Source organism: Tenrec ecaudatus, chromosome 8 (genome assembly GCF_050624435.1).
Source record: "Tenrec ecaudatus isolate mTenEca1 chromosome 8, mTenEca1.hap1, whole genome shotgun sequence".
Classification (NCBI taxonomy): Eukaryota; Metazoa; Chordata; class Mammalia; order Afrosoricida; family Tenrecidae; genus Tenrec; species Tenrec ecaudatus.
The window spans coordinates 52,898,529-53,405,302 of NC_134537.1; the positions used below are offsets into that span (position 1 = coordinate 52,898,529).

General features: G+C 42.3%; 2 protein-coding genes and 1 pseudogene across 5 annotated transcripts; 2 read left to right on the forward strand and 1 right to left on the reverse strand.

Moving 5' to 3' along the window:
• Nucleotides 1-34,316: 34,316 nt before the first annotated feature.
• On the reverse strand, nucleotides 34,317-275,718 carry EIPR1 (EARP complex and GARP complex interacting protein 1). Of its 2 annotated transcripts, XM_075555672.1 has the most exons (9): nucleotides 275,472-275,718; nucleotides 261,709-261,792; nucleotides 222,521-222,653; nucleotides 112,546-112,702; nucleotides 72,223-72,322; nucleotides 49,144-49,280; nucleotides 45,586-45,753; nucleotides 43,193-43,345; nucleotides 34,317-34,905 (listed from the first exon to the last, which is right to left on the reverse strand). In XM_075555672.1, the coding sequence occupies exons 1-9, from the start codon at nucleotides 275,610-275,612 to the stop codon at nucleotides 34,731-34,733; spliced, it is 1,248 nt and encodes a 415-aa protein (XP_075411787.1). In that variant the 5' UTR covers nucleotides 275,613-275,718; the 3' UTR covers nucleotides 34,317-34,730. The 2 variants fall into 2 exon arrangements, with proteins under 2 accessions (XP_075411787.1, XP_075411788.1); XM_075555673.1 differs by lacking the exon at nucleotides 261,709-261,792.
• Nucleotides 115,733-116,034, forward strand: LOC142454311 (DNA-directed RNA polymerase III subunit RPC10 pseudogene; annotated as a pseudogene).
• A 1,947-nt stretch (nucleotides 275,719-277,665) lies between the features above and the next one.
• Nucleotides 277,666-447,620, forward strand: TRAPPC12 (trafficking protein particle complex subunit 12). 3 transcript variants are annotated; one of them, XM_075556376.1, is made up of 12 exons: nucleotides 277,666-277,784; nucleotides 287,469-288,692; nucleotides 300,445-300,561; nucleotides 340,527-340,640; nucleotides 343,197-343,335; nucleotides 372,539-372,651; nucleotides 416,082-416,154; nucleotides 420,248-420,321; nucleotides 427,571-427,669; nucleotides 442,817-442,917; nucleotides 444,100-444,187; nucleotides 444,478-447,619. In XM_075556376.1, exons 2-12 carry the CDS (start codon nucleotides 287,475-287,477, stop codon nucleotides 444,718-444,720), a joined length of 2,379 nt encoding a protein of 792 aa, XP_075412491.1. In that variant the 5' UTR covers nucleotides 277,666-277,784; nucleotides 287,469-287,474; the 3' UTR covers nucleotides 444,721-447,619. The 3 variants fall into 3 exon arrangements, with proteins under 3 accessions (XP_075412491.1, XP_075412492.1, XP_075412494.1); XM_075556377.1 differs by having other exon boundaries at nucleotides 277,690-277,823; nucleotides 444,478-447,620; XM_075556379.1 differs by having other exon boundaries at nucleotides 277,690-277,808; nucleotides 444,478-447,620.
• Nucleotides 447,621-506,774: the final 59,154 nt, after the last annotated feature.

A 506,774-nucleotide genomic window follows, 5' to 3' on the forward strand; every position in this document is an offset into this window, starting at 1 on the left:
AGCACAAAGGGACGTATCCTGTCAGTCATCTCGGCATCCCCAGTGTCCAGAGCAGCTGCTGCTACAGGCTGCGGGGTGAACGAAAGGGCCTGGGAGGAAAGGGAGCCGTGGCAGGGGCTCACTTAGAAAGCTTGCACCACAGAATGAGAATGGGGTGATGGGCCAAATTTAAGAGTTGCTTCAGAACTAAAAATAAGCAAGGCGTGGGTGTAAAACCTGAGCGAGAAAATGAAGCCAGGGCTATCTCTGGGTTTCAAGTGTGGTTTCCAGAATAATTCACTGGATGGTGGCAGCATTCACTCAGAGAGGGAATGGAAAAAAGAGGAAACATTATTTGTTGCCGTTGCTGCCTATGCGTGGTTCTGGCAATTCCACTAATTCACTTTTCACCCCCTAAAAACAAACAAACAACTCACTGCTGTCGAGTGGATTCTGACTCAGAGTCACCTTATAGGACAGGGTAGAACCGACCCTGTGAATTTCTGAGACTGCAGCTTTCTATTTATGGAAATAGAAAGACTCATCTTTCTCCCAAGAAGCTCCTGGTGGTTTTAAACTGCTGACCTTGTGATCAGAAAGGTCTGCAAAACATGCAGGTGAAGATGGTCGGCAAGTAGTGGTAAATAATGAGCCTGGAACTCAGCTTGTGCCAGAGACAGATTCCTTACTCTTGTTACTGTTTACCAGGGAGTTGTGGGAAATTCCTAGCAACGGGGACATTTTCAAAGAGAAGAGAGCGAACAAAGGAGGTTCAAGGACTACTAATGGTAGTTACCCAGTGACCGTGTAACAGAAAACGGGGTGCCTGAACAGCAGACACCTCTTCTCTCACAATTCTGGAGACCAGGAGTTGGGAGTCAGGTGTTGACAGGGGCACTCTCCGGGAGCCTCCAGGGGAGAACCACTCCTTGGCTCCACCAGCTTCTGGAAGCTGGGGGCTTGAGCATTCCTTGTCTTGGGGTGGCCTCGCTCCCATGTCTGTTTTCCTGGGCTTTCCACTCCTGTCTCTGGACTCCGGTGAGTCTGATATGGCCTCCCCTTGGCCCAGCCTTAATTACATTAGCAGGGGTCTTGTTCCAAAAGTAGGCCACATTCTGAGGACACTCTTCCATGATGGCCAGGCAGCCCCTCCTTGGGATGGAGTCAACAGTGGGCTCGAACATACCAAAGGTCCTGAGGCTGTGGCAGGAGAAAGCAGGCAGTGCTCCGTCCAAGGTCAGCGTGAGTTGGTCACAAACAACAATTCCACCGATAACACTGGCTTCTAAAGCATCTTTTTCTTAGAGCGAGATCTTCTGACCAGAATGACACAGAAAGGGCAGATTTCGTTGATTCTTACCCAGCACTTCTTTCATAGAGCCTGGAATATGCATTTTAAAACAAGCCTTGCAGGTATTTCCTTAAGAAATTGAACTGTGAGCTACTGACCAAGTTTCCATATGAACATTGAAATACTTCCCTACTTGGTTAACAGATTAAGCAAGAACTCAGGAGTTACAGTGATGTGGTCTCCCCAAAGGAAGGTGCTGCTGGCACCACCCTGACCAGGACAGTGCGCAGCACACAGCTTTTCAGGAAACTTCTGGAGGTTGCTGTGCAAGTGTGTGAGGAGGAAGTCTGTGCAAGTGTGTGATGAAATGAAATAAAACACACGTGTGCCATCGTAAGCCCCGGGACTTCCTGGGTACAAGGTCATCATCGTTGACCTTCACTTGGGTGAGAGGTCCTTGGGGCAGGCCATATGTACACATCACCCCTGCTCCCATGGCATTGGTTCTGACTCATGGTGCTTCCACGTGTTACACAGTGGGTCTGCTCCACTGGCTGTAATCTTCACGGAAGCAGTTTCACAGGTCTTTCTTCCATGGCGCTACTGGGTGGGTTTGAACTGACAACCTCTAAGTTAACAGTCTCTTAGAAACCACTCGTATGGCCTTCCAGGCTCCTGGGAGAGAAGAGACATGTGATTACCAGCAGAAGAGCAGGGCAGTCTCAGCGTGGCCAGAGGCACTTGTCTGCCGTTTTTACCTAATCAAAAGTCAGGACAGAGAGCACTAGATGGGCAGATCCACGACCCCGGGTCTCCGTGTTGGGGAGAAGAAAGGGAACATGAGGGAAGAGAGGGCAAGAAAAGGCTGGAGCGATCCAAATCCCTTGCTGGCCCTGTGGTTCACACAGTGTTAACAACCAGTCCTGCCAAACTGACCTTAGTGGCCGCTGCTCATGCATCATGTGCAGGAATGCCTGTCACCGCCTTGGTGATTTAAGATCAGGCAAGGCCAATAACTCTTGGTGCTTCCTGCACAAGCCTGGCAGCTCCCTGCAAGTGATGCCGCAGCGAGCTGCGGCGATGGCGGGTGAGGAATGGTAATGGTAAGAGACGTGCCCTTTGCTACAAATCCCAAATTTCAGGCTCTCAGTCAGCAAGGCTTTCTCAAGGTCAAGGAGGCCCATCTATTTCCCTGACTGTTGAAACCTGTTCCCGTCTGTCCCGAATTCTGTTCCTCCGGCTGCACTACAAATGGTTTTGTAAAGGCCAGTGGATCGTGTGTTGTATCGGCTTAGAAATAACATGGAAAGGAGAAACTCATTGTTTGCTGAATCTGGCTTTTGGGGTTGCTTTGATACTTAATTCAGAAAATAATCAAGATAACTTTGAGGTGTGTAGTAATCATCATCATCCCCGCCCCCCCAGCCTCACCCCAGTTTCCTGGACAATAACCTTAAAAAAAAAAAAAAGGAGAAGAAACACTTGCCAGGGAACTTAGGCAAAAGCACCCTCTGTCTTATGTGAATGGAACTGATAGCTGAGTCACTGCAGAACGTTGGGGACTGTACCTGGGAGATGGCCTCTCACTGTCGTTAGGCACAGGCGCGCTGATTCCAGTTTAAATAGAGCAGTATGTGGTCCTGCACAGCATCACGGTCTTTGCCATTTCAGCCCATTGTTGCAGTGACTGGGTCAGTTCAATGGCGGATCTTCCTTTCGTTAACCGTCTGCTGTGTCGAGCATAACATCCTTCTCTGGGAACCGATCGCCTTATACCTGCTCCAAAGGCACATGGAGCGAAATCTCAGTATCCTCACTGCCTAGGAGTGTTATGATTGTGCTTCTTCCCAGATAGATCTGTTGATTCTGCTGACAGCCCACGGTGTATGTCCTTACTTATCAAGATCGGTAGATAGACACTTGCATTTCAGACACAAGAACCGTTTTGAAAATGCTTTCTAACCTGTAAAGTATCGAGTATCGAGTGCTAGGAAAAGAATTGTTACATTTTTAAACCAATTTTTATAAATAGATGACTACTACAAAACACATGAAGGTGACTGCTCAGTGTCAAAGGTTAGTCAGATTTTAATTTTATCCTCCAAAGCTGAGCCTCCCGTGGAGTCCGCACACCCTAGGGTGACTCACGCTGCGCACTGTGGGTGTTGAAATGATGGAGACCAAAGAAAAGTGTTTCCCAGACCCACCTGTCGGGGAAAAGGTATGAGCCCTGCCCACTTTGATTCACGCCTTTATCTACGTCACCTGAATTACGTCATCTGGCCTTTGAGTTCTCTAGCGCCATTTGAAATCTCACTGGCCATGGGATATCCATCTAATTCTTTACACTTAAATTGAGACCATGTGGCAGGCTGCACCTGCATGATCAAAATCTGCCAGAGTGGGTTTCCCCCTCATTCTTGCAGTCTGGGTGAATGGAATAGCAGGCTAAACACCGGGCTGTTAACCAAATGATCGGCGGTTCACCCCCCCACCCCCCCACCACCGCCCCTCTGATGGAGAAAGAAGACACTGCCTGCCTTTGGCAATGCTATGTGGGCAGTTCGTCTACTGTGTCCTTTTGGGTGGCTGCGAGTTGGGACAGTGGGTTATACCGTTGACAGGTGTCCCAGCGGCACCATGTTTAAGTATTCCACCAATATGTCATGAGGTCAGTGGTTCAAACCCAGTAGCAGCTCCAGAGGAGAAAAGAACTGATGTTCTGTTCCTGTAAAGTTTACCATTTACAAAACTCAACAGAGCAGCTCTCTGTCATGTGGGATCCATATGCACCCTCCTCCCCATCCCGAAAAAAAAAAAATCAAGGTGAACGTACCAGAAGCAACGCAGCCACATTTTCTACAGCATTCTCTTGTAGAACATTCAGACCCAAGATGAGTCCAGGCCGGGGGAACATGGTTTTGTGAATATTATCTATCACAGGTTATGCGGGAAATCATTGAGTTTGCTGCCAGGCAGCCCTGGCCACACAGCCCGGGTGTCCTTTGGGTTAAGTGCTCCTGCCAGTGCAGGAGGGCTTGATTGAAGAGAGATCTTCTTCCAAGCTAAGTAAAACCATTGATGAACAGGACGGGCTCATGAAGGGGAAGGGACGTGAAGCTGATGACCAAGAGAAAGAATACACTGAGTGAGCAAGAAACTAGCTGGTGTGCTTTTCCCATGTGGGCTTTGTTGCTTCTCAGCTAGATGGCTGCTTGTTTATCTTCAAGCCTTTAAGACAACAGATGCTATATCTTCTAATAGCCGGGCACCATCAGCTTTGTTACCACATTCGCTTATGTACCCATTTGTCTTCAGGGATCGTAGCAGGAAGCAAATGGAAACTGTCATCAAGGAGAAGCTATGATTTTGCCTTAAATCAGGTCATTTTATCATCCACCTTCTTCACCCACATTATCCCTCTCTTGGACTTCTTCAAAGTCAGAAATTACAGTAGTTCGCATTCTTACAGGAAAAAACAACAACAACCAAACTCACTGCCACCCAGACATGTCGGCTCACTGTGCCCTTACAGGGCAGGATAGGGCTGCCTCTGTGCGTTTCCAATACTGCAACTCCTCATGGAAACAGAAGACCTCATCTTTCTCCCAAGCAGTGGCTGGTGGTCTCAAACTTTGGACCTTGAGGTTAGCAGGCCAATGTGGAATCACTACACCACCAGGGCTCCCATTCTTATGGAAGGCCATCCCTTTCCATACATTTAGAAATCCATGTAAAAATCAAGGGCTTTGGCGTCATCTGAAGTGTGATGGTTGAGACCGCTTGAGTTTGCTCCCGTTAAGAACGAGCCCACTCTGTAACATTGCCCAGCTCTGGCCCTGTGGCTCTACGTGCAGTGAGTAGTATGCGTTTCCTCATTTTTCCATTCTCAAATGACCTTTTCCCCAGTAAGCAGGTGGGGGAAGATACTGATTGGATTCACCTGTGAGTAACTGTAAACAGGATTCCCTGGAGCGCCATCCTGCTGGGGATAAAGAAGCAGGGGATCTCATGACTAGGAAGACACAGGAGTGGAGTGTGGGTTTCCTGGACCCGAGATTCCTGCACATTGCACCTTCTGGATCCAGAAAACAGCTATAATATCAGAGAAGCAGCAGCAGAAACAGGAGGCAGAGCATGGAACAGAGTGATGGATTGCTCGACCCAGGGAGCAAGCAAAGCTGAGTGCTTCTGTGCAGGAGGTTGGCTTGTGAGTCGTGAGCCTCTGGGCACTTAATTGGGGAAGCTGGGCTTGCTGAGTGACGGAAGTGGAGCTGGGTGTCTGTGGGCTGAGGCTTCCTGCAGGGAGGTGCCTCTGGGCACTTGGTTTAGGCAGCTGAGTTTGCTGACCTACAGTGCTTGGACTGAATACCTTCAGGTTGAGGCTTATAGCAGAGTGGTGTGTCCTTTGTACATATGTCAGCAGCTGGAGAGAACTTTATGTGATTTCCTGATCAGCTACTCTACCCTGGGTGTTCCTCATTGGCATGACAACTTGTTAGCATCTTTGATAAACCCTTTAATCATGGGGGGGGGGAATCAAGACTATGTGATGCCCACCCCACAGGGCTGTTTGTGAATACTGCAACTTGGTCCATAATAGTGTTCAACAAACATGGCTTATGTTCTGCACTCACCCAACTGTTTCCTCTGTACTAAGCTCATCCCTAAGGACCAATCTCCACCAACAAGAATGTGAGCTAGTGTCCATTGCTGTCAGATCAATTCCAATGAATGGCAACTCCACGCGTGTCGAAGGGAATGCGTGCTCTCGGGGCTAAGTTTTCTGGGACTAGATCATCACACCTTTCCTCCCAGTTGCTTGTGAGTGGATCTGAATCTCCCCCCTTCCAGACAGCAGTTGCACATTAATTCTTTACAACACCCAGAGACTCTCGGCACCTAATAATTGTGCTGTTATCATATGGGACCCGAATGCCTCAAGTCAATTCACAGTATTATAATTGTAGTCAGGCCGTAATATAATCGTCTCACAAAATCCTCTTTCTATAGCAGAACACTTTAGAGTCAAGCATTATCATGTGAGTAGTGAACTCATATCTTCAATCATCAAATTCCACCAGCACATATTGTTTTCTCTTACCATATCTTTACTCACCTGGTTTTTTGTCCTTCTCTGTCTGCCTTTCCACCTATGAGGATTCCTTCCATTCCTTAAGACCTATGGCAAATCTTTAGACTTCACTCTTAGTCTTTTGGGGTTTTGTGTACTTAGATTTCCTAGAATACGTATCACACAGCTCTATAAATAATTGCTTGCATTCTTGTTTGTGAACTATTTGAAATGCAGGACTGGGTCTTGTTCTTATTTCAGTGTGCCAAAACTGTCATTTGAGTTTATGTGAATAAATGAAAGACCAACTTCATTAAGTCTTCAATCCCCCAACTTCTTTTTTAATCTCCACATGAGTCTGGGCAGTGTTTGAAGCGGCAAATCTCCCAATGAGAGCCAATCTTGCCATCCTCTGAGTCAACAGAACACTTACGAGTACACATTCCTGGAAGCATATATCCCATCTGCCTGGTAACCCAGGCATCCCTGCAACGTGACTTGTTCTCTTACAGCACAGCACTCTGAGAGCGGACACAGATTCTATGCTTTTGTTATTAATTCCTCAGACACTAGTGTCAGTGCTGTGCTCATAGTAAGGGTGTGTTCCTGGTTGAGCAGCTGCTGGAGAAAGCCGGTAACTAGGGGGGATAGGAAGCAATTCTTACATGGGACCCTTCCCTCAAATAAGTTTACTCTGATCAGGAAACATGTCAATAACAAAGAGCAACAAACCCGCAATCCTGATGCAGGGGACCCTGTAGAACAGAGCAGGCCTGCGCCGTGGGGCTTCTAAGCCTGCAAACCGTACAGGAGACTGCTGCTGCTTGTCCTTTTGGAACAGCAGACGGGTTTGGACCACTGACCTTGCAGTCACCATCCCAATACCTAACCCACAGTTCCACCAGCTCACTCAAAAAGACGAGAACAGATACTAGTGTGCTGTGTTTTAAAATGTTCAGTTCATGCTTATATTTGTGATTGAGAAACTGCTCAAATTATTTTAAGAATTCCTATTTTAGAACTCTCAAAGTCAATTTAGACGACATAGAAGAAGGCCAGCCTGTTCACTGTTCATTCGGATCATATCTTTATACACAACAGCCTAATCCTGCTGGATGACCCATCAAGTGTTTGCTTTGCAAACACCCCTCACGTGACGCCTCAGTAAAGTTCCACATGGAAACAGAGGAGCGCTGAGGAGCTGGAGGGAAGGTGAAGGCCCCACACACCCTGCCTCCTGAGTGTCATTCCGTTTTCTCTCTTACCCACATCACCACCAGAGCCTTTGCAGGCTACAGAGCCATTTGAAAACTCCACTGGCCATGGTTTTATGAATCTTCATTTCTTTACATTGAAAATGAAGATGATGTTACCCTCGCCTCCTAGGGCCGTTGCGAGCCTTACAACATGTCCCATTGTAGGGTTCAATGAAAATTACTATTTTTCTCCACCCCCACTGCCTTTTCATCTGTTTCTGGATAGCAAGTTCATCTCCAATGAATGATTGCCAGAAGTATAAATATTAGCACAACTATAAATATTAGCAGCATGTGCCACGGGCTCTGAGGTGAATTCCCAAAGCTGAATCCATAGTATTCTAAAATCACTTCTGACTTTAAAAAGAACTCCACTAGTCAGCAGATTTTGAGTTGGTGGAAGTGGGCTAGAGAGTCGATGCTGTGAATTCTGAGGGAGCAGAGATGTCCACGGGTTCACAGGGAGCAGCCAGCGAGGGAGTGGAAGGGGCGTAACCTGAAGTATTTCCTCAGCGGTGAGGGAGGAAAGACCAGTACAATGCAGGATGCTTGTGCACGCAGGGTGAGTCGGGAGCTCAGCGACGAGCCCTGCTGCAGCATAGGCGTCTTCGCAGGGAGGTGAAGCTGCAATGACAGGGCAAGTTCTGTTGAGAGCCTTGAATTCAAAGTTAAGAGATGTGGCATTTAGTTGGTAAATAGTAGAGAGTCCCCGTGGGTTTATGAGCCAAGGTGAGCAACTGCATGCACATTTGTTCAAGAAAACCATGCTGGCAGCATGCAGGTAGGATGACCAGAGCAATGGACCCGTGACATTCAAGCAACGCACACGGAATGCATGTGGAAGCCCAGCAGAAAGTACTGGAAGACCACCGCTATCATCCCTGTCTGACTCAACTGAATTATCCTCACCCTTGGCGTCCTTTCTTCTATGACAACATAGTTCCGAGGGAGGCTCCACGGAAGGCCAAGAGCTTGGTTCTGCCATGGAGATGTGAAAGGCAGGAAGGAGGTATGGAGATACCCACGTGGTTGTTGTCTGGTGCCATCAAGTCAGTTCTGATGGAGGGGGACCCTAAGCCAACAGAAGGAAACACGGCCCAGTACTGCACCGTCCTCACAATGGTTCCCACACTTGAGCCCACTGTTCACTGCCACAGTGTCAACCCATCTCTTAGAGGGCCTTCCTCTTCTTCATGACTCCTCCACTTTCCCGAGCATGATGTCCTTCTCCAGGGATTGGTTTCTCCTGGCAACATGCCCAAAATATATAAGATGAAATCTCACCAAGCTTGCCTCTAAGGAGCACTCTGACTGTACTTCTCCCAAGATAGATCTGTTTGTCTCTGGGGCAGTCCATGGCGCTTTCCATATTCTTTGCCAGCACCACAATTCAAACGCAATGAGTCTTCTCTGGTTTCCCTTACTCCATGTCCAACTTTCATATCAACGTGAGGCCATTGAATATCCCATGGCTTGGGTCAGGTGCACCTTAAACCTCAAAGTAACCTCCCTGCTTTTCTTGTGTAGCAGATTGATCCAATACAATGTGTGTCCTTTGATTTTCTTTAACTACTGCTGTTTCCATGAACATTGATTGTGAATCCAAGCTTGATGAAATACTTGACAACGTAAGTCTTTTCTCCATTTGCCATGATGTTACCTATTGGTCCAGTTTTGAGGATTTTGGTCTTCTTGACTTTGAGTTGGAATCCACAGTGAAGACTGCAATCCTTGATCTTCATGCTTCAAGTCCTGCTCACTTTCAGCCAGCAAGGCTATGTCATCTGTATATGACAGATTGATAATAAACCTTCCTCCAATCCTGATGATGCATTCTTCTTCATATAATCCAGCTTCTCTGGTCATACTCAAAGCGAAGGTGCATACTCAAGATGCCTTAATCAAAGCATTGGCTACATCAGAGTGATGATGGGAAAGTAGGTTGGGGGCTCAGATGTTGGGATTGGAAAATTAATTGATTGAATGACTGAACGAACATTATGTAAGTCCTGTTGTCTTGTTAGGTGCTGTCTAGTCAGTTCCAACTCCGAGTGACACTACCAATATGTGCAACAACAACAAAAAGGAACAGCACCTGATCCTGTGACACCCTCACAATTGTTTATTTCTTGAGCCCATTGTGGCAGTCACTGTGTCAATCCCTCTTGTTAGAGGTCTTCCTCTTTTTATGATGACCCATGACATTACCAAGCAAGGCGAGCTTCTCCAAGGACTGATCACTCATGAGGACACACCCAGAGTATGTGAGACAGTCTCACCAAGGGGCATTTTAGCTTCTGCCAATATAGACTTCTTCATTCTTCTGGCATATGTACATGCTAGCATAAGAAAGTACACTGGGGGTTCAGATAGTTAGGATTGAATGATTAGTTGATTGATTGATTGAATAAACATTAATTAAGCCTAGTGGCATAGTGAGCTACATACAAGTTGGGCTGCAATCCTCAAAGTCAGCATTTTGAAACCGCCAACTGTTCCATGGGAGACAAATGGGCTTTCCACGGCCAGTTTTGGAAACTCACAGAGGCAGTTCTACCCTGTCCTATGGAGTTGCTATGAGTCAGCATCAATTGATGGCAATGAGGTTTTGTTGAGTGATGGTTAAAGAGCTCAGCTGATAGTTCCAGGTCAGTGATTCAAATGCACCTAGAGGCTCTGTGGCAATGGCCTGGTGATCTGATCCTTTGAAGAGTATACCCTAGAAAACCCATGAGACAGTTCCATTCTGTCACAGGAGGCTGTTTGAGTCATAACTGATGGTACCTAACAACAATATTATCTATAGTAGACAGCACTATTATCTGTATCTTTATATTCTTAGATCTTCAGTGTTTCTTCAATAAACCACACAAATATCAAATTATCAAAGCTCAATGAGTACTAATTGATCATATTCTTTGAAGTTATTTACAGAGTTTTCAAAGTGTATGGTTGCTATGATACCTGTACGAGGTCCTGTCAGTGAAGTGAACTCTGAGCCCCTAAATAGTCTGGCAGATAAGCCAAGACACTGATAGGGTATATGTCTGTAAAGTTCTTTCATATTATAGACGAGAATAACAAAAGAAGTAAAAAAAAAAGACAGAGCATGCCAACTTAGTGATGGAGTGAAAACATAATTGTTCTTTTCTGATTTGGCGGCAAATTCTTATATGAATTGTTTCCTATTTGTAAAAAAGTATTTTTAATTCATTTACAGTGTAAAATATCTTTTAAATCATTCGACATCGCCGATCTTGTTTTTAACTGACCCAACCTATGATTGTCAATGCTTCTAGTAATTCATAGCATTTCATAAAATTTCACACTGCATACAAAATAGTATTTCATTGATCTATTCATGTATCCATTGAGTATTTTACCTTGAGATAGAATATTAGCCTTTGACAGAAAGAACCGTGGGGCTGGCTCCTCCACGAGATGTGACATCCCTCATTGATCCACAGCGCTGGAGGGGACAGCACTGGGGACAGAGTGTAGGAATTGTGCCCGGTCTGGTCCCTGCTCCCCCCCCCGCCCCCGACACACACACCTGGATAAAACATAGAGGCAGCACAACAGAGCAGCAAGGGGAGCAAAGTAATGTCTCAGACAAATCCCCCAAACAGATTTTAGATTCAGAGGGAAGAATTTGGCCTCTTATCAGACACGATCAGAGTGTCAGCAGACACACCTGGAACTGTTTATATCCCCCCCCCTTTTATCTTCTTCTTTTTTCTATGTATATCTATATTAAGATAGGCAAGATAAACAGTCCCAAGGAGAAAACAATGGTACCACTATTTAATGGTTTTTATTTAATTCACTAAGCAATGGGCAGCCCAGGGAGTCCTGGTGCCAAGTGGTGGAATGCTGGGAGCTTAGCTTAGAAATGAGTTCTCTTTGGAGGTTGGATACATGTCTTACCCTTCTGTAACTGAGGCATCTAAAAACCAAACTACTTTCAAGTGAATTCTGATTTACAGCGATCCCAGTGTGCAAACAGAAGAGCTCCATGTGGTTTGGTTTTATGATTTTGACATTTCAAAATCAGACCACCAGATCTTTCTTATGAGCCCCCCACCCCACCCCACCATCAACATTCCTATTAGCAGACCACTGAAACATTCACATTTATTTTAAATTTATTATTAATTGTGAGTTAATACATATATCTTATCATTCCATAATTCAATCACGTCAAGCAATATCTCACAATTGCTTCCACAGTTTCCAGACATTCTTTTTCTTCCTGGACACCTTGACATCATCTCCCTTTTAACCTCCCACCACTATTACCCAACCCCCACCCACAAATTAAGCAAAACAAAAAACCTTATTGAACTTGCTGGGTCAATCCTGGGGTTTTTATACTGAAAAAATAGAAAAACATAATACCATTTCAAGAGATGGTATTATATATTATACTACAATGACATAATGCCCCTGAGATAAGCACTAATATGAACAAACAAAAAGCAATAGATTTATATGCATATATTTATAGGTTCAGTAGTAGGGTAGCAGATGGACATTGGGCCTCCTCATGCATAATCCCCCAATACAATAGCACCTTGCCCTGCTAAGCAGCCATTGCAGGATACCCATCTTCCCGACATGACCACTGAAGACAGCCGTGTGTGTAAGCAAATGTGGTGAAGAAAGCTGATGGTGCCCGGCTATCAAAAAAAGATATAGCGTCTGGGGTCTTAAAGGCTTGAAGGCAAATAAGCGGCCATCTAGCTCAGAAGCAACAAAGCCCACAGAGAAGAAGCACACGGCCTAAGCGAATACAAGGTGTTGAATGGACCATGCAGCAGATACAAAGGAAGAAAAACAATCATTGTGTGATCACCTTCCTCACATAATGGCTGAAGACGAAAGTGTGCATAAGCAAGTGTGGTGAAGAAGGCGGATGGTGCCAGGCTACTGAGAGATATAGCGTCTGGGGACTTAAAGGCTTGAAAGCAAACAAGAGGCCATCTAGCCCAGAAGCAACCAAGCCCACACGGAAGCAGCACACCAACATAGGTGACCATGAAGGACAGAGGAGACCAGGTCTCCAACATCAAAGGTGGGGTGGTGGTGAGAATCACATCACCGTGAAAGAGGGGGAGTGCATGATGGGGACCCAATGCCCACCTGTAGAGAGCTGAACACCCCTTCCAGAAGGGTAGTGAGGAGGAGATGGGCCACTCAGGGTTCAGTGCAACAACAATGAAACTCAAAACCTTCCTCTAGTTCCTGAACGCTTCCTCCCCTCCCAATCATCATGACCCCAATCCTACCTTGCCTTGCGGACCTGGTTGTACTAGAGGATGTACAGAGGTGCAGTGGGGATCTGGAGGCACAGGGAATCTAGGACAGACAAACCCTTCAACACCAGTGGTGGGAGTGGCGACACCAGGAGGGAAGGGCATGTAGAAAGGGAGAACCGATCTCGGAGATCTATGTGTAACCTCCTCTCTGGGAGATTGGCAAGGGGGAGGCGGGTGAGGGGAGACGCCGGGGAGTGTAAGATAAGATATAATAATTATTTATAAACTATCAAGGGACCAGGGGTGGGATCGGGGAGGGAGGGGGATGGGGGGAAAAAAAGGGAAACCGAGCTGATTCCAGGAACCCAAGTGGAAGGTGAATTATGAGAGTGACGAGTGCAACAAATGTATAAGGGTGCTTTGCTCAATTGATGTATGTACAGATTGTGATAAGAGCCTTATGAGCCCCAATAAAAAGATTAAAAAAAAAAAAGAAAATGATTAGGGCAAAGAATGTACGGATGTGCTTTATACAATTGATGTATGTATATGTACATGTATGGATTGTGATAAGAGTTGTATGAGCCCCTAATAAAATGTAAATAAATAAATTAATTTTTTTAAAAAGACCTCAAAAAATACAGAAAATATGTTAAGTATTAAGATAGCAGAAGGACATTAGGCATCTACTCAAGCACTCCCTCAATACAAGAACACTTTATTCTAATAACCTGGCATTCTGTGATGCTCACCTTCCCTACCTGATTGCTGAAGTCAAAATGTATGCGTAAGCAAATGTATGAAGAAAGCTAATGGTGCCCAGCTATTAGAAGATATAGCATCTGGGATCTTAAAGGCTTAACATTAAGCAAACAGCCATCTATCAGGGAAGCAACAAAGCCCACATAGAAGAAGCACCAGCCTGTGTGATCACAAGGTGTCCACGGGATCAGGTATCAGGCATCAGATGACCCCAAACAAACAATCATATCAATGCAAATAAGGGGGGTCTGAGTGAAGGCCCCAAACCCATCTGTAGACAATTGGACATCCACTCACAGAAAGGTCACAAGGAAGGGATGAGACAGCCAGGGTGCAGTTAGCACTGATGAAACACACAACATTCCTCTAGTTCTTTAATGCTTCCTCCCCCTCACTATTATGACCCCAGGTCTACCTCACAAATCTGGCTACACTGGAGCATGTAAAGTGGTACACATAAGAACTCTTGACACACGGAATCCAGAATAGATAAACTCCTCAGGAACAATAATGTGAGTAGCGATACCATGAGGGTAGGGGAAAGGTCAGGGGAGAAGGTGGACGAAAAGGGGAACTGATCACAACGATCAACATATAACCCCTACCCCCAGGGGGATGAACACAGAAACGTTTGTGAAGGGAGACAGGAGATGGTGTAAGATATGAAAATAATAGGGATCCACAAAGGTGGGAGGGTTGGGAGGGAAGAAAAAATGAGGAGCTGATACCAAGGGCTCAAGTAGAAAGAAAATGTTTTGAAAATGATGATGGGAACATATGTACTAATGTTCTTCATACATTTGAGTATGGATTGTTATAAGAGCTGTAAGATCCCTCAATAAAATTATTATTTAACAATAGAATATTAGTCTTTGGGGTATTTACTGATATTTTGCATAGAAGAACTTCAAAAAGGGTCAAGAAAAGTGTAAGCCAAGTTATAGAAATGTCCCGAATTTGGTGGCTCCTAATTCAGCCTTTAGAAAGTAGGATTAAAAGAATCCATGACACATTGGGACACATATCAACACAGCACATCAATAAATAATAAAAAGAATTTACCTTCCATAGTGTGATTCCTTGGGCTCTTGGACACATCAACATAAGTTGGCAGAGTTTACCTAAGGGTTAAACAGAAGACTGGATGTGGGCTGTGGAATTTGCTAACTGATCTGGACCTTGTTTCATCTCCTGTCACCAGATCTTTTTGTTCACCCCGACAAAGGAAAATCTGAAGTTAATTTATCATCTATCCATTCATGCAACACCTATTTCCAGCACTTCTTTACCTGAACTTGAGCTAGGTGTCTAGAATATAGTGGAAAACAGAATAGATTCTCTTGCTTTCATGGCATTTATAGTCTGGTAGAAGGAAGAACCCAAACATTAAAATTTAATTTAAATTTGGGTAGTTGCAATATAGCAGGTATGGATGCTATAGCAAAATGTGAAGAAATTAGATAGTGCCCGGCTATTAGAGAAAATAGTGTCTGGGATCTTAAAGCGTGTCTCCAAACAAACAGCCATCTAAGTGAGATGTCAAGTAAGTCCACATGGAAGAAGCACCCCATCATCAGTCACCGAAAGATTGTAAACCATGTAATCTAAAGTGGAAGGAGGTATTAGTATCGGAGCCTAAACTGTGAGAATCTGGTTTTCAGAAGGCTGTGGATGACAGTGGGATCCCAAGATACATTGGTGAGAACTGCATAGGAAATAAAACTGCAGTGATCTCCCTCTGTCCATAACAAGGAGCGGGGGAAAGTGATTACTGAACAGAGTGCATTGGAGAGATGAGTGTAGAAGCTCAAAGGGATAAACCTGACTTAAACAGTTAGAACTTTGTCAGGTGATCCTCCCTCTGATGTATGCTGGACTCGATTCAATTTTCAACATTTTCTGTATTTTTGTCTGTTCATATTAGGGTTTATCTCAGGGGTGTTGTATCATTGGAGTCACCCTCTTGACATGGTATTATATATTTTTCTTTTATATTCGGTATATGAAACCCAAGATTGATGAACCTGTAGGGACAGCAAGTAGAATAAGGGTGGATTGTGTTTTTTGCGTGTGTGTGTGTGTGTGTGTGTGTCATAGTGGTGGAAGGTTAAAAGGGAGATGATGTTAAGGCGTCCAGGAAGAAAAAGAATGCTTGGAAACTGATTGCGGTAGCAATTGGCAATTGACTACGACTGAGCTATGTGATTGAGCTTACATGTAGAGGCTCCCAATTAGTAATAAATTAAAAATAAATAAATTGGGTAGCCATTATGAAGGAAAAGAACGATACAAGAGGGACTACCAAGAAAGAACCACTTTACCTGAGCAATCATGAAAGCTCCTCGTTACAGCAAAACAGCTGCGGAAGATGAGAATAATTAGCCAGGCAGCAAGCAGAGAGAGCATTCCAGAAGCAATAGCACGGACACAGCCTTGGATGAGAGGAAACTGTAAAAAGATCACAGTAGCTGAAACACCCGCTAGAGGAGCACGTATTTCCGGAGTACCCTCTGTGGGCCTCACACAGCTCTTCAGACGGTGTGAACGTTTCTGTGGTCTGCTAATAGGAATGATGGTGGGTCACCCCCCCTCCCATGGTGGGGGGGGGCTCATAGGAAAGATCTGGTGGTCTGCTTTTGAAAGGTCAAAATTTTAAAATGTTTTTCTAACTTTTTAAATTTAATCATTAAGGTTTACAAAAGAAAAGGTTAAAGATATAAAAGCAATACTACCCCTTATACCATTCAATTATGGATGTGAAATTTCTAGTTATGTTAATAAATACTTTCTTTATATCACTACCCACTGCTGTTGCGTCCATTCTGCCTCACAGTGACCTTTGGCCAAAAGTAGAATTCTTCTATATCTTTTTATTTTTAATTAAATACTTTTATTGGGGAGCTCTTACAGCTCTTATCTCAATCCATACATTCATCCATTGTGTCAAACACATTTGTGCATATGTTGCCATCATCATTTTCAAAGCATTTTCTTTCTACTCAAGGCCTTGATATCAGCTTTTTATTTTTTCCCTCCCTCCCCCACCTTCCCTCCATTATGAACCCTTGATAAATTATAGATTATTATTTTCATATCCTATATCATCCCCTGTCTCTCTTCACCCACCTTTCTGTTGTTTGTCCCTCTCAGAGGGGGTTATATGTCCAACATTGTGATCGATTCCCCCTTTCTCTCCCCATCTTCCCCTTATCCTCTGGTATCTCTGTTCTCATTATTGGTCTTGAGGGGTTTATCTGTGCTGGATTCCCTGTACCGTGAGCTCTTACCAGTGTACATGTTCTGGTCTAGTGAGTTTTATAAAGTAGAATTGAGGTCATGATAGTGGAGGGGAGGAAGCATTAAAGAACTAGAGGAGAGTTGTATATTTCATCAGTGCTATACTGCACCCTGACTGGCTCATCTCTTCCTTGTGACCCTTCTGTGAGGGGATGGCCAATTGTCTACAGATGGGCTTTGGGTCTCCACTCTGTAACCCTACCCCATTCACCTTGGTATGATTTTGTTCTGGGTCTTAGATTCCTGACACCCGATCCCATCGACACCTCATGATCACACAGGTGGGTGTGCTTCTTCCACGTGGGCTTTGTTGCTTCTCAGCTAGATGGCCACCTGTTTATCTTCAAGTCTTTAGGACCCAGGTGCTCTATCTTTTGATAACTTGGCATCATCAGCTTTCTTCACCACATTTGCTTATGCACCCATTTTGTCTTCAGCAATCATGTCAGGAAGGTGAGCATCACAGAATGCCGGATTATTAGAATCAAGTGTTCTTGTGTTGAGGGAGTACTTGAGTTGAGGCCCAATGTCCATCTGCTACCTTAATACTTAACATATAAATATCAGTACATAGATCTATTTCCCTATTGTTATATGTAAATATATTTACATATGTACATACCCGTATCTAGATCTCTATAAATTTCCTTTGCCTCCAAGTTCTTTCCTCTATTTTGAAAGGTCAAAATCTTAAAAACCAAACCACATAGAGCTCTTCTGTTTGCACACTGGGATCGCTGTAAATCAGAATTCACTTGAAAGAAACTAGTTCAGTTTTTAGATGCCTCAGTCACAGAAGGCTAAGACATGTATCCAACCTCCAAAGAGAGCTCATTCCTAAATTAAGCTCCCAGCATTCCACCACCTGGCACCAGGACTCCCTGTGCTGCCCACTGCCTAGTAAATTAATTAAACGCCATTCAATAGTGGTTCTTTCCAGATGTTTCCTCTGCACAGCTCTGTAGTATAAACACTGTCCATTCTGTGTGTTCCCGTGGAATCTCTACCATGTGCTTTTGATATCTGAACTCTGCGACTCACTGCCTGTACAGTGGATTCACTTGGATTCTGTTCTGACTCTTATAAGGCTGAATATTTATTTAGGACAGTTGCCACACCTTGTCTCTCTCTACTCATCTTTTCTTCTTCAGCTCTGGCTGCCAGGAAATCTAAGGGTAAACCAGAAGCTCATCTATATTCCTGGCCTTCCTTAGATTTTCTTCTATTTAGATGATTTCTGATCTCTTTTATTTAACACTACTTTAACAATCAGCATAGCCATGTGTTCTTATGAACTGATCACCAATTTCTAAAATCACTGTCAGTACTGCTCTGTCATATGCATATATTAATTCAGCTCTTAGAATAGTCCTATGAAGTAGGTATTAGAATTGTCCCTGCTTAACAATAAAAGTAACTGAACATTCGTCAGTGAAGTGCAAGCAGCCAAGGTTACACAACAAGGAAGCGGCTGAGTCAGACTTTCGCCCAGAGTCTGACTCTCGTCATCACTTCCTTGAAGTACCATCCACTATTATGAGTACCTTCAACCTTTAATAAGTGAGTACTCATCTTTCTACCCTGGTAGACCCTTAATAAATGTTCAAGATATGTTTGCTGAATTGAACTGCAAATCTGTGGGGCGATAAATTACACAAGAAACATTTGGATATAATTAAGTACTAAAATGTATAAAGCTGACTTTAAGCGTAGCATAAATTCAAGAGAGGGAGAGTTCAATGTGAACTGAGGTAATTGAAGAAAAATGGGTGGTAGAGATGAGCTCTGAGCTCAGCTGTCAAGAATGGATAGGCTTTCAATGAGTGCAAGGAGATGTGAATGACATCTCAAGGCAGGGGCAGCAGGACGAAGGTTAGGAAGGCAGAAAGGAAAAGAAAATACAGAAGGGAGCTCATTTGACTAATTAACTGGATGTTCTTTCCGTAACAACGAAAAACAAGGGTGGAGGAACAACAGATCTAAACTTGTGAGAGCAAAGTATCTTTCCAAAGCAGCATGGCTTGACTATTGGAAAGCCAATATGGCGCGTGTTCTGTGCATTCTGTAACAATCCCAAATAGGACTTAGTCCGTGGGATCCCAGGTGGGCCTCTGTGACCCCCAGATGGCTCTCTGCAATGAGGTGTGTGAGTACTCCTGTGTGGGACCCTGTGGAAGGACACCTGGAGGCCTGTGGGCTACACAGCGAGCTGAGAGCTACAAGGTCAGTAGGTGGAAACCACCAGGTAGACTTCCTTCGGCAGTCTTGGAAACCCACAGGGGCAGCTCCAGCCTGTCCTCTAGGGGTGCTATGAGTCAGAAGGGACTGGATGACGGTGAGTTGACAGGATACCTTTGGTCAGAGAACGTGTTCTATTCTCATAGCTTTCAGCATTTGCAAGTACAAACGCGGGACTATGAATCTATAACCAACATACCAATTTACCTTGAAAGCTCAGGTGCCACCTAATCCACTGGACTCTGGGTGCTAAGCTCTGGAGAAGCTGTCCACGTGGCTTTTTACCTTGGTGCAAAGAAAGGCCTCTTGGTGTTGGCTTCCCAGTGCTAATTCATTCATTTGCTTGATATGCATTGAGCAAGTGCTGGGGCACAGTGGACTGATTACACATTAGGTTTCTAACCATGAGGTCAGCAGCTGAAACTCACCAGCCACTTTGAGGGAGTGAGGTAGTTTATTAAGCCCACCTGGCTCACAAACACATGTAGGGTTAATTGAAGAGCGGAGGGATAAATGGCTCAGTGAGCCTCACCTTTAGAATTCTCGGTTCCCTTGCTTTCTGATGGTTGGACCACAGTGCAGCTGCCTTACCAGTTCCCTGCTTTAGCTGGCAAGGTTCACTACCTGTAAGACATCCGAGGAGAAGCCATATGGACCTGCCCCAATGCAGCCCTGGATGCTGGAACAGCCGTGTGGAGACCCCTGGCAGCGCTGGGATGTTTACACGTTCCCTGACTTGGCTTTCCTCCTGCAGTCAGAATCATAGTGTGTGTTTTGTGAGATGGAGGAGGACTTTGTGGATTGGTGTTGGACATATGGGTTAATGTTGGACTTGTGGGCTTGGGCAGCACTGGGTTGGGATGTTTTCTTGTCATTTAACCTTTATATAAAACTCTCTCTTATACACGAGTTTCTGTGGATTTGTTTCTCTAAAGCACCCAGACTAACACAGGGAGAAAGATGGGGCTTTTTGCTCCTGTAACGATTTACACTCTCAAAAACCCCAAAGGGCAGGTCTGCTCTTACACATTCTCCCAGAGGGAACTGATGCTGTAGTGCTGTTTTTGCTTTGGGTGTTTAGAGGAAAGTATATTCACCAGCCGATTCTCAGGAGAAAGCTGACGTCCAGTCTCACACCCCACGCAGGGTCACTATGCATCAGAACCAACTTGATAGCAGTGGCATGCTTGCCAGAGAAGGACAGATGTTAAACTAGGAAGACAGAATTCCTTCCCTCATTGACCTCTCTCAGTCTACTTCATACATACAGACTGTGCCAGGGCTCTGGAGGAAATGAGCAGGCTGCTGTGACAAGACTCTCAGTCTCCCAGAGGGTGACCTACAAGGACGACAAGGAAAGACAAACGTGAAGGATGGGACAGAAGTCTACTCTGGGAGGAAGGCACACAGTGAGACCTGAGAGGGAAAGAATGGGACACACTTGAATAACTGACAGAGGCCAATTCAGTGAGCCAGGCACCGCTGGAGAAGACAGGGGCGAGCCATGCAGACCCTCATTCCCTCTTGCAAGTGTGTGCTCAGTGAATGTTCTGTCCAAAGAGATTGACAACCCAGAAATAACTGAACAAATTGGTGGTCGTCCCTCAGAACATTAAAGTAGAGCAGTGATAGCAGGGTGAAGTGATCAAAAGATAATATACAGACGCTATTAGCAGAAACTGTGGAGAAGACAACGCAGGGCTAATAAATAGCCAAGGCTTCTAGAAGCAACAACAGGAAGAAGTGATGTCCCCACACATTGATAGGATGCTGGATCAAGAAGCTCGTCACCTAAGGAGGGGGAGGGGGATACAAATAATTCATGGGCATCTGCATCAGCTGATCTACCGTGCCTGAAGGGCGTTCTGGACTCAGGGCTCATGAGGCAGACAATAGAGGGCATCCTCCTCCACTTCCTAGTGCATTCTTGAACTCACCCTGCCACCAACTAAGGGGAATTCCCCTGCAACTTGAAAGAAGCCACTGCCAGTAGCCGAGCAGCATTATGCCACATCGAAAATAGAAGCTTTAAAAAGGCGACGAATATAAAAGCAAGGTACAGAGTCCCGCAGAACAACTAGATGGCGGGTACTGGCCCTGGTTTCAGTGGTGGGTGGAGAGCCAGGACAGTTTGGGGATCAGAGGACAGGTCTCGGTGCTGACCAGCCTTAGGAGAAGGGGAAGCAGGCCACCGGCAACCGCAGTAATATGCTGGAGCATCTCCCAGATGTTGGTTTTCCTCAGCCCAGACTTCCCAAATGGCAAGTGGCAGCACGATGCACATGGCTTCCCCTCACCCTTCTAAAAGCCAGCCAGGCAATTCACGTTCTCCCATCAGATACTCTTCAAAGACACACTGTTGTAACCCTGCCCAGAGCCCCCGTTTGCCTGTACGTGCCTGGCATCCTTGTATCCCCCAGCTCTGTTTCCCTCAGTGCTCTGCCTATGGATTTTTGAGTCCACATTCTTTTGATCTTGTATCTTTTGATCCTCCACCTCCTCTTCTTCCTTCTTCTCCTGTGCTTTCCCTTTCCCCTGCTTTTTGTTTCTTTCCCCTGATCTTGAAATTCTCATGGCTTGTCTTTTCATGCCATGCCTGCCTCTGGGCAGCAGTGAAAGGAGAGACAGGGAGGGGAGAGCCTCGGGCGAGGGCTTTATGATGCACTGAAGGAAGGGCGTACTGGAAGGGTTAATAGGTGACGGTGATGTGTCTAGCCCTGCTGAGCTTACCACTCTCCCCCAAAACTTCATTTTTCAAAATCCTTTTTGCTTGCTTTCTTTTAAATCATTTTATTGGGAGCTCTTCCAGCTTTTATCACAACCCATCCATCCATCCATTGTGTTAAGCACATTTGTACATTTGTTGCCATCATCATTCTCAAAGCATTCTTTGTACTTGAGTCCTTGGTATCAGCTCATGTTCCCCCTCCCTCACCCTCCTGCCCACATCAACCCTTGAAAATTTATATATATTTTTATGTCTTACACCAACCACTGTCCCCCTTCACCCACTTTTCTGTTGTCTGTGCCCCTAGGAGGGGGCTATATGTCCATCATTGTGATCGGTTTCCTTTTTCTCCCCCCACCTTCCCTTTCCCCTCCTGGTATTGCTACTCTCATTATTGGTCTTGAGGGATTTATCTATCCTAGATTCCCTGTGTCGCAGTGAGCTCTTATCTGTACCAATGTACATGATCTGGTCTAGCCGAATTTGTAAGGTAGACTTGGGCTCATGATAGCGGGGGCGGGGGGAGGAAGCATTAAAGAACTAGAGGAGAGTTGTTTCATCAGTGGTATAATGCACCCCGGTTGGCTGGTCTCTTCCTTGTAACCCTTCTGTAAGGAAATGTCCAATTGTCTACAGACGGGCTTTGAGTCTCCACTCTAGACTCCCCATCATTCACATTGATATGATTTTTTTGTTCTGGGTCTTTGATGTCTGGTACCTGATCCCTCATGGTCACACTGGCTGGTGTGCTTCTTCCATGTGGGCTTTGTGGCTTCTCAGCTAGATGGCCACTTGTTTATCTTCAAGCCTTTAGGACCCAAGACGCTATGTCTTTTGATAGCCGGGCACCATCAGCTTTCTTCACATTTGCTTATGCATACATTTGTCTTCAGCAAGCATGTCAGGAAGGTAAGCATCACAGAATGCTGGGTTATTAGAACAAAGTGTTCTTGCATTGAGGGAGTACTTGAGTCGAGGCCCAATGTCCATCTGCCACCTTAATACTTAACATATAAATATATGTACATAGACCTATTTCCCTATTGTTATTTATAAATATATTTACATATGGACATGCCTGTATTTAGGCCTCTATACATGTCCTTTGCCTTCTAGTTCTTTCCTCTATTTCCTTTTACCAAAAGCTGTTTCTCTTATGTTGAACAAAGATCTGACTTGTTGCAATCCCACTCCTTGCTTGTTTCTTTGTTGTTTGGTGACAATTCCACACAGTCATCCCTGAAGTGTTTTAAAGATGAAGACCTTGCTCCAAATCTCAACCACTTTCCAAAGTTTGGTATTATTCTAAAGCAAAGAGTCTTTTCAAATGTGCAGCACAGAATGTCCATATAGACAGTTGCTCCACTTCAGACAGGTTGCAGTTTTCAGTGCTGTCACCAAGTTGGGCACTCATGAAAGTCAGGGGTGGACAGCCTTCCAGACACCTGTAGCCTGGGTTTTAATGAACATTTTGGTGCTGCCAACCAGACTCAACGATTGTTTTAAGTTTTTATTGAGCTCTTGGTGGAAGTTTACACAGCAAGTTAGACGTCCATCTGACAGTTTCTTCAGGAACCGTTCGGGGACATTAGTTACATTTACTACAATGTCTTGATGTTTTAGTTGTGCTGTTTGTTTCGTTCCCAGTATTCGTTTCCCTGATACGTCTTTGCTTTGAGTAATTGCTGACCTTGTGGCCACATCCTGATGGTTTTTAAGAGATTTTCAAGTGTACTGCCACCTCTGCTATTTTACTAAAGGGTGCTCTCGGGGCCGTCTCAGTTTTAAGTTAGAAGAGCATCCCAGGGCAACAGTCCCAGGGAATCCTCTCTTCTCTACTGCCCCACATTTTCTGGCTTTGTTTGTGCAAGTAGATTTTGAATTCTAAACTCAGAAGGGTGAGGAAAGAGGAAGGAAAGGAGGCAGTAAACATGGGGAGGAAGTAAGATACATTGTAACATGGATTATAATGAATGAGATGAAACAAAGTTGTTTATTAATCATTGAGCCCAAACTCGATCATCTCTTCTATAAACCTTCACCCAATTCACAAGAAAACGTATACTTTTAATGAGTTCTGCTCCACGTTTTCTCCCACTCTGTCTGGGATCATCTCTTGTGACCGTGATCAGATGATTGGGCATCGTCTTACTCTCCTGGTCTCTGGGTTGATGAGGTTGTGGCGGGTGAAGACGGGTTCTTTTACGGTTTCTTTTGGCTACCTTCTTACTGTTTGTCCGTGGTGAGTACAGAGTCACAGTTGTGCTTTCCATAGCCACTTGAGCGCTTTGAAGACACTGGATACTACTCACTGCACTAGAATACGGATCATGATTTTTGTGAACTATGTTAGGCTTTGGAATAAGTAGTCAAGAGCTCAAACAAGGCATTGCATCGAGTACAGCTGCTGTGCACAAGACCTCTTCACAGGGTTAAAAAGCAAGGATGGTACTTTGAGGACTAAGGTGCATCTGACCCCACCCAGGGTATTTCCAATGGCTTCATATGTATGTGAAAGTTGGACACTAAGTAAGGAAGACCAAAAAAGAATGTAGGCATTTGAATTGTGGTGCTGGCGAAGAATATTGAACATGCCACAGACAGCTGAAAGAGCAAACAGATCTATCTCGGAAAAAGGACAGCCTGAATATTCCTAGATGCAAGCATGGCAAGACTTCGGCTCATGTACTTTGGACATGTCTCAGGAGAAACTAGTCCATGGAGAAGAACATCATGCTTGGTAAAGCATAGGGAGAGCAAAACAAGAAGAAGACTTGACACAAGATGGATTGACCCCGGGGCTGCAATGATGGGCTCAAATGTGACAGTCGGGAGGTTGGCGAGGGCTGGACATTGTTGTCCTGTTGTAACAGGATCAATCACTATGATTGCAACAGCTTCAGTGACACCTAACAACAATGCTATGCTAATCGATGTCATCACTTTTTATTATGGCTTTGTGTTGAGCAGTTCCTAGCTATTGTAAAGAGAGTTGACTTCTCTTTGAGTTAACATAAAACCACCCCTCCTCAGTCACCTAGCTACCAAAACAGGAAGCAGGGAGGGGAGAGGAAAGCACAGACATGAACAGTTTGGGGTGTATCAATAACTCACAGGACAGTACATGTCAAAAAAGGTTAAGGGAAAGTGTTAAGTCCAGCATGGAACATTGTCCCCAATCTCAATCACAGCCCTTTGCTTCTAAATTTAGCCTCACCGGGTCCTTGCTGCACTAGCCACCCAGGTAGAAAAAGTGGGATTAATAATGATCTTGCCTGCTTCATACAGCCAGATACAAATGATGAGGAGCCAGCCAGGGGGCTCATGCACAACTTCATTAGGGATGATATCAATCTTATTCATCACTGACCTTGAAAACGCTAGCCGGCGCGCAGTGGGGTGAGACGAGTTCCCTGTGCTGCACAGAGAGCAGACACGCGGTGGGCGTAAGCACCCTAAACCTTCTTGTCCTCCGGTCTCCGATCCCCAGTCCTCTTAAAGAGTCCAATATTGTGCTCCTGGTTGGCAGATTACAAAGCTGAAGCATTATAAAGAATAATTTTTTTTAAAAACAGCCTAGGATTCTCCACTCACAGTTCAACCCCATCTACTCACTTCATACAATAACTAGAAAGTTGAAGTTTGGCTTTGCAAAGAACTTGGGCGACACTTGAATGTTGATAATATGAAAAATAGGCTCTGCATAAACTACCATGCCATCTCCATGGTTTGTCATTTAGGTGAAAGCCATTTGGCTGCCGTGGGGAAAGTATTGTAAGGGGAGGAGACACAAGAGGTTTTGCATAAAGAAGAAAAAGGGAAAATAATTACATGAAGAAAGGAAAGAAAAGGGTGGCCGAACAGTGAAAAGGTGGCCAGGCTACAAATCAGAGGAGGGTGTCATCAACTTGCCAATTGCTTATCCTGGTTCTTAATCATCAACAGGGAGGCAGTTGCTCTATTTATCTCACAAAGAAGTTGTGACGATAAGACTATGTCACACATTTAGGAGTGTTCTATAACCTTTACAAATGTAAGCAGTATTACCTGTAACATTTGATGCCTTCGATGATGAAGAGTGGTTCTAAATGTCTGACTGTACCGTTTGGGATCTAGTGATTTCATATAGTTACATCTCTAGGATCCCTGCTTTCTTTGGAAGTGGTCTTGAATTTCATTGCAAGTAGCTCTTCATGGATATCATTTCTCCCCTCAGATGACTTGCAGCTTCAATTTTTGTTTCTTTAGTGGATTCTTCTATCAGCTTTTGTACAGATGTGTCTCATTCATTAAAAATTACCTCTTTGTGACCTCATGAGATAAAGTTTATTGTGCCAACCTAGCCGATAAACACATGGGTTCATTGAAGGGCAGAGAGATAAATGGCTCGGTGAGCCTCGCCTTTCTAGTTCTCTGGTCTCTTGCTTTCTGATGGTCAGACCACAGTGCAGCTGCCTTAGCCAGTTCCCTGCTTCAGCTGGCAAGACTCGTTTCCTGCAAGATATCCCCTGAGGAGAAGCCACATGGACCTACCTGATGCAGCCCTGGGTGCTGGAGCAGCCGTGTGGAGACCCCTGTCAATGCTGAGATGCTTACACTTTCACTGATTCATCTTTCCTTCTGTAGTCAGTGTCATTGCATGTGTTTTGTGAGATTGAGGAGGACTTTATGGATTGGTGTCGGACATATGGGCTAATGTTGGACTTATGGGCTTGGATAGCACTGGATTGGGATGCTTTCTTAATGTACGCTTACCCTTTATAGAAAACTCTCTCTTATACATATGAGTTTCTGTGGATTTGTTTCCCTAGTTTACCCATACTAACACACTCACCTTCCCAAAATGATCATTGAACCAACAAAGGAGACTGAGCAGGAGTCACTGGGGCTGATGCCACCTGTAGGCCGTCAGATGAGAGCTGAGAACTGACCATTGAGTGTGGCTGTGTAGACTTGGCTGACAAGAGGGGTTTGGGTGGGAAGATTGAGGCACAGAGTGGATTCCGCAAAGTAATGGCCAAATACATTTGAGACAGGATATAAGCAAATTTCTCAGGCCCTTGCAAGTAGTAGGGATATGATATGTTAGTCTGGGTTCTTTAGAGAAACAAATCCACAGAAACTCATGTGTAAGAGAGAGTTTTATGTAAAGGTTAAGTGTACATTGAGAAAGTATCCCGACCCAGTGCTGCCCAAACCCACAAGTCCAACATTAAACCATATGTCTGACACGAATCTACAGAGTCCTCCTCCATCTCACAAAACACTGGCAGTGCCGCTGACTGCTTCAGCTGGCAAGGCTCATTTCCTGCAAGACATCCCCGAGGGAGAAGCCTCATGGACCTACCCCGATGCAGCCCTGGGTGCTGGAGCAGCCGTGTGGAGACAAAGAAATCACAATGCTGTAAGGAAATGGAAAGCAGCTTCAGTGGGCAAAGGGCCATGCAAATCGGGTCAGGAGGGTTTTCCTTCTCCACAATGCACCTGCTCATTCTTGGGGGGATGCCTCGGCTCTCCTGTGATCATTTCACTAGGAAGCCTTCTACCATCTACTATCCAGTCCTGGACGTTCCCCCTCAGACTTCCTTTTGCTGCCAAAAGTCAAAGAACATTGAAAAGGAAGCTAATTTGAGTTTTTCGAGAACAGTCAACTGCAGACTTCTCTAAGGCAGGGTCAGAGAGATGAAACAAGACCCTCAGAGCTTAAAGCCATCAATGGCGATATGTCAGGAAATGGCATCAAATTTGGATATTTTCATTTAATAAAGGTTTCTAGGCATTTGCAGTAATATAATTTTTCACTTATCCTCCTTGAAAGATATAAAGACAACGTATATCCAGTGTAATTCTCTCCTGTGAATTCATGTAATATGCCCACATGTCCACCTGGAACCACCTCTGGCAGTCAGTGGCCCCACTTAAATAGCCAATCACTCATTTACTCACTGCCACGGAGTTCAGCCCAACTCACAGCAACCCCACAGCACAGGGTCGAACTGCCCCCACGGGTTTCCGAGACAGGAACTCTCTAGGGAGTAGAAAGCCTTTTCTTTCTCCTGTGGCAGGGCTGGAAATGTCAAACTGCTGACCTTGCCATTAGCAGCCCATTACTTAACCACTCTGCACTCCTCGGCTCCTACTCAGAGACGCTGCCATGCACAGCAGCATGAAGTCCCCCTGCTCCTGCCCCACCCCGACAAATATGTTGGGGCCCATTGTTGCAGCCACTGGTCAATCATCTCACTGAGGGTCTACCGAGCATGATGTTGCAGTGAGGCCAGTCTGGCTATCCTTTCTCCTAAGGAGTACTCTGGCTGTACTTCTTGCTTGGGTGTTCTTTCGGCAGTTTACAGCACTTTCAAGGTTCTTCACCAACATCATAACTCACATGCATCACTTCTCCAGTCTTTCATATGCATATGACATAATTAAAAACACAATAGCTTGGGTCAGCCACAACTTAGTCCTCAAAATGACATCCTTACTTTTCAGCATTGTCAAGGAAGGGGTCTTGTACAGCACTTTTGCCAGTACTGTGTCCTTTGATCTCTTGGGTGCTGCTTCAGTGAACATTGATTTTGGATCCAAGCAAGATGAATTCCTTGAAAACTTCAACCTTTCTCCATTTATCATGATGTTATCTATTGGCCCAGATGTGAGGGTTTTGATTTTCCTAATATTGATTCGCAATCCATACTGAAGCCTGAAATTCTTGATCTTCATCAGCAATTTCTTCAAGTCCTCCTCATTTTTAGCAAGCAAGGTGTACTAGATTTTTAACAAGCCTTTCTCTAACCCTGATGTTGTTCTTCACATCGTGCCAAACACAATAGTTCCCAAACCACATTGCTCATGTCCTTACTCCATGCCCCACTCCAACATGCACTTCTCACATTCTCCTGTTTCAGTCATTGTTTCTTTTGTCTTCGAATCATTTTATTGGGGGCTTGTACAGCTCTTAGAAACAATCCATACATACATCTCAGTAACTGTTCTTGTGGCTCAGTCCAAATCCTTGGGAGTCATCATTGATTCTTCTTCTTGCCTTATATAATCTGTCAGTAAATCTATGCCTCTATCTTTCAGATGCCAACATTTCCTGACCTTGATCCAATTAACGATGATTTCTTCCAGGGATTAACACAACTGCATTTTAACTGGCACCACTGCTTTCGCCCTTGCTGCCCTCCAGTCTGTAGGGAACACGGCATCCAAAATGACTTTAGTTATGGTTCCAGTAGCTACATGATGGAGCAAGCACAGTCTACCTTTCTCTATAAAATATTCAGAATTCACGTTACAGTTCTTTAAGGATGCTGAAAGGTAAACAAACATATTGGAGAAGAAGACAAAAATTCAAAGTCCCAGCAAATCAACTTTCGCCCTTCCTGAAGGATTCTGTGGTCCGAACTCAGAAACAGAATGTATAAGTGGGCACTGTCAAAGACACAGAGACCAAGGGATCTGGGGAACTGGTTTGTTTGAATGAAAACAAAGGCTGTGTTTTCTCACATTCATCTCCCCTAAGCAAAGTTGTGGGGGCAGCGAGGACAGCAGCAGCAGCAGCAGCAGGAGGTACATACAGAGTCTAAAACTGTGAGCAAGTGGACCCTCCTCCTGTCACGGGGGGGGGGGGGGGGCAGGGAAGGGGAAGGGGGGCTGGGGTCCTGAGAAAGCCAGGTGAACATCTGCTGCCTCTTTGCTCTCTGGGCCTTCCTGCTGCTTGGGCCTGCCAAAAGGGGAGGCATGGAAAGGATGCCACACAGCAGGGAAAATAGAGCCTGGGTTTAATGGCCAGACAACTGAAAAGGGTCCCCAGGGAACCAGGAAGTCCTGGGAAGACCACAGGGAGGGAGGAACTCAGGAAAGCAGCCCAGTGAAACAGTCTCTGAACTCCCAGGCGACAGGCACATAGGTCAATGAAACAGAATAGAGTCCAGAAATAGCCCCTCCTCAGTAGGGCCAGCTGATTTTTGACAAAGGTACGAAAGCTATTCACGGCAGAGAGGATAGTATCTTCAATAAATGGTCCTGGAATGCTAGACATCATATGAAGCAAAAATGAATTCCAACAAAAGCCTTGTCCTTTGTTAAATATTAAGTCAAAATGGAACAGAGATCTAAATGCACTGCTATTAAACTTTCAGGCATCGAGGAGAAAATATAACCTAGAATTATACAAAGTTCTTACACGTGACACCAGAAACCTGCATAAATCTAACTTGAAAAGTTAAAACTTTGTCAGTTGATACCCCTTCTGATGCCATGCTGGACCTGATCTGGTTCTTCAACATTTTCTATATTTTTGGTTTTTGTGTGTTCATTCATAGTAGGGTATATTTCAAAGGTCACTGGAGGTCACTCTCTTGAAGTTGTGTCATATGCTTTTCTGTTGTTTGGTATAGGACACCCAGGATTGAGGAACCTATAGAGATAGCAAGTAGAGTAAGGTTTCAGCAGGCAGGGTGATGGTGTGGATAAAAGGGAGATGAAGCCAAGGAGTTCAGGAAGAATAAGAATGTTTGGCAATTGATAGTGGTAGCAACTGTACCGCTCCGCTTGATGTGATTGAATTATGGAATGATATATCTATTAACTCCCAAATAATAATAATTTTTTAAAAAGTAGATAAATTTGACTTCCCAATGCAAAATTTCTGCTCTGTGAAAGGCAGTGTCAAGAGAAATGAGTCACATGCCTCAGGATTTATATAAAAATAATTGAAGAATTCACTAGAATTGTTCAATGCCATTAGCCATGAGAGTAACACACTTTAAAACCACCATAAGATACGACTGCCACGCTGTATAATTGTGACGAAGAGGAGACGATATGTGGCCTCCTTTAGCTCCCCAATTACCATGAGACAGGGCTCAGACACGCTTCCATGCTCCGCTCAGACATGCTTCCATGCTCCATCCTTAGCCATTCTGCCCCTGCCACTCTGTGTCTGCACTAGGTCCCAAAATTTGCTGCAGCGGCCACAAAGAACTCAGATGATACTCACAATGAAGAGGGTTCACTAGGGGGGGTTAACAGGTAGCCACAAGCAGGATCATACTCAGTAAGGATAGAGTCATTGGCCACAACACCTCTCCTCAACCAGCAACCGAGTGTCTCTCTTGTCCTCAAATTACCAGCTATATGGAACGCTGGTCTCTGCTCCTGTGCGTCAGGAAGTCTGTCTGCCACTGTCTTGCAGTCTCACAGCTTGGGCAGTGCTGGCCTTGGTCTGTCCCATTGTCTTTGTGCCACAGCCTCTGGTGCCTCTGGTCTCAGCCTCCACCACCTTAGACAGTAGAATCCAAATGTGCTCTTCCTGTGGTGTGAGTGTCTTTTTTGGTCACAGTTGGCTCCTACACACAGACGACTGGCTTGGGGGTGTAGCTTTTGTTTATTGGCAAATCATGCCCATGGAAACAAATGGTGTTATATGGTTCACACGCTCCTCTTAGAAACTGAATCCCACCTTAATCTTGTCCACTAGCGTAACAGAGAATGCCCTCCACCAACAGAGTCCAGAGTTATAACACATCCCATAAAGAATATAGCTAGAGGGGCTACATTAGTTGACTACATCTTAGACATTTATTAACTCAAACTCACTGCCTTCGAGTCCAATTCGACTCTTATCGACTCTACAGGACAGGGTAGAATTGCCCCCGTGGGTTTCCAAGACTGTAACTTTTTGGGAATAGAAATTTTTATCTTTCTCTTGCTGAGTGGCTGGTGATTTTGAACTGTTAACCTTTTGGCAGCACATGTGACTACTACACCATCAAGGGTCCACAGACCTGCTGGAGCCCAAATCCCACAGGAGCCAGATTCGAATTGGTTCCAACTCAGAGCAACCCGATGTACAACAGAATGAAACAACACCCATCCTCACAATTGTTTTTATGTTTCAGCCAGTTATGCAGCCGCTGTGTCAATCCATCTTGTTCTGGGCCTTCCTCTTTTTTCCTGCCCCTCTATTTTACTAAGCCTGGTGTCCTTCTCCAGCGACTAGCTTCCTCTTACACTAAGTGCAAAGTACATGAGACAAAGTCTCACCATCCTTGCCTCCAAGGCACCTTCTAACTGTACTTCTTTGAAGACAGATTTGTTTGTTCTTTTGGTCGTCCTTGACAGACTTTCAATATTCTTCTCCAACACCATAGTTCACATGCTTGAGTTTTCTGCAGCAGTCTTGTTTACTCTGTGTCTAACTTTCACACACATATGAAGTGACTGAAAATGTGAAGGCTTCGATCAGGTGTACTTTAGTCCTCAAAGTAACACCCTTGCTTTTCAACATTTAAAAAAAATATTGTTTTATACACGTACCTACTAGAGGACTAAAATTTTAAATAATGAAAACATCATGTTTTGGCAATGATGTAGAAAAATGGGATCACTCATATACTGCTGGTGGGAATTCAAAATTGTTCCTCTGCTCTGGAAAACAGCATGCAGTTTGTTATCAAGTTAAAAGTACCCTTAACACAGGGCACATCAATCCTACTTGTAAGTACTTACCTCCGATGTCGGGGGTTGGTAGACTTTTTCTGCAAAGGCCTAGACTCAGCTCTGTCCACAGCTATAAACAGGATGTCAAAGGGCACTCAATTAAAAAGGAGAAAACTGTTGATGCATACCACCACTCAGAATAAGCTGAGTGGCATTACGCTACAAGACCACCCTCAAGAGTTTGTGTACTCTGAGGTTTCATATATGAGACATTTTCAAAAAGACAACTAAGCCCTTTGGGGCCGTACATGAACCGAGCCTCATCTCTGAATGCACTGGTCATCTGGCTCATGCCACTTGTGATAGTTATTGTGCCAATAGGCTTCCGTAGGAACATGTGAGTGCCGTTTAATCTGTGACTGACAGGTGGTTCCTTCAATGAGCGTGTAGACTCCATGCGAACCATGGTTCTGGCCTTATGCACTGCCATATGTGTAGCAACTAGAACAGTCCCTGACACACAGCTGGGCACTCAGTAAAGACTTCAATAAAAGCATACATTTTCTTACAAGTGCCACCGAAGGGTGGACTTTCAGTGAAGCTGATTTGGCCTCCCCATTATGCCAATTGTGAGGAAGTAAAAAATGTTGTAGGGCTTGAGATCTGCTCTCCCTGTCCTGCACCCTTCCCTACTACGTTCCCTTCCTTGCCTCAGTGAGCTCTCATGTCTCATAAGGAGAAACAAAACCCAGGATGTATCATTCTGTTCTTTGAAAATAACATACATACAAACCCTCCTGGGACGATAGAGGGCTTCATGAAAAAGGCTCGATTTTTGAGGTTTCTTTTTCAGTAAAGGTCAGTTCTTCACATGGAGGCAGTGACTGTATATCAATGAGTCCAGAAAGCCACAGGCCTGAGGAGGACTGTCCCAGAGGCTTGCCAAGTCTCTAAATCTGCACAGAACAAGTTTCATCCCTGTCCCTCAGATTGCCTGGAACTACCAACTGGTTAGTAGGCCTATCTCAGAACAATCACATCTTAGTGCTGACTGGTGGCTTAATGCAAGGTCAGCAGTTCAAAACCACCAGCCAGCTCCTTGGAAGAAAGATGGGGCTTTCTACGCCCATGAAGAGTGACAGACTTGGAAACTCTCAGGGCCAGTTCTCCCACCCTACAGGGTCCCTAGGAGCCGGCATGGACTCCATGGCAGCGAGTTGAGTCTGAGTGCTGACTGGGGACTCTGAGGGCTTCCGATCCTTCTCCCACAGCCCAGGTGAGGAAGTCGAGGGCGTTAAGAGAGAACAGGTAGGCTCTGCAAGGTTGCCTATCCAGGCCCAGAATCAGAGCCCTGACCTTGCTGCACTCTGCTGGGCTGCTGCTCTGAGCAGCAGCAGACAAAGCAGACTCTCCACACTCGGCCCCAGAGAAGGGTGCATGATCAGTGCTTTGTGATTATCTAGGAATGATGGGATGATAGCAGATTATGTTGAATTTCAATGAGTTTAGGGGTATGCTGGGTAATACCCAACAGACTGAAAAACCGGGAGCATATCATTACTTCCTGGAATGATAAAGAGCCACATTTACAATGCCATCAGCATAATGCACGAGACACAATACAGAATGATACACAAAGAGATTAGAGCAGGCCCAAAGGCTGAACAGGAAACTTAATAACAAGAGGAAATGCAAAGTTCATCACTAATACATTCCTAGAGTCCCCAGACTCTCCGCCCAGCTGCCGCGCCAGAGAGCATGGACAGTGGGGTGAGCCTGGGGACACAGGGCAGTGCCAGCCCAGCCACAGCCAGCAAAGCTTACTCTGGAAGTTCTGAGCTCGGAGACGAGTGAGGCGGCTCGGAGGGGCACGCGCTTTCAATAACCTTCCATGTTTCTGGCTGGGACAGAAACATGAACAAAGTCCCGGGTAGAACGGCAGGGTGTCCTTACAGAATGAATAATCCAGGACCCTGAGCAGCATGGCCTTAGTCATTTTATTTCCTCTTTACTCTCAAGGCAATGATGAGTTAATGTTACAGAATCAGAAAGTTTTCTTACAGGTGAAACCCTCCCCATGCTCCACCAGGAAGGATAACCCTGAGGTGGCTGGCAGGTCCTGATTTATGCAGGAAAGGGCAGGAGGGGGCAAAGGGATATTCCCAGCACGGTTCGAAAGTTACCATTTTCCATCTTTGATGGAGAAAACGTTGTTTTAAGGTGTCAGTTTATACAATCAGCCGAAGCTTTATTTCTATTCAAAAATGCTTGCATTAAACAAAAAGGTAATATTGGTTCTCCCAGAGAGGGATCTATTTGGGAAACTAATTACCTCCAAATAGCTGCAAAATTTCGAGAAGCTGTCAAGAGGATAAATCAGGAATGCCATCCAAACACATTAGAGCAATATGTGATATTTCAGTGCTCTGGGAACTCTGTTAACGACAAGTCTTCCATCATAACTTAAGGAGGCGAACAGCCACGGGTCCGCAGACGACCAGTCCACGGCGTACACACTGTCTTCGTGCTCTTCATAGGTTGCGATGACGCTGTCCTGGAGCGGCTCCTTATTCCTAGAAGTCAACCGACACACAGACATTAACAGGCAGGCACACACCAACAAGGGCATTGCCACCACAGAGTGCAGCTGCTTGGGGGGAAGGTCGTTACTGTGGCTTCCCACAAAATAGGGCAGGGATAGGTGGCACGAAGGACATGAGATCTCTTGACTGAAGAGCCTCAGCTTTCTCATCTGCACGATGGGACTAATTACAGCAACCTAGACTGAGGTCCAATAAAAGTCATTCAAGTAAAAGCACAGAAACTTTCACTACAGCCATGAAGAAACGGGGCCTTCCTCAGCGGTTTATGAAAATCATGTTACTGTCTAATGGTTCCCAATCTTCCTAATGCTGCGACACTTTAATACAACTCCTCATGGTTTGGTGACCTCCCGACCATAAAATTATTTTTGTTGCTACTTCATAACTGTAATTTTATTACTTTTATGAATTGGATGACCCCTGTGAAAGGGTCTTTGGACCCCCAAAGGGGGCGCGGACCCAGAGGTTGAGAACCGCTGGACCAGTTTCCCAAGGTGGGTGCTAGCGCTCCCTGGGGGTACTGAAATGATCCCGGGGGCTGAAAAAGCATGTACCTATATTTTATCCTGGATAATCAGCTTTTGGACAAGTTTTTAATTGCCAAAAGGGCCCTGACTACTTCCGCCCTCCCCCCTACCCCCACAGAGAAGGGAACAGTAGGTCAATTAAGTTTGGGTCTAAGAACACTTGGCTTGTCTGGTCATAATGATTCAGGGAAAGTGATTGGAGGGGCAATTTCACTGTGCCTGAATTTTCTTTTTTGTTGTTGTTAATTGTTTAATCATTTTATTGGGGGCTCATACAATTCTTATCACAATCCATACATACATCCATTGTGTCAAGAACATATGTATATTTGTTGCCATCCCCATTCTCAAAACATTTGCCTTCTACTTGAGCCCTTAATATCTGCTGCTCATTTCCCCCTCCTTCCCCACTCCCCCCTCCCTCATGAACCCTTCATCATTCATATATTATTATTATTTTGTCATACGTTACACTGTCCGATGTCTCCCCCTGCCTTCTTCTCTGCTGTCCCTCCCTCAGGGAGGAGGCTATACATAGATTCTTGTAGTCAGTTTCCCCTTTCTACCCCACATTCTCTCCACCTTCCAGGCATCGCCACTCTCACCACTGGTCCTGAAGGAGTGGGGGTGGGGGGGGGGAGGAAGCATTTAAGAACTAGAAGAAACTTCTATGTTTCATCGTTGCAACTCTGCACCCTGACTGGCTCATCTCCTCCCCACAACCCTTTAGTAAGGGGTGTCCGGCTGGCTACCAGTGGGCTTTGAGTCTTCACTCTGCACTCACCCACATTTTCAATGATATGATTTTTTGTTCCTTGATGCTTGATACCTGATCCCTTCAACAATTCAAGGTCACACTGGCTGGTGTGCTTCTTCCATGTGGGCTTTGTTGCTTCTGAACTAGATGGCCACTTGTTTATCTTCGAGCCTTTAAGACCCCAGACGCTATATCTTTTGATAGCTGGGCACCATTAGCTTTCTTCACCACATTTGCTTATGCACACGTTTGTCTTCAGTGATCATTTCAGGAAGGTGGGCAACCAATGATATGATTTTTAGTTCTTTGATGTCTGATAACTGGTCCCTTCTACACCTCGTGGTTAGCCAAGCTGGTGTGTTTCTTCCATGTGGGCTTTGATGCTTGAATTTTCAAAAGGATTTCAAAACCTTATGACTTTTGAGCAGAAAGGACCTCAGAGATCCGCTAGCTCACATTCTTTGTGCAAATGAGTCTGAGACCCCAGGAACCTGAAGAGTCTGCTCAGGACTAGAGAAGGGGAAGAGTTGATGCAGAGCTTGGTCTGGTCTTAGAACCAGGAACTCCCACAGCCACAGAGAGGATGTTCTGTGCTTGAGGGTGAGGGTGAGAGGGAGGACACAGCCCGCTTGGGTCCAGCACTGGCCTTTCACAGGTGCTTTTCCACCTTCACCTTCCCTGGGTGACATTTACCTTCTCTAGGAATCCTACCAGTAGAGGCAGCACATATCTCTGTTTTATCTGTAAATCATTTAGGAATCATAGACTGTCTCAGCACATCAGTATTTGAAAGTGAGGCATATAACCCTCTCCTACCTGGCCTAAAGGAGACATGCTCCTGGAGTGGAATGGGCTTTTTGGTTTGCTTGTTTCATCTGCACCTGACTTCCCATTTTACAAAATATTTCTTCTCACGAATTGTAATACATGTGTATTTGAATTTCTTAGCAGAAGAATGTTTTATCTCTCCAACAAGGCAATAAGCTCTTCAAGGCATGTATTAGGATTCAACTTTGTGTTCTGATAAAGGGACCCTCCACCAACTTCTGATCTTCCCAATAAATGGACCTATCATCCAGTCAGCAGATGCATCAATGCATATAAAACTTTGCAAGGTGTTTCCTTTTTTTCTGAACTTCATAAAATATGAGGGAGTACCCCCCTCCCCAAATCAGAATTTTGCTGGGCTGAGCTGAGTTTACGTAGTACGCATTTTGTTCAGTATGCATTTTTCATGCTAAGCAAGCATCGAGCGACTCGCTCTGAATTAGTGCACCCAGTGGCATCATCTGGGAAGGTTCTCTCTGGTTACAATGAATTATTTTGTAAAAGCAGTTTCGATTGAACCTCATTGTTTTTGTGATGGCTGATTTAAGAGAACAGCATTTGGCTGTGAACTCTTGTTTCCTGCTCAGGAAAAATACCGCAGAAACTATTGTAATATTGAACACAGCTTACAAGGACAGCACTATGGGAAAAACTTAAGTGTATGAGTGGTTTTCTCGTTTAAACACAGGTGAAATATTGATCGATAACAAACCTCATTCTGGACATCCATCAACTTTGCGAGAGGATGAAAATGTCAACTTGTTGTTCATTTGGAGTTTGTTCCACCAGGTCAGGCTGTTAATCAAGCTTTCTATTTAGAGTTTACGAAAAGATTGTGTAACAGTGTGGGACAAAAAAGGCCTGATTTGTGGTTTTGCCACTACAATGTGCCTGCTCACACAGCCGTCTCAGTTCACCTGCTTTTGCCCCCCCCTTCCCCCTCAAAAGCATGCCTCTCTTGCCCTACACATCTCACTCACGCAACCTTCCATGCGACATCTTTTTGTTTCTGTGAATGGAAAGGGGCATGAAAGGGCAGCAATTTGATGATGTAGAAGAGGGGAAGAAAAAAAACAAAGGAGGTGCTATCAGCCATCCAAACACATGAGTTCAAAATCTGTTTCCAAGAATGGAATTGCAGATTTGACAAATGTATTAAGTGTAATGGAGAGTACTTTAAAGGTGATAAGGTTGTTTTCCAATAAAATTTTAAATACATACATAGCTTTGGGGGAAAAATTCCTCTTTGGGCGGGAGGGGTACCCTGTGTATGTAGACAAACAATGGAAGCAGGAAACGTGGGTCAAGATGGCTGAGAAACCCTTAGTACAGTCATGCCCAGACATGTCTGACAGCCAGATAGGGCCTCACTCCTCCCTAACACAGCTGCTCCGAAACCCCCTGCATGGAGGACAGTGCACCAGTTAGTCACATAGGTTCCACTTAAGGGAGTGATCGGGTTTCTCATGTAATAGAGACCTGACAGCCAGAGTAACCTAAGAGCACCTGTTTGCACTAGGAGTGGAGATGACTGCAAAGAAGGCACAGAATGGTAGATTGTTAGGCTAAAACCACTGTAATTAAGTTTGAATACTTTTCTTGGATTGACATATGTTTCTATGTATTGGAACAGAAAAACAACTAAGGTCAGGGGCAAACAAATTAGTAAATTACCATTGTAAAGTTCCAAATGGAAAATTCCTTACAAAGCAATTTTACAGTACACTCAGATAGGTAGGGAAAGAATTTTGGAATCTCCAAAGAGAATGATAAAGTCCTATTGTATTTTGAAGGGCTCACACTATTCAGTTAAACCGGATTTCACTCCAGCAAATCCTCCTGGAATCATGAGAGTTTGAATTCTCTGTAATTAGACCTGAAACATACCCACTCACTTGCCACACGTGAGAGCAAATTTACTTAAGAGAAATGTCTCCTTTTAATATGTCCTGCTGTGGGCAGGAGCTCTGGGGGAGCAGTGGCTCAAGTGTCCAGCTGCTAACTGAAGAGCTAGCAGTTCAAACCCACCAGCCACTACATAGGAGGAACGTACAGTGGCTCCTCTTGTAAAGATTACAGCCTGGGACAGTTCTACTATGTCATGTGCCTACTATGGTCACGTGCCTACTATGTTCACATGCCTACTATGTTCATGTGCCTACTATGTTCATGTGCCTATTGGGACAGTTCTACTGAGGAATCACTGTGGGTCAGAATTGACTTGGCAGCACCAAGTTGTGCTGTTGGTTGTGGTTTATTGTTGACAAAGGTGGTGCAAACAGTTAACTTAATCAACTGCCAACGGCAAGGTTGGAGGTTTGAGTCCACCCAGAAATGCCTCCAAAGAAAGACTTGGTAATCCACTTGATAAAAATCAGCTATCAATACCCCTTGGGGCACACGGTTTTATTCTGATTCACATTTGGTTGCCAATGAGTCAAAACAGACACAGTACCAATTTATTTTTAACTAAAGGAAACAGGACTTTCTCTGCATTGTTCCTGCCTGGGTAGAGAAGCAAGTAAAATCGCACAATTACTGGCAATCAGTCCTCTTTCCGGTTACAGCCAGAGCCCTCGACAAGAGCCCAGAGATCAGGGTACACCCCTGCTCTATTAATAACTAGGAGAGTGACTTGCCTAAGTCCTTGAATTCCCATGTGCCTCAGGGAGCCCTGGTTCCCAAGCTTCCGCCCCTTGGTTCCTGAACCCATGAATTCTGGCTATTGGAGACACAGCACTATATACCGGCCACTGGTTAAGAGCGTAGACAGCTTCCTGGAGAACATTGCCCCAAACCCGCATGTTGTCACCTAGTTGGCGCGTAATCTTATCTAATGTGAACGCTCCCCAAAGGGTTACCTCTGAAGAGGAGGACTTTAACAATTAAGTGGATAAGATGATACGTGCTGTGGAGACTGGTCCTCCTCTTTCCTCTGCCACTCCTGTTATCGCCCAATGGGCACATGAACAAAGTGGACATGGCGGCAGGGATGGAGGTTATGCATGGGCACAGCAACATGGACTTCCACTCACCAAGGCTGACTTGGCCACTGCCACTGCTGAGTGTCCCATTTACCAGCAACAGAAACCAACATTAAGTCCAAGATATGGGACCATTCCTCGGGGAGATCAACCAGCAACTTGGTGGCAGGTTGATTACATAGGACCACTTCCATCATGGAGGTGGCAGCGTTTTGTTCTTACTGGAATAGACACCTACTCTGGATATGGATTTGCCTTCCCTGCACGCGATGCTTCTGCCAAAACTACCATTCGTGGACCTACAGAATGCCTCATCCACCAGCATGGCATCCCACATAGCATTGCTTCAGATCAAGGAACTCACTTCACAGCAAATGCTGGCTTGATAGAACGATGGAATGGGCTCCTAAAGACACAATTGCTATGCCAACTAGGTGGCAACAACTTGCGGGGCTGGGGCAATGTTCTCCAGGAAGCTGTATACGCCCTAAACCAGCGGCCAATACATGGTGCTGTGTCTCCAATAGCCAGAATTCATAGATCCAGGAACTGAGGGGTGGAAGCTGGAGTGGCACCACTCACTATTACTCCTAGTGATCCACTCGCAGCATTTTTGCTTCCTGTCCCAGCAACCCCATGTGCTTCAGGTCTGGAGGTCCTGGTCCTGAAGGAAGGAACTCTCCCACCTGGAAACACAGCACGGATTCCACTGAACTGGCAGCTGAGAATGCCCCCTGGTCACTGTGGGCTTCTCATGCCTTTGGATCAACAGGTCAGAAAGGGTGTCACTGTACTGAGTGGTGTGATTGGTCCTGTTCCCAAGGAGAAATTGGACTGCTGCTACATAATGGAGGCAAAGAAGAATATGTCTGGAATCCAGGAGATCCCATAGGCTGACTGTTAGTGCTACCATGTTCTGTGATTAAAGTAAATGGTAAATTACAGCAACCCAATCCTAACAGGACATCTAATGACCCAGATGCCTCAGAATGAAGGTCTGAGTCACCCCGCCAGGTAAAATACTGCAGCCAGCTGAGGTGCTTGCTGAGGGCAAAGGTAATACAGAATGGGAAGTAGAAGAAGATAGTTCTACCTATCAGTTATGACCACGTGATCAATTGCAAAAGTGAGGTTTGTGATTGTTAGTGTATTTTCTTTATATGTGCTTATTGAATATCTTTGTTCATGTATATCAGATAAAATTGGACTCGGTGTGTTTTCAGTTATAGTATAATAGATGTTTGATGTTAAGTCTAAGTGTGACTTCATTAATGTCTGGAAATTACATATGGCTAAAGAATATGCACAGGTGCCAAGTTGCCAAGGGGTGGATTATGATAGGTAGGTTTGTTTGGCCAACACGGCCAATGAACACGTGTGAGATTAGTTGAAGGGCAGAGAGATAAATAGCTCGGCGAGCCTCGCCTTTCTCTCTCTCGCTCTTTGATCATCGGACCAGTGTGAAGCTGCCTCGCTTCTTCTGTGTCTCAATTTGCAAGCTACACTACCTGTGGGACACCTAACCTGTGGACTGTGTCGCTGTAACTTGAGGTTCCTTCAAGACCTGCTTTGCGACACTACTGGAATTTACATCTGTTGAGCTGGGGACAGTCAGATACTGTCATCTGGCTCACTATTGGTGACCTGCTTGCCGCTTGCTGCCTGTGGCCGGATAGCCGGAATTGCTCCACGGAGGACTACCCCGCGGCGCTCAAGACTTGAAGGACTGCCGGTATACTAGCTGGGTCAGTGAGTTACACTGAGCCATTTGTACTGCTTTATAGATTAATCAACTGTTTATTTCTTATGTTATCTATCTATCTACCTATCTATATAAATATAAATATATATATGTATATATATATATATATAATTATTAGTGTCCTGGTTTTGTTTCTCTAGAGAACCCAGTCTAACAGAGTGAAGATGATATTTCCAGAGTTACCTTCTAATCATAGATGCTACTGAGATTGGGCACAGGAGAGTGTTTTTGAACAATATACAGTCATGATGGTGATGCTATTAAAACATGCATGTGGTTTGGTGCTTTTCACAGCCTGTCTGGGGCAGGGATCGGGAGGTCCAGCCTTGGGCCGTCCGAGGCCCTGAAATCATCAGTGTGAAATCATCACGTGAAATCATCACGTGCCCAACCAACGAGCAGCATTTCCAGCCATCACATAAGGGGTTAGTTAATCCAGTGTTTGATCAGTAGGTCCCAAGAATGATGTTATAAATATCCAAATGTCTCTTGAATGCAAAAAGGTTCCCCACCTTGGTCTAGAAACAAAGTAGCACAGGCAAATGGACTCAGATTTGGGAGTGAATTGCCTGGGCTCACATCCCAGCCCTGCCACTTACTAGTCAAGTGTCTCTGAGCAAATTACTCAATAATACTGAGTTTCACATGCTACCCGTACTACAATGAGGACACCAGTGTGGCCACCTCACAGGGATGACTGTGAGAATCAATGGATGTGGGCTCTCACTACGGTTTAAGTTCAGTTTGCGGCCCCAACAGTCTTCACATCTTCCCCATGACTGGAGCCAATGATCAGACCTGGAGAACCGCCAATCATAATTGCAGTGAGGGCGGGAATGTCAACCTTAAGGAACACGTTTTTTGTGGGGTTAATGGCTGTGGAGCTGAAATGCATAAAGGAGGAACGGTGTCGAAAGCGCAGGATGCTGCTCAGCCTTCTGGAGCGGGCCTGAGAAGTGGCACAGCGTCCGTCTCTCTGTACAATGGCTCCGAGAACACGCTCAGTCAGCTCCCGCACTCCTCATTGCGCAAGCCCCCCGCCAACGCCTGCTGCCTCTTCCTCATTAGCGCAATTTCAGAACCTTAGGATATGTTTTAGACCAAGGAAGTAAGCGCGGCAACATTTGATTGGCTGCTGCGCCCTACATAAACTGCGGAAAGACAACAATAAATTCGATCTGCGCCCTCAGAGCCTGCCCTCAGGAGTCTGTGTGCACACGTTGGTCCGTGACTCTGTCTACCTCACTCCCCTGAGGGCCGGACCTGTTCCCACAACTCTTTTTGGATAAATACTTTTCAGATAAATGGCCTGGATAAAGCTATTCTTTGTGAGAAAAGGAAAGTGTATTCTCGGGTCTTTAAGAATCACTCCGACATTGGAAGAGTTGCTTGTTCTTACTTCTCTTCCTGATCACTGAGGTCATCTTCGTCCACCAAATGGCCGAAAGGCTCGGAGGAAATGGACACCATGTTCGAGAGGATGACTCTGCTGTCACTGCTGCCTGTGAGCACCAGCTGGTCATGAGAGTGGTTGTAACGAACGTTCCACACCCTGCGAAGCAAAATCGGAGTTTACGCTGCTGCCGCTTCAGTGACAATCTGATGCCTGTACTTTAATTTATATTGAAAAACTTTATTAACTCAGGCAGTTAATACTTAAATAAGAACAGTAAATGAGGTACACAAACCTAAATTATGTTATAAGAGTTTTAAGTGTCAGTAAAAAATATTAAATTACACCTGACAACACTAAAACTGTGTAAGATAGTTCCATCTCGCTTCTTGATTGGCCTCTCCCTAGCATTATTCTTCGACTTTATCAGAGCATTGTCAGCTACGTGATTTATTCTTTGTACTTTAAAACAAAATAAATCATTTTATTGGGGAAGAGGAGGCAGGGGGGAGGGAGTGGTGAGCACAGAACATCATGGACAGGGGAACAACTAGTAATCTAAAATCCAAGGCAAGGTGGGTACAGAGTTCCCGGTGGTGTTGGAGCACCTATAAACTAGGCGAGAGGAATTACTAAGAGGCAAAGGAGGGTGAGTGTGATAGTGGGGCAAGAGGAAGACAAAAGGAAATAGAGGCAAGAACTAGGAAGGAAAACTATTTTTATAGATACAAACATAGGCATGCACATATGGAAATATATTACTACATAAAAATTGGGGGACTGGCCTATGTACAAATATTTATATGGCAATATATTGAGGTAGTGGACGGACTTAGGCTCTCTACTTAAGTTTTCCCTCAACACAAGAACACTTGGCTCTAATATGTGGCACTGGTGATGCCCACCTTCCCAACAATTGCTGAAGACACACTGGGTACATAAGCCCCCAGTAAAATGATTTATTTAAAAAATGATGTCTGTACTTTTAAAACTGCATTGTCAAGTTCATCTGAGGATCCGTCTTTGATGGGGTACAAGAAAACGCTTGGCTTTGTAGGATCAACCCAAAATTACATAGACTGACTCGAGGTAACTGCCAGTAGAGGGTTAAGTTTAGTGTATATTTTTCTAAAATATTACCTTAAATCTTAACCAACAGAGACAGAAAAGACTAAATGTTAGAATAAGCCCTCAGAGGAAAAAGGAGGCTTATTGCTCAATATTCCAGACAAGCTTTCTCAGATTCTAAAAAACAAAAACTCCCCCCAAAGCAAAATATGGATTAAAGCTAACCTGCTATATTAAACAAAATCTCATGACAACTTCCCAATGAACAGCTGCCATAGGTCCTAAGACAAACGAGCAGAGACAGGTCTTCCTGGGATTATTCCTTCAGCTCTTATCATCACACTCCAGCTTGCTTTCTTACACACACATATGCCCAGGGGGCTGGTCAGCTTCTGCCTCAAAATCGGTGCCAGGGCCACAGAGAGCCAGGGCACAGTGCGTGCAAACGCAGCGCATGGAAGGGCACTCTCCGGAGTAGCTGAGGGGAACAGTTCACCACTTCTATACAGCTCACAGTCAATGACAGCAATTCATTTGCTCGTTGAAACTGGGCACTGATGTATGGGTTTTTCCCAATTAATTACCTTGGGTTGGTTTCTTTTTTCTGATTGCAAAAGCAATATAGATTTTGAAGAAAAATTCAAACACATAGACCAGTAAGGTCTGCTGTAATCTGCCCCTCCTTGCCTCAGGTTGCTGACCCATTTGGCTCTTGCTCTTCCAGATTTCCTATGCATTCTGGGGAGTGGGTGTGGGTCTGTGTGCGCGCGCGTGCACACACACACACATTTTCATTAAAAAATGGATCCCTACTACACACATTGTTCTACAAATGGATTATTCCTTCACTTGCTTTGCAAGAGCCAGCATATGGTAAACATCCCAGTAATATTTAGAAAGAATGAAGATCGTGGGCATCTTTCCATGTCCACGCAGATACAGATCTTCCTCATTCCTTTTGACAGCTGCATAATCTCCACTGAATGGATGTCACTTAATTTATTTAAGCAATCCCCCAGTGATGGGCATTTGGGCCATTTCCAGTTTTCCTGCACCGCACACAATGCTGCTGAGAACATCTGTGCACATTTATTTTGCACACTCAACCAGCACTTTTTCAGTAGAAAACAAAATCTGACGTTTCTCTCCTATTTCTGTTTATAAATCAGACACCGGAATTGGAATTAGTGTTTCTTTAAGAAAAAGAAAACCGGTTGACTGATGGATGCACAGCCAAACAAAGCTAGACTGTGCCTTTCAAAAGGTAATTCGCAAAATGTATCACGCAATCCCCCTTCCCTCTAACCCAGCATGCAAAGGAGTCACTCTACCAGTGGGAATGCTCCTCCAGGGTCTTCACAGGCTCAGTGACATTTCTAGTGTCCCAGAACTTCACCTTGCAGTCATCGCCACAGCTTGCTAAGTAGTACTGTTTATTGGGATTAAAGTCGAGGTCTCGTACCAGCTGTCCGTGGGCATTTTCTATGCAGTATATCTGGCTAAGGGAAGGAAAGAAGAGCGGATGAAAGGGTTAGCCGGAGTAGGGAAGCCCCTGGACTCTGTAGCTAGGCACTGGCTCCCTAGCAACCTCTTTAACCACCAGCTCTGGCAATATCAGTGATTCTCACGCTGACAGCTGAGCTGGGGGAAATCCCAGCTGGGTACTCCCGGCTTCCAGGGAGAGTCTTTGCCCCTCACAGGGAGGCTGGGCACCAGGCACCACGGATGCCAGCTGTGCCTGGCGGCCTTCATGTGAGCGGCTACCGTGACTGGAAGGCATGCTACCTGTTTTTCCAGAAATGTATTTGTGATCCCCTGAGCAAGTTGTGGAACTGATATCAGTTTCCAGCTGTCAAGAATGTGACTGGGCACCCTGAGAATGAGTGTGTGCCAGGGGGAATGTGACGGTCATGGAGAAGCTGAGATAGCTTTTGGGTAGGACACCTGACCAAATTTTGGAAGGCTATGGTAAGAAAAGAGAAGAGTTGTTTTGGTATGGGGAGATTACATATAGAACAGGAAGGGAAAATGATACAGGAACCGTCTGTGTACATAGAACAGGATGAAGTCGGGGAAACAGAGGTGGGTGTGTGTAGGGTGGGGAAAAGTGGTGTTGCTCAGGAGGCACTGAGGTTTTGTCCATGGTGTGGAATAATTTGGAAAAGGCCATCAATAACAGCTGTGTAACATGAAGATGATAATCAACGGCATTGAATTATACAAGTAGAAGTCGCAGAATTGGGCAATGTTTTATTGTGTATAGTTTTGCCACAATTGGAAAAAAATTATATGAATAACAATGAGTACAAAGAAGAAAAATAGTTCTAGAATTGAATATTGTGACAATTATACAACTCTTTCATATGATTGAATTATTGAATTGTATGGCATGTGGATGAAGTGTTAATAAAACTGGTAAAAAAAATTGGTGGTCTTGGTGTTTGTTATGGTGGATGTGTCCTTTATCTCTCTGTGCTGTCTCAGAATGTCAACATTCGAAGACATCATTCTCGAAGACATCATTCTCAAGATGGGGAACCGGGCAGAGGGAGGTGTGAAATTCCTTCCCAGTCATATTCATACAGTGTGTGTGTATGCACATGAATGCATGCAAAAGAGAACTTGGGCGGCTCCTTCTGTGGTTGGAGATCAGACCATTTCGATGATTGCAATGACCTCTGACCTCCTATTTGACAATTTTTCCAGGCTAATTCCTCGAAGTGGTCAGCCGATTCCTTCTTCGTAGCCTGTTCTCCTTCTGGAAGCTCTGCTGGAGTCTGTTCATTGGGGTGGCCCTGCGGGCACTGAAATACCAGTGACATAGCTCCCAGCATCACGGCGACACACAAGCCTCCACAGTGCAGCACGGCACACTGACAGGCATAAGGAGGACTGTGAGGAGGGCGGAGGACCGGCGGTGTTTCCTTCTGTGGTCCACAGGGTTGCTATGAGGCGGAACCCACCCCGGGGCACCTGCCAACTTACCCGGTGAATGCAAAACTCAAGGGCAAGTCACCTGCCAGGGGTTGCAGGTGGTTAGAAAGTAAATAAAAAGGCCTCTGTAACCTCATGGATCAGTCTTGGTCTACTCTTGGCTTGGGTGGGGGTCTAATACCATCTTTCCGGGCTGCCTTATGTGCCTAATGCCACGCTGCCAATGTCTACTTCTCTCCCTTGGGCGAAACTTAAATCTTTCTTCCAAGTAATTCAGTTTCTTCCCTTGTTCCAGTTTCAGTGGTGAAGGTGCACAGCTGGGCATCTTTGTTCCATGTAATTATCTTTCACATATTTGACGACCATTATTAAGTGACCTTACATTTCTCTGTTCTACAAGGTGGATAAACTCAATTCCTTTCCTATATATTTCTACCACTCCCTCTACCCCACATTGGATTTTCTATCTTTAAACTAGTATTTAATCTGGAACCAATGGTTTTTATCTTACACATTTGTAGTACTTGAAAAGTACTAGAAAAAAATCCCACTTTTTAAAAAAGATCCTAAGATTTTTCCAAGTCCAAGAGGCAACTGCGTAAAATTAAAAATTTGGTAAATTCCTAAGAAATTCGCTGTACAGCCAGACATGCACTAAGCATTTATTGAAAGACTTGTGTTTGCTCTAGTGGGGATGAATTTAATAAAAGCATAATAAATTATCACGGAAACAAATGTATCCTGAACAGATAAAGACCAATGCTGTTAGCAAAGGAGAAATCCTCGTAGATGACAAGGAACCAATCAATCATTTCCTGAGTTCCAGCTCCCAGTGGAAGTCAACTTGCCATCACAAACACACAGCACAGGACAAGATGAGTGAATGGAGGCAGGCCTGGCTAAAGCGATCAGTGGCATGGTTTCTTTCTTGCTTCCTTTGGTCTGCGGTGCTAGTCTTAAGACTTTCTTGTCTACTGGATCCTAACATTCTTCCCGTCCCTTTAAAGAACAACGGACACCGTACAGATAACGGTAAGATGAGGAAAGAGAGAGACTTCGGTCAGGATATTCATCATGGTATAAGTCCATGCTCTTGACATCTGCTTATGAAACTGAATAAACCTTTTGTTCAGCTATGCACAAGCTGAGGAAATGGCAATTGATTATTTATTAGTCCCTGAATTTTCAGAGGAGCTATGAAACTAAATTTAAAGTTGTGTCCCCACCCTTAAAGGCAACACAGGTTATTACAAGACATCCGTCTTTTCAGCTTAGTGATAAATTATGGTGTGCTGAGGGGATAAACTGTATCTTAAAAAAGCTTGCGCAGGCTTCTGTTGCCATGACAACAGATATGCACACCATCACTCCTTTGCTTATCAAACTCACAACTGGAACAGAAAAAAATTGCTCTTATTTGTTCCATTAAAACTGTTGGTTGTTGCATATAATTACTTAGATGACAAAATATGCTTACCCAATAGGCATGCATCTTGAGGAGCTGAAATTGTCAACGACAACTACCTACAAAAGATTGAATCAAGGGGACTGTGATTGCCAACTTTTAGTCGTCAGTCATGGAGACTAAGAACATCGTATGGTCATCATCTCGCTCACATAGTATCCCATAAACATTGATCTTCATTTCATTGCAAACTGCTCCCACTTGAAGAATATCAATGGAACATTAAACAATCAACTGAGCTACAGTGATTCCACAGGGATGGACAAGCTAGTTTAATTTGGGGTAAAGAAACAAAATAAGACTTACGGTGCTCTACAAAAGTGACAGAGAAACAAACGAGGTGCCCCTAGTGCATTGGACTTAAAATCACCTCCTCTGTAGTCATGGCTTTGGTTGATGAGAGAGAAAGGAAATGGAAGAGAAAAAGGAGGAAGAATCCAGAACATGGGTTCATGCTCCTCATTCAAAGTGGGGCCCTGGCATCACTGACCTCATGCTCCGAGTATCCCACCCTCGTAGGGTGGTGTCATTTGCTGTGGCAACTTGGGTGCAGTTGTGATGTGGGCTCCACCGTCCTGAAGTGAACTTCAGTTGCCCTTTTCCTTCCAGAGATGCTGAGCTGGCCAGCTTGGAATTTGGTAATTAAAAAAAAAAAAGAAGAAAAGACAAGAAATTTGAACCCTTTTTCAGAAAATACAAGAGATACCCTCTCTTCATAGGATATTAAAGAAAAGAATTACTAAACAGAATTAGTAAGATCTATTTTCATTTTCTCCTTGTAAAAGTCTAGAATATTTTAACCTTATCAGGGGGAGTGAGGGGGGTGCAAAACAACAACCCATAAAATTGATCACATTAAAAAATATCAATATATTCCCTATTTACAGGACTTGTTTGCAAGTACATGATTAGGTATAGTCTGCTCAAACTCGAGAAAACACACACGTACGTGCACACACTAACTCAAACAGCTGGTCTGGGTAAGAAAGGCAAAGGACAAGTAAGTAAAATATACATGACCACATGTAAATATGAAAGAAAAAACATTTTAATTAATCCAAGATTATTTTAAATACACATCCCCTTCCCCCTCTTTATTTTGAAAATCTCGAAATACTTCACAAGGAGGTTAATGAAACCTCGATAGGCCAGTGAGCTAACTAAGGAAGACTTCACCTGGATCCACTGGGAAGTGTCTCTGGGGGACTGAAAGAGAGTGAGGAGCCCCTGGTGGGAGGCGGCAGGAAGGCTGTCTTAGTGCCCCACCTATTCCACCCACCCGCCAGCTGGGGAGTTTATGCCCCAAAGCATATCACATTTGCTCACATTTTGATTGCAATGTTTGGTTTGACTATTATTAACATGGAGACTTGTAAAGGGAACACTGAGGGTGCTCCAGGACTCTCTACCACTCCCATACTCCCCTTCCCAGCCCTGTCTGTCCCAAGTTCCCCATCACATCATGACTCCAATTATCTCTGGAGAGGGTTGTGAAATTCTTCCCAATATACATCACTCTAAAATCAATGAATTAATTTTCACTTAAAATGAATCTGAATCACCTCAATGGCAGGGACTTTTTAGTTAGTTTATATTCTTTGGGCATTTTTTAGAGGAAACTGAAGAGGTCGCATATCTACCCAGCTCCAAAATGTGTTCCAGGTCTGATGAAAGAGTTCCAGAGCCCTGGCTATCAAAAGCTAGAGCATCCGGGGTCTGAAAGGCTTGAAGGTGAACAAGGGGCCATCTAGCAGAGAAGCAACAAGCCCACATGGAAGAAGCACACCCGCCTGTGAGATCATGAGTTGTCGACAGGATCAGGTAATAGACCTCAGAAGACCCAAAACAAACAGAAGAAAACATTGTGGAGAACAAGGAGGGGTTAGAGCAGAGGTCTAAAACCCATCTGTAGACAATAGGACATTCCTTCACAGAAGGGTCACAGGGAAGGGAACCCAGGCACAGTATAGCACTGATGAAACACATAATATTCCTCTGGTTCTTTGAGGCTTCCTTAACCCCCCCTCCACTATCATCACCCTAGTCCTGCCTTTCAGTTTTGGCTAGACCCTAGTATGTACGTACAATGATACAGATAAGAGCTCACGACAAAGGGAATCCAGGTCATAGAAATGCCCCCAGGAACAAAAATGGGAGTAGAGTAGTGATACCTGGAGGGGAGCAGGAAGGTGGGGTGAAGAGGGGAAGAAGGGGGAACCGATTGCAATGATCAAAGCATGACCCTCATCCCCACTGGAGAATGAACAACAGAAACATGGGTGAAAGGAGAGAGCGGTCAGTGTAAGATATAAAAATAGTAATCATTTATAATTTATCAAGGGGTCACAAGGGTGGGAGGGAGGGAGGGAAAAAGAGGAGCTGATACCAAGGGTTCAAATAGAAAGTAAATGTTTAGAAAATGATGATGGCAACATATGTACAAAAATATGCTTGATACAATTGATGTATAGATGTATAAGAGCAATAAGAGACCCAATAAAATAATCTTTTTTTAAAAAGAAAGAAAAAAGAATATAGATCACCAAAAAAGAAAAGAAAAATTCCAGAAGGGGTGATTTTATTGAGTAGTTTAAATTGCAGGTGGTAGCACCTGTGGCCATTTTGGGTTGTACAGACCTGGTGGCTTATTCATTCACTTTATAAGATTCCTCAAGGGTCCACTGAAGAACAGGTACAGTGTCAGGATCCAGAGATTTGAGGATGAAGGAACAAATTGGTAAATGAAAGAGCAACCTGGTAAGTGTTGCTACAGATGCAAGACAGAATACTCCTGGGGGGTTGTGAGAGGACAGAGCAACCAACTAGGAACTCACTCCTGTTGCCCACAGGGAGAAATGTTCCATCTGCCTCAGCGCTGAGCCAGCCTAAGGCCAAGTCCCAGGTCTCTGGGAAGCCAGCGCTCGGAGCATAGTGATTCTGAACCTGGCCTCACTGGCCTATGGCTGCTTCAGGAGGTGACCAAACCCACGGCATTATCCACGTTTTGTTACACATTTGCTCTTAGTATTTCAAAGAAATAAGCCCTGGAACAATAGTTTTGAGTACGGTCCAATAGGGGTGAGTACGATCCAATAGCCTTGGAATAATAGTTTGCGTACGATTCAATAGGCATGATGGGTTACCAGTAAGGGGGGAGGGGTGTGTGTGCAGTGAAAGAATCACTGCAGAGGAGGGGTAAATCAGGATCCCAGGGGGCAATTCTCTCTAAAGATTTTGATACCCAGCTGCCACCCCATACACAGCTGTGAGAATCTGAACACGACTCTAACCCAGATGTTGTAGATACCAGTCCTGACAGCAAGAAGCAACGATGGATTCTACTGTTCCGCAGCAGGAGAGCTATCTAGGCTTAGAGCCCTCAGGGCTGGCTTTCATAGGATGTCTATGAAAGCCTCAGCATCACTCTCAGCATGATGATCTTTCAGACGAACAGCTGCTGCCAAGCTCCTTCCCTTGTTGATGGCTAATCCTCCCAACTCCCCAGTGCCCAGCCCTACTACCCACCCCACCACTCAGCTCCCCACAATCCTATCATGTGGTAGAAAACCAAAACTACTTCTCAGGAGATGGCTGGGAGCGCTAGTTTCATGGTATCCAAATTAAAATATTGGTTTTTCATGCTGAATTGGTAAATGATCTATTATACTTTTTATCACCATAGTAAAAATGAATTTGTCCTACCATTATAAACCATATAACTGGAATATTTTCTCTAAAAAAGGTTAAAAGACTATGTCTATTTCACTCAAAATATATTTATTGCTTTACACTTGTATGATAGACAGCAAAAAACCTTCAAACTTGTTGTTCCGGAGCTGATTCTGACACAAAGTGATCCTGTGGGACAAAGTAGAACTGCCCCATCAGGGTTCCAAAGGTATCATCCTTACAGAAACAGATAGACAGATCTTTCTCCCAGGAGCTGCTGGTGGGTTTGAACCAGCAACCTTTTTGGTGAACAGCCACAAAGGGAAGTAGGTCACTGGAATACAAAGTGGAGAAGGGCCAAATGCTGTGGGGATTCAGAGGCGATCTGTATTCAACTGGAAGAAAAAACAAGAAGGATTCCAGGGAGCAAGCATCCTGGAGACAGGCCTTGGGGAATGTGCAGGCTATTGAGAAGCAAAGAACAGGAGGGAGTGTGGCTGAGGACAGAAGGCAGAAACCAGAAACATGCCAAGATGTATGAAGAATAGCAAACAGCCCTCCTGGTTTAAAAATATTAGTACTCAGATAGACAGTTAGGCTGCGGTCACGGAAATCAGGTTGAAATGCTTGCAGTTAATATTTTGGCAGGAGATGGGGAGCCACTGAAGATTGTTAAGTGGGGCAGGGACACACAGCCAGAGTCCTGCTTTTGGAAGATGGACTTGGCAGCTGCATGTGGAGGCAGTGGAGGGGCAGAGCTCGGAGCCCAGGCAGGCTGCCACGAATTAGAATACGACTGTGGAAACAGACCGGATGCGCAGATTGCCAGTGACGTGCAAAGAGACACCCCTTGACAAGCAGTCCTTCTAGTCTGTGCATCTGCTCAGGCTCTCTTACAGCACATGTGAAGCAGGTCACAGCTGCCCATACGCTTCTCACAGAAACCAAATTGAACTATCCGGAGCTAACAGGGAAATGTTGTGTATAAAAATAATCCCTGGAGCACCTGAGGAAAACTAGGGTCTGAAATGTAAGGGGATTGTAAGAATCATTAGCACCAGAGATTTAAACAACACAAAGACACTCTCTAACGCCTCCTCTCTGCTCACCTCTGAAAGAAGAAAGAAAGAAAGAAAGAACATGCTACCATTGAGTCAATTCCAACTCAACTCATAGCAACCCTATAGAACAGGGTAGAACTGTCCCTGTGGGTTTCTGAGACTGTAACTCTTTATGGGAATAGAGTGCCTCATCTTTCTCCCATGGAGCAGCTGGTGGTTTCAAACTGCTGATCTTGTGATTAGTAGCCCAAGGCATAATGATTATGCAACTCGAGTTTTTTCAAATGTAATACGTCTGTATGTTCAAGACTAGCCCATACACTGAAATGAGAAAGCATTACATATTTTGCGCATCCTTCTAATGAGACAGCCGATGCATGACTGAGCAGATTGATTTTCCAGGAGAAAGACTTCAACTGACTCAGCCTGGGTAGGGGGCCCACCCAGGAACGATCAGCAATGCCAAAGTAGATGAAGTAATTTAAAAAAAAAAAAAAGCCCAGCAGTTTTTTTTGTGGGAATTATGTGTATGGTAGAAGCCCTGGTTGTAATGGGACTGTTAATAAAAAGTTAATAGGTGCCTTCCATACTTTCAATTCCACTGTATATGATTTTACAACTTGCTCTTCTTTTTGTAACATTCGCAGCATAGGAAAATCCCGTTGCAAGGGTGCAATTATTTTCAGTGTAACACGGGAGGGTCAGGTGTCACGAAACACGAAGATGGCATGGATAATCATAAACAATGTGAACACACGCAACTCCACAAGCGGAAGGCTTGATTTTGAAGTACAATTCAAAGAGCTAATCCTGCAGAGCATGCATGTAGGTAACCATGAGACCAATGACATAACTGTGATCACAAAGCCAGACTTGAAAAAGTCAAATGATGGAGGAAAATGAAATGGCTCCCACACTATAAGCCACAGAACATACTTAGCAGAAGCCAATTTGGGGTAAGGGCAAAGTAAATCTTTTCAACGGCAATGTTGCAACAGTCTTACCTTAATAGGAGAATCAGCAAGTTCATTTCACAAACTGAATATGGCTCTAAAACGAGTATTATTAGGATACTACGTGAGCTCATTTGTGTCTTTATATAGTCCTTTGCATGTATGGTTCGGTTCAGTGCTTTAATTTCCACAAAGATGACATGAACCAGGAAATCTTTGTGACAGCCCCTCGGGAAGGAGGGGAGTAGTCGCCAACCACAATTTCTGTAGATGTAATCATTGATTCTACCAAACATGCTAAAACATGCATAGGGCCAGCAAGCAAGAACTTAAAAGGATTCAAATACTTTTTCTAGCTATTAAATATGGTGTTCTAATTAATTTTCTATTAAACCCATTAAGTTGTTCTTCATAACAATAAAAACATATTTTCTGAAGACAAATCATACAAGGTCCAAGTGAGTGAGCTAGACAAACAAACTGGGTGGGAAGAGTAGCATAGAACCATTCCAAAAGAGAAAGATTCACAATCTTGAACAAAATAATTCAACTTGAATCCCAACAGAATTATTTTGCCACTCAAAGCTCTATGTATTTGTGTTATTTTTAACTCCATAAGGACTCTTTGAAAAAAAAATCAGTAAAACTAATCACTATCTGCTTCCAAAATCCACAGTGCATATAAAGTGTTCTAAATGTCAGCAACAGACCATTCTAGATCTTTGATACAATAAGTTAATGAATCACTCAGTGAATCACCAGTCAATGATGCAGCCAATCAACAAGCATTTATTCTCCCATTTGAAGAAAAGCAGGGCAAATCAAGGACACAATTAATCCAAAGAACTCATGGACCATGGGAACTCCAGCCTCCATGACCCTGAGACAAGAAGAACCAGACAGTGCTCACCCTCCACTGTGGACTTCTCTGAAAGGGATTGTAAGAGCGAGTCCACAAAAGAGTGGAAGAGGAAAAGCTAAGCACCTTGGTGGAGCACGTTCAAGATCTTGTCTGCAGTGGTGGATGGAGGTCCACAAGACCAGGTACCTCAGGGATACTAGACACTAGAAGACTCCGAGGAGCAGTGCTGAGGCTATGGCCTATGTCCTCCACTGACTCGAATGTGGCACTGTGGGACAGAATGACAGGGAGGCTAGCTTCCTGGCCCTTGAAGCCAAAAGAACACATGACACAGACTGAGACCAGAGAGAGACTTGGCCGGTGACTGAAGAGACCAATGACTGTCTTGTTGCTGTTTGCTGATCCTGACTGGTGGTAACCTGTTAGCTTTCCTAATACACCCCCTGAACGTGGAGCTCCACAGAGAACCCGGAGGAAGAGTTCGTCACTCGAAGGTTTGAACCGGCATCAGAATCTGCTCATGAACCAGGCACATCACCAACTGTACAAGACAGTGCGCCTCAAGGGACGAAACGACAAAGAACTAACAAAGAAAGAGCTTCCTGCCCAAAAGAGAATTCGCAAAACAAGGACAGCTTGAGGGCTCAGAAGAAGATTCCGATTCCTCCCCTACCATCAAAACTGCTGCCTGTTCCCCGAGACATTCTGAGGCCTGGTGTCATCAATTAAAGCTGAACACCGAAGGCCAGAAATTCGATGCATATAACTGAACGTGCTTACCCACATCAAAATAGTTTTTCTGTCACAGCAAAGGAAGCCAAGATCCAGACACGGCTGAAAAATCTAATGTGGGCAAGGGGAAGGCAGCTCTAGATGGTTCTCAGAAAAAGAATATGTGTTCTGAGGGGTCCGGCCCTCCTGAAGCAGCTCCTTCCCCCAGAAAGGGCCCCTGCATTTGAATGTGTTCTCCAGCAGGAGAGTCACACAGCTGACAATACAGGGCATGCGAGTGACAAGCTGCACTGGCCGCCTGGTCAAAAACTGCAGGCAGAGCTGGGCAGGTGGAGGTGGAAGAATCACCACGAGAGACTTCTGCTGTCAGGTGGTGTGTGGTGTTTCTGCAAACAGAAATGGTTGGGTTCAGTCGCAGTGTCATGCTGGACAAGCCTGGGTCCCTGAAAAACCAGGGACCTTCCTGATACCCGCCTGCAGTTTTCCACCTCCGCAAATGTTGGGCCCCAAATGTGTTCAGAGGAACAAAGTGCTAAAGGAAAGCCTCCAACGTGTGTAGAGTACCCGGGGTAAGGGCACTTCTAAGATTGCAATTAATAATTGATATCATATCCCTCGGGGCTTCGGGCCACGCCCTCCTGCGTTCCTGCTTGCAGAGGGCCCAGGCTGGAGGGTACGGGAGCCGCCCTTTGCAATCCAGGCTGTGAAGTCAAACCTCTAGGCCCCGATTGTGCCTGCTGCTTCCCAAGGTGAGAGACAGAAGACACTGATGTTTACAGTTGGTACAGTGTCACAAATTACCATGCATCCCAGCTAATACGATAACATAAACATTTAAAAGTCCACCAATTCCAACATTTTCTTACTCATCTGAGCTGAGCGCTGTGCCGGAAATGGCTGAACCACTAAAGACAGGCTTGCTTCTGTGCTGAATTTTCCTTGCCTGACACTCACTCAAGCCAAAGGAAAACTATCCTTCTCAAAAATACATAGTATTTTTAATACAGAAAACCTTTTTGCATACTATCTGTAATGTGGCTCAGGTATCAGGATACTCCTCAGTGTTACCACTTGTAGCTGTTTCCTGGCTTTCTGCTCTTGAAAGGGTTTAAAGGTGACTTCTCAACCATAAACACAAGGTGCCGACGTTAAAGTCGCTCTTGTGTACTTCAGTTGTATGTTGGGACCAAATATGTGACTTATTAGCTGATATTCTAACTTGTAAGGATTGAAACCAACAAAAACAAATGTCTCTCTTTCTAAAAAGTAAAAAGAGTGAAAGAAAAGTGTAAAGCAAAACTCGAATTCATTGCATTGAAAAGCAAACAAACAAAGCAAGAAGGGAAAAGAGAAAGGGATGGTCTAGGCCCCATGTCAGCACACCAAGCCTGGAGGACCACGTCCCTGCACAGAGTTGCTACGCCTGGAGGACCACGTCCCTGCACAGAGCTGCTGAGGCACCAAGAGGAATGCTGTCCACGCCCTGGAGCCTACCGCAACAGAGGACAACACTGGGACTCAGGGCCGGGAGTTAGTGCAGTCTGAACACCCCCCACCCCCCGCTCCCCCCAGCAGGGCAAGATAACAAGGGAAAGGAACAGAACAGCACTGCAATAGGAGCAAAGAAAAGACACAGAGTCCCTGAAGAGCAGCTCCCGGAAATTCCCCCAGCACCAGTGGGGAGACAGTCAGAAAGGCCAGTCTGACCTGGAGTTATGTATGTTTAGGATTTTTTTCTTTTTCTTTTTCAATCAAGCTTTTGTTTTCTTTTTATTTGGTCTCTGATATTGTCGGGTTGCCTACTGATGTAAGACAGACATGGGCAGCAAGCTTGAGGAGAAAGTAATGGTCCTGGAGGAAGTAGGGGGAGAAGGAGGTGGGGGAGGGAGCGGTGAGCAAACGATGCCATAGACAGGGGAACAACTATGGAACTAAAATCAACAACAACGAGGACCTAGAGACCGTGGGGGCGTTGGAGCAACAGCAATCTAGCTGAGAGGAAGTACTAAGAGGCAGAAGGCGAGTGTGATGGTGGGGCAGAAGGAAGGTAAAAGAAAACAGAGGAAAAATCGAGGAAACAAAACTATGGTATAAACTTAAGTATGTGCATATGTAAATAATTAATTCATAAAAATAGAAGTATCGGCTTATGCATATATATTTATATGGCAATACACTGAGGTAGTGAGTAGAATTTGGGTCTCTGCCCAAACCCTGCCTCAATGCAAGAACACTTTGTTCTAACAACCTGGCGTTCATGACGCTCACCCTCCCTGCACAATAGCTGAAGACAAAATGGGTGCATAAACAAATGTGATGAAGAAAGCTGATGGTGTCCAGCTATCAAAAGATATAGCATCCGGAGTCTTAAAGGCTTGAACTTAAGCAAGCGGCAATCTAACAGAGAAGCAACAAGCCCACACAGAAAGAAGCACACCAGCCTGTGCAATCATGAGGTATCACCAGAATTGGGTAACAGGCATCAAAAGACCACAAACAAACACACAAACATATTGTTGAAAACAAGGGGTGCTGGAGCAGTGACCCAAAGTCAATCTGTAGACAATAGGACATCCTCTCACAGAGGGGTCACAGGGAAAGGATGAGTCAGCCAGGGTGCAATAAAGCATGGGTGAAACACACAACACTCCTCCAGTTCCTTGAGGCTTCCTCACCCCCCACTCTCATGACCCTAGTCCTGTCTTTCACTGCAGGCTAGACTGAAGCATGTACACAGGTACAGATAAGAGGTCAGGACACATGGAATCCAGGAACAGGAATGGGAGTAGCGATGTCAGGAGGGCAGTGGGAAGGTGGAGAATGGATGGGACGAAGGGGGAACCAATCATGATGATCGACACATAACCACCCCCTGCCCCCACCTCCTAGGGGGACAAACAACAGAAACCATGGGGGAAGGGAGACAGGGGTCACTGTAAAATATGAAAATAATAATTTATAAATTATCAAGGGGCCACGAAGGGGGGATGTTAAGAGGAGCTGACACCAAGGGCTCAACAGAAAGTAAATGTCTAGGAAATAATGATGGCAACCTATGTACAAATGTGCTTGATACAACTGATGTATGGATTGTTACGAGAGCCTTAAATCCATGAAACGGAAGAGTTAAGACCAAAGTATAAACAAAAGCAGAGGCATAAATAAGCCTGATTAAATGGGTCGGGGGTTTGCATGTTGGGAGGACTAGAAAAATTGAATAGGTAGGGTGGTCTAGATTAACTCCAGCAGAGGAAGTGACTGCACGGATCTTCCTGGAGCTGGGGAACAGAAGAACTACACCGGCCCTTCTTGAAGGGAACTTGTTAGCAGCGACGGAGCTAGGTTGTGAAAGAGGTGCAGCTACAACCAGCAGAAACGTGTGGTAGATAGCATCTAACATGGCCCCTAGCAATCCCCACCTCTCAGACTTTATGGCCTGTATAATCAAGTCTCCTGAAATAACTGACTTCTTACTAATATCGAGGGAATATAATAATCTTACTAGACAAGACTCCGAGTCCCACCTTGCTGGTTTTCACGAAGCAAGCTACCAAGCTGCGATGAACTGAAAGCAGTGTCTGGCTAATGGCCGGGTAGCAATTGAGGCTCTAAGAGGACCTGGATTCTGTCCCCAAAAAGCACATAAACATGCTTGCAAGCAGAGCATTCCTAGTTAAAGTTTCCGATGAGACCCGAACCCTGGACAACACCTTGATGACAGGCTCCTGACAGACAGTGACGCAGAGGAACAAGCCAAGCCAGGTCTGGCTTCCTGACTCAAGGACACTGAAAGATCATGTGAATTAGGGGAGGGGCTAGCATTGGGGTGAGTGGCTGTACAGCAATAGATAATGAATGTAAGGCCACTTCTAAGGTAAGGGAAAGATTTCAGCTGGCCCTTACTTCACGGAGGGAAACTGGACCCGAGGGAGGTCACAGGCCCTCCACGGTCAAATCGCTAGCTAGTGGCAGGAGGTGCATGGCCTCTGGATTATAATGCGGGTACTCCCAAGACAGTGAAACTTCATGCCTACAGGTACAAAGAAAAGTCTGGAAGGCAGATTTTCATAAAAGCCTGAAAGAGATTTCACCATCAATTTCTGAGGGTCCGCTCAGGGCAGACAGCCAGGTATAACTTGTAAGGCTAATCAATCACTTTTTTGTTGTTTCCTGGTGACATGGAGACAGAACTCAGCAAGAACTCCACAGGATGCCACACACGTGATAATCTGTTTTTCAGCATTAAAGAGAAATATTCAGTGCTTCTCCGTCCAGAAGGAATGATTAAAGGCATCCCACAAACCTTTTCAGAAGAGAAACTACTAATGCCGGAATATGAACAAAAGACTATGCCTTCTAAAGACACCATGATGCTCCTCGTGTCATCGTTGGCACTTCACATAGGGCAGGTTTAAGAAGAGTCTTAACATTAAATTTCCAAAACCAAACAGTGGTACTTCTTGCACTCAAGAGCCCCAGAGCTGAAAAGGCAAGCAAACTGGGTGAGGAAAACAGCAACTACAAAACACCGCACCTTGCGCACAATAGATTTGTAAACTACTTGCGCTGACTCAGAATGAAGAGAATGGAAAACCAGGCGGGGAAAGGAAGCACCATCTTCTGCGAAGGAAAACCGCAAGGCTAAGCAATAGCAAGGTGTCGTTGTTACAGTGTATAAAACACTCGGTACAGTCAGGCATCCCGCGGAATCCGCAGGCTAGCCGTTCCAGGCTCCCTCACCGATACCAAATTCCACAGATGCTCAAGTCCCTTATATAAAATGGTGCAGTATGTGCATATAACTGACACAAATCCTCCGGTTTACTTTAAATTGCCTCTAGAGTATTTTTAATACGTACATCCATGTGATTTCTATGTGAATGGCAATCTATATTCCCCCTTCCCTTGACCACTGTTCTATCCAGTTCTATCTCTCCCTGAATATTTTCTATCGGGGGTTGGTTTCATCTGCCTGTGGATGCAGAACCCGCAAGTACAGAGGGCCAATTGTTTAGACAAGCTCCAACCTCCATACCCATGACCTTGGGCCACTGTGGCTGAAGGGGCTTGATTACTGCATGACAACTGCCTGCCTAACAGTTGTTGTTGTTAGGTACCACTGAGTCAGTTCCACATCATAGCAACTCCGTGTACAACAGAACAAAACACTGCCAGGTCCTGTTAGGCAGGGACATGTGGTTCTGTCTGGACAACAGGACAAAGAGCCGCTAGAAAAGTCCTTACAAACCAAAAGGGATATACAAAGAAATCGGCCTTCTCCTTTCCTGAATGTTGTGGGGTCTAGATATATTGGCTGCAAACACCTCGCCAGCATGATCACAGGGACAAGTCTCAGAGTGAGGCAGAGCAGAGAGATGTAAAGCACCCAGGTCCCTGAGGATGCACTTACACAGAGAACTAGGGACAAAGAATCACCATTTTGGTCTGAGTCAAAGATGCTGCTGGTAGAAGTGGAATTTGGCAAGACAGTCCCTGAGGTCCACCACTGCCTTCAGCATATTAAAGGGAGAAAGAGAGGAGAGAGTGAGGCCTGTGCAGGTAGGACACTAGCTGCCATCTGAAACACCACCACGCTCAAGTTCTGCTTCCAGACTGTGGCAATCTGAACAAGGGGCAGATGTGCGGTCCTGCCACCACCCGCGAGAACACGGAACACCTTTCTCCCAGAAGCCTAAGTGTGCACACACATGTGGTCACAATGAGCACACAGAGGGGCTGGCCTGCGCTCTGCACCACCCTCGCCAATGCTGTTGCCCTGGAGGCAGGTTCCGAGTTTTAAAGAATGGACTCGCTTGGAGAGCTGCACCCTGGAGAACTTTGACTCCCAGAAAGAAGCCAGCATTTGCTGAGAGAATTTGATGTTGTTTTCAACACACAACTTTATGTCAAAAAGGAAATAGAAACGAGGGGTTTGTATGTTTGTTTCTCCCATTTTTTTTGCTTAATCATAATTCAAGTGCTGTTTCGTGACAAAAAAAAGTGTATTCCTATACCCAGAAATACAGGCTTGACCCAAGATCAAAACAAGAAAAGTCATACTGATTCCAAGATGGCTGTTTAAGTTTTTTATAAAGATGAATTCACACACACACACACACACACACACACACACACACACACCACGAACCTTCAAAATTTTATGAAAAACAGAATGAAAGATAATGTAATTTTTCATCAATGTTTAAGAGCATATATATAAAAATATAAAACAATTAGGCATTAGTGATTTGTTAGGAAGACAGATCTAATTATAGCCAATTCCTTAGAGAAAGAAAAACTTAAAAGAATAATTAGGGTTTAAAAATACTGGGAGAACAGCAAAATTGGAAGTGCATTATATCTTTCATGTTTGAATTGTGATTATCACTTCCGGCCTTTGAAGAAAGTAATTTAATTATGATGTAAACACAAGTTGCATTTTGCTATCTTTTTTTCCCCCCTCTAAAATCTTGCTCTGTACAAGGATCCTACTGGTAGCCTTCCTCTTTTATGACTTTCACACATCCAGTTTTAGAGATCATGTTTTCTAGCCATTCTACTCTATATTAGTTTCCTCGGGCTACTGCAACGAAGTACCACAAACTGGGAAATTTGTAAGAACAGAAATCTATTGTATCAACAGTTCTAGCCTCCAGAAATCAGGGTGTCAGCCATGCCGATTCCTTCTGAGGACTCTGCTCCATGCCTCTCTCTAATTTTCTGCTGATACCAGAGACCCATGTATTTCCGGTGTAAATCACTCCCTTGGTCTTTTATGCTATCTTCCTTTTGTATCTGTTTCTTTGTCTCTTCTCACCTTTTTAAGAAAACCAACCCTAGTCACAAGAGAGTGTTGAGGTTCTCTGCTTCCATAAAGATTCACAGCCTCAGAAACCCACAGCGGCAGCTGTACCCTGTACTTAAAGGTTTATGAGTCAGAATCAACTCAATGGCAGTCAGTGAGTGACCAGTCATATTGGATTTAGATCAATCTTATTCCACTATGACTTCAAGTTAACTGATATTTTCAAGGACCTGATTTTCCAACAAATTCACTGCGTTAGTCTGGGTGGACTAGAAAAACACATTCATAGACACTCATATGTGTATAAGAAAGAGCTTTATATAAAAGAGCAACTGTATATTGAGAAATCATCTCAGCCCAGATCAGATCAAGTCCATAAATCCAATATTAGCCTATATGTCCCATGCCAATCTATAAGTTCCTCTTCAGACTCATGCAATACATACAATGATGCTGAATGCAGGAAGATCAGAGGCCAGTGGGTGGAAAGTCTTGTGGATCCAGTGGCAGTGAAAGCATCTTAGTGCTGGCATGGGTTTCCACATGGCTCCTCCAGCTCCAAGGCTCTGGCTGCATCAGTGTAGCTCCATCTGGCTTGTCAGCAGGAAGGTGAAGCAGAGAGAGTCCATGTGTATCTAGCTTCCTGTGAGCTATTTGTCTCTGTGGTGCCTCCAAATGAAGTCATCTACCCTTTCGCAAGTTCAACCAGATTATGAAACTACCACATTCACATTTACATATTGAGATAGTTAAGGTTTATTGTGCCAGCATGGCCAATAAGCACATGTGGGATTAATTGAAAGGCAGAGAGATAAATGGCTCAGCGAGCCTCACCTTTCTTGTCTCTTGCTCTTTGATGATTGGACCAGTGTGCGGCTTCCTTGCTTGTTCTGTGCCTCAGTTTGCAAGTTGCACTACCTGTGGGACACCTAACCTGTGGACTGTGTCGCTGTAATTTGAGGTTCCTTCAAGATCTGCTTCGCCACACTATTGGAATTTACATCTCTTGAGCTGGGGACTGTCGGACCCTGTCATCTGGCTGACTGTTGGTGTCCTGTTTTGCTGTTTGCGGCCTGTGCCCAGATAGCCTGAATTGCTCTATAGAGGACTACCCGGTGGCCTCAAGACTAGAAGGACTGCCAGTGTCTCACAGCTGTCTCACGGAAGTGAGTTGCACTGAGCCATTTGTACTGCTTTATAGAATAACTCTTTATTTCTTATGTTATCTATCTATCTATCTATTTATTTATCTAAATATACATGTAATTATTAGTGCCCTGGTTTTGTTTCTCTAGGGAACCCTGTCTAACATACATATACTGAGGGGGTTAGGATTTCAAAATAACTTTATTAGGGTAATGACAATTCAATCCGTAACATATTTCATGTAAAACAAAACCAGGATTAGAATCACTTCTAACTAAACAGACTACTTGAAAATTATTGAGAAATGACAATTAGTTGAAAAAAGCAATGTACCTTCTCCAAAGTAAGTTCACTAAATACTTAAATTAATTCGTCAAATTATGACCATGAGAATCCTGGTATGATTGGTGCGTGATTGGCTCCTGATAGATTCAAGTTAAACTTAATTCTCACAATAAATATTTAGTGAATCCTTTATTTATCTGCAGAGAGAACACTTTTGGTAAAGTAGAAGGTCAGCAGAAAAGAGGAAAGCCCTCAGCGCGACAGCTAGATGGACACAGTGGCTGCAACAATAGGCTCAAACATAAGAACCAGTGGGAGGCTGACACCAGGCCAGGCGGTGCTTTGTTTGGCTGTGTGCAGGGTCATGATGAGGGAACAGGCTTGATGGAGCCGAGCGACAGGCCGCATTGCACAGCTGATTAGGAACCACTCCTTCCTCCGACTTCTTTCTTTGTTCTCATTTCTTAACCCACAGGAAAAGTTCTTACACGGGCCATGTATATTTGCTAGGCTTATTTAATAATTATCAGGTATTTGTAATGCTGAGGCTTCTCACTCTAATTATAAAATAGCATTTGTTTTCATCTTATTACTCATGTTCAGGTACCAGTAAGAGGGGGATGGAGAACAATTTTTGTATGAACAAATTACCTTCGAAATCTCTTCATAGGTTTCTGCTTCAGCAAAGATGAGTAGATATGCTTTACTTATTCTGCCTTCTAACTACAGCTAAGATTCCTGGACATTACATTTACACGAAGACTCTAAATAGTCCAGAGAAGAAGGCAGATAAGCCATGGGCCTTGGGAGACAAAGAACAGTGTCCTGGTCAATTCTCTGGTTTGCTTTTTCTACCTTGTACCTGAGACTTGGAGCCACAGTAGCTAGCAACCTACAAACACCTACAAACAAGAAACAAACAAACCAGGGCGCCTATATTTACTAGTCAGAGGAACAGGAAAGGAAAAAAAAATCAAGAAAAATTATTTTTTGAGACCATGATGGCTTTACTTTCAATATATAGCAAAATGTGTGTGTGTGTGTGTGTCCTACTCTTACAATGGAAACAATTAGTCCAATGGAACATGCAAAAAGAATCCTAAAGGGGCAAGATTAGGGATATAGATCCCCCGGTGAAATTCTCATTTAAGTCAGTCCTTGCTACCATCGAAGAATGAGCAGATGCTTCGGTGTGATGGGGAAAAACAATTACTTGATAGAACTTTCCTCATTTTTTTCTCACCATTTCCTTAACACTTTTTCCTAAAAGCCACCCCACTCAACTGTCCAGTGTTCTCTGGGGGTAAAAATCAACCAAGATTACCCTTTCAGAGTCCCCAATAATAATAATCCCTTTCACCTCCTGGGCTGACCTCTCTGCTTTGAACTGAACTGGCCCTGAAGACCCTCTCGGACCTTTTTTATTTTAGAAAGCACTCTCATGAGACTGAAATGAGCACATTCCTGAGGAACTTGTCTGAAGCTATTCACTAACTGAAGAAACATGCTTTAAACATGTTTTGTTTGTCATAAACCCATGAATGTATGAACTACAATTCTAAAAGCAATACGTTAAAAATTACTGTAGTATATACAGAACTCTTAAAATTGAACAATAAATGCAAAATATTCTAATTAGAAGTGAGTCAAGACATGAATAGATATTTCACCAAACAACTAAAGCAGGGCACCAGGGTATACAGCTCAGTGATTGAGCATATGACTGCAAATCAGCATGTAAACAGATTATTTTTCAGCATTGTTAAGTAACTGAATTAGTGTCTGAGAAAAGGGCAGCCTGCACCCTGCATCCTTTATATAATGTCTCACAAGGACCAGTTTAGCCACTAGGCTCCACACATACCTGGACCACCTGAGATCTTAAGGAACCACTGTCTGAATTGGATGAAAATATTACTAGATGCTTTCAATACACCAAAAGAAAACTACAAAATTTATACTGATGAATGTTTATAAAACATGTCTAATACATGATATTATGCCAACTCTGTTAAGCCTCATTTTGAAAAACATTTTCTTAACTATGAAAACAAATTTAAGTTATAATTTCTCTGTTCACAAGAATATGTGAATGTGTCTGATGACTGACAAGGTATCACACCCAGGATTAAGATAAACAAGCTACATACAGCCCAAGAATTTGAAAATAGAACTATTAACATTATGATTGAAAATTCTTTCAAAATTGCGAGGTTTAAGATGGCACACAGTGGGACTTCTCACAGTACCTGTGGAGATCTTACAACCTCAGTAGCACTGGCGCATACATTGGAGCCAGAAGCTACCGTAGAACGCATGCTGAGAGCTGCCGAAGTTCTGCCCTCTTCTCAACCAGCTTCCTGGATTCAGTCTATGGAGTTTTTGATGGGGCCCCACTTGTCACCTGCCACCCATTCGCTATACAATTTTTCAAATTCCACTTGAAACCATCGATTTCTTCGCCTAAAGAGTTCCATTTCTTTAATACAGGACATACTGTTCTCATTATTTTAGGTAATATCGAGTATTCCTGTCTTCCCATCTCACAGTCATACCTCAAGGGCTGTAAGCCCGAGCACCAGCATCTAGAGAAAACGGAGTTCCCGAACCTCATCGTGAACAGAGTTCTGAGCCTCCCTCTTTCTACTACTATTGAAATTAAACTCAGTTCCTATTCACTAATCTGTCCTTGTCTCCAAACAACAAAGCAGGTCATTTTCATTCACAGGCAGAGTGGGCAGTATTTTAGTTGTGCTGAATGACTTTCCAATCACTAGAAGTTCCACTCACCCCCATTTATACTTATTGATCCCCCTGTAATACTTTTAAAGCCTCTGATTGGGAAATTTATAACAAAGGGGTGTGTTCCTGAAGCGAATTCTCTCTATTCAAAGACATGCCCGTACATGTAAATACTTCCCTGGCCGAAAAAGCCAAGCAGACAGCACTCTCTGGCTGTCTTCCTTTAAGAAGCGCCGGCATTAAACCATGAAAAGGCGGGAGAGGAGGCAGCAATCCTGGATGTAACTGTAACCTTTCTTCCTTCAACTCTTCCACTGCCTGCACCTTGATAAAGGCTATTTATTTCCACGGCTAGTGAAAGCTGCTAGACCCAGAGATAAATGAGCACAAATCGAAACAGGGAAATCATCCCCTCTGCCTTCATCATGATCTGTAGACCCCATGGATCCTCCCACAACAGACCTCCCCTGAGTTCTGCTAATGATTATAAATGGCAGAGAATCTCCAATTTAATTGCAAAAGGTAATGATGCAGTGAGCATAAGATTAGATTCACCACAGAGGGTAATATCCTCAAACAATACAAAAAAAAAATTCGAGAAGCTTGGTGTGAAGATGGCTGGAATCGATCGGAAGGTCTCTGTATTAGATACTACGGTGGAGGGTCACAAAATGATATTGACAGAACTGCTGACAGGGGATAAAAAAGGGGGAGAGAAAACTAAATTGGTCTCTGCAGAAAATAAGTTACAGATTAATCACCCTACCATAAAATCATTTTGAGATGACTTAGGGTCTGAAGATGTGCTCGCAGTTTGATTATAAAATGGAGCTGCAAAGTTGAGGCAAATGAGACACTGCTGAATTCAAATGCATGGATTCAGGCCTGTTTGCTTCTTGGTAGCCTCCTCACTACGGGGAGCCACTAAGGACTCAGATGGCGCCACTCAGCATCTTCTCGTGTCCAACCCAAGTGTCTCCCCTAAGCCGGACAGGAGGTTCAGGATTGCAGCAAAGTCCTTTAGGCATTTCCTTTTTATGTTTAAAGCGAATTGTTGCTGTCACTGCTGTGGAGTTGCTGCACTCATGATCTCATGCAAAACAGAACGAAATGCTGCCGCATCCTGAGGTCCCGAGCCGTGCCCATGATCTGCTGCGGAGTGGACAGCTGTGATCGGCAGCATCGCCACTGACTGCTTTTAAGAAACAGACTGCCGACTCTTAGCCTTTGCAGTTACTAAGGAACACCCTATTAAAATGCAAGCAGAAGGAAGGGAGTTGGAAAGGGAATATCTTTGAAAATGACCCAGACTTCTCATCAGGGCCCCCTGATGATGAATATGTATGTATTCACCCTCCGGGGACCTGAAGGTGTAGTCCACAGAGGCCACTCCTGGGCACTAAATTTATTTGAACATTCATGCTTTATCTTAAAAGTTCATGTGAAATTTGCATTCTATTCCATGATATAGAAACACACTCTATTTGAAAAATTGTAATAAAGATTTATTCTCAAATATTACTGATGCGCAAATATGCCAAATCTTAATTTTACGTTGAAATACCCGACACTCCGTTTTGACCAGTCAGAGTTTTAAATTTTTAACAAGGAAACATTACAAAATAAGATAAAATTTGACTTACCTGCCACCTGTTAATAATGATAAATCATCAGTCCTGCCATCTTTACAATTCAGAGGGCTTAAGGAATGGTTTTGCAAGGAAAAAGCATCATACCTTATTTGCTGCCAAGTCAATTACGATTCATGAAGACACCAAGTTATAAGAGGATAGAACTGTGCTCCACCGTGTGTGCGATGGCTGTGACTTGGGGGAAGGATATTACCAGGCCTTTCTTGCAAGGTACCTTTAACCTCCAACCTTTCTGTCAGCAGCATGTTAGCAATTTATACTACCCAGGATTTCATAAGCAGTACATTGGCGTTAGGGGCCGCCACATCAGCTCGGACTCATAGCAACCCCATAAGCATCATAGAAACAAGTAAACGTATAAGATGAGAACCTTCACTTTCTAAGTATGGCCAATAGAAACAGTTCTCCGTGTCCTTTTGACAACATTTATGAAATTTGAGCTCCCTAAGTATAAATGAAAACAACAACAACAAAAATTGATGGCACTGTGTTATAGAAGTTGAGCTGCTAGCCAGGTCAGCAGTTCAAATCCACTCGTGGATCTGTAGGCTCTACTGTCTGCTCCCGAAGATATTGATAGTATCAGAAACCCTATGTAGGGTGTCATGCATCAGATTCAACTTGATGGCCATGAGTTTGGATATAAATAAATTCCAGAAGGCTGTTTACCTGTGCGTTATTGGCTATACAAAGGCATTTGACTATGGATCATAACAAATGGGTAATATTGTGAAAAATGCAAATTCCAGGACAGTTAATAGTGCTTAAATGAAAAGGCAGTGGTTTGAACAGAACAAGAGAATATTCAGTAAATTAAATATGAATGCTCAAAAAATAATTTGAGAAATTATGACTCTATGAAAAAGAGCATGACATCAGGATTGGAAAAGGCTCCCTAACAAGTTGTAGTAAACATAGGACACAATATCACTTGTTAAAAGTGAGGATTTGAAGCCTTTACTGATGAAGATCAAAGAGCACAGCCTTCAGTATGGATTATACTTCAACATAAAAAACCAAAAAAATCCTCACAACTGGAGCAATAAATCACATCATGATAAATGGAGAAAAGATTGAAGTTGTCAAAGATTTCATTTTACTCAGATCCACACTCACCACCCATGGAAGCAGCTGTCAAAAAATAACTGACTTCACCTTGGGAAAATCTGCTGCAGGAGACATCTAACTAAAGTATGTTAAAAAGCAAAGGTTTCACCTTGAAGACTAAGGTGATAGAAGCCATAGTATTTTCAATTGCCTCATATATATATATATATATATATATATATATATATATATATATATATATATATATATGTGTGAAACCTGGACAATGAATAAGGAACATTAAATGAGAATTGCTGGGTTGAATTATGATGTTGGTGCAGAATACTGAATATACCAAGGACTGCCAGAAAATGAAAAGTTATGTCTTGACAGAAGTAGAGCTAGACGGCTCCATCATAATGAAGATGGCGAAACTGCCCATGTGCTTTGAACACGCCATCAGAAAGGACCAGTCCCAGCAGAAGATCTTCCCTGAGAAAGCAGAGGATCAGCAAGAAGGAAGACTGCTGATCAGATGGATAGACATAGTAGCTATAACGAGGGGCTCAAACAATGGCTGTGACTTGGCAGTGTTTTGTTCTCTTACAGTAGGCTCATTTTAAGATGGAATCAACTTGATGGCACCTAATAACAATAGGTACAAATGATACTGCTAGGTACGCAGACCCAGGGCCAGGAGGAAGGAGAAAACATGGAAGGAAGCCCATCACAGAGGGAGATGATTGGCAGAGAAGACACACTCCTTTATCAATAAGTTTTAAAAGGGAAGGGATTCCCAACACAGAAGGGGACAGCCGTAAAAGAGCATGCACTGAAAAGAGGCACAGCCCTGAAAATAATGGAACTGACCCTCGGGTTCTGTCTTTTGGGGTGCATGCAACGTTTGTGAAGGGGAAGGACACTAAGAAAAGCTGGTCAATAGAAGAAGGACACCATCGGCAGCGTGACACAACTTGTGTTTCCGTCCAGGGGCATATCCTCCGAGTAGGTACGGTGCCCTCAGCACAAGCCATACTGGACATCTCGCTCAAATAAACTCACTTACTCTGTCATATGTTTTTCCTGACTCTCATCTGCATTCTTTCTTACAAGCGTGACATGAACTGAGAGAGGCGTGGCCTGAGGCTGCCAGTGCGTTTAGCAACACCATTATTGTTGGTTGCCATCGATTCTCAGAGTAGAACAGGGTTTTCAAGACCGTGTGTGATCTTTTAGATTACACACCATCAGGCCTTTCTTTCAAGGTGCTTCTGGGTGCGTGCAAACAGCCCACCTTTCAACTCGCAGTTGAGCACTTAACCAAGTGCACCACCCAGCTGCCCAGATGACACTAAAGGCTCTCATTACAAAATATTTATGGTTGGTTTTGTTCTCTAAAGTCATTTTGATAAAAAAAAAACCCTGTAAAACTGTTATAGACGCATGAAAAGCTGTATTTTAAAAGATAAACTTTAACCAAGTATAAAAAGTACATCGTACCCATTAGAATTATTTGCTCTTTGAAGGACAAAACATCCAGAAGGAAGAACATTTGAAAACAAAGTGGTTCTAAAGAAAATAAAGGGTAAATGTCCAACAAGATCTGAAAACGTGCAGGTTCTGTTGGGTTTTTAGAGGGGAATTGTGAAGACTAGAGCTATTTTTGGTCCTGGGAAAAATACGTTTTACATTATGAAATGAGCTGTAAACTGCCACGCAGAACAGGAAGAGGGGCCTTTTGTGTAGGTTCTAGTAGCCACAGGACCACATAAATAGGTGATGTAATTTGAAAAATACACATATATATATGAAAATAATAGCTACAGTAAAACCCATGAGAGCCGGAACGCTACAGGGCTGCCTTGGTTTCCTGGGCCTCACAAGGTTTCGCCCAATAGGGTGCAGTTCTGCCATTTTCCTCTTACTCCCTATTGTTAGAAATATGAGTTCTCTTCTCTGACAAGTTTTTACCTTGCACAGGCTCTCATTTAGAAAGGTTTCACGGCATATCGATATGTGTGTAGATTACACGTACATAAATGTAAGTGAAAGGGAGACAAGCTAAGCTTAGGTTGCACAGTGTATATCTGCATTCACGTGAGATTTCAGGTTTGTGTACAGAAATGCAAGTAAAAGGAAGACCTGGTCCTCGTCATTATTCCTCACAGACTTAGAGGAAACCAGGTCACAGTCGTTACTGTACACATTCATGCAGTTACAATAGAAGAGCTAGGTAGGCAGGACTAAATGAATATTCTGTAACTGCCTTTACTTCTTGGAAGTCATATTTTAATCAACTCTGTTTTTAAAACCCATTCATTAAAATCATAACATACTTTAAACAGACGATCTGCTCTTAGACATTCTTCTTTTTCTTAAAGAGTTAAAGCAACTATCAGAGGTCCTAATGTTTGTGCAGAGCCCTGAGTCCCAAATCTGACATTGATTTCCCTCCATTCCTTGATTGATGACTCTGTTTACACATTTATTATTTCATACTTAATGTCAAAATTAAGAATGAAGAGGTATATTCTGAATTCAGCCTGAAGGTTTAATTTACACACACACATGCACATGCAGGTGTATACATGCAACTTATAATGCTTAGTACTTACCACAGCTTGGCTTGAGCTTTCTTGTAAATCCCACAGCAAGATATGGTTATCCGCCAAAGAAATGATTTTTTTCCCATCTCCCATTGGCTCCCATGCAACGCTGAGAAAGAGATAGATCAGATATTAATAAAAGAGCGCCCCCCACCCAAAAAAAAGAACAACAAAAAACAACTCTGGAATTGTGCTGGGCAGAGCGAGGCTTTCATTGTACACATTTTACTTGCTACACAGGCAACTCACTCTGAGTTAGTACTCAGTGGCGCCCCCTGAGAAGGTTCTATCGGGTCACAGTGAATTTTTTTGTAAAAGCAGTTTGGCTTAAACCTCGTTTTTTCAATGGTCGATTTAAGAGAACAGCGTATGGCTGTGAAACCTTGGTTCCTGTTTGGGGAAAAATGTGCAGAAACTGTTGAGATGTGGAACAGAGCTCATGAAGACAGTGCTATGGGAAAATGTCAAGTGTAAGAGTAGTTTTCTTGTTTCCAAAATGATGAAATGTTGAATGGTAACAAACCTCTCTCTGGACGTCCATCAACTTCCCCAGCAGATGAAAATGTCGACTTGTAGTGCATTTGGAGTTCGTTCCACCAGGTCAGATTGTTAGTCAAGCTTTCTATTTAAAGGTTCTGAAAAGATTGCCTAACAATATGTGACAAAAAAGATCTGATTTTTGGCAGATGGGGGCTTGGTTTTGCTACCACAATAATGTACCGGTTCACGAAGCCCTATCAGTGTGCCAGTTTTTTGGGGAAAAACAATCCCAAAAAACCGCTCTGTGCAACTTCTTCTTCTTTTCACAAATGAAGAGGGACATGAAAGGACAGCGATTTGATGACACAGAAGAGGAGAAGAAAAAAATCGAGGGAGGTGCTCTCAGTCATCCAAACAGATGAGCTTGAAAATTGTTTCCAAGAATGGAATCACAGATTTGACAAATACATTAAGTTTAATGGAAAGTACTTTGAAAGTGATAGGTTGTTTTGGGGAAAAAAATTGAAACACATAGCTTTGGGGAAAAATCTGTTTGGGGGAGAGCAGTCCCGTGTAAAAGATACCTAAACGTTTACCTAAGAGCTTATATACACAGTCTTCCTAATTAATCAAAATCTTTTCATGACCAATAGACATTAGAAATAATTATTAAAATTAGAATTGGACAATGTAAACAATGAACATTACAATGGTTTCACCTACATCAGTCTTCGTCATAATTAATTATTCTAAGCTGAAAGTCCCAAAGTCATTCATTCACCTTTCCAACAGCTGATTTAAGAATGGACACGCGAACCAATGCTCACCAATAAGGCATCAAGAGGCGCTTGCTGGAAGGGTATAGGGGGCAGGGAGATTGTTAAGGAATTAGAGGAAAACATCTTCTCTTTGCTCCTTTAGAGACTGTGATTTTGGGTAGGATGCTATAGTGGATTGAATGGTGGTTCCCAAAAGGTAAGTCCCCATCAAGCTCCTGGAAACTGTGAGGGTTAACTTATTCAAGAAAGGGTGTGCAGACATTAAGATGAGTTCATCCTGGATTAATGAGGCGGAATCTAAGTACAATGACAGGTTCCCACTTATGAGAAAGAAAGGTGGTGAGAGATTTGAGTCAAACATGTCCAGAAGAAGAAACAAGGGAAGGCCACATAAAACTGGAGGCTGAGGTCAGAACAACACAGTCATAAAAAGAGGAACACCTGGATCTACTAGAAATTGTAAAGGTAAAGTATTATTCCTCTAGAAATTTCAGATTTCTAACAACTTTCAGAACAGTGAGAAAATAAATTTGTTATTTGCCGCTACTAAGTTTGTGGTAACTTGTTATGGTAGCCCTGGGTGGCTAGTGCAGATATTAACTGATTATGCCCAATACTGAAGAAGAAAGGAGGATGGAACTATTAGAATGGGGGGCGGGGACTGAAGAACCACACTCACTGTCACCAAGCCAATTTTGACTCATCGCCACACTGCAGGCCAGAGCAGCACTGGCCTGGGGTTTCCGGGGGCCCTAAATCTTTATGGGGCAGAAAGCCTCACCTTTCTCCCTGATAATTGTGAACTGTTGACTTTGTGGGGGCTGAGACTGACATAGCAGGATCTGCCTCTGAATTCCTTGCTTAGTAAGACAATAAACTTCCTTGTGTTCCAGCCAATGGGGGTTAAAGATTCTCCATACCGCCCCCCCCAGTCAGAATATCCTGATACAATGCATATTTACACAATTACAGAAAGAAAGAAAAAAAAATCACATTTTTGTGGTGAAACCATAAACAGATCAAATAGTTTATCCACTAATAACAGATTTTGTCTTCCCTGAAGAAAATGTTCAAATGCGTATTACGAGGAGCATTTAATTTTGTACTCTAACATTGAGTAACTGAGCACTATGGTTTACAATTACTGATGACATCAACAAAGGGCTGTAATATGTTTTTTTCAAGATGAACACAATACAATTGATTAGGGCATCCTTAGGTGAATGTCCCTCACACTGTCATTTCAAGACTTTCAGCGAGGCTAATATTACCTTTAGTCATAGCACTAAAAAAATTCAAAACCATCTATTTTTTTTTGCATTTAAAGTTTAAAAAATACGCAAAAAACTCTGATGAGCAGTATTTAGCACAATGATCACAGGGATGCTGATCTTAATTAGACAGAGTTCACTGAATGAGAGGACTTCAAAAAGGTTTTGGAAAATTAAATTAAAACATAAAATAATAAACATACATTTTATTACTCCACATAAGCTCCATCAGGTTCTAGACATTTTTGTAAGCAGTGATAGCTGTCATTTAGTCCGTCCCTAAAGAACTGGGAATTTAATGTCAATGCAATGTTTTTGACGTTCTTCAAAGAACAATGGGTTTGATATATTTTTTAAGATGAGGACGCAAACAGAAACCGGAAGAAAGCACCTCAGAATGATACGGTGGACGCCAAGTGCTTCCCTGCTGAAGCGCTAACAAAATTGCTTTACTTGATGAGAGGAATGAGCAGGAGCATTGTCAGGATGAGCACCTGCGGGTGAAGCTGTCCAGCACATGTTTTCTGCTAGAGCCTTGGTTAGCTTTCTCAGAACACTCTCATAAAAGGCAGGTGTCATGGTTCTTTGGCCCTCCAGAAAGTGAACAAGCACAATGCCTTGAGCATCCTAAATAATTGTTGCCATGACATTTACTCTTGACTGGTCAACTTTTGGCTTTGTCAGGTCAGTGTCCACCTCTTGGCAGCCACTGCTTTGATGGTACTTTCTCTCCAATATTGTATTGGTAAAGCCATGTTTCATCTCCTATTACAATTCTCCCAAGACATTAATGCTTCAAGATATTGATACCACATGATTTTAACTCTCCCTTTAAAGCCCTTCTCTTTTCTACAGCTGACTGACGCATATGATTTTGGCACATATTTAGCAAAAAGTTTGCTCAGCTTTAATTTTTCAGTCAGAATTGTGGAAGCTGAGCCATTTGAAATCCTATGGTGTCAGCTATTGTTTCTGCTGTTAATAGTACCATATATACTCATGTATAAGCCAAGTTTTTCAGCACATTTTTATGCAGTTTTGTGGTAAAATTAGGTACCTCGGCTGACATTCAGGTCAGCTTATACTCGAGTATATACAGTAGGTCCTCTTTAATTAGGGTATGAAGAATATTTTTCTTTCTCAAATTGTCAGTGATCTGCTCTTGTGAATGTCATTTTCAACATCATCCTATCTCACTGTCTTTGTGGAACTAGATGGCCTTGAAAAGGACTTTTAATGATTCATCTATCATGACTGCCTTCCATAACACTAGATTCACTAAGGTTTTCTAGGGAAACTAAAGGCTTCTAAAGAATAGTCTCAACTTATTAGATCAGTTTTGTGCTCCCTAAAATAACCATATAAAGATTTGGAGGTACTCGCTACTTAATAAATACTTGCCAATAAATTCCAAGAAAGAAGGGAGATTTCCAGGTAAGAGTGGAGATTCCTCTTAAGAAGTGGGACTATCTCAAAGTCAATTTAGTTAAGTACTTGGCTACTAACCATTTGGCACTTCAACCCCACCCAAGGAATTCACCAAGAGAGAAAGATGTAGATGCCTGCTCTCATAAAGGCGATAGCCAAGAGACCTCAGTGGTGCAGCTCTTGCTCTCACATGGGATAACTAGGAGTCAGAACTGACTCAACAGGACAGAGCAACAACATAGTCCTATATGAGGAATGGAAAATTAAAACCCTACTAAAACAAGAATGCGATAGTTAAAGTTGATTGTGCCACCCTGACCGATACACACATGTGGAGTTAATTGAAGGGTGGAGAGATAAATGGCTTAGGAGCCTCACCTTTCAAGTTCTTTGGTCTCTTGCTTTCTGATGGTCGGACCAGGGTGCAGCTGCCTTAGCCAGTTCCCTGCTTCAGCTGGCAAGGCTCACTTCCTGCAAGACATCCCTGAGGAGAAGCCACATGGACCTACCCCGATGCAGCTCTGGGTGCTGGAGCACCCATGTGGAGACCCCTGCCAGCACTGAGATGCTTAAACATTCACTGATTCGACTTTCCTTCTGCAGTCGGTGTCATAGTGTGTGCTTTGTGAGATGGAGGAGGACTTTGTGGATTGGTGTTGGACATATGGGCCAATGTTGGACTTGTGGGCTTGGACAGCACTGGGTTGGGATGTTTTCTTGATGCGCACTTACCCTTTATATAACTCTCTCTCTTATACATATGAGTTTCTGTGAATTTGTTTCTCTAATGTACCCAGACTAATACAGAGATGTTATAAAGAACTTTAACAAGCAAAGTTCATGCATTAAATCTCATACTCATTATGTATATATATATATATGAATCGATCTTAGGTCCTCATTTACCCAGTAAATGACTGGTGATCTCCTTTTTATGCTGACAAGAGAACAAAATCCGTGGGTTCTAAAAGGAGAGGGTGTTTTGAGTGGGAATGGTACTAGAGTAAGCTGTATAAACGGAATACTTGAGGAAGAAGCAAGCACAATTATAGGAAGCAAAAGAATAATATGGGAACATTTCACGCTGAATTGTATTGGAAACAAGAGTGTATATTCTGTAAAGCCCTAAGGGCAACACAGTATTACTGCTTGGGTGAGTAATTGGTCTTAATCATGACTAAATAAATTTTAGAAAAATTTCCATCTAAAGTTACTAATTTAGTTTTAAATTTTTGATGTTTTACCTCAGTGATCAAGAGTTCTCAAGTTATTGAGAATAATCTAGGCTTTAGGATTTCAGATGGCTAAATTTTAAACACACTTAAAGATCAACAAAAGAGAAATGCATGAACGCTGTAAAAATAAATCTACATTACATACTACTACAGATAAAGTGAATCTTAAGCTGTACTATGGGAAGTATCATATATAGATACTGAAGGACAGATACTAGAACAAATCATTAAAGATGTTCTATTTTATTATTATTTCGCTTGTGGAGATTTTATTTTCTAAATTTAAAAATATCAATAATTTTATTGGCATTTAATCCACTTATTACACAATTCAATAGTTCAAACGTATCAAGAAAAATTGTACAATCATCACCACAATCCACTTCAGAACACTTCTCCCGGCCCTATGACTGAATCGCCTTTACAATGAGTTGTATTCGTGTCCACTCCCCGCCCCTCCCCACTGTTTACTTCAGAACCCCTCACCCTCCCCGTCTTCCCATCTCCCTACCTCCTCTACAAATGTTCACATCAGTTACGATCTCAATGCCTCCAAACTAGCAAACCCAAAAGAGACAACAAAGAACGAAAATGAAACGACGTGGCCAGGATTAAACAACAGTAATATAAAGATAACAATACCAACAATGAGTAAGAAGAAAAGGTCCACCCTCAATACTGAAAAAGCCAGGGAAGAAGATTTTGTCATGGAACAATCAAGAACTCTAGAACAAATTTCAAGAGACATTTTACGATATTTAGATCATTGGATCACAGAAAGGGCCACAACTAGAAAGAGCAGCATGGCACAAGCAGGATAAACGGTTCCCAAGCCTTTCCACTCCCCTCCACTCCCCAGTCTTCCTAGGCTCTTACTGCCTGGATACACCTCCAGAGTGAGGATTCCACCACAACCGGGAAACCCTCTGTCACTCTCAGGCACTGGGTAATATATTATAGTCATATTAGCCTAGTTTCCCATATAACCCACTAGCTAAGTGCTGGAGGCTCTACCTGCTGGTCAGTATCAATATACATCAACTCCACTACTTCTGACACTTATTACAAAGTCTTGAAACTTATTAGGTACCCCTGAAAACATGCTCCCCAATCTCCCTCGTTTCTTTTCACTTAGCAAGATATATGCATACACATTTGATTAAGTGTCAATTCTAAACTTACAGAACTCAAAGGTGAGTCACATGCGCACCTATGAAAACTAAACAGAAAAGCCACAGGGTATGTGAAGAAGTAGCAGCCTTTGGAGAATATTCTTGCTTCAGAAGGTGACCACTAGCAATTAAGACTCTCCTTGGTTATAGAAAGTGGGTCCCCTTGGTCTAGTTTTGCTTCTGCGGTGGCAGAAAAGAAGGGAAGAAGAGGTAAAAGGATTTCCTTCTGGAACCTGTGCAGAACTTTTCCTTTTATTTTCCCCTCTTCATCCAACAGATTCCTTCTCTACTTTTGTGTGGGCCAAGGGATATATTTCTCTAAGAGAAAGCTTATGTTTCCCAGTAATATTATCAGAGGATGCAAGAAAATCAATCTAAATGGGTTATAGAAGTAACTTTTCATATCTAAAAAGGAAAATATGTATAAATTAAAAAAAGCAAAGCACATCTTAAAGAGTACAGGAGATATTGTAGATTTACTTAAGAAAACAACCTGGTCTTGAGTTCTTACAGGTGAACATTCTATGAAATGCGGACCTCTCGAGAACCAAATTCTGCTACCTTTATTCTAAAGGTCAGCCTGAGTATCCGGAGGTGATACGGACAACCGTCGAGAACACTAGAAAGCAGAAGCAAAGTTGGTTTTGAGAAGAAGCGCTACCGAAGACTTTCTAATTGAGTTCATGGAAGGATGGCCCAGCTCCATCCAAGAGGCCTGGTGGAGTTCTCCACACCGCAATGAAAAGTTGTCACCTGGACTGGTTGGGTGCATGGAGCTATCAGTCTTGGCCTTTGAGAGACCACATAAAACTTGTTCCTGCTATTATTGGTATAAGGAACCAGCTATACATATACAAAAATGTACAGTATTTTTGTGCAAATAATATGCATGTTAAACTTTTTTCCCCCAATCCATGCAACCCGTCATGTGCTAGCTTCCTATATGCCCTATGCACTTGCATGTTATCTATGTGGGCCCAGTTCAAGAACATGGTTCTTAGTGTCTGGAAAAACAGTTGTGTGTGGCTATACATTTTCAAAGTAACAACAGGTGATTCTCTACACAAGATCTGAGGTTCTATGGTTCTTGTTGGAATAAATGTAAAGCAAAAGAGTTGGAGGACCAAGAAAGACCATTAAGATTCTGAACAAGAGGACATCAGGACCCTGTAAATTCCAAAGATCTGAAATTGCATGACTTGAGTCATTATTTTTTTTCATCGCCACAACTGAAAGCTGGAAAGAACAATCACTTAGAATACAATGCCTACTTTGCAGATTAGGATTGAACGTCACTTCCTCCAGGAAGCTGTCCCAGTCCTTGGCAGAACCTTAGGACTAGCTCTCACGGCCACGGGCACCCTTCATATGTTCAGCACAGTGGTACTAGCCCCTGACTGGATTCCTTGCTAGACTGCTATAAGTAGTTTGGAGTCTAAATTGTGTGTTTTATGTATTGGTATATTCCAAACACCAACTGCAGAAGCAAAAAGAGACAAACAGTTAGGAAGGAGCACAGGCATAACTGTGAGGTCGGTGCAGGACCAGGTAGTGTTTCATTGCGCTGAGCGTAGGGTCGCGATGGGCCATAACCAATGTGGCGGCGCCTAACAACAAGGTTAGGAAAGTGCGCATAAAAGGCTGGCTTATTTAACAAGCCACTCAAGAGGGTTTGTATATAAAAAAACACCACAGTATTTATTTGGAATTCTTGGAAGATGGGAGCATAAACATCACGTTTCCAACCCTCCCCCACAAACAAACACAAGAAAAACAACAAAGAAATGGCACTAAAATTTAAGAGACTAACTTTGGGGGGCAGAGGGAAGCAGAGGGGCCTACAGACAGGTAAGACTCAACAAGTCAGCATGTGGCATGTAGTAAGCAGACTGCTTCTCTCAAAGTCCTTGACCCTCTCCCTAGCCATGTGGCTAGGGATGCTGGGAACTGGGAAAAGGACCCCAGAAAAAAGAACTTCCTCCCTACTATCTATCATACCGCCTGCCTGGACAAACAGACAGGACTCCAATTTTCTGCCCTAAAATCAACAAGGGGTCTGTTTGGAGTGTACCAGCATGAGTGGCTGGAAGCCCACTGGGAATTGGTACAGACGCCCCCAGTGCAGTCTGTCCTCTTAGTCAACACTCTACCTGTCTTCCTGAGTACACCACAGCTCAGACCTTTGAAATTACCAGGACAGGTCTCTGGGGAGTCAGTTTAGGTTTGCCTGCTCCCCCTCCCCATTGGTGCTATGGACCGATGTCTGCAGCTGCTCTCAACTATGAAGCATGCATCTTGATTCAAGGTTCCATCCGCAGCCCCAGGTAATGATGGGGATGAGCTGTGCTAGCAATAAGACTCTGGGAGTACATTCAAAATTACAAACCCATCCCTAGACCACCCTAGCACCCACAGTATCACCTGCAAGTTTATAGTGAGTTGCTACAAAGAGTCCCTGGAGTTAAGTCGGTCTCTCCAGTCAGCATTTTACCTGCCTCCTCGGGCATCCTACAGATTTGGTTTCTGAAACCACCCAGAGCTCTCGGAGAATCACCTTGGGTCTACTCCCCCTTTCAGTCAGTGCTAAAGAGTGCTAAGACTAATCTAAGCAGGCAGATTTAGTGGAGACTACACCCATAGCTAAACATACTATGGGGCAGGTTCTGATAGCGATAAGGTAGACTGTCAGGAGGGTCCCAGAGAGCACCCAGTAACTGCTGGCTCCTGGACAGATATGAACTCCTACAGAAGGCCCCCTACACTAGGACCGACGGGGAGGAGAGTTACATAAGATTGCCCCACAACCACGGTTCTCTGAAACCCCCAAGACCGAACGCTTGGACCTTCTTCTGCAGAGTACCACTCCTTCCTCCTCCCCAAACCAGAAAGTCTGCTTACGCTTCCCCTAAAAGCCAACTCAGAAAGAAGCAGATCCCCACAAAGCAGAGAAGGGTGCCTCAGGAGAAACTAAGGGGCAACACCCAGCATAAAGGGGACTCGGTGGGGGCTCTCGAACTGAAAATGCAGTCACAGAAACAGAAAGAGAGCTTAGGAACAGAGAGAGGACTGAGCCCACCTGGTGGACAGCGTGATTAGGACACGATATGAGTGTCAGTGCGGGCTAGTCATAGACTGATCACTGTATGATATGTTTGGGAGAGACTGAGAGTTTAACCAAGATCTAAAACTTTCACACCGTAATTAAACCAAGGAGAGAAAGGGGGCTATCACACAAAGAGAAAGGAAATAATAATAAAAGGCTGAAAGCTCAACACGATGAGGAATTTTTAGCAGAATATTAAGGAGAAGTGAGAAAGTTAACACCTTTAAAAATTCCAGTCCCTCAATAAAAAGTAAGAAGTTACACGAAGGATAGAGAAACAGCGTCCATCTAAATGAACATGACAAAAGAAACGAAAGTGCATCTACAGGTGATCAAAAAACGGGAGGAAAAGGACAATACGACAACATTAAACATAATTAAAGACCTAATGGAAAACAAAAAGAGGTTAAAAAAAGAAAAACAATGAAAAAACACAATGAGGTTCTGAAAAATAAAAGACCTCATAACTAAAAGTAGCAAAATGTAATGAGAAGACTTGTCGCCAGATTTAACCACACAGAGGGATCAGCAAATTAGAGGACATGGTAGTTAAAGTGACATACATGGAAGAGTAACAAGAACAGAGGCTCAAGAAGGCTGAGCACAGCTGTACAAAATTATGCAACAATGACTAAATAATAAAATATATGCCACGGGAATGCCAGGAAACGCAAGAGAGACATGCACAGAAAAATTATTCAAAGACATAAAATTTCCCTAATCTAATGAAGGATATGAATCTTCAAATCCAAGTTCAAATAATCCAAAGTAAGATAAAATCAGAGTCCTACACCAAGACATATCATACTTAGACTGTCACACCTTAGGAGAGAATCCTGAAAGTATTAAGAGAAAGCAGTCTTTAGTAAGTTAGTTTCTTCTCAGAATTACTGGAGGCCAGGAGGCACCGGAATGACATATTTAAAAGGCTAAAGCAGAACAAAACCATCAGTGAATATTATACCCAGAGAATATCTTTCAAGAATGAGGGGGAAATGAAATATTTTCAGATAAACCTCACGGTAGTGATGGCGTCATAAAGGAGTTCTACCAACATTCCTAAGACTGACACTAAAACCTAAGAGGATCCATGAAAAAGAAGACTCCACAAGATGGGCTGACACACCAGCTGCAACAAGGGCCTCAAACTCAGTAAAGACTTGGTCTTTGTGTGGACTTGACCTTGCCCACATGCAATAATGGAGATCTACAAGCAGATGTGCACAAACGGTGTGGGGGCCACCTCTGAACTTGTCTGGATGCCGAGGCTGATTGCCGCAGGTAGAGAAAGAAGAATGAGAATGATGAGAAGCAAAAGATATGGAGCCATTTATTCCAATAGACTAATGACCATGAAAGCATCAGCCCTCACAGCTGTTGAGGCCAGAAGAACTAGAGAATGCCAGACGACGACTACTACCAACCGCTTTGAAAAGGATCGCTTTAGACGATGCTAGATAGAATGAAGAGGAAATGTGCTATAAAATCCAAATTCTTAAAAGTGGCCAAGATTACTTGTTGATGGTGACGGGTGGAACACCCAAGACTACAGCCTTCAGTCATCCTTTGGGGCTGGGATGGGATTAGCCCTGTGTTAGAATCATCTACTTAAGATGAAAAAGGCAGGCATACTCAAGGACAAAGTACAGTAAAGAAGGAGGGGTAACGGTAAGAAACACAGGGAAGAAGTAGGGTAACTGAAAGTACATTGGGAGGACCATGATAAAGGAGTTCAAACAAGATGTGTATGAACTGCTGAATGCAAAACTGATTATCTGCTCTATAAAACATCACCTCATTTATAATTTAAAAATTAAAAGAAAAAAAACCACGTCTCTTTGATTGGTGAATGACTTAGAAAAGTTTTTCCAGTAATAAAGTTATCTTAGCAATGACAGCTGCCTTTAAAATCATAGGATACGTTTTATGTTTGGAAAAAATAATTTTGAGTAAAGGGCTAATACCCAATTTTTAACAAAACTCAAGTGGACATCTTCCTAAGCCATTAAAACTTTACAGCAAGTTAATAAGAATGCTGCTTCACAGGAAAATAACAACAGCGTTTTTATGGATCTAGTGTTTTGAAAAAAGATCAGTAAGACCTAAAAGATGAGCCAAGCAAGGGGAAAAGATGCCTGAAGTCTAGAAACAGGAGGGAAAAACTGTAGAATTGATATTGATGCATTAGGTACTGAAATTGAGATATCAAATGGGTCAGCATTTTCCATTTTAAGTTACCATCTTCCTCTCAGCAAATTTTCAGCTCAGTGATGTATGATGAAGATCAGCTAGTTCAAAGAGCTGATCTTTCCATGAGTCTTTTAAGCAAGATCATGACGAATGAAGACAATTTAATTGGACGGACCAAAGTGTTACCAGGGACAAGTCTTGGTTTTACCACTATGACCCAGAAAGCAAGGTCTAATCCAAACAGTGGCTTCCGAGCAGATGTGCTGGGCCAGTTAAATTAAAGACAGACAGAGGTCAGCTCAGAAGGTGACCCCCACCCCAATCATCACAGCTGCTCATTCTTCAGGAGTAACAAAGGTTGTCCTCTAAGAATGTCAGCGGGAGACCTTCCCGTCCACTTGATAGCACGGATCTTATTCCGTCACACTCCTTTTTGTTTTCCAAACTCAAAGAACAGTGAAAAGAAACATGATTGGTGTTCCTTGAAGTGCCCAAACTGCCATACTGATGTGGTGAAACCAGAGAGAATTCCTTGAGAAAGGCTGGAGAAACGGAGGCACTGCCTTCAGAAGTGTGTCGACCTAGGTAAAGGATAAATTGAGAGAAAAAATAGCTGTATGTTTTGAAACTTTAATAAATGTCTCTAGGAGTCTGAAGCAATACTTTTTGACCTCTCCTACTTCACAGTTTTAAAAGCACTTTTTCTATCTAGAGTTTAGAGTCCTTGGTGGTGTTTTGTTTTTAATTCCCCCCCCCCCCCCCCCCGTTAGAGTCCTTGGTTTTGTGAATCTGTCTTTTAATTGGATAGCATAATACTATTATTTCCCTAAATCACAAAGGAAACAATTGAAGCTTATGAAGACTGACTTGCTCAAGGGCACACAGTTATAGTGAGGCTGACTTTCGCTCACACTGACGCTTGGTTCATTTATCTCTAATGGACTACAAACCTGTGACATTTCCTTCAGGAACTGAAAGGTGACTTTCCTGCATATGGTCCTTGGGTGTGCGGCATCTTTAATCAACACATGTGTAAGAACCACAGTGGACCTCACTGGGTTCATAATTACTTTGGGCACTGTCCAGCTGTAGAGCTGGTTTGATAGCTTACAACACATTGGCATTCAAAAAGACACATCAGGTTATTTAGATACCGGCAACAATTGTACTGTAAGGAGGACCAGACAAATTAATTGACTTGCATGGAGTGGAAATGACCTTAGGATAATAAGACTTTAACAAAGCTACTCTGTATGTCTGTCCACTATTGCTATAGATACCACACATGGAGAGAGCGTGCAAAATCTACAAGGCAAGCAGGAAAATAATGATTAAAGATAAAGAAACTAGTCTCAGAGATATCTGTTAAGGCTACATAAGTCAGGACAAAATGAGGTCTTTTGATTCCTACCCTAATGCTCATTCTCTTATAACCTAGGGATGTGGATAAGAATGGGGAGCCCCCCAAGAGCTTAGCTCAAACCAAAATATCCACACCCATTACCACTGTCTTAATTCTGACTCGTAGCGAATCTAGAGAGGGATCCTGAGACTAAATCTTCACAGGAGTAGACAGCCTCATCTTTCTCCAATGGAGCAGCGAGTGTATTTGAACTGCCAAGCTATGATCAGTAGTCTACTGCCAAGCGCCACTAGATTTCATGAAATCTTAGGCGTAACTATTAAAGAGGAAGTACATCTCTTGGTAGTTGCTAATAGACCGAAAGTAGCATTTGAGAAGGATACTCAGAGTAACTATGTAGGACATGTGAAACCAGAAGGAAAAAAGGAGAGAAGTTAATCAATACCAGATGAGATGTCCGGGTGGGATCCTGGAGAGGGCAGGTATATATATACATATTTTTTAACATTTTATTAGGGGCTCATACAACTCTTATCACAATCCATACATATACATACATCTATTGTATAAAGCACATCGTACATTCTTTGCCCTAATCACTCTCAAAGCATTTGCTCTCCACTTAAGCCCTCTGCATCAGGTCCTCTTCCCCCACCTTTCCGCTCCCCCCTCCCTCATGAGCCCTTGATAATTTATAGATTGTTATTTTGTCATATCTTGCCCTATCCGGAGTCTCCCTTGCCCCCCTTCTCTGCCATCCATCTCCCAGGGAGGAGGTCACATGTGGATCCCTGTAATCAGTTCCCCCTTTCCAACCCACCCACCCTCCACTCTGGCAGGTATATTTTTACATAACATTTACTGCTTACTAAGTGCTAGACACTGTGCTAAGCCCTGGGCATATGTTTTATGTTTCACTGAACTATAAACCTATCAGGTGAATCCTATTCCTTCCTTCCTTTACAGATGAGGAAGCAAATCCACATCTGAGAGGCCAAATGAAAGAGTTCACATGGCAGAGCTGACGGTAGAACTGCAACTCTTACTCAACCTTACAGTTTCACAGTTATGAAGAACACTGTTAGCTTCATTATCACTGTAAAACATGACTATTGTCTGATATTTTAAGGTTTAACTTCAACTAAATATAATTTTACTGTTTAACTACCCTTCAGAACAGCATACTCAAATAGCTAGTATTTTCCTAGAACCTTTGGCAAGATTAACTTACGGTTTCAGTGGCATCTGTGATTTTTCCTTTATAAGAATTTTCACAAAAATAACTGATAAGTGATTTCACTAAGAGATTCCTAAGAATGTCCATGGCATTTTTAATCACCTTATATGCATGCAAAGGTTAGACAAAGAATAAAGAAAGACCATAGAAGAAATTGATACCTTTGAATTATGGTCTTGGCCAAGAACACTGAATATACTAGGGACAAAAGAACAAACAAATTTGTCTTGGTAAAAGTACAGCCACGATGCTCCTTAGAAATCCTGATGACACTTAATTTCACATACTTTGGACACGTAGTGGGAAAGACCAGTCCCTGGAGAAAGACATCATTCTTGGCTAAGTAGAGGGTCAGAGGAAAAGAGGAAGAGTCAAGAAGGAGTGACAGACACAGTGACTGCAACAATAGACTCAAACATGATGGCAGTTGTGGGGATGGTGCAGGTCTGGCCAATGTTTCACTGTGTTGTACACGGGTCATTATAACTCATAACTGAGCCAGTGATACCTAATGGCAATTGTTATCTGAGGTAATAGATCTGCAGTTCTGCAGTGCTGCCCTTTGGAATGCTCATTAGTGGCTCAAGACGTTCATAATCAACTAGAGGGATGCACTGCTTAATGTCCACCAAACAGTCAGCGAAGCAGTACTAAAGGAACGCATGTTTGTTCATCGTCAGTCCACTGGCATATCCAAAGAATCCTGTGAAAGCTGTCCTGGATCTCCACTAGGGTCAGGAGCTTGAGAATTTGTAAACTGGCACCTGCAGTTGGCCACCTCCTTGGCGGCATTGTTGAGTCAGCATTGGGTTAGCAGTAAGGTCGGTAATTCAAACCCACCGATGGTTTCCAAAGAGAAGGATGAAACTAACTGTGACTATGAATGGACTATCGAACAATTCATGGATATGTTTGAATATCCGGCACTTATGTTTGAGAATATTCATATTTGAAATCCCTGAATTATATAAATTTAAAGAGAAAGAGAACTAATTTGCCTTTTACATGCTGTCAGAACTAATCTTGCCAAACTGATTTGGGTGATCCCGAGCTGGAAGAAAAGATTGACCGCTTCCAATAAATTATGTCACTGACAGCTTGGGAACTTGCCTTTTAAAAGACTAGATTAAGGGACAAACAAGTAAGCAAGTAGCCGACCAGTCCTAGGATAAATGAGAAAGCTCGTGGCTTTGCCCTTCTGGGATGAGTCTACAATAGATTGGAAGATTCTGCTAGTTTATTAAAGGAAAGAGTCTGTAGCATTGCAAATAGAAATATTAGTTCACTTACTTTTAGAAAACAATTTCTACGTCTACATAAACAAAGGGCCTATAGGCAAAGGGCAATAATAACGCGCCTCAATAGGTCAGACTTCAAGTACTTTTTTTGTTTTAAAGTTTAGAATAAAACAGAGCTTCTGTAAGTGTGTACCCCAGGTTTAAGAATCAGCTAGTTGTGTGCGGACAAGAGGAAAAATTATGTGACACAGAATATGGAGTTCTGGATGTCCCCGGGTTCCAGTCCTAGCTCCATTACTAGCTACCTATGTAAGTTTTATTTATTTTGACAAAACTCGTTTTTTCTTAAATCTCCTAGGTTTGTTGCAAGCATCAAAGGAGCAAAGCAAAGGAACGTTCTGATGATGTTTTCAATTACAATAAGCAGGAGAGATGAGAATTATAAAACTATAGAAAAATGACCCAGAAAATGCGACATCTTAGGTCTTCCCAACAACTTCCAAATATGAAATGCAAATGCCATATTCACATACCAATTTAGAATGCTTCAGCAATGATTGTACCGAACGAGAGCCAGAGCTTTTCTTAAAGGAGAACTGTACACAGATGCTGCTGTAGGGGAGAAAATTATTACCAGAGTACTTTCTTTCTGTGCATTATCATTTGATAAAGAGCATAATAGGATTCAGTATAAACCAACCAAAGAGGGTCTCTTAAACCTAAGAACACTAAATTCAATTAAATTGATTTAGGCCCAGGCTGTAGATAAGCAACAGAATCATTAATGATTCAAGAAAATAAAACATTCTATCTGACTATGGACTACCCATCCCACAGTTGTTGAGCATATATATATGCCTTGGCATATATATATACCTATGCCAAGGAGGGCAAGTTAATTGTGCTGTTCAAATCTTCTACTTTTTCACTACTATTATTATCTATAAACAACATATTAAAATTCTTCATTAAGTCTCTAGATTTGGCTGTTCTTCCTCACAGCGCTGTCAACTCTTGTTTTACGTACTTCTGAAATGAATACAAATTTAAGATTGTTCTATTTTCTGGGGAATTGAATGTTCTATCGTTCTGAAATGGCCCTCTATTGCTAAGGATGATTTTTTTTGCATTAGTCATTTCATCTTATGTTTATAGAACTCCATCAGCTTTCTTCTGAGTACGGCAGACCTTGAAGAATCGGTGCGTAACGGGCTGGAGAGCACGATGGAGAGTACCACGGCTGCTACGAGGGCAAACTCATGTATTCGTCTCGGAGGAAGTGTGGCAGAGTGCTCCTTAGAGGCAGAGTGTGCCAGAGTGCTCCTTACATACTTTGGACAGATCAGCAGGAGAAACGAGTCCCTGGAAAGGGACATCACGGTACAATGAAGGGGAACCGAAAAAGAGGAAGGCCTTCAGGGCGATGGATGGACACAGGGTTGAGCAAAGGGCGCAGGCATGGAACAGGTGAGGAACTGCAGGGCCAGGAAGTGTTGTGTTCTGTTGAGTGCAGGGTCGCCATGGGCTGGACTGACTTGACGGCACCGTAACAACAATGACAATGTCCTGTTCCCATCACTGTATTTTGCTTTTCTGTACCTATGTTTCAGTCATGACACTTCTAATTAGTATGTAGCAACACTTTGGTTTTACATCTGGTAATTTTCACTTTTTAATCCATTTACATGAGTCCTAGTGGTTACTCATTGGGCTGCTGACTACAAAGTTAGCAGTTCAAAACCACCAACCTCTCTGTGGGAGAAAGATGCGGCTTTCTACTCCCAAGATGAGTAACAGTCTGAAACTCTCAGAGGCAGTTCTACCCTCTCCTGTTAGGTTGCTATGAGTTGGCACTGACTCAACGGCAGCGAGTTTGGTTTGTGTTTGGCATTTAATCCACTTATAGGTAATGCAATTGTAGATTTATGTGTTTTAGGGTTTGGTGACTCCTTTCCCGGGCAGATACAGCACCACCGGCTTTTCAAAAGGAGCCGTGACGTGCTAACAGCACAAGATTGAACCAACGGGTCAGGGAGGCAGTTTATTGAGCAGCAACGTCAGGATACACGGGGGACAGAGCCCCAAGGGGTCTCCACTACTGGAAGGGAGAGCAGGGCGATGTCCCCCAGAGCTGACATACCTTTTTATATGTCTGCCAGGGCCCTTAAGACCAGGGCTGGGTTTCCTTCTTGTTTTCTTAAAATAAGGCGGTGGCTCCGTGTTGGCTGGGATTCAGCCAGGTTCTCTGGCAGTGCCCTGGTGGTCAGGCTCCCACAGCTGGATTCTGGTATGTGGTTGGTCATTAGTTACACCTGCTAGGAAGCTTTACTTGTCCCTGTCATCTGAGTTTATGTTGGCCATCTTATCTGAACTTCACTATTCTGACTTTTTTTTTCTTACTTGCCTGCCTTCTTTTATGTTAAGTGTTTCTTAACAGCCCATTTTCTTCACCTGCAGTAGTTTGGAAGTTACACATGCCAATTCTCTCTTTGTAGTGGTTATACTAGAAATTAAAATACAAAGCACTAACCTCACCAAAATTTAAAGCTCTCCTGCACAAGTCAAGGAACTTACTTGTATTCCATGTAGTTCGTGTCTACCCTGAGATGTTTCAGAAGAAAGACCTGGCGACGCAAAAGTCAAGCCCTTGACAAGCCTATGGAGCACAGGTCTGCTCTGACCTGACACAACATTACATTGAGGGCAACTAGCTTGGGTTGGCTTAACATTTGAGGAGGTACTGAAAGGGGGAAAAATGGACTTTCTTTTCTCAAAGTGATGTATTTAAATTTTGTTTTACAAAACAACCTTATCACCTTCAAAGTACTCTCCATTACACTTAAGGCATTTGTCAAATCTGCAATTCCATTCTTGGAAACATTTTTCAAACTCGTCTGCTGGATGGCTGACAGAACCTCCCTCATTGTTTTCTTCCCCTCTTCTGTGGCATCAAATCACTGTGCTTTCATGTCCTTCTGCATTCTCGAAACAAAAAGAAGTTGCAGGGAGCGAGGTCCGGTGAGTAAGGTGCACGGGGCAAGAGAGGCATGCTCTTTTTTGCCAAAACTGTTGCACCGAGATGGCTGCATGAGTTGGTGCATTGTCATGGTGGCAAAGCCTGTCCCCTGGCTGCCACAAATCAGGACTTTTTTGTGACACACTGATATGCCATCTTTGCAGAACCTCTAAATAGAAAGACTGATTAACAGTCTGACCTGGTGGAACGAACTCCAAATGCACGTTCCCCCTCACATCAAAAAAAACAAATAAGCATCCTATTGATCTTTGATTTCACTTTGAGGAGCTTTTGTTAAGCAAGGTGACAATGGCGCCTTCCACTGGCTTGACTGATGTTTGCTTTGGGGTCCTAAGAACAGCACCATGTCTTGTCATCAGTAATGACCTTGGGGAAAGTCTGGGCTGCTTCAGAGCTGTTCCTTCAAAGCACGGCATGTTTCCACTCGGTTCTCTTTTTCAGGGCAGCCAGAACCTGAGGCACAAATTGTGAAGCAACCCTTCTGATTCCCCAATCCTCTGTTAAAATCCACTGACCCACGCTCTACGATAGTCCACACAGCTTCCCCACCTCTTCAATGCTCTGTCTTCACCATTGGTCTTCAAGCACAAATGCACGGATTTTGTCAACGTTTTCACCCATTCCAGAAGCTGACAGGCTTCCAGAATAAAGTTTGTCATCAATCAACATTTCACCTTTTTTGAAATAAGAAAACCACTCCTACACTTGACTTCTTCCCAGAGCAATGTCCTTGTACGCTGTGTTCAACAGCACAACAGCTTCTGTGACATTTTTCCCAAGAAGGAATCAAAATTTCATAGCCACGTGCTGTTCTCTTAAATCAGCCATCACAAAAAACAAGGTCGAGTGAAACTGCTTTTACCAAAAAATTCGTGGTGATCTGAGGAAACCTTCCCAGGCAACAAGCCACTGGGTGTACGAACACAGTGATCGTTGCTCAATGCCCACCTATGGGGGAAGGTGTCTACTGCAAAAGCTCTGCCCAGTGGAGCTTTTTGGGGGAGCGGGGTACCCGACATATAATCAAAGGCTACTTGTCACCTGTAGTTATCCTTCTTGGAACTTATTTCTCCTGCTGTCTCAGCTCCCAAACAACTTTCTTAGCAAAGCAGGGTTAGAATAGAGTACATTTACTCCTTCTCTGGGATCCTCGGCAAGACCAAATCCCACTGTTACGTCAATTAGCAAATGCCCTGAAGGTAAAATAAATGTGGCTCCATGTTTCAATCACTTCTCTGGGTTCCCATTTTCCCTGAGACTTTGCCATATGATTGTTTCAATTTTTCACAGCTATTCAAGAATATGCGTTTCCTTTGGCGAGTTTAGTTCAGGATTTCTGTTGTTCCAAACAAGAAGTGAATAACATCTTAACATGCCACCTAAAACAGATGTCTCCCAAACAATCTTGTGTTTTTAATCATGACATTAAACACATTTAGCTAATCAAATTTTTCTATCTGATTTGGCCATTAAATTAATCAATGTACTTCCTGATTTAAACGAAAACCAAAGCAAACCCACTGTCATTAAGTCAACTAACTCACAGTGACCTGTGGAGGGTTTCCAAGGCTGTAATTATTTGGGGGAACAGAGATTTGAGCTGCCTCTCTGAGGCAGGCCAGGGCTGCTTTGTTTAAGACAGTCCTGGCATAATTATTAGTAGTACTCCCTTTTACTTGCAATTTGCCATAAAAGCCTCATCTCTGTGTAGAAATTTTTGGTATTAATTAACCACCATATCTGAAGCCCTGCCAGCTAACCACAAGGTGGGCAGCCGACGGAGAAAGATGAGGTTATCTGTTCCTGGAAACATTTCCAGCTTCAAAGAGGGTCACTATGAGACAAAACTGTCTTGGTGGTAGTGGGGTTGTTTAGAGTTTGGGGTTATCATCTATTAACATGGCTTATTCCTATGGTACCTAATTTCTTTTACATATTTGTTTCTGATCCTATAACATATATTCAAGTAGGGTACTTCAATTTCACTACCACACTCTCCCACGGCCTTTGAGTTCATTCTAACACATAGTTGCCCTAGAAAGGGTTTTTAAGACAATATTTTTAAAAGTTTTTCTGGCAGTTAATCCACACATCACACAATTCAACACTGCAAGCATATCAAGAAGAGACTCTAAATCTTAATTGGAGAAGATAGCCTCATCTGTCTCTCACAGAGAAATGGAAGGGTTTGAATCTGACAGCTAACAGTTCAACATCTAACCCACAGCACTACCAAGACTCCTTATGAAACCAACAAAATATCTTCTTTTCCAAAGCACCGCAAAATGGCACACTTTAAAGATGCCATAAGAATCTTCCTAAAAGAAAGCAATCTTTAAGGTGCATATACAAAGTTATAAAGTAGGTGAGATATTAGATATTACACGGGTGCCTAATCCATGAGTAAAGTTACTGTGGGACAGTGGCTTCATTTTATACCTCATTATTTATCTGTGGGTGATACATTTGAAAAAATACTGTTATTTTATGGGTAGCTATCCTTATAATCATTGCTGTTTGTAACATACTTGAAATAAGTGGAGTATGCAAAGTACAATAAAAAGATGAATTCTATTTTATCATGGATCATCACCATGAAACTAGTGCTATAAACAAGAAAATAACCCAGAATTTCTGCCATACTTGCTACTCCAAACTAAGTTTATTCCCTTTTTCATAAAACCACCCACTTTTCTGCTTTATCACACTCTAACAGTGAATGTGAGAGGACATAAAATTATATTAACAAGTCAAGAACAAAGTGGCATGTACCTAATATACATGTGCGACATCCCCTCAAAGTCACTGAGAAGAAAACACAAGAAAACGGAAGTTTCTGTACATAAACCCAAAGAAAATAAAACAAGCAAATTGAAAAATCAAAACCAAAGCCCTGAACTCTGAGGTAGGTAACAAGGACCGAAACAGCAGAGATGACAGAACTAGTGTGGCATATGTCATGCTGGTCAAACAAAAGTAAACTTTTCTACTCCAAAGAGCCAATTCCAAAGTGAATCACTCAGCACTCTGGGATTCTAGCATTTGGGTGCAAGAGAGACTAGGAAATTCTAGGAACAATCTTAAAACATAATAAATTTACATTTACATCATTTACATATGTTTACATAGTCACCACAGCCATTTAGGATGGTAAATGAAGAGGCCACACAATCAAACAGTGTGGAAGTCCCACACGGTTGGAAATGACTACTACACATTATACATGAGGCTGTAACCAGAAACTACTGGAATACAGGATGTACATGACATAAACATAACTTATTTCCATCATATTCTAAAACTTTTTATCTGCATTTTATTTTGGCACTGAAAAAGGGGGAAAAAAACTTAAGAAATACCTACACACATACATTCCCGAATAACAGTTGTTAAACCATACTTATATGTTATACTTTAGATATTTTTATTTTTAAAAGGCTGTACTAAGTCACTTCAGCACAATATAAATCATTTTCTTAAAACATAAAGATTTGGCAATCTTATTAATCTCTCTTCTTGAAAACTCACAATAGAAAACATAATATATTTTCGTAAGTGGTGTTAAAAAAAAAACAACCCTTACCATAGTGAATGAAGGGGGAAGTGCAGAGTGGAGACCCAAAGCCCATTTGTCGGCCACTGGAGATCCCCTCACAGAGGGGTCTAGGGGAGGAGATGAGTCAGTCAGGGTGCAACATAGCTCCCCTGAAGAATACAGCTTTCCTCCAGTTCCTAAGTGCTTCCTCCCCCCCCCCCCCCAACTACCATGATCCGAATTCTACCCTGTAAGTCTGGATAGAGCAGAGGTTGTACACTGGTGCAGATAGGAGCTGGAGGCACAGGGAATCCAGGGCGGATGATACCTTCAGGACCAGAGGTGTGAGGGGCGATGCTGGGAGAGTGGAGGGTGAGTGGGTTGAAAGGGGGAACCGATTACAAGGATCTACATGTGACCTCCTCCCTGGGGGACGGACAACAGAAAAGGGGGTGAAGGTAGACACCGGATAGGGCAAGATATGACAAAATAATAATTTATAAATTATCAAGGGCTTAGGAGGGAGGGGGAGCGGGGAGGGAGGAGAAAAAAGAGGACCCGATGTAAAGGGCTTAAGTGGAGAGCAAATGCTTCGAAAATGATTAGGGCCAAGAATGTACAGATGTGCTTTATACAATTGATGTACGTACATGTATGGATTGTGATAAGAGTTGTATGAGCCCCTAATTAAAAAAATTTAAAGAAACTTTAAATGTTTACGGCATTTAAATCCTTATTCTAGCAGTTTCTGGTTACAGTCTCACACATAATGTGTAGCAGTAGTCTCCATCAGCTTAGGAGTTCTACTGCACTGTTTGATTTTGTGACATTTTTCCTTCCCATCCTAAATGGCTACGATAAATACATAAACATATGTAAATGATGTAAACTTTAGAGTTAGTAGGTACATTATGATCAAACTTGTAAATGGAAAGTTTTCTTTATGGTGACACGCAGAATACGCCAAGTGACAAATTCATGTTTAAGTACTGCTTAGTAGGCCATTCGGATGGCTGAGTATGTAACTTTTGGCACTGGGTGGTTTAGTTACTAGAAAGTCTATATTTCTTTTGATACAGATGAACTGCACAATATATAACTCTATCAACTAACAATCTCCATTTTCAGTCAAAGAAAAGCAACTGGAAAATACAAGTTTTACATGTGGGGGAACAGCTCTTGCTTTTGTTTTCAGATTTGTATATGTGAATGCATGTGTGTACACACATCAATAATTACATTTAATGTATGCCAATATTCCATAGGATAAGTTGCAGTTAAACAGACACAAGTGTTCTCATACTAAGATTTCCCAAAAAGGGGGAAAAAAAGAAAAATAGGTCTATTGAATATGAAAACAGAAAAATAAAATGGTACTAATTGCCTAACCCTTATTTCTCAACACCCTACCCATTTATTTGCCTTAGAGATGCTGTGATATACTCATTTAATTCATAATAGGATTGACCAAAATTAATAAGCTGTATTATTTAATAGACCCCTGAAATCAATGTTTTCAAACAAACCAAATTCACTGCCACTAAGTTGATTCTGATGGAATACATAACCCACTACACCCCCAAAGCTGCAGTGAAGTAAATGTCAGGTAGGATACATTTTCTCTAGTCTTATAGGTAATTATCCATATTGCTACCTGTATGTCCAGTCTTTTAGGGCCTGAATCTTTCCAGAAGGTTATACCAGGGCAAGTATAAATGTGCTGCTACAGAGGTAAATACCCAGACACGAATCTCCTTTGCCTGACCAATATGTGTCTATGAGAATGCTCCTCGCCCCAAGGAGCCTGCACACCCATCCACGCATCTCCTGATGGACTACCCTGGACAACTGCGGAAATTACCCCTTCTTTGCCTGTAAAACATTCTCAGCAAAGCCAGGAATACTTGTACCCACAATTAAGGAGACTGTATCAAATGCACATGCTGCTACGGTGTTTATTGTCTGGAACAGCACCAAAGGCCTGGTGAGTTCACATGACATACCGAGTGTTCCCAAGAAGCACCCCCCTATCATTAATAGCCCTAAATCGATAACTAGACTTAAGTCCCAGCAGGCCCTCAAAAGAATACAAATAATGACCCAGGAAAAAGAGTATTACCCTAAAAAAGAACGTTTTTTTTTTCTAATACGTACAGACAGGAATATGGAGACAACGTGTGGGAATGGCTGTTGAGAAGGTGGATGAGGGTGCAGGGAACATAAAGTAGTAACAGTTGGAGTTTATTGACAGGGGCCTGCCCACTAAGCAGATTCTGTCCCAGGGGTTCAGTAAAGGATTGGAAAATGTGTTTGGTTGGCTTACAGAAGCACGGACTATAAGGTGGCCTACCATAAATCAGGTTTAACTACCAGACCTGCTTTGGTATTCTGCAGAAGAATTGGCAAATTAGAGCTGATTTATCAGGAAAGATTGACAGACCCACACCCAAAGAGTGAGAAGAACAGATTTGTGAATTGGAGTCCCAGCATCTCTAAAGACTGCTGTGATAGCTACTTTATGTATGTCAGATTGGATCATGGAAACTGCTGAGATTGAATTAAGACACCAATCCACCTGGGAGTTAACCTTGCCCTGTAGTGGGAGAGGCCCAGGAGCAGTGATGGAGACAAGGTGGCTATGGCTATGGTAATGAGAAGCAGAGTTAAAGTAGAAAGAAGAGTAAGTTAACTTGTACAGATTAACTGGCATCGGCGATTGAGTCAGGGTGTGCCTAGGAGTGAAATAATTAGGAAATCAACTAAATACTTACTTCATCTGTACAAGGGAAGAATTCTAGGTCAAATGAATGACAGTCTAACTCAAATCACTAAAATAGAGAGCCATAATCCCTCAATCATTCCCTGTATTTGGGGCACTTTATAGACCCACAACCACTTGAATAAAAGGGAGGCTAAGTCCCTTTCAGGAAGAAAGAAACTATACTGTCAAAAATTGATATTGTTAGTCTTGCTCCTAGCCATCTCCAAAGGGATCAACATCTTGTGTTGAGAGTGACTATTCATTGGGGAAAATGAAATAATCAGACTTTGGGGGATTACTGAGCGCTGTATGTAAACTGACACTAATTCTAGGAGACCCAAAATGTCACTATGGCCCACCAATCACAATGGAGAGGTATGTTTGCCATGTTATTAATGTAATTTTAACGCGAATGTAAATACACATTAACAGACGGACATTCGGCCTCCATTCAAGTACTCCCTCAATGCAAGAATACTTTCTTCTATTAAATTGGCATTCTATGATGCTCACCTTCTCAACACAACCGCTGAAGACAAAGCAGGTGAATAAGCAAATGTGGCGAAGAAAGCTGATGGTGCCCGGCTATCAAAAGATATTACGTCTGGGGTCTTAAAAACCTGAAGGTAAATAAGTGGCCATCTAGCTTAGAAGCAACAAAGCCCACATGGAAGAAGCACACCAGCCGGTGCGATAATGAGGTGTCGAAGGGATCGAGTATCAGGCATCATCAGAATAAAATATCCTATCGTAGTGAATGAGGTGGTGGGGAGTACAGAGTGGAGACCCAAAGCCCATTTGTAGGCCACTGGACAGTCCCTTACAGAAGGGTCTTGGGAGGAGATGAGCCAGTCAGGGTTTGATGTAGCAATGATGAAACATACAATTTTTGTCTAGTTCCTAAATGCTTCCTGCTCCCCCACGATTCCAATCCTACCTTACAAATCTGGCTAGACCAGAGGATGTACACTGGTACAGATAGAAACTGGAAACACAGGAAATCCAGGGCAGATGATCCCTTCAGGACCAGTGGTGTTAGTGGAGATACTGGGAGGGTAAAGGGAGGGTGTGCTGGAAAGGAAAACCGATTACAAGGATCTACATGTTACCTTCTCCCTGGAGGACAGATAACAGAAAAGTGGGTGAAAGGAGACACTGGACAGAGCAAGAGATGACAAAATAATAATTTATAAATTATCAAAAGTTCATGAGGGAAGGGGGAGTGCAGAGGGAGGGGAATAAATGAGGAACTGATGCCAGGGGCTTAGGTGGAGAGCAAATGTTTTGAGAATGATGACAGTAATGAATGTACAAATGTGCTTTACACAATTGATGTATGTATGGATTGTGATAAAGAGTTGTATGATCCCTAATAAAATGAATGAAAAAAATGTGTATTTCACATCCTATGGCGATTTTCCTAGTTCTAGAACAAGTAAACTGAAACTGAAATAACGGGGAAAAAAATTCAAACCTTGAATTTCAATTTTGCAAGATTCTATAGGCAAAAATGTTGAATGATGCAGCAAGCATCAAGAGAAGATGAAAAGTACATAGACTCACTGTAACAAAAGAATTAGTTGACAGTCCCCAATGTTAGGACGACAGAGCATATGAGCAAGAGCCAATGGTCCTGAAGGAAGAAGTTCAAATGGCACTGAATGCACTAGCCAAAAACAAGGCTCCAGGAATTCACGGACTATCGATTGGAATGTTTCAACAAGCTGATGAAGCACTGGAAACACTCATTTGTCTTTGCCTGGAAAGTTGGAAGGCAGACACTTGGCCAACTGACTGGAAGAGATTCATATCTGTACTCATTCCAAAGAAAGGAGACCCAATAGAATGCTGAAATTGTAGAACGATATTGACATCACAGCAAAATGTTCGCACAAGTAAAATTTTGCTTAAGATCATCCAACAACGGCTACAGGAACACATTAATAGAGAATGGCTAGAAGTTCAGAATGGATTCAAAAGGGGAACAAGGAATACCATTAATGAGGTCAGATGGATCTTGGCTCAAAGTAGAGAATAACCAGAAAGATGTTGACTTGTGTTTCATTGACTATGAAACAGCATTTGACTATGTGAACTATAATAAATTGTGGACAATCTTGAGAAGAATGGGAATTCCAGAAGTCTTTATTGTGCGCATTAGGAACTTATACATGGGTCAAGAGGCAGCTGTGCAAACAGAACCATGGGACTGCACGGTTTAACATCAGGAAAGGTGTGTCAGGGTTGTATCCTCTTACCATCCTTATTCAATCGGACTCCTGAGTAAATCATCAGAGAAGCTAAATTATGTGAAAAGGAGTGAGGCATCAGGATTGGAGGAAGGCTTATTAACATCCTGCAGTGTGCAGATGACACACCTTACATGCTGAAAGTGAGGAGGAATTGAAGCACTTACTGATGAAAATCAAGGACTGTAGCCTTCAGAATGGATTAAAACTCAATGTAAGGAAGACCAACATTTTCACAGCTGGACCAATATAGGTAACATCATGATAAATGGAGAAAAAGTTGAGATTGTCAATGATTTTGTCTTATTTGGATCCACAATCTATGCTATGGAAGCAGCAGTTAAGAGAACAAAAGATGTATTGTACTAGGGAAATCTGCTGCATAAGACCCTTTTATAGTACTGAAGAGCAAGGACGTTATGTTGAGGACTGAGTGCACCTGACCCAAGCCGGGGTACTCTCCATTGCATCACATGCATGTGGAAGTTGGACACCGAATAAGGAAGACCATAGAAGCAATGCATGTGAGTTGTGGTGCTGGAGAATACTGAAACTGCCACGGACCGCTGAAGGCAAATTGATGTGTATTGGAAGAAGTCAGGTCAGAGTGAAAGAGGGAGGGTAAGAAGAAAGGCTCCTTAGAGGCAAGGATGGACACTTTGTCTTACAGACTTTGGACGTACTGTCAGGAGAAATCAGTCCCTGGAGAAGGACATCATGTTAGGTAAAGTGGAGGGATGGTGAAAAAGAGGAAGGCCCTTGATGGGACTCAATGACAGGGGCTGCATCAGGCACAGGAACAACGGTGAGGATGGCGCAGGTCCATGCAGTGTTTCATTCTATTGTACATAGGGTTGCTATGGGATAGAGGCAACTTGATGGCCCCAATAACAACAACAATATAAAGTGTAATTTGAATAGACATACTCAGCAACTGGCAGTCCTCATATTGGATCCCGAGCATGTGGAGTAAGGGCTATAATGGCAGGAAAGTCCATTGCCTTGATATGGGAAAATATGAAACCAACAGCAATACTGCATTCCCGGAGGGAATGTAGAAATGAGAATCACCATCAAGGGCTTAATGTATGCCGGGGTAGTGATTCCAACTACTTTCTCATTTAAGTGGCCTGAAAGAACAGATGAATCTTGGAGAATAACAGAAGATTATCATAAACTAAACCAAATGGTGAGTCCAATTGCAGCTGCTTTTCCAGATGTCAATTGCTTTAGTAAAGTAATACTTCTCTTGGTATTTGACGATAGAGCTATTATTGAACTGGCCAAAGCCCTTTTTCTCAATTACACTTTCAAAGACTCATGGGAAAACCATTTGATTTCAGATGGCAAGGACCACAAGGCACCTCAATTGCCCAAACTCAACTTCAACTCTCCTACTTCACCTTTGCAGGACTTGTTAGCAGGTACCATCGAGTTGGGTCCGAGTCACAGTGACCGTATGCACAACAGAGCAAAACACAGCAGTCCTGAGCCATTCCCACAATTGTTCCCAAGCCTGAGTCCAGTGTTGTAGTCACAGCATCAATCTGTCTGAGGGCCTTCCTCTTGGGGGCTGCTCCTCTACTTTGCCAAACATGATGTCCTTCTCCAGGGACTGGTCTCTCTTGACAACACGGCCAAAGAATGTATGACAAAATCTTACCATCCTTGTCTCTGGAGTACCCTGGTCATATTTCTTCCCAGACAGACAGATTTGTTTGTCCTTTTAGCAGTCCGTGGTACTTTGAATATTCTTTTCCAGCACCACAATTCAAATGCATTGATTCCTCTTCAGTTTTCCTTATTCAATGCCCAGTTTTCACCTGCACGAGACAACTGAAAAGACTACGGTGTGGTCAGGCACACCTTAGTCCTCAAAATAACCTCCATCCTTCTCAATACTCTAAAAAAGGCTGGTGCAGCTCTTGACTGCTGCATCCATGAGCCTTGATTGTGGAGCCACGCAAGATGAAATCCTTGACAACTTCAACCTGTTATTCATTTATCATGATGCTCCTACCTATTGGTCCAGTTGTGGTGTTGCAGTCCTTGATCTTCATCAGCAATTGCTTCAACTCCTTCTTACTTTCAACAAGCAAAGTTGTGCCATCTGCATACCCCAGGTCATTAATAACTCTTCCTCTAATTCTGATGCCACACTCTTCTTCATATAAGCCAATGTTTTCGATGATGTGCTCAGCATACAGATTGAATAAGTATGATGAGAAGATGCAGCCCTGACACACTGTTCCAGATGTTAGAACATGCAGTATTCCCTTGTCTTGCTTGTACAACTGCCTCTTGATTCGTGTACAAATTCAGTGTGAGCACAATCAAGGGTTCTGGAGTTCTCATCCTTCTCCAGGTCAACCATAACAACAATGCTCCATGAAGAAGTTTCCGTCAGCATGTGGCCTGCTCCCTATAGAAATGCTGTGGAAAGTTTGCTTGTTTTTGACACAGCTGGACCCCATGTCTGGTTTGTTGACCGCCTACAGTTTGCACTCCAGGCAACAGCCTATCGAATTGCCCGATCCTGGGAGTCATCAACAGTCTACTCATGATCAGCAGGTAAACCTCCTTAGTAGTATAATTGTACCTTCAATTAGGGCCCTTAGGTTTGTCCCTACTTTTCATTGATGACCCATATGGTTCCAGGGTTATTTAGGTCTTTAATCAATCTTTAGTTTATTTTACATATAATATCAGGTATGAATCCTGTTTCATTATTTTGCAGGTGTAAATACCAATGTTCCAGCATCATTTCTTGAAAAGGCTATCTTTTCCCCACTTCAAAGACCAGGTATCTACGGGTGACAGATTATATTGCTGGGTTCTCTGTTCTAATCCATTGGTCTATATATCTATCATTGTATCAATACCAAGCTGTTTTGATTAACATAGCTATACAGATTTTTAAATATGGGATTGGAAGGTTAATATGTTGTGTTTTTTTGAATAGTGTTTTGTTTTTCCTAGGTTTCTTTTATTTCCATATAAATTTGGTGATGTTTTTTACATTTCTTTGAAGTTTTTTGCTGGGATTTGGATCAGAACTGCATTGAACTTACAGAGTGCTTTCAGTAATATTGACATTTCCATATTGTCTTCTTATCTGTGGTGGTATCTGTAATGGCCAGGGATTATCTGAACTAGACACTCCTGGGCAAGGGTATGGGCAGAGCTCACCCTACCGGTTATGTCAAAGCTTGATGGCACCTCCTTGGTGTCCTATGACTTTTTGTATGAGAAAGAGAACCCAAACAGAGTTCATTCTCTTTGACCCTTTGTCTACTTCCAGAGCTGGATCTTGTGTCGGTTTCCTCCATCTTCCTTTTGCATCCCTGCTGATCCCAGGAGTCATCAGCAGACAATGGATTCATTCAGCTGACCTCAGCCTTCTACATCCACCAGCTTGTGGCTCCCCATCATTCTGCTTCATCATCTTGCCTCTTGATCATCAGTGACCACAGATCAGAAGCCTGACTTGAACCAGACTGGACATACCTATTTCTACACCTGTGTAAGCCATTTCCTGATATAAATCTCTTTATATAACCACATACAAGTATCACTGGTTTTGCTTCTCTGAAGAACCTAACCTAATACATTATCCATGAGTACGGGAAATTCTTCTATTTGTATGTCTCTTGGTTTCTTGTAGAAAAGAAAGTCTTTTGTTTCTCTGGTAAGAGTCATTCCTAAGTATCTTATCTTTTGAGTAGTTATTGTAAATGGTATTGTTCTTTTAATTTCCTTTTTTAGTCTTCCTTAAAAGAATCCAAATCATTTTTTATATGTTGATTTTGTACCCTGTTAAGTTGCCACATTTTCCAGTTAGTTCTAACAATTTTTAGATTTAATTTTGTGGTTTTCTACATATAAAATTATATCATCTGAAAATAAAAAGAATTTTGTTTCCTCAGAACCAAAGTGGATGCCTTTAATATCTCTTCATGTATAAAGGCTCTTGTCAAAACTTCTAGGCCCTCTTATGAAATAAGAGCTGTGGTAATGGGCAACCCTATCTGGTTCCCATTCAAAAGGAATTTTCCATTTCTCTCCATTAAGTGAGATGCAAGCTGCTGGTTTTGCATATATGGCCTTTATTATGTTGAAGAATTTACCTTATATTCTTATTTTATTAGGTTTTTTTAAATCAAGAATGGATGTTGAATTTTATAAAATGCCTTTTCTGCAGCAATTGACATAATCATGGTTCTTCCCTCCCTGCTCCACCTTTTTTTAAAATGTGATAGATTATATATATCGCTTGTTTTTCTAATACTGAGCCACCCTTGCATGCCTGGTATGAATCCTTCTTGATCATGATGTGTTTGTTATTTTTTAATCCTTTGTTGAATTCTGTTGGCTAGATTTTAGTTGAAAATTTTGGCATCTGGATTCATAAAGGATATGGGTTTATAATTTTCAATCCTGGTGATATCTTAAGGACTGCTACCTTAGTAGCAGTACTTTCTGACCCACCCTTGACTCTGTACATTGTATATTACATCCGGCTTTCCTAAACACTCTCAGCTTGTCTGGCATTTCAGAATGATATTTACCTCCACCTTTATTAAGAGGATAGATTTCCCCAAAAGCTGGCTAAGGAAGCAGAGCGTCACTGAGTCACGGAGCAGGAGTGCCACAGGCATTTGCACGGCCAGTGCTGCATGCAGTAATGCCTAACTCCACTGCAACGTGGACTCCTCCGGATTATGGATCAGGGCAATGCAAGTTGGAAGGAAGATGCAGCTGAGTCTCATTAATTATACTTCCATTCCGAGAAAAGCATCTGATTACTAATTTTAGCAACTTCTCCTTTAAAGGAGATTTTTATCATCCAGGAAATAAGGCAATTTGTATGACTACTCTTGAGACACCCTTGGGAAACAGAACACAACAAGAATACAGTGGCGTTCCCATCGCTTTGGCTTACTTCCACTAGCCAGCAGGGAAGCATTAATCTATAGCTAAGGTACGTAACTTTTTAACAGCTGGAGAGACTCTTTATCGTGAAAAAGAGATGGAGAACCATGTAGCTCATCAGACTTCGAACTAACAGTTATGATGACGCATTGTAGAGACTCAACACACCTTTGTGGTAAGCTGACATTAGAGAATGATATTCTCACAAAATAATTACCTCCTCTTGGTCTTACCTGTAAAGTTCCAGGAAGAACCTCACCCTTATCAGGGCCCCCAAAGAAGCTGGTATAAGCATTAAAAGGTAGATGTGAAGTGCAGGAAAATATTAGAAACTGTGGTCAGTCATCAATCAATTGATCAGCACTCATTATAAATACAGACAATGCAATATAGATAAAATGTATTTGGCTATCAGCATAATATAGTCAAAGAGAAACCTAATTCTTTGAAGAAGAAAAATCACATAAGAATATAAAGAGTTTCAAAGAGATCTGCTTTACCTGGTCCTGAAAAGTAAAAAGGTATTACCAATTACATGTGTGACACAGGGCTTAACTTCTTTCTAGCTTTCATTTCTTTAAAAGTAGAAGCAGCTTATACACATGACCTAAAACATGATAGGATAAGCTACACTAAAAATTGCTGAAGATCAAACCATTTATACACAATTTGGTAAGAGTATTTGTCAAGATACATTCTACTCAGTCAGCTAGCTGTCTCTTGAGCTGACTAAATCCAATGAGGAAATTAATCTAAATGATATCAAAAGCCCTTTGTGGCCAGAACACTCTATGCCAAGTCCTACTGTCCAAGATAGATTGTCTTTACCAGAGTAACTAGTTGGTCATCCACTTCACCACTACTAGTTGGTCATCCATTTCACCACTACAGGCAGTGTGGAGAGTTACTTGTTATTTGATTCATTTTAAAAAGTTGTGTACACTAAATAAACGTGAGAAGCCACTGAATTTAACAAACTTAGAGCTGAAAAGAATTCCAGAGATCACCTGCAATAAGCCCTGTTTTTTATACATGAGGAAAACCAGTCTCCAACACAAAGAATTTGCCCCAAATTATGTCACTAATTATTAATCGAGAGAGAGCTGTTTCAGGGTTTCTGAGGCTGTCAATCATTACCAGAGTGACTGGTTTGCACTGCAGAACTTGCAGTCAGTCTATGACTTACTAGGGTGTCACAGGCCTCCTGAAGAAAACTTACTGCCGCAGAGTCCACTCCAATGCACAACAATTATAATAGTACCTGCTTTCTAGCATCGTTGTGAGTAATAAAAGAGTGAGTGCATGTGGTCCTCTTAGAGTCAGGCCCAGTTCCTAGCAATGGCTCGTTATGGTTATTGTCTTCATCAATTCACTTTTTATTCTAATATATGGAGTACCTACTTTGTGCCGGGCCACTTTTGGTGCTAAGCATACAGGACTGGACTTGACAACTCCCCTCTCCTTAAGAAACTTACTAAGGATAAAATAACCACATAAGCATAAAGATCAATAATGTTATGTCAAGCAGTGAGAACTCCTATTACCAAAGATAAAATTGGGTCAAATGGCAATTGCGGGTGGTGAGTGAAGTACTGGTTACTTAAGACAGAATAATTAGCAGTAACCCCTCTGAAGAAATGACATCTGAGAAAAGGACTGGATCCCCGTTGGTCCCACTCAAGGAGGTAAGTGCTAATATTTATATGCTGGTCCCTGTAAGCTCAGCTCACTTCACGGCGTACAGAACCTCCTACCCCACAGGACGGAACTGTGGGAAATCCGGGTTAGAATGATCTGTAGGAACTTTATACCAAACCATTCATCTTCCTTATTTCCATTATTTCTCTTAGTAAGCACAGTTTGTATATCATTCCCATACATATCACTTCATGTAGTAATCATCATAATAATTAGGAAAGCTTGTGCCCATTTTTGACAGGACAAAGTGGACCTACAGAAATGAAGTGACTTTCCTGATATTGGATTGCTACCTAAGATCAGGGCAAGACAACGAAACCAGGTTTTGTGTTCTCCAGTCCAGAGCTCATTTGGTTTCCTATGCACCTGAGCTTGAAACATAGCCAATTAGTATTCAAACAGAACATATTTTATCACAAAGCCTTCAATAATCTCATCATTAGCCTTTGCTCATTTCATTAACAGGAGTTAAAGCCAATAGAAAGGTTTGCCCAACTGTGTATTTCTACTAAATTTCTATTCATCGAAAGGATCAACTAGCTCTTGCTCAAGAAATCAATGAAAGTGTGAGTGGTGATATAAACTGGCACTTCAGACTGCTCTAGAACAGGGAGAAGGTGAACACAAGTCCATTGACACCGTGCACCTCCAAGCTGCGGGACACTGAGACATTGACACGAGCGGAAAAGACGACAACTCTGGGTATGGGGAAACGGGTGCAGCATTCTGCGATGCTGCCATCACATAGAATATATAAGTGGAGGCTCCGTTCTGGTAGAGCGCCTGGGGCCAAAAAAGAAAGGCACACACATCCAAAACATCCTTTAAAACCTAAGTTTTGATATGAAATAACACTCTTCACTACCACTGTATTCACCCAACTCAAATTCTTTCTTTTAAAATCATTTTATTGAGGGGGGGGGGTCATATAGCTCTTATCACAATCCACATATACATCCATTGTGTGAAGCACATTTGTACATATGTTACCATCATCATTTTCATAACATTTTCTTTGTACTTGAGCCCTTGGTATCAGCTCATTTTTCCCCTCCCACCTCCTCCCTCATGAATCCTTGACAACATATAAATTATTATTATTCCATGTCTATGCTGACCCATGTCTCCCTTCACACACTTTTCTGTTGTCCATCCGCCTGGGTGAGGTTTGTACTAGATGATTGTGATTGATTCCCCCTTCTTTCCCTCCCCTCCCCTTACCCTCCTGGTATCGCTACTCTCATTCTTGGTCCCAAGGGTTTCTCTGTCCTGGACTCCCTGTGTTTCCAGCTCTAACCTGTAGCCCTGTACATGCTCTGGTCTAGCCAGATTTATAAGGCAGAATTAGGGTCATGATAGTGGGGGTGGGGGGGAAGCATTAAAGAACTAAAAGAAAGTTGTACGTTTCATCGGTGCTATACTGCACCCTGACTTGTTTGTCTCTTCCTTGTGACCCTTCTGTAAGGGGATGTTCAATTGTCTACAGATGGGCTTTGGGTCTCCCCTCCGTACTCCCCCTCATTCACATTGATAGAATTTTTTGTTCTGGGACTTAGATGACTGATACCTGATCCCATCGACACCTCATGATCACACAGGTTGGTGTGCTTCTTCCATGTGAACTTCTTTGCTTCTCAGCTAGATAGCCACTTGTTTATCTTCAAGTCTTTAAGGCCCCAGCTGCTTTATTTTTTGATAACCAGTCACCATAAGCTTTCTTCACCACATTTACTTATGCACCCATTTTGTTGTCAGTGATTGTGTCAGGAAGGTGAGCATCATGGAATGCCAGGTTAGAATAAAGTGTTCTTGTGCTGAGGGAATACTTGAGTAGATGCCCAATGTCCGTTGCTACCTTAATATTTAACATTTAAATATATGCACATAGATCTACTTCCCTGTTATTATATAAAAAATATATTTACATATGTACATGTCTGAATTTAGACCTCTATAAATGTGCTATGCCTCCTAGTTCTTTCCCCTATTTCCTCTTGCTTTCCTCGGTGTTAGTTTTGTTTTCTTGTTTTGTTTTGCTCTGTCTTGTTTTTGTTTTGTTCTGTCTTGCTTATCATTGCCGCTGCATGTCTATCTAGATAAGATAGGTGGGATAAACAATCTGGAAGAGAAAACAACTGGACCAATGGTTCCAGGGGAATTCAGGAGATCGGGAGGCAGGGGAATGGAAGTGGGTGTTAACAGACCCAGAGGCAAGGGAAAAACAAATCTAAAATTGATAGCAAGGAGGGTGTAGGATACCTGGTAGGGCTTAATCAATGGCAATGTAACTGAGAGGAATTACTGAAACCCAAATGAAGGCCGAACATGATAGTGGCTCCTGACTCGATTCTACCACTTGTGCATTATTGATGGGAATGTAAAATGGTGAAGTCACTCTACAAATAATTTGCCAGTTTCTTACAAAACTAAGCAGCATGTGCTTACCAAACAACTTCGAACTTGTAGTCTTTTGGGTGTTTATCCAATGGAAATGAAAACCTATGTCATGCCAAAATCGACATATTAATAGGTTCATGTTAATTGTAGCTTTGTTCTTATTCACCAAAAATTAAGAAAAACAAACTAGAGTTAAACGATTGAAGTGCATTCAAATCATGGAATATTACTCAGCAATTAATAAAACATATTATTAATAGAGGCAACACCTTGGATTCCCAGGAAGTTAATATGCCAAGTGAAAAAGAGTCAATATCAAAGGTTACACAGAGATCTACAAGTTTGTTTATATGAATTCTCAAAATGAGAACAGGGAATTAGCTGTGGCTATAAAAGGGTTGTTTGAGAAAGCTTTGTGGTGAGACCTTATCCTGACTACAGTGGGGGTTATGAAAATCTACACATGTAGCAAAAATGGCACAGGAATAAATGCACACTCAGGAATAAATGCACACTCAGGAGTGCATGTAAAACCTCAACAAAGCAGGGATCCTTGGGTGTCACAAATATCTACATGTAAGACTACTAACTTAAAGATTGGCAGGACAATCTTCTCACAGATGCCTCAGAAGTAAGGCCAGCAGCATGCTTCTGAGAGGTTAGCCACGGATTTGAAAATGCTATGGCCTGGTTCCTACTCTGCACACCCGGGATCCATCCTATGAAGGGAATTACCTAAACTGAAATCAACAACAGGAAGACTGTATATGCGTCCATTCCCTGCTGTACTATGGTTACAAGAGATATTACCACTGGGAGAAACTGACGGATCTCTCTGTACTTATTGCAATTGCATGTGTGTGAACTTACAGTTATTTCAAGGTGAAGGTTTTTGTTTTTTAAACATTTTATTAGGGACTCATACAACTCTTATCATAATCCATACATACATCAATTGTGTAAAGCACATCTGTACATTCTTTGCCCTAATCATTTTCAAAGCATTTGCTCTCCACTTAAGCCCTTTGCATCAGGTCCTCTTTTTTCCCCCTCCCTCCCCGCTAGCCCCTTCCTCATGAGCCCCTGATAATTTATAAATTATTATTTTGTCATATCTTACCCTGTCCGATGACTCCCTTCACCCCCTTTTCTGTTGTCCAACCCCCCCAGGGAGGAGGTCACATGTAGCTCCTTGTAATTGGTTACCTCTCTCCAACCCACTCACCCTCTACCCTCCCAGTATCGCCCCTCACACCCCTGGTCCTGAAGGCATCATCCGCCCTGGATTCCCTGTGCCTCCAGCTCCTATCTGCGCCAGTGTACATCCTCTGCTCTATCCAGACTTGCAAGGTAGAATTCGGATCATGTTAGTGTGGTGGAACGAAGCATTTAGAAACTGGAGGATAGCTGTATTCTTCATCGGTGCTACATCGCACCCTGACTGACTCATCTCCTCCCCTAGACCCTTCTGTGAGGGGATCTCCAGTGGCCAACAAATGGGCTTTGGGTCTCCACTCTGCACTTCCCCCTTCATTCACTATGGTAAGATTTTTTTTTTCTGATGATGCCTTATCCCTGGTCCCTTGGGCACCTCGTGATCTCACTGGCTGGTGTGCTTCTTCCATGTGGGCTTTGTTGCTTCTGAGCTAGATGGTCGCTTGTTTACCTTCAAGCCTTTAAGACTCCAGACACTATCTCTTTTGATAGCTGGGTACCATCAGCTTTCTTCGCCACATTTGCTTATGCACCCGTTTGTCCTCAGCGATCATATCATGGAGGTGTGCACCCAATGATATGATTTTTTTGTTCTTTGATGCCTGATAACTGATGCCTTTGGAACCACGTGATCACACAGGCTAATGTGTTCTTCCATGTGGGCTTTGTTGCTTCTGAGCTAGATGGCCACTTGTTTATCTTCAAGCATTCAAGAACCCAGATACCATATCTTTTGATAGCCGGGCACCATCAGCTTCCTTCATCACATTTGCCTGTTCTCTCGCTTTGGCTTCAGCGGTGTGTCAGGAGGGTGAGCATCATACAATGCCAATTTAATAGAAGAAAGTATTCATGCATTGAGGGAGTGCTTGAGTAGAGGCCCAAGGTCCTTCCGCCTCAAGGTGAAGGTTTTAAAAAGAAAAAAGGATATGTAATAATTGATTGGGTAACAAAAACAAGTTTGATGAATAATGAATACTGTCAGCAAAATAAAAATATTGGGAATTCCAGGATGAAATTATGGAGTTTAGTTAATTTGGATATATTAAAATATCAAAAATGGCTTCATCACAAGTTTTTCTTTCAGATAATGTGTATATGTATGATCCAACTTTAACATATGAGCCTAGTATTCATTTCCCTAAAGGACACACAGAGATGGCTAGGTGTCCTGCTCTTCTGGATGATATCGTTTCTAGAACACTTTAAGCAAGGTGGAGAGTTGGAGGGTGTAGTATGACAGTCCCTCCCATAGCTCTAATCCCCAGATGGGTCCAAACTCTGCTCTCTGAGCTCACCTTGAGTTCTGCACTTACCACGGGATACTACCGTGCTCTGTTTAGGTCAATCTCCTCAAGCTGCCTGCTGACCTGGACTATGTCTTAGTTATCTCTGCTCCCACTGAGACTGGTATTCCTACTGGAAAACATACATGCACACACACATGCCTATTTACTTCCTAGGAAAACATGGTTATGGTTTGAAATGCGGAACTCTTAACCCATTCACTGTAATTCAGCCGATTCTGACTGATAGTGACTCTTCATATGGTTTCTGAAGACTATAAATCTTTACGGGAGTAGACAACCACAGTGCCTGGTAAGCTTGAACTACCAACTAACTATGCGGTACACAGCCCAATGCCTAGTGCACAGTACCATCAGGATGCTTAATGTGTACAAAGATGGTGACTTCAAGAGTTGAGAATCATTCTGAACTAGGCAGTCAGCTGACATGTGAAGGACTTCGAAAAGCTAATGGAGAAATTCCATTATCTTTCCATCCCCTGTTCCCACAAACTTTTTGACGCCCCCTCACAGTCTAGGCAAGCTCTCCCATGAGTTTAACATTCCTTAGGTGCCTCCCAACCTGACTCATCAATACCAGGTACTGATTTAATATCACATACCTTTGTAAGAAGAAATGATTCCCAAGCGAGTGGTAGTGTAATCGTTATAAAGGGAACTCTGTCACAACAACACACTGTGCTTTATCTGAAGCACTGTTCTCCTTTCTTACTGCTATATCCAAATCCTGACCATAGAAACCCGAATCACTCTAAAGGCTACCTCCAAATTTAATCCCTCTAGCCAGAGTTACTCCTTTTACTGGGAGCGCATAGCAGTCACAATGGTTTCACTGTATACAGATGTTGACATTGTCAGGCATCCATCCAGGATGGCATGGCGCAGCAGGTGCATAATGAACAGCTACTGAATTAAATCAAGCAGGTAGAGGCAACTATGACAGAATCGACCAGAGAGGAGGATATGGAATGAACACACCCTCTCTCTTTCACGGTAGAAACCATGGCTCCCTAAATTGACCTAGTCTGCAATTACGTCAATGCTCAGGTCGTACGGTATTCTGAGGAGGGTCAAGACTCACTTTGTGCTCAGCAGGAGCTGCAGTAACTATCTCCCATGAGAGCATTTATACAGCCACTGGCCAGGGAACACCAACGAAAGATTTTCACATCCTAGTCCCTTGATCGTCAATATGACAGATGGGGAAAGCAAACATGAGAATGAAGACATGGAGCACGTGGGGATATGCCATGAGCAGACACAATATGTGGTCACATTTAGTTCATAGAAAAAAGACATCACAAGCCTTCAACCTAAAGTCATGAATTTAAAAAGAGTATGTGTAAGATTTCTGAACGAAAGCTTGCTTTCGAATTTACTAAGTAATAGAAGCACCATGTGCGGTGCGGTGGCTGACTTTTGTCATTATGTCAGGAGCCAAGTGCAAAGCTGACTTCAGATGACGAGGGAAAAGCACAGGAGCAGGATTGTGGGATGTATATGAGGTAGGATTTCCATAAATGTTTCTCATCTAGAAAACACTGGGACTAGGTAGGGGTGGGGTATCAATTTGTACCATTTTATAAAAAGAAAGTTGTTTTTTTAAGAGTATAATGTAGCTTCTGCAATATAAATTTTGTACCAACTTGAGCACCCGTCTAACCTTCCGGCTGACTCTGGGCGTATAAAATATGCAGGATCCTACCAGGCCATGTTGCCACGGGCTGTGTTGTCAAGGTGACAGAGTAGCTCCAGGGTCTGCGTGGTGCTTGAGGACTCATCAGGGGATTCATGACTGCCTGATTCCAATTCCTTCGGCATCCTCCACACAGCGGCACATGTCAGGACTTTACTGTCTGCAGCTAAGCAACAGAGGGTAATGTCAACAGAGCATGGGACGCAGCCACATTCTCTATACAGCGCATCAACATTTACACAAAATCCACAAGCAGGGCACATCTGCTCTTTAAAATATTTCAAATTGCAGGCAGCAGAGAGAGAACAGAGAGAAAGGCACAGAGCCGGAGTCAGCAAGCAGAACCAGGCACCTCTCGTAATTAGCATACATTTAACCCACTTTTCCCTTGTTTTAAAAACCATCATTCTGTTTCATAAGAAAATTTAATTTCCTCAAAATCGATTTTCTTCCGTTCTTCTTCAACAGTTCGTCAAAAAAGGAAGCAAAATGAAGGGTTGGAGATAGAATCGCCAGGACGCAGCTCCTTTCTTTCCATCTAAGATTGGCATTAAGTGGATTTTTTTTCCTCGTTGCTTTATTGGATCATTTTAAAAAGACATTAAGCACACTAAGAAATACTCCATGTGGAAACACTCATCGGTATGAGGCTACCTCAGTTTACCGACTGTGGTAACTGTTTGAGAACCATCGGGGAACAAGCTGACACCATGGGTCATACTGGCCCCTCTCCCCAGCACACCAGGCAGTGGTGATCCCAGGGCCTGCTGTGATCACCTCCCTCCCTTACAAGTCAAGTCAACAAGCTTACACTTCCCTGGCTACTCATGTGCCACCTCTCTTTTGAGTGCGGATTTTCTTTATTTTTAAGATGTACCAAGAGTCTGCTACACATAGAATATTAAAAATAAACAGAAAAAAACTGTCCTCAAGTTGATTCTCATAGTGACCCCGACAGGACGAAAGAGAATTGTCCACACAATTTCCTAGGCAGCAAACTTTAGGGACTGCCATAGCTTTCTCAAACAGAGCTGCTGGTGGATTTGAACTCCCAAATTTGTGGTTAGCAGTCAACTGTGTGAAAACTACACTACCAGCGCTCCTTACTATATGAAGGAGCACCAATAAGTTCATAGGAAATCAAACAAAAAAAATGAAATGGAATTTCCCATGGATGTTTTTGAAGCAAAATTCTATCATAGTCACTAATGCCATCTCTATCACCAACGCCATGTTTCAGCTACTAATCCATCTTCTTTGTTTCCAACTTCTGCATTCCATTCGCTAATGATTATTACTGTATCTTGGTTGCATGTTGGATCAATTGTAGACTGAAGAAATTGGTAGAAATTTCATTTCTTCGCCATTGTCTTTAGTGGTTGGTGCAGAAAGTTGACTAATACTTGTGTTAACTAATCCTCCTTGCAAGTGTTTAAATATTACCATCACCAAAGCCATGTATTTCCAGATAGGTCATGAAATAATCTTTTTAACAATAAATGTGATGACATTCCTCTTCACTTATCAATCCTAATATGGTAAACCATATGAAAGCCCGATTCAAAATGACCCAAACCAATACTTTTCAGTTCCTCATTGCCAAGAATATCAATCTTTATGAGTTTCATCTCATTTCTGTCAACTCCCAACTTTTATGTTGGTAGCCAGTGCTGTAATAACCAATCATTATTCATGTATCTTGAATGCAATTTCAGACTGAAGAAATCTGTAGACTTCTTCCATTTCATCATTACTGTGGTCAGAACACCTATCAAAGATCAAGGAATTTTATTTTTTAAAACAGCAATCAACGAGCTGCATCCAAAGTCCTAAATGTTATATAGAAATAAAGGGCAGCAGCATGGATAGCTAAGAGTCCTAAAGAAGAAAACAAGTGGATGACCATTCTAATTTGGATACAAAGATAGGTAAGTAGCCCATAGAGAGAATAGAGCCCCAGATGCTCAGCTTCTTTGCACAAAAATGCCACTGTCGTATAGTGGACAAACAGGCTACTGGATCAATTAAATAGTCATGTTTTGAAAATCTTGAATCTAAGACGTGCCAGCGATTTAAGTAAGAAGATACAATTGTTTCCTAAAATATATAGTAGGATGTCCTTCCTCTTGGCTGTCAAATGGCAAAATAAGTCTTAAGGGGGCAGAAAAAAACCACAAGTCTTAAAAGATGGATAAAGTAGATTACTTAAAAAATAAGCATGTTTGTTAATAAATGATATTACTGGGGCTCTTACATATATTATAACAATCCACACACCTGCTATATCAAGCAGATATGTTCAAATGTTGCACCAAAACATTATATTTCTTGAGTCTTTTAATATTAGCAAGCACCTCTTTATTCGCTCCCTTCCCCACCCTGTCACCCTCACGAACCCTTAATATATTATGTATTGTTATTATTATTTACACATATCTTACACCACCCATTCTATCCCTTCACCTACAATCCTGGTATTTATCCCCCTTGTGGGGGGTTATTCCACCATCATTGCTTTCCATCCCCCCACCCCCAACCCCTTGCCTTTGCCCTAACCCCCTGGAATTGTTTACTCCTATTACTGTTTCTGAGGGGTTTGCCGGACCTGAATTCCATATATTGAAGGCTCTCATCTGTGCCATATAAGTACAGCAGTTGAGCAGGATGTGTGAGGTAGCACTGAGATCATAATACCTGGGGAAGGAAGGATTCAAGAACCAGAGAAGTGTTATGTGTTTCATGGGTAATAAACTGCCCTCTAAAATTAAGCATTTTTATCCACCAAAATATGCAATTATTTGGACTTTATCAAAATTTTAAAATTCTGTTCTTGGAAAGATACTGTCTAAAAATGAAGTAAAACTTGGAGAAAATATTTATAAAAGATATTTCTGACAATGGGTTTGTACCTATAAGCCATTCTACTTAATAAAACAAAACAGGTAAGTTTAAAAAATAGAAGGAGATTGAATTAAATACTTCACAAAAGAAAATATATGAGAGTGATTCAATAAATTTGTGGAAATATTGAATTATAAGATCATGAAAATTCTCCATGAACCTTTTAAAGCAATCTCATATAAATGGTAATCAATTGCATAAAAAGATGCTACACATCATTACTAACAGAAAATAAAATGCAAAATAAAACCACAATAAGATACACTACACCTGGAAGCATGAGCAATTGGCTACCATGCTGCCCTTCTGCCCGAGTTGCAGCAACATACTGATCATCAAGGAGGGCCAGCACTGCCACCACTTTGCCTGCAACACCTGGCCCTAAATGAACGTCACCTGAGAGGTGACAACCGGAAGTATCCCAAGCTTGGAAGAGTAGCTGCCTGGGAGAAAGTAAACTCCACGGCAGAGCCATGCCCTAAATGTGAGCAGCCCTGGGCCCAAATCATATGGCTGAAGACCCACCCTTCTGACAAGCCAATGACCACCTTCTACAAGTGCTGCAATGCCCAGTGTGGGCGCTGCTGGAGGGACTAGGGTCAGGCTGACCTGGCAGCAGGCCCATCTGGTCCTGTGCAGCCCTGTGGACCTGTGATGGTGAGCCCGAAGGCACACAATCCTCTTGGGGCAAAGAGACTTGCAGCAGGACACAGAGCCCATGTGCACTAGGCTTGGGTTACTTTGTTTCTGTCCATGGGGTTTTTGTGCATGAGAAAAGGATGCCCACAACTATGTCTGCCATGTTTAAGGTCCAGGCAACTGACTCTCCTGTGCTGCAGTCTGGGGTCTTCAGTAGCCACCCTGTTCATGCAAATAGTGAAGCAGAACCTCTCAGCTTAGTGCATGACATCTGCCTCAATCTTTAAGTGTTCACTGTAAACTTAATAAAAATGTAGTCTGAATATTTTTTTTTAAAGATGGACTTTGGGTCTGTGCTCAAGCTGTCCCTCAATGGAAGAACACGTTGTTCTAACAATCTGGCATTCTGTTATACACACCCTCTCTGCACAATCAATGAAGACAGAATTGGTACATAAGCAAATGTGGTGAAGAAAGCAGATGGTAATCGGCTATCAAAAGATATAGCATCTGGGGTCTTAAAGGCTTGAAGTTAAACAAGTGGACATCTAACAGAGAAGCAACAAGCCCACACGGAAGACGCACACCAGCCTGTGGGATCATGAGGTGTTATTGGAATCAAGTAATGGGCACCAGAAGATCCAAAACAAACAAACAAACAAAAAACATATTGTGAGAACAAGGGGTGTCAAAGCAGAGATCCCAAACCTATCTGTCGATAATAGGTCATCCCCTCACAGAAGGGTCACAAGGAAGGGATGAGTCAACCAGGGTGAAGTATAGCAAACAAACAGACAAACAAACAAAAATATATCACTGAGAATGAGAGGGGTTGGAGCAGAGACCCATCTGTCGACAATGGAACATCACCTCACAGAGGGGTCACACACAGGGAAGGGATGAGTCAACCAGGGTGCAGTATAGCACCAATGAAACACACAATATTCCTCTGGTTCCTCAGCCCCCACTATGATGACCCCCGTCCTGCCTTTCACTACGGACTACGCTGAAGCAGGTACACAAGTAGAGATAAGAGCTCATGACACACGGAATCCAGATAGATCAACCTCTCAGGAACAAAAATTGGAGTAGTAATATCAGGAGGGGAAGGGGAAGGTAGGGAGAGGAAGAAACCATAGGGGAAGACAGTAGTTAGCGTAAGATATGAAAATAACAATTATTGATAATTTATCAAGGGGTCCTGAGGGAGGGTAAAAAGAAGAACTGATACCAAGGACTCAAATACAAAGCAAATGTTTAGAAAATAATGATATCAACATATGTACAAATATGTTTTATACACTTGTGGATGAATTGTTATAACAGCTGTAAGAGCCCCCAATAAAATGACCTTAAAAACAAAACAAACAACAGATACACTATACAATAACCAAAGTGGCTAAAAAAATTAAAGATTAACAATACCAAGGGTTGGCACAGATTTAAAGCAAATGCAACTTTCACATATTGTTGGAAAGACTTCAAAATAGCCCAGGTGCGTCAGAGACGCTCTAGTAGTGGTGTAGTCACCTGCCGTATGTTCACCTTCAACTCTTAGAAGTGGCTGTTACATAGGTTGGCCTGTTTACATAGGTTGGCAAGTTTTGTGGCAGGGCCCTACTTCTACCAGTTAAATCTGGCATTAAACCAAACTCTAAACCTGTGGTCCCTAGTTTGATTCTGAATCAGCCACAATGAAGCTCAACTGGTAAAGAAGTATAAAGATGCTTAATAGAAGATAGCAATCCTTGAGCCCATAAAGTCACCTTAGAAAGCAAGAAATTAAAAACAATAACAACAATATGGAAACTACGGAGTAGGATCTATCCAGTCGTGCTACATGCTCTACAGATGTTGTTGTTGTTCGACTCCTAGTCACCATATAGGACAGACTATAACTCACCACTCCACGGGGTTTTTCCAGGCTCGGCTCTTTAGTAGAATAGGTCTACAGATATGTTCCCCCTCAGAATCACTGATAGATTTGAACTACTGATATTTTTTGTTAGAAGACAAGTGTTTTAACAATTGTGCCTCCAGAGTTCCTGTCATATAGATCTTGATCAGAAATTTAAATGTTTGTTGTTGTCAGGTGCCATCCAGTCAGTTCTGGCCCACAGCAACCCAATGTAAACCAAAACAAAATGCTGCCAGGTCTTGGGCCATCCTCATAATTGTTTGTATATTTAAATAAATAAACATAACATACACATTTCATATTCAAAATTACCCTGGTGACACAATGGCTGCTGCTGAGAGGTTGTCAATTCAAACCCACCAGCTGCTCCATTGGAGAAAAATGAGACCGTCTGCTTCTGAAGATGTACAGCATTGGAGACCTTAGGAAGCAATTCTATTCTCCTCTATCGATTCCTTATGAGTCAAAGCTGACATGACAGCAGTGGTTTGGTTTATATCCTGTAACCAAGACATTATATATAACCAAACCCACTGCTATCAAGGTGATTCTGATTTACAGGAAGCCTGAAGGACAGAGTAGAACTGCTCCTGCAGGTTTCTGAGAGCTCAAATATTTACAGGAGAAAAAAAGCTCATCCATTTCCCTTGGAGAACTAAGTGGGTTCAAACTGCTGTCCATGCCATCGGCAGCCCAATGCATAATCCCCCAAGCCAGGGCTCAACTCCCTCTGTATATACCAAAATAGTACATATGTAAAAACATATTACAGCAGGGAGCTCAGGGAAGTAACCTCAAAAAAAAACAATGAGCCTTTATTCATTTCTGGACCTGAGCTAACTTCAGACATGGAGCCCATTGAAAAATGACCTAGATCCCCAAAAGTTTAGAACTACAGCACCAGGGTGAGTATACACTGTTAGGAATCTCCCATCCCCACGAAGAAACCTACTGCCATTTACTTGGGCAAGGGTAAGACCCGGGTATTTAAAATTCTTCTGAACACAAGGTACTTACTCACTGATACCCAGAAACACAACATGCTATTCTATCCCCATCGCAGCGGGGTCCAAAGGGCCCAGGCACTAAAGGAAGCCCTGGCGCATGTCTGTCTTCCAGTGGGTCCACTGGACGCACAGGTCCGTTCAGTGGCGATTCTGTTTGTGAACATACACTGAGAGTGGCACTCTGGAAGGCTGCCGGAGCTTCCATATTAGGTCTGTGGCCTCTGGAATTAGAAGAAAGGCCTCACTAACCCTATCCTGTTGGACGGATGGTGGACATGTGTGTCTCACTTAAGGATCAACGACATCAAGAATACGTTGAATTCACCAACTGACCTCTGCAAATTCATCCCATTATGGAGAATAACTACACAACCAACTGATCAGTGGGAGAAAGATGAGGTTTTCTACTCCTGTAAACCCACAGGGGCAGTTTTCCCTGTCCTATAGCGTCACCATGAGTCACACTGGCTCAATGGCAGTGAGTGAGTCAGACCATTAACCCAACAAAGCTGTGATCCTGACAGCAGGTGCAGCGCCGCATGTGGGATCTCAGTCCCAGAGATGCAAACTTTGACCTAATGCACTCTTTCTCGCCTCATTAAAAAGGGAATCAGAAACACACAACATTCCTCTAGTTCTTTAATGTTTCCCCCCACCACCACAATCATGGCCCCAGTTCTACCTTACAAACCTGGCTAGACTGGAGCATGTACACTGGTGCAGATAAGAGCTCTCGACACATGAAATCCAGGACAGATAAACCCCTAAGGAACAGTAATGGAAGCAGTGATAACATGAGGGAGAAAGTGGGGGACAAGAGGAAGAAATGGAGAACCAACTATAATGATTGACGTATAATGGCCCCCACCCCAACCCTACCCCCAGGGATGAACAACAGAAACATGAGCGAAGGGAGACAGCAGACAGTGTAAGAAAACAAAAATAATTTATCAGGGGTCCATGAGGGTGAGAGGGTGGGGGAGGTAGGGAAAAAAGAGGAGCTGATTCCAAGGGTTCAAGCAGAAAGAAAATGTTTTGAAAACGATGATGGCAACATATGTACAAATGTGTCTGATACAACTGATGTATGGATTGTTATAATGGCTGTTAAGAGCCCCCCATAAAATGATTTTTAAAAGGGTGGGAAGCCAGAAACCATATGCAGAGGAAAACAATGTGTATTTACAATTTTGCAAAAAAGGTATGGTAATTCTCTTACCCGTTATCATATATCAGATCAGGACACCCTGCTAAACAATGCACTGATTCACTCCATTGATGGTATCATCAATCAAGATGAGCATACGGAAAACCTCAGTAAGGCACACGCTTGTCAGAGAAGAAACACTACAAAGATTCAGAAGTCCACCTTTGAGCGGAGTTTTCAGAGATCCAGTGACTGTGAGAATGCTGACATTCCCTCCAAAATAAAAGAAAAAATTCGTGTACCTTGAATCCACAAGGAAGAAAGTACAATGTCTAATCAAAAACAAAAACTCACAGCCACAGAGGTAAGGCCGATTCATACAGACCCTCTAGGACAGGGTAAAGTGCCCTTGTGAGTTTCTGAGACTGCCACTCTTCCCTGTGGGAGCACAGAGCCCCATTTCTCTCCCTCCCCTGGAGCAGCTGCCGACCTTCAGATTGCAGCCCGATGTGCAATCACGGTGCCAACAGGGCTCCTACATGATGCCTACCAGGTCTCTTAACAGGGGAGGCATGAACTCCCGGCACAGGACTACTCTCCCAGGCCACACGCTGGGGGCATGAAATCCGACAGCAGGGTCAACAGTAGAAAAGGACTGCAGGAGGCTCAGCAGAGAAGGTCCTGCCACCTGAAACACAGGGTCTTAGGGGCTCTACTGGGGTTGAAGAGCCAGTGGAAAAAAGGGCCTCAGTGTGGAAATGGCAAGTACAGGGAGAGAACAAGCCTGCAAACCCCTATGGTTCTGGATCATGGTCAGCCATGCACAGCCTGGTACATGACACACTGAACCATGTGGCACCAAGAGATCATGTGTCCCTCATGAGATGAATTTCGTTTGGATCAACCAAGTGACACAATGAAGTGGGCCGAGCAGTAGCCTCCGTAGAATAGAAACAGTGTAGCCAGGATCAAGATCCGATCGGACCCAAGGACATGTGTAAACTGCATAAGCAGGTGCCTAGATCACTCCTGCGAAGGCCACTTGGGGATCCTAGACAATTAGTCCCAGTGGCGCAAGGGTTAAATACTTGTCTGCAGACAGATCGGCAGTGTGAGCCCACCAGGTGCTCTGTAGGGGAACAATGTAGCGGTCTGCTCCCTTGAAGACCCTGTGGAACAGTTATCCTCAGTGGCTAAAAGTCGGCATCAGCTCAGTGCTAATAGCTAGATAATTAGCTGGAGGAAGAGAAAAGCCTGAGCTTGGTTTAGAGAGAAGTGATCTATGTATGTGGATGCAAGTCACAAAATGGTCACCAACTGTAAAACAGTGCAACACATGAAAGGAAAATGTGAAAGAGCTCGGAGTATTGCATGTGGTCATGCTCCATGCAGCACAGACTTAGGACAGTGGCAAATGGCCTCGCCACCTGGCCAGTAGCCCGCAAGGAAAAAGACTGAAAATGAGAGTGCAGAATGGCTAAGATAGAGAGATATGGATGGACATATGGCAGTGGGTACAGAATATAAAAATCTTTTTACTGCATATTACCTACCAGATAGCTACTACAATGGAAGAGACATTGAATAACCACCAAGTAGACAAAAATGACTTGGCCAGCTGATGTTAACCAGTTTTCTCTAGAGGCTACACTGGCAAAAAGAGAAGGCAGACACCACCAGCACTCCTGCCCCAAAGCATCAGTTCCAGCTTCTCAAGTTTGATCTCCCTCTGAGTGACCTATATTGCCAGCCTTGAGTGATCAACCTGTTGGCACGAGAGACCAGCAGTGCCACAAAGTGACTGCATTGGGTCTCTTCCATCTTAGAAGGATCAGTGTTTTATTCCAACAGGAATAGATAACTCTTCAAGACGGGAATTTGCCTTTCCTATTTGCAAAGCCTGAGCCAGCACACAATCTGGGAATTAATAAAGCACCTGAGTCGAGCCAGAAAATCTCACAATATATGGCAACTGATCAAGAAGTCCACCTCACTATAAAGCAGGGCTAAGGAGCCCTGGTGGTGTAGTGGGTTACATGTTGTGTAATCACAAGGCCAGCAATTCCAACCTACTAGCCACTCTTCAGGAGAAAGATGGTTTCTGCTCCATAAAGATGTACAGCCTGGGAAACCCACAGGGCAGTGCTGCTCTGGCCTATAAGGCTGTTACAAGTCAGAATTGACTCCATAATATTGACTTGTTTGGTTTACAAAACAAGAGTAAACCCATGACTGGTGGATCTACTGTTTGTATCATACATCATACAATCCAGAAACCATGGTCTCACAGAGAGTCTGAATGTGCAGGAAACGGTGTAGCTGGTTCCCATGATGCCGTATGCAGTACATGCATTGAACTGGATATCTGTTGCCACGCAAAGAATATATGGGTCTGGGAAGCAAGAGCTGAAAGCAAGTGTATTAGTTTCCCCAGGCTGCCATAAAGCTGGTGGCTTACAACAACAGAATGGGATCTGCTCATGGTTCTGGTGGCTAGAGGTCTCAGTTCAGCTAGTCAGCAATATCATGCTCCCAGAAGGCTAAAAGGGAGATCCTTCCTGGTTTCTTCAGCCTCTTGTAGTTCTGCTAGGTAGAAACAAGGACCGGGGATGTCCCTCTTCATGCCTGGAGGCCCCCACTACAGTAGGTTGGAAGAGAACCAGGCCAGGGTCAGCAGCCATAGGGCATGCACCAATTCAAGCCAGAACCTGGTGGGCGCTACACCTGGGTGGGCCCAAAATAGGCCAGATGGGGTTAATTCAGCCAATGGGGTCAACTAATACCTTCAACCACACCTCCCAGGCAAAGGTCCCAAACACCAGGACCCGAGCTTGCCCTCCCCCCTTTTTTCCATCTTCCTCTCGGCTGTGGCGCAGTCTCTCTGGCCTCAGGCCACCACATGTGGGTTTGCAGTCTCATGAGGCTGCCCTTGTTCAGTGACTGTACAATCTGAAACTTCTTCCGTCCTTTATAAAAACTCCCTTGGATCACAAACCAGGCTTTGGCGTGAACTCTTTCTCCTGCGATTTCCCGCCCGAGAAACCTACTCGTTCCAGGAGTTCCTTGATTTATGGCAGCATGCGGCCAACCTCTGCCTCTGTCCTCACCTGGCATCCTATGTCTCTTCCCTTCCTATAAGGGGCCAGTCATATTGGATTAGGAACGCACTATAATTTCATGCTAACTAGTTACCTCTGCTAAGACCCTATTTCTAAATAAAGTTATGTAGGTAAGAACTATAACTATATCTTTCTGAAGAACACAATTCAACTTCAATAGCTGCAATGACCAACTAGAGGTTCTGTGTTGTTCAAGTCTGCAATTTTGGGGTCCATTGTGTTGGGGTCAAGGTTCTGATTTCCAAAGGGGCTCACTTTTACTAGGGCATGTAGCAAAGATCCATAGAACAATAAACCACAAGTGCCACCTTTGGGCTCCATTTGTGCAGGGACCTCGGGAGTGAGGAGCCAGGGGAGTGACCTGATCAGAAGGGAATGGCAGGCTATATTGTGATAGGCAAGGAACGTGCATAGAACTCTATTGTACTTAAGCACCTCTCTGCATTCCTTTGCCCAGTTAAGACTGGACAAGGGTTGTGGCCTGGGTCTCAAAAGGACATGGTTAGCAGCAGCTCAGCTCCTTCCTAAATAGAGTTTCAGGAGGCCCAACAGGAAACCACAGTGAGCAACAGAGATGATCAGGTGAGGGAGGCAGAATTTAGAATGAGCAGTGAAGAAGACAATGTGCACCAACGGTGTTCCTCTGACATTGGAGGCTATAGTTTGCCCTACTTATCTCCTTGTTCTGACTCTCTGCCCAAGAAGAGAGGCCCACTCCAGCCTTGGTAGAGCCGCTCTCTCAATATGCATGAAGAGTTATACCTGTGTGGGCTGAAGGATCTACTAGGCCATCTTCTTACTAGGACTTCTCCGACTAGTAAGAGAATCCAGCGGTGATATTAAGGCCTGACCGCCTCTGTCTCCCCCAGGACTCCACTAGTGATTAGTGCTCCCTCCAGCGCTCCTCCTGAGGTGGGCTAAGACTCCAGGCCTTCATGGCAGCCTGAGCTCTTGCTGATCTTTCCTGCCTCTTCCCCACCTTTCTCCCTGAGCTCTGCATCACAGTCTACATGCTTTTCCCGCCCAATCCTGCTTCCTCCCTGTCTGGCTTTCATAAGCAATTCTGGCCAATAATCCTGTTGGACACCCAGCTCACGGTGTCTGGCTTCCACTGACTGACTGGAACACCAACTAAGTAGAAATGAGCTACAGCCCCAAAGAAGTATGGGGAGAGAAAGCAACACTTAGTCACCCCTACAATGTGCCAGGCATGGTGATGAGTAATTTAGTTATATCTTCTCATTTACTTAAAACAAAAATCTTTTCATTTTTGATAGATAACTTCAACCTTAAAGTAAGGGCACTGTGGAAAAGTACATCCTTGAACTCTATGATCTGTTCCTCCCTTATCTGCCCATTTGCCAGTGACTGTTTCCTATCCCACGAAAGAGGGTGTTTCCCTGCCCTGGCTCCTGGCTCAGCCACGATGCACTGCACGTGTAGCCAACACCTACTGGCCGGTGGAGGCTTGTGTGCTGTGATGCTGCGCAGGTTCTACTGGTGATTCCAGACTCACACAGGCTATGAAGAAGGGCCAGCAATGATGATCTCCGTGTGAAAAGGCAGCCACAGTCTCAACAGTCTGACCTGTGGTGTGGGACCACTCGGGTCAAGGGATGATGCAACTGCAGCCGAGACGATTTTAGTAGGTAGGAAACAAGTGGAGGCTTGAACCTGCACTCTGGGCTTGATGTTTTATTCTTCTGCTACTGCTGACAGAAGAATTGACCCAAATAGCCATTGTTCCAAGAGGTTGAAAGACGGGGAGAAAACCTGGGCCCAACTTGCAGTTTGGAAACAAAACCAGGTGAATCCCGGAGAGACCTCCAATCTCCAGATAGAAAGAGAACTAAATGCTTCTGACACACCACTGAGTTTTGTGCGCCTGCTTGTTATACAGGCATAAACTGGGTTATAAAACCATTTAACCTAACCCCAACCCCCCCCGGAGGGGAGGGTTGAACAACAGAAACGTGGGTGAAGGGAAATGGCAGTCTGAGTGAAATATAAAAACAATAATTTATAATTTATCAAGGGGTCACAAGGCAGGGGGTGGGGTGAGGTGGAGAGGAGCTGATACCAAGGGCTCAAATAGAAAGCAAATGTTTAGAAAGTGATGATGGCAACATATGTACAAATGTACTTGATACAATTCATGTATGGAGCCATTCCATGATGTTCACCTTCTCGACAGGATCGCTGAAGACAAAGTGAGTGCAAAAGCAAATATGGTAGAAAAAGCTGATGGTGCCTGGCTATCAAAAGATAGCATCTGGGGGTCTTAAAGGTTTGAAGATAAATAAGCGGCCATCTAGCTGAGAAGCAACCAAGCCCACATGGAAGAAGCACACCATCCTGTGTGATCATGAGGTGTCAATACGATCAGGCATCACAGACCCAGAAGAAAAAAAAATCTTATTATTGTGAATGAGAAGGAGTGTGGAGTGGAAACTCAATGCCCATCTGTAGACAAATGGACATCCCCTTACAGAATGGTTGTGTGGAGGAGATGAGCCAGTCAGGGTGCAGTACAGCACTGATAAAATGTACAACTTTGCTCTAATTCTTTCATGTTTCCTCTCCCCCACTACCATGATTCCAATTCTACCTGACAAATCTGGCTAAGATGTACACTGGTACAGATCAGAGTTGGAAACACAAGGTATCCAGGACAGATAAACCCCTTGGGTAGCGATACCAGGCGGGGAAGGAAAGGTGGGGGGTGCCATCACAATGATCTATATATAAACCCCTCCCAAGGGGACGGAGAGGGGGAAAGTGGGGTGACGGGAGACCGGTCAGTGTAAGACATGAAAAAATAGTAATAATTTATAAATAACTAAGGGTTCATGAAGGAGGGCAGGTGGGGAGGGGAAAAAATGAGAAGCTGATACCAAGGGCTCAAGTAGAAAGAAAATGTTTTGAAAATGAGGATGGCAACAAATGTACAAAAGTGCTGGACACAATGGATGAATGGATGGCTTGTGATAAGAGTTGTATGAGCTCCCAATAAAATGATTTTAAAAGACAACAACAAATAATCGATATATTGAATGTTATAAGAGTTGTAAGAGTCTCCAACAAAATGATTTTTTAAAATAAATAAATAAATAAAATAAAGACATTGGACAAAAAAATTGAACCACTAACATAATCATCTGTGTGGGGTATTGCTTCCATTTGATTATGAAAACAAAAAGTTGAGTCAAGTGGAGGCCACTGGGCTGTAAAAGACAATCAGATGATTAAATAGTACTAGATAAAGATTGCTAAGGCTGTAAGACAGATCCAGGGTAAAGTTCTAAGAGATATTTTGCACAGGGAAAGCATCATCAGGAAAGGATTTCTGGAAGCATGCTATTTAACTCTCAAAGAAGATTTGAACACATGGGAATGGATGCAAGGGCATTCTGAAAGTGAAATTAGTGGCCTGGAGACAAAAGATGACAGAGAGTGGCAAAACATCCCACTTAGATGTGCATAAGTTAAATGAAGCTCTAAGAAATGGACCAGATCAGGAAGGGTGTTAAATACTAGCCTCAAACTCACTGCCATCCAGTCCGTTAGATCCATGGCAAGCCTATGTGACAGGCTGGAAAGAACTACCTCTGTGGGTTTCTGAGTCTATAAATCTTCATGGGAGTACAGAGCCTCATCTTTCTACCTTGAATAAGCAGGTGGTTTAAAAATTCCGACTTTGCAGTAAGCAGCCCAGTGCGTAACCCACTACAGCACCCCAAACCAAAACACCCAAACTTGCTTCCATCCATGCTGACTCATAGCGACCTCCCGGGGTTTCTGAGACTGAAATGGTTTATGTGAGTAGAAAGCACATTCTTTCTCCCACGGAGCTACTGGTGGTTTCTAACTGCCAATCATGGCGATCACTGCTCAACATACACCTTCTATGCAATCAGGGATCCTTAATGTGGGGACCCAAAGCCCACCTGTAGGTAAGTGGACATCCCCTTACAGAAGGGTCACAGGGAAGAGACGAGTCAGTCAGGGTGCAGTGCAGCAATGATGAAACATACAACTTTCCTCTAGTTCTTTAATGCTTCCTCCCCCCACTATCATGATCCTAATTCTCCCTTACAAATCCAGCTAGACCAGAGCATGTATACTGATACAGATAGGAACTGGAAACACAGGACAGATGATCCCCTCAGGACCAGTGGTGAGAGTGGCGATACCAGGATTGTGGATGGAAGGGGGGGGCGGGTAGAAAGGGAGAACTGACTAAAAGGATCTACATATAAACCCATCCCTAGGGGATGAACAACAGAAAAGTGGGTGAAGGGAGATGTCAGACAATGTATGACAAAACAATAATAATTTATAAATTATCAAGGGTTTGTTAGGGAGGAGCAGATACCAAGGCTCAAGTAGAAAGAAAATATTTTGAGAATGATGATGGCAACAAATGTACAAGTGTGCTCGACACAATGGATGTATATATGGATTGTGCTAAGAGTTGTATGAGCCCCCAATAAAATGATTTTTTAAAAAATATATTAAACTAGGAAACATAAACTATGTGCTATAGATAATGGGGAAAGGGGTGGGTACCGCCAATTCTGAATGAAGAAAAAAGTGCCTAGCCAAGCATAGAGTGAGAATGCAATAAGTCAGTGTTGGGGGTGGGTTTTGGGGGGTGGGGTGTTCCAGAGAAGACAATTTACAAAGTTATCAACATAGTACTTTCAACATAGGCAAGAATAAATGGTATGAAGTTGGGGGGAGAGGGGAGTGACCCAGAAAGCTGGTCAGTGGGAAAAAACAAAATGACCCTTATTTTTCACGTTCTAGGATTTGTGAAGGCACATTCCCTGTTGTCTGGTCTCCGTGACACCATAACCAACTCCCAACATTTGCCCACAATTCATCCATCCCATGCTGTCTGCTGGCTTCCATGGCTCACAGTCAGAAGAACACAGGGTTGTAATTCTGGAGGTGTAATGAGTTTTCTAATCTTCAGTGTGCCATATGTCAGATGAACTGAGTACGTAACTGAGGAATTTCCAGTTTTCAAAAGACAAGGACGTTTATCAAACATGATTGAGGATACGTCAAAAGGGCCGAGGAGCCAAAAGGAGGCTTCCATTGCCAACAAAGTTGCAGCAAATAATCACTGTAGTGTGCGGAGAAGCAAAATAGGGTAACGATGTATGTTAGGCTTTCACTGTAATACAAAGGGAAAACCTCACCGGGCACTTTTGCTAAGTCCTACTGAATAAATATGCTTTTCCTGGAAGTTGGTAAGAGGCAACATTTTAAACGAATTTCTAGTAGAAGAAATTTTATTTTGATTTTCAGAAAGAACATAAAACTTTCTCTCTTGAACTTAATCTGAAATTTTGATCTGTACAATGTGAGTCTAAAGTTCCTTACTGAGAAATGTAAGTCATTCAGAAGAAAACCAGAACGTCAAAGACAACTACCTGCATGCAGTAGGCAGAAATACACACAATTTCAAATTTTGCTGATTAAAGAATGCACATTAGATTCAAGGAATACGGTAGGCACTACAGAAATTCTCCAAATCCTTAGAAGCAGATAAAAGTGACGGTAAACAGCACTAAACAAGAAACACTAGAAGAAGTATGCCCACAGAGACATACAAATTGGTTCTGAAACTCATTGGATTCCCGTATCTGTGTGAATCTCAACAGACCATTCAACTAACATATACGTAGAAGCCATCAAAGAAACTGAAGTACTTTTCAGAAGGAAAAGCCTATCTTTAGAAGGAAAACTGCTGTAATAACCAGCAAAGCATTCATCTTTTATCTCCGTTTTTAAGAATATTCTGAAGTTAGGTCTTGAAATGCAATGGCCTGTGCTGAATACATACAATGAATGGGACCATGGCTTCTGCAGAAGGCAAGATCTATGGCATTGAACACAGTGCCACTTCACATCGTAACCCCACTCCTACTGACATCACAGTCCCACAAATAAAGGAAATCTAAGCTGAATGGGAACTGAGAACTCACACTGCATGAACCCAGCCCCTTCGTTTTAACAAATGAGGAAACTGAGGCCCAGTGAGGCTGACTGACTTTTCCAAGGCCGCACAAAATCAGGGTAGGAATGAAGTCTCTTGACTCATATACAATACTCTATTGCTTTTAAATCCTTTTTAAAAAAAATCAAGTTGTGTCTTTAAGGCCCATTTGACACCACTATCTATTTTTCACATGTAACATAGGAGCCAACAGGCACTTAACGAGATAAAAAGACAATCAAGGCAAAACGAATGAAGAGGCATCCTTCAGACTGCCAACACCACCCATGGAGTGCACTGCTGTAAGGGATTACTGAGTCCAAGGCTTAGAGGAATTCAAAGGAGATTAGAACCTTTTCTAAACCTGAGTAGCGTCCACAGTTAGCTTCCACTGCGGGACTAACAATGCTGGACTCTGGGACTTCATCTGAGCCCCGGCTGTAGGAGGAGAGCTTCTGCATGGCACGGCAACGTCATGAGCACATGAAGAGTCCTAGGGGAACGTTCCGCGATTTCAGCCATCTCCGCCCTAGCATGAGCAGGACAAATGAAGCAGAATGCAGCTCCACTAAAGCAATGAACTGATACAGGGGAAGAGTTGTGCCTCATAATATTTTTTCAACACTGGACTTTTAAGCATGGAGCCCGGGAAGCTCCTGGGTGCTCAGCTGCTCTTCGAAAGACTGCCAGTTCAAACGGCCCGGCGGTCGCGGCGAAACGTGCACTAGCAGTGTTGGGGCTACCACAGCCACTACAGTCTGGGGCCTTATAGTCGTCGAGGGGCGAATCTACTCCAGCCGGTCGGGTTACTCTAAGTCAAAATGGATTTGACAGCATGGGGTTTGGCTTGGGGGTAACTTTTAAAGTCTTTATGGATAGTAGTCATGTATAAATTATACATGGAGACGGAGATCAAGTGCCATAACTGGACAAAGACAAGACAGGGTTTCATGAAGAAGGAGTGAGATGAGGACATCAGGTTTTTCAGTCTGCCGACTTTTATTGCCGTCTGGTACTTCTCAAGCATTACTGAGGGGAGCGGTCTAAAAGGTTCTGTGGTGCGTGGCTCTGAAAGGTGACAATGGCGTCAGCCTCCTCAGGAAGGATGGGACTAGAGAACAGGAGAGGCTGCTGTTCCCACTGCCAGAAACAAGGTGAGCACAGAAATGAAGTTCCAGTCAGAACAGTCTGACCCACCGGAATCTTAGCAGGGACTAAAAAGAGGAGGGAAGATATGAACAAGCTACCCAAATGCTGTTTGATTGATAGGATCAGGAAAATTCAGATTGGGGGAGTACACAGAAATCTGACTTAACTCAAGACAACAGCCTCTCACTCAGCTCTTACAACTCAAAAATACTTCAGAGTCCTGTTGAGGAAGAACTCTGCAATGCTGCTCTAGAAGATATTGCGAGTTTTCCTCAAAGTCTTCTCTATAAGCAACTGGAATTATTTTTTAGGATGACTAGGCCATGGGGAGAGGAAAACAGCCAGACCACTACATAGCCTCTGAATACATGCTAACCACAGGAGATTTGATGCATTGCTATGGGCTACTAGTCACAGTGGGAACTTGGAGAGTTGTGGCCCAAGTCCATTTCACAGTGGGATCGGTGGGTCATATCTAGAATTGCTTCCCCAATTCCTCAATGTATAGTGGGAAGAAAATTACTCACTACTAGCCCAATCCCCACATAGCTCAATACACAGATTACACAGCCAATAATGATGGGAAAGACAAGATGGAAGCCCTGGAAGTTCCCTTCCCTGTTGAACTAACACACCAAAAGCAATATTGAGACACTGGTGGGTTGGGGAGATTAGGATTACCACCAGTTTTAGAAGGTGCAAGAATGCTGAATCTTCTCATAAACACACTTAGATGGACTGTTTAGCAAGCAGAAGGTTCCTGAAAAATGACAGTGGAGTCACAGAAATGTAGTTAAGTGACTCCAAATAAATTTGTTATTTCAAATATGCTACTTTTGCAGTGGTGAACAACACAGCCCCGCCTCTGCTATATAACAACCGGCCTAACGTCCCCCACAGTGTCCATGTAAGAGGACCACCAGAGAGCAGTACCACTCACCTGGCAGGAGCAATACAGGTACATGGCCTCTCCTGAACCACCACTTAACTACCCCCAGTTGTCACCTACTTGATTTCAATGCATGGTGCAGAACTGTGCGCCAAAGGGGTTTCAATGATTGATTTTTTTAGAAGTAGGTAGTCAGGCCTTTCTTCCCAGGTGTCTCTTAGTGGATTTACACTACCAGCATTTTAGTTAGCAGCCAAGTGTGTAAATAATTGTAAGTACCCAAGAACTCCAATTCTCCTCAAGCCTACATCACCACTGGTCCTTAAGGGATCATCTGTCCTGGATTCCCTGTGTTTCCAGTTCCTATATGTACCAGTGTACACCCTCTGATCTAGCTGAATTTGTGAGGTAGAATTGGGATCATGATAGTGTGGGTGGGTGGGAGGGGGGTGAATTGTATGTTTCATCGTTGCTAGACTGCACCCTGAATGATTCGTCTCTTCCCTGTGACCCTTCTGTAAGGGAATGTCCAATTGCCCACAGGAGGGCTTTGGGTCTCCATTCTGCACTTCCCCTCATTCACAATGATAAGATTTTTTGTTCTTTGATACCTGATACCTGATCCCTTCGACACCTCGTGATCACACAGGCTGATGTGCTTCTTCCATGTGGGCTCTGTTGCTTCTAAGCTACATGGCCGCTTGTTTACCTTCAAGTCTTTAAGATCCCAGACACTATTATCTTTTGATAGCCGGGCACCATCAGCTTTCTTCACCATATTTGCTTATGCACACATTTGTCTTCAGCAATCATACCGGGAAGGTGAGCATACAGTGATATGACTTTTTGTTCATTGATGCCTGATACCTGATCACTTTGACACCTCATGGGTCATCTCTCTTTTAAAGCGGGTAGAATGTTTGGCTTTCTCAATGTAGCAAACTAGAAGGCAATGCAGAAGGCTTGGTACTCAGTGACTGGAACGACTGACAGAGCTCTGCCACAACAGGGTGCCCAGCATGTATAGTTCCTTAGCAATCGAGTGGGTCCACTCCACAGAAACTGGTGCCCTCAAAGCTCCCCGGCCCAACAGGCCTCTGACCTGTGCCTGTGTCCAAAGGCCTATCCATGTTGATGTTCTGATCCTCTCTCAGCAGATTTTATCCTCAGAGGATTCACAGTGAGTTGGTGCCTCCTCTGCAAGCTCCTGACATGGTCTTGGCATGGCTGACTTTGGCCGGCAGGCCAGAGAGTTCTTCCCTCTTAAGTCCCACACACCCATGCTGACTGCTTGCTCTGGTGTGTCCACCACGCACATCTGCTTCAGCCCAGCTACACAAGAGAAATACTCCACTATCCAGTGCAATGAGATTCTTCCTTCATCGAGTACCCTCTTCCATGTAACTTTCTCATCTCTTACAGTTATTTTTCCACCATAATTAACCATTCTTAATACAAAGGGGGTTCAAAAAGTTTGTGCATAAATGGAATCAAAACATAATGGTATTTTCTCATTGGCTCTTAGATGTCCCTGTATTGTCTTAATTAATATTCTATAATTTATCTCTAAATTCTAATGTGCATTGTAATGGCCCACAGAACTCACAATGTTCATGATTCAAGGGTCTATTAAGGGAGTTAACAAGTTGTAATATCAATGAGAAATGTTCAGGGTTGTTTATCAAGACATGTAACAAAGTTCTGTCAAGTCTGCTAATAAATGCCCCAAAGGCATAGCACTCTGTTATAAGCCTCAACCTGAAGGCAGCTACCTTAAGATAAATGGGTCAACAAAATCCAGCTCCCGGAACTAAGTGTCCAGAGGTACCTTACTCCAGCAAATCTCAGCACAAAGGCACTCAGCTCCATTTTCGTGGGATATCAAGTCCAACTTCCCCAATTAAGTGCCCAGAAGCACCCTACTCCACAAACTAGCCTCCTGCACAAAAGCACTCAGCTTTTCTTGCTCCTGGGATTGGGAAATCCATCACTTGGTTCCATGCTCTGGATCCTGCTTCTGAATCCAGGAGGTTCACTGGGCAGGGATCTTGGGTCCACCACTGGGACGAACTCCACTTCTAGTTTTTGCTGGTCATAAGATCCCTCCTCCTACTTCTCATATAGTACACTTGATACATAGCAGGACGGCTCTCTAGGGAGTCCTGTTGAAAATTACTCACAGGTAAATCCTATCCATATCTTCCCCCAACTGGGTTGACTAGAGAAACAAATTCATAGACACTCATATGTCTATGAGAAAGAACTTTATATCAAAGAGCAAATGTACATTAAGGAAACAGCTCAGTCCAGTCCAGATCAAGTCCATAAGTCCAATATAACCCCATATGTTGATACTAGCCCATAAATTCCTCTGTAGACTCATGTATTCATGCAGTGATGCTGCATGCAGGAAAATCACAGGTCAGTGGGTGGAAAGTCTTGTGGATCCAGTGGTGGTAGAAGCATCTCAGCGCTAGCATGGGTCTTCACGTGGCTCCTCCAGTTCCAAGGCTCTGGCTGCAATCTGTGTACATCCATGTGGTTTAACAACAGGATTATCTTGCAGGGATAATTTGTCATCTGCCTCCAGTGAGCTATTTATCTCCGTAGTACCTCCAAATGAGGTCATCAAGCTGCAACCTGATTGACAGGCTTAATTCCACCCCTTCACTCTTAAGAGTCTCAAGTTATATAACTACCATACAGACCCATGCAGGAAGGCCATTTGGTAGGAGTTAGCGATTTTGGCTAGAAGAGCTATATTAAATAACTCATTGTCCCTGCAGGACATATGAAGAAAACTTGATGTTCTCAGCCATGACTCAGGTACGGTGTCCCTGGGTAGAACAAACAGTTAATGTATCCAACTGCTAACATAGGATTGAAAGTACAAGTCTACCTAGAAGTACTGTGAAAAAGAAGTTTGGTATCTGGTTCTGAAAAACCATCCAATGAAACCCCCATGGAGCACAATTCTACTCTGACACACATGGGCGCTCCACAAGTCAAATGAACTCAGCAGCAACTGGTACTGGTACGCGCCCTCCAGCGAGGACATGTATCTGCTCTTGGCAGACGCTCAGAGTCAGGAAGAACACATGACTTCTGAGGTGACGTTTTGGCCTAGGGTTGCCTGGACCACACAAGGAGTGTAAATTCACACTCTGATTTTTACAGTCTAAGGTAGCTTACAAATTCCTAGGGCGGCTCTTGTTTTTCTACTTTGGGTCATACCGGTACCAGTTGCCACTATTTCAAGAATCACTTGCAGAATTGCTGCCCCTGCGTGTTTTCCATTTCTTGGCTTACTTCTGGTTTCTTGGTCTTCTGTCACCTCTCCTGCTGAAGCATGCTGTGCGCAGGTGTGAGGACTGTTTCTTGTGTAAGAAAACACAAACAAGGGAACAGGTGGGGGAGGGCGTTCTCACCTGTACTCAGATGGGACTGCATTTACCCCTGGGCATCCTCTCCAAACCACACATTGGTGCCTTCTACTTAGCAAACCCTACGTGTGTGGAGATGATCTATTTGTAATAGTGGCTTCTCCCTCTCACTGCAATAGAGTCAATTCCAACTCATAGCAACCCTACAGAACTACCTCTGTGGACTTCTACTCTTTATAGGATCACAAGCCTCATCTTTCTCTCGCAGAGCTGGCTGTTTAGAACTGCTGACCTTGTGGTAAGCAGCCCAATGTTTAACCCCTACACATGAGAGCTCCTTTAATAGTGCCTTAGAATCCTCTAATTAATACAGAAAACTACTCAACAACTTGAAGACAAAGTGCCCCTGCTTCTGAGCATTCCCGCAGAAGACTGCTGATTTGTTTTTATAGACATCATCCTCTCCTAGAAGAGATGGGAGAGCGAAAGAAATTCCAAAACAAAACAAACAAAGTCATCTTCATTACAAAAGAAAAACAGATCCAGATAATAGTCACCTGGGAATACTTATATGTCCATTATGACAAAGAAAAGAAAAGAAAATAAGGAGAAAAGGCAAGCAGAAGGGAGCAATTCAAGTGACAAGATGAAAAACACAAAGTCAAGTTCAGCAATGTAGGCAGCTAAATTTAGACAGCTAAGAGATTATCAACAAATAATGTTCAGGATCACCTAGGGGGTGCAAATGATTTGTTTTTGGCTAGCAGTCTAAATCCATTTAACAGTACCACAAAAGAAAGACTGGGCGATCTACTTTCATAAGATTACACCTAGAGGACAGCTCTGTCTTTAGCACACGGGTGCTATGAGTCAGAGTAGACTTAGGTTTGGGGGGGTGGTGGTGTTTAGTAACATCAGTATTTTTTTTAAAAACACTCACTGTCATTGAATCAATTCTGACTCATACACAGTCCTATAGGACAGGGTAAAACATCCCCTGTGTGTTTCTGAAACAGAACTCTTTACAGGAATATCAAGCCTCATCTTTTGCCAGTAAAACTGCTGGTGGTTTTGAACTACTGACCTTGTAGTTAGCAGCCCAATGGATAAAGACTACACTACCCAGACTCATAATGTTTTCTGTTTTCTATAAAAGTCCTGTTAATGGTCAATTCTTAAAAAAAAAAACCCAAAAAAACCCTTTTCATTTACTTACAATATTTATGTTCAACAATTACTGTTTATCTTTCCAATCACCTCAAATTAAAATTCTGTTGATTCCAGACAAATGGTACTAATTTTCCACATTTTAAAAACTATAATATACCCATCTCCTCATTTATTGGCATGGTTAGATTTGAAAAACCTGGTCATTATATGGAAAATTGTTGACTGGTATCATGTGACTTCGCCCTATCATCAGAACTGTGCTCATCCCACTGTATCCCTGCTGAAGTCACGTGCTGATGCCTCCCCACACCCATGCTTAACTTCGGGAGATTTTGACCCCTTCCACTACTTACAAGGAAAGTTGCCCAGTTGTCCAGAGCCAGAGTGGCCTAAGAGCCATCCCTCTACTACCTTCAGGATGGATGGCATAACTCATTCTCTCAATGAAGCCTATACACCCTTAGTGGCTTTGTTAGAAGAGGGGTTCCTTGTCCTGTGGGAGTGTCTGAGTGCCACAGACAGGGGTACATGCTGCCCACTAGGCACATCTCCTTGTTCCTTGCTTGGGTATCCTCTGGCTTTCATTGTATGGTCCTGCCTTCCCCAATGAGAATTGACAATCCAGAACTTCTTCAAGGCCTTAATGGCCAGGCCTTACTTCTTCCCCCTTGACCTTAAACAACAGCTGCCACATGTCACTCGTCCATAGATCCCCATCTAGGTTGCCTGTACTATTCTTACTGATTCCTTGCCAGGAAGAGGCATCAAGGGGCTGCTCAGCTGACATGGAGTCCCATGAGTTCTAGGCACTTGAGTGCCCCATCTCAGGGCTTCTTCTGACTGTAGCCTGGTCTATCCCTGGACCCTATTGTGGCTGGAAGCTAGGACCAGACTCTGGGGCCCTGCAGCCTCCCTAGTTCTGGGATGGCTCACCTTCAGGACATCATTTGTAGCTCAGGACCCTGTGGGCACCAACAACCTGCCAGGCAGCATCCCATCTTCACCAGCCTACCCTCCTTTCTGCCAGCACCACAGCGGCTAGAGACACCAAATCCTGCTTCCCTTCCAGGAGATAAAATATCATGCCATACAAGGTTCCTTTCTGCATGTACATGGGGTCCATTGGTCAGGGACTCCATCAAGGGCCTTGGCATCATTACTAGCAGATGTGTATTTTTCATGCACATAATAGTTGAAACAGTCGGACACATTTTTTCTATTGTCACAAAGGTAAAAACATCACATAGTAGTACAGTCAATAAGTGAGTAGTAAGTATAACGTTCACTTTAAGTGCTGTAAATGGATCAGAAAGAGAAAAATAGAAACCATAAACACTACTAACAGACATGAAATACAAAATTGAAAGTTACTATGGAATTACCATTTTTCCCACATATAACGTGTCAATGTCAATAGCATGCACACAGATACAATGCACAAGTCAATAATTTGATGAAAAACATATTACATGTTTTGTTCATTAAAAATACAATGTACAGAGATCATTTATTAAATTCCAAGGGATCTTCTGCTAATTAAATTAATGTTACATGTGAAGGCCATGTGAATATACCAGAAAGCTTAAAAAATAAATTGTTGAGAAATGGGAATTTTATAATAAACAATGCTTTAAAAAATCAGGTTAAAAACACTGAAAGTCAATAGATACAAGCCATCTCTCAGCAGATTAAAAGAATAATTAAAATTCTAGGGCAGGATCTAGCAAACATTAGATTTGATTCACATTGTGCTGGCAAGTTTCAGTCCTGCGTCCACCTTTCTTTCTTGTGGGATGTCACTAGTTAAACTGATTCCTGGAGTGGGGCATCTCCTTCTCCTGGAGGGGGGCATCTCTCTCACATGGTGGCAGTGCCATGCATTTTCGACAGCCACCCTGCCATTTCACACATAACAGACTTTAAGACGGACGCCTGTAGTCGGCAAATGGCTTGCTCTAGACTAAATATGCTTTTACCCTTGGGCAAAATTATAACATCTCCCTTTTTTCCCCCTAGCCTCTTCACTGGAGGAAGCACAACACATCACCAAGCTTCGACTAGGCAAGAATATCTTTTTTCACCCCCTCTCTCTTCTTTACTCCCTCCCACCTTGTGTATATCTAAACATGCCCATAATTGTGGTCCCTATCTATTTAGTCATTTCATTTCATTGTCTTGTGTTTAACCTTGAAACCCAATGAAACTGCTCTCGGCACCAGTGTCTACAGACAGTCACACGGGGCTGCAGCACTGGCTGCCTGACTGGGTGTGTGTGCTTTGATCAGCTTAGCTGGTGCAAAGCCAGCTGGCTGCAGCGCTGGCGTTGCCCAGGGAACAACAACTGAAGTGTGTACTTCCTGAGTCTGCACAGGAGGCACTTCTGCACCATTGCCACTGCGTCTCTTGCTGTGCAGAGCTGAAGTGCTGGAGCAGCCAGAGCTACAGCGCAGCTGGTGCCCATTAATGCTCTCTCTATGGCAGGAACAAGAAGCTGGTTTTAGAAGCTTATTCTTTCCATTGACAAATAGGCTTATCTTGCAGCCTTGTTAATGAATCCCTCACCTACCTACCCAAATAAAATGGAGGAATTATTATTTTTTAATCATCTTAAGGATGTACCCGTATTATTTTCTTTAAAAATAATCCCTGCTGACTAGAAATAAAAGCAGCTGTCCTGCATCCCTACAAAACAATGTGATCTTTTACTCGTTGTGTCTACCTCTCCTCCAGGTTGTGACTTTGTTGGATGTGGTTCCAAAGGTAGGGAGGGCAATGGGGTGGGTTCTGAGTGTAACAAAATAAAAGACAAGCTTTCAACACACCTCATTGATCAGCAATTTCATTTTAAGATGCACAGGACAATTGTTTTGTTATGTTGGATCTCTCCATGAAGTACCCCCCCCACCCTCAAAAAAAGAACAACAAGAAAGCAAGGGGTGGAGATGGGTGGATTGCTCATGAGGCTTAGCAAGTTTTATGAACTTATATTACTTTTTATTTAAGATTCTCCAAGTGCTTAGCTCATTTCAAACATCGAAGACAGCTGAAGTTGGTCGAACTGCAATTTTAATTTGATAGTTTGGGCTGAAGCTCATGAAACAGAAGAGAAGTACATTCTGTGGGTAAAATATCACAAAACCTTTCTTTTCAGATATATGGATACCAACAAGCTCAGTGAAGCATAGTCGTGCTAATGATTTTCAAACACAATTGAAATAAAAACAAACAAAACTTAAGCCACTTGTCAGCCCAATTAATTTAATATGAATTCTCTAAAATTCCTTATTTCTATGTTACTCATATTAAAATATACAAATATAAGATTATACTTTATAATAAGGTCTATGAAGATGACATACGCACATGCCAAACATCTCTTAGACAAAAATCTGAGAGCTGGTTTAGTACCGTAAAGATAATTAAGTCTAAATAACCATGTCCTACCTTCTTTCCTAATTTAAATCCCTGCCCCATTTTTATGGTCCTCACTTAAGAGAAATATAGAAAATATATATACAAATCTCTTTCACACAAAAAACAAGTCTGCAGGGAGTCCAACGGTCCCTAATCTGTGGTCCCCACTTTTGTCTAATAGATGAAGGTTTCATGTGGATTTGAAACACAACTGTCAAAGCTAGTTACTAGCACTTAAGGGCTCATACAAGGAGTCCATTGATCCTGGGTCCTACACCCTCAAGTCACTTACTTCCCACCACAGCACATATTGTATATAACCAAATAATCTTGGAAAGGAGTTACTGGGATTCACTTAGGACTAGAGTCCCGAGAACTCAAAGATCATCTGACACAAATGTCTGCAAAGGCAATGTTCTACATCCTGCTGTGGTAACTGGTGACTGGAGCCTGAATGCTCATGAACAGCTACCCATGGCACTACTATTGGTTTCGTCCTGTCTGGAAGAAAAAAGGGTGATGAAAATAGAAGATTTATGAAACAATGGGTTAATGGACTATGTGAACATCAGTCTCCATGACCCCTAGACCAGAACTACATGATGGCCAACTACCACTACCAACTGCTCTGAAAGGGAACCCTTTAGAACAGTGGGTCTCAACCTATGGGTGACAGCCCCTGTGGGGGTCAAACGACCCTTTCTCATGGGGTTGTCTGATTCATAACAGTAGCAAAGTTACAGTTATGAAGTAGCAATAAAAATAATTTTATGGTTGGAGGGGTCACCACAACATGAGCAACTGTATTAAAGGGTCGTGGCATTAGGAAGGTTGAGAACCACTGCATTAGAAGGTCCTGGGTTGTCTTGGAGAAAAACGTGGAACAAAACTTAAAATTCCTTTTCAGAAAGAAGGCCAAGCTCATGGTAGGATAGAGACTGATGGAACCATGAGAATAAGGCTCTACCTCAATCTTTGGATCTGGAATTGAACTCAAGGCAAGGCTCAATTTTCAGTCAAATATTTTAGCAGGTCTGTAAGGAAAACAAAACTAAAGAGGTACACACCCCTCAGAATAATCAGCCATTTGCGCTCCATAGGGCAGAATTTACATTCAGAAGGGTTAGGAATGAAAGAGTAGTGGAAACAGAAAGCACAAGAAGAAAGTGAGACAAGTGATGTTGCCTTATGAGGATTCCAATCAATGAAATGGAAAACACACACACACACAAATGTACGGATTGTTGTCTAGAAAACTGATCTGCTCTGTAAACCTTCATCCAATCTACAATGAAATTTAAAAACAAATGAACATATATCAAAAAATCCGAGCTTATGCTGAAGTAACAAACAAGCTGAACAACTTAAAAAGAGTTTCATAAAATAAAGGATTATTTAGTGCACTGCAGATTGGCTGGGACTTTATTCTAAGGCTCCTCATTCAGAAACTATCTCAAATTTCACCTTGTTGTCGAAAGGGGAAAGGCCTCTGAAAGAAACCTCACCTGAAATTGATGCTTCAATCCAGTAGTAAACTATGCCACTCTGACTCAAACCACATCATTTGGTTCCCCCAGCCATAAAGGTATAGCTTTTTGTCAAGGATTTTATCTTGCTTACACCCATAATCAATGTTGATGGAAACAGCAGCTAAGAGCTCAAACGATGCATCGCTTTGGTAGATCTGCTGAACAAGCCCTGATAAGAGTTCTTAAAATGCGAGGATGTCATTTTGAAGACAAAGGTGCCTGACTGAAGGCATGGGATTTTCAATGGCCTCAAATGTATGTGAAAGTTGGACACTGAATAAGGAAGACCAAAGAAGAATTGATGCATTTAAATTATGGTGCTGGCAAAAAAATATCGAAAGTACCATGAGTGCCAAAGAAATCTGTCTTGGAAGTACAGCAGGACACTCCTTAGAATCAAAGATTCAAGACTTCATCTCATGTACGTTGGACATGTTATCTGGGAAAGGCCATTTTATTTGGTAAAGTAGAGGGTCAGTGAAAAAGAGGAAGATCTTTGTGGTAGTTGCATAATCAGGTGTCAACTTGAGACTATTAAGAGTGAAGGGGTGTAGTTTAGCCTGTCAATCAGGTTTCGGCTTGATGACCTCATTTGGAGGCACTAAGGAAATAAATAGCTCACTGGAGGCCAAACATATTCTCTCTGCTTTGTCTTCCAGGTAAAAAACCACATGGAGCTACACTGATGGAGTCAGAGCCCTGGAGTTGGAGGAGCCACGTGGAGAACCACACCAGCATTGAGATGTTTCCAACACCACTGGATCCACAAGACTTTCCTTCCACTGACCTGTGATCTTCCTGTACTCCGTGTCATTACATATGTCCTATGAGTCTGAAGAAGAATTTATAGACTGGTATCAGACATATGGGCTACTATCAGACTTATGGACTTGATCTGGACTGGGCTGGGATGTTTTCTCAATATTTAATTGCTCTTGTATATAAAGCTCTTTCTTATACACATATTTGAATGCCTATGAATTTGTTTCTCTAGTCTACCCAGACTAACACATTACCATAATTAATTTTAGAACATTTTCTTCTTCCTTGTACTCATTGTTATTCATGTAATTATTTTTTAAACTGTGGCAAAAATATACACAACAAAACATTCTCCAATTCAACTACTTCCACATGTATAAGTCAGTGATTATACTCTTCATGTTGTACAACCATCATTGATATCCTTTTCCAAATTCTTTCATGACCATTAACATAAACTCAATGCCCCTAAGCAGAAATTCTTCCTCCTTCACACATTGTAACCATTGGTTAAAGTTGGTTTCTTTCTTTTTCTTTTTTTTTCCTCAAAACTTCTTTAGAATGTTGAAAAGCAGAGAGGTTACTCTGAGGAGCCAGAGCCAAGTCAAGATATTTTCAATTCCTTCATATGCCTGTGAAAACTGGACACTGAATAAAGAAGACCAAAGAAAAATTGGTGTGCTTGAGTTGTGGTGCTGGTGAAGAATACTGAAAGCACCATGGACTGCCTAAAGAACAAAAATCTGTTTTGGGAAAAAGAAAGCCAGAATGATACTGAGAGGCAAGTATTATGAGACTTCATCACATGTACCTTGGACACGTAGTTGGGAGAGATCAGGCCCTGGAGAAGGACACAGTGCTTGGTCAAGCAGAGGAGCAGTGAAGATCAGGAAAGCCCTCAAAAAGCTAGACTGACACCGTGGCTGCAAAACAACAATGAACTCAAGCACAGACACTATCGTGAGGCTGGCACAGCACGGAGCAGTGTTTCCTTCTGCTGTGTCGAGGGGCTCGGTGGGTTGGATCACTTGATGGCACCTCAGCACAACCACCAAGCAGGAGTTGCAATCCACTCTATGCAATGGGCTTGGGGGTTAATGTAGTCCCAAGATTCTGATATCTCACAAAAGCTGCAACCTATAAGCATTACAAGTCAACCTTATCTACCACTTTTTAAAGTCCATGAATCATTTTATAATTTCTATCATTATATAGGTTAGATTTGATATACTATTTCAAAAGCTTTTACTGCTAAATAGTTTCTAAGTATTTCTAGTTGTCAGACACTAACTTGCACAATGCCCCAAAAGAAGACCACGCACAAACATGACAGAAGAACACCCAAGAGGCAGTGTTCCAGGGTACATCTGTAAAAGGGAACATGAAGAATATTCTGGAATTCATGATATAGAATCCTGAAGGGTGTGAGACTTTCAGCTTGTGTCATCTTGGATGTTTTCTAGGCTCTATTCAATAACCTTGAACTCATTTTTTATAAGTAGATGTAATGGGGTACCTTTTATTTCATTGTGTCCCACAGAGCACCCAAGATAGTGATTTGCAGATCGCAAGCACTGAGATACCACTGGTGAGCGCACCAGACACCGTGCTCCCCTGCATCATTCTGTTGATCCTCACAGCCAGCTGACAAGATTGGGGCATTGGTCCCACAGCATTACACTCATTTGGAAATGTAAGACGAGGAGAGACAGCTCAGAGCAACTAAGCACCCAGTCCAAGGGCACTCAGGGCCCCAATCCAAATGTTACTCCAACGCCAAGTTCTTACCTTTACATGCAGTTGCGTATTGCCTGGGTACAGTGTGTGCCTGAAGCTGAGCAAGAGTCTACAGGTAAAGTGGCTGCTTGAAAAAAAATGAGTGCTTAACTATCACCAAGAGGAAAGGGAGGTCTTGTTAGCTCCGATCTGCCAAGCACCAAGAAACTTGCCCAGCAAATAATAAGCACTTAATGATTCCTGAATGTTTGAATGTTATCCGTTCAGTTCATTCGCACACTCATTCACTACCCGACAGAAATCAGATTCTACGTTTCTATAAAAGCAAAAAAAAACAATGATGTTCCTTCCCTCAATTCTATTTCTTCCTTAACATATTTAAAACTAACTTCCTTTATGTTCAACATTGTCTACATCTTCTTGACCATTACTTTGTCTTTTACTTTCCTTTTCACTGAGTTATTTCTGTGGCAGTACTTTGTCGTGTTATATGTGTGCGTGGATTATGAATATGTCTTTGTGCGGGAATTTCTAACAGATTACTTACATAAACCTAATGAGTTGAAGAAGACATTGCTAATTCAGGTTTGCTAATGTGTATATATTCCGTTTCTCCCATCCCCAACTTGGCACGTTTGATATGGATTAGAAAATTACATATGATGAATTTTGACAATAAGGAATCACTGTCTAAAGGTTAAAGCAACAGACAGGAGAAGCAGGGCTAGAGTTTCATTTCCAGTCACTTGTGACCTTGAAATGCTTTTATTCTATCTTTCAGTTTATTCACTGGAAAACAAAGGATATTATATTTCATTGTTCTTCTACTTCTACTAACTAGGTACAGACATCTAAAATAAAGATCCCTATCTGATCTCAAATTTAAAAAAACGAATAGTCCATATATTAAAACTGAGCTATACTTTAAGATCCCTTAGAAGTTTAAAAATGGCATTAAAATTATTTAACTCTTTCCAAAGTTATCATGGGATAAATAGATGACTATGAAATGCCAGATGTTACCACGGAAAGAAGTCATCCATCCTTCGGTTAGCTGTGGTATTTGGGAAGTTCTTCTGCTACTCTGCCTGGCAATATCAAGTAAATAACCGTTATTAATGGCTGTAGGAATACTACTAATAATTTTTTTAAGTATTTCCAATTACAAAGCTAGACCATTATTCCGGTCCTTGAAAGAACAGATGCTAACTAGAATTCTGTTGCTAAGCAACAGGACTAACTCGCCTCTTCAGTAGGCTTTTCAGGTGTCAGCTTTTTGACCTGTCAGCCAGTGTTAGAGGTGTCAACCACTTGACTTGAGTCCAAATGTGCAGATCCCAGTAGACAAGACCGACCTTTTCCTCTCTCAGAGAAGGGCTTCCTCCTGGATGGCAGACCCGTAAAGGCATATATTAACTTGGGTGTGCCTGACCTCCTCCAAATATAGATGCATCTTATTCAAAACATCTTATTCAAAAGACATAATGTGTGGATGTTCACTTACTTAAAGCTAGGGCAGGGGTAGAGGAAGGTGTAAGGCTTTTTAAGCAAGATTCTAATTTCAACATTAATTCTATAAAGCAAGTTCACAGAAGCATCCGTCAATATTCACACAGTGCAGTGTAGATGTAGGCTACCCACCTCACAGGTAGCCTACACATACTCTACCTAGTACATTTGTTTTCTTTTAAACTACATAGCTGTGTGTGTGCACACAGGAACACTAATACCATCTTACTTTAATAGCACCGAATGCTTTTTCAGACGCTTTCCCACCCATTATCTCATTTGATTAAGATGCAGTCTTTCAAAACCATGATTTTCACGTACTACTCAGCTTTTTGGAGTTTTAATTGCCCATTTTGCTTTCTTCCTAGGCAACAGAACTGCTCTATTAATATCTCCCTGCTGGTTTCAGGGGAGAGGGGAGACCAGGGAAATTTCATTTTGATATTAATTGGCAAATTTCTCCGCTGCTTTCTTTCTTGACCTCTCACGGTGCTCATTTCTTTTTCCCCTCTTCTTTCTCAATCACTCCCTGTCATTCCCTTCTATCTAGGTTATCTCTCAAATTACATTTGTAAAATTTCAACCTCATAATGTCCTTTGTCTCTATCCAGACAGTGGGTGCACAACGATGTGACCTAGAGACAGAGTGATGCTCTTGTGTCTCCAGTTAATCTTGAACCAATGGGAGGAATACTTTCTTCTGAGAGAAAAGGAATTTTGAACCTAATAGTCATTAAAATGCTGCCAGATCCAGACATGTGTTCTCAGTCCTCATCTCACTTACCATCGTGGCACATCTGTCCTCGTTACTCATCCTTCCTGCTCAATCTGCGGCACCGGGCTTCAAGGCGCCCCGCTCCTCTGGCCTCCCAGCTGCATTTACTGCATCTCCTCCCTCTTTCCAACTTCTACATGTCAAGTGCACACGGTCCCTTCCTCAAGCCTCTCTTTTTTCCCATATAAGTTTAAATCGCCTATATTTTGTGTTGTTGTTAGATGCCGTCAAGGTCCAGCCAGTAGCGACCTTATGCATAACAGAATGACGCTCTACTTGGTCCCGTGCCATCCTCACACTTACTCCTATGCCTGAGCCCCTGATGCAGCCTCTGCATCGCTCTCTCTCATTAAGGGCCTTCCTCTTTGTCACTGCCCTGCCACTTTACCAAGCGTGATGTCCTTCTCCACGGACTGGTCCTCCAGACAGGTGCAAACTACGTAAGATGAAGCCTTGACATCTTTGTCTTGAAGGAGCACTCTGGCCTTACTTCTTCCAAGACAGATCCGTTTGTCTTTTTAGTAGTCTATGGTACTTTGAATATTCTTCGCCAGCACCAAAATTCAAAGGCATAGATTCCATGCCACATCAGGGGGTTTAAGTAAGCTCATGGATGAATGGAATTAAAAGATACTGGACTTTTTTTTCACAAACTTTTTGAGGTCCACTTGTATATGGTGATAACTCACCATTTATAGTTCCTAAATTCATTCCCCTAAAATACTAGAGTCACTATTCCCAACTGCCTACCCAGAGTATAATGTGATTTCAAACTGCACCCATCGTCCCAATCTTTCCTCCTTCTCAGGGCTTCCTATCTCATTAACCTGCATCCACCACTACTGACCCGATTGCTCCAGAATAAACGACATTGTCATCATCCCTGATAGTCTATTTCCCTCACAACATGTATTCAAGATAACATAGCCAGGATTTTGCCATGTCTCACTGTCCCCATTGGGACCACCCAAGATCTAGCTACCATAATTTCTCACTAAGTCTACTATGAAAATGTTCTAAGTAGGTCAGACCACTGCTCTGCTCCATACCTTCCAAGAACGTCCTGTCTCCTTTAGATTAAAACCAAGAGGCCCCTCTCTCGTCTTCACCTCCTCCAACTAATTGCTCCCCACCCCATCGACATAATTTCCCAGAGCACTTTTTACCAATCTTAGTCTGTCCCCTTCTCCTCCACAATATTGTAAGGAAGGCAAACAATTTGTTTTGTATACACTATCTGATACCCAGAATAGAGAACAGGGTGTAGCATTAAAAAAGCTCAGTAAATATTTGCTAAATGAATGAATGATCAGCACTTTGTCTCAGCTGAGTTTCTCATCATATTTGGAATTACGGCCTCAAAGGCCCTCTATCATACAGTCCTATCAATTCACTGGCCCTACTTCCTACCCTTGTTCCTCCTGGCTGACCAAACTCCTTCTCAACGAGCTTCCTATTGTCTGACAGCTTACACATGTCTGTGCCCTAGTTTCTTAGTGCTGCGATAACAGAAATACCACGCGTGGTGGCTTTAATGAAAAAAAGTGGATTTTTTTCTCAGTTAGTCCTGTGGCAGAGGAAGTTTCTTTTCTCTTTTCAGCATCTGTTCCTTGGAGATTCCAATGTGATGTGACGTCTGTCTTCCCCCACCTGTGCATCCCTCTCTGTGCTTAATCTGCCCTTTCATGTCTCTAGTGATTGTGTTAGGACACACTTTACATTGATAGGGACTTCTTACCATAACTAAGAAACCACTTTCCAAATGACATGATGTCCACAGGACGGGGGCTTAGATGTACAGCATATATTTAAGGTGGACACAGTTAGATCTATTACTCTGTCTTACGTACTCAATGCTGCTGTAGCAGAGACACCACGTGTGGATAGATTTAAAGAACAGGGATGTTCTGTCTTTGCTTTAGAGGCTACGAGTCCAAATTTGGAGTGTCGTGGCTAGGACCTCGATCTCTGTGGGCTCTACAGAAAGATCCTTGTCTCTGGTTTCTGAAATCCCAGGCATTCTGGGCATTCCCTGGCTTGTACAAGACCCTCACATGCTATATTCCACCTCCTGTTTCTCCCCACCCCCCGTGTGCCCACTCTGCTCTTTTTATAAAGTGCCACTCTAAGTTAGGCCCCACACTATTCCCATAGGGCCATAAAAGAAGAAAAACCCGGTTTCCAAATAGGGTCATATTCACAGGCAGATATTAGGACTTCTACCTATCCTTTGGGGGACTCAATTCAATCCAAAGCAGTATGAACATACGCCCATTTCAGGGCCTTGACATGAGTTACTTTACTTCCTGGAATACTGGTTTCCCAGACCTTTACGCCGCAGGCACACATTAGCACCCTCTTTCCTCTACTCTTCTTCAGGTGCTCCAAATGTTGCTTACACAGAGGGCTAACTCTATACAAAGTAGCAAGCTGTTCTCTTTTGTCCTTGTAGCTTTCTTGGCACATAATTTACATATCACAGAATTAAATAGTTAAATCATTCAAACATATCAAGGGGGAATTGTACAATCATCACCACATCCATCCTAGAACATCCCTCCCCTCATGGCAGATTCGTCCCCAAATGAGCTGCAATCACCATCAGTTCCAGTGCTCCTGCCCCTCCCTCCTCCATTACTTACTCCCAAACTCCCCTTCCCCTCCCTATTGCCCACCCCTTTCCCTGGCATTCCCTGTAACACCTTGTATCAGCTAGCAGTGCACATCCACGCCTCCTGCACTTCACAGCTGAGAAACCCCACAGAAAATAAAGCATTGAAAAACAAATCACAATAAGGTGGTAAGGATGAGATCACATTATTACAAAGACAAAAATATAAATAACCTGTGAGAGGGAGAAGACCCCCACCCCACCCCCCATCAACATTTAAGAAGCCATAAGTTTGTTGGGTTTTTAAAAATCATTTTAATTGGGGTTCATACAACTCATCACAATCCATACATAAATCCATTGTTTCAAGCAAATTTGTACATATGTTGTCATCATTTTCAAAGCATTTTCTTTCTGCTTGAGCCCTTGTATCAGCGTCTCATTTTTCCCCTCACTCCCTCATGAACCTTTGATAATTTATAAATTATTATATTTTCATGTCTTGCACTGTCCAATGTCTCCCTCAACCCCCTTGTCTGTTGTCCATCACCCTGGAAGGGCGTTATAGGTAGATCATTGTGATCAGTTGCCCCGTTCTCCCCTACCTTCCCCTTCCCCTCCTGGTATGGCTGTTCTCAATATTGGCCGAGGAGTTTATCTGTCCTATATTCCCGGTGTTTCCCGCTCTTATCTGTACCCATGTATATTTTCTGGTCTAGCCAGATTTGTAAGGTAGAATTAGGGTCAAGATAGTGGGGGCGGGGGATGAGCATTAAAGAACCAGAGGAAAGCTGCCTGTTTCATTGGTGCTATACTGCACCCTGACTGGCCTGTCTTCTCCCCACAACCCTTTAGTAAGGACTTTGGGCCTCCATTCTGCACTCCTCCCCTCATTCACATTATTTTTTGCTCTGGGTCTTTGAACCCTGATACCTGATCCCATCAACACCTCATGATCACACAGGCTGGTGTGGTTCTTCCATGTGGGCTTTGTTATTTCTCAGCTAGATGGCCGCTTGTTTCTCTTCAAGCCTTTAAGACAGCAGATGCTATATATTTTGACAGCCAGGCACCATCAGCTGTCTTTACCACATTTGCTCATACACCCACTTTGTCTTGAGCAATTGTGTCAGGAAGGTGAGCATCACAGAATGTCAGGTTATTAGAACAAAGTGTTTTTGTGTTGAGGGAATACTTGAGTAGAGGCCCAATGTCCATCTGCTTCCTTAATACTAAAACTATAAATATATGTACATTCCATATATACTCCTGTTAAGGTGAGTTTTCAGCACAAAAATGTGCTGAAAAACTGGGGTTCGGCTTATAAATGTGTCAGTGGTACCCCCCACATACAGGTAACGGACAAGTGGCCGTTATCTCACAGTTGATTGCCATTTCTCCACTGTTTATTCAAAGCCCCGCTGACACTGCAGGGCTTTGAATGTTTGTTTACTCACATCTAACCAATCAGAGCCATCCTATGACATGTATTTTTGAATAAGCCTTTTAAAGACCCTGTGTGAAGGATGTGGCATGAATGGATGTCATCTGGTCAAGCCCAATTAACAAAAGGAGGAAATCTCATGAAGCCTGACATAGAGTTAATAGCAAAGTGGGTTCGAGACGCATGGAAGACATTCCAGAAGACATGGTGCGATGTGCCTTCCAGAAATGTAGTATTAGTAATGCTATGGATGGCAGTGAAGACGCGCTTTGTATGAAAATGACAGCAATGATGGTGATGACGGCGATCTCAGTGAGGACAGCATCTATGATGACCTCCCACCAGCTGAAGCTCTGCATTGGGATACGGATGATGATGAGGAATCCAGTTTTGAAGGATTTTAACTCTTTACATTTTAGCTTGTTTGCTGATTGAGCTCAGGGAATAGTACTCTCAAGGCATCATTGTTGATACCTTATTGTTTTGGTTGAACCTATTTTCCACTTACTATATTGGTTTACTAATGTTAAATGACTTGTAGTCCTTTTATTTAGGTTTTTTATTGAAAATAAATATTTAAATACATTACCCCACTGATGTCTCAATTTTAGTAATTTTATTTTCATTTGTTTTGATTATTGAAACTCACCAATAGCTTCTGCTTTTTCCATCCTAGGTTTATACTCGAGTCAATCAGCTTTTCTGATTTCCCAGGTAATAATTAGGTACCTTGGTTTATATGTGGGTCGGTTATACTCGAGTATATATGGTAGATCTATTTCCCTATCATCATATATAAATAAATTTACATATGTACATGCCTGTATTTAGGTTGTCAGTGAAGTTTTTGTCATGGAACATCTAAGAGATACTTGCCCCAGAACAAATTCAGGATATGTCTTTGGGGAGGCCAACTGGTCAAGTATCAAGTTCTACCCAGTATAATCAAGTTTATGATGGTCTCTGCCTGCAAGCAGAGCTGTTCCGGATTCTTGCCTTACCTAGGCAGCTCTGCCAGCAGCTCAGTCTGACTGTATACTTAGCAGATGCGTTTTGGGCCCCCACTGCCTTCCCTAGTCTTCTACACATTAGGTGTTCAGAATTTTAGCTCTGATACTTTTCTCTTCACCGTATTTGAATTTTGTATTTGTCATCTTTGGATCATAGTAGCTGGTGTGTTTCTTCTGTGTGGACCTTGCTTAGATGTCTACATGTTTGAGTACAAGACCCCAGCCGCTACTCAGATTGACAGTCGGATACCATCTATGTTCTTCACCACATTTTTCTGCAGTGCCCTGAGTGAATAAAGAGCAGGATCGTGATATAACTATCTGGAGGAAAAACAACGGGACCGACAGTTCCGGGGGGGCTTGGGGTGTGGGGTAGGGGGGGGTAAGGAAGTGGTGTTAACAAACCCAGGGACAAGTGAAAAACATGGGACCCCAAAGGGTAGAGAAGGGGGAGTGGCAGGCCTGGTGGGAAATGATCAAGGGTAAGGTTGCTTAGAGAAGAGGTATACTCTAGCCCAGGTGGCAATGAAGCATGGTAGTAGGGCAGGAGGAAGGTCAAGGGAGATGGAGGAAAGAGCTAGGAGTCAAAGGGCATTCATGGAGGTCTAGACAAAGACATGTACATGCAAATATATATAGGAGGTTGGGGAAATAGATCTTTGTGTCTATATTTATAGATCAAGTATTAAGGTGGCGGAAGGACCTTGGGCCTCTACTCAAACACTCCCTCTATGCATGAATACCTTCTTTTATTAAATTGGAACTCTATGATGCTCACTCTCCCGACACAACAGCTGGAGCCTACATGGGTGAACAAGTAAATGTGGTGAAGAAAGCTGATGGTGCCCGGCTATCAAAAGAGATAGTGACTGGGGTCTTAAAGGCTTGAAGATAAACAAGCGGCCATCTAGCTCAGAAGCAACAAAGTCCACATGGAAGAACACACCAGCCTGTGTGATCGAGTGGTCCCAAAGGGATCAGTTACCAGGCATCAAAGAACAAAAAATCATATCATTGACTGCACACCTCCATGATAGGATCGCTGAAGACAAATGGGTGCATAAGCAAATGTGGTGAAGAAAGCTGATGGTGCCCGGCTATCAAAAGAGATAGTGTCTGGGGTCTTAAAGGCTTGAAGGTGAACAAGCGGCCATCTCGCTCAGAAACAAATAAGCCCACATGGAAGAAGCACACCGGCCAGTGCGATCACGAGGTGCCCAAGGGACCAGATATAAGGCATCATGCAAAAAAAAATATATAAGTGTGTGTATGTATGTGTATTTATGTGTATATGTATATATGTATGTGTATATATATATTATATTAAATGAAGGGGGAAGTGCAGAGTGGAGACCCAAGGCCCAAGTGTCAGCCAATGGAGATCCCCTCATAGAGGGGCTTAGGAGAGGAGATGGGTTAATTAGGGTGTGAGGTAGTATCGATGAAGAACACAGCTTTCCCCCAGATCCTGGATGCTTCCTCCCCCCAACTACCATGATCCGAATTCTACCTTGCAGGGCTGGATAGGACAGAGGCTGTACACTGGTACATAGGAGGGTTGGAGATACAGGGAATCCAGGGTGGATGATACCTCCAGGACCAAGGGAGTGAGGGACGATGCTGGGAGAGTGGAGGGTGAGTGGGTTGGAAAGGGGAAACTGATTACAAGGAGCCACATGTGACCTCTTCCCTGGGAGAGGGACAGCAGAGAAGGGGGGAAGGGAGACCCCGAATAGGGCAAGATATGACAAAATAACGAGGTATAAATTACCAAGGGCATATGTGGGAGGGGGGAAAAGGGAGGGAGGGGGGGAAAAAAAGGAGGACCTGATGCAAGGGGCTTAGGTGAAGAGCAAATGCCTTGAGAGTGATTGGGACAGGGAGTGTATGGGTGTGCTTTGTACAATTGATGTATGTATATGTATGGATTGTGGTAAGAGTTGTTGGAGTCCCTAATAAAATGTAAAAGAAAAAAAAAAAAGAAAATGATTAGGGCAAAATATGTACAGATGTGCTTTATACAATTGATGTATGTCTATGTATGGATTGTGATAAGTGTTGTATGGGCCCCTAATAAAATGTTTAAAAAAAAAAAAAAAAAAAGAACTAATTGTTCTTAAGTTAGAGCTAGGATTTAGTGTGAGTCCAGAACTCCATCATGAATTTATGCATTTATTTTATTAAGTAGCTTGGGCCTTAATATATGTCATATCATTTCATAAATCAATCATATCAAACCCACTCTCTTTTAGTATGTATTCCTTTAACTCTGTTTAATTTTTCTTTAGTAGATGTCTCTCCTCTTGAAACTGTATTTAAAACAGGTGTAGGAAGGCATCTTTCCTGTTCAATGCCCCATCCCTAAGATTTAGAATGGAGTTGGCAAATACTAAATACTCAGTAATAAATGCTGAATAATCATGATATGTTTTACAAATTAGACAAGAGACAATTTGTAGGAGATATAATTTCTCTTTTTATATGTAAAAGGATACACACTTTTAAAAGATACTATTTCACTTCTTGTTAAAAGTACAGCCAAAAATGCTCTTTAGAAATGAGAGTGGCAAGATATGTTATCAGGAGAGACCAGTCCCTGGAAAAGGACATCATGCTTGATAAAGTAGGTCAGTGAAAAAATAAGAAGATCCTCAATAAAATGGATTGACAGAGTGGCTACAACAATGGATTAAAACATAATGATTACAAGGATGGTGCCGGACTAGGCAGTGTTTTGTTCTCTGAGTCAGAACTGACTCAATGGCACCTAAAAACAATTTCACCACCAAATTTTAGTAGAGGGCTGGGTCAGAGGTTGGAATCTGGGGTTGTATGTTCCCAGCAACCCAGACCACAGTCAAGAGGAAAAATCTCCCCTAAAACTTGACTACAGTAATTGACTACTATACCTCTCTAAGAGTTTTCTGGAAGGTTCTTAGTTTTAACTCAGCCTTCATAACAGACTTTGTCATGCATGTCATTTAAAACAAAGGGCGGTACATGACTTTCCAAGAAGGAAAATTATAGAGAAAGGGAAGCAGGGGGGAATAATGAAAGGAAATGGAAAACAGAGGAACAAACAATTCCTCCTCAAAACAAGAAGGCAGATCGTTTTGGAGCACATCAGCAGAAGTCCATGTCCAAGGGAATGAGACGATTGGCTTTGACATGCAGCAAATAAGGCGAAGCATGGCAAACATTTAAGGCCCTTCTCTAATCCACCAGGACTAATTGCCATACAGATTACAAGTGTCAGCAGACAGTACTTCTGTTTCTGCCTGAACAAAGCAATAGGGACACGGGGAAAATATATTGTTATCTCCTATTGCTACCAGTCAGGGCAGGGGGCGCAGAGAGGGGAGACAGATACAGAATTCTTGATATGCCAAGAACCAACTCTCAGTTTTCTGTTCCAAAAATGAAATCACAGCATATGTTTGAGTAAAATGGTGGTTCCTGCCAGAGTTCCTGAGTGTTTCCATCATTTCTGGCATTTATAAGGCACACCTGAATTGGTGGATCTGAAAGCTAGAGTCCACACGTAGGAATATGCAACAACTCAGAAGGCCATTTCAGTACCGCCCAGCATTAAGACACATACATGTGGAGGTCAAGAATTCAATATTTTTAGAATTAGGATTCACATCAATGCAAACTGGGATGCCATCTTGTGTGAATAGTACATAGTTCATTACATACCTGAATGCCTTCTATGTCTCAGACTGTGTTAGTTGTTGAATATTTATCATTTATAACCTATCTCCTTTCAAAAAGGAGCCACACAAGATACCTAGTTGCTAAATGTATTATAGTATAGATAAAACCTATATATAAAACAAAAGATTTTTTTAAAAAAGTAGTTCTATCCCACACAAATGCATAAATCCTGAAAAGAATGCTTACCAAAAATATAACCAGAATTAAATTTTGCACCTATCACATTTAGCGTGTACCATTGGGAGCCTGGGCATAGTGGTTATGTGTTGGGCTGTGATCTGTATGACTAGAAGTTCAAAGCCAGCAGCAGCTCCAAGGAAAAAAGACTAGGCTTTCTAGTCCCATAAACAATTACAAGCTTGGAAACCCACAGAGGGGTCACTATGAGTCAACATTGACTGGACGACACTGAGTTTGGTTAGGGGGTGTATTGGGAATCCTGGTGGCAGAGTGGGTTATGTGCTAGGTGGCTAACTGAAGCATTCGCAGTTCAAAACCACTAACCACTCCATGGGAGAAAGATGAGACTATGGGCTTCCATAAAGATTCACAAACTCAAATGCACAGGGGCAATTCTGCTCTGTCATGCAGACTTGCTTTGAGTTAGAATCGCCTTGATGGCAGAGAGAGATATAGAAAATGTATATGGGGTGACACAGTAAGGAAATGAGGATATGAACTTCACCAAGTACTCTTCCAATGTTGTCATTTAATCAATATAAATATAACAGATCTGAAAATTATATAGCATTGTTATGGATTTATAAGTAGCAACACCAAAAACTTTACTCAAAAATAACTCTCAAACCCACTGCCATTGAGTAGTATAGTACTTATACTAACTTATAATATACAACTTATAGTGCCCTATATTTACAGTACTGTCATTTTCCTGACTTTCTTGGGAGAGTCTATAATTTAATGTTACACAAGGATTGGTTTAACACAATCATATTTCCATGGCTAATAACTAGTAAGTGGCAGAGTCAGAATGCAAATGAAGATCCATCCAGCTCCACTACCTGATGGCACTCTGTGTCATGAGGCCATGAAGACAGCAGACTGCACAATCCAGCACGATTCACATCTTACTCACAGCGCTGGGTCAGGACGCCACCACAGCACCCACTATGTCCTCCTGCCCCGCTTTCTCGGTTCTCTGCAGGAAGTCTTCAGGAGATAATTTCATTTCTGTCACTCATTAAATCACTTAAGAAATGCTCTACCACCACTAAGGCCTGGAGCCTGATTGGTATCCTGATTCAATGGTCTGGCGGAAGCCCAAGCATCAGTGCTTTCCATGGTTGCCAGGTGATTCTCATTTGCAACCAGGTTGGACATTATTACACTAAGTGGTTGACCAGTTGTTTATTTTCTGCTAATGTTTGTCATTTATAAAGTATAAATTATTCATCCAATAAATACTTTGTACCTAATATGTTCTAGATACTCTTCAAGTTGGTTATGTTGATAACCACATCTTTTATTTACAGCTAGCCTACTATGCACCTTACAAACATATCTTTTAATCTTCAAAGCAATCTTTCAAAATAGATATTATAAATCTTTCTTTCTTTCCTTTCGTTTTTATTATTTTTTTATACAAATAATAGTTGTTAGTTATAAGAACAGAAGAAACTCAACCCCAAATCACGTAGCTTCAATGGCAGAGCTGGGATTCAATCCCAGCTGGTGCTTCCTCTGAAACTGGGAAGCCTTCCTGTGATTAATAATCACCAAAAGCACTCTACTACATAAAAGCAAGTTTTGATAAGAATGACAATAGTATGGAAATCAAAATAACCCCTATTGCCTTATAGCTTTTAACAGCTAGTGGAAATGAGACGGGAGGTAGAAGAGAGCAATATTTTGCAACAAACCAGCGAGCAACTAAAAGCAATGGAAACCTTAGAGTCATGGTCTAGAGAAAAGTGCCATGAGCAGAAAAAAGGCAGGTGTTGTGTGCCATGTGGACTAAGAAGAGCCATTTTAAATAATCAGTGCAAAATCTTTCTGTTCAATTGTAGATTTCCCAACTAATCAAAGTTGTCATTTTCTTCAACCACGTGAATCTCCTAAATGCTCTTCCATTTTTTTCCAGTGCTTCTTTTTGTTGTCTTTCATTCCATAGTGGAAACAATCTTTAAGAAATTATTAAATCACAAATCTACTGTCTGGTGACATGATTAACAGAATGATTTTCGTTTAAATCAGTAACACTCTGGCATCTATCTAAGGCCCATCACTCAACTTCCATGGCCACGTTATAACACATTCACTCATTCTAAGAAGGTCTGCAAGGTTCACCAGACACTCAGTCTGGTGAAAGGACATTATAAATAGGTAAATGACATTTTCTACCTTGAGATTACCATGAAGGCCTTTCCAAGGTGTTGATGATGAACAGAGAGCTTCAAATTGTCCTGTCAGCCTATGAAGTACTTGATGGAGAGTGTCCTAGGAAGATTAGCAATGTTAGCTTAGCTTTTTTACCCCAAGGTGAAGGGTATGATTCCAAATAAATCGGTGCTGCAGGCCATCAGTGATCAGTGCTGCCTTGGGGTCCTACATCCTGGGACCTGCTTTAGTTAGGAGGAGAATCAGCAGCATGCTAGGAGGAGAATCAGCAGCATGCCTGCTTCACAGCCCAGTAAACCAGTGAAGATTAGACCGGTTACTATAGCCAACCCAGCTCTAATCTCTCTTCCTTCCCACACCCAAGACAATCCTCGTGACTCTTCTAACAGGTATTGGCAGCAAGCGACAATTTGCATAGAGGTCACCAGGCAAGTGAGTGAACCATATTTTTATTAATAAGTTCTAGTTAAGACATACCCAAATAAACCAAGAATTAATTGGTATTATTTTAAGGTGGTGATAAAAGTCATCTTCAACTTAATGAAAGACTGCTTTGACTGAAGTTTCTCTTTAATGTGTGCACAGTTAACTGACTATTCAGTAAGAAAGTTGTTTTCTCTTTAATTAGATAAAATAGTGACTATTGGAACACCACAAGCTCTAAAAATTTTACAGCTAGCAATAACTGATACCTTAATAACCTTTTAATGATGCCCAAAGTATAAATTTTAAATCATGAATGTAAAACTAGCTGCAGTAAATATTTTAAAAGTATTATTAGAGGCATAAATGATGAAGAATTGGCAAAGAATGTACAGATGTGCTTTATACAATTGATGTATGTATGGATTGTGATAAGAGTTGTATGAGTCTCTAATAAAATGTTTAAAAAATGATGAAGAATTTTATTAAATTAGGGCCATTTTTTTCATCAAGAGCATTGTACAGTGCTAACTACAGGAGGGGCCGCCATAACTATGGCGCTGCTCTCAGCCAGCTCGGCTGCGCCTGGTTGCTAACCTGGCTGGAATAGTAAGTCCGAGCTCCAGAATTGGTGTGCAACACTAAGTTCCTTAGCTTACTTTGCACATCTATCAAATGAAGATGCTATTATCCACATAGGAGGAGACCCGTTAAAAGATAGCACAGAGCTCAGTTATGGATGGAACTGTGTCGCCTAAGATATGTGTAAAAATCTTAACACCTAGACTTAGGAATATAATTCCATTTGGGAATTGGTTTTATTTTAATTTTATTGGCATATACTTCATATCATACAATTTAATCATTCATTCAAATTAAGAAGAGTTGCACAATCATAACCATAATTTCAGAACATTTTCTTCTCATGCTCCTTTTTTTTCAGTAGTTGTGCCTGAAAAGTGAAGTTTTATTTTATTTCAAAACAGAAAATATTTAACCCTTCCTCATTCATGGAATAAATCTGAGATGTGAAAATAATCTAAATTTTCTTCTTTCAATGCTAATCTTAACTTGCTTATTTGTAAAGCATCTCTTTTACTAAAGACATTTTCTTAACACACACACCCGCAACAGATCATTCACATCAAGCAGTAAGACATGCTGCCTAAACCTAATAAAAAAGAGCAGATTAGGCACAGGGACCAGGGAGCACAGCTGGGGAAGGAGATGATGCCTGAGAATCTCTTTGAGGAACTGAGGGATGCTAGGAGCAAAAAAGAGAGGGCATCTTTCTCCTGAGCGTATACAGCTTTCCTGCACAGCTAGTGCCCGGCATTTGCACATTTAGCTTCCTAAACTGTGGGAAAATAATTTCTGTTCTTTTAAGCAAGTAATTTGTACAACTTGTGTTATAGTAGCTCGAGAAAAGTAAGATAAATAAACTGGTTTTTAAAGAAGAAAAAAATGCCTATTCTCCCAATAAAGGTTCTAGATTTATTAATTCTTGAAATCCTTCCCATATCTGAAGTTTTATTAGGCATATTTTGGGATGGGTTGAATTTGGGGCTTTCTGAATCTGAAAGACTAGTACGACCTCCCAGTACAGTTGAGGCACTCAATAACACTATAATCAGATTCTCGTTTACATGCTAGTCCAAGGCCAGTAAATCTTCCCAGTAAAGAGTCAACCATTATTTTTGACTTTGTGGGTCATAGCCTCTGTTACCAATAAGTATCTGTCATTGCAGCACAAAGGCAGCCATAGATGATATATAAATGAGAATAACTGTGGTTCCAATAAAACTTTATTTATAAAACCAGGGGGTAAGACAGGTTTAGCCTTCTGATCATAGTCCTGACTCCAGTCCACGACTATGAATGGGTGTTGTTGTGTTAAGTGAGCCCAAGCAAATCCTTCCCTCGTGTTTCACTCATTATACTCATCAAATATTTTTTCACTCTCTCTATGTCCAGGCATGTTTCAATGTGTGGAAAATATATAGTAATGAGCAGCTTTGAATCATTTCAATTGACAGTGATTGACATAGCTTTTTTGGTTTCATTTTTTTAAAAAAATCATTTTATTGGGAGCCCTTACAGCTCTTAGAACAAGCCATATATCAACTCTATCAAGCACATTTGTACATATGTTACCATCATCATTTCCAAAACATTTTCTTTCTACTTGAGCCTGTGTATCAGCTCCTTCCCCCTCCCGCCATTTCCCACTTTCCAGACCTTGTGAACCCTTGATAATGTATAAATTATTTTTATTTTCATATTTTACACCATCCACTGTCTCCTTTCACCCACGTTTCTATTTTTCATCCCGCTAGGGAATGGGGGTTTGTGTGTTAATCACTGCAATCAGTTCGCACTTTCCCCCTTCTTCCCCTACCTTCCCTCTACCCTCATGGTATTGCTACTCCCATTATTATTCCTAAGGGGTTTATCTGTCCTGGAGTCTGTGTGTCAAGAACTCTTATCTGTAACAGGGTACATGCTCCAGTCTAGCCAAATTTGTAAGATAGAACTGGGGTCATGATAGTAGGGGGAGGAAGCATTAAAGAACTAGAGGAATGTTATGTGTTTCCTATACTGCACCCTGGGTGGCTTGTCCCCTCCCTTGTGACCCTTCTGTTAGGTGATGTCCAATTGTCTACAGAGGGTCTCCATTGGGACACTCCTCATTTGCATCAAAAAGGCTGTTTGTTTTGGGTCTTCTGATGCTGACACCTGAACCCATGGACAACTTGTGATGACATGGGTTGGTGTGCTTCTTCTATGTGGGCTTTGCTGCTTCCCTGCTAGATGACCACTTTTTTAACTTCAAGCCCTTAAGACTCCAGATGCTGTATCTTGTATTAGCTAGGAAGGGCAGCATCAGCTTTCTTCACCACATTAGCTAATGCACCCATTTGTCTTCAGCAATCTTGTCAGAAAGGTGAGCAACACAGAATGACAAGTTATTAGAACAAAGTGTTCTTGCATTGAGGGAGTACTTGAGTAGAGGCCCAATGTTCGCTACCTTAATACATAATCTGTAAATACATGTACATAGACCTATACCCCTATCATTATATAGTAACATATTTACACATGTACATGCCTATGTTTATACTTCTTTGCATGTCATTTGCCTCCCAATTCTTTCCTCTATTTCCTTTTACTTTCCGCCTGCCCCATCATCATGTTCGGTCTTCATTCGACTCTCTCTACTTCCTCTTGGCTACATTGCACTTGATCAAACCCCACCAGGCATTCTATTTGGGTTTCTTGCTGCACTGCTGCTGTAGTTACCTTACTTGCCCTATCAGATGCTTGGTGTGGGTTTTCCGCTGGGTTTAAAGGACTTCTTTAAGCTACTTGGATAGGATTTCACATATCCCACCTGTCCAACCAGATCTGCGTCTCTGCTCTTCGCCATTTTGCAATTAGGGTTCCCTGTAACATTTTTAAAAATGGGTTCTGAACCTTTACTAACACCAAAAATTCACTTTAAAAAACTGGGTTCTGTGGCTTTAAGAATGAAGTTGGAAAATAAACAAATAAATAAAATAGATAAATAGATAAAAGAATGAAGTTGGAATGGTCTGGACAAAATAATACCACTTTATGGACAGCTGGGTGGTGTGGATGGAATCTAAAGTTTTGCTAAAGTCAGATTACATCTATTGCTTCCTCTGGATCAATCAGACCTATCACTGACACTGAACGAGATAATATTAATCTGAAGGGATTCCTAGCTTCCAAAGTCATTGGATATTACCTGAGATCTTACTATCTTGATGGTGTTTATATATTGGCTCTGTAATAACGATTCTTTCATTTCCTTAGGACCCCAGGGAGGCTATACATACCCATGACTCAAACTAAGACCAGGGCTACAAAAAGCCAACTCTGGTGTTTCCCCAAAGGTAGCACCAAACTGCTGGATCTTCCTAGGGAAGATCTGTTAGTGCTTATATTGATAGTACCCCAAGTTTTGTGAGGCTCTCGGATCAGCTATTACGTGACGCACACTATAGGCATTCAAGCATGCTGAGGCATGTTTAACCAATGGTCAGATAGCAGCTGTATTCGCCAGCATGTCTGACTCTCTTCTACAAGTTCTACCACAGTCTAACCTCAAGACACTTGATCCAACCATTTCTAGATTAATCACTCCCATGTAAAAGCGTGAGTGCTTCAGGTGAAAAGAAACCTGATGCTCTCAGGGACAGTGTCATGAACCAAGCTCACCTTTCAACTGGGATAGAATCAGACGCAGTTAATCCCTCCCGCCCTCTGCTGGACCCCAGCTCTTCTCTTTTCTTGGGAGGTGGGAAGGGGACCCCAAATCCTTCTTTGCAGGAAAGCTTCACCACACTGCTATGAATGAAGTCCAATGAATCCTAATGTTTGAAAGGTAGATTCTCCTATTTTGCAGATGGATGAAATAGCGGGGTGAGCTTGTACAGCTCTCTGCTTGAGAGTTCTAGGTATCTAAGAGCTAAGACTAACCACAGTACATGCTACTTTCCATTATTGAAAGGTACTGAATCGTGGACTTCTATTTTCTTTTCTTTAATGGCCACCTCTCACTGAATTGTCGCTTAGGTAAACCCCCATGACCTTCAGCCCTTCTTATAGCACTTGGTCTCAAGTCCACTCACTGTCCTGATTGCTATTCTCTAAAGGGGCTTTGGTTAGACCATTGCTTCTCCCGAAAGGATTCCTAGAACTAAATGCCACATTTCCAAAGGAATACCAAAACGTTTGTATAAAGAAAATGGCATTAAAGGATAATGGAGGAATTTTAACACAAATGTTTTGAAGCTCCCTCGTATATGTAATCTGACCAAATATTTCCCATCTTTTGAGGGCTTTCTTTTCTTCGAATGGATCCCTAGTATCAGCTTTTTTTTTTAAATAAGCAAAACATACTAACTTTACTCCATCTAAAATCCCCAATTGTGGGTATGTTTTAACACTTCAAAAAATGAAAATATTCTCTCTCTCTCTCTCTCTCTCTCTCTCTACACATACACACACACGTACAGAAATAGGTACGGTGTTATAGCCATCTGTAGCACAGTTCTTTTTTGGTCATGCAAATCATGAAAGTCAGACATGCTGATGGTCCGTATGAAATTGTATATGTCCCTACAATATCATTAACCAAGCAGTGTTTCCTATTTTGGCAATCTGTACACCGTGGTGTTCAGAAATGGCCTCTGGAGTGGGGAAGACATACCTTTTGGATAAAAAACAATCTACCATTAGTCTCAAGCTCAGCTCCATCACTTGTTATTTTTGTTTTTCTGTCCTTTTCAATGCAAAGCAATTTTATACGACAAAGAAGACTTGCCTCCTGGGGTTCCGCAGGTTATAATATTTACAGAAGCGGATTGCCACATCTTTTCCTCCTGGAATGGAAGGTCTGAACTACTGATCTTCACAGACCTGACCATTGTTGTTAGGTTCCATGAAGTTGGTGTTCACTCATACCCGCCTGATATACAACACTGCCCGATGCTGGGCTAGATGGGTGATATTGTTGGCATCTTGTAAATGCTCAGTCCTCTAGGTTTTGAACTTATACAGTGAAACCTGTAAAAATCAGGACTCCCAAGTTTTCCATCTGAGACAGTGTGCAGTCTTACTATTCTCCCCCCCCCCCCGCCTTCTCTTTTAGTAGAAAATATTTGAGTTTTCTTTCTCTGACAGTATTGGCCTGACATAAGTTACAGCTTTTGTAGATTTTACTGTACAATAAAAAGGTCAGACTACATGAGCTTCAAGATGTCTTCCCACTAAAATTAGATCTACCGATACTACAATGGAGAGATGCAGCATGGTAAAATTCACTACACTGAAATCAGTACATGAATAGTTTTAAGCCATCTGAAATCGCCATTTTAATAGATGTTTAAAATTCAACTTTTAGCAATTTCATATAGTTAGCCTTATACCAGTGGAATGTCAAACAAGACTCTTAACTTCTCACTTTCATAGGGGCAAAATAAATATTTGTCTTAGATTTTAAAAGTATGTTTGTGCTGTTAAAATATATATATATATATATATATATATATATATATATATATATAGAGAGAGAGAGAGAGAGAGAGAGAGAGAGAGAGAGAATTTTCTCTACAATATATCCATGATCTATTTGTATCTACCCAGTGCCTAGTTAATGACTAACGCAGGGATGGAAACACCAGATTTTTTTCCTACCTCCCAATTCCGCCATTTCTCCTTTACTTTAAACATTTTCAGGCATCAGAGCATATACATGTGCTTACCTGGCCAATAGGAACATGTGGAATTAATCGGGTCACAGTTTGGTTGGAGGGAGGGCAAAGAGAGAAATGGATCTGCAAGACCTGTCCCTCTTTCTCTTGCTCTCTGATGATCTGATGATGGACCAGTGCACTGCTGCTTTAGCGAGTTCTCTGCCTCAACCTGTGAGCTATACTACCTGTGGGCCAAACCAACTGAGGATTGTGTTACAAGACCTGCTTTGCCATGTTGCTGGTGGCTCCTGACGCCTTGCATTGCTTGAGTTCGATATATCCCATCCAGGCCTGCTTCACTAAGCTCCTGAGCTACTGATTGTTGCTGACCCACCCTGCTGTTTGCTACCTGGCTTGCTTGAGGGAGGACTCCACTGTCTGCTTCTTTGACCTTGGACCTGGAAGCCCTCGTGAGTTGAAGGACTTCCGGTACATTAACTGTGCCACGGAACTGTAGTTGATCTGGGCCTTCTGCACTGTTGTGTGGACTAATTAGCTATTTTATTCCTTCTGGCTGTATAAACCACCTACACACACACACGCACACACATACACACAATCCTAAGTGTCCTGGTTCCATTTCTCTAAAGAACCCTACCTAACACAATGCCCTATCATAGACCGTTCTTGCCACTCCAAATTTCCTTGAAGGGAAAAAATAATGAACAAAATTTGGAAGCTGCACATCACTCATGTTTTATAGGACTGTGGTAAAAAGTCCCTATCCTATAGCCATTGGATGATCCAGAAGTGTTTATTATGGCTTCCCAGTGGCTCATTCTGGCTCAATCCCCTCCTAAGAATTTTCATTGCCAATTCAGATACACTAAATCAAAACCCACATTTTAGCAGGATATACGGATTGCCGGGGGAGCTATAAGAACCAGCTGGGAATTTCATCCAAATGTAAACTCAGATCCAGTGTATCTGGGGTGGAAAAGCAATTCCTCAGCAGGAGGCAGAACTGGAATAAACAAGTTCAAAGCCCTGATTTATACATCACTGGCATTCCTATATACTAATGATTAGGTCAGAAACAAATGAAGGGACCAATAAAACCTGTAAGCTCAGCTGCTCAGTGGGAGCAAGACAACGTTTTCTACTCCCATAAAGACATACAGTCTCAGAAACCCACATGGGCAGCTCCACCCTGGCCTGCAGGGTGATATGAGTCAGAATCTGCTCTATGGCAGTGAGTCTATTTTTTTTTTTTTTGATAAGCCTGTAATTAGCTTATCCAAAAAAATTAATTTTTGTAAACTCACTCCAGCACATTCTTTTGCATATCCTTCACTGTGAAATGTCTTCTTCTCTGAGGTATCTTTGATCAAGACCCTGGTAGAAAGGAAGTAAACTTCAAAGTTTCCAAATATCAGGATGTACTGTACCCCACATTGTGACTGAGGGAGTTCCGGAGATTAGTGCCCTGACATGCTTTTTAAACCTGGAGCCAAAACTAGCGGCTAGAGTCACCTTTTAATTAACTAGCAGGTCAGTTCCTAAAATAAAGAACCCTTGGTTCTGTGTTCTTTTTAAAAAACTCATATATTTGAGAAAAAAGGGTCAACAATTACTCTATAAACATACATAAGGTTTCAGGGCTACCAGGTTAGGTTATGCAAATGGCAATAATCAAAAAGTTTTGTTTGTTTGAAATAATGAAAATGTTGACAGAAGGTGAAGGATATAACCAATGTCGCTGAATAATATGTGTAGACATCTGTTGAATGAAACCTGTTTTGCTGTGTCCACTTTTCACAAAAATACAATAAAATATTATTTTTCAAAGAAGATACAAATCATATTTAAAACAAACCAAACTGGACCACTCTGACGCATGACATGACTCATCAGAAACTTTTTAACTTACAATTGTCAATGTCATTACTGGGTAAATAATCTTGAATTGGATGATCCTAAAAACAAGACAATTTGGGGGAAATATTTCTGATTTTATAATACTGATTTGAAAACTCAAGACTCTTACTTTTCACTTAAAGACTGACCACATACAAATTCAGAAGGGTCAGCTGGTAAGATAAAACAGTTACAAGCAACACAGACTGTTTAATCATTTTTGTCTACCGAAACCCACCATTTACAATATCTTGAGTGTCAGATGTGACAGGTGTTCCTATTAGGAATCAAAACAAATTTAGATATACACCTTTGAACTTACTTCTGAAACAGGGGTCAAGAGGCCAGGGGGTGGAGCAGCACACCAATTAGGATTTAACGGAACCACCATAAATGCTCAAGAGGGAGGAGAAACCAGCAGGTGGGGGAAAAAAAGTGGAACCTGATAAGACTTTTTAATAGGGCTCCTGAGTCTACCCAGGCTTTGGTAAAATCTCCAGAGTGGAAATGAACTGAAGGAAATCCTTGCAAAGAATAAGAATACTCCCTCGGTGTCCTGGGGTGGTTTCTAGAGCCAGTCATCTGAAAACTGCTTGGAAAAGAAACCGATCCCCTAAACTCAATCAGCGTCCCCAGTGCCAAAGGTGCCACTGGGCCTCCACCTGGTGAAAGCAGCACCGATCCTGACAGAGCACATGACCCAGCAGTCTAAGACTCACGGAACACTACAACTGTACAGCCGTCTTGAATTTCAAATAGAATGCTGATGTTTAAAAGTACACAAAAAGAGGAAAATTAAAACCTGGAAATCTTTTCCTTGGTTATTTCTACAAGGATCTCTTTTCATGCCATTGAACAAAAATGAGTTATTAAAAGAGGTACAGTACATGGGAAAGTTTTAAAGACATTAAAGGCACTATCTCTTCTAAATGACAAGTCCTCAGATTTGTCATGTTAACTCATGCCCCTTTCAGCATCACTTTTTCTTTCAGGGGGCCATCTTTTTTTCTTTTTCCTATGTTGACTTCTCATTCCACTTATTAACCATAGGAAGCTTCTCTTAAATGAAGACTGTGAAATTACTGAACTAAATGAGTGTTGACAATAATTAAGATAACTGCAATAAACTCAAAGGCCTGTACCCCGTATAAGTGGCCATCCAGAAATTCCTTCGTTCGCTTTGGTTCCTCTCAGTCTTTCTTCACCACCCTCCATGCCACTGCTGCATCCTGCCAATGAGTCAAATTCCCCATAACCCCCTCTGCAATAGGACCATGGAGCTGTGTAGTACAAGAAATGGCTAAGTCACTGGGATCCTCATAGGAAAGTTGAAGGTTCATGTCCACACAGAGGTACTTAAGAGGAACGGCGAGGCAGTTTTGCAAAATCCGCCATTGAAAACCCAGTGGAACACAGTTGTAGCTGACACACACAGGGTCACCACGCATTGGACTGGACTTGATGACGATTGGTACTGGTCAGAACATTTGCCACACTTGAAGTCATTTTTATTTGGGTGACTTTTTCATGAATACATTTCTGCACAGTTATAAACTTCTTAAAGGTCAGCAACTACATGGTATCCTGAGTACCTCTGATCATTTTAGCGCAGTAGCTGGGACCTAGCAGACAGGCCGTGTTGTGAAAGCAAGCAAGAGAGAAACAGAGCATAAGAGCCACGTCTTACAGTAGAAGGAGGAGAACCTTGGTGACCATGCACAAAGCACCCAAGCTCTCAGCTTCTTCGGCTGTAAAATTCAAATTTTAATTGTAGTGCTATGGAGATTAAATGATATGATTCATGGAAAGTGATTAGAATAGTAGAAGGCACTTAGTAAATGCCGACTGCTATCATCTTCATTGTCGGCATCACTATTCTTATTGCTACTCATACGAAGATCCAGTTTAGGGTCTTACATAGCCCCGTGTGCTATGTATCAGCTACACTGGTAACCCACCAAATCTGACTGGCTTATTGACAGGAAAAGATATTATATCAAGGATATTGAGAGCAGGAGAGGGGTTACTAAGTGGTTTACAGTACTGTCAGCAGTGGAACTAGCAAGCTACACTTGTAAATGCTCAGCATCTCAGCAGTGCGTCGGCTCAGTGAGAAACAATGGATGAAGTCCTTCTGAATTTAGACAAAGCCAGCACTACAGTTGCTACTGATGCTTTTAAGGCCACTTCCGTAGCAGAAATGTCTTGCAACGCCTTGAAAATTATACCATTATCATGACTGCAACAGACTCCACTGAGAGTTAGCCGACTCTACCACCAACCACACCAATGAGAGCTAGCTGCCAGTCCCTCTTTTTGCCCACTTCTGAATCAAAGTCTCATAGTACTGCCCCTGACTGGCAGAACCTGGGGCATATGCGTGGCCAGGAAAACTGGACATGAACACACTGGTACAGAACCCCTGAGCAGCTTTGCCCTCTGGTGGCTCTGACCACCATTGCACTCTCTCACTCACTACATTCTATCACTCACTGTACAAAAACTTCAAGCTCACAGTCACTGCGTCCACTCCAACTCCCAGTGGCCCCACAGGACAGGGGAGTGGCCCTGAGGGTTTCAGAGACTGTAACTCGGTGAGAGTAGAATGGCTCATATTTTTTCCCACAGAGCGACTGCTGGTTTTGAACTGCTGGCTTTGTGGTTAACAACCCCTTGAATAGCCACTGCGCCACCAGGGCTCCTGTAACTATCCAAGCGTTTCAAAAAATTCGTGGAATTTGAATATGGAAATTTTCCCAAAAACTTTTTGATGCCTCCTCCACATATAGTTTTTATTCCCCTTTGAGAACAGTCTGACGTGAGTCGAAAGGGAAAAGAAAAACAGCAGCTCTAACAAAATATAAGACCCAAATAAGTAATCATTGCCTTTTCATGGGAGATTTGGGTTAGGCAGGAGCTCCCACGCACATTGAGAGTTTCGGAACCTACTCGATGGCAGTGGGTTTGTCTTTTTTTTTTTTTTTTGTAGAAGTGCAAAATTTGGATTAAATAATGAAGATTATCACAAAACCGTATTGCTTCAAAACCATGACTCATCCTAAGCATTTCATCTTTTAAAACGAAGACTTCTTGGATTATAATTCTCCACGTCTGAAGTAAAGCAATGCACACTGTCCCTAAGTATACAAAGGGCAACACTGGGGACAGCTGAAGAAGCCCCAGGGCATAAGAACAGATGGCCCTGACCGTGCAATAAAGGGTCATTCCAATCCTCCACGCAGCTTCCACGAGTGGCTAGAGAAGGCTTGGGAAAGAACCGGCTGTGCAGTCAGATGTGGGCATCAGGAATCACATGAGGGACTGTCTTCTAATAATAATGAGTATAACCACTCCCATTCTGTTTTCCCTTACTCCGTCACCCGATTACCAGCTGGGCTCTAGTCATAGGTCGAACAGCTCTGAGGTTGGTGGGAAGGGTTGAGGCACTAGCCTGGCTGCTAACTGATGAACCTTCTCCCAGGCCATCTGAAATCCTCACCACTGATAATGCAATGTTCCACATGCTCTCAGTCAACCAATTGGAAGGGACCCAATAGTTTGGATGTCTCCATATTCTTTATTTGTGTACCCAGATAGTCTTTGCACCCACATAGGCTTCTAAATGTCATATTCTTTTCTTCTCATAAGCTCCAATTCCCCCTGGGCTGATTCATGCTCTGATCTCTTCCCTCTGTGTTCTACATTTTGCTACAAGATGATGCTTTCTTAAATATTACTACTATAATGCCAATTCTATGATCAAGAAACATCTCATTGTTTATACCAGTTTTTATGCTGAGTCCTCATGCAGCCATTTTGGGACGCACCTACTATGTGGCCAAACTACAGCTTTCAAAAATGGTTTTACAGTGAGCTCCTTGAGGGCCACAAACACAAAACTGGATGAGCACTCAGCTCAGGAATAGGTGGTTTAAGAGATCTAAATCCATGATCAAGAGAAAATTTAAACCAGCTTTGGCGTGAGTCTTGGCCTGAATGTCTCTTCTCCCTCTGGTTCCTCTGAAAGATCCCCTGTAGAACATCTAGGATATTCAATATATCTTGATCAATGACTATTCAGTTTGAATGCTTTCCTTTCCCCTTTCTTGCTCCCGCACTAGTGTATATTATAAAGGTCACACTGTCAAACACTTTCATTTGTTCCGTAGTTAATAATTTCTGTGAAATTGAACATTGCTTTTTGTTATTTAGTTTTCCTTCTGTAATTATGTTGTATGTAGAATCTCAGAACTAAGAACACTTACTTTCCCCACTTTGCTAGGCAGAAGTAAAGAATAAATACATATTTTTAAATTTTAACCTCCTATTTCTTGATACTACATGTTAAAACCCTGGACAAAACAGCTAGTATTGAAAATGCTAGACGGAAAGAACTAGAAAGAGATATTCAAACCTTGTCTAAAGTTACCAGAAGGAAGAAAATAATAAATATCAGAGCAAAGATAATAAATTAGGGGATTGACAAATAACAAGAAGAGAGATTGGTAGAATCTCCAAGACCAGTGCTTCTCAACCCTCCTAATGCCATGACCCTTTCATACAGTTCCTCATGTTGTGGTGACCAACCCCCCCCCACCACCATAAAACTACTTTTGTTGCTACTTCATAACTGTATTTTGCTACTGTTATGAATCGGGTGACCCCTGTGAATGGGTCAGTCGACCCGCAATGGGGTCGTGACCCACAGGTTGAGAACCGCTGTCCAAGACTGTCTCTTATGTGACCTTGAAGTCTGGAGATGAACGTATCCCCATGGCTCCATTTTCAGCTCAACAAGAAGCAGGCTGCGTGGACAGCAAAGGACTTTTTACAGGGTGAACACAAACACCAATCATGGAAGAAGCACTCCTGACAACGCTCAGAAAGGCAAGCTGTGTGCGGGAGAAAGGCCGGGTGCAGGACGGGACAGGGAGGAGGACTGGGAAGAAGGACACTGGTAAGCAGTGAAGTACTGTTGTTACGCCGCAGGGCTGCAATCGGTGTGACAGAACAGTGTGCAAAGCTGCTGCAGTGGGACAATGGACAACCAGCTTGTTCTGTATGCTGTCACCCAGATCACAATTGAAAGTAAAAAAAAAAAAAAAAGTTGGGGTGGAGGCAGTATGTAAGCTTTCCAATTTTAGCCATAATAGAAATTGTTTTAAAGTCACTGCCACCAAGTCAATTTTGACTCATAGCAACCCTGCAGGACAGGGCAGAACTGTATTTGTGGGTTTCGGCGGCCATAACTATAACAGCAGTAGACAGCTCCTTCTTCTGCATAGCAGTGGGTGGTTTCAAACTACTGACTTTGTGGACAGCAGCCTAACATGGACCTCCAGGGCTCCTCTACTGTAGAACAGTAGCTCGTTGTTGTGTGTGTGAGTGTGTGTGTGTGTGTGTGTTTTCTAAAGAAAATGTAACAATAATTCAATAGAGAAAAAGAAAAATAATAAATCAACAAAACTAGAAGTTGGACTTGGATCAATAAAGTCATTAACTGGCTTTAAAAGCATTAGAAAGCTTCAAATGTCTAAAATCCCAAATGAAAGTGTGAGCATTACAATCAATGCTACAGAAAATAAAAAGAATAAGAGAGTGCTAGGAACAGCTGTAATGCTTACAAATTAGAAAACTTACATGAAATGAACAAATACTTAGATACACAAACATTTCCTACACACCTAACAAGTAAAACAAAGGAATCAATAATCAAGAACCCCTCAATAAAGAACTATTTGGAACAGATGGCTTCACTGGGGAATTCTATCAAATACATATATGTCTTACAAATATATATATATACACATTTTTTCAAATATTTTCCCCCAAAAAGACAGGAGGAAAGATTTCTAAAACCATATACAGTGACAGCACAAGACATCTGCAGATCAGTGTTCCTTACAACATATAGATACAAGACTCTTCAACAAAATACTAGCAAACAAAATCAAAAGCAGAAAATGCCAAGATCAAGTGGGATGTATCCTAAGAATACAAGGATGATTCAACATTAGACAAATCAATATATGTAACTAATTGCCTCAGATCAACAAAGAAAAAATCACATCATCTTAACCAATACAGTAAAGGTATTGACAAAATAAAACAACCTATCCTATGGTTAATACACTCAATAAGCTAGACAAAGAAGGGAAATTTCTCAATATAAGAAAACTTTCATCATTGTGAATGAAGGGGATTGCAGATTGAAGACCCAAAGTCCATCTGTAGGCACCTGGACATCCCCTTACAGAACGGTCCCGGGAGGAGACAAACCAATCAGGATTCAGTGTAGCAACTATGAAACATACAACTTTCCTCTAGTTCTCAAATGCTTCCTGCCCCCGCCCCCACCCCTACTATCATGATCCCAATTCTAATTTCAAATATAGCTAGACCAGAGGATGTACACTGGTACAAATAGGAATTGGAAACACAGAGAATCAAGAACAAATGACCCCTTCAAGACCTGTGGTGAGAAGGGCAATAACTGGAGGGTGGAGGGAAGATGGGGTAGAGAGGGGCAGCCAATTATAAGGATATATAAATAACCTCCTCCCTGGGGAAGGAAAACAGAAAAGTGGGTGCAGGGAGATGTCGGACAGTGTGAGATATGACAAAATAATAATAATTTATATATTATCAAGAGTTCATGAGGGAGGAAGGGGGGAAAATGGGGAGCTGTATTAAAGGCTCAAGTAGAAAGCGAATGTTTTGAGAATGATGATGGCAACAAAGGTACAAATGTGCTTGACACAATGGTTGGATGGATGGATGGATGGATGGATGGATGGATGGATGGATGGATGGATTGTGATAAGAATTGTATGAGCCCCCCAAAAATGGATTTTTAAAAAGATGTGCCTGGCCCAAGTCATGGTATTTTCCATTGCCTCATGCACATAAATGTTGAGCATTAAATAAAGAAGACAGAAAAAAAAACGTGATGCATGAATTTTGGTGCTACAGAGAAATACTGAAAGTACCATGGACTGCTAGAAGGGCAAACTGATCAGGACTGGAAGAAGTAAGGCAGAGTGCTCCATAAAGACAAAGATGGCAACTTCCTATTACATACTTTGTACACTCGAATATAAGCCAATGCGAGTATCAGCTGAGGCACCAATTTTACCACAAAAACTGCATCAAAAATGTGCCAACAATCTGGCCCCATCATGCTGGGGTGAGGAACTGGGGGCACGCAGCTGAGCAGCAGGGGGAGCAGACTGATGGAACCCCCAGGGAATACCAAAAATAGACTTGGAGACAGAGTGTGGCACCCCATCAGAGTCGACTGGAAAACACTCTTAAAGGCCACCAAACAGACCTTAAACTATTTATAGGCTTTTCCATTTTTGTTACTGGCTTTCTTCCTGTTACTGTTACTGTTCCTGTTACTGTTTTGTTCTTGCTTTCTGCTGTTGTTGCTATTGTTTTGTTGGTTTTGACTTCCTTTGTTGTTTTATTTGGCTTTGCCTGGATTTTGCACTTATTAATGTATCTGCATGTCTATCTAGATAAGATAGGTGGGATAAATAATTTGGAGATTAAAAGAACAAAACCAATGGTTCTGGGGGAATATGGGAGAAGGGAGGCGGGAGAAAGGAAGTGGAGGGGGTAACTAACCCAGGGACAAGGGAACAAGTGAACTAAAATCAATGGAAGGAAGGTCATAGGATACCTATTGGAGTTCTATGAAGGGCAAAGTAGCAGCAAGGAATTACTAAACCCGATGAAGCCCACAAATGATGATGGGACAAGAGGGAAGTAAAAAGGAAATGGAGGAAGAACCAGGAGGCAAAGGACATTTATAGAGGCCTAAATATATAGGCATATACATATGTTTATATGTGTAGTATATATATAATGACAGGGGACTAGAACTATGTATTCATATCTATATCTTAAGAATTAGGGTTGGGCCTCAACTCAAGTGTTCCCTTAATAAAAGAACGCTTTGTTCTAACAATCCAGCATTCTGTGATGCTCACCTTCCTGACACAATCACTGAAGACAAAATGGGTGCATAAGCAAATGTGATGAAGGAAGCTGATGGTGCCTGGCTATCAAAAGACATAGGGTCTAGAGTCTTAAAGGCTTGAAGATAAACAAGCAGCCATCTAGCTCAGAAACAACAAAGTCCACATGGAAGAAGCACACCAGCCTGTGTCATCATGAGGTGTTGATGGGATAAGGTATCAGGCATCTAAGACCCAGAATAAAACCATATCCAAGGTAAATGGGGGGTATGGGAGTAGGCATGGAGTGGAGACCCAAAGCCCATCTGTAGACAACTGGACATTCCCTCACAACAGGGTCACAGGAAAGAGATGAGCCAGTTAGGGTGCAGTATAGCACTGATGAAACACACACCCTTCCTCTAGTTCTTGGGTGCTTCCTTCATTCCACTATCATGATGTCAATCCTACCTTACAAATCGGATTAGACCAGAGCATGCACACTGCTACAAATAAGAGCCCACAACCCAAGGAATCCAGGATATATAAACCCTTCAGGGCCAACAAGGAGAGTAGAGATAGCAGGAGGATTAGGGGATGGTGGGGTGAGAGGGGGAACTGACCTGATCACAAGGATAAACCTAGAACCCCCTTTCAGGGGGACAAATAATGGAAGAGTGGGTGAGGGGCGACAGAGGATGATATGGAAATAATAATCTCTAACTTATTAAGCATTTGTGAGGGAGAGTGGGAAGGTAGGGAAGAGGGAAGAAATCGGGAGTAGATATCAGGGGTTCAAGTGGGAAGAGAAGGCTTTGAAAATGATGATGGTGGCATATGTGCAATGTATAAGCACTGGAGGAATGTATATAGATTGTGATAAGACTTGGATGAGCCCCCAATAAAATGATTTTAAATAAATAAATAAAATAAGATTAAATATTTTTTAAATGTGCTGAAAAACTTGGCTTATACACAAGAATATATGGCAATTTGGGCATTTTGCCAGGAGAGGCCAGTCCCTGGAGAAGGACATCATGCTTGGTAAAGTGAAGGAGGAGCCAAAAAGAGGAAGGCCCTCAATGAGCTATATTGACACCGTGGCTGCAAAGACAGGAACCATGGTGAGGATGGTGCAGGAACATGTAGTATTTCATTCTTTGTGCACAGAGCACTATGTGTCCGAGCCAATCTGATGGCACCAAACAACAGCAAACTCACCGCACGTACTTATTCATTTTCACTTCATGTTGTGCTCACTATGTGCACATTTGGTGCCCCTTTGCCTCTGATCCAACATAATAAGTCTTTATGATCTAAAGCTTACGTTCTCCTCTTCTCCCATGTAACCACCAATGAACACTGGTCTCCTGTTAAGTGTCTATTCAATTTTTCTAATAAAAGAATCATGATATATGGCCTCAATAGAAAATGGTGTGTTAAAGTCCCCTACAATTATTGTGGAGTTCTCTATTCCTTCTTTCATATTAATTGGTATTTATTTTACATATATTTAATGCATTGATGTTATAAATTCTTATAATGTTTAAGTCTTCTTGCTGGGCTGACTATTATGCCTTGTTCTTCTTTATCGCTTGAAATAGATTTTTATTTAAAGTCCATGTGATCTGAATTATATGGTCAATTTATCATTTACATGAAATATTTGTCTCCCCCTTTTCAGCTTGATTATGTCTGTATGTCTCAGGTGCATTTCTTGTATACAGCAAAAGGATACCTGTTTTTTAAAATTTAATCCATTTACACTTATGTACTGCAAATGAAATATCCACCTTATTTATTTTCCTATTTGTTTATTGGGTATTTCATATGACCCTTTCCCTGAAATTTCCGTTTTTGTTTATATTGGCTGCTTCCTTGTGATAAACCTTTGCTATCGTCCTTCTTTTCTTTTGGATGTGTTTTCTTGGTGATTTCTGAGTGGTTATCACCCATGTTGGAGATCTAGTGGCACTGTGGTTAAAGCACAGAGCTGGTAACTAGAAGGTGAGCAGTTCAAATCTGGTACCTGGTCCATGTAAGAAAGAGGTGGCATTCTGCTTTGGTAAAGATCTCCATCCTTGGAACCCTGCAGCCTTGAGGCAGTGCTACTCTGTCCTATAGTATTCCTAGGAGCTGGAATCACTTCAACAGCAGCAGGTTTATTTGGTGTTGGTTATATGTCAACTGTGGCATTGGTGGTTCAGTGGCAGAATCCTCACCTTCTGTGCAAAGATTTGGGTTACACCAGAGGGACGTAGAGTGCCTGAGGGTGTTGGAGAAACAACAATCTATCTGAGAGGAATCACTAAGCTGTAGAAGAGGGGTGAGTGTGGGGGTGGGGCAGGAGGAAGGTAAAAGAAAACAGAGGAAAGATATAGGAAACAAAGCTATGGATAGAGGTATAAGCATAGGTGTGTACATATGTAAATACATTAATTCATAAAAATAGAGGTATTGGCCTATGTACATATATTTATATGGCAAAAGAACAGACTTTGGGCCTCTATTCAAGCCTTACCTTAATGCAAGAACACTTTGTTCTAACAACCTGGCATTCTGTGATGCTCACCCTCCCAGCACAATGGCAGAAGACAAAATGCGTACATAAGCAAATGTGGTGAAGAAAGTTGATGGTGCCCAGCTATCAAAAGATATAGCATCTGGGGTCTTAGAGGCTTAAAGATAAACAAGCAGCCATCCAGCAGAGAACCAACAAGCCCACATGGAAGAAGCACACACCACCATGTGTAATCATGAGGTGTTGATGGGACCAGGGAACAGGCATCAGATGACCCAAAACAACAAACCAAAAAAAAAAAAAAAAACAGATTGTTGAGAATGAGGGAGGTCAGAGCAGAAACCCCAAACCCATCTTTAGACAATGAGACATTCCCTCACAGAAGGGTCATAAGGAAGGGATGAGTCAAACAGTAAAACACTGATGTAACACATAATATACCTCTGGTTCCTTCAGGCTTCCTCACCCTGCACTATCATTACCCCAGTCCTGCTTTTTACTGCGGGATAGACCAGACCATGTACGCAGGTACAGATAAGACCAAAGAGCCCACGACACACAGAATCCACGATACCAGGATTGTAGAGGGAAGGTGAGAAGAGGAGGAGAGGAACGGGGGGGGGGGGTCCGATCTCAATGAATGACACTTAATCACCACCACCACCCCCCAGGGGGATGAACAGAAACCATGGAGGAAGGGAGACAGCAGTCAGTGTAAGATATGAAAATAATAATAATTTATAATTATCAAGGGGTCTTGAGTGTGGTGGGGGTGGAGAGGGAGGGAAAAAAGAGGAACTGATATCAAGGGCTCAAATAGAAAGTAAATGTTTAGAAAATAATGATGGCAACATATGTACAAATATGCCTGATAAAATCAGCAAATGTGAGATGGAGGAGGACTTTAATGGATTGGTCTTGGACATATGGGTTAATGTTGGACTTGTGGGCTTGGCAGCACTGGGTTGTAACGTTTTCTTGATGTGCACTTACCCTTTAAACTCTCCTATACATGAGTTTCTCTGGATTTGTTTCTCCACAGTACCCAGACTAAAACAGGTTTAGTCGGAACGCTTGTGAGGATGGTGCGGGACTGAGTGACACTTCATTCTGGTGTACAAGAAGTCACTTGTTGATTCAATGGTAACTAAAACAGTAATATTCCCGAATGGTCTGATCCAAATCTAGTTCACCTTCACAGTCCTTAATACTCACATCAGTGCCTGAAATAGGAGGTTCTAAATAATTCCTTGTTGAAGACGGAGAAGAATGAGAAGGGCTGTGGGCAGGATGAGAGTCTGCGAAAGACCCTGCAGAACTAAAAAGTGACAAGGATCGTTTGGATGGTTCCAAACTCTGTTAGCAATATACATTATCCTGACACCCCCATCTCTTGCCTCTTTTTTCCTTTCTCCCACCCAAAGGGGCTCTCCTCCAGCTAGGGATGAACTGTCAGCGTGAGAACTAAGAAGAGCATGAGACAGGTTAGCCAAGGGCACAGAGGTCATCTTTGTTTTGAGTTTTCCAGGAGAGTTCCTTTCAAGGATCTTTGCCTAATGAGGCAACACAAGACACTGATGGTGACATTTCAGACGTCTATAAGCAGACAATGGCCACGCACTGAGGGAAAGTAGAATCTTCCCTTTCATCTTGATTCTTACCACACAGTTCTGCCTGCCCCAGCTATTTGTCTTGCTAGCACTATGGAGTCATCAGAAAAGTACTACATTTTTAATATTACCGACATACTCAAACCCATACAACATGCAGCCTATTTAATTGGGATGAGTTAAGATACCATTCTGCAACCAAAAATGATGTATATACTCACTTTACATACACATTTTCTGATACAATATAACATGTTCATGTATAAAATAATATACATTCTTATGTCCTTTCCAAAAATACTTAAACATAAATCTGATGTTGATACATTTCAGACTGGCTCTAAAACATAACTTTAATTTAGTAAAGTGTCTGTGGGGTACAAAAACTGATTTGGTGTTTGGGGTGCAGGGGAGATTTAGTTTGTAGATCCTTCTTGAAGTTTAAATTTTTAACATGATCTCTTTTAGAAAACATGTTTATGTAAAACAAAAATAAACTAAAGAAGTAAACCCAAACCAAATCTACTGCCATCAAGCTGATTTTGACTCATCATGACCTTAAATATAATTTCTAAGGCTGTACAGTCTCATGGGATCAGAGAGCTTCAACTTTTTCCCCGAGGCATGCCTGATGGGTGTGCAGTTTAGCGTCCCAACCCTTACTGGACTGTGCCACTGGGGCTCCTAACAGGTAGACGTTTCCCATGAAGTTGAAGGTTGGGCCAAAACAACAACTCTTGAATAAATGACATTACTTTGTACTACATATTTAATTATAATATACTCATTCATTAAACAAATCTGTAAAGAACTGGAAATAAAGCCATATATTAGATAGATTACCCCTCTTCAAGAGTATCAGAGTAGAGGGAGGGGAAATAGACAAGCCAACAGTCAACTGGAGTTCAGAGTGTAAAGCTAGAACGGGGGAAAATTAAATGGGGCACCTGAGAGGAGTGCCCATTCATGCCCTAGATGAGGTTTCCCAAAAGAGGTGACATCTAGGCTCAGGCAAGAAGAGAGAACATGCACAGCAGCTAACCAGTTACTGTCCTCTGGAGATAAAGATTGCGATGGGAAGCAACTTCACTGGCTACTTTAGCTGGCTATTTTACCACGACCTGTACAGAGTTCTTGATGGTTTAAGTTGCTTTGCCTATCTTTATTAAAACTCTAGGATAGAAGACATCTAAAACTGACATTTGAAACATTTCTACTGATTAGAGTTGCCAGACTTAGAAATAAACATATTTAGCATTGAACATTTTTGCTGTTTATCTGAAATTCAAATTTATTGGGGTGTTCATCATATTTGGCCATCCTACTTCTGATAAACACATCCTAACTCAGGTGCACAACAAACCTGTATGGAAGGTACAGCGAGCATATCATGCCATTATTCAACAAAGACTCAAAGACCCAGTAAAACAGGGTGATGGGCTCTAGATTCTGAGGTACAGCTTTAATGAGGGCTACACCTGCTGGATGTCAGTGAGTAGTTCTTTCCCAACCTATACTGGAGCCTAATGGAGGAAGCAGGGAGAAAGAAGAAGATTGGGGGAGTTATTGACCAGATTAGACTTGATCCCTGAAAGATGACATAGATTTTGATAGACAGCAATTAGGATAAAGAACATGTAATGGGAAGAGAAAAGAAGGAAAAATAACCTGAGAGTTATCAAAGTGTTATCAGAGTTATCAAAGGAACTTAGGAAATTCACAACCAGACGGATGGTGAGCCTGAAGCTCTAGGGCAGGCGTCCACAAGCCATGGCCTGCGAGCCACATGCGGCCCGCAAAGGACATTTATCCGGCCCACCGGGAGTTTATGCCCCATTTGTTTTTTCACTTCAAAATAAGATATGTGCATTGTGCATAGGAATTTGTTCATGGTTTTTTTAAAACTATAGTCCGGCCCTCCAAAGGGTCTGAGGGACAGTGAACTGGCCCCTGTTTAAAAAGTGTGAGGACCCCTGCTGAGGGTGGTAAGTAGTTTGAGCAAGCTCATGGAAGAAAGGGAGCAACATGGTGTCGGTACTTTACATGCCGTGGCATTTTCTATTCAATGCAATCCTACCAGTGTACACTATTCCCTTTCTTACAGATACGAACTGAGATTTAGAAAGGCCAAAATGTTATTAATAAGGGTCAAGGCTATAGTGAAAATTCTCATTTTGCTTAAACTTAACCTCAGTGCCCCTTTCAGTATACCACCTGTTTGTGAAGAAATCCAGGCTTTATCATGCAGGGAATACAAAACAATGGCATCCTGGTGGCACCTTGAGCAAGCAATCTGGTGAGAGGCTGTCCACTCACTGCTCCACAGGAAGATGCAGCAGTCTGCTTCTGCAGAGATCACAGCCTTGGAACCCCTGTAGAGCCGTTTTACTCAGTCCTATAGGTTCCCGCTGAGTCTGAATGTGCTCAGCTGCACTGTTTGGGTTCTGGAATAAGGAACTCCTGGTAGCTTTCTCAGAGTTGAGTGTTTGAGGGTGTGTTTTAGGAGAGCTGGTTGCAGGAGTCTAATTGTAAGAGTTTAGGTCAGAAACTGCAGGACAATGCTAAGGCAAGACCACAGGAGAAAAAGAGAATGGGCTCCTAATGGGAGGGAGAAGAGGAAAAGTCTCCAAGGACTCATTATATGCATCCAACCTGGTCCTAATTAGCAGCGAGCCACACGTGACCCTCCAGGCTGCCTCCTGCCTGCTTGCCCTTGCACAGCAGGGGAGCTAAAGCTCTGGAGGAGCCCAAAACTGCTAGGGCACAGTGACCTCTCGGAAGAGCTCCATGGGCCGTTCAGTTCTTCCTCTCCAGGGACTGCACAGCCTGCGGAGGGGCTGGCACCCTGGAAACACAAAGGGCCTGCAAGCGGCTTGGGGGTGCTGCGTCCTACCAGGAGAATGAGGTAACGCAGAGCGCGCGCAAGCGGTATTTCATCTGGACTCGGTGCTGTGTCAGCTTTTCATTGTTCTAATTTCCCGAGTCCTCTGCTCTGGCATAATCTACAGTCTTCCCGACAGTTCACCTTCTTCTGCTGAAAAATGTAGCCCAGTCCTAATGTGGGATGCTCGCCCACAAATACAGAGGCCAGAGATCGATTCAAGCCTCTGGTAATATCACCTGCCACTCATTCAGCCTTCCATAGGTTCACGGAATGTGTTAAGCAAGCAGCCAATTAAATGGTAGAAGACTTTACAAAAACATCCTAATTAATCAACTCTTTTGCTACATCTTTTTAACCTTTATCCTACATCACGGGTTTGTACTTTCTGTTTTTAAAGCTACAATCCAACATATGTTCTCTGTTTATGCATGGTTTTATGTCTGGTGAATCATAGGCCCACAAAGTGACACTGAATCACATTGACAAGCAGAAGAGAAGCAAGAACACGATCACCTTAGTCACGGAACTCAGCAGTCATTCTTGGTCAAGAAAGCTCCTCAGTCAGTGACCAAAATAAACTCGGGAGGAGTGGGCATTTACTATTCTGTAGTGAACACTTTCGAATGGGTTTCACTACATGCTGTGGTAAAACCTATATGAGAAACAGTTCACTACACATTCATAAGTAAACACAAGTAAGTCAGAGTTTACCTTGCTACTAGGTACATAACCTCTGTGCTTGGGATCTTGTTGACCCCGTCTCCCTGCATTGTCTGTCCTCCTCCCTGGTGCCTCAGTAGTCTTTCCAAATTACATTAGATTCTGGAACCCCCGTGGTTCTGTGGCTCATATATTAGTCTGATGGCCTTCCAAAGCCACTCCAAGCTGCCATGTTGATCACCACCACTCTCAGTCTTACACCTAGACTAATCACCAGACCTTCACACCATTTCTAAGCAAAGTACTTGGACAAGGACACATGCTCCAAACTCTGTGTGAAATGTGTCTGTCTTTCTCTGCCTGATGAATACTCATTCTTAATGCCATACCTCCTCCCTACCTCCTACTGCACTTTCATAGCATTTTCAACTTGTTTGTTTACTGATATGTATTAGCTTGTACTGCTTTTCAGAGTAGTCCAAGTGCAAGAACTGTGGCCTTTTTATTTTTGAATTCTTGACACCTCCTATAGCATCTTGCACCAAGGAGGCACAGGGTAGATAGAGAGTACCTAATAACCCAATGAGAATAGATGAAACTCTCCCTCCTTCTCTTTACCATGGTTTTTGAAGAGCCACAGTGGCATAACAACGTAGCATAAGTAAATAAGTTTGTTGTTGTTAGATGCTGTCATAGACTCCCAATCAATAGATGAGAACTCAATACTACCCGGTCCTGTGCCATCATCACAATTGTTACGTTTGAGCCCATTGTTGCAGCCACTGTATCAATCCATCTTCTTGAAGGCCTTACTCTTTTATATCAAGCATGATGTCCTTTTCCAGGAATTAGTCTTTCCTAATAACACGTCCCAAGTATGTGAGACAAAGTCTCATCATCCTTGCTTCTAAGGAGCATTCTACTTACAGTTCTTTTGGCAGTCTTTCAATATACTTTGTATGTAAGTTACACACTTAAAACCCATATGAAGCAATCCAAAAAACAGTATTATCTTAGATTCTGAAATTTAATAAATATTTGGGCAGAATCCTGCTTTTCTTCCCATTCACATGCCAGAGTCACGTGTGTTATGATTACAACATCATCCCATTACCTAATTTTCAACTTATTCTAAGTTGTTCTGAATTACTCTACAGCCACACCACCCTACACACAACGATCTCGTCTGAATTAGTGTTCAGTTTCTTTTCTTTTTTCTTAATACTTTTATTGGGGGCTCTTACATATCTTATCACAATCCATACATTCCTACAATGTGTCAAGCACATGTCTATAATGTTGCAATCATCATTTTCAAAGCATTCTCTTCTCACTTGAGCCCCTGATAGCAGCTCCCCATTTCTTTCCCTTCCTTTCACTGCCCACCCTTCCTCACAAACGCTTGATAAGTTATAGATTATTTTTTCCATATCCTGCATCATCCTCCATCACCCTCACCCACTTTTCATTATTCATTTCCCTGTGAGGGGGTTCTAGTTTGATCCTTGTGATCAATTCCCCGTTTCTTCCCCCACCTTCCCCTAATCCACCTGGTATCTCTACTGCCCTTATTGGCCCTGAGGAGTTTATCTGTCCTAGATTCCCTGTGTTGAGGGCTTTTATCTGTAGCAGTGTGTATGTTCTGGTCTAATCCGATTTGTAAGGTAAGATTGATGTCATGATAGTGGGATGAAGGAAACACCAAAGAACTAGAGGAAAGTTGTGTGTTTCATCAGTGCTATACTGCACCCTGACTGGCTCATCTCTTCCCTGTGACCTCTCTGTGAGGGGATGTCCAATTGTCTACAGATGGGCATTGGGTCGCCACTTCATGCCTACCACCCCACCATTCACCTTGGCTGATACCTTGCCTGATATCTAACCCCATCAACACCTCATGAATACACAAGCTGGTGTGCTTCTTCCATGTGGGCTTTGTTGTTTCTAAGCTAGATGGCTGCTTGTTTATCTTCAAGCCTTTAAGACCCCAGATGCTCTATCTTTTGATAGCCGGGCACCATTAGCTTTCTTCACCATGTTGACTTATGCACCCATTTTGCCTTCAGCGATTATGTTGGAAAGATGAACATAACAGAATGCCAGAATGTTAGAAAAAAGTGTTCTTGTGTTCAGGGAGTACTTGAATTGAGGCCCAATGTATCTGCAACCTTAATTCTTAATACAGAGATATGAATACATAGTTCTATTCCCCTCTCGTTTTATATATACATTTACATATGTACATGCCTGTATTTAGGCTTCTATAAATATCCTTTGCCTCCTGGTTCTTCCTCTATTTCCTTTTTACTTCCCTCTTGTCCCACCATCATGTTTGGGCTTCATTCAGGTTTAGTAATTCCTTGCTACTACATTGCCATTCATTGAGCCCCACTAGGTATCCTATGATCGTCCTTCCATTGATTTTAGTTGACTTGTCCCCTTGTCCCTGTGTTGGCCCCCCCTCCCCTCCTCCCATAATCCCCCAGGAACCATTGGTTCCATTCTTTTCATCTCCAAATTAGTTATCCCACCTATCTTATCTAGATAGTCATGCTGATACATTAATCAATGCAAAAACCAGGCAAAGCCAAATAAAACAACAAAGTCAAAACCAACAAAACAACAACAGCAGAAAGCAAGAACAAAATAACAGTAACAGAATGAAAGCCACTGACATAAATGGAAAAGCCTATAAATAGTTCAAGTTTGTTGGCCTTTAAGAGTGTTTTCCAGTCGACTCTGATGGGGTGCCACACTCTGTCTCCCAAGTCTATTTTTGGAATTCCCCTGGGGTTACATAGGTCTGCTCCCCCTGCTGCTCTGCTACGTGCCCTCAGTGCCTCACCCCAGAGTGATGGGGCCAGACCGTGCACTGTTCCCGTACTGTGTCTCCACTGCAGGCCCGTGGTCTAGTGAGAAACCCTGTGTACCGTGGTGGGGCCAGCCCTATGGTCCACCTGTGTGTTGCCTGCTCTGAGCAGGAACATTATCCTCGGGGCTTGGTGGGCCAGGATGTCCTCTCCTTCCTCTCCATCCCTTTGCGTTTCTCCATGTGCTCTAATCTGATGCTCCCCTCTCCCCAAGCTGTAGCCGCAGTGCTGTCCTCTGAAATGCATTCTTCTGAGGGGAGAGAGGGTGTAGAAAAGGAGACTTTTCTAACCCCCCCCCCCCCGCCCTCTAGAAGAGGTACTTACTATAGGAATAACAGTAAGTAAAAGACCTGCTAACTGGCTGCAAAAGAGATCCTGAGCAGTCAACAGGCTGCCTCTTTAGCTGGTTAGCTTGGCCCACATTCCTCCTGGCCACAAGAAGCTTGTTGTCATGTCCAAACACAGCCGCACAGTGAGCAGTTCCAAACACCCCAGGAAAGCACAGTCTGCTCCAGGAGGTCTCACAGTTAAAGACACAGGCACTAAAAATGTACGAGACGAGGGCCAACTGTGCTGACTGACAAATAGACTGAATCAGGAAACAATGGGGCTGTACTAAATGCTGACCGGGAGCTTATCTAACATTGGTGTGAGAATGTAATGGAGATAAAACATGCTCCCCAAATTCTCAGATAAATACATTGATCAGCGTATGTATGAAAGTCTCTGTATAGAAGAATGCACAGAATTTTAACTGTGTAAAGCAGCGGTTCTCAACCTGTGTGTCACGACCCCTTTGGGGATCGAAAGACCCTTTCACAGGGGTCGCCCTATTCATAACAGTAGCAAAATTACAATTATGAAGTAGCAATGAAAATAATTTTATGGCTGGGGTCACCACAACATGAGGAACTGTATGAAAGGGTTGCGGCATGAGGAAGGTTGAGCACCACTGGTCTGAAGGAATCATCTGCGACCACATTATCTTCACGCTAGCTCTCGGGTTGCAAAGGTTAACGCACTGGACTGGTAACTAAAAGGTGAGAGGTTTGAGTGTAGAAAGTTGCCTCAAAAGAAAGGCCTGGTTGATATCAAGGGCTCAAGTAGGAAGAAAAGGTTTTAAAAATGATGACAACATATAAAGAAGTGTACTTGATACAATTGAACTGTGGCTTATTAAAAGATTTGTAAGAGTTCCCAATAAAATGATTAATAATATTAAAAAATCCATAAAGTCCTAGTGATCTGCTTACAAAAAACCAGCCCTTCGAAACTATATGGACACATATGGGGATTCCATAAGCCAGAATCAACCCCAGGGCATGTCTGTTTGATTTTTAATCCTCATAAAGCTATTTTTTATCCTCATTTCTCCCATTCCAAATCTCCCAAGAAGACATGCTGGTGTATTGAGAGAGGGTCCAGACAAGGCTGGGCGCAAACCACCAGGCTATAGTGAAACATAGCAAACAGCACATCAGCAATGGAACAAGGATTCTGAGACAATGTTTCCTACAGTCTAACCAGAAAAATTCACTCCAAGTGGGATATGTCAAGCACTCCCACATGGATTGATACCATAAAGAGAAGGGATCATAAACAAAGTGCACTGACAAGTGACAGAATATTAAGTTGTGAGGAGGTGCCCATTGGGTGCTCTGGGAATCAAGTCTTATTTAACATCTTCTTTAGTGATCTGGAAGGAGCAGTAAACAGCACATTAGTTAAATTTCCAGATGATACTAAATTTAAAGTGTTACAGAAAGTCAGTGAGGACGGAGAAATCATACAAATGGGATCCAGAGAGGCTAGTTAGGATTGTAAGATGTAATACAGGATACAATCTCAAAAAAGAAGAGCTAATTAAAATTTTCCTTATATTCTAGAACTACATTGAATTTCTACAAAACTACCATAGAAGACAAATGTGGACACTCCTTGTCTGAACCTTTGCTTGTGAAGCACTTATTAACCAAAATCAGGAATCTAATTCAGTTGGAAATGTTCCGATAAATCCCAGACAATCAGGATTCTCATTAGTTCTTATTCACAACTCAGAAACCAAAATAGATTATGGTAAGGGGATCCCCAAATTTACAATCCAAACTCAGGAGGGATGCTTGTATATATTAATGCCTTTGAATTCATTGAGGATCAACCTAGTCCAATTTGGAAATATAACATATCCTGGTATAATATGTTTACATAAACAATCATGGAATGATGTGCCAAGGCATAATGCCAAAGGATTCTATTATGCTAAAAAAAGGAAATAAGTAAATAATATTATAGAATGATATACTGGTATCTAGAATACTTAAGATTTACCTTAGCAAAAATATTTGGTTATATACAGTTTAATTATATTTATAAATAGATAAAAAACATGTTAAAGACCTATGATCTCCCTAGCCCAGATTCTATTATTTGGATAAAAACTCACAGCCAGCAAGTCAATTTCAACTCATGGCAACACTACCGGGACAGCAAAGAACTGCTCCTGTGGGTTTCTGAGACTGTTAATTCCTAACAAGAGTAGAAAGCCCCATCTCCCTCCTGCAGAGTGCTGGTGGTTCCGAACTGCTGACCTTGCAGTTAGCAGCTCAAAGCATAACGACTACCACCTTTGTAAATATCATTGTACAGTGGTGACAATTATCTCTATTGTAAATGACAAAAAGACAATTAGAAGAAAATAAATTCATATTAAAAAAATCTTGTCTTATAAGCATCATCAGTAAAACCGTACAACCTGCACAGGTTGGGTGCTCTGGAATCAAGCAGCACAGATTTGAGTCCTGACTCCACTATTAACTAGTGCCATTGCTTAGGCAAATTAACAATGTTCTCATGGGTAAAATGCAAATTACAATCAAGGCTGCAATGAGATAATTTGCATAAGATATTGAGTCCTGTGCCTGGTACAAAAGCATTCAATGATAGCTGTTATTGTCATCACCATATTTCCTAATGTATAAAATAATGAGGAAGGATGAGAGCCATAAACACTAAGTAACTTGACCAAGCACCCACCACTACCGAGGGAACTGGGGCTGAATTCAAGTCCTCTGACTCCATAGCTAAGGTAATGTTGTCATTTTGCTTCACCTCAAGTCCTAGTTTTCATCCAGGCAACAATCTCCTGTCATCACTGGGTGGTGGTGAGTCAGTCCTATCCTCATTTTATAGGAAATGAGGCAGATTCTCTGAGTTCCAAACCACAAACCCCATGGGCAGGTCTTCTAGTCCCTCTGTGCCATCTCTCAGCACTCATGTCAGTGAACAAGAAAGCTACAAGTGGTACAGAATTTTATTTCTCTTTAGACGACCTTATAACTAACACATTACTAAATGAAAAGGCAGAAATGAAACTTGTAGAAGCACACCAGTCTGTGTGATCACGAGGTGTCGAAGGGATCCGGTATAAGGCATCATCAGAACAAAAAATCTTACCATGTTAAATGAGGAGAGGAGTGCAGAGTGGAGACCCAAAGTCCATTTGTAGGCCACTGGACATCCCCTTACAGAAGGGTCTCGGGAGACGAGCCACTCATGGGGCGACGTAGCAACAATGAAACATACAACTTTCCTCTAGTTCCTATATGCTTCCTCCACCCCCACTATCATGATGCCAATTCTGCCCTGCAAGTCTGGCTAGACCAGAGGATGTACACTGGTACAGATAGGAACTGGAAACACAGGAAATCCAGAACGGATGATCCCTTCAGGACTAGTTGTGTGAGTGGTGACACTGGGAGGGTAGAGGGAAGGTGAGGTAGAAAGGGGGAACCGACTACAAGAATCTACATGTGACTTCCTCCCTGGGGGACAGACAACAGAAAAGTGGGTGAAGGGAGATGTTGGAAAGGTCAAGATATAACAAAATAATAATTTATAAATTATCAAGGGTTCATGAGGCAGGGGCAATGGGGAAGGAGGGGGGAAAATGAGAACCTGATGCAAGGGACTTAAGTGGATAGCAAATGTTTTGAGAATAATGAGGACAATGAATGTACAAATGTGCATTACACAATAGATATATGTATGGATTGCTATAAGAGTTGTATGAGCCCCTAATAAAATGATTGAAAACAAGACTTTTTAATATCTAGTAGATTTTATTTATTCTTATTTTATTATTAATTGGGAGTTAATACATATCATTCCATAGTTCAATCACGTCAAAAAAAACCACGTCAAGCAGTATTGTACAATTTTTACCACTATCAGTTTCCAAATATTCTTTTACTTCATGGCCTCCTCCTTAACATTGTCTTCCTTTTACCACACCCCCACTACTGTACCACACCCCCACCCCACCGCCTCCGAAACCCTGATTCTGCTTGCTGTCCCTATAAGTTCATCAATCCTGGGTTTCATACACTGAAACACATAACAATATATAACACAACTTCAAGAGGGTGACTGACCTCCAATGACATAGCACCTCTGAGATACACCGTAATATGAACAAATAGAACAAAATACAAAAAATGTTGACAATCACACCAGGTCCAGCACATGTCGGAGGTGGGGTCAACTGATAAGGTTTTAACTGTTCAATTCAGCTTTATGCCTTTGATCTTCTATACTAATCTCTCCAATACACTCTGTTTAGGAACTGCTTTCCTCTCAATTCCTCACTAATGGGTAGAGAGATGAGGCTTGCCACTCTGGTAAACAGATGAAGTCTCAGAAACTCAAGGACAATTCTACCCTATCCTACCCAGGCACTATGTATGAGTAGGCATCAACTCAATGGCAGCAAGTTTTGTTCTGTGTTTTTATACTCTGAAGGAAATAAATCCCACAAAACCAAACCCACTGCCACGGAGTCGATTCTGACTCTGAGGCTTTGTAAATCTTATGGGAGTAGTCTCTTTTTAAAAATCATTTTATTTGGGGCTCATACAGCTCTTATCACAATCCATACATACTCCATTGTGTCAAGCACATATGTTGCCATCATTTTCAAAATATTTTCTTTCTGCTTGGTATCAGTTCCTCATTTTTCCCTCTTTCCCTTACCCTCCCTCCCTCATGAGCCCTTGATAATTTATAAATTATTATTTATTCATGCTTTACACTGATCAATGTCTCCCTTCACCCACTTTTCTGCTGGCCATCCCCCTGGGAGGGGATTATATATAGATCATTGTGATAGTCTCAGCTTTTGCACTCTAAGCAGCCAGTGGATTTGAACCACTGAATTTAAAGTTAGCAGTCCCACAGTTATCCAACAGCGCCACCAAAGGAAATTACGTGATCAGGATATTGTTTGATACCAAAAAATCACAAACAGAACTCTTATGGATAATTTCCCTAGGAACACAACCAAAAAGGAACCAATAGGAATACTCATTCCTGTGTTCACATAACAGACCTGGTCAATGACTCACTCATCTGGGTTTCCACCTCCAAAGCAGAAATAATCGTTAGCTGACAGTTTGATTAGGGCCCAGCGATTCCAGAAAAGACAAGTCAATCTATTCTTTTTTGTGTTAATGGTAGAAAAATCAGAAAGCACAAACCATGTACATGTTGAAATTAAATACAAAGCATTTTCATGTCAAAGCACATTTTAGTTAGTATCATGTGAAAAGTAACAATAGGGGCTGGCATTGTCAAGATGCTTTTACATAAAATAATTGAATGAGGGGAGAAAAGAGCTTCTGACCAAAGCATAGAGTCCAATAAAATTACAACCCAAGGCCAGGGAAATCCCTGACCTACTGAAGAGCTCTTTTGGAGGCTCTCCAAAGTCATGGTTCCCTTATGATATTTTCTTGATTTCTTTCTCTTTTCAAGGTGCTATTACATGGCATGAGGAACATGAGAATAATTAACTCTTACCTTCCTTAACCCAACCTGAATATATTTCTTTTAATATCTGCATACACACACACACACAAAAAAGCAAAGTACATTTTATCCAGAGATTTAAAGCTAGTCTGCTTTAGAAATAACAGGCTTTTGTAAGTAGTAAGACACTTTCCTGGTTTCCTTTTTCTTCTTTAATTAATCAGGCCACTTGACAATAATCTTGATGGATTCTAATTTTACCCGTGCCTCTCATACTGATTTCTTTCAAATAAATCTCACTCATTATATTTCGGAGCCCTGGTTTCATAAAAAGGGGCTTCAAATAATTCTTTTCCAAAGGAATTCCACTTTTTCCCTACCCTTACTATATTTTCACACAACAAAGTTATTTGTGAAACTCACAAATGCAGATTTTGTTTGTTATCAATAGAATTTATGGCTCTAAAGAAAAACAATTCTATTCTGATGCATGGTTTTCTTATAATCAAAACACTTTAGAATTGTAGGCTGTAAGGTATCTTAGGAATCACCCAGTTCAGCACCCTCCTTCTCCATGTGAACATAATACAGTCCTGAGATCAAGTAAAAAGACGATGCATTTAGAGCCACAGGGTTACCTGTTTCCTCAGAACCATACTCCAAAAGGCTCGCTCTAGCTCAGCGGAAAGGGCCTTTGAATGGGTTACCCCTCATTGATTAGCTTCTCGGGAGCCAAAAGACTGACACAGTCCTGCCATTTTCTTTTGAGTCACATTTTGTAGAGTCCTTATTTTTTTTAAACGTTTATTAGGGGCTCATACAACTCTTTATCACAATCCATATAGACATCAATTGTGTAAAACACATCTGTACATTCATTGCCCTCATCATTTTCTTTTTTATTTTTAAAATTTTTTTAGGGATTCATACAACTGTTATCACAATCCATGCATACATCAATTATATAAAGTACAGTCCTTATTTAAGCTTAAAGAATATTCATTACGTTTTAGAAATTAAGAATTCTAAAAATCAGTCATTGATAATTCCAGTACCTCTGTGGTCAGTGGTGGATCTTCTATAGGAAGGTGTCCAAAAAGTGACTGCAGATCAAATTATACTGGTTCTCTAAAGGTTCAAGGTTGGGATTCCAAATGCCACTCCTCTTTGATAAGAGTAGAACGCTCCTCTGCTTTCTCAGTGTTTTCTTTGATGGCTTAGTATAAGGAATGACATCAATTTTAGACTGCTTTTTCAACCCTGTGAGGACACTGATGCAGTTTCTCAACTGTACTAAATAAACTAGCTAATCATTGACTAGAAATCTTGGTGGTATAGTGAGTTGATAATCTCAAGGTCAGCAGTTAACAACTACCAACTGCCCTGTGGGAGACAGATGAGGCTTTCTGCTCCTGAAAAGACTGACAGCCTTGGAAATGCACAGGGGCAGTTCTACTCTGTCATAAGGGGTCACTTAAGTCAGAGTCGACTGGATGACAGTGATTTCTTTGACTTTGTAGCTCATGCCTGCCCCTCTCTTTAGGTTGTGAGTTCCTGAAGTAATGAACCATATCCTTCATGTTCTATCCTCATTACTCTGCATCATGTCTTACAGTCTTACAATAAAAAGTATATATATATATATATATATATATATATATATATATATATCCCTGGTGGTGCTATGGGATAAGCATTGGACTACTAACCACAAGTTAGGCAGTTCAAACCCGCCAGATGCTCTGAGAGAGGAAGATGAGGGTCTCCAATCTCATTAATAGCTACAGTTCTGGAAGCCCTGTATAGGGTTGCTATGAGTCGAAATCTACTTAATGGAAGATAGGAGGAGATATATATTTGGGCTAAGAAATCTGGAAGCAGAAAAAAAGCTCATTGACTTTCCTGTTTTGTAGATGACAAAAATGGGACCAGGAAATTTTAAGCATTAAAGACCACTGTATCAAGTTTTAGCAAAATTACCAGGCAACCGAGTCAATCCAACTCATAGTGACCCTGTCCGACATAGTAGAACTGCTCCTGTAGGTTGCTGAGGATGTATATCTTTAGAGGAGTGAAAGGCCTCATCTTTCTACCCTGGAGCAGCTGGTACTTTAGGGCTGTTGACCTTGCAGTTAGCAGCCCAACAGGGCTCCTCCCCTCTCATTGCGTATCCAACATCTATGGAATGGAGAGCCTATAGAGCAGAGCAATGTAATGAGTAGAGCCAAGATCCACACTCCAGACTCCCTCAGGCTACTGTAAGTGACCTGGAGTAAAATGAGAATTTACTATTTAGTGGGTTACACCTTGGGTTGCTAATCTCAAGGTCAACAGTTTGAAACTGCCAAGTGCTTCTTGGGAGAAACTCTACTGCCATTTAGTCAATGCTGACTCATAGTGATCTCCTGTGGGTTTCCCAGACTAACTATTGACAAAAGTAGAAAGCCCAGTCTTTCTCCACAGGAGGTGGTTTCAAACTGCGATCATGAAAATTGCAGCCCAATGTAATACCTAACCACTATGCTATCAGGGCTCCCTGGGAGAAAGATGAGGCTTTCTACTCTCATGAAGATTTAGTGTCGGAAACTCACAGGGGCAATTCTACCCTGTCCTATAGGGTCACTATGAGTCAGAATCGACTCAATGACAATGAGTAGATGCCTGTACGGTATTTAAAACAGGGCTTGACCCACATGGAAAAAGCACACCAGCCTGTGTGATCATGAGGTGCCAAGGAGAATAATAGGTAACAGAAATTCAAAAAGAAGCCATCAAATTGGCCTGAAAGAGTATGGACAAAGTGGAGACCCAAAACCCATCTGTAAGATAATTGGACAGTCCCTCACAAAAGAGCCACATTGGAAGGGATAACACATCCAGGATGAAGTATAGCACTATTGAAACACATAACTATCTTCTAGTCCATTAATATTTCCTCCCCTTTATTATGGATTTTGTTTTACCTCATTAATATTGTTAGACCTGTGTATGTTCATTTGTATGAACATATGTAAGTCCATTAGATGCATGAAAACTTTGTTAATCTCGGTAGACTAGAAAAACCATGGACACACATATGTATATAAGAAAAGGATTTCTATACAAGAGCAATTGAACATTTAGAAAACATCCCAGCCAACTCCAGACCAAGTCCCTGTGTCCGATATTAACCCACATGTCCGATACCAATCTATAAAGTTCTCTTCAGACTCATAAAACACATGCAATGATGCCGAATGTAGAATCACAGGCTAGTGGGAAGAAAGCCTTTGAATCCAATGGCATTAAAAACATCTCCACGCTGGCAGGAATCTCTGTATCAGGGTGGGTCCATGTGTCCTGTCAGATACTATGTCTCCCAGGGAGTGTCAGAAAGAGAAGTCTCCCACCTCCAAGGAGGAAGTACTGGATTTCGCAGAATTCTCAAGAGAAGGCCATGCCCACACAGAGTTTTCATTGGCTATCTCCAGATTGATAGGCAACCCTTCACTCCTACACACTCCTCAAACTGACACCAGATTAGGTGACTACCACAAAAGCCAAAATAGATAACCCTTCAGAAACAGTAATGGAAGTAATGATTTCCTGAGGGTACGGGAAGGGGGAGTGGAGGGGAACAGAGGCAGGACTGATGGTAATGATGACTGCATAAACCCTCTCAAGGGGAACGAATAACAGAATTGTAGGGGAATGGATACATTGGACAGTGTATGATATGGCAAAAATAATAATAACTTATAATAATAAAGGTTCCGGGGGAGTAGGGTGGGAGAAGGAGGGGGATAAAGGGGAGCTGTTATCAAAGAGTTCAAGAAGAAAGAAAATATTTTGAAACTGATGGTGACACCTGTTATGCAATTATGCTTGATCTAATTGAATTATGGATTGTTATAGCTGTAAGAGCTCCCAATGAAATGATTAATTTTTTAAAAAGATGATTTGGAGATCCGATTAAAAAAACCCAGAGCTTGACGCATAGTAAGCACTCAGTTAGCTACTATTATTTTTGTAATTGCTGATGAGAGCAGCATAATGTGACTAGAAGGGTTTTCATTAGCTTAATGCAAGCCCATCACTTGTCACTAAACCAAATACATAAACTAATAGTGGCAAATGCCATTAAAACACAAGAACATGAAAGCCCATGTAACCTCTGGCTCTTTCTGGGGCTTTAGAAATTGGCAGATTAGCTAATTTATACCACAGTTCCTTTCCATATTTAAGGGAAAAACCTGAAACCTAGCCCGTGAAGACCATAAATAATCTCTTAGAATAATACAACTTCATTCCATAATTGCAAGAATTCAAGACAAGCATGCCAGATAGTGTAAAATTAAAAGTTTTAGGCATAAGAAATGCCTCCTGGGTCAGACCAACAATACATTCAGTCAGGTACTGGATCTCAAACAGAAGTATCAGAGGCTATTTTGTAATGATGTCAACTTCTAAAGGTTACACGACTAACCCCAACATCCCTAGTTTCTCTGAATAGACCATTACGGATCTGACATCCATGAATTCCCCTAAATCTATTTATATTTTGCCTGTTTCATCTCTGAGGGAAGAGTTCCATAAAACCACTCGAAGCAGTGCATAGAGCATTTTCTCTCTGATGGCATTCTCTTTTGTGAGCCACAAAGGCACAGGTTAGGGATATGGGGAATGAACCCTTGCTCAACATGCTCATGACCTTCAAGAATTAAGCAACTCTACCCATACCTCCTCTGAGAGGTACTTTTCCCTACATGATGAAGTGTCAGATGTTTCAAGTCATCCTTATAGAGAAGAGAATATCATGTATGAAAAGATAGTTTGGGGAATCTATAATGGCAAGATACCAAAACCAAACTCATTGCCATCAAGTCAAGTCTGATTCGTAGCAACCATATAGTACAGGCTAGAACGGCTCCTCTAGATTTCCAAGGCTGTAAATCTTTACAGGAGCAGAACATCTTATTGTTCTCCCACAGCTAGTGGGTTTGAGCAGCTGACCTTGCATTTAATACCCCAATGAGTAAGTCACCAGTGGCAAGATGTTGTTGTTAGGTCCCAACCAGTCAGTTCCAACCCATAGCAACCCTGTGCACAAAGGAATGGAACACCACCTGGCTGTGCTCCATCCTCACAATTGTGCCTATGCCTGAGCCCACTGGTCCAGTCACTTTGTCAATCCACCTCATAAGATAGTAGGGCATAAAAGTTGAAGCTGGCTTTTGGACTAAGATAATATATTAAAATAGTAGGGCATTAAAGTAGAACAACTTATGTACTGTGGTCTACGTTTAAGACCCAACTCTAACATGAGAGGAGCCTCTGTTTTCTCATTTTCAAAATAGACATAACGAACTATCCCTATCCACTCGTCTTCTGGGAGAATTAAATGGGACAATCCATGGCCAGAACTCAGCATGGTGATTAACACACAGTAGATGCTCAGTACATGTTAGCTGATGCTGTATGTGCTATTGATGCTGTTCTATTCTTGGCACAAAAAGAGGTGGGGGAGAAAAGCTCTTACAATATCTGGAGCCGAGAAATAAACACACAGGAAAATAAATACTAAAAAACTGAGCTAGCAAGTGGGGTAACATGGCAACCAAATGCAGGTATTCTGACCTCTCTAGCCCGGAACCCTTTGCATTGTATCTCACTACCTTTGGGGACATGATTACTTGCCACATGAGAGGTGGACACAGTAAGTGCCTTGAGATAAGCATCATTAGTCACTGTGGCTATTACTGGGACAATTTCCAACGTTACCATCTTCTAGAGCAGTGGTTCTCGACCTTCCTAATGTCGCAACCCTTTAATACATGCTGTGGCAACCCCCAACTATAAAACTATTTTCATTGCTACTTCATAACTGTAATTTTGCTACTGTTATGAACCGGGCAACTCCTAAGAAGGGGTTGTTCTACCCCTAAAGGGGTCACAATCCACACGTTGAGAACTGCTGTCCTAGAGGGTTCATGATAAAAATACAGACATTATTTCAGGTTGCTTCACCCTGTCTTTGAGTATGGGAAAGCTGATGCTTTGTTTCAAATATTCTTATGCACACCAGTCTCCTGGATTGAAAACTCGGGCCCCCACCACACACTGACCCACTCTCTTTACACAACTGTTTAAAACCTCTTAATGACAACTTTTTGCTTAAATGCATGTGATTACACTGAACCAAAGAAAGACGCTTTTACTTCACTCACCCTACAAACATTCCCTAAATATGTTGTTGACCCCTGGATATTCTACTGGGGTCTACTTCTCTAAGAAGTTTTTCCTTTTCCTGAGCTTCTCGTTTCCATAATTTACCAATCCTTCTTATTTCCCCATTGGACCTTGTAATGACTTTTACTGAGTGTACTCACAACTCTTCTGGAAGCTATCTAATGCACACACACACACACACACAATACCAGCACCACCACCACCAGCACCACCACCAAAAAGCCTTCGTAGGTTCAGCTAAGCTATCAAAGTCAGAAGCCTCTCACAGGTCCGGCTGAACTGTATACCACCCAGAAGGGCATGGGCATGGGGCAGGAGGGTAGCATCAGACTCTTTTGATGGAGCCTACACACACACAGGAATGATCTTCTTTGCTCATAACATCACAGATGCAACAAGACCAGATTCACCTCAGGTCAGCGTGGGAGACACCTTGTTTAAAAGTCTATCCTTGGAGTTAACTATTTTAACAACTTCAAAGCTTAGCTTCCAGGTTCTCACAAGGGATATGATCAGCTCTAAGAGTCACCTCACTCTGGTGTTGACCAACCTAGGGACAAGGGAACAACAAGTGATACAAAATAAGTGGCAAGGAGGGTGTCAGAGGCCTGGTAGGGATTCATCAAGGACAATGTAACCAAGAGAAATTACTGAAACCCAAATGAAGGCTGAGCATGTTAGTGGGACAAGAGGAAAGTCAAAGGAAATAGAGGGGTTAAACAGGATGCAAAGGGCATTTAAAGAGGTCTAAATATAGGCATGTACATATGTAAATATATTTATATAAGATGGTGGGGAAAGAGATCTATGTGCATATATTTATAGGTTTAGTATTAAGGCAGCAGATGGACATTGGACCCCCCGACTCAAGTACTTCCTCAATGCAAGAACACTTTATTCTATTAAACTCACATTCCATGATGCACACCTTCACAACACTGAAGACAAATGTGCACATAAGCAAATGTGGTGAAGGATGATGATGAGGCCCAGTTATCATAAGATATAGTGCCAGGGGCCTTAAAGGCTGCGGGTAAACAAACGGCCACCTAGCTGAGAAGCAACAAAGCCCACATGGAAGAAACACGTCAGTCTGTGTGACCAGGAGGTGTCAAAGGGATCAGGGATCAGGTATCAAAGAATAAAAAATCATATCATAGTGTGCCCACCTTCCTGATATGATTGCTGCAGACAAATGTGTGCATATGCAAATGTGGTGAAGGATGACGATGGTGCCCGGCTATCAAAAATATAGCGTCTGGGGTCTTAAAGGTTTGCAGGTAAACAAGTGGCCATCTAGCTGAGAAGCAACAAAGCCCACATGGAAGAAACACGTCAGCCTGTGTGATCACGATGTGCTGAAGGGATCAGGTATCAGGCATCATCAGAACAAAAAATTCATATCATTGTAAATGAGAGGGAATGCAGAGTAGAGATCAAAAGCCCACCTGTAGGTAATGGGACACCCCCTTACAGAAGGGTCAAGGGGAGGAGACAAGCTAGTCAGTGTGCAGTGTAGCAATAGTGAAACATGCAACTTTCCTCTAATTCTTAACTGCTTCCTCCCCACCACTATCATGATCCCAATTTTACCTTACAAATCTGGCTAGACCTGAAGATGTACACCGGTACAGATAGGAACTGGAAACAAAGAGAATCCAGGACAGATGATTCCTTCAGGACGAGTAATGAGAGTAGCGATACTGGAGGACGGAGGAAAAGTGGGGTAAAAAAGGGGAACTGATTATAAGGATCTACATATAACCTCCTCCCTAGGGGACGGACAACAGAAAAGTGGGTGAAGGGAGACATGGGACAGTGTAAGACATGACAAAATAATAATTTATAAATTATTTAGGATTCATGAGGTAGGGGGGGGGGACCAGGCAGTGAGAGGGGAAATGAGGAGCTGATACCAAGGGTTTAAGTGGAGAGCAAATATTTTGAAAATGATGAGGGCAATGACTGTACAAATGTGCTTGACACAACTGGTGGATGTATGGATTGTGATAAGAGTTGTATGTGCCTATTCGAAGATAGACCACATGTTGGGGCATAAGGCAAATCTACATAAATTTAAGCACATTGAAATAATACAGACCTCTCTCTCTGACCACTGTGCCATGAGACTGGAAATCAACAAAAGGAAGACAAAGAAAATAAGAGCAAATAATTGGAGGATGAATAACTCTCTACTGCAAAAGGAGTGCATACTGGTGCAGATCAGAGATGAAATCAGGAAATTTCTCGAAACCAACGAAAATGAGCACACGACGTACCAAAACTTATGGGACACAGCAAAGGCAGTCATCAGAGGAAGGTTCATAGCAATACAAGCACACCTAAGAAAGGAAGAGAGAATCATGACGGATACGCTGACACAAAACTTACAAAAACTAGAGCTGAGTCAGCAGGACAACCCTACTAATAGCAAAAGAAAAGAAATTATAAAAATCAGGGCTGAGATTCAGGAGAGGGAAAATAAAAAAAAACTATGGAAAAAATTAATATCGCTAAAAGTTGGTTCTTTGAAAGGATGAACAGGATCGATAGACCATTGGCAAACCTAACCAAAGAAAGGAGGGAACGAATCTCAATAGAAAGAATAAGGGATGAAAGATGGGTCATTACAACAGACCCTAAAGAAATCAAAAGGATAGTTACACAATACTATGAAGGATTGTACTCCAATGAATTCAACAATTTGGAAGACATGGAGAAATTCCTGAAAAAACAATCCCTCCCTAGACTATCCTCGGTGGACATCAAGAATCTCAACAGACCCATAGCAATAGAAGAAATAGAAAAGGTTATCAAGGGATTACCAACAAAAAAATCCCCTGGACCAGATGGCTACACTGGAGAATTCTACCAAGCATTCAGGGAAGAACTAATACCGATCCTACACAAACTTTTCCAAAACATAGAAAAAGATGGCAAACTCCCAAACTCCTTCTATGAAGCTAGTATAAGTCTGATACCCAAACCGGGCAAGGATCCCACAAGAATCGAGAACTACAGACCAATATCTCTAATGAACACTGATGCAAAAATCCTTAACAAAATACTAGCCAACAGAATACCAAAGTATATAAAATGAATAATTCACCATGACCAAGTGGGATTCATACCAGGGATGCAGGGATGGTTCAACATACGAAAGACCACTAGTATTATTCGTCACATTGACATGAAAAAGTATAAGAATCACATGATAATATCAATAGACACAGAAAAAGCATTCGACAACATCCAACACCAATACCTGTTTAAGACACTAGCGAAGATAGGAATGGAAGGAAAGTTCCTCAAGACAATACAAGCTATATATGAAAAACCAACAGCCAAAGTGATAGTCAATGGAGAAAAGACTAACACAATCCCACTGAAAAAGGGGACCAGACAAGGATGTCCCTTGTCTCCACTCCTATTTAATATCATGCTGGGGGTTTTAGCTAACAGCATAAGGCAAAGAAGTGACATCAAAGGTATTCGTCTGGGGAAGGAAGAGGTGAAACTATCGTTATTTGCAGATGATATGATTTTTTATATGGAAAATCCCAAAAGTTCCACAAGGGGAGTACTGGAAGCAATAGAGGAGTTTGGCAGAGTGGCAGGATACAAGATCAACAAACAGAAGTCCATTGGACTGTTATATACATCAGATAAGATCACAGAAGAAGAGATCAAAAAGGTGGTACGCTTCACAATAGCCAAACACAAATTGAAATATCTAGGGATACACCTGACTGAAAAAACAAAAGATCTATATAGCGAAAACTATAGAACACTATTACAAGAAACCAAGAGCGACCTCAACAAATGGAAGAATATTCCATGCTCTTGGATTGGGAGACTTAATATAGTTAAGATGTCAGTTCTGCCAAAAGCACTATATAAGTATAATGCATCCCGATATAATTACCATCATCTTTCTTCAAAGAAATGGAAAAACTGATTACCAACTTCATATGGAGAGGGAAGAAGCCCAGAATTAGCAGAGAACTCCTCAAGAAGAAGGACGCCGTGGGAGGACTTGCTTTACCTGACTTTGGCACATACTATGCAGCCACAGTTCTCAAAACTGCATGGTATTGGTACAATGACAGATACTCAGACCAATGGAAAAGAACTGAAAACCCAGAAATAAAAGCATCAGCATACACACAGCTGATCTTTGATAAGGGCCCCAAATATATCAAATGGGAAGCCAATGCCCTCTTTAACAAGTGGTGCTGGAAAAAAATGGATATCCACATGCAGAAAAATGAAGCAAGACCCTTATCTCACTCCATGCACAAGAATAAACTCAAGGTGGATCACAGACCTTGAAGTTAAACCCCAAACTATTAGAGCCATCAATGAGGGAATTGGGACCAACTTGAGAACTTTGGCGCAGGGAATACACAGGCTATCAGAAATAGGGAAGGACACAAACACAGAGGAGGCACAAATCGACAAATGGGATATACTGAAGATAAAACACTTGTGTACATCTAAAGAATTCACCAAGAGAGTAATAAGAGAGTCCACAGACTGGGAAAACATCTTTAGCAATGACACATCAGACAAAGGCCTTATTACTAAAATCTACAGTACTCTGCTAGCTTCCAAAAAGCAAAAAACCAATAGCCCACTTGAAAGGTGGGCAAAGGACTTGAACAGAAGTTTCACAGGGGCAGAAATCCGAATGGCCAACAAACATATGAGAAAATGTTCCCGATCTTTAGCCATAAGAGAAATGCAAATTAAAACAACAATGAGGTACCACCTGACACCCGCAAAGGTAGCCCAATTCAAAAAATCAGAAAGCAACAAGTGTTAGAGGGGCTGTGGGGAGACAGGAACTCTCATCCACTGCTGGTGGGACTGTAATTACGTTGAGCCATTATGGAAATCAATCTGGCGATACCTAAAACAGATGGAAATAGAGTTACCATATGACCCAGCAATCCCCCTACTGGGCATATACCCAGAAGAGGCAAGGAACAAACCAAGACCAGACATCTGTGCTCCAATGTTCATTGCGGCACAGTTCACAATTGCAAGGAGTTGGAAGCAACCCAAATTTCCATCAACTGACGATTGGATTAAAAAACTGTGCTATATACATACAATGGAGTACTACGCATCACTAAAAAGCAGTGATAAACGTATGAGGCACATAGCGGCATGGGAAGAACTGGAGGAAATCATGCTAAGCAAAGTAAGTCTGGCACAAAAGGACAAGTACAACATGAGGCCGATGAGGTAAGAATTAAAAATTTTTAGAAGAAAACAAAAGTGGCATAGGGGAAAAAGCTACTGTATACAAATATTTGTGGGGTGAAGACTGTGTAGTATGGCAGAGACCAGACCAAAACCAGGGATGCACATGGTAGACAACAGTGGAGGAGGTGGGGAAAGGAAAACAAAAGGATGAATATAAGGAAGAAAAGGGGAGTGGGGGCATGGGGCACTAACCCACCCAAGGGGAGGGTATTGTTTTTATCTCCACAGGGAAAGTGGGACCAGACTTCAACCCAGTGTCGCAAGGTGTGAATGCAATATCCCGGCGTGGAGTAGGAAACCAGTGGAGAGGTCTGGGAGGCTGGCCCCAGCACCATAAATTAAGTGGATTCCTGCCCCTCCCCGAAAAGAATTTGTTCCAAAGTACAACATTGACTCTGCAGCTCCGGGAGAAGGACATATCTGATCAGATCACACGGGAGCAGATGAAGGGGCAGGAGGAGAGTGTGGAACACAGCCTGGCCCACCAGGCCGTGAGGATGATGTTCCTGAGTAGAGCAGCCAGTCCACAGAGAGAACAACATGGCTGGCCCCACTATGAAAAATGATGCCCCTCAGTGGCTAAGGGCGATACAGGGGACAACACCAGAGACACTGTGTGGGAATTGCACCTGACCTGATCCCACCACACCGAGGCAAAGCACTGGGAGAGTGCAGCGGAACAGCAAGGGAATGGAGTGGCAAGGTCCCCAGGAAATGCTGAAAGTGGACTTTGGGGCCAGGGCTTGGTGCCCAACTGACTGGACTGGAAAACACTCCTAAGGGCCAGCAAACGATCCCTGAACTAACTACAAGCTTTTCTCTTGGGAAGTGTTTTGTTTTGTTCTTTGTCAGTGATTTGTTGTTGTTTTTTTTTGTTGTCTGGTTGTATACTGTTGCTTTGTTTTCCTCTGTCTTGTTTTCGTGCATGTTAGTGTCTCCACAGGTCTGTCTGAATAGGACAGGCTGGATGAACTATCTGGAGGAAAAACAATGGGACTGACAATTCTGGGGGGACTTGGGGTGGGGGGAAAGGGGGTAAGGAAGTGGTGTTAACAAACACAGGGATAAGGGAACAACAAGGGACCCCAAATGGTAGAGAGGGGCGAGTGGCAGGTCTGGTGGGGAATGATCAAGGATAAGGTTGCATAGAGAAGAGGTATACTCTAGCCCAGGTGGCGACAAAGCATGGTAGTAGGGCAGGAGGAAAGTCAAGGGAGATGGAGGAAAGAGCTAGGAGTCAAAGGGCATTTATCGGGGTCTAGACAAAGACATGTACATGCAAATATATACAGGAGGATGGGGAAGTAGATCGATGTGTCTATATTTATAGGTCAAGTATTAAGGTGGCAGAAGGACCTTGGGCCTCTACTCAAACACTCCCTCAATGCATGAATACTTTCTTTTATTAAATTGGAACTCTATGATGCTCACTCTCCCGACACAACGGCTGTAGCCAAAGTGGGTGAACAAGTAAATGTGGTGAAGAAAGCTGATGGTGCCCGGCTATCAAAAGAGATAGTGACTGGGGTCTTAAAGGCTTGAAGATAAACAAGCGGCCATCTAGCTCAGAAGCAACAAAGCCCACATGGAAGAACACACCAGCCTGTGTGATCAAGTGGTCCCGAAGGGATCAGTTATCAAGCATCAAAGAACAAAAAAATCATATCATTGACTGCACTCCTCCATGATAGGATCGCTGTAGACAAATGGGTGCATAAGCAAATGTGGTGAAGAAGGCTAATGGTGCCCGGCTATCAAAAGAGATAGTGTCTGGGGTCTTAAAGGCTTGAAGGTGAACAAGTAGCCATCTAGCTCAGAAGCAAAACAGCCCACATGGAAGAAGCACACCTGCCAGTGCGATCACGAGGGACCAAAGGGACCAGGTATAAAGGCATCATGCAAAAAAAAAAAGATATATATGTGTATATGTATATATATGTGTGTGTGTGTGTATATGTATACACCATAATGAATGAAGGGGGAAGTGCAGAGTGGAGACCCAAGGCCCATATGTCGGCCAATGAAGATCCCCTCACAGAGGGGTTCAGGAGAGGAGATGGGTCAATGAGGGTGTGAGGTAGTACCGATGAAGGACACAGCTTTCCCCCAGATCCTGGATGCTTCCTCCCCACAATTACCATGATCCGAATTCTACCTTGCAGGACTGGATAGGGCAGAGGTTGTACACTGGTACATGAGGACTGGAGGAACAGGGAATCCAGGGTGGATGATACCTTCAGTATCAGGGGTGTGAGGGGCGGCTGGGAGAGTGGAGGGCGAGTGGATTGGAAAGGGGGAACTGATTACAAGGATCCACATGTGACCTCCTCACTGGGAGAGGGACGGCAGAGAAGAGGGGGAAGGGAGACTCCAGATAGGGGAAGATATGACAAAATAACGATGTATATATTACCAAGGGCACATGAGGGAGGGGGGAGCGGGGAGGGAGGGGAAAAAAAAAAGAGGACCTGACGCAAAGGGCTTAAGTGGAGAGCAAATTCTTTGAGAATGATTGGGGCAGGGAATGTATGGATGTGATTTATACAATTGATGTATGTATATGTATGGATTGTGATAAGAATTGTATGAGTCCCTAATAAAATGTAAAAAAGAAGGAAAAAAAGAGTTGTATGTGCCCCCAATAAAATGATTAAAAAAAAAAAAAGAATCACCTTACTCAAGCCAAAAGAATGACCTGTCAGCTATTTGTAGATCATTGATAGTTTAACAGTCCAGATGCAATTTACCAATCATAACTTTTTTTCTCCATAAATGTTGTTGCTTAATAACATATTTGACATACTCCCCTTGTCTAGTTTCCTGAGAATGCAAACCTAGAAAGCTCACCAAAGATCAAACTCTCATACAGAAGAGGAAAGGTGATAGACGGGCTACAGCTCAAGGCTCACTGACATGCCCACGGCATATGCGCTTTGAGCCCTCGGCATCAGCCTAGGTCACCGTTCTAGGTCGTCGAATGGCCAATTCTGTTGTGGTTCCTACCATGTGTGCCATTATGGCTTGCTGTCCTAGGTTAGTCTGAAGATAGTTGGAATTCTTAAAAAGGCAGATACCAAAAGGAAGCTAATTCTTAACAGAAGATGATCATCCTATTACTTTTTGGAAGAGTACAATCAAAATAAGCAAATGGTGCAAAGAACCTAGGGTGGTGGGGTGGTGCATCGAGTTGAGGAAAACAGTCTGTATCAACAAAAACCACTCCTATTTGAGGAAAACTGTCTGCATGGACACAAAACTTGACGTTTCCCTGTGAGCATTCCTTCCCTCTCCGCACCCCATTCGAAAGTGCTTCCTTAATTTTCTCCTCTGAACCACACCAAAGGCAAAGGGAAGCGGTGCAAGATATGGGAATGTGCTTTATAAACTGTTAAATGTTTGAATAACAGGATCTGCGGACATTTTCTGAAGGGATCCTCAGCAAGTTGCATGTTTTATTTATGAAACTCAAGTGTATTTTGCATTCTACTTTGTAATATGTACATCCTACATTCATTTTAGGCAATAAATAATTGCTTTCACTTAAAATCATATAAGACTGCGCTATTGAGAGACAGACCGCATTTAGCCCATGGCTTCTGGTATATAAAAGTTTTGTACCCAATTTAAGAGCTACCACTTATCAAAGGTATAAGTGGATTGTTAAGCAGTGACCATGTATGAATTCTTTCGTACTGACAAAATGCTTTTGGTAAGTTTTGCTACCTGTGTTCCAAAAGGCTTCTGCATCCGCTGCTTTATGATGCAAAGAGTGCCATGGCTGCAGGAATGCCTACGCACCTTCCAGTCTCTCCACTGCTGGAAACAAACCCCAATGGCACCTCCTGGGCACTCAGGAGACGGAGACCTCCCACGCTAGAGGGCTGCTCGCACAGATCTCTATAACCTCACATTTGCAGAAGGCATGTCACAAATTCAAAATAAATCCTCTCACTGCAGCCTGAGTGTATATCTGTCTCTTTCACTCTAAAATGATAATTTTTGCTTCATTGTCCCCCTTTTAGATGAAGACCAAGCGGTCATGTGACTGGTTCTAGCTCACATGCAGGGGACACCAGAGGAAAAGTCAGCATCCGAGCTTTCTAACTACTCGCCTCAGTATTCTTCCTACCATACGACTGAATCACTAACACAAGAGCAATCTCTCCTTGTCTCTGCAGACCCTTTGTCCCATTTTAACAGAGAAAATACTTGGAAAATAAATGGCAATGATTTGATAAAACTAACTAGACTGTTTCACATTTAGTTTCCTTTTAAATGGTTGAATGCTCTTTTACTTTTGGTCTCATTAATTTAGGAAGGAGCCCTGTAAGATGTGTAAAGCTGTTAGCATGCCTAATTAATAATTGAGGAAATCAAGACAAAGAAAGGGTCAAAACGTGTTCTGGGTCCCGGGTGCCACCTCACTTACAGCCCAGGGTTTTTTCCCCTTAGCGCAGACAGATAAATCCCATTATCATCTCTCCTTGAGTTTCCTTCTACTGATGTTCTCAGTACACTCGGTACCTCTGGTCCTATGAAAAGGCCATGGTCTCTTTTTAAGTCTTGCTGACACCACGATTTCAATAGAGTTCAAACTAGTTAATTTAGTCTGTAAATATGTTCTGAGTATTTATTAGTATACCAAGTGGGAAGTTTAGGAGAAAAGGCAATCCCATCTGAAAGGAACACCAGGACAATGGGCATGAGCCACAACTCTCAGGATATGCGGTCCCCTGGACATGAAGTGCTGTCAAGGCACATGAGTCACGAAGGTAAATAGTGTTCTTTTCCAGGTGCTCCAGGAGTACCCAGGCCAGGCCAAGAGAAAAAGAAGAGACATATGAATTTAGAAATGAAAATTCCAGGTGGGAAGTGCTACCTCTGTTCAGACAGCAGCACTGAAAAGACAGCAGTGGCCCAGTCTGGAGGCTGGGTGAAAAGGTAAAAAGAGAAAGCTTTCAGGTATAGGCGACAGTCACACTGCATTTTTAAAGGGCAAACGAGGGTTTGAAATATGTAGGCAAAGAAGTGCGCAAGGAAGAAGAGGGAATATACCAAAAGTCATGCTTGGGATACGATAGATAGTTTAGTAATATTGCCATCAGTCTCCGAGATTTCAGCTCTGGACTGCTACATCTCCTATGCACTCACAATACCTGTCAAAGTGTCTATACTTAATGGAAAGGAGTGATTTTTCCCATCACTAATGTGTCTCTTCGTTAAGCAGCACTGTAACATAGGCTATGCCATCTGTTTCTTGTTGATCACATAGTGAATTACCATTCTCTAATTATTTCAGGTATACCAGCTTTATCTCCCTCCCTCCTCATTCAATTGTAGGGCCCTCTAGGCTGACCAAGTATCCCTCTTGTTAGCCTACAGTTCACCAGTAAAGGAACTAAATTCAATATTACTTCTCTGCAGAAATCTACAAAATGCTAGAGTAGGAACTGCAATCTAATTTCTATCACCTTAGTTAGATTTCAAGGATTTAGTCCAATTCTCAAAGTGTGTGTTTCCAACAAGGCCTTGCTGTCTCTGGAAACATTTATAGGAACTCCTGAGAAGTGGATGAAAGCCTTTAAAAATGCATACTTCAATATAAGGAATGAAGTCTAGGACACAGCCAACTCTGATACAATGAGAGAAAGAAAGATAATGACAGAGAGTGACTTAGAGACACAGAGGTAGACTGCTGGTGCCCTCTGTTGACTTTAAGGCACTCTGTCACCAACAAATAATCTAGCAAAGAGGGGGACTATTATGAAAAGTAGTGTGTCCAAATATACAAACACAGACATGTTCTAGTTCAGAAAACAAACAAACACACAAACTAGTAAAATACATAGTCTTAACATTTTTTAACTCTTAAAGTTTATCCCAAGGTATTAAAAACATAAACAAACAAAAAAACCATGGATTAAAACCTTTGTATTCTTGGAGAAGAATAAAACTATAATTATAAGGAGCCAAATAATGCACAAGTACTTAAACAACTAAAATAAGCACATTTTAAAATGGGAACCAAAGAAATAATTAGCTCCAGAGACAGGCATCACTACTGGAAAGACAAAGAGTTTCCATCCTTTCCTTTGAGATATCTAAGCTTTTTCAACACAGCCTTCCAGATTAAACTTCAAAGACCCGGAACAAAAAATCATATCAAAGTGAATGAGGGAGAGTGCAGAGCAGAGACTCGGCCCATAGGATGGCAATTAGACATCCTCTTTTTTTTTTTAAACATTTTATTAGGGGCTCATATAACTCTTATCTCAATCCATACATATACATACATCAATTGTATAAAGCACATCTGTACATTCTTTGCCCTCATCATTTTCAAAGCATTTGCTCTCCACTTAAGCCTTTTAAATCAGGTCCTCTTTTTTTCCCATCCCTCCCTGCTCCCCCTCCCTCATGAGCCCTTGATAATTTATAGATTATTATTTTGTCATATCTTGCCCTACCCAGCATCTCCCTTCACCCCCTTCTCTGTTGTCAGTCCCCCAGGGAGGAGGTCACAGGTAGATCCTTGTAATCGGTTCCCTAGACATCCTCTTACAGAAGAGTTGCAGGGAGGGATGAGCCAGTGAGGGTGCAGTATAGCGACATTGAAACATACAACTTTGCACTAGTTCTTTAATGCTTCCCACACACACACACTATCATGACCCCAATTCTACCTTACAAATAAGCCTAGACCAGAGCACATACACAGATATAGATAAGAGTTGGAAACACAGGGAATTCACGCTAGATAACCCCCTCAGGGCTAGAATTGAGAGGAAGGATACCAGGAGGGTAAGGGGAAGGTGGGGATAGAAAGGGGGAACTGATCACAATGATCTACATATAATCACCTCCCTGGGGGACGGAAAACAGAAAACTGGGTGAAGGAAGACAGTGGTCAGTGTAGGACATGAAAAAAATTTTTTCTAATTATCATGTGTTTATGAGGCAGGGATAAAAGGGAGAGGGGAAATGAGGAGCTGATATCAAGAGCTCAAGTAGGAAACAAATATTTTGAGAATGATGATGGCAACAAATGTACAAATGTGCTTGACACAATGGATGTATGTATGGATTGTGATAAGAGCTATACAAACCCCCAATGAAATGATTTAAAAATATATAAGAAGAATTTAAGATGTTATTTTTTATCTCAGTACAGTCCATTATCAAGATACCCCCTTGACCACATCTTACCAGTAATTTCAGGAGCCCTGGTGGTACAGTGTCTAAATCGATAGAAACCAAAAGACTAACATTTTGAACCCACCAGATTTTCCACATAAGAAGATGTGCCAATTTGCTTCCATAAAGACTTCAGCATTGGAAACCAGATATAGTAGTTCTACTCTGTCTTCTAGGATAGCTATGCATTGGAATCAACTCAAAGGCAATAGGTTTGGTCTATCAGCAATTTGCCATCGTGTCATTTCCTATTAAGATTTCTGCTTTTACCCAATGAATTTGTACTATATTATTAATATATCATCTTCTCGAGACACATTTCCTCCTCTTATTTTTGTAGTAATGTATTTTGTTGTAAATTTTTAAAAAAAGAAAGTGGGCATTCGAAACATTTATTTGTCTTAACCCATCTAGGAAAAAATCCCGAGAGTTCAATATACATACATCTCCTCCGCCCGCTGCTAACCTGACTCTGAGAACATATTCTCAGTCATCGCAGTTAATAGCTAAGAAACCAACTGGCAGTTCAAAGTCCCAATAAATCGGCCACCTTTTGGGCCTGTCACTTGTTCCTTACATGAGTAGAGAATTATCTAGAATAGAAGGGTGTCCAGTTTGATCAGAAAAGAGTTATAATAGATTACTTTAACCTGGTGCAAATTTTCTATCACTTTCTAATAGACTGTGATGAGAACAAAACACTAAGGAGTTTTGTACTTGGGAGTTGTAGGAACTGAAGTTATGTGAGAGAAATTTGAAATTGCTTATATTTCCCATCCTCTTGAGTGGTGAGACAAAATATATCCAAGGAGGTTTTCACATGTCCCTTAAGAAAAACTTTCAGTGAATAAAATGTCCATTTTTATTTACAAAGTCATTGTGATAAGTATTCCTTGGCATGTGGGCACACATACAAAAACACACATGCACATGTAAGAATTGTATCATATTGCTGATTTCTAATTTCTATAGATTTTGCATATCTCAATAAATGATATGTTAAATATTATTGTCTACAATAAATATGAATACCAAGATTTCTAAAAAGGACTGACCTTCCCAAAATGCATGCCATTACTAGACAAATAGTATTTTTATAATTGTAAAACACAATATTTGAGTTCAACACTACTCTTACAGCACCCCTAGAGCTCACAGCTCTCAAAAAGACCAACTTGAGACAACCGGGAAGATGGTGACTGAGTAACACATACCAGAAGGACTTTGCAGAAGTCAGCACAGGAGAGTTACTAAGAGGGAAATTCCACACTGCCGGGTCACAGGAGGAGCATCATAAAGACAAGTAGGCACAGATCCACTAGGTTTGGGGAAGGTTGGGCGATTTTAGTTTACCACAGTGGAGGATGGCCATGGTTTGACCTTAACCCTGCCACTGTCCTGGCCAGAGCCAGGATCTTGCTGCAGCCTCAGATCAGGGATTAAATCCCTCTAACCCCAGGGTCATAGATCAGACTCAGCTATATTGTTACTTTTGTTTCCCTCTCTTCTGTCTATCCCAACACACAGTCTCAGCAGACTGTTTTTTCTTTCATTTTTTATTTATATTTTATTTCTTGTTCTCTTCCCTTTATCTAACACACCACTGCTGACCTCCAGACCACTCCCCTTAGCCTAGGGCATTTGCGCCTGCCCTCTACCAAGCAGGAAGCACTCCAATCTCTGCAGCTTAACCCAAGGCTTGGGAAAACCCACTTACCCAAAACCCACCCACCCTCCACCAAAGGATATCCCAACCAACACCTTATAGAACAAATTCCGCCCACCCGCCCTTTGCAGACCTTAATACCTGGCTGAGGAAATCCCACCCACCTTCTTCTGGGGAAACCTTGCCTACTTGGATGGGGGAGCTCCTATCCATCCTCTATGATCCCACATGACCGGGGAACTTCCTTCGCATTTCCTAGTGCCTCACACTAGGCTAACACTCACCAACATTCCACGCTACTGTGGGAACCTTTGCCCAACCTCCATAGGGATATTCTTGACAAGCGCCATTCTGTCCAACATTCCCGGTGCTCTGCACCAAAGCGACAAACCCACCAGCCTTCTGTGGCATTCCCATGGCAGCGGACACCCCCGGCACATCCACTGCAGTGCCCCAAGCTACTGTGAGTCACACCATCACAGCTTATTGTGGGATTACCCAGTACAGCACCATCCGTGTGAGTCCATAACAACCCAACCAGTGTCCCCGGAGAGGATCATCAAACTTGTTGATTAGGGAAAGAATGAAGCCACAGGAAGATAAAGTGGTAGACTAATTCCATAGTGAAATTAGCTGCAGACAGTTCAAAGAATCATTCGCAGGAGACTCCCAGAGAGAGCCAGTGCTCTTCGAATCCGTGGAAAATGGCGCCTGGTTCCCCCCAAAACAACGCAATACAAACAGTAATCAGCCCCAACTACCTCAACGAAAAAACAGGAGAAACAAAAGGCAATGGCAGAAGATGCCCAGAACCTAACAACATGCATAGAAGAAGAAGATATCGATCTGCCACTGAAAGAAATTTTCAGAATGCTGTTTGGAGTCATAGAGGATATGAGGGAAACAATACAGAAAAAATGGTTGAAATGATAGAGGAGGTAAAGTCCACACACCAAAGGGAAATACAAGAGCTTAGGGATGAGATAACAAAAACCAATAGCAGACTCACAGACTTATCCAACCAACTGGAAGAGGCAGAGAACCACACCAGTGACCTAGAAGACAGCCGAGCACACTTTAACAAACACGAACAAAAACATAAAAAGATCATCAGAGAAACTCAGAGGGAAACAGAGACCCTAAGATAGCATTGGCTTAAGGATGGAAAGAAGTTAAAATAATACACACACACACACATGCACAACACACTAATAAGAAAAGGGGGTAGGAAAACACCCAACAGAAAAGATATAAGATGAAATCACAGAGTCCACAGATAGAGATAATAACCCTGAATATCAATGGACTGAACTCATGCATTACTGAAGCTAGCACACCGACTTAGAAAACACAACCCATCAATCTGCTGCCTCTGAAGACACATCTCAAGATTACACACAAAATGGGCTGAGAAACAAGGGCTGGAGAAAGGCATAGCACGCAAACAACAGTTCAAAAAAAGCAGGGGTTGCAATCCTAATGTCAGTTAAAATGGACCTCAAAGTACAAACCATAAAAAGAGATAAGGAAGGACACTATATAATGCTCAAGGGAATGGTAGACAAAGAACCACTAAGTATTTAAACATATATTCCCTGAACGAGAATACGTCAACCAAACGATTAAAGATTAAAAAAGAAATCACAGCCTCAACAATTATAGTAGGTGACTTCAATACACCGCTCTCTGGGAAAGATACAACACAGGGAAAGAAACTCAACAAGGAGGCTAGAGATCTAAACACTACAATTAGACGATTTCACCTGATATTTACAGAGCTTTCCATCCAAATACAATTAATTCACATTCTTTTCAAGTCTGCATAGCACATACTCTAAGAGAGAGCACATGCTGGGGTATAAGGCAAATCTACATAAATTTAAGCACACTAATATCATACAGATATTCCTCTCTGACCACTGAGCAATAGGACTGGAAATTAACAAAAAGAAGACAAAGAAAACAGGAGCAAACAATTGGATGATGAATAACTCTCTATTGCAAAAAAGGAGTGCGGCCCAGATCAGGGATAAAATTAGCAAATTTCTAGAAACCAATGAGAATGCGAAGACGACGTACCAAAACTTATGGAAGACAGCAAAGGCAGTTATCAGAGGAAGTTTCATAACAATACATGCACACGTGAAAAAGGAAGAGAGACTTATTATTGATATGCTGGCAAAAAATTTACAACTAGAGCAGAGTCAATAGGACAATCCTACTAATAGCAAAAGAAAAGAAATAATAAAAATCAGGGCTGATTCAGGAAAGGGAAAGAAAACTATGGGGGAAATTAATACTGCTGAAAGTTGGTTCTTTGAAAGAATACACAGAATCGACAGATTGGTGGCAAACCTAACCAAAGAAAGGAGGGAACAAATTTCAATAGGAAGAATGAGGGGTGAAAGAGGGACATTACAACAGATGCTAATGAAATCAAAAGGATAAATACACAGTACTATGAAGGACAGTCCTCCAATGAATTCAACAATTCCGAAGTCATGGACAAATACTTGGAAAAACAACCCTTCCGTAGACTATCCCCAGTAGACATCAAGAATCTCAACAGACCCACAGCAATCGAAGAAATAGACAAGGTTATCAAGGGATTACCAACAAAAAATCCCCTGGACCAGATGGCTTCACAGGTGAATTCTACCAAACATTCAGGAAGAACTGACACCAATCCTACACAAACTCTAAGAGAACACAGAAATAAACAGCAAACTCCCAAATTCCTTCTATGAACCTAGTGTATCTCTGACACCAAAACTAGACAGGGACTCCACAAGAATCAAGAACTACAAACCAGTATCCTTAATGAATATCGATGCAAAAATCCTTAACAAAATACTGGGCAGTAGAATACAAAAGTATATAAAACAAATAATTCACCATGACCAAGTGGGATTCATACCAGGAATGAAGGGATGGTTCAACATATGAAAGACCATTATAGGTTTAGTATTAAGGTACCAGATGGACATTGGGCCCCCACTCAAGTACTCCCTCAAAGCAAGAACACTTTGTTCTATTAAACTGGCATTCCATGATGCTTACCTTCCTGACAAGATCGCTGAAGATAAAGTGGGTACGTAAGCAAATGTAGTGAAGAAAGCTGATAGTGCCCAGCTATTACAAGATATATTGTCTGGGTTCTTAAAGTCTTGAAGGTAAACAAGCAGTATTCTAGCTCAGAAGCAACAAAGCCCACACGGAAGAAGCACACTTGCCTGTGTGATCACAAGGTGTCGAAGGGATCAGGTATGAGGCATCAAAGAAAAAAAAATCAAATCATTGAGAATGAGGGGCAGTGTGGAGTGGGGACCCAAAGCCCATCTGTAGACAACTGGACATCCTCTTACAGAAGGGTCACAGGGAAGAGACTAGCCAGTCAGGGTGCAGTGTAGCAACAATGAAGCATACAACTTTCCTCTAGTTCCTAAATGCCTCCTCTCCCGCCCCTTCCCGACCCCACTATCATGATCCCAATTCTACCTTACAAATCTGGCTAGAGCAGAGGTACAGATAGGTACCAGAAACTGGTACAGATAGGAACTGGCACAGATAGGAACCAGAAACACACAGAATTCAAGACTGATGATCCCTTCAGGACCAGTAGTGAGAGTGGCGATACTGGAGGCTGGAGGAAAGGTGGGGTAGATAGGGGGTACCAATTACAAGCATCTACATATACCTCCTCAGTGGGGGATGGACAACAGAAAAGTGGGTGAAGGGAGACATCGGACAGTGTTAAGACATGACAAAATAATAATTTATAAATTATCAAAGGTTCATGAGGGAGGGATGAATGGAAGAGGGGAAATGAGGAGCTGATATCAAGGACTCAAGAAGAAAACAAATGTTTTGAGAGTGATGATGGCAACAAATGTACAAATGTGCTTGACACAATGGATGGATGTATGGATTGTGAAATGAGTTGTAAGAGCTCCCAATGATATGATTTTTAAATAAAGAGCTGTAAGATCGCCCAATAATTTTTTTTAGAAAAACATATATGCACAAAATTCCAGGAGTTTAGACATAAAGCTATGGAACAAGCTTTTTTTTTATCCTAGAGCACATTTTTCTATGGTTCTTTTCTCCTTTTTTCTCAATAACATCTATAAGGAGGAATTTCAGTATACATTCAGGACACAGCAAATATCTTTGAAAGAGAACACTGTTTTGCTAGAAGTAGGTCACTATTAAAAAAGTCATGGGGCTGGGCATCGGCAAACTGCTCTCTGCCTTTTCCATCTACTGATCATACTTCCCATACTCTACTTACCCCTCTACCAACACCATCACCAGGATGTATGCCTAAAGGTATATCTTAGAGTCCCTCCGTCTCTAGACAAACAAATGTTTATCATTAATCAAAATATACAAACTAACTGAAACCAAAAGCAGTAAGAGGCTGCAAAAGAGAAGAAAACACATTTGCCGTCCACTAAAGAAAAACACAAGAACTTCTTTGGTTCCTGGGTTCCAGTCATATTTCAAGCTCAATAGCTTTCAAAGAACAGTTTCTTTGTAGTCTTTCCTTGAAACATACAACAATAAATAAGCACAACAGAACAATATATGTAGTATATACTGAAAGATGCATTCAACCAGCCCAGGAATTAACTGGTTAAAAGCATGACACAAGGAAAACATTATTGGAAGATAAGGAGGATCTAATGCAATTCTGGTCTTTACAAAATAATCTGTTATAATGAGGTGGCAACCTAAGCAATACATTTTAATCTAACTTTGTGATGCTTTTGGATTTAATTCCTATTTAATTTATTGTAGTATAGAAGTCTAGTGATTTATAGAAAAGCTAAGTGCAGAAAATAGAGCAAAAGTGGCTGTTTATAAAACATGTTGAATCTCTCCACTTTTGTGTGTATGTGTTAAATTATGCAAGGTGTGCTTATATCTTGTAACTTTAAGCTTTTCAGGAGGCGTCTGAAACAGAATATTTCAGTACCTATTCCCAGGAGAATGATTATCGCTATATATTATTTTATGTAGATTAGGTATGACACTATGAATAGCTTCTAAGGGTAAGCAGAAGTCAAGCAGATTGAAACTCCCATTTGATTATAGATGGGAGCAAGGGGGGTGGAAAAAGGTACAGGGGACACAGCATTTCACACGGGAAAGCACAACCATATTGGAATTAATTCTTTCCATTCTATCCATGGCAAAAAAGCATAGAACTCTCAGAGCTTTGACATGAAAGATATGAGACAATTTTGTCTTGCTTCCTAGAGAGGATGACAGATTAGAAAACTGTATAAGGGCCATGCTGCCTTCAAACACTGATGGGAAGTGTGAGTATTGGATCTCTGGAAGCTTCTGATTCTAAATGAAAAGATTTAGGGCAACTAAAGGGAAGCAGTCTACCTAAACCTATGAGCTATCAGAACAATGCTAAGTAATGCTTACTAATTATATTCATTTTCTCTTGCTGCTTAATATGTTACCACACAGCATTTTAAATGTCCATGTATAGCCTCTGGGAATGGAGGTCATTGAATTAGGGTGCTAGTGAAGAACACTGAAAGTACCATGGACTTCCAGAAGAACAAACAAACCTGTCTTTGAAAAAGTACAGCCAGAATACTGTTTTGGCATGAGGATGACAAGACTTCACCTCAAGTACTTTGGTTATGCGGTCACGGAAACTCAGACCCTGGAGATACAGACATTATGCTTGGCAAAATAGAGGTGCCACAAAAAAGAGGAAGGTTCTCCACAAGATGGAGGGACACCATGGTGGCAACAATGAGCTCCAACAGACAAACGATTGTGAGGATGACATGACTGGCGCGTGTCATTCTGTGTACACAGGGTCTCTATGAATTAAAAAGGCCCCATGGTCCCTCCCATAATCAACAAAACTGAGAATAGTCCCTAACAGACAGTCAATAAGTGGGGACTCAAGTCCTAGAACTACCAATAATTAACTCAACAAGCACACTTTTTAAAATTTAAAGTGCATTATTTACAACAATGTCCCAGAAATTATCAAATATATGCAAATTTAAGATATTTATTTAATATCTTAAAATCATTTCCCCAAAGTGATTATGCCTACTTAATCAACATAGATCAGCTTTCCTCTTTGTGAATACTGACTTTTAAGTCTCTGAAATTATCTAAATTCTGTCTAGTCAAGAAATTTGATTGTTTAAGCCTCTTGAGATCAGTTCACCTTCCAGAACTCTTAAAACAAGTGTTATTTGTGGCAGAATACCTAGGTCTGCTTTCTTAGTCCTGATACTAACAATTTAGAACAGGAAGTTCATTGTAGTTGTACAATTTAAACAGAACTAAGCTTTTCAACTAATAAGAAACAGAAAGTATTTTTCCACATGTTTTATGCCTAAAAAGACCACCACATGACCCTAAAACACCTGTATAGTTCAATGACAAACTCCAGGACTCTCAATTATAAAAAGCATTCTCATAGTCACCTGTAATTGAGGACTCGGGCAAACAGGCTTTGACCAAGTCTTCTCCCTATTCAATAAGCTTTACCCTGTGCAGCCCTTCTTCTATGAAGTTGTCCCTTTCTTATGGGCACACTTGGAGTAAGCAACAGTGACTGTTCAACATGAGAGCTCATCGGTGCTACAGCCACATGTGGAAGGTGTTGATAGTCATAGATAAAATGACTACATTGTATGACATGAGGCCAGCCAACTGATGAAAACTGGTAAAGTCAGGGGCCTGCCCCAATCCCAACTACGTGGACAGGCACCCCTTGCCGCAGAAGAATTCACTTCAGAGGACAGCACTGAAGCTACAGCTCAGGGAGAAGGACATATCTGATCAGAGCACACAGGAGCAAATGAAGGGGGAGGAAGAGAGAGTGGAACACATCCTGGACGACCAAGTCCTGAGAACAATATTCCCGCCCAGAGCAGCCAAAGCACAGAGAGGTACAAAGGGCCGGACACACTATGAGACACAACATCCCTCACTGACCCATAGTGCTACAGGGGACAACCCTGGAGACAGAGCGCGAGAATTGTGCCCAATATGATTCCACCACACTGAGGCCAAACACTAAGGGCATGCAACGTAACAGCAAGGGATACAGAGCAACGAAGTCCCCAGGGAAAATCAAAAATAGACTGTGGGGCTAGGGCATGGCACCCCATCAGACTAGACTGGAAAAAACACATATAGATCAACAAACAGACATTGAACTATTAACAGGCTTTTCTTTATTTTGTCTTGGGATTTGTTGTTTATGTTTTATTTTCCTTTGTTGCTTTGTTTTGCTCTGTTTCGTTTTTTTGGGCATATTATTATCTATGCAGGTCTATCTAGACATGCTAGGAGGGATAAACAATCTGGAGGAGAAAACAATGGGACCGGCATTTCTGGGGGGGACAAGGTAGATGGGGAGGAAAGGGAAAGGAAGTGGGCGTTAATAAACCCAGAGACAAGGGAACAACAAGTGATCCAAAATCTATGGGGAGTAGGGTGTAGGAGGCCTGGTAGGGCTTGATCAAGGGCAATGTAACTGAGAGGAATTACTGAAACCCAAATGAAGGCTGAACATGATAGTGGGACAAGAGGAAAGAACTAGAAGGCAAAGAGCATTTACAGAGGTCTAAAAACAGGCATGTACATATGTAAATATATTCACAGATGAAGATAGGTAAATAGATCGAGTTGCACATATTTATAGGTTTAGTATTAAAGGTAGCAGATGGACATTGGGCCTCCACTCAAGTACTCCTTCAATGCAAAAGCACTTTGTTCTATTAAACTGGCAGCTATTAAACTTGCTTCTGACTGTTGGACCAGGGTGCCAGCTGCCTTAGCCAGTTCCCTTCTTCAGCTGGCAAGGGTCACTTCCTGCAAGACATCCCTGAGGAGAAGCCACATGGACCTACCCTGATGCAGCCCTGGGTGCTGAAGCAGCTGTGTGGAGACCCCTGCTAGCACTGTGATGCTTATACACTCACTGACTTGGCTTTCCTCCTGAATCAGTATCATTGCATCTGTTTTGTAAGATGGAGGAGGACTTTATGGATTGGTGTCAGACATATGGGTTAATGTTGGACTTGTGGGCTTGGGCAGCACTGGGTTGGGATGTTTTCTTGACGTGCACTTATACTTTATATAAAACTCTCATACATATGAGTTTCTGTGGATTTGTTTCTCCGGAGTGCCCAGACTAACACAAATGGCTACTTTTTAAAGACAAGCTTTTAAGACCCCAGATACTATTCTTTCTGATAGCTGGGCACCATCTGCTTCCCTCGCCATACTGTGCTATAGGACCCATATCTTTAGTGGTTACTTCATAGGGCCAGGGATTGATCAGACCCATGTCATAAGAACTAATTTTTCTTAGACTAAGGCTATGATAATGCGCAAGTTTAAATTTCATTTATATATCTATGATTTATATATGTCCCTCGTTCACTTTAAAGACATCACTGGTACTTTGTTGAAGGACATTGTAAATCATCGCCATGGGGCATATGGTAGTTCTATGGATATCACCATTAGTAGAGAATGTAAAACACTGTTGAGAAAAAGAAAGTATACATGTATAGGCTAACTATGTTTCAGATGAAAATATATGGATTGTTGATTTGTACACATTATCAACCTGGTGATTGAACATTATCTGCACAATCAATGAGGAACAATCATAGGATTTTGGAATAAGACTGAAAAAAAACCAGCACAGCTGGTTAACACATTGATTGCAGCTTTGGGAGACCAGCTGAGTAAGAAAGGTATGCCTCTTAAAGCCATTAAATTCATAGTAGTCTTCTTAAGCACCTCATGAAACTAATACATAATTTAGAAGTTAGAATGAAGTGCTGTACTAACAAACCCCCAATATGTGGGAGCAACTTTGGAATTGGGCAATGGGTTGAAAGTGGAAAAATTTTAAAGATTTTCAGACCCCCAAAATTCTACTGCAGGAAGCAGAATGGTAAAACTACTCCACTTGCACCACACACTACATTTCATGAAAAAGGAAAGTGACTCACAGGGTGAAACTGAAAATCCAGAGTCCAGAAGTTTCAAGTCCAGCAATTTAAAAAGGATAAAGACAAGAACACTAGCTACGCTTTGCCTAACTGGATATCCGAAACTTTATTCACTCTATTTTCCAGCCCTTTGAACAAAAGTCTACAGTTGCCGTCCTATTCCTATCCTATCATGTATGTTATATACAACGAGGGCAGATACTTTGTCTCTTTAGTTTCACCGAAACAAATGGAGAAGTGTGGTCCAAGAGTCATACTTAACAAAATAAGCCCACAAGCCTCACATCTGGAAGAAGATAGATCTGACTTAGATGTTAGGTTTCAGACTTTGATCTAGTGCTATATTAGGGCAAATTCTCAAGCCAGAAGAGGAACATGAATCCTTGAGGCACAAAAGTGACTGATGCGTACTCACATTTTGTAGTTGCCCCATTATTCTCACTCCCTAGTTTTCCCTCCGGTTTCTAATCCTTATCCTTGAGTGCTAATACAACCTACAGAGTGCTTCCAACCAATAGAATGTGACAAAGGCAAGGCATAGCATACGTGTGATTGTGTGGCAAACAGGAGGGGTAAAGACATTTCAGACAGGGAGTTCAGGTCAGTTACTAAGAGTTCATAAAAAATTGGTCAAAATAGCAGCAGTGTAAGACAGGAAAATAATTTTTATAATTTATCAAGGGTTCACGAGGGTGGAAAGATGGGAGAGGGAAGAGGGAAAAAAGGAGGAGCTGATACCAAGGGCTCAAGAAGAAAGAAAATGCCTTGAAAATGATGATGGCAACATATGCACAAATGTACTTGATACAATTGATGTATGGTTTGTTTTAAGAGCTGTAAGAGCCCCCAATAAAACGGTTCTAAGACTTTTTGAAAGTCACTTTCTAAAGGATGAAAATCTTTATTTTCATATGCAGAATCGTGGTTATCTCCCACCAAAGAAGGCAGCCAACCTCTTAAAAGGGGGAAGAGGAAAAAAAATAGACTGGCCAAAGGCATGGGAAGCAGAAGTAACTACAATGCCACCATGCCAGGGAGGGGTTACTGATGGAACCGCAGCAACGTTAAGGAAACAGTAGATTGGCAAAATGAGAAAGAGTTCAAAACCTTAAATATCAGATAGCTGCCATTCCATTTGTATGAGAAACCTGTGGGTCTTTTTCAACCACCAAGGTTTTGCTAATAGTAAAATACTTCACCTTTAAAACCGCCCAGAGAATCTCAAATTTTACCCTTAGTTCTTGAGCAGAAGCGTACGAAATGTATAAAAACTATGTTACTATATCAAATATCTTGACAAGAAAAGTAGGGCTGAACAACCAAGTTCAATCAAGCCTTTTGGTGGTGACTTTTACTAGAGATAAAATAACAAAGAGGCAGTCTTTTTTTGAGAGCCTCCAATCTAACATTGATGACAAAAGAAAGAATAAAATTAGAGTGAATTCACTGAGATTTTATTCCCAATAAATGAAATGCAATTACAAATTAAAAGCCACAAACAAGAAATAAAGAAGATGGACTCTGGGAGTCTGTCATAAAATATTATTTTCCCCTGAGGAAGAGAGTTGTTTTTAAAAAGCAGATATAACCTTAAAGTAGAAACAAATGTACACAAAATTCTATGAAGCAGTGAGTCTAATCATAGAATTCTAGAAATGGAGCATCCTGGTGACCATACTGACAAAAAATAAATAAAAGAAGGTGATCCCTATATAACATTTTTGAAGCCAGAATATGAAATAAATATTTTTTAAATGAGTAACAGCTAAATATCTAAAATAAAAAAACTCTAGCATGGATGAATAAATGAAGGAATCATTTTTAGAATCTATACAACAAAGACTTATCTCGGCTTATAAAATGGAGTGCCAGAAATTGAAAACCAGGTTATTGACAATGAGAAAGAGAATTTAGAAAGAATCATGGTTGTTTGGTGTCAAAGATACGTGGTTCATCGCACATGAAAAGGGTCTCAGAGGTTAGGAAGCCAGAAACTAAGCCGGAAAAGTCTTCATTTAGGGAATATTAGTGCACAGCGTTTATTCACTGGCGGCACAGTGGATAACCACTCAGCTGCTAATGAAAAAGTCAGTGGTCTGCACCCATCAGCTGCTCTATACATAAAGACCTGATGATCTACATTGGTAAACATTACAGCCCTGGAAACTCTACAGCAGCGGTTCTCAACCTGAGGGTCGCGACCCCTCTGGGGGTAGAATGACCCCTTCACAGGGGTCACCCGATTCATAGCAGTAGTAAAATAATTTTATGGTTGAGGGTCCCCACAACTTGAGGAACTGTATTAAAGGGTCGTGGCATTATGAAGGTTGAGAACCAATGATCTACAGGGCAGTTCTACTTTCTCCTCTAATAAGAGCACTACGAGTCAGAATCAACTCATTGGAAAAGGGGAGTTTTGCTTTGAACATACAATTTCTATATATGCATGGTAGAGTTGTTATTAAAGAATATCTCAAAATAGCCAAGACTTTACGCTGATTTAGCTCAATGGTGAAGTACTTGACTGTTAACTGAAACATCAGCAGTTAAAACCTAGCCCAGTCAGCTCACTAAAGAAAAGACCAGGCAAAGTGCTCCCTTACAACGATAGGCTAGGATCCCTAAGGGGGCAGGTCAACTCTTTGCTATAGAATCATAGCTGACACCACCGTGTGATTAAACATGGGCAATGAGGAAGGGACAAGATTCACAGCAATTCTCTTAGCGCGCTATTAATGCGTTTAGTTAGTAGTTATCCTCAGCAGTGTTAGGTGCCGCCACGTCAGTTTCCGCTCACAGTGACCTGTGTACAACAGCACAAAACACTGCCTGGTCCGGCACTAGCCTCCAATAATTCCTAAGATTAAGCCCATTGCTTCAGATAGTTCTTCTAGCAATCCATGGTATATTCAATATGATCTAGATGTATCAATTCTTCTTCGGTCTTTGTCTAACTTTCACATGCAGATGATGGGATGTACAATACATAGTTTCGGTCAGGAGCACCTAGTCCTCAAGAAGAGACCTTTAGTTTTGAACATTTTTTCATACATTAGGACACCAATATCTCCCAGTTAAGAACTTCCATCACATTCTTCCATCAATCCCAAGAGATTAATGTTCTGGGAGCAACATGATTCCAGTTTTAAATTTTAGGATATTAGAGTTATAACTTCTGTACACATGTACCCACAATACCACAACTTCTGTTTACATGCTGTATGTTCTAATCATCAAATCTTATCATCTCTGGGGCTGCACTTTGGGTTACGAACCACAAGATTAGCAGTTCATAAGCACCAGGCGCTTCAAGGGAGAAAGATGGCCGCCTGCGCCTGTCAAGAGTCACTGTCTCGGAATCTCCCCAGGGCCCTTCTCTTCTGATCCATGGGGTCGCTCTGAGTTGTAACAGACTTGATGACAGTGAGTAGAGAAATCACCAGCAATATGAAACCACCCTTAGGTTCAACATGTGGTTGAAAAAACCAACAAAAAAACGCATTTCAAGTACAGTCAAATATCTAAGAAAAAACACACTTACTTTTACTATAACAGGTAGCTAGCACACCTTTATCTGCTGGACTGGCACTAATGTGCCAAATTTCACCCACTTGATGAAGGAGAACATTTTTATTTATAATGTTATTTTCATCATCAAAATCTATGATGTGGATCTGCAAAGACAATAAAACAACAAATCAGGACTTCAAACATTTTCCACAGTACCTTAATTAAGCATAATTGTTGGATCAAATGTGTGTTTTATGGCAGATGTGGGGTGGGGGGAGCAGCTGCTAGCACTGAGGAGTGGAGAGCCCCACTTGAAAGGCTAGAACAACAGAATTGTCTGTAAATGGATACACTAGATAGAGTAAGATGCAGCAAAATAAAATTAAGGGTTCCTGGGGAGAGGGTAGGAAAGGGAGGGGATACAGGGGAGCTGATATCAAGGAGCTCAAGAAAATGTTTTGAAGCAATTGTACAATACTGCCTGATGTGACTGAACTTTGGAAGGATCTCAACATGGATTACAGGCTGGAGAATCCCCTCGGAAGATGTCCAGGGATGTGACTAGCTCTGTTAGCAATGAGCATTGTCAAGTGGATGACGGCAGATGCAGTTACGCTAAGATGTAACACTTTATCATTTGATCTCCCTTTTGACTCATTTTTGATATTACTAAATCATTTTATTGAGGGCTCTTACAGCTCTTACAACAATCCATACATCAATTATATCAAACACATTTGTGCATATGTTGCCATCATTTTCAAAACATTCTCTTTCTGCTTGAGCCCTTGGTATCAGCTTCTCTTTTCTCCGCTCCCCACTCTCCCACCTTTGTGGGCCCCTGATAAATTATAAATTATTATTTAATATTACACTGTCTGGTGTCTCGCTTTGCCCACATTTCTGTTGTTCGTCCCCAAAGGGGGAGGGGGGATAACTATGTTGATATGTTGATCATTGTAGTCAGTTCCCTGTTTCTCCCCATACCTCCCCACTACCCTCATGGTACTGCTACTCCCATTACTGTTCCTGAGGGGTTTATCTGTCCAGGGCTCCGTGTGTCGAGAGCTCCTATCCAAACCAGTAGACATGCTCCAGTCTAGCCGGATTTGTAAAGTAGCACTGGAGTCAAAGAAACAAAGGATTGGGGTCATGAGGCTGGGAGGGACCCTTTTGACTCATTTTAAAGTTCTAGTTTCTAGTATTTTCTGCTTTCTTATTGGTTAAGGTTTTCTATGTCTTGTTTAGTCATTGTTGCTGGGATTTTGTGTGTTTCCAGTTTGCATTTTGTATTATTTGTTGTATATGAAATCCATGATAGGGCGATCTATAGAGATAATACTGGATTGTTAATTGTGTGGGGCCATGGCAGGGAGCCTGGGGGGGGGGGTGATTGAGTACTAACAACAATACATACAAGAACAAGAATAAAATGTTCTGAAAGTGAATGTGGTGATAATTGCACAAATCTTAATAAGATTGAATGATTAAATTTTATGATATGTGAAGCATATGCCAATAACATCTTTGAAAAAAGAATTATTCGGCACATTATTTCACTGCAGGGAAGAAAGAGAAGGTGACAGAGTACTACTGCCTGCGTAGGCCTGTGATTGACCTGGTTTTACCACAGTGGATACAACTCAAATCACATCTCAGAGTGATGGGAGTGGCAGCGTGAGGATGGACAGTGCAGCGTGAGGATGGACAGTGCAGCGTGAGGATGGACAGTGCAGCGTGAGGATGGACAGTGCAGCGTGAGGATGGACAGTGTAGCGTGAGGATGGACAGTGCAGCGTGAGGATGGACAGTGCAGCGTGAGGATGGACAGTACAGCGTGAGGATGGACAGTGCAGTGTGAGGATGGACAGTGCAGCGTGAGGATGGACAGTGTAGCGTGAGGATGGACAGTGCAGCGTGAGGATGGACAGTGTAACAGAACATTTCAAACTTATTTTTTAAAAGTCCAATAGCTGCCACCTCTTATAACAACATACTTTAATTATAGTAGCATTATATTTCAGCCACTAATTAAAAAGTTAAATATGCTATTTTCATGCTTCTCTGCAAAATCATTTTTAAAAGAATTAAGATGATCTTTACATTCAGGAGCTAATCAATACCCAAATCAATAAGAAAGCATAATTCTGTACTTAAAAATATATTTATACTAAGAATATGATCTCATGGATCTCCGCTAAGATTTATATCTAAGAGTGGCTACAAGGGCACTGATTATAATAATGAAAAATTAGAAGTCACCTACATGCCTGGCAATAGTAAAATGGTCAATTAAATTACAGCATTTCACTATAACATAAAACGAAAATTAAGAAATTCGCTGCCATAAAAGGAAGGGCATATAATGTTTTGCTAGCTCCTCAAAATAACCAAATGTTGATCAACATTCAATATGCTGCAGAAGGCCCTTTTGTGAAATGGGAAAATGCCCATGGTAAATACTAAGGAGAAGAGCGCACACCCACTGCACAGGTGCTGCACTACATTTGTTGTGCTGTGAAACATTAAGCATGTCCGCATGAAGGAAGGGTAGGAAAGTAGTTCTCTTTGGAAGAAGGGTTCTCTCAAGGCCATACATGGCTTTCCTTTCCTTCTTTCTGTTTACTGGAGTTTCGTTTGTTTTACATTTTTCATCAGCAGCAGGTCTTGATTTTATAATCAAAACTAAAATTACATGTTATTTGTTTTCTGTAAAAATTATATGTAATTTTTAAAAATCACACGATACCCAATAGCTTCTATACTTTATACTTGCCCCTTCTGGCTTCTTTAAAAGGCCTTCCTCTCATGCAGTATTTTCGAACATGATGCATCTCCCACCCTTTTGACATGCACTAAAGATCCAGGCTACAATTCAAATCTTGCCTCTGTCACCTGATAATTGTATGACCTGAACTTCCATTTCGCCACAAAAAAATGAAGACAGAATTAATGCAAAGCCAAATGTGGTAATGTACTAAAAATCATGAAAATGCCAGTACCTTTCCCTTCTCCCTTGAATGAGTGATTAAGTCTTTGCAACTAGTTTTTTTTTTTAATCATTTTACTGGGGGCTATTACAGCTCTTATCACAATCCATACATACATCCATTGTATGAAGCACATTTATACATATGTTGTCATCACCATTTTCAAAACATTTTCTTGCTACTTGAGGCCTTGGTATCAGCTCATTTCCCACCTCCCCCGCCCTCCAACCACTATTTATAAAAAAAAAAAAGTTAAGTCTTACACCAACCACTATTTCCCTTTACCCACTTTTCTGTTGTCCATCCCCCTGGGAGGGAGTTATATGCAGATCAAGAGGTCTACATACAGGAATATACATATGTAAATATATTTTTTTTATATAATGAAAGGAAAATAGATCTATGTACATATTTTAAATATTAAGGCAGCAGACAGACATTGCCCTCTATTCAAGTACTCCCTCAACATAAGAACAATAACACAGCATTCTGTGATGTTCATCTTCCCAACATGATCACTGAAGACAAAATGGGAGCATAAGCAAATGTGGTGAAGAAAGCTGATGGTGCCCGGCTATCAAAAGATAGAGCGTCTGGGATCTTAAAGGCTTGAAGATAAACAAGTGGCATCTAGATGAGAAGCAACAAAGCTCACATGGAAGAAGCATACCAGCCTATGTGATCATGAGGTGTCGATGGAATCGGGTATCAGGCATCAAAGATCCAGAAGAAAAAAGCATATCGATGTGAATGAGGGGGAGGAGGAAGTGGAGACCCAAAGTCCATCTGTAGATAAATGGACATCCCCTTAGAAAAGAGTCATAAGAAGAGATGAGCCAGTCAAGGTGCAGTATAGCAACAATGGAAGATGTAACTTTCCTTTAGTTCTTTAATGCTTCATACTCCTCCCCCACTATCATGATCCCAATTCTACCTTACAAACATGGCTAGACCAGAGCATGCACACTGGTACAGATAAGAGCTCACAACACAAGAAATCCAGGATAGATAAATCCCTCAGGACTAGTAAAGAGAGTTGTGACACCAGGAGGGGAAAAGGAAGGTGGCGGGGAGAAAGGGGGAGCCGATCACAAAGAGCAACTTGTGTTGTTTTAAACTATATGTTTTTATTAAATTTATTGTAGTCCTCATAGCCCAATACAGCTTTCAAGTGGGTCCTCAATTATTCCTAACAGACAATTTCTAAATTACAAATTACATATCTAAAAACTAGAGAAACAACAACCAAATGGGAGATGAGCTGCGTAGGGCACTAACTCCTGGGTATGGAGTGCTGTGTCATTGGAGAACAGATGAAGTTACCAGGGCAATCGTTTTATACCGCAGGGCATAAAATGTGGGATTGAAAATGTGGGGCTTTTTTGTTTCTATCTGTTTGTTTGTTGCTGTTATTGGTGTAGTTGGTCTTAGGGGTTTTGAATGAAGAAATCAGATACAAATGCAACATATTGTGTCAATCTATTTTAAGTTCAGAAGCCGGTAAACAAATTTATAGTAAGAAAACAGTAATCCCTCATGGTGGGGGCCAGAGGCTTAATTCAGACTAGGAGGACTCCAGAGGGAAGCTTCTGGTATGCTGCCAAGGACCTGGAGAGCAGTCACCTATCTATATGCACATATGCATATATATGTATGTATATTATTGTTAAGTGAAATTACTTATGGCTCTTCTAACCATTTGTATCCATTTCTCTACAAGTCCCTCCAAATGATTGAGTAAGACTATGCAAATAGGGTATGTGAAATCCTGATAGAGGAGAATGGTCAGGTCAGACATCTTAGAAGCAGGAAAAAAGAGAATCCCAGAACCATCGAGAAAGAATAACAGCCAGCAGAGCTCAGGTAAGAGCCCTATCTTGAGTGGTGGAAGCAGCAGAGGTACCAAAGATCACAGTGGTGAGATAACAAGGCAAAGCAGAGGAGCAGCACCAACTCTGTCCGTAAGCAGAGCGGTGGGCTTCCAGCCCAAAGAACAAGGCAGAGGCCAACAACTACGTAGCTGACATGCTGAAAAAGAAAAGGGGGAAAAAACTCACTGTCATCAAGTCAATTCTGAATCATGATGACCCTATAAGACAGAGTACAACAGCCCCTATCTCTTTATGGGAGTGGAAAGACTCGATTTTCTCCAGCACAGTGGGTGGTGATTTTGAACTGCCAGCCTTGCAGTTAGCAGCTCAACTCTTAACTACTACATCACCAGGGCTGAAGACCAGAGAAATATGTGGCTGCCAACAGAGAACAAATGCTGCTGTGGACACAAAAGTCTGTATCCTTATTTTGATCTCAATTGATGATAAGCTGTTACTTTCCCTAATAAACCCCCATATTCATGAGCACTGCTTATGAGTTCTGTGTGGCCACTGCAATCGATTATTGAACCCAGCAGAGAAGTGGGGTGTGGTGGGAAGGAGAACTGGTAAGAGAACAAATGGGAGGCATTGCTAACCTGTGCGTGGCAATTGGCCACGATCTGGTGTGCAGCTGGTTTCTCCTCCACCCTACTAAAATCAAAGTAGGTCAGACATGGCCTTCATGCCATTCCTTCAGCGTGGAACACTATACTAAGGTACAGACTGGGCATTTTAATGTATTTATATTACATTTTATAAGCAAAAATAGATTTGAGTAAATATAAGATGGGGAAAGGCATTCTTTTTTTATAACCAATGATTACTCCTTTTAAAATAAGATTTTGCTGAAGCCAACCTATATTTATTATATAATCAACTTTTCCTAGCAAAATCCAATACTGGTTGTATTTAGGTGGCATTGAATCAGTTCCAACTCATAGTGACCATCTGCACAACAGAATGAAACACTGCTTGACCCTGAACCAATCCTCACAATGGTTGCTATATTTGAATCTGTTTTGCAATTACTGATTCAATCCATTTAGTTGGTGATTCTCTGTTCCTCCAAAGAATGTGAGAAAACATCCCACCCTTCTTGTTTCTAAGGAGTGTTCTGGCTGTACTTCTTTAATAAAGATATGTTTATTCTTCTGCCAGTCCAGTATATGGTCAATATTCTTCACCAACACCACAATTCAAAGGCATGAATTCTTCTTAGGGTTTCCTTACTCATTGTTCAGTTTTACATGCATATAAAAGGATTGAAAATACCATGGCTTTCCTCAGGCACACCTTAATCTTCAAAGTGTCATGTTTGCTTTTTAATGAATTTTAAAGCAGTATTTCACAGAAAACTTTCCAAATGCAACAGGTCATTTGATTTCTATACTGCGTCTTAGATGGAACTTCAGTGTATCCGCAAGTAAAATGAAAACTTTGACAATGTTTGTTGGTTGTTTTTTCTTTTCTGTTTGTGTTGATGTGCTCATTGTTCTAGTTGTACGAATTTTCAATTAATGTTGCGGTATAATTCATACTAAAGGCTATAATCTCCGAGGTTGACCAGAAGGTGCTTCATATCTTCATTGTTTCAGCAAGTAAAATGGGTTAGTTGTTACTGAGTTTTTCTCCAATATTGATGCCCATCTAGCCCTGCTTATTAGATGATCTGCTCAGCACACAGACTGAATAAGTCAGGGTGAAAGGACACAAGCCTGACCCATAACTCACCTGATGTTAAACCAGGAAACCTGCGCAAGTGACTGCCTCACGGCCTATATACAACAGTGCCCTATGAGTACAATTAAATACATTGAAATTCCTTGGATGTGATATCAATGATATTATATTGTTCAAAGACTACATTAAAATTAGTACACACTGAAAAGCTGAATAACTAATATAAAATCATTACAACATAAAATAAGAACTATATTAATGTTGAAATATTTGAAAGAATCATTTGATTTCTTAAAACATATCCCCCAAAATATGAAATATTATGTGGCGTTAAAAATTATAATTAAGAATGATAAGTACAAAAATGTTTGAGGGTATTAACTTTTTAAAGCAAAATACAAAATGACAAGTGATTATAAAACAAGTCGTATATGAACACCAACCTAAAAGTAATATTAAAATTGAGATTAATATCGTGTTGCTCGGAAAATTTTTACTTCAATGTTTGACACATTTTCTGCTTATCAGGAAATCCATTAACACTGTGGAAAAACAGAATGCACTTAAATGTACAGTTTTTCCCTTTCCCAAAATCTATGCCTCTGAAATGCATTAAAAGCATTAGGACCATTACACTGTGAAAGTAATCTATTTCCGGTTACATAATTCCTCATTTGCTGATTTTACCAATGAGTCCATCAAGAAAATGTGGCCTTTTCTCCTTCCCTTGCACACTAATAGTTCCTCACCAACTTCTTTCCTATGTCTTAAGCTAATCACAGCTGATCAGAGCCGCTGTCGGGCCTGGCCATCTCTCACACTCTTCCACCATGACAGACTTCACCTGTGGAAATGTCTTTGTGACCACTTCCATGAGGAAGCTCTTTCCTTTCGTGTCACTCCCAGTTTAGTTCATGAATGATTCAAAATGGCCAACACCAGCTCACTAATTCCTAAGGTATCAATTTTTATGCATTCATTTTTAATAATGTCCAATTCCCTAATTTCATACTTCAGACTTTTCATTTTCCAATATTTTTTTTTTCATTTTAAGGGAAAAATGAATGTTTGCAGCTATTTCTTCTCATTTTGAGTAGCATCCCACCAGCAAGTGAAGGTCTCAGACGCTTTGCTCTATGTCATTAATGTAACTTTCCCTTGAGGAGGCAGTTCTTACGGAGCCGTATCCTGAGTGCCTTCCAGCTGGCAGGACCTCGCTTCTGACACTCCACCAGACAATGTTCCACTGTTTCCAGTGGCTAATTCTGTCCTTCATCTGGAAGCTCCAGGGAAATGTTTCGCCATAAAGAACCAGCTGTTTTGAAATCAGAGCAAAATGCAAGCCACCACAGTATGACAAACTGACAAAGGAGCTGCTCTTGAAATGGCTGAAGGTCGACTAGTTCTTTGCGGAACAGTGACTCTGTGTATTATTTCCATCTCTCCTGCCTTTTTAATGGCCTTTAGCTTTCTTCACGTGTGATGTTCTTTTATTTTTCTTCAATCGTTTTATTGGAGGCTCATACAACTCTTATCACAATATATATATACACATCCATTGTATCAAGCACATTTGTACATTTGTTGCCATCATCATTCTCAAAACATTTGCTTTCTACTTGAGCCCTTGGTATCAACTCTTTTTTTAAATCATTTTATTAAGGGCTCATACAACTCCTATCACAATCCATACATATATCAGTTGTGTTAAGCACATTTGTACATTCGTTGCCCCATCATTCTCAAAACATTTGCTCTCCACCCAAGACCCTGGCATCAGGTCATATTTTCCCCTCCCACTCCCCTCTCTCTCATGAACCCTTGATAATTTATAAATTATTATTTTGTCATATCTTGCTCTGTCCCATGTCTCCCTTTCCCCGCTTTTCTGTTGTATGTCCCCCAGGAAGGAGGTCACATGCAGATCCTTGAAATAGGTTCCCCCTTTCCAACCCACCCTCCCTATGCCCTCCCAGGATCATCGCTCGCACCACTGGTCCTGAGGGGATCATCTACATTGGATTCCCTGCGTTTCCAGTTCCTATGGGTACCAGAGTACTTCATCTGATCTAGTCAGACTTGCAAGGTATGATTTGGATCATGACAGTGGGAGGTGGGGAGGAAGCATTTAGGAGCTAGAGGAAAGCTGTATTTTTCATTGTTGCTACATCACACCCTGACTGTCTTGTCTCCTCCCCAAGACCCTTTTGTAAGGGGATGTCCAGTGGCCTACAAATGGGCTTTGGGTCTCCACTCCACACTCCCCACCTCATTCACTATGGTAAGAGTTTTTGTTCTGATGATGCCTGACAACTGATCCCTTTGGCATATCGTGATCACACAGGCTGGTGTGTTCTTCCATATGAGATTTGTTGCTTCTGGGCTAGGTGGCCGCTTGTGTACCCTCAAGTTTTTAAGACCCCAGGCGCTATATCTTTTGGTAGCCTGGCACCATCAGCTTTCTTCACCACATTTGCTTATTCACTCGCTTTGTCTTCAGCGGTTGTGTCGGGATGGTGAGCATCATAGAATGCCAATTTAATAGAAGAAAGAATTCTTGTATTGAGGGAGTACTTGAGTGGAGGCCCAATGTTGTTCTGCTACCTTAATACTAAAATTATAAATATAGGCACATAGATCTATTTCCCCAACCTCATGTATAAATATATTTGCATATGTACATGTCTTTATCTAGACTTCTATAAATGCCCCTTGCCTCCCAGCTCTTTCCTCTATTTCCCTTGACTTTCCTCCTGTCCCACTAGCATGCTCAGTCCCCACCAGGGTTTCAGCAATTCTTCTTAGTTACATTACCCTTAATCATGCCCAACCAAGCGATGTTCTTGATGTCGTCCCTGAGCTCATCAGACTTTCTGTCATCAATGTTCAATGCACCAAACCTGTTTCTGAAATATTCTCAAAGTTCAGGACATATTTGGGCACTCATGGACTCTTTCATTTTCTTCAACTTCCATCTGAAGTCACATGTATACAATTGATGGTCTGTTCCACAGCTGGCCCCTGTCCTTGTTTCAGCTGCTGTTATTGATCTTCTCCGTTGTGTCTTCACACAGATAAGAGTCAAATTGATCTCTGTGTATTCCATCTAGAAAAGTCTGCATATAGAGCCACAATTTGTGTAGTTGAAAAAAAGGTATTTGTGATGAAGCACTTGGTGGTCTTGCAAGATTCTATTATGTGATCTCCACTTTCACTTCTATCATCAAGGTAATATTTTCCAACTACTATTCCTACCTCTTTGTTTCCAACTTTTGCATTCCCATTAGCAAAACTTATCAATTCACCTTGATTGCATGTCTGATCAATTTTTGACTGAAGACACTGGTAGAATTCTTCATTACTAGTTCTAGTGTTTGGTCCATAAATTTGAATAATAATCATTATCTGTCAGAGAGAGCATTATGCTTCAGGATAGATCTTGAAATGTCCTTTTGCGGATGAATGCAATGAATGGCATTCCTCTTGGATTTGTAATTTCCAACATCGCAATCCATATGACTGTCTGCTTCATAATGGCCAACGCCAATCCATGTCAGATCAAAAATGACCAGGATATTGATCTCTTTGAGGTACGTTTCATTTTTGAATACTTCCAATTTTGAAATATTCGTACTTCACACAGTCCAAGTTCCAATTACTAATAGGTCTGCAGCTGTTTCTTCTCATTTGGAGTCCGGGAGGCTCCAGAGGATTACCCTCTCCACATCATTATAATCCACTGAACTTTCAGAAGGCTCCTCAGGCATAGTCTAAGTGCCTTCCAACGTGGGGCTCAGCTTCTGGCACTTACAGCTGATAAAGTTGTGCTGTTCATGAATTTTTCAGGATCGGACAGTGCGTGCTTCCCTACTACTGAAAATGTTTCCTGTGGCTAATTCCTCAGGGGAGTATAGCTATTTTTCTTTAGTCCCAGTTAAAGTCCATTCAGTCACTGCCAGTGAGTCCATTCAGGCTCAGAGTGACCCTGTAGGACAAAGCTGAACTTCCTTTGTGGGTTTCAGAGAAGGTAATTCCTAAGAAGATTAGAAAGTCTCATCTTTCTCCTGAGGCGCAGCTGGTGGTTCCAAATTAGACCTTGTAGTTAACAGCCCAACAAGGAAGCTGCTTGCTACCACAGTTCCTTCATTAAGGTTGTTAGCCCTCAATCACAGTTACCTCACGGAAAGAAATGTTTCCCACTCCTTCTACATCCCCAGGATCATTTGTTTCTCTACTCTAACCAACCATGATTAATAGGTGACCAGATTTTAACATTGGTAAAGCGGGACACCATGTCCTCGCAAAATAGCCACATGGCAGCCGAAAACCATATACCCTAGCTTGTCGTGCATTCTTTCCAAAAATCAGGACTTTTTTTTTTTTAGCAATTAAAAAAATTTTATTGGGGCCTCATACAACTCCTACCACAAGCCATACACACATCCATTGTCTCGACCGCATTTGTACATATGTTGCCATCATCGTTTTCTTTCTTTTTTTGCTTTCTTTTATTTTTGTTTTCTTTTGTTTTTTTTGTTTTAACATTTTATTAGAGAAATCAGGACTTCTTCTAAAACGCCACAGGATGCGGGAAATTTTGTTAAAATCAAGACTGTCCTGCTTTTGGTGGGACATCTGGTCACTAGACAAATCTTTCTTCCAATTCTTTTTAAATTTGGCGTCCATTAGCCATGCTCAGAGGATGAGCTACAGGCTCAGAGGTTCAGGTTTCCGCCCAGGAAGGGGAGGTACACTTGGGTGGGCGCTGCACCTGGATTGGCCCACCTCGGCCAGGTAAATTAAATTCAGCCAATAGGGTTGACCAGAGTCATCCAGGAGCTTGGAGCCAACCGCATGTGACTTTCCTAGCACATTCTAGGGAGGCTGCATGAGGTGAGGGGCCCTGCAGGCACCTTGTGTAAACCTGAAACTTCTTCTAACCCTCATACAACTCACTGGGATCACAAACCAGGCTTTGGTGTGAATTCTTTCCGCACTGAACCAAGGATCGAGCTATATCTTTCCCCCGAGAGATCTAACAGATCCACTGAAACCTACTTAGCCTCATAGCAACAGACAAGCCCCATTGACAGATAAGTGGCACTTACACATGAAATGACTACATGGTTGCATACCAATTGGATGTATTTCCTATTGTACTAATGGGTCTGGATAAGAGAAGGTGGGGAAAGATGCTAGTAGGATTATAAGTTTCGGTTGTGAGTAAATGTCAAGAGACTTCATTGTGATTAAAAAATTTGGAACTCTAACATGAGAATTGGTCAATTTTGCTATCTCACTGGGAATAAAATAGCCATCTCAGAAGCAGGAATGAGGAATCTCACTATCATCACCTATCCAGTGAAAAGAAGGAAGATGAAAGTCCAAGACACATGGCAACGATTAGTCCAAAGGACTAATGGGATGTGTGAACACCAGTATCCACAGCTCTGAGACCAGAGACCTAGATGTTGTTGCCTGGCTATCATTTCTAACTGCTGAAAGGGACCACACAAAGGAAGAAAATGTGTGGAACAAAACTCGAAATCTTAAAAAAGATCGCACTGCACGGTGAGACAGCAACTACTGGAACTCCCTAGACTATAGTATTTAGTCACAGTTCGGGTCTAGAAATGAATGCACTCCATGGTTCAATTTTCATCCAAATAACAGGTCTATTAAAAATTAAAATAGAAAAGCCTAAAGGAGGGTGTATGCCTTGAATGCGGCAATTCCTGTACATTGAACTCCTCTGATGTAGGGGACAGAAAGCGACTCCAGCATAGGAGGAACAGGGGAGAAGCCAGAGTATGAGACTACACAATGACTTTCTGGGCTTCAGTGAGTAACGCTGAATGCCCTTGGGCAGGAGGCTCTCTGGCAGAATGGCAGAAGTGCCTCCTGGCACTTAATTAGGGAAGGTAGGGTGATTGACCCATTGAGCTTAGAGTTGAGCAGCTCAGATAGTCTTGCAGTGCAATAGAGTTGCCGTTGGGCACACATACATCAGCAGCACTAAAAGATCTTTGTAGTACTGCCTGAACAGTCAGAAGCCGAGAGGCCAGTGAGTGCCTGAAGGCATGTCTGAGAAGGGGTGGACCTGACCAGAACTATATCTGAAGTATCTCCGATCTGGTATTATGAAGTGTTAATTTCCCTAATAAACCCATGATCGCGAGTATTGTCTGATTTCTAGTACACAGATTATAGAACCCAGTAGAGAAGTATAGTATTCTGGGAAGGATGGTTTGTGTTAAAATTGGTAAATAAGTTTGGAGGGTAGAGGCATATCTGATCTCTCTCATAGAAACCAGCCTGGGCATTATAGAAGTTTAATGTAATACCGATACAAGTTCCCTGACCTTTCTTCAAAGAAATGGCAAAACTGATTACCAGCTTCATATGGAAGGGGAAGAAGCCCAGAATTAGCAGGGAACTCCTCAAGGAGGACACAGTGGGAGGACTTGCTTTACCTGACTTTAGCACATTCTATTCAGCTACAGTTGTCAAAACCACATGGTATTGGTATAATAATGACAGATACTCAGACCAATGGAAAAGAACTGAAAACCCAGAAATAAAATCATACAGACAACTGATATTTGATAAGGGGCCCAAAAATACCAAATGGGAAGCAGATACCCTCTTTAACATGTGGTCCTGGAAAAAATGGATATTTACCTGCAGAAAAATGAAGCAAGAGCCTTATCTCACCCCATGCACAAAAATAAACTGAAGGTGGATCACAGACCTTGAAGTTAAACCCCAAACTATTAGGACCATCAATGAGGGAATTGGGACCAACTTGAGAACTTTGGCGCGGGGAATACACAGGTTATCAGAAATAGGGAAGGACACAAACACAGAGGAGGCACAAATTGACAAATGGGATATACTGAAGATAAAACACTTGTGCACCTCGAAAGAATTCACCAAGAGAGTAATAAGAGAGTCCACGGACTGGGAAAACATCTTTAGTAATGGCACATTAGACAAAGGTCTTATTAGTAAAATCTACAATACTCTGATAGCTTCCAAAAATAAAAAAACTAATTGCCCACTGAGGAGGTGGGGAAAGGACCTGAAAAGAAGTTTCACAGGGGCACAAATCCGAATAGCCAACAAAGATATGAGAAAATGTTCCCGATCTTTAGCCATAAGAGAAATGCAGATTGAAACAACAAAGGGGTACCACCTAACACACTGAAAGGTAGCCCAATTAAAAAAAATCAGAAAGCAACAAGTGTTGGAGGGGCTGTGGGGAGACAGGAACTCTCATCCACTGCTGGCGGACCTGTAGGTATATACGACCACTATGGAAATCGATCTGGCGATACCTAAAACAGATGGAAATTGAGCTACCAAATGACCCAGCAATCCCCCTACTGGGCATATACCCAGAAGAGACAAGAAACAAACCACGGCCAGACATCTGTGCTCCAATGTTCATTGCGGCACAGTTCACAATCGCAAGGAGCTGGAAGCAACCCAAATTTTCACCAACTGACGATTGGATTAAAAAACTGTGGTACATACATACAATGGAGTACTACGCATCACTAAAAAGCAGTGATGAACATATGAGGCACATAGCGGCATGGGAAGAACTGGAGGAAATCATGCTAAAGCGAAGTAAGCCAAGCACAAAAAGACAAGTACTACATGAGTCCACGGAGGTAAGCATTAAAAAAAAATGCAAAAGGGGCATAGGGAAAAAGCTACTGTATACAAACATTCTTGGGGTGAGGTCGTGAGGACCGTATAATATGGCAGGGACCAGATCAAATGCAGGGATGCACATGGTAGACAACTGGGGAGGAGGTGGGGAAAGGAAAAAAAAAAGATGAAAATAAGGAAGAAAAGGGTAGCAGGATCAGGGGGCACTAACCGACCCAAGGAGAGGTATTGTTTATATCTCCACAGGGAAAGAGGAACCAGACTTCAGCCCAGTGCCGCAAGGTGTGAATGCAACATTCCGGCGTGGAGTAGGGAACCAGTGCAAAGGTCTGGGGGTCTGGCCCCAGTCCCAAATACTAAGTGGAAGCCTGCCCCTCCCCCCAGAAGAATTTATTTCAAAAGACAGCATTGAATCTGCAGCTTCGGGAGAGGGACATATCTGATCGAAGCACACAGAAGCAGATGAAGGGGGAGTAGGAGAGAGTGGAGCACATCCTGGTCCACCAGGCTTTGAGGATGATGACCCCAATTAGAGTAACAAGTCCACAGAGAGGACCACATGGCCATCCCCACTATGAGTGATGACGCCCCTCACTGACCCATGGCCCTGCAGGGGACAGCACCGGAGACACAGTGTGGGAATTGTGTCCGATCTGACCTTGCACACTGAGGCAAAGCACTGGGGGAGTGCCGTGGAACAGCAAGGGAAGGGAGCGGCAAGGTCCCCAGGAAATGCTGAAGGTGGACTTTGGGACCAGGGCATGGTGCCCCAACACTCTAGACTGGAAAACACTCCTAAAGGACAAGAAACGATCCTTGACCTAACTACAAGCTTTTCTTTCCCGTTGTGTTTTGTTTTGTTCTTTGTCAGTGGTTTGTTGTTGGTGTTGTTTTGGTTCTTTTGTTGCTTGGTTTTGCTCTGTCTTGTTTTTGTGCATGTTATTATCTCCACAGGTCTGTCTAAATAAGATAGGCTGAATGAACAATCTATAGAAGAAAACAACGGGACAGACAGTTCCAGGGGGACATGGGATAGGGATGGGGGGTGGGGGGAAAGGAAGTACTGTTAACAAACCCAGGGATAAGGAACAACAAGTGATCCAAATCAGTGGTGAGGTGGGTTGGGAGGCCTGGTAGGGCATGACCAAGGGTAATGTAACCAAAAGGACTTGCTGAAACCCAGTTGGGGACTAAGCATGATAGTGGGGCAGGATGAAAGTCAAGGGAAATAGAGGAAAGAGTTGGGAGGCAAAGAGCATTTATAGAAGCCTAGATAAAGACATGTACATATGCAAATATATTTATATATGTGGATGGGGAAATAGATCTATGTGCCTATATTTATAATTTTACTATTAAGGTAACAGAAGGATATTGGGCCTCCACTCAAGTACTCCCTCAATGCAAGAATACTTTCTTCTATTAAATTAGCATTCTATGATGCTCACCATCCCGACACAACCGCTGAAGACAAAGCGAGTGAATAAGCAAATGTGGTGAAGAAAGCTGATGGTGCCAGGCAACCAAAAGATATAGCACCTGGGGTCTTAAAAACTTGAGGGTAAACAAGCGGTCACCTAGCCCAGAAGCAACAAATCCCATATGGAAGAACACATCAGCCTGTGTGATCACAAGGTTCCAAAGAGATCAGTTATCAGGCATCAAAGAACAAAAAACCATATCATTGGGTGCATACCTCCATGATACGATCGCTGAAGACAAATGGGTGCATCAGCAAATGTGGCTAAAAGCTGATGGTGCCCAGCTATCAAAAGGTATAGCATCTGGGTTCTTAAAGGCTTGAAGGTAAACAAGCGGCCATTAGCTCACAAGCAACAAAGCCCACATGGAAGCACACCAGCCTGTGTGATCATGAGGTGCCAAAGGGATCATCAGAACCAAAAAATCTTACCATGGTGAATAAGGGAGGAAATGCAGAGTGGAGACCCAAAGCCCATTTGTCGGCCACTGGAGATCCCCTTGCAGAGGGGTCTAGGGGAGGAAACGAGCCAGTCAAGTTGGGATGTACCAAGGAAGAAAAATACAACTTTCCTCTAGTTCCTAAATGTTTCATCCCCGCCCCCCACACACTATTATGATCCAAATTCTCCCATGCAAGTCTGGCTAGACCAGAGGATGTACACTGGTCCAGACAGAACTGGAAACACAGGGAATCCAGGGCAGATAATCCCTTCAGGACCAGTGGTGTGAGTGGCAATACTTGGATCTACATGTGACCTCCTCCCTGAGGGCAGGACAACAGAAAAGTGGGTGAAGGGCGACATCGGACAGGGAAAGATATGACAAAATAATAATTTATAAATTATCAAAGACTCATGAGGGAGGGGGAGTGGGGAGGGAGTGGGGAAAATGAGGACTGATGCCAGGGGCTTAAGTGGAGAGCAAATGTTTTGAGAATAATGAGGGCAATGAACGCACAGATGTACTTTACACAATTGATGTATGTATGGATTGTGATCAGAGTTGTATGAGCCCCTAATAAAAACGATTTAAAAAAAAAAAGAAAGAAACCAGCCTGGGGGTGAAGTTGAGTTTGGTTCTCCTCTTGTGAAGGCAGAGGAGGTCAAATGTGGGTTTCACATCATGTTTGCACAGCCTTTGCTCAAGAAACTAATAATATGCTGGGCAGCTCAATGCAGGAGGAAGGAACTTGTATTCTACTACCACCTTTTTCAGTGAGGATTTTTCTTTAGAACAACAGTCAACAAAATAGAGCCCCCTTTACAACACTTGTTTAAGGGATGGGGAAGATTTGGAGACTAATTAGGTCAATGAAATAACACCTGCTATCTTTTTGGTATCACACTTTTATATTGAAATCTAAAAATTAGAAAGTCATGAAGTAGAGCTCGGCATCAAAAATATAATAAATATCCATAACAGTAATGAAATCAAAATTATCAGATAATAAAAATAACATAACTTATAAAAACAAGCAGGGGTAAATAAAGGTAGAAGGGATAGCACGATGTATATTAATAGGAATGCACACATGTGAACTAAGGTACAGAATTCCAATGATAAGCAATAACTGCAAAAGTTATAAGTGCTTTGGAAAACTTTAATAATGAAACAGATATGAAGAAAAAATTCCTAATATTCAAAATCTACTTGAACTTCTCTTGCTTATTTTTTTTTTAATCAGAAGCAGAGATTAAATGCCCACTACTTCTAACATGACTACTACACAGGCCCACCAAAGCCCAAACAGCCCTTCCTTGAGAGATCTGCCGAGAACTGAAAAACCAGACGTGCTTAAGGACTGACACTCAGGAGCTGGCCAAATGGTCACAAGAGTATCAGTAGGAGTTTCTTAAGGACCCTTAAATCTAGGCATGTAACTCCTCACAGGCCCAGTGGGTTCTAATGCAACTGTCCTATGTCCAGACGGGTGACTGATGGAATGAATACACTGCAGCACAAACACAGAAATGGGTTTTAGAGCACGGGGCATTTAGATCGCATAACTAATGTAAAAAAAAGAGGGGGAACTGGGCTATTTGTCAGAAGCCTGATTCTATAACAAAAGTGGAAATAATATTTTTCTCATAAAAACAAGAGAATTTTCTAAGTGTGCCTAATTATTACAAAGATGTGCTCAAAGGTTACAAACAGGAAGGGCCCTAAGTTCTCAGAGAGCTAGCAATATATGACGAGGATGGGAAAATACAGGCAACCATGATCACTGGTTCTCCAAAAACTTACAAAACATGATACAGATATAAAGCGAAAAGTCAACTTGAAGGTAAGTAAATATGAACCAGAGACATATATAAAGCATAGACATAAGAATTTGGGGCTTTCACTTAATTCTAGCCCCAATCTTTGAATAATTAGCTCTTATGATATGGCCCTGCTTGATGCTCACCTCATGAAGAGTTCACTGAAGATATGGGAGCTACTGGAAAGTATGGTGAAGAAACTAGATGGTGGCCAGTTATCAAGTACACCAGCCTATGTGATCCAAGAATTGTAATAATTAAATTCAAGTCCAAAGAAGGGAATGGTATCAGAGCTTAAAATGCGAGCTCCTACTTTGCAGAAGACTATGAATGTCAGTGCAGTCCAAAGTCCGTTTGCAGGATGCACACATGGATGAAGTCCTCTGGTAAATCCCCTCTGATCATAATTAAGGGACGTCAATAGCCTTGTCATCAGACAGAGAGCATTGTTAAATTGATTATGGCAGACAGAATTAGAGTAAAATGTAATATTTGATCTCTCTTTTGATACATTTTAAATTTGTTTCAGTTTTTTTTTTTAAAGTGAAGGGGAAATACATGTGGATTAAGCTTCCAGTGAATTCCCTGACCTAGGATGTGAACAGCCATGCTATCATGAAAAATGCACTGGGAACTGATTACAGATGCACTTAGGTTAAAATGTAACACTTTATCATTTGATCTTCCTTTTGATTCATTTTAAATTTGTTCGTCTTTAATATTTTCTGCTTTCTTTTTTATTAAGTTTTTTATCTGTTTTACTTATTAATGTTATTAGTTTATGCTATTTTATTGTTAATGTTATTAATTTTTTGGTAAATAGCTTCCTGTATATGAAATCCAGAACAAGTAAATCTATAGAGACAGTAACTAGATTGATGGTGTCTTCAGAGTGTAGCAGGGGAGGTTGGAGGAAAATGGGACACTAATAATGAGTACAAGAATGAAGGTGATGTGGTAAAACTGATTTTGGTAACGACTGTACACCTTGTCTTGAGGTGATTGAACTGTTGGATGGTACGATATGAGAATTACATGCCAACAAAACTGCTTTATAAAAAGTAACTAGAACACTATGTTAAAGCACTATCCACATGTGTATCATACACTCACAAAAAGATAAAAGCAAATAATTTTATTGTAGGGAACTACAGGAGGGGTAAAAAGAACCAGACTTCACATAGAAGACATTTGAGTTATACACATAGAAAAGATGAGGATGTGAAAAAAAATAAGACAAATTTATACACTGACACTAAAGAATCATCCTAATTAAACTCCTGACTCCTCTGTATGGATGGTATTTTAGGAAGTCCAATTCAAAAAGAGTAATTGGGGGGAAAGGGGTTACGCTAGAAAAAATATTAGACATTATTTCTTAGACTCATTGAATTTGAGAGCTGGAAATAAACTATTAAAGAATCGCAAAAATTGGCAGACAATTTGGAAATGCATGCTAAAAACAAAGGCCATCTGAGGACAAAACTCACAATTTAATAAAGGAGAAACAATGTTGAAGTCCATAGAGCAAGCTTCACCTAGAGCCAAACTACCTTGTCACTCTTTGATTATGCAAAGTAATTGAGGTAGTTTATTGTGCCAACCTGGCCAATAAACACACACAGGGTTAATTGAAGGGCAGAGGGATAAATGGCTTGGTGAGACTTGCCTTTCTAGTTCTCAGGTCTCTTGCTTTGTGATGGTCGGACCAGGGTGCAGTTGCCTTAGCCAGTTCCCTGCTTCAGCTGGCAAGGCTCACTTCCTGCTCACTTCCTGAAGAGAAGCCACATGGACCTACCCTGATGCAGCTGTGTGGAGACCCCTGCCAGTGCTGAGATGTTTACACATTCACTGATTAGGCTTTCCTCCTGCAGTTGGCGTCATAGTGTGTGTTCTGTGAGATGGAGGAGGACTTTGTGGATTGGTGTCAGACTTATGGATTAATGTTGGACTTATGGGCTTGGGCAGCACTGGGTTGGGATGCTTTCCTAATGTACACTTACCCTTTATATAAAACTCTCTCTTATACATGTGAGTTTTTGTGGGTTTGTTTCTCTAAAGTACCCAGACTAATACAGTAATAAACACATTTTCATCATTAAAGGTGGGGTCATTCTCAAGTTATCATTAAAGGTGGTGAGCTTGAGTTCACCCAGAGGCACGTCACAGTCTACTCGAACACACATGGGGTTCGTCATGCTTGGACAGCAACATGGAGAGGAAGAGAAGGAGGAGAGAATAAAGGGGAAAGGATAGAAAGGGAAAATGAATCAATTCTGGAGTGGGATCCAGAATATAAATTATTAAGCAAGTGTCCATGGGATTCTGAGAGCATTGTAGGACAGGACTACCAAGCAAAGAGAACAGCATGAACAAAATGGTTGTTAATCAAAATACAAATGCAAAAAACAAACTTGTGACTTTATAAAAGGTGAGGGGGAGTTAAGCAAGAGCCCAACCCAAACTTTTATCCTTCCTCTGCAATGACATAAAAAGCCCTGGTGGCACAGTGGGTTAATCCTTGAGCTGTCAACCAGAAGGTCAGCAGTTTGAATCCACCAGCTCCTCTGTAGGAGAAAGATGAGCTTTCTGCTCTAGTCAAGATTTACAGTCTCAGAAACCCAAAGGGACAGTTCTCTCCTGTCCTGCAGTGTGGCTCTAAGTTCTAATAGATTCAATAGACTTGAGGGCATTCAATTTCATTGATCAGGATAATAATCATCAGGGTCGTGCCCAAAGAAGACAAATTACAGTCCTTCTCTTTGTCACTCCATGCCTCCCCAGCTATTTCCAGAAAGAAAAATATGCTTCATCCCATATCTATATAAGAAACAGGAAATTACAAATGCAATGAAAATGCTGAGGAAATCTGTGAAAGCATATTGCAAAAGCAAATTAAAAAACACCTCCAATCAGAAACCCCTTGCTCCTAGAGTCTGCCTAAGCATAACAAATGAGCACATCCCCTTTAAGAAAAACAGCGATACCTTCCTAATGAAAGCAGCAGCTCAGATGAAAAGGAAGAACTCCAGAAATCCTCTGCCCTGTGCCTAATGCTATAGGTACTCAGACAGAAAACCCAGCACAGAACCACGGGAACCAAAAATAGAGCAGGTCATGCCACAAAGCAAGATCAGGCACCTATGAGAGTTCCTAAAATGTTCGGGAAAATAGCACAGCTGCATTAAGTAGTAATGACTCAGGTGCGGGGCATTTTCTAGGGAATTAATGAGTGCCGGGAGGAGTTGATGGCCTGAGGCAAAGCCATGGGCCATTAACCCTAACCAGTCACCACTTCTCAGAAAAAGCCCTGTGTGCTCCCACCCCCTCCAATTGTGGAGTGGGAGGGAGGCACAATTTCTATTGTTAAAAATCCAGCAATAGGAGTTACAGCGAATAGCCAGTCAGAGCCACTCCCCAGAGATTCTGGGTCACATGCTGGGTTGCCAACCGTAAGGTCAGCAGTTTAAGCCCAGCAGCCTCTCCAGGGGAAAGAGAGGAGGCTGTGTGGTCCCGTAAGTCTCAGAAACCTTGTATAGATGGGGTCACGGTGTGTCACCATTGCACAGATGACGATAGGTTTCTCTTGTTTTTAAGCCTAGAGAAGCAGCACTGGTGTCACATAGGTTACGCACTCGGCTGTGAGCTAGATTGACAGTTTAAAGCCACCAGCTGCTCTGCAGGAGAACGATGTGGCAGTCCGCTTCCATAAAGATGTGCAGTCTCTGAAAGCCGACAGAGCAGTTCTACCCTGTCTTACTGGATCTCGAAGAGTGGAAATCAACTGGATAATGCGCGGAGAGTAAGCCTAGAGGCCAGTGCCTTCTAGGTACTTCATATACACCCTGCTCAACTGCTTCAAGGAGGCAATGGACTCTAACCTTGGTTGCAGACTGGAAAGAAGTTGCCCTGAATTTTGTGGCAATTCACCTTATAATGGTATAGAGTAGGGCAACAGTACATTTGCACTATTTATGCATGCAAACACATAACTTTAGGTAGTCTTTAGGTATACATCATGTATCGTGTATTGTGTGCTTTGTAGGTTGTCAAGTTGATTCTGACTCACAGTGACCCTATAGGACAGAAGAGAACTACCCAGTATGGTTTCATAAGCAGAACAGCACTTGGCTGCTTATGGCTGGTGATTGTAACTAACTCAATCGGTGATGCCATCAGGAAAGGCCTTGCCATCTGCTCCAATAATGGGAACAGCCTGGAAATATTGTGGGATAGTTCTACCCTGTCATATAGGCTAACTCTAAATAAAAAATCAAGAGCACCTAAAACAGCAGCAATACAGTTACATATATTAAAATAATTGTGTTAGGGTTTAATGTTATAAATACAAATAATATTATGAAGTATATTGATATCAAAAGAAATGTTCAAATTATACAAATAATATTACTGATTCTACTTCACATAAACATAGAGGTTAAAAGAAAAAACCTGAGCTCCAGTATACCTCCTTTCTATGTAACAATATTGAAAAAGAGAGCTATTTAGTAGTGATTTTTTTTCCATTTTAACATATACATTGATAATCATATCATAATAGCAACATTATTTGGAGCTAGATGGCCGCTTGTTTAACTTCAAGCCTTTAAGACCCCAGACACTATCTCTTTTGATAGCCAAGCACCATCAGCTTTCTTCACCACATTTACTTGTTCACCCGCTTTGGATTCAGCAGTTGTGTCGGGAGGGTGAGCCTAGTTCTTCTATACCACTTACCTACACATTTAAAAGCACAATTCAGGGCATGCATATCTGTTCATTTCTTTGTGTGCCCAGCACATAACATAGTGAGAGGCAGGAAAGAGTTCTATTAATATACCTAGGGGGTTAGGCAGTACACTCAGCTAACTGCCCTGAGGTTGGCAGTTAGAAACCACGCAGCAGCTCCACAAAAGAAAAGCCCACAAAAGCAGCACCACAAAAGGAATGGCTGTAGTGAACAGGACAGCCAAAAGTGCCCGAAGGAGCAGGTCTACTCTGTTAATGCACACGAGTACCTCCCGTTGGAATCCAATGGACTAGAGCAGTTTCTTTCATTATTACTACTATTAATATTCTGAAGTCTCTGGAGGATACAAACGGGAAACACACTTTCCTGTTAAACAAAAGGTTGGAGCTTTGAAATTACTTGGAGGGCACCTTGGAGAGAGACCTGATGATCTATAAAAGGCTGCAGAAATATTCATTTTAAAAATCAGAATTTTTCCACAAATTTTTTAATGTTCTGTTGTGAGGTGGGTAAACGTTTATGGAGAAGACCATCAGTTATTTCTCTATTCAACAATTCATACACATTTTAGTTCACCTGATTGACTGCTAGCCCCACAACAGCATCTCTTATGCCACCTCTCTTTGTGCTTCCTGCTTCTATTTCACCATTCCTAACCCTTCTGAACTTCATTCTTGGGTAAATGCTGTCCTTCTGAGTTCACGCAGTAGACTTTTCTTTTCTTTTTACTAAATTTATTAATAATTAGGAGTTAATACATAGATAAATCATATTCCATAGTGCAATGATGTCAAGCACAATTGTACAATTGTTACCACAATTAGTTTCCACACGTTCTTTTTCTGCCTGGACTCCTTGACATTTTCTCCCTTTTATCCCCACCACAACTATACTCCCTGCACCCTGAAACCCGTATTCTACTTGCTGTCCCTATAGATTCATCATTCCTGGGTTTCATATACCAAAAAGACAGAGAAATATATAACACAACTTCAAGAGGGTGATCTCCAATGACATAACACCTCTGAGATACACCCTAATATGAAAAAAACTAAAACAACACAAAAATACATAAAATGTTGAAAACCAGTTCCAGCCCAGCATGCTTCTGAGGGGGCATCAACTGACAAAGTTTTACGTGTTCTACTCAGATTTATGCCTTTGATCTGTACTCATTTCTCCAATGCACTCTGTTCAGTAACCCCTTTCCTCCCATCCCTCAATTGTGGATAGAGGGGACTCACCAGAGGTTTGTTTCCTAAGTAGTCACCACAAAAGAATCTTGAGTCCCACTATCACCCAAAGACTTCTACAAACCAGATTCTCACAAGTTAGCTTCTGATACTAATCCCTCCTTCGAATTTATTAAATATGATTTACAATTCTTCTGTGACTGATGATGGTGTACTTTTTCCATGTGGACTTAGTTGACATCTCACTTAGATGGCTACTTGTTTGGAGACAAGTCTTTAAGACCTCAAACACTCTTTTATCTGCTAGCCAGGGCCCATCTACTTTCTTCACCACATTTTGCTATAGCACCCATATATTCTGTGTTCCCTTTCTGAAGGTGAGTATCGACCAGGGCCATAATGTAAGAACTACCTGTTCTTAAACTGAAGCTAGGATTTAGTGTGAACCTAAAACCCATTCCTGGATCTATGTTTTTTGGGTGTTTTTTTTTTAATTTATTATTACTTGGAAGTTAATACAAATGTCATATCATTCCATAGTTCAGTCACATCAAGCAGAATTGTACAATTGTTACCACAATCCATTTCCAAACATATTTATTCTTCCTGGACTCTTTCACATCATCTCCCTTTTATCCCCACTACCACCCCTCTATCTGCTCCACCTAAATCTTTATTCTACTTGCTGTCCCTATAGGTTCATCAATTGTGGGTTTCATATACAGAAAAGTAGGAAAACATATAACACAATTTCAAGAGAGTGACCCTCAATGACATAACATCTCTGAGACATACTCTAATACAAACTAGAACAATATCTGTCCCAAGTTTCTGAGGGTATTCCTGCATTAGTGTTTTGTTCCCATTATAGATTCACTTCTTGTTGAGCTAAAAATTGAACTATGGGGTGAGTTCAGTTCCAGATCTGAAGCATGACTAAGGGTCATCATGTTGGATATCCTAGCAGCCTCTACACAACTAGTAAGCTAAATCTCATTTATGATTTTGTGTTTTGTTCCACATTTTCCTCCCACATTATCCAAGACCTTCTAATGTGATCCCTTTCCTCCAGTTGGTAGTGGTAGCTGGGCACCATCTAGTCCAGCTTTTAATAATGGATTACCTAATAACAAAAGCATAAACTGGAAAAGCTAAAATAAATGAATGGTACCTCATAAGAATTTAAAACTTGATGTCATCAACAGACCCCACCAAAAAGTGAAAAAACAAGCTAACTAGAAAAATATCTCCAGAAACCATATATCCAATAATAATTTAATAACCATATTATACATAAGATTTCAACAACAAAAAGACAAACAATTCAATCATAAAATGGGCAAAAAGCTTTTATAAAGGCTTTTTCACCAAAGAAAACAAACCAATGACCAAGAAACACATAAAAAAGATATTCAAGGAGCCATCAAAAAATGCAAATCAAAATCACAATAACATTTTATTCTGATTAGGATAGCTAACATTTTAAAGCAAGCAAGCAAAAACAACAAATGTTGGAAGGATGTGGGGACACTGAAACCCTTTTCCATTGGTGTAACAATGGGGCAATGTACAGGCACAATTGCAAGAGCAGTACAAGGCAGGGCAGTGTTTTGTTCTGTTTTGTTTGGGGTTGCTATGCGTCCAAACGAACTCCATGGCACCTAACAACAACAGCAACGTCCATTGCTGATGAAAGTCAAAAGTGGTACAATTGTGGTGGAAAACAGTATGGCAATTCCACCAATCACTGAAAATAGGACTAAAATATGACTGAATAATTAAACACTTAGGTATACACCTAAAAGGCTTGAAAGCAGCGATTCATACCAATGTTCACTGCAGTACTGTGCACAATAAACCGAATGTGGCAACAGGCTAAATGATGAATCAAAAGATGCATCATGAAAGCAGCGATTCATACCAATGTCCACTGCAGTACTGTACACAATAAACCGAATGTGGCAACAGGCTAAATGATGAATCAAAAGATGAATAAATAAACAAAATGTGGTACAACCTGTCCCCAGTGGTAGACAACCCTACCTGCCCATTTTTATGCAAGTTTGCCCTCACATTGAATTGACTGAACCAAGCTGTAAAAAAGCCTTCATCAGATAAACAAGCGGCCATCTAGCTCAGAAGCAACAAAGTCCACATGGAAGAACACACCAGCCTGTGTGATCGAGTGGTCCCGAAGGGATCAGTTATCAGGCATCAAAGAACAAAAAATTATATCATTGGCTGCACACCTCCATGATAGGATCGCTGAAGACAAATGGGTACATAAGCAAATGTGGTGAAGAAAGCTGATGGTGCCTGGCTATCAAGAGAGATAGTGTCTGGGGTCTTAAAGGCTTGAAGGTGAACAAGCAGCCATCTAGCTCAGAAGCAAAAAAGCCCACATGGAAGAAGCACACCAGACTGTGTGATCACGAGGTGCCAAAGGGACCAGGTATAAGGCATCATGCAAAAAAAAAAAAAAAAAAGATATATATGTGTATATGTATATATATATGTGTGTATGTGTATATATGTATAAGTATATGTGTGTGTGTGTGTGTGTATATATATATATATATATATATATATATATATACACACACCATATTGAATGAAGGGGGAAGTGCAGAGAGGAGACCCAAGGCCCAAGTGTCGGCCAATGGAGATCCCCTCATAGAGAGGTTTAGGAGAGGAGATGGGTCAATGAGGGTGCGAGGTAGTACCGATGAAGAACACAGTTTTCCCCCAGATCCTGGATGCTTCCTCCCCCAACTACCATGATCCGAATTCTACCTTGCAGGGCTGGATAGGGCAGAGGTTGTACACTGGTACATATGAGGGCTGGAACACAGGGAATCCAGGGTGGATGATACCTTCAGGACCAAGGGTGTGAGGAGCGATGGTGAGTGGGTTGGAAAGGGGGAACTGATTACAAGGATTCACATGTGACCTCCTCCCTGGGGGAGGGACGGCAGAGAAGGGGGGGAAGGGAGACTCCAGATAGGGCAAGATATGACAAAATAACGATGTATAAATTACCAAGGGCACATGAGGAAGGGGGGAGCGGGGAGGGAGGGAAAAAAAAAGAGGACCTGATACAAAGGGCTTAAGTGGAGAGCAAATGCTTTGAGAATGATTGGGGCAGGGAATGTATGGATGTGCTTTACACAATTGATGTATGTATATGTTTGGATTGTGATAAGAGTTGTATGAGTCCCTAATAAAATGTAAAAAAAGAAAAAAATAGTACAGAAAAAAAAGAAATGATATACTGAAAAAGGAATTTATTAAAAGAGGCACACAAAACAAGATTATGTTATAAGAAAGAGTTTGAAAATATTAATGAAAATATTAAATATCTGACATAAAACAGAATAAAACTGTTCATTAAGATTTAAAAAAAGTCTTCCTCACAATCGTCTTCACTTGCTGCATGTGCAAACTTGTAATGATTAAGGAGTCTGATCTGTACAAGTCAGCAATCATGTATTTTAGTCTACAAAGCCATCCTATACACATATACTTGTCTCTTCTCAACAGTGTTTCAAAGTCTTCCAACATTAATGAGCACACAAATGGAGGAACGTTCTAAAGTTGACTGGTGATGACTGCACCACTCTCTTCTATATATTTAAACCACAGAATTCTATGGTATGTGAATTACATGTTAACAAAATTGTTTTCATTTTAAAATATGTTAAGGCTTCAAGGCTTTTCTTTCACTAAACACAAATCAAACCCACCGCCATCAAGTCAATTCCAACTCATAGGGACCCTATATGGAGATTTTGATACTGTAAATTTATACATCTTTCTCTGCAAAGTGAGTGGTGGGAGGTTGTGAACTGCAAATCATACAATTAGCAGCCTAACACCACACTCATAGAGTCACTGGGCCAGGGCTTCTTTCTTTCCCTAAAGTAAGGCTAAATAAAACACAGATGCACCTGTTCCAACTTACCTACAAATTATAAAAGACACATAAACAGACTCTACTCATACACTAGGGATAGCATGTATAAGAGGAGGCTTCAAAAGTTCATGTAAATTTTCCATTATCCTTCTAGTTCCTTTTGAAACCTCTTCCATAATGGAACAAGCCCTGGCAGCGTAGTGCTTTAAGCGTTGGGCTGCTAAAACACAAGTTCAGCAGTTCAAATCCACCAGTCACTCCGCAAGAGAAAGATGAGGCTTTCTGTTCCCATAGGTATTTACAGCCTCAGAAACCCAACAGGGCAGAACTACCAGGTCCTATAAGGTCACTGTGATGCAAAATTGACGCAATAGCATTAAGTGTGTTTGCATTACACAGTGAAATACTATTTAACCAGAAAAAGTAATGAAGTCTTGATTCAACAGAAAAAACAATCTCACTGCCATCAAGTGGACGCTAACGCATAGCAATTCTATAGGACAGGGTAGAACTGCCGCGGTGAGTTTGTGAGATGACAACTGTTTCTGGGAGTAGAAGGCCTTCTTTCTCGAATGGAGCAGCTAGTGGTTTCCAACTTTGGGTCCTGGATATTGCAATCCAATTGCATACCTTCCATCAGGGCTCCTGAAGTCTTCATACATACTACTATATAGAGGAAGATCGAAGACAGACATTAGGGAGATTGAAATACATCAGTGACTAAAAGACAAACATTATAGGGTATCACATATATAAAAGACAAGAGTAGAAACAAGCATTAAGAACAAAGTTGATTACTGGTTCCCTGAAATGAGAGGGGGACAGGGCGGTGGGGCGCAGAGGGAAGTGAGTGTCATTGCTTAGTTTCCAATCATTTGTACACCTATCAAATTTAATGTAGTCTAAGTGGTATGATATATATATATATTTCTTATAGCAATGACAACAATAACAAAAAAGGGGTAGTTCCTAAAGCTGCTTATGTACAATCATGTACAATCAATCAAGTCACGGGACTCAGGCACCTTGTTTGAAAATTTCATGCGACAGCACTTACTCACCTCTGTCCCACCTGCAAGGCCGTTGCATAGTGCCTGAGGTCTGAAAAGTTTGCAGGTGGCCATCTAAGACATGACCGAGGCAGGAGCAGAGTCAGAATAGCAGTTGTCAATGGATTGTGTGGTCAGTTTTCTCCAAGAAGAACCTGCCTTCACCATGAGACTAGAGGAACTGAAAAATGCCTAGCTACCATTGTTGATTAAATAGAACAATCGATTCCTGAACATGTGAACAAAGATTTCATATTAGAATATTTAAGAAGAGAGAAAATGCAGGGAAAAAATTCAAATTCTCATGAAATCCATATTGGCAGGAGCCATAAAGGCTGGATGAAACCCTAAAACTATTGCCCTGAAATAATCTTTAAACCTTGTATTAAAAATGGCCTGAAATCATCTTAAAGCCAAACACTGGGTTAGCTTAGTAAACACTAACTAGCAAAGAGTGTCAGCCTTGAACATTATGTTCTTGTTTAATCGCTATATAAGCACTCAAAACACTAGCTAGAAAGCTGGTGGCAGTGGGGTGATGCTAATGGAGAAGAGATAACTCGGGAAAAAGAGGATGAGAATGGCTGTTCAGCTCTAAAAATCTAAAAACCCATCAAATTGTCTATATAAAAAATGTTGAATTGAAAAATGTCAGGCTACATATATTCTCAACAACAAAAAATATATTTGCATTTATTTTTCTGAATAAAGAAAACCTAAGGGAGCACAAGCTAGAATGGTCTCCACCGCAATCTTTTTTTAAAAAATGAACTTTAAGTAACAAGCATTTATTGACTAGATGAGTGAATGAATTTCTTGACTATGATACATGCTTTTCCTAAGAACGGCAAGGGAAAGACCAAAGCACTCTTTCAGATTTTGCATTTGGAGTCACAGATAATACTTAACTCCTTTGTGTAGGAACAGAAAGTTATAAGACCTATATTCTTTAATTCAACCATGGCTAGAAAACTAGTAGTTTTAATGAGGATATTTGAAAAGAATTATACGACATTACAGTACACCCACTCCTCACTTATTGATATAGTTAGGCTCCAAAGACTAAGCCATTATGGAAAATTTATGTTATGTGAGTCAAGGGCCATGCAGTGTTTTTGGCACTGGTACCCCTCCCCCAAGGTGGCTCACTGCCTGTGAACCCTAAGCATATCTTGGGATATATGGGGTATAGTGGGTCCTTTCCCCGCAATCCCATTGCCTACCATGACCAACCCTGAATGGGATCACAGCTCATTCTCTGTTCATTGGCCCGCCACTGACTTCCCTACCTTCAGGCCCTAGCCCATCCTCACTTTTCATCATACTACCATTGCCACACCCTCCATGGTCTGACCAAGACATCACAGACAAATGGAAGAAGACATCCCACAGCTGCTAGGCCACCATCCCTCCTGCTACCTGATCATGACCAAGCCTGCAGGGACGAGAACTCAGGAATAGGCCCTTCAACAAAGCGCTATGTGTCATATTCATGTTTGAGAAACCCTGAACAAAGTCATTACTGATTTTACTCTATAATTACTTGAGTTACTAACCGCTAATGGTCAGTCAACATTAAGACACTTTGCTTTACCTTTCTGCCTCGATTTCTATTTTTATAACCCTTCAGACTAAAGCACTGATTTCTAAAAAACAATGCAAATTCAAGTTAGTTTAAGAACTTTGTGTAACTATAACATGGTAATGGCAAAAACCTATACAGTACTGGGGGTGCTGATGATGGCAAGAGAACCACACTCCAGATTTTCCCCTCTCCGTTCCTGTTTGCTGAGACGTCATAAACTTGGACCCACTTACAGAGACTAGTGAGATTATTTATCACTTGCAGAACCTCCTAAATGGCAGAGCCACGTCACAGAGAACTGACGGGTTATATTATAGGGTAAAGCAGAAAGCTGTGTAGCGAGAAATAAATAAGTCTCAGGTATAATTGCTGACTTAATTTACACAAGTTCCTTTAAGAGCTATCTTAAAAATAAGGATTTTAGTTAAACTAATGAAACAATTATAAAAGATTTCAGGGGAAGACAGTACATTTGTTTTAGATCTCTTTTTAGGATTCTTCAGCCAAGTTTCCGTCTCCAAACGATAAAAAGTCAGGCAACCACATGTACGAGCAGTTGGGCCGTAGCATGTACAGACCCGCAGAGAACAGTGCTCAGCCAGCAAAGGGAAGCCTGATGCAGATGCTAAGAAAGAAGCCGAGCATCTAGCAAAAAACGGATGGTGTGAAGTGATCCTCTGGGGTCTGAAGACACGAACTACGGGCAGTGGTTGCAAAGCCTATTGTCCAGATACTTGATGGACATCGTTATTTTCATTGCACAACCTTACAGCTCCACCTACCAGGGAAAAGTAATCCTTTAGGTTATAAAGGCTCCAAGAAAACAATGGTCATAAACTTACTTTAAATCGGTTTCCAATTAATAATTTCATATCTACAAAAGCCCTTCACGAGAAGCCCTGGTGGTGCAGTGGACTCACAGTTTGACAGCAGGCCGAAACCACCAGCCTCTCCTCAGGAGACAGAGGCGGCTTGGGCTCCTGTAAGGACTCCCAGCCTTGGAAACGCAAAGGGGCACTCCCCCTCTCTCCCATAGGGTCGCTCCGAGTCAGAATCGGCTCCACGGCAGTGAGAGCCAGTGAGAGCGAGCGAGCGAGCTGGTCACGATAACAGAGCATAATCAAAACCGTAGCTCTGGAGGAGACTGTCCACAATCATGGTTCATAATTTTCACTATATGCTAGGGAGAAACGGGCTCTACTCTCCGCCTACATTCTTGTGCCTGAGACATATGTATATTTTTGTTTTGAGTTACACTGTTAATTGAAGTTTTTAAAAATATAAACAATGAATAAATTTCACACTGTTGATTCTACAAAAGGGATACTGGAAACCAGCAATATCAGAAACTTCACTCTGGGAGGGGAAAGGCAAGCTTGATACTCTCCTGAAAACACTGCCGTGGGCTCTTAGCATTCCAACGTGGACTTAACAGTGGATCAAAGCGCTGTGTCTGAGGCTAGCTCCTTCTAGCATAGTGACATGTGATGCACAAGCTTGGTTGTACGATGTAATTCACTTATCACCATTATGCCTTACATTGCCCCATTTTGTTTTTAACGTCGTGTGTTTCTATTATTTTACTTTTTATTTTATTTTTTTAATCATTTTATTAAGGGCTCATACATCTTTTTACAATCGTACATACATCATTTGTATCCAGCACACTCGTACATATGTTGCCATCATCATTCTCAAAACACCCGCTTTCCACTTGAACCCTTGGTATCAGCTCATTTTTCCGCTCCCTCCTCACTTCCCCCTCCCTCTGAACCCTTGATAATTTATAAATAATTATTATTTTATCATCTCTTACACCATCCAACGTCTTCCTCACCCAGTTCTCCGCTGTTCATCCTCCAGGGAGGAGGTTACATGTAGACCTTGTCATCTGTTTCCCCTTTCTCCCTCACCCTTCCTCTACCTTCCGATTATCGCCACTCTCACAACTGTTCCTAAAGGGCTCATCTGTCCTGGATTCCCCATATTTCCAGTTCCTATCCATGCCAGTGTACATCTCCCGGTCCAGCCAGTTATGTAAGGTAGAATTTGGATGATAGTGGGGGGAGGAATCATTCAAGAACCAGAGGAAAATTATATGTTTTATCATTGCTACACTATACTCTGACTGGTCCGTCACCTCCCCACAGTCCTTCTGCAAGGGGATGTCCAATTTCCCCCAGATGGACCCTGGGTCCCCACTCTGCACTCCCCCTCATTCACAATGCTATGATTTTTGTTTTTTTGTCTTTAATGCCTGATACCTGATCCCTTCGATGCCTTGTCATTTCATAGGCTGGTGTGCATTTTCCAGGTGGGCTTTGTTGTTTTTCAGTTAGATGGCCCCTTGTTTATCTTCCAGCCTATGGGACCCCAGATTCTATATATTTTTAGCAACTGGGCACCATCAGCTTTCTTCACGGCACTTGCCCATGCACCCGCTTTATCTTCAGCATTCACATCAGGGTAAGCTGGTGTGCTTCTATCTTGTGGGCTTTGTTGTTTCTTAGCTAGATGGCCGCCTGATTGTCTTCAACCCTTTAAAACGCCTGATGTTATATCATTTGACAGTCAGGCACCATCAGCTTTGTTCGCAACTTTTGCTTATGCACCCACTTTGTCCTCAGCGATCTAGTAGGGACAGGCTGGTGTGCTTCTTCCATGTGGGTTTTGTTGTCTCTCAGCTAGATGGCTGCTTGTTTATCTTCAGGTCTTTAAAAAAAAATTTATAAGAACTCACATTTTAAAAAATAAAAACTTTTTCTCAGCTTAAAAAAGATGCTCTACCAATAAAGGTCAATGGCATACCCCAGAAATAATGTAGAATTAAACAGTAAATGAGAAAAGATCATTAAAGAACAAAATTGGGCAGAAAAGATCATTTAAGAACAAAATTAGGCAGAAAAATTCACTTAAAAACAAAATTAGGCAGAATGTTTCCACATTTACCTTATGGTATACTGTATAAAAATCCAATCACCAGGCAAAGGTCATATGCCTGAGTTTCAAACTCTACCCACTGAGATTTGCCCTGACCTCTCTCCCAATGTGAGGCCACACAAACAGGGAGGCACAACAGAGCAATCAGTTCAGAGTGGGCAGTCGAGTTGCGCTCAAAGGAAAGTAGATTTGTATATAATGGTATGATCTTATCTGCTCCCACTACCATCTTCAACCTGTACAGGTGACTTTACAACCCTGCTCTATCTTAAGCAGTAACCCTTCAAATATAAGTTGACAATATAGTGATTTGTTTCCTTTTGAGATTGTGATTGCTAACTATTTTTATGAATAAATAATTTTTCTCATGTATTTTTCCCAGGTTACATGCATACATACACATATTGGGGAAGGACAGAAATTGGAGGTAAAAACAATTTACAACATGAATATTCTCACCAACTTAAGCTAAGCACTGTCAAGATTTTGAATCCTTTAACTATTCCCTTTTAGTCTTTATTCTACATAGATTTGATTTTGTACTTTTTGGGGGGTTTTTTTATACAACAGTGATTAAATTGTAGTATAGTTGAAACATTCACTTCAGTTATCTCACAATTCTTTTTAAATTTATTATTAATTGGGAGTTAATGCATATATCATTCTATAATTCAATCACACCAAGCAGAATTGTACAATTACTACCACAATCAGTTTCCATTTTTTTTTCATCCTGGACTCCTTGACATCGTCTCCTCTTGACTCCACCACCACCACCACGGTTCCCTACCCTGGAATCCCCATTCTATTTGCTGTCCCCATAGGTTCGTCAATCCTGGGTTTCATATACCCAAACACAGAAAAACATAACACAACTTTAAGAGGGTGACCTCCAATGACATAACACCTCTTAGATATGCCCTAATATGAACAAACAAAAACACAATATAACAAAACAAACATCGAGAAAATATTGAAAACCAGATCAGGTCCAGCATGCCTTAGAGAGGGGACCAACTGGCATGAACTGTTCAAATCAGATTTATGCCTTTGATCTTCTGTACTCATCTCTCCATTCAACTGTTTAGAAGCCACTTTCCTCCCATCCTTTCATTGTGGATAGAGGGAGTTCACCAGTGACTTATTTTCGATGCAGTTCCCACAAATGAATCTTTGGGTCCCACTGTCATCCATAGCCTTCTGTAAATTGGATTCTCACAATTTAAGCTCTTAAATTGGGATTTTCCCCCCAAAACCATTTAATTAGGAGTTAATCCAGACATCATATCATTCCACAGTTCAGTCACATCAAGCAGTACCACATCAATTAGTACCACAATCACTTTCAAACATTTTTTTCGTTCTTGAACTTCTTGCTATCAATCAGTCCCCCTTTACTTCCCCACTCCCTCCATCATACCCTCAAGGAACACTGGTTCTAACTGATGTCTCTATAGGTTCCTCAATCCTGGGTTTCATATATGAAAAAACAGCAAAACACCTAACAAAGATTCAAGGCTATCCACAGTGGCAAAATACATCAGAGATAAACCCCAATATGGAAGAAGAAAAAAAAAAGGAAAACCAGATGAAGACCAAGTGTATCAGAGGAGAGATCAAGTGACAAGATTGTAATCATTCACAAGAGATACATCATTTTAATCCATTACAGTCATCTCTCCAATACTCTGCTAGGTAACCAGTTTCTTTCCATTCCGCTATTATCGTTAGAGGGAAATCACCTGAGGCTCATTTCCTGTGTAGATCTTACAAATGTATTTTGGGCTTCCACTGTGATCCATACACTTGTATAAACCAAAATCTCACAATTTTAGCTCTGATACTATTCCCTCCTTCAGATTTGGATTATATAATTTACAATCCTTGGGTCATAGATGTTGGTGTGCTTCTTCCCTGTGGACTTAGTTGACATCTAACTTAGTTGACTGCTTGTTTGGAAACAAGCCTTTCAGAACCCAGATACTATTTTAGCTGATAGGCAGGAACGACCTTATTTCTTTTTGCTTCCTTCATGAGGGTGAACATTAAGCAGGGCCATGTCATAAGAACTAATTGTTCTTAAATTGGAGCTACTAATATTTTAAAAACATAAGGGCTCTTTCAACAGTCCACACATCAATTGTATCAAGTACATATGTTGCCGTTACTATTTCCTACACATTTATTTTCTATTGAGCCCTTAGTGTCAGCTTACTCTTTCCCCCACCCCCTATCCTTGTGATCCCTTAATAAATTATGAATTATTATTATTTTCATATCTTACGCTGACCACTGTCTCCCATCCCCCACAGTTTCTGTTCTTCCCCCAGTGTGTGTGGGGGTGAGGAGGGTGCAGTCATGTGTTGATCATCGTGATAGGTTCTCCCTTCCTCCCCTCCTCTCCCCACCTTTCCCTTCCTTCCTGATATCACTACTCGCATTCCTAGTCTTGGAGTCCGTGTGCCGTAAGCTCTTACGTCTTATCTGTACCTGTGCACATGCTCCGGTCTAGCCTGCAGTGAAAGGCAGTACGAGGGTTATTGATAGTGGGGGGTGAGGGAGCCTCAAGGAACCAGAGAAGTATTGTGTGTTTCCTCGATGCTTTACTACACCCTGATTGACTCATCCATTCCCTGTGACCCCTCTGTGAGGGGATGTCCCATTGACTACAGATGAATGGGCTTCAGGTCTCTGCTCCAACCCCTCTCATTTTCAAGAGGTTTTGTTTGTTTGTTTGTTTGTGGTCTTCTGATGCCTGTTACCCAGCCCCAGCAATACCTCATGATCACACAGGCTGGTACGCTTAATCTATGGGGGCTTGTTGCTTCTCTTCTAGAGGGCTGCTTGTTTACCTTTAACCCTTTAACACCCCAGATGCTTTATCTTTTGATAGCTGGACACCATCAGCTCTCTTCACCACATTTGCTTATGTCCTCGCTTTGTCTTCAGCGACTGTGCGGGGAAGGTGAGCATCACAAAAAGCCAGGTTGTTAAAAAAGTGTTCATGTATTGAAGGAGGGCATGAGCACAGGCCCGAAGTCTGTCCACACCTCAATATATTGCCTTATAACTATATGCACGTGGGCCAATGGCTCTATGTATTAACATACGTACACTCCTATACTTATACCCACATCCATAACTTTGCTTCCTAGGTCATTCATGTTTCCTTTCACCTTCCTCCTGCATGTGAGCCCAAGATTCATGCCTGGATCTGTTTTTTATCTGTCTCTGGCTCCCCGTAGAGACTTCCTTGTTAATTGATGGTAGAGAATCTTATGAATTATCTCCCTAGAGCAAAAAGATCTCCTGTTAGCCCATAGTTCTAATTTTTAAAACAATTGAGAGAAACTGAACCAATCATATCTCAATACGTGAACTATTCACTTGTACAGAATAAACCCTTAAGTTTCATTACATAAACAATGAATGAGGTTCTCAGATAAATTTTACAATAATATTCACTGACAATGTCAATCACAGGTCTGCCAGAATAATACCTACCGTAGACACTCGAATATAAGCCTACCCAAGTATAAATTGAGGTACCTAATTACTACCTGGGAAACCAGAAAAACTGATTAGCTCAAGTAAAAGCCTAGAGTGGAAAATGTAGAAGCTATGGAGTTTCAATAACCAAAACAAATGAAAATAAAATTACTGAAAATTGAGACATCAGTAGGGTAATGTATTTAAATATTTATTTTAAATAAAAAACATAAATAAAAGGACAAGTCATTTAACATTAGTAAACCAGCACAGTATGTGGAAAATAGGTTCAACAAAAACAATAAGGTATCAACAATGACACCTTAATAGTACTATTCCCTGAGCTCAATCAGCAAACAAGCTAAAATCGAGAGTTAAAATCCTTCAAAACTGGATTCCTCATCATCATCCGTATCCCAATGCAGAGCTTCAGCATGAGGTCATCATAAACGCTGTCCTCACTGAGATCCCTGTCATCACCATCACTAGGTCATTTTCATACAAAGCGCAGTCTTCACTGCCATCCATAGCATTACTAATATGACATTTCTGGAAGGCACGTCGCACCATGTCTTCTGGAATGTCTTCCCATGCATCTCGAACCCACTTTGCTATTAACTCAATGTCAGACTTCATGAGATTTCCTCCTTTTGTTAGTCGGGCTTGACCAGATGACATCCATTCATGCCACATCCTTCACACACAGTCCTTAAAAGGCTTATTCAGAGATACATGTGATAGGACGGCTCTTATTGGTTAGATGTGAGTAAACATTCAAAGTTCTGCAGTGTCAGCGGGGCTTTGAATGAACAACAGAGAAATGGCAATCACCCGAAAGATACGTCCCATTACCTTGGGGGGGGGGGGGGAGCAGCAAGATGTTACACCTCACTGGGGTACCACTGACCCATGTATAAGCTAAACCCCAGTTTTTCAGCACATTTTTTGTGCTGAAAAACTCGGCTTATACATGAGTATATATGGTATTTTAAAACAGCAAGTGGGACACATTGATGTACTCAGTCAAAGTTGGTCTGCCTACCAACAGTTCAATACTCTTGGTATAGCTGTCTTCTGCTTCTTCACACACCATGTAATTTCAGTTGCAAGTCCTCAGGTTACGGGTGTGTTTGAGGTAAAGTCTAACTTACTAAGGATTACAAGTGAACATTAGTCACTTGGGATGGAATAATCAAATAATCAAAACAACATTTTGATGTTTTGATAGTTTCCAATTTTTTCACAATTAGTGTGTTATTGATTTTTGTTGTTAGGTGCCCGTTGAGTCAGTTCCAACCCATAGCAAAGCTACATCCAACAGAAGGAACAATTCCTGTCCGATGCCAGACTCCCAACTGTTGGAGCCTGTTGTTGCAGCCACTGTGTCAATCCATTTCATCAAGGGCCTTTCCCTTTGTTACTGCCCTTCTACAATTATTAGTCCCATGAAATTAATATTCTTCTTGTAGAAATATTTTCTGTTTTAGATATAGGAATTACAAAGGAAATATTATCATTTACTAGCGAAGCTCTACAGACACAGTGCTAAATTAGTTGCCAAAATTGCTCTAACATCTTCGAGTACCTCAACGATATATTCAAGTAACTATCTAACACTGAAAATTCTTCATAATGTTATAAGAAGTAACCTGTAAGATAAGGTTAACTTGGTAGGGTCCTTGTACCATTTGGGAGATGACCTATGAACAGCTTCTCAGGTTCAAAGATACCTCTTGTTCAATAGTCACAGCATCTCTGTGAAACACAACATAAACCTTTTTACCTCCATTTCAATGGTGAGGAAAATGAAGTCAGCAACCTTAAATAATATGGTCAAAGTCATATGGTTAGTACCACCTGTGAGCTGAATCTAAATCTCCCAGATATCCATTCTTTGACTGCAGTCACGCAAGTTCACCCGGATTGACTGGCAGCCACCAACAATGACACACTGAGAAGAGCTCTTCAGCCGAGCCCACTGCCAGTCAGAAAGAGCCCTGGGTGAAGTCAAAGAAATCAGCCATTGTGCTGAACTTGTCTGCTACATTGCTTCTCATAGCTGATACACTAAAACCTTTATAACTTCAAAACCAACACATAAAATGATGACAGCACCATTAAACAGAATAAGTATAAACTATGGACTACAATCAGTATACATAGTGGGATGATACCTTTTGATTTAAACAGACATATTTAAACTCCAAAGAAAGTTTTCCTTCATGTGGCATTCATTTTTTTTCTCAAATGTTTCTTGAAAAATCAAGAGCAAAATGGTTATAAAACTAAGAATAGGCTTAGCAATTAACATGTATATATTTGTCGAAAATAGTTACCTGATTATCATATTTAAGAGACTGTGTCCCAACCAAAAACCGAATGGCATCTGTTTCCGCAGTTTGAGGTGTTAGAGCACGTGCCTGCAGGAGGGGGAAATCCATAAACATTTATGAAGCTAGGCTTAATACATACAGATCAAAAGGCAGTTTCTCTCCTCTACTAGGGATGCAGTATAAATTAGTACGGAGTTTCTGGAAGGCAATTTAGAAATATGTGTCAAAACTCCTGTAAGTTTTTTAACACAATTCCACTTCAAATTGTATAAGGGCACAAATATTCAGCAACAAAAATATAAGATTTTTTTAATATTCCAATGGTTAAATGTTTTTAATATCACTATAAATATCTATCGGAATTGACTCGTTAAATAATTCTAATTCAACAGGAGGTAGGAATATGGCATCTAGCAACAGAAATCAATAGTTTAAACTAATTCTGCCACAGAGGAAAGCCAGGAAAACTAAACAAAATACATCTGTTTGATGTTCTCTGCGAACTACAGGCAATGAAAAGCAAAATTTGGAGAGAAACATAACCCTGGCTTTCTTTCCACCTACCGGCACTGGTCAACTGGGAACACCAGCCAGAGGCCGATACTGGGGACTGCTTTTGACAGATGTGTCGTGCTGGGGGTTAAAGAGCAAGGAGCAGGAGCCACCAAGAATACAAAGCTGGTAAAAGTGCCAGGTCTTCTTGGCATTCCCAGTCATTACAGCCTAGGAATAAAAGTGATGAAATTTCACAAAAAATCCCAGCTTCAACTCCTCCCCAATCCTTGATTGGGTTTTAGGCGACCTGGCGTTGCTGGTCTAGCTAACCTCCATAAAAATCTTCCAAAGGAAGAGAGCATCCCAAAGTTCCTACAAGTTTTCATATACAGTGTCTACCACTCAATTAAAAATGACCAACTGAGTGACATGAGATCAAATGAGACAAGAGCATATGACCAAAAATATCCATATACTTATCTCTGAAAACTGTGAATATGATATCGTACATGGCAATGGGTCTTTGCAGATTAGATGAAGGACATGGAATTGGGATTATCTAATCACATGGGTACTTAGAATTAGAGACTTTACTGGCCGAGGTCAGAGAAAGATGTGTGACTAGAGATGAGAAAAGTAGCGAGGCGATAACATGAGGGAAACAGCCAGCCATGAAGGAGTTGGGAAGTCGTCATTGGCTTCAAAAAAGTGAGGAGGAGGCCCATGACTCAAGTCATACAGGTTGTCTCTAGGACCTAGAAACCACAAGAAATAAATTTCTGCCTAGATTTTTCACGTGGAAACAAAGCCCTGCCAATGTCATGATTTTAGCCTCGCAAGACTCATGTGGGGCCTCTAGCCTACCAAACTCTTAAGGTCACAAATGCATGATGTTAAGTCACTAAATTGTTGGTAATTTGTTGAGGCAGCAGTAAAAACTGATGTATTGCCTCCTGCAATGTCACTAAATCTAGCCACTCTGTCACATTTTTTCTTCTGCACTGTGGAACTAGAGTTAAGTTTGGCCTTCTAGTTCCTTAACTTATCAAGTCTAATTCCTGTATTTCTTTTTCCCAGTTAACAGTGGCCCTGGCCACAAAGTCCACCTAGTTCTGATTTAGTTTCCCAACTGGAGGAAAACAACAAGCCCTCCTGGTTCTTTGTTGCAAAAAACAAAAAGTTTGGTGTAGCAATTTTACCCATTATTCTTAGAAAACACCGATATGTTTTACATGTGCGCCCAATCTTGCTCCAAAGAATAAGTGGCATGTACAAGATCAAATTCTAAAATGCATTTTAATAAAATGCTAGAAACACGTGTCTAGAACAGTATTCACATTATTAGACATTTGGAGAATTTAAATATATATATATATATTTGAATCAAACTATATAAAGTGTTTTTAATGTTCCTAGTGCCAGTATTTCTAAACTCCCTTTTTTTGCAAAATTTGGCTTGTCAACTTTTGGAGTCTTAAATCTCTTTGCAAAACTGATGAATTCTTTGTGAATCTATAGACCTTCTGCCAAAAATGTTCATACATATACATGAAATTTTATGTACACTATCAGTAAGTTCACTAAACCTCTAAACCCCATCGAATTTAAACACCCTTAAGCTTAGAGGAAAACTTCTTTGATGAAAAAGAATCTAAACCATCCCTCAAGGAGAAAACCCCACTGCTCAGAAAGCTGAACCCCAAACCAATACAAAGGGCAAGTTGTACCTAAACATAAGAATACCGAGCCTTTCAATACGCTGTCTGCAGATGATAATCTACTGAAAGCCCCCAAGACAAGACCCAAGAAAGAACTTTTGGAGAACTTTTCTGTTTCAAGTCAAGAATTGCTTTACTATGTAACCCTTACTGTCGTAGATTCTACGAAGGATGTGAAAGAAGTATAAGACATACTCTTTGCCCCAGGAAACTTAGACTTTCATTGGAGAGAGGAGACAAAAATCAAAACAATTTAAATTAAATAAAGACAAGACAGTGCAGGCAGTTCCCAGGTTGAGTGTCCAATATCGACCTTACATACAACCAACAAGTTGGTGATGAACCAACTTCCGTAGAGCCTATTATATTACAAATTCAAGGCACATACAATAGTTTGTAATAACAAATCGGTGCTACCTTACAGTGACATCAAAACATTTATTATGATTATTGTTTTCATGTTGTTACTGTATTGGGAGGGGGCGGCCTTAAAATAGCTCACAGACAAATTTTTTGTTTCCCTTTTCTTCTTTATTTATTTTCCATGTTATTGGGAGCTCTTACAGATAATATAACAATCCAAAGTTCTACTTGATTAAGCATGATTGTACAATTGCTGCCACCATAATTTTCAAAGCATTTTCTTTCTTCTTCCACTCCTTGATATCAGCTCCCCTTTACTTCCCCACCTCCCCCACCCTACCTCCCGGAACCCTTGTTATTTTATTAAATACTATTATTGTTGTTGTTATTCCTGTTTGGGGCCATATCTTATACCATCCAACGTATCCATTTACATACCATTCTGCTATTCATTCCCCTTGAGTGGGGTTATATAGTTATTGTTGCTATTCGTTCCCCTGACCGCATTGACCCCCACTCTTCCTGTACCTTCAGGGAATCCTTACTCCCATTACTACTTCAAAAGGGTTTATCTTTCATGGATTTCATGCATTGAATGCTCCTAATTATACAAGTGAGCATACACAGGTCTAACAATAATAATGAGGTCAAACTACAACCATAATAGCAAGGGGATGAGATTTTAAAGAAATGGAGGATAGTTATATGTTTCAACATTGCTATCCTACACCCTGAATATATCATCCCTTCTGTGTGGCCCTTCTGTGAGGAACTGTCCAATTATCTTGCAGGTAGCTTGGGGGTCTCCACTTTGCCGATTGCTCCTTCACATCAATTTGGTTGCTTGTTTCTGAACTCCTGTCGACACTTCATAATCACACAAGCTGGTGTGCTTCTTCCATGTAAGCTTTGTTGCTTCGCTGCCAGTTGTTTTAACTTCAAGCCTTTAAGACCCCAGATGTTCTATCTTTTAATAGCTGGGCACCGTAAGTATTCTTCCCATTTGCTTATGTACCAAATTTGTCTCCAGCAATCCAGTTGGGAAGATGAGTATCATACATTGCTCATGGAAAAATTTCATTTTCATTTAATTCCTTTCCATGAACTTTTGGTAGACCCTCATTTTATTTATATTTCAGGTATTTTAGTATTTACAATTGTTTCTTTTATTTTTTATGGATAGAAAGGTACACTATATACTAAGATAAACAATTGACTGATATTAGAAATGAACTGTATCTAACTGTCAGACTTCTGTATAAATATGACTTAGAGAATAAGCAACGCCTCCTATAAACAGGAAAGATGTGTCAGTCATCATAAAAAATAAATGTATGTATATAAATGACTTAAAGAAAGGCTTAGGACTAGAACTTGATAGTAATTAAACGACTGCCTGGATATGACTGAGTCACAAAAGTATGGGACAAAAATCACACAAGCAAACATGCATCACAAAGCAGCCACAAACTCAATTTTACATTTTGAAATAGAGGGAAAGCAAAAATAAGTAAATTGTGTCTGTGACTATTACCTTATGAAAAAGAACTCAGAGATGGAGAAACTAGTTGAGAGGCAATAATGAACCTACATGCAATTTGCTTTGTTCTGCAATTTATAGGGTTCGGAATTGCATACCTGGAAAAGAATAATGGTAAAAAGGAAAGAAAAAAACTGTCTAAACAGATCATCTATTTCAGAGCAAAGCACCCACAGATTTAGAAAGGAATTACAAATTTAGAACTCACACAAGAAGAAGAGACACTTATTTAAAAAGAAAAATAGAAGAGGGGAATTTTTCTTATAATAAAATGTAAAACACATCTTTAAAAACTGAAGTCTCTTACAAGTTTAAGATCTTTCCAGATATTATGAGGAAAATTACAAAAATAATTTAATAGGCAATTTTGGTGACAGATTAATATCTGTGTTTACAATTGTGCTTCTTTGATTGAGTGAATGATAAAATCACCTTTCTAAATCTAATCATAATAATGGTTGGCAGATGTCCTAACTTGTTGTCTTGTTCGGTGCCATCAAACTGGTTCCCACTCAGAGAACCCCAATGCACAACAGAAGGACAGACGCCCTCCAGCATCCCCAGCTGGTGCTCACTACTGCAGCCCCTGTGTCCATGCACTTTGTCAAGGGCCTTCCTCCTTGTTTGCTGCTCCTCTTTACCTTCTCCAGGGAGTGGCCTCTCCTAATAACATGTCTAACTGCCATATTTTAACACGATAAAATTATATAATCAATGTTCTAACTGCCTGTTTGTAAGATCAGATTTTTCTTATGTGGTGGGTCACAAAATATTTCCCAAAATTTTATTTTGGCTACTCCTCATCTTCAATGAAGTAGGTAGATAGGAAGATAGTAAGGTTATCACTCTTCTCCCTTTACTCAGATAAAAACGGAGGATGAGCTAGGTCCAGTGACTTAGCCACTGTCACAGTGCTACAAGGAATCGTCTCCAGGAAAAGAACCCAGGCTCCAGTCACAACTCCAGTTTTCTTTCACAGTCATAAAAGAGGCTAGGTGATGACTAAAATCATTTATGTGAGTGACTGAGTGACGCTGGGGCATAAAACCAGAAAGAAAGATATTGTACTGTCGATTCTATCCGATCTCACCGTGGCCCTACAGGACAGAGCACAACTGTCCCACAGGATTTCCAGAGGTCTCCTCTTCAGGGAAGCAGACTGTCACAGCTTTTTCTCATGGGGCCACTGGTGGCTTGACCTACCAACCTTTCAGTTTGAAACTAAGCATGTAACTTCTGCATCACAAGGGCTCCTTGATGTGAGGACATTTCTTGCTAGGTGCCATGAAGTTGGTTCTGACTCATAGTGACCTTATGCACAACAGAACAACACAATGACTGGTCCTGTGACATCCTCACAACTGTTCCTATGTTTGAGTCTATTGTTAAAGTCAAAGTGGCAACCCATTTCCTCGAGGACCTTCCTCTTTTTCACTCCCCCTCTACTTTACCAAACGTGATGTCCTTTTCCAGGAACTGGTCCCTCCTGAAAATACGTCCCAAGTATGTCAGAGAACGTCTTATCATCCTTAGGATACGACATAGATCACTTAATTGTAATTCCATGTGCTTTCTCCAGTTCTCAAAATAAAAGCTCACGATACTTTTTCTCAGAACCATATTTCTTAAGTACCATAACCATATACTAAATCAAACCAGTAAAAATTAACTAGCTATTTTGAGAGGTGAAGTTAACAGCCTCAAAGAATAATTGGAAACACTATAACAAGTTATATCCTCAGATACGTCAGGGTACACCTATGCTGTTATAAGGTTTTCAATACCAGGGCTTTTGTTTTGTTTTAAGTAGACTGGCAGGCCTTTCTTCCATGGCCCCTATTGTTGAAGGAAAAATTCTAACATTTTGGTAAACAGCCACGCACATTGGCATCAAACATGGATGGATGCCTGAGCAGCTGAGAGCTGTCTTGATTGGAGGCTGTCTGGATTAGAGAACTGTATCCTGAGTTTAATCTGTACCATCCACGTTGATCTTAATAATGAATTATAGCCTGCTACATTCCTCATGAACCACACGATCTTGAGTATGAGCTGTGTGGTATGTGTGATTATTGCAATGGAGCCAACAGAGAAGTGAAGTGTGGTGTGAAAGACGGCGAGTGAAAAGGTGTACTGGTGAAAAGGTTAGGGGTGGAGATGTTTCTGACCTCAGCGGAATCAGCTCTCCGTTTACAGTGGTTTTCTCATCTCCTCCTGATGCGGAGCAACCTTCACCACCACTGCCTCTCGCATGTTCAGAAAATGTATTGCTACTGACTAATTAGAGTGAAAGTATGAGTGAAAAAACTTCTCAAATTTTACTTATACTACAACTGATTGCAGAATATTCTGGAGAAATATTTACAATAAAGACTGAAATACTAAAAAAGGAGCATGCAGTATTTGAATAGTATAAAAACTTTCAATAAACTTAAATTAAATTACTTAAATGTACCACTGTTAAAATGTATGAGTAGGGGAGAAAAACAAATTAATTTATGGGATCACTGTTAGTACAAATTATGTAAAATCATTCTCCCTTAAAGAAAAAAAACTCCTCCGACTCACCTGGGCAATACAAAGATACTGCTTCTTGCATAGCAGACATCTCTATCTGTACACATCTGAAGGGTGGCGTAGTGAGTTACATGTTTGGAGAAAAACCAAACATCAAAATTATGGTGAAGCTCGGGCAGAAGATGGTGAAATCGTTTTACTAAAAGCACCTCACAGATCAATAACTAATTTTAAGAGACAAGATAATGCTGAAGAAGCCCACACAAGCAAACCATCAAAAAAAAAATCTAGCCCTTGCCCTAAATGAAGACCAATGAAAAACAGCAGAAAATATCCAATACCATAGACATCTCAATTGGTTCAGCTTACACAAAACTGGCTGAAAAATTAGAGTTGAATAAATTTTCTGTTCAATGAGTACCAAAACCATTGTTTCTGCAGACAAAAACAGAGCTTTGAGTGGAAATTTTAAACAATTGAGATCACTATCAATATCCTGATGCAGTTTTAGGAAGAACTGTAACAAGGGATGAAATGTGAAACATGACCAATACCAGCCTAAAGGCAAAGCACAAACACAGCAATGGCTTCCAAGAGAGGGAAGTAGTCCAGCCAAAACAATAGGAAAATAGTCAGTTTTGGAGGATGCTCCCAGCATTTTGCTTGCTGACTTCCAAGAGGACCAAAGAAGGATGAAATTTGCTTATTATGAGACTGATTGAGAAAGTTTGCCAAAGCATTAGCAAAAAACACTTGTAAACCTGCACTAAAAAGTCCTTCTCTCATATCAAGGTGAGTGAGGGGGAGTGCAAGTGAGGACTCAAAGCCCATCTGTAGACTATTGGACATCCCTTACAGAAGGGTCATGAGGAAGAGAGGAGCCGATCAGGGTGCAGGGTAGCACCAATAAAACATACAACTTTCCTCTAATTTTTTAATGCTTCCTCCCCCAAACTATCAAGACCCCAATTCTACCTTACAAATTTGCCTAGATTAGAGCATGTACACTGGTACAGATAAGAGTTGGAAACACAGGGAATCCAGAACAGATAACCCCCTCAGGACCAATAATGAGAGTAGTGATACCAGGAGGATAAGGGAAAGGTAGGGAGAGAAAGAGGGAACTGATCACAATGATCTACATATAACCTCCTCCCAGAGGGACAGACAACAGAAAAGTAGGTGAAGGGAGATATTGGTCAAAGTAAGGCATAAAAAAATAATTAATAATTTATAAATTATCAAAGGCTCATGAGGGAGGGAGGGCAGGGGATGGTGGGGTAAAAAATAAGGAGCTGATACCACGGGCTCAAGTAGAAAGGAAATGTTTTGAGAATGCAATGGGACCAATGATTCCGGGGTATACAGGAGAGGGGGATGAGGGGGCAATGAGGTGGTGCTGACCAACCCAGGGACAGGAGAGCAATAAGTGATCCAAAATCAGTAGCAAGGAGGGTGTGAGTGGCCTGGTAGGGATTCAGCAAGGGCCAGGTAGCCTAGGGAAATTACTGAAACCCAAATGAAGGCTGAGCATGATAGTGGGACAAGAGGTAAATAAAAGGAAGTAGAGGAAAGACCTAGGTGACAAAGGGTTTTTATAGAGGTCCAAAGACTAGAATGTACAAATGTAGATCTATTTATATGAGTTTAGGGAAACAGATCAATGTGCATATATTTATAGGTTTAGTACTAAGGCAGCAGATGGACATTGGGCCTCCACTCAAGCACTTACTCGATGCAAGAACACTTTGTTCTATTAAATTGGCATTCCAGGATACACACCTTCCAGACACGATTGCTGAAGAAATGTGTATGCATAAGCAAATGTGGTGAAGCTGATGGTGTCCGGCTATCAAAAGATATAGCATCTGGGGTCTTAAAGGCTTGAAGATAAACAAGAGGCTATCTAGTTGAGAAGCATCAAAGCCCACATGGAAGAAGCACACCAGCTTGACTGACCACGAGGTGTGGAAGGGGCCAGTTATCAGACATGAAAGAACTAAAAATCATATCAATGGGAACCCACCTCCCTGATACGATCAATGAAGACAAACGTGTGCATAAGCAAATATGATGAAGAAAGCTGATGGTGCCCAGCTATCAAAAGATATAGTGTCTGGGGTCTTAAAGGCTCAAAGATAAACAAGTGGCCATCTAGCTCAGAAGCAACAAAGCCCACATGGAAGAAACACACCAGCCTGTGTGACCACAAGCTGTCGAAGGGATCAGGTATCAAGCATCAAGGAACAAAAAAATCATATCATTGAAAATGTGGGTGAGTGTAGAGTGGAGACTCAAAGCCCATTGGTAGCCAACCGGACACCCCTTACTGAAGGGTTGTGGGGAGGAGATGAACCAGTCAGGATGCAGGGTAGCAACGATAAAACATATAACTTTCCACTAGTTCTTAAATGTTTCCTCCCTCTCCCCCACCCCCCACTATCATGATCCCAATTCTACCTTTCAAATCTGGCTAGACCAGAGGATGTACACTGGTACAGATAGCAACTGGAAACACAGGGAATCCAGAACAGATGGTCCCTTCAGACCAGTGGTGAGAGTGACGATGCCTAGAGGGTGGAGAGAATGTGGGGTAAAAGGGGGAAGTGATTTCAAGAATCTACATATAGCCTCCTCCCTGGGGGAGGGACAGTAGAGAAGAAGGCAGGGGGAGACATCGGACAGTGTAATATGTGAAAAATAATAATAATTTATGAATGATGAAGGGTTCATGAGGTAGGGGGAGTGGGGAGGGAGGGGGAAAATGAGCAGCAGATATTAAGGGCTCAAGTAGAAAACAAATGTTCTGAGAATGATGATGGCAACAAATATACATATGTTCTTGACACAATGGATGGATGTATAGATTGTGATAAGAATTGTATGAGCCCCCAATAAAATGATTTAAAAAATTTTAAATGTACAAATGTGCTTGACACTATGGGTGTATATATGGATTGGGACAAGAGCTGTACAAGGCCCCATTAAAATGATTTTTTTAATAAATAAAAGAATTTTTTAAATAGAAAATTCTTCTCAGCTACAACAATGCTCCCACTTATTCTTCTCATCAAAAAAAGGTTATTTTGTGAGGTTTTCAATGGAACCTCATTAGGCATCCACTTTACAATCATGATTTGTCTTTTTTTTTAATCATTTCTGAGTTGGTTCCCTTTTACTTTTTGTTTCCTATTGGTTACAAAAATCTTTTTGTTGTTGCTGTTTCTTTGTCTTTTTAAAATGTATTATTAATTGGGAGTTAATACATATATCATTCCATAGTTCAATCACGTAAAGCAGTATTGTACATCTGCTACCACAATCAATTTCAAAGCATTGTTTTCTTCCTGGGTTCCTTGACATCACCTCCCTTTTATCCCTCCACTACCCTGAACAACCCTCCCTCCAAAACCTTTATTCTTGTTGTCTCTACAGGTTCACCAATCCTGAGTATCATACACCAAAAAACAGGAAAATATATAACACAACTTCAGAGGGTGACCTCCAATGATATAACCCCTCTGCGATATATCCTAATATGACCAAATAAAACAGAAACACAGAAAATGGTAAAAGCCAGATCAGGTCCAGCACGCATCAAGGGAGGATCAACTGACAAGGTTTTAACTGTTCAAGTAGTATTTATCTATTTTTCTTCAGTTAATAATGTATATATTTTTAAATAACTGCAGGGACACAGTTAAACACATAGGACCTTCAGTTATTTAGAAATGAACTTAATGCCTAGTATTGTCATGCCCAAAAGTGTTTTATCATCTTAGATAGAAACAAACCTTGAAGGAACGTGTTACTGGGTCTGGGGATCAAAACTAAAGTAATAGACACCCAGGTCAATTGGCTTAACATCATCTAGAAAGACAACAGTCTGCTCCTATTTTGTGAGTAGCGACTAACGTCTTAAAAGCCCATGAACAGTGAACTGGGGTGAAACTATGGGTCTCTCCCCATTTGAAGGAAAGAAAAATGATAGAAATCAAAGCCATATGAAAACATCTAGTCCAACAGATTAATGAACCCTACTAACATCAACCTCCACAACCCTGAGATCAGAAGAACTAGATAGTACCTGGTTGCCACTACCAACTGCTCAGAGATGAATCCCACTAGAAGGTCCTGAACAGAGTTGGTGGAGGGAGGGGGAAGCCCCACAAAATAATAAAAGAGACTAGTCAGACAGAGACTGGCGGAATCCCTAAGACTAGGGCCCTTAGTCACTCATCAGATCTGAAACGGAACTCACCTCCTGTTAAAATAATCATATAAGATCAAAGGCCAGCATTTAACCAATGATAAAGTGTAGGGTTAGGAAAAGAATGATGGAAACAGGAAAGTCAGGGAGGAAGTGGGATAAGAAATGGTGCATTGTGCGGATTGCAATAATGAGTTGAAAGAAATGTGTATGAATGGTTGAATCTAAAACTGCTATACCCTGTAAACCTTCACCTAATTCACAATCAAGTTTGTTTTTTGTTTTTTTAATTTTGTGTTTTGACCTTGATGGAGCTTATGTTGAAAAAGTCTGTATTTGTTATTTGCATCTTTCAATTCCAGTTTTCCACAAATATTTCAAGTGCCCTCATTGAGGGGTTTGGATTACAACACAAATTTGGGGGTACTGTACCCTAGTGGTGTAGTGGTCATGGATTGGGCTGCTATCCTAAAGGTCTGCTACCCGAAAGGAGAAAGATGAGGCTCTCTACTCCCGTAAAAAGAGTTTCAGAACCCCACAGGGGTAGTTGTACCCTGTCCTACAGGGTCACTATAAACCAGAATCAAGCTAATAGCAGTGAGTTTAGTAATCTAGCAAACATCCTGCTCAATGGTGCGCAGTTCTCTCTCACATGCTGGGTCAGCAAGGCCACTGCAACCGCCTTACACTCATCTCCTGGGCCCAGCCACTCACACTGCTGCTGCTGCTGCTGCTACTGAGCTCTCTGCTTTGGTTGCTGCCATTTCTCACCAACTCATGAATACAAGAACGCTGGGTCCAAGAATGCACTTCACTCTGAGCCCTTTCTTAATGGTCGTAAATTCCCCTCTACCTCTCTGGTCTCCTATAAACCTAGGAAGAAGGTATAATTTACCAATCTCCTCAATAAACCACAACCACTTAATCTGCATAATAATCGACCAGTTCCCAAAAGACATTGTAATCCTACAGTAATTTAAAATACACTATTTGCATAGTAGACTAATCAGTTCCGAGTAAGACCTTGACCTAGCAAATCATCTCACCACAACTACAGACACAAAGCCAGAAAAACCATATATGAAGTCTCCAAAAGTTAATGAAAAATTACATATCATCTTATTCCATTTTCCACGAACTTTTTGAAGCCTTTTCAGATATAAAGAAATCAATTCAACCCATAAAAGCACTAGAGCAGGCACGCTCCTCAAAATCTGCTGCCCAATAAGGAGAAAAACCTCACTGCCACCAAGTCGATTCCGACTTACCAATAACTACCAATAAATTCCAAACTGTTATTATAGAAGTCAAGGAACTCTTCCCACTCTATCAAAACATAATTATCCCTTAAATGTTTCCCTCCAATGTCCTGGCATTTATTACAAACTGCAGTATTCCAACCAAGTCCCTCAGTATACCATACATTAAAGCATCCAAAGTTATATAGGAAATTTTATGGGGAGATCATGAAGGTATTAAGTAGTGTTAGCAGAAGGTACACACTTTACATACATGCCCATAGACAATTTTACCTACTCATATTGGCCCTTTGTGTACATCCACATGTGTCCACTGTTAGCAGAACAAAAAAATAACATAGTGATCACAGGACTTTGAGGCAAGGTTGGTTTGGATGCCTAACTAGATTAGAATCCCTGGTCATTTACTAGCTAAATGGCCTTGGCAGGTAATTCGTCTCTCCCTGTGTCAGTTTCTTCATCTGTGAAATAGGAATAACACCTAATAAACATAATTGCTGAATTACAGTAAATGACATATTGGTACAGTGCACATCATAGTGCCTGACACACAGTGCGTGCATGTTCAACAAGTGACCACACATGTGCATTGTAGAGCTGCTCCCTTCAGTGCGCAGGGCTGTGCCCTTTGGGAAGCTGACCTCGGGGACTTTTCAGAGGCCTCTTGAAGCACCTCAGAATGGGTTCCAACTGCCCACAAGTGGTATCTCTTCAGGTACCCTCAATCTTTGGCCTGGGTTAGAGCCAGCTGTCAAGTCCTGTAGCACAGTTTGTCAAATGACAGCTACTGCCTGATATGAAATTTATTTAAAAGTTATTATAATTGGAATGTTCACTTAATGTTTACTAAGTGCCAGGCACTGTTCTAAATGCCTAAAGTAAATGTATTAACTCATTTAATTTTTGCCACATCCATAGTGGATCTGCTCATATTTCAACTTCCTCATATTATCAGCATGGAAACTGTGACTTGGGTCACAGTATTTAACCCGAGGTCATCACAAAATCTGTGCTTTTAATACTATTGCCTGGCTCACTGTAAATAATGTGAAAGCAAAAAAAAACATGTCTATTTTTAACATATTTGCTGCATATAATTCTGTTCCAGATACGTCAGAAATTTATTATGAATAAAGACATTGGTGGAAAAACAGATGACACTGGAATGAAGTGTCTAGTTTAGCTAATAGTCTTATATCCGTGTTAATTTCTGACTTTTGATAAATGTAACATGGTTATGTAAAATTAACATCAGGGGAAGCTGGGTGAAGAGGACACAAGAATTTTCTGTTTATCTTTGCAACTGTTCTGTACATTTAAAACATATCAAAATTAAACAGTCTTTTTAAAAAATACTTGCCTGCCTTGATGAACTCAAAATCTAGAGCAAAAAAACCCGTCAGAAAGATAAAAAAATAAGCATACGGAGGTGCCTATTAAGTGTTAGGTTAGAAACACCATTTAGAATCCCACAAAAAGGAGAGGGTAACCGAGTGAAGGGGGAAACTTCTTAGGCTGCAAATTGGGAATTAAGAGAAAGCGAGCGCCTGGGCAGAGATGTTTGGAATAAAGGTCTGAAAGTGATTTGAAAACCTGTGGGGCGTGAATGACTGTTACCTGTGGGAGCAGAGCAGTACCTGCTCTCTCCTACGCACAAAACCCACCTGGAACTCAAGTCCATAGATGACCGGCGCATCATCCTCCATGCTGCTGCAAAGCAGGTGGCCTGTAGTCGTGCACACAACCAACCCCCCTTCACTAGAACAGGCACAGCCCCGAAACGCAGACCTTATCTCAGCAACCATTCATTTCCCCCGCTTTCGGCTTCCTCTCCGTCGGTCTTGCAAACGCATCCAAATTTGTGGAGAATTTTGGCCTACACCAGGATCCGTAGAGGCTCACTTCCGGTATTTTCTGGACGTATCAGGTACGCATTTCCCCAGCGGCCAATGGAAGCAGAGCTCAGGTATTGCGCATGCCCACTTCAGCCCCGGTCCCGGCTTTCTTCTCCCAGGGGATGGAGTGAGTTAGGGTCCAGTGCAGGGGCCGCAGAGCTCGCGCTCGGGCTTGACCGGGGAGTGGCGCTGCTTTAGGGACCGGCTGACTGCAGACGGCCTTTGGTGCCGCTGCCTGAATATCGCCCCGCCCCAGGTTCTTAGGCGTTTTAAACCACCATATTCAAATCTTACTTCCGGGAAGCGTCCCCTGCACCATCAACCTAGAAATAATAAGCACTTTAGTGCTGCGATAACTAATTTATTATAATATTGTTACGAAAACGATGGTGACATTTACTAAGCGTTGGAACAAATATATGCTTAATCCTAAAAGTCTTACTTTCGACCTTGTATGGTCTTAGGGTTTGCAGATGAGAAGCTGCAAAATTAATTAAGTCATATAGCAAATAGGTTAGGGAGCAAGGGACCGAATCTCGTCTGTCAGACTCAGCTAGGTTCGGTTTCACAAAAACCCAATGTCCACTCATAGCGGACTCTATAGGACAGAGTAAAGTTGTCCCCGTGGGTTTCCCGGTGCTGTAATCTCTTCAGGAACAGTAAGGCTCCGCTTTCTACTGGAGCCTCTGGTGGTCTCGAACTACTCACCTTGCAGATACTAGCCTAACTCATAATCCAGTACACCATCAGGGGTCCTTAGGCTATAATCAGAATCCTAAAGTCAGGGTATGATCAGTTAATTCCTCAGCACCTTGTACTAAGTGTAACTCAGTATTTTATCAGGTACTGGGCTCTGCTGGAGTCCTCAAACATCTCCAATGACTAAAGTCGTTACCACGAAACTTTGTTAGGGTCCTAGTGGAGAAGTGTCCCTGAGAAGTGTCCCTATTGACAGCACTCCAAAATGGCTTGTCGTTAGTGCCTTTGGCACTACAGGAACAAGAATGCATGAAGTCACAAACTCATAACTAAACCCCATTAACTAGACGGTATCCTACTGAAGTTCCAGGACCACATATCCTTCCTTTAGCCTACTCGTCTCCAGGTGTATGACTGTCTGTCTTTTTCCCTTCTGCCCTTAAATTCCATGATAGAATCGGTTAACTCGGTTTTCTTTGGTTGTATCACACTTTGGTATCCCAGCAACTAGTATTGTTCCTGGTATTACTCTTTATATTGGTATTGTCTTATCTGTTATTACCGAGCACTGCTATCAAGTTTATGTCAATTTACAGCGACCCTGTGGGGCAAGGTAGAATTGCCCTGTGCGTTTCCGAGACTGTAACTCATTAGCGGAGTAGAAATTCCATAGAAAGTGTCCATAAAGAGGAGGAGATCTTACTGATTACAATAGAAATCCGTTCAGGAGGCACAGAAATAAGAATTACATCCTATGGCGTTCTATAAAGTTTCAAAGTAAGGGAGTTTTATTCTGCATTCATCTCACCGGGCTATAACATTATTACTAATATTATTATTACTAATTATTACTAATACGTTCATAGTTATTTGTTTTGCACAAGTATTACATGTGCATGGAAAGGAAGAAAATACAGACAAGTACAAGAAAAACACCTACTGAGGACTATATCTAGTATGCTCTGGCCAGGTCCATGTCTCCCCTTCCACCCGACCCCTCTATCGTTAGTTTGCCCTCAGTGTGCCCTACTTCCTTGAGGCTAATCCTAAAAGGGATGTTTGGCGTGGTTTTTCCTTCCAGCGACTCCGGGACTGAGTGGGCTCGAACCCACGTTGCACGCTCTCATTCACGCAGGCGTGGCCAGCAAGGCGGGCTACGCTCGGCCTGAGCCCGCCCCCGGCAGCACCAGCCCGGAAATGCTCGGCTCTTCCGGCTAACACGGGATTGGACACTCGCTCCCTCACCACGCATGCGCACAAGCAAAGCGTGCCGGGGACGCTTCAGCGGCCAACGCAGGCGCAGAAGCTGCAGAGGGCCCTGGGTTCGCTGCCTCATTTCCTGGCTCCCTTCACCTTCTGCCCGGACCCAGGTTACAACCGCAGGTGACCCCTCAACCCAAATCCCAGGTGGGCGGGTGACAGGTGAGGATGAGGGCCCCGACCTCAGGGAGGGAATCGAGCCGAACCAAATTACTTAATGGAGGTCTTAACCTCGCCCGATCCTCAGCACCATTCTCGTTAATGCCTCTCCTCCCTTCCTAGAAAGGACTATGGGGCCAGGCAGTTGCCTTGTGAGAGGCCATTTGAAAAGGGGATACTTGTCTGACACAGGAGCTGTCCCTCTCCTGAACTGGAGATGGAGCCATGAGGATCACTTCCACCTTTTGGAGCATCTTCGCTGAGGTCCAGGAGAATGCCCTATGCTTCATTCCACTCTTTCACTTCCCTCAGGTTTCCACAGCTCAAAACGGGGCTGCTGATTTCCTCCCAGACTGTCTTCATTCAAATGAGAGTGAAAGTCCAATACTATGAGCGCAGCTTGCAGACTAAGTGATAGACGTGTTAACCAAAAACAAGATGTGTAGCAAAGAGAAGTCGAGGAGGAGGCATCTGGGACTGAGCTCTTTAGGGACTGAGCACGTCAGCTCTAATATCCATGATCAATTTGACCCCAAACCTTAATTGTAGTACACTTCTCTATGGAAAGAGGTTAATTGTAACAACCCACCTTTCCAAACTGCCATCCCTTGTTAGGTTGAAGGGAATTGATGAATGTGAAGGCATTTAAATCATTCTACAAGGGGCTGCAAAAAAGTGGTGGGGAAAATCCCACTATCTTCTAATTCCATTTTTCACCATCTTTGTAAAGCCCTGTTGTGTGCGTGCATGTGTATATGTACTGTGAAGACTGAACACTTCTAAAAGAAAAGACTCAGATTGTTCTGTGCCTTTTAATCTGTTCCTTGAACACAAAAGAAAAATTCCCTTGTGCCCATAGTTTCTGTGTTTTGGGGACTACTGGAAGATAGAATGTTACTGATTCTAATAGTTACTCCTTGCTTTTCATGAAATCCGAAGGCAGTGAGGAGTGGTGGGCAATGAGCCTGCTCTCTTCATGTGATTGCACGGAGGCGGGGTAGAGGGTTGGGGGACAATCCAGCCAGCAAACTCCCCGCCACAGATCTAGGAAGGATGCAAGTAGAATAATATAGTACTAGTTTTTCAGTTCTTACATTGTGTTATTTCTACATGGAAATTCCTTCCATGAGCCTGGATCTCTTAATTCCCAAACAATCTGTTGTCATTCTGTTTGATCATTAGCATTGTGAATTCTATATTAAGATACAGTTCCTGGGAGTCACAGTTCAGTACTTCACTACTGGCCCAAGGATGACAGTTCAAACCCACCCGAAGGCCTCAGAACATAGGCCTTGTAGTTGGCTCCCCAGTGGTCACAGCCTTGTGAATGCTGTGGAGCGGTTCTCCCACCTGAGTGAAAATCAACAGCAACTAACAACATGCTTATCTTCGTTCAGCTCTTCAGTTTACCAAGTACCTGAGCATCCATTTCTATTTTATCCTTACTACCTCACTTTACAGATATAGAAACCAACTGAAAAATTATTTTTCAAAGATGGCTTTTCCTAGTATAAGCAAAGCTAAGACTGAAGCATAATTATTCAGACCCTGCATTCAGTATTCTCTGTACTTCTCCCTACTCTGGATCAGAGCAACCTTACAAGGAGAGAGAGGTACCCAACACAGAGGAAAGAGCCTCGGCAGAAAATACTTAGAATTGAGTGCTGCAGCATCAAGTATTAGCAGTGTGACTACGGGCAAATCTCTTAAGTTTTCTCGTGGATGAGAGCTATAGTTCCGGAGTAGTGCAAGCAATAGAGTGCTGGAATACCAGCATAAAGCTAGGTCGTGTGAGGCCTCGGGAGAAAGGCCTGATGACCTGCTTCTGGGAAGTCATATTCCTAAAAACACTGTGGAACAGCTCTCTGCACAATTCCAGGTCCCCTTGGGTCAGAATTCATACAGTGGCATGACAGAAGCAGTAATACTTTGTTTCTTGTGAAGCTTGTATGAGAGAGTACATGTAAATTGTATGTTCCGCAGGGAGGTTCATTACATGGAAACTTTTTGAATTTATGCTAATTAGGTTTCCACTATGTGACAGAATATATAAGGGCCCCTGGTGGCCCAGTCCTTAGGCCTTGATCAGCAGTTTGAAACCACCAGCGTTTTAACCCCATAAGGAGGTCCAGCCTCAGAAACCCACAGAGTAATTCCGCTCTGTCCTGTAGGGTTGCTATGAGTAGAAATTTCTGTCTTGGCATACTATTTATGTTGGAATAAAAAAATTTTAAATGCCTTCCAGTTGGACTCCAACTCACCATTTTAGTGACAGTTACATTATTGTAAATAATAGAAGATCTGTATAATTAGGTGCTTTATTGTGGAGACCCCGCAACTATAAAAAGAGGAAGTTATGTCTTTGCAGCATTGCGATGCTATAAAAAGTTAAAATTTTGTCTACAGTTTAATAAAAATTATTAAAACAATAGTTGGAGAGCATAAGGATTAATATATATGCCCATTTTAAATGCTTGACTATAAAAGAATATGTAGTGTGTCTGCAAGATTGAGTTCACACAGAAAGCACCAGTGCCCCCACCACGCAGCAGAAGGAATATGCCTCTTGCCAACTACTTACAAAGTCCCCTGTGTTGCTCCCAGAACAAATCCCCTCGCCATTTCCTCCAATCTTTCCTCTACAATTGAATGGGAACTATCTCTTTGCTGTGCATCAAAGTTTTACTAAATGTATTTGCCGTCCTAAGCAACAGTATTGTGAAATTCGTTTGTTTTGGGACTTTATTCTATAGAGAACCGTACTGTTTATTTTTGTACCCAATTGTTTGTACAAAACTTTCTGAGATTAAGACATTAATGCACTGTAGTTGAATGGCTCATTCATTATACTGCTGTTTAATGTTCAATTTTTGAATGCATAATGATTTGTGATCTGCTTTTTATTTACATCCATAAATTCTAATGTAGGAGTTTCTCTGACAATTCTAGCAATAGCATTACTAAGTCATAGGTAATGTGGCCGTATATTTTTCTGAGATTAGAATTATCCTGAGAAAACCAAGATATATAGTCATCTAATAGCTTGGGCATTGGGCTACTACCCGCAAGGTCAACGGTTCAAACTCACCAGCCTCCACAAGAGAAAGAAGAGGCCTGCTCCCATTAATATTTATAGTCTCGGAAAGAACCCCTTGTAGGATTGCTCAGCCTTGGTGTGGGTGTTTTGTTGTTGTTTTGTTTGGGGGGGGGGTTTGTTTTTACATGAGTCCAATTGTCCATTAATAGGGAAGTTAATGAGAAGTCTATTAAGAGGGAATTGTCCATAATTTCTGTAGTATTGTAAATAGAGACTTGTACTCTGAATTGGCTATGTAATGAGAAGGACTTAAAGCCAGTAATTAACCAGCAGTAGTTTCTATTTCCTGTGTACTAGGTATTGTGCTCTTGTTTTGTGTGGTCTAGTCAATCCCAACTCAAGGAGCAGAATTGCTGTAAGAGTAGACTTGCTCCAGTGTTTCTAGGCTGAAATCTTCCCGAGAGTAGATCACCTGGCTTGTCTCTCACAGAGCCCCCCTCCCCCATGCTGGGGGTTAAGAATACACCAGCAATATCAACCCTTGTGTGTTTAGTGTGAAAGCAGAGTCCCATACCTGGCTTTATTGTTCACTAGTAGTAATATCAGACAAGTCATATAACTTCTCTGACCCTCAGTTCACTTATGTATAGTAGAGCCCTTGATAACTAGTTACACTGTTGTAAAAATTAAATTCAATTAAAAATCCACATGAATTGTTCAATGGAAAACCAATGTTCTCCACAACCTTGCATCCAAATCACAATTAAAAAGCTTTTGTTTTAAAATTATATGATAAACCTATGGCACAATGCTTAGTACACAGTCCTTGAAAAATTATATTTTCACTTGAAGTAAGTCATTCTGTAACTAACAAGTATTGGCCTAGCTATAAAAGAAGCATAATACTTTTGACTTCTTTCCATATATCTGATCCAGTGAATTAACCCATATGTGAAAACCTAATGTGCTAAGTTACCTCATGCACTTTCAGCCTTTGTTGTCCCTTCCATTTCCATCAGACTGGGGCATTGCCTCCAGCACTAGGAAGAGACTGGACTAGTGATGTGCAAGAGAACGCTTTGCAGTGGACTGTCGACTGACAGCAGAAGTTGCCAGCTCTGCAAATTGTTTTGGGAACCAGCCGTCTTGTGAGGGATGTCAGTAAAAGGAGCTCATTAGGAAGGGCCTTTTTGGGGATGGCCATCAAAATAAAAATGAAAACTCAGCTAAATCATCAAGTAATTACAGCTTGGAGAAAGGGAATCTCCACGTTTCCCCATGGTGCATCTAAAATGTATTAAACCAGTAGCAACTTACCCTTTTGTGAATTCTGACTCGTGGCGACCCATGTGTGTTGAAGGAGCATTTTCAGTGGCTGATTTAGGGCAAGTAGATCACCAAGCCTTTCTTCTGAGGCATCTTTGAAGAGGCTTAAACTTCTAATTTTTGGTTATCGGCTGAATGCTTTAATAATTTGCACCAACCAGGGACTCCAGAATGGATGAAACATTGCAGAAAGGTGGAGCAGGGCAGAAAACTTGATCATGTCTCGTAAGAATCCAGGGCTTAGACTGATGAGAAAGAGCTTTAATACCTCGTCCTCAGGCTCATCGTCCCCGAAGAGGAACAGCTATGGTTTGAAGGAATAGTTACCTTGCCTAATGGTAGTATCTTCAGTTTGGAAGGCAAATAGAAACTAATATGATTCGATCAAATTCATCAATAGTTTTTAGAGTGGCTAAAATACCCAATTAGAAAGTGTAAGCACCCTTTTTACTTTAACCTGGCAAAACGTTACCAGGCCTCAACCTGGCCAATTATTTCTTTGGAGATGTAATATACAGGTGATAAATGAGAGGAGCTCTGATGGAACAGTGGTTAGGAGCTGGACTGCTACCCACAAGGTCAACAGTTCGAAACCACCAGCCACTCCACAGAAAAAAGATGTGGCTTTCTACTCCCGTCAAGAGTTACAGTCTCGGAAAACTCACACAGACAGTGCTGCCCTCTGCTGCAGGGCCGCCATTAATCGGCATTGACGCTAGCTAGCACTAGGCTTCTTTAATGACAGATGAATCCGCATTGTCAATTACACATGTTTTGCTAAATACCCAAATAACAAAGTGGTATGTATATTCTCTTTATAAAGTATCTGCAGTTATCAACTAACCAGTGCTTGTAGTGTTTGCATAATCATAAGGAGAATTTGAAGTTGTTTGAATTGACTCTTTGCTAGGAAAAATGGGTGGCTAAAAGGAAATACAGACTCTGAACAAAAGATATAATGGAAGACTAAACAAAGCCCATTATGCTCTTTCTTCTTCTTCTAAGAGGTAACGATTTACTAGGTTATGGAGATATCCGTGATCTGTTGATACATTAAACCCCTCAGCCAAACCCACTGCCAATGAGGTGATGCAACTCTGGGACAGACCAGAACTGCCCAAGAGTGCCCAGGGCTGTACGTCTGACAGAAGCTGACCACATTTGCCTCCCACCAAGCAGCTGGTGGGTTCAAACTGTCGCCCTTTGGGTTAGCAGCTGCACACTTAAACCACTGGGCTACCAGCGCTCCTTTTCAATGTAGATGTTACATGCAAATAATTGTAGAAGTAGCCACTTAGAAGTAAAGAAGCTATTTATGTACAAAGTATGCATCCCTCGAGACATGGATTGACACGTTAGCCGCCGCGGGAGGCTGTAGCATATCAAAGATTGTGAGGATGGTGGCAAGACCTGGCAATAGTTTATTCCATTACATTGGTCTCATGAGTACGAACTCACTAACTGATAAACAGCTGCCACCATCGAATTTTATATTATAAAAAAATACGTATGTCTACACCTTATATAATGTCGCTTAGTGACATAAGTGGTTAGTAGTTTGCTTCTAATGGCAACATTGATGATGTGAACACACATACCATTGCCTCAGAGTAAAAGCCTGTTCTCTGCTTCCATAAAGATTACAGGCAAGAAAGCCCAGTGGAGTATGTCTGCCTTGTTGTCAGTATGACTAAGATTAGAGTGTACAGTGGACTTAGTTTTGGTTTTACTACCCATGAATACCCCCTGACTTGTAGCTTCTATTACATGTTTTCATTTTTTTTTTCTCTTCTTTTACATTTTATTAGGGACTCCAACAACTCTTACCACAATCCATACATATACATACATCAATTGTACAAAGCACACCCATACACTCCCTGTCCCAATCACTCTCAAGGCATTTGCTCTTCACCTAAGCCCCTTGCATCAGGTCCTCCTTTTTTTCCCCCCCTCCCTCCATGTTTTCATTTTTTAAAGTGGCATTTATTTTTCTTTCCCATCTCTTCTCTTAAATGATCCAGGTATCTTTCCAGGACTCATTTACTTCCCCAAATATTTGACAGTGTTCTGCTGTGTTTCTCTGTGTGTCTTCTTGCTCTGGAAGCCTGATTGCATATAGTTTAGTCCACTTGATGGTTTGCCACTTAACCTTTCTTTCCTTTGTTCTTTTTTCTAGTAGTTCAGATCAGTGCTGAGAGATTAGTCTTCATGCTTATGAATCCGTAGTTCCATGTACTTAAATCTCCTTTGCCATTTCAATGTATTATCTATTTCTGAAATCTTAATGTTAATATTTAGTTTTCTGTTGGCTGCTTTTGTATGGTTTTGGTTTTCTTCGGTTGTCGGAAATCTTCTAATATTTCATCTATGTTTTTCTTGATTTCATCTGCATTTTTCTCAGTCTTCCTCTCTGAAGTCCCTAAATGCCACTCATTTCAATTCCTTATCAGGGAGTTTAGTTTCAAAACAATGGTCTGGCTCTGTATTTTGGTCACTGGTTTGAGCCATTTTGTACTGCTGCTTTGTCTACTCTCTCTGCCTTATTGGGTGTGTATTTAATTGGTGGTTTTATGTTGGTTTCCTAAATGCTTTGCAGCTGTCTGCTGTTGGGTGTGGTACAGTGTGGGAATGTGTGTCCAGCTCTCTGCTTGACGTTTGTGAGGGGCAGTTAAAAGTGATCTTCATTGGTGTTGTCTGCCATCTCTTTTGATCAAGTGATATGAGGTCTTGGCTCCCAGGTCAGCCTGCAAGATATGGGAGTGCATATGTGTCAGAGTAAACCAGATGTTGAGTGGGTATTGATTGAAGGATTGGATTTTAGAAGTGTGAATATGTAAAACTTTTATTTACCGCAAGAGTGTGTATGGTTTTCTGTGTTATTTTGGAAATTGTGGTTTTGGTGATGATGTAATTTTGGGTGATGATATAATAAACGATTAGCTCATTTCCAGGTACAAACTATGAGACTCATTGGGAGAAATGTGAGGCTACCTGCTTCCATAAAGATTTATGGTGACGGGGTGAGTTATACCTTGGGCTGAGAACCACCAGGTCAGCCGTTTGAAACCACCAGCCACTCCTCAGGAGGAAGATGAAGTTTTCCACTCCAGTTCAGATTCCTAGTCTCAGAAACCCACAGGGGCAGTTCTACTCTGTTCTGTAGGGTCACTGTGAGTCAAAATCAAGTCGGTGGCAGGGGGTTCACATTTTATTGATGAATCAGAATAGACTTGATGGCAACAGGTTTTGTACACATTTACATTACTTCCTTCTTCCCCTAAATGGTCTTTCAAGTGTGCTGTGCTAATTTTTATAAGCACCATATAACAGCTAAAAACAGATGTGACCAGCTTCCCTTCAGGCTCACTCTCATTAGCTTACTATAAGGCCAAGAAATCAAAACAATAGGAAAACCTTTCTTGTGAAATACAGTCCAGAAGTAAGGAGGGTGCAGAGTGCCTGCTCCAACAGGTTGGGAGCCTGTCTAAGTATCTGTCAGGGTATCTCGAAAGTGATATAGCAAATGGATCCCTGAGAAGAAGTTGTGGACAACAGTTAGGACAGCCATTGCAAGGTGCCTTTGTGTATTGTCCCATGTTTCCAGAAGTTGCACCCAGTAAAATAAATTTGCCAAGATGCAGGGAGCAAAGTTAGAAACATTCCTTAGACATAACCAAAGACGATAAAGGAATAAGATTACAAGGCCTGGAAGCTCAGGATTAGTCTCAGGGATGCTGTAAAGACAGCACTCTGCTTCAGTCTCTGCTGATGTGGTGACTGGAGACTTAAACACTGGTGAGCAGCCATCGAGGTGCAATTATTGGGCCTCCCCGTCTTGAGGAAAGAGGAGTGGTGAAAATCAGAAACATGTGGGAACAATCCAGTGGACTGATGGATGGTGCCAACATCCACCTCCACAACCCTAAGACAAGAATTGGATTATACCTGGCCACCACTACTAGCTGTCTTAAAAAGAACATCATAGTAGGTCCTGAATCGAGTGGGAGAAAACTGTGGAACAAAACCCAAATCTGAAATGAGACCCAGCTTACTGGTAGGATAGAGATGGGTGTAACATGCAAGGCTACGCCCCTTAGTTACTCTTCAGATCTAGAACTAGACTCAGCCCCTTCTTAGAATAGTCAGCCACTTAAGAACAAAAACTTCATCCTATGCCCCAGGATGAAGTTAGAGGAGAATCAGAACCCGGAAGCGCAGGCAGCACGTGGAATAAGTGAAGGTACATTGAGAGGATCGCAGTGGGTGAGTTGAAACAGAATGCTTGAATTGTCAAATGTAAAATGGTCTGCTATATAACCCATCACCTAATTCATAATAAAAAGATAAAAAAATAATTTTGCTAAGAACAAATGAATTTTCGCATGACTCATGCCATCTATCTAACTTCTAGAGTCCAGAGGGACATATCTCTCCCACCTAGTATTTATGAAAATCTATCTTGTGACTAATTTTAACATGACTCAGTTACTCTGTGTACACTTTATTACTAAGAAATCTTATATCAGCCAAATCTGTCAAACATAAAATAATTCTGCCATTGATAGGTTAGCTTGAATTTCTGCTTTATGAGAATAGGACTCTGTAAAGTAATTTGTCTGGGGAAGGGTTTCAAGAAAAGGAGCAAATATTTTTTGTTCAGGTTTAAACTCCTTGCCATACTCTGTGGCCCTCCACCATCTACTGTCAGCTCAACGTTCTGCTAGCTCTGGCTCTCCACTTCCTAGTTACGTGACTTCATGCAAGCCACATGGTCTCTGTAAGCCTCCGGTTCCTTGTTTTCCAAAGGCAGATAGCTGCAGCTATTGGCATAGGAATTTTGTTAGGATTGATTAAGAAAACTCATGTAAACCATCTGAAAAGCCTGGCTCATAGTTAGAGTGTAATAAAGATTGATTCTTGTCATCAGCTTGAGCAATCACTGATCAATGAGTATGTCTTTTGCTTTCTTACTAGATAACTGCCATGCCTTCAAATTCCTAGAGTTCTAACACTGTCATGGGCCCAGGAGAGGGCCAGAGGGGAGGTTGGTATGGCTTAGGAATGCTTCCCGAGTAAGAGAGACTCAACTATACCTTAAAAAATGAGTGGTATTAAAAAACAATTTTAATGTGCTTGAAACAATGTATGTATAGATTGTGATGAGTTGTATGAGCCCCCAATAAAATGATTAAAAAAACAATTTTAATAATAAGATCAAATTAGCTTAGTAATAACTTAAGCACAAAACTAATTAGGTTAATTTATATCTGTTTTTGTTTCAGGCAACGATGGAAAGTGTGAACGCTACTAAGGGAGCTGCGACTGGGGAGTCTCTACCCAATTCAGTGGGCACGGAGAGCATCCTTCAGCAGGGGACTCCGGAAGAGCAAGCGCAGCTTCTCCTTCACGAGGAAACCATTGATCTCGGTGGGGATGAGTTTGGGTCTGAAGGGAATGAGACCATATCAGAAGATTCGAACAATTTCATAGATAAGCTTAATGAGCACATGATGGAAAGTGTCTTCATCTCTGACTCGCCTAATAACAGTGAAGATGATGTGGGCGAACTTGGTTGTTTGCAGGATGTTGGAGAACCTGAGGAAAGCCAACCTGATAACAGAATGGAAAATCCAGATAAAGAAGCAATTGATGCTGTGAGTAGTAACAGTGAAACCGACCGTGATGATACACCAAAAGATGTCTCTGACGTGACTCCTAAGAGCAAAGCCTCTTTGAAAGAAGAAGAGCCAACTCAGAAAGAAGTAAAGGACATGCCTGTATTTGAAAGTGGAAATGCAGTGGACTCTGTCCCAATTGACCCAGAAGAACAGGTATCAGAAGTATCTTCTGGTCAGTCTTCTAAAGATGAACCTGTCCCTGTGTGTACCATTTTCAGTCAGTCAAATACAGCTAATTCCCAACATTACTTATTTCTTCATGACGGCTTTGAATCTCAGATGGTAAAATCTCCGAGTTTCAGCAGCGCGAGTGAAACTTCAGCCAAGACTACCCCTCAGGTCGTCCAGCCAAGTCCCAGCCTGAGCAAATTTTTTGGAGATACAACCAACACAAATTCGTTGGCTTCTGACTTCTTTGATTCATTTACTACCTCCTCTTTCATTTCTGTCAGTAATCCTAATGCAGGCTCCTCAGTTCCAGAAAAATTGTCTTCCCTGACTACTGCAGTAGGAGATAAATCTCCTGATTCGGTTGACCCTTCCCACTCTCCAGGGATGGAGAGATCAGAATCAGGCATTTCTACAGCTTCTCTAGAAATTTCTCAGAGCCCAAAGCCATTTTCTCAGATACAAGCAGTATTTGCAGGAAGCGATGACCCCTTTGCCACCGCCCTGAATATGAGTGAAATGGACAGAAGAAATGATGCATGGCTTCCCAGCGAGGGGACCAGGAATGTTTTGATTTCTGTAGCAACTCAACAGTCTAGCACTGTGTTCATTGACAAGGAGAATCTCACCATGCCAGGTTTAAAGTTTGACAACATCCAGGTAAGATATTCAGTACTTTAAAAAGGCATTTCTCTAATGGAAATCTTTTCAAGGAAAGAGAGAATCTTAGATTCATAGCTCTTTCCTGTGATCTATTTCTAGGAAAAAGAAAAAATTTTAAAAAGACTGAAGCATCCTGTCTTCACGAAGACAAGCATAGTTACTAAGACTGATTGTAGAGGAGGTTTTACAATTAAGTCTCTAGGTTATTTGGAACTCTGTTGATTTCTCTAATTTAAGGCTCTATTCAGAAATACCAGCAAGCTATCCAAGTTCTAAAGAAGTGTATCCATGTAAATGAAATGTAAGCTTATATTCATCTATATTTTGCCTTGCAACCTTTGGCTCAGTATTTGTCAGACGTCATTCTAGATGGGCTACCTTGCTGTTTTCAGCAGAATGGACTGACCGTTGTTTGGTTTTGCAGGATCTTGTTAATGAGTACTAATGATAGGCCCATGATCTCAGGAGGTATTTGTATGTTTAGGCTTTGGTTTACTTTTCACTGAATCCTCTTCTCTTCCCCAGCCCTCCTTCATTCCCTGTCCTCCTAAGACGACTTCCCAGCCCTTTGCACCTTTCTTTACTTCCTCCACTTCTTAGGCTCAATGTACTCTCTGATACGAAGTGCCTCTCATAGTAAGAGCTCTGTGTACTGTCTGACCAGAAGTTACTATCATATTCGTAGCTTAATTTGGGGCATCGGTAAAAAATAAGCAGGTGTCCCAGAAGCTGCCTAACATGCAAACATTGCTCTGATTCCTACATCTGTGGCTATAGAAAAAAACTCAAATTTGGAGAACTCGTCATGAATTCTTACTCTATCAGTGATCTGTGTAACAAAGGGGATGTCATTTAACATATCTGACTGGATTTTCTCATCTATAAAAGGAAGACTGTTCAGGCCAAGATCTTAGTAGATGGTCTCATCGAATGAGAGAAACATGTAGAGCAGAACTATAATTTTTTTTTAATTATAAAGGCAGACACATAGAGAACAGGACTAATTCCGAGACACTTCAAATCCAAAGCCTGTCCCTTTAAATAAATAGCCCAGTGGCGTGCAAATACAGGATATTGCTTATGAGATTGTTGCTCAACATAAAAACGGTCAGTAAAAGTCCCAAAGGTCAACAATATGCAAAATTATGCAAAAGGTGAGAAGATAAGGAGGCCGGGAAAGAAACTAGAATACTGGATATGGAACACAAAATGTTGACATATCTTTCACACCAGTGAAAAAAGGAATCAAGGCCCCCGCTATGGCTATAGAAATGTTCCTTTCCCTGTCCAAGTTTCCTCCTTTGTAAAACCTTTATTTTCTATCTCGGAGTGTGTATTGCCCCCTCCCAATTGACTGTGAGGTTGTGTGGTGTTTACATATGAACGTGTGCACTTCTCAGGGAGAAGAATTCTAATTGTGGAGTCAGCACTTGTACACATAAAATTAGGGACAGGTTGTCCATGGTGGCCATTTTCAGTGCCTACTACCAGCACCATATGTTGTGACTGAAAACATCTATGATCATATTTATTTCGTGGCAATAATGCTGTGATAGTGTATGTTTATGCAAAACTTAATATTTTTATATTCAAGACACTGCAGAATTGCAAAAAGCAACCCCCAAAAAAGTGAGGGATGATTTGATATGAGTTAAGATGCATAAGTCTGTCAGTTAACAGGTGATCTAAGGTGCATTAATAAACAAGGCTAACAATGCAGTGAACAAACTGGTAGTCGTTTATTTCCCGGGGGATGAAAGAACAGAGGAGGTAGCAGACCAGCTCCTAGCTATGAGGCTAAGGGGAAAAGTCAGGGAAGCCCAAGGGTCTCCCTTTTGATGCATCAATCCAGAACAAGTAGAAAATGTTGTGTAACCACTTACATCTTCAGTTGCGTTCCTTGATCATCCTGAGCTGTAAGAAAGGTTAGAAAATACAATCTGTAGGTAGCCATGTGACAAAGCAGGGGTTCTATTATGAAAGGGGATCTGGGTCTTGGATGCTTTAGGCAGGGTTCTCGAAAAAAGCCAAACCAGGGAAGCTTACACAGATACATATACTCAAACTCGCCTCACAGCCATCAAGTCAGTTCCGACTCATAGAGACCCTGGAGGACAGAGAAGACTGTCCCTCTGCATTTCCAAGATTTTGAGTCTTTTAGGAGCCCAGCCTCGCATTTCTCCCCTGGAACACAGCTGGTGCATGTGAACCACTGACCTTATGGTTAACAGCTCATTACATAGCCTACCACAGCACCAGGGCTTTACTGCAAATATACAGAGAGGTTTATATCAAGGAAATAGCTCACACGGTCACAGAGCAAGTTCCAAGTCTTGGGTCAGATATCAGACTGGAGACTTCTCCTAGCAATAGCTGCCGGGCCTGATGAACTTAAGAGCTGCAGATCTCATGGCTGGCTTCTGGCTGCAGAAGCAAATGAATACAAGGTGGGCAAGGGTGATGGCAGGCTGCTGATGACTCCCAGCATCAGTAAGCAATACAGCAGGCCACTGGCTCAAGTCTAAAGGACAAGAGGTCGGATGATGAGCCAGATGCAACATCCAGACCTAGCAAAACACAACCAAGCTTTCCCACAGCATCTGCTTAATTGAAGGCAGCCACACACACCCCTGAGGAAATCTAATAATGGGAGATTACTATATCCTCATGCCAAACCACAGAATCATGGCCTAACCATATGGATACAAACCCTTAACTATCACAGTGAATGATTCGTCAGTCAGCCTTTCTGTAACAATACCCCCTGCTTCTGTGATTCTTAACTTCTGCCTTTTTAGAATATCACCGGCAACTAACCCTTGCTATTGCATGTATACATGTTATCCAGCTTGCAAATACATTTCAAACTCCTATATCGTGTAAGGTAAGCTCTAAATTGTAGTTAGATTTTTTAACCAGGCCACAAAAAACTATTTATGTTGGGTCCATTAAATACTACTAATACTGTATATTCATTTTTCCCTTCCTGTATACACCCACATACACATGCTCCTGCTATTATTAATTGGGAGTTTATATGTATATCATTCCACAGTTCAATCACATCAAGCAGTATTGTACAATTGCTACCACAATCCGTTTCTAAACATTCTTTTCCTCCGTGGACTCTTCTACACCACCACCACCTGAACATATATTTTGATTTCACTTTGGTAAAAACCTAAATGTAATTTCTAGGTTATTTGATAAAGGTATGCTTACTGAAAAATGGTTCATCTGGTGTCCAAGGTGGGTGCGCCGTAGCACATTTCCATCGACAATGAATGAGACTTCCAGAAACTCCATATCCTTATAAATGCTGTAGGTAATAACCCTTTTTGGTTTTTTATGTGTTGGGGTTTTTTTTGTTTATCATTTTATTGGGGGCTCATACAACTTTTATCACAATCCATATATCCATCCATTGTGTCAAGCACATTTGTATATTTGTTGCCATCATCATTCTCAAACATTTTCTTTCTACTTGAGCTCTTGGTATCAGCTCCTCATTTTTTTTTCTCTCCCTTCCCCACCATTCTTCCCTCCCTTATGAACCCTTGTTAACTTACAGATTTTTTCCCATGTCTTACACTATCCGATGTTTCCCTTCACCCACTTTTCTGTGGTCTGCCCCCCTGGTTCCCCTTTTCTCCCCCCACCTTCCCCTTACCGTCCTGGTATCAATCTCAATATTGGCCCTGAGGGGTTTATCTGTCCTGGATTCCCTGTGTTTCCAGCTCTTATCTGTATTAGTGTACATGCTCTGGTCTAGCCGAATTTGTAAGGTAGATTTGAGGTCACGATAGTTGGGGGGGGGGGGGGAGAAGCATTAAAGAACTAGAGGAAAGTTGTATGTTTCCACGATGCTATTCTGCACCCTGACTGAGTTGTCTCCTTCCTGCCACCCTTCTGTAAGGGGATGTCCAGTTGCCGATAGATGGGCTTTGGGTCTCCACTCCACATTCCCCCTCATTCACATTCAGAGGGTTTTTTGTTCTGGGTCTTAGATGCCTGATACCTGATCATATAGACACCTCATGATCACACAGGCTGGTGTGCTGTCTTTCATGTGGGCTTTGTTGCTTCTCACCTAGATGGCCGCTTGTTTATCTTCAAGCCTTTAAGACCCCAGGCACTGTATCTTTTGATAGCCGGGCACCATCAGGTTTCTTCACCACATTTGCTTATGCACCCATTTTGTCTTCAGCAATCCTGTCGGGAAGGTGAGCATCACGGAGTGCCAGGTTATTAGAGCAAAGTGTTCTTGTGTTGAGAGAGTACTTGAGTGGAGGCCCGTGTCCATCTGCTACCTTTAATACTAAACCTATAAATATATGTACATAGATCTATTTCCCTATCATTTATAAATATATTTACATTATATGTCTGTATTTAGACCTCTATAAATGCCCTTTGCATTTCCTCTATTTCCTTTTACTTTCCTCTTGTCCAACTATTATGTTCAGCCTTCATTGGGTTTCAGTAATTCCTCTCGATTATGTTACCCTTGATCAAGCCTTCCCAGGCCTCATACACACTCCTTGCCATTGATTTGAGATCATTTGTTGTTCTCTCATCCCTGTTAACACCCACTTCCTTCCCCCCCATCCCCCCCTCCCCCTCTCATGTGCCCCCCCACCCAGAACCATATGTCTCATTGTTTTCTCCTCCTAATTGTTTATCCCGCTTATCTTATCTAGATAGTTATGCAGAGACAATAATAAGCACAAAGCCAAACAAAACACAGGGACAAAAAAAAGGAAAAGCCTATGTATAGTTCCAGGTCTATTTGTTGAACTTTAGGAGTATCTTCCAATCCAATCTGATGGGTTGCCATGCCCTGGTCCCAGAGTCTATTTTTGGTATTCCCCGGGGACTTCATTGCTTTGCTCCCCTTGCTGCTCAGTTGCAAGCCCTTAGTTTTTCACCCCAGTGTGATGGGGTCAGATTGGGCACAAATCCTGCACTGTCTCCAGTGTTGTCCCCAGTAGCACTGTGAGTCAGTGACCATAGTCGTGTCTCTTGGTGGGGCTGGCCCTTTGGTCCTCTCTGTGCTTTGGCTGTTCTAAGCAGGAATAGCGTCCACAGGTTTGATGGACCAGGATGTGCTCCTTCTCTCTTCCTCCCCCTTCGTTTGCGCCTGTGTGCTCTGACCAGACACGCCTCTCTCCCTGAGCAGCAGCTTCAGTGCTGCCCTCTGCAGTGAATCCTTCCGGGAGGAGGGAGGGCTGTCCACATAGTTGGGCTTGGGGCCGGCCCCTCACACCTCTCTTATTGCTTCCCTGCTACATGCCTGTATGTAGTCAACCTTTTTTTAATTGCAGTGATTGGAGTGGGTATGTAGGAGTCCTGGGTGGTACAAATGGTTAGCCATTTGGCAAATAGCTAAAGGCTGGTGGTTTGAAACACCACCGCCCCTCCCCCCGAGGTGCTCAAAAGACAGATCCAGCCACTTGCATCTGCAAGGTCACATCCATGAAAACTCAGCTGTAAACAGGCTCTGAGACAGGTGTGCACTGCACACATGGGACGGCCAAGGTCAGATTGACATGACAGCATCTAAACTAGCAACCGCTGTGGGTATATCTCAGTGGAGTTTAATTATGGATGTCCCTAATGACTAATAATGTTAAACACCTTATCTGTAGGCTGTTTATATATTGTATTCAAATATATTCATGATGGAAAAGGACATCATGCTTGTTAAAATAGAAGGGCAATAAAAAATAAGACTTTGACAAGCTAGATTGACATGGTGGCTACAATAATGGGCTCGAACATAAGAACAATGATAAGAATGGTGCAGGATCTGGGAACCCACCCGTGGCACCTAACAGCCACTACTGCCACCCATATTAACAGAAATTCACAGCCTTATAAACGTCTCATCTAGCCTTTCACGATGCTCTTGGATCCCACATCCAAAAGCTTGAACGAGCACACTATTGGACTTATATGATCAGTTTCTTTCAGTAAGCACATGTTCAAGATATATCCATGGTGTGGCATGAACTTACATTGTTTTGTTTGGTTTTTTAAATCATTTTATTGGGGGCTCATGTAACTCTTATCACAACCCTTACATACATCAATTGTGTAAAGCACATTTGTACATTGGTTACCCTCATCATTCTCAAAACATTTGCTCTCCACTTAAACCCTTGGCATCAGTTCTTCATTTTTCCCCCTCCTCCTCCGCTCCTTCCTCCCTCATGAACCCTTGATAATTTATCAATTATTATTTTTTCATATCTTACACTGTCCAATGTCTCCCTTCACCCACTTTTCTGTTGTCCATCCCCCAGGGAAGAGCTTATATGTAGATCCTTGTAATTGGTTCCCCCTTCCTACCCCACTCTCCCGGTATCATTACTCTTACCACTGGTCCTGAAGGGATCATCTGTCCTGGATTCCCTGTGTTTCCAGTTCCTATCTGTACCAGTGTACATCCTCTGATCTAGCCAGATCTGTAAGGTAGAATTGGGATCATGATAGTGGAGGACAAAGAAGCATTTAGGAACTAGAAGAAAGTTGTTTGTTTCATCATTGCTACACTGCATCCTGACTGGCTCGTCTCCTCCCCGTGGCCCTTCTATAAGAGGATGTCCAGTTGCCTACAGATGGGCTTTGGGTCCCCAATTTCACTTCCCTCCTTCACAGTGCTATGATTTTTTGTTCTTTGATGGCTGATACCTGTTCCCTTTGACCTCGTGATTGCACATGTTGGTGTGCTTCTTCCATGTGGGCTTTATTGCTTCTCAGCTAGATGGCCGCTTCTTTACCTTCAAGCCTTTAAAACCCCAGATGCTATATCTTTTGATAGCCAGGCCCCATCAGCTTTCTTCACCACATTTGCTTATGCACCTTCTTTGTCTTCAGCAATCGTGTCAGGAAGGTGAGCATCATGGAATGTCAATTTAATAGAACAAAGTATTCTTCATTGAGGGAGTACTTGAGCTACACTCTGCTTTTTATTGCTAAGTATTCCACATTTTATTTATCTACAAATCAGTTGATGGACATTGAAATTGTTTTTACTCTTTTGTCTGTTACACATATGTTACTGTAAGCATTCATTAACACGTTTTTACATGTGTTTTCATTCATTTGTAAAGTAGCATTGCCAGCGTACAGGATAATTCTGTGATATCATTTTAGGGAATTATCAGACTGTTTTCCAGAATAGCAACACCATTTTACATTCCCACCAGCAATGTAAACGTGTCTCTTCATCCTCAAGTTTGGGTTTTGTTATTACTGTTTTATCTTTTGCGTGTGGATGTGGTAAATGTATAGGCAGCAGAACGTTACCATTTCAGTAGCCTTCACCGTGCAATGCAGTGACATTGTGTTTATTGTGTTCAGTGATGTTGGGTCTTTGTTTTGTGTGCTTGTTCAGATGATGTCACTTTCCCTGGGAGAAAGCACACATAGTGACTAGAGAATATTTGTCTCCCAGGATGAATACCACGCTTCTCCCATCTGTAGAACTTTGGCAGAAAGCCTGAGTTGTGTTCTTGGACTAATGTAATCCTGCTGCCTTGTATGTGAAACTGCCGCCGTCACGTCTTACCTGAGATTCACCATATCCTTGGAGTAGCTGCTTTGGTTCTGTTTTGACTTACCTCATTAAAATTCAGAAAGGACTACTGAGACTAGTCCAGTATTGCAGAGGGAAGCAGGTCTGTCCCATCTAATAGCTGTGAATTAGCCTCATGCTTTCCCATAAATGCATCCAACCAGGAGGTAGAATGTCATTCTCCAGAATATGAGAATTTCCCACAATCCTCTCATAGGTTTTCAAGTAATGTTTTTGCTGATTTGAAGGAATACATTGGCTTCAAGATACATTGTGCAGCTCCCTGGAAACCATCAACAACCAGCTGCCTTTAAGTCGGTTCCAATTCACGGTGACCCCAGTGGTGGCAGACTAGAACTGTGTTCCTTGGGGTTTTTTTGGCCTGATTTTTTTTTTTTTAGCGTAGATTGCCACATTTTTACTTCGAAGCACTTAGGGGGAAAGACTTGAACCTACAGCCTTTCAGTTAGCAGCTGAGCACACTCGGGCTCTCCCAAAAGCACAGACAGCTATCTCAAAATCCCTGGAAGGAAAACAAAGCAGAGACTCTCAGGTTCTCACTCTTAAAACCTTGCTGGGTTTGGAGCAAAGGAAAGCATGATTCCACACTGCTGTTAATTGACTGCAAGTTCGTCACATGGCAAGTGTTCAATTTGTCTTCATTTTTTGTCACATCTCTGGACTTTCATAGAGACGGTATTTTGTAGTCATATATAGGCTTATAACCCAAGAACTGCCTTGGTAGCTAAAATGTTAACTAACAGGGAATTTTCAGAGCAAAAGAGTTTTGCACTGTGGCCTAATTAATTGAAAATGCTGCAAGGATAGAGGAATTAAATTGGTCTTCCCTTGCTGGCATTAAGATTTGATTCTGCTCTTTTGCCTATTCTGTTGCTCCTCGGGCTCAGATAATGCTCTTTGTCTAAGACGAGTTGCCTTCTTGCAAAGCTTTATGGAGCCATATGTCTGAGCTCTTTTTATTTTGCCCTTTAATTATCCCTTCTAGATCAGTTAGCTGTTTTTGTGGCTCTGGCATTTGAAATATTTCACCTTGCTCCCTGAAAGCAAAAATTATAAAATTGCTGCTTCCAGATTTTTGTCTCAATATAAGAAGACATGCCATTTGGCCTCTGTAAGCCGTAGCCTTTGCACCCAAGGGAAGAAATAGACGTGTGACCCAGAGCCACCAGAATCCCTACTGCCACAGGCTGGCAGTTCTTCCTCCTCAGCAGAAGGGTGTTGGCTCAGAGGAGAAGCCGACAACGTGGTTTCAGCAGCTTTTCTGCATCTCTTGCTCACATGATCCAGATAGTGCTTCTACTCTTTCCTTTCCCCTCAGTGTCACCACTTGGGAAAAGAGCAAAAGATTGAAATAACCTGTCTGACAAGTGGGCCTACTTGGATGCTCTTTTCTGTCCCCCACAACGATAGGAAAACAATAGCAAGGGAACTGGGTCTACACAGGAGACATTTCCACATTGATTTTTGCTTCATCCTCTGTCACCATTAGCTCTCTCATTGTCCACCTGCAGTAAGCGCATTAGCTTTCCCATAGTTAGAAGGCAGGCTTTTTTGCTAACTGAAATAGAGAAGTGTGGGCTTTGTGCCACCCCCTCTTGAGGTTGTCCTAGTTTTTGTTCTCTCGGAGCCTCACTAGGGACTTCTGGAGCCCTGTGCTTTTGTGCTTCTGTTTCTCTGTCAGCAGCCCTCCAGGATGCTCTAGTGCAGAGCTGCACACCCTGCTGGAGGCCCAGAGCTAGGGGTCACAGGAAGGTCAGGCTGACTCTGGGCTGCCTCAGAGCCCTGTCACCTTGCATTTCAGTAAGCTGAGCCGCTGCTCCCCAGCCCAGCACCTTTCTGAGGGCAGTGGCGCTGCCAAAAGGGAGAGAGCTACTTTCAGCTCTCTTCATGCCACAGATCTTTGTCCTCTTGCCACGCTGACAAATTCCCCAGGGAACATCAACACCTTTAGGAGACTGCTTCATTGCTTATGCATTGCTACTTCTCCTTGGCAGGTCAGCTGCTCGGTCGCGGGCACCATGCCCTGGTGAGCCATGTCTCATGGTAATACTCAGATGCATGAAGTCTGTAGAGCAGTTCTCTTGGTCTGAGGATGCCTCCTGCAACCTTGTGGTGCAGCCACCAAAATAGCACTTCAGCCTGTGCGTCTTTACAGCTTTCTTAGCGCATTAGCGTGATGGGAGCGTGTTCCCTTATGTCATTAAAATTGGTAAATTCCAGCTCTGACATGCTTTACCTTTCTCCTCTAGCCGTGGGGATTTATATGCTCTTATAAATGCTCACAGCCTGGGTTTCTATCTTCAGGGCATACCCAGACTTCAAACAGCTTAAGAGATGTTTCCCTGGGCATTCCAGGTCATTGGTCTAGCTCCTCTTCTCCCTAGCCTCTAAAGTCACCTTCTTTCTTCTCTACACCTCCAGTTGCATTTTTAATCATTTTATTGGGGCCTCATACAACTCTTATCACAATGCATACACACATCCATTGTGTAAAGAACATATGTACAATTGTTGCCATCGTCATTCTCAAAACATTTGCCTTCTACTTGAGCCTTTAATAGCTGCTGCTCATTTTCCCCTTTCTTCCCCCTTCCCCCCTCCCTCATGAACCCTTCATCATTCATAAACTATTATCATTTTGTCATGCATTACACTGTCCGACGTCTCCCCCTCCTCCTTCCCTGTAACGCTCCTCCCCTCGGGCTGCAGATCAAGCAGCTCCAATAGCACGATAGTTAGAGCATGGCTGGTAATGGAAACGTCATCTGTTAGGACCCACCAGTATCTCCATGGGAGAGAACCTGCAACTGATGCCCGTGAAGGCCACCCACCCCGTGCAGTCATTCTGCTCATCTTATAGGGGTGCTGCGGCTCAGGATTGACTCAGGGTACATCACAGTGATAACCCAGATCCGCATAGGCTGCGTCACTCTCTGAGCTAGAAGCTGCCCTGCTGCAAAGCAACTGTGACCCTTCCTCTTTCCACACAAGTGCACCCCTCCTCCCTCCTGGAGTGAGCAGTTACAGAGCACATATTGGGGGGGAAAGAAGTCTTTAGAAGGAGCTCGGGTGGCGTAGTGGTTGTGCATTGCTCTGGGATCCGCAAGGTCAACAGTTATAAACCACCAGTCCCTCTGCAAGAGAGAGGGTGGGCCTCCTGCTCCTGAGAAGAGTTCCCGTCTCAGACACCGCAGAGCCAGTTCACCCTGTCCTTTTGCTCCCTGGGAGTGAGCAGTTGAGTAAGTGTGGGGTTTGGGTTATTTTGCTTGGGTTTGGGGAGTGACCTTGGAATTTAAGAGGAAGGCTTACAGCTGAATAACAGTGGTAACTGGGTGCTTTAACCCTTGGCCATAAATGTTTCCATAAGTGTCTAGACCGCCTTGGTGAATTGGTGAGATTTGAGCAGATCCAGCATGAGCCCATGCCCACACATTTCACTGCCATCATTTATACCACGAGCCTGTCTCCCCAACATTGTCACCTCAAAGTGATGGGCTCTGCGGTAAAGCTCAGCACCTAAAGCTTCTCTGCTGACTTCATCGTGCCTCTTTGGAAAGATTACCTTTACAGGTAATGGTAGCTGGTAAAGCCTGGTTCTCTTCAAAATAGGGAACAAAAGATACCCACCTTGTTAATAACTATAACAATTTAGCTTCCAGTTAATTGAGGTTTTGCCATTGTGTAACTGCTTCCCTTTTTAAAGTCAGTGGAGTAAAAAAAAACCAGTGTTGGTGAGATACGGATTCTGGCGGAGGCCTGGTGACAGATAGTGGACCACAAACGACAGTGCAAACCCGCCGGTCGCTCTCCAGGAGAAAGATGCTTTCAGCTCCCATGGAAACAGCCTACTCTGTCCTACAGGGTCGTTATGAATTGATTGCATGGCAGTGAGTTTGTTGAGTTTGTGGGCTCCAGTTAAGGGCCCTATGGGTTTGGCATTGGGCTGGTGACCACAAGGTGTGCAGTTTAAGCTCACCAGCCACTCTGAGGGGGAAAAGAGGAGGCTGCCTACTCCCATAAAGATTTACAGTCTTGGAAACCCTGTCGAGGGCTGCTGTGAGTTGGAATTGACTCAGTAGCAATGGGTCTGGTTAACAATGTCATTGACATTTTATTCTCCTGACATGTTTTTCTTAACTTTCTTTCCAGGGAGATGCGGTTAAAGACTTAATGCTTCGCTTCCTGGGTGAACAAGCTGCCGCTAAGAGACAAGTTTTAAATGCCAACTCAGTAGAACAGTCTTTTGTTGGATTGAAGCAGCTAATTGTAAGTCAAAATATATTTGATTTTCAACACTTTTTTCGTACGCCCTGTTTCCTTCATAATAGTTCCTTAAGAGTTAATTCCTGTAGCTGTATTACCCAAAGCCCTTGCACCTTAATAGAATTTTGTAGGTATAGATGTTATCCTGTGCAACAATGTCATCATAGTAGTGCATTTTAAGTAAAGAGCCATTATTTTAAATGATCAAATTACTTGAAGTAATATGAACTTGAATGTCATATACTTCATCAAATAGAATAGAGATAAATCATTGTGTTCCTTTTTTAAAAAACTGATATTTCTTTGTTTGGCATGTAAGGTTTATTATTGAACGGGCAGATATTTAAAATTTTTGATGAATTTCATAGATTGCTTTAATGAATTAATAATGAGTCATCAATATTATGCATCTTTCTTTGTTTCTAGTGAACTTATAATCCATAATAAGAGAGTATTATTGGGTTACTTTCCTAGATTAATGGGAAAAAACCTGGATGTTTGTTGTATCAGTTTCATTCAGGAATCATAAAATAACCAGCTGGTGTATACTCTCAAATGATAGCTTCATCTCAGCTTTACTGGTTGAAGGATTTGGAATCCTTTAGAAGACGGACCTGTGAGTGTAAAATCTAAACCAAAAAGATGTTGTTGTGCTGTCAGTCGGTTCTAACTCACAGTGACCCTGTGTGTAATAGAAGGAAGCCCCGGCCAGTCGGTCCTGTGCTGTTCTAACAGTTGTTGTTAAGAGTGCGCCCATTCTTGCAGCCACTGTGTCCATCTGTCTCGTCTCTGTCACTGGCCCCTCCATTTTATCAAGCAGGAGGTCCTCCAGGGATTAGTCTCTCCTGATAAAATATGTCCAAAGTACATAAGACAAAGTCTTGCCATCCTTACCTCTGTGAAGCATTCGAGCCGTACTTCTTTCAAGACAGATGTGTTTCTTCTTCTGGCAGCCCATGTTATTTCAATATTCCTTGCCAAAACCTTAATTCAATTGCATCGATTTGTCTTCAGTCTTCCTTATTCCGCGTCCAACGTTCACATGCATATGAGGCTATTGAAAATACCATGGTTCAGGTCAGGCATACCGTAGTCCTCAAAGTAGCATTCTTGCTTTTGAGATATGCTCCATGCAATGAAGAAGTGATATTTAAGGCTAGGTAGGAGAAGTACAAGGGGTCAGTCTCCTACTTCAAAGAATCAGGTTTTGTGTTACAAAAATGATACATAAACCACTAAGTTACATAAAGACTCCATAGTAAAACTCAGAAGAAAAATAATCTGAATATGCTTTTATTATATCACTCCTCCTTTTTTAGCTCTCAAATTTTTTTTATAATCTTTTTATTAGGGGCTCATACAACTCATCACAATCCATTCATACATTAATTGTGTAAAGCACATTTGTACATTCATTGCCCTCATCATTCTCAAAACATTTGCTCTCAACCTAAGCCCCTGGCATCAGCTTCTAATTTTTCCCCTCCCTCCCCGCTCTACCCTCCCTCATGAGCCCTTGATAATTTATACATTATTATTTTGTGATAGCTTGTCCTGTCTGACGTCTCCCTTAACCCACTTTTCTGTTGTCCCGCCCCCAGGGGGGAGGTCACATGTAAATAACCCTTGTAATCCGTTCACCCTTTCCAACCCACCCCCCTCAACCCTTCCATTATCACCACTGTCACCACTGGTCCTGAAGAGATCATCCATCCTGGATTCCCTGTTTCTAGTTCCTATCTGCATCAGTGTGCATCCTCTGCTCTAGCCAGATTTGTAAGGTATAATTGGGGTCATGATAGTAAGGGAGGAGTAAGCATTTAGGAACTAGAGGAAAGTTGTATTTTTCATTGTTGCTACATTACACCCTGACTGACTCCTCTCCTCCCCGCGACCCTTCTATAAGGGGGATCTCTAGTGGCGGACAAATGGGCTTTGGGTCTCCACTCCACACTCCCCCCCCTCATTCACTGATGATGCCTTATACCTGATCCCTTCAATACCTTGTGATCACACAGGCTAGTGTGCGTCTTCCATGTGGGCTTTGTTGCTTCTGAGCTAGATGGCCACTTGTTTACCTTCAAGCCTTTAAGACCCCAGATGCTACATCTTTTGATAGCCGGGTACCATCAGCTTTCTTCGCCACATTTGCTTATGCACCCGTGTGTCCTTGGTGATCGTATCATGGAGGTGTGCACCCAGTGATATGATTTTTGTTCTTTGATGCCTGATAACTGATCCCTTCGGGACCACGTGATCACGCAGGCTAGTGTGCGTCTTCCATGTGGGCTTTGTTGCTTCTGAACTAGATGGCCACTTGTTTACCTTCAAGCTTTTAAGACCCCAGATGCTATATCTTTTGATAGCCAGGCACCATCAGTTTTCTTTTTTCCCCCATATTAATAGCTTTATTAGAAAAATGATTCATACACATTTTAAAAATGCTCACATAAAATAGAAAAGACCAAAGGAGAAACTGAAACCATGACCTAAAATGTCCAGATTCAGAGATGATGGGAGTTATTTTTTTTTGGTTCTTTATCTTTTCTTTTTTTATTAGGGGCTCATACAATTCTTATCACAATCCACACATACATCAATTGTATAAAGCACATCTGTACATTCATTGCCCTCATCGTTCTCAAAACGTTTGTTCTCCACTAAAGCCCTTAGCATCAGGTCCTCATTTTTTTCGCCTCCCTCCCCGCTCCACCCTCCCTCATAAGCCCTTAATAATTTATAAATTATTATTTTGTCATAGAATTCGGATCATGAGAGTGGGGGGCAGGGGAGGAAGCATTTAGGAACTAGAGGAAAGTTGTATTTTTCATCGACCACCAGCTTTCTTCAGCACATTTGCTTATTCACCCGCTTTGGCTTCAGCAGTTGTGTGGGGAATGTGAGCATTATAGAATGCCAATTTAATAGAGGAAAGTATTCTTGCATTGAGGGAGTACTTGAGTGGAGGCCCAATGTCCTTCTGCTACCTTTATACTGAACCTATAAATATATGCACATAGAGCTAATTCCCCATCCTCATATAAAAATATATTTGCATATGTACATGCCTTTGTTTAGACCTCTATAAATGCCCTTTGCTTACTAGCTCTTTGCTCTATCTATGTCCTTTGACTTTCCTCTTGTCCCACTATCATGCTCAGTCTTCATTTGGGTTTCAGTAATTCCTCTTGGTCACATTACCCGTGGTCATGCCCTACCAGACCTCCTACGCTCTCCTCACCACCGATTTGGATCACTTTTGGTTCCCTTGTCCCTGGGTTTGTTAACACCACTACCTTTCCCCCCACCTTCCCCTCTCTCATCTTCCCCCAGAACTGTCGGTCCCATTATTTTCTCCTCCAGATTGTTCATCCAGCCTCTCTTATTTAGACAGGCCTGCGGAGATAATAACATGCACAAAAACAAGACAGAGCAAAACCAAGCAACAATATACAACAAAACAACAACAAACCAATGACAAAAAAACACAACAAGAAAGAAAAGCTTCTATTTAGTTCAAGGACTGTTTGTTGGCCTTTAGGAGTGTTTTCCAGTCCAGTCTGTTGGGCCTCCACACCCTGGCCCTAAAGTCCACCTTCAGCATTCCCTGGGGACCTCGCCGCTCCATTCCCTTGCTGTTCTGTTGCACTCACTTAGTGTTTTGCCTCGGTGTGGTGGGATCAGATCGGGCGCAATTCCCATATTGTGTCTCCAATGTTGTCCCCTGTAGGGCTATGGATCAGTGGGGACATCATGTCTCATAGTGGGCCCAACCATGTGGTCCTCTCTGTGGACTGGCTGCTTTCATCGGGAACATCGTTCTCAAGGCCTGGTGGACCAGGCTGTGCTCCACTCTCTCCTCCTCCCCCTTCTTCACTGCTGTGTGCTCCAATCAGGTATGTCCCTCTCCTGGAGCTGCAGATTCAGTGCCATCCTCTGAAATATATTCTTCTGGGACACTCCTCCCTTTTTAACTCAGTAACACTGTTTGAAAGTTAGGTGTCTATGCTGTCCTCATCTTGCTGTAAATTAATGTTTGTAAGGCAAAAGCCTTGAACCAACAGGAGCGGAGTTATTTCTTGATCTGTAACAGTAACACTTAGCAACATAATACAATTATTTTCCGTGATTGACCAGTTCCCTTGAAATCAAGCATCCTTATAATGGTGTGTAAACTGGTGACTTCTGTATAACTTTAGACTTTTGGGGGGGTTGCGGAATGCCGTCAGTGGCCGCCTGCTGCAGGTGTGCTGCCTGGAGCCCCTGGGCAGTGGCCAAAGTGCAACTCAGTGTTGATATACAAAGGCCTTTCACATGAGTACAAGCAGGGGCAGTATTCCACTTTGCAGACTTTCACTCAAGGATGTCTCTCCCTAGGATATCCCTCTTCTTTTGAGAGTCTACTTCAATTTTCGTTTTCTAATTCTCTTGTTGGTAGATCTCTTGCCTCTTCTAAGAACAAAAAGAATCCTTAGGGGGCTGGGTGGGTGTGGGGAGCCTTCTGCTTTCCAGTCCAACTAAAGTTAGTTTCATAAATCCCTATGTATTCATCTTGATGATCTTTCTTTGCAAAAAGTAGTTTGGGCCTTTGCAGCACCTCTGGGCTGTTTCTGAGAGCACACTGAGCATTGGCAGAGCACTTTGAGTAACTTGGATTTTGTCCTGATTTCATCATCTGCACGAAATGGAAGAAGATGGCACGTCATGGATGTCAGTAACAAATGCTTTTAATTGGGGTGGAGGCAGGAGCCAGATTTTAAACAGTAAAGAGATGAGGTAAACTTCATTAGGGCAGGATTGTGCCGGTAGTGTTTACCACTGAAATTGTACGGCTGCCCACAATGTCCAGCATGTAGTAGGCGTTCGATTTTTTAAAATAAATAAATAAAAGAAAGTGTGAATAAGTAAATAAGAGGAAGCCAGCCAAAAAGCTATATACTTTTGAGAAACAAATGGAGTCAAAGTGTTGATTTTAGAAATAGGAGATAATTTAATACATTTGCAGTGGGGGAGGATCCATTAAAAAGGATAGATGAACTATATGAGCAAAATTTGTTCTAACCAATGGAGCATCCTGCAGAGGGGTTGAAAAGAAATGAAACTGCACATAGGAATGTCGTTGCTCTGCCATTGCAAAAACAGAAAGGTTTAGAAGGAACGTGAAAGGTTCCTTCTAAATGAAAAAGAAGAAAATGAAGAGTGTGCTTTGTGCTCTACTAAAAAGAAAACATTCAAGTTATCTACTTTAAGAGTAGAAATGAAGTTGGATATTTGAGAAAGACCAGAAAAGTTTGACATAGCCACTGAAAAATATAACACTCAACAAGCAAGGAGTAAACCTGTCTATTAACTAGCCATGAGAGCACATTAACCCAGGAAAAAATAAATCAATACACTTCTGGCAAGTAGGCTCTCACACATAGCACCCCTAGAGGACAGAATAGAATTGCAGCAGAGGATTTCCAAGACCCTAAAGCTTGAGAGGAACAGATTGCCTCAGCTCTCTGCTGCAGAGCAGTCTGTGGGCTTGAACCACCTGCCATATAAGGCTTGCAGCCCAGTGTCTAATTTACAGCACCACCAGGGATCCTTAAAAGAAAAACTGCCATCCAGTCAATGTCAATTCATAGCAACCCTGTGAAGTCCTGAGACTAACTTTTTGCAGGAATAGAAAGTCCCTTCTTTTGCCCACAGAACAGCTGGTGGATTTGAACTGCTGACCTCACAGTTAGCCCAACATATAACCACTATGCAATCGGGGCTCCATAGAAAATAAGAATGTGTAATAGCTGAATTATTGTTTTTGTAGTGTTTATGTCCAATAATGTAGGTAGTTCAACCCAAGTTGAAATTGCCTTTACTTTTGTACATTTGCATGTGATCATCAATAGATTTGTACAGCTGTAGAATGTTAGAGTGGACAGCATACTGAAATATTCTAATCGTGCGTGTGTTCACACAGTTTCGGGGAAGCCCTGTAAGCTCCAGGGATGGGTCTCAGGATAACAGTGCGGTTGGTTAAGAAAGATGAGCTAGTAAGGCCAGTTTCATGCAAAGTAATTGAGCTGTGCCTATTGTATATTTTAGAATTTCTTTTGCGAATGTTTGGGAAGTAGAAGCATGTAGTGGATTCTGCTATTAAAAATAAATTTAGGAAACTCATCCACCATTCTTACTATACACATTAGAAAATTAAAAGGCTAGAAAGGTAAAGATTTGAACCAAGTCCACAACCCAGGTGGCTGCGTTCTTCAACCATCGTATAGTTTCCACTACCCTGTGTTTCCTTCTCATTTAAACTGCATGGCTTAGCGAAGACTTGTACTTCTTGATGGTGTTAGGCATTCTCTGACTGTGTTTCACTAAGTGTCTTATGGTTTATATGAGGGGCTTCAAGACATTCATGGAAATCTTTCCTTAATTAAATTTTCCCTGAAATTTTGAAGCCTGTTTATATATTCTATCGGTATTATGCTTTGCAGTACGGTTTCTGGACTGCATTACACCCAATTCAATACAAGGACTCTATTAAATCCAGAAGTAGGATTTGCCTTTAAAGGAAATTAGTCAAAAACATTTTATGTCTGTAAGAATAAGTACTTAAACATATGAGCAAAATTGTGTTTCTTCTACTTTATTTATTCATTCAGCAAATATATTAAACCTACTTTGTTCCGGGCAATGACTATAATAGGTGTCAGAACCATTAGTTCCTGCTTTCATGAAGTTCTGTCTTTTTAACTATTTGTGGGACTTACTGAGATTCAGAAGTTCTACACTATTGTTCTTTTAAAAATGAGTACACATCTCAGGATTACAAATATATGATCATTATTTATGTCACTTCTCAACTGGAGAATTTATCCCGTGTTTGACACAGCAAAATAAACTAGTCTGTTCCCTTGCTCATTCTAGCAGTGAAATTTGATTTCCCTTTTCTTTTCCCCTGTTCTTCTTACTTCCACCTCCCTGGAGGAAGCTGCTTGTATCACATACTGAACTCTAGTTCCTTGAATCCCCTTTCACTAATTAATTAATGGGACTCTTTAGTACGAGCATCTCTCCAGGGTGTTTTGGGGGGTTGGGGTTTTTGTGTTGTTTTGTTTTGGCCTAAGAGCACTAGTCTTCCAGCTTTCCATCCCTTACACCCTTCAAGAAACCAAACCAGTCCCACAAACTATTCTCTCTCCTATCACTTCACTTTTACTCTCCAAATTGTGGAAGCATTATGTGATAACCAAAAGTGTACACAGAAGTATTTCTTTACTCACTAACCAGGAATAAATTCAAGAATCCAGGCAGAGATGTTATCCTAAAATAGAAATGGGAAGTTATCTGGAATGCAGGTATTTGAACATGGGAAAAAGGGATGCTTCCAGTAGTCTCGGAACCGCCTAAAACTGTATGCCTTCAAAATTGTCTTTTTCTCAACAATTGTTATCATTGTCTCAGAAACAACCATTTGCAAAAAGCTTAAAAAATCAGTTGCTTAGGTGGTTCGCAGGTTTTTACACATACTACAAATTTTATTTTTTAAATCATTTTATTGGGGGCTAGCACAACTCATCACAATCCATACATCCATCCATTGTGTCAAGCACATTTGTTGCCATCATCATTTTCAAAATATTTTCTTTCTACTTGAATCTTTGGTATCAACTCCTCATTTTTCCCTTCCCTTCCCTCCCTCATGAACCCTTGATAATTTATAAATTGTTATTTTTTCATGTGTTAACACAGAACAATGTTTCCCTTCATCAATTTCTCTGTTGTCCATCCCCCTGGGAGGGGGTTATATATAGACCATTGTGATCGGTTCCTCCTTTCTCCCCCAACCTTTCCCTTACCCTCATGGTATCGCTACTCTCAATATTGATCCTAAGGAGTTTATCTGTCCTGGACTCCCTGTGTTTCCAGCTCTTATCTGTACTCAAGTACATGTTCTGGTCTGGCCACATTTGTAAGTTAGAATTGGGGTCATGATAGTATGGGGGAGGAAGCACTAAAGAGCTAAAGGAAATTTGTATGTTTCACCGATGCTATACTGCACCCTGACTGGCTCGTCTCTTCCTTGTTACCCTTCTGTAAGGGGGTGTCCAATTGTCTACAGATGGGCTTTGGGTCTTCACTCTGCACTCCCCTTCTTTCACAGTGATAGGATGTTTTGTTCTGGATCTTTGATTTCTGATACCTGATGCTATCAATGCCTCACAATCACACAGGCTTCTGTGCTTCTTCCATGTGGACTTTGTTGCTTCTCAGCTAGATGGCTGCTTGTTTATCTTCAAGCCTTTAAGACCCCAACTGCTATATCTTTTGATGCCGGGCACCATCAGCTTTCTTCCCCACATTTGCTTATGCTCCCATTTTGTCTTCAGCAATCATGTCGGGAAGGTGAGCATCACAGAATTCCAGGTTACAAACTGTTTTTGCATTGAAGGAGCACTTGAGTTAGAGGCCCAATGTCTGTCTGCTACCTTAATACTAAACCTATAAATAATATTAGCATATATCTATTTCTCTATCATTTTATATAAATAAATTTACATAAGTGCATGCCTGTATTTAGACCTCTATAAATGTCCTTTGCTTCCTAGTTCTTTTCTCTATTTCTTTTTACTTTCTTCTTGCCCCACTATCATGTTCTGCCTTCATTTGGGATTCAGTAATTCCTCTGTTACATTGCCCTTGATCAAGCCCTACCAGGCATCCTCACCATTGATTTTAGATCACTTGTTATTTCCTTGCCCTTGGGTATGTTAACACCCACTTCCTTTCCCCTTCCCACCCAACTTCCCCAGTTCCTGCCCAGAACCATTGGTCCCGTTGTTTACTCCTCTGGATTGTTTAACCCGCCTATCTTATCTAGATAAACATGCAGAGACAATAATAAGCACAAAAATAGGACATAGCAAAATAAAACAACAAAAGAAAACAAAACAATGACACACACACACATACACACAAAGGAAAGCCTATAAATAGTTCAAGGTCTGTTTGTTGACCTTTAGGAGTTTTTCTGGTCTAATCTGATGGGGTGCCAGGCCCTGGCCCCACAGTCTGTATTTGGTATTCTCCAGGAACTTCATTGCTTTGCTTCCCTTGCTGCTCTGTTGCACGCCCTTAGCATTTCAACCTGATATGGTGGGGTCAGGTCAGACACAATTCCTGCGCTGTGCCTCCAGTGTTGTCCTTCGAAGTGCTATGGGTCAATGAGGGATGTCGTGTCTCATGCTGGGGCCGGCCCTATGGTATCCTCTCTGTGCATTAGCTGCTCTGAGCAGGAATATTTTCATTGGGCTTGGTGGGCCAGGATGTGTTCACTCTCTCTCCTTCCCTCTTGGTTTGTTCTTGTGTGCTGTGATAAGAGGTGTCCCTCTCCCTGAACTGTAGCTTCGGTGCTATCCTCTGAAGTGAATTCTTCTAGGGGAAGGTTGGCTTGTCCACGTAGTTGGGATTGGGGCCGGCCCCTCAGACCTCTCAATTAGTTCCTAAATTTTAATTTTTAACTGATGTAAATTTACCAAAAATTCATTGACTTTCTTTAACTGAAGTGATTCTAGAACTAGTCCATTCATTTAAAAATTTGGGAAGGAAGGATAATATGAGAATACTTGCTTTAAAAAGGAGAAAAACAAAACACTTTTAATCTTTATACTTTATAGTTTATTAATACAGTGATAATTCTAAGAAGACAACTACTTACATAACCCATCTGAAACTAATTAAATGAAGTGTGTGTCGGTGTTGACAGAGTCGTAATAGTTCTCTTGGTTAGCCCTAAGGAAGCAGCTGTAATAGATAATCATATATAATGGGCTGTTTGAACCAGAGGGACCCTTGTGGTTCAGGGGTTAAGCATTTGATTGCTCCCAGACGTCAGCACTTTGAGCACACCCATTGGTTCTGTAGGAGGGAAATGCGGCAATGGGCTTCCATGTGGTCATGGCTTTGGACCTTCCAAAGGCAGTTCTGCTTGGTTCCACAGGGCTCTTGAAAGTCGATTTGACTCAACAGCAAGGGATTCCACTTATGTTTTATGATATTTAAAGATGATTTTCTTTAATAATGATGAGTTTTTAAATCTCCACACAAACCCATGCTTAATAAATAATAATAATAAATGTGTTCTACAGAATATTTTTTTAATTTCTTTCATTAATTTTAGTATTAATGAAACGTACAATTGCTTGATTTTTTTATGCATTAAAAACATGTGAGGCCATTAGAGACCATATTAACAGCTCTAACAAGGAAACTTAAATTTGAGGTGGGAAATGTAGTTGTTGAGATAAATACCCTTGCCCTGATATTTTAGTTATGTCCTGATAGAATATCTATCATCTTTCAGACTTAAGAAAGAATTACTAATTATGTTTCCCTAGTAATGTCAGAGTTTTCAAATATTGTGATTTACTAAAAATTGAATGTCATAGCTTTTTGAAAAGGACATTTTAATCACTCTAATAGTATCATACAGAGAGTTAATGATTTCCCTTTAATTCTTAGAGAAAAGTTATGTACATACCATACTTTTAGGTACTTAAATGATTTTTATTGGATTCTTTTTTTCCCATCTCATAACAGTTTAGAATACTTATATTTAGTTTTTCAAATAGAGGCCATATCTTATATCCTTCTGTTTTTAAAATTTTGACTTAAATTTAATTTTTTCTCATGTCAAATTAACTTTATTATCAGAATTCTACATATCATACATAGTAATTATTTGATTTTCTGAAGATTTCATCTATAGCTTTTGAAGCTGTTTATGAACTCTGAATTTCAGGGTTTTTTAAATTTCAGTTTTAAATATAATTTCATTGGCAAATAATACTGGCATCGATATTGAAAATGAAGCACTAGCAGGGAGGGGACTAAGAAGGTGGGTCAGCATGAGATAAAATTAGCATCTAGGAAATGTTGTAAAAAACTATGGAGAGTGCTCGCTTCGGCAGCACATATACTAAAAAAACTATGGAGAGAATGAAAATGTCAAATAGGAATCATGTTTAATAAGAATAGACTCTCGAGGGTTGCCAGAAGTGTACATCGCTCTGGGAAATAAGAGAGTGTGAGGCATTGGAACATGATGTTGTGTTGACTCATTTTGGCCACACCTCTGATTGTCCTCTGATCTCCTCCCTCATATCTCCTACTCAGCTCTCCAAGTAAGGCTCCATAAAACTGTGGGGGTAATTGGAAGAAGAAGGTGGGCCAGCCTATTCACCTTTTCCACTGGGCCCAACTAGTTTTCAAGTACTCTCAGGCAAGTCTAAAGAGCAAACACTATGACAAGGATGAAGACTGTAGTCTTCAAAGGCTGATGACATGAACATACGCACACATGTGCACAGGTCCCGTGTGTATGGCCAAGGCATTGGCCACCATGCCTCTCTGATTTAGAAGCTCATGTGGGGAGAGACACTGGAAAAGAGTGGAAATGAAACCGTGGTCACGCCCATGCCAGAATAACAACCAGAGGACCCAGAATGCTTACCCTCCCCACACCCCCTGGGCAGAGTAGTGAGCCCGCAGGCATGTTCTTACATGGAATCAGTGCCCTCCAATTGACTCCAACTAACAGTAACCCAGGAGGAGCTCTGGTGGCATAGTGGTTACATCTGGGGCCCAGTGCACCATGGTCAACAGTTCAAAACCACGAGCAGCTCCTCTGGAAGAAGACCAGGCTTTCTTCTCAGTTGCCATCTGGGAGTATTCACAGTAGTTAAGTACTATATAGTTGCAGCAAACACTGAATTAACAAATTTCAAGCTACTGTTCCTAGGAGAAATGTAGGGTTAGATTCCTGCAAGCTGTTTAGAACATTTTCATCAACTGTTTAATAAATAACTTTATTGTCTATGTGTCTCTGCTTAAAGCCACTTTATTTAACATTGACCATCACTCATCTGTCAGTGTGTCCAACTGTAGTGTTGCTTGCTTACTGTGCCAGTGGGATGCCAGCAGGACCACCCATGGTGGACAGGTGCCAGCAGGACCTGTAGACCAGCAGGTCACAACCTGTGGGTCACAACCCCTTTCATTGGGATCGCCTAAGACCATCGGAAAACAGACCTTTCCGGTGGTCTTAGCAACCCAGATACCACTCTTCTGTCCATCGCCAGGCAGGTCCACCCACACGCAGACAGCGCCCACATACGAGGACCCCTGCATGAAGACTGTTACCCATGTTACACCATGCTTCAAGACAAAATTTCGTTTATTTGTCATTAGAAATAAATAGTTCACAATATATAATTACATATTGTTTTGTGATAATCACTATGCTTTAATTATGTTCAATTTGTAACAATGACTATACATCCTGCATATCAGATCTTTACATTACGATTCATAACCATAGCAAAATTACAGCTGTGAAGTAGCAACAAAAATAATTTGATGATTGGGGGTTACCACAACGTGAGGAACGGTATTAAAGGATCGCGCCTTTAGGAAGGTTGAGAACCACTGCTTTAGACTAAGATAGGGTAGAAAAAAGGGTTGGTGATTTATTTGTGAAAATCAGCCAATGATAACCTTTTGGATCACCACAGAACACTGTACAGCTCACTTGCACACCTCCTCAAGAGGGATCAGTCACTGGAGGAGTATGGTAAAGTGGAAGGTCAGGTGAGGAAAGAGAGACCCCTTAACTAGGTCATTGAGTTGACTCAGTGGCCTCAATAGTGGGCTTGAACATGCTGGCCATTATGAGGTGACATAGGACCAGGCAGCATTTTGACCTGTTCTGCATAAAGTAGCCATGAATCAGATTGGACACTATAGCATCCATCCATCTCTTTCTGTTTAATAATGGTCCCGCCCCCCATGATGCAAAGGCGTAACACATTTGGCTGCTAACCAAAAAAAGATTCAAGTCCACCTAGAGATACATTGGGGAAAACATGGCAATCTGCTTCCAAATACTGAGCCATTCAGAAGCCTATGGAGGACAGTTGTGCTCTGACTCTTGTGGGATCACCATTGACTCTATGGTAACGGGTTGGTTAATTGGTTATTTAATAATATTGTTGATTTCCCTAGTATTGAACTCACAATGCCATTCTAGCTCATACATGAACAAAACTTGCCTAACATATTTTTCCATAAGGCATATCACAGCACTTAGAAAGCAACAAATAGCACTTCAACAAAATGTTGGGTTACACAGCAAAGTCACCAACCAAACACAAAAATAAGAAAAATTACATCAAATAAGTTGCAAAAAGGAATCTTGTTTACAGTATGAGGAGGCTTTGAAAAGTTTATGGAAATTTTCCATGATCTGTTCATTCAGTTTTCCATGAATTTTTGGAAAATCCCTGGTATAAAATGTGGAGACCACCACCTCACTTGACTTAATCTAGGAACGTACACAACAGGCAGCTCAAATTTGTTGTCCCTCTGAAGCTGCCTGTGAATGACCGTAAAAGGCCATGAGTACTGACTTGGAGAGACAAGTAAATGTTAGGAAGTAGATACATTTATAACTACAGAACTCTCATATAATGGGAATCAACTGTATTTGGGAAAAACATGAACTGAATAATAAATGATACTGAATCAGATGACAATCCAGAGGAGAACTATATAATTGGATCTGTTCCTCATGCCACACATAAAAATACATCGCAAATTAATCAGGGCAATTATTTATTTATTTGTTTCAAAAAGTAGAAGAGACTTTTAATGACTCAGGGGCAACAAACCTTTCCTAAATAAGATATAGAAATTCTTAGCCACTAATGAGTCATTGGGTCTCAGACCACAGTCTCAGCGGACACCAGGGTCAATGGACAAAACATAGTCCACATAGAGAGTCGTACATCCGACATTAGGGAGACGTGGCTGGGTTCTCAAAAGTTCATAAGTGACCAATAAAGGTACAACTGTTGATCTCTCTCCCTGTCTGGAGGAAAGAAGAGTGATGAAAATTATAGAAATATGGAACAACTAGTCTAGTGACAAGAACAATAGAATTCATTTGTACATTGGACAATTGCTACCCTGTGACTTTCAGTTTTCCTCCCTCTTCTCTCCTCTGAATGTGGAGAAACTAATAGTTACACCTTAGAAATCTGATCATGAGCTTTTCAGACCCTAGTTGCTACCATCAAATTAGGATAAAAAACATTGTTTGGGGGTACTACATTATGCTGACTGACCTTAGGTCCCAGACTATGGTCCTGAGCCTGTAAGCCTAGAAACTCACTTTCTCAAGGTGTTTGGTTATATCAAAGAAGTTGTCATAACATTATCCCCTATGTACCCCACAGGAGCAAAAACAAATACACATATACAGATATCTTCTCTCAATCCTAAATACTGGTGGTACTCAACCTTCCTAATGCCATGACCCTTTGATACAGTTCCTCATGTTGTGGTGACCACCCAACCATAAAATTATTTTCATTGCTACCTCATAACTGTAAGTTTGCTACTGTTATGGATCAGCGACCCCTGTGAAAGGGTTGTTCGACCCCCAAAGGGGTCATGACCCACATGTTGAGAAGCACTACTATTTACATTCATGAGGGTGTTCCCACTCCCCCTTCCCACCCTTTCAGCTTGCACCTCCTTCCAAGCATCTACTCATAGGTCCCACTATTGCAGGATTGTGTATTCGCCTTCGTTGCCTCTAGCTCTTGGAAATTTCCCAGTGTCTTCCCCTGCCTCCACCATTCTTTGCTAACCTCCCTCTTAATGTATATTGCCTTTCCTTTCACCCAAGTTAACACTTATCTATGCAGAAAAATTGATGTGTTTGAATTATGTTGTCAAAGAATATGGATATTACCATGGACTACCAAACAAATCTGTCTTGGAAGAAGTATAGCCAGAATATTCCATAGAAGCAAGGATGGCAAGACTGCAGCTCACATACTGTGGACGTGTTGTCAGAGAAACCAGTCCCAGGGAAAAAACAGCATGTGTGGTAAAGTAGAGGGTCAACAAAAAAGTTACAGTCGGCCCTCAGGAAGCTGGGTTGACATAGTGCCTGCAACAGTGGACTCATACAGGATGGGGCAGACCAGGCAGCATTTTGCTCTATTGTGTATAGCGTCTCTATGAGTCAGAACTCTGTGTTACATGTTGATCTGCTAACACGCAAAATCAGCAGTCTGAAACCTTCAGCTGCTCCACGGGAAGAAGAGAACCTCTAATAAGATCTGCAGTCTTAGATCTACTCTGTCCTATAGTGCCACTATGAGTTGGAAACAACTCAAAGCAGCGAGTTAGAAATAACAACAAACAGTTCTACCATTGAGAAAGTTGGCAGTTCAAACTCATTCATGGTCACCTCAAACTACCAATGTAAGGATTTTTTAAATCATTTTATTGGTAGCTCTTACAGATATAACAATCTATAAGTCAATTAAATCAAGCATAATGATACAATTGCTGCCACAATCAGTTTCAAAGCATTTTCTTTCTTCTTGAACTCTTTGATATCAGCTCTTCTTTATCCATTCCCTCCCCCATTCAACCCCCCCAAAACCCATATATATATTTATTTATATATTTATATATATATATTTCCTTTTTGCTGTCTTACACCATCCCATGTATCCATTTACCTACAATTCTGTGATTCGTTCCCTCTCAAGTGGAGTTATTTAGGCCTCCTTGCTATCAGTTCCCCCTTTATTGTAATATAGTGATTGCTCTAATTCAGTGGTTCTCAACCTTCCTAAAGCTACAACCCTTTAATACAGTTCCTCATGTTGTGGCAACCCTCAACCGTAACATTTTCATTGCTACTTCATAACTATAATTTTGCTACTGTTATGGATTGTAATGTAAAGATCTGATATGCAGGATGTATATTCATTGATACAAATTGAACATAATTAAAGTGTAGTGATTAATCACAAAACAATATGTAATTATATATTGCGAACTATTTATTTCTAATGACAAATAAATGAAATTTTGTCTTGAAGCATGGTGTAGCATGGGTAGCAATCTTCATGGCAGGTCTTCGTATAGGCGTGTCTGCATGTGGGTGTACCTGGAGACGGATAGAGGAGCAGTGGCACGGTTCCTAAGAGCATGGGAAACATGTGTTTTCGAATGGTCTTAGGCTGCCCCTGTGAAAGGGTCGTTTGACCCCCAAAGGGGTCGCGATTCACAGGTTGTTAACTGCTGCTCTGATTAATCCTGTTTCTGAAGGTTTTATATATCTTGGATTTCATGAATCAAACACTCTTACTTATACAGATAAACATACGAAGGTCTAACAAGATTAATGAGGTAAAACTGAGACCATAATAGTAAGGGGAGGAAATACTAAAGAACTAAAGGATAGTTGTGTGTTTCATCAGTGCTGTACTGCACTCTGGATATATCGTCCCTTCTGTGTGGCCCTTCTGTGAGGGACTCTCCAGTTAAATTACCACTGGGTTTGGGGTCTCACTTTGTCTATGCCCCTTCATGTCAATTTGATTGCTTGTTTTTGAACTTCTGACACCTATTCCTGCCAACAGCTCATGGTCACACAGGCTGGCGTGCTTCTTCCATGTGGGCTTTCTTGCCTCCCTGCTAGATGGCCACTTGTTTAACTACAACCCTTTAATACCCCCGATGCTATATCTTTTAATAACCAGGTACCACAAGCTTTCTTCAACACATTTGTATATGCACCCATTTTGTCTTCAGTGATCAAGTTGGGAAGGTGTGTATCATACAGTGCCACATTATTAGAAGAAACCATTCTTGATCTGAGGTAAGATTTAAGTAGAAGCCCAAAGTCCATCTGCTTCCTTGTTGTATTTATATATATACCTATATTCATATATATATGTACATATCTATATTTATACCTATATACATAAATGTTTTACTTTCTTGTTCTTTCATCTTTTTCTTCTTTCTTCTGTCCCACTATCATGCTTACCCATTGTTCACCTCTCAGTAATTCTTCTCGGACACATTTCAGTTGACCAAACAAGACCAGGAACACTACGCCCTTCGCACTGTCAGTTTTAGGTCCCCTGCCTGTCCTTGTCGTTATTGGCTCACCACTCCCATCCCCCTGAACTGTTGGTCCTCCAGAGCTGTTGGTCCTGTTGCTGTCTCCATGGGCTTGCTTATCCTGCCTATCTCACATAGATAGACATCAAAAGAAAAAGAGAGAGAACATACAAATAGTTCCCAGGCTAGCTGTTGTACTGACCCAGATTAGATGGGTATTGGGCGTCTCTCTGTTACATCGTGTGCAGGCCCTGTTACAATCCATCAGTCCAGTCCCTTTTCTTTTAGGGATCCATATCCCAGGACCTGCTTACCTACCAGCACTTAGATCTTTTTAGTCCTCAGCATTCGTGACCGAGGGGCATGCCTTAAACAAAAGAGACCCATTGCTCTTTCTGCAGTCAGGGATGGAGCAGTCTAGTGCCCCCCCTCCACCCCATTATACCTTAGGACTTTCATTGTGCCCCCCTTGTGAATACCCCTCAACCAATTCAGACAAGGTATCAAGCATGCTCCCCACATCAGAAGTCAATAATCAGGATTCCTCAGGGACTTCGTGGCTTTGCTCCTATTGCTAGTCTGTTGCACTCCTTTCTTGGTTTGCCCATTTGGGCGGTCAGACCAACCACACTCCCCAAACTGTATCTGTAGCACTGTCATCTGGGGAAGGGACATCATATCCTCTCTATGAATGAGTTGCTCTGAGCAGGAACATCATCCTCAAGGCTTGGTACATTGGAATGAGGTCTACTCTCTCTCTCCCTTTTTATTTTTAATTTAATCATTTTATTGGGGGCTCATACAATTCTTATCACAATCCATACGTACATCCATTGTGTCAAGAACATATGTACATTTGTTACCATCATCATTCTCAAAACATTTGCTTTCCACTTGAGCCACTAATATCAGCTCCTCATTTTCTCCCTCCCTCCCTGCTACCCCCTCCCTCATGAACCCTCCATAATTCATAAATTATTATTTTGTCATATCTTACACTGTTCGGCATCTCCCTTCACCCACTTTTTTGTTGTCCATCCCCCAGGGAGGAGGTTATATGTAGATCCTTGTAACTGGTTCTCCCTTTCTACCTCACCTTCCCTCTACCCTCCAGGTATCGCCACTCTCACCACTGGTCCTAAAGGGGTCATCTGTCCTGGATTCCCTTTGTTTCCAGTTGCTCTCTGTAACTATGTACATCCTCTGGTCTAGCAAGATTTGTAAGGTAGAATTGGAATCATGATAGTGGGAGGAAGGAAACATTTAAGAACTAGAGGAAAGTTATATGTTTCATCGTTGCTACCCTGCACCCTAACTGGTTCATCTCCTCCCCACAACCCTTCAGTAAGGGATGTCCGCTTGTCTGCGAATGGACCTTGAGTCTCCACTCTGCATTCACCCACATTTTCAATGATATGCTTTTTTGTTCCTTGATGCTTGATACCTGATCCCTTCGACAGCTCGTGGTCATACAGGCTGGTGTGTTTATTCCATGTGGGCTTTGTTGCTTCTGAACTAGATGGCCACTTGTTTATCTTTGAGCCTTTAAGACCCCAGACGCTATATCTTTTGATAGCTGGGTACCATCAGCTTTCTTCACCACATTTGCTTATGCACACGTTTGTCTTCATTGATCGTATCAGGGAGGTGAGCACCCATTGATATGATTTTTAGTTCTTTCATGTCTGATAACTGGTCCCTTCTGCTCCTTGTGGTCACACAGGCTGGTGTGCTTCTTCCATGTGGGCTTTGATGCTTCTGAGCTTGATGGCCGCTTGTTTATCTTCAAGCCTTTAAGACCCCAGACGCTATATCATTTGATAGCCAGGCACAATTAGCTTTCTTCACCACATTTGCTTATGCACACGTTTGTCTTCATTGATCGTATCAGGGAGGTGAGCACCCATTGATAAGATTTTTAGTTCTTTCATGTCTGATAACTGGTCCCTTCTGCTCCTTGTGGTCACACAGGCTGGTGTGCTTCTTCCATGTGGGCTTTGATGCTTCTGAGCTTGATGGCCGCTTGTTTATCTTCAAGCCTTTAAGACCCCAGACGCTATATCATTTGATAGCCAGGCACAATTAGCTTTCTTCACCACATTTGCTTATGCACACGTTTGTCTTCATTGATCGTATCAGGGAGGTGAGCACCCATTGATATGATTTTTAGTTCTTTCATGTCTGATAACTGGTCCCTTCTGCTCCTTGTGGTCACACAGGCTGGTGTGCTTCTTCCATGTGGGCTTTGATGCTTCTGAGCTTGATGGCCGCTTGTTTATCTTCAAGCCTTTAAGACCCCAGACGCTATATCATTTGATAGCCAGGCACAATTAGCTTTCTTCACCACATTTGCTTATGCACACGTTTGTCTTCATTGATCGTATCAGGGAGGTGAGCACCCATTGATATGATTTTTAGTTCTTTCATGTCTAATAACTGGTCCCTTCTACACCTCTCCCTTTTCTGTGGAAACATAAACAATACCTCTCCTTGGATGGATTAGTGCCCTGGTCCCCAGTGCCATCTTTTATCTTCCTCACCCCCTTCTGTGGGCCACAAAAGCATATGAGAGGTGTGTGGAGGAGGGGAAGTGTGGAGATGTCTTTCAGCACAGGTGCTATCTGTATCTTTTTTATTTATTATTATTATTTGGGTGAATGACATATTCATCATTGGGTTTGGTCTGGCTCTTGCCAAAGTATATGTTTCTCAGTCCAGGAACTGTGTGTTATGTATGTTCATTTTCCATTATGCCTGTTCTGCTGTTTGAACTTACCTCAGCGGATTTGTTTTGTACTTGACCTTTTGTGCCTGACCACTTCACTCAGCATAATAGCCTCTACCTCTTCCCACGAGACAAGGTGCTTCATCTTTGCATCACTGATTTTCACGGATGCGTAGTACTCCATTGTGTGTATATACCAAGAGTTTTTTAATCTATTCATCTTGATGGAAATTTAGGCTGTTTCCAATTCTTTTCTATTGTGAACTGCACAACGATGAACATTGGAGCACAGATACCTAGTGTGGCCTGCTTCTGATTTCTTCTGGGTATATGCCCAGTAGAATTGCTGAGTCATAAGATAGCTCAATTTCAGTCTGTTTTAGGTATCCTCAAATCTCTTTCCACAGTGGCTGTATTTATCTACAAGACAGTCAGCAGTGAATGAGAAGCAACGTTTGTTGTATTTTTTTTAATTGGACTATCCTTGTGGGTGTGTCATAGTTGTTTTGATTTGCATTTCCCAAGTAGCTAATGATCAGGAACATTTTCTTATATCTTTATTGGCCATTCAGGTTTCCTCCTGTGTGAAACTTCTGTTCAAGTCTTTTGATCATCTCAATGGGCAATTTGCTCTTTTTCTTGTAAGCTTGCTGAGTTCTGTAGATTGTTTTTGAGTTTTCTTCAGCTTCTTAGATTATCTTGTCTTTCACATTTGTTGAATTCTGCTTGGCTATCTTTGAGGTCGCTAATATGATCCTCCACCTCTTATAGCCTGTTGTTAAGGTCTTCAACCATTTGCTTTGTTTTTGCTGCGCTTTCCCTTAACTCTCGGATTTCCCTGCAGTTAGTGGACTCTGTCCTCTGTTTTTCATCCATTTTCTGTATTTACTCCCTGATACCTTGTGTGACTCTAAGCAGCCCGCCGAAGGTGTCTTCCTATGGCAGTTAGAGCCGCCTCTTCTTTGTACACTGCTCTGCGCAAGTGCTCCCCACACTTGCATTTGATTTCTCTTGCTTTCTCGTCGTGGCTGCTGATGTGTGTAGTTGTGTGCATGGTGTTTTGGTGCAGCCCAGCACCATTTTCCTGGTAGTCCAGGAGGGCTCTTGGTTTCTTTCACAAAGGCTTGCAGGAATGATTCCAAGGACTACCTGGAGCCAGCTACACTGTGGTTTCTATCTGTGTCTCTATGTCACTGGGATTGACTCTCTCCCTAGACAGCTGGAGCTATCTCTTTGGAGGTCTCTCTCAGGCAGGGTGGGTGGGGCAATCTCGGGTGTCAAGGGTGGTGCTGGGCTGGCCGATTGCACTCGGCATGTGCAGGCCCTCATGGGTTGTCGTGGTGGAGGGATCTACTCATGGGTCCTGAGTATAGTCCGGTCTCGGGCTCTTATCGCTAGCAGCAGCGCCAGCTCTATCTGGAGCAGGGTCCCTTGTCAACCCTGCATATTATATAGGGACAGTGTTTGGTGGTATGAGGGGGTAAGATTCAGACTAGGGATGATTTGGTTTCTGGTATGACTCCAAGAGCTTTATTCTTGTGATTGAGTTAATGACCTTGAGAGAATGTACCACTAGTGAAGCAAGTCGGGGGGAAGGTGGCCAAGTGGGGATGGCAGGGTGGTCTCTATTCTTTTTCGTCTACCTAAGTAGCCTCGTAGGCTGGATTCTAGCAGTGTCTTACTCAGCAGGCCAATGTCTTATGTGGAAGGCTTATTGTGCTGTCTTACTGTTGTGTGGTCTTTGAACAGTCTTTCAAAGACTCTTTGTGAAGCCCAACCTGGTAAAACTGGATTTTGGCCAAGACCATAAGCTTTAAGCTTCTGGTGATTTTTCCTCCTTTGTTCTGTTAAAGCATCTATTCTCAACCTGTGGGCCATGACCCCTTTGGGGGTTAAATGAACCTTTCACAGGGGTCGCCTGATTCATAACAGTAGCAAAATTACAGATATGAAGTAGCAACGAAAATAATTTTATGGTTGGGGGGGGGGGGTCACCACAACATGAGGAACTGTATTAAAGGGTTGCAGCATTAGGAAGGTTGAGAACCACTTGGTTAAAGTTTTGATAATGAACCAGTGTGAGGTGGCTTAGATTTAAAGTTATGAAAAGTAACACAGCCTTGGAACGACTGCATTTTTAAAAGTTTTTTTCTTCCTTCCTTTATTTCTTTTTCAGGGGCTTGCTGGCTGTCCTGGTATTAGGACTGTGCCATGCTGTCCCCCCAGGAAAGGGGCATTCGCTTGACCAAGTGGGTTTGGGGCTCTGATTCTAGTAAATTTATATCTAATTATCTTTTGTTACCCATGCTGGCAGGCTGGCACAGAGCTCGGGGCAGAGGGGGGAGCGATGTGGTCCCTCTGTTCCTGGGTGGGGAGGGGAGGTGCAAAGCCAACAAATGCATTAGCAGAGGGGGAGCAGAGAGGTAAGCTCCAGAGTGAACTCTTGTGGCTAGTTTTCTGAGGTTCTCCACAGACCTGGGATTATGACCACCCTTAGACAGCAGCCTGGGGAAAGTACAGCGCTCTGGGGAGTCTTGGATCTGAATTGCAAGAAAGGGTAGCAGACACCGTCCCACTGGACCTGGGGAAAGTTGTGGAAAATTTGCAGGCAGGTGTAGTGAACCTAAATCATCACAGAGAGACTTCACATTGTTCCATGGGTGAAAATTGCAAGAAGAGGTCTTAACCGCAAACCCTAGGACACTGGGATTCTGTTTCTTGCCCCCTCCTCCCAATAATGTCCTCCTTACCTCTTAATTTTCCAATCTAACAATGGGAGCACTGGGCAGGTGATTTTACCAGGACGACATCTTGAGGATCCCCATCGGATTTTCATCCACATGATCACAACCTTAAAAACCCTATGAAACAGTTCTACTTTGTACACATTATCGTTGCGTGTCGTTGAGTGTGTTCCCAAGCAACCCACTTTACAGAGCAGAATTACTTTCTAGGGTTTTCCAAGCTGGTAGTCTTTACAGAACTAGAGTGACAGGTCTGCTGGGGAGATTTAAATAGTCAGCCGTTAAGTAAACAGCCAAGACTCCACCATTGTACTGCCAGGATTCCTGTCATTTACTGACTACGCTCCCTGCTACGCACTGCCTTCAATCACTTCTCATGACGACTACGAGACAGTAGCTCTGTTCAGAAATAGAAAGCCTCATCTTTCCCCAGAGGAATGACTGGTGGTTCCAATGACTAGACTCCTAGTCAGTAGCCCAGTGCATAATCCACACCACATCCAGGTTTCCAGTTAGAACGAAGGAGAAAAGCTCTTACTTACCCTGCCAAAACACAGGTAGTCGTGGCAATTATCCACGTCAATATTTTAAATTTAATCATCGGCGGGAACACTGTATTGTGAGAAACTCTAATACGAACAAACATTTTCTACTTTAATTAGTTATCTTTTTGAGTTCTACTTTAAAATGAATAATTAAGATACTTGGGTTTGCTTCATTTTTAATATTGGTAATATACTTTAATATAATGAAAACATCTTAGTATATGAAATCATAGCAAGAGTTGAAAACTTTATATACTTTAGTATTTTTAGTATTTTATAGAGTACTTCATATTTCCAAAGTACTTGCAAATAATTTTATTGTACAATGAATATCTGTTACATATAAAACACCAAACACACTAGCTTTAGTCAATTCCACACCATTGCAACATTGTAAAACATAGTAAAATTGTCATAAGGCAGTATATCAACCACATATTTCTAAACAGAGCAGCTGGTGGGTTTCATGTGCTGAACTTTTAAGTTAGCAGCCAAGTGTGTAATCAGTGCATTATCAGTGTTCCTTATCCTATGGAATAAACCAAAAGGCCTACTGCCCTTGAGGTGGCCCCAACTCATGGCAACCGGAGAGGTGTCCTAGACTTTAAATTGTTACGGACACAGACGGCTTGAGCTTTTGTACTGTGTAGTAGCTGGTAACTTTGAACTGCCAACCTTGTAGGTTGTAGCCCAATGCCTAACCCACAGCACTGTAAGGGCTCTTTTATCTCTATATGGTGGATATAAAGTAAGATAGACTTCTTTACTGTGTAATATCATTTTATCTACAAAACATAAATATCCATGGCCAGATTTTCTCAGATATATGTTGTACGCCCACACAAATTCTGATTGTCTTTGAGATCTGCCAAATAGATAGCAAATTAAGTTCATTGGGAATTATGTAAGCATCAGGAAATTGAACACCAAAACACTCATATCTACTATATCTCATTCTGCTCCCCCCTTTTTATAATCAAGAAAAAGTGCGTTTCCTATTCTTCGGCTGCTATACATAGTAGCTTATCCCATCTGTTGCTACTGCTGTTATTATTGTTGTTGTTAGGGGCCATTGAGTCAGTTCCCACTCAGAGCAGCCCTCTGTACAACAGAACAAAACACCAGCCAGTCCTGTGCTGTTCCTAAGAGCAAGCCCATTCTTGCAGCCACTGTGCTAGTCCCTCTCTTCCAGGGGCTTCCTCTGTCTTGCTGCCCCTCCGTTTTATCAAGCATGATGGCCTCACTAGGGTTGTTCTCCCCTGATGTCACATGTCCACAGTACATGAGATAGAGACTTGCCGTTTTTTGCCTCTATAAAGCACACTGGCTGTACTTATTCCAAGACAGATCTGTTTGTTCTTCTGGCAGTCCATTGTATTTTTAATATTCTTTGCTAACACTGTCATTCAATTATGCCCATTTTTCTTAGGTTTTTCTTATCTACTGTCCAATATTAACATGTATATGAGGCTATTAAAAATATCATGACTTAGATCAGTCTCACCTTAGACCTCAAAGTAATATCCTTGTTCCTCAATGCTTTAAAGACATCTTGATACAGCATATTTACCCAGTGCAATGCTTTGTTTGATCTCTTGACTGCTGCTTCCATAAGCATTGATTGTGAATCCAAGTAAGAAAAAATCCTTAACAACATCCATCAATTTTTTGTACAGTTGTAGAGACTTTGGTCTTCTTTACATTGAGTTCCAATTCATGCCGAAGGCTGTAAATCCTTGATCTTCATCAGAAAGTGCTTGAGGTCCTCTTTACTTTCAGCAAGCAAGGTTATGTCATCTGAATGTCAAAGGTTATTAATAAGCCTTTCTCCAATCTAGATGCCATATTATTCTTCAAGTGAGCACAACTTTTCTGATTATTTATTTGCTTAGCACACAAGAATCTTTGCTAGATATGTGATTTTTTTTTCTGTATAGTAAATCCTAGAAAGAGAATCACTAGGTCAAAAAGTAGACATTTTGGGAGCTCTTAATATAGATTGGCCATTGTTTTAGAAAGATTATACCAGTTTACATTAACCAGCAGCATGTGAGTGAGCTTGTTTGAAAAGATCCTTGTCCAGTCTCATTAATCCAAAGGGCCCGTTGTCCTCTGTCTTACAGGGTTGCTATGAGTCAGAATCAACTTGACGGCAGGGGGTTATCACCTATCAGCAATGCATGTATTAGGGAAACTCGGAATGGAAAGTGAGTACCATGAGCTGTGAAGGCATCACTAACAAGTTAAGATTTGAGCTAGGCTTTGAAACTACAGCACGTGGGCCACATGCGGCCCGCTGACATTTATCCGGCCTGCCGGGTGTTTTTGCCCTGTTTGTTTTTTTACTTCCAAATAAGATATGTGCAGTGTGCATAAAAATGTGTTCATAGTTATTTAAAGACTATAGTCCAGCCCTCCAACGGTCTGAGGGTCAGTGAACTGGCCTCCTATTTGCAAAGTTTGAGGAGCCTGCTCTAAAGGGCCGTTATATCTTCCTTGCTTCTTAGGTTAACCAATGATCTTTGCTTTGAGAGTGTTAGTGAAGGTCAGCTTGCTAGTAAATTGCAATTTTTATGTCTTTGCTGACCAACGTGAGGTTAAACATAATTCAACTTGCTTACTGTCTACTGCATGCTAGATGGCATCCTAGATAAATACTTTTAGAAGTTTGTGGGTTCGGTTTGTTTGTTTCTTTGTCTCAATTTGTTTTAATGCCCTAGACAAGGTTGTTGCCTCAAGGAGCTTACCTAGCAAAGAAAATAGGACGTGATTCTGAGTGAACATTAACTTAGAATACCAAGCTGTAGATTGGTTTATATACTAAATCAGTCATTCTTCACCTTTGTTTCTGTATCTGCTTCCTACAGATCCTTTTTAAATTTGCTGAAATTTCCGTGTCTCATGAAATGAGATATCCTAAGGAATATGATTTTATTGGATAGGTTGATCTTACCTTTTAGGGGTATCAGCCCACAAGCAGCAGGAAGAAGAGGCGTTTTGCTCCTGTAGAGGTTCACAAGCTTCGAAACCCGAAGGGACAGTTCTTATCTGCCCTCCAGGCTTGCTGTGAGTCATCATCAGTTTGATGGCAGTGAGTTATCACCCCTTGAGAATGCATGTGTTAGGGGAACTGAGTGGGAAGATAGTTCCATGAGCTGGGTAGACGTCACTGAGGAGTGAAGACGTGAAGAGGCTTTGAAGGGTACTAATCTTAGACAAGTGAGGGAGAGCGTGAAGGGTGGCAGGAGGAACAAATATGGCAAGGACCAGCCTGTCAACCTCACTCAGCTAGAAGCCTAACTCATGAGAGGGAAAATGGTGAGAAAAAATCGATTAATTATATTGTCATCAAAATACAGGTTATAGTGTCATTTCCAGCCTTTGAAGGTAGCCAATTAAAGAACTTCTCTAAGAATTTAACTTCCTAAGTGGAGAGCAAATGCTTTGAAAATGATTAGGGCAAAGAATGTACGGTTGTGCTTTATACAATTGATGTATGTATATGTACGGATGTGATAAGAGTTGTATGAGCCCCTAATAAAATGTAAGAAAAAAGTAACTTCCTGTTACATTACAAGAGTTAAATATGATAGTAAATTGTTTTCACTAGTATATAAACTTTGTGCTCCCTAAAGACCCACACTGTCATTTAGTCCTGGGTACTACCTTTGATGAAAATGAGGAGCACCTTTTATATAAGAATGGCAAATAACTTGGTAAATAAAGCACTGACAGTTATGACTGTTATAAATATTGGACACAAAATAGTTAAATCATAACAATAATAAGGAAAGTGTATTAGTAATACTCACTCCCATCTGGTTGCACATTGTTTAGCCCTCAGGTACAAACTAGGCTCAACATGTCAAGCCTGCAAATGAGGGGCAGACTGCTTCTGGAAAGATCATTATTGCCCTAGAGCCTGTGTCAGTCCAGGTTGACTAGAGAAACAATTCCAGAGACACTCTTATGTATAAGAAAGAGCTTTTTATCAAAGAGCAGTTATGTATTAAAATAAACACCCCAGCTCAGTCCAGATCAAGCCCCTAAGTCCAATGTTGGCCCATATGTCAAGTACTAGTCCATAAATTCCTCCTCAGACTCACACAGCACATGCAATGATGCTGAATGCAGGAAGATCACAGGCTGGTGGGTGAGAAGTCTTCTGGATCCAATGCTGGTGGAAGCATCTCAGCACTGGCTCAGGTCTCCATGTGGCTTTGTCCAGCTCTCTGAATGTGGCTTTTTAGTGTGGCTTGTAAACAGGAAGTTCATGTGGCTTTTAAACAGGAAGCTCCCAGAGTGTGACTTCTTAGTGCAGCTCCATGTGGCTTGTCAACAGGATGTTCCCAGAGCCCTTGTGAGAAGGCCACACCCACAAGGAGGCATCATCAGGCTGTGTGACCTGATTGGCATGCAAGACTCCATCCCTACACTTGTTTATCAAGTTGACATGAAATTATGTAACTACCACAGAACCCCTCTGGGGCAGTTCTACTCAGTCCTCTAGATTTCTCTTGAGTCGGAATCAACTTAATGGCATTGGGTTTGGTTTCTAATTGGACCAATAGTTTTAATAGGTGCACACTGTGTGCAAAATACCACATTATCTGTGACAGTAATATAAAAATAAAAGCACCTGCTCTATCCTCTCCAGAAACTATCAAAAATAAGGAACAGGTAAACAATATGGCAGGAAAACCAAGGTTATTTGTCTAAATGAATTACTATTATATACAAAAATTGGCAGTTTCACTATTTCTCTTTTGATTTATCATCTTTTTTTAAATCACTTTATTGGGGGCTCGTACAACTCTTATCACAATCCATACATACATCCATTGTGTCAAGTATATTTGTACATTTGTTGCCATCTTCGTTCTCAAAACATTTGCTTTCTACTTGAGCTTGGTATTAACTCCTCATTTTCCCCTCCTTCCCCACCCACCCTCCCACATGAACTCTTCATAATTTATAAATTATTTTTAATATCTCAGCCTGTCCAATATTTCCCTTCACCCACTTTTCTGTTGTCCATTCCCCCAGGAAGGTGGTTATATGTAGATCCTTGTAATTGGTTCCCCCTTTGTCCCCACCTTCCCTCCACCTTCCCAGTGTCGCCACTCTCACCACTGGGCCTGAGGGGATGATCTGTCCTGGATTCCCTGTGTTTGAATTCCTATCTGTACCAATGTACATCCTCTGGTCTAGCCGGATTTGTAAAGTAGAATTGAGATCGTGATAGTGGCGAGGAATATGCATTTAGGAACTAGAGGAAAGTTGTATGTTTCATCGTTGCTACATTGCACCTGACTGGCACGTCTCCTCCCTGCGACCCTTCTGTAAGGGGCTGTCCAGTTGTCTACAGATGGGCTTTGGGTTCCTACTCTGCACTCCCCCTTATTCACAATAATAGAATTTCTTGTTCTTTGATGCCTGATACCTGATTCCTTTGGCACTTCATGATCACACAGGCTGGTGTGCTTCTTCCATGTGGCCTTTGTTGCTTCTGAGCTAGATGGCCACTTGTTTACCTTCAAGTCTTTAAGACCCCAGATGCTATATCTTTTGATAGCCAGGCCCCATCAGCTTTCCTCACCACATTTGCTTATGCACCCACTTTGTCTTCAGCGATTGTGTCAAGAAGGCGAGCATTATAGTGAACTCTTTGTTTTAATAGAACAAAGTGTTCTTGCATTGAGGGAGTACTTGAGTGGAGGCCCAATGTCCATCTGCTACCTTAATACTAAACCTATAAATATATGTACATAGATCTATTTCCCCATCATCATATATAAATATATTTAAATAAGTACATGCCTGTATTTAAATCTCTATAAATGTCCTTTGCCTCCTAGCTCTTTATTTTCACTTTTTATAGCCAATTCAGATCCTGTGTCTGTGTGAATTTTTCACAGTAAATTTATATTACTCCTTATACTGCTTTATTGGGGATTGAGAGAAGTTGAATCTTTAATCCTTCAACTTGTTTATCCTAGGACAAGTAAAGAGGAGCCCTTGTGGAGTGGTGGTTATGCATTGGACTACTTACTGCAAAGTTAGCGGTTCAAAACCACCAGCCTCTCCACTGTAAGGAAAAAGGCTTTCTACTCCTATAAAAACTTACAGGTTCAGAAACTTACAGGGGCAATTCCATCCTGTCCTATAGGGTCACTAAGAGTCATAATTGACTCAGTGGCATTGAGGTAAGGACAGCTTAACATTAGAGCTACAGAGGGATAATCTTAACATTTTCTTAGATGCATAATATCCTTTGGAAATTCTTGATCTGAGCAATTTTGGATACCTTATTAACAGGTATTCTGGTGGCACAGTGGTTACCTGCTCAGCTGCTAGCCAAAAGGTTGATCATGTACACCTACCCAGCAAAAAGAGTACAACCAAGAGAACCCATAGGCGGTGAGCTAGTGGACCACGGGGGCATCAGTCTCCACAATCTTGAAACCCAAACCACAGGGTGCTGAGCTATCAACTGCTCGCAAAGAAGGACCTGGCTAGAGTAGGAGAAAAATCTAGAACAAAATTCAAAATCACAAGAAAAATTAGGTATACTGGTCAGATAGAGAGAGTATGGTACAAACTGGCAGACTGTGGCCTTTCATCGCCATGCAGGTCTGGAAGTGAGCTTGGCTACTCAGTATGCACGCCTTAAGTCAAGCAACCACTTGAGGCCAGAGTGGCAGCGTTTACCACAGACAGGCATGGGATCGGGAAAGCTAGGGAAGAAGTGAGGAAAATGACCCTGACGTGTGGCGATTGCAGGCAATGAGAGGAAGCAGAGTATGTCTGAATTGTTCAATTGTAAGCCTTCACCCGATTCTTAACAATTAGAAACAGCAAGCACACACACAAGCTGCAGAAAAGAATATGTTATGGGCTATCAAGCCAATGTAACATAACATTTGTATTATTTAATATTTTGTAGCCGTAAACAAATCATGCTAAAAATGTGATGACAGTGAAGAATTTTCCCTGGAGAAAAATACAGTCTATGTTTTAAAGAAGAAGATTTACAAGTGTACTAAAACATTCACAATGAGTTTATCATAATTCACAGTTGACATTACTTTTTCTTCATACTATGCTGTTTTCTTCCATTTGTATCATATGGATGAGAGGTAGGTTAGCATGTGGTAGGTTTTAGGTAGCATTGTTTAAAATAGCATGCATTAGAGTAATGTGTTTGAAATGTATGAGTACATAGTATATTTTCACTAATACCCCCGCCATCCTAACCTACTGCTTCTCCTCTAGCCCCTATGTTAGCTAGAGATAGCAGCCAATTAGTCATACACCTGAAGATTTGACCTCCCAGATGCTTCATAGAAAGTTCTGTCTTTTCTAATTTATCTCCTCCACTCCTGGCCTGAATCAGTCCCTTTTACCTTGGGTCTAAGCACAGTGTGGGCTTAAAACTGTTTTATTCACATAGACCCTGAAAAGCGTTAGAAATACTAGGAACCCGCTCACACATTTAAAAAATGATCTGTAAAGTGTCTTTGTAAGTCAAAATTGTTGCAAAGGATATAATTAATTTCTAGCATATTGTATGTTGCATATGTACTTTAAATTTATTTCCAACAAAACCTAGGAATACAGATTAGGCTCGTGAAGTTTTTAGGACATGCTTGCCATGTGACCTACTTGGCAGTTGGTACTCACTATAAAACCAATCCATCAAATCAGGCATATTTTCTTCTAGAAGAAAACTCACTTTGTTTTTTAATGCAGATAAACATGTCAATATGATCTTGGTGTCAGTCACTCCACTTCTAAATGTATTCCTTAAAATTCTTTCTTCTACACCTCCTGCTTGGAAACCCTGGCAAACCTGGCCCCTGCTTACCATTCTAGCTTCACCTTAGCTACTTCTCCACAGCATCCCTTCTCTTTCCAGTGCCAGGAATGCACTGTGTTCATGAAACAGACTTTTGTTCTTTTGTTTTTCTTATCAGTTCCACAAATTTAAAGAATTAACTCTGTCTTCATAAGGCTTTTTGATCTTTCATGCGTTTGTCTTAATAATCCCTCTCTCATATTTGGGAGGCCTTTCTCCCTACCTATCTCTGGTGGCATAGTGGTTATGTTGGACTGTAAACCACAAGGTCAGCAGATTGAAACCGCCAGCCACTTCCTAGGAGAAAGCCAACGGTTTCTAATCCCATAAAGATGCAGTCTCTGAAACATACAGGGGCACCTTGTCCTTTAGGGTCACTGTGAGTCAGCATCAACTTGATGGCAGTGAATTCTCCCTCCATTATTAAGATGAATTCCTCTTAATAATCTTGCAAGACTCACCACCCTCATTTCACCAACCAAAATCAGCTCACTGACATCCAGTCAATACCGACTCCTAGCAACCACTCCATGGGTTTCTGGGACTGGGATTGTTTATGGGAGTTGAACATTCAGACTTTCTGCCACGGAGCTGCTGACCCTGTGGATTGGAGCCCAATGCTTCACCACTACACCGCTCTGGGCTAACATTTCTGATAGTTGCTTGAGTCCCCATCATTGTGTGTGTGTGTGTGTGTGTGTGTGTGTGTGTGTGTGTGTGTTTCATAATATACACTTACACAATCATTCATGTATATTTCTTTCCCTCATTCCAACTTCATCTTTGTATTCCCTTCAGCTCGCATATGCTAGGTGTTCTCTTCAGTAGATTTTTTGTAACTCTATTGAGTGAATGAATGACTTAGTGTTTCTATTTACACCATTGATAAAAGAGGTGAGACCACTTTTCCAGTCAAGCTTATTAAATAAATAGTCTATATTTATTGATATCTTTATTTTATCTATTCACATCACAACTTTTTTTCAATTCTTTTTCTCAAAAGTTGCCAGTAACCAGACATTGGGGCTATTTTACTAGCTATAATTGCTTATCCTACATTTCATATTACTTGTAATAATAATCTTGGAATCTGAGTTCTAGAAATACTACAAAGACCTGTTTTTTCTTCCTTTTGAACTTTCCTTCCCTCTGTTTTTCACTGTCTACTCTTTCTCCTCAATTTGTATTATTAAAGACTTACCTTGATTGTTGTACTCACATTCCGTCTTCTTCTTCCTTACGAGGGACTGTCTTGCACTGAATTAATTCTTTGCTATATGTATTCTCATGGGAATACCAGAATGATGCTCAGTTGTGTTTTATTTGCTAGGCAGAGGCATTTGACTGTGTGGATCATAACAAACAATAGATAGCGTTGAAAAGAATGGGAATTTAGGACACCTCGTTGTGCTAATTTGGAACGTGTGCATGAATCAAGAGGTAGTTATGGGATTTGAACAAGGGAATACTGCATGGTTCAAAATCAGGACAGGTGTGCATCAGGGTTGTATCCTCTCACAATACTTATTCAATCTGTATGCTGAGCAAATAATCAAGAGAAGCTGGACTACATGAAGAGGAATTCAGTAACAAAGTTGGAGGAAGGGTTATTAACAACCTATGATAACTAAATGGCACAACCTGATTGCTGAAACAGGCCAACTGGAGGGACTTGCTGATGAAGATCAAGGATTGCAGCCTTCAATGTGGATTACAACTCAATGTAAAGAAAATCCAAATCCTCACAAGTGGACCAATAGGTAACGTAAACAGAAAAGATTGAAGTTGTCAAAATTTTCTTTCTTGGCTCCACAATTAATGCTCATGGAAATAGTAAAGACATCAAAGCTTTGCATTGGGTAAATCTGCTGCCCAAAAACTCTTTTAAAGTATTGAAAAGCAGGGATGTTCCTTTAAGGATTAAGGTTAGCTTGATCCAAGCCAGAGTATTTTCAGTAGCCTACGTGCATGTTGGACACCGAATTAGGAAAATTGAAGAAAAATTTATGCATGTGAATTATTATGTTGGCAAAGAATATTGAAAGTACCATGGACTGCAAAAGAACAAACAGATCTGTCTTCAAAGAAGAAGCGCCAGAATGCTCCTTAGAGACAAGGATGGCGAGACTTCTTCTCACGTACTTTGGACATGTTCTCAGGAGAGACCAGTCCCTGGAGACGTACATCATACTTGGTAAAGTGGAGGGGCAGCAAAAAGAGAAAGGCCCTTGATGAGGTGGATTGACACAGTGGCTGCAAGAATGGGCTCGAACGGAAGAACATTGTGAGGACGGCAGTGTTTTCGTCTGGTGTACCCAGGGTTGCTATGAGTGGGAACAAGTGGAAGTCACCAGAAAACAACATGTATATTCTGACTGTTGGGTCACTATGGTTCATAATAGACTCCATGGCAGTGAGTTTTATGTCTTCTGAAGAAGCCTGGTAACATTAGTGGATTATGAGGTGAACTACTAACAACAAGGTAACAGTTTGAGACCGCAAGCCACTCTGGAAGAGAAAGATGAGGCTTTCTGTTCCTGTGACGATTTGGAGCTGCAGAACCCCACCGGAAAACTCCATTCTATCTATAAGGAGCCAGAATTGGCAGTGGTTGTTCCGTTTATGAAAGATGCGGCTTTCTGCACCTGTAAAGATTTCGTCTCCGAAGCCTGCGGGTGCAGTTCCGTTCACTGTGAATGGGGAACGACTCAATAACTGAGCGAGTTTTTGAGTCTAAGTAGTCACCAAAGCCTATTGAAGCTTGTTTAGTCTCTCTTCTCCTTTCCTCCCATCCCTGCCCTCCACTGCTGCTGCAGTAAATGCTCCTCTCTCTTCGTCGCTGAACTGTTGAAACAGTTTCCAGCTGTCCCCATTCACATTAGTTTCTTTAGCTGTCCCCATTCACGTTAGTTGTATATGACCACTTGTTTTATTTTACTAGGGCTTTTATTTTAAGCTTATTTCTCTCCTTAGAAATAGTGAGTTGCCTGGACATCCCATTATGGAAGGGTCGCGGGGAGGAGATGATCCAGTCAGGGTGCAGTATAGCACCAATGAAGCATACAACTTTCCTCTAGTTCTTTAATCTTCCTCCCCCCACCCCACTATCATGATCCCAATTCTACCTTACAAATCCGCCTAGACCAGAGGATGTACACTGGTACTGATAGGAACTGGAAACACAGGGAACCAGGACAGATGAATCCCTCAGGACCAATAATGAGAGGGGAAGGAGAAGGTGGGGTAGAAAGGGGTAACTGATCACAATTATCTACATATAACCCCCTTCCTGGGGGATCGACTGTAGAAAAGTGGGTGAAAGGAGACATTGGACAGTCTCCAATGACATGAAAAAATAATAATTTATAAATTATCAAGGGTTCATAAGGGAGGGGGTTTGAGGGAGGGAGGGGGGAAATGAGCTGATAGCAAGGGCTCGAGTAGAAAGAAAATGTTTTGAGAATGTTGACAACAAATGTTCAAAAGTACTAGACACATGGATGTATGGATTGTGATAAGAGTTGTACGAGCCCCCAATAAAATGATTTTTTTCAAATACAGTGTTGCCACTTCCAGCTTGTAAATAAAGCCTAATCTTTGTAACTTGGCATCGAGACTTTCCTTGTCTGACATGATATCCTAGTGCAGTGCCTAGCACATACTTGCTGACTGAGTCCTGAGAGCTCATAAATATCTGGGATGTACCCATCAGTGTCTGCGGGCTGAATTATTTCCAAGGACATGTTATGTGTGTCCGTTTTATCATAACATTACAAAATAAGTCAGACTGACAATTTCGTTTCCTTTGGTGACATAAACTATCTGCGCTTGACTATTAAACTAACGGTTGACAGTTTATACGCTCGCAGGGGTACTCCGAAGAAAGGCCTGTCTTTCTGCTTCCGTAAAGATTAGAGACAAGAAAGTGCTGTGGATCAGTTCTACTCTATAACACCTGAGTGACCATGAGTTGGAGTCAGCTGAATAAAAATGGGCGGGGGGGGGGGTTATTATAATTTTGTATATTTTGAGTATTTCTCTCAATATGTAGGCACATCATGCTCCTAGAGAAAAGAACAAAGACTCTGATGAGCAGATGTGTGAATGTGGATTCGCGCATCCCCACAAGGACTGCATGCTTGAATTACTGCAGCGACTTTTCTCCCACGGTCACAACTAAGGTCTTCCAGTTGCCCATGCCACCAACTACTTCCAAAATTAGTAGCACATGCCACTAGCACCTCTTTTTGGGGTTTTTTTTTTATTGTGAATTGGGTGGTATACAGAGCAAATAGTCAATTTTTTTTTAGGGTAACTCCAATGTTTATTTTATTGGCAACTTAAAATGCAAAGCACTTTATTTGTAAACCTAACATCTGGGTTAAATAAGAATAGTCTGCTGAAGCTGAGGGCGCACACTGCGCGAGGGAAACACGCTACAACTCCCAGTGGGCGGGACACCGCAGAGGTGAGGGCTTGTGCTTAGAGGAGCTGACCGATTGACCCGCGCTAACCTCCCTTTCCTTCCCCGCCCCTTAGTAAAGGGTGACCATTCTGGAGATAATAGTCAATTTTATGTTCAAAAATTTATGCATTTTTTATCAACATTGTAATCTCAGTAGATCATCTCTTAGCACACATCCTCCCTGTATATCCATTCTTGCTTCTTTCGTAATCCTCTGAACTTTGCCTTTGGTAAATGCTCCATGTTTTATCTTAAGTGGTTAATTCTAACACAGGGGTAGGATAATTCCAGACCTGGTGGGGGACTAAGGCCATAGCCTTGAGGGCCACACCACCACTTCTCTGACCAGTAAACCTGATCGCCTTTGTCACTTTGAGTCTGGCCCACATTTTTCTACCCTTCTATTCCAAGACCTAATGTGATCCTGTTCACAGCGGTTAGTGGTAACAGCCGACCACCTTCTAGTTCCTTGGTTTTCATGATTGCTGACACTGAGGTCCATTAGTGCATTGGGATAATTGTTGCCATGAATCTTTGAATTTTCATCACAGTTCATTCCTCTGGATAGGGACACATAAGCAACACCTTGGTGAATTGACTGCTGGGTCTGGCAGATTAAGACCTTCATCTCGGGCACACTGAGGTAGATTGGTACATCCTGCCTTGCTGAATAGTGACCGGAGTATTTAAAACTTATGAGCAACCACGTAAGGTACAATTAGTGATCTCTCCTCATCCAGAGGAAAGAAGAAGGATGAAAATGAAAAGTGTATGGAAACATTTAGGCCAGTAAACTAATGGACCATGCAAACAAACATCAGCCTCCACAGCCTGGAGACCAGAAGAATTAGATGGTATCTGGCAATCACTCCCAACTCCTCAGAAAAGGATCATGTTCCCATATATGGCTTCCCAGAGAGCACTGCCCCAACTATTGCCCCAAGCTGCCTCCAGAACTGTGTCTTTATAAGCCCATTTAATCATGCTATCAAGAGAGCTGCTTCTATAAACCCATGAATGGTCATTTGGACAGAAGCCCTAGGTACAGAGAAGGCAAATCTGTATCCATAGCAACTGCCTATTCCAAGAAGAAAGTAGTCCAATGTAATCAGGCAGCTCCCAGGTTGCTGATTGGCCTACTCAAAGAGTAGCTCAACATTATGTTTAGTGGTGCTCTTTGTTGCGGGAAGATTGGGCACTTGGCAGTGGCAGTAGCCACGTCAAGCTTAGTGAGTAGTAGTCAACGTTGAACCCAAGTGTACGCGCCATCACTGCCATCCTGGTTAAACACAGGCACTGTGTTTATCCTGCCCATTTGCATACCAGTGAACTCCCTCCAGGATGGCTTTATAACCACAGGCATAGCACCTATAGAATTCAAAGTACATTTCAGAAAGGATTACGGCTAGAACTGTCATGCTAACTGACTACACTTCAGGACCATAGAAAGCAAGTAGAAAGCTGAGTCCTACTGAAGAAATCCCACAACTACGTATACGTAAATATCAACTACAAATAGGCCATCAACATGTCTAGGTTTTCCTACTGTTTCTCCCCATACTTGTTAATATTTCTCCTTCTTTAAACACTCTGCCTTTACCCATAATCTTCATTCTGAAACCTTTCTGTATACACTGACAGTTTTGTGTGGACATAATTTTTCAACCTATCTGAATCGGCTGAATAGTTGAAATGGGTTGAAAAGTTACGTCCACGTAAAAACTGTTTAGAGCACCTATATTCATAATTTCCATTAACTGGATACAATCAATATCCTTCAAAAGGTGAGTGAATGAACATATGGTGGTTCATGCATACAATGGTGTATTCTTGATCAAAGGAAATGAGTAAGCCACGGAAATACACTGAGGCTCCTTAAATGTATGTGACTGAGTGCATCATAGTCTTTGTGTACATAGCACAGCTCTACTAAGGTGCCCATACACACTCAAAAGATAAAACAAGGATAGTTCCACAAGGAGGTAGTGTTGAATCTTGTTGACACTGTTATTTACCCAAAAAATGTGGCACAACAGAAAATTTGTGTCGTAATTTTGGAAACTTTTACCTGCTGTATTAACATATTTCATCTCTACTTCATGGTGGACGCTGTGCCTTACATGCTTGTTATTTCCTGGTCACATACCCAGGTAAGGTATTCGCAGGTTACATGGCATGCACAACTTACAGCTCTTGCCCCAGGGAGCCTACCACATGGTTTCTGTTCTGCTACAGCAGTTTCTCCCAGTGTGATGGTATATAAATTAGCTTGTATCCAGAGGAAACCCAAACAAAAGTATTTCGGGATTATATTAGGGAAAGTTAGGGAATAATTTTTTTCACCTATAAGGTCCCCATATTTTCTGTATCGTTACCACTTAGAATTTTGTCTGGTGTGTAGAATATTCTCCAGAAAGAACAATGCACGAGAGCGTTATTATGTAAAACAGATGTGTATCATACTCGTATCTACTTGTCTTTTGTTTTTAATATGATCGTGTCACTTCCTTGCTTAAAGCCCATCAGTGGTTCCCCATTATCCAGAAGAAAGATCCAGAACTTCTTGCATGTCTCCAGAGGTCCCGCCTACACTTTCGTTCTCATCTGTCACCACCAGGTCTTCACTCAAGCTGTTCTCCTTCCACTCTCTTGACCTGGCCGACTCCTCGTCGTCCTGCAGGCCTCACACTAAATATCAGACCTTTAGGAGGCTTCCTTCCTTGTTGCTGCTCCGGAAGAGAGCACAAATTCTGTGCGTCCATATGTTAAGGAGTCCGGGAACCCGGGGCATCTGTGGAGGGAGACCTTCAGGTTCATGGGTTGGAGATTCATCCCACTCACATTCTCCTAAGTAAAAGTTATTCCCCCAAATCTACCCCCATAATAATGCCAATCTTAAGGTGCTTGCGAGCCCGTTATTGCTACTGTATACGCTTGAAAGTCAACTGCTTGAAGGCTACTTGGATGAAGGTTGTCTGTCATCGAAAGAAATCAGACCCTGTTTACTGTCCCACCCTAAGTGGGGCCCACTCCCTTCTGGTAAGGATTATAGATTGTTCCCCTGGAGAAGAGCTCAAAGACACCTAAGGTCAAGGCAGCTCAGAATAACCAATGTTAGGCTGCCATTTTGACTCTAGAATCCTTCCATCTTGTTACATATGTACCTTCTTGTCACATGTATATCTCTTTACCTCCCCTTCCTATGGCATATGTAGCCCTAGTTCATCCCCTTGTGTTATGTATATCCTCTAATAGAACCCCTTCCTGTTATGTATGTGCTTACCGTGGCTCACATGCCCAAGATTCTATCAGGCTGGGGGAGTATACATTACTACCTCATTCTGGTGCTGGTCTCTATCAGAAGAGGTGAGCCCTTGCATGCCTTGTCTGACATCTCTTTAATTTTACCCCTCAATTACACAACCACCCCCTGAGGACCCATGTGGATGTGGGGCTGGTTCCCACAGAGGGAAATTAGGCAACCCAGTTATGTACTGCCAGGACATCCTATACTTCTTATTCAAGAAGCACTTTACATGCACACAAAATTGTTTAATTTTTGCAAAAAGCATTGTTTAGTGTTTGTCTTCCTTGCTCGAGAGCAGAGTTTTAAGACGGAAAAGTCAATCCTATCCCTCACAACAATTTAAAAGTTATTCAAGAGTCATGAATATGTTTTTACAAACAAATACATCATTATCTCAGTAATATCCTTTTAAAATGTTTCAGCTTTACTTCAGAGCCCAACGTAGGAACTGAAGCAGCCACGCATGGCTCTCGAGCCGCAAGCAGCTTGCCGACCCCTAACCTAGGGCCTAACTCCTAGTAGTGCAGTCAGTGGGACGTCCATTCATCATCATGCCCACAAAGCCTTGCACAGACTCTACATACCTTCTGGCTGTATAAATATGTACAACTGAAATATTAAAAATAGTTCGATTGACAAAATATATTGAGCATCCACTTTTAGGTTCTTCAAAAGCTTAAAACATCCTCTGGTTACATTTTCCCATTCATTTACAGAAGTAAATGCAAGAGAGTCCAAATTAATGAGATGGTATAGAATTATAAGCTAGCATTTCCATGGCTGAAGTTATAAAATGACATGCTGTGGAAGCTGTGTGCCAAAAGAGTGACCTATTTTGCATGTAACATTAGCATAGTTTGTTGAATTTTTACACTGATAAAATAGAATTATATTAAACGTATAGAACCACTTGCTGTATAGTCACATTCAAGTCTTGACAAATGAGTACACCCGGTGCACAGCATGAAATTAACCCACTGATTTTAAATGGAGAGAAATCACAAGATAGTTACCTTGCCAAAAAGGAAGGCCACCAGGTTTCTCCGAGAGGCGGGGAACTTTCCAGTAAGTCTCTTTCTTCTGTTGTATCCGTTGTTAAATGTTAATATTTTTATGATTTGATCATCTTGAACTGTGTCCCATGGTGGGCGCCCCTTATTGCCTAATTGCACATCAACACTGACAAATGGCAGTCTTCTTTGTACCAGCCAGCCGACCGACCTTGTCATTATTACTAATGGCTAGAGGGAGCTGCTTCCAGCAAAGCTAGCAACTGTGTGCTTCAGTGGGTTTGTTGGGGCTTGTGTGTTTGTTTTGGTGATTTCTTTCATTGTGTCTTTCCAGAACAGCAAAAACTGGAGGGCAGCAGTCGACCTATGTGGACGCCTCCTTACAGCCCATGGTCAAGGCTATGGCAAGAATGGGCTGCCTACCAGTCACACAACAGATTCATTGCAGGTAAAACACCTATAGATGTCCTGCATCTTTTTTGGCTTGTCATAACTTTGGAACAGGGAAAGGAACATAATTTTTCATGATTATAAGAATAATTTTAGAGCAAAGGGTTTATTTTTCATATCCTAAGTTTAATTTCAGTATGAGATTACTCTAGCTCATACCTGCTTGATTATACTTTATGTATTATACTGCAATCTTTATATGACACTGATAAGAATTGGGAGTCTCACAGGACCATGTTAGGAAGTACATGTGGTTTGAGCCATGAGTTCATTTGTAGGGTCGTCAGCACGTGATCTCATAGTAAAGATCAGACATGTTAAAAGATTGGCAGTTAAGTTCTCCCTCTTAGGATTGGTGATTGGGCTCAATTGTAGCAGATTAGGGGTGTGTTGAGGTCTAGTAGAAAAGAGTGATCCAATTGGTTGGTTAGGTCTATCCCAGGGGAGTGATGGTAATTATTCCATGTGTTTTGTTTCCTTGCTGTGGCAGGGCTTTCAGTGGGTTCATTCCAATTCAGAACATCTCTGGAAGGTTAAACTGAACTGAACTAGTTCAAAGCCCTGGGTAAATAGAGTAACTTTCCCTTCAATTTTAAATAAAAAGTTAACAGAAGTTTCCTTGTAAAATAAAGGAAACTTCTGTCAGGAAAAGGAGCTGAAAAGGCTTACAAATGTTTGCCTTTCCGTGGGGAGTGTTATAACTTATTCTGACTTGTAGGGGTGCCCCTAGAATGAAGCGTATTAAGTTACCCCAAACAAAAAAGAGTTTGAGGGGAACAGCTTTGGAGAGGCCTGAGGAATGTGTTTGTTTGTTTAAAGAATGCTCTTTGTTCTGTAATCTCTTCCCACTAAGACTGAATGATTAAGATAAGAAAAGGCACATATAATTTGAGATGCTGCTTTCTCCTCAGCTCTCCATGCACTGGTTTGTGTTAGGTTATTATTCTTTCATATTTCTCAAATCCTTTACTACTACAAGTCCAGGCCCTCATGGGAATATTAGCTTTAGCTTCCTGTGTGAAATTATTTCTTTTCTTTATTCTTTTTTTTAATCAATTTTGGGGGGCTCGTACAGCTCTTATCACAATCCATACATACATACATACATACATACATACATTGTGTCGAGCACATTTGTACATTTGTTGCCACCATCATTCTCAAAACATTTTCTTTCTATCTGAGCCCTTGGTATCAGCTCATTACCCCCCTTCCCCCACCCTCTCTCCCTCATGAACCCTTAATAATTTATAAATTATTGTTATTTTTTCATGTCTTACCGTGACCGATGTCTCCCTTCACCCGCTTTTCTGTTGTCTGCCCTCTTGGGAGGGGGTTATTTGTAGATCACTGTGATTGGTTCCCTTTTTGCCCCCACCTTCCCCTTACCCTCCTGGTATCACAACTTTCATTCTTGGGCCTTAGGGCTTTATCTGTCCTGGATTCCCTGTGTTGCCAGTTCTTATCTGTACCAGCCAGATTTGTAAGGTAGAATTGGGGCCACGATAGTCGGGGAGGGAGAAGCATTAAAGAACTAGAGGAAAGTTGTGTGTTGCGTTGGTGCTCTGCTGCACCCGGACTGACTGACTCATGTGAACTTAGCAAGGCTTTCTAGTCAGGTTCATTCAATAAACTGCTGCCAGAGTAATTTTCCTAAAGCACAGTTTTGGTCATTTCATTTTCCTACTGAAAAGCTATCCAAACTTCCCATGGCCAACCAGATCCAATTTAAGCTTCTCATCTTGTATACACAACCCCCTACAAAATTACCATAAACATTAAGCTATAATGAAAAGAATGTGAGACTCGGTTTGATTCCCATCTTTTAATGGTCTTACTGATGATGTGTGTGATCTTGAGCAATCACTTCCTTTTGGGCTTCATTTGTTTCTCATTGGTAAAAGGAGAAGATTAAATTAGTTCATTTCGGAGATACCTTGTAATTCTAAAAGCCTCTACTCTGGCAGCTCTCACTTTAATGTCTATCATTTTCCTACGCATACTGTGTGCCCTCTCCAGTTGGGCAGTGTGCTGTACTTGTACACAATGCATACTGCCCACTCTGGTGCCTGTCCCTGGTGAACCTGCACCAGGTCCCTTCTAGTGCTTGCCTCTTGAGGTTCTGTGTATTTTTGGATGCTTTTCTCAAACACTGTTTTATCCACAGTCTGTTCCCAGTCCTTCTTGGTTTCCCTTCCTCGAATCCATTATCACTTCTCCACCTAATGTATTTGTATGCGCTCCCACTTTCTTGAAGAGGGGATAGTATATATTTTTTTCTTCCTCACACCTAGCTAGCGTAGTGCTTTGTACATATTTCCACCCCGTACGTATTCATGGAACTAATTAATGGCATCAAACACAATCATTTGCATAACTAATAAGCTCAAGAGTCTGTTTATAAACATAATTATGCAGATTTTCAAGGAATAAAAGTTGATAATGCTCTTGCTTAATATGAGGACTCAAGTTTTAATACCAAATTGATAGGAAATGGGAATTTCATTATTTTATATTTGTAAAAATAACTTGCTATTCCCTTTTGTGGCTTTAGCTCTGGTTTGTGAGACTGGCACTACTGGTAAAGTTGAGCCTTTTCCAGAATGCTGAAATGGAATTTGAACCCTTCGGAAATCTTGATCAGCCAGACCTTTATTATGAATACTATCCCCATGTGTATCCTGGACGTAGAGGTAAGCCATTGATGTTTGATGTTTGTGCTTTTGAAAGTATTTTGCTTAACACAACTCAGCACATAATTAGATATCCTTAATCTTCCTTACTTTACCAAGTCTTAAAAACTTAGTAGCCTCGCATCAAGCTTGATTTACAAAATGATATCCATACATGTTATAAATACAGTGAACTAAACATATTCATCGATTTATTTAACAAGCATTTATGGGTATTTTCTGAATCAAAGCAGTACAATTTGGTGTAAGATTTTCAAGCTATTTTGTAAAAAACACTTGTATCATGACCTACTAAAAGCATGTTCATAACAAAACCAAGATATTTTCTATTACCCTCCCTTTTGACTTAATGCAGCTTTAAGAATCTGGTTTCACTCCACCAATAGGAAGCCACTTGGCATTTATAAAGCTCTAGGTGATGGCCTACATTAGTCTTGGAGAATGGGACCGTAAGAATGGCATCGGGAAGGGCAAGATTAGAAAGAACCTTCTTGGGTGTGAGTAGCCTTAAGGTGGAACAACCATCTCTTGCTGGGCAACCATAAAAATAAGCATGAAGTCCTTCGGAAATTCATATTGAATAAACAATTTTAGAGAGATGTCTAATAAGCAGTAGTAATTATTAAAAATCATTATTGAGAGCCTGGACTCTGTAGTAAGACTTTCTGGGCAAATGTTGGCTCCTCCATTGACCAGGTGTAATCTTGGCAAGTTATTCACTTCTCTGTGATTTTGGCTTCCCTGTTGATAGGTTAAGCAGGGCTAAGAATTCTATTTATTCTACAAGCGTGTCATTTAATATGGAAGTCGCTTAGAGCAGCCTTTGACCATTTAATTATGCCCTTTGCTACTTTTCTTTTTCTGTTTGTAATTCACTGTTGACATTCTTTAGGATGTAATATTTTAGGCTACAATACTTTGTCAGTCACCTACCTGATCAACAATTGTTGGATACAACAGTGGATCTACAAAGAATAATCCTTATCAGGAAAGGTATCGATTAATTGGAGTAGAAAATTGTGTTAGGCCAGTTTGACTAGAGAAACAAATCCAGTGATACTCATGTGTGTAAAAGAAAGCTTTATATCAAGAAGTAATTCTATATCAAGCAAACATCCCAGCCCTGTCCAGATTAAGTGCATAAGTCCAATACTAGTCCATAAATTTGATATTACTTCATAAGACCTTGTTCACATGTGGCCACATGCAATGATGCAGAATGCAGGAAGATCACAGGCCGGATGGATGCAAAGTCATGTGGCTTCAATAGTGATGGCCGCATCACTGGGCTCGCAGCAACCAGAGTCAACCAGCGGGGCAATGAAGGCAGAGAGAGAGGGGGGGGGGAGGCTCCCAGGACCCTCCTTATGGAAGGCCATGCCCACAGGGAGGCACCATCAGACTTGTGACCCGATTGACAGCTAGAGTCCACCCCTGCACGTGTTATATGTCTTCAGGTTGACATGAAATTATGTAATTACAAAAATATGTAACAGTCGCAGTACCAGAATGGATTAAGGCTTGATTAGTAATGCAGATTATAATTGCTATAAAACCAAATAAAAAGTACTACTATTGAGTCAATTCCAACTCATAATAACACTGTAGAACAGAGTAGACTGACCAATGGGCCTCCCACGGTTATAATCTTTCATGAAAAAAACTACCACATCTATTGCAAAGCAGCTGCTGAGTTCAAGCAGGTGATCATTTCAATGATCAGAAACTGATCATTTAACCATTCTACCACTCACACCAAACTCACTGCCAGCGAGTCAATTCTGATTCATTGTCACCCTATAGACCCTTGGGTTTCCGAGACTGTAATTGTTTATGCGAGTCGAAAGCCCCATGTTTCCCCACAGAGCAGCGGTAGTTTTGAGCTGCTCATCTTACGGTGAGCAGCCCAACTCGTAACCGCTACGCTCCTAAATTTACTACAGACGTTTTTAGAAACCAGTAAACCAAATCAACATCTTAATTAGTTTTATTAATATTGGCAGACAAAGAGAGGAACCAAGGAGAGTAGATGCAAAAAATAAATTATTAGATTTGTTTTTTTTTCCTTAAAAATCATGTTCTCTTTCTTTTGAGAGTTTGCCAGGAAAGATGGAGGAGTTGTCTTTCTTTATTGTCTATCCTTTCACAAAATAGGATTTTCAAGATTTAGACTGAGTTGCCCTAAGTTTTTTTCAAATTTGAGAAACCTTTTTATCACTTTTACTATGGGATGCTTTGTGAATGGAGGCTTTTTGAAGCCTCATTAGTATTAAAATTTGTTTTTAATTTGAGAGATCACTCCAGCTTTCAGAGGAGGATGGATTCACGTACTTCCAAAGCCCCTTCCTGTGCTAAGTGGGTTGTTCCATGAGTAACTGTGATATGTGTGTATGTTTTGTCATTTAATTTGTTTCTGAATACTATTCCAAAAATTTAGAAATAAAGCACAGCCTTTCTAGCTTATAAAATTTGCACAAAATTTTTTTTGTTTTGTTTTTTATTCTGCCCAGGGGAAATAAATTCTTAGAGAAAGGAAAAGGATGGAAAGATAAATCTTAGTAACTAAATTAGGGCAAAAAACAGATTTTCTTGACTGTCATAGCTTGATTTAGTGAAAGTGAACAAACCAGCCTGGATAGACTTAGAGTCAGGCAAGGACAAAGAAAAGTAGCTGTTCTTCACAGACATGACTCCAGCCCTTGATTTTGTAAAACTCCATCCTCACCCAGTGTACTGTCAACCCAACTAGGCTTCCAGATGAGTAGGAAGAGAACCCGTAAGTATGAGGATATTCTGAGGTTCTGCCCAGTTCAGCTTTTGTGGTACCAACCAGTAGAAGAACTAGGATCTGATGGGGAGTTGCCAGGCTTTCTCGAAGGACCTTTCAGTGGCATTGCTCTGCTAACTTGATAGAGTGATCCTGTTTCTCCACAAGAGTAGCTTTATTTCTGACAAAAGTTAAACATAGCTTTTCTCAGAATCTCTCTCCTCCCACATCCAGTTGTAAGAAGCATACAGGTGGGTCATGAGCTCTGTCAGGTGAACAGCGTTTTATCGATCCTCATTCTTTGTGAATAAATCTCCTCTCACTCTTCCTCCTAGCTCCTTATCGGTCCACTTGCGTGTGGGGGATTCCCACACTTTTAATGCCTTAGAAACGTGACGCATAGCACTTGGAGAGATACGGCATCTCCTGGTGACTCGCGGGATGGTTTTCTGTTGGAAATGAACCAGTGCCCGACGCTGACACTTTTCTTTCTCATTTACAAACTAACCAGTGGAGGCCGTCCTTCTTTCTGATCAGGCCATGAGCACACTTTCAGCCAACAAAGAGACGGCCACCATTTTTGCCACATCCCAGGCATTTTGATGAAAAGGTGTTTTATAGAAAAGTTAAATAGAAACATTTGGGGATATTCCTATGTAATAAAATATGCCTGATATAGTCTTGATAATCAGGAGAGGGTTCTCATCAAACTTCTCCTAAGTAGCAACCATGTGTTCCCGCAGCATAAAATCAGTTGCTTCCTCCACTGCAGCAGGCCTTACCCCTTTATTGTACTGCTTGGGCCAAGGACGAGAAGACTGGAGCCTGCTGCCTGTGTCTTGGAATCAGCAGTTGTTTTTACAGTTGTTTTGTCTGTTGCTGACCCAAAAACTCCTAACTTTCAGTACACACACACAGTTGTTAATGACTCATGTACCCTCTTTCTCAAGCCTGAATCGAACTGACCCCGATGGTCTCTAGGAGCAGATCACAAGATGTCTTCTCCCATGGAGCAGCTAGTAGGTTCCAACTGCCAGCCAAGTGCTTATCCATATCTACATTCAGTACTGTGATATCGCTTCCTCTTGAGGGCCACATAAGTGGTTGGTTCATATTAACTACTCGGGAATACCTGTGAGCCACAAACTATTGAGATGCTTAGCTAACTGAGAGGCACTTGGAAAAACATTCAAATAGTTGACTTTTGAAACATCAGCCCTTGAAAAGACTATGAAGCTCACAGTGCTACTCTGATACCCATAGGGTCACATTGAGTTGAAATTAACTACATAGCAACCGGTACTGCTACTAAGACTTCACAAAATGACTGTTCATACATCAGCTGCTTCTGAATTTACCACTACCTTGAATAATTAACATCACCTTTTAGATCCTACTTAGTAATGTATATAGACTTTTCTTGGACTGTTTACTCATCTTTAAAGCGAAAAGTTTGATAGACATGTCACTATTGAGCTACCTGTCATCCTTTCCCATTAGCTTTTAGGACATGGTTTCCCTAAACATTGGGCTAGAAGGCATTCTTCTGATTCTGCCTGAAATTAAATTGTGCTGGGATATGGATAAAGAGAAGATAGTACCTATGCATCATTAAGCAGCTAATTTAAATTATGAAACAGACATAAATCATATGTATATTTTTGTAAAAGTATATTAATATTCATCCACAATAATATGCTGAATGTTTACTAATTTTTCTTCTCATTTTGTGGTTTAACAAGCATAAATGTAAGGTTTTGATTCATTCATTTCATTGTAGCTTGCAATTTATAAGCAAAGCAAGTCATTAAAATGTGCTTAAAAGAGAAGACTTTAATGATACAAACAAATAATTTTTATGAATGGGCTTTAATATGTTTTATTTAAATATCACACATGTTTACCCATTCAGAATATTCATATAACACTAAATGATTCCTGTGTTAAATTGAACTTTTTTTTCAGCCACAGAACAGTCCTGTAGTATTAACATATTTCTGTAACATTTCTAACAAATTTATATAGTTACTTTCGTCCTCTTTTAAACAGTGAGATATGTTTCAAGACCCCCTCTGCTATCTTTTAGCCTGCTGCCTGGAGTGTCTTCCGCTTCACTAGGAAGAATCAGGAAGAAAGTAAGCACTGAACAGATCCAGCTGCAACTAGCTCCGTAGCAGCTTCGGTTCGGAGTGCTATGCTGTGGGGAGGAGACCCACAAAGACACAAAGAGAGGGCCTCCGTCGCACTGCCTCTGACCGGGAGCTCTTCTCTGTACCCTTTCCTTCTCCTGCCTCATTCCTCACTCTCTGCCATCCCTGGTCTTCTGTTCCTGGTCTTTCACTTCGTTTAGTGCGTCTTCCATTCATACTGCATATCACTCCCTAGAACTCAGGGCCCGTGAGGTTGGGTTATAAGCTACTTGCATGAAGCTTTTGATCAGACTTCATACTCCAGGGTGAAGAGAAGTCATTCAAAGCTCAAATTTGGTATTTAGAAACCAACTGTTGGGGGATTGTGAGCAAACTGTTTGCCATCTTTTCATTAGTTTGAAGTTCACTGCATCCCTGCGGGACACATTTAAAGAGGATGCAGCTTTCAGTTACCTCCAATCTGACACATTGTAGTTACACTTGGCAGCCGAGCTCTGCTGCCTATAATTGTCACCCTGGTTCAGGAAATTCAGAGGGTCAGTGGTGGCCATGCTGTTAAAAGATGTCAAAACAAAAGAATAAAAATAGTTTGCGGAAAATTTGCTCTTAGCCTCTGCCTTAGCTCTAAAAATTGAATTTCGGCTGCATAGCAATACCGTGTACCATATATTTACAAGAGCAGAGAAAATGCTAAGTGGATCTTTGGGTTATTTTTTAGTTATTATTTCTATGATTTTGAAATAGAAGTTTTCTGTCTGGAAATTCTAGTTCAAGTAGGGCATTATCTAAACTAACTACATAGGTTGTGTTAGTTGCTCCAGTAGAACCAGGCATACTGAATGATTCGTGTAGATTCAAACTCAATCTGTGGACTGAGCAAATAATCCAACAAGAATGTGAAATCAGGAATCAAGGAAGACTTGTTCACAAAGTGCCAAATGCAGAATACACAATATTGTTTCCTGGGAGCAAAGAGGACTTGAAGCACATGTTGATGCAGATAAGACTATGGCTTCCACATCAATATAAAGCAAAAATCCTCGCAACTGGCCCAAATAGCAACATCAGCAAATAAGCTCAGACGCAATTAGAGTCGTCGAGGATGTCATTTTATTTGTCCCCAAAATAAACACCTATGGAAACAGCACCCAAGAAATCATAGGGTTGGTGTAAGATACGAAAGCAATATGATTTATAATTTATCATGGGGTCATGAGGGATGGGGGGATGGAAGTCAAAAAGGACCTGATACCAAAGGCTCAAACAGAAAGTAAATGTTTAGAAAATGATGAGGGTAACATCTGTACAAATATGCATGTTACAATTGATCTATGGAATGTTATAAGAGTTGTAAGAGCCCAAATAAAATTATTATTAAAAGAAAGAAAAAGAAATCACAGGGCATAGTGCATTGGGAAATCTGCTGCAAAAGATCTCTTTAAGACCCAAAACAAAAAAATCATATCATTGTGAGTTAGGGTGAGTGCGGAGTGAAGACCCAAAGTCCATCTGTAGACAATTGGACATCCCCTTACAGAAGGGTCATGGGTAGGAGAGGAGTCCAGGTGCAGTGTAGCACCAATGAGACATACAACTTTCCTCTAGTTCTTTAATGCTTCTTCTTCCTTGCCACTATCATGATCCCAATTGTACCTTACAAATCTGTGTAGACCAGAGCATGTACAGATAAGAGCTCACAACACAGGGAATCCAGGACAGATAACCACCTTAGGACCAATATTGAGAGTAGCCATACCAGGAGTATAAGGGAAAGGTGCGGCAGAAAGAGGGAACCAATCACAATGATCTGTCTGTAACCTGCTCCCAGGAGGATGAACAGAAACGTGGGTAAAGGGAGACATGGGGCAGTGTAAGAAATGAAAAATAATAAAAATTTGTAAGTTATCAAGGATTCATGAGAGGGAGGATGGAGGAGGGCTGGGGATAAAATGAGAAGCTGATACCAAGGGCTAGAAAGACATGTTTTGAAAATGATGATGACTACAAATGTACAAATGTGCTTGACACAATGGATGTATGTATGGATTGTGGTAAGAGTCGCACGAGCCCCCAATAAAACAATTGTTTTAAAAAGATCTCTTGATAGTTTTAAAAAGCAAAGATGTCACTTTGAGGGCTGAGATGCTCTTGGCCCAAGCCACTGTACTTTCAGTTGCCTCATAAGCATGTGAAAACTGGCCAATGAATAAGAAAGACCATAAGGAACTGATACATTTGAATTATGATGTTGGCAAGAAATACAGAATACCCATGGACAGCCAGAAACAAAGCCCATTGCCATTGAGATTTTGACGCATAGCTACACTAGTACGGTTTCCGAAACTATTAGTCTTTCCAGGAACAGACAGCCTCACCTCGTGCGGAGGGAGAGCCTGGTGGGTTCAAACCCACCAACCTTGCAGTCAGCAGTCCAAAGCCAACCCCGTCGGGCCCCTTGCTGTCTGCCAGAAGCAGGAAGAAATCTATCTTTGAAGAAGTTCACCCAGAATGTTCCGCAAAAGCAAAGATGGTAAGACTGTGTCGTGCCTCCTCTGAGCATGTTGTCCAGAGGGAACAGTCCCTGGAAGAGAACATCAAGCTTGCCAGAGGGGCAGCAAAGAAGAGGAAGTCACCGTAAGAGAAGAGTGGCGAGAAAGAAATGGCCACGGCCATCGTGGTTGCCAGCTTGACCCAGAACTGACTGTGAGTTGTATGTTGTGAGTGTTGCCAGTTTCCCAAGCTCAGCCCCTTTAAGAGCTTTAAAATACCTTTCCATAAGCCTGCACAGGCGTCCTTTTTTGAGAGGCATTCTACAAAAGGTCTGCTCAGCCATCTTTCTTAATTTGCTATAAATTAAATTCATTTTTATTTTGTTATAATAATACTAGAAAAGATTATTTCTCCCCTGATAGGGTTTGTATTGATGTGAAGTATTGACAGAGATTAGTAGACCATTGAGATATAATTTATTCTGATACGGCCCTCCTAGCCATGTTGTGATAGACCGGCACAGTGACTGCACGGATGGACTCCCCGAACAGCACTTGTGAAGTCGGCTGCTGCGAGGTGTTTGTTCTGGCAGTCAGAACCCACTAACAGCCCCTGACAGCAGTCATATTCCTATTGGCCAAGATCCACTTTTTGTAGATTCTAGGCAGTGTATATGGTTGTGACCCCAGTTTGCAGGAAGTTTGCTGGTTCAGGGATAGGGTAGGAAGTATCTTTAGACTGGAGGATGTGGCTTAAGGTACTGTTTTCCCTGTGTGATGGTCAGGTAACAGATAAAAACTACATCCCTTTCAAAACCTGGCCTTTTTTGTGACCATCATTTCCTGACGGAAATTTGGTGGAAGTAAGAAGACCTGTGACTATTGGATATACTTGGCTTCTGAAGTTGGACCCTGCATTTGAACTGGCTCTGCTGTGGAACGCTGTGGGTTACAGCACCCATGACTGTATGAAAGCTCCTTGCAGTCTTTGGAGTTTTTGTGAGAATTCAGGCACATGACAGTACACTAAGGGAGGGACAGTGGAACCTGGATCTGTATAACTTCTTGGAAAAGTTGGGCTTCTGTCACTTCTTAAATCTCCAACTTTGGGAAACTGCTTGGGTATTGGTTCTTCTAAAAGAAATCATTACCACAATAATTCATTGAACTTTATCCTCAACTTTACCCTCTCTTAAAACCTACCCCCAGTCTTTTAAATAGTTGTTTGGAATGTTCTCTCTTGTTCAGAAGAAAAAATAATGATGTAAATGAGCATTTAAATTTACCTAATACCTTAAATTTTTTTAAGTGCCTGCCTACATTAAACAATTCAGCCTTTCATACAACCAGAGGGAAAAAATATTAGGCTAAAAGAAGTAACCATTGGAAATAAAATATGCTTTCATCATTTTAATATGCTGTTTAAGAAATACAGTGCCTCTTACACCAAATTCAGATCTGTGAGTTTAGCTTGTTAGAGCTATAATGATTTCATGTCAAATCATATTTCAGAACTTGATCCTAGTGGATTACCATCAAGTCATGTTGAAATTGATGAAACAAACACTGAAATTAATTGGATACTAAATCTTCCTACCCCTTCTTCAACTATATACTCTTGTGCAAGTAAAGGCATACTTTCACTGGACCGTCAGTCCTTTTCTTCCATCCTTCCAAAATCATGAATTTACATTTCCAATTCTCAAACTAGATTTGAAATTTCTTTTTTTTTTTTTAATTTTAACAATTTATTGGGGCTCATACAATTCTCCTCACAGTTCATGCATATACATACATCAATTGTATAAAGCACATCTGTACAGTCTTTGCCCTAATCATTTTTTTCTCTTTTCTTCTTTTACATTTTATTAGGGACTCATACAACTCCTACCACAATCCATACATATACATACATCAATTGTATAAAGCACATCCATACATTCCCTGCCCCAATCATTCTCAAGGCATTTGCTCTCCTCCCAAGCCCCCTGCATCAGGTCCTCTTTTTTTTTCCCCCCCTCCCTCCCCATTCCCCCCCCCCTCATATGCCCCTGGTAATTTATACATCGTTGTTTTGTCATATCTTGCCCTATCCGGAGTCTCCCTTCCCCCCCCCTCTGCTGTCCCTCCCCCAGGGAAGAGGTCACACGCGGATCCCTGCAATCAGTTCCCCCTTTCCAACCCATTCACCCTCCACTCTCCCAGCATCGTCCCTCACACCCTTGGTCCTGAAAGTATCATCCACTCTGGATTCCCTGTACCTCCAACCCTCATATGCACCAGTGTACAGCCTCTGTCCTATCCAGCCCTGCAAGGTAGAATTCGGATCATGGTAGTTGGGGGGAGGAAGCATCCAGGATCCGGGGGAAAGCTGTGTTCTTCATCGATACTACCTCACACCCTAATTAACCCATCTCCTCTCCTAAACCCCTCTATGAGGGGATCTCCACTGGTCGACACCTGGGCCTTGGGTCTCCACTCTGCACTTCCCCCTTCATTTAATATGATATATATATATACATACATATATACATATACACATATATACACATGCATACACACACTTATATCTTTTTTTTTTTGCATGATGCCTTATACCTGGTCCCTTGGGCACCTCGTGATCGCACTGGCCGGTGTGCTTCTTCCATGTGGGCTTATTTGCTTCTGAGCTAGATGGCCGCTTGTTCACCTTCAAGCCTTTAAGACCCCAGACACTATCTCTTTTGATAGCCGGGCACCATCAGCTTTCTTCACCACATTTGCTTATGCACCCATTTGTCTTCAGCGATCCTATCATGGAGGTGTGCAGTCAATGATATGATTTTTTGTTCTTTGATGCCTGGTAACTGATCCCTTTGGGACCACTCGATCACACAGGCTGGTGTGTTCTTCCATGTGGACTTTGTTGCTTCTGAGCTGATGGCCGCTTGTTTATCTTCAAGCCTTTAAGACCCCAGTCACTATCTCTTTTGATAGCCGGGCACCATCAGCTTTCTTCACCACATTTACTTGTTCACCCACTTTGGCTCCAGCCGTTGTGTCGGGAGAGTGAGCATCATAGAGTTCCAATTTAATAAAAGAAGGTATTCATGCATTGAGGGAGTGTTTGAGTAGAGGCCCAAGGTCCTTCCGCCACCTTAATACTTGACCTATAAATATAGACACATAGATCTATTTCCCCATCCTCCTATATATATTTGCATGTACATGTCTTTGTCTAGACCTCCATGAATGCCCTTTGACTCCTAGCTCTTTCCTCCATCTCCCTTGACTTTCCTCCTGCCCTACTACCATGCTTCATCGCCACCTGGGCTAGAGTATACCTCTTCTCTAAGCAACCTTACCCTTGATCGTTTCCCACCAGGCCTGCCACTCCCCCTTCTCTACCATTTGGGGTCCCATGTTTTTCCCTTGTCCCTGGGTTTGTTAACACCACTTCCTTACCTCCCCTACCCCCCCACCCCAAGTCCCCCCAGAACTGTCGGTCCCGTTGTTTTTCCTCCAGATAGTTCATCCAGCCTGTCCTATTCAGACAGACCTGTGGAGTCACTAACATGCACGAAAACTAGACAGAGGAAAACAAAGCAACAGTATACAACCAGACAACAAAACAACAGAAACAAACCACTGACAAAGAACAGAATAAAACAGTTCACAAGAGAAAAGCTTGTAGTTAGTTCAGGGATCGTTTGCTGGCCCTTAGGAGCGTTTTCCAGTCCAGTCTGTTGGGGCACCACGCCCTGGCCCCAAAGTCCACTTTCAGCATTCCCTGGGGACCTTGCCACTCCATTCCCTTGCTGTTCCGCTGCACTCCCCTAGTGATTTGCCTCGGTGTGGTGGGATCAGGTCAGGTGCAATTCCCACTCTGTGTCTCCGGTGCTGTCCCCTGTATCGCCCTTAGTCACTGAGGGGCATCATGTCTCATAGTGGGGCCAGCCATGTTGTTCTCTCTGTGGACTGGCTGCTCTACTCAGGAACATCATCATCACGGCCTGGATTTGAAATTTCTTATCAATACATATCCATAATGGATAGTTCAGGATGGAGTATCAGCATAGACTTTTCAGTGTCTTATGTTGTTTTCTGTTACATATGGAATTGAACACATCCCCCCCCCCCCAGAATAAGTATTGGAATCTTAATCCCTATGCATGTGATCCCATTTGAGGATTGGAATTCTTTTTTTTTGTAAGTCATTTTATTGGGGGCTCTTTTTTTTCTTTTTTTTTTAATTATTGTGGGCTCTTACAGCTCTTATAACAATCCATATATCCATTGTATCAAGCACATTTGTACATATGTTGCCATCATCCTTTTTTTTTTTTTTGATCAAGCACATTTGTACATTCATTGCCCTCATCATTCTCAAAACATTTGCTCTCTACTTGAGCCCCTGGTATCAGCTCCCCACCTTTTCCCTTTCCTCCCCATATCCCCTCCCTCATAAAGCCCCCAAATTTTAAAATTATTATTATTTTGTCATGTTCTACATTGTCCAAGTCTCCCTTCACCCATTTTTATGTTGTCCGTACCCCAGGGAAGAGATTATATGTAGATCCTTATAATTGGTTCCCCCTTTCTACCCCACCCTCTCTCCACCCTCCCGGTATCACCACTCTCAGTACTGGTCCTGAAGGGATTATCTGCCCTGGATCCCCTGTGTTTCCAGTTCCTATCTGTACCAGTGTACAAGAGTTGGATTTCTAGTGTTGGTCTGGCCATGTCAGTGTTCAGTGTGTCTGAAGCAGTGGTTTTGAGGCATACCAGTGCAGATTTAGGCACAGAGCCTATGTCCAACTACTCATTCTTCATCTTTATTTCCAATGTTTGCATTCTAGTCACCAATAATTACCAATATAGCAATAACTATCATTGTATCAATACATTAATGATCAGTAAAATATTGCATGTTTGGATCATTTCAGACTGAAAAGTTGGTAAAATTATTTTATTTAACATCTGCCTCATTTTTGATGACCTGCAGTTTTCCTAGATATACACTGTGTACATCCATCCTCAGGGTACTCACATTTACAGCTGATTTCTTCTCATTTTAGGTTGAGGTTAATGTAGGTTCATTTGAAATAGGCAGTATGCTTTCTCTTTTTCGTTCTGAGAGAAAGTTGCTTGTTGCTCTTACTACTTTGCATTTTGCACACTATTTTTATGAAATTTAGCATTTCAATTCTTAGAACAAATTATTTATGATATAGAAATTTTTATATTTGGGTTTTTATTTCTTAAAAATCCTACCACTGGTACGTCATCTCTATAAAACAGAGTAGGGTTCCCCTCTATAAAACCTCCATGGGGATTGCAAGAATCTTCATGGAAGTGCACTGCCTGCTTTTCCTCGCTCAGAGCAACTGGCAGGCTCAGCCCACTGACTCAGCAGCTCCAGGAGGGCTCATTTCCCATTAGGATGCCCAAATGAAAGCTTTTTCTTAAGCTGTTTGCAAAAGAAACACAGGTCTGCCAGACATAGGACACAGTCTCAAAGGCAGTCTCTGTCAGAGATCACAGTGCTTCTTCCACCCCCCCCCACCACCATTGTTACCAACTTTCATTATATGTATCTTTATCAACTTGATCTTTGCGTATCTTCAAATGAACAGCTGAGAGTAATTGCAATATAATATGTTGTGTAGATATTTAAAACCAAAAACCTGAACTTACTGCCAGGGGCTCCATTCCAATCATAGTGACACCATGAAGAATTTCCAAGATTTTCTAGCCTGACCTTTTTCTTTTTTTTTTCTTTCTGTTGTTGTTTGTTTTTAATCATTTTATTGGGGGCGCATACAACTCTTCTCAAAATGCGTACATACATCCATTGTGTCAATTACATTTGTATATTGTTGTCTTCATCATATTCAAAACATTTTCCTTCTACTTGAGCCCTTGGTATCAGCTCCTCGTTTCTCCCCCACCCTCCCTCCCTCACGAACCCTTGATAATTTATTGATTACTATTTTTTCATGTCTTACACTGCCCCATGTCTCCCTTCACCTACTTTTCTGTTGTCCATCCCCCAGGGAGGGGGTTATATCTAGATTATTATGATCAGTTTCCCCTTTTACCCCACACCTTCCCCTTAGCCTCCTGGTATGGCTACTCTCATTATTGGTCCGAAGGGGTTATCTGTCCTGGATTCCCTGTGTTGTGAGCTCTTATCTGTACCAGTGTACATGCACTGATCTATCTGGATTTGTAGAGTTAGATCATCATAGTGGGGTGGAGAAAGCATTAAAGAAATAGAGGAAAGTTGTATATTTCATCGATGTTATACTCCACCCTGAATGGCTTCTCTTCCTGTGACCCTTCTGTAAGGGGTGTCTAGTTGTCTACAAATGGGCTTTGGGTCTACACTCTGCACTCCCCCTCATTCACATGGATAGGATTTTTTGTTCTGGGTTTTTGATGCCTGATACCTGATCCCACTGACACCTCATGATCACACAGACTTGTGTGCTTCTTCCATGTGGGCTTTGTTGCTTCTCAGCTAGATGGTCACTTGTTTGTCTTCAAGCCTTTAAGACCCCAGACTCTCTATCTTTTGATATCTAGGCACTATCAACTTTCTTCAAATTTGCTATGCACCCATTTTGTCTTCAGCAATCATGTTGGGAAGGTGAGCATCATGGAATGTCAGGTTATTAGAACAAAGTGTTCTTGCATTGAGGTTGTACTAGAATAGAGGGCCAATGCCCATCTGCTACCTTAATACTTAACCTGTAACTATATGTACATAGATCTATTTCTCTATCATATATAAATATTTACATATGTACATGCCTGTATTTACACCTCTATAAATGCCCTTTGCCTCCTAGTTCTTTCCTCTATTGCCTTTTACTTTCCCCTTGTCCCACTATCATGCTCAACCTTCATTTGGGTTTCAGTAATTCCTCTCGGTTACACTGACCTTGATCGAGCCCTACCAGACCAACTACACCCTCCTCACCATCTATTTGAGACCACTTGTTGTTCCCTTGTCCCTAGGTTTGTTATCCCCCACTTCCTTTCCCCGCCTCCCCTCTCCCATGTTCCCCTGAAAACTTCAGTCCCACTGTTTTCTCCTCTGATTGTTTATCCTTCCTATCTTAAAGGTAAACATGCATAGACAATAATAAGCACAAAAACAAGGCAAAACAAAAGAAAATCAAAGAGCAACAATAGAGAAAAACCTGTAAGTAGTTTCAGGTCTGCTTGTTGACCTTTGGGCATATGTTCAGGTCGAGCCTGATGGTGTGCCATGCCCTGGCCCCAAAATCTATTTTTGGTATTCCCTGGGGACTTCATTGCTTTCTTCTCCTTGCTGCTCTGTTGCACACCGTTAGCATTTTCACCCCATGTGGTGGGGTCAAATTGGGCACTGTGCCTCCTTCTATGGGTCAGTGAGGGACATCGTGTCTCATGGTGGGGCCAGCCCTATGGTCCTCTCTGTGCATTGGCTGCTCTGAGCACGAATATTGTCCTCGGGGATTGGTGGGCCAGGATGTGCTTCACTCTGTCTCCATCCCTCTTTGTTTGCTCCTATGTGTTCTGATGAGACGCGCCCCTCTCCCTGAGCTGTAGCTTCAGTGCTTTCCTCTGTAGTGCATCCTTCTGGGAGGGGAGGGGAGGGGAGTGCCCACATAGTTGAAATTGGTGCCAGCCCCACAGACTTCTCTATTGGTTCCCTGCTTCATGCCGGTGTGTTACATTCACTTCTTCAGTCACCTTTTTTACTGCGAAGCAGCAGGTGGGTTTGAATTGTAGACCTTGTGGTTAGTAATCCAAGACTTACTCGACAACATCACCATGGCTCCTTATGGTATGTATTTCATAATAAAATGCACTCAAAAAAAAGACCAGAAACACAGATGACATTAACCGCAGTAACTCAAATGCATTAAGGAAAAGTTAATGACCCACCTGTACTACAGCGTCAGTACCTGTGCAATAGATAAACTGTAACTGAGGGCATGCTGGAGTGGGCCAGGTTGACTAGAGAAATCCAGAGACACGCATATGTGTGTAAGAGACAGCTTTATATCAAAGACCCATTGTATATTAAGAAAACATACGAACCCAATCCAGATCAAGTCCACAAGTCCGATATTGGCCCAGAAGGCCAGTACTAGTCCACAAATTCCTCTTCAGACTCATAGTCACTTGAAATGATGCCAAATGCAGGAAGATCACAAGCCGGTGGGTAAAAAGTCTTGTGGATCCAGTGGTGGTGGAAGTATCACAGTGCTGGCATGATTCTCCAATACATGGTTCACTCAATTCCCAGTGTGGCTCCACGTGGCTTACCAATATGAAGACAGAGAGAGAGACCCAGAGAGAGGAAGTTCCCAGAATCTTTATGAGAAGGTCACACCCACAAGGAGGCATCATCAGGCTGTGACCTGACTGACAAGATAGCCTCCACCCCTTCGCTCTGCATAGCCTCGGAATGACACGAAATTATGTAACTACCACACATGCCTATTATCAGATTAAAAATGCAGAAACCTGACTTCCAATCAACTCTAACTCTTAGGGACCCTATCGATCCAGGTAGAATGACTCCTTAGGATTTCTGCAGCTCCGTCTCCACTAGCAGACAACCTGATCTTACTTGCTTCTGCAGTAATATCTGACAGCGTCATTTAAATATTTCTTACAGAGGAAATCTTATCTAGTCTTTAAAGTTTCTGTATGGTTCTTGACTCCAGGAACCAGGTTTAATTAACCATTTAAATTATAATTATTTAAGATACTTTTACTCGGATTTGCTGAGTACTCACGTGTCTTTTGAGATTTACAAAATCCAGAGTTGAAGTCAAAGATAATGCTAAGGGTTATTTTATGATAAATAGGAGTGAAACTCTTTCCTTGTAAAACCACGTGTAAGCACCAGTGTCTTGAAGATTGAGTAAAAAGAAAATGAAAACCTGATAGATCTTTCTGCCATTATGGGCTGCTTACTAAAGTCAGAAGATAAGGAAAGACATCCTGTCATGGGAGAAGGTGTCAATAAAAATAAATACTAATCACTAATGCACACTAAAGTATCTTTTATAACTTGGAAATTCTGAGACAAAATTCTTTTGAGTTTGTGCTTTATGCAAGAAAAGTAGTGTCTGTTAAGAAAGCTGGGCAGAGGGTAAAGGTGGTGGTTTGTTTTTGTTTTATTTAGCATGTTCCCTGAGCCATACATTGCAGTCAGCATTTAGGCAAAGTAGAATAAGCGTCCCACTCAATCCTCGCAACAACCTGCCCAGGTTAAGTATTCCAAACCGGTTTTGTTGCTGGAGAAACAAAGAGTCAGAGATGGCATAATCTGCTTAGCAACAGACAGCTAGTCAGTGACAGAGAGTCCAGACTATTTCTGCTATACCAGGCTGCAAAGGAGTACTGAGCACACTAAAAAATGTGGTGTGTACCTCCAAAGTTCAACCACACATTCCCACTTCTATTTTCTTCTCATTTTTCTCGGCATAGCAGCAAGGCCTACTTAATTTCTCTTGGAGTTTTCTGTTGTGGCAGTATAGATTTGCAAACTGCAGGGTACTGAAATAAATTTTGTAGGAATGTTTCATTAATTTTTTTTCTAAATAATTAATGAGAACACTTCTACAGTATTTATGGAAATCTAAATTTTGCCAGAGCATGACTGTACATAGGAGTCTTCCAGGGGGGAAAGAGGAGGAAAATAAAGATCCACTGGCGATTGTTTTCCTTCAGATTTCTTACTAGCTCTTCACCCCTACCCCACCCCATCCTTCTCCCTCCCTGCAGGAGAGAAGCCTTGAGACTAGAGTGAAAGATTTGCATATATTCTCTCATTTACCTCCTACCCTTAGCTTTAAATATTTCACTAGGGTTCCCAGTATAACTCATCAAAAGACTGCAGAGCTGGGTTTGGCCAAACTAAGAGATGCAGTTTAAATGTGCTTTTATGTGTATTTCTGTAAAACAAAGAAAACCATATTCAGCACCATAGCATTTTCTGTATGTGCATTTTTTGTTGTTTTAGGTTCTTATTTATTTGTTTTATCATTTTGTTGAGAGCTCTTACAAACATATAATATTCCATAATTCATTAGACCAAGCTTAATTGTACAATTGTTACCACAGTTTCCAAACATTTTCCATTTCTTGAACTCTTTGATATCAGGTCCCCTTTATCCCTCCCTCCACCACCCTACCCCCAGGAGCCCTTAATATTTGTATTATTTATTATTGGTTGTTTTTTGTTGTTGTGGGCCATATCTTACCCCATCCAATGTATCCGTTCACCTACAATTCTGTTATTCACTCCCCTTGAGCGGGGTTGTACAGTCATCCTTGCTATCAGCTCCCTTTCCCCACCCCCTTCTCATAGCCTCAGGGAGTCATTACTCCTATTACTGTTTCTGAAGGGTTATCTAGCTTGGCTTTCATTCATCGAACAATCTTAATCATACAAATGAATGTACTTAGGTCTAACAAGAATAATGAGGTAAAACAATTATTATAGTAAGGGGAGGATATATTAAAGAAATAAAGGATAGTTAAGTATTTCATCAGTGCTATGCTGCACTCTAAATTTTTTAAAATCATTTTACAATGCTTATCACAATCCATACATCCATCCATCGTGTCAAGCACATTTGCATATTTGTTGCCATCCTCAAAACATCTGCTGTCCACTTGAGCCCCTGGTATCAGCTCCTAATTTTTGCCCTCCTTCCCAGTTCTCCTCTCCCTCATGAACCCTTGATAATTTACAAGTCATTATTATTTTGTCATATCTTACACTATCCAACGTCTCCCTTTGCCCACTTTTCTGTTGTCAGACCTCCAGAGAGGAGGTTATATGTAGATCCTTGTAATTGGTTTCCCCTTTCTACCCGGCCTTCCCTCCACCCTCCCGGTATCACCACTGTCACCACTGGTCCTGAGGGGTTCATCTGTCCTGGATTCCCTGTTGTCCTGGTTTCCATTTCCCATCTGTACCAGTGTACATCCTCCGGTCCAGCTGGATTTGTGAGGTAGAATTGGGATCATGATATTTGGGAGGAGGAAGCATTTAAGAACTAGAGGAAAGCTGTATGTCTCATTGTTGCTACACTATACCCTGACCAGCTCGTCTCCTCCCCATAACCCTTCTGTAAGGGAAGGTCCAGTTGCCCACAAATGACCTTTGGGTCCCCACTCTGCATTCCCCCTCATTCACAATGATGTGATTTTTGTTCCTTGATGCTTGATACCTGATCCTTTGATACCTCATGATCGCACAGGCTGCTGTGCTTCTTCCATGTGGCCTTTGATGCTTCTGTGCTAGCTAGCTACTTGTTTACCTTCAAGCCTTTAAGACCCCAGACACGATATCTTTTGATAGCTGGGCACCATCAGCTTTCTTTACCACATTTGGTTATGCACCCACTTTGTCTTCAGTGATCATGTCAGGAAGGTGAGCATCATGGAATGCCAGTTTAATAGAACAAAGTGTTCTTGCATTGAGGGACTACTTGAGTCAAGACCCAATGTCCATCTGCTACCTTAGTACTAAACCTATAAATATATGCACATAGATTTATTTCCTTATCCTCATAAATAAATATATTTACATATGTACATGCCTGTATTTTGACATCTATAAATACCCTTTACCTCTTAGTTCTTTCCTCTATTTCCTTTTACTTTCCTCTTGTCCCGCTGTCACGCTTGGCCTTCATTTGGGTTTCAGTAATTCCTCTCTGTTACATTAACCTTGCTCAAGCCTTACCAGGCCTCCTATACCTTCCTCCCTGCCGATTTTGGACCACTTGCTGTTCCCTTGTCCCTGAGTTTGTTAACACCACTTCCTTCCCCCCCCCCCACCCCCACTCCCCCTCGCCCTTGTGCCCCCAGAGCAGTCAGCCCGATTGTTTTCTCCTCCAGGTTGTTTATCCAGGTTTGCTCCCTTCTTGATTCATTCCATTTTCGGAGGTTCAGACCATGCTGCTTCCCCACCATGTGACCCCAGAAATGTCCTCTGTCGCAATCAGCTCCAGTAAGCAGGTGTTGCTGGTGCGCCAAGTAGGGGCAGGGTGAGTTCTAGGTGCAAGTAGCCTGCTGCAATGGCATCGTGATATACTTGGGCAGTATTGGAGGGCCGACGGAGGGGCTGGTCTTGCTGCAGACTCCCAGGCAGCACCAGGAGTTTGGGTGGCTAGGACCAGGTGGCTGGATCTGCCTGTAGCATAAGCCCCTCAAATGGCGTGGGCATGGGCGGAGCTCTCTGCTGCTGCATCTGGCAACTCTCGGGCTCTCTCAAGCTACTACCAGGGGGACAGGGTGCGCCACAGCGCAGGGACGCGAGTTCCACGAGCGGTCTGGACTGTGAAGATCCAGCTGGCTGGATGCCTAGACCCCAGTCAGAATCTGGAGGAAGGGGGGACCACAGACAGCACGAGCAGTACTGTTTAGTGTGGGTAGGCGAGGAGAGCGAAGATGGCAGACCAGGTGAGCCGCATACTCTGAGGGCTCTTTCGAACAAGGCACGTTTGGTGTCCTGGTAGCCGAGTGGAAGGAGTCTGGTGAGTGAAAGATCCCCCTAGGAGAGTACCCCACCCCCACCCCCACTCAGTGATCCAGGATCCCATTCTTGGGACATCTCGGGTCATCAGGCTACCGTCACCGCAGCTGTGACCAGCTATAGCCCCAGTCCACCCCCAACCAGAACCCCACACCCAGAGTCGCTTGACTGCGCTGCCAAGATGCACAGCTGTGACGGCACCCCCTACAGCAGCTACCCCCTCATGGGACCCCACTAGAAGAGAAGTTTCCCTTTCCGCAGTTCCCCTCTCCCTGCATGGCAGCGATCTGTTCTTGGGCCCGGGCCCCTCCCTCCATTCACCCAGGGCCCCGTAACTGACCTGTGGCTGCCTGCGCAACCTCCACAGGGGACGATCCACCCCCATAGCTGCCTGGGACCTCGCTAGTGCCCCTCATTTGCCCGCCCGCCCACCCCCATCCGTTTAGCTCCCACTCCACTCCCTACCTGGGAAGTTACGCTGTGCGAGCCTGCAGCCAGTGCCCATCCCGCTTTTATCCACTACACTGCGTTTCTGCTAGAGCCACTTCAGGCTGGCCCACACCATGAGGATCCCTGTGCCCACCTCCCGGAGTGCTGAGCCTGCCCACCCCAGTGCATTCCTCCCATTGCAGTGGGCTGCTACCAACCCAGACCTTGCACCCGAGCCAGCTTTGTCCACCCCGGTGCCCTGCAGGGTTTCCAGCACCGGCAGCTCCAAGCGCTGAGCCTGCCTGCCGTGGTGTGTTCCTCCCAGTGCGGAGGGCCGGTGCCATTGCCCTCTGTGTCCTCCCTGAGCCGCCGCTGTCCCCAGCTTGGCCAATGTCACTGTGAACCCTGCGCCGTTCACAGGGCCGATGGCTCAAGGGATAAGCACCCCACCTGCTAGGGAGCCTAGGACACTGCTTTGTGGTCCCTGCTGGAGCCATCTGCATGCTCCCACCAGCTCTCACCACTATGGTGCCCTGTGAGGTCCCCAGTGTCAGCTTCTAAGCCTGCCTACCCCAGCCCTTTCCTGCCGGCGTAGGAGGCAGGCGCTGCATCCAGCATCACCCTCAGCACCCCTTGTGGCCCCAGCCCTTTTGTGCTGGCGTAGGAGGCAGGCGCTGCAGCTAGCATCTCTCTAAGCATCCCTTGCGGCCCCAGCCTTTTCTGGCTGGTGCAGGAGGCTTGCTGCTGAGGTGCTTCTCCCACCAGTGTAGCCTCTGTCTACTGGCTTAACTCTGCAGGCCTGCAGGGACCTGGGGAGTGCATGCTGATCTGAAGAGCATTTTCCCCTCAGATAGACCGGCTCTGGAGCCCCAGATCAGCACCACGTCCAATGGCAGTGAGCCCTCACCCACCTCCATTACTAGAAATTGGTGCGAAACAGACGGTGGGGAGGGGAATTTATATTTTTTTCGTGCTGGTTTTTCTTTCTATTTTTCTTTTATATTCTTTGATTTCTCTCGTTTTTTCTTCTTTCTCCCTCCTTTTTCCTTATTACTATTACTTCTTTTCTGCCCCTCTTATAGGTTTTCCTTTTCTCTTTTTCCTTTTTCCTTTTTCATTATTATTATTATTATTTTCCCTCTTTTATAGCTTTTCCTTTTTCTCTCTCACCCTTTTATTTTTCTTTTTCCTCCTATATATTTTTTTAATTAAACAATAAAAAGGGCTGCTAAGGGTGCCCTGACAGACCAGGTCAAAGCAGCCTTGGGACATTCGCTGAATTTCTAGCCCCACTCCAGTCACTGAAATTTCTCACCACTGCTGGCCACTAAGCCATCAGGGAACTCTACTTACATGGCAGTCTGACACATCTCTATAGTAAGTCATAGGCAGCCCCCTGAAAGTATCCTTAATAGTTACACAGATAAGGAACCCCTGGTCTCCCTGAAACATAGGGTCTACAAAAGGATCGAGGAAAAATCGACAGACCACATCACTCTCAACAAAAAAACAAACAGAGAGACAAAACACAGTAGCCGAGCTATTGTCTCTCAGAGAAGAATCAGATACAGATCTGCCACAGAAGGAAATCTTCAGAAGTCTGCTTACAGTAATACAGGAGCTAAGGGAAGCAACCCTGAATAAGAATCCAATTATAGAGGAGATGAAGTCCACCCACCAAAGGGAACTAAAAGAGCCAGCAGAGGAGGTACCAGAAGCCATACACAAGGTCACAGAATTTATTGTTAGACTTGAGGAGGCAGAGAACTGTATCAGTGATCTTGATGACACTTAAACATACCTGAGCAAGTGGGAAAGACAGTCCGATACGAAAATTAAAGAAGCAGAAGATAACCTGAGATAATGACAGATGCTATGAAGAGGAATAATATTCGAATAATTGGCTTACCGGAGCACAACACACCACACAACTTGGCAGCCAAGATAGCAATGGAATTTCTGGAAGAAAACTTTCCCACCCTAACGAGTGAGAACCAGGTGCTCATACAGGTAGCAGAGAGGATGCCAGCTAGACCTGACCCCAAGAAGAACACGCCAAGACATGTAATAGTAAAAATATCCAACTCAGAGGGAAAAAAAATGTTAAGAGCAGCAAGAGAAAGGAAGACAGTCATATACAAAGGAGCGCAGGTAAGAGTATGCTCAGACCTATCGGCAGATATCATGAAGAAGAGGAGAGAGTGGAGCAACATCTTCCAAAAGCTGAAAGAAAAAAAATGCCTTTCCCAGAATCGTTTCCCCTGCCAATTCATCCATTAAGATAAATGGTGAGATAAGGGTCTTCCAGGACAAGGAAAGACTCAAAAAATATGCTGCAAGACATCCGACCCTGCAGAATATACTGGCTGACTCACTATGGCCAGAGGATCAACCTCCACCAAGATCAAACAGGAGACCAACATATAGCCCATCTCCATCTAGAAGCCAACGTGCCAGCAACAATTACCAGGACAACAGGGTCTCAGAAGGAAAAGAAGACAAGATAGAAACTCCCCACTCAAACACAGCACACTGATATGAAGAGAGATAGGTAAACACCCAAAACACAACACGGGGTATGACAACTATGAATCCACAGAGTGATAATAACTCTGAATACCAATGGACTCAATTCATACATTAAAATAAAAAGACTGGAGGACTGGCTCAGAAAACATAATCTATCAATCTGTTGCCTGCAAGAGACACATCTTAAGAGCACTGACCAAAAAATAGCCTAAGAATAAAAGGCTGGCAGAAAGTATACCAAGCAAATGGCAACTTAAGAAAAGCAGGGGTGGCTATCTTAATCTCTGACAAAATGGACCTCAAGGTTCAAACCGTAGATAGAGACAAGGAGGGGTACTACATAATGTTCAAAGGCTCAATAAACCAAGAACCAGTGAGCTTATTGAATACTTACATACCCAATAATGGTGTGGCGAATTTCGTCAAACTATTAAAAAATGGAAAAAGAAATCACGGATTCAGCAATCATAGTAAGTGACTTTTAACACTTCACCTACAGAGAAAGACAGATCACTGGGAAAGAAGCTCAGCAAAGAGGCCAGAGAGCTAAACAATGTAATTAGGCAGTGAGGGCTGATACCGTAGACATTTATAGAGCTTTCCATCCAAATGCAAAAAATAAACATTCTTAACAAACTCACATGGATCATTTTCAAGAATAGACCACATGCTGGGACACAGTCAAGCCTGCGTAAATTCAAACACGTAGATATTATCCAGATGCCTTTCTCAGATCACCATGCCATGAAGCTGGAGATTGATAAGAGGACGTCCAGAAAGGCAAGGGCAACCAATTAGAGGATGAACAACAATCTCCTGCGACATGAATGGGTACCGGCCCAGATTAGAGAGGATATTAGGAAGTTTCTAGAAACTAACAAGAATGAGAATACAACATATCAAAACTTACGGGACACTGCAAAGGTAGTTATCATAGGTAGCTTGATATCATTAAATGCAGATATGAATAAAGAAGAAAGGTTTATGACAGATACGTTAGTGTAGTTGGGTATTGGACTGCAAGCCTCACTGTGCCGCTCCACAGCAAGGACCCAGGCAGAACAGAGTCACTGGACCAGAACAGAGCCCAGGTGTGTCGCAAGACCTGAAATGACTTCCTTGTTCCCCACTCAGCCTTCCAACCTCCCAATCCTGCACTTGCTCTCAGAGCTCGGAACAGTCTCCCTTACCAAATACACAGGAAGTCCTCCTTGTGTATTTTAGCTAATAAATTGAATAGTGTATATGACAGTACCCATCTCTTTTAGCTTAAATATTCAGTACCTATCTAGCCAAATATTTGACTAAATAAATGTCTTCAATCAAGTTAGCACATTCAACCTGGAATGGACAGTCTTCTGCAGTTAGTTTTTTATCGTGTTTTAACACTATGGATGCATGTGTTTCTAGAAAAGGACTTTTTTTCCCTTTTTTTCATTTTGCACTTTCATACAGGGCTGTATGTGTGGCTTGAGCAAGTGTGTGTGTGTGTGTGTGTGTGTGTGTGTGTGTGTGTGTGTGTGTGTACGTTCCCCTTCTTTTGGATATTTTTCTTCTCCAGGGTACTTAATCTATACAAGACCTATTTATTAACATTACTTATTAAGCCAGGGGAGTTAAGGAAGAAACCCTTTCATCTATACTTCAGTTTTATCTTTCTTCCGATTGTTTCTTAGAAAGTCACAAATAAAAACAGTAAGTTTGAGGAAGAGAGAAAGAGAGTGTCTGTGTGTCTGTGTCTCCCTGGGTTGAATCCAAATTTCCAGATACAAGTAATAAAGAAGCATGTTAAATGTCTCCTGCTACCAGCATTTGTTCTGAGCCTGTGAGAGATGCTTTCAAAGACACTACAGTAAAGCTTTCAACCCTCAGTTCAGTGCTGAACTGCTGCGGAGAGAATCTCATCTTGGTTCTATGTTGGCAAGTTTTGATGAATTGGGAATAGGGAATGTTTGTGTACTTAATAAAAGATGATGTACACAGAGAGCCAGACGTGCAGGGAAGGTGCAATACCAATGAGGAAACTACGATTTTATTCAAGTTACAGGACTGCGAACAGATTATTTTAACTTCCCCTTCCCACCTGGACTGACTGGAGACCTGTCACTGCCTAAATAGAACAAATCACAGTTCATGCAAATGATGTTATTTACAAGTTCCAGGGAGTTCCTTTGACTTCTTAACCATTACCCAGAGGGAACAAGAACTCATTAATATATTTTTAAACTATTAAGTTGTTTGGGGTTTTTTTCCCCTTTAACAAGTTGAATTTAATTCTGGGGGGAATAATCAGTTATATTAATTTTAATTGTATTTGTGACTGTTCCTCAAATTGAAGGAAGATACAGGTCAATTGTTTTCAATAATATATGTCCCCAACTTGAAAAAGGGTAGCACAGGGAGCTACTCTAACGCCCTATGAGATTCGAAGAGAGCAAAGAAATCATGGCTTTGCTGGAAATGGAGGTCTAAACCTCTCCATCTTTACCTGCTCTTACCCTTCAGAGCAAAGCATGTGGAAAGTCCCCCCAGTGCACCAAACAAATGACAGAATTTCTTCACTCTCCTGCCCTTTACCCTTTATTTTACCTTTAAATCCCTGTCATTGTTTTTAATGGGTGGGAGATAGCAAGGAATCCAAATATATAAATAACGAGAGACATTTTTCTTATGTGAACATGAATTGTTGTTGTTAGGTACTATTGAGTTAGTTCCAACTCATAACAGCCCTCTGTACAGCAGGACGAAATACCATCCCATCCTGCCCCAGCCTCACAGCCGTTCTTATATGGGAGTCCATTGCTGCAGCCACTGTGTCAGTCCATCTGTTGAGGGTCTTCTTTGGTTTTGCTGCCCTTCTACTTCACCAAGCATGATATCCTTATCCAGAGACTGGTCTCGCCCAATAACATGTCCAAAGTATGTAAGATGAAACCGCGCCATCCTTGCCTCCAAGGAGCATTCTGGCTGTACTTCTTCCAACACAAATTCATTTGTTCTTTTGACAGTCCATGGTACTTTTAATACTCTTCGTCAACACCACAGTTCAAGCACATCAGTAATAATACTCTATGATATTGGTTACGTGTTTCTAAAAAGGTTTCTGAGTAGCACAAGCTGTCTGTGCTCACCTACTAACTGAAACACTGGGGGTTGAATCTACCCGATGATTTGCAGAAGAAAGGTCCATCAATCTGCTCCACTCAGATGCACCTCTTCCCCAAAATACTGACTCAGATTCAGCTCAGTGACAACAGGGGACACAAGTTGACTTGATTTTAATGAATTGGGATGTGAATTTTAGAACTTTTTAATGTAAGTAAAAATCATACTGTTTGACACCACTACATTAATAAGGTTTAATTGAATAAAGTAATAATGGGTCAGAGCAGTGTTTCTCAAACCTTCATGTATGTGTACATATCAACTGGGATGTAGTCAAAATGCAGTTTCTGATAGAACTGAGGATGAGATTCTGCACATCTAATGAGATCCTAGGTATACTTTGAGAACCAAGGTTTTAGATCCCATCGGATTTCCTACTGTCTTTGATGTCTCTGTATGTATAACTTTTTCAAAATTTATTGATATCTTCTTTTATTTGCTTACATATTTGTATCCAACTCATTATAATGAAACCAAACTACTCGCTGTTGATTTCACTCTGATTCATAGCAACCCCAGGTGTTTGAGCTTAGAGCTGCCATACATAGAATTTTCAGGAGTTGTGATCTTCTGAGGCACCTCTGGCTAGATTTTACCTACCAACTTTTCAGGTAGTGTCCAAACACTTAATTGTTTGTGCCACCCAGGAGCCACAGCTAATAAAAAGAACTTTCTCTTAATAGGCTAATAAGTACAGTCTTTAAAACTCACAGGGGAAATCCAAATCTTTCCTATGGGATCACTGTGAGTCAGACCCCACATCTACTCAATGACAGTGAGTTTAATTTGGTTTGGTGATGGAGTAGGTTATACATTGGGCTTCTATCTGTCAGATCAGCTGTTCAAACCCACCAACCGTTTTTCAAAAGAGAAATGAGACTGTCTGCTCCCAAAAGATTTACATACTCAGAAACCCAAGGGAGCTGTTCTGCACTGTCAGACAGGATCTTTGTGAGTCAAAACCTACTTAACAGCAGTCTGGTGGCGTTTTTGTTGTGTTGTGGCTTTTGATGTACAGGTCTATGGGTTTTGACAACACATAATGTCATACATCTACCGTTATAGTACCATATAGAGTGATTTTTAACTTCCAGTGTTTACCATACACACTGGATGCTGTAGTCAGTCTGTCCATCAGCAGGCACAGCCACTCAGGTGAGCTGGCATGTGCTAATCATTCTGTCCACCGGAGCAGTCACCCCTCTCATTACTCCCCTTCCTTCCTTTGTAAAGCTCTTTATAAGCTACTAACCACAAGGTTAGCAATTTAAACCCCCCAGTAACCCCAAGAGAGAATGATGAGGCTGTCAGTTCCTGTAAAGATTTTAAGGCCTCAGAAATCAAAAAGGACAGTTCTACTCTATTCTGTATGGTCACTATGAGCCAGAATAGAGTCATGGCAGTGAGTTTGTGAGTTCTTTCTCGCTAGAAGTCCTGGTGACATAGTTGGTTACCCATTGGGCTACCAACCAAAGGCAGCAGTTTGGACCCCCATCCACTCCATGAGAGAAGGATGAGGCTTGTGTGTTCTAGTGTAGATTCATAGCCTCGGAAGCCTCAGGGAGCCTTTCTGTTCTTTCCTATATGGTCACTATGAGTCAAGACCCACTTGATAGCAGTGGATTTCCTTCTCTGTCTGTGCAGTCACATTTTTAGTCAGAAAACCCTTACCCAGGGAGCTACCTTAAAAGTTGGATATTGCCCTCCAATTGTGCCCAAAGCATCCTTCCTTGCTTTCTGCGGGCTTCTTCTGTGTGCTGGCACTCAGGGAAAGCATTAGCCGTTCTTCTGTTTCAGAAGAAGGAGGTGGAATGTGCACGCTCCAGAAGCACCTTCCAAAGATCTGACTTACTGATTTCAGAGCCCCAAAGGTCTTGTAGTAATTGGAAAAAAAATCTCTGACTTAAGTGACCCATCTCCTGACTCCATTGTAGGGAACAAAAGATTCCTTTTTTCTAAGGGTGTGTCTTAGTTATCTAGTACTACTATCATGGAAATACCAAAAGTAATAATCAAATCAGCCTTCCACATGGACTAGGAGGTTCCTGGTACAGGGACCCGGGGTCTAAATGACACGCTCCACTCCTGCCTCTCCTTTTTAATTGTGATAGTTCACTCATCTCTGCTCACTGGTTAAAGAGATCATCTCAAAATACAACCTAGTTCTTTAGATTGCATTCTGTCTCAACATAACTGTTGCTACTAATCCTGCCTTATTTAAATCATGGATGTGAGGATTTACAACACATAAAACAATTACATCAGAGCACATAATGGAGTGATACTGGTATAATTATAAGACTTGTGGGGCTTAGTCAAGTTGACATGTATTTTAAGGGAATGTAATTCAGTCCATAACAAGATGAAAGAACCCCATTCAGATAACTATAGAAACATGTATTTCATATTTTGTCAATAGCCAATAGTTGCAACACCTTTTCTGAGAACTGCCCTTGTTCCCATTCTAAAGGTTTACATTGTCCCAGAAGTGCCCTGGGCATGAGTCCCTCCATTTAAGGATAGCCCCAGATGATAGAGCATTCAAGCACAGTTATATCGAGGAATCCCTGTGCAGAATGTAAGAGTCCAGAGGAACCCGAGAGAATCCGATTGAATAAATCATCCATGGAGCTTTATCTGAGATGTACTTTTGCTTGGCTTTCTTACTTTCCCCACTCCCTTACTAGTTTCCCCAGAGCGCACTTCTTTAAACAAGCACTTGCATACAAGTCTTTCTGCTGTGGTCTCCGATAGGGAACTCAACCTAAGCATCGCTTTACTTGAGTGCACCGTCCTGAAAGCTACCAATGCATGTCCTGCTCCGTGTGTGTTTGTTTTCTTGTTCTGTTTTATATTTTTGGTGATAGTATCCACATGATTGACTTCTATTTGTAAAAGTAATAGGATAGTCTGCCTATGTCCTATAATAATTACCTAAACATATTTACAGACAGCTTTATGGAGAAAACTAACATACTTTATAACTGGCACCATTGAACGTCTTACCAAAGAATAAAGGGATGCTTACAATGCATTCTGTCATCATTTCCTCTTGGCCATCCACAGACACCTACTTAAGTAGTGCACTAAGTAAGAAATTATTGAAATCAAATTAATTCAACTTTGGTTTTGATTCCAGGCTCAATGGTTCCCTTCTCAATGCGGATCTTACATGCAGAACTCCAGCAGTATCTGGGAAACCCTCAGGAATCGCTTGATAGACTGCACGCAATGAAAACCATCTGCAGCAAGGTAGAGATGCTCCAAACTGGTCTGTTTGTCATGTTCCCTACTTGATTTGACAGTGCTCTCTTAATTGCCCTCCTTCACTGTAATAAACCTATGGGTTTTTTCTCTGACCATGCCATGCATCCTACTCTAACAAATGTCGCCACTTTTAACTCCGAGAAAAGGAAGGTGATCTGATTCCATGTTACTGTTGTATTCATTGTTCTTTCTGAAATAATTTTTAGGGACTCTAAATTGACTTAAGGACCCCTGGTGGTGAAGTGGGCTGCACATTGAGCTCTTAACCACACCACCAACAGTTTGAATCCATCTTGCTACATGGGAGAAAAATGAGACTGTCTGATACCAAAAAGATTTTTTTAACGACTTGGATACCCAAAGGGGCAGTTTTACTCTATCTTATATAGCTGCTGTGTATTGGAATGGACACAGTGAGTGTGAATTTTTTGGTTTTTGTTATTTGTCTTAGTATATCGATTTTGAATCCTAAAATACTAATTTTTCTAAAATTTTTACATTTAAATTAGGTATGGTATTATATTCAGATAATCAAGTTTGTATTCAACAATTTAAGCTACTTAATAACTTCCCCAGTAGCTTACTTTATCTCATCACCTTTGATTTTGAGGTTGGAAAGTGAAGAAGCCTTTGACTTTGTTGTTTCTTTTTTAAAAATTCTTTGCTTGTTCTGGGTCTCTTTCCTTTCCAAATAAAGTTAGTAATTGCTTTTTCCGTTTCTTTAAAGAATGAAATTCAGATCTGGATTGGAATTGTGTTGGACTTACAGATTTCTTTGGTTAGTGTAGCCATTTTCCCAGCATTAAACCTTCCGATCCATGAGCATGGGATATTTTTCAATATTTATAGATTTCTTGATTTTATTGTAAGAGTGTTTTATAGTTTTCTTTGTACACATCTTTATTAAGTATTTCATCTTTTGTGTGGCTACTGTAAATGGTATTGTTTTCTTTTTCTCTTTATTCCCAGCTCTCTTCATTAGCATGCAGAAACCTGATTGATTTTTGTATATTAATCTTGTGTCTTGTCACATTGACTAACTTTTATATTTTTTCCAATAGTTTTCTTGTTGAATCTTTGGAGTTTACTATGTATAAAACCATATAAACTGCTAATAGAATTTTACTTCTTTGTCAATTTATATTCCTTTGATTTTTGATGTTCTCCATTAGTTTTGCATGTATGGAATTTATTGTGTTCCTAATTCCCTTCTTTTCCTATTGTGCAGAGTGTTTTTATTGGAAATAGGAGTTGGATATTGTCAAATATGTTTTCAGTATCAATTGATATGATCGTGTAGTTCTTATCTTTTATCTGATGGATTACATTGATTGTTTTTATACTGTTGACCCATCCTTGCCTACCTGTATGAATTCCACTTAATCATAGCCAGGACTTAGTTTAGAATATTTACAACTATATTCATAAGGGATATGGATCTGTAATTTTCTATCCTAGTTATGTCTGTTTTCTTATCAATGTTCTGCTTCATAAAACGAGTTCAGGAGTTTCTTGTCCTTTTCTGTATTCCTAGAATAGTTTGTGTAGAACTGGTGTCAGCTGTTCTTTGAATGCTGGTAGAATTGCCCAGGGAGCACATCTGGCCCTGGACCTTTTCTTGTTGCAAGTTTTTTAATGATCTGGTCTATTTCTTCTTCTGTGATGGATCAGTTGAGCTATTCATCCATCTATATTAAGTTGGGTAAATAGTATGTTTCTAGAAATATGTCCATTTCATTAAGGTTTTTGAATTTGTTGGAGTAGTCTTTCAAGTCATGTGTTACTGTTTTAAATTCTCGTTTAGATCTATAGTGATGCCACCTTTTCTATCTCTTATTCTTGATCTTTGCATCTTACCGTACTTTAACTTTGTGAACTTTGCCTTTAGTTTGTCAATTTTGTTCATCTTTTCAAAGAATCAACTTCTTATCTCGTTGATTTTTTCTTTTGTTTTTCTGTTTTCTGCTCAAATCTTTATGATTTCTATTTTCCTGGTTAGAGAAGATGTATTGGGTTGCTCTTGTTCTAATTATCGAAGAGCTTTGTAACAGTATTGATTTTGTGGTTCAAAGCCTCCAGCTGCTCTTCAGGAGAAATATAAGACTTTCCACTCATAAAAAGTTACAATCTCAGGGAATCCAAGATAGATGATCCCTCGGGACCAGTTCTGAGAGTGGCAATACCGGGAAGTTGGAGGGAGGGTGGAGTAGAAAGGGGGAACCGATTGCAAGGGTCTCCATATAACCTCCTCCCTGGGGGGTGGACAACAGAAAAGCGGTTAAAGGGAGAGTGTATCGTATGACAAAATAATAATTTATAAATTATCAAGGGGTCGTTTGAGAATGGGGAGCAGGGAGGGAGGGGAAAAATGAGGAGCTGATTCCAAGGCCTCAAGCAGAAAGCAAATGTTCTTGGGAGTTTTCTGTATATGTGTACAAGATCAAGTTGATTGTGTTTGGTTCTATAGCTTTCCTGATTTTCTTTCTAGTAACCAGTCTTTCCTCAAAAGTGGTGTGCTTCCAAAGAACAAAAAAACATATCATCATGAATGAAGGGGACTGCGGGGTGGCAACTGTAGGCAACTGGACATCCTTTTGCAGAGGTAGTGGGGAGGAGACGAGTCACACAGGGTAGCATCGATGAAACACACAACTTTCCTCTAGTTTTTAAATGCTTCCTCCCCCCCCTTTCCTCCCACTATCATGATCCCAATTCTACCTTACAAACCTGGCTAGACCAGAGTATGTACCCTGGTGCAGAGAGGAACTGGAAACACAGGGAATCCAGGACAGATGAACCCCTCAGGACCAGTGGTGAGAGTGGTGATACCAGGAGGGTAGAGGGTCGGTGGGGTAGAAAGGCAGAACCGATTACAAGGATCTACATATAACCTCCTCCCTTAGGGGCGGACAACAGAAAAGTGGTGAAGAGAGATGTTGGACAATGTACAATATGGCAAAATAATAACAAATTATCAAGGGTTCTTGAGATAGAGGGGAATGGGGAGGGAGGGGGAAAATGAGGACATGCCAAGGGCTCAAGTGGAAAGCAAATGTTTTGAGAATGATGAAGGCAACAAGTGTACTAATGTGCTTGACACAATGGGTATATATATGAATTGTGATAAGAGTTGTAGGAGCCCCCAATAAAATGTCTTTTTTTTTTAAGTGGTGTGTTAAAGTCTACTATTATTGCTGAATTGCCTGTTTTTCTCTTTAGCTCTTCAAGCATTTCAAGAGTCTTTCATTGCGTACATATATGCTTATTATGATTATGTCTTCTTGTTATGTTGTCCTTTTATTCATTATATAGTACCCTGTTATCTTTCATGCTGATTTTTGTCTTTATATCACAGATTCATATTGCCATTCTAGGTTTTTTTGGGTTTGGGAGTTTGGTTTTGTTTTACCATTAGCTTGACATATTTTGTAATCCTTTGATTTTTGTCTCTTTGTCTAAGGTGTGTGTGCGCGCATGCATGTGCATGTTTTTATTTGCTGCTATTTTTTCTACTTTTTATTATTTTCTTTATCTTTAATGAGCTTTTTCCATTTTATTTGAGATGACCCTGTAATCTATTACTTTCTTCCTATTTTTAAGATAATCTGTTCTTTTGCAAACTACATGTCTTTGGTTTCATTAGAATATTTTGTGTCTACGTTTTCTATTTCCTTGGGGTTTTTTTATTATTTTAGATTGATTTCTTTAGTTCCCAGTTTTCTGTCTTGAAATTTTATTTAATATTGAATACTGTTTTGAGTGAGTTTATATTTGTGTAATTTTGTCTTATATGTTGATCTCAGGTTTGTGTCTGCTGTTTTTGTTGATTCTCTATTCAAAGAAATCTCCTTAATATTTTTTGTAAAGCTAGTATTTTATCTACAAACATCCTTATATTATCCTTATATGGTAAAAAAAACTTTATTTTCTCCATCATATTTGAGGACTAATTTTTGATTATTATAAATTTAGTGGGAAGTATTTTTCTTCCCTTCAGGATTTTATATGCCATTCCATGATCTTGCCTACATATCTGCTGAAAAAATCTAAGCTCATTCTTATTGGTTTTCCTTTGTAAGTAGATGCTCTCTTTTTCCCTAGCTGTTCTCAAGACACTTGCCTTGCTATTGATACCGGAAAGTTTGGTTGTGGTCTGTTTTGATGTTTTTCTTTTGAAGTCTATTCACTCCCTGTCTATCAGTTTGTCGAACTGTGGTGACTTAAGGGTTGCCGTGATGCTGGAAGCTGCCAGCAGGGTCACCCAAATTTAGCAGCTTTCAGCAGAACTTACAGACTGAGAACAGACTACACAGAAGGAATCGACTACCCACTTCAGAGGGAGGAGTTGCTGAAAACCTTAAGTGCATCATGGAAACATTGCCAGATACTGAAAGGCTAATGAATGGACACAGATCATTGTTAGAGATAGTGCCAGATGACAGACCCCGGTTTGGAGGCACTCCCAATGTGACTGAAGAGGAGCTCGGTATCAGAGTAAAGTCAGCCATGGTGCCATGGATAGAGAAGAGCCTGTGGCAGGGGGGCTTTTCAGCTCTTCGTTTACTAATGGGGCACAACTCATGACAAGAAGAAACAACCGAAAAATCTAATAATCAGAACTTGGAGCGTACAAAGTATGAATCTAGAAAACTGGAAGTCATCAAAAATGAAGTGGCATACATAAAGATTGATAACCTAGGCATTAGCAAGCTGAAATGGAGTGGTTTGGGGCCATTTTGAATCAGAAATCATATGGTTTAGTATGCTGGGAATGGTATAATCAAGAGGAATGCCGTTGCATTCATTGTCAACAAGAAACATTACAAGATCTATCTTGAAGTATCATACTGTCTGTGATGGAATTGTATCTATCCACATTCTAGGAAATCCAATCAGCACAGCTTTATGTACCAACCATCCAAGCTAGTGATGAGGATATTGACAAAATTGACCAACAATTTTCAGTCAGAAATTGATCAAACAGCAGTCAAGATACATTGATAATTATTGGTGATTAGAATGCAAAAGTTGGAAATAAAGAGGAAGTAACAGTTGTGGGAAAATATCGTGGTGATAGAAACAAAGCTAGAGATTGTATGGCAATTTTGCAAAACCAACAACTAGTTCATAGCAAATATCTTTTTTCAACAATACAAAAGATGACTCCACACATACTTCTCCAGATGGAATACACAGAAATCAAATTGACTACACCTGTGGGAAGAAATAATGGAGAATCTCAGCATCAGTAGTTAAAACTAGGGAAGGGGTTGACTGTGAAACAGATCCAATGTTCATATGTAATTGTTCATGTTGAAGCCGAAGAAAATTAAAGCAAATCCACAAGAGTCAAAAATGTGACTTTGAGTATATCCCACTTGAATTTCAAGAACATTGTGAATGAGAGTACCAGAAGATGAGCTCCTCCAGTCAAAAGAAAGTCGAAATATGACAGAGAAACAGATGTCTTCTCAACATAGAATCAACCATAATGATGAAAATGGAGTAAAGCCGGTTGGACTAAAGCCTCTAGGACCTTCATTTGCCGATGGAGCATCGAACACCAATGACAAGAAGGCGTGATAAGCTGTGAGACATTAAGAACGCAAAAGGTCCTTTAAAAGAAAGGAATGACAGCAGAAAAGATCAAAGTGGATGTTAGACGGCACTCCAACACTTGGTCTTAACAGCAAGTCGCTAAGGCAAATGGAAGAAATTATTAAGTCAAAGAACTGAGCAGAAAATTCCACAGGGCAGGTCAAGAAGGCAGTGGAAAATATTATAATGATACATACAAGGACGTAGTTAGAAACCCAAAAAGGAAGAATACATTCAGCATATCTTCAAGTGAGAGAACACAAGAAGAAAAAAGTTAAGCCTTGAGTTACAAGATAGAAAGGTTTTATGGGCAAAATATTGAATGATATAGGAAATATCAAATATCAAAAGAAGATGGAAAGAATACACAGAATCAATGTATCCAAAATAACTAGCCAACATTCCACATTTCAGGGGGTAGCATATAAGCAAGAACCAATGTACTGAAGAAAGAAGTCCCAAGCTGCACTGAGAGTGTTAGCCAAAAACAATGTCACAGGAATTGATGGAATACCAAGTGAAATGTTTCAACAAGTTGATAAAGCGCTCACTCAGCTCTGTCAGGATATTTGGAAGACAGCTACTTGGCCAACTGACGTGAAGAGGTCTATATGTGTACCCATTCCAATGAAACGTGACCTAACAGAATTACCCAATCATAGAACAATATCATTAATATGACGTGTAAGTAAAATTTTGCCAAAGATCATCCAACATCATTTGCAGCAGTACATTGGCAAGGAACTGCCAGACATTCATTCAGGCTGGGTTCAGAAGCACTCTTATAACAAGGGATATATTTGCTGGTCAGCTTGATCTTGGCGAAAAGCAGAGAATACCACAAAGATGTGTACTTGTATTTTATTGACTCTGCAAAGGGATTTGACTGTGTAGACCATAACAAACTATGGACAGCCTTGAGAACAATGGCTATTCCAGAACACTTTATTATGCTTATGCAAAACTTGTATTTGGATCAAGAGGCAGTTTGGGGCACAAAACAATGGAATACTGCATGGTTGAAAATGTTAAAAGGTATGTTTTAGGATTGTATCCTTTGACCATACTTACTCAATCAGCTGAGTAAATCATTAGAGAAGCTGGCCTATAGGAGGGGGAAAGTTGGCATCAGGATTGGAGAAGGCAGACAACCTTCAATGTGCAGATAACTTTGATTTCTGACAGTAAGAAGTACTTGCTGGTGAAAGCATTTGCCGACTAAAATCAATAATTGCAGCCTTCAGTATGAATTACAACTCAATAGAAAGAACACCAAACCCTTCACAACTGGACCAATAGATAACATCATGATGAATGAGAAAAGCTTAAAGTTGTCAAGGATTTTTGTCTTGCTAGGGTCCACAATGCTCATGGAAGCAGCAGTCAAGATACAAGGGCTTCATTCCATTTGAGTAAATCTGCTGTATGATGCATTGCCATGGAGTCAAGTCTAACTCTTAGTGACTCTACAGGACAGGTTAGAACTGTCCCTGGGAGTTTCCAAGGCTGTAGCTCTTTATGGGAGTAGAAAGCTTCCTTTTTCTCCCTCCAAGCTGCTGGTGGTGTCTACCTGCTGACCTTGTGGTTATCAGTTCAATGCAGCCACCAGGACTCCTAAGATCTCTTTAAAGTGTTGAAAAGCAAGTAGGTTACTTTGAGGACTAAGATAAGCCTGACCCAAGTCATGGAATTTTCAGTTGCCTCACATGCATGTGAAAGTTGAATGGCGAATAGGGATGACCTAAGAAGAACCTATGCATTTGAATCATGGTCCTGATGAAGGATATTAAAAGTACAATGGACTGCCAAAAGACTAAACACATCTGTCTTAGAAGAAGTACAGCCAGAATGGTCCTTGGAGGCAAGGGTGGCGAGACTTCATCTCATGTACTTTGAATGTGTTGTCAGAGAGACCGGTCCCTGGAGAAGGACATCATGCTTTGTAAAATGGAAAGGCAGTAAAGAGGAAAGCCCTCCCCAAGATGAGTTCGCACAGGGGCTGCAGCAGTGGACTCAACTATAAGAACACTTGTGAGGATAGCAGAGCGCTAGGCAGTGCCTTGTTCCATTACACTTTGGGTGGCTGGGAGCTGGCACCCAACAACAGCAGCAACAAAGGTGAACTGTGGGTTGGGCAATGGTACATTCCCAAGGTTCCCATGAAGCAAACACTTCTGTCATATATTCCCAAGTTTGCTTGGTCTGTCATCCCCTTTTCAGGGAAAAAAATGTTCTCAGTGTCCCCTGGCTATTCAGGAATGTTGTGCTATAGACCATAATCCAGGATAAAGTGGTAATATCTGCTTCTGCAGCACCCCTATATCATTCCAGCACCCTTTTCCCCCAATGGCATTATTGTCCACGTGGGGGAACATTCATTTACATAGTGATCTCTATGACGACACCATTCTTCCTAAGCATATTGCAAACAGTAACTCATTTAAACCCTGTAACATCCCTATAAAGTGTTATTGCCCTCAATATTTCAAATGAGCAAAGTGAGATACAGAGACGTTAAACAACTTCCCAGCAGGCCAGGATTTGAAACCAAGCAATCTATCCAGCTAGAGAGTGTGCTCTTAATCAACACAATGTGAGAAAGACCTCAGAGTGCTTCTCTTCTACCCTCTGCAGTATTTCTGCCCCAGGTAATAAGGAAACTGGGTTATTCAGCTCAGGTGACTCCTGTAGTAATATTTGAAATCCTCTCTCCCATTGTTTGATACCTATAGATAAGGTCACATTTTTGCTTTGTGAAACTAGGGTCCTATTTCATACTCTTAAACTGTCCCTACCCCCATCCCAAACAAACATAAAGCCTATAGTGTCCCCCGGGCAGTGTTAACTGCTCCCTAGTGTTTCTAAGGCTAGAATCCTCTAAGGGAGCAGGAAGCTCCATCTTTTCTCCTACAGAGCAGCTGGTGGGTTCAAACTGCTGGCCTTTCCAGTACAGCCCAGATCATGGCCCACTATGCCGCCAGCTCCTCTCCCATTCATAGGAGTGGTTTTATCCCAGGTGATGAGTGCTAACAGTTAAGCAGGGGGGGTGGGGGGGAGTGAGATGGAGCAGAAGGTGTGGTGTAGTGCAGTTGCAGCATAGAAGTACATCTCGTGTGCTGACATGGTTTGAGGGGGAGCGGGGCAGATGGAATTGTAAGTAGTGCAGGAAACCTGCTGGCTATGAGTAAATGTGGCCTGGGTACCTTTTACTCCTTTCATTGGTTTCAGATTCCAGTACTTCGCATAATGTACTGTATATACTTGTGTATAAGCTGAGTTTTCAGCACATTTTTATGCAGTTTTTGTGGTAAAATTAGGTGCCTCCACTGATATTTGAATCAGCTTATACTCGAGTAGATATGGTAAACATCACTTAAATTACTCTAATATCTGAAGATGGATGTTATGGTACTACGCCAAGTGTAAGTTAGTATTTCTTTACAGTGCTTAATCAAAGAAGCATGAATTTATTCAAGTACTGATGGACAAACAAGTAAACTTAATAAGAAATGGTGTGTTGATCTTCAGCCTAAAGAATTTCCATGGTTAATTTAAAAATTTTTTATTGGTCATCTCATGTGCTGATTTTAAACATGGCTCCTTCCTGAAAGTAAGGATGAACACCAGCGTAATAGGACTAATTCACGCTTTAAAAAGAAGAGAGCTGGAGGGGCTGGCCCCAGTCCCAAATACTAAGTGGACACCTGCCCTTCTCCCCAGAAGAATTTATTTCAAAGGATGGCATTGAATCTGCAGCTCCAGTAGAGGGACATATCTGATCAGAGCACACGGAAGCAGATGAAGGGGAGTTGGAGAGAGTGGAGCACATCCTGGCCCACCAGGCTTTGAGGATGATGACCTCAATTAGAGTAGCCAGTCCACAGAGAGGACCACATGGCCAGCCCCACTATGAGACATGACGCCCCTCACTGACCCATGGCCCTGTGGGAGACAGCATGGGAGACACAGTGTGAGAATTGTACCCAATCTGATCCCGCCACACCGAGACAAAGCACTGGGGGAATGCAGCGGAACAGCAAGGGAAGGGAGCGGCAAGGTCCCCAGGGAATGCTGAAAGTGGACTTTGGGGCCAGGGCGTGGTGCCCCCACACACTGGACTGGAAAACACTCCTAAAGGGCAACAAACGATCCTTGAACTAACTACAACTTTTTCTTTCTTGTTGTGTTTTCTTTTGTTCTTTGTCAGTGGTTTGCTGCTGTTGTTATCTTGTTATATATTGTTGCTTGGTTTGGCTCTGTCTTGTTTTTGTGCATTTTATTATCTCTGCAGGTCTGTCTAAATAAGATAGGTTGGATGAACAATCTGGAGGAGAAAACAATGGGACCAACAGTTCTGGGGGGACATGGGATAAGGGGAAGTGGGGGGAAAGGAAGTTAGTGTGAACAAACCCAGGGACAAGGGAACAACAAGTGATCCAATTGGTGGTGAGAAGGGTGTGGGAGGCTTGGTTGGGCATGATCAAATGTAATGTAACCAAGAGGAATTCCTGAAACTCAGGTGGGGACTGAGCATGATAGTGGGACAGGATGAAAGTCAAGGGAAATAGAGGAAAGAACTGGGAGGAAAAGGGCATTTATAGAGGTCTAGATAAAGACATGTACATATGCAAATATATTTATATATGAGGATGAAGAAATATATCTATGTGCCTATATTTATAGGTTTAGTATTAAGGTGGCAGAAGGACATTGGGCCTCCACTCAAGTACTCCCTCAATGCAAGAATACTTTCTTCCATTAAATTGGCATTCTATGATGCTCACCTTCCCGACAAAACCGCTGAAGACAAAGCGGATGAATAAGCAAATGTGATGAAGAAAGCTGATGGTGCCCGGCTGTCAAAAGATATAGCGTCTGGGGTCTTAAAAGCTTGAGGGTAAACAAGCGGCCATCTAGCTCAGAAGCAACAAAGCCCACATGGAAAAGCCCGCCAGCCTGTGTGATCACGAGGTGTCAAAGGGATCAGGTATAAGGCATCATCAGAACAAAAAAAATCTTGCCATAATGAATGAGGGAGAGAGTGCAGAGTGGAGACCCAAAGCCCATTTATCGGCCACTGGAGATCCCCTTGAAGAAGGGTCTAGGTACGATGTAGCAACAATGAAAAATACAACTTTCCTCTAGTTGCTAAATGCTTCCTACCCCCACCCTACCCCCAACTATCATGATCCAAATTCTACCTTGCAAGTCTGGCTAGACCAAAGGATGTACACTGATACAGATAGGAACTGGAAACATAGGGAATCCAGGGTGGATGATCCCTTCAGGACCAGTGGTGTGAGTGGCAATACTGGGAGCATAGAGGGAGGGTGGGTTGGAAAGGGGGAACCGATTACAAGGATCTACATGTGACCTCCTCCCTGGGGAACGGACAACAGAAAAGTGGGTGAAGGGAGACGTCGAACAGGGCAAAATATGACAAAATAATAATTTATAAATTATCAAGGGCTCATGAGGGCGGGGGGCGGGGAGGGAGGGGAAAAATGAGGACCTGATGCCAGGGGCTTAAGTGAAGAGCAAATGTTTTGAGAATGATGAAGGCAATGAAGGTTCAGATGTTCCTTACACAATTGATGTATGTATAGATTGTGATGAGTTGTATGAGCCCCTAATAAAATGATTTTTTTAAAAGAAGAAGAAACAGAGAGCAGACCTAGAGCCTGATAATACATCATTTAACGTTAAATTTCTTCTATCCTACTGAGAAAGAAGAAAATAAAATCTGTAAATGTCTTCCTCTCATCTTTTGAATGATGAGCCCCACATTGCCCTGTGGAGCATTCTTCCCTCTTCCAGGACTGAGTTGGGCTAGAAACCACTGTTAGGCCCACTGGAGTGTACAATGGTTTGTGTCCAAACCCACAACCCTTCTCTCAGAACAGCTGTGTCTGTACTGACTCCTTTGTTATTTATAACAAATGCATTGTGTGTCAACTGTGTATTTCATGCTGGCTAGTCAGTAGTGAACACAACACACCGGCTGCCCACAATAAGTCTACAACCCAATAGATAATGATTGTTTCTGCCCAATTTTGTTCTTGTTGAGTTGTTGTTTGCAGGTATTCATCATGATCATCCAGAATTAAAAAGTTCTGCCCATGCTACAATTTAGATACTCAATGAAGGCAAACTCTAGGAATAGTGAAAAACTAACATACCATTATTGTGGCAATATTGATTTTGTCTGCTTAAGTTATGAGAATTGGATATGTTACATCTTGTTGGGTTTGCCGTTTGGTATAACCATTGATGCATTCTAGTTTCCAATTAAAATGAGAGGTTGGACTGAAAAATCTCAAAAATTATATCTGGAATTATGATTCTTTTCAGTCATTCACAATTTAGAGGAAATTTGTGGGAAGATTTATTGCTGTTGTCTTAGTTGTTGTTAGGTGCCATCGAATAGGCTCCTGACTCCCAGTGGCCCTACGTACAACAGGACACCACCTCGCCCTCCACTGTCCTCACAATTGCTGCCATGTTTGAGCACATTGTTGCAGCCTCTGTGTCCAGCTCATTGATTTTCATTGCTTCCATGGCATCTGTTATGGGTCTTCAAAGTTTTCCATGTTGACAGTTAGCAATAGATTCAGAATAAAATGCTTCAGAGGGGGTAAATAACACCAGAAGCCAAGCCATGACAGCTAAAGGTTTCCATCCTCTACTAATAAAGTCAACGAAGACAATTCTGGTTGCTTAGAAAATTAATATATTTGCCATTGTATAGATGTATTCTGAGCCCTACTGTATGATAATTGCCAGTCCAGCAAAAGTCAAATCTCAGGTTCCGTTCCCAGCATGGATTTCCCAAATGAAAAGAAAGACCTTATGTGACAGCCAAAGGGAGGTATCTGAGGGGGGCACAAAAACAGTTAGGGGTAGATAAGAAGCTAACACCTCCCACCCAGTAACATTCATCCTAGTTGGCCTAACATTTTCTGGGAAATAGTTTCTGCTCTGTCTTTCAGTTTCTCGTAGAAAATGCTGAGATAGAAATGTCTCTTGCTTCTACTCTGTGTTTCTTACTAGCCCCAAAGCAGACTGATTTATGATTTTGTAGTAGGCTCAAACTTCTTTTACCTCAAACTAGAGGTAAAATTATGCTATATCATGGGATACTATGGTTCAATTTAGTTTCTAAATGTAGCCTTATTCAAACAACTACAACATGGGGAAATATGTACACCACAATGTTCATTTTCAAAGTCAGCTGACAGAATGTAAAATTGTTTTATGATTTCAACAAGTAAATAATATGCATAAAAGGGAAAAATACACCAATATGTTAGCCTTACTCAGGGTCTTCACAGAATAGTTCAGAGTATTGATTTTTTTTCTATTGTTTTTGAAACATTGGGTGACAAGTACGAGCGACTTGGTGAATTAGTAAACATGCGATGTGAATAGAATTACATTTGGGCTAAATATACCATTATTGAACGTTTCATGCTGCCATGGTTTGGAAAAAATAATGCCCGTCACTGTCTGAAATGGCTGTTGTCTTGGTCCGTTGATTTCTGTTCCTCTTCCCTGCTCCATCTCCAGAGAGCTCTCCAGACCAGTTGGGAAAAGAACCAAGTGACCATATTTCTAAAAGCTATTTGCATAAATAGATAAAATCCAAATTAGCTTGAGATTTACTTCATCACCAGTTTGGATGGCCCCTTCGATTTATAGAGCTGCCCCTCCCCAGTTTAATTTGGTTGGTGGTCCCCGCTTTAAAAACAAGCTTCTTTAGAGATGCTTTCCACATCTGAGAGAAAAGAGGATAAGGCACATTTCCGTGCGCTCGAGAGGAACATCAGTGTTTTCCTTCGTTGATGGTTGCTCACAAAGTGGTCATGATAGCATTTTTGATAGCATTTTTTCCTAGAAAGGATTATTTGTCTTTCAAAAAATGTGATAAATGAGCATACTCAGTTATGCTGTTTTATTTAAAATGCAAGAAAGAACAGTGCCGCTCACTGGCCAGCCACTCAGGGAATCACTGCAGGGAGCTAGCTGGCATCAGTATGCTGACCATGCCCATGGCTCTGCCCAGGCCTCATCTGACCCAGACAGCTTGGCTGCCCTACTTTCCTGCAGCTCCAGCAGAGAAAAAAATGGATTGTGGCTTAATCAGATAAGATGGGAATGATTGGCAAGTGGAGAGAAGTAATTGAAAGATATAGGGAGGATGCCTTCTGCTTCCTCAATTGAGGCGGCATATCTGCCCTTTGCCATTGAAGTTTACAATCCCAGGCCCCTGTATGTCATCAGAATACTCAAGCAGAAGCAGACAGGAAAGCCCTTTGTCATCATGGTTTTCCAGAAAGATGTGTACTTGATATAGCTCACTAGAGAAACCCATACCGTTAGATACCTCCAGATTACCTCATTGCAAAAGAAAGTCCATGTATCTGGGACTGCCCAATACTACTACTCAGCAATTTCAATCCAGTGTAAAAGCAATTGCACCAAAAGTGAATTTGAAGGCCACAGAAGTTAGCAAATGACCCAGGCATGAAACATGCAGGGTAGCCAGAGGACATTTCTCTTGATAAAAAGATCTAAGGGTCTGTGTTCTTTTCCTTGTTTTTTCTTGACATTGTTTATTTTCTCCCTCCATCATCTGAATGTTTTCAAGTATGAAAACCCAAAAGTTTTATCTGCTGGGGAGTAACTGTGAAATGGTCTCTGGAGTCAGATAGGGTGAAAATTTCCAAATCCTGACATTTACTCACTGAGTGATCAGCTATCCAGCCTAAGTCTCAATGCCCTTGTTTGTTTGTTTGTTTTATCATGTGATATTTCTTACTTATATTTTATTAAATCATTTGTACATATTTTGCTATATCATTTTCAAAGCATTTTCTTTCTACTTGAGCCACTGATATGAGCTCTTTTGTTCCCTCCCCCTCCCTCATGAACCCTTGATAAATTATGAATTATTATTATTTTTATATCCTACATCATCCTCTGTCTTCCTTTACCCCTTTTTCTGTTGTTCATCCCCCTGGGGGAGGGGCTGTTATATGCCAATCCTTGTGATCGATTCCCCCTTTCTCCCCCCACCTTTCCCTTCCCCTCCTGGTATCTCTACTTTCATTATTGGTCCTGAGGGGTTTATCTGTCCTGGATTCCCTGTGTTGTGAGCTCTTATCTGTAGCTGTGTACATGTTCTGGTCTAATCAGATTTGTTAGGTAGGATTGAGGTCATGATAGTGGGGGTGGGGTAGCATTAAAGAACTAGAGGAAAGTTATATGTTTCATTGATGCTACCCTATACCCCAAATGGCTCGTCTCTTCCTTGTGACCCTTTTGTGAGGAGATGTCTACAGATGGGCTTTGGGTCTCAACTCCACGCCACCCCCACTCCATTCATACTGGTATGATTTTTGTTGTTGTTCTGGATCTTAGATGCCTGATACCTGTTCCCATGGACACCTCATGATCACACAGGCTGGGGTGTTTCTTCCATGTGGGCTTTATTGCTTCTGAGCTAGATGGCCGCCTGTTTATCTTCAAACCTTTAAGACTCCAGATGCTATATCTTTTGGTAGCCAGGCACCTTCAGCGTTCTTCACCACACTTGCTCATGGACCCATTTTGTCTTTAGTGGTCTTGTCTGTAAAGTGAGCATCACAAAATGCTGGTTTGTTAGAACAAAGTGTTCTTGTGTTGAGGGAACACTTGAGTTGAGGGCCAGTGTCCATCTGCAACCTTAATTCTTAACATATAGATATGAGTACATAGTTCTATTCCCCTGTCATTTTATATATATTTTTTCATATGTACATGCCTGTATTTAGGCCTCTATAAACGTCCCTTGCCCTCTGGTTCTTTCCTCTATTTCCTTTTTATTTCCCTCTTGTCCCACCATCATGTTCGACCTTCATTCAGGTTTAGTAATTGCTCCTTGCTACATTGCCCTTGATTGAGCCCCACTAGGTGTCCTACGACCTTCCTTCCATTGACTTTAGTTCACGTGTGTTTCCCCTGTCCCTGGATTGGTTCCCCCCACCCTCTCACACCTCCCCTTCTCCCGCATCCTCCCAGAACCACTGGTCCTGTTCTTTTTCTCTCCGAATTTTTTATCCCACCTATCTTATCTAGATAGACATGAAGATACATTAATAAGTGCAAAAACCAGGCAAAGCCAAATACAACAACAAAGGAAGTCAAAGCCAACAAAACAATAACAACAGCTACAAACAAAGATAAAATAACAACAAAAAAGGAAGCCACTGACTAAAAGGGAAAAGCCTATAAATAGTTCAAGGTCTGTTTGTTAGCCTTTACGAGTGTTTTCCAGTCCAGTCTGATGGGGTGCCACACTCTGTCTCCAAAGTCTACTTTTTGAATTCCCCGGGGTTTTCATCAGACTGCTCCCCCTGCTGTTCTGCTGTGTGCCCTCAATCCTTGCCCCAGGGTGATGGGGCCAAATTGTTCACTATTCCCACACTGTGTCTCCAGTGCTGTCCCCTACAGCATCATGGTTCAGTGAGGGATGCCATGTTCCGTGGTGGGGCCAGCCCTTATGGTCCTCCCCGTGCTTTGTCTGTCCCTCTCCATCCCTTTGCATTTCTCCCATGTGATCTAATCCGATGCCCTTCTCCCCAAGCTGTAACCCCAGTGCTGTCCTCTGAAATGCATTCTTCTGATGGAGGGGGGAGGGGCCCACATAGTTGGGATTGGGGCCAGCCCACAGACCTCTCCATTGGTTCCCTGCTTCATGCTGGTATGTTGTATTTTTGTCTTGGCACATGGGGTTGAAACCTGGTCTCTCTCTCCTGCTCCTGTGGAGATACAAACAATACCCTCCCCTTGGGTGGATTAGTGCCCTGCTTACCCCCTACCCATGTCTTTTTCTTTTTTTCTCTTTCTTTCCCCCTTCTATTTAATTGGCTGCCTTATATATCCCTGGATTGGGTTTGGCCCATACCATAGTTGCTGCACCTCCCCCCTAGGAATGTATGTATACAGTAGCTTTTCCCCTGTGCGCCATTTTGGGTTTTTTTTTTAAGTTTACCTCAGTGGTCTCAAGTCCTTTTGTGCTTGACTTACTTAGCATGATTTCTTCCAGTTCTTCGCGATGTGCATTCATCACTGCTTTTTAGGGACGCTTACCGTATATACTCATGTATAAGCCGAGTTTTTCAGCACAAAAAAATGTGCTGAAAAACGGGTTCAGCTTATAGAGGGGTCACTGGTACCCCAGCGAGGTGTAACATCTCGCTGTACCCCCACCTCCCGAGGTAATGGGACAAGCGCCCATTATCTCGCAAGTGATTGCCATTTCTCGCTGTTCATTCAAAGCCCCGATGACACTGCAGGGCTTTGAATGTTTGTTTACTCACATCTAACCAATCAGAGACGTCCTATGATGAGGACGGCTCCAATTCACAGAAGCACCCGTAGTGATTCACTTACTCTGGCAGCTGAACTGGTAAGGATGTGTCTGTGGCTGCGCTCTGTCTCTCCCCTCTGGTCTCTGTGTTAGTTCACATCCTGCTTACCCCACCCACATGGACTCGCCCCCCTCCCCTCCTCCCGGCTAACACATCGTGGGGGTGGGGAGGGCATTACCATTAAAGTTCTTTTTCAAAGTCTTGTTTTTTTATCCTATTAGAAATGGATACGCTTGACCCAAAACAAAAACGCCGGTCATATGAGGCTAGTTTCAAAATGAAGGTTGTGTCAAGAGCAGAAGAGAGCAATAACAGTATTGCAAGTAGGGAATTCTGTGTTAACAAAAAGCAAGTGAGGGAGTGGTGGAAAATGAAGGCTGACTTGGAACAAATTCCAAAAGCTAAAAAAGCTTGTCGTGGTTTAACATCTTTTTATGGGGCTCTAGAGAGTGAATTGCATAAATGGGTTATGGAGTGTTGTCAAAATGGTTACTGCATAACACGCATGGGAATCCGTATACATGCTCTACAAATGGCTAAGAATGACAAATATAAAGCACCAGGAATTGAAAATGTTGCTGCGTCATCAGGATGGTGTACCCGCTTCATGAATAGGTTTGGCCTACCAGTATGGTTGAGACTAAGAACAAAGACTTCCCAGAAATTGCCACAAGACTTTGAAGAAAAATTTACCTTATGTCATTCCAGTCATTTATTATAAAACAAAGAAGGTGTTATAATTATGACCTGGCAGATATTGGGAATATGGATGATCTTCCAAGCAAAAAACTGTGGCAAGTTTAGGAGAAAAAAACATTTTTTTCAAAACCACAGGAAATGAAAAAAAACAAAACACTTTACAGTTGTTCTATCATAAGCTGCGTCCTGTCATTATTTTTAAAAGAAAGACCTTGCCTAAAAAGATAAATTTCCCAAGCTAGGAGTCAAAGGGCATTTATAGAGGTCTAGACAAAAACATGTACATGTATGTATGTATTTATATATATCTCGATGGGGAAATAGATCTATGTGTCTATATTTATAGGTTTAGTATTAAGGTGGTGGAAGGACCTTGGGCCTCTACTCAAGCGCTCCCTCAATGCATGAATACTTTCGTTTATTAAATTGGCACTCTATAATGCTCGCCCTCCTGACACAACTGCTGAAGCCAAAGCAGGTGAACAAGTAAATGTGGTGAAGAAAGCTGATGGTGCCCGGCTATCAAAAGAGATAGTGTCTGGGGTCTTAAAGGCTTGAAGATAAACAAGCGGCCATCTAGCTCAGAAGCAACAAAGCTCACATGGAAGAACACACCAGCCTGTGTGATCGTGTGGTCCCGAAGGGATCAGTTATCAGGCATCAAAGAACAAAAAATCATATCATTGACTGCACACCTCCATGATACGATCGCCGAAGACAAACGGGTGCATAAGCAAATGTGGCGAAGAAAGCTGGTGGTGCCCGGCTATCAAAGGAGATAGTATCTGGAGTCTTGAAAGCGTGAAGGTAAATAAGTGGTCATCTAGCTCAGAAGCAACAAAGCCCACATGGAAGGAACATACCAGCCTGTGCAATCACGAGGTGCCAAAGGGACCAGGTATAAGGCATCATGCAATAAAATAAATATATATATATTTATATTTTATATGTATATATATATATACCATAGTGAATGAAGGAGGAAGTGCAGAGTGGAGACCCAAAGCCCATTTGTCGGCCACTGGAGATCCCCTCACAGAGGGGTTTAAGAGAGGAGATAGGTCAGTCAGGGTGCGATGTAGTACCGATGAAGAACACAGCTTTCCCCCAGATCCTGGATGCTTCCTCCCCCCAACTACCATGATCTGAATTCTACCTTGCAGGACTGGATAGGACAGAGGTTGTACACTAGTGCATATGGTAGCTGGAGGCACAAGGAATCCAGGGTGGATGATGCCTTCAGGACCAGGGGTGTGAGGGGCGATACTGGGAGAGTAGAGGGTGAGTGGGTTGGAAAGGGGGAACTGATTACAAGGATCCACATGTGACCTCCTCCCTGGGAGACGGACGGCAGAAAAGGGGGGAAGGGAGACTCCGGATAGGGCAAGATAGGACAAAATAACAATCTATAAATTATCAAGGGCTCATGAGGGAGAGGGTAGCAAGGAGGGAGGGGGGGAAAAAGAGGACCTGATGCAATGGGCTTAAGTGGAGAACAAATTCTTTGAAAATGATTAGGGCAAAGAATGTACGGATGTGCTTTATACAATTGATGTATGTATGTGTATGGATTGTGATAAGAGTTGTATGAGCCCCAAATAAAATGTTAAAAAAAAAAAGATCAATTTCCCACAAAGAATTACTGTGCGTGCCCATGTTAAAGGCTGGATAGATGAAGATGGAACAAAAAAAAAATGGCTGGAAGAAATTTGGGACCGCTGACCAGGAACAGCCTTAAAGAAAAAGCCATCGTTACTTGTTTGGAATATGTTCAGAGCCCACCTATCGAATGACATGAAAAATTGGCAAAATCTAGTAGAGTTACTTTAGCCATTATTCCAGGTGGGCTTACATCTGTACTGCAGCCTTTAGATGTATCTTTGAATAAGCCTTTTAAAGACCATGTGGGAAGGATGTGGCATGAATGGATATCATCTGGTCAAGCCCAGCTAACAAAAGGAGGAAATCTCATGAACCTGATATAGCAAAGTGGGTTCGAGATGCATGGGAAGACATTCCAGAAGACATGGTACGACGTGCCTTCCAGAAATGTAGTATTAGTAATGCTATGGATGGCAGTGAAGACTGTGCTTTGTATGAAAATGACAGCAGTGATGGTGATGACGGCGATCTCAGTGAGGACAGTGTCTATGATGACCTCACACCAGCTGAAGCTCTGCATTGGGATACGGATGATGGTGAGGAATCCAGTTTTGAAGGATTTTAACTCTTTACATTTTAGCTTGGTTGCTGATTGAGCTCAGGGAATAGTACTCTTAAGGTATCATTGTTGATACCTTATTGTTTTTGTTGAACCTATTTTCCACTTACTGTGCTGGTTTACTAATGTTAAATGACTTGTCCTTTTATTTATGTTTTTATTTAAAATAAATATCTAAATACATTACCCCACTGATGTCTCAATTTTTATCATTTTATTTTTCATTTGTTTTGATTATTGAAACTCACCAATAGCTTCTGCATTTTCCACCCTAGGCTTATACTCGAGTAAATCATTTTTTTCTGGTTTCCCAGGTAATAATTAGGTACCCCAGCTTGTACTCGGGTCAGCTTATATCCGATTATATACAGTGGTACTCCATTGTATGTATGTACCATAGTTTGTTAATCCATTCATCAGCTGATGGAAATTGGGGTTGTTTCCAACTCCTTGAAATTATGAACTGTGCCACGATGAACATTGGAGCACTGGTGTCTGGCCTTGGTTTGTTTCCTGCCTCTTCTGGGTATATGCCCAGTAAGGGGATTGCTGGGTCTTATGGTAGCTCAATCTCCATCTGTTTTAGATGTTGCCAAATTTATTTCCATAATGGCTGTACATACCTATAGGTCTACCGAGTTCCTATCTCCCCACAGCCCTACTTTCTGAATTTTTGAATTGGGCTATCTTTGATGGTGTTAGCTGATATCTCATAGTTGTTTTAATTCGCATTTCTCTTATGGCTAATGATCGGGAACATTTTCTCATATGCTTATTGGCCATTTGGATCTCTGCCCCTGTGAAACTCTGTTCAGGTCCTTTACCCACCTCCTTAGTAGGCAGTTAGTTTTTTCTTATTGTAAGCTTGAAACGTGTTGTAAATTTTAGTAATAAAGCCTTTTTTTTTCTGATGTGTCATTGCTAACAATGTATTCTCCATCTGTGGGCTCTCTTATTACTCTCTTGGTGAATTCTTTCGATGTTCACAGTGATCCATCTTCAGTAGATCCCACTTAAAAATTTGTGACTTCTTTGTATTTGTATTCTTCCCTATTTCTGATAGCCTATGTATTTCCTGTGCCAAGCTTCTCAAGATTGTCCCAATCCCCTCATTAATGGCCCTAATAGTTAGGGGTTTTACCTCAAGGTCTGTGATCCACCTTGAGTTTATTCTTGTACATGGAGTGAGGTAAGAGTCTTGCTTCACTTTTTGCAGGTAGCTAACCGTTTTATTCCAGCACCACTTATTACAAAGGGCATCCGCTTCCCATTTAGTATTTTGGGGGCCTTTATAAAAGATCAGTTGTCTATATGCTGATGCTTTTATTTCTGGGGTTTTAGTTCTTTTCCATTGGTCTGAATATCAGTCATTATACCAGTACCACACTGTTTTGACCTCTGTGGCTGTATAATACATGCTAAAGTCAGGTAGAGCAAGCCCTCCCACTGTGTCCTCCTTCTTGAGGAGTTCTCTGCTAATTCTGGGCTTCTTCCCTCTCCATATGAATCAATTTTCCAATTCTTTTAAGAAGGATGATGGTATTCTTATCAGGAAAGCATTAAATTTATATAGTGCCTTGGGCAGAACTGATATCTTTACTATATTGAGTCTTCCCGTCTACGAACATGGGCTACTCTTCCATTTGTTGAGGTCACTCTTAGTCCTTGTAATAATGTAGAACCTGATTTTAAAATATCAAATACTAAAATGATTTCTGTGTGCCAGGATTTCTGGAGGTAGGTGTAAATGTGGCCTTCCTTATAGGCTGCTGAAACCTACAATATTTATAGCTCATCTACAAAAGCTGTCCTGTGAAGTCACCTTGCCAAATAACTACATATAAATCAGACTGCATATTTGTATCACAAGGTACTGTTTACGGGTTTTGAGTACTCTTAGCAGTAGTAATCTGTACTGTATGCAGTGTCGTAGCACAATATTTGCTGGTGTCATCACCCTCAGATGGTCACTTGCAGATGTTCAACCTAATGGTTTCCTGTTCAGAACTCTGCACCAGCTGCCTATGGCCTTCTCTAAGTGTTGGGAGTCATAACACGTGGAAAGTGGGGCAATGTTCAACTCCAACAACACAGAACATTTGAAGTATACATGTACCCAGTCACTATTGCAACACTGGCACTGACTGTATTGCGGACCGGGTGTGATAGTATTCAAGGTTTCTTACCTTAAGCGCTGGTTTTTAATTTGAAGCTGAGTTATTCAAGTTTCTCTGACTGTACACTTGCATTTTTTTATACCTCCATCATTTAAGTAACAAAAGAAGATATTCCACTGAAAGTTGTAATCCCCCAAAAGTTGTCCTGGCTACAAAGGTAAAACCCATTAGGGCCTATAAAGGAGACAAGCCGGCAAAGTAGCACATGACGAAAACCCTCTCATTCAACTATTTTGACCATCATTAAGAGAAAGAAAAGGATTTTTGGAGTCAATTAAAGGAGCAATTTGCATTCAGCATTGGTAATTTTAATCAACTAGAGAAGTGCCAGTCCAGGAGGGGTAATCATTTACACGTCAGACAGAACCTCTTTGCATATTGGGGACTACTTGTATGGATTTTAGTCTCCTTAATGGCATCATTGACTCCTTGATGGCAGTGAGTTAGGTTTGGGAAGTGTGAATAGATAGGCTTACACATTGGCCTACTAACTAAAGGGTCAGCAATTTGAAACCACCAGGCTCTCTTCCAGAGAAAGATGAGCTTTCTACTCCCATAAAGAATTACAGTCTTGGAATGTACAAGCATATGCATATGGAAATATATTTCTACATAACGATAGGGAAATAGAGCTATGTACTTATATTTATATGTTAAGTATTAAGGTAGCAGGTGGACATTGGGCCTCGACTCAAGTACTCCCTCAATGCAAGAACACTTTGTTCTAAATAACCCGGCATTCTGTGATGCTTACCTTCCCAATACGATTGCTAAAGACAAAATGGGCGCATAAGTAAATGTGGTAAAGAAAGCTAATAGTGCCCAGCTATCAAAAGATAAAGCTTCTGGGGTCTTAAAGGCTTGAAGATAAACAAGCAGCCATCTAGCAGGGAAGCAACAAAGCCCACATGGGAGAAGCACACCAGCCTGTGTGATCACGAGGTGTCCTTGGGATCAGATATCAGGCATCTAAGACCCAGAACAAAAAAAATCATACCAGTATGAATGGAGTGGGGGGGTGTGGAGTTGAGACCCAAAGCCCATCTGTAAACAATTGTACATCCCCTCACAGAAGGGTCACCAGGAAGAGATGAAACATTCAGGGTGCAGTATACCACCGATGGAACATACAACTTTCCTCTAGTTCTTTAATGCTCCCCCACCCCTACTATCATGACCTCAATCCTAACTAACAAATCTGACTAGACCAGAACCTGTACACAGCTACAGATAAGAGCTCACAACAAGGGAATCCAGGACAGATAAACCCCTCAGGACCAATAATGAGAATAGAGATACCAGCAGGGGAAGGGGAAGGTGGGGGAAGAAAGGGAGAATCGATCACAATGATTGACATATAACACCCCCTCCCCCTGGGGGACAAACAACAGAAAAGTGGGTGAAGGGAAACAGTGGCTAATGTAAGATATGAAAATAATAATTCATAATTTATCAAGGGTTCATATCAATGGCTCAAGTAGAAAGAAAATGCTTTGAAAATAATAATGGCAAAATATATACAGATGTGCTTGACACAATGAATGGATGTATGGATTGTGATAAGAGCTGTAAGAGCCCCCAATAAAATGATTTAATAAAATATAAATTTAAAAATAAGAATTAGTCTTGGAAACCCACAGGGGCAGTTCTACCCTGTCCTATAGGCTCACTATAAGTCAGAATCGACTAGACGGTAGTGAGTTCGGGTGTTTTGCAAGTATAAATAGACTATGAATTTCCTTTTATGAATAGTGTTTGAGATAAAGTGATGATAATTATATAGAGAGTTAGTTCAGCTATTCAGAGGATATAATAATTATTGGACAAAACACAGCCAAGTTTTCCATTTTTGAATAACTCATCTTCCCTGTTGTCCACAGATGATTATAGCGATCTCCAATTTTTAACTACAAACCCTAAAACGCCCATCCTGTCTAAGCCATCTCCGTGCAGTGTTGTCTTTGACAGTGGCTACGATCGCAGGTCTCTCCACTGTAAGCAGAGCCTTGCTCGTTACACAGAAGAATCCCAGTGTAATCTTCTAGTCCCATAGTTTGCTTCTTCCTTGCTTTGTTCCTTTCTCTCAAACTTCCCCCCTCTTCTTTCCCAATCTGTGTCGCACTTTTGAAACCACTCTGTATTTCATCGTTGAAGGTGCTTCAGAAATTGCTTCATTCTAAGACACCAAAGAGGAACTCATTTCAGAATTCCTAATATTAAACAAAACAAAACCTGTTCCAAACGCACAGACCTAACTACACTTTTATTCACGTTGTTGCTGAGATGTTCCATCCGACTGATTCCAACTCACAGTGACCCTCTATGAGACCGTGGAACCCTGACCTTTCATTTAGTAGCCAAGTGCTTAATCCCTGCACCACCAGCCTTCCGGATAAAGAAAAACAGTAATCACTGCCATCAAGCTGACCTCAGTCTTAGCGCCCCTGTAGAACAAGGTAAAACTGCCCCTGGGTTTGCAGGACTCTCTATTGAAGCCCCTCACCCCTACCCAGGAGCTCCTGATTTAGAACTGTTGACATGGTGGTTAGCAGCCCAGTACATAAGCACCATGTCAACTTTAATTTAGATTTCACTGTGTGACAAATCACTCCAAAACTTTGGCTAAAAACAACCATTTGTTATCTCACCATTTCTGTGGGTTAGGAAGTCAGAGCAGCTTACATTCTGGGTCAGAATATCTCATTATGCATCAAAATGTTCATTTGGGCTGCAATTATCTGAAGGCTTGGCTAGGGTTGGAGAATTGGCTTCCAAAATTATTCCCACACCTGTAATGTGACTGGTTTGGACAGGAGATCCTAGTTCCTTGCCACATAGGCCTTGGCATAAGGCTGCTTGAGTGTCCTCATGACATGGTAGCTGGCTTCTTGCAGAGATACTGAAACAAAAGACAGGAGGAAGCCCCAGTACCTCATTGACCTGGTGTAGGATGTCATAGGGCATCACTTAGACCTAATTCCATCAGTTAGGGGAAAATGTCACTAAGTCCAGCCTAGGTGCAAAAGAGGGAAAACCAGGTTCCACCTTTAAAACCAAATCCACTGTTCCAATACACAGTGATCATATGTGTAAAGCTTTTAGAGGGGCATGAAACCTCATTCTTCTGCTTCAGAGCAGCTCGTGGTTTTCCATCATAGACCTGGCAGTCAGATGCTTACCTAACAACGCCACAGAGGCGCTTTATTATCCTCCCATTTCAAGCCATTCGAGGGAAATCGTGAGCACCATTTCCATAGACAGTCGGAGTTTAGGCATTTAGTCGCACCGGGGCAATGTTCACATGAACACTGAGAGCCCTTCCTTTCAAATGTGCAGCTTCCTGGTAGCTACTTGCCAAATCTCAGTACAAAATGATAGCTCTCGCCTTCTTCCCTTGCAACACCACATATCTGTAAAATGCTTTGACCGCAACCAGGAGTTTTGAAGACCCACTTAATAGTTAAAAGTTAATGCATTAATTTCATTGCTCTCAAAATACATAAAACTAAACCTTTTGTTGCTTATTACAAGGATGACCCTGGAAGAGAAACTATAATAAAAATCTAAAACAATAGAATTTTTAAATGTTCCTGGTGCTTCTTCTCTTACTTGTGATGAATATATTCATTTAGCACTTTCCAAGTGTATGAAATGCACGCACGTTCTCATTTGAGCATCATCATTTACAGTATAACCAAGAGCATTCTCACTGCCATCAAGTCGATTCCAAATCATAGGGACCTAGAAGAACAGAACAGACCTGCCCAGGACTAAGTCTTTATGGGAGTGGAAAGCCTTATCTTTGTACCTCGGAGCAGCTCGTGGTTAGCAGCCCAACCCATAGCCCTCACTTTGCTCCTTGTACAGAAAGCATGAAGGACTTGCAGAATGGGCATAGGAATGACTGCTGCACAAGGTTACTCTTGAGAAGATGAAGCAAAGTGCTGCGTATGCTTACAAGCCTTCATGTGACCATCCATTTGTATAATGGACAGGCATTAGTTAAACTTTCCCTGGGCGCCTCATGTTATACAAATGATTGTACTGCACTACAAATGGAAAGGTAGGCAGTTCGAATCCACTCAGAGGTGCCATGGGGAAAAAAACAAACCTAATCTACTTCCCTAAAGAGTACAGCCAAGAGAGCCCCGTGGAGTGATTGTGCTCTATAACGCATGGGTTGCCATGAGTCAGCATTGACTCAACAGCAGTGGGTTTACTTTGATTTTTTTCTTCACTGACCGTATGCTTCAAATAGTTCCACCAAGCTCTTGACCCACATAGAACTGTGCCAAGGACAGCTCTCACATGTGACATGGGAAAATAGCTACCAGTGTATCGCCTTTTCAGTGTGGATTTAGACTTAGTGGTAATGCAAAGAAGGAGCTAGTGTTGTGCCGCTGATCGGAAGGTCCATGGTTCAAACCCACCAGTAGCTCCATGAGAGAAAGATGAGGCTGACTGCTGCCTTACAGATTGACAGTGTCAGAACCAAGGAGCAATTCTACCCTGTCTTACAGGATCACTGTAAGTAGAACCAACTCATTGGCAGTGGGCTCAGGTTTTAATGATGCAAAGATCTGCACACAGTGGATCTAGTCACATTCTGCTGTTTGTTATTCCCTAAAACTGCAACTGCCGACATTCTGGACACATAAAACGTCTCTGTTGCCAAGCCTCTATTTTGGACTGCTCTTATTTTGGCCAGTGGTGTTATCATAACTTCCATTACTGAATTCTATAGCGGTAGAAACACTTTTTATCCCCATTTAGCCCATCAGTTCTGTGCATGTTTCATAGATTGTTTCCATTTCCATCCTCATCACATGCAGCCTCCCTTTTGCAGTGATTACAAAGATCGCAGCCTCCAGGTGTTCTTCCCAGCACTGTTTCCTACTCATGATGGACAGGCTAATATTCCAGAGAGTGTTTCATGTACCTTATTGCCCAAAAGTAAGTGATCAACATCCCTCGATGGTGTTGCCTGGCCGGTAACCAAAAGGTTGGCAGTTCAAATCCCACCCCATGGTTCCACAAAACAGCCGTAGAGATCAGATGATCCTGTAGAAATTACAACCACCTAAACCCTATGAAGCAGTTCTGCCTTGTACCACAGTGTCTTCTGAATCACAAAGGAACAACAGCCAAAAATCCGCAACTAAAGGTGACTTAGCATGACTGCTAGAACACAGGTCACTGCATCTGTAAGCGGGCCTGACTTGACTTGCCAGTCTTCTCCCTTGCTCCTTCCCAGACACCTCACTCTGCGGCAGCAGCTCCCCGTCCCCGCCGACCCCACAGGCAGTGTGCACCACTAGTTCATTCCCCAGGAAGCCAGTCTGATGCGTTTGCAGGTTCTGCGCTCAGCAAAAGCTCACTATCCCTCCTGTTCACGTACTCCTCGGAATTCTACATGCAAAGAAGAATAAGACAGGCCCTTTTCTTCTGCACAATCCTCCCAACTGCTCAGGACAGGGACCTAAAACCTCTTCCATCTTCTCTCCCTCAAGACTTTTTTGCCCCACTCAGTCCAGTCCCAGTTCCTCTTTGTTTGCCCCAGGCTGTGTACTTCGCCCCTTCCCCGGTTGCCATAGCACAAACAACACGAATCATATGTGAATCCCAGCTCTGCCACTTACTAACTGCGTGATGGCACAACCCTCTCCATGCCTCAGCTCCTCAGCTCTGTGACAGGAATCAACAGTAGTACCGTTCGTTCCACGGATGATCACTACGGGTGATGTATTACTGCAGCAACCTTTGAAGGAAACACTGCGCTTTGACTCCTGTATTCCTGGAATCCTCTCTATAGCTAGCACCCTTGGAATCTTTCTGTAAATCGTTTCATTTTCTGTCTTCCTTCAGTAGCTTCTCACTAAACTTCAAATAAACTCTACACGCCTTACCATAGCCTTCAAGTCCCTGAATAACCCAGCCAGCACTCCGCTCCCTAACCTCCTTAGCTCTCTGCTCTCTGCGCTCTCACTTCTCATCCTGGGCCCTTTGCATATGCTGCTTCCTGTCCCCTAGGAGACTCCCCTTTGTTAAATGGCCCATATCAGCCCCTGGGGCTCAGCTTCTACATCACATCCTAAGAGGCCTTCCCTCAAGAACTTCCCCTCTCTCTGCGCTCCTTTTCCTTCACTATTTTTACCTTGTTGTACTTGTTGCTGGTGTTTACTGTTGAGTCAATTCCAACTCTTAGCAACTCCATGTCACAAAATCTCTACAGTCTACAATCTACAGAAGCAACCAGCCCAGTCTTTCACCCTCGGAACAGCTGTGTCATGTACATGGCCACCTTTCCTTTAATACCTTGGCACTTTACCATAACATCAGGTTTCCTTCTATCATAATTTCTAACTTTCATTTTTTTCTTAGTTGTCTTGGTTTTTGTCCAACTTTCCCACAAGAATAAAATCTCCATGTAATTAAATTCTCTCTTGCATACCCTTGCACAGTGCAGTGCTAGCACATAAAGCGTACCTGATAACATATATGGAGGGAGGGAGTGGAGACACACAAACAGGCAAATAGACAATGGTGGTAAAATAAAATTCTGAGATTACAGTAGAGACATAGTTAGGTGCTGAGGGAGCAAAGTAGAGGAGCATTTCATAGCTAACAGAAGAGCTGAATTGTGAGACATTACAGAGGTTTCCCAGATAAAGGGGAAGGTCATTCCAAGGCAAACGAACTGCATCATAATGGTGGACATGGTGGTGGGGCATATAGGGAGTAAGTAATAAGCCACTTGGCACTCCCAGATCTTAACACACATCGTCAGTCTGAAAAAGCGACAATCAGGCTGCTGGTAGTGCCATCCCAGGCAAACATGCATAATTTTTAAGCTTCACAAAGAGTACATGGCAAGAAATCTTGAGTTTCTGACGTATAAACTAATAGGTCAAATCATCAGGAATCACCAGAGAAAGGAGACGGGATAGAAAGAGCAGATGGAAGGAGCCCTTGAGGAAGAGGGTGGCAGAGAAGCCTGCAGATGAGCAGCACAGTCCAAAGAGAATCATTTCACTTAGCACTTTCAAGATCATTGAGGGGAGAGACATGAAGAGAAGAGACTTGCACATTTACACTTCTACACTGAATTTTTTATAAGTACATTAAAAAAACACTAATTAAAAAAATCAAAGCCAAAGCAATTTTCTTGTCCTCTGCTGTCCTCTTAAGCTCCAATTGGTCATTTCTGTGAACAATAAAATCAGTCATTCATGGACCGTCAGTTTTGTGCTAAGGATCATTCTGTGTCAGATGGTCTGTAGGCCTTCTCCTCCGAAGCCTTCCTCTAGAACATTAAAAAAACACTTATCTTTTCTTGTGATTTTTTTCCTTTAAAATACAACATTTTAAAATTATAAAATAAAAATAGAAATTATACCTATCCCTATCCCCATGGGGCAAGATCATCTGCTACCCTTCAACAAGTTATTGTCATCACATTGAATAGTAAGAATGAATGTTTGACTCAAAGAAAAACTAAGCCCTAAAGAGGGAATCTTGGTTATTAGTTATCTAGTGCATGGAACCCTATATCCCTGGGGTTCTGAAAAGAAGGAATCTAATTCTCTCTTTGCCTCACTGCTTAGCCCCCAGTTTGAGACTTGCACTCTCAGTACCTCAGTTTCTCACCTACTGTTTGACCCATGTATGCTTATACCTGTCTCTTTAGGAACATATACTTGTCAGTTACTAAGTACCCACCCCTCCCATCAATAATGGTTGGAGCAGAGAAGACACCTGTGACTGAGATAGACCGAATTCCTCGCAGGATGGAGCTAACATTCTAATGAGGGATACAGACAAATACTAATAAAACTACTAATACAAAAACAATTACCTGACTTCAGTAGAGATAGACAGATATAGTTAGGCACCATTGACCTTCACCATGAGATTCTTGTCCTAGTTTAAGACATATTTGGGGAGTCTTGATAACCCCAAGCAGAATTTCCTTCTGATAAAACCTCTAACTGCTTCTTTCATATAGACTTTGTTGCTTCTCAGCTACATGGCCATTTGTTTATCTTCAAGCCTTTAAGACCCCAGATGCTATCTTTTGATAGCTGGGCACCATCAGTTTTCTTCACCACATTTGCTTATGCACCCATTTGTCTTCAGTGATGGGTCGGGAAGGTGAGCATTACGGAGTGCCAGGTTAATAGAACAAAGTGTTCTTGCATTGAGGGAGTACTTGAATAGAGTCCCAATACTGAACCTATGAGGTAGTACTTAATACTGAACCTATGAGATAGTTAGTTTATTGTGCCAACCTGACTGATAAACACATTGAAGGGCAGAGGGATAGATGACTTGCCTTCCTAGTTCTCAGGTCTGTTGCTTTTTGATGGTCGGACCAGGGTGCAGCTGCCTTAGCCAGTTCCCTGCTTTAGCTGGCAAGGCTAACTTCCTGCAAGACATCCCTAAGGAGAAGCCGTATGAACCTACCCCAATGCAGCCATTGTGCTGGAGCAGCCTTGTGGAAACCACTGCCAGCGCTGAGATTCATACACATTCACTGACTCGGCTTTCCTCCTGCAGTTGACATCATTGCATCTGTTTTGTGAGATGGAGGAGGGCTTTGTGGATTGGTGTTGGACATATTGGTTAATGGGTTAATGTTGGGCTTGTGGGCTTGGGCAGCACTGGGTTGGGATGTTTTCTTGATGTGCTCTTAACCTTTATATAAAACTCTGTCTTGAGGCTGTACACTGGTACATATGAGGGCTGGAGGTACAGGGAATCCAGGGTGGATGATACCTTCAGGACCAAGGGTGTGAGGGATGATGCTGGGAGAGTGGAGGGTGAGTGGGTTGGAAAGGGGGAACTGATTACAAGGATCCACATGTGACCTCTACCCTGGGAGAGGGACAGCAGAGAAGGGGGGAAGGGAGACTCCGGATAGGGCAAGATATGACAAAATAACGATGTATAAATTACCAAGGGCACATGAGGGAGGGGGGAATGGGGAGGGAGGGGGCGGGGAAAAAAAAGAGGACCTGATGCAAGGGGCTTAAGTGGAGAGCAAATGCCTTGAGAATGATTGGGGCAGGGAATGTATGGATGTGCTTTATACAATTGATGTATGTATATGTATGGATTGTGGTAAGTGTTGTTTGAGTCCCTAATAAAATGTAAAAGAAGAAAAGAGAAAAAATGATTAGGGCAAAGACTGTACAGATGTGCTTTATACAATTGATGTATGTATATGTATGAACTGTGAAAAGAATTGTATCAGCCCCAATAAATTGTTAAAATAAAAAAATAAAAAAACTTAACCTACTAAAAAAAAAAAAAACTCTGTCTTATACATGAGAGTTTCTATAGATTTGTTTCTCTAAACTACCCAGACTAATACAACCTATAAATATATGTACATAGATCTATTTCCCCATCGTCATATATAAATATATTTACATATGACATGCCTATATTTAGGTCTCTATAAATGCCCTTTGCCTACTAATTCTTTCCTGTATTTCCTTTTACTTTCCTTTTGTCCCACTATTATGTTCAGCCTTCATTTAGGTTTCAGTAATTCCTCTCAGTTACACTGCCCATGATCAAGCCCTACCAAGCCAAACTACACCCTCCTTGCCATTGATTTTAAATCACTTGTTGTTCCCTTGCCCCTGGGTTTGTTAACACCCACTTTCCCTCACCTCCCCATTCCCATGTCCCCCTGGAACTGTCTGTCAGTCGTCGTTTTCTCCTCCAGATTGTTTATCTCATCTAACTTATCTAGATAGACCTGCAGAGATAACAATATGCACAAAAAACAAGACAGCAAAACAACAACAAAAAGCCAACAACAACAAAAAGAAAAGCCTAGAAATAGTTCAAGGTCTGTTTGTTGACATTTAGGGGTGTTTTCCGGTCAATTCTGACAAGGTGTTTATAGGATCAAGTATCAGGCATCAAAGAACAAAAAATCATATCATTGTGAATGACGGGGAGTGTGGAGTGGAGACCCAAAGCCCATCTGTAGGCAACTGGACATCCCCTTACAGAAGGATCTCGGGAGGAGATGAGCCTGTCAGGGTGCAGTATAGCAACGATGAAACAGACAACTTTCCTCTAGTGCTTTAATGCTTCCTTCCCCCACTATCATAATCCCAGTTCCACCTTACAAATCCAGCTGGACCAGAGCATGTACACTGGTACAGATAAGAAATGGAAACACAGAGAATCCAGGTCAGATGAACCACTCGGGACCAATAATGACAATAGCGATGCCAGGAGGGTAAGGGAAAAATGGGAGGAGAAAGGGGGAAATGATCACAACAATCTATATAAAACCCCTTCCCTGGGGGACAGACAACAGAAAAGTGGGTGAAAGGAGATATCAGTCAGTGTAAGACATGACAAAATAATAATTTATAAATTATCAAGAGTGAGGAAGGGGGGGAATGAGGAGCTGATAGCAAGGGCTCAAGTAGAAAGAAAAGGTTTTGAACATGATGGCAATAAATGTTCAAATGTGCTTGACAGAATGGATGTATGTACGGATTGTGATAAGAGTTGTATGAGCCCCAGTAAAGTGATTTTAAAAAAACAACAACTCTTAACTGTCCCACTAGGGTCATAACAGAGTTCATTGCAATCCTCTGAATGTCTTAGTGTACCATCTTGCCTTCCTGTGTTTTCTCTTTCCATCCCTCCCCCTTTACGGATTTTCTGAGTGTGTCTTTGAGCAAATGTCCTTTTGACTTGTGTTCCACATTTTTCTCCCACTCTATCCAGCACCTTCTGTGATCCTTTTCAGAGTAGTTGGTAGGGTTAGCTGAGTTCTATCTAGTTCTTCTGGTCTCAGAAATGTGGAGACTTTGAGTTTTGCAGGGTTCACTAGCCTACTGGAATGGTTCCGTGTGTCTTTGTATGTTTGTACTCTTCTTTCCTCTGGATAGGGAGAAAACAGTAGTTGCACCTTAATGACAGCTCATAGCTTTTAAGACCCCAGTTGCTACTCACCAAAGTACATTATAGAAGATTGTCTCTGTGAGCTGTGATGTGCCCATTTACTTTGGTGTGTCCCAAGACTATGGTCCTGAGCCCTGTAATATAAGGATTCATTCCTTCAGGGTGTTTATTCTGACTAAGAGGTTCTCCTAACTTTGCCCCCTATATGCTGTGCTATATGATAGATATATTTATAGCAATCTAAATTTGTAAAGAGAAATATCCTCGGGTGAAGAGTCTAGTCTGTGCCTCTCAAAGCTGTTCAGCATACATGTCTATCCAAGCATGTACTCTTGATGACCACTTCCGTGGGATTGTGGGCATAACAACAGTGTCTGCATCTGTTGCCTTTAACTCTTACAAACCTCCCAGTGTCTTCCTCTGCCACCATCATCTTGACAACCTCTCTTTTTTCTGTATATTGCTTTCCCTTTATCCAATATAACACTTGTCTAACCCCTAGCCCATGACTTTCCCTCCATCCTTCCCTTTCCCTCCCATTCCATCAATGTTTCTCTTTTTTTTTAACATTTTATTAGGAACTCATACAACTCTTATCACAATCCATATATAAACATACATCAATTGTATAAAGCACATCTGTACATTCTTTGCCCTCATCATTTTCAAAGCATTTGCTCTCCACTTAAGCTTTTTGCATCAAGTCCTCTTTTTTCCCTTCCCTCCCCGTTCCCCCCTTCCTCACGAGCCCTTGATAACTTATAAATTATTATTTTGTCATATCTTGCGCTGTCCGGCATCTCCTTTCACCCCCTTTTCTTTTGTCCGTCCCCCAGGGAGAAGGTCACAGGTAGATCCTTGTAATTGGTTCCCTCTTTCCAACCCACTCATCCTCTACCCTCCCAGTATCGCCCCTCATACCCCTGGTCCTGAAGGTATCATCCACCCTGGATTCCCTGTGCCTCCAGCTCCTATCTTCACCACTGTACATCCTCTGCTCTATCCAGACTTGCAAGGTAGAATTTGGACCATGGTAGTTGGCGGGGAGGAAGCATTTAGGAACTGGAGTAAAGCTGTATTCTTCATCAGTGCTACATCGCACCCTGACTGACTCATCTCCTCCCCTAAACCCCTCTGTGAGGAAATCTCTAGTGGCTGACAAATGGGCTTTGGGTCTCCACTCTGCACTTCCCCCTTCATTCACTATGGTAAGATTTTTTTTTTTATGATGATGCCTTATACCTGATCCCTTTGGCACCTCATGATCGCACAGGCTGGTGTGCTTCTTCCTTGTAAGCTTTGTTGCTTCTGAGCTAGATGGCCGCTTGTTCGCCTTCAAGCCTTTAAGACCCCAGACACTATCTCTTTTGATAGCCGGGCACCATCAGCTTTCTTCGCCACATTTGCTTATGCACCCATTTGTCCTCGGTGATCGTATCATAGAGGTGTACACCCAATGATAGGATTTTTTTTGTTCTTTGGTGCCTGATAACTGACCCCTTCGGAACCACGTGATCACACGGGCTGGTGTGTTCTTCCATATGGGCTTTGTTGCTTCTGAGCTAGATGGCCGCTTGTTTATCGTCAAGCCTTTAAGACCCCAGACACTATCTCTTGATAGCCAGGTACCATCAGCTTTCTTCACCACATTTGCTGGTTTACCCACTTTGGCTTCAGCAGTTGTGTCGGGAGGGTGAGCGTCATAGAATGCCAATATAATAGAAGAAAGTATTCATGCATTGAGGGAGCGCTTGAGTAGAGGCCCAAGGTCCTTCCTCCACCTTAATGCTATCTGGAGGAAAAACATCAGGACTGACAGTTCCGGGGGGACTTGGGATAGGGGGAGGTGGGGGGTAAGGAAGTGGTGTTAACAAACCCAGGGACAAGGGAACATCAAGGGATCCAAATTGGTGGTGAGGTGGGAGTAGCAGGCCTGGTAGGGAATGATCAAGGGTAAGGTAACAAAGAGGTATAACTATAACCCAGGTGGGGACGGAGCATGATAGTGGGGCAAGAGGAAAGTCAAGGGAAATAGAGGAAAGAGCTAGGAGGCAAAGGACATTTATAGAGGTCTAGACAAAGACATGTACATATGCAAATATATATATATGAGGATGGGGAAATAGATCAATGTTCCTGTTAATGTGAAATCCTTTTCTTGACTTTTTACAATAGCAATCTCATGTAATATTTGTCTTTTTGTGATTAATTACACTCAGTATAGTGTCCTCCTGGTTCATCCATGGTATGAAATGTTGTGCATATTCATCATTTTTTAACATGGCATGGTATTCCATTGTGTATCCATACCAGAGTTTGTTTGTCCATTCTTTCATGGATGGACATTCGGATTGCTCCTGTCTTTTTGCTATTGTGAATGTTGCTCTGATGAATATGAGTGTGTGTATATATCTTAGTGTTGCTGCTCTTTCCTAGGATTTTTACCAGGTAGAGAGATTGAATTCTCTGTTCTCAACTTTTTAAGGCAGTAGCATACCACTTTCCACAGTGGTGTACCATTTTACAGTACCTCCAGCATTGTAGGAGGACATCAATCTCTCCACACCCTTGCACCAGCATTTGTTGTTGTCTGTGAGCTTTTGTTTGTGTTTTGAACTTTACTATTGATGTTGACATGAGATAGTATCTCTCATTTTGATTGCGTTTCTCTAACAGCTGATTATGGCAAGCATTTATTTCATTTAATTCTGTTCCACTAGTCTGTGTCTATAGTTGTACCAAATATAGTCAATTCTGATATCAGGAAGTGTGAAACCACCTACTTTGTTCTTCTTTGATTTGCTTAACTGAGATTTCCTACCTTTCCATAAAAAGTTGACAGTTAGTTTTTCCACCTCTTTAGAGAATCATAATATAACTTGGATTGAAGTTGTGTTATGTCTGTAGATTGCTTCCGGTAGTATTGACATTTTCACAATGTAAGCCTTCTTATCCATGACCATGGTATATTCTATCACTTATGCAGATTTCTTGATTTCTTCTAGTTCTGTTTTGTAATATTCTTTGTATAGGCCTTTTGTGTCTCAGGTTAGATTTTTCCTAAGTATTCCACCTTTTTTGGTGGCCATTATAAATACTGCTTTCTTGATTTTTCAGTGTTCTCTGTTTGTGTAAAGGAATTCTTCTGATTTTTATGCTTATCTTGTACTCTGCTGCTTTGCTGAATCTTTCAGTAAATTTGAGTAATTTTCTGGTTGAATCTGTGGGATTTTCTATGTATAGGACCATATCATCATAGGAAAAATAGATTTTCCCTTCTTCTTGCCAATTTGGATACTTTTAAAATTTCTCTTTATTGGCCTCATTGCCCTGAGACTTCCCATACAATATTGAATAGGAGAGATGGAAAGATGATAAAGGGTATCCTTGTCTGGTTCTTTCGGTAGGTATTGCTTACAATCTCTGACGACACTAATGTTGGTTTCTGTGTATGCTCTTAATTGTGTGGAAATATTTCTCTTATTTTTTTAACCTTTTTTTGTTTCAGGTATGGGTGTTAGATTTTGTGAAATTCCTTGTAGCGTTCTTGTTCCTTTGTTTTATTTATGTGTTGGGTCATGTTGATTTTTTTCTAATGTTGAACTATCCTTCTATCTCTGATATGAATCCCACGTGGTCATGATGTAATATTAATAGTAGAATTAATTTGATATGTTGTTGGATTCTATTGGCTAGGATTTTGTTGAGAATTTTTACATCAGTGTTCATGAGGAGTATTGTTTTATTTAAGTGATGTCTTTACCTGGTTTGGGTATCCATTTTATGTCATGAATAATGTTTAATTTCTTCTTTTGTTATGGGTCTGTGCTAGTTTTCAACGTAAGTTTCCATGAGTTTAGATAATTAGTGGCCCTTCGAAATTTGTTCATTTCTTCTAGATTTTCAATTTTTTGGAGTACAGTTAGTTCTTTATAGTATTTTGTTATTACTTTTTTAATTTTAGTTGGTTTTGTTGTGACAATACCTATTTCATTTCAGATTTATGTTATTTTCCCTTGTTAGATTTCTAGTATTTTGTCAATTTATTTTTTCAAAGAACTCACTTGTAATCCTGTTGGGTTTTTTTGTTGTCTTTTCTTATTCATTTATGTGTGCCCTTGGTTTTATTATTTATTTTCTTGTGACAATAGGCTTATTCTGCTGTTCCTTTTATCATTGTTGCTTTTGGGATAAGACATTGATTTGGATTCTGTTTTTTCTTGTAATGTGTGCATTTGCCTCTCTTAGTTGCTCTCTGAGCTTTGGGTGTGTTGTGTGGTCTTTCTAATTTGATTCAAGGTATTTTGTTACTTTTAAGTATATTTATTATGTTTTCCAGGAGTTTTTAAGCATTGGTTTACTCAATTTCCATGTATCTGAATTATTTCCTACATCTTTTTATCTGCTGATTATAGAGTTTTATAACATTGTGGTTGATAAGATCCTTTTGTAATTTTTAAGTTTCTTGAGACTTGCTTTGTTGCCTAACATATGGTCTATTCTAGAGAATGTGACCTAGAAAATAATGTATACTGTGTTTTTATGGTATGGAGCTTTCTGTATATGTCTATGAAGTGAAGTTGATTATTTTATTTGGTTCTTATTTGTTTTTGTTGAATCTGTTTCTGGTTGTTCTTACTTCATCAAAAGTGATATTAAAGTCAGTTACTATTCATCAGAAGACCTATAAAAAATAAAGAAAACAAAAACCATACTGTTGAGAATGAGGAGGGGCAAAGCAGGACCCAAGCCCATCTGTGGACGACAACTGGACATTCCTTCACAGAGGGGTCACAGGAAAGGGATGAGTCAACCAGGGTGCAGTAAAGCACCGATGAAACACACACTATTCCTCTGGTTCCTTGAGGCTTCTCATGCCCCATTATCATGACTCCAGTTCTACCTTTCACTGTGGGCTTGACTGGAGCTTGTACATAAGTACAGATAAGAAAAGCTCACGGCATACACAGAATCCAAGAACAGGAATGAGAATAGCAATATCAGAAGGGTAGAGGGAAGGTAGGGAAAGGAGGGGAGGAAGGTGGACACCAATCTTAATCATCGACACATAACCACACACACCTCTCCAGGGGGACAAACAACAGAAATCATGGTGGAAAGGAGACAGTGGTCAGTATAAGATAGGAAAAGAGTAAGTTTTAATTTATTAAGGGGTCATAAGGAGTGGGAGCAGGAGCTGATTCCAAGAGCTCAATAGAAAGTAAATGTCCAGAAAAGAATGATGGCGACATATGTACAAATATGCTTGATACAATTGATGTATGGTTTGTTATAAGAGTAGTAAGAGCCCCCAATAAACTGATCTTTAAAAAATTTTCTAACCTAATAAATAAAGTCAGTTATTGCTATTGTAGAGTTCTCTATTTCTCTCTTCAATTCTGTTATATTTCAATTTATGTATTTTAGGCCTTATCTTTGAGTGCATAGACACTATCCTGTTCAATAAACCCTGTGATCATGTTCTTTCTTTTCTCTTATGCTGCAATTTTGAGTAAAATTTATTTTCTCAGAAGTTAATGTTGCTAGTCTTGCGCTGATTTGACTGCCTTTTGCTTGATATATATTTTTCTTTCTTTTGCCATTTCTATCAGTTTTACCTTTAGTGATAAAGTAAATAAATGGCCCGGGACTCTGTAGAGTTGCCCTTGTATCTCTTGTACATCATTCACCCCAGCCTGCAGGAAGGCTCGCTGTGGCAGGAGAACTGTCACTGTGTTTGATATTTGTATCTCCTTCCTAAGTGCCTTTCCGAGCTTGTGCAGATGCATATCAAAAAAGTAAAAAATGACTCACACACACAAAAAGAAAATCATAAGTCTGTAACTGAAAAGAAGAAAATCAGCTGCTGAACAAATGGGAAATGTCCCTCTCCTAATTTAGTCTGATTTTGGTACTTGTGCTGAAGGAGCAGCCTCTACTTCTGTAGGCATCCTGGCATCAGAGAGGTGGGAAGCTGCTTTTCCTTGATTCTAGAACTGTTTCTTCCCTTGTTGCTGCGAAGAACAACCTTGCTCCTCCTCCTCTCAGTTAAGTCTTTCTATTCCAGCTGCTCGACTTCAGAAATCATCTTCTCGTCCCTCTTCCTAATTTCTTTACTCACTTAGAGCCTGGTACCCCTTCCTGTTCCGTCAAGAAAGTACTTGATTTATTCTTGATTCAGTGTAGACTAAAAGTACTTGTGGCCTTATAGGCTTTGGAAATCTTTGGAAGTAAAGTACTAGGACATCTTGGACAAGATACACTCTTTGTGATTCCGCCATGTTTAGTGGTGATCTGTCTTGATCAGACATAGCTCATATATAATCTTGATCTTCTCAGATCTGGATAAAGGGTTTTGTTTTGTTTTGATATTAAATACTCTACTGAATCAGAATCCTAGAAAGGTGGGTCAGATCATCTCAAGTTTTTATGGACTTTACTAATGAGTAAATTCCATAAGTCCTACTCTCCTTCTGGAATTCTCATTCTTTTTTCATGCCCTCTCCCTTTCTAATAGAGAAAATATAATGGTAGTACCAAGGCTTTGTTTTCTAGTCAGTTTCTGGTTTTATGATTATTTACCAAAAGACAAATGAGCTGAAAATGTTTTTTTGACCTGGTTTAAATCCACTGGATTCCCTCCAAGGTTATAATTTTGAACCCTAAGTCTGTCCTCTGAATCATCAAGGTAACATAAGCTAGTTATTAAGAGGGAAGGACCTTCATCTTCCAATCAAATTGTTCTCAAACTTATATTAAATAATGAGTGGTGCTAAAGGGCTCCTGAGCAGATGATGAAAGGTGCATTTTAATCCTTATAATTCTGTAGACAAGAGAATTAGATGACAAGCCAAAGCTGTTTTCTTCATTAAGTTGAACACCTTGCCTCTTGGGGACTGGGTGGTTTAGGGAAATGTAAATTGACAATGTGATCTAAAAAACGGAAGGTTTTTTCCCAAAACCATCTGGCCTAAAGTCCATAATCCCAAGACTATAATATAACCTTTATTAGAATGACATTATTTTCTTCCTAACAAATAGCCTTTGCTCTTAAAACTTTTCCCTCATCTTTCCCCTCAAAAGGAAAAAATATTATCAAATTGCAGAGACTCGGTTCTTTTTCTTTCAGTGAAAACCAGCACCTTATCTTCAGTTGATCAAAGAAGCAACTAGAAGTTATTAATCAGGCAATGAAAATTAGGTAAAGTGACAGCTGCACAAGATTCCGTTTGCATATTGAAAGAACTTTAGCTACTCCTTGTGCCCTTGAGGTAAAAGACTGATGTTTCAATAAGTTAATAGCCATCCTCGTGCTTCACATACTTTGTTTCTCTAATGTGCACAAGAGCACTATTCACAATGGCAACAACAACAAAAAACCTGTGGAAACAACCTAAATAGCACCCCCCCCAAAAAATCACTGACTCATAATGACCCCATAGGACAGGGTAGAATTACCCCCCTATAAGTTTCCAAGACTGTAACTCTGTATAGGAATACAAAGCTTCATCTTGCTCCTGTGGAGCAGCTGGTGGTTTCAAACTGCTGACCTTTGGTTAGCAACCCAACACATAGCTACTGTGCCACCAGGGATCCTAAGAACCTAAATGCCCAGCAACAAATGAGTGAACAAAATGTACATACATGTAGAATACTACTCAATAGGAAAAACTGAAGGTTTGATACATAGTACAATATGAAAGGAACTTGGAGGAACTGTGCTAAGTAAAATAAGTCAGTCACAAAAGGAAAATGCTATATGACCTCACTTATATAAAAGACAAGATAAAACGTAGAGACCCAAGTGTACTCGTGCTTACCTGGGGTAGAAAGGAGGGAGGAAGCAGGGATCCTGATTATGGAGTACTGAGTTTCAGTGTTTGGTGATGGAAAAATAGCATTCATTAAAGTTTATTCAGCTGATAAGTGTTGTCAGGAAATTGTACAGCAATAAAAATAAGGAGTAGCTTTTCAGGCTACATATGTACAGCCAAATACTTCCCAGGATTTGGTGCCCATGTTTGGAGCTTTAGGATCATGATTTCATGAGACATCCTAATTAATGGACATAATGACATGTTTAATGCTTCTGTTCTACCTCCTAATTTAACATATGATGCCAGGGGCCTTAAAGACTCTCAAATGGAATGATAACCTTCTGGTTGATAAAATGTTAGGAGCTGATTACTTTCTTTTGTAGGATAACTGAAATCGAGAGGAAGGGCAGAATGAATCGGATCCAAAGATGGCCCTGAAGAGAATAACAAGTTTCAGGCATGAAATGTTTGACATTTGTCCATAATGGAGGCTAAAGTGTGGTATAACAAGAATTGACAGATCTGTGATAAATGCCTATTGGACGACGGTGGCGCCTTGAAAAGGGCTACCTTGAAGATGAACTTTTACAAGATTTTGAGCCAACTAAATAGCAACAGATGGATGACAAAGACATGTAAAACTCATTAAATAAAATTTATTAACATTAAATAAAATTTATTAAAAAAAAAAAGACTCTCAAATGTTCATCCAAGGAACAACATTTGGTCTCTATTAGCCAAAGCTACAGAGGAAAGCGAGTCGGAAGTAGGAGGATATGAAATGTGTACCTAATTGTTTCTGTGAACAGTTGCCTCCTTTGCCAGGGGACCAGAAGAACTGGGTGGTGCCCCGCTACCACTACTGAACATTGGGATCCAAGATTCTAGAGAAGAACCCTAGATCAGACAGGTTTCTACCAAACCTTCAGAGAAGAGCTGACACCAAACAGGAGCCCTTGTCTCACAGGAGTTATGCACTGGGCTGCTAACCCAGCAGTTCGAAACCACCAGCTGTTCCACGGGAGAAGGTGACGCTTTCTACTCCTGTACACAGTTACAGTCTTGGAAACTCAGGTGCAGGTGCAGGTCTACCCTATCCTACAAGGTCGCTGAGAGTTGGAATCGATTTGATGGCAGTGAGATTAGGTTTTTGGTTTTATTTCAAAACATAGAAAAAGATTAAATATTCCTCAATTCCTTCAGTGAGGCAAGCTTAATCATGAAACCAAAGCCAGGCAATGACACTGACAAAGCAAGTGACAGACCAGTATCATTCATGAGCATAAAAATTCTCCTCGAAAGAATTCAACAGAAGCCAATAGAATTTTAAAATATATCAAAATACATCATGACCAAGGGGCACACACACACCCAAAAAAGGCAGAATGCGCTGGGCAGAGCAGTTTTTGTAGTATGTATTTTTCCTGCTTGGCGAGCATCGAGCAACTGGCTCTGAGTACACCCAATGGCATCTCCTGGAAAGGTTCTCCTCTCTGGTCATAGTGAGCTTTTCCATAAAAGCAGCTTTGTTTAAACCTCGTTTTTTGTGATGGCCGCTTTAAGCCAGAAGCGTGCAGCTGTGAAATTTTGTTTCCTGCTCGGGAAAAGTGCTACAGAAACTGCTGTGATGTTGAACACAGCTAATAAGGACAGACCAATGGGAAAGACTCAAATATATGAGTGGTTTTCTCATTTCAAAAGGTGAAATGTCAACAGATGACAAACCTTGTTCTGGATGTCCATCAACTTCCCAAATGGATGAAAATGTTGACTCAGGGCATTTGTGATGCATTTGGAGTTCATTCCACCGGGTCAGACTGTTAATCAAGCGTTCTATTTAGAGGTTCTGAAAAGATTGCATAACAGTGTGCGGCAAAAGAGGCCTGATTTGTGGCAGATAGGAGACTGGTTTCATCATCACAACCATGCACCTGGTCATGAAACCATCTCAGTGCACCGGTTTTTGGCTAAAACAGTAAAAACAGCATGCCCCTTTTGTTCCATGTACCTTACTCACCTGACCTCACTCCTTGTGACATCTTTTTGTTTCTGCAAATGAAGAGGCACATGAAAGGACAGCGATTTCACAATGTAGAAGAGGTGAAGAAAAAATGAGGGAGGTGCTGTCAGCTAGCCAAACAAATGAGTTTGAAAAATGTTTCCAGGAATGGAATCGTAGATTTGACAAATGAATGTAATGGAGTGTACTTTGAAGATGATAAGGTTGTTGTGTAAAAAAAATTTAAATATATAGCTTTGAGAAAAAATTTGGTTTATTGAGGTACCCTCTTGTATATATGTCTGTTCCTCTTTATGTGCACCTCTTAGTGGATTAGGGATACTTACACCTAAACTCCATTATCAGAAAACTGGTTTCCCTCTCCATTAATTCCAAGCCCCTCAGTCTGACCATAACCAGGAATGTGTAGAATGTATCCTGTGAAATATTCCTTGACAAATTAATTTTCATACCCAAGAAATTTACTTTGCCTTCTATATATTATAGCAAAATCTAGAAACAAATTCATTGTGATTTTGTTCTTATTTTAAATTATAGATTCTAATGAATTTGGAGCAAGGCTTAGCTGAAGATGGGAGCATGAGTAATATTACCCAAGAAAACAGACAAGGTAGGTGTGTAAAGCTTTTTAAATTAATTACCAGAAGTTGTCCAAGACAACTATTTTTAACTTTCTCTTGCACTCCTAATTTATTTCATAATTAGTAGTTCATTTACTCATTCATTTCTTTATTTTTCCAGTAAGCCAAGCACTGTGCTCATAATGAAGTCCACCCTCTGGTGGGAGGAGATCTCCACTAATCAAATAATTATACAAATCAATATATACTTATAAACTGAGCTAATTCCTATGAAGAAAGCAGGATGACTGGGAAACAAATAGCAAAGGGATCTGCCCAGACTGGGGAACCTAGAAAGCCTTTCTTATGGAAATGATCCTTGATCTAAAAGTCCAGTAGAAGTTTATCCTGTGGGAGCCTGGGATCTAGGCCAGGCAGCAGGGAGGACTAATGACAGAAGGAATCACCGTTCTCAAAGCAGGCTAGTGCGCCAGTTGGAGAGTGTTACAGAATGGGGTCCAGAAGAAAACAGAGACCATTCCTTATAGGGGCTTGGCCCCCATGTTGAAGATTACTAGTCTTTATCTTAAAAGCAGGGCTCTGAACCAGTTCATTCCTATTTGAGCACCTGCTGAGGATCCTTCCCCCTCCCCCTCAAGATAAACTGAATCAGAGTCTTACTTTTAATAAGATTCACAGGTGATTTATATAGATCCCCAAGATCTACATATTATAGATCTACATATTGTACACATTTATTTGTATTCATAAGAATCACCTGAGATCCTGTTATTAAATCCTCAGGTTTGAATATAGTCTTAATGATCATAGTTTAGTGAGTGTGTTAGTCTGTGTACTTTAGCGAAACAAATCCACAGAAACTCATGTATAAGAGAGTTTTATATAGAAGTTAAGAGCACATCAAGAAAACAACCCAATCCAGTGCTGCCCAAGCCCTCAAGTCCAACATGTCCATATGTCTGACACCATATGTCCGACACCAATCCACAAAATTCTCCATCTCACAAAACACACACTATGACGCCGACTGCAGGGGGAAAGCCAAATCAGTGAACGTGTGAGCATCTCAGTGCTGGCAGGGGTCTCCACACGGCTGCTCCAGCACACAGGGCTGCATCAGGGTAGGTCCATGTGGCTTCTCCTCAGGGATGTCTTGCAGGAAGTGAGCTTTGTCAGTTGAAGCAAGGAACTAGCTAAGACAGGTGCACCCTGGTCCAACTATCGGAGAGCAAGAGACCAGAGGAACTATAATGGTGAGGTTCACTGAGCCATTTATCCCTCCGCCCTTCAGTTAACCCCACATGTGTTTATCGGGCAGGTTGGCACAATAAACTAACTACTTCAGTGAGTGTGCCTTATACTGACCTACGAAGCTATTGAAATTTATTTCCATATGTTAGTCTGGGTAGACAAGAGAAACAAATTCATAGGCACTCATGTGTATGAGAGAGTTATATAAAAGAGCAATTGAATATTGAGAAAACATCCCAGCCCATGTCCAGATCAAGTCCATAAGTCTGATAATAGCCCATATGTCTGATACCAATGTATAAATCCCTCCTCAGACTAACAGGACACATGCAATGATGCCAAGTGCAGGAAGATCACAGGCCAGTGGGTGGAATATCTTGTGGATCCAATGGCAGTGTAAGCATCTCAGTGTTGGCAGGCGTCTTTATGAGGCTTCTACAGCACCGGAGCACTAGCATAGCGCCATGTGTCTTGTCAGCAGAAATTCTCTCAGGCAGTGAGTGAGTGTCCCACCTCCAGCAAGCTATTTATCTCCTTAGAACCTCCAAATGAGGTCATCAAGCTGTGACCTGATTGACAGGCTAAACTCTACCCCTTCACTCTTAAGTCTCAAATTGACACCAAATTATGCATCTACCACATTCCATCTCCTTCCATATTTGAGTTAATGGTCACCTAAAAATGGTGTTTATTGTTGCCCTGCTTAAAAAGAACATAGAATTAATTGCTAAAATTAAGAATTCACTTTGCTTTTCAGCCATTAAAAATTCATTAGCCACTTTCAGTTCCCTTAAAGCAACGCTTTTGTGAAAAGAAAAAACTCTGACCAATATCTTTTTTTTAATGGATGTACAATGTGGATTGACTCAAAGGATTACAGACCTATTTTCATTTTCCCTGTAGATTTCTTTTTAGCTCCAATTCTTCCCCAGTTCTCCAGGTAAATCTGCTTATCTGTGTAACTCTTGTTAGAATTCCAGGTGTTGCCTTTTTATACCTAATACCTGTGTGCTTGTTCAAGGTGAAACAAGGTAAGAATCAAATGGCATAGGGACAGTGCTGGAAAAGATATGGGATGTCTAAGGATTAATGGTCAACTCTCTCCAAAAGGAAAACCAAACTTGCTGCCATCGAGTTCATTCCAACTCATAGCGAGCCTATAGGACAGAGCAGAACTGCCCCTAAGGGTTTCTCAGACTGTCAATGTTTGTGGTAGAAAGCTTCATCCTTCTCCTGTAGAGTGGCTAGTGGTTTCAAACAGCTGATCTTACGGTTAGTTGCCCATCAGCCCTATGCCATTTCACTTCCCCTGGACCATGGTGATTCACTTGTAGTGAAATTGCTGAAATACACAGTTACTTGGAATTTCTGAAACAAAAGACCTTTTCTGTAAAAGTCATTGTAGCCATGACTAAGTTGCAGAGCCTCATACTCCGGCTGCTGGAATAGCATTCCCACTAGCATCCCATCTCCCAGATTCTCCCCTCTGCCTCTTCTTTCACACATTAGGCATTCTCAAAGTACCGCGAGAGAGGAGTCTTGGTACCTGCCAGTGAAACACTTGTCAACCAGTATGTAGGGAGAGAGATATATCAAAGAGATATGCCCATTTGTGGGGGAAATCCCTTCTGAAAGCATTGGGTGATGGGACCACTGTAGACATGCGTGTAGAGAGGCCAGGGCTTTGAACTGGTTAGGACCCCCACCCCCTGCTGGGAACTTAAACTTCCACCCCAAATATACCAAATCAGAATCTGGATTTCAACAAGAGCCCGCAGAGATCCATCTGTGTACAGTTTGTTAAAATGTGCATTCTGATTATCTTTCTGGAGGGGAAACGCATTCTCCAGAGGAATTTGAACTACAGTGAGCCAGTGCCAACCAGCCTTGCAGTAGATGAAGTCTGTGGTGGCCTAGGTGCAAGGAGGGGTTGCCCACGTGACAGCAGAAGTTGGGAGGAACAAAGCCTTCCCGGAGGGAGAACCCACCACCAGTTGCTCTCAAGTCATTTCTAAGCCATGATGACTCCATGTAAAGGGATTTTAAAATGGCCCTAGGACCACTCCTGCAGATAGCATAGGGGAAGCCTACATACATCATCATCATCATCATCATTATCCTGACTTACATGTTAGTACTTTCACACCTACTGATTCTCACAAAGCTTGTGAAGTGAGTTTGATAGACTGGAATAAACTATTGTTTCCATTGAAAAGGTTGAGGAGGTAGCTAACCTGGGGCAAAGCAACCAAAGCAGAGCAAAAGGCTGGTGTTCTGACCTGCCTACCTGGGCCTCCGTGAAGAAACATTGTCTCCAGCAGCCAGCCCTGCCTGCCAGGAGAGACAATGCAGCGAAACAGATTCGCTTCCCCAAAGGTGATGCTGTACCCATCCCAGACAGCTCGCTTTGCCTGGCTGGAGTTCAGCTTTGAACGGCTCTCCAGCCACCTTGGTCAGTCAGCTTCCCCAGCCAATTTACTTGTATCCCATTAATTACACAATGGCCAGCAGATAGTCATGGTCATTTACATTGGATTGGCGTATTTTCTTTGGGTCCTAAGTGTAGAAGGTGGCTCTTGGATTATTGAATCTCCTGTCTGACTGAAGAGCGATGCCTTACTGTGCTTCGTGGCTGCATCATTTATGCAGACGTTCTATTCCTAGAACCAATCGCAAGGCTCGCCCCTCTGAGAGGTGCTGTATTTTCTGTCTCACTGTGCAGCTTGGCAGCACATTAAAAATTCTAGGCTAAAACCCAGTGGTGTGAACAAGAGGGATCCTTTAATCAGAATTCACAGGACCCAATAATTGATGGCTAGAAAGAACCTCGAATGTATCTGTGCACATTCACAAGCTGCTCTTACTTTGCAGCCTCTCTTCAGCTCTGGAGGTCACGTCTGGGCCGGGTGCTGTACTCTGTGGCAAACTGTCTGCTGATGATGAAGGTACGTGGGTGGCAGGCACTGCAGAGCTACCGCATATTCCAGAATAGAGTGTCAGTACAAAAGCTGCAGTGGAATTGCTTGCGTATTCTGCTAAGAAAAAGCTCCCAGAGTGAATGTGAAGGTTTACCTAAGCAGAGAATTAAATCTACCGAGTAACAGTTTATTTAATAGATAGTTCAGTAAGACACTTGGGGCTAAATTTCCCTGTAATTTATACTGAAATTTTTCTGAAAGCAGAATTTACATTTCCATATTTAATTGCTTAAGCATGAGCCTAAATGATTTCATTAAAATCATTATTCATTTTCATTCTGTCTCTCCCCCTCTCTTCCTATCTGCTTCTCTCTGAATTCCATCCTACAAAGGCAGCCTTTTGTTCTTTGGTGAGATTTTTTTTCTGTCTTAATTTGATTGTGTGATTGATGGATATGACATCTAAAGACAAGACTGTGTTCATAGGACTTCACCTCTGAGCTCACAGCCTCTTGGGGAAACAGCTTAAAATAAAGGAGGCTGAGCTGAGCTTGCCACTCATTTGGATTTTTTACGGGTCTCTTCTCTTCCTCCAAGCAGTCCCTCCCTGGCTGATGCAGCCATGTGTTTGGCTTCTCTCTTTGTCTGAAAAAACTGCAACTGCGACAACCCACACACTGCTCACCTCAGGCCCTAGGAATCAGGATGTCCTGATGCTAAGTGGTTGAAACAGCCTGCCAGCTGTAGGGGCTCACTGTTGCTGCAGGAATCAATTAGCAGCACACGCCCCAGAGTAGCACTATTAACACCTCCCGGCTATCATAGAAGCTCATAACTCCTCCCACACTCCCAGTTTTCTAGCTGCCCAAGGTCACTGTGAGCTTGGTTTTCAGGTCGGCAGAGCAGTTAATTTACCGAGGGGAGAAATGTGCTCAGAGGGTTCCATTTCTTTAACCCTGACATGGCAGCTCTGGTCATTTTCAAAATTGACCCCCCCTTAGCAGCCCTCTAAGACAGAGGTTCTCAACCTGTGGGTCATGACCCCTTTCAGAGTCAAATGACCCTTCCACAGGGGTCGCCTGCTTCATAACAGTAGTAAAATTACAGTTATGAATAGCAACAAAAATCATGTTATGGCTGGGGGGTCACCACAACACGAGGAACGTATGAAAAGGTGGCGGCATGCGGAAGGTTGAGAACCGCTGCTCTAAGATGACCGTGCCGCTAGGCATCCTTGGAGGGGAGTTAGGCATGAATTCATAGCCGGAAACAACTCCATGGTTCAGGCAAGCAAGAACAATGCTGTACAAAGAAATGTAGGCTGCACCCAGGCGTTAGAAGGCACCAGCTGTGGCTGTGCAGAGAATTCCTATCCTGCTGGTTTCTAGGCTTCCTTCTATGCGTGTCTGATATTGCAAATATGGACAGGACATTTTAGAAAATCATTTTTTCTAGCAGGTGACCTTGAAGCAGCCTCTTCACAACTGTAAGCTCAAGCCCCTCCTTTATAATGAGGCAGTTGAACTGTTTGTCTTTGGAATCCTTCCCAGCTCTAGCATTCCACGCAGCTCTTTCTTCTCTTCCTTCAACACACTGAATAAAGGAAAATGTGCTTTTTAGGGGAACTCAGTCTTTGCTCATAATATTTTCTCTTTCAGTCTCCACGTGTCTATGCCATGTCTAGCTGATGGGGTCAGTTTCGTGTGTGTGTGTGTGTGTGTGTGTGTGTGTGTGTGTTATTATTCATCCTCTTCCTCCTTTCCATCTCCATCTGCTGCTGTCGCTGCTACCTTCCCCATCACTCCTCTGCTTTCTTCAGTAGGTCTTAGTTATCTCTAAGTGAAAGTGAGTAACAAATCCTGCATCCTTCCACCATCCTCCAGGCACAGAGTTCGGGCAGGTAGAGGTTGCATCCTCAGCAATGTAGCCTTTGGAGTAAATGCATGACTTCTCAAAACACAGTATCCTTTTTCCTCTGCCCACCTGCTCCCCGGGTAGCAGACTATTGCCTCCCACCCAGCATTCTGGGCAATCTGTACTAAAGGCCTTACCCTGAAGGCCATTCGCATCATCTGAAATTCATCCCATTTTCCACAACTTTCTTTGCCCCTCCCTCAAAAAGTGAACTAGCAGAATGTTCACTGGGTTTTGGAAGCTTAAACCATGCAGGTTAAATCATGGAGCTACAACGCCTCAGTGTGTCTTGTTTCCAATTTCATTGGTGGGTTTTTATTTCCAACTTTAAAGTGTATTAGAGAAAGATCTAGGATAAAAATGTTTTCTGTGTTGTACTCTATTAATAATAACAGAGACCAAATATAAGTATTCTATATATATTATTGGAACTCACTACAAAACATTGCATTTAAAAAAACATTTTTACAACGAATACAATTTAATTTGAAATTTTAGATGAATCTTTAATTTTCCTGGGTAAAAGAGTAACAAAAATTTCAATTAAATCGGACCCAAGTATATGCAGTCTCTTGCCACCTAGTGACCTAGTGCAGGTATGCAGCATTACCTTATTTGTTTGGGCTAACAATGAGTTAGTTTACCAGCCATTTAGTTATTTTGAATAAAATTCCTATTACAATGAGATAAACATTCATTAAAAATTTTTTAATGATGAGAAATCTGTTATGTGCTTCATCAAATATCTGCATAATATTCTCTATGGATACAATTGCATATGTTACAAAGCCTTTAAAAATTCACCAAGCTCACATTTTAATATGTTACTTTTAAATTCCTGTTCTTTGAATTCACCCTTGAATTAAGGCTTCTACACAGGCCAACCATGCATGTGCACATGCCTGCATTCCTCAGGTATGCCTACATCTGCCCTGTGTAGCTGCAAAAACCCACTGACCTCAGACTGCCCCCACCAGATTCCACCCACACAACACATCACCACCATTGTGGCTTCTCATTCAATATAAAGGAGAGTGACTGCAACCGAGTAGCTCACCGTTTAAGCCTTCTTGCTTAAATTACACTACATTACTCTCTTGCTTAAATTATACTTGCTGGTTGTAAAATTATTGTAAATCTAGTCTTTGTGCCACTAAACAAGTGTCATTGCCTAAAAAAAGGTGAAGATTGAACTAAAATATGTTTGTTCCTTTTAGCAAATCATTCGTATCTTTTTTTAAGCTAAATCTATATGATCTAGAGAGTAAATTAAGCTCTCTTTGAAGAGCTACTTCTAGCCATTTTCCCTTAACGTAACCTTGTTTCCTCCACCTCAAATAAATAAGCTATTTTATTAAGTAATAATCAGCTTGGGAAGTTCCCTAACACAATCATGCTCCAGTTTATTTGATGATAGGCCTCTTGAAACATGCCAAAGGCATTCCACCTGGTTAGGACCGAGCTGCCTGGCAGTGTTCCCATTCCAGGCTGAGGCCCCCATCAGTTGCCAGCCTGTACTCCCAGGTGTGCCTTGACGAAGCTGGCGCAGCATCCCGTATATCGCTGTTGGAGGAACTTCATCTTCCTATTTCCTTCTGTTGTCTGATGCACTTGTCTTGAGTTCGACTTTCTCCCATTGGTTTCTGAACATTGGATCCTGAAAGAACAGTTTTACTCAACAGTAAAATCATTTCTCCATCATGATAATGGCTCAGTTTTTGATAACTTGCCCTTTCCGGTGTCAAAGGATCTTCAGAAGCCCCCAGTTCCTGACCTGAGCAACACTAAAGTGCTATTAATTTCTTTTTTTTTAATTAATTTCTTTTTTAAGTCATTTGTTACTATAAGCCAAAAGTAAAGAGCATATGTTAAATGTTCACAAATGATTGCTATTGAAATCATCACTATTGATTAGGTGCCCATGGGGACCAGTCCCTCCCTCAGAGAATTCTCGAGAGTACTGCTGCTGGCCTGCCTGATACCTGCAGACTCCAGAGCTGCCAGAACAGCAGAGGCCCTGCTGGCAGTCAGCTGCATGCTCCCCTCTGCCCCGATCATGAAGCAGTGCCTCTTCTCCCTAAACTTTCCCAGAAACAGGCTCTGAGGGCAGGCCCTGCAGCTGCAGTAATGATGACAATAGCTGTAGTGTTACGTACGCCAAGAGCTTAGGTATTGAACCAAAAAAACAAACAGTTGGAATAGCTGCCTCCTCGGGGTGAGGCACATACACATGCATACAGAACTCAACACAGGACAGCCCTGTCGCGCTCCACACTCACAGCAGGAAGCGGAAGGAAAAGGAAATTAAGGTATGTGCCATCCTGCTCCTTGTGAACATCATGCCTTGAATAACATTAGTTTTATTTATTTTTAAAATCATTTTATTGGGGGCTCATACAACTATACAACCCATACATACATCCATTGTGGCAAGCATATTTGTACATTTGTTGCCCTCATCATTCTCATTTGCTTTGTACTTGAGCCTTTGCTATCAACTCCTCATTTTTCCACTCCCTCCCCAATCCCCCCTCACTCATGAACCCTTGGTAATTTATAAATTAATATTATTTTGTCATGTCTTACACCGTCTGGCATCTTCTTTCACCCACTTTTCTGTTGTCTGGTTCCCAGGGAGGAGGTTATATGTATATCCTTGTAATCAGTTCCCCCTTTCTACCCAACCACTGTCAACACTGGTCCTGAAGGGATCATCTGTCCTGGATTCCCTGTGTTTCCGGTTCCTATCTCTACCAATGTACATCCTCTGGTCTAGCCGGATTTGTAAGGTAGAATTGGGATCATGATGGGGGGTGGGAAGCATTTAAGAACTAGAGGAAAGTTGTATGTTTCATCATTGCTGCACTACACACTGACTGGTTTGTCTCCTTCCCACGACCCTTCTGTAAGGGGATGTCTAGTTGCCTACAGATGGGTCTTGGGTCCCCAATCTATACTCCCCCTCATTCACAATGATATGATTTTCTTGTTCTTTGATGCCTGGTACCTGATCCCTTCAACACCTCGTGATCACAGAGCCTAGTGTGCTTCTTCCATGAATAAAATTAGTTTTAATGAGCTGCACTTGAAGGTACTAGACCAGAGCGAGTCTTAATTTTTTTTCCCTGCCAAACTGGAATTTTTTCTTGTCACTTCTTTTATAATATCCCAATTAGCAAACTTGTCCCTACGAGTTCCAGTTTAGATAAAATGGAAGCGTAAAATTGAAAGAGGAGGAGAAGTAGCTGCTGGGGTTTTACAAGGAAGAGCTAGAGAAACATGCCCTAGCAGCCAGTTTACTGCTGAGCATTGCTGTGAATAAATAGGATCATATAATATTTAGCATAGTTTCTTTTTAAAATCATTTTATTGGGGGCTCGTACAACTCTTATCACAATCCATCCATGCATCCATTGTGCCAAGCACATTTGTACATTTGTTTCCATCATCATTCTCAAAACATTTGCTTTCTGTTGGAGCCCTTGGTATCCACTCATTTTCCCCTCCCTCTCCACTGCCCCTCCCTCACAAACCCTTGATAATTTATAAAGTATTATTTTGTCATGTCTTACACTGTCTGACGTCTTCCTTCACCTATTTTTCTGTTGTCTATCCCCAAGTGAGGGGGTTATATTTAGATCCTTGTGATCGATTCCTCCTTTCTCCCCCACCTTCCCTCCACCCTCCTGGTATCACCAGTCTCACCACTGGTCCTGGAGGGGTCATCTGTCCTGGATTCCCTGTGTTTCTTTTCTTATCTGTGCCAGTGTACATCCTCAGGTCTAGCTGGATTTGTAAGGTAGAATTGGGTTCATGATAGTGAGGGGGAGGAAGCAGTAAAGAACTAGTGGAGAGTTGTATGTTTCATCGTTGTTACACTGCACCCTGACTGGCTCATCTCCTCCCTGCAACCCTTCTGTAAGGGGATGAGCATAGTTTCTAATACTTAGCTCTTACTCCATAAATATTATCATTATTAAACAAATACTGGATTTTGTTATCAGACTTAAAGTAGTGCTGACATTTGTGGTCCGTGTAATATTAAGCCTCCTTGAGACTTAATTTGTTAATACAATTAGTCCACAGGTTACAAACCTCCAAATTATGAACAACTTGTATTTGCCCTTTAATGTTATGTACATTTGCCCTCACTCTGAATTGATTGAAACAACCTCACTCCAACAAATTCTTCATCACAATTGCCTTTGCTTGATACGCGTGCAGCTTTTCAACCATGGGAAAGGGTTCAAGCCTTTTCTTGCACTTAAGCAAGGCTAAGTGAGAACTATATGCACCTGTTTTGACCGCCCTACAAATTCAACTTGGGGCACACTTAGGGAATGCCTATACAAGAAAGGGGCAGGGGGAGTGACTGGTATTTGCGTTCTTACTTTTGTGTCAATAGAACTTTGATTAAAACCAACTGTGGGTGTAGTATGAGCTCTTTAAAGGGTGAGGGGCCAAAGAGTCCCGGGACAACTCCAACACATCCTCATCCTTGAGGACAGTGGGGAGGGTGCTGCTGTCTGATGAAAGCCACAGGGGAGAACGATGGATGGAAGTGCTTTGCAAGAATACAGTTGTCAAGCGCACTAGCTAGTAAATCCTTTTCAAAAGTTCTGATGTAAATGCTGCTGAAACAGTGGACATTTTTTGTGTACTGTGGAAAACAAACAATGTTCACTCAAGTATTCTATGTCTGACCTAGAATGTTATGCACACCCACTCAGCTGAGTTGTCTCATTTTTGTTTTGGGATTCGGGGTAGACTTTACATTTAAGGGTTTTATCTCAATTTCTAGTGTGAAAATTACTTAACTAGGAAATTCTATTAATAAATTTGGTGTTTGTGTTCGGGACCAAAATTCACCAATTCACTTAGTAATTTTGTTAGGAAAGAGGCACAATCCGATTACAATACTAATCGCTATGGAGAGAATGGAAGCAGAAAGGAAAGATTCATTCACTTCCTCAGTTCATTCCTCAGTGAAAGGACGGACACTCAGGTTACAGATGAGGAGCCCTGGCGGTGCAATGGCTCAGTGCTTGGATGCTGACCACTAAGTTGGTGGGTTGTACTCCTGTCCAGATTAGGAAGCCCTCTGTGCAGTGCTCCTCTGTCACACTGAGTTCCTCTGTCAGAATGGACATAACTGTACCCACCAGCAACAGTTACAAAGAAAACTTAGATTCCTACTATGTACTTCATAGGCACAAGTATGTTATATTGAGTTTTCTGCTGTTCTGTCACATGTTAATATTCCCTCTTTGTAAGTCTACATATATTTTGGTTCTAAATGTGTAAAATTAAAACAGTGATTTGTTTAACTTGAACTAGTTCATTTTGGTTTTCCATCCTGTAGGATTATGTGCTTGCTGTGGATGCCTATCATTCCATTATCAAATACAACCCAGAGCAAGAGCCTCAACTGTTGAGTGGGATCGGACGAATTTTTCTTCAGGTACAGTTGGTACACTAAAAGAGAAGTCTGAGATAGACAGACCTTTAAAAGGAGGTCAGACTGTATGCTTTGAATTCTCTAGTTTGATGACCTATTTCATGTGAAATGTGGAAATATAAGAAATAGCACAATGTCAATATTTCTATCAAAATTTACAGATTTAGCTCTTTACCGCACTCCCAATTTGATTGTATTGAGTGAGTCTGGCTGGCTTTGACATTATGATTATGAAGGCAACTGCAACATGTAAAATTTGCATAGCATCTGAGACACAATTAAACCTATTACTTCAGAAACTGCCTGGTGGCAGTTAGAAATATATTGGGGAACCCATAAAGAACTTTTATTTCAACTTAGCTGACATATAGCAACTCACTGAAGATTGGATTGAAAGGACACTTGAGTCCATATATTACTAGACAAAGGCAAGCCCAGATTGAAGCAGTGAGCCCAATCATGCATGAAGCTGAAGGCCTCTTTGCCAAGAACATCAAGAAAACAAAAGCAAGAGTGTTTTCCTGGAAGGTAAGGTAGCAGGAATGTGTCCCCTTATTCATTTCTCTCCATCACTGTGCAGTATTCCTACCCTTAAATGCTTAGGATAAGCTATCCACTATCTGTTACTGATCCTGTCTCCCTGTCTTTCTGCAGATCCTCATTAACGTTTCTGACTCTTTCCTATCTATGTAAGATAGTCAAGATAAACAATCCAGAAGAGAAAATAACAGAACCAATGGCTCCAGGGGGACAGAGGAGAGGGGGGAGGTAGGGGAAACAGAGGGAGGAGCCAACAAACCCAGGGACAAGGAAGCAACAGGAGATCTAAAAGTGATGAGAAAGAGGGTGTGGGATGCCTGTTCAGGTTTGAGGACCATGGAATTCCGAGAGGAATTACTGAGAGCCCACTGTGGGAGACCATGATAGTGGAATAGAAGAAATAAAAGGGAGTAGAGGAAAGAACTAGGAGGCAAAAGACATTTATAGACGTATAAATATAGCCATGTATGTATGTAAATATATGTAAATATATAACAATGGGAACATAGGTCTATGTACATATATTTATATGTTAACTGTCAAGGTGGCAGGTGGTCATTGGACCTCTACTCAAGCCATACCTCAATTAGAACACTGTGTTCTAATAAACCTGACATTCTGTGATGCGCACCTTCCCAACATGATCACTGATGTCAAAATGGGTGCATAAGCAAATGTGAGGAAAGCTGATGGTGCCCGGCTATTACAAGATATAGTGTCTGGGATCTTATAGGCATCAAAGGACCCAAAATAAACAATCATATCGATGTAAACGAGCTAGATCTGAGTGGAGACCCAAAGCCCACCTATAAATAATTGGACATGACCTCACAGAAGGGTCACAAAGAAGGGACAAGCCAGCCAGGGTACAGTATAGAACTGATGAAATACACAACATCCCTCTAGTTCTTTAATGCTTCCTCCCCCCTATCATGACCCCAGTTCTGCCTTACAACTTCTGCTAGACTAGAGCATGTACACTGGTATAGATAAGAGCTCTTGACACACAGGACAAATAAACCCCTTACCATGAGGGTAAGAGGAAGGTAGGGAGAGAGGGGGGGACCCTATTCCAGTGATCAATGTAGAACCTCCCTCCCCCGAGGGAGACAGCGGTTTGTATAAGATATAAAAATGATCATTTATAATTTATCAAGGGGTGGGAGGGGGAGGAGAAGAGCTGATAGCAGGGTCTTAGAACGTAAATGTTTAGAAAATAATGATGGCAACATATGTACAACTAAGCTTGATACAAATGATGTATGGGTTGTTATAAGAGCTGTTAGAGCCCCAATATAGAATGATCATTAAAGAGAGAGAGATTGAAAATAAATAAAATATTTCTAAAAATAAAATGTAAGAGGCGCCAATAGAATGATTTATTTTTTTAAAAAAAGGTATTTACTCTTCTGATTCAACATCGCAAAGCTGGGGCTGGAGAAAGAAAAGGCGATCCATAACCAGCTTGCCCTGTACTGAACTCTGTAACGTTGTCGATGTTACTCATCCGTTGTATTTTACAGAAAAGCAAACTGAAGCTTCCCAGTGTTGCCCACGCTCCCACAGATAGTGCCTGACAGGTTACATGCATAACCGCGGAGCCCGTCGTTCTTTTAAGTAATAGTTTATCCTGTTCTTCACTGTCTTATTCTTTAGCAACACACAACGCGCTCACACCCCACTGCTACCACCAGACTACTTGTGGAAGGCAAAGACAGCAAGAGCGGTAGCATCAAAGAGTACAACTTGTGGTCTTGTCTAAGGAGTCCTGGTGGTACAAAGGTTAAGCACTTGGTTGCCAAGCAGTTCAAACCCATTAGCAACTCCATGGGAGAAGCGGCCTGGTGATCCAATCCTGAAGCCCCTGGAGCCATTTGGCTCTGTCACATCAGGTCACTCACTGTTAGCGCCAACTTGGCAGCGCACAGCAGCAGCAACATGGCCGTGGCTGGGTCCTGGTGGGATCTCAGTAGCCTTCCTGTCATAGTTTCTAGGGATAATGTTCATTAAGTAATGCGGCATGGATGTCTCAGCTGTGCTCTGAAGTCCGTCAGACCTAGATGTCGATTCTGGCGTTTGTACTCGCCCACTTGTGACACGGCAAGTTACGAAGCTCTCTAAGCTTCAGTGTCCTTGCCTATAAACAGAGTGGTTATAGTTACCTCCTCGGGTTATAGTTGTTGTTCTTGTTGTTAGATACCAGGAGCTCATGCAGAAAGGAAATGTTTTGAGAATAATGAGGGCAACAAATGTACAAATGTGCTTGACACGATGGATGGATGGATGGATGGATGGATGGATGGATGGATGGATGGATGGATGGATGGATAGATTGTGATAACAGTTGCATGAACCCCCAATAAAATGATTTAAAAAACAAGTATATTATGCCTAGAATATAGTAGGTACTCAAGACCTATTATTATTATTATTATTATTATTATTATTATTATTATTATTATCATGATTGTATACTTAAAACAATATTTGATGTCTGCACTAATTCTTCATTACTCTGGAAAACAGACACTCTTAGAAAAAACTTGGTTTGTCTTAATTTGCATAATTTGAGAAGTATATACCGCAAGTGTGTAAAAATTATGAGGATTTTTTTAAAAGCATGAAAGAGACTTCTTCATTGAGAAGCATTTGCATAACAGCATTAATGAAAGTGATAACCCGCTGGAACCAGGGAGCACTTTCCCTGCCCCTGGGACTTGGAGCGGAAACTACGGAGACAACTCCTTGAAAGAAAGATATTCATGCCTAAAGCTTTCCTTAACACGTCCTGTTAAGGAAATATTTTGAATGTTGTTCTTTATTATATCATTGTCATTACATGTTATATACTTTTACAATTACTGAAATAAAAGTATGTTATTTTATTATGCAAACATATAATTGAATATATTCATAAGTAAATGTAACATGTAAATGTAATAAGTGGGTTACAAGAAAACGTTAGTATTCACTGTTTTCTGAGTGGAGTGAGATAGCATTCAACTATGTCTCTGTCTGGTGAAGAGTTTTCACTTTTGGAAGAAAGACAAAAGGGAGGAGAAATCATGTTGGCTTGACCTACTGGAGTCCCTAAAAGTAACCATTAGATTTACCACTAGTGAACTATTTTTTTAATCCCTCTTACTGATATCTCCACTCTTGCCAGTGTCTCTGCATGTGGGGTTTTTCTAAGAGGCCAAATTTCCAGTCAAGACTACAAGTCTTAACCCATCGGGACATCAGTAAGACACTGTACCCCGGGTACTACCATCTCAGGACTTTTCAAGATCACCTTACCCAGTCGACTGCTATATTGCCATCACTCCGCACCATACAGGAAATGTGCCCACAGAAAAATTATAGTTCAGTACATTCTGAATGTTGTCTGAAAAATTCTGAGTATTAAGAATGACGGAGACCATAAGCAAGTTTGTCCTCCTCCTCAGAGATCGCAGAACCACTTATGGAAATTGAGCTCCGTGACCAAATGTTATAATGATCACCAAATACATGCTCCTTCATGTAAGCCCATTTGTACTATATCAGGAATAACAAGATTTAGCCATTTGGGGAAGGGTGTCTTTTCAAATAAGAATGCTATTAGCTTAATAATGCCAAATTTGCTTCAAAACAAGTCATTCGTGCCATATGCTGAGTTAAAATTTAAAGTATAAACTTCCCCAAGACAGGCCTCATGTTGATTTGAAGTCACAGCCAGTCCTAGATCCATTTTTGGTCATACACTGTGATGAAGAGAGAAGCCATGTGCCTCACGTCCAGATCACGAAGATTTGGTTTTATTTAAGATAGCCAAACCACTTTGAGATAAAATCTGGCCTCTGAAGGCCTGAGCTTCTACGCTTATTGCTAATCATACCTTGTCTTCCTTCTGTGCTTCAGGAGCGCCCGTAGGCAACCCAAACATCTATAGACAGTGTCACTGAGCTGGATCTTTACCTCTTGAAAATTCTTTTTTTTAATTGTTAAATAAATTTGAGTTGGGTGGAATGAAACAAGACAACCAGTGTGCAGCTGATCCACAATCAGGTGGTTCAGAAGTGGTCCTGAGTAACATCACTAAGACAGCCTGGAACCAGCCCTCTTTGGGTTAATTTCCTATGTTATGGCTTCCATGCTCTGTTCTCTTCTCATTCCGTGTTCTGAGCCCACTGGATTGTTCCGGCAGAGTGCCACAGAGGCAGGGCTGAGTGCAGACACACAGAGCTACTGGTCATTTACCCCCCCCCCCACCCTTTCCACTCACTGCTCTAACTCCACTCCCACACTAGGCTTCAGATCCTTGTCAACGTAATGGCCTCATTGCCTCCAGCCTCTGCTAGCTCTGATTCATCCCACAGACTGCTACCAATTAGCCTTTCTAAATGCAGCTCTGTCCCTGTCATCTCTGGTCAAAGTGCCCTAATGGCGCCCCATTACCTGTCAGATAAGCCATCAGCGTAAGCCAGCATTCAGGGTCCCTTGGAACTTGGCCTTCACTTCAGTTATACAGCCAGTTTTCTCCCCACACCATACCACCATGCCCTGGATCCTCTCACCAAACAGATAACTTGCTGATGCCCTCAGATAAATGCCATGCTTTGGGTCTCAACTTCTTGTGTGCTGTTCTCTCAGCTTTGAGCACTTGTTTTTCCTCTGGCTGTGCAAATCCTATCCATCCTATCCATCCTTCAGGGCTCAAGTAAAAGATCCCTATAAAGTCTCACTGAACCTCCCAATAAATTCTTGGTTCTTAACTTCATTCCTACGGTATCTATGAGGAATAAATGCACAGTGGTATAAGCTGAGGTTTTAGAATAAGACAGAACCTGAGGGAATCCTGGCTCAGTCAGCCTCTATGACTGTCTGTCTCTGAGCTATCAAATCTTGCTACATTTCCATGTTCTCATCTGCAAAATGGTCATAGGAATGCTATCTGGAGGATTATTGTGAAGATCAAGTGAACTGATCCATATAAAATACCTTGAGTTGTACCTGGGGCATTGGAAGAGCTCAGTGAATGTTCCTGGCTGACTTGTACTGTCTTCCCCCACCAGCTGGACTTGAGGTGTGAAATAGTATCTCCTTCCTTTGTTACCCCCACAATCCGAGTGTAAGTCAGCCGCAAGGGCAAAAAAAGGTCTAGTCAAAATTACCCTTCAAGTCCCTCAGGTTATGTGTCGTTTGGGCATTTGGCCGTGTACAGGAATACTTAAGCACACGAAGGTTGTGAATCTGAGCAGACAATAGGGAAGAAGGAAAGGATAGTCTCCATGGAAATGGCAGAGCATTCAAACCATCTTTGTTCAAAAGGGCTATCCAATCCCAGTTTGTTTCTGCTAGACTTACTCCGTTCATTTTTTAATACTAAGTCTCTCAATACAAGTAACCTCGGGCTTTGTGTGTATTCCAGTCACACAAGGAATGTGGCCTTTATGACTGCTGGTTGTTTTGATTATGGTTTTTTTGTGGTTTGGGGTACCATTTATTAGTAATATAAACTACATACGAGATTACAGAACATAATGTGCTGATGTTCATCTCAATGCTCACTTGCAAATGTTCAAAGATCAATTTTATACAGATTCTGATAAGACAATAACAATTAAAACTTTTAAGTGTTAAATTTATATCAGACTCAACTTATAAGTCAGTGGAAGGGAACGCTTTCCAAAGTCAGGGACTACCTATATAGATGAAAAGATTTGTATGACAGTGTAAAAAATTTAAAAGACAGTAAAAGTACATCAGATAAAAGAGGATGGGGTAGCATTAGGAGTCTATTCTAAAAGTAACTCCCAGGTAGATGTGTGTAGATGTCTTCGTCTCCTAGGATGGCTGCAACAAAATACCATACTGGGTGGCTCTAAAGAACAGCAGCCTGTATCTCACAGTCTGCAGACAGGAGGGCTGAATCCACGGCCTCAGCAGAGCCAGGCTCTGTCCACTCTCGGTCCTTGTGGTTTCGGTTTCTAGCAGCCCCAGACTTGTCTCCATACTCCTTGGCTTTTAGATACATGTTCACCTGCCATCACTGGACCCTTTGTGTCTGTGTATCTGTGTGTCCTCTCCTTTGACCTTTGATAACAGCATTCCAGTATGATCTCTTTAATTCTTAACATCTTTTTTTTTAAGTCAATTTCCCAAAGTCTCATTCACAGATATAAGGGTTAGGACTTGAAGTTTTTTGTTTTGTTTTGTTGGGCCAGGGGAGGGGGAAATTCAACTTATAACAATAACAGACTAAATTATGTTTTTAGGAATAAAAGCTGACATTGAACTAATCATGTGCAAACCTGTGTTCTTAAAGAAACATAGCATTGAGTCAGTGCTTTAAACTCCAAAATAGCAGTCAGTCATGGATGGATCTGTGAAAGAAGAGCCTTCGGGGAAGCATATGTGGCTTTTCATGTATCAAAATATAACGCTCCCTTTTCTAAGTACCTCATCAAAATATATGTTGTTTATAATTATACAGTCTGAAACATCACTTAGTTTGAACCATTCTCCAGTGAGCTGTTGACACTGTACAAAAGCAAGTTTTGTGTATCCATATATGCACACACACTCCAGAGTAGGCTTCAAAGGGTTCATAGAAAAGTTGTGTTAAAACATAATGGAATTTTTCCATGTACTTTTTGAAAACCCCTCATACAGTTACACACAGAGACACACATACTAAACACGTTATGTTTCACACTAAATACTTTTTTGGACTCTTCAGTTTTATACATTTTTTTTAATTTTAACAATTTATTGGGGCTCATACAATTCTTTTCACCGTTCATATATATACATACATCAATTGTATAAAGCACATCTGTACAGTCTTTGCCCTAATCATTTTTTTTCTCTTTTCTTCTTTTACATTTTATTAGGGACTCAGTTTTATACATTTTATAAGAAATCATCTTGCTTTGTAACCATCTCGTAAACAGCTAAATAATACTAAAGTGCATGTATGATAAGTGAAGCAGGGGATTGGTTGCTCGTATAAGCAGAAAAAATAGTTTATGACAGAATAGTTAGTGCACAGATACTTAGGAGGGCTGGGGAGCAAGACTACCCTCGAGCATGCAGCTGGGATAATACCCCATCGCTTCACAGAAGGGTCTCCAGTGCCACCACGGAGGGACCAGGCACGCTAGGCAAGGCTGTCTGTGGACACTGCTCCCTTTCAAATTGCCAGCATGCATGATTGCACCTCAACATAAGGAAGGCAAGAAGCCTCATAATTAGACCACTAAGCAACATTATGACAAAAAGAGAGAAGATTGATCCATAGTCAGCCCCCTTGGAAGCAGCAGTCAAGAAGTCAAACAATATATTTCATGGGGCAGATCTGCTGCAAAGGACCTCTTTAAAATGTTAAAAAGCAAAGCTGTCACTTTGACTAAATATTTGCATCAGGGTTGATTTGAATGTATAATTAATTGGCCACCATACTTTGTTTTAGCCCTGCTGTTTCTTTCCAGGTCTGCATCTTGGCTCCTCAGTTTTCGGGCTACTGCACTAACCCCTCCAAAAAGTGACCAGACCAGACATCATTAAATCAGATTTCAAAGCAAAGTTCTGGAACAAATCAAGACGAAAATATTTGTGTAGCCTGTGCTTGTGCTTTGGCTGAAGACTCTGTAGCAGCCAGTGTTTCGCGTGGACACTGCCCTGTGGCCCTGGCTGCAGTGCGCCCGCGCTCCTCCTGGCTCCTCTCAGGGCCCGCTGCTCGCAGGCCCTTCTTCGCCTTTCACCTTGAGTGTGGGGCAGACATGGCTGTGTTGTCACTGTGTCTCATGGAGTTCCTGTTCCGAGCACATGCCTCGTCGTGGTCACTCTCTTCCTTGGCTAGGAATGGCCTCTGAGAGGTCCTTCAGTCTGAGAAGGTTTTCTTGGGGCAGCAGGCGTGGGCTCCCTCGCGTCTCTTTCTAACCTGTAAGCCAGGTGGCTTGTGCAGAGGAGCAAGGGAAAGGCTTTGGTGGTGTTCTTTTTTGTCTCTCAGTCCGCTCTAGCCAAGACCTGCTGTTGCGGTCATGGCCAGCATGGCCCGTAGTGGGAGCTGGGTGTCCTCTCGTTCTAGTCTCAGAGTAGAGGCTGTGGCTCCTAAGAACTAAAGCATGTTACAGTGTTTATTTATCAAATGACTGAGCTGGACAGGTTGTGTCCCTTTCCGCCCCTTCCCTCTGAGAATGTGTAGAGGACAATGTGGAAAAGACAGTCTCCTTTCTTTAGTAATGCCAGCCTTCCCATTCTAGTTCAAACATTCTCATTAAACCGCCCTGAAACATGAAAGGGACACACTTCACTTTAATTCTAAGGTATAAAAATATGAAAATGATGTCACTAAAATAAAATAGGCAGAAGCCTCGGGAAAAAAATATGATCTAAAAGAATCATGATAATGTTAGGTATGTTTTCATCTAAATGAAGATAGACTATGGACATTAAGTTTCTAGAAAATAATATACTGTTGGGTTTATACTGTTTTTACTGCACCTTCTCCGTGAGTTTCCGATTGGATTCCGTTTCTGAGATACTTGTAAAATACCATGTGACCCAAAAGTAGGAGCCTCGTTATCACACCCAGAATTGCTTAGATGGAGAGGGAAGAGACATTGGAACGATTGTACAGCGCCTCTTGATATTACTGAACTATAGAATGGTATGATATGTGGATTATGTGCCAATAAAACGGTTTGAAAGGAAAAAGAGAAAGAGACATCAGCAGGTATCACTGAAGGGTCACTACAGATGCCTCACTCCGTATTTGATCACCCAACAACCAACTTCCAATTTTAACATTCAAAATGCATTTGACTTTTGAAGCGTTATCTTAATTCTTTACATGACGTTCACAGCATAACTCTGGTGAAAGGTCACCTATTCAATGTGTATGCTATTCACATTCCACGTAGAAAATTCTGACTTGAAAAACACAATACATTAAAGAATTGTACTTTAGGTCTACTACCTAGATATTGAAAAATGAATCCCGTTTTCACCTTTGCCTAGTCCCATGGGTATGATTTTATATATCCATATGCCCTGCCATCTACAGTGTACCCAGGAGCCAGGAAACATTCCTTTATTTAGACACTGAAGGCCTATTTCTGATCATGTCTGCATTTTTAGATATCTCTTCATCACTCGGAACCTGCTTTAGAGCAACGGTACAATCCATGCAGAAAGGAGACGTGGCAGAGGGGTATGGTGGGGAGGAGGAGGGCGCAAGTGAGGAGGAAAGACAGTCCTGATAGAATAGGAATTTCTACTTCTGAAAGGAAATCTGTTATAAAAGAGACTTGGGACATTTGTATTCCAAGAGAGTTTCTCATATACTCTAAATTAAAGATCAGCAGCAGTCCTGTAAACATATGAACTGTAAACATATGAGAAGCATTTACTCATACTCTTCAAAGTTATTTCACTCTGACTTAGATTTAGCCTCCTCAAGATGTTTTTTACACTGTGCGGTTTTCTCTCTTGGAAACCTAAGCAGACCATAGTCAGAATAAGACATGCTGTGTGGGGCCTAGGAGTCCGTGTTTGTATCCAGGAAGTAGCCTTTTGTGATAGAGAGGTCAGTACCCAATTGCAGGCATGCATGACTTTTACATGAAACCAATGCAGCTATGAGAAAGAAGATTATGGCTGTGTATGTGGGCCAGGGGCATCCCCACCTCTTCCAGATCAGGGATCTTTGGTGCTCCAGGACAATTGCTGAAGAGTAAGAGCCAAACAGTGATCAAACAGAAGAAAGCCTTAACGGTATCAGGAAGTATAGTCTAAAATCTGGCATCTAAGGGTGTAAGGACAAAAGCAGGAAACTGTTCAGTATTGTTTAATTTTATAATTGAGCAGGACTTTGCTGAGAACCAAAGGGACCTTGACTCCAATAATTTTAGTGGAATTCTGTTGACAGAAGCCAGATGGCATTTGATGGTTAAACGCCATGTATACTTGAGTATAAGCCAACCGAATATCCACCGAGGCACCTAATTGTACCACAAAAACTGCATTGAAAATGTACTGGAGGAGTCAGTGGAGGGGCCTGAGGGCTCGGCCCCCATACCAGTTACGTGGACAACTGACACCCCACCCCCCAGGAGAATTTACTTTAGAGGACGGCACTGAAGCTGCAGCTAGGGGAGAGGGACATGTCTCATCAGAGCACACGGGAGCAAATCAATGGGGAGGAAGAGAGTCGAGCACATCCTGGCTCACCACGTCTGGAAGACAATATCCCCGCTCCAAACAGCCAGTGCACACAGTGGATCATATGACTAATCCCACTATGTGACGCAACACCCATGGCCCTACAGGGGGCAGCACTGGAGATTCGGTTTCAGGATTGGCCTGGACTGACCCTGCAACACCGAAGCAAAACACTAAAGGTGTTTAGTAGAGCAACGTGGTGAGCAGAGCACGGAGCTCCTGAGGAAGTCAAAGGATAGTCTCTGGGCCCGGAGCGTGGCACCCCATCGCACTTGACTGGAGGACACGCCTAGAGGTCAAAAATCAGACTTTGATCTAGTTACAGGTTTTTCCTTTTTTTTCTTTTTTAATTAATTTTTTCTTTTATGGGTTATTGGCTTTCTTTTTGTTGTCATCGTTGTGTTCTCTTTTGTCACTTTGTCTTGCCATGCCTTGTTTTTTGGTGCATATTATTATCTCTGCAGCTCTATCTAGATAAGAAAGGCTGGATGAACAGTCTGGAGGAAAAAACAACGGGACCGATGGTTCTGGGGGACATGGGAGGAGGGGGTGGTGGGGGTAAGGAGGTGGTGTGGACCAACCCAGGGACAAGGAAGCAACAAGTGATCCAAAATTAGTGGCAAGGAGGCTGTGAAAGGCCTGGTAGGGATTAAGCAAGGGCAGTGTTACCGAAGAAATTACTAAAACCCAAATGAAGACTTAACATGATAGTGGGGCAAGAGAAAACTAAAAGGAAACAGTGGAAAGAACTAGGAGACAAAGAGTATTTACAGAGGTCCAAATACAGGCATGTACATATGTAAATATATTTACACAGGATGGTGGGGACATAGATCTACATGTATATATTTATAGGTTTAGTATTAAGGTAGCAAATGGACATTGGCAAGAACACTTTGTTCTATTAAATTGGCATTCCATGATGCACACCTTCCCAACATGATCACTGAAGACATGTACATAAGCAAATGTGAAGAAAGCTGATGGTGCCCGGCTATCAAAAGATATAGCATCTGGGGTCGTAAAGGCTTGCAGGTAAGCAAGCAGCCATCTAGCTCAGAAACATCAAAGCCCACATGGAAGAAACACACCAGCCTGTGTGACCACGGGCTTTCGAAGGGATCAGGTATCAAGTATCAAAGAACAAAAATCATACCATTGTGAATGAGGGTGGGTCAGAGTGAAGACCCAAAGTTCATCTTTAGGCAACTGGACACCCCCTTACTGAAGGGTCGCAGGGAGGAGACGAGTCAGCCAGGGTGTGATATAGCAACAATGAAACATACAACTTTCCTCTAGTTCTTAAATGCTTCCTGCCCCCACTATCATGATCCCAATTCTACCCTACGAATCTTGCTAGACCAGAGGATGTACATTGGTACAGACAGGAACTGGAAACAAAGGGAATCCAGGACAGATGATCCCTTCAGGGCCAGTGGTGAGAGTGGCGATACCTGGAGGGTAGAGGGAAGGTGAGGTAGAAAGGGGGAACCGATTGCAAGGATCTACATATAACCTCCTCTCTGAGAAAAGTGGGTGAAGGGAGATGTCGGACAGTGTAAGAAATGACAAAATAATAATTTGTGAATTATGGATGGTTCATGAGGGAGGGGGGGAAATGAGCTGATATTAGTGGCTCAAGTAGAAAGCAAATGTTTGAGAACGATGATGGCAACAAATGTACAGATGTGCTTTGACACAATGGATGGACGTATGGTTTGTGATAAGAATTGTACGAGCCCCCAATAGATTGATTTTTTTAAGACATGGGTAAGATATGGAAAGAGTGCTGTTGCATTGTGAGGATTAAAATTAATATCTCAAAACAAGATGTGAATGAATCACTGTTGACTGGAAAACCCATTTGCTCTATAAACTTTCACCCAAATCACAATTTAAAAGTTGGTTTTTTTTAAAGAAGAAAATTACATTCCTCGAGAAAAAAAAAAAGAGAACCTGATGCAAAGGACTTAAGTGGAGAGCAAATGCTTTGAAAATGATTGGGGCAGGGAATGTGCACATGTGCTTTATACAATTGATGTATGTATATGTATGGATTGTGATAAGAGTTGTATGAGCCCCTAATAAAATGTAAAAAAAGAAAAGAGAAAATGATTAGGGCAAAGAATGTACAGATGTGCTTTATACAGTTGATGTATGTATAAATATGGATTGTGATAAGAGTTGTATGAGTCCCTAATAAAATGTTTTTAAAGAAAATTACATTCCTCAAGGTAAAGCAACAGTGCTAAGGTAATTAACTGTCCAAATGGTTCTGTGTCCTTAACACAGAAAATTGTATCTCTTTACATGCAACTGTGCCGTGGGGCAGCTCCCATTCAAAGGGCAGTTCAGGGACCCAGGCCCCTTCCTCTTCTAGTTTGACCAGCAGAGACGTGTGGCTTCCAGTTGATGCGGGAGGGGAAGAGAGCTCACACCAACTCTCCAGCAGACCTAGTGTCCCGGCCCCGCTGACTGCAAGCAACTCCAAATCCTTTTTTCATGAAGGAAGGAGGAATCTGTATATAGGCTGAGCATTTTTCATTTCTACCTCAGAAAGTACACTTGGAAATTGTTGCTCCAAAGGACAAAGCCAATAGGATGGAAATGCAGAGAAGTGTGTCTCCCTGGATTGTGAGAGAGAGCTATGTATCTCTATATACATAGTTAGAAGTGTATCTCCCTGGATTGTGAGAGAGAGCTGTTTTAAATAACTCCATGCAAGTAAATGTTCACTTAGAATTATCAGTGAACATTTACTTGCATGGAGTTGTTTAAAAACACAGTTCTCTCTAATAATTCTTTTAATTTTACTTTCCTTTTTTTCTTTTGCTTTTTTAAAAAATCATTTTATTGGGGGATCTTACAGCTCGTTTAACAATCCATACATCCATTGTGTCAAGCATATTTGTACATATGTTGCCATCATAATTTTTTTTACTCACAATTAGAACATTTATTTTACTTATTTTTTAATCATTGTATTGGGGGCTTGTACAACTCTCATCACAATTCATACATACATAAATTGTGTCATGCATATTTGTGCATTTATTTCCCTCATCATTCTCAAAGCATTTGCTTTCTACTTGAGCCCTTGGTGTCAGTTCCTCCCTTTTTTCTTATAATTATTTCTTTTGTTTCTAATTTGTTTATTTTTCTTGATTAGTTTATCCACATATTGGTTGTTGTTTTTTTAAATAAGTTTGTCTAGATGTTTTATAATACTTTTGATTGCCTTCTTACATTGTTTAATTTTAGCCTGCCACTAATATGTGGGAATCTGGTAGGATTTCAGGTCCTAATTACATTTTAATAATTTTGAATAAATAAGCATTTGCTAGTCACAGAAAGATTGGTGGATGGAAAAGGATATTCAAATTTTTTCTACTACATTCCACTAAAAAAAAAGATCTCTATCAAATATCTACAACCATTTGGTGTAGCTTGTCAGCACATGGGTTTGTGGATTGACATACCTGGTTCTAAAGTCCCGGTCTATATTACTTGCTAGCTGTGTGACCTAAGGAAATATACTGGCTTAAAGCCCTGACTAAAACTGAAATAAGGTCAATGCCCAGTCGTTAGGAGTCAGGGCTCTGCAGATCAGCTGCTCACTCCACACAGTATTAAGGGTTCTTTAAATGTCTGGTAATTGTGAGATTTTATTTTTACCAGCCTCACTATGGCACAATACTGTGGTAGTTTGAAAATATCTGTTGTTACTGCTTTCCAAAACCACTGCTGTCAGGTTGACTCCGTCTCACAGCACCTCTCTGGGGCAGAGCAGGGCTGTTCCTTCCGCTTGCCAGAACAATACACGTTCCTGGTTGCCATCACTCACCACCCATTGAGTTGATGCTGACTCATAACAACCCTGTAAGACATGGTAAAACTTCCCCTTTGAGTCTCTGAGGTGGTAAATCTGGGCAGGGGCAACGAATCTCATCTTTCTCCCACAAAGCAGCTGGTGGTATCAAACTGCTGACCTTGTAGTTAGCAGCCAAATGCTAACCCACTCCACCACCAAGGACTTCCTTAGTATACAAAATCTTTCCAGGTTGGTTGTTTTGGTTTTTTGGGGGGTTTTTTTTGAGGGGGGGGTTGTCTTTCAGTCACATTTGTTCATTTTTATTTTACTTAGTGCTATGCCGGTGCTTATTTAAAAACATTTAAGCTTTTAAACTGTAAGACTTTTTAATAAGGCTTGTGTATGAACAACTTCTGAAATATAGAATGATAACATTTCTACTGTAACTTAAATGTCTCTGGGTTTAAGGAGATGAGTTAGTAAATGGATACCAGTTTCCCTAGCCTAACTACCTTCACATTTAGTATGTTAGGAACCATACATGTGGGCATAGATTTTTCTGATTTGTTATCGAAATCATTTCATCCAAGCAGATTGGAGACATAAAAACAGCAGAAAAGTATTTTCAAGATGTTGAAAAAGTGGCACAGAAACTGGATGGACTTCAGAGTAAAATCGTGGTTCTAATGAACAGGTGTGTATTTTCCCATTATATATGTATTTTTTCCTGTAATTTCCAAGAGAACTAGAACTGTATTCCTGAGAAGTGAAGCCCTCTGGGGCAGTGGTTCTCAGTCTTCCTAAGACCGCGACCCTTTCATACAGTTCCTCATGTGGTAGTGACCCCCAACCATAACATGATTTTCCTTGCTACTTCATCACTGTCCTTTTGCTACTGTGATGAATCATCATGTAAAGATCCGAAATGCAGAATGTACTTCATTGTTACAAAGTGAACATCATTAAAGCATCATGATTAATCACAAAACAATATGTAATTATATATTGTGAACTATTTCTAATGACAAATAAATGAAATTTTGTCTTGAAGCAGGGTGTAGCATGGGTAAGTCTTCACAATCTGCATGTGGGCAGACCCTTCTGGAGACGGCTAGAGGAGCGGTGTCTGGGTTCCTAAGACTATTTTCCATGGTCTTAGGCGACCCCTGTGAAAGGGTCATTGGACACGCCCCCCAAGGGGTCGCGACCCACAGGTTGAGAACCGCTTCTCTAGAAAGTGTCTTAATTCTGCATCTCAGAACAGAGACTGCATAAAGCAGGTCTACAAGGTATTCTGATGTTTTCGTGCATTTCAGCGTTATTCGTTTAGTCCTGAAAACTGATTTTAAGTGGCTTTCCCCCCTCTTTTTTTGAAATTGCTGCTTATATTGCCTCCAATTTCAACATAAATTTGCATAGTTGTTCACTCTCTAGCAGACCAGGCCTTTTGAATTCATATGTTTTGGTGTTCTGCGATCAGTTTCTTATGTCAAACAGTCGTTAGCTTTTGTGTAAGCATGTTTATTAGATGAAATCTTTGCTCAGTCCAAATCATACCCAGAGGAACAGAAAATAAAGGAATCTGTTTTACACACCAGGAAATCATTTTAGGTGAACTTCCTATTTCTGAATTCATGGAAGTGAGACTTACTCTCATTCGCCAGCCAGAATGTATGATGTGGTTCAATCAGCTGAACTGTCACTTCCTCCATCTGGAAAGCATTAGCACCCAGACTACTGCTAATTACACTCAGCAGAGCCAATGTCCAGCGTCCCCCTCTCTGCGGGTCTGCTGGGCCGCCGCCCTGTCACTCTCACTGGTACCAACAGCAGCCGGACTCCCTGGTTAACGGCCTTTGTGTTGCTTGTCTTTCAGAGCTTTCCTTCAGCTCGGGCAGAATCACTTTGCAGAAGCCCACAAATGCTTCACAGAAATTTTACGAATTGAGCCAACCAATGCAGTGGTAAGATTGCTGAGCAGAAACAACGTACAGTCACCCAGGGTCCCTCAACCTTTACTGTAGATTCAGAAAAGTACATGAAGTCCGATTGAAAACAGCACCTGCAGACCCACAAGCCTCCCACAGTGGTTTGGGGAGGGTTTCCAGGCCTGCCTGAGCTCCAGCCTTGTGCGCACACAACAAATGGCCGTCCTGGTGCTTAGGAGCCAGGACTCAATTCAGGAGGCAACCCAGGAGGTCTCCAGTATGTGCTCTCTTTGTTCTAATTCTGCACGCGTGCTCCCTTTCCCTAGGCTAATAACAATGCGGCCGTTTGTCTGCTTTATGTGGGCAAGCTGAAGGATTCCCTCCGGCAGCTGGAAGCCATGGTCCAGCAAGACCCCAAGCACTACCTGCACGAGAGCGTGCTCTTCAACCTGACCACCATGTACGAGCTGGAGTCCTCCCGCAGCATGCAGAAGAAGCAGGCTCTGCTGGAGGCGGTCGCTGCCAAGGAGGGGGACAGCTTCAACACGCACTGTCTCAAGTTAGCCTAGGCCGTTGCCTCTGTCTAGTCCCTCCGTGAGGGACGTGGGTGTTTACAACTGTGTAAATAGGAACTAACGTGTGAAGGAAGTTCTGACTCAATAAAATAACCTTCACTGTTGTTTGGGAACATGTCTTCTTGATCTTCAGCCACAGCCCAGGCTTAGACTGTGCTGACAGTTTGCTGAACTTCAGCCAGCTTAATCCCTGCAGCTCTGCCGCTGTTTATGAGTAAAGGGAGTAAACATGCTATTACAATGGTGTTCATAGATGGAGGAAACCCATATTATGCACGAGACCCTTTTGTTTATTCTTGGAAGCCAACCTGCTCCGTTTATTAATTTCAGAATATCCTCAGAGAAAAGCTGAGACGTATACTATGAACCATTCTCACAGGAAGACTCTGTGTTCTGGAGGACTTATAAATAATGGAGGAGAAATACCAACCACAGACTGTCATTCATCTTCTTCATTTCCCCCTCCCACGCCCCAAAACTATAAGGCATCAATTTTATTCATCTGATTCTTTTTCAGCGTTACGCTGAAGACCTTGGACAAGCCTTGTGATGGGTGCAAAAATCCATCATGACTTCTCCTGTATATTATACGAGGGGGGTTGCTCCATTCAGGGGAAAGCAAGTAGAACAAAGGAACCTACCACGCATAACAAAGCAAGAAAGAGCACTTCCAATGTATGGAAACAGGTGCATTGAGACACGCTTTTGAACCACGGCGTGTGTGTGCGTTTAAGTGTCCTTTCATGCCTACGTGACACTACAGCTGCTTGCATATTTACAGAGCCACAAGGCCACTTCTGAAAAATCTAAAATGCTTGAAAATGCTTTAACTTTAGTAAGGAATTTCTGTCAAGAGTTCCTTAAATACAGTTCTCTTCGAATACATTTTTCAATATTACTCGTTTCAAGGACTCTGTGATCTAAACATCTATTGCGTAAAGCAAAGCTGTATTCACGTTGAAATCAAGTAGAAGTGTGGGTGGAGCATCTAGCAGGCAGACTGTCTGAGTGTCCTTCCTGAAAGTGCCAGAAAAGGAGATGAGCCGGCCAGAAAGACGAGACACAAAAGAAGTCTGCGAAATGAAAGGCAAAGATACTATTTTTTAAAAGGTGTAATGTGAAGCCCTTCACCAGGAGAGTTTTCTTGCAGTTTGGCTGCAGGGGATGAGAAATGGAGCTTTTCCTTTGCTCAAACCTGGGACCAAACAGTGGCGAATCAGGCAGCCTTGGGGGGACTGTAAATGGATCGTGGAAGCTGTCATTTCTAGGTCAATGATTCAAAGCGGTCCCAGGTCAGTTGTGCATAAAAGTGGGTAATATTGCACAGTCTGGCACTGAACATAAGCCAATCAAATTAGAAATGGGAATCATTGTTCCTTATTAAAGTACTGGCATCGTAGAATGCCCTCACCTCCCACCAGATCTGCCACCATTCCCAAATAGTGGCACCTGTAGTGAGGAGCCCCAGAAAGCTGGACCTGCTAAGTGGAGACGGACCACCCCCATTTTACCTATCTCAGGTATGCCTCAGCATACGACAGTGACAGGGTGTTAGCACTTCCTTTCTCTTTTGGATTGATTTGCAAATTCTTAAGGACAGAAGAGAAAACATTTTGCTATGGATATCTATGACCACTGGGATAATCTTTATAATTTATATAGTTTGCACTCAATTTTATCTTAAAACTGAAAAATGAAAATTACATGCATCCCTAAAAATCAATCCTAGAGATAGAGTGAATGGTTATTACTCAAAGAAATTAACTACCTTTTATGAATTGCAGCTAGGAGACTGGGAGCCTCATTAGGTTGATATTGAACTCAATACTTCTTGAATGCCTATGCCTACACCATAAACCACTCTAGAGAATTGCCTCCCCAGTGATCATAGCAAGATCATTTCTTGAATTGATACCACAGGCAATAAACTAGTGCTACATGTTACCTCTAATCATTACCACCACCACCACCACCCCCAAAATACAGGGCCTTCCCAATAAGGAATTGGTATTTTTACTAATGTAACAACACTATGGCACATTTAGGAGCCCTACTGGCTTAATGGCTATTTAAGCATTGGCTACTAACCACAAGGTCAGCATTTTGAAACCACCAGCACCTCGGAGGGAGAAAGGCAACCTTAAGGAGTTAAAAGTCTTGGAAATCCGCAAGGGCAATTCTACCCTGACCTATGGGGTTGCTGTGAGTCAGAATCGATGGTGTGGCACCAAGTCTGGGGGTATTCTTTCTTTGCTTTGGAAGCACATACTAAGAAGCCCTAAGGGCCACACGGAAGGGTATGACATAGCACTGATAAACCACAAACCTGTCCTCCAGTTCTTGAACATCTCCTCCCCTTACTATTGTGGTTTTTATTAGTTTTAACTCATTAATCTTGTCAGATTTGCATAGGTTCATTTGTATACTTAAGATTGTTAGATACATGAAAGCCAAGATAAATAACCCTTCAGAAACATTAACGGGTACGGGGGGTGCGGGGAGATAGGGGCCTGATGGCACTGATGACTGTGTAACCCCACTTGATGGGGTCGAACAGCAGAATTGTACGCGAATGGATACTCTGGGTGTGTAAGATATGTCAAAGAATAATAAGGGTTCCTGGTGGGTATGAGTGGGGGTGGGTGATAAACGGGCGCAGATATCAAGGAGTTCAAGTAGAAAGGGAATGTTTTGAAACCGATTGTGGTAAAAATTGTACAACACTGCTTGATGTGATTGAATTATGGAATGTTAAGGTATCTGTAAGAGCTCCCAATAAAATGATTTGAAAAAGAAAGGAAGTCACCCTGCACAAAGCATGGAATACAGAGATGGCTGAGTTTCCTACACAGGACAGCTCATTCATGAGCCTTATTGACAAAAAGAACACTTGCACATCTAGTAGGTATTTGGGGAAATAGATTCCATAAAGACCAGTACTGATGCTACCAAGATCCCTCCCATCGTGGACCGCTCCCTATCAATCAGTACATCAGCTGCCTGGTTGGCCCTGTCTTATAGCCAGACCCTCTGCCTTTCCCGACAGGACCACACACAGAAACACCCACCCCCATACACATACAAAGAACACATCATCAGAGCTCGCACTGGGCTGGCTTGTATTCAACTGTCAAAAGCGTCCCACCAGCCAAGGCTTTATTCTGCTCTGGTCACATAGTCAAAAATCTGTATGCTCAGGGAGCATCAGCATAGAGCTAAGGGCGTAAATCTTGCAAGTTAGCATGGAATGTGAGTGACATGTCTGTAAGAATGGTGTAGGGACCACATGTGACTTCTGCATTCACGAGTATGGAGGAGAATCAGCATCAGCCCTTGGCCGATTTCTGTGCAGTACAGGTTGGACATGCCTCTACCCTCTTGCTTTGCCAAGTGTTATCTGACTTCAAGACACTTAATGATCCTCTGCTGAGTCTGACACGTCATTGAAGTGGCCACACAGGATTAGGGACAATACTCCCAGTCATGGGGTCTTTACAGAAGTTAATAGGTTGCATTTCGGGAGAAGAAATGTTAAGAATTCAGTTCTTTGGTCTATAGTACCTCTTCTCAGCCCAGACCGCAGGCACGCCTCCCTCTGGTCCATGATCTCTTAGCCTTGTGAGTTCTTCACCTCTGTCCAACTCCATTCAACAAATGTGACAAAGCTCCCGTGGGACTGCAAGAAATGTGCAATAGGATCCCCACTCCAGAAGCAATTCTGCCTAAAGGTACTCAGCTGGCTTTACTCTCTCCGGGGGCCAGAAAGCCCGCCAGTCTGTTTCATGCTCTGACTTTTGGCTCTGCTACCACTCCTCCATCACTCCTCTCCACCATCCAAAGAGGTTCAGTGCGAGGACCTCGGAGGACAAAGGATGTCCTCCACTCCTGCTCGTCTTTCTTGTTGGTAGTGAGATCCCATGTTCCTGCTTCTGAGATGGCTCACTTTATACCCAGCAGGATGCACATCCTACCGGTAGCTTTCTCTTCAGTCATTTGGTAGAGGTTACGACGACTGTGTCTCAAAGAGCCACAGTTGGAATTGCAGTGCACCCCGGGCTCTTTGGAAGCTTGAGTTCAATCTGTTTTCCTTGGGGCAAACATTTCTGTGTTATTTTAGTGGTTAGTGTCAAAGCAGATACTACTCAAAATTGCATACTTCATTTCTGCTTCGCTCATACCTATTTGTGGGCTTAAGGTCCCTGGCCCTACACCTGAAGCGGCCACACTTTTGATACCCATGACTAGTCCTGCGGGGTTTCTAGGTACTTACCCTGCACATGAGGTGAGTTTGTCCCTTAAATGTATCTATGCACTTTGGCCTTAGAGTCTACATTTGACACTTGGGTGTTCTGTTAGCGCTTCCTGTTGTTAGGTGCTATCAAAGTGGTTTCTACTGGTAGAGACACTGTGTCGCAGAAGCTCGGCCTGGTCCTGCACCATCCACCACTGTTGCAGCCGCTGGGTCAAGCCATCTCATCGAAGATCTTCCTCTTTGTTGCTGGCCTTCTACTTTGCAGGCATGAGGTCCTGTTTCCAGGGACTGGTCACTCCTCATAATCTGTCCAAAGTACATGAAACAAAGTCTCCCCATCCTCACTTCTAAGGAGAATTCTGGCTGAACTGCTTCCAAAGCAGCTTTGTCGGTTCCCCTTGCAATCAGTGTTCTCCACCAACACCCCAGTCCAAATGCATCAAGCCTCCTGCTCTCCGTCTCCGGTGTCCAGCTTTCACTGTATGGTGGACAGCTGGAAACACCGTTGACTTGCGTGAGGCCCACCTGAGTCCTCCGCGTGACCTTTTGGTTCTTCGACACTTGGAAGAGGCCCTTGCACAGCAGATCTGTCCAGTGCAACATGGCTATTAATTTGACATGCTGGTCTTACATCCAACCAAAATTAAATCCTTGAAACTTCTATCTTTGCTCCATTTATCATGAGGCATATTGATCCAGTTGTGAGGATTTTGTTTTCTTTTCATTGAATTGCAATCCATCCTGAAGGCCGCAATCTTTGATCTTCATCGGTAAGTGCTTCAAGTCTTCCTTACGTTCAGCAAGCCAGGTTATGTCATGTACATATTGCACGTTGTTACTCTTCTTCACAGAGACCAACTCCTCAGATCACCTGCTCAGCATACATACCGAATAAGTGTGGGGAAAGGATAGCATACATAATCGAAACCTTTCCTGACTTTGAACTATAGTCTTTCCTCATTTTGTTCCAACCACTGCTTGTTCTATGTACAAGAATCTCTGCAGCTCCCTGTCAACATACTGCTGCAACCATTTTTGAATTATCTTCAGCATAAATGTACTTGCTTGTGATCCTAATGATATTGTTTGATAATGTCAACATTTTTTGGAATCACCTTTCTTTGAAATAGACACACACACGGACCTCTTCCCGGCGGTTGGCCAGGTAACGTTCTTCTGAATATCTTCACATGAGCAGCAGGGCTTTTCAACGTGTGATCCCAGGATCAACATCAACAGTTCCTGGGAAAGTGTCAGGAATGCAGATGCCCACTGCAGCCCTACCAAGTCAAACTCTGGAGGCAGCCAGTCTGTGGACCATCCTGCCAGGTGATTCCGATGCACCCTAAAGTGAATGACCTCTGCGTTAGCTTCCTGAGGTCACAGCAACCCAACTTTCTCAGCATGTCAGAGAGGTTTCAGGAGTCTAGGACATCCTTCAGGTTTTGCTTGTAGCAGTTACCAGGCCCTGATTCCATAAGAAGACACAGGCATGAAGGATGCAACTGCACGGAATCCTGGCTAGGTGAGATCCAGGCCACCAGCATCCCCAGCTTTCATCCTCAATGCTAGGTTTCCTGCCACACTTCGCTCTGAAAGGACATTGGCAGCAATCAGATGCTAGTGCTAACCAGGATGTCTTTCCAACCGTGCTATTATCTCCAGCCTCAAAGGCCTCGAATTCTAACTTCATCCTCACAGGTAAGGGAGGCCCAAAAGCAGCCAAGGTGGAATTGTTCACCATTTCAGAGAGCGGAAACTAGAAATGAATTTCATTTTACTTAACAAAAGGAGAAGGGGTGTTCTGGCATATTTGACATGGTGACTCAATCTAATGGTCCACTGGGGATGTCCTCACCTCACCTGGAGTAGCTGTCCCTCGGAGCGAGCCTCACCTGAGCACACACGGGCTTCTGCAGGCCCAGCTAGAGTGTGAGCTTCCCCTTGGCAGACCTCACGCTCCTCACACTCTTCTGTTCTCTCAGCACCACATGCACCTTTGATCGCAGAAAATGCTCTTGGATAAGTAAGCACGGTGGCACCTGCCTGGGTCTGGTCCTCTCCTGTGGCCAGGGAACTTACACAGACGGCCAGCACGCACTTGGGGAAACTCCAGATATGCCAAGAACGCTGTTTGTATTACTCTCTAGTCCATGGAGCTTAGACTGATAGCCTGTCTTTAAAATTTTGCAGATGAAATATCATGGTATTAATGTATTCACCAACTGCTATTATTACTATCGCTAATAATAAAATTGTCACTTGCTCATTCCTTTCTCACTTTTCTTCTCCGGGACTGTTAAATTAACAGCAACTAGATTAACAACTTGTTCAAGCCTGGGCATCTATTGCATAAACGCTGCTTCAGCATGTTCTCTGCATTTTATCAGGAAGCACAGTACTGTTCAATAACAATGTTATAGCGTTCCACGGTTTCTCACTGTAAGCTCACTGAACCATTCAGTCCGTGGCTTGACTGCCTTGATTGGAGCTTCCATCGAAAGGCACAGGCAGGCCCTTGCCCGCAGGAAGAGAGCAAAGCGCAGCCTACAATGGCAGCAACTCACTAGCAAGAGGGAGTCCCACTAGCTGCCAGTCTTTCAGTTGTCCAGAGTCAGTGCCTCCCGAAATCTTACTGGATCACCCTCATTAGAGCTCCCCTCTCCCGATGTTCCACGCATGGGTTCATATCACTAAAATACAAGCTCCATACGGACAGGGATCTTTGTCTTTAACTCACTGATGTCCCAGAACAGGGATTGGCTGACATTTTCTGTGAAAAGCCAGGCAATTGGTATTTTAGACTTTGCATGTCACCTGTCTCTCTTGCATATTCCTCTTGGTGTGTTTCTTATTTATTTGATGTTCTTTAAAACCATCCCTTATTATTTATAGAGGTCTAAATACAGGCATGTACATATGTAAATATATTTATGTATGATGATGGGGAAATAGATCTATGTACATAGATATATAATTTAGTATTAAGGTAGCAGATGGACATTGAGCCTCTACTCAATCCCTCCCTCAACATAAGAATACTGTTCTATTGAACTGGCATTCCATGATGCTCACCTTCCCAACACAATTGCTGAAGACAAAGTGGGTACATAAGCAAATGTGAAGATAGCTAATGGTGTGCAGCTATCAAAAAAAGCATCTGGGGTCTTAAAGGCTTGAAGATAAATAAGCGGCCATCTAGCTGAGAATCAACAAAGCCCACATGGAAGAAGCACACTAGCCTGTGTGATCATGACGTGTCAGTAGGATTAGGTATCAGGCATCAAAGAACAAAACATATCATTGTGAATGAGGGGGAGTGCAGAGTAGAGACCCAAAGCTCATCTGTAGGCAACTGGACATCCTCTTACAGAAGGGTCGCAGGGAGGAGGTGAGCCAGTCATGGTGCAGTATCACACCAATGAAACATACACAACTTTCCTCTAGTTCTTTAATGCATCCTCCCCCCACTATCATGATCCCAATTCTACCTTACAAATCCGGCTAGACCAGAGGATGTACACTGGTACAGATAAGAGCTGGAAACACAGGTAATCCAGGACAGATAAACCCCTGAGGACCAATAATGAGAGTAGGGATACCAGGAGGGTAAGGGAAAGGTGGGGAGAGAAAGAGGGAATTGATCACAATGATCTACATATAACCCACTCTCTGGGAGACGGACAACAGAAAAGTAGGTGAAGGGAGACATCGGTCGATGTAAAACATGACAAAATAATAATTTATAAATTACTAAGGGTTTGGGAAGGATGGGGAAAATGAGCTGATATCAAGGACTCAAGTAGAAAAATGTTTTGAAAATGATGATGGTAACGAATGTTCAAATGTGTTTGATACAATGGATGGATGTCATAAGAGTTGTACGAGCCCCAAATAAAATGATTAAACAAACCAAAAAAATGCAGTCCCTTAAAAATCTATAAACACAAAAAATCCATTTGTGTGTGAATAAAACAACAATAAAAAACGATTATACTTCAAAAAAAAACCTATAAACCATTTTTAGCTTACAGGACATATCCACGTTGGGACCACAGGCAGTAATTTCCAGACCACTGTTCTAAAGTAGTATCTGATGCATAGCAACCGAGCCCTGCCATTGAGTCACTTTTGACTCTTGGCCACCCTATAGAGGGTTTTCCTGGCCAGACATCTTTAGGAGTGCATCACAACCTCATCTTTTCCCCGTGGAGTTGCTGGTGAATTTGAGCCACTGGGCTTGCAGTTAACACTCCAAAAATTATCCCACAGCACTGCCAGGGGGGCAAGCAAATGCCCCCAAATTTGTGTTTGGGTATTAAGATTAAGAGCCTGGGATTAGGTACTAGGCTGACAAGGTGCAGAGGCTGGTTTTTGAAGTTGAGAGGTGTGTGTGATCGTTAGGTTTATTGTGCCAATCTTGTCCAATAGGAACATGGATTAATCAGGTCGCAGTTTGATTTGAGAGCAAAGAGATAAATGGCTCTGCAAGGTCCGGCCCCTCTCTCTTGCTCTCTGTTTCAAAGGCCTCAGTCAGAGTGGGGACATATGGAAGTCAAGTTATCACTGGAGTTTTAGCTCAGGTACACCTCACTGTGGGTCCATTAGACCCGCATACCATCCTGTCGCTATTTCCCCAGTTCCAGAAAGCATTGTTGGAATAGACATATTAGTAACTGGCAGAACCCCATATTAGATCCCTGAAATTTGAAGTAAGAGCTATTATGGCAGAAAGAGTCAAGTGGACACCATTAGAACTGCCATTGGCTAGGAAAAATAGTAAATCCAAAGCAACACTGCATTCCTGGAGGGATTGCAGAGCTCAGTGCCACCATCGAAGACTTGAAGGATGCAAGGTCGTGATTCGTACCACATGCCTGTTTAACACACCTATTTGGCCTGTAAAAAATGCATATGGATTTTCGACAATGACAGTGGATTATTGCTGTGGCAGTTACATAATCTCCTGTCAACTTGTGAAGGGGTAAAGTCTAGTCGGTCAGGTCATAGCCAATGAGGCCTCCGTGTGGGTATGGCCTTCTCCTGAGGATTCTGGGAAGTCCTGTATTCCTCCCTGGAAGCAGGAAACTGTCTATGCCTGTCTTCCTGCTGACAAGCCACGTGGAGACCCCTGGTAGAGGAGCCCTGGAGCTGGAGGAGCCACATGGAGACCCACACCAACAGTAAGATGCTTCCACTACCACTGGATGCACAAGATTTTCCACCCACTGGCCTGTGACCTTCCTGCATTCTGCATTATTGCATGTGTTGCGTAAATCTGAAGAGGAATTTATAGACTGGTATAGGACTTATGGGCTAATACTGGACTGAAGGACTTGATCTGGACTAGGCTGGGATGTTTTCTTAATGTACAATTACTCTTTGGGATGTTTCTTAATGTGCAATTGCTCTTTGATATAAAGTTCCATCTTACACACTTTGATATAAAGTTCTGTCTCTGGACTTGTTTCTCCAGTTTACCCAGACTAACTCAGTCGTAAATTTAATCAGGTGGTGACTCCAATTGTAGCTGCCATTCCAGATGTGATTTCATTACTTGAGCAAATTAATACTTCTCCTGATACTTGGAATGCAGCTATTGATCTGACCAATGCCTTCTCCTCAAAACCAGTCTCAAAGGACCACCAGAAGCAGTTTGCCTTCATCTGACAGGGGCAACAACTCCCCCCCCACGGGTGCATCAACTCTCTGCCCTGTACTATAATTTAATCCAAGGGGACCTTGATCGCCTGTCTCTTTCACAAAATGTCACACTAGTCCTTTATATTGATAGCATTATGCTGATTGGATCCACTAGGGAGGATGTATCAAAGACTCTAGATTCATTGGTACAACATCCGCATGCAAGAGGTTGGGAAATTAACCCAACAAAGATTCAGGCACCCTCCACCTCAATAAAATTTCTAGGGGTCCAATAGTGTGGGCATATCGAGACATTCCAACTAAAGTGAAGGATAAGCTATTGCATTTGGACCCCCAACAACTGAAAAGGAGGCACAACGCTTAGTGGGCCTCTTCAGATTTTGGAGGCAACATATCTCTCATTTCGGTTTTCTACTTCAACTTATTTAGCACGTGACATGACAGTCCTCCGATTTTGAGTGGAGCCCAGAACAAGAAAAGGCTCTGCAACAGGTTCAGGCTGCCATGCAAGATGCTTTGCCACTGGGACCATCTGACCCAGCTGACCCAATGGAGTTGTCAGTCATAGATTGCAATGCAGTGTAGTCTTTATATTAGCGAATCACAGCATAGCTCCTTGGGATTTGGGAGTAAAGTCCTGCCATCCTCTGCAGACAACTACTCCCCCTTTGAAAAACAGCTGTTGGACTGTTACTGGGCCTTAGTGGAGACTGAACATCTCACCATGTGCCACCAAGTCACCATGAGGCCTGAACTGCCCATCGTGAACTGGGTATTGTCTGACCCACAGAACCATAAATTTGGATGTGCGCAGCAACACTCCATTATTAAATGGACGTGGTCTATGCAAGATCAGGATGGGGCAGGAATTGAAGGTACAAGTAAGCTGCATGAAGATGAGGCCCAAATGCCCATAATCCATTCCTGTCTCGGTACCTTCCTTCTCCCAGTCTGCACCTTTGACCTCGAGAGTTCCTTATGATAAGTTGATTGAGGAACAGAAAAGTCATGCTTGGTTTACTGATGGCTCTGCATGATAAGGGGGTGCCACTCATAAGTGGACAGCAGCAGCATTACACTCTGTCAGGAATCTCCCTAAAGGACAGTGGTGAAGGGAAATCCTCCCAATGAGCAGAGCTTCAAACAGTTCACCTGGCCATTCAGTTTGACTAGAGGGAGAAATGGCCAAATGTGAACTTGCATTCTGATTAATAGGCTATGACTGATGACTAGGCTGGATGATCAGGGAATTGGAAGAAACATGATTGGAAATTTGGTGACAAGGAGGTGTGAGGAAGAGGTATGTGGATAGATCCCTCTGAACGGGCCTCTTTGAAAGTGAAGACAATTGTGTCTCATGTGAATGCTCACCAAAGGGTTACATCTGAAGTGGATAAGATGGCATGCCTTGTGAAGACTAGTCTCCTCTTTCCTCTGCCACTCTTGTCATTGCCCAATGGGCACATGAACAAAGTGGACATGGTGGCAGGGATGAAGGTTATGCATGGGCGCAGCAACATGAACTTCCACTCACCACGGCTGACTTGGCCACTACCACTGCTGAGTGCCCATTTGCCAACAACGGAAGCCAACATTGAGTCCAAGATATGGGACCATACCTCAGGGAGATCAACCAGCAACCTCGTGGCAGGTTGATTACATAGGACTGCTTCAGTCTTGGAGGGGGCAGCGTTTTGTTCTAACTGGAATAGACACCTGCTCTGGATATGGATTTGCCTTCCCTGAATGCAATGCTTCTACTAAAACTACCATTCATGAACTTCCAGAATGCCTCATCCAGCGGCATGGCATCCCACATAGCATTGCTTCAGATCAAGGAACTCACTTCACAGCAAATACAGTGCGGCAATGGGCCCATTCCCGTGGAATCCACTGGTCGTATCATGTTCCTCATCATCCTGAAGCACCTGGCTTGATAGAACAATGAAATGGCCTCTTAAAGACACAATTACAGTGCCAGGTAGGTGCCAACACCTTGCGGGGCTGGGACAATGTTCTCCAGGAAGCTGTGTATGCTCTAAACCAGCAGCCAATATCTGGTGCTGTGTCTCCAATAGCCAGGACTCATGGTTATAGGATCCAAGGGAGGAAGTCCTCACTGTTACTCCTCGTGATCCACTTGCAGCATTTTTGCTTCCTGTCCCAGCAACCCTGTGTTCCTCAGGCCTGGAGGTCCTGGTCCCAAAGAAGGAACTCTCCCACCTGAAACACAGCACTGATTCCATTGAACTGGCTGCTGAGAATGCCCCCTGACCACTTTGGGCTCCTCTTGTTTTTGGATCAACAGGTCAGGAAGGGTGTCGCTGTACTGAGTTGTGTGATTGGTCCTGATTATCAAGGCGAAATTGAACTGGTGCTACACAATGGAGGTAAAGAAGAATATGTCTGGAATCCAGGAGATCCCACAGACAGATTCTTAGTGCTACCATGCCCTGAGATTAAAGTAAATGGTAAATTACAGCAACCCAATCCTGACAAGACCCTTCAGCAATGAAGATCTGAGTCACTCCACCAGGCAAAGAACAATGGTCAGCTGAGGTGCAATTTATTAGCATGGGAAAAGATACAAAATAAAGAAATTTATATTTATGCAAATATAAATGTAAGTCCAGAAGTATTGTCAGTAGGGTTCTGGTTCATCCAGGAATGCGTTTATTTCAAACAAAACATGTTCAAACACATCTCTGTGAGCGATGGATGACTTTAGGCAAGTTTTCTCAAGACTATATGCTTGTCTTCGTCTTGTTAGGGTTCCTATCAAAACAAAGATTTAAGGGGAAAAAATGGCTTCTTAGGGGATCTGCTGAGCCAACTCAGGATGTTACAGAGTTGTTCATTTGTTCTTTGTTTATTTCAGAATGGTAATTTAGAAATCAAGAAACAGTTCAGTCCTTGAGTTGCAATATTGAAAGATCCTGTGTATAAAAATGGAATGATGCAGGAAGCATCAGAAGAAGATGGAAAGAGTATTCAGAGTCACTGTGCCAACAAGAGCTGGTCAACATTCCACCATGTCAAGAGGTAGCATATTAGCAAGAACCAATGGTGCTAAAGGAAGAAGCTGAAGTTGAAAGAAGACCAATCGAAATGTGTCTATCAGGGATTGGTAGAATAACAATCAAAATGTTTCAACAAGCTAATGAAACACTCACTCATCTATGTCAGAAAATTTGGAAGATATCTACTTAACCAACTGACTGGAAGATCCATACTGGTAGCCATTCCAAAGAAAGTTATGTCACTTACATAATCTGTCAATTTGAGTGAAGGGGTGGAGTCTAGTTTGTCAATCGGATCATAGCCAATGTGGGCTATGGCTTCTCCTTAGAGTTCTGGGAACTCTGGTCTTCCTCCCTGGAGGTGGAACACACACTCTCTGCTTGACATTTCCAGTTGACAAGCCACATGGAGTTACATTCATGGCAGACAGAGCTTTGGAGATGCTTCCACTCCCACTGGATCCACAAGATTTTCCATCCACCAGCCTGTGATCTTCCTGCATTCAGCAAAATTGCATGTGTTGTGTGAGTCTGAAGAGGAATTTATAGATGGGTATCAGACATATGGGCTATTATCGGACTTACAGGCTTGATCTGTACTGAACTGGAATGTTTTCTTAATACACAATTACTCTTTGATATAAAGCTTTCTCTTATACACATATGAGTATCTCTGGATTTGTTTCTCTAGTCAACCTGGACACTGGACTAACACAAAAGCTGATTCAACAGAATGCTCAAATTATAGAACAATATCATTGATATCACATGCAAGTAAAATTTTGCTGAAGATCATCCAACTACAGTTGTTGCAATACTTGAACAGGGAGCTGCCAGAGGTTCAGGCCAGATCCAAAAGGGGGGTGTAGAACCAGGGATATCATTGGGTGAAAGCTGAGACTACCTGAAAGATGTTTATTTGTGTTCTAATGACCATGTAAAGGCATCGACTATATGGATCATAACTAATTATGGATAACCTTCAGAAAAAATGGGAATCCCAGAACACTTAATTGTGCTCCTACAGAACGTGTACATGGATCAAGAGACAGCTATGCTAACAGAACAAGGAAATACTGCACGGATCAAAATCAGGAAAGATGTGTGTCAGGGTTCTATCCTCTCACCATATTTATTCAATATGTGGGCTGAGCAAATCATCATGGAAGTCAGATGATATGAAGATGAGTGTGACATCAGGATTGGAGGAAGGCTTATTAACAAACTTCGATGTGAAGATACAACTTTGCTTGCTAAAAGTGAAAAGGACTTAAAAAGCTTGCTGATGATCAAGAATTCCAGTTTTCAGTAAGGATTACAACTCAATATAAAGACCCAAATCCTCACAACTAGACCAAACAAAGAATAAACAAAGAAAAGGTTAAATTTACCAAGGATGTCGTCTTGCTTGGATCTACAATGGATGTGCTCTTAGAAGCAGCAGTCGAGAGATCAAAAGACAAGTCGCATTATGTAAATTTGCTGCACGAGACCTCTTTTGAGTATTGAAAAGCAAGAATGTTACTTTAAGGACTAAGGTGCGCCTGACCCAAGCCATGGCATTTTCAGTTGCCTCATATGCCTGTGAAAGTTGGACATTGAATAAAGTAAAATAAAACAGGAGAAGAGCCAATACATTTGAATTGTGATGCCGGAGAGAATACTGAAAACACCATGAACTGCCAGAAGGACCAACCAACCTGTCTTAGACGAAGTACAGTCAGAATGCTTCTTTGGTTTTTTTTGCAATCATTTTATTGGGGCTCATACAACTCTTATCACAACCCATACATACATCAATTGTGTAAAACACACTTATACATTCGTTGCCCTCATCATTCTCAGAACACTCACTTTCCGCTTGAGCTCCTGGAATCAGCTCCTCATTTTTCTTTTTTTCCCCTCCCTCCCCATTCCCCCCACCCTCATGAACCTTTGATAATTTATAAATTATTATATTATCATATTTTGCACTGCCCGACATCTCCCTTCACCCACTTTTCTATTGTCCATCCCCCAGGGAGGAGGTTATATGTAGATCCTTGTAATTGGTTCCCCCTTTCTAACCCCCCTTCCCTCCTCCCTCCTGGTATCACCACTCTCACCATTGGTCCTGAGGGGTTCATCTGTCCTGGACTCCTTGTGTGTCCAGTTCCTATCTGTACCACAGTACATCCTCTTGTCTAACCAGGTTTGTAAGATAGAATTGGGATCATGATAGTGGAAGGCGAGGAAGCGTTTAAGAACTAGAGGAAAGTTGTGTGTTTCATCGATGTTATACTGCACCCTGAGTGACTCATATCCTTCCCACTACCCCCCTGCAAGGGATATCCGTTTCTTAAAGGCAAGGATGGCAAGAGTTTGTCTTACATGCTTTGGACATGTTGTCAGGAGAGACCCGTCCCTGGAGAAGAACAGCCTGGTTGGTACAATTGAGGGGCAGCGTGAAAGAGGAAAGCCTTCAGGGAGATGGAGTCACATCGTGGCTGCAACACTGGGCTCACACATGGGAACTATTGTAAGGATGGTACAGGACCTGGCACTGTTTTGTTCTTTTGTCACTATGGGTTGGACCTGACTTGATGACACCTAACAACAACAATCTTGATAGATTTTCTTGAAGGACAAAAGACAATTGTGGGGGCTTATTATTAATATTTTTGAGAAAATGGAAAACAGCACTGTGAGGAAAAGGCCAGGAAAATTACAGCAAGGAATTTGTCTCCATGATGACAGAGCACCTGCGATCGTAACAAGGGCTGTGCTACAAGAATTTCATTGGGAAATATTACTCTATCCATCACCTCCCTCCATCCATCCAACCATCCATCCATCCATCCAACTATCCAGGCTTAAATTTTTCGTTTTCATCTAATCATGATCTTGTCCCTGCAGATTTCTTTTCTGGTTTTTTTTTTTGTATCCAAAACTCAAAGAACATTTTAAGGGAGCATGATTTATGTTCATCAAGGTAGCAAACTGACACCTCGATGTATGTGTTAGTCTGGGTAGACTAGAGAAACAAATCCATAGAAACTCATATGTGAATAATAAAGAGGTTTATATACAAGAGCAGCTGAATATTGAAGAAACATTCCAGCCCAGTCCAGTCCAAGCCCATAAGTCCGATATTAGCCCATATGTCCAATTCCAATCTGTAAAGTTCTCTTCAGACTCAGGAAAGACATGCAATGACACTGAATGCAGGATGACCACAGGCCAGTGGGTAGAGTGTCTTTGGATCCAGTAGCGTTGTAAGCACCTTAGCTCTGGCAGGGGTCTCTATGTGACTTGTGACTTATCCAGCTCAGGGCACTAGGATAGTTCCATGTGTCTTGTCAGCTGCAATGTCTCCCAGGGAGCCAGCCAAGAGAGAAGTGTCTCCCGACTCCAAGGAAGAAATAGTGGAATTCCCAGAATCTTCAGAGGAAGGCCATGGCCGCACAGAAGCCTCGTTGGCCATGAACCGATTGACAGAGTAGAATCCACCCTTTCGCTCTTAATCCTCTTAAATTCCAAACTGACACCAGATTATGTAACTACCACAATGTGATATAAATCAAACAGCACAGAGTTCTTCAGGAAAGGTTCTTATCTCATTGCCATGGAGTCAATGGCAACTCACAGTGGCCCTATAGGACAGGATAGAACTGCCCCAAGGGGGTTCTGAGACTGTGGTTGTATACAGGAGTGGAAAACCCCATCTTTCGTCTTTCTCTCGAGGAGTGACTGGTGGTTTTGAACTGCTGACTTTGGGAACCAAAGCCCAATGCATAACAACTATGTAACCAGGGTTCCATGCAGAGAAGGGGTAGAAAGATGGAAACATCATCTGCTGAAGTGTATATGCCTAAATAGAAAATATATCCGGAAACAATAATTTCACATTTGAATTTTTATGTTTGTTTAATAAAGGCATATGTGATTTTGCACCAATACTTTTAAATCTTACTATCATAGATATAACTTTAGTAGAAAACATCAAAAATAATAAATCAAATACTGACTCTGGTTGTGGTTAATATGGGCATAAAGGTGATTTTTACTTTTCCTTCTATGTCTCTGAACTTCTAAGTTTCATATAGAGCAAACATGTATGTTTTGCTTTAATACTCAGAAGGGGGAAAAGCATAACAACTTTTAAGTGTTTTGGCTTTAAAAGAATGATTAAAAAGTAGTTTTATAAAACCATAGTGAAATGTGATATGATTAGCAGTAGAATAGTATACAGCAGTTAGTGGAATGAGCTAGATCAGTGGTTCTCAACCCTTCTAATGCATACAGTTCCTCATGTTGTGGGGACCCCCAACCATAAAATTATTTTTATTGCTACTTCTCAACTGTTATTTTGCTACTGTTATGAATCATAATGTAAAGATCTGATATGCAGGATGTATTTCATTGTTACAAATTGAACATAATTAAAGTACAGTAATTAATCATAAAAACAAGATGTAATTATGTATTGTGAAATATTTCTTTCTAATGACAAATAAATGAAATTTTGTCTGGAAGCATGGTGTAGCATGGGTAACAGTCTTGACGCTGGCTCCTCGTGTGGGCGTATCTGCATGTGGGTGGACCTGCCTGGAGACAGATAATGAGAAGCGGTGTTTGAATTCCTAAGACCAATATGTTTTCCAATGGTCTTAGGTGACCTCTGCAAAAGGGCCGTTCAACCCCTGTGTTAGTCTGGGTAGACTAGAGAAACAAATCCACAGAAACTCATATGTATATAAGAGAGTGTTTTATATAAAAGGTAAATGTACATTAAGAAAGCATCCCAACCCAGTGTTGTCCAAGCCCATAAGTCCAACACCGATCTCCAAGGTCCTCCTCAAACTCACAAAACACACGCAATAACACTGAATGCAAGAGGAAAACCAAATTAGTGAGCATGGAAGCATCTCAGCGCTGGCAGGGGTTTCCACATGCCTTCTCCATCAACCAGGACTGCATCAATGTAAGTCCATGTGGCTTCTCCTTAGAGATGTCTCCCACAAAGTGGGCCTTGCCAGCTGAAGCAGGGAAATGGCTAAGGCAGCTGCACCCTGATCTGACCACCAGAGAGCAAGAGACACGAGAACAAGAAAGGTTAGGCTCACCGAACCATTTATCTTTCCACCCTTCAATTAACGCCACATGTGTTTGTCAACCAGGTTGGCATAATAAACCTTAACTATCTCAACCTCCAAAGGGGTCATGACCCACAGGTTGAGAATCGCTGATCTAGATAAATGCATTAACAGTGTGGTAGTTACACAATTCCATGTCAACTTGATAAAAGAATGAAGAGGTGGAGTCTGGCCTGTCAATCAGGTCACAGCTTGATAATCCCTCCTTGTCAGCCTGACCTTCTCATGAGGATTCTGGGAACTTCTCTCAATTCTACCAGCACAGGAGCCACAAGACTTCTCACCCACTGGCCTATGATCATCCTCCCTTCAGCATCATTGCATGTGCTGCGTGAGTCTAAAGAGGAACTTAGGGGCTAGTATTGGATTTACGGACTTGGTACGGACCGGACTGGGAGGTTTTCTCAATGTACCATTGCTCTTTGACATGAGACTCTCTCTTACACACACATGAATGTCTCTGGATGTGTTCCTCTAGTCTAGCCAGAGGAACACAATGGGCATGCTTGAAAATACAATGTTGCATGATTAATCAAAATATAGAATTATGCAAGGGGCTTCAAAAAACTAATGAAAAATGGAATCAAACGATCATGACATTCTTCCATGAACTTTTAGAGCCCATTTGTATCTACATTGAAATGCTATTTAAACACACACACATACTTAGTAGATAGAGAGATCAAAAGATAGAGAGATAATTTGTAGGTAAGCATGTTTGTAGAACTGGAGAAAACATATACTTAATCACAGTTGAGTGGAGCAACTGTCTCTGCCCAATGTGGAAAGTGATGGTAGTGATGTACGGGGAAAGTAGCCGTAGCTGCAATGTCTTTTTAGTGGTTTTAGTAGTGTTGGATCTAATTCTTCATATTTCTTCTCTCTTTTAATTTCTGAAAATCCTAAATAAACAGCTCTGTAAAAGAAAGTCTCAGTGCCTGTCCCACCAAGGTCAGGGTTGGATGGGGCAAGACAGCTCAAGGCTGAGGGCCTCCACGGCGTGGCGAAGGACCAAGTACAGCATCATTTCTGTAGGTCAAATCTCATTACACAGGAACAGGCAGTGATTCCTTCTTTCTGGATGCTTGGTTGTAGTTCACTGAGTGTCTTGAAAGCAGTGGGGTATCAGCAGAGTCTGAAGCAATCTGCAGGGGCCTGCATTTGTAGTAATAGGATCTGACCTAAGGGTAGCCAGGAGACATCTGTGCCGAATGAGATCAGGTCTGTGCTGTGTGCCCGTGTGCCTGTGTCTGTGTTCCTACGTGCTTGTGTCTGTTTGCCTGTCTTTGCCTGTGTTTTTGTGCCTGTGTGCCTGTGTGTAGATGTCTGTGTATCTGTCTCTGTACTTGTGTGCCTGTGTGTCCGTGTTCCTTTGTGCAGGTGTCTGTGTGCCTGTGTCTGTGTGCCTGTGTCTGTGTGTCTGTGCCTGTGTGCCTGTGTCTGTGTGTCTGTGATCTGTGTGCCTGTGTGCTGGTGTGTCTGTGTCTATGTGTCTTTGTGTCTGTCTCTGTACCTGTGGGTCTGTGTCTGTGTCTGTGTGTCTGTGCCTGTGTGCCTGTGTCTGTGTGCCTGTGTATGTGTGTCTGTGCCTGTGTCTGTGTGTCTGTGTGTCTGTGCCTGTGTGCCTGTGTCTGTGTGTCTGTGATCTGTGTGCCTGTGTGCTGGTGTGTCTGTGTCTATGTGTCTTTGTGTCTGTCTCTGTACCTGTGGGTCTGTGTCTGTGTCTGTGTGTCTGTGCCTGTGTGCCTGTGTCTGTGTGCCTGTGTATGTGTGTCTGTGCCTGTGTGTCTGTGCCTGTGATCTGTGTGTCTGTCTCTGTACCTGTGTGTCTGTGTGACTGTGTGTCTGTGATCTGTGTGCCTGTGTGTCTGTGTCTGTGTGTCTTTGTGTCTCTGTCTTTGTGTCTGTCTCTGTACCTGTGTGTCTGTGTCTGTGTGACTGTGTGTCTGTGATCTGTGTGCCTGTGTGTCTGTGCCTGTGTCTGTGTGTCTGTGTGCCTGTGTGTCTGTGTGTCTGTGTGCCTGTGTGTCTGTGTGCCTGTGTGTCTGTGTGTCTGTGCGTCTGTGTATCTGTGTGCCTGTGTCTGTGTGTCTGTGTGCCTGTGTGTCTGTGTGTCTGTGTGTCTGTGTGCCTGTGCCTGTGTCTGTGTGTCTGTGTATCTGTGTGCCTGTGTCTGTGTGTCTGTCTCTGTACCTGTGTGCCTGTCTGTGTGCCTGTGTCTGTGTGCCTGTGTGTCTGTGTGTCAGTGCCTGTGTGTCTGTTTGCTTTTGTGTAGGTGTCTGTGTGCCGGTGCCTATGTCTGTGTCTGTGCCTCTCTGTGTCTGTGTGGTGATCAGTCAGGGACTCCGCCTCATCTCTAAGCCTAGGGGTGTGTGCAGGCTTGGAAAGGTGTTGCTGTCCCTCCCTTGCAAGGCATGCACTGTTTTCCAGGTGCCAAGGTTAACTTCCTGTTCAATCACTGTGGTGCGCAGACCTAGTCACAAAACCAGTCCCAGAACTGTGATTTTTTTCTGGATTGACTCCTTACCACATCCTTGTTAAGTCAGCGGGTGTTCCTCCCTGACGTTTGGTTAAGGAAACGCACCCTGGCTTAGAACTTGTCCTGGAGCATATGCTTTGTTAAAGTATAAGCAGCCACGGAGCCTGGTCCAGCCAGGCCTGGCTCCTCAGTGTCCCTGCCTGACCTGGCCCTGAGCCTGGAAGCTGCTGGACACTGTGGGTTAGTGCTCCCTGGAAATGAAGGCCACACTAACACAACCTAACAGAACAAAGGAAAAGGAATGTGCAGCCCAGTGAGAACCAGGGAAGTGTGAAGAAACCCACGAGGGATGTTTCAACTACTAGCTTTGCAAAGGAGCTCTGGTGGTGTAGTGGCCACACCTTGGGCTGTAGTCCTCGTGGTTGGCAGTTCAAAACCACGAGAAGCTCCACAGGAGAAAGATGGGGCTTTCTATTCCTGTAAACAGTTACAGTCTCGGAAACACACAGGGGTCACTATGAGTCAGAATGAGTTTTCAGCTTTGGCAAACATTTTAAGGTTTGCTAATTCCCACTGTGGGAAAAGAGGCTTCTCACTCACTGCTTCTGGAAGTGCAAATGATGTAATACAGCATGCCCAGTAAGCTCCATGAACCTTTTTAACATCTCGATGCTTTGTACAAAAATACTCAGTGCGGCACCATTTTTAATAGCATAATATAGACAGAGAAGAAGAATCCTGAAATGCCCTAAATGTCCTTCAATAAGGACTACTTCCCATGCATTGTACCTATATCATGGAATATTCTATGGCCATGTAAAAATGTGAACACTGTTTGGATCAATATTGATGTTAATGAAAGACCTTGTTGAAAAGGAAGAGTAACCGAGAACAAGTGTGATGCCCTGCAGGTGCTTGGCAGGTGAGCATGAACGTGTTATGAGCACATTTTATAGGAATGTAGGGCAGTATTGCTTTACTGTGGGCAAGTGGATTGATGTCCTTTTCCTTCTGTTGTAACTTTTTCCCATAATGAGCATATATCCATATATTGTTATAAACACACACTATGAGTGTGCATGGACTATTCATTCTAATGAATATGCAAATCCTTCACATGAAAAGTCTCCGAGAGGAGTTCCCTCTGCTGCAGAGGACAATTAATCTCCTTCGAAGTACACCTAATTCCTCCTTGAGGCCATCTCGCAGCAGCAGTTGGTCGCCCAGGGAGAGAGTGGACCTCACATCTCAGCCCTCCGCACGGAGATCCATCTTCACGTGCACCTCCATGCGATGATACTCCTTAGGGGGTGCAGTGAGGAGCCTCCAGGAGCAGGCTCTATCATCAACCACAAATGCCATCTAGGAATCACTGACCTTCCTGGTCTCATGTCCCTCACTCCACACTGTTCTTTAAACTTCGCTGGAGAAGGAAGATCTCGGATGAGCAAAAATCATGCTGTGAACATGTACTGACTATCCAATTATTAGTATTATGTGGGCTCACCAGATCCCATGTGATGTAGTTGTTCATCGTTGGGCTGCTAACAGAAAGGTCATCAGTTCAAAGCTGTCAGCCACTCTGTGAGAGAAAGACTGGGCTTTCTATTCCTCCAAATAGCTCCAGTCTCAGAAATCCCCCGGGGCTGTTCTAGCCTGTCCTGTAGGCTCACTGTGAGTCAGAATTGACTCAATGGCAGTGAATGTAGAATTTAGCGTTTGACCGGGTGTCACACTAAATGTTATAAAGTGGATAAACTGTTTTAATCCACAGAAACACTTCTTGAAATAGATACTCTTAATATTCTCGTTTTACAAAGATGAAAACTATTGCATAAACAGATGCTAACTAATTTACCAGGGCCATGCCTATGGGAAGTGGCAGAGCCAGGATTCAGCCCCAGCTGACTCGTTCCGCTCTCACTCAGCAGGCACCAGGCACGGAGCCAGCACCATGGATCCAACGATGAATGAAGTGCGTCTCTGCCCTGCGAGAGCTGAGGAGCTGAGGTGGCAGCCCAGCCTCCGAGCACTTCAAATGTGGCTGATCGAGGTGTGCTCTGAAGGCTTCACCAGAAAAGGATTGTGCAAGAATGGGCTCAGAATTTTTATTCTGGTTACATGTTAAATCGATGATATTTTAAATAGATTGGACTAATAAAACACAGTATTAAAGCTAACGTGTTTGTTTTACTTTTTAACATGGCTCCGAGAAATGTTTCTCTTACCTGCGTGATGTGCCTGGGAGCTCACGTCACATTTCTTTTGGATAGTGCTGGTCTAGTCCTGGGGCAGGAAAGCACACACAGGGGTGACGGCAGCAGCCTGGCGGGGCAGGAGATGTAGACAGAGCAGCAAGGGAACTCCGAGGAGTGGTGATGGAGCACCACTGCTCAGGGCAGCAGGAGCTGTGGGACAGAGCACCCAGGGAACAGAAGGAGCACCACTGGGCTGGGCAGTGAGGCTGGATGCACCCAAATGCTGTAGAGAGTGTGCAACGACAAAGACCTCAGGGCTCCACCTTCTAAAATAGGGATGGGCTAAGGTGACCTAGCCCAGGATCAGAATCAGTTCACACTGTGTCTTGAACTCTGTGAGATTATTGCCTCCATACAGCAAAGGAGTTGCGATTAATCCTTTTTAGTTTCTACTGTCTCTGACTCACTGTGTTCAAGTTGATGCTGACTTATAGTGACCCAATAGGACATGGTAGAACTAACCCTGTGGGTTTCAAAGATCGTACTTTAAAAAAAATCATTTTATTAGAGGCTCATACAACTCTTATCACAACCCATACATGCAACAATTGTGTAAAGCACATTTGTATATTCATTGCACTCATCATTCTCAAAACACTTGCTCTCCACTTAAGCCACTGGCATCAGCTCCTCATTTCCCCCTCCCTCCCCGTTCCCCCCTCCCTCATGAACACTTGATAATTTATACATTATTATTTTGTCCTGTCTTTATTGTCAATTATTATTTTGTCATATCTTACTGTCTGACATCTCCCTTCATCCACTTTTCTGCTGTCCGTCCCCCAGGGAGGAGGTTATATGTAGATCCTTGTAATCGGTTCGCCCTTTCCACCCCACTATCCCTCCACCCTCCCAGTATCACCACTGGTCCTGAAGGGTTCATCCATCCTGGATTCCTATCTGTACCGGTGTACATCCTCTGGTCTAGCCAGATTTGAAAGGTAGAATTGGGATCATGATAGTGGGGGAGGTGGGGAGGAAGCTTTAGGAACTAGAGGAAAGTTGTATGTTTCATCATTGCTACACTGCATCCCAAAGATCATACATTTTTATAGGAGTCGAGATACAGTTTTATAGGAGTACAGAGGCTCATCTTTCCCCCGAAATTGGTGGTTTCGAACTGCTGACCTGTGGTTAGCATCCCAACGTGAAATTCACAACGACACGAGGACTATGTGTCAGAATCCACTCAATGGCAGTGAGTTCAGTCTTGGACCATTGCTGAGCCTTAGTTACATAGTGGATTAAGCATTGGGTTTTGAATTGCAAAGTTAGCCGTTCAAACCTACCCGATGATTTTCGGGAGAAAGATGAGGTCTTTGCTGCCATAAAGATATACACTCTCTATTCTGTCCGACAAGAGCCCTGGTGGCACAGCAGTCAGGCATCGGGCTGCTAACTGCACGCTTGGCAATTTGAAACCACCAGCCTCTCTCTGGGGAAAGGAAGAGACTGCCTACTGTTGTCGCGTTGCAGTCTCAAATACCCGCAGGGGCAATTCTCCCCTGTCCTACAGGGCCACTGTGAGTCATGTTCAACTAGAAGACAAATCAATCTCTCTCTCTCTCTTTCTCACACACACCATCTCTAGGCAGGGGGAGAACCCACTGTTATAATTGAATTCTGACTCACAGTGATCATATAGGGCAAATTAAAACTGTTCCTTTGGGTCTCCAAGGCTATAGGTCTTTAAGGGATTTATCTCTTGCAGAGCAGCTTTGAACTTCAAACTGCTGACTCATAAGCCGCTGCAGCATAGAGCTCCAAGGGCAAAAACTCATCACCGTGGCATCAGTGCCGACTCATAGTGACCCGATAGGACAAGGCAGAACTGTCCCTGTTTCTGAGACAGCAACTGTTTATGGAAGCAGAAAGCCTCATCTTTATCCAGAGGAGTGGGCTGGTGTTTTCAAACTGCTGACCTTGCGGATTTCAGCCCAACGTGCAACCACTGCAAGGACAGAGTACCGATACACAAGGTAAAAACAGGCTTACGTGGGCTTACGTACTAGTTTGTAGTGAATTCCTTGACATTGGTTTCATCAGACTTACCTTGCTTGCTGGGGACTCCCTCCCTGGCAGGGGGTGAATGTGATCAGAGGCTCTGGTTCTGCAGGAAGGTTGCTGTGGGGCTAGGAGAGAGACATATGGAAAACTGTGAAATTGTCTTCTCCAGAGAGCAAGTCAGCACAACGAAGCCCACGTTTACCTGGTTTACTGAGTATCCAACACTCTCTCTAAGTTTATCATGCCGTGTGTGAGGGAGGGAGCCCAGAGGAAATGCATAAACCTCACTCAGACTAATAGTGCAGGTTCATAGACTGCCCTGTTCTGAACACGGAGCTTTCTGGTGAGTGGTGAAGTCATTTTCAGCAGAATGTAGTAGGATAACATGCAGCCGCTAATTCACGTAGGGGAAACCATTTTCTCCCTATGCCAGTCAATCAGTTTTCCACTCATCAGGACCCTTGTGTTAGAGAGGGCCTGCCGCGGAGCATCTCTAGGCTGTGACTGTCCTGGGAGCAGAGCAGCCAGTCTCTCTCCTGCAGAGCTGCCAGCTTTCAGTGATCAGCTGAGCTCTTCTCCATCCTTCATGCTTGCTGCCCCATGAAAGAGACTCTTCTTCCTGTTCGGCGGTCCTAGGGAGAAACTACAGACATCTGTCCATCCCTACAGCTGCCCGCTCCACAAAAGAATGAACTAACCGCCATTATCAAACCAAATTTTCTCCCAAAAAACAAAACAAACAAATTCTAGCCCCGATTTAAGAACAATGAGTTCTTATGAGATGGCCCTTGTGGATGCTTGCCCTCCTGAGGAGATCACTGAAGGTGTAGGTGCTATAACAAAGTGCGGTGAAGAAATGAGAGGGTGCCCAGTTATCAGATAGAAAGAGCATCTGGGGTGTTAAGGGCATGTTTTCAAACAAGCAGCCTTCTAAGGGAGGTATCAGCTGAGGCTACATCGAAGCAGCACACCCGCCTGTGGACCCGAGGAGTGTAAATAAAACAGCCCAAATGTAAAGGAAAGAAAAGCATCTGCGCTTTAGGTCGTGAACACCCGGTTGGTAGAAAGCGATGGGTGACAGTGGAAGCGCAAAATCCATTTGCAGGGTCCCCACAAGGACGAAACATCCCATCATGGTTGAGGGAGGTGAACAGCCTTGCTATCAGACAGAAAGCATCATACAGTCTGTGGTGGCAGATGTAGTTCGCTCAAAATGCAATATCTTATCATTTTATCTTACTCGTGACCCATTTTTAAACTGTTTTAGTTAAAAAGAAAGTGTAGGGGAAATACATGTGGATTAAGACATGGTGAGGCCCCTCTGGTCACGGACCAGGGACGTGAACAGCCTTGTTAACATGCTGAATGCATTGGAAAGTAGATCGCTGCAGATGCAGTTAGGTTAAAATTTACCACCCTATCATTTGATCTCCTTTATGATCCATTTAAATTTGCTGATGTTTTTAATATTTTCTACTTGCTTTTTTGATTGAGGTTTTTATCTGTTTTATTTGATTATTATTGTTAGCTTTCCTTCTTCTTGTTGTTGTTTGTTTGTTTGTTTGATAGTGCTTTTCTGTATATGAATTCCAGGATGGTTAAATCACTAGAGATGGCAAGTGGAATAATGGTTCCTGGTGGCGTGGCTATGAACTGGGTGCAATTCTCATGGTTGGCAGTTCAAAACCACCAGCAGCTCCACAGGAGAAAGCCTGTGCTTTCTACTCCTGTAAATTGTTACAGTCTCGGAAACCCCCAAGGAGTTGCTATGAGTCCGAGTTGACTCGGTGCCAGGGAGGGAGTAGAGTGAGTCGGCACGGCACGGGAGGTTGGGGCCCTGGGAAGCTCATTACACGGAGTTCAATAATGCAGACAATGGTCTAAAGCTGCTGGTGGTTACTTGTACAGCTCTTCTTGATGGGATTGAGCTACTGAATTGTATGATATATGAATTAGATGCCAATAAAATGGCTAGAAAATAAGTAAAGATCATGAATGGGGAGGGGGTGGGGAGGGAGGGGAAAGAAAGAAACCAAACTCACTCCCATCAAGCCAATGGAAATTCATAGCGACCCTAGTAGGACAGGGTAGACGTGCCCCCGATGAGTTTCTGAGCCACCACTATTCACACAGTAGAAGTCCTGTCTTTCCTCCGAGGAGCTATTGGTAGTTAGCCACCCAACGAGCAACCAGCCAGGGCTCCTGCATTTCCACGGGGCTGAGATGGAAGTGGTGCTCTCTGACTGGTGAGGGTTGAAGTCAAGCAGCCCATGGCCCACAACCCCGGTAGCAGGGCCAACACTGGCTTACAGACCCAGCCATGCTCGCGGACTAGGTCCCTGACCATGGAGGAATGGGAGAGCAGGCTCATTTGACCCCTAGGGCAAACTGTATCTCAGGTCCAGCTTTGCCAAGAACCGAGTGGATATTCTAACCTGCCTGAAGCCATGTGTCTCCTCCTCAACCCCCAACAGCGTGTCGGCTCTCCCTCCCACTTACTGATGTGGTGGCCCTGATCAAGCGACAAACTTCTAAGCCAGTGTTCTGACTTATCAACATGTGGCTAATACATCGATTGTGAAATTCAAATGAGACTGCATTTGTACATAGACGCCCAGTACATGGATAACAGAAAGTAGATGTACATACCTTTCACCCATCCACCTCCACCCCGTCTAGGAAATGGACTCAATCTTCCTGCAGTTTCTCCACGGAGAGGCTTGGCTCCAGACTCATACATTAATGATGCATTTTCAGGCTGTCCTTATCGCGATTGGGTATAAAACCTCCACCATGTCTCTTCTACCAGATCCAAGTCCCACTAATAACTATTCCAGGGACCGTATGACAAACTGGGCATCAGACTAAGAACTGGGTTGGAGACATAGGAGCGCAAACTAAAATGAAGATGTAACCTGCGCTCTTAAAGTGTACCAACTGGTAGGAAAGGCTAAAGCAGAAAGCAGAAGTCACTCAGTCCTAAGTGAGAAGTAGGCACAACGCTGTGAGTGCAAAAGTGAAGATTTGCTTGGATGGGGAAGTAGGCTCCTTGTGAGATGGGCTCAAAGGATGAGGAGCATTTTGTTTATTGGAGAGCCGGGAACAGGCGCTCTAGGTCAAAGAAACAACACACAAGGGACGCCAGAAAAGAGACCAGGTGGCACAAAAGTTACGTCCGTAGCTCCTGACTGAAAAGTTGGCCGTTTCAATTCACCCAGAGGCCCCGCAGAAGAAAGGCCTGGAGACCTACGTCACAAAGGTCAGCCATTGAAATCCCTACGGAGAAGAGTTCTGTTCTGCAGCATAGGAGGTTGCCGTGAGTCAGGATCAACTTAATGGCAACTGACAGATCTGTGGACGTTCGACTCCAGCTCCAAGGGACAGAGCGGGGCAGGGAGACGGAGCAGGACGTGGGTCTGGGAAGGCGTCTTGAAGTCAAGGCACGGAAAGCCTGGAGTTCCCTAATCAAGGCTGGATTGTATTCTGCAATCAGTGTGCAATCACTAAGAGTCATTTTAGGAAAGGAATAGCATGGGTCTACCTGTGTTTAAACAATCACTAACCCGTGATGTCGGAGGCGAGCCAGAGAGCTGAGGTGTTGGACCTGGGAAAGAAGTTGAAGAGAAATAACCTGCCTGGGGGGATGGCAAGAACACAAAAGACTTCCTGAATCTACGATGCATTTCTGCCGGAGAACCACCACAAAACAACCCTAGACAGGATGCGAGTGACGGTAAGAACTGAAGATGATTCTGAAGTTTCTGGTCCGAGGCTGTGGAAGATGGAGGTGCCATTGACCAAGGTAACAACCCCGGGCAAGTGGTGGCGAGGAGAAGGGGCCATGCTCCATCTGGGAGCCGTTGAAGGTAAGGAATAACTGCCAAATCCTAGGCACAACGTTTGAGGGGAGGTAAAATGAAGGGCAGTTGATGAGGAAGCAGAATGTAGTCATGATTCCTCGTGATATACATTAGAAGTTTTGATTCAATGCCTGTGTCTGTAATCTCATTTTAGAGGGAATTCTTTGCTATACTAATGAATAAGATGAAGGGCGAGTCAAGTCCTCACCTTAGTCAAGGATGGGAACCCTTTGTTTCCATTGGACATCTTTAGGCTATACTTCAACACACTGTCATTGAGTTGATGCTGACCCCAGAGGACAGGGTGGAACTGCCCCGGTGGGTTTCTGAGACTGTAACTCTTCACAGGAGGAGAAAGTCTCACCTCTTTCCCTCAGAACAGCTGGTGATTTCGAACTGCTGACCATGCAGTGCACAGCCCAGCACTTAACCACTCTGCCACCAGAGCTCCCTGGACTCTGCTAGAAGGTGTGATTTAAAACACATCTTTCATTTTCCTTGGAGGTATGGTCAACTACAAAGGCACACCTTGTCCATCAAAGTCAGTTCTCTCTGTATACAAAAGACGTCTTGGACACAGACAGAAGGCCCAGGGCCATTGGAAGAGCCATTCCAGATCTCGGTCTGAAGTGGCGGAGGCCGAGAGAGGCACCGTAGACTATGACATAGAGACTCAGAGGAGCAGTGCTGAGGCTATGGGGTACCTTCCTCTTCTGCCCGAGGCTCAGGCACTGTGGGATATAGCAACAGATGGGCTTCCTGGTCCACAGAGGCAGAAGCTAAGAGATCACATCCTTAGAGACTGAGGACCAAAGAGACTTGGCTGCTGGCTGAGTAGAAATGTTGCTGCGGGCCAATGATTAGATCCTCACTTATGGTAACCTATTAACTTTCCTAACAGATCCCCATAAGTATCAGTACTGTATGTGAGTTCTATGCGTACATTGCAACAAACTATCAAACCCAGAAACAGAAGTGGAGTGGCGTGGGAGGCACTGTTGGCGTCATAGTAAGTAAAGAAGGATGGAGCCCAGAGGCTCATGGCAATAGGGAAGCCAGAGGAAGTCAGATATGGCCTCCTGCGACATTTACTGCACGCCCCTCCTTTTGCTTCTCCCCCATTAAAATGAAGAAGAATGTTGTGCAGTTGACTGCAGTAAGAGTGGAGCTCACTTGTGCTCCATAGTGTTTTCCATGGTGGAGTCGCCCCCCCCCCCTATCCCTTCCCCTCCCCCCAGGCCTTTCTTGCTATGTCCACCTCAAACCTGCAGCCTTTGGGTGAGAAGCAGAGTGCAGTGATTGTCTAAACCACTTGGAACCTTCCCCCACATGAATGCTCTGACCGCGTCAAGATGAAGCATTCTGAATAAACAGGAACACCTTCCACCCTCCCCATCGCCGGGACATGTCCCACCATCTCCCATCTTCTGCCCTCCATCTCGCCACTACCACCCCAGTGACCCTCATTCCTGCCTGTACCTCCCTCAGCAGACCCAGCCTTATGCAATAGCAACGACACAGTCCAAATGCCTGCTGGCAAGGAACTAATAAAACCTTATGAACTCAGCGAGTCTGTGACAGCAGTGGACAGAACGCCTGCCCTTTCACGGCCGTCTTGTTGCAGCCGGTTGGTGCTCCGCGCTGAGCCTCAGCTTTGCACTGCAGCCTTGCTTGCTATGTCGGCAAACCTAGTGGGAGCTTCTGAAGATAAAGCCTCAGCCTAAAGGTCGCTTTGGGCTGCTGACAGCACTATTAGGAGCTTGAATCTTGTTGGGACTTTGGGAAGGCCCATTGCCCAACCACTAATCCAAGTTAATTTCAAAACAGCCTAATCCTTAAATAATGTCTCCTGATCTTGCCGGGACGCTGTGCACCTCATCAGCACCACGCGCTATTTCGGTCCAGAAGGAGAATTTGGATTCGGTTGGGGGTGAGTTTTGCAGATGTGCGGCTTTCCCAGATCTCGGGGTGAGCAATCGTTGCCATGAAGTGTGGAGCAAGGGGCTGGCCGATTGGGCCTTCAGATTGCATTTCGCGGTTCGGAAATGGGATTCTGGCGTAGAGTGCTCATAATTGAATCTCGAGCCGGTGATTGAGGATCAGGCGGGCGCTCAGAGTCATCATTTCAAACATCAGCGATCATTGTCCTGTGCCTGTGAGGCATCGGCGGAGCCCACTCCATACACACACACACACACACACACACACACACTCACAGGCGCTGACACTTCAAGTGTGTCTCCCCCCACCTTCCTGGAGTTTACCCACCTCCCCACTCCCTAGACCCTCTGAATTAAAACCTGACCCAGCACCTGGAATTTGCTTAATTTCCCCGTTGGTTTCTCCCATGCTCACTTAAGCTCCCAGCCTAAATGGGGAAAATCCTCACAAGCCAGACCTGGTGGCTTCCATCTGGGTTTCCTACAGGTACCTGCATAGCAGGTGTTCAGAGTAAATGAGAGAGAGACAAAAATACTAGAGTATCCTCAGCCTGCTCAGCTTTCAGACCAGCCTGGGCCTGGATGTGGGGGTGGAAGTGGTGGGTTGAGGAAGAATTAGAAGGAGCAAGAAGCCATTTGGGAAGGCAGAATGAAGCCCAAAGGCAGATGTTTATGGGCGGCACTGGGAGGGGGGTGAGGTAAGCAAGGAGGTTGCCATGGTAAGTTGTTATCAAGTAGATTCAACTCCAGGATCCCCTGTGTGTGTAGAACTGCCTCTGTCTGTGACCTTCCAGCAATACATCAGGAAGCCAGACTTCCAAGTCATCTCTGGGTGGGTTTGAACCACCAACCTTTCAGCTGGTCCTCAAGTGCTTAACCGTTTATGCCATACAAGCAGTCCGGAGCAGAGTCCCTCATTTTCTGGCAAATGCCCATCCCAGGTGGGTTGCCTTGGAGAGAACTGGGGCCAGGAAACCAGCCTCCAGGGCGATTAAGACACAAAGAACGAGGTATTTTAAGGAGGATTTTTGCGAAGTTCTGCCTCATAGCTGTATGACAAAATTTGACTCCGTCTCCTTTCCCTCTTAGCTGTTTCTTCAAGAAACTTCCGTAAAGATGTGTGCCCAGGGGAGGGGGGGGAGGGGGGAGAGAGAGAGAGTTGGGACAGTGTCCTGCCTAGTTCTGCTGCTACCACACCTATGCTCACACAGCTTCACGCCCAAAGACAAGCTCCACCGTGCAAGGGGGGGCCATCGTGGGCGCGCTCACAGAGCCCCACTCCCAGAGACTCAGGGACTCTGGCTTGGGGCCCTGGCTATGCCAGGCGATGCGGAGGCAGCCATCGTCCTCTCACGGGGAGAGCCCAGACTAGCTTCAGCTCAACATCCCTCGGCCCGCCCCTCTCCGCCCTCTGCCGGCCGCTCTTTTTCCAGGGCTCCCACCAGCAGCCGGGCGCAGTCCCTGCGGGTCCCCACCCCCACGACGGTCACCCTGCTCGGTCTAGAGTGGCCGGGCGGCCGCGCAGGCTCTGCCCCCATCCAAACCTCTTTCTGCAGAAAACTAGCCGCAACCTCTGCACATAGAGCTGCCCCCTCTCCCCAAGGTGAGCGAGCAGTGCACCCTGCTTTCCCCGGGGGGCTTTGCGGTCACGGAGCAGCCTTCCCTGTGACGCCCACGGGCTGGCCCACTCCGGCAAGACGGAGGCCTCACACGGTGCTGGGGCAAACCGAGGGAAAGTAGGTCATCCGCAAGCTGCACGAGCGGACCCCGCAGAAGGCACCCTGCCTGCGGGTTTCCCGGCCCACTGTGCGAAGCTAGCCCCTACAGCCGGGAGCCGGCGTGCGGACGGACGACAGCCCGAGGCCGTGCAGACGGCTCAGCGGAACCCCGAGGCCCCCAGCGCCCACCGGCCGGCCGCAGCCCGGGTTCCCGGGCCTCCTGCCCTGCGGCGGCCGAGGAAGGCGGTCCCTGGGCGGCGCGCAGCCCGGGAGGGGGGCCGGGCCTCGCGGGAGGTGCGTGGCCGCGGGGCGGTGCTGCCCGCCGGCGCTGCCGGGGGAAGCAGGCGAGGCGCGCAAAGCTAAGGGTTTCGGGTGTCGGGAGGGACGGGCTGCGAACGCCCCCGGCAGGCGAACGGGTGGAGGAGGACGTCGCTTCCTCTGCCCTTCCCCCGCTGTGTCTGCGCCGGGTGGCGCCTGCCTTCTCCTCCGCCGCCAGGGAGGGAGAGGAAGAATGGAGGCCCGGTGGACAGCAATGCCCTTTCTTCCCGGTCTGGGAGAGCGACTGTCAAAACACGCAGCCCGGAGCCCGCACCCAGCAGGCCGCAGGCGGGGGGCGGGAGGGGCGGGGCTTAAGGGCGGGGCGTGTGCCGGGAGGGGCGGGGCTTAAGGGCGGGGCGTGTGCCGGGAGGGGCGAGGCTGAAGGGCGGGGCGTGGGCCGGGAGGGGCGAGGCTGAAGGGCGGGGCGTGGGCCGGGAGGGGCGGGGCTTAAGGGCGGGGCGTGGGCCGGGAGGGGCGGGGCGTGGGCCGGGAGGGGCGGGGCGGGGCCGGCCGGAGCGCGGTGGCGGGCGCGCGCCCACTTGCTGAGCTGCTGTGCCCTCTCGTGGGGGAAGGGCGCAGTGCCCCGAATCTGCTTCTGTGCCTTCCAGCCTTCCCTGTGGGGCCGCACTCAAGCCCCAGGATCGCCTCTCTGCACTCTTTCTCTGCTCGGCCAAGTCAGTCTCCAGCCGCTTAACCGCGAAGACGGAACCAGACCCGTGGATTGGCTGCCTTAGCACAGTGAGGGTAAGATCAAGGTCGGCCGCCGAAGCATCCGCATAGCTCCCTCCGGCTGGAGCCTTCCGTTTTCTGAGTGCTTGTAGCCAGGATCGCAATCCGGTCACGTAGCACTATTAGCACCATTTTGAAGGTGGAGAAATGAAGTTGAGAGAGAGAGAGAGAGAGAGAAGAGCCTGCCTCCATCCGGGGTTTTTCCCTCTGCGGTTGCCTTTCCCGGGAACACTGACACCGGTTTTTGTTTAATTCCAACGGGAAAGGCACATTTCTCTGGTGCTTTTGATTCTCATCCGATTAGCTACCTACCAAAAATACTGTGCCCAAAAAGAAAAAAAATATTTTTGTTTGCCTTTTTTAGATTTATTTGCCTCTTTTGACTTATTTTAAAGGTCGAAGAGAATTAAAATAGATTTTATTTGAAAGATTTTTTTTTTTTTTAAGCAAGAGAATCCTGGATGTAGGCATCTCTGGCCTGGTCCTGGAATTAGTAAGCCAGTGTGGGTGGGAGGTTGGCACCCATGAATAACCCTCACCCAACCGCTGGTCCTGAGTTTTTAATGTCACCCCAGAATCCACTGCGATGGAGCCAGTCTCACTCCCACGACCCTATCTACTATATATGTAGTATGAAGGGTTTCTGAGTCTATGATTCTTTCCTGCAGCAGACCTCCCCCAAAATGGCCGATGGGTTTGGACTGCTGGCGTTGCTGTTAGCAGTCTTAACACCTAACCCACAGGGTTGCCTGGGCTCCGTTTTTCTGTCCTAAGACTCCAAAAGTCCATTTTTTTCATATTATGGTTTTAATATGGGAGAGATGTAGTTGTTAGATGGCCGAAGCCTGCCCCAAGCTCATGGGAACCCAAGCACTATGGTTGTCGCTGTTGCTATCGATGCTGTGTGCTGTGGAGTCAAGCCCATCCCTCAATGACAGAGTAGAGCCGCCCGGTTTGGTTTCCTAGGCTATGAATGGAACATCTCAGAGGGTTTAATGTGAAACCCAAGTCTCTAGCATGGCAAGTGAGAATTCTACCACGGAACAAATGCCCACATTTCAAACTGACCGATGGCAGCGAGTTGATGAAAGGAAGGAAGGATATCACACATGTAAAGCACCGAGGACAGTGCCCAGCTCAGCTCTTCTAGATTATGCAGACTAGATTATTGCAGACTAGGTACAGGCTTCGGCCACTGCTATGCTAAAGACAGTTCCACTGAAGTTCCATAAGTCTCTACTTAAGAAGTTTAATGCTGGTTTATTTCATTTTTTATGGCAACTTATGTTAGTCTGGGTAGACTAGAGAAACAGCCCAATCCAGATCAAGTCCATAAGTCTAATACTAGCCCATATGTCCAATACTAGCCCATAAATTCCTCTTTAGACTCATGCAGCCATGCAATGATGCCTCAGGAAGATCACAGGTCAGTGGGTGGAAAGTCTTGTGGATCCAGTGGTGGTAGAAGTATCTTAGTGCTGGCAGGGGTCTCCACGTGGTTCCTCCAGCTCTCAGAGCTCTAGCGTAGCTCCATGTGTCTTGTCAGAAGGAATGTCTCACAGGAAAGTTAGCATGTGTCACGCCTCCAGCGAGCCATTTATCTCCTTAGCAAAGAGGTCTTCAAGCTACAACTTGATTGACAGGCTTTCACTCATGAGTCTCAAATTGACAACAGATTATGTAACATACTTGAATTTGTATGTCTTTACCCCCTCACCTAAAAGATCTTCACGTATTATTATTTGGTTTGACATAGAAGAATACAGAAATATAGAGAGCAGAAGAATATAAAGTTTACAGAGTAATTTGCCATTCATTTTTATATGGTATTTCATTTGCTCATCAAAACAACCTTGCAGAGTTGGTTTTTTCAGCTCCGTTTTATAGCTTAGACTACAAAGATCAGAGAAGTTAAATAACCTTTCCTAGGTCTCACAGCTGAAAAGTAGAAGAGGATTATGGTAGTGACATAATTTTATGTCAACTTGATAAATAAGTAGAAGGGTGGATTCTGGCCCATCATCAGGTCGCAGCCTGATGATGCCTCCTGGTGGTCATGGCCTTTTCATGAGGATTCCGGTTAAGGTGCCATATTCAGAGAGCTATAGAAGCCAGGCTGAAATGGTTCCACTGGCATTGGATCCACAAGATTTTCCACTCACAGCCTGTGGTCTTCCTGCATTCGGCATCATTGCATAAGCTGTGTAAGTCTGAAGAGGAACTTATGGATTAGCATCAAATATATGGACTAATATTAGACTTATGGACTTGATCTAGAGTAAAAGGCAATTGAAGATGACCCAAACCCAACAGTTCACACTGAAGAAACAGACCTTGACTACCACTCCCAGTGAAATAAGTTTATAGTACTGTACAGGAAGATAGGGGATTAATCCCGAAAACTAATGAACAAAATAGAGATACTAGAATCCTCACACCAAAGGGAAGCCCAAGATTTAAGGAATAGCATAGGAGAAATAGATTTAAAAGATGCATGATTTCAGCAATAGAATCAAAGAAATGGAAAACTGAATTAGTGATCTTGAAGATAACTAAGCAGAATTCATCAAACAAGAGAAAGTCAAACAAAAACTCAACAGAATCTGAAGAAAACCTGAGGAAAATGCGGGATTCCATGAAGCAAACCAATATTTGAATTATTGAACATGAAGAAATAAACAAGTCTACAGTTAAAACAGTAAGAGAATTCTTGGAAGAAAATTTCCCCAATACCACAAAAGAGCAGACAATAACCATTTAAGAAGCAGAGAGAACACCAATTATCCTCCCAATAACACATTAAGACATATTATTCAAATTATCCAATTTCAAGGAAAAGTAGAGTCATGAGGGCAGCTCATGAGGGAGAAAAAATCAAAAGTAGAGTCATGAGGGAGAAAAAAATCAAAAGTAAAGTCATGAGGGAGAAAAAATCAGTCACATATAAAAATAAACATACAAGATTAAGCTCAGACCTCCCCACAGAGACCACGGAGGAAAGAAGAAATTGGAACAGTATTCGAAGGGGGTACCCAAAAGTTAAGAAAGCAGATTCTTTTTTTCAAATCCATGCACTTAAATTGTTTTTACAAATCACCTTCAAAGTATTCTCTATTACACTTAATACATTTGTCAAATCTTTGATTCCATTCTGGGAAACATTTTCATTGTTTGGATGGCTGATAGCACCTCCCTAGTTTTATATCGTCACCTCTTCTACAGCATCAAATTGCTGTTCTTTCATGTCCCTCTTCATTCAAGAAAAAAAGGAAGCCGCACAGAGTGAGGTCAGGTGAGTAAGGTGGGAGGGGTGGGGGAGGCATGGTGCACTGAGAAGGCTGCGTGAGCAAGTGCATTGTCATGATTTTAAAACCTGTCCCCCATCTGCCACAAATCAGGCTTTTGTTGTTGTTGTTATGCTGTGTGTTATGCAATCTTTTCAGAACATCTTAATAGAAAGCTTAACTATCTGACCTGGTGGAACAAATTTCAACTGCACTACGAATTGACATTTTCCTTCATTTGGGAAGTTGGCAGACGTCCATAATGAGGTTTGTCATCAATTAACATTCCACCTTTTTTGAAACGAGAAAACCACTCATAAGTTTTCCCATAGCACTATTCTTGTAAGCTGTGTTCATCATCATAACAGTTTCTGTGGCATTTTTCCTGAGCAGGAAACAAAATTTCTAAGTCGCATGTTGTTCTCCTAAATCGGCCATCACGATAAACAAGGTTCGAGCAAAACCGCTTTTACAAAATAAATTCATTGTGACCAGAGTGAGTCTTCCCAGGTGACACCAAAATGGGTGCACTAACTCACAGTGAGTTGTTCAATGCTTGCCTTGTGGGAAAAACATACACTATGAAAGCTCCACCTAGTGGATCTTTTTCCCCTTTCTTTTTGTGGGGTTTCCCCAAAAAAATTTGTTGAGAGACAACTGTAATCCAAGGATCCTTTAACCAACAAAGCTCTCCATCAACTTTGAAGAAGAAATAAAAGTTTTCTCAAATAAGGAATCATTTAGAGAATTCATGAAAACAAAAACATTACAAAAAATACTTTTCAGTTCTGTATGGGCAGAAAGCAACAACTGAAGGACACAAAATTGGGACCACCAAGAAACCAACACACTGAAAAGTGACCCAAAACCAACACCACCCAGAAACCAACACCACATTGAAAACAGTACCCAAAACATTACAGATCCAACAAGAATAAAATTGTCAATCTCACACTCACACGATCCTGTAAAGGAGATGATAGATAAATATCAAACACAAACAGTATGAGATTAGAGCAACTAAACTACATTTAGATTTAACTACAAAGAATGTTAATGATTTAAGCGCATCTATTAAAAGCCAGAGTAGCAGACTGGATTAGACAACAAAAACCATCAATTTGCCGCCTTCAAGAGACACTTCTCAAACACACAGACAAAAATAGACTGAGAGTCAAAGGATGGTGAAAATGTTACCAAGCAAATGGCAATTCAAACAAAACAAAATAGGGTGGCAATACTAATCTGAAAAAAAAAAAATAGACATCAAGGTGCATGACATAATGAGAGATTAGACTGGGCATTACATAATGCTCAAGGAATCACTAGACCAAGAATCCATAAATATAATAATAATATATGCACCCAATGAAAGACCTTCAAAATTTGTCAGCCAAATCCTTAAAGGGATGAAAGAGAAATCACTGGATCAACAAAAATAGGTGATTTCAATACACCGCTCCCAAAGAAAGATAGATAAACAAATTTTTAAAACTCAGTAAAGAAACTACAGAGCTGAAACACTGCAGACAGAGTGGGGGACATGTGCCCGATCTGACCCCACTAGATCCAGGCAAAACACTAATGGTGTACAACAGAACAGCAAGGGGAACAGCAATTATGTCCCCAGGGAATACCAAAAATAGACTTTAGGGCCAGGGCGTAGCACCCCATCAGACTCGACCGGAAAACACTCCTAAAGGCCAACACACAGTCCCTGAACTAACTACAGGCTTTTCTTTCTTTCTTTCTTTTTTTGTCATTGGTTTGTTGTTGTTACTGTGTTTTCTTTTGTTGCTTGGTTTTGCTCTGTCTTGTTTTTGTGCATGTTACTATCTCTGCAGGTCTGTCTAAATAAGATAGGCTGGATGAACAATCTGGAGGAGAAAACAATGGTACTGATGGTTCCAGGGGGGACATAGGACAAGGGGAGATGGGGGTGGGGTGGGGGGAGAAGTAGTGTTAACAAACCCAGGGACAAAAGAACAAGTAATGCAAAATTGGTGGTAAGGAAGGTGTGGGAAGCCTGGTAGGGCTTGATCAAGGGTAATGTAACTGAGAGGAATTACTGAAACCCAAATGGAGGCCAAACATGATAGTGGGACAAGAGGAAAGGAAATAGAGGAAAGAACTAGGAGGCAAAGGGCATTTATAGAGGTCTAAATAAAGGCATGTACATATGTAAATATATTTATATATGAAGAGGGAAATAGATCTATGTGCATATTTACAGGTTTAGTATTAAGACAACAGATGGACATTGGGCCTCCACTCAAGTACTCCCTCAATGCCAGAATACTTTGTTCTATTAAACTGGCATTCCATGATCCTCACCTTACTGATACGATCACTGAAGACAAATGGGTGCATTAACAAATGTGATGGAGAAAGCTGATGGTGCCAGGCTATCAAAAGATATAGTGTCTGGGGTCTTAAAGGCTTGAAGGTAAACAAGTGGACATCGAGCTCAAAAGCAACAAAGCCCACATGGAAGAAGCACACCAACCTGTGTAATCATGAGGTGTAGAAGGGATCAGTTATCAGGCATCAAAGAACAAAATGTCAAATCATTGTGAATGAGGGGGAGTGCAGATTGGGGACCCAAGACCCATCTCTGGGCAACTGGACATACACTTACAGAAGGGTCTCAGGGAGGCAATGAGCCAGTCAGGATGCAGTGTAGCAACAATGAAACATACAACTTTCCTCTAGTTCCTAAATGCTTCCTCCTCGCCCATCCCTCCACCCCCATTCCTCTACCACCACTATCATGATCCCAATTCTACCTTACAAATCTGGCTAGATCAGAGGATATACACTGGTACAGATAGGAATTGGAAACACAGGGAATCCAGGACAGATGATCCCTTTAGAACCAGTGGTGATAGTGGCAATAATGGGAGGATGGAGGGCGGATGGGGTGGAAACAGGGAACTGATTCCAATGATCTACCTGTAACCTCCTCCCTGGGGGATAGACAACAGAAAAGTCAGTAAAGGGAGACATCGGACAGTGTAAGATATGACAAAATAATAGTAATTTATAAATTATCAAGGGTTCATGAGGGAGGGGTCAGTAGAGAGGGAGGGGGAAATGAGCTGATACCAAGGGCTCATGTAGAAAGAAAATGTTTTGAGAATGATGAGGGCAACAAATGTACAAATGTTCTTGACACATTTATGTATGGGTTGTGATAAGAGTTGTATGACCCCCCCCCCCAGTAAAATGATTTTTTTTAAACACACACAAAAGATGTATAACCAGAACACGCCTTAGAGGAAAAGATGGGGAGACTTCATCTCACGTACTTTAGACCTGTCATCAGGAGCGACCAGTCCCTGGAGGAAAACATCATGGTAGATAACATGGAGGAGCAGTGGAAAGGAGGAAGGCCCTCAATGAGATGGGTTGACACGGTGGCTGCAACAATGGGCTCAGGCATAAGAACAGTCATCTGTTGTACATAGGCTTTTTATGGGTCAGAACTGACCTGACAGCACCTCACAACCCCAACAACATACTCAAGGTTGCATTTTGGCTCTTGTAGAATTGTTCATTGTTTGGGGGCTATTGATTTTTTTGTTCCACAGTCAGCACCATGCCCCTGTTTCAGCTGATGTCATTGAACTTCTCCACCACCTCATTGCACAGATATTGTCAATTTTATTCCTATATTTTTTCATTAATGATAGCTATGTGTACAGTTGCTTTTTATGTTATTGAAAAAGGTATTTGTAATGAACAGGTTGTTAGTCTTTCAAAATTTTATCATGTAATCTACAGTTTCATTTATATGATCAACATCAAAATTTCCAATCACTATTCCTCTTTGTTTCCAACTTTTATCTATGAGAATAAAAATAAATATCAATGTCTCTTGACTGCATGTTTGGTCCATTTTAGAATGAAGTTGGTAGAATTCTTCAATTTCTTCATCACTAGCTTCAGAGTTTGGTGCATACATTTGAATAGCTGTTATATTAAAAGAATTTACTAATAGGCATATAGATATTTCACAGACAGATCTAAGCTTCAAAATAGATCTTGAAATGTTCTTCTCTTTGGCAATGAATGCAACATCATCCCTCTTGAATTTGTCATTCTCAGCATAGTAAACTCTGATTGTGTGATTCAAATAGCTCAGTTCCTAGGATGTGGATCTTTGTATGTTCCATTTAGTTTTGGATTGTTTCCAATTTTCCTAGATTTGTGTTTGGTACATTCTACATTCTGATTATTAGTGAAGGTCTGAAGCTGTTTCTTCTCATTTTGAGTCATATCTTATCATCGGCAAATAAAGGTCTCAAAAGCTTTACTCTATCCACATCGTTAAGGTCTACTCCATTTTGAGGAGGCTACTCTTGTTATCTGTATCATAGAATTTGATCTTCCCATGAACTCTTAGGCAATCCTTAATGATTATGTCTCTGGCATTACCAACAGGGTATGCCGAAGGTCACATAACTGGTAAGCAATGAAGCAGGGCTTTCCCGACATCTGGCTTCTTTCTGGACTCACTCTGCCAACTCTATTGGTCAGAAAGAAGCTTACCAAGAGAGGTTGACCAGAAGACAGTGCTTCCTACAGAAAGCTTGATACTGTCTGTCTCAAGTATTCACAATGGTCAATCCTGCCCGCAATCCCCTCTCCAAGGTTACTTCCTTCTGGAATTAACGCCTGGTTGGTAAAGTCTTCTTCATCCTCTCAAAACAAGGCCTCATCTCAGTTTTTGAGTTATTCTCTCCAGAGTCCTTATTACTTCCTTAAATTACCTGATTTATTTGCAAACATGTTTGTTTGCCTAGCTACACAAATTCCACAACAGCAGGAACTTTCTCTCCTCATTAATACCTTTGCTTCCAACCCAGAAGGTTGTGTATCAGAATCCCCTGGAGGGCTGTTATGACACAGAATCCTGGGTTTTCCCTCCCGGCCTCCCAAATTCTCATTCCACAGGTCTGGCGAGGGGCTGAAAATCTGCAATTCTAACTAACTCTCCAGTAATGCCTATGGTGCCTCTCTGTCATTTTGACAACTGCCCTTCTAAACCGTGGCGTATCTTGATGTCCAGTCACTGAACACTTTCCCTTGCTCCCAATACTTCCTGCTTGGCAGGTGGGAACATTTAAGGTCCAAGAAATGAAGCTGGTCTGCATGATACTAGTAAAGGGACTAAGAAAGGGAAGCCATAGTCTCTTTGGGAGGTAAAATCCACAAAGGCCTCTTACTCGGATAAGGCCCACAGTGGAAGGAGGAGAAATCCCACTGTGGCACTTAGAGTTGGCGCTTTGGTGGTTTATTGGTTTGTTTAAATCTGAAAAGTCGCTCCTGTAGAAAGCAGGAAGTAGAAAGAGAGATGGAAACAATATCAATAAAGTGGCATGCTGTCTTGGAAGGGTTTTGTAAAGAATGAAGGCTAATATTTACTAAACACCAAACACTCGATATTTTATTTAATCCTTACAACAACCCAGTGGTAATAAGAGAACTGAAACAGAGGTACACGTTAACACCCTGAAACTGACATGGCTGTGCTTCGTAGTCCTGAAGTTCTGGAAATGGGACATTCTTACTCTACAAATCCAACTGCCCAAGAAATGCCATCTTCTTTCCTTTCCTTTTATTGTTGTTAGTTGCTCTCAAGTCAGTTCCCCCATGTCTACAAATAGAACAGTTCAGTGGGTCTTTCCAGGTTGCCCCTTTTTGAAAGCAGATTCCCAGGCCTGTTTTCTGAGAAACCTCTGAACTGTCTACCATTGTACTGGCGGTCAACCACTTAATTGTTCACACAATTCAGGGATTCTTTTATTGCCTTTCAATCAACTGAAATCGGACTCTTAGGCTCAATCATCTAGGGCTGGTAGACTATTTGTTCTGAACGGCTCTCTGAGTACCTAAGAAATGGCGGCTGGCATCTTATATTGAGGTCCCAGTGGCCACTGATTAGGCAGATAAGACTGAGAACACTGCTGTCCAGGTGGGACTTGGACACTTTGTTCCTGGGACCCTCCACCCAGGTCTAGTCAGAGAACTTCAGCCATTTCTCGGTGAGGTCTGGCCACTCATCCAGGAGCTATGAAGACATAAGACCGTCAACTCAATTTCTGAACGGGGACATATCTTCTTTTTTTTTTCTTCAGAAAAATCACTTCCAGGCATTCTGCCTCCACTAGGAAAGTGGCTAGCAATTTCCTTTTTTCCTCCATATCTCCACTGAGTAGCCACATTAGTCCTACTGAGGCTGAAGAAGTAACTATGATAGGCAAGCATGGAAAGAGGGAGGGCTGACTCATTTAGCTCAGTTTGAATTTTTACAGGAACCGGAAGTGGAAAGGGAGTAGAGGGAAGTGATATCAGAAGAGGAGTGACCAGAGGTTAGAGTTAGGCTTGATAAGGTATTAATAATGCATACAAGGAGGCTTAAATACTTCCACATGGGAAAAAAGAACCAAAAGGACAAGATATCAATTAATTGCTGAATAATTCATCCTGTTATACCTACTTTTCTTACTCACATCCATAGGGTATGGCACTTACATAATCTCCTGTCAGCTTGTGATGGCATGGAGTATAGCCTGTCAGTCAGGTCATAGAAAATGATGCCTCTGTGTGGGCATGGCTTCCTGAGGATTCTGGGAACTCTTGTTTTCCTCCCTGGAGGCAGAACACACACTCTTTCTGCAAGACATTCCTGTTGACAAAGCCACATGGAGCTACACAGATGGACCCAGAATCTTGGAGCTGGAGAAGGCACATGGAGAGCCACACCAGCACTGAGATGCTTTTACCGCCACTGGATCCACAAGACTTTCCACCCACTGGCCTGTGATCTTCTTGCATTATGCATCATTGCATGTGTTACATGAGTCTGAAGAGGAATTTCTAGACTAGTTTCAGGTATATGGGTTAATATCAGTTATGGATTTGATCTGGACTGGGTTGGGATGTTTTCTCAATACATCATATAAAGCTTTCTTTCATATAAAGCTCTTTCTTATACACATATGAGTGTCTATACATTTGTTTCTCTGGTCAACCCAGACTAATGCATACAGCTTATCTCTTTATCGACTGTCATGGTTAATGTAGGATGTCACTTTAGCTAGGCTATGATTCTGAGCGGTTTGGCAGACACTGAGTACTTATTTTCTGTTTTGTTATCTGACGTGAACAGAGAAAGCTTCTTGAGAATATGAATTGCTTTGGCAGATAAATGGATATAATAGCAAAGCTTGTTCTCTCTGCCCTGCACTCTTCTTGTCCCTGCACGCCTTCCTGAGAGGCAAGCCTGCAGAAGGCCACAGCCTCTCACCTAACCCACAGGGTTTGGGATGTCTTTCCCTGCAACCATGTGAGCCAACAGAGGTCTTCAACTTGTCACTTAACCCGCAGATCACATACTTGTAAGCCCCCACAATTGGGTGGGCCATTTCCCCACAGTTGCATGAGATATTTCCTTGAAGTGAATTTTTCTGTATAAGTATTTATATACATGTCATTGATTTTGATTCTCTACAGACCCCAAGGACTCTGGTGGCATAGTGGCTACCCATTGGGCTGCTAACCTCAAGGTGAGTTCAAAACCATCAGCTACTTCACGACAGAAAGTCAAGGCTTTCTATTCCTAGAAAGTGTTATAGAGGAAACCCCCACACGGGGCAGTTGTGACCTGTCCTAGAGTGTCACTATGAGTCAGAATGAACTCAATAGTAGTGAGTTTGTTTTATGTGTGTGTGTGTGAGAGAGAGAGAGAGAACTCAGATTATACACCAGCACCACAATTCAAATGCATCCATTCTCCTTTGTCCTTCCTTATTCCTTGTCCAACTTTCACATGCATATGATGCAATGGAGAAAACCATGACTCAGGTCAGGCTTACCTTCATCCTCAGAACAAGATCCTTGCTTTTCAATATTCTAAAAAGTTCTTGTGCAGTAGAGTTACCTAAAGCAACTCATATTTTGACCTATCAACTGCTGCTTCCATCAGTATTTATTGTGGATTCAAGTAAGACAAAAATCCTTGATAACTTCAACCTTTTCTTCATTTATCATATTAGCTATTAATCCAGTGGTGAGGATTTTGGTCTTCCTTACATTGAGTTGTAATCCATATTGAAGGATGCAGTCCTTGATCTTCATCAGCAAGTATGTCAATTCCTCCTCACTTTCAGCAAGCAAATTTGTGTCATCTGCATATCATAGGTTAATAAACCTTCCTTCAGTCCTAATGCTACATTCTTCATGTAATCCAATTTCTTTGATGATTTTTTCAGCATACACATTGAATAAGTACGGTGAGAGGATACAACCCTGATGCACACCTGTCCTCATTTTAAATCAAGCAGTATTCCCTTGCTCTGTGGTGTACTTAACAGGGATAAAATTCTGTCCTCATCATATTTATATAAATTAACTCATTTAAGCCACAGAGCCATCCTACAAGATAGACGCAACCATTATTCCCACTTGCAAAGGAGGAAATTGAGATCTCTTTCCTGGGGTCAACCTGCAATAGCATGGAATACAATCCGAGTATGTCTGGCTCCAGATGCTGGCCTCAAGTAACCACCGTGCTGCAACTTCAACTTGATTGCTTAAGACTGCTCTCCAGACTTACACTACTCTAGCTAAAGCTGCCACCTGGGAGATCTCACTGATATGTGGGCTGTAAAAGGACCCAGAGTACTTCAAAATATTCCCCAAATCCTTCTAAATCAGCAGAGGAGACTTGCCAAGCTCTTTCCAAAGATCTAGTGTGGCTGAAGACAATTTTTGCCTTTTAGTTTTTTTGTTTTTTGCTGTAGAATGCAGAACAGTTAAGAAAATCATTGGTTTCAGAAAAGTTCACCTAGGTCAGTGCAGGAATGGAATGTGCCTTGACCCAAGAGCCACTGGGCACATACTTTTTTCAAGAGAGAGAGAGAGAGAGAAGTTAGGCAGGAAGAAAAACACATTAGAAAAGCGGTTTCAACCTGTGGGTCGTGACCCCTTTGGGGATCGAATGACCCTTTCACAGGGGTCGCCCGATTCATAACAGTAGCAAAATTATAGTTGTGAAGTAGCAACGAAAATAATTTTAGGTTTGGGAGTCTCCACAACATGAGGAACTGGATTAAAGGGTTGTGGAACCAGGAAGGTTGAGAACAACTGCATTAAAAGATCTCGCTAAGAATTTGACTAAAATTACCCCAGGCCATGGAAATGAAACTTGACACAAGCAGAAACTGGTTTATTAGGGCAATAGCCAACAGGGAAAGCTGGACCATGAGTTGTGAAATGTTAGATGACTTTAGGAACAAAAAGAGACCTTTTGTCCTCTTTTGTTCAAAAAGGCACTTTTGAAAACAAAAGATTGGATAAAAACAGAGAGGAAATGGATAATAATAACTAGCAAAAATAATACATAATTCCTGATCTGTCCACTGACTTTTATAACTATGTCCCCACTGGTCCTGGGGAAATTCCAGAAGCTGCCCCTCTTAGCCTGAAATATGACTTCTTTTTCTTCAAATCTGAGCCCAACACAGGAAAAAGAGGGTAGAAGGAGAATTAGTTTGCTTGTTCTCAATTTGATCACTGTTAATCAGACTTTTATTCCATGTTGGTACTCCTAAGAGCAGATTGGGGAATCTGTAATTATCAAATGCAGCTAAAAGTTGGTTCTTTCAAAGGACTAACAGATTTGACAGACTGCTGGCAAACCTAAGCAAAGAAAGGAAGGAACAAATTTCAATATCAAGAATGAGGGATGAAACAGGGGACATTAAAACATACCCTAATAAAATCAAAAGGATGATTACACAGTACTATGAGGCCTGTACGCCAATGAATTCAACAGCTTGGAAGACATGGATAAATACTTGAAAAAACAATCCCTCCCTAGACTATCCCAGATGGACATTAAGAATCTCAAGACCCATCCCAATAGAAGAAACAAAGTTATCAAGGGATTACCATAAAAAAGAACCTCCCAGGCCAGATACTTCACAAGAAAATTCTACCAAGCATTCAGGGAAGAACTGATACCTACCCTATACATTAGTATTATTCCCCAATGATATGAAAAATTATAAGAACCATATGATAATATCGATACATGCCAGAAAAGCATTCAACAACATCCAGTACCAATTTCTGTTTAAGATACTCAAGAATATAGGAATGGAAGGAAAATTCCTCAATATGCTACAAGCTATATATGAAAAACCAACAGCCAGCATGGTAGTCAATGGAGAAAAGATTAGAACAATCCCACCGAAAAAGGGGACCAGACGAGGATTCCTCTTGTCCCCACTCTTACTTAAATCATTTTGGAGGACCTACATAACAACATAAGACAAACAAAGATATCAAATATATTCACTTGGGTTAGGAAGAGGTGAAACTATCGTTACTTGCAGATAATATTATTTTATATATAGAAAACCCCAAAAATCCACAAGGGGAGAGCTGAAAGTGATAGAAGAATATGATAGAGTGTCAGGATATAGGATCAACAAGCAGAAGTCTGTCAGATTGCTATATGCATCAGATAAGACCACAGAAGAGGGGATCAAAAAGGTAGTAGCCTTCACAATAGCCAAGCACAAATTGAATTATCCAGTGATATACCTGACTGAAAAAAAAACCCCAAAAGATTTGTACAAAGAAAACTACAGAACACTTTTACAGGAAATCAAGAGTGACCTCAACAAATGGAAGAATATCCCATGTTCATGGATTGGAAGACTCAATATAGTAAACATGTCAGTTCTGCCCAAGGTACCATATAAGTTAAATGCTATCCCAATACAAATAACATTATCTTTCTTCAAATAATTGGAAAAAGTGATTACCAACTTTATATGTAGAGAAAAGAAGCCCCTAATTAACAGAAGGACAGAGGGGGAGGGCTTACTTTACCTCACTTTAGCACCTATTATACAGCCATAGTGGTCAAAACAGTGTGGTATTGGTATGATGACAGATACTCAGACCAATGGATAAGAACTGAAACCCCAGAAATAAAAACATCAGCAAACAGACAACTGATCTTCAATAAGAGCCCCAAAAATATCCAGTGAGAAGTGGATGTCCTCTTCAACAAATGGTGCTGGAAAAAAAAAAAAGGTTATCTACCTGCAAAAACAGGAAGCAAGATCCTTACCTCACTCCATGCACAAGAATAAATTCAAGGTAAATCACAGACCTTGAGGTAAAACCCCAAAATATTAGGACCATCAATGAGGGAACTGGGACAAACCTGAGAACTTTGGTTTAGGGAATACATGGGTAATTGGAAATAGGGATGAACACAAACTGACAAGAGGAAAATACTGAAGATAAAACACCTGTGTACATTGAAAGAATTTGCCAAGACAGTCATAAGAGAGCCCACACACTGGGGAAACATCTTTAGCAATGACACATCAGACAAAGGCCTTAGTATTAAAATCTACAATACTCCACTAGTTTAAGAAAAAAACTAATTGCCCACTGAGTAGGTGGGCAAATGATCTTAGAAGTTTCTTCTGCCTGGTCTAATCCCACCACACCAAGGCAAATCACTGAGGGCATGGAACAAAAACCAAGGGGAACAGAGCAAAGAAGTCCTCAGGGAATATCAAAATAGATTTTGGGACCAGGGCTAGGTACCCCATCAGACTCGATCAGAAAACACTCCTAAAGGCCAATAAATAGTCCAGCTTTTCTTTCTTGTTTTGTTTTGCTTTTGTCATTGGCTTTTTGGTACTATTGCTTTGCTTTATTTTGTTGCTTGGTTTTGCTCTGTCTTGTTTTTGTGCATTGTATTATCTCCACCAGTCTGTCTAAATAAAATAGGCTGGATGAACAATCTGGAGGAGAAAACAATGGGACCAACAGTTCCGGGGGAACAGGGGAGAGGGGGAGGTGGGACCAAAGGAAGTGGTGTTAACAAACCGAGGGACAAGGGAACAACAAGTGATCCAAATCGGTGGTAAGGAGGGTGTAGGAGGCCTGGTAGGGTGTGGCCAAGGGTTATGTAACCCAAAAGAATTACTGAAACTCAAATGAAGGTTGAACATGATAGTGGGACAAGAGGAAAATAAAAGGAAATAGAGGAAAGAGCTAGGAGGCAAAGGGCATTTATAGAAGTCTAAATAAAGGCATATACATATGTAAATATATTTATATATGAGGATGTGGAAATAGATCTCTGCATATGTGTATAGGTTTAGTATTAAGGTAGCATTTGGACATTGGGCCTCCACTCAAGGACTCCCTCAATGCAACAATACTTTGTTCTATTAAACTGGCATTCCATGATGCTCATCTTCCCGACACAATCACTAAAGACAAAGTGGGTGCGTAAGCAAATGTGGTGAAGAAAGCTGATGGTGCCTGACTATCAAAAGATACAGCATCTGGGGTCTTAAAGGCTTGAAGGTAAACAAGTGGCCATCTAGCTCAGAAGCAACAAAACCCATATGGAAGAAGCACATCAGCCTGTGTGATCACGAGGTGTTGAAGCGATCAGGTATCAGGCATCATCATAACAAAAAATCCTATCATTGTGAATGATAGAGATTGTGGAGTGGAGACCCATAGCCCATCTGTAGGCAACGGGACATCCATTTACAGAAGGGTCTCAGGGAGGAGATGAGCCAGTCAGAGTGCAGTGTAGCAACGATAAAACATACAACTTTCCTCTAGTTCCTAAATGCTTCTTCCCCCCATCCCTCACCCTCCCCACACTATCATGATCCCAATTCTACCTTACAAATTTGGCTAGATCAGAGGATGTACACTGGTACAGATAGGAACTGGAAACACAGGCAATCCAGGGCAGATGATCCCTTCAGGACCAGTGGTAAGAGTGGCAACCCCAGGAGTGTAGAGGGAGGGTGGGGTAGAGGGGGGAACTGATTACAAGGATCTACATATAACCTCCTCCCTGGGGATGGACAACAGAAAAGTGGGTGAAGGGAGTTGTCGGAGAGTGTAAGATATGACAAAATAATAATTTATAAATTATCAAGGGTCCATGAAGGAGAGGAAGAGGGGTGGGAGCGTGAAAAATGAGGATCTGATGCCAGGGGCTTAAGTGGAGAGCAAATGTTTTAAGAATGATGAAGGCAATGAATGTACAAATGTGCTTTACACCATTGATGTGTGTATGGATTGTGATAAGAGTTCTATGAACCCCTAATAAAATAATAAAAAACAAAACAAAAAAACCCAGAAGTTTCACAAGGGCAGAAATTCAAATGTCCAATAAACATATGAGAAATTGTTCCCATCATTAGCCATTAGAGAAATGCAAATTAAAACAATTATGTGATGCCACCTAACACCCTGAAAGATAGCCCAATTCAAAAAATAAGAAAGTAACAAGTGTTGGTGGGGCTGTGCTGAGATAGAAACTCTTGTCCACTGCTGGTGGTATGGACAGCCATTATGGAAATAGACTTGGTGATATTTAAAACAGGTGGAAATCAAGCTACCTTCTGACCCAGCAATCCCCCTACTGGGCATCTACCCAGAAGAAGCGAGAAACACCATGGCCAGACAGCTGTGCTCCAGTGTTTATTGAGGCACAGTTCACAATCACAAGGCGTTGGCACAACCCAAATTTCCATCAACAAACGAATGGATTAAAAACGTTGTAAATACATGCAATTGAGTACAATGCATCCCTTAAAAAGCAGTAATGAACACATGAAGCATATCACTGCATGGGATGAACTGGAGGAAATTATGCTAAGCCAAGTAAGCCACGCACAAAAGGACAAGTACAACACAAGTCCACTGAGGTAAGTTTAAAAATGCAATAGGGGCATAGGGGAAAAACTACTATATAACTATATCCCAGGTGTTATGGCATTGGCCAGATCCAATCCAGGGATACATATGGCAGCCAACTAAAAGGGAGGGGGAAACAAAGGAGGGGGGGGAGAGAGAGAGAGGAAACATGGGTAGCCAGGGAACAGGGTACTAACCCACCCAAGGGGAGGGTATTGTTTATATCTCCAGAGGAGAAGGAAAGAGGGACCAGACTTCAACCTGGTGTGCCATGATGTGAATGCAACATACCAGAATGCAGCAGGGAACCAATAGATAGGTCTGCAGGGCAGGCCCCAATCCCAACTACATGGACCACCCCCGCCACCACCACTACCCAGAAGAATGTACTTCAGAGGACAGCACTGAAGCTACCTCTCAGGGAGAGGGGCAAGTCTCATCAGAGCACACAGGAGCAAATGAAGAGGGAAGGAGAGAGGGTGGACCACATCCTGGCCCTCAGTACAAGAACACTTTGTTCTATTAAACTGACATTCTTTGATGCTCACCTTCCTGACACGATCGCTGAAGACAAAGTGGATACATAAGCAAAAATGTGGTGAAGAAAGCTGGTGGTGCCTGGCTATCAAAAGATATAGCATCTGGGGTCTTAAAAGGTTTGAAAATAAATAAGCAGCCACTAGCTTAGAAGCAAAAAAGCCCACATGGAAGAGGCACACCAGCCTGTGTGATCATAAGGTGTCGATGGGATCAGGTGTCAGGCATCAAAGACCCAGAACAAAAAAAATCATATCGATGTGAATAAGGGGGAGTGGGGAGTGGAGACCCAAAGCACATCTGTAGACAGATGGACATCCCCTCACAGAAGGGTCACAAAGAAGAGATGAACCAGCCAGGGTGTATTATAACACCAATGAAACATACAACTTTCCTCTAGTTCTTTAATGCTTCCTCCCCCACCCCACCCCCACTATCGTGACCCAATTCTACCTTACAAATCCTGTTAGACCAGAGCATGCACACAGGTGCAGATAAGAGCTGGAAACACAGGGAATCCAGGACAGAAAATCCCTCAGAACCAATAATGAGAGTATCGATACAAGAGGGTAAAGGGACGGTGCGGGGAGAAAGGGAGGACTAATCACAGTGATCTACATATAACCCCCACCCAAGGGGGTTGACAAAAAGTGGGTGAAGGGAGACAGCAGTTGGCATAAGACATGGGAAAAAATGTATAAATTGGGAAGGGTTCACGGGGAGGGTGGGTGGGGGAGGGGGAAATGAGCTGATACCAAGGGCTCAAGTAGAAAGAAAATGTCCTGGAAATGGTGATGGCAACATATGTACAAATATGCTTGACACAATGGATGGATGGATTGTGATAAGAGCTGTACAAGCCCCCTCCCCCCCCCCAAAAAATGATTGAAAAGTGAGAGAGAGAAGAAATATAACAGCTAATTAGTCCACACAGCAGTACAGAGGGCTCAGTTCAACTCACTTTCATGAAACAGTTAATATACTGGAAGTTCTTCAATTCTCATGGGTTTCTGGGTCCAACATCAAGGAAGCAGACAGTGGAGTCCTCCCTTGGACAAGGCAGGAAGAGTCTGACTGCAAGTAGCAAACAGCAGGGTGGGTCAGGAACAGTCAGTAGCTAGGGAGCTTACTGTAGCAGGCCTGGATGGGATAACGAACTCAAGCAACGCAAGGCAACAGGATACACAAGCCTCAGCACCAGCAACATGGTGAAGCAGGTCTTGAAGGAGCCTCAAGCTCTACTGACATGACTCACGGTCCACAGGTTGGCTGACTGAAAGGTGCGGTAGCACACACCTGTGGTTGGGCAGAGAACTAGGTGAAGCAGCAGCATGCTGGTCTGATCACCAGGGAGCAAGCAAGAGGGAGCGAGACTGGCAGAGCCATTTATCTCTTTGCCCTCCAGTCAAACTGCGACTTGACGAGTCCCACATGTTCCTTGGCCAGGTTGGCACAATAAACGTGTGACAAGGACTCATGGTGACCTCTGGTTTCCATGCAGAGTGTGAGCTGAAGAGCAGTACTCATGGTGGCCCTTGTCTTACAGAGCAGAATCATGTGCTGCAGTCTTCCGATAGCCCCTATCTTACAAAGCAGAGCTCTGCGCTATACAGCGCAAACAGTGGCCCCTTGAATTACAGACCTAACCTACGTCCTGCAAAGAACCTGTGTCCTACAGATCAAAACTAGCCACGTTCGAGTACTCGTGGTGGCTCCTTGTCTTACAGAGCAGAACGTGGGCTGTGGATCACTCCTGGTGGCCTTCAGCCTGCCAGAGTAGATATATGTGCTTTCGAGTAGTACTCATGATGGCCCCATGTCTTACAGAGCAAAACAAAGTATCTTACAAAGTATAACTACAAGGGGGTATCCCCCAAAATGGGTATTTTTTTCAAAGTTATGTATTTACGTTTTAAAAAAAAACAAAAAACCTTATCACCTTCAAAGCACTCTCCATCACACTGAATATATCTGTCAAATCTGCAACTCCATTCTTGTAAACATTTTTCAGACTCTTCTGTTTGGATGGCTGGTGTAACCTCCCTTGTTTTTTTCCTTCACCACTTCTATGTCATCAAATCACTGCCCTTTCATGTCCCTCTCCTTTCACGGAAAGAAAAAGAAGTCACAGGGATCAAGTTCAGGTCAGTAAGGTGTATGGGGCAAGGGAAGCATGCTATTTTTGCTGAAAACTAGAGCACCGAGATGGCTATGAGAGCAGGTGCATTGTCGTGGTGGCAAAACCAGTCCACAAAGAGGGCCTTTTTTGGTCGCACATGGTTATGCTATCTTTTCAGAACCTCTAAATAGAACGCTTGATTAACAGTCCAGCCTGGTGCAATGAACTCCAAATGTACTACAAGTTGACACTTTTGCCCCATTCAGGGAGTTGGCAGATGTCCATAACGAGGTTTGTCATCAATTGACATTTCACCTTTTTTAAAACAAGAAAACCACCACTCATGGGGACAAAAGGGGAACCCATCACAAGGTTGGATATATAGCCCATCCTCAGGGGCATGAGTAACAGAAATGTGGGTGAAGGGAGACAACAGACAGTGTGAGACATGAAATAACAGTAATATATAATTGATCAAGGATTCACAAGCATGGGAGGGCAGGGGAGGGAGGGGAAAGAAGAGGAAAGAAGAGGAGCTGATACCAAGGGCTCACGTAGAAAGAAAATGTTTTGGTCATGCTGATGGCAGCATATGTACAAGTGTGCTTAATTGAGTTGAATGATGGATTGTTATAAAATTTGTAAGAGCCCCCCCAATAAAATGATTAACAAAAATTGAGGTTTGAGCAAAACTGCTTTACAAAAAAATTCACTGTGACCACAGAGAACCTTCCCAGGTGATGCCACTAGGTACACTAATTCAGAGCAAGGTGCTCAATGAGTACTACAAAAGCTCCACCCAGTGGAGCTTTTTTCTGGTTTGTTTGTTTTGGGGGCAGGTAACCCCTCCTATATGCTATAGCGTAGTACTCAGTGAGGACCTTTGCTTTACAGAGCAGAACTATGCTCTGTGGAGTAGTATTCATGGTGGCCACCTCTTTTTGCAAAACAGAACAATGAACTGCAGAGTATTCATGGAGACCCCTTGTTTTACACAGCAGAACTATTTGCTATAGAGTAGTACTCATGGTGTCTCCTTGTCTGACAGAGCAAACTAAGAGCTATAGATACTCGTAGAGGCCCTTTATCTTACAGAGTAGATACTAATATTAGTATACTAGTACTGGTCTTTAGACTAGTATTGATGATGGCCATTTGTCTTTTAGAACAGAACTATGTGCTTTCGAATAGTGTTAATGGTGGCCCCTTGTGTTTGAGAGCAGATCTGTGCACTGTCGAGTACTCATAGTGACCCCTGATCTTACTGTAGCGTCCTCATGGTGACCCCTGATCTTACCGAGCAGAATTATGGTTGCCCCTTGTCTTCCAGAACAGAACTGCGATGTAAAGCAGCCCTCGTGGTGGCCACTGTCTTACAGAGCAGAACTGAGTTGTAGAGAACTATTGACTTTGATGTTGGCAAGGCCTATTGCCAGACTGTATAAAAGTACCTGGGATCTGCTTGGTTGATTTGAACTTCCACCCTTTATATTAGTAGTTGAGCACACACTGTGCTGCCCAGGGAGCCTCTATCACCTCCGGGAGGCTTCACTTACCAGTTCCTTTAACCTTCTAACGAATCCCTAGGAGGCACCAGCAGTAATATGCTTGCCTGCTAACTGCAAGGTTGTACGCTAAGGTCTGCTCAGAAGAAAAATCTGCCAATTTACTTCTGAAAAAAGCAGCCAACGAAAACCCAATGGAGCAAAATTTTGCATGGGGTTACCATGAGGTTGGGTTGTTACAGCAACAGATGATGATGGTTAAACAACTCAGCTGGGTCTGTACTTCCACTCTCTGGTATCAAGTGTGGGCTCAGGTTGGTTGCCTCCATTTCAGATTAAATGGAAGAGGGCAGTGTCTTGCATTCATAATATTGTTTCTGCTGGTATCCCACTCTGTTACTGCTGCCAGTAGTTCGTCCACAATGTCCTGTTTCATTAGGATTGACACTCCTGTCCAGAGTTCATTTAACTGAGAGTTAGGCTCCACAAGCGCCAGGCAGAAGAGGCACAGAGGGATACGGTACATCTGTCTGCAGGGCAGAGAAGCTAGAGCAAACTCAAGCCATCTGTCCTTCACCAGCTGGGAGAGATAGGCAGGGGACTTAAACCTTCTGAGCCCAAGTAGATTATTTGAAAAATGGAAACCCAGTGCTGCATTGGTTCCCTGGAGCAGATCTAATAATGACCACAGAGGGAGTGACTTAGAACAACTGAGACGATTCTCTTCCAGTTCCAGAGGCTAGCGGTCTGACAACCAAGGTGTCAAGGAGGGCTATGCTCACCCACTCCACCCCAGGTTCCAGAGGAGAGCTGACTCCTTGCCTCTTTCAGCTCCTGGTGGCTGTTGCCATTCTGTGGCTTGTGGCCACATCTATGTCTTCCCAGTCTTCAAATACTGTAAGTGAGTGTGCTAAAAAATAAAATAAAAAATCACCCTTTGCCTCTCATTTTGTGATTATGTTTGTGATTACATTTAGGGCCCACCTGGACTATCCATGCATATCTCCTCAACACGATATTAATAACTTACTTATATCCTGAAAAGCCCCTTTCTTCAAATAAGATAACATCTGCAGTTTCCTGGGATTCGGGTGTAGACACATTTTGAGAGCTATTATTAGATTACCACAATTGCCTACCTAATAGTACTCTTGTGAGTATTAAATATGATATTTCAAATAAGAGAAAAATGCTGGTATGCTCGCCATCTGCCAGTCACTGTTCTAAACACTGCTTCCCACAGGCACCATTAAATTCCTTTTAATGTGTGAAATACAGACACCTAGAGCCTGGAAATGACTTGCCCAAGATCAGACAGCTGTTAAATGGGATAAACAGGGTTCCTAGCCGAGCGAGCCCAGCTTCTTCACCATGCAACGTTAGTCTACACCTAACCCACATCAGGTACCAGTGCGTTGCAGATGCTCAGGTCAAACAAGTTCTCTCATCCGCTCCCTGACGCCCTACGGCCCCCCCTCTGAAGATGATGATGTTGCTAGCACTTCTCGGATTGGGGGGGAGTGTGACATGGGAGGCCCCAAACTGCATAAAGAGCTACCAGCCTGGGTGGGAGACACATGGCTCAGGGGTGGCAGCAGGACAGGTCTGTCAGTATCCTTGTGTCCTTGTGTCCTTGGCTGAGGCATAGCCCACCCGCCCCTCCCTCTTCAGGCAATCAATAAACTCTGCCTTCTGTCTCAGCAGAACCACAAGAATTAATGAATGAGGAAGCAGGCTTGAGAAATATATAGAGGCGAAAACAAATCATATTGATGTTATTGATTGGCCCTTTGCCAGACTGCTGTATCACTCGGGCGAAACTCGACGCGGATTTTAGAGCGCGTGATTTAATAAAAACACACATTTCTCAGGCGAGAAATGGAAGACATTAACGTATAATGACAAAGGATGGTAAAGGGGACTCAGTATAAGTGGAGGGCTTCTTTTTCTTTAGGAAAACCGTCGATTCCAGAGCAGGAAAAATCAATATCATGCGAAGCATGGCAGGCTGCGCCCAGCCACAGCCTCCCTGTGGAGCAGTCTGAGCGGCAGGGACAAAGTGCAAATAGGATGACGACCCCCTAATCCACTGCGTGCACAGGCCTGGCTGGGCCCTCCGCCAGCGCCAGCCCGGCAGCCAGCCCACAAAGGCCACTCTCTGGGCCCCCTGCCAAATTCACTCAAGCTCCAACCGGGACTTGTGTCTGCAGGCACGCCTAGATTGTTTTCAGTGCCGGGCAGTTCGCAGCATTTAAGACAATGTTTTGGAAAATAGTGACTTCCTAGGGCAGCCAACTGGGAGGAGAAAATACAGCGATTCGGAAAAAGGACCGTAAGTCAGAAAGGAAGCATGCCTGCCTCCTGCGGTGCTGCCTGGGAGATTCATCCACCTGAGCCACTTGGCTGCCGGCCAATGACAGACCCTGCCCGTCCCCCTCCCCACCCCTTCTGCTCCCATTAGCTCCTCAACGGGGCCTGACTTCTCTGGTGCCTGGGCTGAGAAGACTGTCTGCTCTCAAACCAACCTTCCTTCCCTCCTGGGACTCAGCCGTCAGATGATCTCGGTGCTACATCTGCCACCCACCTCCAATTTCCCATGTGAGAATGTGGACGTGTGGTGACTTCCCTGTCCTCTCAGTCCTGTCCTGGGAGGACACCTACTGCCCCTCCTCGCGGACCCTTCATGCTTGTCACCCACACCACACCACGGGTTCATTTGGTCTGTTTCCTCGCCACGCGGGGCGGGGGGGGGGGGGGGGGGGCGCCTTTTGTTGTGTTTTAATTGTGGTAAAATACGTATGAGGGGACTTTAAAAATGTATAATTACAAGATAATCTAATTTTTCCATTTTTGAAATATTCTAACTCACAGTGGCCCTGATTGTGTAGTGGGTGAAGCATTATGGGACGCAAACACTACATTCACATGTCATTGTCTTATCAACATTGTTTACAAGTACAATTCAGTGACATTAATTACATTCATCATATCTTGCAACCTCCACCATTCCCAACTTTTTCTATCCCCCTTAACCTAAGCTCAAGGTACCTGAATTAAGACAGCAGGTGTCATGAGGACCCGAATTCCATTAAGGAGCACAGTAAATGGTGGTGAGGGTGTGTGGTGGGGGTCAGTGTTGTGGCAGAGGGGTGGGGACATGAGAGAAGCACCTTGGGCGTCCCTCAGCTCTGCTTCGTAAGCCTGTTTGTCTGTGCATGTGGCTTGAGCGCTTTAAGACATTCTAAAGACAGAACCTAGGAACCAGTCAGCTTATGTACTAGGGCAGCGACTTTTCAATCTCTAAGCTTCACACAGTGACTAGGCCAGGTTCTTTGGTGAGCATAAAACACACTAAGAGCCAAATCGTCTTTTAACCATTTTATTCCAATGGACATTTACACATATCAGTCTCAAGTCAAGAAAAAATGGGCAAGACTTACCAGCAAGAGAAAGGGTGAGCATCTGGTTCTGTTGCAGCGGTCAAGAAACTACCCCTCGGGGCTCTGAGCAGGATTTTTATACAATTTTTGTGGGTGTTACCATAGGTGTGGTTGTGGGTGCTCAGTCCTAAAAGGGGTGCAGCCCCAAGTGTTTACTCCGATAGTCTTGGATTCCAGCCAGTTTGAGTTTCCTTCTTGTCAGCCATTTTGTTGTCTACTCCTTTCTTCTTGGTGGCCATTTTGTTGTCCGTGGTTACTCCTTTTTGTGTGCCCTTTTGGGCATGTGTGCCAAGGCTGGTGAGGACCAGTCCCTTTGGAATCTAATTCGTGGGTAGAAGGTTTCCCAGCATCCTGGGTCAGGTTCTGGGTTGCACATAAGCACACATGTACACACATAATCATACTAACACAATTCAAAGGGGAGAGCTTTATTTTTTTAACCAAGTTTCAGTCAGAGGATTAAGGGTAGCTTGAGAGGTATGAGAGGGTGTAGTGTCTTGTCAAAGAAAGTAAATAGTGCTTCTCCCCTTTCTAATTAAGAGCATCAATCATTCCCTCTTCCAGCAGGCAGTCTGGAAGCCTTCCTTGCCCAGTGTTCACCGGAGGGATGGATCATCAACTTTATAATTGTATCCCAGTCTAGTGCATGGGCCCACCAGGGAGTCAAGGTGAGTGCGAGCTGGGAGGGACAGAGGGAAAAGGAATTGGAGTTTCATTTTCCCAGGAAGGTTCTTCCCTCAACACCACTCCCCAGGTGGAAGCGCTCCTGAAACACAGCGAGCAGTCCTGTGAACAGCAAGACAGAACCATCCCTGGAGCAGCCTTCCTCCCCTGAGGGTTACATTTATCAGCTCACTCAATCCAGTCCGAAAGGGAGATATTTGTAGCCCGTGGGTGTCACAAACTGTTAAGTGCTGGACTGTTAATGGACACACTAGTCATTTGAACCCACCCAGAGGAACTCAGAAGGAAAGCCTGGTGATCTGCTTCCTCCAGTCCACACCATGAAACCCCTTTGGTTTCCTAAGGCATACCCCACTCCAAGGCTTAGTTCAAGTAGGCATTGCTTCCAGTGTGCTGATGTGTAAACTTGAAAAGAACTTGACGGAACAGCTGTCCCCAGGTCCCACAGCGAGGGGGCAGTGAGGCTTCGATGTACTTCCGGTGTCGGCACTCGAACACTGCGCTGTGCTGCTTCTTGCTCCTCTCCCATCAGGAACATTCTCTACCAGGGGAGTGGTGGTGATCCCTGTATAACTCAAAGTAATGTTTCCCCTACTGAAACAGGCATAGTCCATGGGGGACTGGCGGACACCAGGGGCAGTGACCTGAATGTACTGCTCAGTCATAGAAGTGCCTTTATTTCATTGAAAGAACAGCTTAACCGAGGTCCCACATTCCAGTTTTCCTGGCTCTCCATTCTTTTCAACTGTGCTTCACTCCTTCCTGGGAACCATGTCAACTTGCCGGAAGGATAGGGAAGTCTTGTACATACACACAGGGCATTTATCACTATTCATTTGTCGATGAGGTTGGCTGTGAGAACACAAACCAGAAACGTGACTCCCTGTTAGTCTGAGAGTCATCTCATACATTTCCATCATAATTTTCTCATTTACAGGAGAGCTGGTGGTGTAGTGGCTAGGTTTTGTGCTGCGATCTGCAAGGTCAGCAGTTCGAAACCACCAGTCACTCCTCGGGAGAAACATGGGGCTCCCTAGTCCCATAAACAGTTACAGTCTCGGCAACTCACAAGGGCAGTTCTACCCTGTCCTATAGAGTCTCTATGAGTCAGCATTGACTCAATGGAAGTGAGTTTCATTCTGATGGTGTAGTGGTTACAAATTAGGTTGCTATCTAGAAAGTTACCAGTTCGAAACCACCAGCCTCCCTTTGGGAAAAAGACTGGGTTACTCCTATAAAGATTTACAATTTAGTAACTCCCAGAGGCAGTTCTACTCTGCCCTATACGGTCACTCTGAATCAGCATTGACTCAATGGCAGGGATTTTGGTTTTGGTTTCTCACTTATAAAACAAAGGAGAGGAAAACTCACTCATAAGAAACAGTCCTATCCCCTTACAGAAGGGTCTTGGTGGGGAGGTGAGTCAGTCGGGGTGCAGTGTAGAAACTATGAAACATACAACTTTCCTCTAGTTCTTAAATGCTTCCTCCCCCCACTATCATGATCACAATTCTACCTTATAAATCTGGCTAGACCAGAAGATGTACATTGGTACATATAGGAAATGGAAACACAGGGAACCCAGGGCAAATGATCCCTTCAGGATCAGTGGTGAGAGTGGCGATTCCTGGAGGGTGAAGGGAAGGTAGGTAGAAAGGGGAAACTGATCATAAGGATCTACATATCCCCTTCCTTGGGGATAGACAACAGAAAAGTGGGTGAAGGGAGACGTCAGACAGAATAAGGTATGTCAAAATAATAATAATAATTTATAAATTATCAAGGGTTCATGAGAAAGGGGGGCAGGGAGGGAGGGGGAAAATGAAGAGCTGATACCAAGGGCTCAAGTAGAAAGCAAATGTTTTGAGAATGATGATGGCAACAAATGTACAAATGTGCTTGACACATTTGTATGAATTGTGATAAGAGTTGTGTGAGCCCCCAATAAAATGATCTTTTTAAAATAGAGTTAGTCCTAAAACCATTGTTCCAGGGCTTGTGAGGAGAAATGTTTGAAATCTTGGCAAAGCGGCTCCTTTAAGACAGTAATGAGGGCATGTTTCTTTCCCCGGATACGAAGTTAGACTTTGCTGTCCCTTTAATTCAATCAGAATGCAGCTCAATTCTATCAATTTTAACTTTTCTCTCAGATCCCTAGGCCTTACGCAGCAACGGGGGAAAAGACGTGGCAGACTCTAACTGGAGCACTGACTGCGCACCACAGGGTCCCTTCTCTGTGAACCCCCCTCAGGTGGTTGGCCCCGAATCGTGGTGACTGTGTGGTGTGACCCCATCCCCTCCCTAGAGCTGACTGGGTCCCTAGGGGGCTGCTGGCCTGTTTACTGTTGTTAGGTGCCATTGAGTATGTTCTGACCCATGGCATTGGAAACACTCCCCGATCCCACCTTATCCTCACAATTGTTCCTGTTCCTGGTGAGCCCACTGGGTCAGTCCATCTCCTGGGGGGCCTCCCTCATTCTCACTGCCCTTCTACTGTACAAACATGGTGTCCTTCCCCAGGGGCTGACCGCTCCTCATGACATAGCCAAAGTACACGAAATGAAGTCTCTCCATCCTTGCCTCTCAGAGTTCTTCCCAAATATTTTGAGGCCCAGAGTTGGGTGGAGGGGAGTGAGTTTTCCCTAGTAGTGGGCGTTGTAAGATATTTTCTACATCATGTTCCTTACCTTCAGGAAATACTGCATTGCAGAAAGTGGCTAAGACAGAAAAGAGTGAGCCTTGTCCTGGGACCCAGATGCACTACTGTATGCCCCGTCCCTTCACAAGTTTCCTGGTCTAAGCTAATGTTACCTTGGGTTTCTGTCACTGGCCACACACCAAAAAAAGAGGGGGGGGGCTCCAATTAACACAATGAGAGATCATGCACGTCATAAGCATTTAAAAAATTATTATCTTGAATTAGGTAGGGGTTTAAACTCAAGTCCTTAAGTCCAAGATTATTCCTAAATCCAACACCAGTCCAGAAATCCCTCTCCAGAATCACACAGCCACATGCAATGATGCAGAATGCAGGAAGATCACAGACCGGTGAGTGTAAAAGTTGTGTGGACACAATGGCAGTGGCTGCATTCACCAGCATAAAGGTGAAGGCACAAAAGGCGTGTGTTGGGGGTGGGGAAGGGTGTTCCCAGGGCCCTCCTTACAAGGTCATGCCCACAAGGTAGTATCATCAGGCTGTAATCTGATTGACATGTATCACATTGACATGACATTATGTAACTACCACAACAACTGAAACAATTTATCTAATCTCCCAATAGCTTGAGAGAGAAGGGGGAATGGGGAAAGAAGCAGGGGCAAGCTATTGGGAAGTC

Coding starts and splice junctions, on each gene's coding strand:
- EIPR1 (XM_075555672.1), bottom strand. CDS start 275,612: ATGGTTGCTGAGATAAGGTCTGCGTTTCGGGGCTGTGCCTGTTCTAGT. Junction 72,323..112,545: donor GCCCGTGGCAACATGGCCTG/GTAGGATCCTGC, acceptor TCTCTTTCTCAG/CGTTGCATGGGAGCCAATGG. Junction 43,346..45,585: donor CTGGAGGAGCATTCCCACTG/GTAGAGTGACTC, acceptor TTTGCTTCGCAG/GGTGTGGAACGTTCGTTACA.
- TRAPPC12 (XM_075556376.1), top strand. CDS start 287,475: ATGGAAAGTGTGAACGCTACTAAGGGAGCTGCGACTGGGGAGTCTCTA. Junction 372,652..416,081: donor TGAAAACCATCTGCAGCAAG/GTAGAGATGCTC, acceptor TTTAAATTATAG/ATTCTAATGAATTTGGAGCA. Junction 416,155..420,247: donor TACCCAAGAAAACAGACAAG/GTAGGTGTGTAA, acceptor CTTACTTTGCAG/CCTCTCTTCAGCTCTGGAGG.